This window comes from Symphalangus syndactylus, chromosome 1, assembly GCF_028878055.3.
Source record: "Symphalangus syndactylus isolate Jambi chromosome 1, NHGRI_mSymSyn1-v2.1_pri, whole genome shotgun sequence".
Taxonomy (NCBI): domain Eukaryota; kingdom Metazoa; phylum Chordata; class Mammalia; order Primates; family Hylobatidae; genus Symphalangus; species Symphalangus syndactylus.
In genome coordinates, this window is record NC_072423.2 from 107,026,255 (window position 1) to 107,602,970 (window position 576,716).

The 576,716-nt window shown below is 44.1% G+C and overlaps 5 protein-coding genes, 1 non-coding gene and 1 pseudogene across 31 annotated transcripts; 5 read left to right on the forward strand and 2 right to left on the reverse strand.

Moving 5' to 3' along the window:
* Nucleotides 1-32,269: 32,269 nt before the first annotated feature.
* SELENOK (selenoprotein K) lies at nucleotides 32,270-39,008 on the forward strand. 2 transcript variants are annotated; one of them, XM_063645743.1, is made up of 5 exons: nucleotides 32,270-32,476; nucleotides 35,739-35,829; nucleotides 37,277-37,360; nucleotides 38,295-38,381; nucleotides 38,646-39,008. In XM_063645743.1, exons 1-5 carry the CDS (start codon nucleotides 32,458-32,460, stop codon nucleotides 38,647-38,649), a joined length of 285 nt encoding a protein of 94 aa, XP_063501813.1. In that variant the 5' UTR covers nucleotides 32,270-32,457; the 3' UTR covers nucleotides 38,650-39,008. The 2 variants fall into 2 exon arrangements, with proteins under 2 accessions (XP_063501813.1, XP_055129822.1); XM_055273847.2 differs by lacking the exon at nucleotides 38,646-39,008 and having other exon boundaries at nucleotides 32,282-32,476; nucleotides 38,295-38,385.
* Nucleotides 39,009-41,965: 2,957 nt separating this feature from the next.
* On the forward strand, nucleotides 41,966-59,639 carry ACTR8 (actin related protein 8). 7 transcript variants are annotated; one of them, XM_055273858.2, is made up of 14 exons: nucleotides 42,005-42,201; nucleotides 44,076-44,246; nucleotides 45,720-45,830; nucleotides 46,435-46,539; nucleotides 46,793-46,966; nucleotides 47,465-47,558; nucleotides 48,095-48,227; nucleotides 49,795-49,948; nucleotides 51,005-51,100; nucleotides 51,607-51,747; nucleotides 52,633-52,897; nucleotides 53,984-54,147; nucleotides 55,279-55,467; nucleotides 59,142-59,639. In XM_055273858.2, exons 1-13 carry the CDS (start codon nucleotides 42,079-42,081, stop codon nucleotides 55,420-55,422), a joined length of 1,875 nt encoding a protein of 624 aa, XP_055129833.2. In that variant the 5' UTR covers nucleotides 42,005-42,078; the 3' UTR covers nucleotides 55,423-55,467; nucleotides 59,142-59,639. The 7 variants fall into 7 exon arrangements, with proteins under 7 accessions (XP_063501748.1, XP_055129833.2, XP_063501752.1 ...); XM_063645692.1 differs by lacking the exon at nucleotides 42,005-42,201 and adding an exon at nucleotides 42,351-42,464 and having other exon boundaries at nucleotides 44,113-44,246; XM_063645678.1 differs by lacking the exon at nucleotides 59,142-59,639 and having other exon boundaries at nucleotides 41,966-42,201; nucleotides 55,279-57,099.
* Nucleotides 58,701-77,805, reverse strand: IL17RB (interleukin 17 receptor B). 5 transcript variants are annotated; one of them, XM_063645722.1, is made up of 12 exons: nucleotides 77,649-77,805; nucleotides 75,588-75,612; nucleotides 74,401-74,541; nucleotides 72,085-72,212; nucleotides 71,214-71,340; nucleotides 68,866-68,913; nucleotides 67,220-67,362; nucleotides 66,518-66,592; nucleotides 65,775-65,861; nucleotides 65,396-65,495; nucleotides 63,979-64,077; nucleotides 58,701-59,412 (listed from the first exon to the last, which is right to left on the reverse strand). In XM_063645722.1, the coding sequence occupies exons 1-12, from the start codon at nucleotides 77,706-77,708 to the stop codon at nucleotides 58,853-58,855; spliced, it is 1,593 nt and encodes a 530-aa protein (XP_063501792.1). In that variant the 5' UTR covers nucleotides 77,709-77,805; the 3' UTR covers nucleotides 58,701-58,852. The 5 variants fall into 5 exon arrangements, with proteins under 5 accessions (XP_063501792.1, XP_063501795.1, XP_055129850.2 ...); XM_063645725.1 differs by lacking the exon at nucleotides 68,866-68,913; XM_055273875.2 differs by lacking the exon at nucleotides 65,775-65,861.
* CHDH (choline dehydrogenase) lies at nucleotides 77,800-113,222 on the forward strand. Of its 9 annotated transcripts, none has more exons than XM_063645717.1 (10): nucleotides 77,800-78,214; nucleotides 88,514-88,584; nucleotides 89,018-89,114; nucleotides 105,571-106,332; nucleotides 106,980-107,131; nucleotides 107,886-107,961; nucleotides 109,005-109,139; nucleotides 109,939-110,081; nucleotides 110,566-110,668; nucleotides 111,409-113,222. In XM_063645717.1, the coding sequence occupies exons 4-10, from the start codon at nucleotides 105,630-105,632 to the stop codon at nucleotides 111,825-111,827; spliced, it is 1,731 nt and encodes a 576-aa protein (XP_063501787.1). In that variant the 5' UTR covers nucleotides 77,800-78,214; nucleotides 88,514-88,584; nucleotides 89,018-89,114; nucleotides 105,571-105,629; the 3' UTR covers nucleotides 111,828-113,222. The 9 variants fall into 9 exon arrangements, with proteins under 9 accessions (XP_063501787.1, XP_063501779.1, XP_055129838.1 ...); XM_063645709.1 differs by having other exon boundaries at nucleotides 77,822-78,214; nucleotides 107,832-107,961; XM_063645699.1 differs by having other exon boundaries at nucleotides 77,860-78,214; nucleotides 105,571-106,335; nucleotides 107,832-107,961.
* A 3,925-nt stretch (nucleotides 113,223-117,147) lies between these two features.
* Nucleotides 117,148-438,199, reverse strand: CACNA1D (calcium voltage-gated channel subunit alpha1 D). Of its 7 annotated transcripts, XM_063645655.1 has the most exons (50): nucleotides 437,158-437,785; nucleotides 434,934-435,243; nucleotides 430,747-430,852; nucleotides 276,929-277,068; nucleotides 267,935-268,077; nucleotides 262,402-262,554; nucleotides 261,679-261,875; nucleotides 254,444-254,547; nucleotides 225,175-225,344; nucleotides 210,361-210,448; nucleotides 210,007-210,066; nucleotides 208,967-208,993; nucleotides 206,284-206,444; nucleotides 205,099-205,324; nucleotides 204,759-204,966; nucleotides 201,750-201,870; nucleotides 198,194-198,308; nucleotides 197,606-197,675; nucleotides 196,672-196,738; nucleotides 195,795-195,942; nucleotides 193,248-193,377; nucleotides 188,430-188,489; nucleotides 185,651-185,757; nucleotides 184,079-184,166; nucleotides 183,201-183,308; nucleotides 183,057-183,109; nucleotides 181,483-181,629; nucleotides 179,452-179,653; nucleotides 177,018-177,176; nucleotides 175,253-175,363; nucleotides 167,511-167,594; nucleotides 166,958-167,041; nucleotides 159,245-159,289; nucleotides 158,710-158,838; nucleotides 156,369-156,434; nucleotides 154,596-154,687; nucleotides 153,215-153,374; nucleotides 152,530-152,657; nucleotides 152,301-152,397; nucleotides 149,110-149,212; nucleotides 147,571-147,672; nucleotides 142,325-142,455; nucleotides 128,985-129,101; nucleotides 127,925-128,292; nucleotides 127,172-127,198; nucleotides 125,765-125,914; nucleotides 124,181-124,344; nucleotides 120,831-120,952; nucleotides 119,295-119,615; nucleotides 117,148-118,487 (listed from the first exon to the last, which is right to left on the reverse strand). In XM_063645655.1, the coding sequence occupies exons 1-50, from the start codon at nucleotides 437,222-437,224 to the stop codon at nucleotides 118,194-118,196; spliced, it is 6,630 nt and encodes a 2,209-aa protein (XP_063501725.1). In that variant the 5' UTR covers nucleotides 437,225-437,785; the 3' UTR covers nucleotides 117,148-118,193. The 7 variants fall into 7 exon arrangements, with proteins under 7 accessions (XP_063501725.1, XP_055129829.1, XP_055129828.1 ...); XM_055273854.2 differs by lacking the exon at nucleotides 166,958-167,041; XM_055273853.2 differs by lacking the exons at nucleotides 167,511-167,594; nucleotides 254,444-254,547 and adding an exon at nucleotides 255,131-255,234.
* Nucleotides 438,200-457,531: 19,332 nt separating this feature from the next.
* On the forward strand, nucleotides 457,532-457,931 carry LOC129480094 (small ribosomal subunit protein eS25-like; annotated as a pseudogene).
* A 94,648-nt stretch (nucleotides 457,932-552,579) lies between these two features.
* Nucleotides 552,580-552,703, forward strand: LOC129461616 (small nucleolar RNA SNORA26). The gene has a single exon (XR_008650621.1). It is a non-coding gene; the product is annotated as a small nucleolar RNA SNORA26 (small nucleolar RNA).
* Nucleotides 552,704-576,716: the final 24,013 nt, after the last annotated feature.

Sequence of the window (576,716 nt, forward strand, 5' to 3'; positions counted from 1 at the left end):
ATCAAGGTTAAATTACAAGTAGCATACCATGTATCGTGAGGCATGATGTACAATTTTGAAAGATTTCCAATAGAAAGAGCAAATCTTTAAAAACTCTGATGCTTAGACATCACTTATCTGAAGAATTTGCCATGTGGGAGATAACTCAGTCTATTTCAGAATACTATATGTTACTAAATTCACTTCTGGATACACCTTGACTGTTTCTTCTAGCCTGGCATATAATCTTCAAGCCAAGATTCCAAAACTGGCTGTCTCTGAAGGTATATTGAGATACAGCACAACGTAACCATCAGAGATTTATTTTCTAGCAGTAACAAAATGACTAAAAGAGGTCAATTCTGTTTCTTTCTACTTGAACAGTCCATCATTTTGACGGAAATCTAATGAAAAAAATGGTCACTCCAAGTGGTGTTTTGTGAAGTTCAGAATTTACAATGCATTCCCCAGAAGAATGTATGTGATACAATAGCTGTAGATGATACCTAGGTGGTTAGCTCCCTAAGATTCACACTTTTTCCCCCTTAACATTGTGGTGAGGATTTAAGATGAAGACAGTGTAACACACTTGACACAGTGCCCGATACATTAGGTAGATGTTCAACAAATGCAGACTACTTTTTTTTTGTGGATTGTGAAAACAGCTTTTCTTAAAGTGCCACATGAGGGTCAGAAAGCAAAAAGCAAGAAAATTATGTTTTAGTTCATCAGCGCACTCCCACATAGCATTTTCCAAAAACATCCAAAACATTTGGTGTTAATTACCTAAGTATTTTCGGGTTTGTTTTCACTTTAGTTCAGGGTTTACATTTTTATCTTCATTGATTTTAAATTACATTGCACAAATATTCCCCTTTTCAAAAAAAAGCAAACCACATCGAAGCATATAGGCTAAAGTGTGAAGGCTCTCCATTTGCCTCCTAGGCCAGCTCCACGTCCTCCTAAGAGATATCAACCTGTATCTGTGTCCCTCCAGTCATCCATCCACATGTAAAACAGAATCCACATTTCCCGTTCCTCAGCTGCAATAAAGCCTCCTAGAAACCTCATCCAACGTAAGATTTCATTTTCTTAGTTATTGCATAGAAACTGCAAGTCCTCCCACAAGTTTCCTTTGCACTTTGATAATAATCTCAATACATTTGAAAGAATTTGACAAGCTCACCCACTCCCATCTCCACAAATACAGAGAGTACCACTGAGTTAAAGAATGCAAGACACTCAGATATACCAAAAGATTACAGAGCCTAATTCCACTAAAGAACCTGGAAATAGGAGAATTGAAAGCTCACTACAACAGCTGACCATGTGAGCCTTGCAATTAGTGGGAACTGGATGATTTCTTCTAGGCTGTGTGTCTATTCTGCTCAGACAAATATAATAAAAGATGGGCCACAATTTGGTAAAAGTATCACACCCCAAGGCTGGCAGGCTTCTCTGTCTATGCAAATTCCCACACAGGCCTTGATGTAAAAAGAGGCTTTCAAAAGCAAATGATTCCATAGCAAACATGCCAAATAGATTATTAAACTTCAGAGTTACAGGTGCTGCCACTCTACAGGTGATTTTTCTAGGCAGTCATTTTTTTGTGAGCTTTCTATCCTATAGTTCTTAATATTCTAGAAGGATTGATGAAATCTATTTCCTTTCAAATGGGGCAGTTTTCAATTTAGCCACATTTAGCAACCTACAAATCAGTCTGCAAGGCACTGTTAGTAAGATGGCTTTTAGACCTCAGCTATGTTGTAGGTGGTTCTGCAGAAAATCCTGAAGTACAGATGCCCTGAAATGTTTGATGAGTCCTAAGTAGAATAACATCAAAAGTGAGCTTTCTTTTCAACAAGATACATGAAAGTGAAAACCTAGCTGACAGCATAACGTTGCAGGGCTCATTTTAAATAATAGGAAGAAATGAGGCAAGTGCAATATTTATTTCCTCATTCCATGAAATTGGAACTCCGTTAATAAAAGATGCATGACATGGACATAATATATAAATTTTTAAGAACTTAATATTGGTAAAATAAAAAAATTCACTAGATATTCACATTTCTATACCTTTGTTAAAGAGTTGATTTACTTAAAAAATTATACAATTAATATATTTTTAAAAAACAAGAAAAATAAATAAATAAATAAAATTATACAGTAATATATTAGTTTGCTAGAGCACACATTGGGTGGCTTAAATAACAAAAATTTATTGTCTCAGTTCTAGACAGAGGAAGTCAAAAGTCAAAATATTGGCAGAGTTGGTTCCTTCTAACAGCTGTGAATGAAGAATCTGTTCCAGGCCTCTCTTCATTTGGCCTGTAGATGGCTGTCTTCTCCCTGTGTCTCTTCACATCATCTCTTTATTTACGCGTGTCTCTGTGCCCAAAATTTCCCTTTTCATCAAGACACCAATTATACTAGGTTAGGGCCCACCCTAATGACTTCACATTAAACTAATTAATTTTGTAAAGACCCTCTCTTTTATTTATTTATTTATTTATTTGCTTATTTTTTGAGACAGGGTTTCACTCACTCCTGTCACCCAGGCTGGAGTGCAGTGGCACAATCTCAGCTCACTGCAGCCTCAACCACCGGTGCTCAAGGGATCCTCCTGCCTCAGCCTCCCAAGTAGCTGACCAGCCACTGCGGGAGCCACTGGGCCTGGCTCATTTTTTGTATTTCTGGTAGAGACAGGTTTCCACCATTTTGCCCAGGCTGGTCTTGAACTCCTGGACTCAAGTGATCTGCCGGCCTTGGCCTCCCAAAGTGCTGGGATTACAGGTGTGAGCCACCACACCCAGCTGTAAAGACCCTCTCATTAAATATGGCAACATTCTGAGGTACTAGGGGTTAGCACTTCAACATATGAATTGAAGGGGACAAGAGGGAAACAGTGGACAGAATTCAACCCATAACCAGTAATTTTAAAACTGTCGAAACTTGATCAGGTATGGTGGCTCATGCCTATAATCCTAGTACTTTGGGGGGCCAACGCAGGCAGATCACATGAGCCCAGGAGTTCAAGACCAGCCTGGCCAACATGGTCTGTCTCTATTGAAAATACAAAAATTAGCTGGGTATGGTGGTGGATGCCTATAATCCCAGCTACTCAGGAGGCTGAGGCAGGAGAATTGCTTCAACCCAGGAGGCAGAGGTTGCAGTGAGCCAAGATCCCGCCACTGCACTCCAGCCTGGGCAACAGAGTGAGACTCTGTCTCAGAAACAACAACAACAACAACAACAAACTGTTGAAACTTTCTTTAGTGAAATAATACATTTCAAGATAAGACATTCCAAATTTTCCTTTTACTCTTTTCCGTTTGGTGCCTACTTGCAAACATAATTAGGTTCAGCAAAATCAGTTTTGAGCTAGCTTATAGTGCCTCACATAACAGTAGATGTGCAATAAATGTGCTAATTTGAATTTTATTCTATCAGAGCCTTAATAATGAATCTGCTCAATAGTGACTACATCCCATGGAATCAAGCAAGTTCCAAATGACTACAAGACACTTTATGTCTCCAACACAACATGAATCATCTGAATGCAATGGCCTATTGAATCTTTATTTTGTAGAGCCTGAGGGTGAAATATAGCCAAAATATTTTCTACAGGCTATTTAAATGAGACCAGATGACAGATAGATTTCTTCCTTTAATCACCACTAAAGAGGCATAGTGCCACTTAAGCCATGAAACATAAGCTACAAATAAAACAAAAACCTGCAAAAAAAATTGGTAACAAAGGAGTTTTTGGCCATCGGCCATCAATAAAGGAAAGGAGGGAAAGAAAGAAGAAGGGGAGACTAATTAATTTAGCCACAAACATTTGTGCAGACCAAAAAATTTCCAAATTTGATGAAAGACATGAATGTAAATATCCAAGCTCAATAAACTCCAAATAGGATGAACTCAAAGAGACCCATACCAAGACATATTATAATCAAACTGTCCAAAGCCAGAACAAAAAGAGAATCTTGAAAGCAGCAAGAGAGAAGCAACTTGTTACATACAAGGGATTCCTAATAAGATTAAAATCAATTTTTTTTTCTTTTTCTGGAGTGCAGTGGTGTGATCTTGGCTCACTGCAACTTCCGCTTCCCGGGTTTAAGCAATTTTCCTGCTTCAGCCTCCCAAGTAGCTGGGATTACAGGCATGTGTCACAACACCTGGCTACTTTTTTTTTTTTTTTTTTGTATTTTTAGTAGAGACAGGTTTTCGCCATGTTGGCCAGGCTGGTCTCAAACTCCTGACCTCAAGTGATCTGCCCTACTCAGCTACCCAAAGTGCTGGGATTACAGGTGTGAGCCATCATGCCCAGCCAACATCAGATTTCTTTTCAGAAGCTTTGGAAGCCAGAAGGCAGTGGGTTGATATAGTCAAGGGCTAAAAGCAAAAATATACAAAAAACAACCACAATAATCTGTCAACCAAGAATCCTACATGTGGCAAAACTGTCATTCAGAAGTAAGGGAGAAATTATGACATTCCCTACAAATAAAAACTGAAGGAGTTTGTTATCACTAGAACTTCCCTGCACAAAATCCTAAAGGTACTGACCTAAGGAGTGAAAAAAAGAAAAGAAATGTTAAAGGGTGTTCTGCAGGTTGAAAAGAAAAGGCAGTAACTCAAAGCCATATTAAAAAAAAAAAAGATATCAGTAAAGGCAAATAAATAGGCAATTACAAAAGCTAGTATTATTGTAACAATGGTGTGTAACACTACTGTTTGTTTTCCAGGTAATTTACAAGAGTTTTTAAAATACATTTTTAAAAAATTATTAGTCTAAAAGCTAGTATTGTTGTAACTTTAGTTTGTAACTGTACATTTTGTTTTCTATATAATTTAAGACATGAATGCATTAAAAATTATTAGCTGAAGGTTTTCAACACATAAAGTATAAAGATGGAATTCTGTAACATGAACAGCTGAAAATGATGGGAACAGAGCTACTAAAGGAGCAGAGTTTATATATGTTATTAAATTTAACCAGATGTAAATTCAACTTTTGGATATTAAATGTAATCTCCATGGTAATCACAAAGAAAAAAATAGCTAAAGCATATATGCAAAAGGAAATGAGAAAGGAATTTAAACATTACACCACAAAAAAAATCAACTAAGCACAAAAGAAAGTAATGCAGGAAATGAGAGAGCAAAAAAAACCTATTATATGGCATATGGAAAACAAATAACAAAATAACAGAAGTAAGTTATTTCTTATCAGTAATCACTTTAAATGTAAATAGATTAAACCTTCCAGTCAAAAGACAGAGATTGACAGAATGGATTAAAAAATAGTTTAACTATATGCTGTTTACAAGAGACTCATTAGTTCCAAAGACACAATTAGGTTGATGAAAAAGGATATTCCATGCAAATAATAACCTAAAGAAAGTAGATGTGGTGAATATGCTAATATCAGACAAAATAGACTATAAATCAAAAAAAGATTACAAGAGATAAAGAAAGACATTATATATTAATAAAAGGCTCAATATGGAAAGAAGATATAACAGTTATAAACTTTTGCACAACAAATAACAGACCATCAAAATACATAAATTAAAAACTGACCAAATTGAAAAGAGAAATAGACAGTTCTACAATAATAGTTGGAGACTTCAATACCTCACTCTCAATAATGGATAAAACCAACAGAAAATAAGTTATAGAAGACGTGAACAACATAATCAATCAACTATGTCTGACAGACATATACAGAACACTTTATTCAACAACAACAGAATATACATTCTTCTCAAGTACAAAAACATTTTCCCAAAATACCTTATGTTTGGCCACAAATTAAGTCTTAATAGATTTTAAAACACAGATACCATACAAAGTGTCTTCTCTGAGCACAATGGGATGAAGTTAAAAATCAATAATGGAAGGAAAACTGGAAAACAGACAAATTTGTGGAAATTAAATACCATCATATTGGTGATTAGGATTTCAACATATGAATTTTTGGGGAACTACAAACATTCAGTCTGTAGCAGTACCTCAACATGATAAAAATTGTGTATGAAAAACCCACAGCTGGCTGGGTGCAGTGGCTTACGCCTGTAATCCCAGCACTTTGGGAGGCTGAGGCAGGCGGATCACAAGGTCAGGAGATGGAGACCAGCCTGGCTAACATGGTGAAACCCCGTCTCTACTAAAAATACAAAAAAATTAGCCAGGCATGGTGGCGGGCACCTGTAGTTCCAGCTACTCAGGAGGCTGAGGCAGGAGAATGGCATCAACCTGGGAGGTAGAGCTTGCAGTGAGCCGAGATCGCGCCACTGCACTCCAGCCTGGGCAACAGAGTGAGACTCCGTCTCAAAAAAAAAAAAAGAAACCCACAGCTAACATCATATTAAATGGTGAAAGATTGAAATATTTTCCTCTAAGATCAAGAACAAGGCAAGATGCTCACTTTTTGCCACTTTTATTTAATATATACTGCAGTACTGGAAATCTTAGCCAATGCAACTAGGAAAAAAATAAGCATCCAATTTGGAAAGGAAGAAGTAAAATTTTATCTGTTTGGAGATGACATGATCTTATATGTAGAAACCCCTAAAGATTTCACAGATATACACCAAAAAAACCCCTGTTAGAACTAATAAGTAAATCCAGCAAAGTAGCAGGATACAAAGTCAACACAAATCAATTATATTTCTATACATTAATGATGAATAATATCAAAAGGAAATTAAGAAAACAATTTATAATAGAATCAAAAAGAATGAAATAGGAATTAACTGAGGAGGTGAAAGAATTGTACAATGAAAACAAAAGATTGCTGAAAGACATTAAAGAAGACATAAAGATATGGAAAGACATCCTATGTTCATAAATTGAAATACTTCATATTGTTAGGATGCCAATACTAGCCAGAGGAATCTACAGATTAATGCAATCCCTATCAAAGTACCAATTTTTTTTGCAGAAATAGAAAAAAAATTCTAAAATTCGTATGGAATCAAAAGGGATCATAGATAGCCAAAAACAATCTTGAAAATAGATTCACAAAAGTGGAAGACTTACATTTTCTGTTTTCGAAACTTAACTACATAAACTGTGCACTTAAAAATGGTTAAGATGGTAAATTTTATGTTACATGTATTTTACCATAACAAAAAAATTGAGAAAATAACTTACTCCAAATCTAAAGTAATCAAAACAGTGTGGTACTGTCATAAAAACAAATACAGACCAATAGAATAGAACAGAATAGAATAGGAGAATAGAATAGAATAGAATAGAATAGAATAGAATAGAATAGAATAGAATAGAATAGAATAGAATAGAATAGAAGAATAGAATAGAGAGTCCCAAAATAAACCCTTGCAATATAGTCAAATGATTTTCAACAAGGATGCCAAGACTATTTCGTGGGAAAGGGCAGTCTTTTCAACAAATGTTGCTGGGAAAATTGTTGTATATCCACATGGAAAAAATTGAAGTTAGACTCTTACCTAATATCATATACAAAAATGAACTCAAAATGAAACAAAGACCTAAACATAAGATCTAAAACTATAAAACTCTTAGAAGAAAATACAGGGGGAAAGCTCCACAGAAATGGATTTGGCAATGATTCCTTGGAGATGATATAAAGGCATAGGGAACAAAAGAAAAATAGACAAATTGGACTTTATGAAAATTTAAAACTTTCGTACATTAAAAGACACTATCAGCAGAGTGAGAAAGTATTCTACAGAATGAGACAAAATATTTGTAAGTTATATGTCTGATAAGAGATTTATATCCAGAATGTATAGAAAATTCCTAGAGCTCAACATCAACAAAACAATCAGGTTCATAAATGGGCAAAGGACTTGAATTAGACATTTCTCCAAAGATATGTGACTGGCAATAAGCGCATAAAAAGATGCTCAACCTCACTAATCATTAGGGAAATGCAAATCAAAGGAAAAATGAGATATCAATTCACAACAATTAGGATGGCTATTATCAAAAATGTTTAAAGCAGAAATTAAACAAGTGTTGGCAACAATTCAGAGAAATGTGAACATCTGTGCACTGTTGGTAAGATGGTATAGCCACTATAGAAAACAGTATGGTGCAGTTTCTCAAAAAATTAAAATATAATTACTATATGATCCAGCAATTTTGCTTCTGAGTATATACGGTAATTCTCCCTTATCCATGGAGGACACCTTCTAAGACCCCCAGTGGATGCCTGAAACTGTGGAGAGTACTGATCCCTGTAAGTACTATGTTTTTTTCCTATACAAATGTACCTACGATAAAGTTGAATTTCTAAATTAGGCACAGTAAAAGATTAACAACAATAACTGAGAGTAAAATAGAACAAGTATACTACAATTAAAGTTATGTGAATGTGGTCTCTTGCTCTCAAAATATCTTATTGTGCTGTACCATAATTAATATAAACTGTGGAGAGAAAACCATGGACAAGGGGAACTACTGTACCCAAAATAACTGAAAACAGGATCTTGAAGAGATATTTGCACCTCTACATTTATAGCAGCATTATTCACAATAATGGACAGCATTGGACACTTGGGAAGCAACCCAAATATACAAATATTGTATATGATTCCACTTACATGAAGTACCTAGGGTAGTCCAAATTACAGAGACAGAAAGTAGAATGGTGGTTTGTAGTGGTTGGGGAGAGGGGAGAATGAGTAGTTATTATTTAATGGGTATAGAGTTTAGTTTTGCAAGATGAAAAGAGTTCTGGAGATCAATGGTGGTGATGGCTGTACAACAATATGAATATACTTAATATCACTGGGCTGTATATTTTAAAATGGTTAAGATAGTAAGATTTATGTTTATGTATTTTACCACAATAAAACAAATGAACAAAGTTTATGTAGTGGCTGTCTAGACATGGCCTTAGTAATGGTAAGTTTGCCCCATGACATATTGTCATGTTATACAATGAGAATACTTTTCACATTTTTCAAAATTTGTCTAGTTGACGTATTACTTTCTTTTCACTTCCCCATCACAGAATCTTTATTTTACACTTTTGCATCACAGCAATAAAATTAATCCCGTACATCACCCTGACCTGCATCCCTGACCCATAATGTTTACATCAATATCCTTTAATGATCATTACTGATAAACAACAACAAACTGAAAACTTCTCCTGCCTTCCAATCTAAAATGAAAAGTAAAATTATACTTATGTAAACCTAAAGTATCTGAGACAGGTCTCAATCAATTTAGAGTTTATTTTGCCAGAAACCTGCATGCCCAGGAGGCAGGTCTATGCCTCTCTCTAAAGATGACTTTGGGGGTTTCAATATTTAAGAAGGAAAGGGTGGACATTGTGGAAGACGAAGAAATTTTTTTAATGTGTGGGTAGATAAGAGACAAACAGCTGCATCCTTTTGAGTCTTTGATCAGCCTTTCACTGAATACACAATTTACATATGGGGGGGTAGAGGAACAGTCACTTATGCCTTCACGTTGCTCCCTGAATCTGCATTTTTACATAAGATCATGTAAACAAAGATCATGTAAACAATAGGGCAGAGGAAGCAATCAGACATGCATTTGTCTCAGGTGAGCAGAGGGATGACTTTTAGTTCTAGTCTTTGTCCCATACCTGTGAAGAGAAGCTATTAATTTACATTGCCAGGGTGAAATTAAACAGAACTGTTTCAGGGTAAAGATCTTGGAGCCCACAAGGAATTGCCTTGTGGAAAACTTATGAGAAATGTATTTAGCTTTTCTAATATCTGTAGCTATCTTATTTAGGAATAAAATGGGAGGCAGGTTTGCCTGACACAGTTCCCAGCTTGACTTTTCCCTTTGGCTTAGTGGTTTTGGGGTCCTGAGATTCATTTTCCTTTCACACTTACAAATCTTCAAAATTTCCCCCAAATTAAACTTGTTACAGGTAGTTAGGCATGAGCAGGGCAGGGGAGGGCTCTCCCCCACCCACTAGGAATGTTGGGTGATGGTTTGGCAGTTATCACATTGCCTCTCTGAAAGTGATAAATTGGCAGCCAGTGCCAGGGAGAGGCCATTTCCTGATGATGCACACCTGCTGTGCTCAAATGTTAATTGAATGCTCATACCAGGGAGAAGCAACTGCCTAGGCATGTGCAGTAAGAGACAAAATGGCAGACTATGACCTTCTAGGGGCACGTCACCGGAAAAGGGAAGAAAGTCTCAGACTGGCATGTGTACAACTTCCTAAACACATTGCACGTGCTCACCTCCCAAGGGTAAGAAGAGCCCTGCTTGGGAGGCCGAGGCGGGCGGATCACGAGGTCAGGAGATTGAGACCATCCTGGCCAACACCGTGAAACCCCATCTCTACTAAAACAAAACAAAACAAACAAACAAAAAAATTATCCAGGCGTGGTGGTGGGCACCTGTAGCCCCAGCTTCTCAGGAGGCTGAAGCAAGAGAAGAATGGCGTGAGCACAGGAGGCGGAGCTTGCGGTGAGCCGAGATCGTGCCACTGCTCTCCAGCCTGGGCAACAGAGCGAGACTGTCTCAAAAAAAAAAGAAAAGGGCCCTGCACATGCAGGCAGCCCGCCCTAAGGGAAGAATCATGGGAAAGGGGTGCAAGATGCTAGAAGTGGGCCAGCCTATAAAATCCTAGGATCACAGTTAAACACCACACTTAACATTCACGTGCCTACTTGAGTGTCTTCCAAGTGTACTTTTCCTTTATTTCCTGTTCTTTTTTTTTTTTTTTTTTTTAAACGGAGTCTCGCTCTGTCGCCCAGGCTGGAGTGCAGTGGCGTGATCTCTGCTCACTGCAAGCTCCGCCTCCTGGGTTCACGCCATTCTCCTGCCTCAGCCTCCCGAGTAGCTGGGACTACAGGCGCCCACCACCGTGCCCAGCTAATTTTTTGTATTTTTAATAGAGACAGGGTTTCACCGTGTTAGCCAGTATGGTCTCGATCTCCCGACCTCATGATCTGCCTGCCTCGGCCTCCCAAAGTGCTGGGATTACAGGTGTGAGCCACAGCGCCTGGCCTATTTCCTGTTCTAAAGCCTTTGAAAATAAACTTCCACTCCTGCTCTGAAACTTGCCTCGGTTTCTTTTTCTGCCTTATGCCCCTCAGTCAAATTCTTTCTTCTGAGGAGGCAAGAATTGAGGTTGCTGCAGTCTTGTGCAGATTCAACACAGGTAACTCAGATACCTTCCACCGGTAACAAACTTATTTCTAGATTAACTACATCTGACTTTTGAAGTCACATGAATAGGCAAACCCTATTTACAGTCTTCAAAAGCTGCATAAGGGGTCATGAAGAAACTCCCCTGAGCAGACAAGATTTTTGTATTTTTTTAATAACACTGTCTTTAATGTTTTACATTTTTAAAAAACAGATATGTCAGGTAGCATAAAAGTAACACTTCAAAGTGTACAATTCAGCGGTTTTTATTACATTCACAAAGGACAACCATCACCACAATGTAATTCTAGAACATTTTTACTGCTCTGAAAAGAAACCCTGTATCAATTCTCACTACTCCAAAAAGGAACTCTGGATCAGTCCCTATTTTCTCTTCCCCCAAGCCTTTGGCACTTAGTAATCTACTTTCTGTCACCGTGCACTTGCTTATTCTGGACGTTTCTTGTAGATGTAATCATACAATATTTGGTTCTTTGTGTCTGGCTTCTTTTACTTAACATAAAGTTTTTGAGTTCATCCATGTCATAGTATACATATCAGTATTTAATTCCTTTTTATGGCCACATAATATTCACTTATATGCCTATTCCACATTACTTATCCATTCAGCAGGTGATAGGCATTTGGGTTGTTTCTATATTTTAGATACTGTAAATAATGCTGCAATAAACATTAAAGTGCAAGTTTTTGTATGGACACGTATTTTCATTTCTCTTGGGTACATACCTAGGAGTGAAATTGCTGGGTCATGTGGTAACTATGTTAAACTGTTTGAGAAACTGCCAAACTGTTCTCCAAAGTGAAAGCATCATTTTATATTCCTGCTAGCAACATATGAGGGTTCCAATTTCTCCACATCCTTGTCAACACTTGTTATTGTCTTTCTTTATTATAGCCTTCTCATTGTATGAGAAGTGGTATCTTCTTGTTTTGATTTGCATCTCCCTAATGACTAATAATATGCATTCTTTCATGTGCTTATTGGCCATTTGTATATCTTCTTGGAAGAAATGTCTATTTAGATCATTTGCCCATTTTAAATTGGGGTACTTGTCTTTATTGTTGAGTTCTTTACATATTCTGGACGCTAGACCCTCATCAAATATATGATTTGCAAAAATTTTCTCCCATTTTGTTGGTTAACTTTTTATTTTCTTCATAGTTTCTTTTGATACATGAAAGTTTTTAATTTTTATGAAGTCTAATTTACCTTTTTTGTTTACCTGTTCTTTAGGTGTTGCAAAGAAACCATTGCCAAATTCCTGATCATGAAGATGTACACCTATGTTTTATTCTGAGAGTTTTATAGTTTTAGCTCTTACATTTAGGTCTTTGATTCAAGTTAATTTTTTTATATGACATAAGTTAGGGGTCCAATTTATTCTTTTGCATGTGAATATATAACACCATTATTGAAAAGACAATTCTGTCATTGGATTGTTTGACACTCTTGTCAAAATCAATTGATCACAGATATATGAGTTTATTTTTTACTCTCAATTCGACTTCATTGATCTATATGTTTATCCTTATGCCAGTACTACACTATTTTGATTGCTCTTGCCTTGTAATAAATTTTGAAACTGAGACATGTGAGCCCCCAACCTTGTTCTTTTTCAAGATTATGTTGGAATGGGTGCAGTGGCTCATGCCTGTAATCCCAACACATTGGGAGGCCAAGGTGGAAGGATCACTTGAGGCCAGGATTTCGAGACCAGCCCGGATAACAAAGACCCTGTCTCTCCAAAAAATAGAAAAATATTAGCTGGGCATGATGGTGTGTACATATAGTCCCAGCTACTTGAGAGGCCAAGGTGGGAGGATCACTTAAACCAGTGATGTTGAGACTGCAGTGGGCTGTGATCACACCCTTGCACTCCAGCCTGGGTGACAGAGCAAGACTCTGTTTCAAAAAAACAAAGATTATTTTGGGTTATTTGAATTTCCATATGAAGTTTAAGGATTAGGTTATCAATTTCTGCCAAAAAGCCAACTGAGATTTAACAGAGATTGTGTTGAATCTGCAGATCAACTGGAGAAGTATTGCCAACTTAATATTAAGTCTTAAAGATACTTAGGAACATTGTATGTCTTTCCATTTATTTAGGTTTTCTTTAATTTTTTTCAACAATGTCTTAAAGTTTCCAGATTACAAGTCTTACTCTTATTTTGTTAACTATTATTATTATTATTATCATTATTATTAGTAGTATTATTAGATAGGGGCTCACTCTGTCACCCAGGCTGGAACCCAGTGGAAGGATCTTGACTCACTGCAGCCTTGACCTCCTGGGCTTAAATGATCCTCCCACCTCAGCCTCCCGGATAACTGGGACTACAGGCATGCCATGCACCACCATACCTGGCTAATTTTTGTACTTTTTTGTAGAGATGGGGTTTTGCCATTTTGCCATGTTCAGGCTGATCATGAACTCCTGGGCTCATGTGATCCACCCACCTCAGCCTCCCAAAGTGCTGGGGTTATAGGCATGAGCCACTGCACCTGGCACCTATTTTATTATTTTTGATACTATTATAAGTGAAATTGGGTTTTTTTGGTTTTTTGGGTTTTTTTTTTTTTTTTTTTGAAATGGAGTCTCGTTCTGTCACCAGGCTAGAGCGCAGTGGCATGATCTCAGCTCACTACAACTTCTGCCTCCCAGGTTCATGCAATTCTCCTGCCTCAGCCTCCCGAGTAGCTGGGACTACAGGCATGTGCCACCACGCCCAGCTAATTTTGTATTTTTAGTAGAGATCGGGTTTCTCCATGTTGGTCAGGCTGGTCTCGAACTCCCAACATCAGGTGATCCACCTGCCTCGGCCTCTCAAAGTGCTGGGATTACAGGCATGAGCCACAATGCCCGGCCATGAAATTGTTTTAATTTCAATTTTGGGTGGTTAAATGCTAGGGTATAAAAAGTACAGTGAATTTTGTATATTTATCTTGCATTCTGCAACGTTTCTAAACTCATTTACTATATCTAATAGTATGTGTTTATGGTGCTGGGGGAAGGATCTTAGGATTTTCTACATACAAGATGTCATCTGCAAATAGAGACAGTTTTACTTCTTCCTTTCCGTTCTGGATGCCTTTTATTTATTTATCTTGCCTAATTACCCTGAATAGATCTTCCAGTACAATGGTCAATAGAAGTGGTGGGAATGAACATCTCTGCCTTGCTTCTAATCTTAAGGGGAAAGCGTTCAGTTTTCTACCCATTAAGTATGATGTTAGCTGTGGGTGTTTGTAGAGGCCCTTTATCAAGTTGAGGAAGTTCACATCTACCCTTCACTTGCTGACTGCTCTATTTTAATTATGAAAGGTGTTCGATTTTGTCAAAAGCATTTTCTGCAATTATTCAGATGATCATGTGGTTTTATCCTTTATACCACATTTATTAACTTTAGATGTTAAATCAAACTTGCATTCCTGGGATAAAATCTGAACTGGTTATGGTGTGTAATCCTTTTTATATGTTCTAGATTCCATTTGCTAGTAATTTTGTTAAAATAAGATTTTTGAATCTGGATTATACTGGTCTCATAGAATGAGCTATGTTTTTTCTCCTATTCTCTTTTTTGAAAGAGTTTGTAAAGAATTGGTATCAATTCTTTAAATGTTTGGCAGAATAGATCAGTGAAGCCATCTAATTCTGAGCTTTTAATTGTAAGAAGATTTTTGACTGCTAATTCAATCTCTTTTCTTTTTATAGATTTATTCCAATTTTCTTCGTCTTGAGTCAGTTTTGGTAGTTTGTGTCTTTGTAAGGATTGGTTTATTTCATCTAGGTTATCTAATTTGTTGGCATAAAGTTGTTCCTAATTTTGTCTTGTAATCCATTTTTTCTTGGTAAATTTAACTAAAAGTTTAAGAATTGCATTAATCTTTTCAAAAAACCTAGTTTTAGCTTTATTTTTATTTTTTTGTCCTCTGTTTCATTTATTTCCATGCTTATCTTTGCTACTTCCTTTTTTCTCCTTGCTTTGGATTTAGTTTGCTCTGCTGCTTTTAGTGTCTCAAGGTGGAAGATTAGGTTATTGATTTGACATTTTTCTTCTTTTTAAGAAGTGGGGTCTCACTGTGTTGCCCAGGGTAAAGTGCAGTGGCTATTCACAGTCATGAAAATAGTGCACTATGGCCTCTCACTCCTGGGCTCAAATGATTCTCTTGCTTCAGCCTCTCAAGTAGCTGGGACTACAGGAATGTACCACTGCCCCTGGCTTCTTCCCTTCTTTTTAAGGCATTTGAAGCTATAAATCTCCCTTTAAGCATTGCTTTCACTGCATGCCATATGTTTTAATTTGTCATGTTTTGTTTTCATTGATCTTGAATTATTTTCTCATTTTCTGTGTGGTTTCTTCTTCGACTCATTGGTATTTGGAAATATGTTGTTTAATTTTGACAAATTTGTGAATTCCCCCAATTTCTGTTACTGATTTCTAATTTCATTCCATTGTAGTTACAAAAAATACTTCGAATGATTCCAATCTTTTAAAAGGTATTAATACTTGCTTTATGGCCTAACATATGTCTATACTGGAGAATGTTCCATGTGTGCTTAAAAAGGTATGTGCTCTGCTGTTTTGGCATGGTGTGTTCTAGAGAGGTTTGTTAGGTCTAGTTGGTTTAGTGCTGTTCAAGTCTTTCATTCTCTTGTTTATCTCTGTGTATGTCTTCTTGCCAGTATTGAAAGTGGGATGTTGAATTATCCAACTATTATTGTGTTGAAATGTCTATTTCTTTCCTCACTTTTATTAGTATTTGCTTAATACATTTTTAAAGTCTATTTTGGGGTACATGTATGTTTATAATTTTTATACCTTTTTGGTGTATTGATTTATAATCCTTATCAAATATCTTTGTTTTCTACTGGTAATTTTTGTCTTAAAGTTTATTGTGTCTGATATTGGTATAGTGGTTCCAGTTTTCTTTTGGTTACTGTTTGCATGGTATATCTTTTTCCATCCTTTTACTGCCAACTTACTTGTGTACTTAAATCTAAATGTGTCTTTTGTAGGAAACACAGAAATCATTTTAAAAAATGTCTTCTGCCAATCTCTGCCTCTTAATTGAAGTGTTTATTTACATTTAATGTAATTACTGATAAGGCAGGGCTTATTTCTACCATTCTGCTATTTGTTTTCTATATGTCTTATGCTTTTTTGATTTCTACTCCTCCATTACTGACTTTTTTTAATTCCCCTATTGCTTATTTTATCATATTTTAAAACTTATTTTCTTAGTAGTAGCCCTGGGGATTACAATTAACATCTTAACTTTTAAAAGTCTAGTTTAAATTAATACCAACTTAATTCAAAAGTATACAAAAACTTTGCTCTTGTATAGTTCCATTTCCTCTCCCAGTTTGTGCTGTTATTGTCATATAAATTACACCTTTTTTTACATTGTCTGCCTATCATTACAGATTTTATAATAATTATTATAATAATTTATAATTACTGATTAATGCACTTATCTTTTAAATTAGTTAAGAGGAAAAGGTTACAAACAAAAATATATTTACACTGTCTTTTTTATTTACCTATGTAGTTACCTTTACTGTTACCTTATTTGAAAGGTACTGTTACCTAAATCTTACCTTATTTGAAAAAGAAAAAGCAAAAGATCTTTGAAGATGTAAGAAAGTTAAGGATCTTGAGATGAGATCATCCAGATGGGCCCTAAATCTAACAAGTGTCCTTATAATACACACACAGAGGAGAAGACAGACACAGAGGAAAGGGTGATGTGAAGACAAGGCAGAGATTGGATTGATGTAACTATAAGCCCAAGAATTCTGGGCAAGCCATAAGAAACTGGAAGAGGCAAGGAATGAGTTCTTCCCTGGAGCCCTGGAAAAAATGTGTCCCTGACAGATTTTGAATTTCTAGCCTCTAGAACTGTGAGAGAATAAATTTCTGTTGTTTTAAGTCACCCAGTTTGTAGTAATTTGTTACAGCAGCCCTCGGAAACTAATTTTTCATGTGGATTTGAATTATTGCTTACTGTCCTCTCATTTCAGTCTGCATTAGTCCCTTTAGCATTTCTTGTAGGGCAGATTTTAAAGCAATGAATTCTCTCAGGATATGTTTATACAGGAATGTCTTATTTTCTCATTCATTTTTGAAGGATAGTTTTTCTAGATATGGAATTCTTGATTCACAATCTTTTTCTCTCAGCACTTTGAATATATCATCCCACTGCCTTCTGGCCTCCATGATTTCTGGTGAGAAATCATGTGTTAATCTTATTTAGAATTCCTTGTGTGTGATGAGTCACTTCTCTTTTGCTGCTTTAAAGAGTCAACACCGTTTGATTATCATGTATCTAGGTATGGATTTCTTTGGTTTTATTTTATTTGGAGTTATTTTAGGTCTTGGGTGCATAGACAAATATTTTTCATCAAACTTGAAATGTTTTTGGCCATTATTTCTTCAAATATTCTTTATCCCTCTTTCCCACCTCTCTTTCTGAGACTCCCATTATGCATATGTTTGTATGCCTGATGGTGTCCTACAGGTCTCTAAAAATTGTTCACTTTTCTTCATTCTTTTTTCTTTATGTTCCTTAGATTGGATAATCTCAATCTATCAAGTTCACTGATTCTTTCATCTGCCTGCTCAAGTTTGCTGTTGAGCCACTCTAGTGGATTTTTATTTCAGTTTCTATATTTTCAACTGTAGAATTTCTATTTGGTTCTCTCTTCTTAAAAAAAATTTTGATCTCTTTCTTGATATTTCTATTTGTCAAAACATCAGTCAATCAGTCATACTTTCTTTCATTGTTTTTTTTTTTCTTTTTTTTTTTTTAAATGGCATCTTCTCCTGTCGCCAGGCTGGAGTACAGTGGTGTGATCTCGGCTCACTGCAATCTCCACCTCCCAAATTAAAGCAATTCTCCTGCCTCAGCCTCCCAAGTAGCTGGGATTACAGGTGCGCACCACCGCACCCAGCTAATTTTTGTATTTTTAGTAGAGATATGGTTTCACCATATTGGCCCAGATGGTCTCAATCTCCTGACCTCGTGATCCACCCGCCTCAGCCTCCCAAAGTGCTAGGATTATAGGCATGAGCCACCATGTCCAGCATCTTTCATTCTTTAGACATTGTTTGCTTTGCTTCTTTGCCCATATTTAAGATAGCTGATATTAAATCTTTTTTTTTCTTTTTTCTTTTTTTTTTTGAGGCAGAGTCTCAATCTGTTGTCCAGGCCGGAGTGCAGTGGTGCAATCACAGCTCACTGCAGCCTTGACCTCCCAGGCTCAAGTGATCCTCCCACCTTAGCCTCCTGAATAACTGGGAACACAGGCACATACCACCATATCCAGCTAATTAAAACAATTTTTTTTTTGTAGAGATGAGATCTCACTATATTGCTTAGGCTGGTCTCAAACTGGAACTCCAGGGCCCAAGTTATCCTCCTGCCTTGGCCTTCCAAATTTCTGGGATTATAGGCATGAGCCACCATGCCCAGTCTTAAAATCTTTATCTACTGAGTCCAACGTCCAGGCTTCCTTGGGAACAGTTTCTATTGGAGTTATTTTTATTTTCCTCTCTATGGCCCATGTATTCTTCTTTGCATATCTCATAACTTTTTATTGAAAAATTGACATTTTTAAATAATATAACGTGGCAATTCTGAAAATAAGATTCTTATTCCTTCTCCAAGTTTAGTGACTTTTTAAAACCAACACTGTAAAGGCTGTATTCTTTGTCATATACAGCTACTGATGTCTCTGCTCAGTTAGCTTAGTAGTCAGCTAATGACTACACAGAGATTTAAAGCTCTGGAACCAATAAGTCTCCCAATTTTTGCTGAAGGGATCTGGGTGTGTGTTGGGGCATGCCTTCAACATTCAATTGGGTGAATTGGCAATTCTGCCTTATCCTTCACTTCCTGTTTGTTCTGTCTCAAAACTGGCCAGATGTGAGAGCTTGGGACCTACTCAGTTTGCTTATTATTTTTTTAATCTCATCATCTAGAAGTAACATCAAGTTTTTCTTCAGCATGTACACAGCCCTATTCATGCAGGTGGACTTCTAGATTCCTAAGAATATGTCAGGGCTTTTCAAAGGCCCTGTGGATATCTCATTGCCCAGCTTTCCTTTTAAGCTTTCTGGTTAGCCTATTGTCTACCCTAACTGTTACTGCCTGAGGCAGTCACAAAGTCAATCAATTGCTTTTAATTGTTTTCAACAAATGCCCCTGTGATAAGTATTTTTCTACACTTGAGTTTCTGATTCAGATTAAAAAAAAAGCCATGCAAATAGAAACTTCCAGGGACTCTTCAGACAGGTAAAATAATGACAATTCTCTGTGAAGGAGGCTTTAATAGTTCACCAACCCCATTCTGCTCTTCTACTGACTGCCAGGCTGCTGGTTTTTATGACTAAGGGCTGGTGGTTTTCAAAGCTTCTGCAGAAATGAAGAAGGGGGAATGGGAATAGGGCAAATGAAAATGGCACCATGATTTCTATTTTTACCCGATTCAGCCATCTTTTTAGAATAAATGCTCTCCTTGTGGTAGGCCAGGTCTCACTAATGCAGGCCTCCATAACAACTGTTTCAGTACTGAGTGGTTAAGTTAAATATTAAAAGCCAGTGCCCTTATACAAACGCTGGGATGTAACAAAAACCCATCAAGAGTTTTGCCTAGGCCTTTCCTGGGCCTTAAAACATGACAAAATAGGCCGGGTGCGGTGGCTTACGCCTGTAATCCCAGCACTTTGGGAGGCCGAGACGGGCAGATCACGAGGTCAGGAGATCGAGACCATCCTGGCTAACACGGTGAAACCCCGTCTCTACTAAAAATACAAAAAAAAAAATTAGCCGGGCGCGGTGGCAGGCATCTGTAGTCCCAGCTACTCGGGAGGCTGAGGCAGGAGAATGGCGTGAACCTGGGAGGCGGAGCTTGCAGTGAGCCGAGGTCGCGCCACTGCACTCCAGCCTGGGCGACAGAGCGAGACTCCGTCTCAAAAAACAAAACATGACAAAATAACAAAGGAATTCTTAACAGGACCCATTTAAGAACAAGTTTTATTGGGAGTCTGAAGAAACTGCCCAGGCCTCCACAAACAAGTTTATTGGGAGTCTGAAGGAATCCCCAAACTTCTATGATTTAGCAGGAGACAAGATAAGGGTAATCACTCCAGTACCTGGACCCATTTAGATTAAGTAAATTTACTGAGGCCCCAGGGGAAGGTCTTCAGGACTTACAGCTTAGTTATATGTTAAAAGAAGTTAATCACTTAAGTCTTTAGATGAATGCACACTTACACACAGACATATAGCTTAGGAGGTATATAAGCTCTGGAAAACTTTGTAATTTTGGGTTGGCCTGGTGATAATTTCCAGGCCTTCTCCCTATAACCAGTTGCAGAAATAAAAACTCTCTTCCTCCCCAGTTCATCTGCATCTCATTATTGGGCCACAAGAAATAGCAGCCTGACCCTCAGTTTGGTCCGAGAACACTCCTGATTGCTGCAAGCCTTTGGTTAATTTCACAGTTCTAAAAAAATTGATTGAGACCATTTTTGCAAATTTGCTCATTGTTTTTATACAGAAGATAATTTTTGGAGCTTCTTACTCCATCATTTTTGCTGATGTCTTCCTAATGTATTATTTTTATGATTTTTTTACTTGAAAAATATTACTCCTTAAAGAGTACTCAGATAGGCTGGGTGCGGTGGCTCACGCCTGTAATCCCAGCACTTTGGGAGGCCAAGGTGGGAGAATCACGAGGTCACGAGATCGAGACCACCCTGACTAACATGGTGAAACCCCGACTCCACTAAAAAAAAAAAAAAAAAAAAAAAAAAAAAAACACAAAAAATTAGCCGGGTATGGTGGCAGGTGCCTGTAGTCACAGCTACTCAGGAGGCTGAGGCAGGAGAATGGCATGAACCTTGGAGGTGGAGCATGCAGTGAGCCGAGATCACGCCACTGCATTCCAGCCTGGACAACAGAGCGAGACTCTGTCTCAAAAAAAAAAAAAGAGTACTCAGATAATAGGGTAATGGAGTCAGTATCTACATGATATTTGGTACTTACCTAGTTCCTGGAAAACATATCACACTAGTCACCAAATCATCAGAACACTGGGTTTCCTCCTATGGACAGAAGTTTGTTAGTTTTCTCTTCTTTATTAGAAATTTTTATTTTTATTAAAATGTATGGCTGTCAGAAGCATTCATTCGAACCAGAGTGACTTCATCTTGAGTGAGGGCTAGAAAAAATGAGACTGAGACTTGTTGGGCTGCATTCCCCGGAAGTTAGGTATTCCTAGCCTCTAGATGTTTACAGTTAAGGAAACAGATTGATAACGTTTACTAAACAGACCCAGACTCAGGAATGGTCCTAACATCCCGTTATCTCAAGCACAGAAGCATTCCTAATTTTGCTTTAAAGATAATAATATCGATTCTTGAAAAATATAGTAATTAAGAAAATTAATCCTTTATCACAAACTCTTGTAGTAGAGCGCATCTCCCCATGATTTTGTTGTTGTTGTCGTTATCCTATATATAAACAAGCATTTATATATATATATATCCTATATATAAACAAGGTGGGTGCTTTCCTCCTCTTTCAGAAATGCCCCACTTTGTCTATGGAGTAGCTATTCTTTCACCACTTTATTTTCTTAACAAACTTGCTTTCATGTTGCACTGTGGACTTGTTCCAAATTCTTTCTTGCACGAGATCCGAGAACACTCTCTTCAGGTCTGGATCAGGACCCCTTTCCGGTAACATGGTCATTCACATATTAAAAGGGATTTATCAAGATACTTCAACCACTACAATGTATTTTGATACTTATTGGACAAATGAAAATGGAAAAAATTGTGATAATCAGCAGGGGGTTTTGGAACATTGAATATTTAATGACATTAAGAAATTATTATTAATTTTTGTTTGTGGGAAAGTAGCATAGCAATTATATATTTTTAAGGAGTCCTTGTGTTTTAGAGATGCATGCTGAAATATTTACAGATGAAACTATATGACATCTAGGATTGGCTTAAAAATAATCTGAGTAAATGGGGGAAAGTGGGTGAGATGAAACAAGACTAGCTATGAGTTGATAATTGTCTAAACTGGTTGGTATGTACAAAGGGGTTCATTATACTATTCTAGCTTTTGTCAACTTAGAAGAATCAAAATGGTCAGAATCTAATTTACGGAGAGAGCAAAGTGTGAGGATGGCCCACCCGAAAACACCAACTCCAAAGGAACGGAGTCAGTGTTCTGAGGTAGGGAAGTTAAGGTGTCAGTTACACAGGCAGAGACAGAGGAGTTTTTAGCAGAATTACAACATTTTTCATACAAGGCTGGCACATAGTTACAGCAATTTGATTGGTTATAGGGAATGTTTCTTTTTGGGAAGGGTACATTTAACACTTTTTACCGAGTGTAATAGTCATGGGTTTTCTGTCACCTGATCTAAGCGAAGCAGGACAACGAAGAGGAAGAAGTTAATCTATCATAAGGGTCATTAATTAAGAAGGCAAGAAGTTTTTGTCCTTGACTTGGTTTAATTCTCTCTAGTCATCGTACTGAACAAGAAAATTAAGAAAGCAAGTTAGTCTATAATCTGAAAAATGAATTGGAACCATATGTGACTCAGATCACAGTCATATGTATCTCAGTCCTTAAAGGGTGTTTTGGGAGATCCAATAGCTTTTAAATTATGTTTATTTTCTTATTTTCAATGTTTGAAATATTCCATAACAAAAGGCTTAGCGGTATTGTTTGTAACGTTATCTTTCTTTATGCCTGGGCCTGTGAGGAATTTTAGTAATTTCTAGTGAGTATGTCTTAAAGTAAAGGTTGCAAACAAGTGACTGTTGCAGTGTACATATCCTATAGGCAGGTTTTATTTGGCCAGCACCATGTTTTTTGAAAATATGAATTAGTTACCAACATTTAAAAATAGAGAAATTTCAGATAATCATCCAGATTTTACATTTCTCTTAAAACCATTGGAAACTCTGGCTACATTGGCCCCCGATCCCTCATGGTGACAGCTGGCTAGAGCTGAAAAGTTTCTGTCCCCTGCAGAGAAGGAAGGTAATCTCTATTTGCCATAGTTCCCAGCTGCCTAGCCCTCACAGGCACCAAAGCATGCCACTCCTGCTTTATTGCACTTCCAAGGCTTGTTGACAATAGGAGATAACAATTAACAATAATAAAAAACAGTGTGCCTGAGTTTAATCAATGTAAACTATAACTTACATCTGAAGAACAAAAATGATTTACGAGGTAACATTTCACCCATCTATAAGGCATTCAGAAGTGACAGGAAAATATCTTATGCAAGACTTGATGCTAATTAGAACATTTCTAGGGTGACAGTGAACCAGCTAAGCTTTATTAGGTATACAACAAATCTAAGTCAACGACAAACAATTTTCTTTCATATAAGCTATGGAAATAGAATGCTTTTAAAAAATCAGTCAATTCAAATTAATTCCATCATAAATCGTATTAGCTTTAAGGTATGTGATCATTTGAAAATTCAAGTGAAAGGATTTCTGAAAGACAGATGAAGTCTCATTGTAATCCTTCATTTCATTTCTAGCTTCTTACTCTGGTTAAAACAAACAAACAAACAAAAACTTTATCTTACAAGATACACTTCAGCTGTTATTTCTAAGGAATTCTTCTCTGATTCCCTCCAGGTATCACATGCTCTCCCTCCTCCTCATTTTGTGTGGGATTCTCTTATGGCACCTGACCTTCTTCTGTCTTATATTAGTCATCTGTGCATTTATCAATCCCCTTCCTTCTTGTGGAGAACGAAATTTCTTAATGGCAGAGAATCTGCAGCCACACTCCCTGGGCCTATATCGCGTAACAACCAGGCAAGCTCTTAAGTACACCTCACATCACTCAGATGGCCAAAGGAGGCCATTTCCTTCTCTAGTTTTAGATTTCAAAAGCAGTTTATTTATCCCTAAAGCTGAAATACCACTTATTTTGGAGTGAGAGTTAAAGAAAACAAGCTGCTCACAGAGGGTATTCCAGAGCATGCTTGGTGGGCACCATGTGGGCAGCCTCCCAAATCCTCTTGACGCTGTAGAGGCTTAGGAAAAATCAGAGTCTCTGCAGCCCTTGTTCACTCTCATACAGAAGGCAGCTCAAGTTTTGTATTTTACTGTATGAGTACTTAAAGGAAATCACTTATTTTCAGCATTGATTCCCTGCCTATTTCCAGAAAGTGCCTTCCAGCTGAAGGGCAAAAATAATTGATTTGGACTCTAATTTCTTTCCCTAAAAATAAGACTCAGTTGCCACAGTGTACTATACTATACCCTCTAAGTTATTTTATAGAGATGCAGACGGAACTCTCACAAAGCAACATCTGGGTTTGTTTGTTTTGAGAATTTAAGGGTTTTTGCCATAATATCAAATTCCACAGATTTTTTTTTGATTCACAGGTCATTTTTTCAGTATGGTCAAAATACTGGTAAGATGATTCTAGTATCTATCAACAATCAGTTTACTACCAAAACGAAAGGCTAAAAACCTAAAAACTCTTTTTTTAATAAAATTAGTAATATGATAACATGATAGAACTCAGAAAAAGCATGTGTTTAAAATGAATGTTTTTAATTACTAGCCTTACCAATAGATCATTCACAAAATTTGAATGTATAACGCTTCACTTTAATCAGAAGCAAAGGCTTTTTTGAGCTAACCAGCAAGGAATTTGAAACTGTGCTTCCTTGCTTCTTACTAGTCTGTTCATACTTAGAAAAAACTGAAAAAACATTGACTTGAGTAATTCACTTGAGTGGGGTGCATATATATACATATATATACAATTAGGCAGAGCTGATGAAAATCTTACGAAATAAAATTGGCAAAAGTTAACAACTACCCAAGTAGTTAATTTTCTATCAATTCTATCATATCAAGAAAAAAACTTTTTTAAACTTTTAAAAGAATTATCCAAACCATTAAACTAGAAATAAACCCCATTTCTAACAAATATAACTTTTTTTTTTTTTTTGGAGACAGAGTCTTACTCTGTTGCCCAGGCTGAAGTGCAGTGGCGTGATCTCAGCTCACTGCAACCTCTGCCTCCGGGGTTCAAGCGATCCTCCTGCCTCAGCCTCCTGAGTAGCTGGGACTACAGGCACGTGCCACCATGCCCGGCTAATTTTTTTGTATTTTTAGAAGAGATGGAGTTTCGTCATGTTTGGCCAGGCTGGTCTCGAACTCCTGACCTCAGGTGATCCACCTGCCTCAGCCTCCCAAAGTGCTGGAATTACAGGTGTGAGTCACCGTGCCTAGCCCAACTTTTAGAAAGTATTGATATTTATGTATAGTTATAAGAGGAATGCATGTTTATTGTAGAAAATTTGGGAACTATAGAAAAGCTTAAGGGAAAGAAAAAAATTACAGCTCCCATAATGTCATATTAGTATATTTCCATATAAATACATTTCTTTTTTACATTGATATCATACTGAACATATTGTTTTGTAATCTGGTTTTTCACTTAATATATCATGGTTTCTCATTATTTTAATGTACAGTATGATGTTGTATTCCAACACTTAGCCAATTCTCCATTGTTGCGCAGTTACATTGCTTCCATTCTTTTTCATTCCAAATAACACTGTGATAAATATCCTTTCACATAAATCCGTTTGAACATCTCATTGTTTCTTCAGAATAAATTCTAGAAATGGAAATGCTGGGTTAAGGATATGAACTTTTTTTAAGACTTATGATGGAAAATGTAATTTAGTAGGGTTTCTTTGGAATTTTACGCTTCTAAAAACAGTGACTCTGTTGAAATGACTAGAGTTATATTCTGGGTGGCTTTCCCATGTGGGAACAGTCCCAACACTGAGCTCCCGAGTACCCAGTTAGCCTACTAAATCTGGGTGTGAACTGCTCATGCTGCCACTGCTGCTGCAGCAGTAAGCCTAAGCGATGGCTCTCTGTCTTGTGTTCTAGCCCTGTTGGCATCCCCTACATCTGCTCCCCTCCCTTGCTAGCCAGCTGAGTCCAGTGCAGGAACAGGTCAGCACCCAGGGTGTCTGTATATCCATTTCTACTTGCATCTCCACTTTTCTGCACATATGGTCTCCACCATACTTGTGAAACATCTCAATCTGAAAAGACTGGGTGCCACTAAGGAGTAGCTCAATACATTCAAAAGGAATGAAAAAATAATATCAAGCAACACGTCTTCAGTTGCCAGTTTCCATTTTCAGAGGCTCTGTTTCATACTTCCCATCAAAAACAAGTTACAGTTTCACAGCGAAGACGTGAATTACTGATAATTGTGAAAGATGATTTTTTGAGACCCATATTTGACCTTGGGTAATATTATCCAAGCTGTTGGTGTTATACAATTAGTAAGAAAAATAAAGTGCTCTTGAACTATTAGCAACAGCTTCCCTAGCCACCAGCTGAGGTCACAGCAACCTCCCTAATAGCATCCTCTCAAGCCTAGCTAACAATTTTTCCCACGAACAGTAATCACTGGGCCATAAAGAACTTTTCCCTAAGAGACTATAAAATAAAACTATTTTCATTGAACCTTCCATTAAAAGGACAGAAAGTGTCAAGCCAAATCAACATTTTATTCATCTGTTTGGTTTCGGAAAGATTAAAAGTGGGATGCTTATTGGCAAAATAAATGTTTTTTAATCATCCACACATTTTGGGTTACTAGTAATGATTCTTCCTGTTTATAAGTAATAATGTGTTGACAATACCAGGAAAACAGCAATTGTTCTGGAAAATTGGTACATAAATAACAGAATTTTTACAGTCAAAAGCAAAACAGCATGTAATCTAAGACCTAAATTGTCATGTTGATTTGGTTAAATACATGTATGAACTTCCACTTCTGCCGTGAAAGATTAAGTAATTTGTACTAACTTTCCTCCTCAGGAAAACTAAAAAAAAAAAAAAAAAAAAAAAAAAACCTAGACAAAATAATGAGAAAAAAATAACATTTTAAAGGCATTAAAAGAGCTAAAAATGAGTGAGGAATTGCTTGGCCAAGATTCAGAAGATGGAAATTCAGAGAGGTGAATCTGTCGTGAAGGCTTCTATTGGCCAAGAGGAATTTGCCAAGCAGTGCTGATGACAGTATCACTGAGCCAGGGAATCAACATTGAGAATCCTGGGTTACAGGAGAAGAAAGGAGATTTGCTCTTCATGGGATATCCCTTTGCATCTTTGGATTTTAATATTATGTACAGGTACCACATTCAAACAAAGGAAGATTCAAGAATCATCAATACTATGCACCAAACCAGTTAGTGAATAAGAACAGTAAATTACACATTCCTTAATGTCACATGGCACATATCTATACTCTATTTTTTCAAAATCTAAAGGCTAATGTTATCTTGAGATCTATAACATAATAACAAAATGCACATACTGTTATACGTTATATACTCCACATTTAGGAATCTAAAGATAGGGCTTAGAAAGTAACACATATTTTGGTACTATGGAATACAATTCTAAAAATATTAAAAGTTTGCTTTTAGTGATTAGTCAATGCCCCTAGAAGGCAACTAACACCTAAATCTCTGATGGTTTAACTTTAAAATTCTGGACGAGTATTCCATTCCATCTACCGCTATAATGGTTTACATTAGTTACCAGGATTGCCAAAATGGATCATGAGTTAAAAAGTAAGAAATTATAATTGGAATAGTATTTTTCATCCTGTAATAGAACCACAGGTTGAGTCTAGATATTCCTTATTCATTTAAAAATAGGCCATGTATATATATATATATAGATATAGATATATATAATCATATAGGCTCACTAGTGAAACTGATAATGTAATTAACTCAGTGAAATACTTTAGAGACTACAGAGGAAATTTTTAAACTTTTAAGCCAATCGAGTTCTCCAAGGATGACTGCAATGTGAATTTTTATAAACATTTTCTCATTTTGATACAGAAAATAAGTTCAGGTAGTTTAAGAAAGTGACTTGTAGAGTAGTACAACTATCACTTCGGCTGAAGTGATGAGGTGATTACTGGTTCAAAAATTGCTGATTTGCACAGCAGGTTGTCTGGCTATACAGTTTTACAAAAATTGAAAATTAAAAAAAGAAGTTGCTGTGTGTTAGGTAACAGGGGTACCTTAATGGCGCCGGTTCCGGGTTCTTCTCCCCTCCTTGACCAGGCACTGTCTGAACCCGCCAAAGGAGGGCCAATCAGAAAGAAGCATCTCCTACCTTCCCTTAGGCCCACCCCACATAGGCCCAAGGGATATAAAACCCAGCACACCAGCAGCTCTCTTTTCTCTTCTCTTCTCTTCTCTTCTCTTCTCTTCTCTTCTCTTCTCTTCTCTTCTCTTCTCCTCTCCTCTCCTCTTCTCTCTTCTCTTCTCTCTTCTCTTCTCTTCTCTTCTCTCTCTCTTCTCTTCTCTCTCTTCTCTTCCTTCTCTTCTCCTCTCTTCTCTTCCTTCTCTGCTCGATACCTCCAATAAAGATCTCTTGACCGCGACCGGTGTAGTCTGATCCTTGCCCGGCCTCTTTCACTGTGAAGAGCAACAATAAAGAGTATAAGGTAGAAAAAGGAGGCAATTAAAGAGTTAAGGATTCTGAGTCCAGATGAAGTAAAGAATGCAAAGGCAATAACTCTAAGAACAAACACGTAAAAGGTCAATAAAGAATATAAATGCCACCTGTTTTCATGTTTCCTAACAGTAATATTGAGGACATCTTATTGTTTCTATGTAACCCAGTGTTCCTTCATTATCTTGTGGTAAACACCACCCCTCTCCAACTCTCAAGCCCTCTAGCTTAAGTGGAATTGAATTCTCAAGCTCCAGCTCCAGAGGTAGCTGTCATTCAGAATGGCCCATCCCGCTGGCCAGGGGTTTAGTGCAGAGATATGAAGGTCATCCACTTAGAGATGTTCAGGGAATTTTGCTGGGGAATCTAGAAAAGAAAAACTGGGCAGCTATTTTGCAACTTTGAAAAAGCTGAGATACAGTCAAACAGTCTCCAGAAATCACCTCTCATTCTATACTACGAATACCGTGGTGGATTGTATACTATTTCAATACTTCTGTTATGTGTGGAGACACAGCATAGCACAGGGGTTAAGAGCACAAACTATAGAGCCTGGCTCTTGATCTTAACCTCAGTTCTGCTTCTTATTAACTGTGTGAATAAGTTGGGCAAGACACTTGAGCTCTCTCTCAGTTTCCTCATCTGTAAAATGGGAATAACAAAACTCAGTAGGGTTGAAGTTTAAATGAATGAATACATGAAAAGCAACCAGAACATTCCCTGGCACAGGGTAAGCGCTATATAAATGTTAGCTATTATTATCGTTGTTGTTATGAGGATTAAATGAATTAATGGAAAATGTTTAGAACAGTGCCTGACACATAGTAACCCTGTATACATATTATCCATTATTAAAACTACCAATTCTTTCATTCACTCAACAAGTATTTATTGAATACCTCTTCTTTGCCAGGCCAATGTCTTCATTCTAGACAAGCAGTATCCAACAGAAATGTAATGTAAACCATGTATGTGAGCCAAGTATGTAATTTTAAATTTTCTAGTAGTCACATAAAAATAAATAAAATTAACAAATAAAATTACTTTTAGTAAAATATGTTCTTTAATCTCATAACATCATTTCAACATATCAATATTAAAAACAAGATATTTTACAGTCTTCATTTCATTCTAAATCTTTGTGATCTGGTATTTCGTACAGTACATTTCAATTCAGACTAGGTACATTTCAAATATTCAACAGCTACATGTGGCTAGTGGCTAATGCTTAGTTTCAGACATTAAAGGTTAGGGAAAGAGGGGAAATGCTATCTTTGTCCTCTACCACATCTTGTAACTAATTATATAATTTTTTTCAATTTTCAAAGTCCTTTCACCTTTGTTATTTGAGAGGAACATGCCTTGCCTTGAAGGATTGATTGGATTTTAGCAGGTGTAGAAAGTTCCTTTCAAGAGGAAACACATGAGCAGAGGCAACAAGGCAGGAAAACAAAGGGTCTACTAGGGAAGTAGAAATCAGAGAGCAAAATCTAAATTGTATCAGGAAAGCCCTTAATGCCAGACCAGGGAGGCTGAATGTTGTTTGTCAGGTGGTGGGAAGAAACTGAACGTCTGTGAGTGGGAGAGGCAAGATTGGATTAAACTAACAGCTGAAGATAGCATGAAATGGAGTATGGAGAAACTAGAGGTAGCTCATTAGGAAATCACTGCATTAAATCTCAGGCAAAAATGATCTAGATAAAGGAATGGAGAGGAAGAGATAGCCTCACAATGTCCGATACTCAGGAGATCCCAATGTTAGTTTCTTTCCTCCTTTGGCAATTGGAGAGATTTTAAGGAATTGTCAAAAAATTGTCTAAAAAAATCTCATTCAACCAACCAACAAATATCTGAGCACCTACTACTTGCCAAGAACTATGACAGATCTTGAAGATATAAAAGACAATAAGGCAGACAGGATTCCTGACCTCTTACGTCTTATATTTTCTTGAGGACAAGAGACAAAAGTCAATTATCAGATAGTTTCACAATGTGAATTACTATGAAGAAAATAAACACGGAGATTAGTGGCCAGGGAAGGGCACCCAGAAGTGGTGACAACTAAGCAGAGAGCTAAAAGATAAAATGAGCTGAATGTGCAAGGAGTCAGAGGAAGAGGGTTCCAGGTAGAGGGACAAGCATGGGCAGAGTCCTGGAGGTATCAGTAAAACCCGGGGTGTTCATAAACTAAAACAACAATGTTGCCAGAGCATAATCTGGGTGGGGGTGTTCATAAACTAAAACAACAATGTTGCCAGAGCATAATCTGGGTGGGGAGATGTGGCTGGAAGTACAGTGAGAGGAGCAATCAAGAGGACAAGTCACCTTGGGCCTGCAGGCCATGACAAGGAACTGGATTTTAAGAGCAATAGGAAATCACTAAATTTTAGTGTCCAAAAGGTTTTAGGCAAGGGAACGAGATGATCTCCATTTTAAGATCGATCTTGCTACAGTTTGTAAAACTGCCTAAGGATGGTAAAAGACTGAACCTGAGATTTCATTTAGAAGGAAACTAGCGTAGAGCAGGTGAGAGATGATGGTGGCATGGTCTAGATTAAGAAAGGCCCTTGGGAAAATTAACGGCCTTGCCCTAATATTTTTGCAGAAATGATCCTTTATGATTGTGCTGCACAAATCCCAAATGAGGTGAAGGATGCTGTCTTGTCCTATTATGAACTTTTCTGGGGAAAATGCTCTCTCCAAAATCAACATAAAATTAGATCTTTGTCAGTTCTAAGTATTAGAACATAAAATCTTAACCAACGTTGTTAAACTCAAAATAGATTTCCAGCATGTAATTTTCATTTTCTGGAAGGTGATTAGGAATCTTTCCAAAGAGATGACACATGGCTTGAGAACTGGGGGCGGGAAGCCAAAGGATGCAGCCATTAGGTCTCCATGCTGAAAGAATAGCCAAGCGCAGAGGCTTTGAGAAGGGAATGAAATGGCCACGTTCAAGGAACAGAAGCAGCCCAGTGGCTGGAGCAGAGTAAATATCCATGGTATGTGGTCCACATTTACTGAATGTCCAAGACATGTCTTCTAATTCATCTGTCACCAAAGTGGTCATAAGCAGTCGCCATCAATAAGAAACAAGCAGAGAAAGGGCCTACAGTTAAATTTATTTTTCAGTTGCCTCACAAAAGGCTAAGAAAAACTCAGTTTCTGGGGAACCCAGGTAGACATGCTCATTTTAAAGAGAATAAATATATCTAGGAGGAGCCTGGCAGTATATTCCCAAAGGCGTGACAATAAAGTTCCTTAACGTGTAGTCAGCACCCTTAAATGTCAACACGTCTGGAAAATTAGGAAGCATTTCCTCCTGTCAGCGGCCCTTCAAGCTACTTCATACAGGGCAGCCTCTCCTACCCCGACCCGGAGCCTATCAATCAACGAGAAAACAGCTTCCCCTCACTGGGCGGAGCGAACCAACTGTGCACGATCAAGTCGGATAGAGGACTGGAAACCGTGGGCGTTACAGGGCAGTCCTAACGTCATATCCGGTTGTCCGCTCGGCCGCCTCCGCCTAACCGGAAGTCGCAGATGTGACGATGCAAAAACGCCCGTCGGGGGCGCGTCTCTTTCAGCAGCCAATGGGCTCTGCCCACCTTCGTCCTCGTCAGCGTTTTGTCTAATCATGGCCTGTGACGCTCGAAGGGCGGGGAGCAGAGGGAGATACAGAAACCTACAGGGGCCAGGCGCCCGGTGGCTCCGAAGCGGGGAAGTGGGACCAGATGGTTTACATCTCGAACGGTAAGTTGAAAGCGGGCTGTGGCTTCGACCGGTGACTTGTAAGATCGGACTCCAGGTTCCTTTCATCGTCGCTCGCTGAGTCTTGGGCCTGGTGCGGCTTCCCCGGGCTTAGCGCCCCGCGGCCGGGCGGAGCTGGACCGAAGTCGCCTCGGCTGGCGGCGCGTCAGCCGATGGTCTCTGAGCCGGCAGTCGGGGGCCGAGGTCCCGCCGGCCTCACGCTGAGTGTTGGGAGCCCTGCAACCCCGCCTTCGTACAGCAAGCGCTTGATCGTGGATTTGCGAGGGTAGTCTTTCCTCTCGGGTGTCGGTATCCTTAAAACTAGTAAGGACAATGACGCCGACGCTGTACACGTAGCGCTTGTGCCCTGGACAGTGTTTCAGTTATTTGCTTATCGTCACATTCAATCCTGTTTTACGGGTGGAAACTCTGAGGCTCAGACAGATTAAATAGCTTGCCCAGGATCACAGAGGTAACTTAATGGCTGAGTCGGGATTCGATTCCAGGTAGGCTGACGTCAGCGTCCTTGTTATCTGTTGTGCTGCCCCTATCTACAACGTGTAAAAAGACCGAGCCGACCTAGGATGATAATTAGATGAAAGCTTTGCATAGGCTTTTTCCCCAGGAAAGGGTAGCTAGTCAAACATGGAACTTTTTGCTCGGATTTCAAGGGGCACGGGAAGAAGTACTATCTTCCCCTAGGAGCAAGTAAATTATTACCAGAATGGAGAATCCCAGAGACTTAATTCTGCGACCCCACAAAGAAGATGACTGGAAAGGAAGGACGTGACTGTGTCAGATCAGTGCTAGAGCTGCCTGCCCACCTGTTTGACTCCGGTGAAATTCTTTGGTGCAGTCTTAACAAGGAGTTGCGGATCACTGGAACTAGGTTTTGGTTCTATTTGAGTCATCTGTTTTTCTCCAGAGACGAGTAAGGTAGTCAGTGAGGAGCCTTCTGGCTGCCTGCACTTTTGCATTTCTTGACTTTTAAAAATCTCCCCTTCTCATCTCCCACTTAAAAATCTTTGAAACAAGTAGATTGATGGACACTACAGAAAAGCATCAAAATTTCTTCTTAGTTTTGGGCGCTTTCAGACGTTAGTGTGTGTTTTATAGCCTGTTTTATCACCTTTGTGATATAACCTTAAGGCTGGAAGCTTCTGTATGAATTATTGAATAATTCCTTGTATTTGTTGTATCTTACTGTGTTCGCATTATTTCATTTGGTGCACATAAGTAGCCGATTAGGACCCTTTATCGTACTTTAAGAGTTGAGAAACGCAACTGCATTGAAACACCTTACTTCTCTCTGGGGATATTGGTGGAAGGGACATTCTGCCTTAAGAAAGGGAAAGTGGAAAAGCAAGATAGAATCACAGAGGAAGAAATGACAGGTTCCAATTAGATCCACCTTCTTAGGACTGTGTTATCAGCACTTGACAAAATCTTTCTCTTACTGTCAGATGACTTTTTTTTTTTTCCAACAATCTTATGTGATGGCTAGCCCTGGAATATTTTTTGTTGGAGAAAGAAAATGTCACATCAGCCAACGAAGCAGAGCTAGTAAGAGGCAGAGAACTAAGCCTGTCATCCACCCTCTAAACTTTTGTAGCCCCTTGCTCTCAGTAGCACAGTGAGAGCTTAGATCCACGTGGATATCTGAAATTAAGCTGGTCAAGAAAAGAGGAAAAGTAAACCTTCGTGGAGTGGGTAGAGGTGAGTGGGGTTAACCCTTGGGATAATGGAAAGGAGAGGTAGTTGACAGTTATTCTTCCCCCAAAATATTCTGACATCTTGATTTGCAAGGCTGAAATACAGTGTACCAACTTATGTTGTAGCTTCTATTAAAGTGGTTTGAAAAATAGATCCAGTTTTGCTTAAGATAAAGCTAGAGTCTATTAGAATTAAGAGTATCCTATTATAGAAAACAGTAGTTATTTTAATGAAGAACAAGCCAAATTCTCTTTAGTACTTAGAGCATACACACTCTTTAATTTATAAGAATTTTATAAAAATAACCGATTCCAAAGACTTGTAAGAGTATGAATAAGCAATCTTTTTATACAGGCAAGAGACTTTGCAAATGAAAAGAAATACTCAATACGTTTAGGAATATGGAAGTGGTGTGAGCATTCCTTTATATTCACCCGTCCCATTTGTTTCTTCAAAGTACTTGAATAAAGAGGTATTTTTACACCCATGCTGATAGCAGCATTATTCACAGTAGTCAGAAGGTGGAAGCAACTCAAGTGTCCCTCAACAGATATGAGTGGGTAAACAAAATGTAGTATATACATACAAGGATATATTATTCAACCTTCAGGAAGGAGATTTTGACACATGCTGCAACATGGGTGAACTTTGAAGACATGCCAAGTGAAAAGCTGGTCACTAAAGCACAGAACTTGTATGATTCTTCTTTTATGAGGTTCCTAGAGTAGTCAAATTTGTAGGGACAGAAAGTAGAATGGTGGTTGCCAGGGGCTGGGCGGAGAAGGTAATGGGAATCAGGGTTTAATGGGTATAGTTTCAGCTGGAGAAGATGAAAAAGTTCTAGAGGTGGATGGTGGTGATGGTTGTGCATCAATGTAGAATGTACTTAATATCACAGAACTGTACTCTTTAAAATGGTTAACCATTGGTAACCATTGTTACATTTTTAAACCATGATAAATTTTTGTTTTATATATATGTTTTTTTTTTTTTCTTGCTCTGTCGCCCAGGCTGGAGTGCAGTGGCGCCGTCTGGGCTCACTGCAACCTCCGCCTCCTGGGTTCAAGCAATTCTTCTGCCTCAGCCTCCTGAGTAGCTGGGACTACAGGTGTGTGCCACCATGCCCAGCTAATTTTTTGTAGTTTTTAGTAGAGATGGGGTTTCACTGTGTTAGCCAGGATGGTCTCAATCTCCTGACCTCGTGATCTGCCTGCCTCGGCCTCCCAAAGTGCTGGGATTACAGGCATGAGCCACCGCGCCCAGCCTTGGTTATATATTTATAGAAAGAAAGTAGTTGAATAGAATGAAGTCACCCACCAAGTTTATAAACCAGTAGGCTTTTGACATACTAGAGGAATGTCCCTAGATAATGGAACATTACTTCTCCAAACCTTTCCTTGGAATGATGCTCACAGATTTCTTCTGGTGTTGGCCATTTGGAACAATGGGCAAGTTAAAACCCCAATCATTGTTACCTCACTAATTAAATGTGATGCCTCTTGGGTTAGGGATTTGTAGCACTCACTAAAGTTTCTTTAATTCTTACCTGTAGGACAAGTGTTGGACAGCCGGAGTCAGTCTCCATGGAGATTATCTTTGATAACAGATTTCTTCTGGGGAATAGCTGAGTTTGTGGTTTTGTTGTAAGTACAGAAGTGCTCTTAATTGCCCTGATATTTAAGTTGACAAGAGTACGTCATGCGCATTATGTTAGTATCTTAAATAAGCTCAACTTTCCTGAAACAGTTTTCTATTGCAATTTAAAAAATAGCTTTACACAGGGAAATAGACTTTAGTGATAAAGCTGCTACCACCAGATAGCTTATGATTATGAGTATATGTTAGTTGGATTGGTAAACTTGACCACGTCTTAACCTTGGTGGTAACTACTTCAACCTATGGCTGGGTCTGTCAATTCTGATGCTAAATGACTGGGCCTCACTTTCTCTCTACTATTCTTTTTTTATTTTTTTGTGCATGCAACTTTCATTCCATATTATATAACAAGTAAATAAAAGGTTTTATATCCTGGTTTAAAAAAAATTCCAAAGTAGTGAACATTTTTATAATGAAGGGTTAGAATTGGTAAAGGAGACAAAAATTTAAATGTCTTCATAATTGTAAGCAGTTAGTAGTTAAATGCATGTTTTGGTCTTTTACATGCTGTTTGTTAGAATTGTTCATCAATAATTAAGAAGTCTTACCTATTCCTAAATTTGAATATATATTTGAGTGTCTCATGATCAGGGAACTGGGGATGCAAAAATGTGGGAGACCCTTTTTTCATTGAGTTTACTGTCAGTAAATATCTTCATGTTGCAAGGGTGGGCATGACTGGGAGGTGAACATCAGAGGAAGTTATCCCAGATAAAGGAAACCACATGAAGGATGGCATAGAAGTTTGAGTATCAGGCTGTGGTCTTTATGCTTAATTTGATCTTAGCTGTGGTTTAGAAAGTTTAATTTTATGGCTATATATAGCATAAACTAGATGGTGTAGAATGTAAAATGGAAGAGATGGTTCCATAGAAAAATACAACAGGGCAAAGAGAGGCCCTGTTACCCAATCCAAAACTTACTCTTTTACAAATTTCACCTATTCCATGTTGTTTATAAAAGTACTTTCTAAACTCAGTTAAATCCTTCCATATAATTTTACATATCATTTTGAAAAATTCCATTTCAATGGATTCCCAGAAGCCCTGTGCCTTTGCCACACCACCCTTGGCCCCTCCTTCCCTAAGATGTTAGGTAGACTTTTGCAGGGGAAATGAACATGAGACACTGTAAAAACCCGATGGCTGATTTAAAGTGGAGGTCAGGGATGACTCTGGTTTCCTGCTCTGTCTAGGGCAGTTATTAGCAAATAAGAAATACAAGGAAGGGTAGATTTGGTATACAACATAGCACATTCAGTTTAGACACATGCTTAAGTTAGATGGTGTTGTCCAGCTGGCTGCAAGAAATGTGGGTTAGGAGCCAAGTGGGTTTAGTAATCCTCTCACAGAGATGATAGTTAAAAACCATGGAAATATATTTTAGAATGTTGTCAAAAGTGATACCTTTGTTGTTTTCTGCCCCTTGTTTCAGTTTCAAAACTCTGCTTCAGCAAGATGTGAAAAAAAGGAGAAGCTATGGAAACTCATCTGATTCCAGATATGATGATGGAAGAGGGTACAGCTTTTTAAATTGATAATAGTTATTTTTATCTGTTTGTATACCTTTATTAAATTAGATATTTTAGGTAGATAGATTTTTGGAAATTAAAAGTTTAAATCCTATTTTACAAAATTAATGCATTACTGTAAATTAAAAGTCTAATTGCCTCTGATTTGATAATAATCAGTTAATCTGACAAAGCTAAAATGTATATCAAATATCCCATGGAAAAAGTCTAAATTAGAGGATGAAAACTGATTGCCAACATTAAAATCTAAAGATTTCATTTTAACATCTGGATTTCCAGTTGCTAATTAAAAACTTAGAAGATCGCTGGGCGCAGTGGCTTACGGCTGTAATCCCAGCACTTTGGGAGGCCGAGGCAGGTGGATCATGAGGTCAAGAGATCGAGACCATCCTGACCAACGTGATGAAACCCCGTCTCTACTAAAATACAAAAATTAGCTGGGTGTGGTGGTGTGTGCCTGTAGTCCCAGCTACTCAGGAGGCTGAGGCAGGAGAATTGTTTGAACGCAGGAGGTGGAGGTTGCAGTGAGCTGAGATCGCGCCACTGCACTCCAGCCTGGAGACAGAGTGGGACTCCATCTCAAAAAAAAAAGCCTTAAAGATCAAGATCAAGTAGCACTGGGCTAGGCTTATGTTTCTACCTAGCAAAAATCAGCTGGAGCTGGGTTTCAGTGGGGCATTACTGGAGGTGCTGTTCAGTTCATCACAATCCTTTCTTGACTCAGTTCCTTGTGTGCATTATGTGTCTGGTCCCTTTAAGTGTTTTAGTTTTTGCCTCCTGACCTAAAATGGTAGTTTCCATTTTAAATTGTGTTTTAGGGTCATGCGGGTGCTGAAAAAGAAAAGGGTCGAGTTGGGTGCTTTTAAAAGGAGACAAAGTTGTGTCTATCAAACAGTAGATACTAACTTTTTATTTTATTAGGCCACCGGGAAACCCTCCCCGAAGAATGGGTAGAATCAATCATCTGCGTGGCCCTAGTCCCCCTCCAATGGCTGGTGGATGAGGAAGGTAACTTCAGATCTGAAATTCTGTTGTAGGATTTTGTTTTGAAAATGCTTCTGTAGTAATGTTTTCTTTAAGAAGTTGCTCAACAGCTTATAATTACTCAGACATTATTTGGAAATATATTTGTTATCTTAACCCTTGAAAAATTCACTGGCCTTATTATCAAAATGTCTTTTGAGAAAGGTTTTATAACATGTAATATGTTGGGCTTTTCACACAGATCCAAATTAATAACCAGTAACTAATTATTGTAACATTTTCTTTCAGGTAAATGTCTGCTCTAAGAAGCAGACAACCGGACACGCGCATTCATAGCAGAAGGAAACCATCAAGAAGTGGAAGGCTGACCATGATGAGCAGTAGATGAATGTGTATGTCTAAACAAGGACTGCTCTGTGTCCTCACAGATGAATGAGGTCATGCTGGGAATTCCCTCTGCAGGGAACTGGCCTGACTGACACGCAGTTCCATAAATGCAGATGTTTGTCTCATTACCTTTTTGTATAGTTTATTAAAGTATTAATATAGTTTTAATAAGTAAATATTTTTAGGTTGCAGAATGGACTCCTCATCTTTATATTCACGAAAAAACAATCTGAAGAAAATAAATAAAAGCCTGTGTATTTAGCACTGTTAGTGTCACCTTTTCAACTTCTGAAACACTGTTCATTGTTAACTTTTTCTCATTTATAAATCACACTATTTATTTTAGTATGCATATCATATCTGTGCTCTTGAATTAATTTTTATCTTTAATATATTTATCTCATCCATCTTTGTATTAATACATTGTGTCTGATTTGCTACCAAGTATAATTATCAGGGTATTTATACAGCCATAGCTAACAAAACTGAGCTACAAAATGAAAATTTACTAAATAGTCTTTAAAATCATGGACTTCAGCCTGGCGCGGTGGCTCATGCCTGTAATCCCAGCACTGTGGGAGGCTGAGGTGGGCAGATTGCCTAAGTTCAGGAGTTTGAGACCAGCCTGTAACATGACGAAACCTAAAATAACAAAAATTAGCCAGGTGTGGTAGTGTGCACCTGTAATCCCTGCTACTCAGGAGGCAGAGGCAGGAGAATCGCTTCAACCCGGGAGGCGGAGGTTGCTGTGAGCATGCCACTGCACTCCTGCCTAGGCGACAGAGTGAGACCCTGTCTCAAAAAAAAAAATAAATCATGGGCTTCCATGTTATCTTGACAAATTTGCACTCTATAGCATCGCTCAAAATACTGCCTATTGACTTTAAACTCCATCTGAATACTGGTAACTTACACATTCTTTCACTAGAGTGGAAGCTCTGAGACTAGGAATTTTGTTGTCTTTACCCCAGTCCTTTGAATAGTGACTACATGTCAGATAGTCATGTAGTATTTATTGCAAATAAATATTTATTGGAAAAACAAAAACGGATAATTCCTCTTCTGGTGTTTAACAGGCTTTGAAACCAAGTGTTCAGGTGAAAGCCTTTTTATATTGATTTATCAGCATTTATTCAACCCCATTTGTCAGGAAATGGGATGTTGTGGCATAAGATACCAGTGTTCAGGATAAAGAAGCAATTACAATGCAGGTTTCAGGATAAGGATAACAGTTTGCTGGCCACTTCAATTATGTGTCAGATTTTATTTATTTATTTTTATTTTTTATTTTTATTTTTGAGACAGGGTCTCACTCTTATCCAGGCTGGAGTACAGTGGCTGCTCACTGCAGCCTTGACCTTTTGGGCTAAAGTGATCTCCCATATGGCCTCCCTAAATGCTGGGATTACACGTGTGAGCCACAATGCCCAGCCTGTAAATTTTTACACATTTTAAATTCTGGCAAAGTGAGGGATATGTATAATGTATACATATATACAAAGTGAGGTATAATGACATTTGCATTATACAGATACATGCAAGGGTTCAGTAAAGTTTGGCAGCTTCCTAGATTGTATTGCCAGTGAATGGCAGAGGCATTATTAAACCTCCACCTTACTCTATAGTGGGGAGACCATGGCAGAGTCTCAGTAGGTGGTTGATTGTTGTTACTGATGGCTTTTCCTGAGCATGTGAACCATGGTCCTCTTCTGCCTCCTAGCACTGCTGCTGCAGGACTTGTTCCTTGGGTCTTATCCCAGAGTCCTGGCTGCATTTGACATTCAGGTATTCTTCTTTGCACTTCAGATAGAGTGTAAAACACAGGTTCTTGAGTACTTTATGCTTAACTCTTGTCTTTGCTACTCAATAGCTTTTGATCTTGAGTGAATTATGCCATTTTATCCCACTTCACTCACCTGTAAAACGGGGATTAAATTTTTACCTCAAAGAGTTCTTTATTTAGTATTTAGTCATCACATGCTTATTGGGCACCTACCGTGTACTGAAGATAACTGGCGAACTCTCACGGAGCTTACATTCTAGTGTGGGAGACAGTAAGTGAGCAGGCATGATAATTACAGACTAATGCTTCATGCTTCAAAGGGAATAGGATGATGAGAGAATAACTGCGGAAGGCCTGAGGTGACATTTGAGTTCAGACGTGAGAATGAGACAGCTGAAGGAAGAGCATCCAAGGCAAAATGAACAGCAAGTGCAACAGCCTGATGACGGGAAGGGCTTGGCATGTCTGAGAAAGATAAAACAAGGGTAGCTGGAAATGCCAAGGAATGGGGAGAGTGTTGTGAGGTGAAATTAGAAATGTAGCAATAACTAGATATGGTCTTTAGGTGGTGGTTAGTTTAGATTCTGTTCTTGAGCAAAGGGAAACCATTAGAGTTTAAAGCATGAGTGACATCTAATTTTTGAGATAAGTCTTAGTGGAGTGCTGGGTACATAGTAGTATTAACTACATAATATTTTAAAACAACGTGGATAACTATATAAGAACAGATCATAGGACAAGGAATTCGAGTTAAGAGGCTGTTGTAGTCATCCAGGTGAGATGATAGTGGCTTGGGCTAGGTAGTGGCATGGGAATGGAGAAGTGGATGAATTCAAGATCTGTTTTAGAGACTGCAGGATTTACTGATGGATTGGATATAGAAGCTGTCGACAAGTGAAGAATCAAAATGACATTTACTGAGATGGTGAAAGAGAGGGGAGGGAATCAAGGGCTACACTTTGGACATATTTAAGTTTGCAGTGCGTTGTAGACAATCCAGATGGAGAGACCAAGTAGGCACTGGTTATCAGTCCGGATCTCTCTGAGAGGTTCAGCCTGGATATATATATTTGGGAGTAGTATTCATTGTTAAAGCCAGGAAACTGGATAGTCACCCAAGGAGTATGCCTAGAAAAGACCTAACCCCAACATCAGAGGCTGGACTGAACATGACATATGAGAAAAACTAAGAGTACATATGGTATCTGGGAAGCCAGGAGAACAGACGCCTGTGAGGACGAAATAAGATGCGAGTTATCAGCCGACCCCCACTAGGCGCTCGAAAAGCTGCTATGTGTACTATGTTGCTGGCACCCTACACAGTCAGGATTAATCACAGCAACACCCATCCAATCAATCCACAAGCACACCCCGCCCCCAGCCCCTGCGCCGGGCAGCCCCGCCCCCGCCTTTCCTGAGCCCTCTGGGGCGACTCCGCGGCGGCCATCTTGACTGTGGGCAGCCGGCCGTGCGCCTGCGCGGTGGCCTTTCCAGCCCGGCAGTCGTGGCTGCGGCGCTGAGGCGAGAGGTTGGTGGGTGTCGCCGGCCATAATGACCCAGGCTGAGAAGGGTGACACGGAGAACGGGAAGGAGAAGGGCGGCGAGAAGGAGAAGGAGCAGCGCGGCGTGAAGCGGCCCATCGTGCCCGCGCTGGTGCCGGAGTCGCTGCAAGAGGTGCAGCTCGGGGCGGGTCTGGGTTGGAACCCTTTGCCCTTGCTTGGGTCCTCCGCTGCCAGGGAGGGGGCGGGAGGCGGCGGGAGGCTTCGAGTCCCCCTTGCGGGCACCAGCCCCTGGTGGGGAGTGCGGAAGTGGTCGTTCCTTTCCGGGTCGTGGCGCGCCGGGACGCCGAGGGCTGGGAGGCGCGGAGCCCCAGGAGCCAGGCGGAGCCCCCGCAGGGACACCGCTCCGATCTCCCGCACGCCCCACCGGCTGGTTGTGTGCGTTCTTGCCCGGGCTCTGGCCTCAGCTTCCCCGACCATAAAACGACCGCGGTGATACCAGCCGCCTCGCAAGTTGCCGTGAGGGTTAAATGGTGGCAGATAGAGTTTAGGACCAGGCTGGCTCACTGGGAGCGTCAGCCTGTACTTGTGAAGGGATAGTTTGGGGTCCAGGCTTTTTCCTTTGTTAAGGAAATCTCAGATAATGGAAGTCATTTCAAGCTTAAAAGCAAGGAAATGGTGGACGTTTGTCTAAATGTATATTAAGAGCTTGTGTATCAAAAACAACACTATTAGACCAAACTAAACTAACCAGAAAAAATTATTTGCAGTAGCATGCCTGGCGAAGGACCTTAGACGTATACACGTGCACAAAACCTTACTGATCAGTAACTAAAACGGCATTCACGTAGGAAAACGGGCACAGGCAGTGTACAATTCACAGAAGAAATGAGGCATAAACTGCACAGAACTTCATGTAGGACATCTCTGATCCAGCTTCCTCACCGTTTGATGGGTTAAGGATAATACCTAACTAGTAGGGCAGCTACTAGTTAGCTATCACTAGTATGACAGTGCCTGGCACACCGTAAGCCCAGAGTGGCCATTACTGTTGCACAGACCTGGTTTCTCCATCTATCTAGTTGAGAAGGCTGACTGGATGGTCTGTAAGGGCCTTGCCAGATCCTTCCCTCTAGGATTCTCCCACTCTGGCGGGGGAGGGGGGGGTGATTAGGAGGGGAGAGGTCACACTTGGAGATAGGACAACAGGTATCAGCATGGCATGGAATGGGCTTGTGCAGAGGGCAGTATTGGGCACTCAAGCAAGTACCTTCTCCATCCCCGACAGTCAGGGAGGGTTTCTTCAAAGGAGGTGAGGTGACATCTGTTTAGAGTCCTGAACGTGATTAGGAGCTAACCAGAGGGAGGAGGGAATCTCAGGGAAGAAGAACAGTGTGGAAGACACTTATGCCAACAGAGGATGTGAAGTGTTGGAGGCCCAGCCAGTAGATTAGGATGTCTGGAGTTAAGGAAGGGGACTGGAGATCTTAGCAGGGGCCATATCATGAGGGTCATGTAAGCCACAGAGTCTGACCTCTTGTGAAGGCAGTGGATCACGTTGAAAGGCTTTACTATAATAAGAGCCAACATTCCTTGAATGTTTCCTGTGGCCCAGCTCTGAGTTACATGTATAACTCATTTAATTCTCACAGTAACTGAGAGTTAGGAGCTTCATTCAGAGCAAGGAAGTGGCAGCCTAAATTTGCAGACAGATCTGTGAATTCAGAGCCTGGGCCCGGATTCTATAGCAACATTTCTTCAGTCACATAAATGCTCAATAACTGTATGTTAATTTGTAGTGGATAATTTTTGTTTCATTTATTTAAACATATTTGTTGAGCTATGTACTATAACTCAGGTCAAGGGAACATAATAAACAAGAGTTTGTGTTTAGTAGAGAGCAGTAATTGGATACTTCTCAAAGAACTCTCTTTATTGAATTATTTTGATCCTTTGAGTCAGCTTCTTAGTTTAGCTTATGTATGTTGTTTAACTTTGTTACCTGCATATTATTTACAAAGATCACACATCTATGTTTTATATCTGCAGCAAATCCAGAGCAACTTCATCATTGTCATACATCCAGGTTCAACAACTTTAAGGATTGGTCGAGCCACAGACACTCTTCCTGCCAGCATTCCTCACGTCATTGCCCGAAGACACAAACAACAAGGGCAGCCCCTATACAAGGACAGTTGGCTCCTAAGGGAGGGACTAAATGTAAGTCAAAAATGACCTGGAGAGAAAGCCTAAGGTTGTTTCCCTGGGAGGGCCTAGACACAAGTACACCAGAATCTTAAAGAAACAATTTCATAGCTTTGCTGTGTTTTAAAATAATAATATCACTAATTTTTCATCAGAGCTAGTGACTTTAGATGTAAAGAATTAGTTACAACAAAAGTAAGTCTTTCAGGGTGAATTGAGTGTTGATGAAGGTGATCTATAATGGAAGACACAAAATCATCACTCACTTAAAGTGATACATTCAGGTCCTTGTTAACAGGCTTAAACTTATTGATTAAGCCGTATTTAAACTGTAAGTATCTCTTTCAGATACTTACAGTTTAAGTCAGTAAGTCAAACTCTTATTTTCAATCCATTAGCAAATTAGATTGTTACAATAAGCACTTATTATGGTCTTAGATTAACCATAATTTCAAGGCAAAAAAAAAATTTTCTTGCAGTAAGCATCTACTTTATCCTATATTGCAGATGGTAATTATCAGGAAAATTCTTTGTGATCAATGATAAATCTATATATTACATCATAATCCACGTTTTACTTTGAAGTTTTAAGTCAAGGATAGTTTTGGGAATGTAAAGTTTCTTTAATTCTGATAGTAGGCCTTAGGGTTCCATTTTTTAGTGTAACTAGCAGACTCTATGTAAGTCCAGTTGTAAGTTCAAATATAACTTGCTGATATAAGAGTCTGCACTTCATTGTTTATCTTTGGATCTTATAATTCTACTTCAGGGAGTACGTTTAAGGAATAAAAATCAAAAGAAAACACTTCTGTAAAGATATTTATGGATATTTTCTTTATACTATAATAACGAGAACCAGTAAGTTTATGGCTTAACCAATAAGTTTAAGCCTTGCTGATCAACATATGAAGGAATGTGTCATTGTCAAAATTGTAAACATAAGAATTATATAATTGTATGGAAGAGTCTCTGAAATATTTTGTAAACATGAAGTAGGTATGCTTTGATTAGGGCTGTGAGAAATTTTATGAAAAATCACTTGAAAATTTTACATATAGTTGTTTTATACTGAGGGCTGCTTTTGACTTATTTATAATCAAAGATTCCTGGGAATTCTTTTTCTCTTTTCTTGAGACAGTGTCTTGCTCCGTTCTTCACGCTGGAGTGCAGTGGTGCGATCTTGGCTCATTGCACCGTCCACCTCCTGGGCTCAAGCAATCCTTCCACCTTAGTCTCCCAAGTAGCTGGGACCACAGGCCTGTGCCACCACACCCAGCTAATTTCTTGTATTTTTTGTAGAGATGGTGTTTTGCCATGTTGCCCAGGCTGGAGGGAATTCTTAAGAGTAGTACATGTGATAAAGATTAAGGAAATGCTACTTGTTGATGAAGAAGCATTTCCAAAGATTGGATTAAATTAGTAGTTTTTGAATTGCTTTCTCTTCTCATTAAATCCTTTGTACAGCTCATCTTTCATTTTTTCCCCCAGAAACCAGAAAGTAATGAGCAAAGACAAAATGGCCTTAAAATGGTGGATCAAGCAATATGGTCTAAAAAGATGTCCAATGGTACAAGACGCATTCCTGTGTCCCCTGAACAGGTTCGATCAACTCTTCAGATTTATTCTTTTATCACCACTATTTGTATCATAATAACATTCACATGTTCTTCGTATATCACTAGGCAAATACAAGATGGGAGTTCCTTAAAAAGGAAGAAAACCCCTCATAACTACTTACAGAATACCCGAGTCAGTGTTACAAATGCTTAGGCAAGCCACATAATTTATAAGGTGGTGGTAGGCAAGTTGATGGAAGTTTATACTTTACCTGAGAAGGTGTGATTCCAGGATCTTGGTGGGAAACTGTTCTTACTACATTCTTCAGTTTCATATGATAAACCAATATGATAGGAATGGACAGGAGTCTGTATTACATATAAATTTGAATTCAGCTTTAAGCAGCATTTAGTGTTAATTTTGGACTGGCTGTGAATCACAGCCTAGGTGTTAAAATTGGGGGAAAAAACCCCCAAGATTGTAAAAAGGACAACAGAATCCTTTTGCAACCAGTCAATATTTTGCCAAATATTTGTGATTAAAATTTGCCAATGTGTCTAGTATGCGAGAGAGAAGAAAAGGAGACCCTTATGTTGTCCCCGCCTTGGATAAATTGAGATAATTTTCTGATGGTTTTTCTTTTCAGGCACGCGCCTACAATAAGCAGATGCGACCTGCAATTTTAGATCACTGTTCAGGAAATAAGTGGACAAACACATCTCATCACCCTGAGTATTTAGTAGGAGAAGAGGTAAGAAACTTCTTTACAATAGAATGAAGGAAGGGGAACCTGATCCTCCTAAAATTCACTTCCGTTGCCACCCAGTCCTAGTTGTTTCCTAGTGTTCTATAACCCTACTTTGAGTACCAGATAGTCACACCGACTCCTACTTCACTCTCACCATTTCTCACATTCAGCAAACATTAATTAGATTTTTGGATATGAATCCAGAAAACCTTGAGAGAAAAGCTTTAACAAAGTACTCATCTCCCTCCTTTTCTAGGCCTTGTATGTTAATCCACTGGACTGTTACAATATTCACTGGCCTATCAGAAGAGGTCAGTTAAATATTCACCCAGGCCCTGGGGGCTCTCTTACAGCTGTTCTGGCAGATATTGAAGTAATATGGTCTCATGCGATACAAAAATACTTGGAAATCCCACTGAAAGATTTAAAGGTGAGCTAAAATTCTCAGTTATTTGGATTGTTTTTAAGATTCTTGGTCAATGAAAGTACATGTTACCGAGTTGTTTGTAATATAGTGTCCTTCTTGAAACATTCTTGACCTTCAGGGTGAGGATCTTGGTGGCATGAGGATGTCTTTTCTTCACTTAATTCCCTTCTAGTGCTTTTTTTCTTTCTCTGTTTCTTTGATGTCTCTATTACTGAAATCAGCAAGCTTACTCATTTTTGTCTTCTCTTTGGACCTTATTGACACATCAGTTGTCTTATTTTTGATTTTACAAGTTTTTAATAATTTCAAGGAAAAAAAAAAACACCTGAGCATTTTTTTTTTCTTTATAAAACCCAAAGAATAGTACAGAGATTTGAGCTTTAATCTGAGCGTGTAACCGTAGCTGCTACTCCTTTGGAGGGAAGTCTCTCTAAAAAGGAGTGTGAATTTGACCTGACTAGACTTGAGTGCTAACCCTTTTATCTTTGTTCTTCTTTTTAGTATTATAGATGTATCTTGTTAATTCCTGATATCTATAATAAGCAGCATGTGAAGGAACTAGTGAATATGATACTAATGAAGATGGGTTTTTCAGGTATGTCTGATATCTCAGTGAAACCTATTTTAAATGGAATTTTCTTTCTTTAATGACAGAGTTAATCTTATTTACTGACTGACTTATTTATTTATTTATTTGAGACGGAGTCTCTCTCTGTTGCCCAGGCTGGAGTGCAGTGGCGCTATCTCAGCTTACTGCAAGCTTCGCCTCCTGGGTTCATGCCATTCTCCTGCCTCAGCCTCCCGATTAGCTGGGACTACAGGCACCCGCCACCACGCCCGGCTAATTTTTTGTATTTTTTAGTAGAGACGGGGTTTCACTGTGTTAGCCAGGATGGTCTCGATCTCCTGACCTCGTGATCCTCCCACCTTGGCCTCCCAAAGTGCTGGGATTACAGGCGTGAGCCACCGTGCCCGGCCTACTGACTTATTTAAATGCTTATTCTGAAAGGATCAGTGTTCCTCAGATGCCCTGCCCAGAGGTCCCTAGGCTCCCCACTTCAGTTGATTATCTGTTTTGGCATCTTCACTGCGCTACAGCTAATGACTACTCTGCCTTTTTTTTTTCCCCAGGGATCGTGGTCCATCAGGAGTCTGTGTGTGCCACCTATGGAAGTGGCTTAAGCAGCACGTGTATTGTAGACGTTGGGGACCAGAAGACAAGCGTATGCTGTGTGGAGGATGGGGTGTCTCATCGGAATACTCGGTAAGGAACTTGGAAGGTGGCATTCCCTGTTCCCTCTTCCCTCATAATCTGTTCAACCTAAATAATAAGAAATCACAGGTTAAAAATTATAAGATAACCGTAAATTCAAAAGTCTGCGTGGTAAACCAGCAAGATTATGGAAGTGCAAATTCTAGCAAGGCTAAAACGAATCATTTTACCCTTCCCATTGGAACTTCTTAATATGAATTTACATCAGCAGCCCCTGAAAGTCCTGGTATGTTTTATGCGTTTTCCCGTAGAGGAAACGTAAACAGTAGCTTCATGTCTTTAGCTGTGGTTTGGCATAGAGCTACTAATCACACCCTTACAGCAGAGCTTTATTTAGGCAAGTCATGTAGGAGAAAATCGACTTTTTCAATCTGAATTCTCTGGCTAGTGTTTTGAATATCTGCATTTTTTGTCATAGTGGTGTTCTGTGGGTGAGTAACTTTATGATAGACAGGTAAAGAAAATAACTATCAGGACCAGATTTGCAGCTTGTCCTTCTTCAGGCAAGCCTGACATATGTAAGCACACTCAGGTAATGCAGGTATGGGCTCTCTGAAGCATTTTGTGTTCCAGAGATGGCTTCTTGCTGCCCCTCAGGATGCTTTCATTCTTCCCGTCCTCCACATTAGGTATTTTGAGTCTTTAAAAGAGGGCTTAAATCGTCCATGAGAAAGGGTCATCTGCTGCCTCCCGCCCCAAGTTCTAGTACATTCTAAAATCCATTTTGAGTTATTTTGGCTCATCTGTTGTTAGACTATCCAATGCCACTTGTTCTCAAAATGTGGAGAAAATGCTGGACCCAGGTTTCCTACCAATAAAATAATACAGCAGCTGTCTTCCCAAACTGTAGAAACCTTCTGTTAGTAGACAGCTTTCTCTAAGCTGTTCTCCCATAAGTTTGTCTTATATTGTCATTGCTGCCTCATATGCTAGTGAGTGTAGACCACCAAACAACTGTCATATGATAAACACATACTGACTGGGAAGTGAGCTGGATTTAATAGTGAGTATTGGGTTTCTCAGATACATTTTGCAAACATCATGACTACTTTAGGTGTTCCTCACTGGTTTTTGCTGAAGTTCCTTTTCTCCCATCCATTGATTCTGTCCTTTCAACATACATTTCTTGAAACTTGCTATATATCACTGTGTTTAATGGACATTTTTGTTTGTTTTTTGTGTTTCTTTTTTTTTTTTTAGATAGAATCTTACTCTGTCACCCAGGCTGGAGTGCAGTGGTGTGACCTGTTGGCTCACTGCAACCTCGGCCTCCTGAGTTCAAGCAATTGTTGTGCCTCAGCCTCCCGAGTAGCTGGGATTACAGGTGTGCACCACCATGCCTGGCTAATTTTTGTATTTTTAGTAGAGACAGGGTTTTACCATATTGGCCAGCTGGTCTTGAACTCCTGGCCTGAAGTGATCTGCTCATCTCGGCCTCCCAAAGTGCTGGGATTACAGGCAGGAACCACCATGCCTGGCCGTTAATGGATTTCTTCAAACACCTTTTGTACCTTCTTAACCAACAGATTAACCATCTACCCTTTTCTCTTAACTTCAGGCTCTGTCTGGCATATGGAGGATCTGATGTGTCAAGATGTTTTTACTGGCTAATGCAGCGAGCTGGGTTCCCTTACAGAGAATGCCAGTTAACAAATAAGATGGATTGTCTTCTTCTGCAACACCTTAAAGAAACTTTTTGTCATTTAGATCAGGTGGGAGCAGAATCAATATTGCTGATTATTTTTGTTTCTAGGAAAAATTTAAGAGATTTAAAAGATACTTAAAAATGTAACAGCATTGTCTGGGCACGGTGGCTCATGCCTGTAATCCCAGCACTTTGGGAGGCCGAGGCGGGTGGATCATGAGGTCAGGAGATCAAGACCATCCTGGCTAACACGGTGAAACCCCATCTCTACTAAAAATACAAAAAATTAGCCGGGCGTGGTGGTGGGCGCCTGTAGTCCCAGATACTCGGGAGGCTGAGGCAGGAGAATGGCGTGAACCTGGGAGGTGGAGCTTGCAGTGAGCCAAGATCGCACCACTGCACTCCAGCCTGGGCAACAAAGTGAGACTCTGTCTCAAAATAAATAAATAAATAAAATAAAGTAACAGCATTATACTACCTTTTTCAACCCAAGATAAAGCCTGCAGGTGAAAGCCCTAAAGGAGTGGGAGTTTTTTGCTGAAGTCCGAGCCGTGAGGGTGTGTCTCAGGCTCTGGAAAACAGTTTGATTTTTTTAGGAAACGAGTTTAGCAAATTTCTCTCTCTCATCCTGTAAAAGATGAAGATAAACCTTTAGGTGTAAGGAAGATAGTAGGTAAATATGTAAGTACAGACATTTTGTTAAATGTTATAATTTGAAGCACTTTCTTAATATTGCAAACAATGTTTAATCATTGCTATATTTTGAGACTTGTTTTTACTTTTTTCAGGTAATCTAAATTTTAAAAAATTGGGGAAACATAAAAATACTGTAAATTTCCCAGTTACTGAGGGAATTTGCTTATTGATTTGGGTCATTGTTGTACTAATGTATATTGATAATAGAGAAAACAAATAATGCATACAGTGGAAATTCCAGAAATGTTAAATAGGGGAACAAAGTACAGCGTAATTCCTATTCTATTAAATTATAGTGAGAGTGGTTCAAAGCTGTAGGCTGGCCTTTTCATAGGTGATATTTAGATGATGGTGAGGCTGAAGCATAATTTGAAGAGTTTGCATGCATTCTTACTGATTCACTGACAGCATCTTTTCCTGGAATCAGGACATCTCTGGGCTTCAGGACCATGAGTTTCAGATTCGACATCCTGATTCTCCTGCCCTGCTTTACCAGTTTCGATTAGGAGATGAAAAACTGCAGGTAACTTATAGGTATCTGTTTCCATGGGTAGAAAGAAAGTTATCCAGGTTCAATCAAACTGAGAATATGCACTTACTGGAAACATTGTGAGATCAGAATGTCAACTGATTGTAGATTATCCACTAAACCAACATTTAAGCCACTGGTAGAGACTAGAATGGATCTGAAGAATATCTTTCTATTTAGCCCCTATATGATGAGGTGTTAATTAGAAAGAGAGGTATCATTCTTACTAGGAAATTATGAAGTAGATTATGAGGTACTTGATATTTGCTTTGAGATTTCTCTCATATGGTGTCATATCACCCATCTAGTTGGATGATGAGTGAGTTTTCTGGCCTTTGGTACACCAGAGAAATAATGCCACTCCCAAAAGAGAACATTGCCCAGTCTAACTTAGGGAATCTGATCTACCAGTTTTGTTTTTAGAAGAACAGAATTTAGTGGATCAGTTTTTTTCAGGAGGCAGTATCTTTTGTTGATCACTCTTTTCCTTCCATGTACAGGCTCCAATGGCTTTGTTTTACCCCGCAACTTTTGGAATTGTTGGACAGAAAATGACGACTTTGCAGCACAGATCTCAGGGCGATCCTGAGGATCCTCACGATGAACATTACCTGCTGGCCACACAGAGCAAACAAGAACAGGTCTGTAGCAATTCTGGTAGAAGAGAGAGTTTTGTCCCTGAAGGAGAAATTTGTCCAGAGTTAATAGGCCATTGTGATCAGTTCTATCTTCCAGCATAATAACACTGATACGGCTTTTAGAATTGTAGATGAACTGAAGTCTGAGTTTAAAATCTGGAAGACATATTCCTCTAGTCAGCAAACATTAATTTTCTGAATGCTAGTCCATACATTTAAAAGTTAATGACACTTTCCTTTTGGTGTGTATCATTTACTTACATTATCTACTTCTGAATATTTTTTTCAGTAGTATTTTCATTAAAATCTCACCTGTTACTTAATTTTGTGAAAGATGCGTGGCATAGCCAAAGTGCTGAATTCCTTTGTTGAAAGTGGATCCCCATAATACGATGTCTGGTACAGGGGCACAAATTGAAGGTCTTGTCTGCTAATGAAACAGTACTGGCTCATGATGGAGACTAGATTTTCTAGTCTTTGTTCCTCCCCAGAGGCAAGCATGAGGTGGACTCATAGGATCTGAAAGTAAGAATTCCTTAACAGTCATGGCCCATGAATCCCACTGGAATACTCCATTTAAAAACTCAGGGCCCTGGGAAGAAAGTCTGTCTGCACTGGTATTTCACTTTTAATATCTAACCAGTGATGATAATGTTCTGAGAGCTACCCTGCCTACCAGCAGCTACCCTGCTTTGGAATGGTCAAAGCATCTTCATCTGTGCACCGTCTCTCATTCCTAAGTTACTTGGGAATGGGTGCTGGGCAGTTGTTGTATTGCTGTGTGGCTTTTGTTTTATAGTAGTAGGGTGGGGAGGGATCTAGCTAGACAACATCAATAGTGTTCTGTTGTAGTAATACCACCTACTTGATTGTCCTTTTGATTTAAAGTCTGCAAAAGCTACTGCTGACCGAAAGTCTGCATCCAAACCTATTGGATTTGAAGGGGATCTTCGTGGTCAGTCCTCTGATCTTCCAGAAAGACTCCATTCCCAGGAGGTAGATTTGGGGTCCTCACAGGGAGATGGCCTGATGGCCGGCAACGATTCCGAGGAGGCCCTCACTGCACTGATGTCCAGGAAGACTGCCATCTCGCTCTTTGAAGGGAAAGCCCTGGGCCTGGATAAAGCCATCCTTCATAGCATAGACTGCTGTTGTAAGCACATCTGGGGAGACCGGGAGATAGCAGTGAAACAAGATAGCGGTTAAATAAATTGGTTCAGTCTAGGATATACTTGTGCAGTATAACATATTCATTGAAAAACGATTAAGCGCCTACTTGGCTTGCATTGCCAGGTGTTGGGAATACATTAACGAAGTAGGATGGGTTTATAGCCCAGTGGAAGAGGCCAAAATAAGTCAGATTATTACACAAATGTGAAATTACCACTGGCCGGCTACTACTGAGCAGTCAGTACCCTTTAGCTCAACTTTCTAGCATCTGCCAGTGGTAATTTCACATTTGTGTAATAATTTGAGGAATTTCACACAGAATCTTTACTCACTAGGGGATGGTATGGAAGGTGGGAGGCAAGGAAAGCTTCCTTGAGGAAGGCGGACCTTGAGAGAGACGTAAAGGATGAAAGGGGTCAGTTAGCAGTCACAGATGGGGTAGAGGAAGAAGCCTGTGAAGACCAGTGTGGCTGGGAAGCAGGGCGTGAGGATGAGGCTAGAGAAGCAGGTGAGGACCACCCGTAGTGGATCTTGTGGGTCCCTTTAAAGATTTTATTTATTTATTTTTCAGACAGAGTCTCACTCCATTGCCCAGGCTGGAGTGCAATAGCATGATCTTGGCTCACCACAACCTCTGCCTCCTTGGTTGAAGTGCTGGGACTTGTAGTCCCGAGTAGCTGGGACTACAGGCGCACGCTACCATGCCTGGCTAATTTTTGTATTTTTAGTAGATACAAGGTTTCATTATGTTGGCCAGGCTGGTTTCGAACTCCTGACCTCTTGATCCTCCCACCTTGGCCTCCCAAAGTGCTGGGATTACAGGCGTGAGCCACCACGCTCGGCCTCCTTTAAAGATTTTGATCCTAATCCTGCAAGTAGGATTGCAGTGGCGTGGCAGCATGCCTACATTTGTGTTTTGTAGGGTTCCCCTGGCTGCAGTGTGGAGGGTGGGCTGGAGGGAAATCTTTGAGAAGGCTATTGCACTTGCGCAAGCAAGAGGTGTTGGTGGCTTGGCCTAGAATTATGGATGTGGAGAAAAAAGCATGGAGGATGTCAACTGTCTTTTCAGCATCTGACGACACCAAAAAGAAGATGTACAGCTCCATCCTAGTGGTGGGAGGTGGTTTGATGTTTCATAAAGCTCAAGAATTTCTGCAGCACAGAATTCTCAACAAAATGCCACCATCCTTCAGGCGAATTATTGAAAATGTGGATGTGATCACAAGGCCTAAGGTAGGTTGTTTCATTGTGCAAGTTGGACTGTATGCAAATGAAACCAGCCTTGTATGTGGACAGATCAAATCCTGGGAGTCATGGGCTTGTGTCTGAGGAGTTCTTGGGGGCTTAGGGCAAGTGGAAAAGTTAATTTCAGCAAGCCATAGATGTGGTGGAAGGTGCTCTGGCCTAAGGTACTGGATTTCTGCTGCTTTCCCCTGCCGTGCCCGCCAAACTAGCATGACTGAATTCCACCTTTGTTAAAGGACCAGGTGGGGCAAGGGGAGGACCAACTGCTCTCAAGCCCTGCCAGCCAGAGCAGCTCCATTTTAATCTCTTTTTTATATTAAGGATCTACTTCTGGTCCCTGGACCAGATGATCTTTAAGGATCTTTTTGGCTTGAACTATCTTGAAAAGAAAGATAAACCCAGGAATTTAGAAATAGATTTTGTGTGTTTTATTAAATCTCACAATTCCTGGAAATGTTCCTATTACTTTTTAATCCTGAGGAAGGGATTGTGGGGATCTGTTTATTCCACTCAAACTTCGAAATAAGTAAGTCATTTATTTATATATGTTCCTGTGTATGGGGTAAACAGGGTATTTGTGCAATACTAGTAAATAGTAGCATCTTTAGTTATAAAAATTTAAAAGTTTTCTTGGCTATTGAAACAGAAAAGTGCCTGTAGTTCATAAAGTCCTACTGTCTTTTTTTTTTTTTTTTTGAGACAGAGTCTCGCTCTGTCACCCAGGCTGGAGTGCAGTGGTGCGATCTTGGCTCACTGCAACCTCTGCCTCCCGGGTTCACGCCATTCTCTTGCCTTAGCCTCCTGAGTAGCTGGGACTACAGGTGCCCGCCACCACACCTGGCTAATTTTTTGTATTTTTAGTAGAGGCAGCGTTTCACCGTGTTAGCCAGGATGGTCTTGATCTCCTGACCTCGGGATCTGCCCACCTCGGCCTCCCAAAATGCTGGGGTTACAGGCATGAGCCACTGCACCTGGCCATCCTGCTGTCTTTAATACAGGGTGAAAGCCTGGCTTACTAGGTATTGACTCAGCAGGGATTTTTCTTGGCCCCATAATCAAGTAAATGATTGAGTATATGTCTTATGTGATTAGGCTGAAATGTCTTCATCCCTTCTCTAGGACATGGACCCCCGGCTGATTGCATGGAAAGGAGGGGCAGTGTTGGCTTGTTTGGATACAACACAGGAACTGTGGATTTATCAGCGAGAGTGGCAGCGCTTTGGTGTCCGCATGTTACGAGAGCGGGCTGCGTTTGTGTGGTGAATGGGGAGGAAATGTCACTGCCGAAGACCAAAAACAAGCTTCTTGGTATAAGACTCTTACAGAAGATATGTATTGTAATTTGTTGACCTAGATGCTTAAGTGTCATGGACAGTAAATGAATTTGAACTTTATGTTGAGGACATGACATTGGTTTGAAATTATAAACTGCTTTTGAGCAGTTTAGTCAGGGCATTTGAGAATAAATAGGAACTTTCTCTTCAGTTGTAAACTCTCTTGCCCTCTCTCAGGGTCTCATAAACTCCCCAGTGATGTAAACGTTGCTATTGAAGGTTCTCATGTGGTGAAGCCCTTCATTTAAGTTGGCTTGTTGAATCTCATCAGCAGGCAGCCTCATGGAACCATGAGGGATAGTGTGTGATGAGGGAGAACTGTCCACTCATGCCATTTTCTCTCTTGTCTAGTATTTCATTAGGATCTAAAGTTGTCTGAGTTAAATGCACTTATGATGTGACTCATGTGTCCTCTTAGAATCCCAAATAGGGGGAAAAAGTTTTGGTTGTCTTTGTTTTTTTTCATTTTCTGTTGGATTACAGAAAAAGAATGGGACCCATTCAGGTCTCGATTTCCAAAGGTAAAGATGGAAGGCTGGGCAGACTGGCTTTTGTTACCTGACATGCCATAGGGTGAGCTTAGAGGAAGAAAGAAAACAATTTTTATTTGGCCAAAACAGAACAAATGCTGAAAAGGAAATCTTGTTTTCTTCCTAAAGCCAAATAGAAATGATTTGGGTATAATTTAGAGTTCTTGTGTTGTACAGGTATGGTGACTGATGTAGTTATTAATACTACCAACTTAGTCATCAAGCCCCAGTTTTCCTTTACCTGAAGGATTAAGTGAAAGCTTTTGGAGTTCATGATGTTCAGTATGATCAGTTAACCTTAACCTCTGAGCATCCTGAAGCAAAATCTAAATAATGCAGCTATTACCACTGGTGGTCAAGGCTCTGGTGAAGCCCTCTGAGCCCAGGAGGAAGATAAGGCATTGTCCAGAGGCAGGAACACAGTCTGGGAGCCCAGAGCTCTGGGAGGAGTGGGAAAATGCTGCTTCCTGCTGCTTGCTCCTAGGCACCTGCTTCCGCCATCTCACTTAACCATGGCTAGAGATGGGGGGGTGAGACCGGGGAAGGACAAAAGCAGGGAACAAATAAGGGATGGAAATCAGAATGGAATATAGAAAGAACTCTGGATGTGGAGAAATGCCAGTACCTGAGCATTTTGTATCAATGGGAGTACCCTCTTGTAACTGCTCAGTAGGTTACAAATGAAGAGTCCACCAGTATTAAAAATAATTTAAACTTGCCAGTACCAACTGGGATGTGTGGCCTTCAATTGAAAATTGTATGTTTTATTTTTTAAATTTGTTAACAACATTAATTTATAGAATATTGATGTCATTTATGTTTCTGAGGTGTTTCAACACAATTTTGGATCAGCTGCCTGTTTGCAAAAACATAATGTATTTCTGTTAAATAGTTCTTCACCTAACAGCGTATTGCTCTTATAACTGGTAGAGCTGTTTCAAAGGAAGTTGGTTTCTGGTCCAAGTTTTGACCTAAACCATGTCCATCTTCTATTACCAGCACTTACAAGCACTGTGAAAACTGATCATGACAAATAAGTGAAATTTGCTACATTAAACATATTGCCTCAGCCATTACTAAGTGTCCACTTGTAAAGCTGGACACAGTTTTTATTTTATGCTTCATTTTGATTTTTTTATCCATAAGACATAAATTAGAAGGCATGAGGTGGCCCTTTAAGGATAATCTGCAAATATACACATTTTAATAGTCATCCATCTGAAATTGATCCACATTCCAGAGAAGATTCAGTATTGTGCTGTGTGAAATAAGCATTCCCAGAAAAAAACATTTATGCTAATAATACAATGTAACCTCTGAATTAAGAAAGAGATGCTTTTAGGCCGGGCGTGGTGGCTCACGCCTGTAATCCCTGCACTTGGGGAGGCTGAGGCGGGTGGATCACGAGGTCAGGAGATCAAGACCATCCTGGCTAACAGGGTGAAACCCTGTCTCTACTAAAAATACAAAAAGTTAGCTGGGTGTGGTGGTGGGTGCCTGTGGTCCCAGCTACTCAGGAGGCTGAGGCAAGAGAATGGCGTGAACCCGGAAGGCAGAGGTTGTAGTGAGCTGAGGTCGCGCCACTGCACTCCAGCCTGGGTAACAGAGTGAGACTGTCTCAAAAAAAAAAATAAAATAAAAATAAAAAATAAAAAAATTTTAAAAAGATGCTTTTAGAAGAGTAAAAAGTTGGAAGACAAAATGCGCATCTTTTATGTTCTGTCATTCTGTGGGGGTATTTTCGTTTGTTTGTTTTAGACAGGGTGTGGCTCTCACCCAGGATGGAGTGCAGTGGCACAATCACCATTTACTGCACCCTTGACCTCCAGGGCTCAAGTGATCCTCCCATCTCAGCCTCCCTAGTAGCTGGGACCACAGGCTCACACCATCACACTCAGCTAATTTTTTATATCTTTTGTAGAGATGGAGGTCTCGCTTTGTGACCCAGCCTGGTCTTGAGTGATCCTTTTGCCTTGGCCTTGCCAAATTGCTGGGATTGGAGGCATGAGCCACTGCACCCACCCCTGTTTTTTATTTAAGTAAACCATTATAATAACTCATTTATAAAAAGGTTGCTTCAAGAGGGCTTTCAACGTAAGAATTATTTTCATTTTGAACATGAAAAGTTAAATAGTAACTAAGAAACTGAGAACTCTGACAGTGACCTCTAACAGGTAACTTTAGGCAAAAGTAGACAAGTTTGTGGGTATTTTGGTGTTCATGTTAAAAGGCACCTGTACAAGAATCAAGATATGAATCTAGTTTATAGAGGGAAGGATGTTATGCAAATACCAAATCATACAAGTGATTACACATATAATAGATCATTTGGTCCAGTAAAGGTGGGTTCAGCTTGTTTATTCCCTACTTTTGTTATCTTAAAAACAATGATTTTTTGCATGTAATAGAAGGTTTTCCACCTAAGATGCTATTGAGTGAATCAGTGAGGGGTTCTTAGAGTTAGTATTCATTAATTAAACATAGAATATTAGCTAAACAGTTCTGGGTACACTGCAATGCAGGGACTGTGGAAGACTAGATGTTTGGCTGAAGATACTTTATTGTTGCATTATCAAAATGGTTATAGTTTTCAATTAAAACTGTAATTGATTTCTGTGTATAAAACAGCTTTGAAGTTGTAAATGTAGTTTCAGTTCTTTAGTTAATGCTACATTAGTTAGCAATATTTGAAAATTTTATTGGTATAAAATGTTTTAATTACTAAGGCTGTTTGTAGGCTGCATAGTAAGCTTCAGGATCATCACACGTTTTTTCCCTGTAATTGGTAGGATAGGAAGCCTTTAAGGTCTCTTGCTTCTCATGGGTGGGCTACAAGGAGCAGCAGCCATCGTGGCAGGCTTGTGATCTTTTTCCTGCTGACACCTGCTGTTTGACGTGGAGAAGTTCTGCACAGAAAGCAGTGGCATCCTTCATGAGGTAGTACTTGGGGCAGACACTGAGAGCATTATAATCGTCTTTGGTATCAGTCTCTCTAAAGTAGACCACCACGTATTTGTGCAGATGAATCTGGCTTCTTAGATCACTGCAGAAAAGGTTAAAGGCAAGGGGGAAGAGGTCTTGAGAGTTCTCACTGGGACTGCTCTCGCCCTTGCCACAGGTACCATCGCACACACTGTTGACATCATTGGAAAGAAGGAAGACGACTTTGTCTGCTGCCCTCTTTTGAGTGGCAAGCCACTGCACTGGACCTATCTCTGCTATTTTCTTTTTCTGCCACTTTTCAAGGATGACCTCACTTCTGCAATGGTTTTGAAGAAATTCAGTGAAGTAACAAATTGTGTGATGGAAACATATTTCAGATGGGTAAACCACAAGAACCTTAATGGGGGGCAGTAGTGTGGTGGTAGAAAAGGAAGTCTTGATCCTTTCTGTGAGGGGAGAAAAGCATTTGTTATCTGTGAACAGCAAACAGCAGGCTTTCACTTTGTAAACCATCCCTGACAAATGATCCCTTGCTAGAGAATGTCAGCTGAGCACCAAGGGCCTTGTTAGTGACAGCAAGGAAAAACATCCTGATGTTCCTTTCGAACATATCACCTGAAACACACTGATGCTTAAACCTTAACTTTTTTTTTTTTTTGGAGACATAGTCTCACTCTGTCGCCCAGGCTGGAGTGCAGTGGCGCGACCTCGGCTCACTACAACCTCCGCTCCTGGGTTCACGCCATTCTCCTGCCTCAGCCTCCCGAGTAGCTGGGACTACAGGTGCCCACCACCACGCCCGGCTCATTTTTTGTACTTTTAGTAGAGACGGGGTTTCACCCTGTTAGCCAGGATGGTCTTGATCTCCTGACCTCGTGATCCGCCCACCTGGGCCTCCCAGAGTGCTGGGATTACAGGCGTGAGCCACTGCGCCCTGCCTTAAACCTTAACTTTTTAAACCTTATTTTAAAAGCAGTATTTTCTAAGTCCCTCTTACTAAAACAATCCTCTCAACCAAGTCTTCTCTTTTCAGATAAATTCATAGAAACTTTAGGTTTAAGATACTTTGTTGGCCAGGTGTGGTGGCTTAGACCAGTAATCCCAGCACTTTGGGAGGCCAAGGCTGGTGGATCACTTGAGTCCAGGAGTTCCAGACCAGCCAGGGCAACATGGCGAAACTCCGTCTCTACAAAAAGTACAAATATTAGCTGGGCTTGATGGCATGCATCTCTGGTCCCAGCTACTCAGGCGGCTAAGGTGGGAGGTTCACTTGAGCTCAGGAGGCGGAGGTTGCAGTGAGCCAAGATCATGCCATTCCACTCCAGCCTGGGCAACAGAGTGAGACCCTGTATCAAAAAAAAAAAAAAAAAACTTTGAGGTGTGTGATTGTTACCTCAGTACTTTTAGTGCTGTATATGAACAGGGACACTTGACCTCTGCACTTCACATTTTGAGTTGGGTCAATTAGGTAGTTGCTTGTACTGTCTTCTGCCTGCAGGTGGTAGAGTTTCTTTATAGTTCCCAAAGTTAAGTGGCACCCCTTTTCAGCCCCTGGAACTTACCTGGAATTCTGCCCTATACGGTGCTGTAAAACAGAAACCATGTTTGAAACTACTGTAACGAATACAGGTCAGACAGCATCCCTAAATGTAAGTATTCCTGAGGTCCAAGTGCCCCTGTGGCTTTCTTAGCTTAGAACATGGAGTTAATCTCATTTTACTTACAACATCACAAATGACTCAAAGGATGCATTTGTATTTCCTTTTCTACATATGGAGAAGAGGAGAAGTTTTTTTAATAGCTCGCCTCGAGCTGAGTATGTAAATGCTCTGGTTTCTGTATTCAAATACTCCATGTTTTGAAGTTAGCAAAGCCCTTAGAGAGTACAGTTGACCCTTGAACAACACAGTGGGGAGGGGCACCAGCCCTGCATGCAGTTGAAAATCTCCTATAACCTTTGATTTTCCCACAACTTAACTTCTAATAGCCTACTGTTGACTGGAAGCCTTACCAATAACATAAACAGCCAGTTAACACATATTTTGCATGTTATGTGTATTATGTGCTGTATTATAATAAAGTAAGCTAGAGAAAAAAATGTAAGTAAGAAAATCATAAGGAGGAGAAAAGATATTTACTAATTCATTGAATGGAAGTGGACCATCAGAAAGGTCTTTATCCTTGTCATCTTGTTGAGTAGGCTGATGAGGAAGAGGAGGAAGGGGTTAGTCTTGCTGACTTAGGGGTGGCAGAGGCAGAAGAGGTGGAAGAGGAGGCAGGAGAGGTGGGCACCTCAGTGTAACTTTACAGAAATACATCATAATTTCTGGCTTTTTTGCTTTTTCATTTTTCTAAAAATATTTGTATATGGTACCAATCCTTCCTCCACCACTTGCTTTAGGTTTAATGCTTGTATCATAGAAGGGTCTGTGTTATAAAAGAAGTGAAAAGCAGCCTTGACTAATCAGAAACCTGCCAGATTGTTTAATGTCAATTTGTTTTCTGGCGCTGCTTCTTCTGTGTCGTCTTCATCATCACCTCACACTGATGGGGAAGCACTCGTCTCCAGCAGGTTGTCTTCTCTTTGTTCCTCTAGTGTGGTTATCTGTTAGCTCTTGAATTTCTCCAAGATCCGTATCTTGAAACCCTTCACCCCCCACCTTTTTTGCCACATATACAATCTCGTTCCTTGATTGGCTGTGTTGTAAATCCTGCGAAGTCATGCACATCATCTGGACAGTTTTCTCCTGCAGGAATTTATTGTTTCAGGCTTGATGGCTTTCATGGCTTGTTCTGTCACAATGATGGCATCTTCAGTGACGTAATTCTTCCAGACTTCCATGTTGTTCTCTCTGTTGGGGTTCTCGTCCATAGTGTTGAAAGTCCTTTCCATAAAGTACTGTGTGTAATGAGCCTTGAAGGTCCTTATGGCCTCCCAGTCTAGAGGCCAAATTATGTGTTTGGAGACAAGGAGACCACTCTGAGGACTTTAGTGTTGAACTCATGGGGCTCTGGGTGGCTGGGGGCATTGTCCAATATCGAAAGAACTTTAAAAGGCAGTCCCTTCCTGGGAAGGTACTTCTGACTTCAGGGACAAAGCATCAATGGAACCAATCCAGAAAAAAGTTTTCTCAATGTCCAGGCCTTCTTATTGTACAACCAAAAGATTGGCAGCTGGTGTTTATCTTTTCCCTTCAAGGCCAGGGGGTTAGCAGCTTTATAGATAAGGCCAGTCCTGATCATAAACCCAACTGCATTTGCACAAAGCAGTCCAGTTAGCCTGTTCCTTCCTGCCTTAAATCCTGATGCATGCTTCTCTTCCTTACTAATCAATGTCCTTTGTAGCATTTTTTTCCCAGAAGAGGACACTTTAATCTGCACCGAAAACCTGTTCAGGCAGGTATCCTTTCTCCTTAGTGATTTTCTTAATGGCATCTGGGAACTCACCTGCTGCCTCTTGGTCAGCAGAAGCTGCTTCTCCTGTTATCTTGACAGTTTTTAAGCCAAACCACTTTTAAAAATTATCAAACCATCCTTTACTGGCATTAAATTCTCCAGCTTTAGATGCTTCACCTTCCTTTTGCTTTAAGTTGTCATATAATGACTTTGCTTTTTCTCAAATCATATTGGAGTCTACAGATATGCCTTTCTTACAGCAATCCTGCACCCACATAAAAGCTACATTTTCAATACAAGATTAAAAGGTATTCTGCAAAATGTGCAAGGCTTTCATGCCTGCTGGTGTAGCTGTGGTGATGGCTTCATGAATTTTTTTCTTTTTTTGACTATGGTCCTTACGCTGGATTCATTTATCTTGAAATGGTGAACAATCACAGCTGCAGACCCTCAATTTATGGTACATATCAAGCAATTTGGCTTTTTTTTTTGTAATGAAAAAAGTTGTTTTTTTTTTCTTTTTTTCATGACACTGCTTCTTGGGAGCACTGCCAGCATTACTAGTGGCACTTCGTATGGGTCCTAAGGTGTTATTAAAGGTTTATGATATTGCGCTAACATGAAAAATACAAGAGAACCACTGGAGATACTTTTGACTGTGATAAGTAATTTACTGGAGAGAGGAACTGCTCGTTTGGAGATGGTTAGCATCACAGAGTGTTTTAAGTGGATACTTGCAACCCTTGAGCTCACCACAGTAGCAACAGGAGGTGGCTAAGAAATTATTAACAGCAGGACAGTATGCACTGCAGTTAATTGTATGCAGTTATGATTTAATACCACATCTTTATGCTCACGTTTCTCTCAACTGTGAATGGTGCCATGTACAGCTGGTATGTGTGTGTTTAAGTTTTGATAAATTTTTAACTTTTAATAGTTAAAATAGTTAACTATTGGTATGGTAGCAAATGATAAAGTAGACTAGTATCTGTATACATTTTCTGCATTTATGACATACCTTTTTCTTCATTTTTTAATATTTTAATTGAAAAGTTCATCTGAGTTTCATCTAAGTTTTTTCAAAGCGATACAAATCTCCAAAAAATTTTCCAATATATGTATTGAAAAAATCCAGGTGTAAGTGGCTCTGCGCAGTCCAAACCTGTGTTGTTCAAGGGTCAACTGTGTACGAATCCAAGCGAAAACTTTTCTTACACCTCATAAGAACTGTTTTTTAAAAAACAGAAACTAAAAAAAAAAAAAAAAAAAAAAAAAAAAAATAAAAAACAGAAACTAGCATAGGGTAACCATCACAGGTAAAGTGTAATTTGTTATCAGCCATCTTTTGCCCATTTCAGTACTGGTAGATGGCTCAATGGTAAAAATAAAAATGGGACAGTCAGAAGATCTGGAAGTCCTGACCCTGCTTTCACCTGGCATGTGTAATCCAGTCATGCTCATATCAGTCTCTATAGGAGCACTTGAAGGTATTACATAAATACCATCTAACTCTGGGAAACGCCAACATGTGATTGCCTCCAGAGGAATCTTCTTTAAAAAAAAATTCAAAATGTTATTTCCTTACTAGGATGTCTTTAAAGAATTATAACCCTTACCGTGCCTCCACATTAGATAGATCCCTGCCACCAGCATCCATGTGGCCACCAGCAGAGACGGCAGGAGGAGAGGCAGCCAGCCTCCTGGCTTGCTTTTGTCTGGAGAAAACAAAGCTTATTCACCTTTGGAAAACAAATCCACACTTATCTCTTAATTTAAAAACTAAGACTTTGTATACTTTATAGAGGTTTATTTATTTTTTATTATTTTTTAGTTTTGAGACAGAGTCTCGCTCTGTCACCTAGGCTGGAGTGCAGTGGCGCAATCTCGGTTCACTGCAGCCTCCGCCTCCCAGGTTCAAGCAGTGCTGCCTCAGCCTCTTGAGTAGCTGGGATTACAGGCATGTGTCACCACGCCCAGCCACTTTGTAGAGATTTAGATCCCTTTAAAATCATCAGTCAGAAGCTCTTTAGAGAGTCTGCCAAATCATACCTTTTTCCCTAGAGTGTGCAGGTGTTGCATTAGATTCTCAAAAGGGATATGGGACCCAGGAAGTTAAGAACAGTCCTAAAATCTCTGGCTTCTTTCTCCTGATTTGCACTGGCATTTTCACAGTAGGAACTAGGGTTTCTGTCCAGTTTTTTTGGTTCTTTAAGGAATTAATGTTATTCTGGGGTACAACTGCTTACATACATAGCACGTATAGATGACATTTTTACAGGCCGTCTTGTTAGACTGACATACATAGAGGATAGTGCCACCCGCCTCACAAGAACATCAGGTAAGCTCAGGCACAGAGTGCCCAGGAATCTGTAAGCCTTCACCCACCCACGCACAAGTCAGGACTGCCAGGCACCTGGGTTGTCTTCACTTCATTTGGCTGCGTCTAATGACACCTTCCAACTTTTGACCACACCCCTGGACTGTTGTGTAAACATTGTATTTCTCCAGCTGTAATGAAAAAGCTAACACATCTCTAACTCCAGAGACATCTTCCGGAACATGCTGTTCTCAGGCACCAGTGAGGCGATACCATTATTCCTCATTTGTTATCCAAATGTTGGCCGTGTGACCACAGCAAAAGCTCATCCTGGGCCACTGAGACTGGTAAGAGAATCAGAATACAGTGAAATATTCATTCTCATATATACCCAGTCGTCTTACACCTTTGGCTTTTCTCAGCAGATCCTTGTGGCACTCAGAACATCCATTTTGCACTGTGTATTTTTTTCCCTTCTGTGTATCCTGCTTTATAAAGAGTCATGAGTGGTTTTACAAATAAAGCCTGTTCTTACTCAGATTCTAGGTTCTCTGGGACAGCACTGTTGGCTTTCTCTGCACCCCAGTTCAGTGTACACAGGCAGCGACCCCTTGCACTGCCCACATACACACAACCCTTCCACATACTGAGTGGGGGGCAGTGACTGTGTGTCCTGAGCCACTTTGATCATCTGGTTGAAGTGACTGGGCACTTACTGTTATCCAAAGCGAAAGGGATGCCTGTTTGTGGGCAGAGCACAACCGTTCCTTTATGTCGGATGCAGTCGCTGCCACAAGTAGGAAAATACGGAGTCAGCTGAGGAAAAACAAGAGGCTCAGAAAGTTCACAGCATGCATCAGAGCAAAATCTCACCATGACTCCTGCTTCCACCAAAACTTCCCTTCTTTCTGGCTTCACCCTACCTCTAGTGTTGTCATGCACATTTTCCCCTTGGCCACACATCTATAACAAAGCCCTCAAGTCAAAACCAGTGACCCAAGACCACATGCCCGACTCCCGGGGTCTGAACCTAAACTTTGTACACGTTACTAACATACCAGTTCGCCTATCTAAAAGGGCTAGGTCATATCTTACCACGTAGACAAACATTTCCTCTAGAAAAAAGGAGCAGCAGTGATCCTCTTGGCTTCCTTCAGCCAGTGCTTTAGGACATGCAAGTCCCTGTAGTAAGGGAAGTCTATGGCTCTCCAGAAAAGGGTAGTAGCCATCATATCCTGGCTGGTGCCTGCCCCCTCTGGTGTGTTTGAGCACTTTTTATTCCAGGGAATGAAACACGAAAGCTCCTTACTCTTTGGAGAGTGGCTGTGTCCCACTGGACCTCCTGTGTCCCCACCTCAAAAACTAGAGTTGAAAGAGACCTACTGAGAGATGAAGGAGCACCTACTGCTCCAACTTCCTGTGTTCCAGCTGGGTCTGCTGCGGCCCAGAGAGGACTGGCAGCCCCTCTCCAGAGTTCATACGCTGCCTGGAACTCAAACCTTCCCATTTCAAACCCTTTGCAGCTTCATCTTGCAGTTAAAAGCTTGTGGAAGTAAAATGGTACTGCTATCCCTGAGTGTCTGTGACAGAAAATGAAAATAAAAAGTGCTTTGGAAGGTCAGCAGCCATTAATACAAGCAAAAGGGACCACAACTGCCACGTCGGCCTCCTGACCTCAGCACTGTGGGGGCTGCAGCGAAAGAGCCCCCATGAACGCCACTTAACGTGTCTGCTGGCAGAAGTGCATTTAACAAGAGAGAACTCATCCTTAAAAGCAATGAATGATGGAACAGTCTTCTATGTCCCTCCCCTCCCCAGAGCAGCTCACTGAACTTTACCTGCACCATAGCACCTTCACTTTCCCCAGTCACTGGAATCACCACTGAAGCTCGCTTTTGTTTCTTCTGGTGTGGCTAAGAGAGACAGAATCAAGAATTATGAGGTGCCAGGCGCACTGGCTCACCCCTGTAATCCCAACACTTTGGGAGGCCGAGGCAGGCAGTTGGCTTGAGCCCAGGAGTTTGAGACCAGCCTGGGCAACATGGCGAAACCGTCTCTACTAAAAATGAAAAAATTAGCTCAGCATGGTGGCACGTGCCTGTAGTCCCAGCTACCTGGGGAGGCTGAGGTGGGAGGATCACTTGAGCCCGGGAGGTGGAGGCTGCAGTAAGCTGTGATTGTGCCACTGCATTCCAGCCTGGGCGACAGAGTGAGACCCTGTGTCAACCTCCGCCACCCAAAAATTATGAGGCACAGGAGTGGGTAGATTCCAGGCTTCCAGCAAAGCAGCTTTGCTTCCCAAAAGGACTCCTTTCACTAGACCGTGTGTAAAGAAGGGCTCATTTCCTGCTTCGGAGACTTCCTTCTTTCTGTGGTTTGAGGTTCACAGTGACATCTCTCAGGATGCCCACGGGGACTTGTTTTTATCTGTTGAGTTCATCAAAGTAGCCCAGCACGTTTGGACAACACTGTCCCCATTTTCCTTCAATGCACTAAGGAAAGCTGGAGGGCGAGGTGAAGGGGATGAAGAGAAAAAGTACCTCAAACACCTGAGAAAACCCGATGATGGAGCTGTGTTGGATAAGAACCATGTATCTGTTTCCCAGGGGAGTGGTTGTGAAGTTCACTTCTACCGTATCCTCATTCTTCTTACAAGCAGTGATGTTCGGATCCCACAGGCTTCCTATGAGTTGAGAGAGAACCATGTAGATGAACTTGCTAACTCTTCCCTCATTTAAGTTCCCCACAGGGCTTTATGGAAACAAATCCAAGTTCTCAGGAACAATGTCCAAGAGATAGGGACGCTGCTACATAGTGAACTTTTTATCATTGTTTCCAGAGTCTCAAAGTACTTGCTGCCCAAGACAGTTTGGGGATCCGTACATCGCTGCTTTGCTAAAAACAGCTTCCCTGGGCTGAGTGTGGTGGGAGGCACGGATTGGTTCTGCTACTCCCTGCTGTTTTCAACCTCTCTTTTGAGTTAAGGGATAGGGTCAGTATTTTCTCCTTCCCAGGATGGGGAGAAGGAGCCACGGGTTGGAAAACATGTCTAAGATTATAGAGGAAGTGAATTCACGATCAGGACTACAACCACTAGAATATTTTGTGTTCCAGGAGGTTCATCCATCAGACCATTCTGCCAGCTTCACTAGATGCAAAGTAAGAAGGAAATGGCTCATAGCTTAGAGGATATACCCTGATAGGTCTGCTCTGGCAGAAAAAGTCAGTCGTTTCATTCATGTGACTTGCAAATAAGGACTGGATTGATTTCCAGGAACACAATGTATAATAGCAGAAATTATCTTCTCCACCGAGGAGACCATTTCAGGCCCTGGCTCAGAACTGTCTTTAGGAGTTCAGGTCCAGGACTGACTTCAAGGCCCTCTGACCTCCTCACACCTGCAGTGTTCTCTGTACCCTCGGTGGGAAGCTCAGCATCCAAATCCGCCTTCTAGCAAGGACAGCATGGACAGCTGTCTGACAGAGTACCAGGGATGCCTTGTGCGGTGAAGGGTGCCTAAAAGTTCTGGACTGATCCAAATACCACTAGCCTCATCAGCATTCCAACACTATATTACTCAGAAATTTACACAAACCCTTGGAAATTGGGCACTAGGGACTGATAATCCTAAAGGGGATTACTACGAAATTCAAGGGGTAAAATTCACTAGCCTGTGAAAAGTGATCCTGTTTGAGGACACAAGTTGAGAGCGTAATTGTGGGCCAGTCCTTTAGCGAACTCACACTCCCACCTTGAATGTTTGCTAATCCAAACAGAAGGTTCTTAGGGTCCCTATGGCCACAGGTGGGCGGTGCTAGGGTCTGAGCAGGTGGAAGGGCTCATAGGACTCCCATCAATCAGGAAGAGCCTTTGATTGGCACTGCTGAGCCATTTGGGCTAAAATGTTGTTAACCAAGTGGGTGGGGGTGGTTCTTTGTGACTGTTCCTCCACTATATAAATGTACTGAGGGTCTACCCCTTTCTGGACAGGCTGCTACACTCAGTGGGCAAAGTGCTGGCTGGAGATCAGGAGCCATAGGTGCTTCTGCCACCACTGTCGGGGGTGCCTTGGATATGCGACTCTCCCCTAGGGCTCAGTTTCTTCTGTGCAAAGATGAAGAGAGTTATGCTGTCTCAAGTTACAAGTTTCTTCAAATAATAAAAGCAAATGCTGTATTTACTTACCAGCCTTGACACACTTTTTTTTATATTTCATTATGTGGTCTAGGCAGCCTGGAAATTTGAATGAAAGTTTTTACATTTTAGAAAAAGGTATCTCTGCCCCACCCCCTTTGCCAAGTGCACACACACATACACATACCACACCTGCAACAAATTGCCAAAACATTCCAGATGTAAGATGGCAAATTCAAATGGGGGCTCTAAATTTTTTTTTTTTTTTTTTTTTGAGCCGGAGTCTTGCTCTGTCGCCCAGGCTGGAGTGCAGTGGCGCGATCTCAGCTCACTGCAAGCTCCGCCACCCGGGTTCACGCCATTCTCCTGCCTCAGCCTCCTGAGTAGCTGGGACTACAGGCGCCCGCCACCACGCCCGGCTAATTTTTTATGGGGCTCTAACATTTTACTGTTAAACAGAGAACATCTGCCCATGACGTGATAACCAGAGTCTAATTTAAATACAGCCTTTATCAAAACAGTATCTTTGATCCCTAAGAGAAGACTCGAAAACCATCCATCATTTGAAAAGGACATTTGGTAATATCTGTAGACGCTGCCCCTTCAAGGACGTGAAGCCTAACACTCTCGTACCCTCACCCCAGGGTGGGGTAGAATTAGTGACTTGTTTCCAAAAATGAGAGTTGGGAAAAACAGTAGATTTACATGGAGAAGTCTGGCAGTCCCCATGTTAATCTAGTGTTGATGGTGACCCCCATCCTGGTGTCATGTGGGTGCCATGGACCCCTGACGGGATGAGATAAGAAGGGCCTGGCACCTCTGTGGTATGAATTCCCTGTCTAATCATGAGACAAACATCAGACAAACCCAAACTGGGGGACATTCTACAGGATGCCTGGTCAGCACTCAAGACTGTCAAGGTTCTGAAAAACAAACACTAAGAAACTGTTACAGACCAGAGGAGAGACACACAGGGACTAAATGCAACTGGAACAGAAAGAGGACATTCATGAAAAAGCAGGTGAAGTCCAAATAAAGTCTGGAGTTTAGTTAACAGACATGTACTAATGTTGGTTTCTTAGTTTTGACAAATGTATCATGGTAATACAAGACATTAATAGGAGAAGCTGGGTGAGAGGTATATGGAAACTCTTTGTATTATCTTTGCAACTTTTCTGTAAATCTAAAATTATTCCAAAATAAGGCTGGGCGCAGTGGCTTACTCCTGTAATCCCAGCACTTTGGGAGGCCAAGGTGGGCAGATCCCCTGAGGTTAGGAGTTTGAGACTAGCCTAGCCATCATGGTGAAACCTCATCTCTACTAAAAATACAAAAATTAGCTGGGTGTGGTGGCTTATGCCTGTAATCCCAGCTTCTTGGGAGGCTGAGGCAGGAGAATCACTTAAATCCAAGAGGCGGAGGTTGCAGTGAGCTGAGATGGTGCCACTGCACTCGAGCCAGGGCAACAAGAGTGAAACCCCGTCTAAAAAATAAATAAATAAATAATAAAAGAATTCCAAAATAAAAAAGCTTATTTGAAAACAAAATGAGGTTTGCTGTCATCAAGAAAGTTGGAAACCACGTGTAGTAAATGGTGCAGCACCAAAAACACCCTGGACCATAATCTCCAAGACCAGCAGTGAATTGGAAATCACTGTTTGGCTTTGATGCCTTGCCTGTGACAGATGACAGGATGGAGGTATGGAATGGGTGACTCGGCTCAGATGGACCCTTCACACACACCATCCTGTCTCATCCTCATCACAGCCCTGTGTGTGACATTGCAGCTGTGGTACCAGAGAACTGGTCCTGTGTCACAAAGCTGGGGCAAGGGCCCAGCATCCAACTCAGGACCACCCTGCCTCTCATGGACAGCTTGGGGACAAGCCAAATGGAGTCTGTAGATTCTCAGAGGCCCAGCCATAGGCAGCCCACTCTAGAAAGCTGAGACTGGAATGAACAAACATTTTGCATGAGTAATATAAAGAGTGGCTCAGGTGCATTGCTCTAGAAGGACCAAAGTGTGAATGTCAGCTTCTCTTTTACTGTGTGTATAAGTCACCCAGGGAAAGTGACTTAACCTCTTAGTTTCTTCATCTGTAAAATGCAGCTATCCCAACCTTGCGGTTGCTGAGATGCTTAAGTGAGATGATGCATGTCAAGTATTCAGCACAGTGCCTGGCACACAGGAACAGGCTTTTTCCTACATTTTACCTGACTTTATTCTCTCTGCTCTGTGGGTAAAGTACGGTTACTACTGTGTCCATGCTTTACACAAGGGAACTAAAGATTTAGCAAGGCCAAAAGCCTTATCCAGGGTTCCCTGGGCTTTCACTGTACATATCCCAAAGCAGGCATCCCAGCAAGACAAAGAATAATAAACAAGTGAGGAAGTTTACCTGGTGAGGTGAAATTCACAGACATGGAAGGGCCATCTTCATTCATATTTGCATTAGGAATATTATGGGCCCCAATGAAATAGACTGTGTTCAGCTCTACAGGGAAGCCGATGTAGGAAAATGTCCACTGAAAGGCAAAGCAAGGAACTCTCAATTCCCAAAACACTGCAATACAGAAGCAGTATACCTTAGTGTGTTACCCTTTTAGTTTGTATTTCATTACTTACTCTGTGAAAACTTAGGTCTCCAACCAATGTCTACTTAGAGAACGGGCATTACACAATTTACAGAATCAGAGAAATGTAAAGTTTTAAAGCCAGGATATAATTTAAGTCCAGTTCTCTTCCCTTGGCTGGTAGGGAAAAACTGAGACCCAGAGATGCTGACTTACGAAAGGCACAAAACAGAGAAGTAGCTGAAAATGGGATTTGAACCAAGGGATCTTGCTCTAAGCTCTGAGTCATAGCTATTTAGCAGCCCGTGTGAACAGCACATCATCCATGCTCCCCAAACAAAGGGCATAGCTTTCAGCAACAATTAGCCAAATACATAAAAATGTCTATGCCCGGATGCAGTGGCTCATATCTGTAATCTCAGCACTTTGGGAGGCTGAGGCAGGCAGATCGCTTGAGCACTGGAATTCAAGACCAGCAACACAGTGAAACCCCTCTCTACAAAAACTACAAAAATTAGCCAGGTCTGGTGGCTCATGCCTGTAGTCCCAGCTGTTTGGGAGGCTGAAGTAGAACGATCGCTTGGGCCCAGAAGATTGAGGTCACAGTGAGCCATGATCACACCACTGCACTCCAGCCTGGGTGACAGAACAAGACCCTATCTCAAAAAACAAAACAAAAAACAAAAAAGTGCTTACTTTACCACCAGAGGGTCTGGTCTGAGTCTGGAAGGCCTCTGTGTAATTGCACCTCACACAGCTGTAGGACTGGAAGTTGCTTTTGCCCGTCACACAAATCTTGGTGGCCTTCAACAAGCGGATACTGGCTGCCGAGATAGGCAAGAGAGCATTGGTTTATTTAGCACTTGCTGTGTGGCTGACTTGATGCTAGATTCTTTACTAGCATGCTTTACTTTTTGTCTCAGTTCATATTCACAATAGTACTGAAAGGTAGGCACCACTGTCTCCAGTTTACAGATGGGGTTCGTGAGGCTTAGGAAGTTTCAGGGAGCTCTGCTTAAACTTAGAAAACTCATCAGCAAGCAGCAGATACGAATTCAGATTCCAAAGCCCAAGCTCCCTCCTCCTCATAGGTCAGCTTGAATTTCACAGGATGCCTGCAAAGGTGGCTATAGCTCTGCACTATTCTGGGTCTCTTTTAAGAGGAAGAGGCTGGCCTCAGGGAGACCCACAAAGACCCTCCAAGACTGTCATCACCAAATCACACCTGTTCCGATTGCACCTTTATCCATGCTGGTTCTTCTCCCTGAAGGTCTTTTCCTCCCATTATCTACCTCTTCAAGTTTCACTCTTTTAAAGCCCAACTCACTCATGCACCATAGCCTATAACCACAGCCAACAAAGAGCTGACTCTGTGCCAGATAAGGGCCCAAACCCTTATGGCCGCATCTCACCTAAAGCAACCTCACCAGGGACCCTTTCCAGCTCCTCTCGCCCTATCCCACTCAGATGAAGCACAGCTCCCTTCTGGGATTCCCCTGACATTGTGCCTGTGTCTCCCTCCCCTACCCCTCTGAATCCTCCTGGGTGGAGACTGTAGGTGACTCCTCTCTCTGTGCCTGGCACTCATGGATTCTTGACTCTTGACTAGGTAGACTTTTTTCCAATCTGAATTTAGCAGAAGGAAACCAAAAGGATGGGCATTAGGATCCCAGGAGCAGCTCACTGAAAGAACTCATATGCTGCCTTGCAGCATAATCTTGGGGAAATGCCAAAAGCTTCATGATGTCATCTGAAGTGGAAAAGTAATCTATCTAAGCCAGTGCTTTCCCTAAACTGGAGTGGGGTGGGGGAAATCATCTCTGGCCTTACCTTGTCTTCTTCCATGAAGTACATACACAGAAAAGTACACAGATCGTAAGTGTACCACTTGATGCATCGGGACACTCATGCAACCAGTATGCAGGTTAAGAAACTCCCTCAGGCGTGCCCCTCATACTTCCTTTCAGTTATTCCTACCCCAGCAGGAACCACTACCCTGACTTTTTTTTTTGAGACAGTCTCTCTGTCACCCAGGCAGGAGTGCAATGGCACAGTCTCAACTCACTGCAACCTCCACCTCCTGGGTTCAAGTTATTCTCCTGCCTCAGCCTCCCAAGTAGCTGGGATTACAGGCATGTGCCACCATGCCTGGCTAATTTTTTGTATTTTTAGTAGAGATGGAGTTTCACCGTGTTGGCCAGGCTGGTCTTGAACTCCTGACCTCAAGTAATCTACCCGCCTTGACCTCCCAAAGTGCTAGGATTACAGGCGTGAGCCACCGCGCCTAGTCTTTTTTTTTTTTTTTGAGACGGAGTTTCACTCTGTTGCCCAGGCTACTGGAGTGCAGTGGTGCGATCTCAGCTCACTGCAAGGTCCGCCTCCTGGGTTCAAGCGATTCTCATGCCTCAGCCTCCCGAGTAGCTGGGATTACAGGTGCGCAACACCACACCTGGCTAATTTTTGTATTTTTAGTAGAGACGGGGTTTTGCCATATTGGCCAGGCTGGTCTCGAACTCCTGATCTCAAGTGATCCACCCACCGCGGCCTCCCAAAGTGCTGGGATTACAGGCGTGAGCCGCCGCTCCTGGCCACTATCCTGACTTCTAAACACTAGATTGGTTTTGTCTGCTTGGCACTTTCTGTAAATTGGATCATATGGCATGTATGCCTGCAGGCATGCACACAGATATAAATGTACAAACTCTTTTGAATCTGCCTTCCGATGTTTGTGACATTCATCCATATTGTTGTATGTAGTTACAGATCATTCATTCTTGTTGCTGTAATGGAATTTATTTGGTGATTCCTTTCTACTGTTGGGCATTTGAGTGCTTTCTAATGTTGCCTGCTATGAGTAGTGTTACTATGATCATCCTAGTATGTGGCTTTTGGTGCATGTATGCATGTATTTCTGTTGGTTATGCCTAGGAGGTGAATTAATGGTTCATATAGTCTGCACATTTCTGATTTAGTAGACACTTCGGGCGTTATCTCTGATGGATGCAAACTTACCATCTGCCCGGAGTACCCAGCTTACATTCATCAAAATTGAATAGTCCCTTGTTGCAACACTAGTTTTAACAGGTTTTACTCGGAGGTCCCTCAAGTCTCCAGGGGTTAGATCATGTTGTAGCATCCACTCTGGAGATGGCCCTGGGAAAAAGCAAGACTTCCATGACACTGTCCTTCCCAGCCCAGTCTGATGCCATGCCATCTCCTCTCAGTGACTCACCGCAAACCTTCCCCCATTCACAATTCCTCACTTCTTTTTTTTTTAATTAAAAAAAATTGTTTTTTTGTAGAGATGGGGTCTCAATGTGTTGCCTAAGATAATCTCAAACTCCTGGACTCAAATGATCCTCCCGCCTCAGCCTCCCAGAGTGCTTGGATTATAGGTATAAGCCACTACGCCTGACCCAATTCCTCAGTTCTTCCTGCAAAGGCCAAATGTTTCTTAGTGCTGGCTGATTTATAGCCGAGATAATGTTGATCTAAGAGAAGTACTCTCTTTTTTTTTTTTTTTTGAGACGGACTCTTGCTCTGTTGCCCAGGCTGGAGTGCAGTGGCGCAATCGAGAAGTACTCTCAACCTTCTGGCTTTCACCTACGGAGCACTTGGGACCACTCCAGGTGCCTGTGTATGTACACATGTATACATTTAGTGTATTTGACATGTTTATTAGAGTCAGGCCTGCCTTCTTAAGGCTTCGGTCCTGGATTCTAGCCAGCTGGCCCACACAACCCCCACTTTCCCACCTCCTAACCTTTGCTGGTGCCATCTCTCCTCCAGCTTACTCTTCCTACCCACATTTTTTGGCAGAAGCCTACCCATTCTTCAAATGCCACCACCTCAAACACCCGCTCTCCTATGAAACATTTGCTTCTTGGTCCCACCTCTAAGTGACCTTCCTTCCACGGCCTTGATCTCCCTCTGCAGAGTGGCAGGCATCACTTTCCACCTTGTATGGCAAGTCCCATCCTGACTGGCCAAGAGGCGAGCCTGTCTGAAACACGGCTTCATTCCCACAGAGCCCCAGAGTTCTGCTTTGAGCAGACAGAGACTTCATCTGCATCAGCCAATAAAGCAATGGTTTACCCTGTGTCTGGTCTTCGATGACCTATTGCCTATATTAGGCCTCCTAAAAGTCCAACTGTGCTTTCAATGTAAAGCCCCAAATACCCATTCTCTAATGCACCTACCAGTTTCAGAGCCACATTGAACGGTCTGTGGGAGAGAAAAAAACCAAGCGTCATGTTGAAGCCGGCAAACCACAAGCTTTCCTTTGCCAAACTAGGCAGAACACCATTTTCCCCTTAAATGCATATACAAGTGACAAACTTTCAAAGAAAAGATGAACTGGTTCTGCTTCACAGCTTAGGGAGGAACTAAGCTGCCCCACTGTTAGGCTTATGAAGGACCATGGATTAGCCATCGGTATACCTGATCTCAAGCCAGTGCATAACCTCACTTGAAGACCAGAGGTGGGTCTCCATCCGTCTCTGGATGTCAGCCTTCCCTGCTGCAAGCAGGGGATGACTTGGGAGCGATGTGAGGCCCCTTCGCACTCTAATGTTTAACTCTAGGTTTTTAGGACAGCCTGGAGTATTTACTGGGCTACCCCAGGTTAAGGAGTAGCTATGCTAAGGAGATGAACAAAAGAAAGCTCTGAATACAGTCCGTGGTACTTTCCTCAGGTTCTTTAAAATATTCCCCTTCTAACACAAAAGGACTCACTGAGCAATTTAGGAAACCATAAGCAATTATTAGTGTTCAAGAAAGGCTGGTACTAAATCGTTTGAAGTTAGCTGCTCGTGTTTTTTCATAAGAAAAAATAATTTGTGCTTTGGTTCTGGAATAAAATACTGAACCTAAAATATTGAGGCTTGAGGAAGCAGCAAGCTCAAATGACAAGACTCAGTGTGATACGTCCAGCAGCTCTGGAATATCCTGCTGAGCATCCACATTTCCAAACACCTTCTAAGACCTCCTAAGACTTTTGATGGTTTGAGTGATTTGAGTTTGGGCAAAATTGTCAATCATTTATTTGTCTTCTAAAAAATGAACTCTAAGGGATATCATCAGATTTTTTTTTTTTCTTTTTCTGAGACAGAGTCTCACTTTGTCACCCAGGCTGGAGTGCAGTGGCGCAGATCTCGGCTCACTGCAACCTCCGGCTCCCAGGTTCAAGTGATTCTCCTGCCTCAGCCTCCTGATTAGCTGGGATTACAGGCGCCTGCCACCATGCCCGGCTACTTTTTGTATTTTTAGTAGAGACGGGGTTTCACCATGTTAGCCAGGCTGTTCCCCAACTCCTGACCTCAGGCAATCCGGCCGCCTCAGCCTCCCAAAGTGCTGGGATTACAGGCGTGAGCCACCGCGCCAGGCCAGACTTTATTATTATTATTATTTTTAACAAATAAGCCATCATACCAGGAGCTGAGTTCTTATCAAAGGGCCGGTGAGACCAGCCAAGCAACAACCCTAAATTCTACCAAGCTCAAATTGTTGGCCTTGTAGCAACTACAGCAAAAGGGATGAATTCTTCCCTTCAGCGCAAAGAGCCAAGAGGGCTTCTGAACTGACACAGAGGGGAAGGATAGGAGCTGAAGACATCAGGAAACAGTGAATGGGGTTTGTCCACCAGCAGGTGACTACGGAGCTTGATGCTATATGCTATTCTAAGAGGGCAGGGGTATCATTTCAAAGGTTATTTGGGGCATGAACTATTTTCTCTTCAGTGACCCGGAAGATTCCCTCGATCATTCAGGGCACTGGGGAAGAAAGGAAACTGCCTTCACGAGTGAACATGGCAATCAATATGGCCAAAAAGGGAGGGGGTGCTAATGGAGAAACAGTTCTTGTGCCCCAACAGGTGAGCAGACCCCAAGTAACAATAACGAGTGCTGACTACGTGCCAGGCCCTTCGCCGCTAATTGCAGGCCATGTCGTTATTCCTTAAGAGACCCTGGTGGGTTCGGTACTGCCCTTCGTTTTACCGTTTGGGACTTGGAACTTGGTGAGCATAAATGACAGAACCAACAGTACAGAGTGGCGTCTGAGACCGGGTCTGTCTGATTCCCACGCCCCTGACTCAAGCAACCTGACGCCGATGTCCGGGGCTGCCCCGAGGGTGCAGGCACGACCCTCGAGCCGGCGGTCCGCGCACGTCTTCGGGGCAGCCTGGACTGGCGGGTCAGACGACGTCAGGATCTGGGCTCGAGGGTCGGGAGATGGGGGAAGGGGTGCTGGCGGGGGCTTACCGGCTCTCGGGGTACGGCGCTCCTGCACAGCGCGACCAGGCTCAGTAGCACGAGCGACATCGCCGGGCCACTGCACGGGATCCAGGCCACCCGCACGCTGCGCTCTTATGCCGGCGCCGCGGGTCCGCCCCTTCTCGGCTCCGCCTCTCGCAGCGCGGACCCATTCCCGCCACCCGGACAGAGGGCGGGCCCGCTGGCCCCCTCCCAGGCTGGGGCGGGTCTCAGCGCCCTCGCCTGCTAGGGCTCGGAGGGATGGGCCGTGTCCGAGCGCGGGCGGAGCACGGGCAGCCGCGGCGCGCGCCGGCCCCCGTGCACACGTGCGTGCAGTGAGCCAGGTGTCCGCGCTGCACCCGCCCTCGGGCTTCGCGCGCCCCCGCCGGAGCCCAGCTAGCCTCGCGGCTCCGGGGCCGACCGGGTCGGAACTGCCGCGTCCCGTTTCCGGACACAGAGAACGCGCGGGGCGCCGGCGCCGCCGGTTAAAGTGCCGCGGGGCAGGGGCCGGGCCGCGGCCACCCGCTCCTCCCGCTCCGACCCCGACTGTCGGGCCTTCGGCCGAGTCGCCCCGGGTGAGTAGCCGCGGACGCGCCCCGACCACCCCGCAGCAGCGTCGCCCGGCCGGAAGCCCGGAGAGGCTTGGGGGTCGGAGGTTTGGGGCCGGGCTGGAGGCCGAGACCCGGGCCCGCTTTACACAATCGCCCCGCCCCGCGAAGCGAAACGGTTGGAACGCGGACTGCCGAAACGCACTGACTCCTTTGAGGGAGCGAGTTCTTTCAGCTACGAGGTGTTAGAGCGGTAGGAGTGCCCGCTTCCCGACCCCAGGCTTTCTGGTAAATGTCTGTTTCCACCAAGTGAGTTCGGACAGCAGCACCTGGGGCTCCCAAAGCGGAAGCCGTCAGCACTGGCGATTTGGAGCTGCGGTTCTCAAGTTTCCCTGGCCCGGGATCTCTGAGCGCCGCCTAAAATGAGATCCAGACGGCAGGTCCGGGTCAGGCCCGGGATCTGCATTTAACGAGCCTCCACCCACGTCCCCGTAATTCGTGGGTGGGTGGCCCAGGGACCATCCTTTGAGACACAGTGGTTTGGGGGAAAGTTCACAAAGATCAGCTGGGCTAACAGTGGAGTCACAGAGGCTGGAACTGCTGCTTCAGCCCCCTCGGTTTGCAAACGACAGGATTGTGGTGACCAACTCAGGGCCATTTAAACTTGTAGGCAGAATTAGCTCCATTCTACAGATGAGAAGGCGGAGGCCTAGAGAGGGGTATGGAACTTAGGGATGTGTTGTCAGCTGGTGAGAGGCTGTATTGTCAAGCAGCTGTTTTAGCTGAGGCCCTACTTGTGTGCCAGGCCTGGCCCACCTGCCAGCTTGGTTAAGGTTCGCTTGGACTGGGGATCAGCCAGGGGTTTGGGCTCTGGCATGCATACGTGTGGAGTTGCAGGTAGCATTTTCAGAGAATTGCTCTGGTTCCTGACCAAGGAACTCAGCTGAGGTTGTGGCCGCACCCCTGCCTGGGACTGGGCCACCCTGAGCCCCTCATTCCACCTCTCTGAGTTGCTTTGGGCCCTGTGGCCCCTGAGAACATGTTCAGCTCTAATAGTCATCTTCCTGTTCAGCAAATACCTGCTGGGTGCAAAGGTGAACCACACATGGGTGCTGGCTGATGGGTACTCCTGGAGTGAGGATGAGTGCAGTGAGAAGTATTTTCAAGGACACAAGTGCCCGCCCTACTGCGGAAGTCCAGATGAAAACAGCCTCGTCTGCAAGCTCAAGATTGTGAACTTTGTCCCATGGTGCTGAGGAACAATGGTACAGGCTTAAATGGTCATCAAATTTTGGTTTTAGAAAGGCCACCTGGGTGGCTGTGCAGGGCAAATAGAGGGCTAGTCCCTCTGAGACGAGCGAGCAGGCAGCCATTCACTAACATGCATTCATTCCGTGAGTATCTGATTCTGTGCTGTGGGCCAGGCTCTGGGCTGTGCTGGCTTTTCAGCTGTGTGCCAGGGCAGGCCCTGCTGTGGTGAGCTTGGTGGTGTTCGGTACACGGGCTTTGAGACAACCAGGGGTGCAGAGGTTAGGCCTGGAGACAGAGTTCGTGAGTCACTTTCTCAGGGGGCAGTGGAGAGGAGAGGAGAGGAGGATAGAGCCCTGGGGAGGAGAGCTTGCCCGAGGAGGTGGGGAGGTCTAAGAAGGGCTGCAGCAGGAAAGCCCAGTAGTGAGGGAGGAGCTTATGGGGTCAGATGGGGCAGAGAGACCAAGGGCACTGAGGCTGGTTGGTGGCAGTCACAGGTAGCCTTGGCAAGAGGAAAGGGGAGGGGGTTTTGTAAAAAGAGAAGGGCTGAGTTTCTTTCTCCAGGGGAGGAAGTGTCAGGTGAGGGTGGTCTGGAGGTGGCTGAGCTGTAAGAAGGAGGAGTACTCAGGCAGGGGCTGCCAGGCAGAGACCCAAGACCCAGGCCAAGTGGCTTTCCTGCTGTTCTGGGTTCAGAATGACACTGCCCTGGCCCCCTGGGGCTTAGGGATGGGGTGATACCTGGTTCAGTTCCATAGTTGGGGCTGTGGAGTGGAGGAGAGGGTGTGAAGGGCCCTGCAGCCACAACTGGAGGTTGAGGTGGGCAAACAGGGTGTGTCTGCCTTTCCCCTCGGGGGGTTTTCCCCCCTGGCTCAGAAGGCCATGCCTCAAGTGGCCCTGCATGAGAGGTCCCAGGTGGCCTGCTGGAAGGGACACAATTTATTTGGCTGCCTAAGCCTGATAACTTTGTGGCTTTTTGAACTAGAGGCCCTGGCAAGTCACTGCTCTTCTCAGAGCAGTTTCCTTTTCTGTAAAATGGGGTGGTGATAGGGGCGATGAAGTGATTTGAGTCTATGAGAGAAGCGACCTTCGGACATTTTCTGACCTTCTCCCTTCAGTCATAAATTCTGCTAGGTCTGGGTTTCTGAAAGAGCTACCAGACAGTGTGCCTTCCTGTCCGGGGGGGCTTTGTAGGTGCTCATTAAATGCTTGAATGGATGAATAAATTAACACCTACCTTCCTCCAAGGCCAGTGCCTGAGCCTGCCCACCCAGGGGAGCTGGTTTGAACTTCCTCCTCTTTCTTCACAGGCAGAGCAAAGGTCAGGGCCTCTGCCAGAGCCTGGAAGATCACTGACTGGGTCAAGTACCCATGGCCCTGACCCAGACCCTAGGGACAGGCTTTGTGCAGCCACAGCGTAGTGAGATGCCTGGCTTCCAGACCACCTGGTTCTGCGACTCATTCACCATCTGTTGGCCTCGAGTGAGGCTATTGGTCTTTTGGAACCTCAGTTTCTCCATCTGTAACATGGGGCTGACATTAGTTCTGCCTCCCCAGCAGGACTGTTAGGAAACGCAGAAGAAACAGCAAAACAGCAGATAGGAAAGCAAGTTGAAGGATTTAAGAGTGCTGTGTAAATTTAGGGGCAGGAGAGGCAGAACCAAAAAAAAAAAAAAAAAAAAAAAAAAAGGGAAATTCCCTAGGACCCAAGAATCACAGTAATCCCCAGATTCTGTCATTGTTATTCAGACCTTTGATTCTTTGCCTGATCCATCCCTGGGAGAACAAGGCCATCAGGGTTGTTGACATGTCCTGCGGGTCCAGCCACCACCCACACAGGTGGAATTTTCCACTTCGTTCTTTTGCAAATATTAATCAAGGCCCTGGCTGGTCAACAGTGGATTCATTGTCTCGTGAAGAGTGAGCCGTTTCTGGCACATACTGGCTGTCTCCCAGGGTCCCTGGTGGTGAGCCTGAGCTGGGAGAGGAACTGTTGGGAGCACTCCTGGCGTCGGTGCTCCCTCAACCCCATGTTCTGCTCCAGCTGGTTAAGCTTAATTTTAATGCCTGCTTTGAGGGAAAGACCCTGAAGCCACACTGAGGACTTGCACCCCACTGTACCCAGCAGGGCTACAAAACACATTTTCTCTGCTCTAGTAGGAGGGGCTGGCCCAGGAAAGCCCACAGACTCAGGCCCAGTGTTAACTCAGCGTTAATCCCACTCCTCCTGGTTCCTAGGAGAAACCCCTTGAAATCACATACATGTGTTCTGTTCATGGCTGTGGTCCCTGTGCCTTGTCTCCTAGGTACTTGCATTGATTTTCACATTGCTGTTATCACACTGGGGTCTCAAAGAAAGCCTCGAACGCAGAAGAGACAGGTACTATTGTTCTCTCAAAGCTCCATCTGTAAACAGGGGTAATGAAGTTAGCCTCATAGGGCTGCACGGAGGACCACCCTGTCACCCTACGTTGGGCACATGCAACAGGATCGGTGGTATATTTTTTGATCCGTGATACTTGAATTTATTTGTTACTAATAATATTATGGGTCTTAGATGTAGCATCACATTCCACACTTTATGGAGGAAGAGACAAGATGAGTGAGGCTATGTAAGAAGAGGGAGGATGAAACTCAGGCCATGCTGTGAACTTGATAAAATCACCATGTGGTTTGGTTTTAGCTTTGCGCTTTTCTTTTCTTTTCTTTCTTTTTTTTTTTTTTTTTTTTTTTTTTTTTTTTTTTTTGGTTTGTAGTTTTTATTATGTTCGGACAATTGTCTTTCCTCTCCTTTACAGATTTCAATTATTTGTATATTAGATTACTTGAAGTTGTCCCAAAGCTCATTAATGATTTTTTTTCTAATTCTTTTTTTTTTTTTTTTTTTTCGTATCATTTTTATTTTTTTATTTTTTTTTTTTTATTTTTATTTTTTTGGCTATTACAACTAAGGCTTCTTTATTAATTTTTTTTGCATACAAAAACAATAAACATTTTCTAAAAATACATACAAACAAAAAGATGCGTATCAAACATATTAGGAAGGTTGCACATGGGAAGTCGGGGAATAGAAATGGGGGTGGGAGTTAAAATAAATGAGAGAGGGACTTTATATGGATCAGTGATAATAACTCAATCCTCTATTTGACAAAGAAGAGGGAGAAGGAAGAGGAAGAAAAAGAAAGTGGGATAAAGGATCAGAAAGGGAGGAAAATAGAAAAAATTAGAGTATGACTCCAGGGTAGACCTGTTTTGTTGTCATTGAGTTGGTTGGTTGGTTTGTCTGTTGTATTCTTCATGTTTCGCCAAGTTGGCCAGACTGGTCTCGAACTCCTAGTCCGAAGTGATCAACCCGCCTCGCCCCCTAGAGTGCCGGGACCACAGGCGTGAGCCACCACGTCCAGCCCCCACATTGCTTCTGGCCTCCGTGGTAGACCTCCCAGACGGAGCGGCCAGGCAGAGGAGCTCCTCACTTCTACCCAGACACGGGGCGGCCGGGCAGAGGGGCTCCTCACTTCCCAGACGGGGCGGCCAGGCAGAGACGCTCCTCACTTCTTCCCAGACGATAGGTGGCCGGGCAGAGGCGCTCCTCACTTCCCAGACGATGGGTGGCCGGGCAGAGGCGCTCCTCACTTCCCAGACGATGGGTGGCCGGGCAGAGGCGCTCCTCACTTCCCAGACGATGGGCGGCCGGGCAGAGGCGCTCCTCATCTCCCAGACGATGGGTGTCCGGGCAGAGGCACTCCTCACTTCCCAGATGGGGCAGCCGGGCAGAGGCGCTCCTCACTTTCCAGATGATGGGTGGCCGGGCAGAGGCGCTCCTCACCTCCCAGACGATGGGTGGCCTGGCAGAGGCGCTCCTCACCTCCCAGACGATGGGTGGCCGGGCAGAGGCGCTCCTCACCTCCCAGACGGGGCGGCCGGGCAGAGGCGCTCCTCACTTCTTCCCGGACGGGGCGGCCGGGCAGAGGCGCTCCTCACTTCTTCCCGGACGGGGCGGCCGGGCAGAGGTGCTCCTCACTTCCCAGACGGTGGGTGGCTGGGCAGAGGCGCTCCTCACTTCCCAGACGATGGGTGGCTGTGCAGAGGCGCTCCTCACTTCTTCCCGGATGGGGCGCCCGGGCAGAGGCGCTCCTCATTTCTTCCCGGACGGGGCGGCCGGGCAGAGGCGCTCCTCACTTCCCGGACGGGGCGGCCGGGCAGAGGCGCTCCTCACTTCTTCCCGGTCGGGGCGGCCGGGCAGAGGCGCTCCTCACTTCTTCCCGGACGGGGCGGCCGGGCAGAGGCGCTCCTCACTTCTTCCCGGACAGGGCGGCCGGGCAGAGGCGCTCCTCACTTCTTCCCGGACGGGGCGGCCGGGCAGAGGCGCTCCTCACTTCTTCCCGGACGGGGCGGCCGGGCAGAGGCGCTCCTCACTTCTTCCCGGACGGGGCGGCCGGGCAGAGGCGCTGCTCACTTCCCAGACGGGGCGGCCGGGTAGGGGCACTCCTCACTTCCCAGACGGGGCGGCCGGGCAGAGGCGCTCCTCACTTCCCAGACGGGGCGGCCGGGCAGAGGCGCTCCTCACTTCCCAGACGGTGGGTGGCCGGGCAGAGGCGCTCCTCACTTCCCAGACGATGGGTGACCGGGCAGAGGCGCTCCTCACTTCTTCCCGGATGGGGCGGCCGGGCAGAGGCGCTCCTCACTTCTTCCCGGATGGGGCGGCCGGGCAGAGGCGCTCCTCACTTCTTCCCGGATGGGGCGCCCAGGCAGAGGCGCTCCTCACTTCTTCCCGGACGGGGCGGCCGGGCAGAGGCGCTCCTCACTTCCCAGACAGGGCGGCCGGGCAGAGGCGCTCCTCACTTCTTCCCGGACGGGGGCGGCCGGGCAGAGGCGCTCCTCACTTCTTCCCGGACGGGGCGGCCGGGCAGAGGCGCTCCTCACTTCTTCCCGGACGGGGCGGCCGGGCAGAGGCGCTCCTCACTTCTTCCCGGGCGGGGCGGCCGGGCAGAGGCGCTCCTCACTTCTTCCCGGGCGGGGCGGCCGGGCAGAGGCGCTTCTCACTTCTTCCCGGACGGGGCGGCCGGGCAGAGGCGCTCCTCACTTCCCAGACGGTGGGTGGCCGGGCAGAGGCGCTCCTCACTTCCCAGACGGTGGGTGGCCGGGCAGAGGCGCTCCTCACTTCCCAGACGGTGGGTGGCCGGGCAGAGGCGCTCCTCACTTCCCAGACGGTGGGTGGCCGGGCAGAGGGGCTCCTCACTTCCCAGACGGTGGGTGGCCAGGCAGAGGCGCTCCTCACTTCCCAGACGGGGCGGCCAGGTAGAGGCGCTCCTCACTTCCCAGACGGGGCGGCCGGGCAGAGGCGCTCCTCACTTCCCAGACGATGGGTGGCCGGGCAGAGGCGCTCCTCACTTCCCAGACGGTGGGTGGCCGGGCAGAGGCGCTCCTCACTTCCCAGACGATGGGTGACCGGGCAGAGGCGCTCCTCACTTCTTCCCGGATGGGGCGGCCGGGCAGAGGCGCTCCTCACTTCTTCCCGGATGGGGCGCCCGGGCAGAGGCGCTCCTCACTTCTTCCCGGACGGGGCGGCCGGGCAGAGGCGCTCCTCACTTCTTCCCGGATGGGGCGGCCGGGCAGAGGCGCTCCTCACTTCTTCCCGGGCGGGGCGGCCGGGCAGAGGCGCTCCTCACTTCTTCCCGGATGGGGCGGCCGGGCAGAGGCGCTCCTCACTTCTTCCCGGGCGGGGCGGCCGGGCAGAGGCGCTCCTCACTTCTTCCCGGATGGGGCGCCCGGGCAGAGGCGCTCCTCACTTCTTCCCGGACGGGGCGGCCGGGCAGAGGCGCTCCTCACTTCCCAGACAGGGCGGCCGGGCAGAGGCGCTCCTCACTTCTTCCCGGACGGGGGCGGCCGGGCAGAGGCGCTCCTCACTTCTTCCCGGACAGGGCGGCCGGGCAGAGGCGCTCCTCACTTCTTCCCGGATGGGGCGGCCGGGCAGAGGCGCTCCTCACTTCTTCCCGGGCGGGGCGGCCGGGCAGAGGCGCTCCTCACTTCTTCCCGGATGGGGCGGCCGGGCAGAGGCGCTCCTCACTTCTTCCCGGACAGGGCGGCCGGGCAGAGGCGCTCCTCACTTCCCAGACAGGGCGGCCGGGCAGAGGCGCTCCTCACTTCTTCCCGGACGGGGGCGGCCGGGCAGAGGCGCTCCTCACTTCTTCCCGGACGGGGCGGCCGGGCAGAGGCGCTCCTCACTTCTTCCCGGATGGGGCGGCCGGGCAGAGGCGCTCCTCACTTCTTCCCGGGCGGGGCGGCCGGGCAGAGGCGCTCCTCACTTCTTCCCGGGCGGGGCGGCCGGGCAGAGGCGCTTCTCACTTCTTCCCGGGTGGGGCGGCCGGGCGGAGGCGCTCCTCACTTCCCAGACGATGGGTGGCCGGGCGGAGGCGCTCCTCACTTCCCAGACGGTGGGTGGCCGGGCGGAGGCGCTCCTCACTTCCCAGACGGTGGGTGGCCGGGCAGAGGCGCTCCTCACTTCCCAGACGGTGGGTGGCCGGGCAGAGGGGCTCCTCACTTCCCAGACGGTGGGTGGCCGGGCAGAGGCGCTCCTCACTTCCCAGACGGTGGGTGGCCGGGCAGAGGGGCTCCTCACTTCCCAGACGGTGGGTGGCCGGGCAGAGGGGCTCCTCACTTCCCACACGGTGGGTGGCCGGGCAGAGGCGCTCCTCACTTCCCAGACGGTGGGTGACCGGGCAGAGGCGCTCCTCACTTCCCAGACGGTGGGTGGCCGGGCAGAGGCGCTCCTCACTTCCCAGACGGTGGGTGGCCGGGCAGAGGCGCTCCTCACTTCCCAGACGGGGCGGCCGGGCAGAGGCACTGCTCACTTCCCAGACGGGGCGGCCGGGTAGAGGCACTCCTCACTTCCCAGACGGGGCGGCCGGGCAGAGGCGCTCCTCACTTCCCAGACGATGGGTGGCCGGGCAGAGGCGCTCCTCACTTCACAGACGGGGCGGCCGGGCAGAGGCGCTCCTCACTTCCCAGACGGTGGGTGGCCGGGCAGAGGCGCTCCTCACTTCCCAGACGGTGGGTGGCCGGGCAGAGGCGCTCCTCACTTCCCAGACGGGGCGGCCGGGCAGAGGCGCTCCTCACTTCCCAGACGGTGGGTGGCCGGGCAGAGGCGCTCCTCACTTCCCAGAACGTGGGTGGCCGGGCAGAGGCGCTCCTCACTTCCCAGACGGTGGGTGGCCGGGCAGAGGCGCTCCTCACTTCCCAGACGGTGGGTGGCCGGGCAGAGGCGCTCCTCACTTCCCAGACGGTGGGTGGCCGGGCAGAGGGGTTCCTCACTTCCCAGACGGTGGGTGGCCGGGCAGAGGCGCTCCTCACCTCCCAGACGGGGCGGCCGGGCAGAGGCGCTCCTCACCTCCCAGACGGGGCGGCCGGGCAGAGGTGCTCCTCACCTCCCAGACGGGGCGGCCGGGCAGAGGCGCTCCCCACCTTCCAGATGGGGCGGCGGCCGGGCAGGGGCTGAAATCGCAGCACCCTGGCAGGCCAAGGCAGGCGGCCGGGGGGTAGAGGCTGCCGCGAGGCCAGACCACGCCACCGCCCTCCAGCCCGGGCAACACCCAGCACTGGGTGAGCGAGACTCTGTCTGTAGTCCCAGTACCTCGGGAGGCTGAGGCGGGCAGAGCACTCGCCGTCAGGAGCTGGCGACCAGCGTGGCCAAGATGGCGAACGCGTGCCTGCATCCAAAGCAGAAAAGGCAGGCAGCGGTGGCGGGCGCCGGCAGTCCCAGGCAGTCCGCGGCGCGGGCAGCAGCAAGCCGAGCAGATTGTAGCCTGGGCCAGAGAGGGAGAGAAAGAAAGAAAGAAAGAAAGAGAGAGAGAGGGAGGGAGGGAGGGAGGGAGGGAGGGAGGAAGGAAGCAAGGAAGGAAGGAAGGAAGGGAAAGGAAGGAAAGGAAGGCCTTTTTTTTTTTTTTTTGAGACAGAGTGTTGTTCTGTTGCCAAGGCTGGAGTGCAGTGGTGCAATCAGCTCACTGGGCACAAGCAACCCTCCCAAGTAGCTGGGACTACAGGTGCACACCACCATGCCTGGCTAATTTTTTCTTCCTTTTGTTATTGTTTAGAAATGGGGTCTTGCTATGTTACTGAGGCTGATATTGAACTTCTGGCCTCAAGCAATCCTCCTGCCTTGGCCTCCCAAAGTGCTGGGATTACAGGCGTGAGCCACTGCGCCCAGCCTATGAGTTTATTTTATAACTTTATATTTGTGATTTGTGTGTGTGTGTGTGTGTGTGTGTGTATCATAGTTAGAACAGTGATACCATTTTCAGGAGCACACTAGAAACCTAGGGCCATGGGTGCAGGTTGATGTCTTACACTAGCCCCGACTCCTGATTAATTTCAGTACTTTAGTGATAGAGTGATTTGCAGTTGATACAAAGAAAGAGTCAGTTTTTCAAACACTCACCTTGCAATCTTAGGACCCTCTGCAGTTAAACCCACCCAGAAGTTTGAAGAGGAAACAGCAGCGGGCATGTGTGTGAAAATTGGCTGGCTAACCTTGGCTGGCCAAGGTGCTTTGAGCAGCAGGGGCACCCAGCACACAACCTGGACCTTGCAGTGAGCTGTGAACCTGCCACTGCACTCCAGCCTGGGTGACAGAGGTGTCTGCTGGAAGTGGCTCTGCTTGTACTGGTGTGGAAGTGTGCCAATGAGCGCAGAAAATCAAACAGGCTTTGCGGCGCCTGTGATGTGTTTATAGGAAGTACTGGAGTCGGCACAGCAGACGGTGAGAAGGGAAGATTTGTCCTGGCATCTCTCGCCAACCTCCTAAGCTGATGGATTTGGGGTCTCCAGGGGATCCATGTCTGGTCCATAACAGTGCTTCTCAAGCTGTCCATGGGGAAAGACTAGATGATTGTTTTTAAAATTTTAATCTTTCATGGGCCAATTTTTAAAATATGATGAAAATTGTTATAATAAAATTGAAGATATATAAAAAGATAAGCCCATTATCTGCTTATTAGACTCAACAGACATAGGTTGTTGTGTCAAATGATAAAACTGTAAAAGTTTCTACCCTCTGACTTTTGATTCTGTACTTATCTCTCTCAGACAATCACAAAGAGTGCGTAGGCCAGCCCCGGTCACAGAGTGCACCGTATCCTGTCACTTCTGGATGTGAGGTGGGTATTTTTTAACTGAGATTTCAAAAAAACGGGTTAAAAGTTTACTTGAAAAAGAAAGCTGGCAGTGAGCATTTGCAGAACACCCCAAACTTCTGGGGAATCGTTGGAAATCCCTCGCCGTCGGCCAGGCCCTGTGCCACAGAGATGCTCCTACCTTTCTGCTTTCCCTCACTCCTCTAGTGGGATCTGAGATTTCAGACAAACAACAACTACAAAAATCCCTTTTATCATGGAAGATTTGAAACCTGTATAAAATTAGCCAGAAGAGATGATGGAAATGGGAATTTTGTGTTCTCATCACATAACTTTGTTAGCATCACCTCGTGGGGGTCCTGTTTTGTATGTCCCCCAATCCCTGGGGTGACTGTAAGCCAAATCCTAGATAACTTTTTTTTTTTTTTTTGAGACAAGGTCTTTCTCTGTCATCCAGGCTGGAGTATAGTGGCAAGATCATAGCTCATGTAACCTTGAACTCCTGGGCTCAAGCAATCCTCCCACCTCAGACTTCTAAGGAGCTGGGACTACAGGTATGTGCCACCATGTCCAGCTAATAAAAAAATTTTTTGTAGACGTGGGGTTTCACAATGTTGCCCAAGCTGGTCTTGAACTCCTGGCCTCAAGCAATCCTCCCACCTCCACCTCTGCCTCCCAAGGTGCTGAGATTACCGGTGTGAGCCACCACACCCAGCCTTAAATATTTATCTTTAGAAATAGTTAGAAACAGTTGAATTATTCTCTTCTAGTTATTTTGAAATGTATAACAGATTGTTAACTACAGTCACCATACTGACCTGTCAAACGCTAGATCTCATTTCTTCTATCTAACTGTATATTAGATATTTCTTCTATCTAACTGTCTATCTTTAACCCCCCATCCTCCCTTCCCTCCCTGAACTCTGATAACTACCCATCTACTCCCTATCTTCCTAAGATCCACTTTTTTAGCTCCCCCCATGAGTGAGAATGTGATTTTTGACTTTCTGTGCTTGGCTTATTTCACTTAACATAACGACCTCCAGTTCCATCCGTGTTGCTGCAAATGACAGGAACTCATTCTTTTTGATGGTTGAATAGTACTACATTGTGTATATGGATCACATTTAAAAAAAATCTATTTGTCCATTAATGGGTACTTAGGTTGATTCCATGTCTTGGCTATTGGGTATAGTGCTGCAATAAACATGGGTGTGCAGATATCTCTTTGATATATTGACTTGCTTTCTTCTATATACCCAGCCCAGTAGTGGGATTGTTGGATTATATGATATTTCTATTTTTAGTGTTTTGAGGCATCTCCATATTGTTTTCCATAGTGGCTGTACTAATTTGCATTCCCACAAACAATGTACAAAGGTTCCTGAAAGGGTGAGTTTAAACAACGTAACCACAGAATCATAGTCATGTCTGACAAATAATGATCTCTTGACATCCTCACATATGTACTCAGTGTTCAAATGACCAGGGTCCAGTGAAGAGCAGCACATTCTCATAGTTGGATCTTGCTCCTCTCACAGCCTGTAGGCTTCCCTTCCTCTCTCTCATCTCTCTCTCATTTATCCATTCTATACTTGGATTGATTGTGGAAGAACTGTGTGGGGTTTCCCTGCACCTGGATTCTGCTGGTGGTGTACCTTTGCAAGTTGCTCTGACCGTTTCGTTTCCTGTGAGTTGGTGGATTGATCTAGACGTGTGGTCAGATTCAGGTTTGAACTTTTGGGCAAGGATGTTTTGTAGGTGGTATTGCATTCTGCCATTCAGACCCCTGCCTGGACTATGTAGAGAAGTCGGTCTTTTAATTGCCTCCTGTGTGTGAAGTCACCTTGGTGAGTCCCCAGCTGACCCTCGCTCATGTCTTTTTCTCCTTCTGCTGGTCCGGGCTCCCCCTTGTTCTGACATCACCCTGGCTGCTCTGTGGAGAGCTGGTTCTGGGGTAGCCTGAGGAGGCAGCACTAGTAGCAGGGACACTGCTAGGACGTTGTGAGGAGGGTCCCAGTGGAGATGATGGGGGCTGATCCAGGTGGTGTCCAAGGGGTGGACAAAAGTGGGCGGATTCTGCAGCGCCAGCCTCATCCTTATGAGAGAAGCTACTACCCCCAGGCCTCCGCTTCTGTGTCTGCTTTTCCTCCCCAGATAGTGCATTTTTATATACCAGTCACATGATAAGCATTTATTGAGTACCTGCAGCGTACCTGGCTCTGGGAGCTTCCAGCTCTCCCCCACTCTAAGTGAATGCACATGGTAGGAAGAGCAGCTCCATGGATGGGCTCTGCCAGGTGGGAGCTTGGTAACTCGTGGCCTCTGAAGCCTGCCCATGAGGAGAGCCTTCAACCTCCCTGGAGAGGGAACAGCAGTTGTCTTTCTCTCGCTGCTATGTTACTGCATAAGAGCTGGGACACCAGCGCCTTCTATGCCCTTGGTCTGCCTCTGGCTGTGCTCCGGGTTACCCATACCCACCTCCCCACTTTCACCCGAGGCCCTCTGTGCTGCAGATCCCACTCACCCAGGCACAGTGCAGCCCGGAGTGCAGAGAGTTCACGTCTGGAGCGGAGTGTCCAGTCTTCTTCAGGGGCCAGCCTGAGGCACTGTACCCCCCATCCCCTAGTCTATCAGGTGCTTTACTCTGGGAGGGGCCCCTAAGGGATTCGGGTCTCCCCAGCAGCGACCTCTGTTGTACCCTGCCTCCTACCCATGGCTGGGCGCCCGCAGCACCTGCACAGACTGGATCCACAGACACGCCTGCAAGGGAAAAGAAACAGTAGGCGACCCTGAGGAGCCGTCCCTGGAGGTTGAGCGGCCTGGGCCCCCCACCCTTGCCTGGGTGTTAGAACTCCAGGTTTCCAATCTTACATTCTTTTTTTTTTTTTTTTTTTTTTTTTGAGGCAGAGTCTCACTCTGTCGCCCAGGTTGGAGTGCAGGGATATGATCTTGGCTCATGGCAACCTCTGCCTCCCAGGTTCAAGCGATTCTTTTGCCTAAGCCTCGAGTAGCTGGGACTACAAGGTGTGTGCCACCATGCCTGGCTAATTTTTGTATTTTTAGTAGAGATGAGGTTTTGCCATGTTGGCCAGGCTGGTCTTGAACTCCTGACCTTAGGTGATCTGCCCACCTCAGCCTCCCAAAGTGCTGGGATTACAGGTGTGAGCCAACGCGCCCGGCCTCCCACCTTACATACACTCTGCTTTTGATATAGACCACCGTGAAGGTTTTAGAAAGTGGGGAAGCAGCTAGAGAGTGGAGGGGTGTGTGCAGAGGGCAGAGGCCTGGAATGTGGAGCACAAGGTTCCCAGGCTGAGGAAGCACCCACTGTGGGGCAGCAGAGGGGAGGCAGGAGGGCAGACTCACTTCGGAGGAGCCACAGGCATCGGAGGTGTCCGCAGAGGCTAGCACCCATGCCTTACCAACAGGAAACCCCTGCCCTGGGTCACACAGTGAAGCCTGGCAGAGCTCTGATGCGATGTCAGACTTCAGGGCTCCACCTCGGGTTTTTTTTGGCAGGCTGTAGCCTCAGCCCAGTCCCATCTGCCCGTCTTCACCAGGAGGATCCAGAGGGCAGGTGGGCTATGCCCGAGCAGCCAGGGCACAAGGGGCCAAGTGGTATGGCCTCATCCACACTGTCCAGAATCATCTCCCAGGTAGCAGTTTCCAATTCAGTTGTTAATTATGTATCAATGTGTGGGAGATGAGATTCCTGGGAAGAGAAGAGAAACTTGACACTGAAGAAAATGCCCTTTTTTTTTTTCTTTTAGAGACAGGGTCTTGCTCTGTTGCCCATGCTGGAGTGCAGTGGAACAGTGCTAGCTCACTGCAGCCTTGAACTCCTGGGCTCAAGTGATTCTCCTGCCTCAGGCTCCTGAGTAGCTAGGACTATAGGTACATACCACCATGCCTGGCTAATCAAAAAACAATTTTTTTAGAAAAAATTTCTGGGTCTTGCTGTGTTGTCCAGGCTGGTCTTCAACTCCTCAATTGCATCAAGCAATCCTGCCTCAGCCCAGAAAATGCTTTCAAAAAATTGTTTTAAACATTTTAATTGAGGTGCAACAGACATACGAAGTGTCCATCGTGTTGGTTTTGATCTGTGTGTACGCCTGGGTAACCATCACCAGGTCTGGATCCAGAACATTCCCAGGGCTGCCTTCTGTTGGTCCTGGCACAGGTGTATGAGCTCAGCATCCACATCTCAGACTACCCAGGTTGGGTTTGCTGTAGGCCACATGCAGCCTCATCCCCTGCATGTGTCCCTTTGGCCAGCATGACGCAGCACCAGCCTCAGGCCAGGCTCAGCACACGTTGGGAGGCAAGGGCATGGAGCCCTCAGCCAGGGATGTGGGCTTTCCACAGCTCATCTCACTATTAGCCTGTTGAGGTCCCAGTAAGTGGCACAGAGAAGTCCCAGGATGGATGTGGTCAGTGGTGAGGAGGGCAATCCATGCCTGAGGGAAGGTGAGGAGTGAATAGGTGAAGGGAGGTTAGGACCTGTACCTGGAGGAGAGAACAGCATGTGCAAAGGCCCTGGGGAGGAAGGGAAGGTGGACCATGCACCTGGATGCCAGGGAGTGATGCTCACAGTGGGATGATGGCTACAGAGGTAGGGGCCTGGTCTGGTTGGGCTTAGGACAAGAGGGCCTGGGGGGCCATGAGGAAGCTTGTCCCACTGTCTTAGGGAGGTGGAGGCCTGGGTTGGGGGTGGCATGTGGGAGGAGCAGCTGCCCAGGGTTACTCCCTGGACCACCACCACCTCTGGGCCCAGCCAGGTCTTATTCTCAAACTGGGATCCTTCCCACCCTGGGCCACTGCACTGCACTGCCCTCAGCTCACCACAGGGCTGGGTATTCAGACGGTTGTGCTCCTGGGAGGCTCTGCTGGGCTGTAGAAAAGCAGCCAAGCCTTCTTGGCTTGAGACCCCTGGCATGGGAACTTGGTGTCTTGCACCCTTTTGCGTGCTGACTATCACCTTTTGGCTCCTGTGATGTGGCTTTGTTGGTTGGGTCTGTGGTGGAGGGGGTACCAGCCTTTGGCTTGACATGGGGCAGGGGCTCGACCTTTTCAGGCTCATTTCCCTCTCCGTGACATGGGGCTGATGGTGACGGAGTGATGATGAAGACCTTCCACCCCACCCAGCACCTTTGGGGACTTAAATGTGATAACCCATGTGATGTACTCAGCAGGGGTAGCTGCTCCTGTTAATATAACTCAGTTTGGTCCCATGGTTTAATGGAGCTGTATGATCAGACAAAGGCAGCCACAGAGCAGTGTGTTCTTACCCACACAAAGCCCAGCCTAGCATGTAGGGAATCTTGTTCGAGGTCTCACAGATTGCAGGTCAAAGCCAGTACTAGAAGGCCAGATGGAAAAAAGCAGGTGACCTGCCCTGAATCCTCCTTTGGCGAATGACCCCCAGATTGGCACAGGTGGCCATGGCCCTTACCACATGTTTTGCAGTTTCCCCAAAAGACTGTCATCATCAGCCTGGCCCGTGGGCACAGTGACAGGTGTGAAGGTCAAGTGCAAGCCTGGGGCAGTGCTGACTTCAGGGTGCCAAGGCTCAGGGCTGTAAAGTAACTTTCTGGGCTTTGAAGCTCATGAGTAGCTGAGCTTTGTGCTAGGACTACCTGAGCCTTGTCCACAATGGGCTATGGTGGCCACTTTTTAAATGTGTTAACAGGGTCCTTTCATGTGGATGGACTCACTTTTTAATGGGCAGTCCCCTATTAGGGGAGTGTTAGGTTGTTTATAATTCTTTGCCACTGTAAACAACACAGGGACAGGCCCCTTGTGCTTGTTTTTCTATGGTTGTGCAGATCTCTCTCTTGATTAAATTCCTATAAGCAGGATTGCTGAGACAAAGGGCTATACCTTTAAATTGCATCTGTTTTTCTGGAAATGTTGTTATGCTCCCAGGTTGTCCCCAGAGTGGAATCATTATTTATCAGTGGCCTTGTCCAGCCTGAGCTCCTCAAAGGCTGAGCAAGCTTTAGGCATCATTTTGCATGCAGGACTAGGCTGGTGTGGCCCGGCCTCTCTGCAGAGTTCTGTCTTCTCCTCTTGGGTGACCAGTGAAAGCTAGGACTGTAATGGCCAAAGGATCTGATCTTACAGGGCACAGTACACTTCACTGGCCAAGAGCTAGAAAGAAAACATGTGTGCACACCAAGATGAGGTGAGGAAGAAAGTGCTGCTGGGAGGCCTGCGCGGAGGGTCCTTTCAGGGAGCTTCCTCAGTACTCTAGCTGCGCGACTCTGCAGGCAGACGTGTTGCAAGTATGGGTACTCCTGGAATGGTGCGTAAGCATTTTCTTCTGGGCATGATCCTTTTGCAACCTCACTCCACCAAAGTTATAAAATGTGTTGTGCAATTGGCCACATCCTCAAAATTACGTGGAAATCTGTCTTGTCATATAAAGCAATCCGTTTTCTGACCACAAAATTTAGCAAACTTGTCAATAGCAGTCTTTGGCTCTTTTTTTTTTTTGAAAGAATCTCGCTCTGTCCCCCCAGGCTGGAGTGCGGTGGTACAATCTGGGCTCACTGCAACCTCTGCCTCCTGGGTTCAAGAGATTCTTCTGCCTCAGCCTCCAGAGTAGCTGGGATTACAGGTGCCTACCACCATGCCCGGCTAATTTTTTTGTATTTTTAGTAGAGACAGGGTTCACCATGTTGGCCAGGCTGGTTTTGAACTTATGACCTGAAGCGATCCACCCACCTTGGCCTCCCAAAGTGCTGGGATTACAGGCCTGAGCCACTGTGCCTGGCCAATTTTTGACTACTGATTTGAGAATTTGAAATGAGAATTGTTAGCTAATGCTACAAAGGGCTATGGCAATGAAAGCCATCAGCCATAACCAGTAGGATGTGGTGGCCCCCATGTTTGTTACTCCTCTCTCTTCTTGATCCACCCACTGTGGCCATCACTGGCATTGGGGGTGGGGGTTTCGAGTTGACCAAAGCCTTGCTTCCCACACAGTGGCGCTACAGGGACCAGGTGTCCAGCACCAAGGCCAGCCGGCTAGATGGAAGGTGTGGCTTGGTGGAGCTGCCCAATGCCACTGGAGGACTCATGTCACATGAGTCTTTTCCTCTTGACTGGAAGGTAGAGCAGGCAAAAGTCTCTTCTTCCTCGTGCATGGCAGTGGGCAAAGCCACATCTTCCTCTTCTGGTCCAGGCACTAGACTGGGCGTGGACATGGTTGGTTTCAGGAAACAGAGTGGGCTGGGCGTGCAGGCACCCAGAGTCGAAAGGGAAGCCTTGGATGCTACCTCACCAACTTCAGACCCCACCCATGGCAGGGAGAACTCCGACCCCAACACACGGAAATGAACATGCATGCTATCCTGTCTTTCCCTGCTGCCATTCCTGCCCACCTTCCATCCTGCCAATGCCAGGCAGCTCTTTCCCTGCCCAGGCAGCCCAGGGAAGTGGAAGGGGATGCTTCCCTGGAACTCCTGCCTCACACCAGTCAGTCTGCCCACCCACCCAGCCTGCGGGCCTGAGAGGGCACTACGCTAGCAGCTTAGGAGTCCCTGTCCTCGAGGAGGTCCCTTTGGGTAGCAGGCCCCTCCCTCATGTGGGGAGGGTGGGAGTGTCAAGGGGAGGTGTTGGAGCAGAGTTGTGATACGGGGTGGGGTTTTCAAATGATTGGGACCCAGAAGAGGAAATGACCTGCCGCCACCTCAGGAAGAAGGCGTCTGTCTTCACTCCTGCAGGGTAGGCTTGCTGCCCCCTGGCGAAGCTCCTGTGTTGCCTCTTGATCTTGTCAATTTTAATTATTGTCATTTACTGCAGACCTTCAGTAAAACTACACAACAACAAACACACATGTGCCTGTCATCTAGATCAAGAAATAAAATGTGATTGGTGCAAATGAAAACTCCCAGGAATGCCTCCCTGCTCAGAGGTTACTACTATCCTCAAGTTTCTTTATACCTTTCCTCTTCATAGGTTTGATATACTTAACAAGATCCAGAATTCAATTGCATGTAGGATTTTGTTGGTGATTTCACCATTTTAAGCGTAAGTCAGTGGCATTAAGTATATTCACAATGTTGTACACCCATCACCACTATCCGTTTCCAATTTTTTTTGCATCACCTCAAACAGGAGCTCTGTTCCCCCAAACAATAACTCCTTGTTTCCCTTCCCCTCATCCCCTGGTAACCTCTAATCTATTTTCTGTTTCTATGGATTTGCCTATTCCATAGAATCATACAATATTTGTCCTTTGGTGTCTGGCTTATTTCACTTAGCGTAATGCTTTCAGGGTCCGGCCAAGTTGTAGCATGTGCCAGAATTTCATTCCTTTCTAAGGCTGAATAATATACCATTATATGTATATACCACATTGTATCTACTCACCTGCTTTTTTTTGTTTTATTATTATTATTTTTGAGACGGAGTCTTGCTCTGTCACCCAGGCTGGAGTGCAGTGGCACGATCTCGGCTCACTGCAAGCTCCGCCTCCTGGGTTCACACCATTCTCCTGCCTCAGCCTCCTGAGTAGCTGGGATTATAGGCACCCGCCACCATGCCTGGCTAATTTTTTTGTATTTTTTAGTAGAGACGGGGTTTCACCATGTTATCTAGGATGGTCTCAATCTCCTGACCTCGTGATCCGCCCACCTTGGCCTCCCAAAGTGCTGGGATTACAGGCGTGAGCCACTGTGCCCAGCCCGACTCACCCGTTGATAGACATTTGAGTTGTTGACACCTTTTTGCTGTTGTGAATAATGATGCTGTAAACATTGGTGTAAGAATATCTGTTCAAGTTTCTGCTTTCAGGTTTTTGGAGTATATACCTAGGAGTGGAATTACTGAATCACATGGTCTGTGTTTAGCTTTTTGAGGAACTGCTAACCTGTCTTCTACAGAATTTGCAACATTTTACATTCCTACCAGCAATGTGCAAAGTTTCCCATTTCTCCATATCCTCATTAACACTTGTTACTTTTTCTTTCTTTTTTTTTTTTTTTTTTTGAGATGGAGCCTGGCTCTGTTGCCAGGCTGGAGTGCAGTGGTGCCATCTCAGCTCACTGCAACCTTTATTATAGCCATCCTGATGGGTGTGAAGTGGTAATTCACTGTGATTTTGATTTATAGTTTCATAATGATTAGTGATGTTGAGCATCTTTTCATGTGTTTATTGGCCATTTGTGTTTCTTTCTTAGAGAAATGTCTATTCTTTGGCCATTTTCTATTTGAGTTGTTTGTTGTTGAGTTGTAGTTTTAAACACATTCTAGATATTAACCTCTTATCAGATATATGGTTTGCAAATATTTTCTCCTATGGATTGTCATTTCATTCTTGAGAGTGTCCTTTGATGCAGTAAAGTGTTTAATTTTGATGAAATATAACTTATCTACAGGTAGGGTGACACAAGCACCCCTGTGGCAACCACCACTGGGACTGTGCTGGGTCAGACCTGAAGTCAGCACAGGACTGGGTCTTGCCCAAGGCCTGCTGCAACCACTACGTGGCTACCGCCTGTATTCACACAAGGCCCCAGGGCTCTACAGTTAGCCATTGGTGAAGCCAGCCAGGCTTGTGGCCTTCCCTTTGGGGCGGCAAGTTTCCCCAGGCCCCGGGCAGATAGAGATGCTTTCCAGGAGCCAGGTACTGGAGTCAAAAACATTAGAAAGGTACCTCGTGTTCTCTTCTACCGCAGCTGAGCTGGCACTCACACCATGTGACACAGTCCTTCCCACTTCTCCCTTTCCCTTCCACAGGCAGAGGAGCCTCACACCATGGCAACCACCACAGGCCCACAGGGAGGACTGCCAGGATGCCACCAGCATTCACTTAAGGCCCAAGGGCTCTTCAGTCACCTTGTGGTGAATGCTGCCAGGCCTGAGACTCACCCTTCAGGGCAGTGGGCTCCCCTCTGGCTCAGGGTTGGTCCGGAAAGGCCACTTAAGAGCCAAGGCCTGGAATCAGGGAACCCAAGAGGCCTCTTGGTGCTCTCCTCCACTGTGGCCAAGCTGGTGTCTGATTTTTGGTTGCTATGAAATTGCTTCCTTTGTGCAGATAGTTGTCAAACTTGGTGTTCCTGTGGGGGTGGCGGCCGAGGGGGACGATTGATGGAGCAAATAGAGAGTTGCCATCCTGCTCTTCTCCTCCCTGATTTCAGTCTTTTAAGATGTATTAAGACTTGTTTTGTTGCCTACCACATGGTCTCTCCTGGAGAATGTTCCATATGCACTTGGAAAAAGTGTGTATTCTCTTGTTGTAGTGAATGTTTTGTATCTATCTGTTAGGTCTCCAACTGGCTTATAGTGTTATTCAAATCCCCTGTTTCCTTACTGATCTTCTGTCTGGCTTCTGTCCATTATTGAAATCTGAGTATTGAAGTCTCCAGTTATTGTTGTAGGACTGTTTATTTCTCCCTTCAAATCTGTCAGTTTGCTTCATATATTTTGGGGCCCTGATATTTGGTGCATATATGAATTGCATGTTCTAAAACTTCACATATATACAAATACATGTGAAGATATATATATATATATATATAAAATATACATATATAATATATATTATATATATATAAAATATACATATATAATATATATTATATATATAAAATATACATATGTAATATATATTATATATATAAAATATACATATGTAATATATATTTATATTATATATATAATCTCATTTAGGCCACAGCCTCCTATAATATTCTTTTTGCGTGCTGAATATATTTTTAGGATTCATCCATGTTGATGTGAGGTGCTATGTTTCCTTCATTTTCACTGCTGTCTGGGGTTTCTTTGTATGACCAACTGAACTATAACTTTTTCTATGTCCTCTGTATTTCCATAGACATTTTGAAATCAGCGTTTCAATTTCCACCAAAAAAAAAAGCCTCCTGAGATCGGCATTGCATCAAATCTATAAATCAATTTGGGGAAAACTGACATCATAATAATAATTGCGTCTTCCTATTTGTGGTATTTATTTAGGTCATCTTTAACTTCTGTCAATGTTTTGTAGTTTTCAGTATATAGGTCCTGCATATATTTTAAGTTTATTACTAAGTATGTCATGTTTCCTGGTGCTCTTGTAAGTGGTACTGTTTTGTCTTGTGGTTGTCCTTGGAGGGTGGAATCAACCCCCCACCATCCAAAGTTGGTTTGAATGTTGAGACTAATGACATCACACACACACCAAGTGGCTACCATAAGGTTTATTGCTCACATAATGGAGCTTTATAGGGTGAGCAGGGCAAGCACCCAGGCTTGTCTGTGAAGGAAGGGGCGAGTGTTCCTGGTTTTTATTATAGTTAGGGAGTGGAGTCAAGGTGAGAATCCCACACGTGAATTGGATTTGCATGACTTGAACCTCCCTGTTGATACTCCGGGCAGGAAGGCCAGGGCTTTTTTATTCACTTGCCCAGGTGTGGGGCAAGAGGGGAAGAGGGAGGGATGGAGCTTGAAAGCTGTCAGTAGTCAAACATCAAAAATGGAGTCAGGCTCTATTATAGTTTTAAAATACTTTCTAAAAAGGCAGTTTCAGGCCCACAGCAAAATTGAGAGGAGGGTGAAGAGATTTCCCATATAACCTTTGCCCCTACACATGCATAATCCTCCCATTAACAACATCCTCCCACTAAAGTGGTACATTTATTACAAATGAGAAACCTATATTGGCACATCATTATCACCTAAAGCCCATAGTTTACATTAGGGTTCATTCTTGGTATTGCACATTCTATAGGTTTGGACAAAAATGACCTGCATCCACCACTGTACAGAAAACAGAGTAGTTTCCTGCCCTAAAAATCCTCTGTGGTCTGCCTGTTTATCCCTCTCCCAACTCCTGGTAAACACTGATCGTTTTACTGTCTCCATAGTTTTGCCTTTTTCAGGATGTAATATCGTTGAACTCATACGGTTTGTAGCCTTTTCTGATTGGCTTCTTTCACTTAGTAATATGCATTTAAGTTTCCTCCTTGTTTTCTTCATGGCTTCCTGGCTCATTTCTTTTTAGCACTAAATTATATTCCATTGTCAGGATGTACCACAGTTTATTTATCCATTCACCTACTGAAGGATATCTTGGTTGCTTCCAGCTTTGGGCAGTTATGAATAAAACTGCCATAAATATTTATTTCCTGGTTTTTGTTTGGACATAGTTTTCAGTTCCTTTGGGTAAATACCAAGGAGCACAGTTGCTGGATCACATGGTAAGAGTGTGTTGATTTTTACAAGAAATCACCAAACTGTCTTCCAAAGTGGCTGTACCATTTAGCATTCCCACCAGCCACGAATAAAAGTTCCTGTTGCTTCACATCCTTGTTAGCATTTGATGTTGTCAGTGTCTGGATTTTGGCCATTCTAATATGTGTGTAGTAGTGTCTCACTGTTGTTTTAATTTGCATTTTCCTGATGACATATGATGTGGAGGATCTTCCCGTATGCATCTTTGCCATCTGGCTATCTTCTTTAGTGAGGTGTCTGTTAAGGTCTTTGGGCCATTCTTTAATCAGGTTATCTGTTATTGAGTTTTCAGAATATATTTATTTGTGTATTTACATAGTAGTCCTTTATAAGATATATCTTTTGCAAAGATTTACTCCTAGTCTGTGACTTGTCTATTAATTCTCTTGATAGTGTCTTTAGCAAAGTAGAAAACTCACATTTGATTGAAGTCCAGCTTATCAATTATTTCTTTGATGGACTGTGCCTTTGGTGTTGTAATATATAAAGTCATCGTCAAGCCCCAGGTCATCTAGATGTTCTTTCTCCTGTGTTATCTTCTAGGAGTTTTATAGTTTTATATTTTACATTTAGGTCTGTGATCCATTTTGAGTTAATTTTTGTGCAGGGTATAAGGTCTTTGTCTATATTTACTCTGTGTGTGTGTGTGTGTGTGTGTATGTCTAGTCATTCCAGCTCCCTTTGTTGAAAAGACTTTCTTGCTGTATTGTGCTGCCTTTGCTGATTTGCCAAAGATCAGTTGGCTACATTTATATGGGTCTATTTCTGGGCTCTCTGTTCTGTTCCATTGATCTATTCACCAGTATGGCACTGTTTTGATTACTGTAGCTTTATAGTAAATCTTGAAGTTGGGTAGTGTCAGCCTTCCAATTTTGCTTTTCACTTTCAGTATTGTGTTGGCCATTCTGGGTCTTTTGCCTCTCCATATATACTTTGAACCAGTCTGTTAATGTCTACAAAATAACTTGCTGTAGTTTTGACTGGGACTGCACTGAATTTGTAGATGAAGTTGAGAAGAACTGACATCTTGACAATATTGAGCCTTCCAATTTGTAAACATGAAATATCTCTCCATTTATTTAGTTTTTAAATTTCATCAGGGTTTCATAGTTTTCCTCATATAGATCTTGTACACATTTTGTTAGATTTATACCTAAGTATTTCTCTGTGATGCTTATTTATTTATTTAGGGACAGGGTCTTGCCATCACTTAGGTTGAGGTGCAGTAGTCCAGGCTGGAGTGCAGTGGCTGAATCATAGCTCTGCAGCCTCAAGCTGGGACTGCAGGTATGCACCACCACACCCAGTTAATTCATTTTTTATTAGTTATTTATTTTTTTAGAGATGGTATATTTAGTCTGTTCTCTCATTGCTATAAAGAACTACCTGAGACTAGGTAATTTATAAGAAAAGAGGTTTAATTGGCTCATGGTTCCACAGGCTTTACAGGAAACATGGCTGGGGAGGCCTCAGGAAACTTACAATCATGGCAGAAGGTGAAGGGGAAGCAGGCATGTCTTACATGGCTGGAGCAGTAGGAAGAGAGAGAGGAGGAGGGGAGGTGCCACACACTTGGAAACAACCAGATCTTGTGATAATTCACTATCATGAGAACAGCAAGAGGGAAGTCTGCCCCTATGATCCAGTCACCTCCTCCAACATTGGTGATTACAATTCGATAAGAGATTTGGGCGGAAACACAAATCCAAACCATGCCAGATGGGGTCTTGCTATATTGCCCAGGCTGGTCTCAAACTCCTGGCCTCAAATGATCCTCTGACCTTAGCCTCCCAAAGTGTTGGGGTTATATGGGCCACTGCACCCAGCCTGGGGTGCTAATTTAAATGGTACTGTGTTTTTAATTTCAAATTCCACTTGTTTGTTGCTGGTATGTAGGAAAGCAATTGGCTTTTTATATATTAACCTTGTATCCTGAAACCTTGCTATAATTGCTTATTAGTTCCAGGAATTTTTGTTGATTCTTTTAGATTTTCTACATGGACAATCATGTCATTAGCAAACAAAGACAGTTTCATTTCTTCCTTCCCAATCTGTACCTTTTCCTTTTCTTGTCTTACTGCATTAGATAGGACTTCCAGTACAGTACTAAAAAGGAGTGGTTCAAAGGGACATCCTTGCCTCGTTCCTGGTTAGTGAGAAAGCTTTGAATTTTTTACCATCAGGTATGATGTTAGTTGTAGGGTTTTTGTAGATATTCTTTACCAAGTTGAGGAAGTTTCCTTCTACTCTTGGTTTACTGAGAGTTTCTATCATTAATGGATGTTAAATTTTGTCAAATGCTTTTTCTGCATCTGTTAATATGATCATGTGAGTTTTCTTTTTCAGCCTGTTGATTATTTTTGAATGTTGAACCAGTCTTGCATACTTGAGATAAAGCCCACTTGGTTGTGGTGTATAATTCTTTCTATATATACTTTGATTCAATTTTCTAGTATTTTTGTTGAGTATTTTTATCTATGTTCATGAAAGATACTGGTCTGTAGTTTTTTTTTTTTTTATTGTAATGTCTTTGTCTGGTTTTGTTATTAGGGTGATGCTGGCCTCACAGAATGAGTCAGGAAGTAACCCTCTGTTTCTGTCTTCTAGAAGAGACCATAGAGTACTGGTATAATTTCTTCTTTAAATGGTTGGTAGAAATCACCAGTGAGCTTAGTCAAACTTGGTGCTGTTTTGGAAGGTTATCAGTTATTGATTCAATTTATTTAATAGATATTGGCTTATTTGGAGTGTCTTTCTTCTTGTGTGAGTTTTGGCAGCTTGTGTCTTTCGAGGAATTAGTCCATTTCACTAAATTATCATCTACTTTATTTTTAAAGATGTATTCCCTGGGTATAATTTTTCAATTTCAGTAAACTAGGACTAGAGGTTTTTTTTTTTTTCTTTCAGTATTTAAAGTTGTCACTCCATTATCTTCTAGATTGCATGTTTTCTGAGAATTTTGCTGTCATTGTTATATTTATTCTTCTGCGTATGTTTTTTGTCTGGCTATGGTGATGATTTTCTCTTTATTTTGAAGTTTCAGCAGCTTAACTATGATGTACTTAGATGTATTTTTCTTTGTACTAATCCTGCTTGGGATGCTCTAAGCTTCTTGAATCCATGGTGTTTTGTCTTGCACTACTTTTGGGAAAGTCTCAGCAATTATCTCTTCAAATATTTCTCCTCCCTTGTTTTCTGTTCTTTCCCCCTTGCCCTCCTTCCCCACTATTTCCCTCTCAGACTCCAGTTATCCATAATTTAGTTTGATATTGTCCCAGAATTGTTTGTTGTTTTTTTCTCTCTTCCCCTCTTTATATTTCCAGATTCTTTTCTGTGCTATATCCAATTAAAAATTGTTCTTCTCTAACATTGTATTTTTTTCTTGCATTTATGTTTTTTTCTATAGTTTTCAATGTTTGGCTGAAATTTCTTATCTGTTCAATATGTTGTCCACCTTTTCAACTATATCTTTTATAATGTTCACCTTGGTTAAAGTCCTTGTTTGATGGGTTCTAACATCTGGGTGCATTACTCCTTGGTCTGTTTCTGTTGACTACTTTATCTCTTGATAAGGAGCCATTTATTTGCCTTGCTGTTTGGTATGTATCCTAGTTTTTTATTGAATGCTAGACCTTGTGTGTAGTGGGATGGTGGAGACTGAGGTAAACAGTATACCTAGCAAAGGACCTGTCTTTCATTCTTTTGGGTTGTTAGTGTGGAGTGTTGTCAGTCTGGTGGGGAGTGGTGTGGGGCCTGGAGCTCTGAAGAGTTCTTCTCAGTGTTCCAGCAGCCTCAAACATACCACTCAGGAGGCCCCGCCCCCTGTCTCCTATGCCTGTGCAACAGTGGGGAGGAGGAGGAGAAAGAGCCTCTACATTCCAGTGGTAGGCTGCTGTTACTTGGTGCAGGGCTTGTGGAAGGGGTGGTGAGATTTATCAGGGTTTCCTTTTGTTTCAGCCTCAGTCTTGAGGCAGGCTTTGTTGGTCTGAGCCTCATGGGTGGGGCATTCTCAGGTGTTCTTTTCAGTGGAGGTTTTCATGACATATCCTGTTTTTTTTCTACCTCTTTGCACTATGCTGGGATTGATTTGAACATTGTTAGGAAAGGGCCCTTTCAAAGCTATTGCCATTTTTCTGTTAAAACGTTAGCATTCTACAGAGTGATCTTTGACGAGTGTAGCTCTGATCCTGAACCTGCTTCAAATCCTTCTAGTGCACCCCATGGCCCCTCGGGTCAAAGGCTTTGAGCTCTACAGTCTCATGCCTCTCATGCTGATCTTCCTTCAGTTATTTAAGTCTTGTCCTTTTCCCAGGCCCTAAACCATCCGTTTTAAGAGCAGATGTCTTTCTGTGTATTGCTACAGGAACTGGGTGGGGCAGGGAACAGTGCCTAGCACATGGTAGGAGCTGAGCCCGCTGTCTTGAAGGGATGAGTACAAGTACTTTGTTTTCTTTCTCCCTTGGAAAGCCCTTCGCCCCCCTGCCTTCCAGCAGGCGGACTCCAGCCTAGTCTACAGGTTCATACACAGGGCACAGGGAAGCACTTGTTGGGGGAGGGGCCTTCCTGCTGCCCACCCCCCGCCCTGTGCCTGTCCATCCTGGCACATACAAAACAGTTCTGAAATTCCTGTGTGTCCCTCACTTCCTCCTCCTAGTTCCTGTGAGCAGCCACATCGGGCTGGGCCTGCTGCACCCTGCCGCGGCAGGCCGTTGGTGAGCATACCCTAGATATGCGGAGTTAAGATTTTTAAAGCCCCTCTTCCTGTTTTAGGGAGAAGTGAGTCATCTCATTCCCCTCCGTGGATCAGAGGACTTCGACTAGATAGAAGCATGTGGTGTCTCCTACGAGGCCTGGGCCGGCCTGGAACCCTGGCACGGGGAGCCCTGGGGCAGCAGCAACCCCTGGGTGCCCGGGCCCTGGCCAGCGCGGGCTCTGAGAGCCGGGACGAGTACAGCTACGTGGTGGTGGGCGCGGGTTCGGCGGGCTGCGTTCTGGCCGGGAGGCTCACGGAGGACCCCACCGAGCGCGTGCTGCTGCTGGAGGCCGGGCCCAAGGACGTGCGCGCGGGGAGCAAACGGCTCTCCTGGAAGATCCACATGCCCGCGGCCCTGGTGGCCAACCTGTGCGACGACAGGTACAACTGGTGCTACCACACAGAGGTGCAGCGGGGCCTGGACGGCCGCGTGCTGTACTGGCCACGCGGCCGCGTCTGGGGCGGCTCCTCATCCCTCAACGCCATGGTCTACGTCCGTGGGCACGCCGAGGACTACGAGCGCTGGCAGCGCCAGGGCGCCCGCGGCTGGGACTATGCGCACTGCCTGCCCTACTTCCGCAAGGCACAGGGCCACGAGCTGGGCGCCAGCCGGTACCGGGGTGCCGATGGCCCGCTGCGGGTGTCCCGGGGCAAGACCAACCACCCGCTGCACCGCGCATTCCTGGAGGCCACGCAGCAAGCCGGCTACCCGCTCACTGAGGACATGAATGGCTTCCAGCAGGAGGGCTTCGGCTGGATGGACATGACCATCCATGAAGGTAGTGGTCTCCCTTCTCTTTTTTAAAAGGCACTACCCCCTACCCCAGCCCCCACCCATGTTGGCCCGTGGCTCGGGGCTCCTGGCTCCAGCATGGTCAGGAGGCATGGGCAGACTGAGGCTGGCACGACCGGGAAGAGATCTGGCTTAGTATACCCCCCAGAGTACAACCCAGAGCCCTGAGAGTGACCCAGGATGGTGACCCTGGGCGTTCTCTACCCCTCTGGCCCCTGTTGGTGTGGATAGCAGAGAATCAGCTCTCTGGACAGAGAGCCTAAGTCCTCTAGGGACTTGCAGATGGGGAAACTGAGGCACAGAGTGGTGAAGGGCCTTGCTCACAGCAGAACAGAGGCAAGCCAGGGCTGACCCAGGGCTCCTGCCTGCCTCTTGAAGGCTCTCACCCCTCTGGCTGTGCTCCTGGTCTCTGTGTCCTCCTGTTTGAGGGTGAAGGGTACTTTTCCACCTGCATCCAGGGGACCCCAGGCAGATGTGGACTCAGTAGGGCAGGGTCTTTCCGTCTCAGCTTTACTTTGAAGGCGGGACTTGCAGTCAGAGCTGGGCATATCCACTCTTTCTCCAGCTCCTTCCTCCTGCCCAGGTGCCAGGGGAAAGCGGAGCCGTGCCTGACCACCTCACTCCATCCTGCAGGCAAACGGTGGAGCGCGGCCTGTGCCTACCTGCACCCAGCACTGAGCCGTACCAACCTCAAGGCCGAGGCCGAGACGCTTGTGAGCAGGGTGCTATTTGAGGGCACCCGTGCAGTGGGCGTGGAGTACGTCAAGAATGGCCAGAGCCACAGGGTGAGTGGACTGCAGCCGGGGTCCTGGCAGAAGGAGGTGGGCAGTGACCCTGGTGGTCCAGCTCAGAGTGGGCAGGAGTCACGCCCTCACCCCCCAGCCCCACGTGCTCATCCCTGTGATGGCAGGGGGAGGGGCGAGTAGCTGATGGCAGTGGACTGGTGGAGGTGAGGAAGCCCCTAGTCCTGCCACCTAGAAAGGGCCTGTGGTGTCAGTGCCCCTGTGTGCCATGCCTCATTCAGAGCTGTCCCCCAGTACCTTCCACACCATTTCAAGGCACTGACCTCACAGAAAGCTATAGGTTTACACTAGAGGTTTTAAAACCCATAAATGTGATTATACTCTGTTTGTGTTGTTGGCAGGGAGTCTGATTGTTTTGCAGCTTCATGTGTAGATCTGGTTCACTGCTTGCTCTCTCTAAACCATCCACTTGAATGCCTGCTTTCATTTATCTCATGTAAGCCCTCCCCTCCTGTTTCTAAGGCCATCATTACTGTCTAGCTGTAGTTGCACCTGCTGGTTGCTTTCAAGTAGTGACTCAGCGAATTTCCTCTCCTTGGCTCTGGGGCCTGTCCTGGGTGTGCCACATGGATTCCACATCCCAAGGCCATGTTCTCATGGTGCTGGCTAGAGCAGGGCGCTGGTCTGTGAGTCAGGAGAACAGCTGGCTTTTTAGGGAGTGACCTGGCTGGACCTCTTCCAGGCTTATGCCAGCAAGGAGGTGATTCTGAGTGGAGGTGCCATCAACTCTCCACAGCTGCTCATGCTCTCCGGCATCGGGAATGCTGATGACCTCAAGAAACTGGGCATCCCTGTGGTGTGCCACCTACCTGGTGAGCCCCCTTCTTTACTGCTCCCCAGAGGCTGTCTCTGCTCAACAAAAGGCTTAGTGTATGTATCTTATTAGCATGGAGTGGGAAGGTGGTGGCAGTCAGTGATCCTTGGAACTGTCACATCGTCCCCGTGAGCCCGAAGGTTTCCCAGGCCTCACTGGACCCTGTCAGCCCTGGGCCCCGAGTCTTGCATTGTTTTCCTTCTCCCTCCCCCAGCCGCCCTATTTCACTTGGAGAAGGGCACCCTGCAGCAGGGAGTATCTGCCTGTGAAGCCCCACTGGGTCGGGCATGGGCGTGTCACCAGAGCAGCTCTGTGGCGAGAGGGGGCCAGGCCTCGTCCTTCCATCCACAGGACTCGCTGGCTGCCCTGAGCATGAATGAGGTCAGCTCCGTGCTCCAGAGCCTGCTCTTCATGTTAAGACCTAAACTTTATTTTATAAACTGTCTCTGATGCTCTTGAGGGTCAGGCTCTGTCTCTTGCCCTCCTTGATAACCCCACTCCGGGAGGGCTGGGCCTTTGTGCATTTAGGCTTCATCATGAGGGGCCCAGGGAAGTGCTGCTTCATGAAGTTGACCTGCCCAGTCTCCCAATAGGCTTGGATGAAATCATGCAAGGACTGTGTAGCACGACAGGGCTGCTTCCTCCTTCCCCACGCTGGGGTGAGGGTGGGGCTGCTGTCTGCCCCTCTGGCCATCACCATCCAGTGACCGCTCACCAAGCAGTGCCTGCTGAAGGCGTAGGCTCTGCCCTCATAGAGGGGGCTGCTGAGCAGGGCTGACAAGGAGCACCCAGAGGCTGCCCTGGGAGTGCGTGACAAGGACAGGCGGCCTTGGCAGCATCCGAGGCAGGCCAGACTTGGCCAGGAGTGCGAGCATAGTGTCTCTGGGAGGCAGCCTTTAAGCTGAGACCAGGGAACCAACTGAGCAGGAGCTGGTCCAGAAGATAAGTGAATAGGAAAGCATTTTTCAAAACCAGGGGGATACTGAGAAGCAGCTGAGCCCCCTTGGTAGCCATTTTCTAAACCACTCCTTCCCATATCAGGGGTTGGCCAGAACCTGCAAGACCACCTGGAGATCTACATTCAGCAGGCATGCACCCGCCCTATCACCCTCCATTCAGCACAGAAGCCCCTGCGGAAGGTCTGCATTGGTCTGGAGTGGCTCTGGAAATTCACAGGTGAGCACACTCATCAGTAACCTGGGAGGAGACTGTCTATAAGCATTGAGACCTCCTTCCTGAGGAGCTGAACAAGGGTTCTGGCCACTGGATTTGATGCTGAACTATGCCATTTACCTTAGCCCTGAGCCTCAGTTTTTCCATCTTCAAAATGGGGATGCACAGTTTCAACCTGACAGGTTGAAGCGAAGACCAGAAACAATAGCCCATGCCAAGGAGCTTGGCCCAGGGCCTGCTGGAGGTGAGACTCCTCGGGGCTCAGGGGCTGCTCTTCCTTACAGATGGGCAGGGATGCCCTTGTGCTGGACAGCAGGCGAGGTCCAAGGAGCCAGGAGAAAAGGTGGAGAGAGGAGACTTTGGGGCTAGACTGCAGAATCAGCATTCATCTTTCAACCATTTCCATTTGATTTCTAGCTGCGCCTGGGCCAGGAGACGGTAGTTTAAAATCCTACTCATCCACTCAGTCTGTATTTCTCACACATCTAGTATGTGCTGTGTACTGTGCTAGGTGGTGGGAAGAGCCGGTAAGGCAGGTGGCATGGGCAGTGGCAGAATTGGCCCAGGTAGAGAGCAGAGCTGATGCCATCCTTTCGGCAAATAGCTGACATTTTATGGTGTGGTGCTGGGTGAGCCCCCTGTGGGGGGTGAACAGATGTGCACAGGACTTGGGTCCAGGCACTAGAGTGGAGTCCAGGAAAAGGAAGAGGAGTGGCCAGGAGAAAGGAGGGAAACCAGGAGCAGCCGGCCCACCTGCCACGCCCTGACTGGCTCTTCTGCCTCATCCTCTTCTGTTTCTCAGGGGAGGGAGCCACTGCCCATCTGGAAACAGGTGGGTTCATCCGCAGCCAGCCTGGGGTCCCCCATCCGGACATCCAATTCCATTTCCTGCCATCCCAAGTGATTGACCACGGGCGGGTCCCCACCCAGCAGGAGGCTTACCAGGTGAGCAGGTGGAGGAGCCTCAGCTTCCCAGGATGTCTCCTTCCCACCAGGAAGGAAGATGCTCCCATTTTCCAAGGCAGCATTCTCCCTGGTGCCATACAGCTGCAGAGTGGGGGAGACAGAGGCCTGTCCCCTGCCTTCCAGCTGCCCAGCGTGTCAGTCTGTGTGGTGCATGCCAGTGGTATGACTGTTCCATGCAGGCTAGGTACTGAGCACCAGAAATGGGACAAACAGAGGGGCCGACTTGGCACTGGGATCACCACCTCTGAAAGCTTTGAGTATGAGGCCAGGATGAAAGATTGATTCACTGAGGTGATCTGTAATCACTTGTGGAGGTGGGTACCATGTGGGCAAATGCTAACATGCATCTGTTCCCCCACTGATTCTGGAAGCAGAGGCCCACCCTGCAGGTAAACCAGGGTTGACAGAGGTCACTGTGGATGTCTACGGAGGGACCGTCACTGCTTCCTCTGTGTTCTTCTAGGTACACGTGGGACCCATGCGGGGCACGAGTGTGGGCTGGCTCAAACTGAGAAGTGCCAATCCCCAAGACCACCCTGTGATCCAGCCCAACTACTTGTCAACAGGTAATTCACCCACCTGTGTCTTCCTGGGCTTGAACAAACGAATGCCTTTGTGGGGTTCCTGTTTGTCCCTGAATCATACCCTTGGACTACACTTTCCAAGACACTGTCGTCCCCCGCCCCGTCACTTTAGGCTGTAAACTTGCATAGGCAGCCCCGTAGTGTCCTGGGACACATGAAATAAATGAAGTCCCGGGGGTTAGACATTAGGGGAGATTTGCAGCTTTCAGAACAATCTGCCATGATGTGCAGGCAGACCGCACTATGCAGGTGCCAGGTCTGTAGACAGATGATAGAGCATTTTTCTTGTTGTCACTCTGAGCAGCTTCTAAAAGCAAATTCCATTCCTGGGCCTGCCTCTTTGCATGCAGCAAAAACAAGCACTACTCACTGGGCAGGTTTTGCCCAGCAATGGCTGCAGGGTGCTCACAGCCACACTGTGGCAGGGGCAGGGTGTGTGTACTTATCCCTGCCCTACAGATAAGTCAGACCCCTGATTTAAACCTGGGCCTCTGGGTGGGCTGTGTCAATGTAGGATGCTACCTTTGAGCTACATGGTACAGTCTAACCCACTATGGGCAGGGGACAAGCAGCCTGCTGGCTCAGTCTCCCATGGCCCTGAACTTTGTCCCCAAACACCATCCCCTCAGACAGCTTACAGAGCCTCTCCATGCCACGAAATCTTCCAGTGAGGCCAGCACGGGCAAAAGGAGGGGTCCTCACCTGTTTCTTCTCCTCGACAGAAACTGATATTGAGGATTTCCGTCTGTGTGTGAAGCTCACCAGAGAAATTTTTGCACAGGAAGCCCTGGCTCCGTTCCGAGGGAAAGAGCTCCAGCCGGGAAGCCACGTTCAGTCAGATAAAGAGATAGATGCCTTTGTGCGGGCAAAAGCTGACAGCGCCTACCACCCCTCGTGCACCTGTAAGATGGGCCAGCCCTCTGATCCCACTGCTGTGGTGGATCCGCAGACAAGGGTCCTTGGGGTGGAAAACCTCAGGGTTGTCGATGCCTCCATCATGCCTAGCATGGTCAGCGGCAACCTGAACGCCCCCACAATCATGATCGCAGAGAAGGCAGCTGACATTATCAAGGGGCGGCCTGCACTCTGGGACAAAGATGTCCCTGTCTACAAGCCCAGGACGCTGGCCACCCAGCGCTAAGACAGTTGCTGCTGGAGGATGACCAGGGAAGCCCCCTGATGAGCCAAGAGGGCCAGCACAGCCCTTGCTCCCAGGCTCCTTCCTGAAACTATGTAGCACACTAGGACCCAGGTGGTACCCTACTCAGTGGCTGAGAATTGGATAGTCTTGGGAAATGAGACAAGTACTGGGCAGTGAATCCAGCTCCTTTTCCCCAGCCATTCCCTGTGGGCCATTTGGGGAAAGCCAGCATTCAGGCTGAGATGTTCCTCCCTGCCTCCTGCAGGGACAGAAGGGGAGGATGGTTAACTCCTGCCGCATCCTTTGTCTTGTGTTCACGTGGCATTCTCTAACCCAGGGTTCCTTCCCAGGCCATGCACAGAGGCTGGGTGCCTGCCAGACCCACGGAGGGTTCGCAAGGGAAGGGGCATCCTCCTTCTCGAGCTGCCAGCTTCAGCTGAGGCAGTAAGTCACACAGTAGTTAGTTCATCCTGGGCTGGCACATAAGTCCCCAGTGTCCCTGTTCAGAGGGGAAAGTTGCCTGCTGGTAGAAAAACTGGCTTTTCCTTTCTCGCTTCCTAATTTCACTCTCAGAGTGAGGCAGGTAACAGGAGCTCCACTGGGTCACTCTGAGAGGGTTGTGGCTCTGGTTCTTATTAAACCAGGGCCAGGTGCAGGGCTCACACCTATAATCCCAGCACTTTGGGAAGATCACTTGAGCTCAGGAGTTCAAGACCAGCCTGGGCAACATAGTGAGACCTTGTCTCTGGAAAACAATTAGCTGGGCATGGTGGTGCACACCTGTAGTCCCAGCTACTTGGGAGGCTGAGGTGGGATGGCTTGAGCCCAGGAGGTTGAGGCTCCTGTGAACCCTGATGGCACCACTACACTCCAGCCTGGGTGACAGGGTGAGACCCTGTCTATAAAAAAAAAAAAAAAACCTGAGATTTTTTGGACCTTATTCAAGGGGAGAGGAGTCTGGAGGGAATGCCACTTGGCTTCACTACCAAAGGTTTTATGACTTAGCATTTTAAAAGGTTTTCCTTTTACCAAGAAATGCAGAAACCAAGAACAAACCCCATGTACCAGATCACTGATTCCTACTGAAGCAGCTAGCCGGAGAAAGGACTCTCTCATGTTGGGCTTGGGAAATGACTTGGCAGCCTGAGCCGTCCCAGCAGTGGACAAGGATGGTTAATTCTTATTCTCTAGACGTCCACAGGAACAGACTAGGATGGAAAACGCAGTTAAGCACAGCCATGCACCCTGTTCATGTAGAAATGCCCCTGTGTGAAAGAAAAATAAATTCAAGATTGGAGTTTTGGAGGAAAAAAAATACGAGTAGCATTTACAACAGCTCTTTGCTCTTTAAATTTCTTACCATTCAATAAAGTGATCCAGTCACTTACATTTGAACTGAGGTGCCTTCTCCAGACTGTTCTGACAAGGTAATGAAAATAAAATGCATTTGGATTTTTCCAGACATCCACATCCACCGTCAGGGGCTGGGAAGAAAAGCATTGTTATGTGGAAACCTGCAGCTGTACTAGGCTCAGAATAAAGACGGGAGAAAATTGGGGGATTCCAGGCTTTGCTGGGATCTGAGAGGATTGAGATGGCTTATAGACTGTGGGGGGGGGGGGGGGGGGGGCGGTTCTGACAGCCACAGCTTAGTTTTCTGAGAAAAACCTTCTAGAGAGACAGAAGGAAGAAACCCATCACACCTCTCCTTTTAAAAATCTTAAGCAGCTCTTGTTTAATCTTACCTGTATTTTTTTAAATCTTTGTTCCAAGAGAGGGTCAAGAAAGAAAATCCTAAACTAGCCAAGAGACTTATTTCTCCTACGGAGGATCCCCACCTGCCCCACAGCAGCAGTCCATGGCCATCAGTCACCTGGGTCTCGGGGCTGCCTGCAAGAGTGCAGAAACAGGAGTTCAGGTGCCAGCCCTGTGGCTTGGAGGGCCTCATGCAGCTCTCCTGCTGGAGCGTGTGTGGATTCAGGGGCAGGGGATGGTCCTGGGCCAACCATGACTGTGCTGACCCTTCTTCTCTGGAACAGGTATGGATATGGCAGGGTGACAGTCACTTAGTTCTACCATCTCTGTGTCCCATGGGTGTGTCAGCCTCTGAGACCACGGTGGGTTCAGTCTGGATTTTAAAATAAGCGAAACGTCATATGGTAAGAGGAGCCCATTGGGGATGCTGCTCGACTGCACCCAGGCCCTTCTCTCACTCTCAAATACTTAGTCATGTTCTACACAATCGCACAATTTGGCCATAAACAGGAATGAGGTTCGAAAGAAAAGATGGTAAGTGTCACATGTCCAGAACCTGAGCATTCCCCTGCCACGAAGGGAGTCTTTCACCCCAGGAGGAGAGGCTGTCACCTGAGGAAGCCAGCATGGAGGGAGAAAGGCACTTGCTACAAAGTGGGATACACAGAGGGTACCCCCCCAACTTCAGTCTAATAGGGAATCAGGCCCCTTGGCAAAAAGCTTGCAGTACCTAAAAACAGAGAAACGTGCTTTGCAAAAATGGCTAAAAGAGCACAACAGAATGCGCTATGCATGTGCCCAGTGCTCTGAGGAGCCCTGACGTATTGCAGAAGCCTGTGTTGAAGCTGCTGCACTAGTAGGAGGCAGTTCCTGATGGAATAGGGGATAGGGGACAGGGGTGGGCTGCGTGGGAGCCAAGAGCATCTGGCAGCCTGACTGGAGATGGTGAGTTCCTGAAGCAGGAGTTGTAGGCACCCAAACATCTAGTCTTTCTGCTCGTAGCGAAAGTTGTAGGCATCATCTCCACGAATTCAAATAGATTCTTCTTGGCTAGGCATGGTGGCTCATGCCTGTAATCCCCGCACTTTGGGAGGCTGAGGTGGGCGGATCACTTGAGGCCAGGGGTTTGAGACCAGCCTGGCCAACATGGTGAAACCCCGTCTCTACTAAAAATACAAAAATTAGCTGGGCATGGTGGTGCACGCCTGTAGTCCCAGCTACTCGGGAGGCTGATACAGGAGAATCGCTTGGACCTGGGTGGCGGAGGCTGCAGTGAGCCGAGATTGCACCACTGCACTCCACCCTGGGTGACAGAGTGAGACTGTCTCAAAAAAAAAACAAAAAAACACATTCTTCTCCAGCCAACCATGTCCCGCCACTCAGAAGTGGTTTCATGCTTCTACTGATAAGCCAACTTAACATCAGATCCAATACAGATTTTTTTAAAGATAAAATACCATCTCTACTGGCCCTGTTTAGTGGCCCAGGGTGTCCTCTCAGGACATCCCTGAGACCACCCTGTCACTCTTGATGTTGGAACCAGGGCCCAGGCTTGCTCCTCATTCTCTCCTGCCCTCCTAGTCCCCAGGAGAGGAAAAGAAATACTGTTTTTTAGAGAAATAACCTTTTCAACAAAACATGCCTGGAGTCAGTTTTTGAGTTGGGGTGGGCTAATCAGGGAGTCGGGGCTCTGTGCGTGATGTCAGCTCTATGGCCAACTAGTTTTTATAAACCAGCCAGCTGCCTATCAAAACAGTAAAACTTTTTTAGGAAATGCAATTGGCAAAGACACTTACGATGCTGAGAAGTACACAAGGTGAAACTGCTCCGGTTTTTTTCATAGCAGGGTCAGCAGTAAAGCAAGTGGTCCCCGTGATCCCATCTCACACAGGTGAGACTGCGCTGAGAGGTAACATGGCCCTCACAGCCCACCACACCTGGCCTTCGCCCAATTCTGAAACTTCTTAGGATACAGCTGGAAAGTGCCACGTGATGAAACGAGATCCAGCTGTCTGGGTGGATGTCGGAGTCCATAGGCTGAGCAGAGATGGTTCTTAGTGAGGTTCTCACTGCCAGTTGACGGTGAAATCATAGCTGCCATTTACATTTTGTGAGATTATGAAAAACATAAGATTAAAGAAACTAAATATATTATTCCTGTGGACACAAAAATGTGTATTTTTCAGATGGGGAGGGAACCAAAAAGGAAAAACATGTCATCTTAAAACTTTCCTAAGACAAAGGAAAACAAAAAACCATGCTCTACAACTTCAAATTTTTCTTACAAAGAAAAATTTAATATTCGATGAGAGAGTGAACCAGGCTTAAAGCAGACAAATATTAGGAAATGGTGCAGCCTGTAAGAACGCCAGTTTGTAAGTACTGACTTTGGAAAAGCTCATCACCTCTACCAGACTCTTAGGGTCCTGGTCTGGCAATTTTGGCCTGATGTGATGCCACACAGTAAGACCAAGACCCAACAGAGAGAGACACAGAGTCCAAGATAATGTTGACAGTGGTGTAGCCCTTTAGGAGAAATGGCGCTCCCTGCAGCTGGTATTAGGTTACCATTGGCACCAAAGGAACCAGGAGGATAAGAATATCCGTAATTTCAGAGCTGCCCTGGCACAGTACCTGCCCCATCAGAGGCTCTCACTGGCAAATGCCAGCTCTGTGCAAGGAGCGCTCCCAAGTATAAAAATTATTACACAGTTTTATTCTGAAGAACATTTTGCATTTTAATAAAAAAGGATTTATGTCAGGAAAGAGTCATTTACAAACCTTGAAGTGTTTTTGCCTGGATCAGAGTAAGAATGTCTTAAGAAGAGGTTTGTAAGGTCTTCATAACAAAGTGGGGTTATTTACAAAAAAAAAAAAAAAAAAAAAAAAAAAAAAACAACCAAAACAAAAAACATTAACAGGTTGTCTGTATACTATTAAAAATTTTGGACCAAAACTGCTACCTATCTTTTTGATTGCAGGGAATCCCTGCCAAGGTAACTTGACAGTCAGCCTAATTCTGTTGACAGAAAAGGAAGCCTTGATGGTTCTAATTATCCAAAAGTGGGTTTTCATCAGGACGTACAGAGTGTGAGTGCATTCTAATGAAAACTTCAGCCCTCGTTCAATTGCATATAAAAGCCCTCAAAGAGAACACACAGTACAGCAGTTTTGTAAAAGGCAACAATACGATTTGTACAGACCCCGACACTCCAATCCTATAGATCACCATGTTACTCCTCCGTCCCCCCCACCCCAGCACCCCTTATTTCTTAAGCAGCACCACCAGTCCCCAGAGGACAAGAGCAGCTATACCTCATCCACCTATGCATTTCTGCACCAGTGATGCAAAAAACACCCTAGGTGGGCAGCAGAGAAAACCATAACTATGGATACCCTAGGGGCAGAACAGCCAGCTGGACCTGCTCTGTAATTCACTTACCAGAGGGTGGTTCAAGTCAAACAAAACCAAAGACAGTTGCAACCCATGGTGGATCCAAAGGTACAGTATCAAAATCATGGAACTCTTGCCCAAAGAAAAGACTGCAAATAGTCATCTGGTATATCTTGTGGAAAGATAGGTTTATAGTGACTCAAAATATTTTAGAAAAATTTCTGTAGTGTCAAGTTCTTTCAAACTTAAAATTTTACCCCCAGAGGATTTTCGCTGAATAAATGAGAATTGGCTCTATTTCTTCTACTTCTGGATAGCCCAAGTAAAAATACTAATAATTTCTAGATTTCAGTGGGGAACTACAATTATTAGGACCCATGGATATTGCTGCAGTTCAAATACGGTACAGTAATTACAAAATATAGACCATCTCTTTACAAATACAAATTATAGTATATTACAAGTCATGTACAGTAAATCTATAATTTTAAACAAACTAGTGTATCTAAGTTTACCTGGTTGCGAGTGCATTATTATTCCAGTTTACAGTTGCCCTTAGCGTGACAGTCAGAAACCGACCATCGGAGTGATACTGTCTTATGTAAACTGGCGTCACATCACAGAAAACCTTATTTATAAGGTCCCATTGCCCTCACAATGATCGCTGGTAGCTGGGTTCTGACTTACACACTGTATTTCAGAACAGCTAAACAGGAACCAGGACGCAGTGTATTTGGGGGAAAGGGTTTAAAAATGGATATGTTGGGCCCAGTGACTGATATGCTAGACCAATGGCTGAGGTAATGACACAGGTGTGATGATCGTCATCACCTTTAACTTTCCCCTGCACCTCACCGCCATGCCTTCAGGTGGGTGGGCCTGGTGCCCTGGTACGTGGGAGAAGCAGACTCCACAGCAGTGCCCATCTGGACAATGGGGCAGGGTGGGTCTGGCCTCCTCACCCATCCTCTGTGAGAGGGCGGGGCCTGCTGTTTCCTGCAGCTGGGGCCGAGCGCATGGTGCTCTGTCAGGCTTAACCACTTGGGGCCTGTTCCTACCAGGTTTATGGCTTTCTTGAGGCATGACATCTCTTATACAAAAGTCTAATTGAATATTACTCCCAACTAGTGCCTAAACTTTCCTAACTATGAGGCACTTTTCCCCTGGCTCTCCTGCGCCCCACCTGAGGCCAGAGCCAGTCTGCCCCTTGCTGGGGGCTACAAGGTGGTGATGCATATCATTTCATCCGCCAGGTCCTCCTCATCCTTCCCAGGGTCTGGCTCTTCATCGCTGTAGCCAGGACCAAAGTCCTGTAGCTCATAGTCCTGCCGGTGTGAGAGGGGGCCCACATCCCCGTTGGCTCGGGGACGCACGTTCCCATTAAGCAGGGTGCTGGCTGCACTCTCCATCTCGTCGATGGTGAGATCACAGGCATCAGCAATTTCGTGTTTTGTTGCTGACACAAATTTTGGATCCCTCGCATAGCGTCCCAAGCCTTCGGATATCAGCACCTGTACAGAAAAGAGGGATGGATGGCATGGGGGTGTTATAAGGCCTTGCAGGGCAGGGGGACAACAGAAAAATCAACTCCAGTGCTAACTTAACTGCTCCGTGTGCTTTGGGGATGCAGCTCAATCACGTTTTCTAGACCTCATACATAATAACTAATGTAAATGGCTTTGAAAATGTCCTGGAGCTAAAAAACTACACATGGCCCAACAAGAGTGAAACCCACTGGGGAAAGACATTTAGTATAAACTAGAAACATATGCCGGAACAGCACCCATAATGCCAGCACAGCTCATTTATGAGAATCGACGGTGGTGACCAGTTTTTTTGTTTTTTTGTTGTTTGTTTTTTTGAGATAGAGTCTCCCTCTGTTGCCCAGGCTGGAGTGCAGTGGTGTGATCTCGGCTCACTGCAGCCTCCACCTCCCGGGTTCAAGCAGTTCTCCTGCTGCAGCCTCCTGAGTAGCTGGGATTACAGGCATGCACCACCACGCCCGGCTAATTTTTGTATTTTTAGTAGAGATGGGGTTCACCATGTTGGCCAGGCTGGTCTCGAACTCCTGACCTCAGGTGATCCACCCGTCTCGGCCTCCCAGAGTGCTGAGATTACAGACGTAAGCCACCGCACCCAGTGGTGGTGACCAGTTTTTGCTCATGCTTCAGGTACATTCCTGCTGCTCAAAAGTGTCTGATTGAGGCAGCCTGGCTCACAGCCTGGCCACCCTCCCACCACTGCCCTTCCTGCTGTTACAGTTGCACCTCTGCTGCTCCCGGTGCTTCCTGCCCACCATGGCCAAGAGCCGTACTCACTGCCTCCACCAAGCTGTCTGCACTCCTCTGCTTGTCGCTGTTTTTGTTCCGGAAGCTGCTGGGGACGGTCAGGCTGGCTGGTGTGAAAGTCCGGTAGGAGATGTCAGGTTCGTCTGTGTACCAGGAGCTGCGGTGCAGGGATGGCAGGCTGCCGTTCACCTGGTCCAGGGCCTCTGACTGCTCCACTTGGATCAGTGGGGTGTAGCACGGTGTCCAGTCCCGGTAGGGAGGGGTTGCTGGAGGGGTGGCCCACGACCGGGTCGAGTGACTTGGTGAGTACTTCTGGGCTTTACTTGAATCTAGGCCAGCAACTGCCATGATCTGAGGAAAGAGAGGAGCGTTGGGAGACCAGAGGTTCTCAGAGGTCCGGGCCTCAAACCTCCTGCACACAGACCGAGCATGGGCGCTGCGCTCTCCAGGGGCAGTCCAGGCAAGGACTTGGAAAGGACATGGGCACACTGAAGTACGCTGAATGAATGGGCGGTGATGACTTTGTTTTCTAGCAGACTGTGCTTTCTTTTACCCCGAATCCATAATGCATTTCCTTTGGCTTTTCCCAAGGAGTTATCAGTTGCTAATTCATGAAATTGCTTCAGAATGAAGAAGAATCAGGGAAGCCCAACAAGCTGTGGGTGTGAACACACCACCCAGTTCATGCTGGGTTTAAATACCAAAGTACATTCAGGGGAAACTACCACTTCCAAGCACTTATAGGAAAACAGCTGGTTCTCTTTGCTCTGGAGTAATGCATCCTAGAGCCGGCAACTGACATGTGCTAAAGCACTGGGTACAAGCCCCGGTCTTACAATCCCACCATGGCAGATGCACCTTGGGGTTCACACTCTGCAGAAAGGGGCAGGGAACCCAGTCTGTAAACAGCACAGGTCCACGCCCACCACCCCATCGTGCACGAATGAATGGCATCTCTGATGTGATATTTTCAGAAAGAAAAAGCGCCATATTGTTATCCTCGAGGGAAAGCCCTGGTGAGTGGGCTCTGGCCCCACCCTCTTGCCTGTGCAGCCACCCTCAATGTGGGCAAATTGTTCTCCCCAGACTGCTCCCTTTGTAGGCAGGGGAGGTTAACCCCGCATAGTACCCACAGGGCCCTGCCCACAGAGGGACCCATAAACTTAATGAAGGAACCACTTCTTAAGAGAAAATGAAGGGCTGCACCGATTGTTCAGAATCAGCCAAGTGGCCCCCACTCCCTGAGCTCAGATCACATCAGGCTCTGTATTCAATGCCAGGAAGAGGTGGTGGGGGTCGCAGGGAGTCACCTGGGCAGAGAGGCCAGCTTTGGCAGCTGGCTCCTTGGATTCAAATGCCAGCAGTCGCTTGCTTGTGTGAGCTGGGACAGCATGGGACTTGTAGCCATAGCTATTTGACAGGATTGTTACAAAGATTAACCAGACTGTAGGTGAAGATTCTCTCCTTCCCTCCTGGTGCTTGAGGCCAAGGAGAAGGAAGTGACCTGATGGAGGTCCTATGTGGGGTGCCCCTGGTCGTGGGGGCAAGGCCAGGGGGGCCGCTCACCTGTTGCTGCATCAGATGCAGAGGCAGGGCCGTGCGGTGGGGGAAGGTGGGAGACAACGGGACCTCTTCCTGGCTGCTCTGCCGGCGCAGGCACTCAAAGTTGAAGGAGGATCTCCGGTGGGCTGGGAAAGCAAAAGGCATCATGCAGCTGTGAAGCAAGTTTTCTGTCAGGACACCGTCTTTCAGAGTCAGGGTGGCCCCGAACGCTCAGCAACGAGCCCAGGAAGAAGCATGTGGTTTGTCCAAGAGAAAGATTAGGTAGTGAGGTCTCCAAACTTTAGGAGGAGAGGATGAAGGCAGAAGCCCCAGTGAGGGATGTTTTTTAAAGTATGAACTACTTTTTTTTTTTTTGAGATGGAGTCTGGCTCTGTCACCCAGGCTGGAGTGCAGTGGCGCAATCTCGGCTCACTGCAAGCTCCGCCTCCCGGGTTCATGCTGTTCTCCTGCCTCAGCCTCCCGAGTAGCTGGGACTACAGGCGCCTGCCAGCACGCCCGTCTAATTTTTTATATTTTCAGAGAGACGGGGTTTCACCGTGTTAGCCAGGATGGCCTCGATCTCCTGACCTCGTGATCCACCTGCATCGGCCTCCCAAAGAGAACTTACTACTTTTAAATGTTGGCCTGTTCTCAGGAGGAGGAGCGAAGGCAGCCCATAGGGCAACTGATCCGAGTCAGAAGCCCTGGCCCTGAATACTGTGGGGAGCGCACAGCACTTCAGTGCAAGAACACAAGTCCTGCTAGAACCCCATGACACTTCCCACTGTCACCTTCCAGATACCCTAAGTGTCCCCAGCAGCTGACATATCTTGCTGGGGCTCCTGTGTTTACAACTGTTTTAAAGGGAGGGACTTTACCTGCACTGATCGGCTTGACCAGGTAATAAGCAAATTATTTTTGTTGGGAAAGATTCAGCTTCTCTAGCACTGAAGACAAACAAAGGACACCTCTAACTTTAAGGAAACGCTTGTCCTGCTAACAGCTCTTCCAACAGAGGTTCACACACAGGTTAACAAGATGATCCACAGCTCCCAGCTTCACAGGGCACCAGGCCCAGGAGATCAGTCTGAATTCTGGGGCCCTAAGACACAGCCAGCAGCCTCCTCCCAGAAACATCCTACCCCTTGCAGGGGCCTCTGTCAGGAGCACACCTATCGTTTACAAGGCATTTCTATGGCTCCTATCCTGACCGCTGCTTTTCTCGGATCACAGGGCCTTTCTCAGCCCTGGCAAAACTCCACATGCCCCTAATTCCTCTACTGGAAAGCCCAGGGCCTAGCTAGGAGAGGACTCCCAGGCACACTGGGGCTGCACACAGAGACTGGGCTGAGTCCTTGGCTAGGCACTGCCCAGCAGAGAGGAACGAGACAGCCAGTCCTGGTCTCTCGTGCCCAGTGTGCACTGTGGGGCCTCCTGGTTCAGTTGCCTACATGGGACACACACGGCTGCCTCATCAGAAAGCCTTCCCTCCACGTACCACCCAGGGGCCAACTGTGCTGTGGAGCATAGGTTTCCAGATCGAATGGCCGGGCTGGGGGCTGGGAAAGGAGTGCAGCGGTCCCTCTCCTATATGTGGTGCTTTTCCATTTCTAAAATGCTCCGTGGATCCCCACGGTCTCATGTGCTCTGCACAACACTCTCTGGAGGAGGAGGGAATCCCCCTGCAGCTGAGAACACAGGTGGAGGAGTGAAATGTTCTCCCTGTCTAAGGTCTGAGCTGCGGGGCAGCAAAGCAAAACCACCTTATGAATCATGAGCACAGCAACTCCTGCCCACTCAGCTCCTCTCTGGCACTGTGGCTGGTGGGATTCATGTGCTTGCTGGCTTGGCCAGGTAGGCAACAGACAAAGGCCGAGGGCCCAGGAAGGCAGTGGAACTCACAAGGGCGAGGGCCTCCACCCGGCCTCACCTGCATCTGCTTCATCTAGTATTTATGGGAATGGGGTGACTTCATTTAGCTGCATGTGTTCGGGGCTGAGGAATTAAATATTAACCATGGAAATGGGTCTGGTCACACTCCCCAGTGGGGCTGTGACAGCTGGAGTGAGGCAGAGGGCCCTGGGCACCTCCCAGCGGTGCTCTTTATAGTATATGCAGTTGGCAGACTCAGAAGCCGATGTGTCACGGCTATTTTTGGTTACTGATTAGAGTCCTGTTCAAAAATATGCTTCATTCCTCAGAAATTCCAGAAATGGATAGTCCTTAACCATCAGCAAAATGCCCACATGTCCAAAATGAAACTGTTCAGCCAGGAGCTGGAAGAGGCCAGGGCTGCACCTCTTCCCCCAGCTGGAGTTCCTTGCTCAGGATGACCCAGATCCCCCAGCCCCTGCCACCCACTGCTACAGAGGGAAAGCAGGTGGAAGCAGCCAGCCCCAGCCCCAGCCCCTCTAGGCGGGATGGGTTTCCTGGCCCCAGAGTGAAGGGGACCAACAAGTCCAAAACTTGCCCCGTGAGCAGAGGGCACTGACAGACTTGACAGGAAGATGAGGGAGGAGGACAGAAAGTGAGGGAGGAGGAGGGAAGGCAAGGGAGGAGGAGGGGGGAGGAGGGAAGATGAGGGAGGGGGAGAGAGGAGGAGAGAAGATGAGGGAGGAGAGGGGGAGGGAAAAGGAGGAGGGAAGATGAGGGAGGAGGAAGATGAAGGAAGATGATAGAAGATGAGGGAGGAGAAGAAGAGGGAAGATGATAAAAGATGAGGAGGAGGAGGGAAGATGAGGGAGGAGGAGGGAAGATGAGGGAGGAGGAGGAGGGAACATGAGGGAGGAGGAGGAGGAGGAGGAAGGGAGATGAGGGAGGAGGAGGAGGAGGAGGAGGAAGGGAGATGAGGGAGGAGGATCAGGCCTGGAGGGGCCTGAGGACAGATGGATACCAGAATGCCCAGGTGGCCCTCAGAGGCATGGGGTTTTGCAAGACAGGCCTGGGGCACAGCCAGCTCTGCACTTGAGCCCACTCTTCCCCTTTGGGGGCTCAGTCACCCCATCACAGAGTGGAGCAGGGCTGACAACAGCAAAAGCACGTGTGTGGTTTGCCTACCTCTCAGGACAGTCCCAGGTTCAAAGACAATGCTATGTATGCGAAACACCCTTTACCAGATGTGTGTGCAGTCTTAGGGCCCACAGCCTCTCTCTTCTCGAAGAGAGTCAAACATAGCACTGAAGAGGCTAGAGCTCTATCACGTGGGATATGGATGAGAAAGGAAAGCAGACACACTCTCTCGCCGGGGGCTGGTCTTGAGGACTAAGGATCCTGACCTGGCAGCACACATCCGTCACCGGCCCCCAGAGCGGGGGTGGGGGGAGAGGCACACTGTTCCCCGGGAGGTTCCACCCAAAACAAAAATCTGGCCTCACATGCTGGGGTGGGAGGTAGTAGGCGTCTCCTTGGAGATCTCCGTGAATCATAGCAAACGGGCGAGTCATCGTCCTCCAAGAATCCTTGGGGGTGATGGTAGCCTTGGGGCCTCTCAAAGTCGACGTTTCTGCCTGGGTATCTGCTGTAGTAGCCACAGTTTTGCCTGGAGTTCAGAGAGGAGGGCAGTAAGGTTCTAGGTAACAAGCTCTGCCACTCAACCCTGCCAGACTGACATCCATGCTCCTCTCCCCACCTCCTCCCTTGGACATAGTAGGATTGGCTGAGAACAAGGCTGGCCTCAGTTTCGTGGAAGATTCCAGATGGAGAGCAAGGGCCATTACAGGAGGGTTGGGTACTGGAGGCCTGTGCTGAGGGATGCGCTGGCAGTTTTGATCCCTCAGCTCCAGGGCAAACGTGGATAGCAGATGTCCTGTGAGCCAGGCTCTTACCCACTCATTTCCTCCGTGAGAGCCCCTCTCCTGAGCGCCTTCCCTCTGCCAGGTGCTGGGCACCAGGGACACCAAGATGCATGAAGCATGAGCCCCACCCTCAATGGGCTTAGAAAATGCCATGAGCACACAGAAATCCAATGCAAGCTGGAAAGGGCCAGTGCTGGAAGAGAGGAACTCAAGCGGTTCGTGAGGTTTTCTTTTCTGGGGGTTGGGGGAGGGATTTCAATTCCAGTCATGGAAATAAAAAGCAAGGCCCTAGAGCAGGCCCTTGAGAGGGGGGATGAGGCCAGCAGATGGAGTGAGGGCATCCAAGCAGGGGCCACAGTGTGAGCAAAAGCCCTAGAGAAGGGAACACGAGTTCATCTGGCTCAGAGTCAGTGGTTTCAGAAGTCAGGCATTTGAGGAAGGCACGGGAAGGGCTGCGGGAGCAGAGGGTGAGGGTCAGGCTGTGGCTCAGATGCCAGAAGCCACCTCACTGCCATTCCACTTCCACTTCACTGGGCCCCTGGTCACAGTGAGGTGCAGTTCAGAGAAGAGGGTGGAGGGCGATTTTCATCCACCTGTGCCGCCTGCTACGCCTCCTAAAGCAGAGTGCCCATTCTAATCACAAACATTCTTTCTGCAGGACAGAAGCCAGATGGATCCCTCTGCTGAGTGACCCCTTGTTTCTTCATCTCCCCGAGAGACCCCTTGAAGTGGCAGGAGGCAGGTGCTGTGCATGAGGACCTGGCCGAGCTCCAGGCTGGCCAAGCCACCGTGCACACAGAGCCCTGGGGCTGCCAGAGCTCCAAGTGTTAATTCAGCAAAAACTGATCTCTCCAAAGACGGGGTGGTGGAAAGGAATTAACCCAGCCATGAAGCAGGCCCAGCTCCCATTTCCCAAGCCTTCACTAAAAGGCCTCAGAGGCCCCTAGTGGAAATAAGGCAACAGGTCTAAAAGAATAGCCCTCACCCTGCCTCTCTGTGGCTCTCTTTCTCCAGCTCCACTCTCCCTCTGGTCTGGAGTTTCTGCTCCCATTTTGCTTTTTAGGGGAAGCCCAAGTGCAGCTGCCGGTGGCCCTGGCTTCCTGAGCAGGCCGAGCACCAGGGCAGGGTGGCCTCCTGCTCTCCACAGGAGCCAGAGCAGCTCACCTGCTCCAGGTGGGCGAGCTGTCATCCTCGTAGCATTCCTCGCTACTGAAATACTCCTGCTCCCCCAAGCAGCGGGGGTCCCTGAAATAGCCATGTATCTCTGGGTCTTCCCGGCAAATAGTTGGGAGCTGTTCATCTCCTGAGTCGGACCTGCAGTTGGGAGAGAGGATCTGAGAACCTGGGCAGGCGGCAGATAATTCCTGCTGCAGCCGCACCTCTGCGTGTGGCCAGCAACCCTGCCCGGGTGCTCCTGGCTTCTCCCAGCACGCACCTGCTTCAGGCAGCACTGGACTGTTCAGGCTTCTGGCAACAGCACCGTGTGTGTGTCTGTGTGTGCGGTGTGGCTGCGTGCCAGGATAGGGTCTCTCTCAGTGCCCTGCACAATGTTGGTGTCAAACCATTGTGTCCAGAGGCCTTGGAGCCAAAGGAATAGGTGCAATTTGGAGAACAGAACAAAAAAATGGACCTAGGGAAAAAGACCCTGGGTTCCCAGGGCATCTGCTCTGATCCCTCCCTCTCCTTCTAGTCCCCCAGCTCCAGCCCAGTGTGACTTCAAAACCTGGAACAAAGGAGCTTCCTGGCCACCGACCTCCTGCTATATCAAATCAGGAAGGTCGAGTGTGAATTCTGGATACAGTGCCACAGGGGCAACTGTCACAGAACATGTCCACCATGTTTCCAAAGGCTGCCCTGCCCCAGGAATGTGGTAAGTCTCCCTGAAACCCGGCTCATCCTGGCCTCAGTCCTCAGAATAGGACTTGGTGATGTCAATCCTCTCTCCAAAGGAAGGATGGTACTTCCTCCGACTCCTCCACTTTCTTGCACCCAACTCGGGCCCACAGGGCTCCCGACTTCACTTGACAACATGACACGGGAAGACCCATCATCCTCCCCCGGCCCCCAACAAAATGGGCATTCCGCCCACAATTCAACTCAGGTCAATACGTGTGGAGTGGAATATACTACATATATCTTGAGGGCTACAGGGAAAATGACAAGGTCCCATTCCTGACCTTCAGGAGGTTTGGGTCATGCTGCAAAGCACCCACAAGAAGCTTGACCCCAGAGAGCAGCCGGAGCTGCCAGCCACACAGGCTGAGGCCCCTGTAAATGCACAATGGATGCTCCTAGTGCCAGCGTGAGGCCTGCAGGAGCCAGCCCATGGGGTGCACCTTGTGTGTGGACACCAGTCCTTGGACGGCAACAGAGTCGACAGAGATATGGATCTGAAGGTGCCTTTGCTTAGAAGCAACAACCTCTGACCTCTGAGTCCCCAGCCATGAATTATGATAACCTTTAATAGGCTGGCTCGAAGAAGTGTTGCTCATTCTTCAGCACTCAGAGAGGCCAGTTGGTAACATATCATCACAGTATTTAACACAAAAACAGGTAATGAGCAGCACATACCTAATGTAAGTTTCATAATAGCGGGTTCTATCCAGGAAAGGCATAACATGGGAAGGAGGGAGAAGATAAAAGTTAATTTCCAACCAAATTTACAATGCAAACATCAGGCTACCTCCTAGAGTAGGGGTTGGCAAATTATGATTCGCCATCCACATAGGGGCTGCCACCTGGCCTTCTATGACCCATGGGCTATAAACGGTTTTTATTGTTATAAAGGATTGAAAAACACACAAAAAAAATCTGAAGACAAAAAATATATCATCATATGCAAATATATGAAGTTCAAATTTCAGTGACCATAGGGAAATTTTAATGGGACACAGCCACACACCCAATTCACTTACATATTTCACACTGCAACGGCAGAGCTGAGAAGCTGCAAGACTGTATGGTCCTCAAAGCCTAAAATATTGACTCACTGACCCTTTAGAGAAACAATTCACCAATCCCTGTTGCACAGTATGTGAGCACAATTGAGAGGTGGATTTTGTAGCTGCTGCTGTTTTAAGGCCCCTCGGCACCCCCCATACAGGATGTAGGATGGCACATGGCCCTTATCCTTTAGGTCCATCACGTGGAGAGTGTCAGAGGCGGCAGTGACCTGGGGGGCACTCACAGATCCTGACACAAATGCCTACGGGGAACCTCCTCCATGCCCCGGAGCACAGAGGACAGACCCGCCTTGCTCCTTGGGACTAGATGCAACACGGGCAGACACCACATGAGCAAGTCCAAACACATCGTCAAGGTTACCTTTTCGCACTGGACCTTCTCTGAGGCTCCCGGTCAGGCTTGTGGGAAGAATGATGCCCATTTTCAGACACATGCTCAAGGTTCCCAATGCTGGGCCGCTTTCCATGGGCAGCTTTGGACATATTGGCATTATTGAGATTGGCATTTGTTGAGGTGGGAACTTGCTTTCCTATGGAATTATGGTTATGATGGTTATGACACACCGAATTTCCTGCTGGAGGAAACAGCGGTTTCTCAGTATCACTTGCAGGTGGAATTGAAGGCCTTTGGACATGCAGGGGACGGTGGGTGGTATTGGTCTGCTGAAGGGAATCTCTCCTATCACTATTAACATGATTGACATGGTTTCCAAGCAGGGCACCATTTCTCTGCAAAATAATGGGAGACAACACCAGGTAATTTAACAAGTATTTGATGCAGACTAGCTATGTTAGGTAACTTTTTCTACATGAAAAACAAATTCTAGGCAAGTTCCGTAGGATCCCTGTAAAACAATCTGAGTGTCTCAATGATCAGGGTGAATGTAACTGTGTGGCAGTTGGTCCCCCCGAGATGAGGAAGGTTACCGATTTCCTGAGCTGGGGAGCAAGCTGTCGGCTGTCACTCGAGTGTGCTCTTCCAGTTGCTCCAAGTTGGGGTGACTTATACCCAGCTGGGCTGGCTGGTGGCCCCAAGGTTGGGCATGCTCTCTGTGCTGGGGGACTGAGAGCCAGCTGGCAGATCAATGAGCTGGCTCGGGAAGGAGGAGGGTAGCAAGGGCAGCTGCCGGAAGGACTCGGGATGCTCATCCACATGGCCAGCAGCTGTGGCTGAGCTCCTCAGAAGCAGGCAGTGAGGGGAAGGTGGGTAAGCTCAGGAAAAGAGCTGGCCTGGCCCTAGAAGAGGTGCTGATGCCTGGGGAGGGTCTGTAGGAGGGGGAGGGTGTGGTCTGAAAGCCCCTCTAGGCCCTGGGGTTGGGCTGCATTCTCCAGACTCTTCTGTGGATGATTAACTGCCCAAACTGGAGTCCTGCCCTGCTATTTCCAGATGGCCAGTGTGTAGCTAGGCGTGGAATAATTACTTTGAACACATCATCTTCTTCTTCTCGTTTTGTTTCCTCAGGCTCGTCATCTTGCAAATCACACGATATAGCACGCCGGATTTCTGGCCCAATGTCATGCAGTGTCCTTAATCCCGCCTAGATCAATGAAAATGGCAGAACAGGTTAGACCACACATGGGCCTTGGGGCCAGCCTGGGTCCTGGCTTTGTTCCTTCCTGATTCAGCGGTGGGGAGGAAGGCTTCCTCAAAAGCCAATCCAGGGCACTGACTGATGTCACTGAAGGCAGTCTAAGGGTTGTTGGTATGGTCAGGCATCCAGATGGTCAAGAAAGTCCTAGGTAGGATGCCTGAGGCCTGCAACCCAGTAATCTCCTTTGCAAAACCCCCACTTCCAAGGAACACTGCCTGGTTACTAGTGCTAGGGTCTGCCAAGCCAAGAGCTTATGCCCCCGTCTCAGTGACAGTCTTCAGTAGGCTCGCCTACAAGAGCCCTATCTCTCCAAGCCCAGAGCAGGGCAAGGAGCACAGCCCGGCCGATCTAAAGTGAGGGTGATGTGGACTCCCTTGCTGCAGAAGCCTAGGTATAGGCGCCAGAGGCACAAGCAGACCAAGCAGCCCTCAGGCCACTGGTTCTGCTAAAAAGCCATGGAACGAGTGAGTGACACAACACACTGCAACCACCAGCACACTCGGACCACGACGGAGCAGACTGACACGCACACAGACCCGGCCGCTGTGGTCATCAGGATACCCTGGCCTGTAGCCTGTGTGCAGGCTGAGAACTCACCAACAGGGGGTCCACTTTTTGAAGATCACAACAAATTGAAAGTGGCTCATCAGCCTTTGCAGGCAGTGCAAGACCCACCAGAAGACACCACTGGTAGATCCCTCCGGACCCATCACAGATACTCTGCATCTCCCCTGGCGCCCTCACAGCTGCCTTCCTCACTGTGGTCCCTGCTATGTTGAGACAGGGCCCAGGAGAAGCCCTTCCATTGTTCACGACTTCATTAGGGAAGCGTTCCAAGATGCTTATGCACGGTGCATGGAGGAAGGTACTGCTCCAGCTCTGAGAGAATTATGATGTTTTGACCACCAGTTTGAAGGAAAACAGTATGCTGAGTTAAAGACTAATAGGGACTGTAGGGCAACTTTATCCTTTTCCACAGAAAGACCTGCATCTGAAGAAGGCATGTCCTCTCTGCCCTGGGTCTAGGGTCCTGTATCCAGGCAGCCCCTCCTCACTCACTGGCAGTCTGCCCACAGTTCCATAGCCATAAAGGCCTCGAGAACAGCTAAGACACTGGATGTGCAGCAAATGCTTCAACCTCAGGGTGGTTTGCAAAGGAAAACTGGGCTAAGTGGTGGGTCCTCAGGGGAGGAGACCGCTTCCCTGTCCTTCCTCCACAATACCTGTTAGCATGTGGGCAGCTGTGGCAAGGACAGAGAGGCATGATGACCACCCCTGAGACAAGCATGTGGTAGAACAGATGCCCAGCAGTGGTTCAGGGAGGAGGAGGGGATGGTGGCTGCAGTCTGGCCAGATCCATCAGGGCTGGGTCCCACTGGTCTGGGGATGCTCAAAACTGGTCCCGTGCAGTTGCCAATGCCAGTGCTGGTGATGTTAATTTAGAATGTAAAGTCACACAGGAACCTCTCAAGAGGCCCTTATAAAAATAGCCTGGTGCATAAAAGCACTCAGCCTTTGAGACAATTCTGCTAAAAATGGTGCCAGGTTGGGTTTGGTTTGAACCATTCTGTGAAGGTAGAGCAGCAGATCTTTCCATTTAGTGAATTCTGAAGGTGAAGGAAAAGCTAGGAATGAAAGCTTTAAGCTTCCTGGCTAGGAATGCTGAGATCTTATAGGGGACAGACAGTCATGTCTCGGGTCAAATCAAGACAGTTCTTGGGGTGGTCAGGGAGGCTGCTGCTTGCTCTCCTGTCCCTCTGATCACAGGCTCAGGATGCACGTGTGTATGCTTGTGCATACACACACACACACACACACTTTCCCTCTCTCAGGATCCACGAGTTCAGCACATCTGAGCCTGGGAAGTCATTTGGTTCTGAGGTGGACCCACCTGCCATTCTCATGGAAACATCAAGAAGGCAACTGTAATGCTATGTTGGTAAAAGCTCTTACACAGCACAGCTGCAGGAATGTGAAGAAAGGTCATACCCGGCAGTACTAAACAGCCACATTTCATTCATTCAGAGCTTCCTAGGGTACATCATCAAGGGATGGTGAGCTAAGCAAGGGTTTCACTTCTGATTTTGGATCAACTGGGAAGAAAAGTCTGTTACATATCTAAGGCTCCCAAACAAAAAGACCAGGTTTGAGACACCTGCTGCTGCTTCCACAAAATAAACACAGGTTATAATGCACTCAAGTCAACACCCCCAAGTAAATTTGGTACATTAATCCATATTACAAGGCAGTAAAGGCCAGGAATGCTCCCAAGTTTAAACAACATATAATCCTATTTACTGTCATTCAACTGATTGGACTAGGTCTGATTAAAAGAAATAGAAAACTATTTATTTGGATAATTTTTAACATCATCCTCTGTTGACGGGTTGACATTTCACTGAAATACACATATAACATAATTGCATAATAGAAACAAAAACTGTCTCCAGCACATCTTCAGTGATACACAAGATTAGGATTTAGTCGACAAGATAGTGCAATGAACAGACATGGGACAGAGAATTTGCTTGCAACATAAATCATGGAGAAGGTTGAAAGGTGGCCCAAGTTGCCACTTCCAAAGACAAATAATGACAACATATTTATTAAAGAGACATTAGAGGAGGAGAGAAAGGATCGCTCTTCCCAGACACAGAAGCAGAGTGTCAGAAATCATGATTATATTCTGCTTGTTCCAGGCAGGAAAAAACACACCTTATAAGAGTCAGGGACTGACTCTAATTTTTCACATGTGTTCTGGGGAGGGCCAGGTCAGGCTGTCCCCCACGACTGGGAGTGAGGGAAACAGATGTTCCCAAACTAAAATTGACATGAAGCTTAAGCACAGCACCCTGAATTTATTACATATCACAAAACATGGTAATGAAGTTTTTCTAGCACACGTATCAAGCTAAAAGGTAGCTTAGGCTGCTCCCAAAATTCCATAGGCACAAGTTCCAATCCCCAGAAATACAGAAAACTATCTTAGACTCTTGAAAAAATTACTTTTCCACAGCCCTAAAAAAAAGAACATTTTTTTTTTCTTGGGATAAACACTTTACAATCAGTAAAATTATCTATTCTTTCATATTTCATATCTGTGTCTACCTCTATCAGCAAAACACTATTTTAATTTGAAGAGTGGTCATTAGCACTTAAACCAACACAATTAAAGCCATATAAAGTCATTCCATTAACATCACAGCAGAAATATGGTTTTGAAGAAACACAGAGTTGCTATAAAATATAAACATTATTGACTTATTTTAAGATGTCCAATCTTATAAAATATTAAACAGAATCAAGCCTAGTTTCTGGTTGATTTTAAAATGCTAGATGTTATCATAAATATTTTTTAAAAAAGAAATGTTGGCGCTTTGTCTGTAGACTGCTGCTTAAAATTTTAGACACCACTTAGTTGGAATTTCATACTCTATTGAATGATTAAGTTACCAAAAAAACTAAAATGTCTCAAAACACTTCTGAATAGCATAACATGATGATATTTTGACATCAAATATGAACACCCATTTACCTTCCTTTCTCCTGCCCACTTTTAGGTTAAGTTTCTCCTGCCTAGATGCATTTGCAATGCTTTTGCTGCCTGTGTCCCTAAGCTAGCTCCATCAGACACACCAGCCATCTGCCAGCCCTCATAGCACCACAGCAAGCATGCACAAGTGCCCAGAGCCCCGCCCTGGACCTACACTGTAGCAGTGGAGATAAGAGATGCACGTCTCTAGTCGGGACTGGGCCAGGCCATTCATCTTCAGGATACAAGTGCCAGGCTTTGAGACTCTAGCCAAAGAACCCTGCCTGGCAGAGCCTGTTCCCCGTCACAGGCAGGCTGCACTCAGCCTAGGCTGGTCCTGCATACAGTCATCTCGCTGGTGACAAGTTCTGGTTAACCCTTTAGCAGGATTCAGTCTATACCCAACGAGAGGGGACCTTTTTAGACTAGTTCCGTTAGAAAACAGAATGAGATTAAGTTCTTATGGAATAAACCTGCTCATCTGCAAGCTGCCGTCCGCCTCCTCAGCACATCACACATGGGCACACCCCTTATTTTGTCACCACTCTCCTCCAGGGAAAATGTGATGGTAGCCTTTCTGTCCATTGTGAATGGTCCTCGTGTCAGATATAAAGGGTTGGAATCCTGGTGCTCTGTTAGTCATCCACAGTGATTCCAACCCTCACTGAAAAGTCAGAGGTAACATGACCCCCACAAGCTCCCCTAGGGGTTGCACTATTCCCGTCACTTGGAAAGATAAAGGAAACTTTAAAGAAATTATCTAAAATATGACCTTTGCCTGCACACAATCTGAGAGCTCTCTGTTATTCTTGGTGCAGTCAAGAATCTGATTCTGTTGTAATTTTAACAACCCAATCAGAAAAAGTCTTGCCAGTTTCCTGATAATAGAGCATTCTGTAAAGTTTAGGCTTAGCAGAAGCTGTAAATCACAACTTCTATTCTGATAGAATCTTTATACCAGTCATTGTGAGCTTACATACAAATATTCCACTAGATTCTGGGAGGAAGGGAGAGCCAAGGTTATTCCCATGTGGTTAAATTATGTGCCCAAATGAGTCAAAGGCTCAGTGAGGATTCTTGGCCCCTAAGCCTATTCTTCCTGTGACACTGGGCTGCCTCACTTCTCCCAAACTCCCCACCTCGACCGCCACCCAGGCAAAGTCACTGCGCCTACTGGGAAAGAGTGCTGGATTGGAATCTGAATCACACACTTACACACCTATAGTCACGACTGTGGGGTGTCACCTGATCAAGGCTAACCCTCTTGTGACTACTCTAGCAAAGCTCTTATATTCCTAAGTCAGCATGGAGATGACAAATGATCACAAGTTATCCCTGAAACGGATCCTGTTTGGCACACATCCTTGGTCCCAGTTGTGCACTTAGGGAGCTGATTTTTAAAAACACTTTCTATCCTGCCCTGATTCAGACCATCACACCTGCAGATCAGCACAGGCAGCAAGAATCGGCCATGCTAGACGAACGGGGACACAGGCAGCTCCATGCCTCAGGGGAGTGGGCTGAGACTGGGAAGGGGCTGGAGTGGGAGAAGGGCTCCAGTTAGGGCAGTGCCACTGCACAGGAGCCTCTTTAACAAAGGACATGATTAAAAAGCTCCAGCACCCTCTGCCTTTAGGGGGACCTAGTAGCATTCCCCCAAAGCAGTTCTCAGGTATGTTCTGGGGACCTTGGGGCATCCCAAGACACCATCAGGGGTCCATGAGGTCACTGTGATTTGCATAATATAAGGATGTTCTTTGCCTTCAACACTTTCATCCTCTCATGAGAGCACAGTGAGGTTTTCAAAGGCTGCCTGATGCATGATGTCATCACCCTGGCGTCTTTGTGCTTGCATATTCTTGTTTTAAAAACTGCTCAGTTTTAATTTCTAAGACAGTAAATATTGACACACAAGGGTCTTCAATAATGTAGAGTATAAAAGGGTCCGAAGACCAAAAAGTTTGATAACTGCTGATCAATCTGTCCTCCAACAGGCACTATTACTTTTTCCTCAAGTGTAGACTTTTTACCCCATCTAGGATTCCCACTCTTCTGTGGACCTTTCTCCACTCTTGGAAGAAATGGCCTTCCTATGGCTTCCCTGAGCCAGCCTTTGGGACTTCTGAATGGGTTGCCTTCACCATGCGTTAGAATTATGTGCCCTTCCAAGATCTCAAACAGCTGTGTCCCTTAGGTCTAAGAGGTGTCAAGGAGAATGAACTCACCTGGGTTTCTACCCACCCTGGAACTGTTAGTAAGTCTTAGCCAGCTCCTTCGCACAGATCATCTAATCATGACACAATTGGGCTGCCAAAGGACACTAGGTGAATGGTACTAAATAACAAGCCACGATAATTACCACCTTTTACTACTACGTCACATCACTTCTTTGCAGCAACTCTTTCTTCTCAAAGACTCCTGAACATAATTATTATTCTCAAAGGAACGAGATCTCCCCACTTTCAGAAAGAGTATAGAATGTAGTACCCAATAGTCCAGTGGATTAATTTAATTTTTAATTGGGTTGTTAGACAGTATAAGCTATTTGAGAAGAGCCTGATGCCCAATCTTACCTCTGCTTCCCTACAATGTATACTGGCCTGCCTCTCATCTTCTATCCAGGAGCTGAAGAGTTTAGCCTATGGATGCTGGTGTTGGGGGTGTCAAGTTTGCTGTGTGTGTCTGTGAAGATTCTAAATAATGAACTTGAGTCGTCTCTCACAACTATGACCACACTAAAAGCTACACTTCTCTGCCAAGGCTTTAAGAGAAATGACAGCGGTGTCTCTGCAGTTTGACTGCAAATCAAGTTTCAGGAAGCCTTCTTTCCCTTTTGAGTTGAAGCCGGAAGCAGCTTTCCTGATTCCTGGCTGTCTTTACTAAGCTGGCCTTGGCTACCAACCTTAGCCAATGCCATTCCCCAGCAACACAGCCAGGCCCAAGTGCAGAAGACTCTCTTGTTCCATTTAAGTCACTCCCTAAGTCCCATCTAGAAAGTGGTCACTTGTCAGTTTTTACTTATTTGAGGAGCGTGGAGAAGGCACGTGGAAACGCCGCCCACTTGAATCGCTTGGGGCCTTTCTGCCGAGGCCTGAGCGTATGGAACCTTGGATCTAGAAGGTCGGTCACACCAGCCCTCTGAGACAGAGTGACACATACAGGGGGTAGGCACGTGCCATCCTTCAGCACTGAATCAACTCAACATCGGGTGGGTCAAAGACAGAGGGACTGACAGACCCCCACAGGGCTGACGGGCTTCCCTTTCAGGGATGATACATCACATTCTTCATAAATTCTTATAACTTAATATACCCAGGTGCTGCCCAGTCAGAGCAGAAGTGGGCCTTTGGATCACAGCAGGGTCCTGGAGGCTCCCTGCAATGCCAGGCACTAGACCTGTAGCTGCTGGGTCACAGAGCAGTCTCAGGAGGGGCTAGACTGCTGGCAGTGAGGAAGGAGACTCAGGTGCTAGGGTAACAGCGGTTGATACCAGGTGCAGCTGTGCTTCAACATCCTGACAAGTGGCCTGGCCACACTGGAGTGTTCCCGGCTTTCTACCCCACCCCCCACATCACCATGTGGTGCAGCATAAAGCAGTCAAACCTGCCCTTGGGCCCTATGGACTGTGCTGTGAGAACCCACAACACCTACTGTGAGCTCCTGGATCTTAACTAGTCTGCACACTTATACACATGGGGGCAGAGTCGGGAGCTAGGCCCATTTCCATAGTGAGGACAGCAGGTCCACTGAAGTCCAGGTAGGTCAGACCTCTTGGTACAGTGAGGACTGCAGCCAAGGGCAAATGTCATAGGCACAAAAGACATCACTGGAAAAGACCCTGAGGCTGGGACTGACCCTGTCAGTCATGCCTAGGACAAGCCTGCAGAAAGCATACTTCCCACTGGTGACATTGCTCTCACCCTCTGCCTAGCCTTTGGGACTCCTGCCCTCCCAGGATGCTTAGAAGAGTGTCCACTTCTACAGGAATAGGGCCCCCCCAGAGTTTGCTGGCTCTCTCTTCCCCTGGCTCCGCACACCCCACATACATACACATGCACTCGCACACACACACAGCTTCCAGCCTGTACACATCAGGGCAGGTGAAAGGGGCTCATAAGCCCTTCTTTTCTCTACACACTTCAGATGCTTCAATTTTTTTAGATTCTTCCGCATGACCTCTGCACTATGGCTCCTTTGAATGTTGATCTTAAAACCCCAGCTGGCCACTTTGGGTGTCTTGGGCTCAGCATCAGATATACAGACTCCAACCACCACTTGGAATCAGCTGAGAATTCGAGATCAGACACCCTTATCGACCAACATCTTGGGCAAAAATCTGCTATTCTTAAGATGTGAAAATGCAACCTGCAGAGTTACCTCTGTTGACATCTTTGTGCATTGCCTAGATATCTTTAAAAGGGGGGGAATTCTCCTTCTCAATGGGTAAGTACGGTACAGAACAGAAAAGAGATCAAAGGAAAACAAGAATTTCTTAAAGTTCTGGTAGTAAACAGGCATATGATATTATTATTGTTGTAGTCTTAATATGCAATTATACGTTCAAAGTGCTTTACAATCACTTAGCTATTCCTCACAACAGCCCTGTGAGGTAGGTCGACATTATTAACCCCATTTTACAGATGGGGGAAACTGAGGCACAGAGAGGTTAAGTGTCTTGCCCAAGGTCACGCAGCAAGTGAATGCTGAAACTGGGACTAGAACCCAGGTTCCCTGACTCCCAGTGTCCTTGAAACTAGACCACACTGCTTCCAAAGAGGCATCCCCAGACTGGCTCTGAGCACGAATTAAAGACGGACAATGTTAGATGAGGTTTGGGTGTGGTGGTGTTTCCTGTGGACACGTTAAGATGGAACCTGAGGTGTTGCCTGGATTGGTTTTGGCATGCGGGTGTATGTGTTAGTTTCAATGGGTGTATCTGAGCTTCCTGGCCTGTCCACTTCTCACTGTATTCTGGACTGGGTCACTGCAGAGAGCAGGGCCGGATGCTCAGGAGGTCATGGTGGACTGGCATACAAAAGGAACTCTGTCAGCTCAGCGCCGAGGGGCCTGTCAGTCTTTGGGAGTTCGGGCAAACTAGGGACGCAGGACTTTGGAATGGAGTCAGATGCCCACCTTAGGCAGGTCTGCTTAATCTTTTTATTTTTATTTTTAATTTTTTGTTTTACTGGCCAGCATCAGGAAGTTGTGTTCATTTCATTTCTCTGTGGGGCAGCTGCCCCCCTCCTTTGCTCTCTCTCACTCTTTCCCTTTCTCTGAGTCTCTGCTTGGAAGGGAAAACTGTTAAGCCTTGTGTGTTCCCTTTCACGAAAAAGAACCACCGTGAGCAACGTCCGCGACAGGCAGCCCTGGCTCCGCAGATGAGCCACGGCCCCGCTTCCACCTTCCGGAGGAGTGCTTTGCTTGGAAGGGGTCTCCCTGGGGCCTTGGGTCTGCTTTTTCCTGCATTTCTTCTGAAATGCTGTTTCAGTAGAAATAAGCCCACTTGAGACTTTTCCCTTTCAAGGCCTTAGCCACAAACGCCTTCCGACTAACCAGCTTGGTGCCGTAGCTCAGGCAGAAAATTCTAAAGCATCCGTTCAAGCATCTGAAACAAACGAATCAGCCAGTGAAATCTCATCTGTTAGCATCTGTTCTCCTCTTAGATTAAAAAAAGAAAAAAATTTAAAAAGAGGCTTTTGATGGCTTCAGGTAGAATCATGCTTTAAAAAAATAACAAAACAAAACTCCACTACTTTTTAGACTAAGGTGACCAGGCAACAGGTGTTTGATCTTCTACAGATTAAATCTCTGTGGAGGATCCCATTTTCTTCTGTCTTTATGCATTGAGCCTCCCTAAGAAGACCACGTGGGGCACATCAGGGGCTGAGAGTCCTTTGCTTCTTATATACCACCCACATCTCCCCTCAACCACCTGCATCGCCAACTGGTGGCTTGTGCACAGGCTTTACAATTATTCAACTTAACAACCTAATTCTTTATAGCTAGAAATAATGGTCTCCTCCTTAAACCAAACTTCCAAACAGGCAAAAGGACTATCCCTCCAAAGCTTTCCTACGATGGAGATGGAAAGGCTCCCATCTGGGATGAGTGGGGGACATAGCGTCCTTGGATTCCACTGGAGTGCGTGTCTTTTGCAGAAAGGAAATTCTCGAATGTTAAAAGAAAGAGAAATGAACAAAACTTTTCCCACTTTGGGGTCTTTTTCTTATCCACAAGACACTGGACTAATGAGTGTCTGTAACTTGCACAGATGTCCTCATCCAGAAGGTCTGATGGGACATTCAGCATGCATTGCTGTCTGCTGGGAGGAGGACTGAGAATTTTCATGGCTGCATGGCTGTGTTCCTCTATTTATTTGCCCCTCGTGGAAACTTGTAGGTCACTCGGATGTAGCAACAATGGATGACGAGCGAATGCTGAGTCAACCCAAAGTGAACATGGCATGTAGGAGATGCGCAAGAGGAAATTAAAAAAGGCCTGATGCAGCTTCTCTCTGGTTCCCTCTGTAGAGGGGCTGGAGAGAAGGTTGGTTTTAATGATGAAGATGGATGGAAGGATGGAAACTGCACACTCATTCAGACCACAGAGGCCAGAAGACACTGGATGCCGAGCTCCTTCCCACACACGGATCCAGGAGCTCAAGCCATTCCCCTTCATGTGGGAGGCAGCATTGCAGTTGGTCTGAACACAGGGAGATCAGATGGAGCCCACAGGGTTCAAAACCACAGTGCGTATGTGTGTCATTGAAAAAAACATTCCCTGGGGGTGGGGGCGCAGAGGTCTTGGGCCCGTCCTGGAAGCTGTTCAGACAGACTGCACCCTCCGCAGCACAAGCATGCACATGCCTAGGTCCGCACTTCTGCGCTCACACTGCGACGGCCATGCTCCACTTTCCATTAGCACGCAGTCTGCCAGCCATGGGGCACCCTGCCGTGGGAGGAGGCAAGCCATCCCCCATCTCAACAGGCCACTCCCACTCTCAGGGGCTTCCCAAGGCTGTGTCCTTGTCCTAGTTACACTGGTGGTACATCTCTCCCACTGCCGTCCCACCAAATTTTCCTAACAGCTACATCGTCACCCGGTATTTCATCACGCAGAAACGAAAGCCTACTCATGCTAATTAAACATGGAGTAACAAATCACACTCACAGCCATTTCTACAGCACAGGAAGCCAAAATGCAATTAGAATTATCCTTCAAGGAGACAAAAAAAAAATGTCTATGTTTAATGTTTCAGAATCAAGTACATTTTCAGTTTCTCTGTTAAGACTATGAACACAACTTAATTTTCCAGGCTGCATTCTCAACATAAATTACAGACGATGCTTCAGCTCCCAATGGAGCCATGCGAAAATATGTTGGTATCATCTAACTGGAAATGTTTGCATTTCATCAATAAAATGAAAATCTATAAACAATAAAATGAAAAACGTTTAGGAGAAACCCTCAACATTATTGCAACACAAAGCAAGAGAGTCTTTTAACCCACAACCTGCCGCTGTATCATTCATGCCATTTAACCCTTCAACTTTAGACTCAATAAACCCCACACATGAAACCTGGTAATGACTTAGCTGTGTGTTGTTTGTGCATGTCTTAAAACATTGAAACACTATTTCCAGCCACTAGAGGAAGTGCTGAAATTGTCTAGTTGGGAAGTCTTGGTCTTGGGGGTTCAGAAAAAGTATAAATGACCCTGCATCCAAGTGGCCACCATGCCTCTCACAGAAAATGCAAGACTCTTATGGTACCTAGTAACCTGTTGGCTGTAAATTAGGACATCAACCATCGATGACAGACTATATTCCTCCCTCCAGAAAAGTTATCAAGTTCTGGTCCCAATTAGGCTCCCAGAACAATAAGCAGTTCCCTACAAGTAGAGGGCACTGGGAAATGGAACTAAACCATCTAACCAGCCTCGTCTTCTGGGCAGGGGACTCCTTTAAGGACAAGCCTGAAGAAGCATGTTCATCACTCCCTCTCCTGGCACCCAATCTGGCCACGCTGCCCTCAAGGATGGATAGACCAGAGACTTCTTCCAATCTGCAAACATATCTCTGCAGTTTGCTTTGTCTTTCTGAGGCTAGCTGTGAACTGCAATCCAGGAGGAGGGCTGTCACTTTTACAAACTGGATTGGTTGGAAGCGAGAAAGCTTCATTTGTAAATCCTACCACCTGAGATGCCAATGGGCTGTGTGACTGAGCCTGTGATTCCCTCAGCTACCTTTAGGATACGTGATGAGAGGCAGGAAGATCACTGTCTTCAGTCGGATTCATGGTCCACCTGCCAACCCGCATATGCCTCTTTCCCCAGCCCCTGTAGCTGTCTGGGTAGAGCAGAGGTTTCACCATGAATCAGCAGGTCACTGTTACACAAGGCCATCTACTAACCCATGAGATACACACACACAGCTCGTGTTTGTCATTCACTCATTCACTGTCATTCATATTCATATTCATATTCTCTCTCTCAGCAAGATCAAAGATAAGCCTTCATTTTGGCTGTTACCATCACTTTGAACACACAACGTTGGGCATTTTTCCCTGGATAAGAGTGAAGGACTCTTCCACGTTGAACCTTATCAATACCTACAAGGCCAAATTTAACATGTGCTGAGAACAAGGGCATAAAATTGTGGCGTAAATAGATTTTAAAAAATTCTTTATCCTATCCATGATGGATTACGAGCACTCCGGGCAGCAGAGGTCAGTTGTTTCAGATGATTTGCCAGTCTCTGTGGTTCCCTCTTCCTTGTCCTTAGCATCTTCTCCCTCTTTGCCCTGCCTCCTTCATCCACGGCACTCACAGACCGCCTTCCTAGCCCCTCTTCCTGCTGGTCCTCATCGTGCCTTCCTTGCCCCTCCACATACCTGCTTCCCATCCCAGAGCTTTGGGCTTTCCTAGGATTCTACATTCCTCGCATGCAAGGACCCTGGCTGGTACCAGAGGTTCCTGAAAGCCACATCCACACTCTCGGAGCCTGGAGCAGGGCCCAGGTGGAGGAGGGAGAGGGACCAGGGGCTGGCTGGGGCATGAGAGCACAGCATGTGCACAGCTGGCCTCCTGGCCATCAGGAGACAACATACAGAGACAGACACACCACACATACACACACACACACACACACACACACACACACACAGAGTACATACTAGGAGGTGATGGATGTTACTGAAATGGACCAAAAACCAACAAGCAGTGGGGTAAGAAACAAACAGAAACAAAACAAAGCACTTGCGTTCAGATGGAAAGCTGTTCATTCACTGGGCAGCCAGAACCCTGGAGCCCAGGGCTGTGGGGAAGGTGGGTGCCTGCTTGGAGGACACTGCCTGGCGGCGCTGGGGTGCGAGGGCAGCGCTCGCTCCTCTCCGTCCTGGCAGCCCTGCCACGTGGGTAGTGGCAGGTGCAGGGCTCTATGGGGAAGGCAGCGGGGAGGGAAGCACTTACCTTGTGGCCCAGAAATGGCCAGTCCACATTTGGGGGAGTGTGTAGTATCTCAGTTTAAACAAAATCCTTGTGGTACTGCTCAACCATGAATAGGCAGCTCTCTAGTATTTCAAATAAGCTTGTAAAATCGTTAGTCAAAAGAGAAAACAAAATGAGACAACAATTCACCTGTAGGGCAATTGTGGTGTTCTTCGCAGGGTACTTTCCCACCAGTCCTTGTTCTTTCCGTTTCTTGAATTTCCTAAAGTAGTCCTGTATCAGGAAAGTGGCATAGAACTTCCCCACGGTTACCTCATCATCTAAACGGAGAGACCAGACAGAGCTCTCCCGAATCAGCACATTAGACCAAGAGCCTAAACACTTGCTTCTGGCTGGGGCAGGGGCAGAGTGGGGCGGGTGGGCGGCACGGCGCAGAAGGCACCGAGGTCTCAGCATATAACACAAGAGTCTCAAACCAGCAAAAAGCAAGGTTTTGCAAAGCAACTAAGGCTCAAAATTAGTGTCAGTTAAATGAACTGATACTCTAGGTTGCAGAAAATAATATATTTGTTATGAGTTTAATAGAGCAGCATATTAGTAACACTATGAAATGCTGTCTTGGTTATTTACTTAAAATAAAAATTACAAAACAAAAAGAGGCTTCACGGGCCACATTGAACCCCTGTGCATAGGGATTTGCATGTATAACTACCATAAACTTATCAAGGGCAATTAACCATCCAAATCCCGATGTCTCAAGATAGAGACCTAGAAAGGTGACATACACGCTCAGGAGAGGAAGGTTTAGAAAAGTGACTGCAAATTCAGATGTTCATGAGCTCCCCGCCCCACATTCTCCACCAATAAGCTCCATATACCATTTCTTGGTTTGTAATTCTGAACAGCTCATTTTCTGCACTGTAGTGACAGCTCCAACCAACCTCAAAGTTGAGCTGGGCTTATTTTTGCTTTGTTCAGAAACAACCTCCAACGTGTATGGTTGGGGAATCAGAACTCTGCTGATGACTTTAAAGGTGATGCATGAGGCAGAATAGAGGCTCTGGCTGTCTCATGGTAAACCACTTTGGACGTGTAAATGTGCCCCACAGCTCTCCCATGGCTGCTTGCTACCAAATCTTCAGTGTGCTGTGTCTCTTGGGGGTAAAGCTTGTGACCACTTTAGTACTCCGTCCCATGTGTGTGGGGCCATGTTGGGCCCTGGGGGCCACTGACCACAACTTGCAGAGGCTGGAAGGAGGAATGGCTGCTGGTCCAAAGGCTACAGAGTAGCTGGCTTTTAGGCCAGGCCACCCTTGCAAGATCTACATGCTGATCTGGGGGCAAGGGGCTCAACCTCTCTGAGCTTGTATTCTCATCTGTCAAGTGGGGATAAGCCTCTCAGAGGAGCCATGAGGATTATGTGGGAGGAAGCAGGTAAACCACTCAGCCACCTGGCTTAGGCTGTCCTAAGTGCTGGGCACTTGATGATGATGATGAGCCCTCAGAGTCACCCTTATTTTAAAATATGCCGACAGTGGCATCCATTGACATGGATCCTGAAGCTTGATGGGCTGGGGGACATGGAGAACCATCATCCTTCACTAATGCACCCGGGGTGGGCTTCACTTAGTGCCCATCCAGGAGGTGCTGCCAACATCTTGTGGTCCCCACTGGAGATGCCTGGGCCTCTTTGGGCTGCCTCTCCAGGCCTCCCTGTCAGAAGCCACTCAGTGTTACTGTGTGAGAAGGCTGTCTCAGGTGGTCTGGCCTGGACAAGTGTTCTGTTCCTTCTAAACCCAAGCTAAGATAGTCCTGGAGTGGTGCAGGGGCCACCCAGGTAAGCCAAAGACTGAGTGGCATGTAAAACATGGTTCCTAATCTGTCTCAGCTTGTCTAATGACGCCAGGTCCATAGGCAAGAAGGCAGGAGGTGAGCAGAGACCACTCAGGTCCTGGTATTTCACCCCTCGCTGTACTCTCCAGCCTCCCCATTTGCTCAGGGTGTGTTTGGAATATCAGCTCTAGCTCTAGCCAGCCCCTACTATTGGACATCTATAGGTGCCAAGCCCTGTGTCAGAAGAATTCCATGTGGGTCTCATGGCCTCTTCACAACTGTGACATGGTGGATCTGCTCACCACCACCCCCTCAACAGATGGAGAGAGGCTAAATGACTTGCCCAGCTCAGTCAAGCCGGGACCTTAACACAGGACAGTGTGTTCCTCGAGCCTGGGGTCCTATCCTTCACACCACCTCTCCAGAGATGGCTGTCTCCAGCCACGCTGGCTGCCGGGCTTCTTCAGAGCTCTCTCTCACACCATGCAAGTGTATCCCTTTCCCAGGCTTCACACAAAAAGTGGACACACTGTTGTCTGGCTAGTGCCTCCAGGGACCCCAGGGAGAGTCTCTGGTGGCCTGCCATGCCACAGCCTTCCTCTATATTCCAGGGCTCTGTGTCTTCTCTGTCGGGCCCAGAAAAAGCCCTGGCTCTACCTGAAGAAGACCCACACCTCATTCCACCCTGATGCTTCTAGAAAATACAGGCCTAACTCTGATCTCCCTTCAGCCTCCAGAGTAGAGGCAGACCCACCCAGAGCTCTGCAGGAGAGAACTCAAGGGTCACTTCGTCTTCTCCATTGAGACCCTGCGCTAATTAGGAGACTAGGCCCAAGGAAGAGTTCCTAAGAACAAGAAAAGTCAAAGCCACAGCAGGACAGAACAGGAAGGAAGAGAAGGAATGAATACAAGGAGGCCATCTGGGCTCCGGACTGAAAAGAAGGCAATGGAGGCAGCTCAGTGTGCTCTTCAGGGCAAAGGAGCAAAGGATCCAGGTCAAGGATGGAGGAGAGTCCTGGGGAGGAGAGAGAGCTTCTGAAATGAAAGGGAAGGACCCACAAGATGGCAGGGGAAGGCTGAAGAGCAGAGGTGAGAACCTGAGCTGAGAGGCAGAGATGAGGCGGCTCAGCACTGATGGTGAGGGGGCAGCCGAGGCCCCCGGGCCACTGGGAGTGAAGCAAGCCTGACATGTATCCACAGATCCACAGCTCATTCCTCATCTCATCATCGGGCTCATGAGGAGCCAGGCCACACCTCACAGCACACCAGCAAAGCCACCTAAGACAAGCATCCTACTCAGCTCTATCACCAGGGCTAAAAGGGGCTTCCTGAGCACCCCACATCTGCCAGTCCCAGCCACTTGGAGTGGAGGCTGGCCTTACTCCGTCTCCTGCTTCTTGACCAGGTGATGGTGTAGGGAATGCTGAGGCCCTCAGCCTCAAGAACTCCACATCTGTTCCCAGAGGGGTATGCAAATATCCTTTTCTAAGTATGCTATGATTCAGGAAAGGTTGGGGACATGGGCCTACTGGAAGATAAAAGAGGAAAGACAGACAAATGATGAATGTGGAGAACCAAGCCCTGTCCAGCAACTCTTCCAGAGTCTATGCACCAAAGCCTGATGGCCACTGCCTTCGGAACTTCCTTCGTGGCCACAGCGCTCACATGAGATTCAGCCCGGATAAGCCCTGCACTGGGCACATCACTCAACACAGGCAGGGAGCTTGCAGAGCCTTCCATCTCCTCCTAAGGCCCCACTTCTCTCTTCTTGTGCGGCACACTGCCTCTCGCTGCCGTTGTGGAATAGATTAAAACTTGTCATCCTAAACTCCAATCCATTTTAAGAATAGAGAGAAAAGGTGAGGTCCAGTTATTGGACCAAGAAAGAAGAAGATTTCTCCTCTGCTAGAAGTCTGATAAAGCTAAAAGTTGATCGGCTTTTCAAAGGAAGGGAGCTTCGATGGCGAGCTAAATTCTAGACTTTCCTTTTGGTAAAATGAAAAGAAATGAAGTTTCACACTAATGCAAATGACACCCTCCAAGGGCATTTCACAAGGATGTGCATTAACGTGGGAGTTTGGCTGGTTGTGATGAAGGTGGCGTTCCAAGAGAGATGTGAGGTGGAGCGAGGGAGGAGCAGGGTCCTCAGCTCGCGGGGGAAGGTTTACATAGACAGACATAGCCCACTATTCTGAAGCATGCATCTGTATTTCAAGAAACAATGTAGGGGAATACAGTTGGCAAGAGATAACTCTGATTCCATGCCACCACCCTAAAACAGAATTGCTTCAGAATATTCTGAAAGACTGAGAGGTGAAAGGAATGGAGGCTGCAGAAAAAGCTCAAGCACATTGTTACAATTTTTCAAAAGCATTTCATCTAAGCCATGCAAGCTCTTGGATGTGCAGCTAAAAAAAGAATGAAAACCAAAGTGTTGTTTTAAATGTGCAGTATCAGTTCTCCTGTGGGAAGCCAGGGTTCTCCAGGTGGGAGGGTTTTTGTTTTGTTTTGTTGTTGTTGGCTTGTTTTCCTTTTATCATTTCTTTCTGGGCCACCTTCCCCAGCTTTGAGCCGGTGGCCGTGCCAGCTACGGGTAACCCCTTCAGCAACAAAAGCTCACGCTGCTTCTCGCTTCATGCTAAGGAGCAGAGGTGGCTGGCATGCTGCTCTGTCTGCACCCCAAGAGCCAGAGCTCATCACCTTCTCAGGGGCAGGGGCAGGGGCCTTGGTCACCGTCCTGGCCCGGGTCCTGAAGTCAGCTACCAGACCTGAGCCAGACCAGTCTCGAAAGCTGTGGGGGCAGTGACACTATAAAAGTTTGGCTGGTCATGAAACACATCAAAGGCTCATCATATGCCCACGGCCCAAGGATGCTAGAATGCTGGGGTGGTGGCACTGGGTGAACAGATCCTGCACCTTTAAAACTTGGAAACAGAACAGTCAAAACAACCACCTCAACGTCTAAGTCCACATGTACTTAAATAAAAATGCAAAGCCAGTATGCATATATATATATATATATACATATACTGTGTGTGTATATATATAGAGATGCTTTTTATATATATAAAAATTGAAAGAAGGTTAGTTATTTTGTGATAAATAACAAAAGGAAATAAGCATGCCTGTTAGTTAAAAGGACATTTTTGGTAATTATGGTAGTAAATTCAGTCTTGATAAGAACATTTCAAAAATACAATTTCCTGAAAGCCATCTATTTTTCATGGGACATTTTCAACAATATACTGAAGGGTAATTGGAAACTAGTTTTGAATATTTCGTTTTGGACAAAAAATATAGGCTTTTCACTTTGAGATCACAATCTTGTCCTCAAACATTAATTCCTCCACCAAAAAGAAAATCCCTGCTCCAGCCATGTGAGTTTTTGGTTTTTCACTGAAGCCTCTCCTTTGTCTGGAATGTTCTTCATATTACCCCCAAATAATCACACCAAATGGCCAAAGGGCTTTCTTTATCAGTAGGCCTTAGTGCTCTAACTGATACATAAAGTATTTTGCAAACACTCTCTGGACTTTCTGGAGACGCTAGCATTAAAACCAAAGCACTGGCCAAGGACTACTTAGGAAATAGATTGCACTGACCACCTGCTGGAGGGACAACTTGGTCAAGTAATTTCATGCTGGTTTTCTTCCAAATTTTCTTTATCACAGCCCGAAGTTCTTCATTAGCTTGCTCCAGGTTCCCTGGATTCAAAAAACAAAAGGGGAAAAGCAAGCCTCATTTCTGTTCCCCAGCTCCTCCTCTGTTTGCACAGCCTCATCCCGGCCTGACCTGGATGAACATGGTGCCCTCTGATGGGGCTCCACTCCCACCAGGCTCTCCCCAGTCAGGGGCAAACACACTTCCTATATTCAGCAATAGCGATCATGCCTTCCCAGTGGGAAGTCCCTCCACCATGGGAACAAACACGGGTCACCCTGGGATTTAAGGCCTGTCCCACTCTGATTCCATCCTGCCTTCCCACAGCTGAGACCTACTACTTGCTTTCCACTGTTCCCAGCCCAGAATGTCTTTGCCTTCTGCTCTTTCACAGATTGTTCCAAATCGTACCTCCTTCCTTGAAGATCCAGCCTAAATTTCACCCAAATAAGACTCTCAATTCCTACTATATGTACTCATCCATACAACATAACCTTGGCCTTTTATTATATGAGCTGACACTTGTCTTTTCAACATGTCAGTATAGAGGACCATTCTGCCTTCTGGAGCCCTTAACAATGCTGGCCTGGGGCCAGGTACAGACAAGCATGCTACAAGGGGCCCCTGTTAGTTAGGCTGGAAGAGGCTGGCTTTGCTGGATCAAGTCTCCCTGGGCTCTAGGGTTGTAAGAAGTCACCTGCCTGCACTCAGCATGAGTCCCTTGCTGCCTCCTCTTCCCTCTCCTCCACCAGTGCCTCAGAGAGTCAGCTCTCCTCAAGGTCTCCACCTCCCACCTCCCCCTACCTCCTGGTCACTCCTCAGCCTGTTGCAATCTGCTCTCCATTCCACCTCTGAAGTCACCACCGAGCCAGCTCCAATGGCCACACTCTAGTGCCTGTTTTACCAGGATTTGACCAGGGCTGAGCATGGCTGTGAAGGCCATTCTGGTTTGGTCTCTCAGCTGGGAAGACGCTGATCCCACTATATTTCTCAAGTGCTGACTGTGTGCTAGGCACTGCAAAGGAGCTTGTGCAGACATCACCTCATTTCATCCTCAGGACCTCCCAGACATCGCTGTATTTATTTCCTTTTTATAGGGAAAGAAACTACAGCTCAGACCAGTGAAATCCCTCACTGCAGGTCATACAACTAGTTAGGGATGGCTGGAGTGAGTTCATTTGTGACGGCTCCGTCTTTGCTCCGATACCCTGCCTGTTTCCTTTGCTATGTAGTAAGCAGTGGTATGAGTCAACTCAAAACATTCTGGGACAAAGTGAAGCATAAAGGAAGGAGATAAAGGAAGAGGAAACAGGAGGCAGGGGCCAGCTGGCAAGCCCGGCATGGACATCTCCATTCTACTTGCCAGCCCCTTCCCCAGGGCCTCCCCTTGGCCAAGGAAAGGCCCAGATGAGGAAGGCAAGATGGGATGTGATGTCTCTTTCCTTTCCTTCCATCTTGTCTTGCTGGCAGGGAATGCTTACCTTCGGTCTTGATCTTAAGAGCGGTTCGAACCAAAGCAAACAGGGTTGCATTAAACATGACTGTCCCGTCACTGTTGAGAGGCATGTTCATGGCAACTAACCTCTGTAAACAGAAAGGAAGGTTTCTTTGTAGAATGCAAATGAGTGACCACAGCCATATTCCTTTGGATGTTTATTTTCCGTTTATCACTCATCTCTTTTCTAGTCAACCCTCAATTCCATTCAACAGCCATTTGGGGGTATGTATATGATGGTTAATTGATGTGTCAAGTTGACTGGGCCACGAGATGCCCATTTGGTTAAGCATGATTTCTGCGTGTGTCTGTGAGGGTGTTTCCAGATGAGATTAGCATGTGAATTGGTAGAGTGAGAAGAGTGAGTAAAGCAATGCCCTCCCCAGTGTGGGTGGGCCTCATCCTGTTGCTGAGGGCCCACAGAGAACAAAAAGGTAGGGGAAGATTTAATTCTCTCTCTATAGGCCTGATTAGGCTGGGACATCAGTCTTCTCCTGCCCTTTGACTGAGGCTTACACCATGGGCTTCCCTGCTTCTCAGGACTTCACTCAGAGTGGACACCACCACCAGGTCCCTGGGGCTCCAGCTTGCAGATGGCAGACCACGGGGCTTCCCAGCCTCCATGATCACGTGAGCCAATTCCCCATGATAAACCTGTGTGTGTGTGTGTGTGTGTGTGTGTATACACATATATACACACAAATACACACACACACATATACATACATATACACCTCCATATCCATCCTCTTGGCTCTGCTTCTCTGGAGAACCCTGATTAATACAACCTACCATTTAGGGGACTCTGGGATGACAAAGATCAAAGGTTTAGTCATGAAATATAAATGCTACCACGCAGATGATGTGTTTTGTTTTTTAAACCATGAAACTTCACTGTTCAAGCAGTCTTCTCCTTTTTTTCATTAATCTCAATGGAGGTCTTAGGGTCAGACCTCCATTCCAGGCACATTGTTTTTGTTTTGTTTTTTGTCTTAGAGATGAGGTCTCGCTTTGTTGCCCAGGTTGGTCTTGAACTTCTGGCCTCAAGGGATCCTCCTGCCTTGGCCTCCCAAAATGTTGGGATTGCAGGTGTGAGCCACCGTGCCCGGCTGGCTCCAGGCATGTTTTTAAAGCTGTTGGGAGGGTTAAAGGAAGTAAAATACAATGGGCCAGGCACATGGCCTGGGACTTCGGTTCTCAACCAACAGGATCCATTACTATTCCCAACTCAGGGAGTGTCCTTCAGACCTTGCCTAGTGAGACCATCATGTACATCTTGTGGCATTTTGCATGAGTCTGTGTGGCTTCTCCCAGGCTTTGATTTTTCAGAGCAGGATCCATGCTCCCCATACCTCCTTCTATATCCTGATCCCTTTAACACCAGCAATGAGAGTTGGAGGGGGTTTGGGTGAGGTACACCCTCTCTGGGCCCCAGTCACTTCAACCTGTAAATGCAGATGACATGCCCAAGGGATGGGAACTTGCAAGATTAAAGGACTCACGGACACAAAGAGTTCTGTGTGAGGCACATGGCAAGTACTAAATTAATGGTGATGTCGATTAATATTTAAAAACTTCTTATTTTTCATTAACAGCATGCTCCAAAAGAAAAGATTTTCTTTCTCTTCCATATTGATGAATTGGAATCTTGCGTCTGCATAGTCCATCCCACCCAAATTCCTAGTCCTCCTACCAACCCCTGGCCCCCTCTCCAAAACCAGCACAGGCAGCCAGGAAACCCTGGACATTTGTTCACTTTTCCTGGCAAGTTCCTGAGTCAGCAAAATGGATGACTGTGCCTCAAGGACATTTGAAAGCTTTATGTGAAAGGGTCTGGAAATTTAAACACAAGATGACGTCAGTGAACTGGATCCCACACGATTCCTGGAAAGCAGAAAAGAGGCCAGTACTGGGAAGTGTATGGAAAAGAAAAAGTCAAGCTCTGTTTCTATATCCAGAGTCCGGCCTGAAGAGAGGCAAGGACCCTAAGGACTTGCCTAGAGGGCTTTCTGGATTTTCAGGGAAGGGAACATGAGTCTGGCTCAGGGGATTTCTTTGAGAGTCTGAAACATATTTTAGACTCTGTTCTGCTACCTTGTTTTCTGTCTAGAGCTGGCTCAGCATCCTGGAGGGGTAAAACCCCTGACCCCAGGATCTCCTTGGATCCATGAGGAGCAAGAACTAGTTGCTATGCAGACTGGATGAATTTCTAGAAGGCAGAGTTTCAAGAGGCAAATCTTGCATTTCTCCTTGAAAAAGGGAAATCCTTGTTTGTTGCTACAGCAAATGTAAGGTGCTACATCGTGAGTTCTGTGGAAGGAAAAGTCTCACTGAGGGTTCCTGAGAGCGTGCTCTGGCATGGAAACACAGAACTGGGTTGCAGTGGGAGATCTGGATCCATCCCTGAGAGACTAGAGCCTAGTGTGTCAGGAAGGGGGCCCCAGTTCCTGTGGTGGCCACAAAGCTCTGTAGCAGAGGGGACATGTGGAACACACAGCACCGTGTCCCCCACTGCCGAGGCTGGGAGACGTGCTCTCCTAGCACTCCCCTTCCCCTCACCCAGGCCACCAAGTCCTCCCCGCTCCACGTCCTAAATGGATCTCCAAGCGACCACTCCTCTCTCTTCCCACTTCTAGTGCCTTCGTTCGGGCTCTCCTGATTGGTCCCCCTGCCTCAGGTCTACTTCTTCATTGCCAACAACCAACTTCCTAACATGGAAACCTGAAATTCATGTTTCCTCCCCATTCTCCTGGACCTCAGCAGGACAGAGAAGGCTCAGTTTGTGCCTGGGCCCTTCTAACTTCCTCTTATGTCCTAGCCAAAGGGTGACCCAATGGCTCACCCTTCGCCATTATGATGTCCATTCTCCTGCCTCCTTGTGAGCCCTCCCTGCCTCTGACAAACTCCTGTGTTCCTTCTGGACCTGATCGAAATGTCGCCTTCCCTACCATCTACCCAGTGATAAATTACAGAATTCCCTTCCTCTTCTGATGGTTCCTGACAGGGTGTCCAAAGAGTTACAAATCTGAGAGTTCCCCAGAGGTAGGAACCACATATTATTCATCGCTGCATCTCTAGCAACTGACAGAAGGCCTGGCTGTGTCACTTAACAAGTGTTTGTTGAATGAAGCAAGCTTCTACAAGAGAGGCTATCGGACACGCACACAGGACACTCACCTTGCATGCTACTCTGTGTGGACATAACTTCCCAAATCCTAGGGGAGGCTGGATGCGTCGAAGCAGAGTGACCACATCAAGGTGTTTTATCCTTCCCCTGGAAGTAAAATACAATGTAAGGTCCAGGAACAGTACCAGCTGGTCCAAATTTTCAGTCCACTCCACAAAAATCACAGCTGACATTCCAAAATCCACCCACACATGCCAAATCAAATCTTTTCCAACCTACTTTGCCTCAGGGTCATATTCTGACCATATTCTTTTGAATTCATCTAAATGGTGAGGCCCCAAAATAGACCAGTCCCGGGTCAGATAGTCAAAATTATCCATGATGACAGCCACAAACAGATTGATGATCTGAAAAAGCAAATCGGAAGGGAAGAACTTCAGCTGCAGCTGGATTGCGTTAGAACTGAGCACGGGCTTTCTAATGACATGGACATGAAACATGGGAACCCATGTCTCCAAGATAAGTTGTAAAAACTTTCTATTTGGAGAATGTTTAAGAAAAGAGTGTGATTCTAGCTTTCTGGAATGGCTTTAATTAAGTCCTGGGGAAGGAAGGCCTTCTGAAACACATTGCGGTTTTATAATTTCATTATCACCAAATAATTCACGCTCTTAAGTCACCACCATATGCACTGGCTTTGAAATTTTAGAAAAGAACCCTAAGAAGCTAAGGTGATTGGTAATTGTTCCAAGCCTATTAGTGAGCACCAAATCTCTGCTTACAAAGGTGGCGGCAGTGACACACACCTGGTTAAATAAAAGCCCTCAACTGCCAAGTGGAGTCCAGAGTGCTCATCCACATCAACTGTCCTCAGGCGATGCGACAGGGCAAGGCCACTGGTCTGAACACTGAATGCTACATAAGCATCTGTAAATTGAGAGGGGGAGCTATGTTGCTCACTTACCAGAAATGCACAGAGCATGTAAAAACTGATGAAATAGACAATGGCAAAGTTGCTGCCACACGTATACTCCTCTCCGGGGTTGTAATCTGACTCAGGGTCACAGAGCTTCCCTGGGAGACAGGCCAGCATGATCTCCTGCCAGGCCTCACCTGTCGCACACCTTTTTCAGATGAAGAACAAAGGGGCTTTAGTGGGGGAAAGAAGGAATTTGAAGCTTAGATCTTAGGGGAGAAAAACTCATAATTAGAGCAAAACCTAAGTCATTTGAAGAAAATCCAATTTGAATTAATGAAAATGTGAAATTCTTACTGATTTTCACGTGCGACTTATCACAGTAACTGGAGGTCCTGCTGCAATTCCCTTGGATTTACAGCCATCATCTGATGCAAGTGCACTAATTGTCTGCATATAAATGGATGCTTGTTTCTGTGTCTTCTCTACTTTAAACATTTGTATAATTAACAGTAATTAATTCTTCTTCTTCTTCTTCTTATTATTATTATTTGAGACAGGATCTTGCTCCGTTGCCCAGGCTGGAGTGCAGTGGTGTGATCTTGGCTCACTGCAGCCTCGACCTCCTGGGCTCAGCCTCCCCAGTAGCTAGGACTACAGGCAGTCGCCACCACACCTGGCTAATTTTTGTATTTTTAGTAGAGTCAGGGTTTTGCCATGTTGCCTGGGCTGGTCTCGAACTCCTGGGCTCAAGTGATCCACCCACCTCAGCTTCCCAAAGTGCTGGGATTACAGGCGTGAGCCACCGCACCTGGCCTATTGATTATTTTTAATGACCAAAATACTTAACACCTTAAGTCTCTGTTCAATTTTGTTGAAGGCAGAGTTGGAAACCACCTAACTTGCAAATGACTTGTCAGTCACTAGAGTCATTAGAAATACTTCATGATCTCTACAAAGTTCTCTCACTATGAGGGCAGCTTGTTTTACAAAGTTAATTAACTGACGTTAAAAGCAATCCCATAAAATTTGAAATCGTACATCTTAGGATGTTCTCCACTGGCTGTGCAAAAGGCCTTGACGTTTTTGCTAAGTTTCTGTCTTCCTGGTCGTGTTTAAGTGCATGCCTCCATGCATAAACATACATCCTACAATTTTTCAGGTGGCCTAAGTAGCCCTACTAACTCCCAAATGAATAAACCTTATGCCAGCCACAATCGGGATTACCACAGCAGTTTTAACAATCCAGCAAAATTCCTGTGTTTGAAATGCTAGGGTCTGTGTTTAAGAATACAAAACAAAAACAAAAAGCCTTCACAATCAACTGGGAAAGGCACACTGCTTTAATAACCCGTGTCCTCTGTCCCTCTGGACCCAGACCTAGCGGACCCCCCTGCCCTGGAGCACCGCCCAAGCCAGTTGCAGTCACCTGAAGAGCAGCAGCACCGCCTGGGGAAACGTCTGGAAGTTATTGTTCCTATTGATCTGGTTGTTATCTCTCATGGCAACTTTCCCAAACATCTAGGTGGAGAAGTTGTCAGGAAAAAGAGAATAGATTTCGTCACGCAAAAAAAATCCATATGTGAATTTAGAACTAACTCAGGTTTGATCTTTACCAACTAGGGTTTTCTCATGGTACCTGGCACTTCACTCACTCAAAAGAGATCTGCCAGGCACAACCATGTGCCAGGCAGCAGGTTACACACTGGGAACACGGTGCTCCAGAGGGGCACGGTCTCACATTCGAGGATCTCCCCTGGGGGAGAGACACAAAGGTAGCCAGGCAACATCAAACCCCAGTGATGAGGCTGGGGTGGTCCAGACACACAGGGAAGCATGAGACAGGCTCATCTACTCAAGGCTGGGGGGCTGGGTCAGGGAAGGCCTCTAGGGGGAAGTGACACGTAAACTCAGAACTGAAAGATACATCAGGCGATAAGAAAGGTGAAGAGTGTTTCGGGTGGAGGGAGCACCATGTGCATAGGAACAGGGTGACAGCACAGATACCCAGGGAATGAAGATAACATGTATGATGAGCAGACAGATAAAAGATCAGGCTGGAGGCAAGGGCAGGAGCCAACAGGCAGGGGTTGTGAGCCCCAGGCAGAAAGAGTGGGCTTTACCTTCAGGGCAATGGGAAGGTACTAAACAGTTTTACTTGTGAGATTTAGGAAGCAGACTGACATTCTAGAGAAGCCTGCAGATGCTTACAAACGCCTGCTGGGTGAACCTTGGGTGGTGTGTGCCATGCAGCTTGCAGTTCTGAGGTGGCTCTTTTTTATATGAGAACATATGTGATAAAAGACCTTCCAGGGCACACAGCACCACGTGCTGCTGAATCACAGAGGCTCAAGTATGCTGACTTTTGTTTCATAACTCCTGGTAAGATTCCCAGAGATCTGCAAATGCTTCTATGCTTTCAGGATTAAAAAAGAAAAAAAAAAAGCACTACCATTTCTCTGCCCCTAGAATCATAGAATCACTTTACTTCTTTCTCACTTACATCCCTCCTTTACCTGAAAGACAGCACCTGCACACGTGGAGAATCTGCAAGGAGCCTGCCAGCAGAGATCTACAGCCACCTGGGCTCTTCGAGTGCCTCCATTCTTAGAGGCTGCCTCCCTCCACCCACAACCCATCCCACCGCCCACTTGATGTTAGGACTCCTCTGTTAGGGAGGCCCAGTCCCTTTCCCATGCCCAGGAGGAACTGGGAAGCAGGGTGCAGCCCCTCTGCTTGGGTCACAGAAGAGCCCAGTTTCATGCCTCTTTTTAAAGGTGAGCTACTAAAGCACAACGACGGTCACAAAAGGCACTTGGCTCAGCACCAGCCTTCTGTCCCCGCGATGGCTTGGCACAGACTGAAAAGACCCACAAGGGGCCACATGCTTCTCTCTTCAGTCTCAGCATCTGTAAATGTTAGTTTCAAGTGAATTTCACTTTCTTATGATAAAGCATAATTCTTCTGCCATGACATGCAATTTTTCCTGGTGCATTCTAACCTCTCCACATTCATCTGAGCCTGGGCCTCCCCTGGAGCTCTCTACTAAGCAGCTTGTCTTTCTCGTCTTCCTATGGCTTCAGCAGAGGCATTTGGCTGAAAAATCACAACGCTTCTACTTCACTTGGTCAGGGTACATCTCGCCACAGATTTGGGGCTACCCAGTGAAAGGGCCCTTGAGGGCGAGATGGCTGGAGCTTACCTGCATGCCAATGACCGCATAGATGAAGAACAGCATGGCTATGAGGAGGGCCACATACGGGAGTGCCTGGGAGAGAAAAGGCACTTGGCTCAGCACCAGCCGGCTGTCCCCGGGATGGCCCGGCACAGACTGAGAAGACCCACGAGTGGCCACATGCTTCCTTTCTATTCCACGTGTTACCGTGAAAGAACATTGACAGTGAGGAAGAACTGTATAAATCCCAGCCCTGCCCAACTACTTTAGTCCTGAAGACACCACCCACATGCACGCCCAGTGTTACAATATTACAGGCAGGATGTGCTTTCCGTGGTCATTAACCCTGTAGGCTAATCCTAAACATTTTCAACACAGACACATAACTCTCATAATTATTAAATTCATTACTGGATTTTTTGGGTGAAACTATAATTGATCAAACCATTCCAGAACATTGGACATTTAGAGTACTTCCACTTTCTTTTGTGGGTATGTTTTGGGGGGCGGTATTGTAATGTTGCAAAGGACTATCTTTATGCAAAATCACCTTGCTTCTGCTGAAGTATTTCCTTAAGGTGAAGTCTTAGGAGTGGAATTACTGGGTCAGAGGGGAAGAACCACTTTCTGGCTGTGGCTGTAGAATGCAAAATACCTCTCTTAAGATGCACACCTTCTGAAAGAACTGCTAAGTTGGGGGGCTGGGCCAGGGAAGAAAAGGAGTGAGCTGGGGGGTCGCCAAGTGTGGCTCCCTTCAGAAACACCAAACACAAGTGTCTGACAGAGCCCCCGTCCTTTCATTGAATGTTTGTCAACTGCTGTCTTACCTCATCACATGTGACCAACACGTCCACCTGCACAGGGTGCCCAGAGTGTTAGGCTTAATTCTGGGAACACACGCTTAAAGCACCCGCTTTCTCTACTATCCGAGAGCGCTTGTCAGAAAGTCAGTGGCTCACAGGTGCTCAGCCACCTTCAGATCTGTGCCAGCTATTGACTTGTGCCTGCCAGCCCGGCCCTCCCTCCCTGCAGCAGGACTACTCAGCAGGGTCCCACAGGGTTCGTTTCAGGCTTTCCTCAACATACCTACGTACATTTTCTTCCTAGATTGCCAAATATTTAAGATTTTTGTTTGCACAGTTTCTCTGCTTTTATGAACTGCTGCTCTGGAACATGACTTTCTTATCTGTGGCAGATTGAATCTTTAAGAATTTCTTTAAAAAGTGAGATAATATTACCTCTGAATTATCTATTTTTATAGCAGTTTGTTCCCAAGTTTTGGTACTTTAAACGAATAATAACTGTCGAGGATTCTTTGCCTTAGCAAGTCCAAGGCTCACCTGCCTGAGGCCCCCACTCTACCTTCCTCCGACCTCATTCTTCCCAGCAGCATCTGTGACTTCCCTTGTGAGTGCCTGCACCACCCCCCTTGCTGTCCCTTCTCCCTTTTACCCGTGAAAATCCCACCCACTAGGGACAAATGCTCACTGGGAGGGTAACACTGGTTACCCCAGGGGTGGGTGAGGGCCAAGTTTGAACTTTCTCTTTATATATCTTTGGACAGCTTCATTTGTTATTGTAAACATTTATAACTTTTGAATGAAAAATAGTCCAATAATTTAAAAAATGAAGATGCAGGATTCACTTTCTAATGTTTGTAGATATCCACAAATTCCCTACATGGGTCCACCTTTTAATAAGAATCTATATTTCCCACACCTTCTCTTCCAAATGGAATCAGTCCAGAAGGCTAGAATATCTGGGGCAGGGTACTTGCAGGTACGGGAAAAGCTGGTTCTACTTGGGAAAGTCTAGGACTGAGCTGTACCAGCCTGGAGAATCAGAGGTGACAAATGAGACATGGTGTATGCCTAAACATCCCAAACTTTGTGACCCTTCCAGGTGCAGGATAACCCAGTGATGGTGTGCTGGCCCAGGTGGCGGTTTCTGATTTGTATCTAGACCAGCCAACAGACAGCACTGTTGCAGCCTTATGAGGAAACGGTGTCAGAGAGAGCCGTTGGGCTTCCAGGCAGTCTGCTAGGATCTGGCACTCACCACCACCACCAGACATCCCGGGGGCACAGCAGGGCTGCAGGCCCCACACCTCTCTCAGTCTTGGAAATGCTACAGATCTCTCAGCTACGGATCCTTCCTGCTTTCTTTTCTGTTTCCTTTAGGCAAGTAATCCCATGTGATTGACCCAAGAAATGCTGATTTGGGTCTCTCCAGCATTCCACGTTTTCTATTGACTTAGGTCCACAGAGTGGCCACACAGGGGGAGCCTGGGTCCTCTTGGATGGGGACAATCACTGACTTACATATGATCTTCAAAGACAAAGAGAGAAGTCCTCGGCATGGCTCTTACCTGAAAGGACTTAATAAAAGTCCACAGCAATGTCCGGATGCCTTCCCCCCTGCTGAGAAGCTTCACCAATCGCATCACTCGGAAAAGACGGAAAAAGGTGATGGAGATTCTATTGCTCTCTTCAGAGTTCTGAAGGGTTATCATGGAGAGGTCAAACTCAATGGAAAGTTGAACATGCAACACTTTCAGAAAAACAGCAACAGATGCAAAGGTGACAGAGGTAAGAACTGAAGATGTGATTCTAGGGCCTTTTCATCTTAAAAAGCATGATATGAAAGGAAGAGTTACATGCTAACAACACAGAGCTTGGAAAACTGCGTCCACACAGCACATGCATGTCCATGTATTCTACTGTGTTAGAGGAGAACGCTGGGCTGGTCAAGAGTACTGGACACTGATGATGAATGCAAACCACTGCAGACACTGTTCTGGAAGGACAATCATGGAGAATACAGAAAAACCAGTGGAAAACTCGACATGGTCAAATAAACTCAAGGAAAAGGCCCAGCCCCTGGGGACTAGTCACTGATCTTACCCCAGGTGTAGCAGTTGGGACAGGGACATTTTCACTTTCAGTTGGCTTTAAGAAATCAAAGATTGAAAATGGATTAATGAACCAGGAAGGAGTCAATGGTTCCGGAGAGCATCTCCCCCTTTAAAAAAATGTGTGGTTCCTGTCTTTGGACACCACACCTGCTCCCTCCCTGAGAAAATCCCAGTGGCTCTCCTTGGAGGTGGACCTGAGGGCAGGCAGCCATGGACATGGGCACAGACACAGTACCACTTTCTAATTCACATTTGAGGACATGCTGTGCCCAGACTGACAGGCATCCTGTAAAGGCAGTGCCACAAGACCTCAACTGTCCCTAGAGACAGATGCAGAGTGTGCCCCCGCTTCTCGCGAGGAGGTTAGTTCTCTTGGTTTAGTCAGGGCTGTGGGTCTCAGGAACTAACCACTCTGCAGCAGGCCTCCTAGCCCCGAGGAACAGAATGTCTCTAGCAGAGGGGCAAACAGTGGTGCCTGCCTGCGGGCCACAAACCCCCCTGGACCACACTCTGTTCCTATGAGACTAAACGCCTGGGTGGTGTATGTCTGACAACAGCCTCTTTGGCGGGGCTGCTGAAAAGCTGAACAGAGTGAGTCAGGGCGAGGAGGAGAGAGGCGGGCTTCCCTACAGAAACCCTCGCTGCCTGCCCCACAGCTCAGACAGCTTTCACACAAGAGGGAGTGCAAGTCCGTATGAGTCTTTGGAAGAAACAGTGGCGGACCAGCTCTCCTGAGGTTCAGCAGCTCCACCTCCTCCAGGGTCTGGCTGCGCTCCTGTCCCTCGGCCCCAGGATGCAGAATCTGTAATGACTCGTGCTTACCTGCCCCCCAACCCCCACCCCAGGGACGGCAGGGGCCTTGCCTCACTCCACTCCGTGCCCAGCATGGTGCCTGGCACTGCCTGAGTATTCAGAAAGTGTCTGAGAGAACACAGAGGAGTTGGAAGCAAACTCCAGCCAGCACCAGGAGGCATCTTTATATTACACAGCAACGGTCAGCGGAACCACAGCCAGCATGTGCCAGCCTCTCTTTTCCCCTCAGTGGTGTCACCAGGAGCTGACAGAGAGAAATGAGGCTCTTCTGGTTAGGGGCTTCAAGGAGGCTTTCTGTACAGTGTGTCTGCAAAGTTAAGGGACATGTGTACACGTCTGGATGTGCGCACTTCTCGAGGGCCTCCTCCCTGGGGATCTGGGGAAAGGAAGAGCTCAGTTCTGAAGCCTCTCTAGCAACAAGGGCTACCTCCTGAGACCAAAGGGAAATTCTACAAAGTTCACAGAAAATAAGGGGTTTCAGCACATCACAGAACAACTGAAATTCAGTAATGTGACCATGAACCCGAGAGGAACAGGTTCTGACAGAGTTTAAAAGGGGTCCTTGCTTTTCCTGGGATGCTCAGAATGGGAACTCTGCCACAGGTTTATCAAAAACCCAGGATCGCTATTGTTATTTCCCTCTTCCATTAGTTCATCCCAAAAGAAATATCAGCTCCTTAAAGGGACAGACAATGTCTTTCAACTTAAGACCTTAACAAATGAAGGAACTAATTTTTTAAAGTTCTCATCATTTTCCACATCATTCTCACTAAGGCTGTGCACAGGAAGGTTCCACTCTTGCTTGTCTGGCTGGAGTGTGGGGTGTGAGTGTGCGTGCTAAGTGTGCCTGAATGTGCACCTCTGCTTGCCTGTGTTCAGGGGACCAGGCAGTGTGCACGAGAGAGACGGCTCTACAGTTATCCTTCTGAAACATGCACGACTTATGTATCAGACCTGCAAGACAGTAAGGGGCCTGTTGGTCAAGGAAGACGCTCCTGGCCACAGTCTGGCCTAAGAGCCTCCTGCGTGCCTCTCCCTATTCTGCTTCAAGTCGGATAGGCCATCCACGGCCCCCTTCCTTAGGGTCCGTGAAAGTCAGCAACTGAACTGAATTTTGAAGTGTACATCTCTTCAACTGTTATCTTTGAAATGTGACAACCTATGGACTACGAACTTCAAACCATGAATATTCTCTTGTTTAAAAGAAAAAAAGGGAAGAGGAGACAGAGTTTGTCAAGAGAGAGGGCAGCACAACATGCGAGGGAGGGAGGAAGGAAACAGCAAACAGCACACCAGGCTTCATGCACCCCCAGTGCGCCTGCGACACCTCCCCTCCCACCACGCACCACTGGGCATGGGGGGCTGCTTCAGGGGAGGATATGACTGGCAGCCCCGGGGGGACAGTGCAAGTTGCCGAAGTGTCTTACAAATTTAAAGAACCCTGAGAATGGCTTTGCCCAAATGACAAATGTCAGCTCAATGAAAAGGGCAGGCCAGCTCTCATGCCAGCCTGCACACTAAAACCACCTGGGGATCTTTAACAAAATCTCTGAAGCCCAGGTCCCACCCCAGGGATTCTTACTTAATGGACCTGGGAGGTGTCTGCACGTTGGGAATTTTATTTTGTTATTTTATTATTTTTTTTGAGATGGAGTCTCCCTCTGTCACCCAGGCTGGAGTGCAGTGGCATGATCTTGGCTCACTGCAACCTCTGCCTACAGGATATCAGCGACTCTTCTGCCTCAGCCTCCTGAGTAGCTGGGATAACAGGCGCCTGCCACCATGCCTGCCATATTTTTTGTGTTTTCAGTAGAGATGAGGTTTCACCATGTTGGCCAGACTGGTCTCCAACTCCTGACCTCAGGTGATCTGCCTCTCTCGGCCTCCCAAAGTGCTGGGATTACAGGCATGAGCCACTGCGTCAGACCTGCATGTTGGGAATTTTAAAAGCTCCTTGGTGATTCAAATGTGCTGCGAGAGCTGAGAACTCCAGTCCTGGGCCAGGGTAAAGCTGGCCCGAGTAGTTAACAGGTGGCCTATACTAGCTAATGCCCTTTAGATCTCGAGCGGCCATACAGAGTGGGGTCACTAGAAAAGCCCACTCAGGGGCCGGGCGCGGTGGCTCACGCTTGTAATCCCAGCACTTTGGGAGGCCGAGGTGGGCGGATCACGAGGTCAGGAGATCGAGACCACGGTGAAACCCCGTCTCTACTACAAATACAAAAAAATTAGCCCGGCGTGGTGGCAAGCGCCTGTAGTCCCAGCTCCTCGGAGAGGCTGAGGCAGGAGAATGGTGTGAACCCGGGAGGCGGAGCTTGCAGTGAGCGGAGATTGCGCCACTGCACTCCAGCCTGGGCGACAGAGCGAGACTCCATCTCAAAAAAAAAAAAAAAAAAAAGAAAAGCCCACTCAGGCTTCTGTGGCTGTACAGTGGGTTCTTTTCGGGTTGATGAGGGAACAGTACACGGATGCAGAGAGAGAGATTAGACTCCATCCCCATCTTCCTTACAAGGGATGGAGGAGGCTTGAACATGAAGGGAACTGGTGGAGCTGGAATGCAAGTGGGCTACGCTATGCTGGACGCCCCTAGAGGACACCATACCGGGTAAGGACTCGTCACTAGGTAGCTTTCCAAAAATGGCCACAAGGGGCTGCCAATCAGTTTTCAATAGGGGGAATTCCAGTGTCACCTCAGGGCTTAGACAAGACAAACTTGGCAGTTCCTTCCCACCCTAAGATGTCACATCCTTCAGCTGGGAACCCTACAGGAGACAGCCCCTTAGCCTCAGGAGGCCGGACTACATGTCAGGGTCCAGAAAGCTCCTTAGATTCCTGGGGCTCTCCTGACGTTCCCTCGAGCCTCTTCCTACAGGGCTCTCAAGCAGGCTCTTACCACACAGGCTCTGGCGCAGCCCCCTGCAACTGTGGAAGTCAAAAAGACCCTCAGGTTCCCAAGTGAAATCAATGAAATCAGTCCATTTCATTTTCTGTATTAATTTCTATCTGTGCTTGGAAGAGCTGAGAGGATACAGCTTTCTAACTCAGATAGGAAGCAAACCAGCATCCCAGAACAGCTGGGCCAGGTAACCTGGGGCATTGCGGAGAAGCCAGTCTTTTGGGGGAGTTTCCCTCTGACTATTTCTGAGCTCACAGGTAACACCTCTGGGAGGAGGGCTTCTTTATTTGGGGTTGCTGGGTCTGTGTCCACAACCCAGTGCCCAGCTGAGCTGGCTCCTGGGAAAGGGTTTGCATATGAAATGGGGGACTACACAACCTTACTGTGGGGTCAGAAAAAGAAGACGAGTGAGACTGTCAGCCACCTGGTCCAAATAGCGTGCCTTCAAAGGCAGGGACTATTCCTGGGTCTCTGAGAGTGAGCTCCCTAATGACCTTTTACCTGCTCCTTCAAAGTAAGTAATAATAAGGCAGACGTGGCTTCTAAACAAGTGTTTTGCCTCCCAGACACTAATGATAATGAGAAGAGACAAATGTCAGTGACAGCCATCCCTGGGTTAGGGACAATATGCTGCTGGGTCATTTCATCATTCAAAGAACAAACAGGCATCAAAGACGGACGGAGCAAGAGGGAGCCCACCAGTCACAGTGTGACATTTTAGCAGCCTGGTGAGGTTAGGACCAAATGTGATGGAGGTAAGTCCATGAGTGCTGCCAAACCAGGAACTGAGCGGGGTGTGGGGACGTGGGAGGGGGACAGTAGGATGAAGCAGGCTGGTGCACATGCAGGCAGGACCATGCAAAGGACTACCCAAAACGTTTTTGCAAAGAATACAAACGCAGGCTGAATTCAATCATTTCTCAGCCAGATCATTCATTCTGGAAGACTATGTTGGCAAGTCACAGAGCCAAGTGTGACTGACCAAGATGGCCCCAGGCTGGAGACGACAATCTATGGGATGGGGAACAATTTAGATGATTGCAACCAATCCTTAGCACGTCCTGTGAAGCGCAGTGAAAACCAAAAGTGGAGAGGCCAAAAACAAGCACACATTCTTTAGAAGTGCTTTGCTTTAACGACTTCACCGTATATATGCTTATATATACTTGCCGCTACAATTTTCTAAAAATAAAACCAACATGAAAATCAATTAGGCAACAGAAAAGAAAGATTAACAGAGTTTGGGGAAGAGAGCACAGCAGGTTAAACATTGCAACAATGATGACTTATGGCAGCTACAACCAGCCAACGATGAACCGAAGGTGTTCACGCCCAGCTGACAGCTGACCCCTCAGCTCAGGGGACAAGGCCACCAAGGATGTGATGTGCACTGCTCCCCAGGGGAACTACATGTGGAGGGGAGTGGAGTGTCAGAACCAACAGTCCCACTGTCATGTATTTACACCAGAGGTTAAGGATACCCAGTCCTTTTTTGTCTTTGTGCCTCCCCACAGCCTAGCCCAGAGCCTGTGAGTGATGGATGCCCAGTGAATGTGTGTTGAAAGATGGAACAAATGTGAAGGTGGCCTTGAGCATCCCCTCTGTTCCAAGACCCAGCAAGGAGACACTGAGATTTCTGAAGGTGGTGTTCTGCTGGCCCGGGGTAGGGAACTGGCATTGCCACGGTTGAGGAATATATCTGGTCTTGGGCCACAGCTGACCAGGAAAAAGGTCACTGACTGAAAGCACACTATGGGAGTGTCTGCCTATGTGATTTTGAAAGTTTAATTGCATGCCAAGAAGGGGCCCCCTGAAAGCCTGTGTTGCACAGATACCCCAATGTCAAATGCTAACTAGAAACTTAAGTGTAGACCTGCCCCTTTCCTGACTGGTGCAAGGTGAACACAGCAACACTGAGACACCGATGAGCAAAGCTGGGCCACAGGGGACAGGGGCAGCGGGAGGAGCAGGGCCAGCTTGCAGCACACGTGAGGCAGCCAGGAAGCCGGGCGCGTGCTGTCCCTCAGTACATGGGTGCTACACCCCTGCCAGCTAGCAGGCAGGTCAGGCGTGAGAAAGCTGGGTGTCCCCAGGTGGACAGACCTTGGCCACATCCTGGTGCCCGAAAGCTAAGTGTTTACACCCACCACCTGCAAAGCACTTGAAGTGCTGAGCAGTCCAGGGAGATCGGCCGAGCTGCTAGTTTATTGTATTTTCGCTTCCATTATAGGCCATCTCTGACTCACAGAAGGGTATGTTCCAGAATTTTCATGTAAATATACTTCCGAGTAGATTGTAAGCACTTTGCGTTGTGAGATGATTAAGCTGGCAGATGTCTAGCCATAAACTTGGGAGAGAGCTCAGGGCAGCCCAGTTAGGGACCTGCTGTTCTCCCATTAGCACCAGCATATTTTACAACCAAGCATCATTTACATATCATGAATGACAATTTTATAGCTGACACATGGAACAGTTCACATAAAGCAGAATTTACATGTCTGGGCTTTAGAAGCTGGAACATGTGTATACCTAGGTCTAGCAAAATACCATCTGAGTGCCTTGTCATAGTGTGGCGTGACAAGGCTTAAATCACACCCTCATGGGCACAGTCATGTCTGACAGTCCGTTTTACTTATTACAGGGATAACCTACACTTAGAATAATACAATACTTGTATCTCCCTAAAACTTTGGGGTTTTTAGCAAGCATTTTCCCAAATATTCAGATCATTTTATCACTATAACATATCTGCAGCAAGGGGGCAGATGTTATTCACCCCACTTGGCCCGTGAGGGAGCTAGAATCCAAGTCAGTTTGGAACTAGGGCTTCAACTGCCAGGTCTTGGGATTGCCAGGCTGGTGGCTGTCTTAACTATTCACATGCCAGGATCAGCATGGCCCCAGACAGGTGGCATACAGGGATTTCACAGTCCTTGTGTGATGCAGGCTGTCTGGGCACCAGGATGGACCTTATAACCCTCAATCCTGCAGATGTCACCAGGCAGAGCATCAGGGGCAGGAGGTGGGCTGGACATTGTGGAGCAAAAGCCAATACCACACAACAGTCCCTCCCCGTGCTCCGCCCACTCTCTCGAAAGGCTCTGCACAGCCTGAGCACACACACACTGGACGCCCACTAAGACTTGCTGATGAACTGGGAACAGATCAGGTAGACAGGGCCCTTTCTGCCTGCCTGAGGCCTTCTGGTCTAGCATGGGTCAGACCCAAGGGTAGCCAGGCGGAAGGAGGGGCTCCCTTTCTCATGCTTAATTTTGCAGGGGGAGAGGTGCTCAGAGTGCTTCTAGGGAGAGCGGTTCACTCCAACTACAATGCCACTACTGCACTTGTTCCCCCTCAAATGAATCTACTGGATGTAACAAAGGCAGACTGACACCCTCTCCCTGGTTCACCCTCGGCCCTCTTTTCCCTGGCCCAAGCAGCCTTCCGCTGGCTGGCATCACCCTTTGGGTGTGGGACGTTCACCAGTGTCACCAGACTCAGAGCAGACACGGTACAGGTGAGGGCACCGGCAGCAGCCGCCACACGCTCAGGGCATAGCTGGCTGTGGGGTCTCCCGCCTGTGCCCTCACAGAACCATCGTGGGGATGAGGGTGCACGTCAGTAACTCCATGTACAGCTGGAAAGACTGAGGCACATAGCACTGGATGACTTCCACGGTCACACGGCTGGTGAGTGACAACATTCACACGGACACACAATTAACTCCCAGCCCTTATAACTTTAATTAGATCTTTTGAAATACTGTTCTAGTTCCAAAAGGCAATTCTACATAGACTTCCCCACTCTTTTTCAGGGGAAGGAGATAGAGATGGGGTGAGGTAGAGGAAACTACAAATTATCCTTAGTCTTTCAAAATAAATTTGTGTCTCGATTTCTAAAGTGTGTGGAGATTTAAGGGCAAGGCCTCTAGTCTCTTCTACATCAGACTTAATGAAAACAACCACGATATAGGACACAAAGTTTGCTACTTACATTCACTTCAGTTATAGCAATATCAACGACGCTACCAACAACAATTAAGGCATCAAAAGTGTTCCATGCATCAGTGAAATAGTGCTGTTAGGGCAAGCATTCAGAAGCCACAGAGGAGAGGAAGCACCACAGGAAAAAAGAAGAAAAGGACAGTGTTATAAAAGGGGAACATTCTAGCATCGCGCCACACGGCTACTTGAAACATCCCCCTAAAATAAACATGTTACAGATACGCCACTGTGGGTATCACTTCTGACACAGCAAATGAAAACAATTAGAGACATCCTATCTTACCTTGCCTACTAGTGACCAGGGTAAATGCTGCGAAAAGGCCTGTCCTCCAAAAGGTGATTTGTGTCTACAAAAGGCCCTGGGATAAGGCTCTACCCTGAAATGCGTCTTGCCTACAGCTCTCATTAGGAAATCCTAGTTTCAGATCAAGTGACTGGGATCTGTGACTTGTCCAGGTGATGCCACTGCAGGGCAGGGAGCGGAGTATGCACAGACAGAGGAGAGAGGACACAGGTGGCGGCCACGCCAGGTGCATACTCACGTCTGCTTCGCTGAGGGCCACGTCTATAATGCTGCCGATTACGATGAGGGAGTCAAACGTGTTCCAGGCGTCACTAAAATACCCCTGGACAGAGCAGGCGAGGGCAGATGTTTATGAGCATGTATGAATGACCCGCCACACGGACCATATAGGGGCGAATCCGAGTCCCTGCCGCACCCATGGCACCCAGGTGGGGTGGGAAAGCCAAAGGGGAGGTAACAATACTGTCCACTGGTGGAAAGGGGCACAGCAGGGTGGTTGTGCACCTTTATGTGTGAGAGAAGGTGCACGCACACACACACACGCATGCGTGCATACACACACACACACTTTCACGGTCCTGAGTGGCACCAAACCAAGCAGAATATCTACAGGGCAGAGGAAGGCATTTTGGCAACCTTGTCCCGGTACCCAGAGGGATGATCCCAAACCCTCACGAGCTGATGGACTCCTTCCTTAGAATCTCCATTCACCCCACTTAAAGAGCACTGTCCCCAGGCATTGCACACATTTCCATTTCTGTGCTCCTTCAAATGGGCCAGCAACGTTCTCCAGTCCTTGCAAGTCCAGCCTGTATTACAAAGGCCATGCCTTGTGGCAGGATGACTGAGACAAGTCCCTGTCTTCAAAGAACTCTCAATGTAGAGGACATAGACGGGTAGATAATGGCTTACAGGGACACAGGCACTGTGAGGCACAGCGTCGTGGCAGAGACCCTGGCTCCTGGTCGTGGGGGTGGTGTTTAGTGTGGGGAAGTCAAGGCAGGTTCTATAGTAGAAAAGAGTATGGAATGAAGAGGATGTTCCAGGGCTCCCTCTGTCCTTCACAGAAGCCAAGAGGCTTCTTCTTCCATCTCAGCTTTTGCTTTCTTTCCCTCCCACTTTTCACCCTCTAGGCTGAGAGGAGTCCTTCCCATCCTTCAAAAATAGTACCAGGTTCCTCCCCACCTCCTGATGTCTCTGCGATCCTAACTGCCTAACCCCAACTCCATCTGTTCAACTTTACCCTTCTTCAAGGTCAGATAAATGCTCCTTGATGAAACCTTCCCAGTCCCGGCTGTCTGCACTCCCTCATGCTGACACTGAATCTCTTATGTACTGATCGCTGAACGTGGGGTCTTTGTCTGCAGCTCTACCAACCAAAACCCCTGAAGGATGATGACTGTGCTGCATATTCAGTCCCCCAACTTCCCTAACCCCATTATCTAGCCGGAGCCTTGAACCCAGTCAGTGCTTGACATGTGCGATGTCTCCTTTGTCCACCAACTTGCACCCTGCCTGTCATCCAGCTTTGTCTGGTTGTTTGTTCAGGTCCTCCTGTGTTGCAACAATTTTGGGGGTACAACATCCCCACAATTGTAACTTAAAATCTGTATGTATGTGCCGGACATTTTATATCTTCTTCCGGCATCAGCATGGCAGGTGCTAAATGAGTGCCTGTGGTCTCTCGACACCCCTGGGAAGCTCCCGGTTGGAGAGGGTGGTGGGGAGATACTGCACAGAGAGCCAAAGGGGCAAGGGACTGACTGTCAAGATCAACAGCTCTGTCTATAAGCCAACTGTGTTTTTCCAAAGAGTCTGGACACTTTTTGGAAATGAAAATTCAGGTACATATTATATAAAATGGGGCTCAGCATGTTTACAACTGGGTACATTTAGTGCTGCGTTAAGAAAACCAGAACAAAAAGTACTTTGAGGTGTCAGGTCCCAGAAACTTGTGATCAAACACAGACCCTGAAGAAGCCACTGCAGAGCCACAGCCTTTTGCGACAGTATAGAAGATGTGGACGTGCTGACTGTCCTAACAGCTGGAGTAGGGATGTTTATTCTAGTCACCATCCATCAGTCCAGGTGCATTTACGGGGAAGCTACGACACTGACTTAGGGTTTGCTTCTTAAATTTCATCTTAATAATGTAAGATTCTCCCACCCAACTGCCGCGGTTTCTAACCAACTCTCCACCTCTCTCCCCACCCTACGATCACAGTGCCTCTCTCCCATTTCACCCTCACTGACTGCTACCCTCCCTGGCCCATCTATCAGCAGACAAAAAGAATTTGTGAGCACCAAATCTGATGATCTATGTATAAAAGTCTAATGGGAAGGTCTATTTTAAAAACAGCACAGCTTATGCTTTTTAGCTTTCCTTTGCATGAAATTCACGATTCTTGGCTGGCAAAGCTGAGCAGAGATGGGCTGCCTTTGAGGTCTAGAGTAGCAGTCAGAGGTGAGATCAAGAGCTAGCCTCAGGTTGTAAGGGAACACAGCAGAGTTTCCTTCATCCAGGAAGTCTCCTAACAAGAAAGCCAGCTGAATCAATGTGCTTAGTGTTACAGCTGACAGCTCCTGTTGTGAATGGATAACAAGCAGTTCTCTGACTGGTGGCAGTGCCACAGACCACACTTGGAGGGGCAGAGCCTGCCCTTTTCTTCACGGAGTTAAGAGTAACTCAAAAGCTAAAGAAAGCGCAGTGATCCTTCCCCTCCCCTCTAGGGAGGAATTTACACCTTGATCAAACACTTGGTCACAAGTAGCAACTAGACCTCCAGAGTACTGACAGGGCAGAGGAGACCCAGCGTTCGCCCTTTGAGCCTGCTGTGGTGCGTGCCCCAGCCCCGCTTGCATTTGTACCGTGTGCGCCGCTTCTCTCCATTATTTATGTCATTTCCCAGAGGCCAAACCCACCATATGGGTGCTGGAGGCCAGCCTCTGACTTTGAGATTTTATTCCTGAACAGCTCCTCTCTCCCTCTCTCCAGAGTTATCAGTGTTCTCCCCTTCAGGCCATTTCCATCAGCCTATAAGATATTCTCAATGCTGGTGCACTGTGATGGATAAAATCCGTTTAAATCAACACAATAGGGGCTTAACATTTCCCTGGGGTCTTGGAATTGTTTGGCAATTTCATTGACTCTCTCTCCAGAAACCCCTCACACTCACAAAACTGGGCCCAAATTGGAATGATTGATGGACTGAAGGTTGACACCCTTAATCTAGGAAGCAGAAGACAGGTGGCTGAAATCACAGGCTCTGACCAGGTGGATCTGACAGGAGTCCAGGGGAGGGAGAAAATGTCAGCCCTCCCATTCTTCCCAAGTACTGTTTCCCTATTTAGTAGCCTCTGGTTTAATAAAATCACTGTCAAGTGGCATGACTCAGTTCCCCCACCCTTCTCCCACCAAAGGCACCATATTGCCTTTGTAACCAGAAGATAAGATATAAGAAATGACACGGCTCCTAACAGAGGGCCCCTCTCCCTGCTCTCTCCTCTTGGCCTATGATGATGTGTTCCCCTACAACTGAATTCTGAGGCCAGAACCTCTCAAGTGGAACCAGCAGTCAAATCTATATTACTTTTGTGTCCAGCTATACCTGTCTGAAAAGACCAAACAAGTCAGCCACACGCAATATGTATTGCACAGAAACGTTTCTGACTCTGGAAATTTAAAATCACAAACCAGACTAACGTGGGCCTCAGGGTCAGGAAGCACCACTATGTCTAAGAACCCTATTCTCACCATCCATCAGTGTTTGTCTCCTGCTGGACAGTGGGCTCCCGGAAGGCACATCTCTTCTTATTCCTGGCCCTCTTGCCAGGATATGGCACAGGCGTTGCACATGGTAAGGGGGCAATGTTTGCGGAATGGTTGCAAATGGGAAACAAGAAAAGTGGCCCAAGTTCAGATTCCTTTTGTTGCCTGGATTCACTCCCATCTGCAGATCAGAAGAAGCCTATATAAATAATGTGCCTTTTGTCATTGACCATGGCAGCCAAATCTCTTACCCATGCTGGCAGGGATTATTTGGGTAGCATTTGACCCAAGTGATAACCCAAAGTGCCAACTTTTGGTAGAAACTATGCCTGACAGCTTTCTAACTAGCAAAAGCCTTTCCAAAGGTAAGCGGGGGATTAAGGGAAGATGTGCTCCACTCTGCTCTACCCAGATACCCTGCGATAGAAAAGCAGGTATCGTCTCATGCCCAGAGGCTGCACTTCCAGGATCAGCCCTCTATTCCTTTCTTCATTCCACCAATCTTACTGAGCTACCACCAGGAAGCAGGCATCATGTGAGGTACCACAGAGCCAGAAGCAGAAGACTCAGCCTGAGACCTCAAGCAGCTGCTCACCAACAAACAGAGAGGCAGACATGGAGTAGTGTTGGTAACGATGGTGCATAGTAGGCCCCCAACAGATGCACGAGCGGAGGAGAGGGCTGGCTCTGGCTGGGGTGAGGATGCTGTCTCAGAGAAGATAACATTTCCCACAGGCCTTCAAGGATAACGAAGAGGAAGCAGGGCATCTAGACAGAGGCGCATGGGCAGGGAAAGGTCTAGCATGCCAACACTCGGGGATGGGGTGGGGACGAAGAAATAGCAGGGAGGGAATGGCAGGAAATGAGGGAGAAATATACAGGGGCCAGTGCTTCATGGAGGACTTTGAATATCCGACTAAGAAAATTGTATATGCTTTCCCAAGCAATAGGTTGCCAGTGCCAAAATATCACTGCAAGAGTGGTCTGGTCAGCTTTGGGCTTACAAAGGGAGTACGTAGAAGGGCTGAGGCCAGAGGCAGGGAGATCATTTTGAAGGCAGGGAGGCATAGTAGCTCAGGAGAGAGAAGGGCAGTGCAGGTCTGCATGCCACAGAGGTGGCCACTGACGCTCTGGCATGTATGCATCTTACCAGGCAAGAAGCGGACCAGGAGAGGGCTCTGGGAAACCTCAATGTCAAAAGGACAGGGTGGAGCCCAACAAGAAGCCCAATGTAAAGTTCTAAGGACAGTAATATTTGGTTTCAAGTATTATTTGCCATTAAAAGTAAATCTCCTAGAATAGATGGGGTCGTGAAGAACTGAAAAAAACAGTGTCAAATTTTCTCTCCGGCAGGTGGCAAAGGTACTCTAGGAAGATCATGAAGAAGCTCTACTCTAGCAAGGGACTCTGGAGCAGCAAACAGAGCCCTCGAAGGCAGATGAGGACTCAGTGCCCATTCTGCATCAGCTCTGCACAGCAGCATGAGGACAGCACCAAAACACTTTCTTCTTTCCCCAAACCTAATTTCTCCTTACTTTTTCCAGCCCAAGTAGCTAGGAGTATAAATTAGTATATTTTCAGGGTAGAATCAAGATCAAAACACTTAAAGGACTAAGATGGGAACAAAGTATGGCTCAGTGGAGAAGGCCAGTAACCGCAGCAAACAACATGGCCTAGAATGCAGCCTGGACGAAACGCCAGATGGGTAACATCCCACAAAGAGGGAATCCCAGACAGACCAGGCTCTTCTTACTCCACAGAAGTGCTCTCATACTTACTGCAGCCAGCACTTTGAAAAAGGCCCTTCTTAGTCAATCTTCCTCCTTGGAGCCTGACTCAGTGGAGAACCTTGCCATGAGGGGCCCTGTTACAAAGCTCCTCCCATGAGACAAAGGCTCTCCTGAGATGAGGCTGAGGTCCCATGTGGCCATATCCTCAGAATATTCCTCCTTCTGCAGCCTTGACAACCTTGTTCTTCAGCCCGACTACCCCACCGACCAGGAGGGACGAGGCCTCCCTGGCTTCTTTGTGAAAGATCACTTGCCTGGGCTGGGCTTGTGAACACCAAAGAGAAGAGCAAGAAAAAAAGGACAGGAAAAATTTTAAGGAGGGCATTGCTTCTTGGTGAACCAATACTCTCCCACTCATCCAGGCACACGATATAAACTCAACCTCCCCTGGCTGGGGGGAACACGGCGACAGTGCTCTTCAAGTGTGGAGATGCTGCTGCTGCTGTCTTAAAACTCCTCCCAATGGTAATGTGAGGTTGTCTAATGCTATGAAGATATCTTGCTGAGTGAAACTACAAGCAGTACAATTTCCAGCAGAAATCAACCATTTAAAAACTCTGATCTGTCAGTACTGATTATAGCTTAGCTACTCACTTCCCTTTGGTATCGCCTAGCTGTTCACACGCCACTGAACTCTCCTCCCAGGTTTGGAGATCTGGGCAACTGTCAGCCTACTGGGCAGTGCACTACTGGGCTGTCAATGCACTGGCCTGCTGAAGGGAGCAAGCACACACATGAACACACACGCACGTGTGCACACACACACTGACTGACACACACACACACCATGGGTGAGTGTGCTTTCTCTTCAGCCTGGAGCAAGCTTTCAAAAACTTCAGAAATTAATCACCTGGCAAGGGAAGACATGGCCCAGGTATCTGGGAAATGTTCCACAGAGAGGTTCCATGTTGCATTTCTCAAGTACCTTCGATGTTCTTACTTTGCAACCTTTTCCATCAGTCCAGACAAATATTGTTCAAAGAAGTAAAGGTGAGAGGGAAGCAAACCAAAATCTCAAAGGAAATTAAGATGAATTTGGAAAAGGAGGAAATGTTTATGTATGTAGATATGGACAAGTCACAGTAGATGATAACATCTGGCCATGCATTAGGTGCCAAATTTGACCCCACTGCAATCACCCCAATTAATCACTTACAAATGTCCTTTCTTTTTGGTCCACAAAGATCTGATAAAGATTGCATAGAGATTAATTCAAATTAAAGAAAGGAACAGTTTGGAATTAGAATTTCATGGAACTATGGAGTATGTGAAACCATCCATTTCATAATCCATGTCTAACTTAATTAAATCAGTGTCGTCAGATACCTTACACAGAGATAACTAACAGGGTCACTGAACTCTGTCATCTCTAACTCTGAGAGTTTTTGGCTGTACTGGGAAAGAAACTGAGGGCCAAATATCCCACATTTCAGCTTGGTGTGGCTCCTCTGTCTAGGCTTTTAGAATGAGGGAACATCCTTGCTTGATGATGATGAGGGTGGTGGTGTGGGTAGGAGCAGCAGTGGCCGACAGTCTGCAGCGTGGCGCTACACGCCAGGCACTCTGTTAAGCAGTGCGTATATGGGAACTCTTGACTCCTCATGACAACCCCATGAAACAGCACTATTAGCATCCTCATTTTATGGGTGAGGAAGTCGAGGCACAGAGAAGTAAGGAACTTGTTTCAGCTGTAAGTGCCAGAGTAGAGATTTGAATCCAGTCCAGTTCCCCAACTATGCAATTTGACACTGAACTACACTGCCCCTTATCTGGCAGCCACTGACAAGTGGGAAACTAAATTCACTCCCTCCCAAAGGGGTACAATACGCTGAGTCATCGAGCACAGTTGAACACATTTCATGTCTCATTTTGTGTTAAAGTCAAGTGAAATTTTTCTAAATTAAGCAAACAAAAGATGGTATGGCTGTGAGAGGTCTGCAGCTGGTATCAGCACTTCCCTTAAAGGGTAAAAAGGATGCTGCTGCAGACCAAGAACAAACAAAACAAAGTCTTTAGACTAGATATCTGAAAGTATAATCAGGGTCAAATTCTTTCTGATGGGTTACGTTCAAACATTTTCTCTAGTGCTCAAGTAATGAGACAGGTTTCCCTGACACAGCATGATACGTACTATTCTAGAAACAGAAAACTGGCTTTCGAAATAATCTCCAGTTTACAAATTCCCAATTCTAATCTCCCTTCTTCTGTTTCTCAGAATTGTTTTCACGAGGTTTTGTTCTTGCAGATTCATTTTCCCATATGTACACACATGCTCTAATCAGATTTTAATGTTCTCAGGTGGTAAACCAGTTATCGGCCAGAACAATTTAGCATAATTCAGTAACACAAGACTAACAGGAAGCGGGTACTTTTCTAGGGTGACTCAGCAACAACCTTTGAAAAGTGGGTTCTGCAACTCACCTTAGGCTTAAATGCGATGACTTTCAAAACCATCTCGACGGTGAACACCCCGGTGAAGACCATGTTCAGAATGTCCATGGCATCATTGAACATCTTGGACTGCTCGTAGTGCTATGGATGAAGACAGAGGGACCATTCTCAGAGCCTCGGCCACAATCTCACATGCTTGCACATGGAGGCTCCCAGCCCTCTGTGCCCCTGCAGGCATCCTCCACAGCCCAGCACCCTCGCTCAGCAATTCCACCGGCATTGCAAGGTCACGTGGTGAACTCCCACAAAGTGCAGGGGGGTCTGTGACAAGATGAGGATGATTGATGAAGGGGGACAATATATCCATTTCCTCTGCCCAGGATAAAGGGAATTCACCCTTTCTTCTGGCAGGGCTTTATGTTGAGGGCCTTGACCAGAGCACAATGCAGATACCACCAAAATGTCTATGAATAAAGGTAGAATTTGGTTAGGGATAAATTTTATGCCATGTAAGTTTATGTTGAATGAAAGGCAGTGTTTTCTTGATTTTACACTTTTTCCTACGTCAGCACACAGTCCTTTTCATTCAAAAAGAACTCTTAGGTTAAGAAAAATGCCAGAAAATTTATCCCTATCTTTAGACCTACTGTCCAGACAGCACTGAGAGCTGGTTTGATGTGCTGGAGTTCTTAAAGTCAGGGCAAAAGCTGGCTCTAGACCTTGGTCTTTGCTTCCTGTCCTCATGGAGTATCTACTAGGCAATGTAACTTTTGAAAACATTCACTGTTAATACCACACTATAATCTGACTTGGCCAATTAAACTGAATTGCATTTCTTGCCCCCATTGGAATAAGAAGTAGCTGTAACTCAGGTCAAACTCAACACTTCATCAACTGGAAAATTCCCTACTGCCATGCTGAGAGCCACCTGAGGACAGGAGTGTGACTTATGTTTTGTTTTCCAACATTGGGTGTTACTCTGTGACAGGCCCAGATCAAAGTGTACGAAGGGGCCCGGCGCGGTGGCTCACGCCCGTAATACCAGCACTTTGGGAGGCTGAGGCGATGGATCGCCTGAGGTCACGAGTTTGGGACCAGCCTGGCCAACATGGTGAAACCCTGTCTCTACTAAAAATACAAAATAGCTGGGCATGGTGGCATATGCCTGTAATCGCAGCTACTCAGAATGCTGAGGCATGAGAATCACTTGAACTCAGGAGACGGAGGTTGCAGTGAGCCGAGATAGCGCTACTGCACTCCAGCCGGGGCTACAGAGTGAGACTGCCTCAAAAACAAAAGGCAAAAAATAAAAAACAAAGTGTCTGAGGGGAATTATCTATAGCATAAACCTTATCTCTAAGGTAGGTGCGACAGATTTCCCCATTTTACTGATAAAGAAATCAAGCCTCAGGGAATTTAAACAACTTTCCCCAAGTCACAGAAAATTCAGAGTAAAATCAGGATTGAAATAGCTGTGTATCTCCAGAGCTGTAGTTCTCAACCACTAGCTGGCCACAGGAGGCCCATGGTAAATGTTTACAGAATTGAGCACCAATACCAGGCTCCACAGAAATGTTACCTGCCATCACGCTGTACGGATAATTTCTTCAACAAAAGAACTATCTTAAACTCCTACCGTGACAACTGTCAGCCAGAACGGAACTCTGGCCAACCTATAGCCCAGACTCATCAGAAAAACCCCTCCTGTGAGGGGCAGCATTCCACCCTCAGCATTTGGGGCACGGGGCTGTGCGGAATGCCCGGACCTGATCCCCATGGCTGTCTCCATTTTTACCTGCATGGCCAAGCAGAGTGTGTTGAGCATGATGAGGACAAACATCATGTATTCGAAAGGCGAAGAGTTCACCACGTACCAGAACTTGTACTGGTAGGGGTTTTTGGGGATGTATCTCCGCAAGGGACGTGCTTTCAAGGCGTATTCAACACACTGACGCTGCAACAGCAGAAAAGGGCAGAAATGGAGTTCTGAGCACTTGCAGGGAAGGAGGACCCTGTGGTCATCTGCTCTGAAAGAGCTCACCCTACAGCTCCCAGGAAGGGGCCATGGACGACGGTGAAAATGATTACGAGTGACCCCCTTCCTGCCGCTGGCGCCACTCTTGAGTCACCGAGGGCCCTGCCTCCATTACCTTCGCTGACCCTCCCAGCAAGCTCCGGGTAAGCTGGGTACCTACCCATGTGGCTTCCATTTTGCTTACTAAAAACTGAGGCTCAGAGCTTTTAGCTGTCTTTCCTGAGGCCCTGCAGTGTATACACAAGCAGCAGTGAGGACTGGGTCCAGGCCTTATCACTGCCTTTCCTCTTTATCACATATACAGGGGATCTATAGGTGGATCACACCTATAGTTCCCCTGCCTGTGCTGTCCTCCAGGAAAGGAGGCCAAGTAACCACAGAATTTCACAAGAAATAGAGGGGCTGGCTCATTCCCTGAGACTAGTAGCCTTCTGGCTGCCCCCAGATGGACCCACATGAGATACCCTTCAGGAGCCAGAGTGTGTTAAGAATAAACATCTTATGGGGAGCTATCTACATGTCCATCGGGGAGCCTCTGGGCTGGGGAGCTTGTCGTGTTCATTTCAGAATCCCTAGGATGTGGTTAGTAGTGACAGCTGGATTGAACGCAGGTTGGGGCCCAGCTGGAGCACTGTAGTGACAGCTGGATTGATTGGACGCAGGTTAGGGCCCAGCTGGAGCACTGTAGTGACAACTGGATTGAACACAGGTTGGGACCCAGCTGGAGCACTTTCTCACTTACTCTGGGCAGTGGGGCTGGTCCACCCTCTGCAGCAGGCCCAGAGGGAACCTCTAGCCCCGAGAGCCGTCTGCTCAGCATTGAGACCCTAGACCTACCCCCACTCTCCTACTTTGACTCTGCATGCAGGCTTCGGACAGGCTCCCAGTGTCTGGGACCCGGCGCTGCTCTGACCTCACATGCTGACTCCAGGGACCCCCAATTCGAGCCTGTGCTGGACCTCAGAGGCTGACACACTTTCAGCGCTGGCTCTGCCTGGCTGGCCTGGCCTTGCTCTGACACTCCTCTTCCTTGGGTGAGCAAATTGCTGGGCCAGACCTCTCCCTGACAATCACTGGTGGAGTCTACAGGGACACCCTGACAACTCAAAGGAAAATCTTCCTGCGAAGCAAACCGGCATGTCCTCGCATTTCTCAGTGGGCACAGCCAGCTATGGCTGGCTTGCCGTGCCAGGGCCACTTCCCCTGAGGAAGCCTAGGCTACCAGATCATTCTTGCTTGCGATGTCATCATCAAAACAGAGATGCTACTGATAGAGGACCCGGGGAAACTCCCAGAACAGAATCTCGATCTTGTAGACTCTTTCAGGGCTGCAAGGAATCTCTAAAGAGCAGCTCCTTAATGCCCTCGATTTAGAGATGAGGGATCAAGCCCCAGCAGGGATCAGAGGGCACCTAGGGTCACAGTGCAGGTGCAGGAAGACAGCCCAGAGCACAGGGCTCCCTCTCCTCACGTCACCCGAGCAAAAGGCTCCTACTTCTACCAGATTGGCTAAAACACGGTGCCAGATCAAGAATGATGCCAGTACAATCTTAGTCCCAAATTCAAAGTTGCTAACTTCCCTGGGGTGGTGTAGGGTATTCCCCCCTAGGTCAGCAGTTCTCAACAAGGGCAGCTTTGCCCCCCAAAGGACATTTGGCAATGTCTGGAGACATTTTGGTTACTGCTACCAGGGGAAGAGGAACCACTGGCATCCAACAGCTGGAAGCCAGGGATGCTGCTAAACAGCCTAAAAGACCCAGGAAACACAACCAAGAATCATCCAGCCTGAAATGCTAATAGCACTAAGGGTAAGAAACTCTGCCCTAAGCAGCTTTAAAGACCATCTCCCAGTAGGGACTGTGAATGTCTGCGTGAGTGGCCACAGCATCCCAACTAAGATTCTGAGCCATCACTAGTGGGTCATGACCATGGCAGGTGGCGTAAGCACTCTCTGATTTCATACCACCAGGTCTGGGGATGGATTTCATAATTATAAAGTCTCATATGTATCTGGAAACCTAACGCTCAGCAGTGATGACTCAAATGGGCTGAGGGTGTGCTTAGAACAGGGCACTAGCCCCAGGGACAGACAGTATGTGGGCGCCCTTCTCTGGGTATGGGGAAAATCAGTCAAAAAAGAAGGCACTCCGCTCCTGATCAAGGGACAGAAGCCCAAACAGCGTGTGACTTTAACCTGATTTTTGTCCAGCTCACAGTTCTTATACTCTTTTTCTCCTTGCTCCTGAAATGTAACGATGACAAAGCCCACAAAGATGTTCATCATGAAGAAAGCTACAATGATGATGTAGATGATGAAGAAGATGGAGATCTCCACGCGGTGGTTGTAGATTGGGCCGATGTTCTCTCCATTCGAGTCGATGGCTTTATACAGCAACCTAGAGAGAGAAAAACCAAGTGAGGACCTGCCAAGCCCCCCAGCCCACACGGCCCAGCCCGCTGCCTTCCCAGGTCCTCCCTCTCCAGAACTCCTCTCATGAGCACTTGCTGGGAACCCACCCCAAGGCTGCTAGACACAACCAGGTCTCTCCCATCAGCCTCAGGCCTAAACGGCCAACACTAAGAGGAGGGGGCACCTAGGATATCATCATTGAGGGACTGTTCTGAGGACCTGAAAATCAAAAGATTTCACAAATATCCTAAAACACTCCTTTATATTCAGAGAGGAAGAATATCACGTGTAAGACACTGGAGGAAGTGAAAACTATACACACGGGCAAGACAATAAGTGACCAACCAGAGTAGTTCCAAAGAACTAAGGGTGCTTCCCCAAACAGAGATATGCACTAAAATTAAAGCTATGCCTAGCGGAACTTTTAACAGGAAGAGGGGGATTACTGTAACACCCTCGAGGTCCATTGATCCCCATTCTGATGCAGATTCAACACTTCTGGGGCACCCAGCCCATGCGTAGGCTGCGCGAGACACTTTCACAGCCTCTCCCTTAATCCTTGCATCCATCTGGGAAGGCAGACATTACTATCATCCCCATCATAGGAATATTCGGGGAGGTACCAAAGTGCCACAGTCACACTCCTTGAGGGCAGAGCCAGGAGTTGAGCCAGTTCCTCCAAGCCCTGAGTCCCCAGTTTGCTCCTTTCTCCTCAGCTGCCACCATGATTTGCTCAAGTACAGGGTTCAAAGCCTGACACTATAGCCAGTGCCCACACACAGTGAAGGGCCTTACTCCATGCCTCTGTTCTCCCGGGATTAAATCCCTAATGAACAAGCCCCACCTGACTGTCTCTTTATCCCACAGGAGCTCCTGAAAATATCTGACTCTTACACACACCCCAAGAACTCTGCTGGCCTGCGAGGCCCAGGCTGCCCACCTCCTACAGCTCATCTATGCATGGGGACCGGGTATCCAGGACTCTAGGTGTGTTTGCACAATGATGGCAGGAGCTGGGGGTGGGAGCTCCAGAAGCAAAGAGCAACACGAAAGCACAGAGGATTCTCCTTTTCAAATTCTAACTTCTCCTTACCTGCTTTTCTTACTTTCCCCATCAACATCTTAGCCATTCTTCAGGACCCTGTTCTGCACATCTAGGACACACCAGACCACCTGCCTGGTTTGACCACTTGACACTGATTCAATTTGGGCTTGAGGTGAGGAAGCATGTTTAGACACTGTTTCCTCCACAGTGCCTAACACGCCATGTTGCACGGAGCTGGTATCTAAGCATGCAGTCAGCCAGAGCCCAGTTAGACATCTCTAACAGGTGGGGAGACACAAGCCTCTGCACAGCATGGTCTGTAAATGAGTGAGCAGGTGCTCAGTAAAAGAGATGGCACAACAGCAACTGTCCGCAACCAGGAATACATTAGTACGAAGTACAAGGAATGAATGAATGAATGAATGAATGAATGAATGGTTTGGGATACCATTCAGATCCTCTTTGGGAGCAGCAGATGGCAGCCTTCCTGACATCCAATGGGAGTTCACAGGACTGGGGCATCTCAGGCCTCCCTACTCCCACCCAGAGATGCTGCCAGGCACCTCTACCAACCCTGCTTCACAAATCATCCACCTACATAGAAAGAGGCCCTGTGGGTCAAGAAGTGACTGAGAAGTGGCCCAAGGTTAAAAAGCCACAGGGCAAGCCTGTGACACTGGAGAACAGAAATGGGACTGACTCCAGGAGGGAGGGCTCAGCCCTGGGCACACAGGTGCCTCTCCAGAAGACTGTGTGCTCCCTGTACTTACGCAGGCCAGCCCTCAAACGTGGAGACGGTGAAGAGTGCCATCATAGCAGAGAGGACATTGTCGAAGTTGAAATCACTGTTTTGCCAGATCCGCTCACGGACCACAGGACTGTCAACATCCCCATCCTTGTAGAGGATGAAAAGTCCCCTGGAGAGGAGAACAGGTATGGGTCGTCTGGCTTCACACATGACAGGTGGAAGCAGCATAAAGGTGGACACACTGCCCCGATCCCACCTCCAGGCAGGTCACACTCAGTCCGCCCGCCACACAGATGAGCATAACACCGGCACCGTTTCTCCTCTCCTCGCCCTCCATTAATCTACTTCACGGCTCAAATAACCATAACCATTGAATAACTACCAGTGCAACGTGTATTCTCCAGAGCAGCCAGGCACCGGACATACATCGTTGGCCGATAAAAACCACAGCACGGTGAGTGCATCTCATACACAATGGGCTTGAGGAGCGCTCTGAAGGATCAAAGCTCGGCCATAGAGAATTCTGTAAGCTCTACGAAACAAACCCATGTATACTCTTCCTGCATTTTAATTTTTATCAAGTCCCTTTCTCTTCTTACTAATGACATTCCCAATTTTCTTTCCAAAAGAATTCCATTATTTCTGGCAAATTATTTCTCCCAGAACTTCATTTCTGGAAGGAACCCAAGAGATAAATAAAGCACAGTATCTTTATTTTACAAATGAAGACACAGAGGCTTCGAGAGGGAAGAAACAGTGTCCTCACGCCAATGCCAGGCTGCTCACCTCCAGGGACGCCATGAACGGTGTGTGAACGGTGCCTCTGGAGGTGCAGAGACACAGCCAAATTGTAACTGGTGCTCTCTGACTGCACCTTCTGCTTAAAATAAACCCCAAACCAATGTGCACACACAGTCAGCCAGAGCCCAGTCAGTTACGTCTCTCAAGGGTGGGGAGACACAGGCCTCTGCACAGTCTCAAACTTTAGGCAATGGCTTCCATGACTGCCTTCGTGGTCACTGGACATCCTGGAATGGGAGGCATGAATATCTCCCACCTTGTCTCTCCTCTGCCAGTTCTTGTCTATGGAAATATGGCCAAGATATAGGCAACAGGAGCCAGGAGAGAGGAAGTCTAAAAAGTCTATCAGGAGAAGGAGCCAGTTCCCGAACACCAGGGAGTTGGGTTTCAAGTTCTGATTTGGGGAAATCATCCACATGGCTGTCATGGAAGCTATTTGGGGCATTTCATCATTGTTATTTCAGGGTTCCCCCAACTCCCGCCATTTATAGATTCTCCACCACAAAAGCCATCTATCCATTCTTTTGGGATGACAAAAAGTTTGGAACTAGAGAGAGGTGTTGGTTGCACAACAATGCCACGGATACTATATGCTAAGGAACTGTATACTGAAAACGGTTGATGTTACGTGAATTTCACCTCAACGAAAAACAAACACCATCTATCCACCCACAAGCTGAGCACACAGGCCTGTTTTATTTCATGACCAAAACTTCTGACGTGCCAACATGTGTGAATCCTTGAAGTCTGCTATTTGCTCTTCTAAGTTCCCTACTCCACTCTCAGGACGCTCACCTGCATTCTTCAGGGTTACTTTTGGCTTCATCCGTACAGCGATAGAACTTCCCCTGGGTACAAAACAGACAGGCAGTCAAGCAAATGCAGGCTTCTCCTTAAAGAAATCCACCTGAGTTTTATGCTTGGAGGCAGTCCCTCTACCTTGAACAACTGGACCCCGATACAGGCAAACATGAACTGGAGGAGGGTGGTGACGATCATGATGTTGCCGATGGTCCGGATGGCCACGAAGACGCACTGGACCACGTGCTGCGGAGAGGGCAGAGGGGCGTGACTCTCCTTTGTGATTTTGGCCTTGAGGTAAGGTAACATCAGCCAAGAGTTTCTGTGTTGGCCGGGCGCAGTGGCTCATGCCTGTAATCCCAGCACTTTGGGAGGCAGAAGTGGGCAGATCACTTGAGGTCAGGAGTTTGAGACCAGCCTGGCCAAGATGGTGAAACCCCATCTCTACTAAAAATACAAAAATTAGCTGGGCGTGGTGGCATGCACCTGTAATCCTAGCTACTCAGGAGGCTGAGGCAGGGGAATCGCTTGAACCCGGGAGGCAGAGGTTGCAGTGAGTCGAGATGACACCACTGCTCTCTAGCCTGGGCGACAGAGCAAGACTCTGTTTCAAAGAAAAAAAAAAAGAAGAAATGCTACAGGTGCAGTGCTGCCTGGCACATGGGCCCAAAGGGTCCCCACCCCATAAATGACTCAGGAAAATAGAAACCCAGTAGCCTTTTACACAGTCTACATGAAAACTAAAAGATTAAAATAAACACAAAGAACTACTAAAAGGTAATAAATGAACAATAATTATAAAGAAAAATATCTTCAATTACCAAAAATAAAGACAATAAATCATAATTTTTAAAATGCCATTAGCACTTGGCACAGGTGGCTGAATTGGTTAGAAAGGTCGTTATAACCCACTTTAAAAATCCATCAGGCCTCAGCTCAGCTCTGCCCAGAAGAGCCAGTAATTACAAGCCAACCCCAACCCAAGCCAGCCCAGCTGGGAGGAGAGGAATCAAAACCTTAAGTCCTTTTGCTCTGTTGATGGCCCTGAGGGGCCGCAGGACCCTTAAGACCCTCAGAATCTTCACAACGGAGATGGCACTGGATCTAGGGAAGGAGCGGAAAGACGGCAGGCAGAGCATGTTATAAATGGACAGGATGCTTTGAGATTCACTCTTTCACTGGATCTTCACTTTAGTATCCCTGCACAGTTAGCGTGGGATCCATGTGGTGCTGAGCTGATCTCTCTTCATGACTCAGAGGCAACTTCTCCTCCCCGCCCACACTAGGCAGCGCCTCCCAAGCCCAGCCCATGGCACTCACAGAGGCTGACAGGTGCACAGCTAACCTTGGCAGAGACACAACTCACGAACTCTCTTTGTTCTTTCCACTCACTGTAAATGCTAGGTAGTATCTGGCTTTTAGGCTTCATATATCGTTTGTTTTTGTTTAAGGTTGGAGGTCTGCTGTAGCACTTTGGCACCAGGGCTTCTCTGGCCTTCAAGGAGCTCAGAGTCTGGTGGAGAGATGGGCAATCCCAACCTAGTGTGGCACGTGACGGGGGTAAATGCGGTGTGCTCAGCCAGGGGAGCACAACCTGTGGGGGTGGGGCAGGGGGAGCCTGGGAAGGACTCTGGGGTGGGGGTGGTGATAGCCAGGTGAGTCCCAAAGAAGGAGTGGGGGTTAGCGAGGACAATAGGGAGGGGGGCTCCAGTGTGAGGGAGCAGCATGTACAAGGATGTGACACAAGAGAATGCAGCTTTCTGCTGCACCCCAGATGGCTGAGTGTGGCCAGAACACATGCTCAGGAGGAAGTGGGCAAGGCTGCAGCTGGAGAGGACATGAACAGCCTGGGAGTTAATAGGAGCTGCAAAGGTGTTAATGCAAATAGCCTTCCAAGCTATGATCACAGGGTTCCCTCAGTGGGAGGCGACGAGGATAACACAAAGGGCTGTTCCAAGCAGAGGTCTTTGGTCTTCCTAGGAGGGTAGGTCCTTTCCACTTCGCTTTAGCTTAGAGGGCATGTGTGTGCATGTGTGCTCATACGGGGGAGATTCTATGCTCAGCACCTGAACAGAAGTGCTCACAGGTCAGCAAGAAAGCAAGGCCATACCTGATGCTTTACTGGAGCCTCTGCCCCACACCCCTGGGGATGGTAGGCAGTACTCAGCAATGGCTGTTCCCACCAGAAATCGCTAAATGCCATGGAAAAGACCTGGGGCCCTGACTTTCAGCCTTGGCTCCCTCCTAGATGAAACATTTTACAGGCCAAAGAAAAAGTCCTAGCAGGTTCTGTCTCCTGAAAATCAAAGGAAGTTCTCCATATCTAAGCTGGAAAAACTTTCACCTCAGTTGAAAGCAAATTTCACAGATAGTAATAAGCTCAACTTAGCAGCAGGCACAAAAAGAAAAAAAAAAACACAAGAAAACATGAATTGTCTCAATGCTTTCTGGAATGGGAGCAAATTAAATAAACCTATATAACTAAATATAATCATGAAAATGATGCCCAGCCTTTATCAATTATGTTAAAATCCCTTACATAAACCATTCAGCCCAGCAGTTCTGGGCACACACCCCAGAATACTTACTGAATCCCAAATGACACCAGAGACACCCCAACCACCAGCATATCCAGCAAGTTGAAGTAGTTCCTGCAGAAGGCCCCTTTGTGGAGGAAAGCTCCAAAAGTTGTCATCTAGAAGAAGAATCATGGATGATTTACCGGTTTTTGTCTCCAGAGGAAAAGAAACCTGGGCTCTTCGCAAAATCTTGAGGAAAGTATAACTTCATTAAGAAGTGTGCATTAAGAAGTCAGAAATGTAAACCAGTGGGGTTGAGACACAGGATAATTTGTTCAAACAAAAATCAAAAAGAGGCAGCTTATTTTGGATACATTTTAAAAGAAGAAACCAATTTAGGCTTTATTACAGTGATCACAGGTTTCAAGTACGAATACACTGTTGGCATGTCCAAAGAGCCTGTCTAAGAGAGGCTCCACATGACCACATTCGTCAAAAGGTAAGTGCTGTCCAGAGAGCCCACTTCCCCACAAAGCGCTGGTTCTGGCCCCTCTGAGGCCCTGGTAGAGCCTACCTTGTTTCAATTAAGCCTTCCCAGTGGGGGCTTGAATTCAGGGCTCCCAGGCTCTATGGACCTACATCCCTTTTCCACATAGGCCCCTTATTGTTCCTAATGGTCTTTAATGATGCATCCATCCTAAGCAATTCCTCCAAGTCTAATGACACATGCCAGGCATGGCTAGGAAGCCAGGCGGCGTCTCACCTGAGCCAGTCTCAACGGATCTGTGCTCACCTGCCACATGTACCTGGAGCAGCTATTATGGGTGCTTCAGTGAGATTTCTACTGGTGATGGAAAAAGAGTTTAGTTCCCCAAAGTAAAAATAGCAAAATATATACAGCTATTTATTTTAAAACAAAAAGGTTGGAGAAGGCACAGATAAGTACAGTATAAGAGAGGTAGAGGTGGGAAATATTACATTGAACCTTATGAAATCGCCAGTGTTCAACCCTTTTTGACCTAAAAAATGGCAATTTCATAGGGCTTAAGCAAATAACCAAACAGCCTTCCAAATCTCCCCAAGGCCACCAGGAACCATCGTCTCAGATATTAGACACTTCTTGGTGAGTCTCCATTTTCTGAATCCTTCTTGTTTTAGCTTATTTTCCATTCTCTAAAATACCTTCAAAATGAAGAACGACTCAGAAGATTTAAGTCAGTGAAGTAATTCTACAGAAATCAAAAAGTAACAATCATTTTTTTCCTTTTAAATAATCCTGTGTCTAATTTTCCCCAAAGCCCAAGGGTAACTATATTCATTTAACAACTTAAAAATGTGGAGAGTAAAATAAAACCTCAATTAACCAGGCTAACAGACTAAGTAGAACAGCTTCCCATTCACTTTGAAAAGAAGTCAAATTCTAAAACCAAGAAGCTGAGGCAGAAGCAAAGCCGGTGAGTGTTCTGGTGGTACCCTCCGACCCCCACCACTGTGCATTCTGCATCCACAGGCCCACCCACAGAGGCCTCATCAACAAGAGCTGGTCACTGTCCCACTGCACACCTCTGACTTAGGAGAACTGTCAACCAAATTCATCGGCTTAAAGGCAGGAAAATGAACTCAAATTTTTAGATTTTTAAGAAAGGTGTAAACAGTTGTTGGTTGGCTTTATGCTGTTTCAGGAAGCAAAAAATAAAAAAATAAAAAAAACCAACCTCAAAAAACTAACCACCTCATTCCCTGACCACATTAATTGAGGTTTCATTTTATATAAGATTTTGTAAAGAGCCCAAGTTCCACAATAGTCCGATGCAAAATACATTTTGCCTGAGTTGCACACACACAAATTCCCCAATGGCTTAAAGAAAACCATGGTTAAAAGTCTGCATTTCCCAGCTTGTCTCCCTGCTAGGAGATGGTTGCCCTGACAGTTCTGATGGGCCATGTTCTCCCAGAACCACAATGACCCACGCCCTGTGGTTCTTGGCCAGTTTTGGATAGGTTCTTGGAGCTCTTCTGTGGTCTCCAGCACTCTAAGCACATAAAGAATGGGCTCCCCATGGGGCAGACTTCACAGTCAGTACACAAACCACATGCAGCAATGGCAGCTATTAGCTCATGCATGGGCAGTACATTTAGGTAACCCCGGCCAAAGGCCGCTCCTTTTGTGTAAATGTAAGCCCATCCATTAAAACAGACAGAAAATACCTTAACACAAATAGACCCAAGTCATCTTGCAAATCCTATTGCAAGAAAATAGTGTGTTACTATTTTAGGTCCCCAAAAGCACAATGCAGTCAGAGAAACAAAAAGAGAGACGTCCTCTTCATAGGATAAATGCTTTTCCTCTGACTTTGATGCCAGAAAGGGTGGAAAAAAGTTCACACATAGTGATATATGTGTTATCAGTTGACAAATTCCAGAGGGTATTTTTTTAAATGAGCAAAATATAACTCTCAACCACTATCATGAAGCCAGAGTGGCTCCTACATGCATTCAAAGGTTAAAAAGAAAGAGCAACGACAAGTTGGAATGGTCACAGGAAAAAAAAAAAATCTTCGGTTTAAAAAACAAACAAAAAAAAAACTTAGCTCAACCACAAAAGACAAAAAAAAAAAAAACCATAAAAAATCAAAAGCACTCCACGCTTCTTTCCTGTGTGTCACACGCAGGAGCAGCCCTTAAACACACTGCCGGGTAACCTGTTACCTTTAAAATGATCTCAAATGCAAAAGTACCAGTGAAGACATAGTCTGCGTAACCTAGCATCTGGAAGGCAAACAAAGAAGTGCAACTATTATTGCTCCAGCTGCTGTGGAGTATGTGAAGATCAAGGAAAATCCATTACCTTCAACAGGATCTCAACAGTAAAGATGGCTGTGAAGGCATAGTCAAAGTAACCCAGTATCTGCAAGGCACAACATGTGGGAGTGAGAAAAGGCATTCAAACAAACTCTGACATCTGCATGCTTACAGGCAGAAACCCCCCAACCAGTCAGAGACCCATCCTCCCAGGAAAACCCTGCCATTCTGAAGGTAAGTGCAGAGCCACGGGTGAATGCCCACTTTGGTCAATTACATCATTCCCAAAGAGCATTTGAGAATCCTGACCTCCTTTAACCGCTCACCCTGACTTGCTCCCCAGTCTTGTGTCTTGGACAGGCAGAGAGCCTCATTTCTAAGAGTGCTTTGTTAACGAGCTTTTCTCATCAGAGAGCACTACATCTACAAATGACTTGTGGCACCAGATAAATTAGAGGCTTATACACATTTTGGAATTTTAACCGCGTTTCTGGCTGAATGAAGCATGTTGCCTTCCGTCTGAGCATCAGATTGGTGGAGAAGCATAAATGAAGATGGCAGTGGCATCCGTCGGAGCCAGTAGCTTCCACATGCCCCCTCGCATTCCAGCCTGTGTAATCAGGGTGTCAGCACCCTTCCCTGCTCATGTGCTGGGCTGGCTAAGTCTGCGAGGGATGGTTTTACAAGACTTTCTTCCTCCTGCCCATTGTTCTGCATCTAACACTGCTCTCTCTAAACTCAGGTTTTTTTTTTAAACCTTGCTGAGCCCACTCAAATAACAGACTGACTTGGTCTTTGAATTTTCAGTCCAGGCAACTCTATCCTCACTGGTGACAATACCATCTATTATCCCATCGACAGAGTCCTGCTAGCCCTTTCTGGGGTCCCTGCTTCTCCTCGGAGCCGTGGAGGCAAGTGGGCCAGCAGCAAGAAGTCTGACCACCAAGAAAGCTGCTCACAGGGAGCTTCTGACCATAGCACCCTTATCTGCAAAGGCGAGTTGGTCTTGGCCACTGATCTTCATGACAACTATGATCTATGGTTTTGAAAGAACTGAAGAGAGCAGAGCTAGAAGGGACTGTGGAGACCACCCAGGCCTAATCCTTTAACAGATGTGGCTGCTGGGAGCAGGGAGTGGACATGAGCATAGGCCACGCAGCCAGTCACAGGCATGGCAGAGCAAGGAGTAGGCCTGGCGTGTGCCAGTGGAGAGTCACGGGGTAAGCTGTTGTAGCTAGAGGAGTCACCTGGGGACCGTGTCACAATAACGCGAGGACCTCTGTTTCAAGCCCAGTCTCTCTCTTCAGAGGGTATTCATTTTCCAAACTGTTTCTGGTTTTAGACTTATGAATTCTGTGGGACCACTCCTGTGTAACGGAGTTTCTTGGCCAGGCTATGGAAGGTACCTTCCCGTGCACTGCCAGGCCTCAGCCACCTTTTCCTTACTCCTTCCTAGGTCACAGTGGGAATATTAACATGGAAAGCATCTAGTAGCCCAGAAAGACACTGCAGCCTACAAGTCTACAAGGCAACCTGGCGCCAGGGCTGAAGTTGAGATTTAAGCTGTTTTTTCCCTCACTCTGCTTGCATTCTCTTGCTCTCTTTTTTAAACTAAGAATTCGGCTAAGGTTAAAAAACACACAAAACACTGCAGAATCTAAAAAGCAATACTCATACACATATGTACATCTATTTAAGCAGAGCGGTAACATTTTTGGGTAAGGCAGCAGGGAAATAAACTTATGGAGAAGCAATTATAATTAAAAATAAGACATGAAACCCCCATGTAAATTAATCCCTTGTCAATGCGTATCCTAGACTAGCTCCTGGCCTAGTTTGTCACCTAATGCTGTTTTTTTCCAAACACTGCCCTTGTGTCCTTTTTTTATGATGGAATGAAATGACACAGAGGTCTTTCTTCTGTTGGGGCATCTAGAGCAACTAAACCCTCTCTAACCAAAACCCTAATCTGTGAGGACAAATCAAGACAGGCCCAGTGCCTTCCTCTTTATATTGACACTAACACGCACCATGGGGAAAGCACTTTTTCTTTTCACATCGGAGTGCGTGTTTCATAAATCTGATAGGTAAGGCTTGCCAGCCTCCAGAAATGGGAAGCAACAGCATGAGGCTTGGTTGTCCCAACAGAGTCCTGGAGGCACAGATCTGCAGGTGTGTCTTAACCCTAAAATCTCTAACAATCTGGTGCTCAGAAAAAGGTGTCCACCAGCAAGCCAGGGACACCTGATGCTTGCACACTCGCCAGTCTCCCTCTGCTGGTCGGGTTTCTTGGTAATAACCTGAAACTGCACGGTAATATCTAGGCCTGAGAGTCAACAGGCTGCTGCCTCTAGCTGTCTTGACTTTGAATGGTCCTCAGCGCCGAGTAAGCTGCACAGCTAAGTTAGGGCTGCTGAGGCAAGAGCCAATTTAGGTGCAAGTTTCCTTACAACATAGACACAGTCGGCGGGCACCAACTCTAAGTTACAAAACTAACTAACAGAAAATCCTCAACTTGCTGGTATTTTTGTTTGTATGTTTTTTTGAGACAGACTTTTGCTCTTGTTGCAGAGGCTGGAATGCAATGGCATGATCTCAGCTCACTGCAACCTCCGCCTCCTGGGTTCAAGCGATTCTCCTGCCTCAGCCTCCTGCATAGCTGGGATTACAGGTGCACACCACCACACCCAGCTAATTTTTGTATTTTTAGTAGAGATGGGGTTTTGCCATGTTGGCCAGGTGGGTCTTGAACTCCTGACCTCAAGTGATCTGCCTGTCTTGGCCTCCCAAAGTACTGGGATTACAGGCATCAGCCACTGCTCCCGGTCCCTTGACTTGTTTTCTTAGTACAGTCAGTATCCACAAGGGATTGGTTCCAGGACTCAGACCCCAAAATCTCAAGTCTCTGATATAAAATGGTGTAGTGTTTGCATATAATCTATGCACATCCTCCTGTAGACTTTAGATCATCTCTAGATTTCCCAGGATACCCAAGGTCATGTAAATACCACGTAAGTTGTTTAGGAAATGACAAGAAAAAAATCTGCACAAATTCAGTACATGTTTTTCCCCAAAATATTTTTTCTTTTTCTTTTTGAGACAGAGTCTCACTTACTCTGTTGCCCAGGCTGGAGTGCAGTGGTGCGATCTCAGCTCACTGCCCATACCTCAGCCTCCCGAGTAGTTGGGACTACAGGCGTGCACCACCACACCTGGCTAATTTTCGGTATTTTTAGTAGAGATGGGGTTCCACCATGTTGGCCAGGCTGGTCTCAAACTCCTGACCTCAAGCGATCCACCCACTTCGGCCTCCCAAAGTGCTGGGATTACAGGTGAGCCACCACGCCTGGCCACCCCCAAACATTTTCTATCTGTGGTTGGTTGAATACATGGATGCCAAACCCATGGATACAGAGGGCTAACTGGATAGCCACCTCTGCCACACCAAAATCTAGAGTTCTTTTTGTTGGTTTGTTTTTAGAGACAGGGTCTTGCTCTGTCACCCAGGCTGGAATACAGTGGTGTGAACACAGCTGACTTCAGGCTCAGCCTCCTGTGCTCAGGCAATCCTCCCACCTCAGCCTCCCAAGTAGCTGGGACAGGCATGTGCCATTACGTGTGGCTAATTTTTAAATTTTTATATAGATGGGGGTCTCACTATGTTGCCTAGACTAGTCTTGAACTCCTGGGCTCAAGCGATTCTACTGTCTTGGCCTCCCAAAATGCTGGGATTATAGGTATAAGCCACCACGCCCAGCCAATTAATAACTCTTTGTATATTCCTAATTATACCAATGGAAAGTAATATTGTAAACAGCCAAGTTAACATGCTTAAAGGTCCAAGTGGCTCTGCCTGGTGCACTCTGCTTCATAAAGTTACTCAAACTTAATACTGGCTCTCTGGGGCCAAGGTCAGCACTTTCTTTGGAGACACTTGTGAAATATATAACATAGTCACATATTTTATAATAAATCTTCCCAGAGAAGAAACTTTTTAATATTCATTATATATTCTTTTTTTTTCTTTGACACAAGGTCTCACTGTATCACAGAGGCTGGAGAGCAGTGGTGCAAACAGGGCTTGCTGCAGCTTCGACCTCCTGGGCCCAAGTGATCCTCCTCCCTCAGCCTCCTGAGTAGCTGGGACTGCAGGTGTGTGAAACCAAACTCAGCCAATTTTTTTTATTTTTTGTACAGATTAGGTCTCACTACGTTGCCCAGGCTAGTCTTGAACTCCTGTCCTTCAGTGATCCTCCCCCTCTACCTCCCAAAGCACTGGAATTACAGGTGTGAGCCAGTGCACCTGGCCTAATGTTCTTCTCCACTGAACACCTCAACTAGACATCGTATCATCTCCCTAACTTGTATTTCTCCTGAGTCGTGGAGCCTAGCAGCTTGGTGTATTTAAGTCTACACGACATGGGAATCTTGCCTCCAACCCTGAACAAGAGAGCCTGGGCATGTGGTGTGCCTGGTTTGAATTCTGCTTCCTCCCTGCCGTGTGCTTCCACAAGGCATGAATCTCAAAACAGGGGTGAATGTAAACCTGAGCAGGGAGGGAAAGGAGGACCTAAATATCGGCAGCAGGGAGCAAAGAGGAGGAGAAGCAGGCTCCCTGAATTCACTGACCGTTCCTGCAGAGTATTTAAGATGAAGTTCTAAATTAATGATTTCATTCAGATTTACCCAGCTAAAACACAAGCTCTCTGGCGCTTACAAACCGGAAACAGACAACATCCTCAGCTGAAGGAAAGACCTACTCTAGCTGTCACCTTGAGGACCTCCACAGCTCCCATCTCCACAGTGGCCTCTGCCTGAGAGAGGCCGGGGCTATCCCAGAGCGAGCCCCACCCTGGGGACTCACCGTGTTCCGGAAGGAGTGGCTGCGGATGGGGTCCTCTGCGGCCAGGGCAGCGCTGCTCAGCATGATGAAGACGAGGATGAGGTTGGTGAAGATGTGGTGGTTGATGAGCTTGTGGCAGCCTACGCGGATCCTGCAGGGAAAAGCCACTGCTTGGAAACAGTCCCAGATAGGGTGGAACACACTGGGTCCTTAAGAGCGTGGGGCCACTGCAGCAAGAGGCCAGGCAGAGGGCAGCTGTCTGCTGTGCCACCCACACACCCTGCCCGGCACACCTGAGCAACCTGTCAGCCTCACGAAGCCCACCAAAAGCAACCTGTGGACCGTGTGTGGTGTGTCAACTCTGTGCTGGGGGCGCCACACAGACCACTCTGCCAAGCCCTTGGAAGTGGGGCTTGTTGTCTTCCTCAAGATGGGGAAACTGAGGCTTAATAAGAGAATTCTAAAGTGACACTAGTAAGGACCGGGGCAAAATCAATCCAGGTCTACATCACTGAAGTTTTTCCACTATGACAAGAAGCTCATCTGTTTATCTTCCCTGACTGAGAGAGGAAACTGAGGCCAGGCCTGCCCTCAACAGTTCACACAGAATGAGATGAATCCCGGGCTTGTCCTGCAGGTGCAAGGTCATACTATTTATAGTGGCCTGCAGTAACTGAGGCTTCAGGACATCTCTGGCTGTCTGCAGATTTTGTAATAGATGTTATTATTATTATTTTTAATTTTGGAGTTGACCCACAAGCAGTCCTCAGGAAGTGAAGGTTGCAGCATCATTTGCTAACATGCAAGGATCTCATGGCCCAGCATAAGAGTTCTCACCGAGTCCTGTGGTCTCGTGAAGCAAAGGAGGGCGGCTCATGCCTGACACCTGGGCTCAAACGATGGCTCTCTGGGCCATCAGAACCTCGCTGCTGTCCTCAATGTGCCCTGTGCCTGTTAGCAACTGGTTATCCATACCCTCAATGTTTGACTTTAGAATTCAAAAATATACATATACACATGTATGTATTTATGTATGTACATGTACATATATGTATATGTGTATACATAAAACATGTATATGTTTAAATTGTAAAGTATATGTGTGTATATATGTATATATATAATATGTATGTATGTTTAAATTCTAAAGTATATACATGTGTATATGTATATATACCTATCTGTATTTCTGTATTCTATAAGAGGATTATAGAAAGATAGGTTTTCCTTGGAAAAGATTTTTTCCACTTTCAAACTGGAGTCAACCTTATGTAAGGCAACCCCTCACTTCAAGTCCTCCCTTTTGGGCCTATTTAATGCTGGGCGTACCCCCCAGAGGACCTGAAGGTGGTTAGCAGTTGAGTCTGGGGAAGAGCTCAACTGTGAGGGCAGGGGTGCTTTGCAGCTTTGGGTGAAAATGAATCCATTCCCTCAATATATATATATATATATATATATATACACATACATATATATATATATACACATACATATATATATATATATATATATACACATACATATATATATATATACACATACATATATATATATATACACATACATATATATATGTGTGTGTATACACACACACACACAAACACACACACACACACACAAGGGGCTGTAGGTGTCAGCAGTATCAGTTTAATAACCTTTTTTTTTTAAAGGACACCCAAACAATGGTGAACTGTAAAAGCTACCATCACATCTTCATATCTCTGAGGATGCCAGAAGGCCTTGCTTCCCACCTGTGTCTCCCTAGGGCCAATGAATTATACAGTTGTTCTCTGACAGCCAAGAACTACTTCTGCAGTTCTAGAAACCTTTCCAGGAGCCATTTATTTTCCCTGGCATTCCACTCAGTCCCAGATGATTTAAAACCTAGAAACTAGCTAGTAAATAAACGTCTTCCTCTTATAGTACTTGTGAGTCATTACCCTGTTCCTTGTGAGCACCTTATCATTTTAACATGAGAAATGCTATTTTAAGTAGACTATCATAGAGCTGAACTGAATACTTACAACCTATAAAATATCACTGTGCAATATGACTTTATGAAGATAAAACTCAATTGGGAAAACTGATCAATGAAGTGGGGGGATCTATGAGGATGAGGATGCTATGCAGACCTTGGTCACAAAAATTCTCATCCCACAAGGCATCCTAACAGAAGATCCACTCATTAGGAAAAATTTCCATGGCTGGCCAAAGCATGGAACACCAGAACAGTGGGCTCCAACTGGAATATGCTGGGGTGGACAAGGCTTTCCCCATTGCTGTCCCCATGCAGGGGTGAAGGCAGGGAGGAGAATCTAGAATGGAGCTCCTCCCAGGACCTGGCCACACCCCTGTGGGAAGGAGGCAGCTAGGAAGGGATGAGCTGAGGGCAAGAGCAACAGTGGAGGAGAGAGGGGTTGGAGGGGACTTGGGTGAGGGCGCCAGGGACACTCAGGTTCAGAAAGGGCTGTGAACCACTTCCCCTCACCCCCACCCGAGCCACTCTCAAGCAACCTGTATGGTCACTGGCAAGAGGCAGCCGTGAGAGACTAGAAGGGGAGTATTTACGGGTTGGTCTTGCTAAGAATGAAGAAAGCGCTCCCTTCAGGGATGGGGGCAATTTTTTCCTTCATGTTCAACTCCGAAATCCTTCGAGGACGGGGTCCGGCAGGAACCTCAGGTTCATCCTCCTCCTCTTCCTCTTCCTCTTCCCCTACTTTAAATGAAATACTTTTTTTATAGGCATGAAATAAAGACTACATATGGGTGTGAATTATTCTTAATTTCACATGCAAATTTGGCTTAAACTTTAACAACATCTACCTGCTTACATGAATCAAAACCCTCCTGCTCCTTCAGAATATGGACTGAGTGTGTGTCGGGGGTGCTGAGAAGTGTCCCCGTCCGGTGAGCGTGTTTAGTTTATGGGAATGATGAGATTCCCACCAGGGTAAGATCTGACCACAGATGAAAGGTGGCAGTGTTGAGATTCTCACTGCCAACCTCCCAACACCTGGCCATTTCCCCCGTAACCTCCTCACTCAGACTAGCCTGAGAAACTGTATGGGACTTTCAGTCTCAATCAGCTTCTAGGCTCCCAACTCCACAGTCCCACCCATATCAGCCAATAAATGTGCCAGTCAAATATAAAAGTGTCAGGTGAGCGCTAACACGGGGCGGTGGGGGGGCCTCCTGGACCAGTCTCCCAGCAGAAGCTGGGACTGCCCTGACCCACCTGCACTTTCCCTCCCCATCACCTGGAATTTGGGTGACACATGCTGCTGTGACCATGGGAAAAAGGGGAGCTAACTGGTCCCACGGTCTTGGTGGCCTCAGCAGCTCATGTGCATGCTGCTGGGCTGGCTGGCCGCAGACTCGGCAGGTGGTCACAGAGCAGTAGCAAAGACACACAGCAAAGCCAGCGTCTCGGCCTCCGCCACCATACCTGGCACATCGCAAGGCGGGTAGGGGTCCTTGTCTTCATCCTCTTCTCTATAGTCATCAATTGTAACCTAGGATGACAAAGATGTCTTGGGAGGAGGGGAGACTGACTTAAATGCACTTCAGAGAGGAAAAGTCACCCTGATGGTCCAGCGTAGGGCATGGATTCCTCCCCAAATGTGCATCTGTATTTGAGTGTGCAGGGACAGGCAGATGTCCCCAGATAGTGATTCTGCTTCAGACAGAAGGCCTGATGGCAGGTGAGGAGAAGGCTGAGCCCTGACCCAGTCATGGTTAGCTAGCACCATTCAGGGCTCTGTCCTTGCCCTGTGCCAGCACGTTCACTCATACCACGTGATAACGCATCTTATACTCCTGACTTCCTGCCAGACTGTGAGCCCCATGAAGGCAGGGACCTGTCTTTTTCATTCCTGAATCCCCAGTGTCTGACACATGATAGCCACTCGGTAAGCATTTATCAACTCGATGAACAAAGAAAGAACAAAACAACCAGGGCTGCCATAAATGGGATTAAGTTTGACAGTGTAGCCCTGAGGCCACCTGATCCTGGGATTACCTCTGGAAACAGACATCTATTAAAAATCTCCGATTTTCATACCCGCTCAGAAGATGCTAATGTGATCCTGACCATGGGTCAGGTCTGATTGCACAATTCCAGTAAAGAAAACATAAGTGGTCAAACTAGTCAAATCTTTATCATATTGGTTTTCTGGTGAAATATCAGTGAACACAGCTAACTGCCTAAATTCAACTAGAATCCCCCTGGGAAGCCAGGGTCTATATGGTGTGCCATATTCTTCACACCAAAATATTACAAGAATGATACACGGACACTTCCACAGTGTAAATGGTACATGTATGGAGATCAACAGGATCATTTTGAAACAAAAAGGGGAGAAGTATCTTAGAACACATACCTTGTTGTCACTGTTGGCTATCTGGTTGACTTCTGGTTTGTTGTTCTTTTTATTTTCTAGGCTCTCTTTTCTAAAGAGAAGAGAAAAGAGCACAAGAAATCGAATAACCATGTTACTCTGTATAAAAATGCTAATCAGGATTCTGAATCAACAATGCTCCAAGGAAGGACAGAATTTAATTAGAAACAACACTAACCACAGAGCCTAGCACAACCCAAACTCAAAGCTTCCTGGTACTCTCAATGCGATGGATTCATTACACAGATCATCTTATTAAAATTCTCATCTGAGAGCTAATCAGCATTGAATGCATCATTTATTTTATGATGCCAAAATTAACTGCAGTGATTCTTTAAGCATGGGGACACGTGACTCCCACTCTCAGCCCCGAGGGATGAGAGCCAAGAGCCTGGCTTCTGCCCAAGATTCCATCCATTTTGGTCTGCAGTGCATGGTCAACCATGATCCACAAAGCAGCAACCCGGGGGCTGCAGCTGCCGTGATGCGGGGGTGAGCCTGGCAGGCTGCAAATGTGCAGGGCTCCCAACGCAGCCCCTGGACAAACACTTCAGGGGAAAATAGGGTTACCTGGCAATCTTTTTCCTCTCCTTTTCTTCCGCTTCTTCTTTCTGAGCAGTGTTCAAACTTTCAGCATCAGCCAAATTGTCTACAGCGATGGCCAAGAAGACATTCAGTAGAATATCTAATTTGAACTTTTTAAGGGCACAACACACACTAAATGCAACTACATGTGGCCAACAATGGCAACACCACACACCTCTGCATCCTGGGAGGCTGGTAGCAAGTGACTGTCCCAGGTGTTATACTCACACAGCAAAACTAGAGTGCCAGAGCCCTGCTTTTCAAACAAAACAAAACAAAACAAAACAAAAAAGTAAAAACCTGTAAAAGGACAGTTTACAGAAGTAAAATTAAGATTCACTAAAACCCATGAAAACCCACTAATTTCAACCTTTCTCTGTGTGTGTGTGTCCAAACATCTACATATCTATAGCTATGTTACACATTTTATAAAACAATCTATAACATAAACATGGTATAATTAAAAAGTAGTTTGGGTTTTTTTTTTTTTTAAAACACATACTACAACCACAACATATATATTCAGGGGAGTGCTTTCCAAAATAGACCACTTCAAAGGTTGCAAGTTGCTCAAATGATGATCCCCTTGCACAAGACAGTATGAGACTTTCTCCTTTGAAATAACCTTCAGAGTCTATAGAGATAACTCATTCATTCCTTCACTCCACAAACACTGACTGACTATAATGTGTCTGACTTACTGCCACCTGGTGCTGGACTGTTGTGAATAGTCTCACTGCAGCTCAATCTTTGATCACTGTACTTGAACTTGATTTTTGCCCTCTCCAGCCCAGGACAAATTGCTTCCTGAGGCTCATTGCAGTTCCAGTTAAAAAACACAACAAAAGGTTAGGTGACTGAATAAATTATCGTATTTTTTCACTCTTACTGTAATGTTGTATACATGGCTTTCTTGAATGTTTTTGTTTTTAGCAAGTATTCTGAACAAGACTCCTAAATCAGAAGATGCCTGTTTCTTACCCACTAGCAGTGAAACATGTTTTTGAGAAGCACAGAGATGAGAGGGCAGTAAGTGAGAAGGCCCCCTTCTGTGACAAATGTTTCTCTCTGCCTGATGCCCGGCCATCTGCAGGCAAAACTGCAGGAGCCCAGAAACCCCAAGACAGGAGCAGCACAGCACTGTCCCATACGCCCTGTGCAATCTGTTGTCTCGGATGGGTTGCTGAACACGTAAACCAACATAACCTAACAAGGAACAGATGAGGAGATCTCTGTGAGGGAATAGCACGCCTGACTAATCTATTCAAGGTTTTAAAGAGGAGAGAAACATAAGTGAATTACATTAAGACTCAAAAAGCCTTTGACATGCTGGCCTATTTTTTAACTGGAGCTGCAATGAGCCTCGGGAAGCAATTTGTGCTGGGCTGGAGATGGCTTGGTAACATGAGCATTCCTCTGCTAGGCCTGGGGTAATGGTAACTCAGACAGGGGCTAGTGATGAGACTAGCTGTACTGAGTATTCCCTCCACGATCTCAGTGAAGAAACAATAATCCTCTAGTCTTGCCATGACACTCAACTCCTTTGCGTAGTGGAAAGCAAATCCAGAGTGATGAGCCACAGGAAGATCTTACAAGCTTGTAACAACTTCCCAGAGAAAAATCCATCATCTGCATTGAGAGGCATTACTCAGACCCTCCTCAAGAGTGGCACGCTCCGGAATTCATCCAAAAAGATCTACCAAGCACCTCCAATGTGCCAGGCACTGTTGTGGGTGCTGAGGGCACAGGAAGAAACACCACACACTGGAATGTCTACTCTAGTTGGGGAAGACAGAGCATAAGCAGCTCCCTAAGCACCTCTGATACAGTGACACATGCTACAAAGAAAACAACATGCAACCACAGACAAGCACCAGGAAATACTTCTCCGTAGATTTAAGTCCAGGATGTTGCTGTGGCCTAAAGAGTCAACCATGAGGACAGTAGAAAAAGAAAATAATGACCATTCATTTACCAAGGGCCAACTATGTGCAAGATCCTGTACTCTATTGAGAGATATGAACACAAAAAAGATTCCTGACTCAAGAAGCTTATCCATCTAGTTAGGGAGATGGAGGAATGCCTACTCAAAATTCCAGTAGACAGGCCGGGTGTGGTGGCTCACACCTGTAATCCCGGCACTTTGGGAGGCCAAGGTGGGCGGATCACCTGAGGTCAGGAGTTTTAGACTGGCCTGGTTAACATGGAGAAATCCCATTTCTACTAAAAATACAAAAATTAGCTGGGCATGGTGGTGCACACATGTAATCCCGGCTACTCAGGAGGCTGAGGCAGGAGAATCACTTGAACCCAGGAGGCGGAGGTTGCGGTGAGCCGAGATTGCACCACTGCACTCCAGCCTGCGTGACACAGTAAGACTCCTTCTAAAAAAAAATAATAATAATAAATAAATAAAAATCCAGTAGATAGAAGAACCTACAGGCGGTAAGAGACGTGGATAAAATCTGAGGGGGAGCTCAGAGGTAGAAGAACCTTCTCTGGGTAGGAGACAGGGCAGGGGTGGCTCTGGTGGAGGGGGCTTTAGAGCCGAGTCAAGGGACTAGAAGGATGTATATGTATTGAGATGGGGTTTTCATAAAATACCTTATAGCACGAAGCATTGTCCCTGTAGAAAAGGGGACAGGTTTGCACTGAGGTTACCACACTGAAGAAAATTTATCAGTGAGCCAGACAAGATAAAGGAGAAAACACCTACAGAGATCTGGGCCACCTTAGGAGAATAATCCAGATTAGGACCTTTTAAAACAGAAGGGTGAAGACCCAGATGTAGTATCGTGTGTGTACGTTGTTCATGCATCAAACATTCATCAAAGGCCTCTGTGTACCAGGTCTGGTGCTAGGCATGGAGGACCTGGAGATAAAACATCGAGAACCAAAGGCTACAGGATCAGGAAGGGTCTGCATGAGGTAAATACAGATCCAAGGGCCAATTCCAGAAGTCTAGGATTAGAGATTTTCTCTTGACAGGGAAAAGGGGTAAAGTAAGGCAGAGAGAAGTTACACAGCATGATTTAGCAGCTACCCAATGGACACTTGATCTCCAAAGATGGACAGATCAGCAAAGTGAAATTAGCCCAGGGGGGCACAGATCAGTCCACAAAGATGGCTTCCATCAGTCACGAAGGGTCTTAGGAAGTCACAGATGGACGCCTAAGCTCCTAATAATGATAACATAAAGAACCACCTGGCCTTGCGCTCAGCCATCCCTCGGGACCTGTACAGGAGACATGATGCCAAACTGAGGGACCTCTGGGACCAGTATGTGTGCTGTCTCACGCTCCTCCCCTGGGCTTGCTTCTCTTAGCCAGAGCGCATCCCTCAAAGCCTCTCTGGAATTCTGCTTACAGGATGCTGCCCCCCAGCAGCACGGAAGAAAAGCAGATATTGAGCTAATAAGGTAAAGGCATTCGCCTCCCTGCCACAACTACTACCACCACCATCACCACAGAGAAATCCAGAGGAAGAAAAACAAAACCAGATAATGACGGCAACAACAAAGCCTGGTCGGCTTGAAGGATACAGTTACCACAAATGAAGAGGATGATGAAGTAGATGCAGACGATCATTCCTGAAGAGGACGGGCCACCGTAAGCCATGATGCCATCATACATCACAGCGTTCCAGTCTTCGCCTGTCAGGATCTGAGAAGCCAAACTGGTATCAGCCAGCAGGTGGATTCACAAATTGCAGTCGCTCTCCTAGAGCCCCTCGGTGGCTGCCTAGATCTGGTTTAAGCTGCCTTTCACAGTCCAGTTTGCACTGAACAAATCCATCTGTTATCCCATGGAATTTCTAAAACATTGTTTTTTAACTACACAAATAGATAATTATTTGAGTGAAAAAAATTGCCTTATTATTAAGACTTATGTGTTTGTTTTGGTTTTTTTATTTTGAGATGGAGTCTCACTCTATCGCCAGGCTGGAATGCAGTGGCTTGATCTAGGCTCACTGCAACCTCCACCTCCCCGGTTCAAGTGACTCTCCTGCCTCAGCCTTTCAAGTAGCTGGGATTACAGGTGACCACCACCACACTCGGCTAATTTTTATATTTTTAGTAGAGATAGTGTTACACCATGTTGGCCAGCTGGTCTCGAACTCCTGACCTCAAGTGTTCCGCCCACCTCGGCCTCCCAAAGTGCTGGGATTACAGGCGTGAGCCACCGCACCCAGCAAAGATTTATGTGCTTTTTGATTACACCCCAGCCCAGTTTTAGTCCCTTCCCCAGAAAGCATGCTCTTTCTGTGTCTCTCTGGAACCTTCAGCTACAGATTTAAACCCGTTTACATACAAAGAAAACAAGCACTAGGTGTCTTCTCTGAGTTTTCAGACATAAAGGATATCATGCTATGCAAAGTTTTCTGCAACTGGCTTGTTTTTTCTTTCAACAACATACTCTGGAGACCCTCTGTGTCAGAAGGTGCATCTCATTCTTTTAACTGCTGCATAGCATTCCACATAGTCCATCAACTGTGGAAATGGATAATTATACCTATGAAATTACAGAAGCAGGAAATTCTAAATGTCTCATGTAAATTTACAAAACTACCTCAAGAGTAGATATCACCAATGACCTGAAATTTAAATTTAATCTTCTCTACTGATCATACTTGGTAATTCAATCCATGATGAAATAGAATCAGATGAATAAGAACAGTAATGAAAAAAATGCTATCTTCCGACGACAGAGCTCCTTTATCTTCAATCTGGACTAGATATTTTTAAAATTTAAACTGTTATGGATCACAACCAAACAAAAATGGGCAAATGATTTGAAAAGATAAAGTAATTCACAGAAAAGGCACTACTGATGGCTCTGAGTCATATGAAAAGACGTTCAACCTCACTCCTGATAAGAGGAGTATCTGTTAAAAGTACAATGAAACGCCATTTTCACTTATCTGATGGGCATCCCAAAGCATGCTCTCCACTGAGGGGAGAGGCAGTGAGGCAATGGGCAGTGTGAAGAGAATGAGCTAATACAACCATAAGGAGAGCACTTGGGCAAGGGTGTCAACATTTAAAATGGACACACTCTCTAAAGCAGCAATTCCATCTCTGGGAGTTTATCCCACAGATCTACAGCCAACACATGTGCCCTCTGACGCATGTTCAGGGTCACCTACTGGAGCCCTGTTTATGTGGGCTAAGACCAGACAGAACTCAATGCTTGTCAGCAAGGGTCTGGTCACATGAACAATGGCACATCTACCACCGCATGGATGCAGCGTTTCAAAGGAGGGGCAGCCTTTTATGGACCAAGCAGGAAGGCTCTTGAGGACACTCGAAGTGATAAAAGCGAGATGCAAAACAGCATGTAGAGTGAGCTCCCGTCTGTGGAAAGTCACCTATAGGTAGCTTAACTGAGTTGTAGCTATCAGAAAATGCAGATCTAAGAATTCACAAGAAACTGTTTGACGGTAGTTGCTTCCTAGAAGAGGAAATTCGTGGCTGGCTGGGATAATTATTATTCATTTGTAACATTAGAATTTTGTGCCATATGCATGCATTACCAAAAAAAAAAAAAAGACACCAGTTTCTCTGAAAGAAAATTTTTTTTAAAAAAGAATGACTGATTAGCAGCCAAAATTTAAGTATAATTCAAACAAAAAAAACTATGGTTTACAGCAGATTATATATACCTCAAAATGACCAAGTGGGAAAGAATTGTCCAGATCATTCCCTTTGGTCTCTGGATTTCTTCAGAAATGGGTAAGTGACTCATCCACAGCAGAGAGTTGGGCATGGAAAGGGCCACCATGGGACCCAGCTGTCTGCTGCCTTTCCTCTCTGGCAGGGCTCTGCAGCTCACATCACACAGGAAAAGCAATGAGGACAGGTGGGTCTTTTAAACTTATCCATCAGACCCTGTCCAAGGAGGAGGGTTTTGAGCACCTCAGCCTAGAGTCAGGGGAGCATGTGCTGCTACTCTGAGCAGCAGAGCCATCGGTGCCTCTCTGCAACCACCGCTCCCTTCTCAGCTACTGCCTGCAGAGGCCCCACAGGACAGGCACCCTCAGAATCTGTGTGTCCTGCATCCCAGGAGGAGGACAGAAGGGGCCAATGGCTGTCACAGTTCCTACCACTCTGATTCCTCCAACTGTACACCAAAGCATGGAGGCATGAGAATTCACTTCTTGTGTAAATCTATTATAACTAGGATTATAAACTGACCTGCCATCAAAAAGCACCAAAGAAAAAAAGGATTTTAGAGTCTATTTCAAAGAAACCTCACAAAATCAATCACAAAGTTTTCTAGGAAGAGCTTGAGTGTGAAAAATAGTTCTTTTGGTTTATTATTATGTAATGTAGCTAGAAGTCTTTAAAAAAATTACATCACATAAGATAGATAGCTGGAGGATGATGCAGAACAAATAACTTAAATGGTACAAAATTTACCAGGCTATGATTAGGGCAGAGATGAACAAAAATGGAGTCCTTTTGTCTTCCTGAGTGTAAGCAGACAAGAAGGCAGAGGAGTTTTAGCTGCTGCTCACGACGTGCTTTTCGGGGAATGGAGGGAGGACTCACCTGGAACACTGTGAGAAGTGCTTGAGGAAAATTGTCAAAGGTGCTCCGCTTGGTTTGCGTTTCATCAAAATTAAACTTGCCGCCAAACAGCTGCATCCCAAGCAAGGAAAAGATGATAATGAAGAGAAAAAGCAGAAGCAACAGCGAAGCGATGGACTTCATGGAGTTTAACAAGGATGCCACTAAGTTGCTCAGGGAAGTCCAGTGCCTATAAGTCAAGATGAGGGTGTCAGCTCAGAACACCCATGCGGGACACAGCAGAACACCACCTGCCCGGGGACGTGACTGGTCGCCGCCTCATGTTCATAAAACATTTGCAGTGGGACCCACATTTCCTTACCTGGTCACTTTGAAGATTCTTAAGAGGCGCACACACCGAAACACAGAGATCCCCAGGGGAGACATGATTTCCAGTTCCACCAAGATCGTCTCGGTGATTCCACCACACACCACGAAGCAATCAAACCGGTTGAAAAGAGAGACGAAATATGCTTGGAGGCCCAAGCTGTACATTTTTACCAGCATCTCGCAGGTGAACAGAGCCAAGAGGACTTTGTTGGCAATATCTGGAAAGACAAAGGGGCACCCATCCTCAGGGTCTCCTGCAAGACACTCAGACTGCTCCTGCCCCTCACACCTCCCTCCCTATCAGGCCCCACAGGAAATACGCCAATACCTTGTCTCTCTCTTCACTACCTCACCCAGGACAGAAACGTGGCCTGCGCGTGGACAGTCTGTCCACCAGGCTGTGGTCCTGCTTCTGCTACTAGCTAGGTGTGTGACTCTGGAGAAGTTACTTGATTTCTCCAGGTCTCAGTGTCACTGATGACAAAATGGGAAGGAGCAGCTCATCACATAATCTCTGATGCCTTCCAGCCCTAAAAGCCTATGATTCTGCATTGACACCATCAGGTTATACATATTTTTTCATTCAATCACACAGAAAAGACCTGTCTGAACTCGTTTATGGCACGACGATATCAGAAGCAGTCACCTATCAATGTCATTTCTAACAGCTGAAAATATCACCAAGCAGGCTGGAGAGGTAGAAGGAAACGGGTTTCACTGGATGAAAGAAAGGACTTTTCAAAGGCTCGAAACTGTCAAACCCAGAATGGATTGTCTCTAGGGATAAGTGTCCCACACCCCAGTGCTGGAGCATTCAAAGCAGGGGAACCAAAACCATTTGCCAGAAGTACTATAGGGAAAAATGAAGCTTCCCCGATGAGGGCAGGGAGCAGGAATTATGAGGTCCCTTCCAGCTCCAAGAATTCTTGGTCCTAGGTTGGCTCAGGGTTAGGACAATTAGATGCTCTGCATTAAGCGGCTCCAAGGTGCTTCACCACGCGGCACAGACGGCACCCTCGCTCTGGTAGTTGCTGTGTCTGGATGGTTCTACCAAGTTTGTCCTCACTAGAAATGTTCCGATACTTCATCATGCAGCGATCAGATAAGAACAAATGGCAGTTGGACAGCCACAGAAATCTCTAGTTCAGAACAAAAAAGGAATGGCCTCTGCTTGTACCTTGAATCTGTGTCAACCAATCTGGCTGATTGTAGTGCTCAGAGGAAATGGTTAAGGTGTTCAGAAACACCAGGACGATAACCAGCCAGTAAAACGTGACAGACTTCACAGCGGCCCTACATCTTCTGCGATTGAATCGGTTCCAGCGACGCCAGCGGCGGCTAAAAGACAAGCAAACATTACTACGTAGATGACAGATACAGCATCTGAGTATCCAATAAATATGATTGAGAGATAATTTGGCTTCCACTCTGGAGGTCCAGATTGGGGTGGGAGTGCAGGAAGGAAAGATGAGCACAAATGGCACTGAAATTAACAGACTTCATAATAAAAATCATGTTGGTCTTAAAATGCGACTTTTAAAAGTATAATCTTGACTTGATCATGCTATCAGTCCTTCCTTATGGCTTATAGATAACTCCAGAATCTGTCATATGCTGCCCTTAAGTGGGTTAGAAAATCTAGATATTCATAGTTTCATGTGCAGATGCAAAACTACACTTGCACACATATGCAGTTCCTATATTCACCATATGGGACGTGGATCTGCTCATGCAATCAGTGCAGAGGGCCACTTCGCTTATTATACACATCTCTTGCAGCATCTCAATCACCATACAGAATTTACCAGGCAGCAAAGTGCTACAAAGCTAGTTTTTTTTTTTTAAAGGGAATCTTTTCAATCCTTTCTTAAATCTCTGAGGTTCCTCCAGAGCCTGGCAGAGTTGTCAAAGCTGAGTAGGACATGAATCTTCACACTGAGTCATCAGGTGCCCTTTCTAACTAGTGATGCTCAAAATATACCTTTAGGAGAAGAGCCAATATTGAATCGTGTTTTCATAAAAATAAAATGAGCTCAGCCAAACAGACAAGTAGCATGTCCTCCACCTACCTTCAGTTCCTGTTTGTGATTAGAGAAAATATTCTCTCCCTTAGCCTGTCTCCTTCTAGAAAACCTTCCCTGCCGCAAGGGGATGGTTTGGTAAAGTGTGCCGTGAGCTGCAGCTCAGCGACCCAGATCCCATGAAAAGGTCAGCCAATTGGTAAAGTCAGTCCTCTGCAGGCTGTGCTGCCTCACTAACGACAATGGGGTACTTCCTCTGGGGGCCTGAGTCAAGAGGAATCTCCAGGCTACCCAAGCTGCAGCCCTGGCTGACTCAGCTGTGTTGCTAAGCAAAAAGAAAATCTGTAACACAGGAAGTGAGCAGAGAAAGAGTTGTGCCAACTCTTTACCAAAACCTGGATCAAGCAAGTTGTATTTTATTATTACTCTTGCTGTGCAGGTTCCAATGGAAAGAGCAGCTTCTAACATGATGGCCACCGTGGAAAAACTCTACTAAGGACACTAAAGACTGTCCCGCTCACAGCTGGGTTTCTCCTGGGATGCATAACTCAGCAGACACAAACTAGTACTCCATCATACTGGTGAACCACAGTGTGTCTACCCACTCACATTTGATGGACCTTTGGGTTATTTCCAGCTTGGGGTAAGTATGAATAAAACTGGTACAAACATTCATGTTACAACTTTGTATGTAGGCATATATCTTCATTTCTCTTATACAAACACCTTAGAAGCGGGATGGCTGGGCCAAACATAAACACGGTAAATACATGTTTAAACTTTATGAGGAACTACCAAACCATTTTTTTAACGGCTGTGTCGTTTGACATGTCCACCAACATTGTATAAAAGTTCCCACCAATCAGCATCCTTGTCAGAACCTGGCATTGTCAGATATTTAAATCTGATTCACTCTAATGGGTGTGTAGTGGTATCTAACTGATTTTAATGTGCATTTTTGTAACAACTGATGGTCATTTCACGTGCTTATCTGCCATCCACATCTCTTCTCTGGTGAAATGCCTATTAAAAATTTTGCTCATTTTTTATTGGGTTTTTCTATTATTGACACTCTTCTTTATGTATTAATCTTTATATATATGGGATACCAGTCCTTTATCAAATATGCTTTGCAAATATTTTTCCCCAAGTCTGAAGCTTACCTTTTTCTTTTCTTTTGAAGAACAGAAGTTTAATTCTGACAAAGACCAACTTATCTGTTTTCTGTTACAGAAAGTATATTGGGTGTTGTATCTTAAGAAACCTTTGCCTAACTCAGGATCACAAAGACTTTCTCCTATGTTTTCTTTCTGGAATGTTCATGATTTTATATTTTATATTTAGGTCTTTGTCTATTTTAAGTTAGTGTTTATATATAGTAGGGAAATGTTTTTGTTGAAAAGTAACACTCACATGAAAAACTACACTAATCATAGGTATATGGTTCAATGAGTTTTACCAACTGAACACGTAACCTGCATGCACATCAAGAAATGCTAGTACCTTGGGAGACTTCTTGAACTCCCTTTCTATGGAAAGCTTTCGAGAAGAAAAGTGACAAGCAGCAGCTCTCTTAGGAAAATGACTCAGAGAATAAGGGGGATTAATGGGGAGGCAAAACTCGTTACTGGGTCTTACTGGTTTGTTTTCAGGGAGGTCTTTGTCAGCTATTACACTGCTCCCTAAGGCAGGCTCATAGGATTCTGACTGCAATTTGGTATCAATGTTATAACCCACAGAGGAAAACTCAAGTCCAGAGCAATTCTACGTAAAATTCAGAAGTGAGAACATACAAAGGCAACACACAGGCTAACGAAGAAACAGAAAGAAGATACTGACCTGAGTTTGGATTTTGAGATGGCTTGACTGAAAGAAAGACAAAAAGTGTTAAGATTCTGGTTCCGAGGGCTTGAGCACACACTCCCCATCATTTCAGCTGAGATATCATAAAAGCCATGCATACAGCCTGGACTTAGCACCCCTGGTTACCACAGCAGGCCAGCGGGGGCAAGGCCAGAGCAGAAATCAGGATGCTGCCAGGGCCAGAGGAGCAGACCAAGCACCCTTGAGGCCCAGGTCAGGGAAGACTTGGCCAGATTCCCTGCAGGCCCTGGCAGCAGGCAGTGATGCAGGGGCCAAAATGAAGGCAGCAGAGTCTCTCCTGCCACTCATCTTGACAGCAGCATTTGCTGCTACTACCGCAGAGGGAGCACTGCACTAGGAGTCCCAGCGCTGCCATTCTCCCACTGGGTGAGTATGGGAAAGCAGCAGGTCTTTGGGCCTCAGCGTTCTCATCTGTAAAATGGGGATGACAAACCCATTCTCTGTCTGCTTCATGATGTCTCAAAGAGGGCAGTGCAGGAGAATGGAGGCAAAATCACTTCACAAATGGTTGCATATTCTGCCCATAACACATCATTTTTATGAAACTCTGCCAAGAGTAAGATTGAGTTCTCTTAAAAATGACACCTGCACTTTACAGAGATAAGACCTGAAGGATACCAGCAAGAAGCAAACAAAACCATACCGCACAGGGCTCCCCGACAGCAGGCAGTGCCCAGCACATTCTGCACTGCTGGTCCCCCCAGCCCCCCGACCAGCTGCCACAGCCCAAATCATCTAGAAAAAAGCCAGTGAGTGTTAATGCAATGGTGCCTTCCATCATGAGGAAAGGCTGGTGCAGGGGTCCAGGGAAAAAGTGCCAGGCACCAAGAAGGCAGGGCCTCGTCATCCAACCGCCAGGCTTGAGGTTAGGAAGGTCCCATGAGCAAAGGAAAACTTAAATACATAGCACATTCTAGTCAGCAACTCTGCCACAGAAGCTCTTCTTCAAAAGCACAAATGCCAAACCCAGGCTGGAAGGAGAATCAGGCCTTTACCCCCACCGCCGACACCCAGAGGGCCCCGCCTTGGCCGCGCCTCTCCGTCTCCACCAGCACCTAATGGACACAGCAGGTGGCCGGGTTAACCACCACATTCTTCATGGGCTCTACTTACAGGAAGAGTCATGTGAAATGCCGGGTCGGGGGGAAGGGGGTGGGTGGGGGGGAGGGGTGTGCAGGAGGGATAGCCCTGGCACAGGAGGAAGCGTGACGTGGGGTACGAGGAGCCTTCCCACCCGCCACATCCAAGGCGATGGTCCGGGGCTCTGCTGCAGCCCGGTCCGTCTTCCTCACCACCTGCTTCTCTGAGACAACAGGAGGGGAAGGAGGGCAAGTGCTCCCCACACTCACCAGAGACTTCCACAGCAGCCTCGGTTCTCGCCTTCGCCGCTGACGTTCTCTGTGTTCACAGACTCAGTCTCGCTGGCGGGCATGCTAGCTGTGGGGAGAAGATGGGCTTCAGAGAGCATGCCGGCCACGCTGCACGCCTGGGAGCAGGCCAGGTGGGAGCCTCTGCCACCAGGCAGACCTCCGGAACCTAGGAGGAGGGTGACAAGGGCCCTCAGGGGCTCAGCTGGGCTAAGGGAGTGCCAGGGAGCCAGGCATCTCCACCGCAGGCGAGCCTCTGCACCCGTGGCCTGTAGGGAAAGCACGGAGTCCCCCTCGAGGAGGACATTCTATCCACCTAGACATTTCCAAGAAAGGAAGCTAAAGGATCAAAGTGAATCCTGTGGCTGGGTATAGCACCACTTTATCCTCCTCATCTCTGGGATCACACCGAGAAGCCACCAAAATGTACTTTACAGGTACATCTTCGCTTGCCTCAAAAGGTGCATACAGAACATCTGTGAATAACCCTAACATTTCATGAGTCAATCATCTTAAATATACTGAGGGAGAAGAGCTATTGTGAATGGGGAAGGCAGTGCATGAAGGTACCATGCGCAATATTTTTTAGAGTTAAGAACTCTATTTTTTTTGCTATTTTACCTGATGCTGAAGTTCTGCTGAGCTTGTGAAGCCAATACGCAGAAAGTTCTTACCCAGTAAGCTGGGTAAGAACAACTAGAGCACCAAGGAACTATAGTGTTACAGGTGGGAGAAGATCATTATCAACCAGTGAGCAGAGGGCAAGGTTGACTCTGGTCCCATTGTGACTAGGGTCTCTGGGCCCGTCCCACTTCTCCATGGCAGGATCCCGAGCGGAAGTGGAGGAAATGTGGAAACACACCCACTAGCGTGTGGAGGTCCAGGGTCCACCCAGGGCCACCATCTGGTGCATGAGCATCTTTTCTCATCCACTTGATTCAACCCCATAAACATCACAAACACATGCTGGAGCCCAGGCAGTGGAGGAGGGCAGGGGCAAAAAGAGGGCACACAGCACCGCACCCACCTGGAATAGGGGTGAGGGACAGGCAGCCCCCAGCTCACTTCCATCAACTGTGAAGAGAGCTACCTCAGGGGTCTGTGCAGGAGGTTCCAGAGCAAAGAATGATTAATTCTGCCGGGGGGGCAGAGGTAACAGAGGAAGTCACCGAAGAGAATCCACGTGTACTTCATTTTTCCTGAGGCATGGCTTTGAACTGTAGTAACTGTTTTTACAGACCTTACGGTGTCTTCAGGAAAGCTTGGCCCATGGGCCCGGCCCATGTGGCTCCCCTTAGCAAGGATGCCTCAAGTTTCATCTGCAAATACTGGTAGTGGGCTGGAAGCGCTATGGTGAAGATTCTGAGGCCCAGCCCAGGCTCAGCGGGAAAGGAGCCGGATCAGGCAGCTCTGCGTAGGGGGCTGTGTTCTGCTCGCCTTGTTCATACTAGACTTCATAAAGGTAACAGCAGGGATAGAGGTGGAACCTGGCTCAAGGAACCCAGTGGTCTGAGAAGTCTTTTGAGGATACCAAAGAAGATCCCTGATCTGTTGCGCTTGTGAGTGCCCGAGAAACTGAGCCTGCCTGCATGGGAGCCTCCACACCATGCCCAGGAACACTGAGGCAAGGGTGTCAAAAGTTAAGACCAAGTGAGTAAAATTATGGACTCATGTTACATCGCTGGTACTCTCATAGAATAATTTTCTTCTTTCCTAAGCCAGAAGAAACCAATTACAAACCTTGATTTACTTTTTCATTATTTCATGCAAAAACAAACAAAAAAACTGGACAAAAACAAACAAAACAACGAATCTAATCATGGAAAAACCTTAAAAAAAAAAAAACACACACAGACACACAAGAAGCTATTCATGCAATTCTCCTCGACTGTTCCTCACTCTGATTCAGCAGAAAGGCGAGGAGATTGTTAAATCCAACAAAGAAAATCACAGTGGGAGATCCTTTTCACATCTGATCATGAGTTAACTCTGTGCAGCGTTTTCCTTGGTGGTTACTGCAGTGACTGAGGGGGCCGGGAGTTGAGGGCAGTACGATGCGGGGAACCCAAAGGCCTGGTCCTGTTTTCTGAGTCTCCTGGGCAATGGGCCACCTCTCTCCAGCCTTCACTTTCCTGTCTCTAAAATGGTGGTGTGAACTCCACAATCTTGAGGATCATTTCCATCTTTAACAGTTTGCTATCTCATAGTTCTAATATTAATCATGTCGGAACATTAGTCATTATTTTCAAAAGAGCAAACTTCTGAACAGACTAAGTCTTTGTGGCTTTTTAATCTCTGGAGTCGTGTCTCATGCTGATAACGGTACAGTTGCAGCATTTCAATTTTAAAGCTTCATTTTAAAAACAATCTGATTGAAACAGATAAATTACATATTTTCTATGGGAACGGGGTCATCAGTTAGCATTTCTGGCCCCCTGCCAACTATTAGTGTATGAAATGTCCTAGTTGCTCCCTAGACTAACTGTGGGGAAAGACAAGAAGTAAAACCGAACTCCCCAAACAGCAACAAAGAGGGGAAGATAGTCTCACAGCGCTGTGCCAGGGCTCCACTGAGGGCGAGGCAGGGTCCTCCTGCTCTCTGAGCTGATTCTGTCCTTCAGCTGGGTTGGGATGGTGGCTGACAGCAGGTGCACAGGTTGGCCAGATCTAAGTTTAACCCCGCGTTTGTGACCTGACTTCTGTACATCTCCATTTCCTCATCTGTAAAAGGGTAAGAATGAGATGAGGCATGCGGAGTGCTGGGTCCCCATGGCTGGATGATCAGTGAGGCCCACACATGTTAACTCCATCATCTCAGAAAAGCTCTCCTGGAGCTCCCTGGAAGCAAGGCGACCAATCCAGTGTCACTTTGCCCGGGCCACTTTCATCATCGCACAGACGCATCTAGTGTGAGCCATCTTCCATATCTCTGAATCAGCTTTGGCCATCATTCTTGGTTTGTATTTGCTGTGTCTTTAGCTGAGTTATTGTCTAACTTTGCCTACTGTAGGCACAGCAACTTCTCCTGTCATAGTTGTTTGATACCTAAAGAGCCATAGGCACATAAGGAATAAATATATCCCAAAAAGATGTTGCCAGGGCTGAGGAGGAACAGAGGCAGATGGAAAAGAAAGAGGACGGTGCCTATGCTAGAAATTGGAGAGCTCATTTGGTCCTGGAAACAGACCTTGATCTAGCCCCTAAATCTGGGCAGAGGAAATGCACTCTGACCAGGGCCCTGGCAGCCTATCTTCTCCAGCCACTTACTCCCTATCACAGGATCCTTTTCCAAAATGTTTCCAAAAGAAATATCACACTTACCCTTTTCCAAAAATATTTGAAAAGATCAGGCTCAGCGGGTATAACAAAGACCTCATTTATTAAAAATAAAACATTTTACCCTTCACTTGCATTAGGCATTCTTTTTTAATGTTAATAAATTGATATGACTTTCCCTTCCTTTAGCCCCAATAGGATTTCATCTATGTTTTTAAAAAATAAAGAGAAGAATCATAGACTGTTAGAACCAGAAGGGGCTTCTGAGAATACATGAGTAAACTCTTGATTTCTCAGAGGACAAAACTGGTCAAAATGCCTTGGGACACACAGCTGAGACTGAGAAATCTCTCCTAACTTCCACTCACCATTCTTTTCAAGTATGTACTGTGGTTTCACTGGTATACATTTTGGTGTTATGTACTTAAAATTCCACAAATGAACAAGTTCCAAAAAGCCAAACGAGTCTATTATCTACCAGTGCTTGTTTACTATTCTGATGACCTTTATTAGCCACTCAAAATCTGGCATATAACCAGATCACTTACAGGATATCAGCTCAGTGACTGAGGACAGCACAAAAATCAAGCTGCAATGGTGACGACTGGGCTTTTATAAAAACCCAAACAGAAAGAGTCATACAAACTCATGAAGGCAAAGCCATGGGCAAACTACTGGAATACATGGGCTTCTCCTAACTGGCTTCCATAGCATTGTGACTGCCCCATTTAGGTGATGGCCTTGTCCCCTTCAGCAGGGACTCAGTGTTAATTGCTGACAAGTGGCTAGGCCTTATTAGGAGTGCAGGCAGACCCCTCAGACCTCCCCACATTGCCAACAAGTGCCAGTCCCCTACTGTAGAAATAAGCACCAGGGGCCATCTGCACATGAACAAGCTGTGAAGCCTTCTCCCTGACACATTTCAGGAAACTGGAATGTTAGAGCTTTGTTAGAGAAGTTTATTTTTTATATAAATTTAAAAACTACTTTCAGTGAGTCTGGGAAAAACCAAGCATTAGGAAAGCTTATGCTTTCCTACTTGGATACTGGATCTGTAAGATGAGCTGTAGGACAGTATCATCTCTAAGATCCATTTACCTCTGACCTGCTATAACTGCAGGAAGGCAGAAACGCCCACATGCTGGCTGGTTTTACTACCAACAACCAGGGGGTTTCCCTTGCATTCCCCCAGCTCTGCAAGGAGGGGAGGGCACAAGAAGTGAGCCCCTGCCCACCACCCTCAGGAGGGGAGCCAGGGGTCCAGCCAGCAGCCTGCACAGGAGAACTGAGTCCGAGTGCTCTGCATGTAGAATGTCCCAGAGAATGGGGTGCAGCACAGGAAGCAGTAGCTCCCCAGAGGCCTCAGGGCGTCACAGGAGAGCCTCAGTCCTCCAGTCAAGGCACCCCGAAGGGAAGGCTTGCCACACATCAAACTGAGCCCAGAGCCCTCCGGCCTCCTTCTAGAATCTGTCCCATTAGCAGCCTCATTCACAGATGTGTTTGGCCTCAGAGCCTCACTCCTCTGTTCTCCACAGGACAGGCTTTTTTGCACACTCAGGAATTTATTTTAGCATTTCCTTCCACCTCCAAGCAGCCTAAAGCTTCTCATTTTTTTCAAAGGTAAGGGTAGGGGGTGAGGCTGGACAACTGAGCAGTGGCCGAGTTGTGGCTGCCTTCCTAGGGGACAGGGCATCTGACACCTAGATCTCGTGTTTTCATCTTATTTTCATGACAAACATGAGCAGTACCACGATGTACAGGCCAGCCAAATCCAGAAGAAGCCCACACATCCCCTAAAGGCACATGCACATGCTAGTAGAGACACATTAGGCCACCACAGAGTAACAGCCTCTTGCTGCTGTAAAGAAGCCAGGCTCTTCTTGGAGAATGTAGGTCAAGGCCAGACCAAGGTTTCTATGTCTCAAGCAAGAATTATGCCCAGACAATAACTATCTCCGCGTGTCCAGGGACAGGGGCAGCCCAGCATCCATATGAGGGCTCCTGCCCCACCTGGTGCCAGCAGGGTCGGGGTCCTTCCTGAGTCCCCAGGTATTTCAGTCAATAAAAAGCCATTCCCACTCAAAATAAAGTTCCTTAAATGTGTCAGCCTGCTTCCTCTCCCTGCAGATCTCAGAAAGACAAGGGAGAAGCCACAAGAATCCTTAGAGAATCACAAGGCCCAAGCCTGCATTCAGGAAGGCAGAACCAAGGAGGGGTGTTTTCTTTTCTGGGGACAGAAATCATTTATCTCCTTTTGGTAACCTCTCCAGAGCTATATCCCTATGTCAGTCTTTAAAGACGTTTTTTCTTATGTCCATGACTACTATTTCCTGCTTAACTGAAGGCCATTCTTCTTGCAGACACCTTCAGGTGCTGCATCAAGCCCAGCCTCCTTTCATAAACCTTCTGTGAATGCTACAGATAAAAAAGGCAGCCCCAACTCTGCCCCTAACTCACTGTCCCACCTCAGGCAAGTTCCACCTCCTCTTCTCCCTCCTCCGGGGGCCACAATGTGCTGAATGACAAGGGCTTATATCTGATAATCTCTTAATTCCTTTTCACTTTTAGGCCTTCTGATGAGACCTAGACTCTAATATAACCCTCTTCAGATATCCACAGGTTGTTCCCATCTGCGTCCGATAACCTCTCAGCTCAGCATTCCCACGGGGGGCAGAGGCCACTTCAAAGAAAAGAGTACAGCATGTCCCTTCTGTTCCCTTAGTGGTTGGCTTCACATCCCTGCAGTCTGAATCTTCTTAAACAGACTTTCACCAGAGTCAGGTGACCAGGGCCGATCCTGGTGGCAGAACTAGGTTGACTGTGCTGGTGTGCACAGGCAAAGCTCTGTGCTGCTGTCGAACCACTGCCATGACTTGGGCAGAGCAAGACAGGGAGCCAGCTGCTCACCTAACTGTCTGCCTGGGGATGGGTCTGACAGCTACTCCAGGGATTCTGAGGAAGGGTATGTTTAGCATTATTTTAGGACATAGCTGGAAATGAACTTTCCCACAGGAGCCCATTCTCACTTCCAAAGGCAAGTGACCCCAAATCTTTGCATCCCTGAAGTCTATTTTTGTTTTTTAAGAGACAGAGATCTCACTCTGTTACTCAGGCTGGGGTGTAATGGCGCAATATCGCTGACTGCAGCCTCGAACCCCTGGGCTTATGCAACCCTCTTGCCTCAGCCTCCCAAGTAGCTGGGGACTATAGGCAGGCACCACCACACCTGAGTTTTTTGTTTGTTTGTTTACAATTTTGGGTAGACACAGGGTCTCACTTTGTTGCCCAGGCTAGTCTCAAACTCCTGGCTTCAAGTGATCCTCCTGCCTCGGCTTCCTAAAGTGCTGGAATTACAGGCGTGAGCCACTGCACCCAGCTAATTTCATCCTTAAAGCTGCCACTACTAGCTTTGGCATAGTCCTGGGCAAAGTAGCCAGAGACTAAGAGACAGAGAAGCAATTTGAAACATGTAGCCTGGAGGAAAAAAAAAAATCAATCAAATAACATTATTGGAATTTCTAAACAGTTTAAATTTAAAAAAATCATTTGGGGAAAAGTATTTTAAAAGTCTATCTTCCAGTCTAAGAATATTCATGCTGAATCAAGTACATTTTTTGAGTTGGTTCAGCTGCTTCTTTATAAGGTACAGTTCAAACAAAAAGAAAACTGCAATGCTATCTTGGTAAGGGCACATTATTTTGGAAAAAGACAAGAAGAAAGAAATCAAGCAATTATAATATAGGCATCTTCTGAACACACCACACGGCACATGCATTTCACACAATGCCTATGTGCAAGGAAAAGGTATCAGAGATGTTGCGGAACGAGAAAGTTCAGTCTCAGTAATTTACCATGATCTTTAGCCCTGCGTTGGCGAAAGCAGCAAAATTTCTTTTTCTTCTTATCCTCTTTAAGCAAGTCGGCCACTGTGACCCCTTCAGGTTGAACACAGGCAATTTCATTACGAAGCAGCAGAGGGCAGCAACAGCAGCCAAACCAGGGCCCCACATGGCCAGCCTCGCCAGCCAGGCGGCCTCATGCAATGGACGCCCGCCTGCCCCAGTCCTCCTCCTGCTAGGAATCCAGCTCAGCATCAGAACAGTGGAGAGGAAGTGCCCTTTCCACAGCTATTACACAAACACCTGTCTTTAAGAACCTGTTCTAAATCAACAACCAGCTAACCCATGCTAGATAAAGGTTTCCAGGGTTTAGCTTCCCGTCTAAGAAGGGTATTAAGGAAAAGGCACTTTAGGGGGAGTCAGGAGCCCTGTACAGACTGGCTATGTGATTCCAAACAGCACTACCATATGGGACAGGACAGGTGGGAGTTCAAAAGGTGGGCTCTGGACTCTGACACGCCAGGTCTAACCCCAGCCCTGCCATTTCCGTGTCGGAAAACTGTGGACAGGTTACCTGATACTGCGAAGCCTTAGTTTCCTCCACACCTGTAAGATGTCAATAATAATTGGACCTGTGCTGCATAAGGTTGTTGTAAGAGGTGAACAGTAGAGACGGTAATAAAAGCAATGTGCCCAGCTTTGGCAAGGCACAATCAACCACCACTACTGTCACCACTATGACTCTCCCATGACCACCAGGTCACAAGAGAAATGACTCTGGGATCTCTAACCCCTTGCAGCCCTGTGATTCCATGATCACTCTAAGCCAGCTAGTCTTTAGGGTACGACCCCGTGCTCTAGGGGAGGGTCGTACGAGGCAGTGTGAGACAGCAGCAGGAATGCTGGAGTAAGCAAGGGCGTGGGCAGCACAGACACCTGCACACACTATGGGTAGGCAGAATACTCACATTCCTAAAATGTGCATCCTTTCCGACACAGCAGACCCTTTTCTTGTATCCTCTCCCACAAAACCATGAACACGAGCACACAGACACAGGGGCATGTGTTCGCAGGGGTTAATGATGGTTAGCGTGCAGACTGTGGCAGAGCTTGGGTTCAAATCTCAGCTTTGCCACGTTAAGTCACATGGCCTTGGGAAGCTACTGAATTGCTTTGTGCTTTAGTTTCCCCATTTGTCAAGTTCCTGTCTCAGAGTTGCGTGAAGAAGAATGAACGTATTCACCCACAGCCCTTGCAACAGTGTCTCACACACAGAAAGCACCTGACAAATGCTAGTTATTATTACTCTACGTTCTTTCATTCAAGAAGGAAGCAATGGCATGCTCATGTGTGGGACAAGGACTGTGCTGGGTGCAGCCACACAACAGAGGGCAGAAACAGACCCTATTCCTGCTGCGCCCATGGAGCTGATGCTCTCGTGGTGGAGAGACCTCTATAAAGTAGAGGTCCACGTGCTGTAGAGTGTATAGTCCACTGCAGCAGTTTTTATAATGGCAATTTATTGAAAAGAGCCAACATTTTGCTTTAAAAACATGGGAAATATCTGTGGTACATGGTTCAGTGAAAAATACCTGTGTTGGGCATCTTAGGGTGGAAGCTATATGCATGCTGTCTGTGTCATGTATCATGTGCAGTGAGGGGTGGAAGCAGAGGCCCCAAACTTCTAAGTCTGCCTCTCTTTAAGAAGAAGGAAGAGAGAAATTTTTTTCTTACTTTATATACTTTGAAATTACATGAATTTTTTATGTAGGCAAGTATTACTTCCATAATTGAAATGTATTAAAAACAAATAAAACAACCCTGATTTGAGACTGCAAACTTGGCTGGAGTACCCACTCCTTGTCTCCACAGTGGGGCAATAGGCCCTGAGTCCAGCTCCCATCAGCTCTTAGGAGGCTGAAGGTGATGGCAGACGTGCAGGCACTTTTAGAAATTACCACTGCTTTCTATCACCCCTGTGGAGAGAGTCCGCCTGTCCAGACAACTACTCCCAGTGCCACCCCAATGGAGACAGTGTCCAGTCACTGACCCTAGGCCAGCCCCTGAGTCAGCCCTCCCAGTTGCCAGTGAAAGCACTTTCAGCTGCCTCTCCAGTGAGGGCTCTTGACCTGGACGCATATTTACCGTACGCCACTCTAACTGCTGCTGTTTGCTTTACAGCTTTTAATTGAGTATTTTCCATTTTGAACTTGCACCTTGAGGTAGTTCGGTGGTGACAAAAGCAGTTTTATAAATCAAAATTTCAAAACACAGTCTTTCAAAACAGGACCAGCAAATTGCTATGCCTTATGCTTGCAACCAGCTATGCCATCCTGGTTTCCTGTCCACCCCCAAAGCAAACATTGCAGTAAGAGGCAACTAGGTAGCACATGCAAAAGGGTGGCAGCTAGGGCAACCTGCTCCACCAAGCCCCAGGGTGGTAGAGTCCCCGGGCAGGCAGGGGCAGTGCCCATAGCCTCCAGGACCACTGAAAAAGCAGAACACAGAGAGGCTGCCCTTGTGGTCAGAGATGAAGTTTCAGGTATGCCCCTCCCTTTCTTTGGGCATCAAATATCTTTACTTAAAGGAATTATTAATCATTAATAGTTCCTACAATAAAACTGCCCTGCTTTTCTGGCCAGAATTTTAGAATGAGCTCCCTTTAAAATGATTTCATTTTTAATGCTTTTTTTTTAAGACTAATCACTGACAATGAGAAGAGTTTAAAATAGAATTTTAGGCTTCCAGATTTTAATGGTCCTAGCAAAACTCCATTGTTAACTCAGAAGCAGCTGCATATGTCTAAAAAAATCACTTTGCGATTTGGCAGGGTTTCTTAAGAAACTTGAAGCTCAGCAAAAAGTTAAATAAATTATCCTTGAAAATTTACCAAATGCTCAGGAACTTACTTCAAAGGGAATTTTGTCCATTCAGTTAATTGTGTAACACCAGCTTTCTAATAGCAAATTGATGAAATTGATATTTTAAATATTCTATGAATGCACAAAGCTGGAGCTACCTGTCACCAGTCACCAGACAGCTCAGTTAGAGGCCTCATTGCCTCTCCTCTTCTTTCAAGTGAATGCCTGGAACAGTGTGATATTCAGCCACTGATAGCAACCTGGACTCAGGAGTTCTGAACCCTAGCTTCACATTAGAATCCCCAGGGAACTTTAATGAAAAAGAGCCACCCCTGGCTCCCACTCCAAGATTAATCAAGAGTCTTAGAGGGTGGAGTATGGCATCAAGAAGCGTCCAAGCTCCCCAGGTGATTATAACGTACAGCCAGTGTTGGGCATCGCAGATGCAGGCAGTGACATTTAGCAGATCAGAGAGAAAAGATAATGTGAGCGCATCTCCAAGTACTTGATTTGACATCTGTTCTCTGACAGCAAGCACCGCCAAACTAGAAATGGACTTCAAGAGCCTGAAAGCTGTGCTGCCCTATCTCGAAAGTGACCTAGTTAACAGATTTGTTTTCCATCAATACTTCAGAACCTTACAGTTTCTGAACAGAAAAGTACAGGGCAATGGTCCTAAGAGGGAGGCCCCACTCTGAGGCTGGTTAGAGGTCTAGTAGAACCTTCAAAAATATTATGTTGAGGAAAGTCAAATACTGCATATTCTCACTGATAAGAAGAAGCTAAATAATGTGTACACAGGGACATAGGGTGTGGATGGAATAATAGGCGTTGGAGACACAGAAGGGTGGGAGGGTGGAAGAGGGGTGAGGGATGAGAAATTACTTACTGGGTACAATGTATGCTATTCGGGTGATGGTTACACTAAAAGCCCAGACTTCACCGCTATGTAATATATCCATGTCACAGAATGCTATTTGTACCCCCTAAATTTATACCCCTAAAATTCTGTTGAGGTCAACTTTTACTGATGTCTGATGAAAACAGCAGCAGCACATACTACAACTATGACTACTCCTACCAGTCACAGAACATTCAATCGTCACAACAGCCCCATGGGGAGATATATCTTTATCCCCTTCTTGCAGACAAGGAAAGTGGGGTCCAGAGAGGTTGAGTAATTCGCCTAACACTAAAGTCCAAATTCCAAGTCACAAAACTCCACTGCAGCCACATCTGGAGAAGGGGCATCAAGATGCCCTCCAGCCCAAGCCTTTGCCTCCTGTGAGCTCACAGACATCTGCGGTTATTAATGACCTCCTACACCCACCTCTGCTCATCTAGGCTGCGGCTCAGCTATCAGGAAGCATTTCTTCTCACACTGTCACTTCAATCCTCAATGTCCTGGAGGAAACTGCTCAACTCACATCCAGGACCCAGCTGAAAAGGGCTATCAGTTGAATTAGCATCCTTAGCCACTATGGACAAAGTGAGGAGCCCGGGCCCTGCACCATCGGCCTCTCAAGAGGTAACAGAGGAGCAGGGTTGGAGTGGAAAGCACATGGGGTAATCTCACCCGCCCTAGGGAGGATGCAAACACCTTAACACTGGCAACACCCACACTTCTACTGCCTGCTAATCAGATGCACAGAGACGGCCCCAGACCTGGCATGTGCATGTGGTGAATCCAGGACTGTTTATTTGGTAAGGAGGACCGTGTGGGCCTCACTGAAACCCTCTCCTTGTGTGGTTTTCTGGCTGTGACAGGAAGAAAATAGCTGGCAGCCACAGGAGGCCCTAGGGAAACCTCAACAGTGCTGTCTCCTCCAGAGGGTCTGGGCTGCTGAGGTCTGTGATCAGAGAGGTTCTCTCCTCAGCGGAGGAGGAGACGTGGTGCTCTCAAGTCAGTTAAATCCCATCATGGCCTCCACAGCCAAGATTTCTGTCTTTATTTAAAACCCTCATCATCAAGGCTCTGGAAATCTGATGACTCGGGAAGCACTGTGAGCCTCACTCCACAGGAAACCCCAACACCTGGCAAAATAAGCTCCATAAAGAACAAGGGTGCACCACAGAAATATTTGCTATTCTGGATCAAATGTTAAGCTAGTTAATCATTTTGAGTTACACATCACGGTGCATAGCAGAAACAATACTGCTGATGTTCCCAAGACACAGTGCAGCTTTATGGGCTTGGGAGCCCCAGTGAGAGTGAATTCTGAAGATCTACAAGGCTTTTAAATGGGTTTTCTTTCCTAGATTATATTACTGAGCAATGCATTTAAGGGCCATGAATATTTGTCACTTCGCACACCTTGTTTGTGCCATTTCCCCAGCTTGAAAAAGCCCCCACCCCCACCCTCTGCCGCCCAGGGCTGCTCCTCCCACGGAGCCTTCCTCACATTGCCCAGCCCACCCACTCCCACCAGCCAGAATCACCGCGCCCAACCGGGCTCACACAGCAGAGTGCTGGGCCTTAACAATGGGATCAGCTTCTCACACTAAGCCACTCCTTCTCCATCTTCCCCTCATGGCAAGTTCTCTGAAAGGCAGAGTCACTGATTTCTGTCATCATCAGGTTTTTACAGTGATAGGTCATAGGAAATGCTGGGCTGAGATAAAATGGTTAACCCTCAAAATCCAATGAAAACCCTTAATCCTCAAATCATAGGCCCTATAAACAACTCTACCATGACTGATGTTAGCAACACTAGAACACGAATCCTTGTCTACTTCTAGAGGAGGAGAAATAAACAGAGGAAAGGCCACTGGCCTGTAAGAAGGCCTCACTCAGCTCCCCGGGGGACACAGCTAAACTAGCAAAGAAAGATACTCTGCCGAGAAAAAAAGGGCCATACCTCCTCTCGTTTACAAATAACATGTTGGGTTTAGGAGAGATGAGGCAGGTCAGCATCCAAGTTACAGTTTGCAAGTGAAGGGGAAAAGAGCTGTGCAGGCATCTCCAAGCTGCACCTACATGGCCTGTTGCCAGCAATACTGCAGGTGCAGAAGCTCCATGAAGGCCATGGGGTTCAGATTGGCTTGACTGCCAAGGGGAGAGCTGTGCAGAGGACAGGCAGACACTCTTACATCTGATCACTTCATAGGCACATCGCTGAGTCTGAGACTCAAATGAATGTCTATTTATAAATTCTGAACTTGCATTCAGCAAACAGTTAGCTCTAGAAACCCTCCCTTAGTCTTCTGATCCTCAGGTGCTGAAGTCCCGGCCCCTTCCTGAGCCTGGCAAGATGCAGGGAGGGACAGAAGAGAGGCCTGACCCTGCCCACTGCCACTCAGCACACCGGTTTGCACCAGCCGGGGCATCTGAGATCACGGAACACACTCCCTCCCCATGGAGGCACAGAGCCCAGCCTTGAAGAAAGGTAAGGGCCCTCTCAGTTAAGAAGCCCCTCCACCAGGGGTCTCTCAGCCCCTACTTACACACTCCACAACTTCCAGATGAGGCACAATTGCACCTCACCCACCCTTCCTATGGTAGCTCACCCTGACCTTCATACCCTCTGTGGTCCAGCTGAAGGGCCCACTGTTTCCTCCCTGAAACCTGGCCTTTGCCCACCTCCACACCTCCCTCATGCTAGTCCCCTGGGTCAGAGTGCTGCTTCTGACACTGAATGGTCACATCTGCAATCCATCCATCCTTCAGGGCCCAGGCCAAATACTACCCCGAGCCCTGTCCTCGATCCCTCCTTGGCTCCCACAGCACGTGCCTGCCCTCTATGTGTGCCCTGCAGCTCTGCTCCCCAGGGCTGCATTTAGGGTGAGCAGGCTTGTCTCTCCCTAGGAGGCAGCACTCCACATCCTCTCCAGCTCAGGGTTTCCCCTGTACCCAGCAACAGGCCTTGCTGAGAGCAAAACATCCAAGGCGCTCTGCTCAAGCAGGGATTTGCTCGGCCGTCTTCTACAACGTAGGGCCGGCCTCAGGTCCCCAGGCCTCTCAATGGACATGTGCCCTTGAAGTATGTTCTTGGTCCTTCCTATCCAACTCTTCCAGATTTGAAGCAAGTCACAGACATCTCAGTCAAATGCACTTCTGGATTCCAGTTTCCACTCTGACCCAAGGCACAAAGGGCCCCAGAAAGAATAAAAGTGCATCTGTGGGAAAAGTATGCAGTGAAAGAGACACCATGGTTGACAATGGCAATTAATGTCAGTGATTGACTGAGTTCTCAGGCCTTGCCTCCTGCAGAAAGTGCTCTAGGGTGCTTAGTGTCACAGTGTGGGGTGTCAGTGGGTGACAGCAAAGCAGCTGTCACTGACTCACATGCCCCTTAACACCTGCCTAGAATGGTGAGCCGGTTTCCTCCCAGCCCCTGATGGGCTAAGCATATGGCTTCATATGAATAGCACATGTAGGAGCTATGTCAGGTGGCCTAAGAGTAAGAGTCAAGAGGAACCCTGCACTTCAAATTCTTGTCCAATAACACTGTTCACTTTGAGGTGAGGGAAACCACAGCTTCTTCTCTCCTGTGGTATAAGAATATGTGTCTCATCACCCCTGTGCCCGCACAGAAATGCACTTGCTGAATTTCCCAGGCCAACAGTGGGTCCGTTTGACCCTCCTTGGCTATAAAGCCACCTTACCAAATACAACTCTAAACCCCAAACCTCAGGCAGAAATCCAGAGTCAGCACCAGTGCGCCTGCTCTCTCCGTGCTGTGTACAGGCAGAAAGGACCAGATGGCTGGGAGGAGGCTGTCCCACTCACAGCCTGGGTCAGAGTCGAGGAAGGCCTGCTGCCAGGCCTCTGAACCGCACACTGGGTCTGTCTAGCCAGGGGCAGGAAAGGTGCTACATACTATTTCGTTTGCCTTCCTCTCCTCCTTCTTCCTCGTTCTCGGGATCGATGTCCTCAGCTTGGGTGATCCAATCCAAGTAGCCCTTTAGATCCTCCTCCAGCTGCTGCTTCTCCCGGAGCTTCTGGAAATCTCCCCGCGCTTTTGCCTTCTCTCTTTCCTTTGAGAATTCTCTGAAGGAGGCAAAGAGGACAAGCACATATCAGGATGTCCTTGGGGACCTGCATCCTGAGCCACTGCCCTGCTGCACAAGAGTCTTGTGGCAGGACACACAGCACTGAGTACAGTCACATGAGCACAGCAATGGAGCCACACACTTGGACAGGACAGAAGACAGTGTCTTCCAAAGCAAGACCATGGGGGTCAGAGTCGCAGAGCCCACACCAACACACATGCATCATTTCTTAGAAAAAATGAACTCCCCTTAGATGACAGCGATCTCAAGGGGCCTAGGCCCAAAACACCATGTGCTGTCATTGCAGGCCTCTGACACCCCCCAACAAGCGGCCTGAACTCAGAGACGCCCCACTTTCCCCAGAGCCTCCTCAAAGAGGAGGGACCCAAATGGGCCAAGCCGTGGTGAAAGAGTACCAAGTTCAGAGCTTCTTCAATGCTTTTGGACAAACTTTGCATTAATATTGTGTGCTATCCCTTTTGTCCAAACCAAGAGCTATGAGTGGGCAGCAGTCCTTGCTGGTGCCCACACCAGGCTCCTCTACCCATCACCTGCAGGTTGGGGGCAGAGCAGTGCACGGAGTCAGGGCAGTCCCCAGCCCCTCTGCAACCCAGTTCTCCCTCCCAGATGGGAACTCGAGCATTGATGAAGCATTATTGTTTTTCTTAACCCCTGCTACTTGTCATGGTCTTCCCCAAAAGTCTTCCCTGCAGGAGGGGAAGAGGCATATGATTTGCTGCCCATTTATAGGAACACCTGCCCTGGAAAGGATCTGGCAGACAGGTAAATGTTCCCAACTGTGGGGTGTTTATGCTACTTTCCACCATGTGTGCAAGCCTCTATCTATGCATATATACAAAACCCCACACACTCAGGCAAGCCTGAGAGTCAGGTGGACGATTACCCAATTTTTATATACGAGGAACCATCTGCATCTCCAACCGTGAGTTGTTATAGGAGCCAAGATATGTGAGTTAGAGACTTAGTAAAAAGCTGCTAAGGAAGCAGGTGAGGTTACAGCAATGCAGTTTCTGCACACAGACCTTGAGATTCTGACACAGGTTACTTCTGTCTGCCTTCTTGCCTTCATTCCAAGTCAAAGCCAGCATGTCTCTTTCAGGGTCCTACCTCAATAACCCAACCCAACCCAACCGACGAATGGGGAAGTGACCTGCTTTCATAAAGCTAACCCCAGCCAGGCGTGGTGGCTCATGCCTGTAATCCCAACACTTTGGGAAGCCGAGGTGGGCAGATCATGAGGTCAGGAGTTTGAGACCAGCCTGGCCAACATGGTGAAACCCCATCTCTACTAAAATAAAAAAAATTAGCTGGGCATGGTGGTGCATGCCTGTAGTCCCAGCTACTCAGGAGGCTGAGGCAGGAGAATTGCTTGAACCTGAGAGGCAGAGGTTGTAGTGAGCCAAGTTCGTGCCACTGTATTCCAGCCTGGGCAACAGAGTGAGATGCCGTCTCCAAAAAAAAAAAAAAAAAACAAAACAAAAAACAAGAACAACAACAAAACTAACCCCGTATTCACACTCCTTTCTTAACTCTAGGCTGTCGGGCTGAACAGATGCTTGCACACCCAGTGACACTAATACTTCAGATAAGAAACTGGAATCCTCACCAAGTGCCACCCTCTGCCCACAATTAGAAAGAGTCCCACTCAGACAGAGGTTGCGGTGAGCTGAGATTGCGCCATTGCACTCCAGCCTGGGCAACAGAGCAAGACTCCGTCTCAAAAAAAAAAAAGAAAGGATCCCTCTCATTGCTCCTAAATCACCCCACTTTTCAGACTCTCTGGAACCTATCCTTGGTCCTGTTAGGGCTGTCAGTCTCCACTCCACTCCCTGTGAATAAGGAAGGAGGCCAGGCTTTGTGGATCTAGAGAGTGAGCAGGAGCCGATCTGAGCCCAGACACATGCTCTGACCTCCCAGCCCAAAGAACACCTGTTGTCTCAAAGAAGTAAGGACTCCAGTGTCTCGCTGTTCACACGTACCACACCCTGAGAACGGTTTGGGGTTTCTAGGCCTCCGGGGATTCCTGACACATGGGAAATACATAACTCAGCTCTAGGTAAATTCACCAAATGACTCTCTGAACTCTGAAAAAGTCACACTCAACCCAGAATCACATGTCTGAGCAACAATAAGAGGGCTTGGAATGTCATGTGTCTGTAGGAAAATGAATTATATAATCTGTTTTCTTAAATACACCTCAAAGAAAAGTGGACCTTCAGTTCTATTATTCACCAAAAAAGTATCCTAGTACAAATCTGTTTGCATGTTTTGATTCCGAACTTAGCATACTAAATTCAGATGGTTACATACACACAAGGTATTCTTACTTTGGGTCCATATCATATATGGGTTCTTGGGAAAAAATTATGAAGATAGTAAAAGAGTTACCCTGAGAAGGTTAAGGACATTCATTTTATAATGTATAATTACATACATTATATACATTTTATAATGTATTATAATTATAAAATTATAGTTTATATTTTATAATTATAAAATTATAGTTTATAATTATATAATTATATACATTTTATAATGTATAATTACATACATTATAAGATGAATGTCCTTAAGCTTCTCAGGGTAACTCTTTTACTATCTTCGTAATTTTCTTTTGTAATATTTTATGCCTTTTTATCATTACAAATATAAAAATCCTGTTTCTAACAAGCTGCATCACTGTTGTATATTTTCCACTGCTGGGACACAGTTAAGCAGGCATAAGTAAAACTCTACTCTGACTAAAATTCCTAAGAGTGAAACACCCTGCCAAGTCCTGGTTTATGGCCCACTCACAATGATGGTCACTACCACAAAAGCTCATACAACAAAGCTGCTGATACAGACCCTCTGAACTGATTTTAGACAGTTCTGAATGGCTGAATACTTAGCAGGAAGGTATTATTTATTGATGTGGACAGAGGTGAGGTTTATGCAGTAGAAATCTGTTGGCCTCAGGGCAGGATGGAGGAAGGGGGCAGGGAGGTAGAGTCCCTGTGATAAACCCAGATAAAGCCTTGGCCCTCCTACACCACTCTGGGCTCTTCGTCTGAAGACTTGGCTTCTAGTCCTAGCTCTGTCACTGTTGTGTTCTGAGCTTCAGTTTCCTCACTTCAAATAGACACAACAATACCCATTCTACTGTTTCACAGGAATTAAGCAAGACATTCAGTAAGGCTTTGAAAACACAAAGAGTGGGATCAACGTGAAGTTCAAATGTATAATAGTTGTTGAATCCAGACATAAGAGAGAAATTTAAAAGGCAAATGGAAGAGCTTTCTCAAATTATCAAAGGGAGAAAAATTAGCACTAGCTGTGAATGGGCTCTAAGCTGCCACAAACCCGTCAGGATTCAGAGACGCATAGAAGGACACATGGGTCCCAAGGCTCAGAGTGACCGCAATGAGCTGGCAAACCCACTGCCAATCCTGTACACTATCTGCTCAGTTGAGAATAACCCATTCCTATCACAACTGACCCACTGATCCTGAAAATCACACCTCAAGTCCGAGGCACCTTCTACCAAACTTTGCAATGATGGAAAAAAAGTTACTCCACTTTGCATAAGAATTCATCATATTCTAAGAATCCTATTACTAAGAGATTGTTTTACAAAGCTTATTTAATAAAGCTATTGGTAGAAACCAACGGACTTTTGCAAGTGACTAAAAATCCAACAACTGTTATATGTTAGGAGGCTTCTTGTTCCAAACTAGAATTTTGGTTATGGTGTGTCTGATCAAAAGATAAATTAGTGCCTGGACGGAAAAAAAAAAAAAAAAAAAGCAAATATAGTGTGCTACCCTGCTACCCTTTGCACACAAAAAACTGGGAAATAAAATGCACATATTTCTCTCAGATGTATCTAAAAGAAAGAGCAGAAAACAAGGGATGGGAATGAATTAGGCCGAAGGAATCAAGGTTGGAGTGACACTCTCAAGTATATCTTTTTCTATAGTTTTGACTTTGGGAACCATGTTAATGTTCTTCACCTTAAATTTTTTAAAATTAAGTCAGTAAGGATGAGATGAAGGGAAAATACCCCTAAACTGAAAGTGAATTGAAACAAACAAATATGTAATTCAAATGAATACCATAACCAGACTGAACCAGAACCAGACTGAAGGAGAAAGACAAAACTAATTCAAATAGCTCATGAACATTTGACGACATGCTCCCAGTCTTGGGTAGGATTGGAGTGAGGGATGAACTACAAACAAATGCTGAACTCTTTTCAGTAGCTTTGTTTTTTGTAGTGGTGTGGATGAGACCATTCTGAAACTATCTTTGACATATTACAGGATTTAGCGAGTGAGTACATGTGCTAATGTTGCTGGGAGCCAGAGTTCTCGCTGTGGAAGGAGGGACACAGAAACATGGAACAGAGAAGAACCCTCCGGGGATGGACTGGAATTGAAGGTATAGGTATGAACTGATGATATCTAAAAGGTGTTTAAAGTCTGATTTCCAATGTCTGATTTTTAAGAGGCTGATATCTGAGTATGTGTATGTATCAATGTAAGTATGTGTATGAATATGTGTATAGAAATACATATTTTCCTAGGTCTGTCTGTTGAAAGGATTTAGAAGCAAAGATGCTCTGGCAGGTACAAGCACACCTGGTACCCATATCTTGTTCTCTAATAACATTCCCCATTAAAAGGAACCAGGGAACTTTGGGGAAGTGGGTGATTCCAGGGCAAGGGTAGGGTAGGTACAAGATGAAGAAAATAAGGAAGTGCTCAAAAACAAAAACAAACCAAAACACATTATGGAGATACATCATAAGGATACGGGAGCTAGAGAAGTAGCTCCTACTAGCCAAATCTTAGGAAATTTGAGCACTGAAATAACTAAGGACAGTAATAAATTATAACATATTTTTAAAAATCAGTCCACATCCCTTATGGATAGATAACAAATGAAAAACTAAATGAGGTAAAATTTAATATTAGGTGAATTGGGGTAAGGGGTACATGGATTATTCACTGTGCTATTTCTATTCTTGGGGTTGTTCTATATATTTGAAATTATTTCCAAATAGAAAAAATTTGAATGCTTAGAAGATATAACTCTACTACTAACCAAATTCAAATTCATGTTGTTACATATTCATTTCAGCTTACCAGCTAGACTGTAAGCTCCTTGCAGGCAGGAATGGACAATGTTGTCCATTTCTCATGTATTTCTTCCCATGTCTCTATTTCCCCTTGGTGCCACTTCACATAGGCATGCAGGAAGGCCATGTACGAAAAAATTGTATCTAACAAAACAAGCCCTACTGCTCCTCTTTCAGGAGGCAAGAATATGTCCCTATAGGACAGAAAGCCCATGATTGCTGGGATCGCCCAGAAGCATGAAATGAGTGTGCCCAAACCTAGACACATCATCTGGAGCAGCCTCCACCACCAGCTCACCATTTTCCCTTATTGTGTTCAGGCCTCATGTGGTTGTGGTAGATCTTCTATCTCTAGGTCATTAAGATATTCCCTTTTATCTCCTGGTTGAGAAGCAATTACTCAGTAAGGAATCTCCCTAACAGCCTAACAGGACAGCTGCAAAGTGTCTTATGCAGGCCAGTCTGCACACACCCATTTGCTGGGCAGCCACAGGAGCTGTGGCCAGAGCATTTCATCAGAGCTTGCTTCCCTCTCTGCTCCAGGTGACTACTGCAGACCCAGACTTCCCCCTGGTGCCATCCTACTCAGAATGCCTCACAGCTCCTTGTTGCCTCCCTCAAGGATCAAGGTCAGATGCTTCTGCCTGCCACTCAAGGCCTTCCAGCCTTCTCCCAAGTGCTATGCCAGCCTTATTCACCCATCCTATAAATGCACACCTTATACTCTGGCCACACTCTTCTCAATTCCACAACCCTGTGAGCTTTTGTCTACAGAATTCCATCCACCTGAGCAGCCTTCTCCCATCTTTGAATCCAGTGCACCTTTCAAGACCAAGCTCAAGTCTCATGCTTTTGGTGACACGTTCTCTGGCTTACCTCATCCAAATGCATTCTGCCTGCCTCTAATTCACCAGAAAACTCTACTCATTGAGCACCAAAACATGAATACATGTGTCCCCTACCCCAGGTGGCCCCCTTAGCATTGCATCCTAACCAGAGCCCAGAGCAGCACCTTACCCATCCCCACTGGTGAGTGACTGTGGTGAGGCAGGGGCTGCTATCACCCTCTTGTATAGACACTGAGGCTCCCAGCACTTGGGCACACAAGGCCATGCAGCTGCTGAATCTACCCTAAGCACCTCAACAGGATGCCTGGAAGGAAAAGCAGGAGCAGAGAAAGGAGAGGGTAGACACCAGGAGGATGAGGATCAAAACCAGGCTACAAGGCCAGACACAGAGGCTCATGACTGAAATACCAACATTTTGGGAGGTGACGGTGGGAGGATTGCTTGAGGCCAGGAGTTCAAGACCAGCCTGGGCAACAGAGTGAGACTCCCCATCTCTACAAAATAATTTTTTTAAGTTAGCCAAGTGCAATGGCATGCACCTGTGGTCTCAGCTACTCAGGAGGCTGAGGCAGGAGGATCACCTGAGCCTGGGAGGTTGAGGCTGCAGTGAGCTGTGATTGTACCACTGCACTGCAGCCTGGGTGACAGAGAGAGACCTTGTCTCAAAAACAATCAAACAAACAGACAAAAACAGGCTTCCTGTCAGTCCAGAAAGGGGCTTAAATACAAAACTAAGGAACCTGGATTGCTTCTCTGTAGGCAAGGAGGAACAGACAGAAATTTGACAGGATGCCTATCAGCTTTGACAGGTGTTATGTGTGAACAGAAAATGAAAATAAGAAGAAAATGGTGCTGAGGAAGACCAGAGGCATTCAGTAAGCACTGGGTGATGGGCTGGATTTAACATCAATACAAATGTGGTCAAAAACACACTTCTCATGAAGCCCCAACTTTCTTACACAACTATTTGGAAAAACACCTATGAGGCCTGTCACTGACCCCCAACCACCACCATGCTACAGTCACTGTCACCTCTGCCCTTTCCACACCAGTCCCCTGGGTCTAGCACACCAGTGTCATCATCTCCCCTCATGTGGACCTTCCTTGTCAGGGCACCGTGACACCCCATCTGCCACATGAACATTTCTTGTCCACCTGTTCAGGGAAGAAGGATGGGCTGGGCGGGGCAGGAGGGGGGATGGAGAAGAGAGGCTGGTCCCCGGTATCTGAAGGGCTGCCATATGAAGGAAGAAGCATGCCTGCTGAGGGTCTCAGGGCACAGGCACAAGTTTTGAAATAAGACAACTGATTTCAGCACCGTTGCCCTGGGATGCAGCAACTTCCCCAGACAGGGATCCTCAGTAGAGATGGTCTAATGATTCGGCAGCGACACCAGATCACAGCACGTTCTAAAGACGTTTCAGCTGCTGCTGCGACTCCAGCCTCCCCAGCACCTCCTCCATGGGGACCTGACTGCTGTGACTTAGTCCCTTTTTTGTTGTCCATTTCTTTCCCTGGGCAACAGCCTGGCACCCTCTTGGACCTGGCAGCCAAGTACTTTGGTGGCACTGACACCCAAGAAGCATAAGGGCTGAGTGAGTTCATGAGAAATGGCTGCAGGGGGCTCTGACAACAGAACAGTGGTATGCACCCCATACTCATCCAGCCCCCAAAAGACCTTTAGATGGAATAGACAAACACAGCACAACAAGCCAAAGTCGTCTCTGAAACAAGCACAGCCTGAGCCCACCCCACTGTACGCAGTCCTTCACCTGTGACTGCATCGCCCAGGGTCCCAGCAATAACCAACAGCAGCTTCAGCAGAATACGAGCCTGCACAGCTGGGGAAAGTGACCTGGGTTTCGGCAAAACAGCCTGAGTCTCTGCCATGTCCCCTTCTCTAATAATAGAAAAACAGCCCCTCATTAATTTAGAGTGTTCCTAGAGTCCTCCAAATGTCTTTACATTCACTGCCCCCTGGGCTGCTCACAACCTCAGTGGAAGAGGCAGGAGGAGGATTTTCACACCCATTTCAAAAAGGCCAACACAGAGGCTCAACGAGGCATTGTTGCTGGCCCACATCATATGCCCAGTCAACAGGACAACAGGGTTACTAACCAGGCTCCAAACCCCATGTCCCTTCCGTGGGGCTGTGGCTCACGGGGAGGTCATGAGTCAGGACCAGGGAGTGAGGACAGGGCAGAAAGCACAGCTCTGCTCACTACTACACTCTGATTTTCCCCAAGAGTCCCAACTCAGAAATAGAGAAAGGCGACAGCCCCCTTTCCGCTCATCTCTCCACCTGCCGTCCCTCACTCCCACTCAGTAAGCACCACTCCAGGGAGAGAACCCCTCGCCCCAGACCCAGCCAGCCTCCATCTCAGGAGCCCCAGTGGAGCCCCCACGGGCTGGGCACATGCCCCATGCTCTACAGAGAGGCCACCAGACACTCACATGCCCCAGGATATACAGGCCCTGACAACCTGATCTCCCGGACCCCTGGCTCAGCCAACACTACTGGAGACAGCACGCCCAGGCTGCAGCCAGCTATCACATAAAAACGGAGGTGCAGGTGGAATGGGACTGCCACAGATGCAAGAGGACACGCAGTTTGCTGTGGGAACTTTTATTTCTTAAACGTCCCATAAAATAAATGGGCCACTGGAAGTCATCTTGATTTAGAAACAGGATTTTTTTTCTTGGGTTTCAATGCTATCTGTTTTAATTAGACCCACATAAAATTTAAACAAACAAAACACTTTGATATTTACACACACATGCAAAAAAAAACAAACAAACAAAAAACCCTCGAAACAAAGTAAAAAACAATATAACCTCCATTGAAAACTGCCAAGAAAATCACTAGGGACTCAGATTTTTAGTGAAACAGAAGGCTCAGCAATTCAGAAAAAAACAAAGGCAACACTTATAAAGGCAACACTTATAAAGGCAAAGAGAAGGGGGAAGTTGAAGAAATAACCCACTGATTTTTATCAGGGGAGTCTAGCCTTATTTAGACCTAAATTATTTCTTCTACACAGACATAAAGGAAATGAAACAGAATGCAAACATAGTTTGATTCAAAGAACTTTTTTGTCTAAATATAATTTCTTGGAAAGCACAAAGGTTCAGTTTCTGTTCAAGGAAACTAGGAATTTTGTAAAAAAAAAAAAAAAAAAAAAAAAAGAAAGAAAGAAAGAAAAATTAACAGCAATGTGTGATGTTTCACAATTAAAAAAATTTTTAATCCTTGGCACTGGCTCAGCTCATAGTTCATCAAAAGCATTGTATTTGTTCCATTTTTCCCTCAACCATGAAAAGCTGGTGATAGCCAAAGGATGTTCTCTCTGCATGAGACCAACAGGCAGAGTGGGGTGGGGAGGAATTAGGAATGCAGCACTCCATAAATAAGACCTGCTCCTTTGCAGGTAATGTCTGCAGGGGGAAGGCAGCTGGCCTGGGACAGCATTCTCCAGCAGCAGTCATGAAACACAGCTGCCAAGAAATGCATGGGAACCGCTGGTGGGCAAAAAGGATGAGAAAATGGGGGTCCCTTGTTTACATAGTAACATATGTTGAAGAAAAACATTTGACAATCACATTTCTATTTTTACTTTTAGTTTTGAGACAGGGTCTGGGCTCTGCTGCCCAGGTTGGAGTGCAGTGGCATGCCCTCCACCTCCTGGGTTCAAGCGATTCTTGCGCCTCAGCCTCCCAAGCAGCTGGAATTACAGGTGTGCGCCACCATGTCCAGCTAATTTTTTTGTATTTTTAGTAGACGGGGTGTCTCTATGTTGGCCAGGGCAGTCTCAAACTTCTGGCCTCAAGTGATCCACCCACCTCGGCCTCCCAAAGTGCTGGGAATACAGGCGTGAGCCACTGTGCCCAGCCAGTGTTCTTGATGCTTTCATTGACATAAAAGACTGTGATGATGTTTAAAACAGTTTTCATCTTTTGGGAAGATGAATCACTTTCAGAGTCGGTGTTTCCTAGCTTTTAATGCCTAGGTTGAGTTACCCACCATGAACAGAACACAAGAATTAGCAGCTGGGCCACCCTGCACAGACCAAACCTAACTGTTTACATGTGGCACTTACCCTGAGCAGGAGAGTGTGGTAGGGATGGAGTGAAGGAATGCACCATCTATCTGGTCAGGTCAGATCTCTCCTGCCTCCTTTCTGACCTCTTCCCCCTTGAACTCTGTACTCTAGCCATCCTAAAGTTCACTCAGTTCCTCCAAGGCATGGAGCTCTTTCAACACCAGGCCACTGTGCATGCTGTTGCCTGCATAACCCCTCCTGCTCTTCCAGATACCATCCCACTCAGCTGGCTCAGGACATAAAGACTTTTCTCTACCTTAGAGTCCCCCAGATTAGAACCCTGCTTTTGCAGAATTTACTTCATAGTCCTGCAACTGGTTTTTCACTATTTTCTTTAACTTACCAGACTGTAAGTTCTGTGAAGGAGGGGCTGTGTCTGTCTTATCTTTGTATACTGGTTCCTTATCACAAACCCCAGCCATTAGTAGTTGCTCGATAAAAATCATCTAAATAATTGCTTTCACAAACATGGGCTTTACATTAATGAGGATCAAAGCCATGCAAGTTTGGGCTTTGTACTGGGTGTATTTGACCACAGTGCGTATGTAACTTCAATCACCTAAAACTACACCCATCGTGCCACTGATAAACAAAAACAAGCAGGAGTCTTGTATAAGCCTTAAAATATATATATACATATATATACACATATATATACACACACACATACATATATATACGCGCACACACACACAGAGAAATAAAGTATTTCAGGCATCTGAGTATGAAATATGCCTTCCTTTCACTGTATCTCCTTGAGGACAGAAGAGCTTTTCTCTCTTTGAAGGGTTAGTTTCCATGGCTACCAAAGACATGCCAATGCTTGTAGTAGAAAATTTTTCCCAATGATGAGAATCCATGAAGGTTGCATGCTAAAAGTTACAGACTTTGTTTCAATCTTTTTAAAACTTAAACATGTTTTAAGAGGTATTCTTCAATTGAGAGGCTGAGACGGGCAGTCACCTGAGGTCAGGAACTCAACATGAACCTGGCCAATACAGGGAAACCCCATTTCTACTAAAAATACAAAAATTAGCCAGGCATAGTGGTGTGCACCTGTAATCCCAGCTACTTGGGAGGCTGAGGCAGGAGAATCTCTTGAACCCAGGAGGCAGAGGTTGCAGTAAGCTGAGATCACACCATTGCACTCTAAGAGCAAGACACCATCTCCAAAAAAAAAAAAAAAAAAAAAAAAGAGGTATTCTTCAAAACCATGGGCTCTCTTGTCTGCCATCACTCTCTCTGAACGAAACAGATCACTTAATCACATGAGCCAAACCAGTATCACCACATATCTTCATGACAGCTTTCAAATACTGCTACTTAAGAAGTCACTTCATAAACACACTCTGCTAGACTTGTCAGATTCCAGTTTTTCAAGAAAAAAATAAGGAAGATGTGCACATGAAGTCTGGCTTGGGAGGGTAGCAGAACCACCTAAAATGAACACGTTTGAAGGCACCAGCAACTGTGGGGCTTGTGCTACTGACATGTCACTACAGTTTGCTGTGTGAAGGGCCTGGTTACACTGCCAGAATGAGCTCGAGGCTGGATCTGCTGTTCAGAGCTGCTAGGGGTTCCCACTGTGGAGGAGCAATGTGGACCCAAGGAAGGGGATGAAATTTAACCCCCTACTGGCATATCCCCAAAGCAGTCACTGTAGGAAATTCAGCCCAAATCCCACTCGCAGGCCACGCAAACCACCCTGTGAGCTGCATCTAGAGGGGAGAGGGATAGAGGAGATCCCCCTGCAGGGGGAGCGCCCACTGAAAGGCGCAGTGGGTGGGAAGTACCTTCCCAGAGCACCCAGACTTGGCTGATGGAGAACAAGGGGCAGAGCACCACATCCCAGGGCTGGGCTCAGGGATTGAAAGATCCATCCTCCAGCAACAGGACCCGAAAGGACCACTTGAGCTCGAATGAGACTTGTCCACAAGCAGATTCAAGAGGAAAACTAAACCAATTTCTCTGAAGCCTCTGTATCCCATTGTTCCACTCAGCATTGGGTAATTAATTTCAGGAAGAGAAAAAAAAAAAAGAAAAAAAAAAACGACCAAGCATAGATCTTTGAGAATAGAGCAGCTGAGGAAGTACGAGCACAGACCGGGGCTGGGAAGACAGGGTCCCACAGCAGGTTTCCTCTCACCAGACTTAGAACCAGCTTCCAACTGATGAGAAAAGCAGCCTGGGCTCTGGAGACAGACAAATCTAGATGTAATTCCTAGTTTAACTACTTACTAGCTGTGTAAATTTTTAGAAAATTGATAAACCTCCCTGAGTCTTGATTTCCTCATCTGTAAACTGAGGCAAAGAACACTTAGCTCATCAAAGTAGTGGAGAAGATTAAAATAAACTGAATAAAGCACAGGATTATAAGCAATTTAAAAAAAAAAAAATCTGGCCGGGTGCATTGGCTCATACCTGTAATCCCAGGGCTTTGAGAAGCCAAGGCAGTAGGATAGCTTGAGGCCAGAACCCGAGACCGGCCAGGCAACATAGAGAGATCCTGTTTCTACAAAAAATATTTTTAAAATTAGCTGGGCATGGTGGCATATGCCTGTAGTCCCAGCTACTTGGGAGGGTGAAGTGGGAGGATTGCTTGAGCCCAGAAATTTGAGGCTGCAATGAGCTACAATCGCACCATTGCACTGAAGCCTGGGTGACAGAGCAAGACCTGTCTCTGTAAAAAATATTTTTAAAAAGAAAAGAAAAAAGAAAAATTCTCTCATACAATCCACATCCCCAGACTTGACAATCAAAATCCAGAGACCTCTTCTTATCTGAGAGGCACGAGCCACAACACACTCCCACATCTATACTTTCACTTCCATCTCCACCTCTGCACCTCTGTGCAGACCCCATCCCTGCAGCCCCCAGCCCCTAGCCCCCAGGCTCTCCTAACTCCACTGCACTCTGGGAGGTGCCAGCTTTACCTTCCAGGCACAGCTGTCAACCATCACCTTATTTCAAACACTCTGACAGCTCCCACAGCTTAAAGAAAAAAAAAAAAAAAAAAACCCTGCCTCTCTCAGTGGGTATTCCCAACTGTACATCCACTCTGCCCACTGCTCACCAGCCAGCACGGAGCACCCTGGCAGCCTCACCATTGCACTCACTGGTTCCAGCAGGCAGAAGGCATCAGGTCCCACTCTCCTGACAACTTGCTTCCTTTCTTTACCATCCTAACGAATCCTGTCCATCCTTCAATGCCCAACTGGAGCCCAGCTTCCTTGGGTGAGGCCCTCTGACTTGCCAACCCTCTGCTGTGCTCCTAAGGCATACTGATAGGTACAGATGTGACGCTAAAACATCCTTGACTGATAGCCGAAGGGGGACAGAGTGCAGCTGCTGGAATCCACACTGGGCCCTGGAATTCTTGGCATGTGTCTGTGGGCCTGTTTGTAAGTAATAGTTCATGATTTAAGGATAGGTGGGCCTCTGGGGACAGTACACCTCTTAGCAGGCGGTGTGCTCTCACCCACTGACTTAAAATCCTTCAGATACAGCAAGGGTCTCCAGGACTCCAAGGCCCAAAACTGCCAGCAGGCAACTTAAACCAAGGTTTATTTTAAAGCAGAAATTCAAGGGAATGATGGGTTCAGTGTGGATTAATGTTTTATCCCTGAACCCAAAACCAAACTCATGACAATCAGACTTAGAGAAATCAGGCTAATGCGCCAAGCGCTGCTCCAGGTCTTGGAAGGATGTGGGGCCCTGGAGAGAAGTGCAGGTAAACATCCAGACTGCAAAAGAGATGACTTTTCTAGCTCACAGAAACGACCTGCAAGAAGGAGGACACAACCAGGCCAGTGTGGAGCTCCCACATACTTGGAAAGGTCTTCCCGTTTATCCAGGCCCTTCCCGTCCATTTCTCTCCTTGGTTATTAGGATGGCTCTATGAGAAAAGTGAGAGGTGGGGCACTCCAATTTTAGGAAGAAAAAGCCTTGATTTGGAAAGGTGAAGTATATTGACCAAAGAAGTCATGCCTCTGTAAGTACAGAGCCAGCACACGGGCCAGCACTTCTGACCCCTGCCTTTATGCTCCCCCCACTACAGCAGAGAAACCAGTAATCCCTCAGCCAGCGGAGACCTCACAGGTAAGGGTAGCACAGCTCGCAGCCAGAGCACTGCCTCATCCCCGCTGGGTGGACCTCCACCCAAGTCCAAGTCTGTGGAGACTGAAGCTTCCAACAGCCCCACAGGGGTACTATGAATAAGGCTTTATGAGTGCTCATGTACCAGTCATTTTGTTGACATAGATTTTCATTTCTCTTGGGCAAATACTAGAAATGGAATTGCTTGGCCATATGGTGAGTATATGTTTAACTTTATGAGATACTGACAAACTTTCCCAAAGTAGTTGTATCATTTTACATTTCTATAAACAATGTATGAGCATATCAGTTGCTCTGTACTCTTGATGACACTTGGAAATAGTCTTTTTGATTTTAGCTATTGTACTATGTATGTAGCAGTTTCTTAACTTGCACTTCCCTGATGGTTTATGACATAGAACATCTTTAACGTGTACTTACTGGCTACTCATATACATTCTTTTGTAAAGTATGTTTTGCCAATTTTTGAGTTGTTCATCTATTATCTAGTTGTTAAGAGTTCTTCACATATTCTAGATACACAGATGTAAGTGTTGTATTTTCTCCCAGTGTGGTTTCCCTTTAAATTTCTAGTCTTTGAAGAGCAGAAATCTATTTAGAAAATATTTATATGTTTAGCTTTTTAATTAGATCTATGATCGATTTCAAGTTTAATGTTTGTGTCTGGTATGACCTGAGCATCACACTTTTTTGCAGATACCCAGTTTCTTTTCTTTTTTTAACTAAAAAGAGTATCCTTTCTCCACTGAATTATCTAGCACCTTTATCAAAAAGCAATTGAACATACAAAGGAATTTCTGAATTTGTTATTCCATTCAGTTGTTCTAGTCATCTATCTTTGTATCAAACATTGTATTTACTACAGCTTTACAGCAAATCTTGAAATCAGCAGTATAAGCCCTCCTTCTTTATTTTTTACGATTGTTTTCATTAGAGGTCATTTGCAATTATATATTAGTTTTAGAATAAGCTTGTCAGTTTCTAAAAGAAAGGCTATTGAGATTTATAAATGGGACAACATTCAATGCATAGAGAAAAATGGACATCTTAATATTGAATCTTTCAATCCATGAGCATGGTATATCTTCGTTTATTTAGATCACTGTAATTTTACTAATTGGTGTTTTGTAGTTTTCAGTGTAGAGGTCTTCCATATCTTTTCTTATATTAATTCCTTTTAGGAATGCTATTGTAAATAATTTTTACGGTAATTTTTTTAAATTTCATTTTCAACACCTGCAGCTTGTATAGAGGAATAAAACGGAATTTTGTATACTGACTTTGTATCCTGTCACCCTGCTATACTCACTTATTAATTCTAGCAGGCTTTTGGTTCAATTATTGGGACTTTCTATGTAGACTATAATGTCTGTAAATAGAAATAGTTTTTTCTTTCTTTCCAATCTTTCTGCCTTTTATCTCTGTCTTACCTTCAGACTTTCAATAAAACATTGAATAAAAGAAGAGAGAAAAATGGTTACTTTGTTCCTAATCTTAAGAAGAAAACATTCAGTCTTTCACCAGTAAGTATGCTGTCAGCTATAGTTTTTTTTTCAGGCTGAGGAAGTTTTTGCATATTCTTAGTTTGCTGAGAGTTATTAGAAATGGTTACAGAATATTGTTAGTAATGTCTGCATTTACTGAGGTGATCGTATGATTTCCTCTTTCATTCTATTAATATGGTAAATTATTTGATTTTCCAATGGTGAATCAACTTGTTATTTCTGGCATAAATCCCACTTGGCCATGAGATATTATTCCTTTCATCCTGCTATATTCTATTTGCTAATATTTGAGAATTTTTGTGTCCAAATTAATGAAGGATACTGTGCTTATTATGTCTTTGTAAAGTTTTGGTAGTGAGATTTTGGCCTCATGAGTTGGGAAATGCTCCCTCCAACTTTACTACCTGAAAGAACTTCTAGGGATGGTATAACTTTTTTCTAAATTGGCTGACATAATTCACTTTTGACCTCATCTAGGCTTCTAATTTTCTTTGAGAGAAGGTTTGCGATTCTGAATTCCATTTAAAAAGGCAAATATAGGACTCTCCCAATTTATTTCTTGGTAGGCTGTGTATTTCAAGGAATTTGCCTGTTTCTCCTAAGTTACCAAGTTTATTCTCTTATTATTTTAATGTCTGTAATATCTGTGGTATCTCCTCTTTCATTTATAAAACTGGTAATTTGCTCTTTTTCCTTTTTTGATTAGTTTTGTTAGAGATTTATCAATTTTTATTACGCTTTCCAAATAACTTTATAATTTGTGTTTTCTATTTTATTTACTTCTGTTATTCTTTTTTCTACTTACCTTGGACTTATTTGGTCTTCTTTTTCTAGATTAGTAGATGGAAATGTAGATTACTGAGTTTAAACCTTTCTTCCTTACTGATATAGCTATGTCCCTCCAAGCACTGCATTAGATGGATCATACAATTTCCCAGTTGGATTTTATCAGTTTCAAAGTATTTTCTAATTTTTTATTATTTTTTGAGTTATAGGTTATTTAATTTCCAAACATTTGGGAAGGTTTATAAACAGCTTGTTATTGGCTTCTGTTTTAAATCTACTGCCATTAGAACAAAGATACTTCATAAAATTTCAATCGTTCGAGATGTAATGAGACTTTAATGGCCAAGATATGGTCTATGTCGGTGAATGTTCCACGTGCTCTGAAAACAATGTGTATTCCACAATTATTGAACACAGTATTTTATAAATATCAATTAGGTCAAGTTGGCTGAAGTTATTAACCAATCTAAATATAATCTAGATATTATCTATACTTGCTGTTTTTAACCTAGCAATTATTGAGAAGGAATGATAAAAATTTTCATCTATGTTTCTAGATTTATCAATTTCTCCACTTAATTTTAACAACTTTTGTTTCATGCACTTTCAAGCTGCATTTAGGTGCCAACACATTTAGGCTCATTGTGTCTTCTCAATGAATTGACCTTTTTATGAGCATAAAATGTCTATCTCTGAAATGTCCCTATTTCTGGAAATGTTCCTTATACTAAAGTCCAAATTGTGTGGATTAGTACAGTTCATCCATTTTTTATTTTTAATCCATGTCTTCATGGCATCTTCATTTTTATTTAGTCTGACAATTTCTATCTTCTAACAAAAAGGTTGTGTACATTTTCATCCAACGCAATTATTGATATGACTAGGTTTGTCTACCATCTCGTTGTTTGTACTGTATGTTCTTTGTTCCTTTTTCTTCCTTTTCTGACTTATTTTGGATGATTTAGTACTATTTAATATTCCATTTTATCTCTTCTTTTAGCTTTTTAGTACCCCTTTTAAGTCATTACTCTGGAGATTATCATTTGCATCCTTAAGTTCTCACAGTCTACCATGAATTCATATTATTTCAAAATGTAATAACTTTATCACAGTGAAGCTCCACTTAACTTCCTTCTATCTTCTGTATATGGTTATCCTATAATTTACTTTGACCTGTTACAGTTCCCATAATACCTTGTTATTACTTTAAATTATCTTTTAGAAAATTTAGAAATGAGAAAAAATCTTTTATCTTTGTTTGCCATTTTGATGCTTTTTTTTTTGACAGAGTTTCGCTCTTGTTGCCTAGGCTGGAGTGCAGTGGCGCGACCTCAGCTCACCATAACCTCCACCTCCCGGGTTCAAGCGATTCTCCTGCCTCAGCCTCCGGAATAGCTGGGACCACAGGCATGCGCCACCACTCTCAGCTAATTTTTTTGTATTTTTAGTAGAGACGGGGTTTCTCCATGTTGGTCAGGCTAGTCTTGAACTTCTAACCTCAGGTGATCCGCCTACCTCAGCCTCCCAAAGTGCTGGGATTAAAGGTGTGAGCCACCGTGCCCGGCCATGCTCCTCATTTTTAAAGTGAATATTTAACGTTTCTATCTGGTATTATTTTCTTCTAGCCTGAAGAACCTCCTTTAACATTTCTTAGAGTGCAAATTTGTTGGTGACCAATTCTTGGATTTTGTTTACCTAAAGTTTTTCTACTTCCTTCTTTTGTGAAGGGTATTTTTGCTTCATACAGAATCATTTTTCCTTTTACCTCTTTGAAGACGTCACCCATTGCCCTATGACTTGCACTATATCTGCAAACAAGTAAATGCATATTATTATTATTTTCTCCTAGTATGTAATGTGCCTTTTCTCATTTGCTTGCTTTTAAAATTTTCTGTATATTTACTTTCAGCAACCTAAATTTGATGTGTTTAGCAGTGGTTCCCTTTGTGTTTCTACTGCTTGAGGTTTGTTGGGCCTCTTGGATCTGTTAACTTAGTTTTCAATACTTGCAACATGTTCAGCTTTATTTATCTTAAAATTTTTCTTCCTCAATCTCTTTCTTCTCCTGTGACTCCAATTTCATATACACCAGATTGCTTATTGTTGTTTTAGAGATCACTAAGCCCTCACCGACTTTTTCTGCAATGTCCAATCTACTTTTTCAGATACTGTACTGTTTCTATTTACCTACTGAGATTTACCTATTCCTTTATTATGTCCATCTTTTCCTTCAATTCCTTAAACAGGCTCATAGTAGTGACTTCAAAGTCTTTGATTATTAATTGCAACATCTGTCATCTTTTGTGTCTATCAACTTTTCCCTCCTTGATCATGAATATTTTCCTGCTTCTTTTCATGTCTTATAGTTTTGGGTTATGAGGAAAAACATCTTGGGAATATCTGAGTTTTGGTCTCTTCCTTTAATGAGTGTTGATTTTTGTCTTTTTGACAGGTGTTTAATTTATTGGCCATTTCCCTCATCCTTTTGAAGCTTGTTTCTGTGCTTTTTAAGTCAGGTCTAGAGTAGGCTTACTCAAGGGCTAAAGTAGCTCCAACCCTAAAGCCTGGCTTTTCTGAAGTCTTGGTACCCAATGTATTCAATTAGGTCATTCCACTACAGCTGAGCAGAACCATATACCTCCCAGCATGGAGAGATTTCCAACCGCTTACAGCATTCTACTAGCTGTTCGCTGCCTGGCCTCAATAAGTATCACCTGGCACAGAAGCAGCTTAGTATATGGTCAGATTTCAAAGAACCTCCACTCTGATTACTGGAGCCCCTTCTCTGCATACTTCTCACCCGTACTCTGCCCTGAAAATCTCAGCCATCTTAGCAGCCCTGAACACTGTTTTTTGGCCCCTCAGCAAATAGACCATCATTCTCTGTTGGGCTCTGCCTTTCTGCCATAATTCTGAAATTGTCTCCAGGCAGAAAGCCAGGACAATTGTGGAGTTTATCTCATGTGTTTCCCTTCTCATAGGGATTGCAATCCTGCACATCCTATTTCCATTTTCTGAAAATAGTTGCTTCCTATTTTTTGCCCAGTCTTTTGTAGTTGTTTATGGTGAAGGGTCCAGTCTGGTAGCACTAGTATGTTGTGGCTGGAAGCAGATTATATGAGCCTTAAATTGGTCTCTCTACATCCATTTGTGTATCCATCCAATCTATTCATATTACTGCAGCCACAGTGATTTTCATATGCAGATTTTCCCAACATTTTATTAAGAAGAATTTCAAACATCCATAAAAGTAGAAACAATTATACAATGAACACCCATATGCCTACCTCACCTAGATTCCATAATTAACACCTGCTACCTTTTCTTCTTCTTTTTTTTTTATTTTTAAGACAGGGTCTCAACTCTGCTCCCCAGGCTGGAGTGCAGAAGCATGATCATAGCTCACTGCAACCTCAAACTCCTAGGCTCAAGCGATCCTCCTGTCTCAGCCTCCTGAGTAGCTGGGACTATAGGCACACATCACATTGCCCAGCTAACTAAAAAGACTTTTGTTTTTCCCCAGAGACAAAGTCTCGCTATGTTGCCCAGGCTGGCTTCAAACTCCTGGCCTCAAGCAACCCTTCCACCTCACCCTCCTGAATTGCTCGGATTACAGGTGCAAGCCACAGCACCCAGCTGCTACATTTTCTTTATCGCCTATCTCTGCATCCCCCTATCCATCTATTAATTCATCTTATCTTTTTGAAGCATTTTAAGGTAAGTTGAAGATATGAGAACACAGCATAATTTTTAGAAAATGTAAATTTGAATATCACTCCCTGCTTAAAATTCATCCATGCATTCTCTTACCCTTCAGCTAATAACCAAAACCTGTGACACAGTCTAAAGGTCCTATGTGACCTAGACTGTGCCGGCCAGTCTCTCTCCTTTCATCTGCCTTCATCTCCAGCTCCCCTAGTTCCTGTCACCCTAGCTTCGTTCAGTTCCTCCAGCGTCCTCTGCTCCTTCCTACTGTACCTCCTTTCTGTGGGTTTTCCCTTGATTAGAATACCCTTGCCCCAGCTTCTTGTCCCACCTTGCCTGGATATAGTGACTACTCATTCTTCACTTCCAGGATGTTCCTACCCACTAAACTGACAGCAGTTGTGCCTGTTAAACTCTCTCACAGCACATGAACCTTTCTTTCGAAGCATTTATACAAGTTTGTAATTGTCATTTTGGCCTCCATCATTAGATATAAGCTTCATGAAGAAAGAAACCATTTCATTCCACCACTGTAACTGCAGTGCCTACACGGTGCCTACATCCCACCACCATAAACCTGGTGCCTACACAGTGTCTACATCCCACCACCATAACCCTGGTGCCTACACTCTACCACTGTAACCCCAGTGTCTACCCAGTGCCTACATCCCACCACCATAACCCCAGTGCCTACTTCCCACCACCATAACCCCAGTGCCTATGTTCCCACCACCATAACCCCGGTGCCTACACTTCACCACTGTAACCCCAGTGCCCACCCGGTGCCTACACTCCACCACCATAACCCCAGTGCCTACCTGGTTCCTACATCCCACCACCGTAACCCTGGTGCCTACATCCCATCACTGTAATCCTGGTGCCTACCTGGTGCCTACATTCCACCACTGTAACCCCAGTGCCTAGCAGGGCACTTGGCATACATCTACCACTGTGTAGGAACTGAAAAAAATTCATTAAGTGAATAAGTCATTCTTAGGAATTAAGAGAGAGGGAGAAAAAAGGATCCAGCAGGATTTTCTGCTCCTTATTCGTCTGTTACATCAAATTCAACTGCCTCCAGGCCAAGCACAGTTGCCCTATTTCCAGAGAGCTGTGGAACAATGTCATCCAGAAAGCCCTCCAAAGACAAAACTCCATGGTTCTCCAATGCTCTTCTAGCAGCCGATCTAAATTCTCATAAGACTGTGGATCTTTATGTTCATTTGAGTCTCAAAAATACAGCTCTGAATATCAACGCTGTTTTGTTTTTTCCAGAGAAAATCTCTTTAATAAATGGTATCAGTAAGGGCTTAAAACCAACACCTCATTCCATGCCTCTCATCTCACACACCAGGGCAGTAACAATGGCTCTCCTTTGATCTGTGGCACTGTGAATGCTGTCTTATATGGGCGGAGGATACTTAGGGCTAGGGCTTGGGTGCATACATCTGTTGAAATATTAAAATGAAATCCAGAAAAGGAGCTGTTGAACTTTAACAAGGAAGAGTTCCCTACACTATAGATCTACTGGCCTTTGTATACCAAGCTGCCCTGCAATACCAATATTTGATCTCTGTAAAAGCAATTTTACCATCCTGTAAAAGAATATTACACAAAAGAGAAAAAAAGCATAACGTTGACAGTAGCATCTTAGAGACAATCATCAATTTGTTTCTCACAAGCCAAATTATTAAACTCCTAAATATCCTTTTCATTGTAAAAGTAATGGCAATTGTTAATGCCTCCAACTGAATAGGGAACACAGGAAAATTATGGCTTTAATTTCAACTATTAAGGTCGCAACAGCTTTATAAAGAGCTGGGTCTGTGCATGAAAGCACTGTAATGAATTCTCTTCCCCTAGGATTTGGGATCAACAGATTCAACAGCCTCCCCTGCAACACTAATGCCCTCAACAACCTCCCTCTTCTAACCTGCACATCAACAACCCAGAGCACAGGTGGAGGGGGAACTGCGGACGGAGAAGTCAACTCAGCACACAGCTCTCCATCTGCAAAACGAGGGTCCAGGAGGGCACATGTGGCCAGAGGTGCCTCCTAGGTCCTCAGAGGTCTTTCTGTACATTATAAAAAAAAAAAAAAAAAAAACTTGGTCAGGAACAGATGATAGCCACAGCTGACAAGTGAGAGCTCTACTGAATCTGTTGCTAGTGCTTGGCTGCTGTCCACTGCTGTTGCCAGGGAAACAGATGTCAGCTTGATGGAAACAAGGATCAGCGAAAACTTTCACTTACCTCGTTTCCACTGATCCCGACAGCCATTTCTATGGAAACAGTAGCTGCAAGCCAGCGGCAGAGAGGTTACCACTCACTTGTTAATGTCAGGTGTGGCTACCAGCCTGTGCACTTCAGGTACCATGGTACCAACAGCACCAGGATCCAGCTGTCATCTACCCCCGACAGCTGTTAACTCTGCAACAAGAAAGTTCAGTGTTCAAAAGTATATATAAATGTTTAGCTAGGTTCTTTATTAGAAAAAGGAAATTTAGCACTCTCATTTAAAGCCAAATCGGAGCTTAGTTTCTTGTTCTACCAAAGCCAAGCCACATGAGGGTACTGAAGGACCCTGAATCCTCCCGGCACCCTAACCTCAGCATTCAACTCCATTCACAATATTACTTCATGGTTCAGAAAAAGGGACATTCAACTGTGAACAAATCTTTCACGTATTAGCCTCTTCAAACCAAAGACAAATCTGGCTAAATGTGGGGAAGTACTTTGCTACAAGTAATCATTAAGGGTGTCTTTAGCATTCTGTCAGCTTAATCATCACTACAACACATAGGAAGTTATTTTTTAATCATAAGAACTATCTACAAAGAGTCCTCCCCTGTCTCTTTTAGACTGGACTTCTGTGTGCCTTAGTAGCCGCTGGCCAAAAATTCTCTGTTGGCCAAGATATGGAATTAACTCACTATTGCAGTACAGTTTTATTCTGAATATGGTGACAAATCATACCGATATCCTGGCTACCCCAGGACCCCAATAACAACCTTTTCAATTTTGTAAGCAATTACACTACTCTTTTACAAAGCAGACATATCAGAGGTATATATATTGGAGGAAATTCAATTGTCCATTTTCTGTCAGTAGATGCTGGTAAAGTGTTGAATGAAAGAAAAATCTTTTTCTTTTTTTTTTCTTTTTGAGATGGAGTTTTGCTCTTGTCACCCAGGCTAGAGTGCAATGGTGCAGTCTCGGCTCACTGCAACCTCCGCTTCCCTGGTTCAAGTGATTCTCCTGCCTCAGCCTCCCAAGTAGCTGGGATTACAGGCATGCGCCACCATGCCTGGCTAATTTTTTTTTTTTTTTTTTTTTTTGAGACGGAGTCTCGCTCTGTCACCCAGGCACCCAGGCTGGAGTGCAGTGGCGCGATCTCGGCTCACTGCAAGCTCCGCCTCCCGGGTTCACGCCATTCTCCTGCCTCAGCCTCTCCGAGTAGCTGGGACTACAGGCGCCCGCCACCACGCCCGGCTAATTTTTTGTATTTTTAGTAGAGATGGGGTTTCACCGTGGTCTCGATCTCCTGACCTCGTGATCCGCCCGCCTCGGCCTCCCAAAGTGCTGGGATTACAAGCGTGAGCCACCACGCCCGGCCATGCCTGGCTAATTTTTGTATTTTTAGTAGAGACAGGGTTTCACCACCTTAGTCAGGCTGCTCTCAAACTCCTGATCTCAGGTGGTCCAGCTGCCTTGGCCTCCCAAAGTGCTGGGATTACAGGCGTGAGCCACTGTGCCTGGTCAAATGAGAGAAAAATCTAATCTCAGTCATGAAAAATGTATAAGAATGCCTATTCCCAGAGGGTATGTCTCCACTTAGAAAACATTCACAAGTAATACAACTACTATCTATTGGTGCGTTTTGCCTCTTGAGCCACCATTCAAGTAGAAGAAATCAGAGATTGTCTGGCTATTACTAGTATGAATTTAAATGGACCAAACCTGATTCCACTATGTACAATTCTGGTACAGTCAGTCCACAGTATACCGGCACCGGCACCACCTTCCCTCTTCACACTCTCCATCCCAAGAATCTTTGCTTTAGGAAACCAAAGCTTCCTAAAAGTAGCCATGCCTGAGTCTTTGTCTAGGCCCCTGGTATCCAATTAGCCAGAATGGGATATAGGAGGCGAGATTAAAAAAGATAAACTAGTTTGAAAATCGCCTTCAGTTTTCCATAATGCTTCGCTTCATCCATGTTCCCTTAAACTTCTAAAGATAAATAGGCCTATAGTAATACAAAATTGGATTGATTTAAAATGATACCTGTGATCTGGTAGGATCTGGAACTTACTAGAACACCAAGAATACAAATTAATTTGTATGATTTTGAATTTACAGACCTGGGCTGGGTTTACATTCAATTTTATGTCATAAGAGTGGGTTTAATAACATTTATTGCCTAACAACATACAAGATCTACTTAACAAAGTATTTCAAATATTTTTCATAAGATGTTGCCAAAACCAAAGGTTTGAATTCATAAGCGAATTATAAATGATTTTAATCTATTCTTTAAAGCAAGCCCAGGAGGGGGTTTATGTAGTAATATCCTTTAGTCAGCAGTGGCTTATGTCATTATATATATAAAATAAAACATTTTTAAAATATAACTTGGGCTTTTCACTAACACAGACCTATCCGGGCCAGCTATTATTAATTAGTTTGAAAGGACTGAATTGATTCTTTTCTTGCATCAAATCCAGGAAGAGATGCACCCTTCCTGAACTATCATAATTTCAATGGGCCAAGCCCTCTACATTCTTCAGCTCACTGAGTCCTCACTGAACTTCACGAAGCTGGTACTGTGATGAGCTCCATCTCACAGATGACGAAAGTAAGGCTCAAAGAGGTAAGTAACTTGCCCCAAATCTCACAACTGGAAAAGGTAGAACAAACATTCAAGACTTGGTCGTCTGATTCTAAAGCTGGTATGCTTAACCACTATATAATAGAAATGCCATTCCCCTCAATTTGTGCAAAAAAACACTGTCAAATACATAACTTTAATAACAATGATTTAGACCTGCATAATACTTTGCAGCTGACACAGTGCTTCCACATTCACTGAGTACAACGTTGATGTGTGTGTAAAGCATGGCCACCTGCTGGGAAATCCAGAAAATGCTACACTCCAGAATTTCCAAAGAGTACCCCACACCGTTCCCACCTAACCCAGTGAGGGGAGTGGGGGATATCCATGGATTTAAGATAAGGATATGTTAAATTAGAAAAACCCTTTATGTATTTTTAGAAGCACTTCTACAGTCATTAGCTGACCGAAAACCACCCTGTGTGGGAGACGGCAAGACAGGATATCGCTGATATCCTGAAGGACAAAGAGACTGAGGCTCAGGGTAACTCAGTGAAGTCCCAGAGTGCACGAGGGACTCCGGCAGGACAGAACCCAAGTCTTCCAGACCCCTTCCTGGGGGTTGGAGCCACATCCTGGGAGCCTAGGGCGTCCCCCATCTTGCAAGCTCAGACACCACCACCATAGGGATGGCTGGTAGCAGGTGGGCCCTGAAATGGAGAAGGAGGCAGAGCCAACCAGCCTACCGCCCATGACCCCCATGCTCCCCCTGGGAATCTAGCATGATTCTAAAGATGAAAACCTCAAAAGGGAGTTCAATTAACAATTTGAAAAGTGAAAAATTGCCAAGCTTCTAGAAGGCCACATGTAATATGTCTGAATTGCAGACTTAAAGAAGACGTTCTTTCCAATTCTTGGTCATAATGGGAGCGTATCCTCAATGACAACTTAAGGTTAAATTGCAACATTAATCACAGACATTCTCAGCCCCTCCCACAGAGCACTGTGATCAGAGATGGAAGTATTCATCTATATTCATGCATGGCTGCATAGGGTTTACAGTTCATAAACTTCATACCTACCTTGAGGGGAAAAAAGACTCTGTTATAAAACCAAAGATTTTCCCAAAGCATCAGTGTTACAACACTTTACAAATAAACACCAAATCCAATGTGCAGATTAAAGTCTGTTCAAGAATACAATAGGATGGCATGGCCACACACATGAAGGAGCCAAGGAGCAGAAACAGATACAGGTATTTCCAAATGGCTGACAGACTTGAAGACACACAGCACCATCTAACATTTCCTCATGAGAAGGCAATCACATGGTCTCGACCAGCCTTTCTAAAATGAGGGCGTTTTAATTCAGTGCTTAGGGGATTACATTTGTGTTGGTCTGACAGTCTCTCAGGGTCTATGCAACACAAATCGTCTTCCTCTCAACGTTTATATCCTTCTGGTTTTGTAGTACCTCTAGTGTCCCCTTAAAAAATTATGAAGACTCTTGAGGCTAAAATTAAAAAAAAAATCATTTGCTTAAACAACAACAAAAATATCAATGGGAAAGTAAAAGGGAAGTAGCAGGCAGAGAGGGAAGGCGGTGGTTGTGGGGGTGGGGGCTGGAGGGGCGGAGGTGGAGGCATGCCAGTCCATTGTCAGTCTCCGGGGGAGATGCCTCCTCATCTCTCTAGGGCAGCTCACAGAGCCTCTGGGTCTGCACCTCTACTGAATATGTGCCCTTCTGCACTGCTTCAAAATGGGCTACCCCATGAGATAATGAATGCCTAAGCATAAGACCGCTGTCTGTGTCTGAGACATCTTGGCACCCCTGGCCTCTGGACCAGAGCCGGGCACTCTACAGGATCTCAGGAAATAACTGGCCAAATCAGGAACAAAGCTGAGAGGCTGTGCTTTGCAGACATGGTTCTGTCTTTACCCAAACCAGCCCTACCGGAGGCCTTCTGGCGGAGTAGAGAGGAGGTTATGTGCAGTTCCTAGGGGTCTGAGCACAGCCCGCACTGACAGTTAAAAATCGCTGGGAAGTCTTGGGTTTTCTTTTATAATTTCATGTGTCATTTCCAGTCTCCTCTATCAGGGATCTAAGTTTTGTTTTGATGAAAAAATATGTTTTAAAAAAATTATTTCCCCCCAAAATATATTTCAGTAAACTGGTTGTTCCATGAAGGAGTGTACCTTTTTTATCCTCCAGCTTTGGGTACCTCCCACGGAGTTGCAGGTTTAACCCCCATTTGTGATAGTGGGAAGCCCCCCCGCCCCGCCCATCTTTTTCTCTTTTCTTTTTTTTAAGCACCTCACGATCTGGCTCCTGCCTCTGCTTCATCATGTCTGCTGGGGCAACGGCTCCTGCCTGGGAAAGCTAAAAGATAAGGCATGTCACCGGCACTGTTAAAATTCATGGTTTCCATGGCCTCCGTCAGTTTAGCTGGGTTTAGGAGACATGAGGCGCCAGGGAATTCACAACAGGATTGCTGTTAACCTTGTATAGGAAGCTCCTGTGGCAAAATCAAACGCAATGTTCTTTCTCCAAGAATAGATACCACCCTCACATGTCCAACCCTAGCCTAAGGCCACTGAGGTTTACTAGGAGAAAGACACTTCTCACGTTGAGGTGGAAGGGCCAGAGGCTTGAGGAGCCACTCAGGCAGGGGAGGGTTATGTGGCCCCATCCCAGGCTCAGCCCCCACCCCTCTCTCTGGGGGGCACTGGCCCCTGGGCCATCTCTACATAGGGACTTCCTGTGACAGTACGCGACCCTGGTGTGGAACTGACTACATTCAATCCAGGGCAGGTTTAGGGGAAGATGCAGAAAGGAAGCCGAGATGGATAAATGCACTCTGCTTTCTGCTCTGGAAAAGGCAGTGTTTCCAAAAATGCGATTAAAGCCTTTTCACTAACTCAGCATACATGAAGACATCATTTCCCTGAGATACAGCCTCGGAAAGAGCAAGATAAAGTGAGTGAGGAGGAGATAAACTCGCCTGGAATCAAATCCATCAACACTACTTCCTCAGGGTGCCTGGGTGCAGCGCAGTGACAGAGGCTCCTCTGGGAGACGTAGGCCCCTCTTGGGCCTCCTGGTATCCTGCCTGCCCCCCACAACCCAGCAATGGCTGTATGAAGGAGCTGATTGTGAGAGAGCCAGACAGCCCCCAGCTCCCTTCTCTGTAGCACCCCACCTTCTGGGGGTGTCTGAGAGGTGGTGTGGATGCAGGGCTGCCCACAAGCGTTCTGGGATGGCATCTCCAGCTACAGGCAAGGCAGAGCCTGCAACATAAGGAGTTCCCTTTCCAGGCCAGCATCTGCTGCACCCTCTTTATGCAGAGTCAATCCATAGAGAGGAAGTGATAAACAAGTAAACTTCAAAAATCATGACTGAATGACGCGCTCTCTGTAAGGCCATGGGAATGTGTGCACAAAAGTCGATCATCACTCTGCATTAAGAGAAGGATTCTATAAGTTTCGGTTAAAACTGAATCACAGGGACAGTTCTCACAATGACAGCACTAGAACACCAAGCTAATAAAGAATCCCAATCTGAGGAAGATTTTGAAAATGTCCAGTATTTATGTGCTTGAGGCTTATTTCTCCTTCACAGTAAAATCTAAAACTCCCCTGGAAGTATTTATAATGCACTGTGGTGACCTAAAGGGGCCAGGTTATGTACTAATAGACACAAAACGACAAGGGGTTATGTACTAATAGACACAAAACGACAAGGGACAAAAGCCTCTTTCCTGGGGGAGACCAAGGCTGGAATTCCTTTAACTCACTTGTAATCCACCTCTACACATTCACATACTAACACAACTGGCTTCGGGGGAACGTTTTCATTAAATTAACAGTGTTTGGCAAGCATCGGAAACACGGAATCTCACAGACAGATACGGGCAGAAAGAATCACAGCTCAATCCAAAAGCAACACACTGAGAGGACATCAGAGTCCAAACACATGCAGAGAAGCTGTCAGGGAGCAGCTAGGAGACACGCAGAGTTGCCTCACACGTGGCAGCAGGAGAAGGTGCAACACGGATCCAACTGCTTACCCACTAAGGACACCAAGAACCAGGTTAAGGACGAAAAATGAGCCAAGGATGATCAGACTAACAAAATACACCCATGGCCATTCCCATCCTATCGCATCATTTACCTGTAAAATGTAAGGAGATCAGTTATCAGTTATCCATTTACTAAAGAGCAGAGCCCCAGTTGCAGCTGCCAGACCTCTCAGTGCTTTGCTGAAGGTTAGTGCTCCTAGGACAGGGACTGGGCCTAGGTCCTTCCTTTTTTTTTTTTTTCTGCAAATAAGGACAAGCTCAGCGGCTGAAATCTACAAATGGGGCCTACCAAAAGCCCACCCAATCCAGCTTATTTTGCTAACGTTTTATAACAATTAATCTGCATTATATTTGGATCCAGACAAATAAAGCAATTATAAATGTATCTCACTTTAGAACAGACAAAAAAGGGCAAGCAATGGAAATTGTTTAAATCTCAAGCAAAAATGCTGATTAATTTCTGGTCAATAATTGCTCTATAGTTCTCCTTCATGAAGCCTGGTGAGGTTCCAGGAAACAGCTTGATTTGGGAAGCCTCAGCAGAAAAGAAAGCATCTCAGAGGACACATAAAATGTCTGGCAACCCCTCTTGGCGGCCCTCATCCAGCAAAGCCTGTGTGGTCTTGGCAACTGTCCTCAGGACTCTGCTTTCAAGATGAAAGAGGTGTAGCTTACCCGCTCAATACACCAAGTACAAGATTTAGTACGAAAAATGACCCAAAGATGACGAGACTGACAAAATACACCCAGGGCAATTCAAATCCCATAGCATCATTCATCTGCAAGAAATAAGATGGTCTCATAGGAGTGGGTTAATAAGAGAATTTAATAAGGAGAGAGGGTCACATTAGAGACAGCATTCTATACATTTAATTAAACATTTACTTAGATTTAAATCAGAAACAACAGTCGCCAAATCAGAGACAACAGCAGCCAACACACATTCATCACATATTCCCCATACACACACACACACACACACACACACACAGAGTCATCAAGGCTTTCAGGCAGAATAATAGCAGATTTTGGCCCCAGGAAGGAAAATCAGTTGGGATATGGCTTTTTCTTACAGGAAACTGTCTTGATAAGTGATTTTCAGAAGGTCTTGGTAGAGGACAAAACTAGTGCTTAGCTAGAACCTATTTTCTATGCTGCCCAAGATTTTAGACTTTATGCTTAAAGTTTGTGATGGTGTAAAAGTCTTAATTATAGAGACAAACTTGTACCATTTGACTCTATAAACTCGTTTTAAAAACTCCTAAAATAATCTTCTACTGGAAACCAACCTACCCAAGGAAACCAAACCCACCTTAGACCTGGAGTATCTGCAACCTGTGAGTGCAAACAAAATGAATGCAGCAAAATGAATGTGAAAAAGAAATTTTTTCAAGGTCAACTAGCTGACACATAGTCACAGGCTCTTTGGGGAATGGGTTTTTTCTTAGCTGCACCCACAGAAAGGAGAAACAGCCCTTCTTCTCCACACTTAGCTTTGATCTAGATGACCCCCTGGGAGACTGGCTCCAGCTGTGAGCTGACTGGGTTTAGAGGTCAAAGGGTGTGGCCTGAGGAACCCCATTCCCCTATTCCCGGACAAGCTCATGCTGCACATTCAGACACAGTCTCCCTGGCAGACCTGGCCAAAGGAAGCTAGAGCAAACAGGTGCTTTAAGGATCACAGCTGGATGGAACTTTCCAGCAGCACAGGTCAGGGTTAAATTCAGCAAAACACCTTTCCCAGGAAGGAGGTGTTAAGGACCAGTCAGGGGACAGAATGGATGGCCTAAGGTATGACCCTGCCAGAACACCCAGAATTTTCAGCCAAAAAGAATTGCAAACAGTCTGGATACAGCCATCGCTCTTGCCTTGCAGGTGCAAGCCCTTAGGGTGTTAAGCATGTGCTTTCCTGCATATGATCTGGCTCCAGGTTTTAACTTTACAGAACGAGGCTCGTGCATTTCACAATGTTTGCCTCGAGAAGCCAAATAGGGAAAGCGAACATTAAAAAAAATTACCTAACATCTGTTGCTGAAGTCTAGGGAGAGGGCATTAAATCCCTTATGAAACACCTGTTTGGTCACATGAAAATTGATGTGCTTAATAGAACTCATATCAGTCTGCACATCTTACATTGGCAATTAGAGTAATGAATGAGCCTGGGCCGTGGCTGCAATTGTTGATCTAATTAAGTTGGATAAACTAATTTCAGCAGGAAGGCAAAGGGTAATTCATCCAACGCAACTATACCACTAAACTTACTGAAAAACCCATATATGAAGAAGGAACTGGCTGCCTGGTGTGGTGGCCTGTGCCTGGCCTGGGTCAGCACCTGAGACAGAGCCCCATCTGGGCTTGTTTCCCTCTGTGTTGGAACAGAGGTGCATGCAGCAGGGGAGAAGGTACCCATCAAGGTGACGGGAGGGCAGACAGGTCCAGGGCTCCCATCAGGAAACCTCACTCTTCCATGACCCTAGCAACCGTCATCTGCTGAGCCATCTGCTTCACCAACCCTCCTACAGGCCTCAGTCTGGTGTTCCAGAGAATGGCTCTAGTAACAGCTGTCTTCTCCACTTGGGATGGAAAATTTTCCTTTAAAAAATTTAAAACCCTTTTAATTTCTTGGGAGTAGGTGTTCATCAGATTCACATTTGCTCAAATCAGAAGTAACACTTGGAATGACAGTTGAGGCCTGGAGGGAAAGGCTGGAGTTGAATACAGTCCACTGGAGATTCCAAATCTCTAAATCAGAAGGTGGAGCAAGAGAGACAAGCTTCAGCTCTAAGAGCCGGTCTTGCTCCCATTGAACCCTTCTCAGTCCAAGTCCCTTTTCAGAGCCAAGCACTTCTTGGATCTTACCATATACAAAAGAAAAATCAGAACATGCAAGATGTTCCCAAAAATATCCACATGAAAATAAAGACCGCTTGGGATTTTGCCTATATGGTCTTTATCAGCAATGAAGAAACTGGCTTCCACTGAAGGACTTCAATTTAGATTAATTTTTTAAAAACTTATATCAAAGTCATCAAGGGGTGTCATCTGGTGCTCAGGAAATAATTTTCTTTTTAGCTTCAGTTTTCCTTGTTTTAGAAGGCTGAAATGGGCCGGATGCAGTGGCTCATGCCTGCAATTCCAACACTTTGGGAGGCCAAGGCAGGCGGATCACCCTGAGGTTGGGAGTTTGAGACCAGCCTGGCCAACATGGTGAAACCCGTCTCTACTAAAAATACAAAAATTAGCTGGACGTGGTAGCAAGGACCTGTAATCCCAGCTACTTGGGAGGCTGAGGCATGAGAATCACTTGAACCCTGGAGGCAGAGGTTGCAGTGAGCCGAGATCATGCCATTGCACTCCAGCCTGGGTGACAGAGCAAAACTCCGTCTCAAAAAAATTAAAAAAATAAAAATAAAAGGTTGAAATGCATATTCATGTCTCAAGTTATAGACCAGTGCAAGGCTGTTTTAGTAGCTGCTGAAAACACTTCTGGAAACTTGGTATAGTGGTTTTAACTCCCCAGAGCATGCAATAAGAAAAAGGCAAGCCCTCGGCTGGTTACAGAGAAATTTCCTAGGTGCCCTGAATGAAGGAGATTGTCAACTTGACCATGAGTACTTCCCGTGAAGGTCTGACAGCCAGCACCTCCGTAGGAGTGTGCATTGAGAAAAGAGCTTGGTGCTAAGACAAGACACCAGAAATTATTTATCTGGATAGCTGTCTCCTGAAACCAATACTTTTTATTTCCTACATTTAAAAACAATTTCTTTGAATTGAAGGAAAAAAAATTCCTCTAAGTTGAAGAGAAAAATTAAATCATGTAAGTTTAATTCTGCATCTTGAGAAGCCCAGAGAGGTTCCATGAACTACTCAAGGTCACACAACCAGCCTAAATAAACACTCTTTCCCTGCCCTACACCCTACTGCCTCTGTGAGCAACAAACACTCACATGTGAGTCAAACAACAGCTCAATTCTATTTATGGAACTCACTTTATCAAAGAACTCTACCATAGGTTTCTTTCCACCAGAACTTAATGATCCCACTTCCCACACATCCAAATAGTCCTGTTCTAAGTGTGTGCCTTTCTACATATTGGACCCACCTGTACTTCCCTTCTCAAGACCCGGCCAGACATTTTCCAGACACTAGTGAGAAGCAAGGTATAAATGAGCTTGAGAATGCTGACCGAATATAAACTTGACTAGATGCAAAACAATGCCCTGCAAAGACTTCGTCTACCATATGTAAATGCCTAAAGGATTCAGAAATGTGCTTATAGTCAACATTTAAAATCTAATCTCTTTTTATCTCCCAAGATGTTCCCTTTATGCCCTAGTTGTAGATAAAAATAGATATTCAAACACGGCACATCTACACTAATGAGGCAATATGCCTGGTACACTTAAAGGATGATGACCATCACTTGTGTTTATTGAGTGCCTGCTCGGTGCCAGGCACCGTGCTGGGCAGGGATGTTCTGCTGTGTATCACAGCAGTATGGCTTCCAGCTGACTGTGGCCCATGAAATATTAGGAAGGCTTGGTTCCTTGGCCCCTGCCTATCTCTATGATGAGCTAATAAATGCAATCAACAGGTAATTAAAAACAATCCTGATGTGTTTCAGAGAGTAAGATCTTAGAGAACAGTCGGGCAAACATTACTTAGCTGCCCCCTAGTGTTCTGGAAGGATTCATAAACTGTTGACAGGTGGAAGAATGCCAAGGAAAGAGTGCTGGGTTCTAGTCTAGGCCAGGGGGGTCCCACAGCATGACCCGCAGGCCAAATCCAGCTTGCTGTCTGCTTTTATATGGCCTCAAGCTAAAAATGATTTTTATAATTTGAAATGGTTGGTGGGGGAAAAAATCAAAAGCAAAATATTTCATGACCCAGAAAAGTCATAGAAAATTCAAATTTCAGGGTCCATAAATGAAGTCTGATTAGAATAAAGCCACATCCATTTGCTTATGTATTGCCCATGGCTGCTTCCTAGCTATAATGGAAGGGCTGAACAGTTGCTGAGGTGACCATGTAGCCTGCAAGGCCAAATACATTTTCTATTTGGCCCCTTATGAAAAGGTTTATAGACCCCTGTTCTAGATCAAGGACACCACCATTTGCTGTAGAACCCAGGGAATGTTCCATGGTCTCTACTCCACTGTCTCCATCTTCAAGATCCTAGATCTTCCATAAAGGGAAACAGACTGGAATAAAGTTTATGAATGGCTTGAGATCCTCCACCAGAATAAAGACGCTGTGTAATTTATGGAGAATGCAATTATACTGTCAAAGTATTAACCACGTGATTGTCATATTAATAATAAAAATAATAATTATATCATCCTAGATGATATTTAAACCTTCTCAGGAAAGTAAGTGGAAACTTTCGTTTCTAGGAGCCTGAAGTTCCCTCTCCTTTAATCATCTACTCCCAGGTTTTACACTTGCTTGGCAACAGGAAAATTCTGAGAATCAATGTGCAGGAATATAACATAAAGTATAAAATTGTTCATTAGTCAAGGCATGCTGGATCTGCAGCTGACAATTCACCATGTCAATAGAAAGAAAAACAAAGCTGAGAGGAGTCACAGATTTTGATTTTTTAAAAAATCAAAATGTTGTTTTATGTACTGTTTGGGGAGGGGAAGTATCAGAGTTGGGCTATTTTGATGATGCTTTTTCTATTTATGAAAAATTTCAAGGGAAGACTGGAATTGAGATCTCAACTAATCTGACTAGAAGTTGCAATTTAGGAAATAATAGTGAAAATGAATGCTTCACCTAACCTGAGGGCCCTCCTGCATACAGAAGCCGTGCCCTTGGCTCAGCCAATACCATCTCCCTCCTCCTTCCTCTTCATGAGAAGACGTTGTTTTATGAATATAAATAACAGACGTGCATACCCCCCCCCACACACACACACACAGACGCACACACACACACACTCTCACACTCCCATGACAATCAGAAAAAGAAAGGGAAGTAGGAAAAACAAGATATAACATGTTGGTGATGCTTAAACCTGGTCAAACTAGACTGACTTTGGGGACTAAAGATAAAAATATACCTTCTTTGCCTCATATTAAATATATAGGGACATCTACAATCCTGTGAGCTGGCGAAGGGAAGCAAAAACCTATTTATAACCATTATAGGTTACATTCTTTGAGGTTATGGAGTAATAGGAAATCCTGAAAAGTATCTAAAATTTAGAAACTACCAGAAGCTACTTCTCAATTTACAGGCCTTCTGTCCAAAAGCTGCTGATTTCAGAAGTACTTTATTACTCATTTCCTTTTAACAACTCATGATTAGAATCCTGGTTACTCCCCTTTGGACTTGGATTTCAGCTCAAAATCTACATCTTAGCTGTCTTTACCAGCAACTCTTATACCATAAAAAACAATTTCTAAACTTCTGTGAGCTTTATTTGCATTCTAACAAACTCAGCCCTGGGAAATGGCTGTTAAAATACTATAGCACTTATTTTTATATAGCAAATCTTTCTGGCTCTATCAGGAACAAGAGGAATCAGACCCTTGCCTTGAAAGAGTGTCCAACTGTTTTCATGGCAGGCTGGATGGGTCCACCAGCCCTGGAAGTCTACGTGCCATTCCTACCCTTTCTGCCAGAGGTCTGTAGCTTCAAATAGAAAGGAAGACAGCTAAGGTTTTGTGCTGGGATGATTTATAGTAACACTAAAGATAAGAATGGGAAATATTATCATGGGAGGAACTCACACAGGGTTTAAGATTATACTGAGTTATGGAAAAGCATGAAAGGGATCTGATTTACAGTCCCTTTCTTCCCTTTAGGATCTAGTAGAGCAAACTGCCTTCATGTATAAACAATTAACTTTAGCCTGTGGCAATCCAGGAGCCTCCTTACCTGGAAAGTGACCCTTTGGCTCTCTTAAGAGTTGAATCAGGATAGCCCTGGCTTCCTGGAGTTCCTCCAAAGGGGACTACTGGCCACCCTTGGCACCAGGTCTTCAGGCAGCACTGGGGAGTAGAAGACTAACATCATGCAGCAGCTTCCTGTAACTGAAACTGAGGCCCTCAAGGAGCAGGATGATGAAGCCCGCTGGTAAAGACAGCATCTGCTTCCCTTCCAAAATAACTGACTTCAGGGTTTCTTTTCCAGCCACCTCTCCAGTGGCTCTAGCTCACAACATCCACTTATCCAAGGAAAGAACACTCCATAAACTCTCTCCCCAGGGTACTTACCCAGTAGAGCACGTCTGTCCAGCCCTCCATGGTGATGCACTGAAACACAGTGAGCATGGCAAAGGCAAAGTTATCAAAGTTGGTGATGCCTCCGTTTGGGCCAACCCAGCCACTCCTACATTCCGTGCCATTGGCAGTACACTGGCGTCCATTCCCTGAGAACGCACATGGAGCTGGGTCCTCTTCAGCTACGATATCTGCAAACAGAGCAAACAGGCTGCACCACTCAGAACAGAAACATCAGAAAATCCAAGCCAGTGGAAGGTGAGAACCCTTGCCAGAGCCTGGGACACCCTACCACCCCATCTGCGATGCCTCAGGATCCTGCTCATCCTTCAGGTTTCCCGTCAAATGCTCCCTCCTTAGTGGAATCTGTCATTTCCTCTTGTCAGAATCCATGGCTCTTTTCCTCTGCACCTGCGCTTACAGCACCCTCCTTAGACTTAGATAGCACAATGCTTTTGGTTTGCCTCATGTTTTTACTCTGGAGGTCTCTTATCTTGTTTGCCAGGACACATTACACAGGAAATCGAGGTGGAAAGGGAGACTGAATTCTCATCTATTCTGAACATAGCTCATACTAAGAACTGGCTCAGTAAATGTGCTGGTATATTGGGCATTTTTTTCCTAGTTTGTTTTAGATTTTCCCCCAAACCATGAAAGTTGCTTTGGGGAAAACCAAAAATTTTTAAAGTTAAGTTAGCTACAATTCTCATTACTCACCTGAGTCAGCAAAAAAACACGTTTTGTGCATTTTTCCAATAAAAAGTTCCAGTCCTATAATAGCATAGATTATGATTACAAATAATACCAAAAGGGCTATGTGAAGGAGGGGAACCATGGCTTTTATAATGGAGTTCAAGACAACTTGTAAACCTAGGAAAGAAAAAAAATAAGTCGGTGAGCCAGGAAGACACGCCAATGAATCACATATATAATTCCTAATCATGCCTCCTTTATTTAGAACACATAGTAATAAAAATCAAAGAGGTATTTCAAAGCTTTTCATTAATATTAGGCCTGGATGTGAGATAGACTGAAAAGGAACCTTAAAGATCATCTAGTCCAACTCCCTCACTAGACAGAGGGAAAAACTAAGGCCTAGGGAGGGGACTGCCCAATGTCAAAGTTCATCATTCATTTATGCATTTCTTCATCCATCTGACAAAATTTCTTAAACATCTACCGTGTGGAAATCATAAGGTTTGGTGCTTTGGAGCAATATGAAGATGGTTTATGTAAAATGTTTTCCCTCAAAAAATTATATTCTAGGAGACACAGAATTAAACACAAACAACTCTACGCTAGGGTAGCACATAGATGCTATATGGATATCCCAATAGTTAAAATTAATAGGTGTTGGGCGTTGAAAAGGCCAAAGGGATTGCGACCAACTCAGCATTCCACTGGAGGCTATATGATCAAACAGCAAACTGTTTATCATGAATGCAGGATGTGGGCAAACTCACAACTGCACCTACAGCCAGGTTTGCTGAGGGCAATCACTCCCTGGCACCGTGCTCATTGAGGTTATCTACTGGGACATCTAGAGCCTGTTCTTAGAAGAATGCAGTCTTGCAAGCCTGCTGTAAATCAAGCTGCTGACCGACAACCACTCCCCGCTCTCCCTTTCTCCTTTACCCAGTAAAATGTGAAAGGCTCTGAAGCTCAGGGCTTTTGTTCACTAGAAGCAAGGAGCCCCCTGACCCCTTCTTCCAAATATACTCTTTTGTCTTTGTCTTTATTCCCATGTTCATCATCCTTTGTTCAGTCCCCCAAGGTCCATGCAGGTGACAAGTAGGGATGAATAGGGTGAAGAAAGGGCCCTGAGGCAGCTTCCCTCTGGGCATGGCCCGAAGGCCAGGTAGGCATGGGAGAGAGGCAACTACAGGGAAGAAGAACAGAGTACCAAAAGCACAGAGGAGAGTAGCGGTGTGGGCTTGAGGGTGGTGAGTCTTGATTGGTGGTTACATAGTGGAAAAGAAAATCAGGAAAGAGAAGTAGATTGCAGCCAGGGTTGTGAGTGTTGAATCTGGGTTATGGAGCCAGACTTTAGACCACTGGCAAAAGGCAGCTGCTTTAGAAAGACCAACAGTACACAGCAGCAGGCCAGACACACAGAGGGGTAGTTCAAGAGTGCTGGGGTAGGTGAGGGTGAAGATCAGGATGAGACCAGAACTCAGCAACTGAGTCAGAATGAGAGGAAGGTACCTACGGAGCACACCAGTTATTTGAGCCAGGGTCTTGAGGCAAAATCCCAGTGCCCCCAACAAAACTAGGCATTTCAAAGGGAGGTTCTCCAGGAATGAGGGAGGTGGGAGGGGAAGGGGGAGGGTTGAGACTGACTTGAGCCTTGTTAAGTTTGATATTGGTATTATGTAACATTAAGGTAGACGTGTCCTGAAGCTGAAATGTGGTCTTGAGAGACAGGCACATGATAAATGATTATTTCTGGCCTTGTGAGGTGGCTCACGTCTGTAATCCCAGCACTTTGGGAGGCCGAGGTGGGTGGATCACTTGAGGTCAGGAGTTCGAGACCAGCATGGCCAACATGATGAAACCCCAGCTCTACCAAAAATACAAAAATAGTTGGATGTGGTGGTGTGCGACTGTAGTCCCAGCTACTCGGGAGAGTAAGGTGGGAGAATCGCTTGAACCTCAGAGGCAGAGGTTGCAACTCCAGTCTGGGTGACAGAGCAAGACTTTATCTCCAAAAAAAAAAAAAAAGAGAGAGAGAGAAACGATTATTTCCTACATTTAAAACTTTTGCTGCCATGGAGGTCTTAGGAAGACAGAGTCTTGCTGAGTCTGAAATCCTCAGACTCAGACTCATTACTTTCAATGGCAAAAACCACAATTACTTTCACACCAACCTAATAGAAGCTACCCATGGAGTCATACTCAGTGCCAGAGTGTGGGTAAGGCTACTCGCCAAGGGACAGAAGAAGAGGTCGTGAAAAGAAGGATGGGGGCAGCACTCAGGATTAGGATTGGGTGTGAGGAAACAAGAGATGAGGGAGAATGGGCAGGAACCCAGAACCTGCCCTGGAGACCAGGCCTCCTGACCTTGCGTTGGTGTTCCCCATCCTCTCCGTGGCCCCACAACCTCAGCATGACTGTGCTGCTCACTCTTTTCCTTCTTACCTTCTCCTTCCCTGTCCTTCCCTGTTGTTTCTCCACCTCCAAACTTTCCCTCTTCTGCTATCATCTCACTTTCCCAGTACATCTTCAGGAAAGATAGAATGCAAGAAGCTGAGATGCTTACGTCGGAAACCAGAATAGAGCAAGCAAAGAGAAGACTTAGCAATAATGACAAACATTTACCATGATAAGCAGCACAGGAGGAGGCAGGGGAGAGGATGGTGAGGGAAGAACAGTAAGAGGATTTCAGACTCAGCACGCCCCTGCCTTGCTACAACCTCTATTACAACTAAAACTCTGGGTGCTACACCTTTGGATATGTGAATGTCCACATGGTTTTTTCAAAAATGATCAATTAGGATGATTTTCAATATTTTTACCTCCTACAAGGAACACATGGAAAGGAAAAGATGACACCTGTTCCAATCCCCATGGCCAGGTTTCTATTGTTGTTTTGGTTTTCTTGAGACACCAATGGGCCATGCAAAACCAACTCCCAGCAGTTAGCTCTTCTACATTCCATGGCAGTAAGCTTTGTGAATATTTTTTACATTTAGAGTAACTACTGTATTTCAGATTGGTCACATTTATGAGATGATAAAGTTGTATCCGCCTGTGAACATGTATACTTTATTGCATTCAGCTCCTTTGTACATACTCAACATGTACAGTAGTTCTCAGTGGATCTCATGGGACTCTAGTCAAGGAGGCAGAAGTGGGAAGAACACCAGGTCAGGAATGTGGAGATCGTGGGTCTGGTTCTGTCTGGCTACTCACTAGCTGTGAGAACTTACATAAGTCACTACCTGCAACGGGCCTCAGTTTCCTTGTCTAAAAGATGCAGGCAGACCAGAGGATATTTAGGATTATTTTCCACTTTGATGGTCTTGAACTTTGATAAATGTTTCCCTGTCCAACACGGAAGGACAGGGAAAGAGAAGGTAAGAAGTTAAACAGTGAGCAGCACAGTAGTGCTGAGGTCGAGGGGCCGTGGAGAGAATGTGGGACGTCAACACAGGGGTCAGGAGTCCTGGTCTCCAGGGTAGGTTCTGGGTTCCTGCCCATTCTCCCTCAGCCTCTTAATGTGGGTGCTTAAGAACTCCACAAATGCCCAATTCACCACCTTGTGAAATAAATTTACCTTTCACTGAATGAATATATATTTCCATACACACATGCACACAAAATTATGTCTTACAGAACAGTCTGGATTCTCTTTAGCAGGGACTAAACAATTCCAAGATAAGTGTAAACAGTCAAACATTCCTGGACATTTTTAACAACTTTGGGTACTAGACGAGAAATCAGCAGGCCACGGCTGCTAGAAATCAGCACTAGAAACAGCACATCCGACAGCCTCTGATCCCTTCCTTCAAAAGCCTATTTGAGTTTGATGAGAGACTGGGATGTTCCCTACCTAGGTGGTTAAAAACATAAGCTCAAAAGTCCTCATACAAGACTCAGACTCACATTTTTCCCTGCTAACCTGGGGGACAGTTACATACAAATCTCCCTATCAAATTTCAAACAGTGATGTCTGTTGGGGAAAGGAAGAAATACAGTTTAAAAATAATTCTCAATATCTAGGAGCACTGCACTAGTTTAGTCAGAACCTCATTAGCCAAGAAAGCAGACACAATGCTATGTGAGTTCTTGGATTTTTCACTGGCCAGAAGCTCACATACACACACGCACACAGCCACAGCCCCCAAAGTCTGCACGCAACACATACCATAGACAGGCTGTCCTGTTATTTGCTCTTTGGGGGAAAAAGCTGTCGTGGTTACTTTGAAATTAGATTAAGCTATAACAACTAAATCTGGAAGAACATGTTTGCTCACTGAACTTCTCATTTAATCGTGTTACACTTAACAGAGCCAGTCATTTCCAAGGTATTTCTGTTTTTCTCAATTGATTCCACACAGTTCTGTGGTTTTGACTTGTGCTGATCTTTTTCAATGAAAATAAATGAACCATCTGGAAAAACAAGTACACATAAAACACCACTTCCTACATTTTAAAATGTTAAATTTGGAAATGTGTTTTTTTTTTTTTCCAGAGGATTTTTGGTGCATTCTAAGTGCCAACGAATTTAATAAAAATTTCATGAAGAACTTCTGGAGAGGCAAAAAATGTGATCTGTGTTCTTCTGATGGCTTTATGAGTTGTGAAAAACAGGTACACCCTGCAATCCCATATTCTTATGCAGAGGCACCAGCCCTCAGAAAGGTGTTAGGACTTCTACCCATGGAAGTCCCCAACACAGGAGTCCTATTAGAGGCAGAGCCCAAACACCTTATGGAAGGATAAGAGGCTGCAGCTGTTGGCCAGGGCACAGACAGGGCATCTATTCCAACTCAGGTATGATCTAACCTGGCCTGGGGTCCTGGAGCCAGAAGCACACTGGGGCCTGGCACTGAGTGGTATGGTAGGGCCTAATGGCTAAAACTCTCTCTCTCACTCACTGAGAGCCTCTGTGCTCCAGACATCCTGTTAGGGGCTCTCCCTCCATTATTTCATTCAGTTCTCACAACAGCCTTCAAGGCAGGTACTCCTGTGCCCTGTATCCAGGTAAGACAGGTGAAGCATTCATCCCTTCCCCCAGAGCTGGGTAGCACAGTTCCTGATAGTAGAGGATCTAATCAGAGCTTCCAGGAGTCCATCCCTCTGATGCTCCCCACTTGGAGAAAAAAAAAAAAAGGCAGGCAGCTGAGTCCTCCAACACCCTCATCCACAAACCCACCACTTTCAGAGGGGCAGGCCTGGGAGTGGAGGCGTGGATGGCAGCATGTTGCCAGTAGACGAAAAATAGACCGGAATTAAAGGCCTGAACCCAAGGTCTCACCCTAACGCCTTGTCTTTCTGCAAGAGAAGATTCTCTCGTCCACAAAATCAGAATGACAATAACTGCCACCTGTCCCCCTCTCGGGGCTGTCACAGGGATCCAACGTGACAGTGCAGGCCAAAGTATCCTGTCAACTGTGAAGGAGGCCATGGTCGTCCGCTGACCCCTGGCTGGCACAGAGCAACTCACCTCGAAGCACCAATGATTCTGAGACCCACCCAGAAGAAAAAACCAGCACACTCCTGACTCTAGGAAACAATAAGTGCTTACTGGGCACTCCTGACACTAGTCGAAGTGGTCGCAACACTCGAAAGGCACGGAGGGCTTTGACATCAAAGCCTCCAGATTTGCCGCTAGAGTGGTTCCCGCCTTCTGTTTCTTTGGTTAATTGTTCCAAAATTACACTAAACAATCTGAAAGAAGAGAAAGAGAAAGAAATGTTAGAGTCTGTCACCCCAGGGAAGCAAAACAGGATGATGATCGTATTTATTTTTGAACAAGGGCTAATTCTGTATGGCTGCCACTTAAATAAAAGGAAGACAAAGACAAGAACTGGGCTGTGGAATTGGAATACAAATGACCCCATCTCCAAAATGATTGGGACAGGGATTAACCTCATCTGTTTTTATCGCATTGGAGCAGCAGAGAGCAAGTCTGTTCCCAAAGAAGAGGGGACTCCCTGGGAACCCACAGTCAATGTAGTCACTAACACACACACCCCAACCTTCACCTTCATAGGGATATTTGGAGGATGTAAATCACAGATACTAAGGAGCTGTGCAAAGGCTAAAGGCAGTTACCTAAGGTAAGGTATTAATATCATCATTCTCTCTTTTGAAATGTGAATAATATTGTAACTGGCAGCCACAATAAATTTTTTCCTAGTTTCAGAAGGTTCGGATAAATCTATTTTCAGGCAATCTGCTCATTTAACAGTGACTTTTGATCTTTTAAATAAATATTCTTTGGAATTATTGCTCGTTTTTCAGAGTAAGTATAAAATTTGCCCATTTCAAACAGCATCAACTCTGGCCAATCAGATTGTGGGAATGACTGGCCCAGCAACAAAGAAAAGGTGTCCAAAGTTTAATGAGCAGACAAAGCAGAAACTGCCCCCACTGGCATGCGTCTGGATAGCCAAGACACCAAGTCCATAAAACATAGGATTGTCTGATTACAGCCCTGATTGGGTGTAGTTCTGAGGCATTTATAGATCAGCCCTTTATTTTAATAACAGTACAGCAATTAGCAACGAACCTAGCCACGAGGGAAAACAAGCCCGGTCTCTACAAAGCTTCAGATGGTGAGCTCTCCCTAGTTATGACTGAAGAAATAGATCAAATTTATGACAGGCTTCTCTCTCTTCAGCATAGTTTTTAAAAAATTACTGTAAATCCCTGCAGCAAGGCTAAAGTGAAAAGTCTCTCCTCCAAAACAAATTCATAGCTTCAGAAAAACAAAGAAAAAGAAAGAAAACTCAAACTCTTCTGAAATGTGCAAGCCACAGGAATTTTCATCCCAAAGGGTTAGCAAAGTAATTTATGCAGGTAGTGACTGAAGACTGCTTTCAAGTATCCGTGTTTTGCAACACATATGTCATGGTCCCTTTATTCCTTGTTCTTCAGCAATGTCCTTGAAAACACATGAAAAATGTCTCTCTCTTGTCACCAAAGAGGCCAAGTCAGAGAGAGAAGCAGGCTGTGTTCCCAGACAGTGCAGGGCTGCAAGGGGCCGGGGCTGGTTTCCACTCCTAAGAGTTATGAGATATCAGGAAACTCCCTCTCCTTCTCTGGGCCTCAGTTCTCCTCTCTATAAAATGCCAAAACTAGATTTAACGACTCAGAAAATGACCTTTCCACTCTAATATTCCGTGATTCTGTTCCTCACCACCACGCCTCTCAAAAAAAAAGTGCCATGGGCCTGAAGAGATAAGGACAGGATGAGAAAGGAGTAACCGACTCTAGATTGTTATTAAAAGTTTACCCTAAGGTGGGAGAAAAAAGACCAGGAGCTGTCTAAACTGACTAAAGTCAGAAACACCAGAATGAGGAGTCACGTTCTTCAAAAAAAGCTTAAGTAATAGAGCCTGAATGCTTGAAATATATCTTTATTGAAAATTTAGAGGCATGGGATAAAAGTTGGCTTAGATCAAACTTTTCTCTAAAGGAATAACTTCAGCTCTGGCAGACACACTGAGTCCTCCTGTGGTCACATTAATAGTTAACATTTTAGAAATATCAATTACTTCCTTAATGTCTTGGTTATTGGGAATCTTGACAAAAGCAATAGGTCACTGTTGACTTGGAATGGAAAAATCCATTGGATTGAGATACAGACTGCAGTTGGAAACTTTAGTGAGTAGGAATTTGATTCAAATGAAGACATCATAATTCTTCTTTTTCTTTTTTAAAACCTTTCTTCCGTTCTTTGACTCCAATTTCGTGCATATTTTAGATAAAAAAATAATCTGATTTTCTGAAGTTTTTCTTAGAGTCCAGTTCTACTTCAGTTTCCTATATATTTTTTTGCATTTTAAATCACTTCATATTGCAGTTTATCTATAATAAAACACACTCATTTAAAGTGTACGATGGGTTTTGAAAAATGCATAAGCCTATGCAACAAACATCATGATCAAGATAGGGAAGATTTCAACATTTCAAATGATTCTCTTGTGCCCCTTTTGCACAGCCTTGTACAGAGCTTCCCTTGAAGCTCAGCCTTGAGTATCTAGTGATTGGCTGTTTATTGCTAGAGTTTTTTTTTTTTCTTTTTCTAGAACCCATATAAATGGACTCACATAGTATGTTCTCCTGGCTCATCTTATTTTGCTCACCATAATGTTTTTGACACTCATCCACGTTGTTTTATCAGCAGTTCATTTCTTTTTGTTGTTCTGTAATATCCCATTATATAAATACATCACAATGAGTTTATCCATTCACCCGCTGAGGGATATATGGGTTGTTTCCAGTTTTTCTCTACTATGAATAAAGTTTTTTTGTGGACATGTGTTTTCATTTTTCTTGGATAAATACCTAAGAGTAGAACTGGTAATATGGTCATATGGTAAGTCTATGTTTAACACTGTAAGAAATGGGCGCATTTTTTCCAAAGTGATTATACCATTTTCCATTTCTACAAGTGGTGTATGAAAGTTCCAGTTGTTCCATATTTTGGTTAAGACCTGGTATTTTCAGTCTTTTTACATTTAGTAATACTAGTGGGTATGCAGTACTGTCACTGTAGTTTTAATTTGCATTTCTCTAATTACTAACAATGTTGAGCATCTTTTCAGATGTTTGTTGATGATTCACATATCTTCTTTAGTGAAGATCTGTTCAAATGTTTTACCTATTTGTTTATTGGGTTGTCTTCTTACTATTGGGTTGTAAGAGTTCCTTATATATTCTGAATACAAGTGTATGTATTATGAATATGTTTCCCAATGTGTGCCTTGCTTTTTCATTGTCTTCACACTGTCTTTTGAAGAAAAGTTTTAAATTTTGATAAAGTCAACATTTTCAATTACTCTTTCATGGCTGGAGCTTTTTGTGTCCTGAGAAATCTCTGGCTACATTGAGGTCATAAAGGTTTTATCCAATATTTTCTACTATAAATTTCATGGTTTTACACTGCTCAAAGAAATCAGAGATGACACAAACAAATGGAAAAACATACCATGCTCACAAATAGGAAGACTCAATATCAATTAATTAGCCATACTGCCCAAAGCAATTTACAGATTCAATTCTATTCCTATCAAACCACCAATGACATTCTTCACATAACTAGAAAAAAAAAATTTTAAATTTATATGGAACAAAAAAGGAGCCTGGATGGCCAAGGCAATCCTAAGCAAAACGACAAAGCTGGAAGCGTCACACTACCTGACTTCAAATTACACCACAGGGCTACAGTAACCAAAACAGCATGGTGCTCATACAAAAACAGACACATAGACCAACAGAACATAGTAGAGAGCCCAGAAATAAGGCCACACACCTACGACCATCTGATCTTCGACAAAGGTGACAAAAACAAGCAATGGGGAAAGTACTCCCTATTCAATAAACCGTGCTGGGATAACTGGCAAGCCATATGCACAAGACTGAAACTGGACCCCTTTCTTATACTATATACAAAAATCAACTCAAGATGGATTAAAGACTTAAATGTAAAACCCAAAACTATAAAAAACCCTGGAAGACAACCTAGGCAATACCATTCTGGACATAGGAATGAGCAAGGATTTCATGATGAAGATGCCAAAAGCAATCACAACAAAAGCAAAACCTGACATATGGGCCTAATTAAACTTAAGAGCTTCTGCACAACAAAAGCAACAGGGTAAAGAGACAACCTACAGAATGAGAAAAAATATTGGCAAATTATGCATCTGACAAAGGTCTAATATCCAACATCTATAAGAAACGCAATCAACTTCCCAAGAAGAAAAGAAAAATCCCATTAAAAAGTCAGCAAAGGACATGAAGAGATACTATTCAAAAGACATGCATGTGCTCAAGAAGCACATTTTAAAAAGTTCATATTACTGATCGTTAGAGAAGTACAAATCAAAACCACGAGATACCATTTCACACCAGTTAAAATGGCTACTCTTAAAAAGTCAAGAAATAACAGATGCTAGCGAGGTTGCAGAGAAAAGGGAATGCTTATACTGTTGGCGGGTGTGTAAATTAGTTCATCCATTGTGGAAAGCAGTGTATCAATTCCTCAAAGAGCTAACGACAGAACTACCATTTGACCCAGAAATCCCATTACTGGCTACACACCTAGAGAAAAATAAACCATTCTACCATAAAGACACATGCATGTGAATGTTCACTGTGGCACTATTCACAATAGCAAAGACATGGAATCAACCTACATGCCCATCGATACAGCCTGGATAAAGAAAATGTGATACACATACACCAAGGAATACTATGCAGTCATAAAAAAGGACAAGATCATTTCTTTTGTGGGCACATGGATGGAGCTGGAGGCCATTATCCTTAGCAAACTAACGCAGGAACAAAAAACCAAATACCACATGTTCTCACTTATAAGTAGGAGCTAAACGATGAGAGCACGTGGACACAAAGAAAGGCCATTATCCTTTCTTTGTGATAATGATTTTAATAAGGATTTACCTAGGCTTAAATCTAGCAACTTGCCATTTGTTTTCTATTTGTCCTGTCCTTTGTTCCTTTTTTCTTCTTCCCTGCCTGTTTTGGATTTACCGTTTTTTAAAATTCCATTTAATCTCTACAATAGGCTTATTAGATATACCTGGGATTTTCTTTTTTAGTGGCTTCTCTAAGGCAAGTGTCAGTAAACATTTTCTATAAAGTGCCAAATAGTAAATATTTTAGAATCTGCAGGCCATAGGGTTTGTCACAACTACCCAACTTTGCCATTATAACACCAAATAGCCATAGACATGACTGAATGTGGCTGAATTACAATGAAACTTTATTTGCCAAAGCAGGCAGTAAATAAAATACTTTGTCAATGGTGGGGAAAAAAAGGCTCAAACTAGATGTAGCTTGCCAATCCATACTCTAGGGGTTTACAGCATACATCTTGAAGATATCACAGTCTATCTTCAGATAATATTTAATCATTCCAACTACTGTATAAGTACATGACAAGACCATATGGCTATTTCCCTGTTCCTATTCTTCATGCTACCATTGTCATGTACTTTATTTCTATAGAAGCTATAGACACCACAATACATTGTTATTATTTTTGCTTTAAGTAATTACCTTTAAAGAAATTTTTAAATGAGGGGAAAAATATCTGCATATGTACCCACGTATTTACGCTTTCTGGCACTCTTCATTCTTTTTGTGTAGATCCACTTTCTGGCACTCTTCATTTCTTTCTGTGTAGATCCACTTTTTTATCTTGTGTCATTTTCCTTCAGCCCTGAGGAACTGTCTTTAACACTGATTGAGGTACAGGTCTATTAGTCATGAATTCTGAAACTCTAGAATGTCTGAAAAAGTTTTTATTTTGACTTTAACTCTGAAAGATATTTTACTGAGTGAGAATCCTAGGTTGACATTTTCCCCTAGTACTTTAAAGATGTCTCTCTATTGTCTTCTGGCTTGCATAGTTGTTGACAAATAGTCTGAAATTTTCTTTTCTCTGTTTTAAGGTTTTCCCCTTATCTTTGGTTTGTAACAATTTGATTACAATTGTGATGTGCCTTGATGTGGCTTTTTTCATGTTTATTTTGCTCAGGCTTTGCTGAGCTTCTTGTGAGTTTAATTTTTCATCACATTTGGAAAATCTGGAGCTGTTTCTTCAAATATTTTTTTTCTGTTTCCTCTTTCTCTCCTCTCCTTCTGAGACTCCAAATATACATACGTTAGACCACTTGTTATTCCCCCACAGGCCACAGAGGCGGTATTCATTTTCTCCTCAATCATTATTCTTCATGTTATTGCAATATGTTCAAATTCCCTGATATTTTTTCCTTCTATAGTGTCTAAGCTGAGGTTAAGCCAATCCAGAGAATTTTTCATTTTGGATATATTTTTCATCTCTTAAAGTTCCATTTGTTTTTTTTTTATATTGTCCCATCTTTCCTTACTATAATCAGGTATCCCTTTAAGTCCATAAACTTATAATAGTAGTTTTTAAAGCTTTGTGAAGTCCTTCTCTGTCATTTCAGGATCTGTTTCTACTGATGGAGTTTTCTCCTGGTTATGGGTCACATTTCTTCATATGTTCAGTGTCTGGATTTTGTTGTCCTCCTTTAAAGAATGTTGAGTTATGTTCTGGCAGGCAGTTCAGTTAGCATATCAGTTTGCTTTTTTTTTTTTGAAATGGAGTCTCACTCTGTCACCCAGGTTGGAGTGCAGTGGCACGATTTCGGCTCACTGCAACCTCTGCCTCCCAGGTTCAAGCGATTCTCTTGCCTCAGCCTCCCATGTAGCCGGCATTACAGGCATGTACCACCACACCCAGATAATATTTGCATTTTTAGTAGAGAGGGGGTTTCGCCATGTTGGCCATGCTGGTCTTGAACTCCCGACCTCAGGTGATCCACCCACCTCAGCCTCCCAAACTGCTGGGATTATAGGCATGAGCCACCATGCCCAGCCTAGTTTGCTTCTTTTCAGACTTCTTTTCAAACATTGTAAGCAAGGATTTCAGGTAGTCTCTGTACTCTAGAGCAGAGATTGGCAAACTTTTTCTGTAAAGGGCCAGATAGTAAATATTTAAATATTTTAGGTTTTGTGGACGTAAACTACTCAAACTGAACCATGTAAACAAATGAATGTGGCCATGTTACAATAAAACTTTATTTATAAAAATAGGTGGCAGGCTAGATGGGCTAAGACTTGGCCCATTGGCTACAGTTTGCCAGCCCCTGCTCTAGAGCCAGTTTAGCACTACTACTAATGGCCCTGTAGGGTCTCTACTGACAGTCCAGGGTGTTCAATGAGGTCTTTCCACCCTAATTAGTCAGAATTTGAATGCCTTCCAAGTCCTTTGTGAGCCCTGGTTATTATTCATTTTACAGCTCCCTGGTCTTTCTCTTTTCCCTAGTAGTGGTCTTTCCTGGCCTCGTGGACTCGCAACTCCGCGTAGGTGTAGCTTAGCTCTCAGCCAAAACTGAAGTGTACTCTAAGGCATATTTATGAAGCTCCTTCTCTAAATAGCTCCCTCCCTTCCCCTATTCTGCCTCCCCAAACTCTTGTCTCTGTCTCCTTAACTCAATAAGACCACCATGCTCCACTTGGTTCCCTGTCCTTGTGCTGTGCTGTAGTGTGAAAAATATCTCCAGGCAGAAATCTGAGGTGATCACAGCATGGTGACGAAAGAAATGGGGCTAAGCATCTCCATTCCTAGCTGAACAAAAAGTCCAGTGGCAGAAGAGGCACAGCCAGTTCATCCCAGAATCAACACACCTGCAAGGCTCCCGCTTGCCATTCCTTGACAGAGTCCACCAAATACAGGAAGGTATGGCACATATCTGCTACCTGTTCATTTTGGTGCACTTCTTTTGCAATGATGCCTTAAATGCCAATGTATTGTGGGGGGGTTTTGAAAAGCTAACTTGTTTCCCACAAGTCTAATTGTCCCATTGGGCAATTAGGATCTCATATTAACTTCGTAGGTTGAAAGGACCTAGGAAGGCCCACAACCAATTCCACTCTCCCAATACCCAGCAGAATTAGTCTCCAATGAAAAGGCAAAAGATTCATGATGAAAGGATAATCCACAAGAAAAATCACCTTGCTCAACTGCAAAAGGCAGTTCACTGAAGTCATGAAGATGAAAACAGAGAGGCTATTTAAAAACCTCTCTTTACAAAAACATAATTTTAGGAGCAACTCACTTTATAGCTAGCATAACTAAGACTGGGAAAAAGGATATATCTTATCTTCCTACATGGGTATTTGGTCCAAAGACCCAGCATTCCTGTAACATGGATTCATTTTTCTCTTCCTGGCAACATTTCCAGGTGTGGAAGGACTAAAATAACACAGGCCACTATTTTTTATTTTAACATTCTCCTTTAACTAAAACTACTGATGTCTTCTTCCTGCAACAGGATTTTGGTGGAACACCTGCTTCTCTGCATTTTCTAGCTTATTTCATTTTATGCCAGATACTTGACATTATCCAGACACTTGTTTCGTTATTTAAAATGGAACAGTAGTATGCCAGAGTTTCTCCCACAAGTCAGCAAAAAGAAAGAAAGAAAGAAAGAAAGAAAGAGAGAGAGAGAGAGAAAGAAAAAGAAAGAAAGAAAGAAAGGAAGAAAGAAAGAAAGAAAGAAAGAAAGAAAGAAAGAAAGAAAGAAAAGCTTTGCTCAAGGGATGTTAAATAGCAGAGTACCTTACTGCTATGAAGGTTTTATTACTTTTTACTTTTTTTAACTTAACATTGGCACTAAGTATTAGAAGCTCTACTCATTTGACTCTAATCACCGACAGGGTTGGTCTGTTTCTGGAGATCCAAGACCCTGTTAGGTAAAGCCTCTCATATTAGGAGCTTAGACTCCCTTCTATAACATGTTGCTAAAAACGGGAGTAACAATGAGAATTTCAAACTAGTCTCTGCCCAGGGACTGACAGCAGTATCACCAGCCCTTAAAAGAACTCCTGAGAGGTTCTGGTGCAACAGCTGGCATAAAAGAGCAACCACATTCCCTAAAAAGACTGTTCTGTTACCACCCTCCCAACCTCCACCTCCCATTTTCCAAACCAACATTTCCCCAAAGTAAAAGAGACTTACCCTACTATTACTATAACAAAATCCAGTAAATTCCATCCATTCCTAACATAAGCATTAGGATGTAGCAATAATCCATACGCTATAATCTTCAAAAATGTCTCGACTGTAAAAATAATCAGGAAGGCATATTCTACTTTTTCCTGTGAAGAAAAACAAAGAAACATACCAAAAAAGTAGGGGCAGGGGAGGAAGAGGAGACAGAAAAAGGAACAGAGATTAGAATCAACATCTGAGACATATAAGCATTTTCCTCCAAGCAAAGTTTCATCATGAGAAATGGAACAATTACACTCTCCCTGGGCCAGGAAAGCATTTACATTCTAACACTCAATTTCTCATAAGCAACTATGTGTGCAACACTTTTCGTTCCAGGCTGCATGACTGCATTTTGCCAACTGCCCCAATGAGTGTGTGATGAGTCTGCCTAGGACATAACAGGCATGTTTGTTATTTGCACACATTTGCAAAACACAGCATGCTTTCCTCCTGAGGTTGCCAAATCAGGCCCAGAAAAGCACAAGGGTACAAGAAAGATTCCAATGGTGTCTTTGAACAGAAGAAATTCATCCTCCGGAAGAAATGATGATGCATCTGTTTTGACCCTCTCTTCCTCTTGGGTTTATGTCTGAGTTCGAAGTCACAGTCAGCTTTGTCACTGAGTAGCAAGGTAACCTTGGGCAAGTCCTTCCCCTCCTCTGGATATAAGTTTCTGCATCCATACAATAAGGGAAGTGAATTCAGGATGGCAAACACCCTGCCTGCTTATTGGCATGCCACCTCTCCCGGCTGAACTTGTGACAGGTCACCATGCACTTTCCTAGGAAACCTAGGCAGAGCCTCTGACCTTTCCTCTAGTATCTGTCCCAGCAGCCATGCCCATCTGACTGCCACAGACCTCACAGCTGCTGCTCACGGGCTAAATGACTCTTAGGACCTTTCCAGTTCCAACCCATGCAGCTCCATGAACTGTGGAAAACATATCAATCAGCAAGTCTGAAAACTTTGACTTTTTCTTCTTTTATAAATGTTTTCTTTATACAGCTTCAGTTTCAATAGAAACATGGACCAACAGAGATGTGTGTAATTAACTTTACAAGAGGCATTCCCGCGGCATGAAGCTATTTAAATAACAAAGTACCATCGGCAACTGTAACTTTTCAATATGAACTGTAAAGTCCTATACTAATATGAGTGGGACCCGAAAAGTTACCAATACCTTAGAGAAATGGAGGTCATGAAATTCACTCATTAAAATGCCTAGTGCAAGATGTCAAAATAAAATAGGCTCAGGAAACACTTATGTGAACACCACTTCTAAATGACAGGCACTGTACCAGGAGCCAGAAAAATGTCCCCACTATGGTACCTGTGATTTAGTCTGTTGGTGTGGGGGGGAGGTGTGTGGAAGGGGAAGTTTTGAATGTACACACAGAGAATTTCTCAAGAGTCACAAAAGTAGTAACTGACAAGACAATTCTATATCCTCAGTCCTCCGATGAGGCCATCCCCTCCTTTTCACAATATATTCCAGGGGGAAAAAAAGCACTTTGCTATGTTATATGTTATCACTATTTTAGACTTATTTTTATGCAATAGGCAAATGTGTATTTTAAAATAAATTTTATGTTTCTGAAGAGAACACTTTTTATTCAGAAACATTTTTAAAAACACAAATTTTAGGATGATTCCCATAAGCCTGACCCTTTGAGGAACCGTCACCTATTAAATGTTTGCTTGCAGTATCCCCAGCACCCTTGTGCATTTAAATGGGAGCCTTGCCTGTGCTGCCCCTGGGCTCTGGCTGTCTGCTGCCAGAATGGCTGCCCCTCTGTCACCGGCCGTGCCAGGCAGAACATCCCTTTGTCATGCCACAGGTATCCTCCCTCTTGACCACCATGCAGTCACGGCCATGCATCCCAGCCTTTGCCCCCATTCTCCACTCTTCACTGATCATATAACAGGGCTTCCTTCCAAGGACAGGGCTGTTGTGGTTCCTGTCATTTCTAAACACTTGCCCTCCAAAGCTCCCTTTGCTCCTCAGAACACCACTACAACAGTCTAGTGAACAAATTGTGTGTGTGCGTTTTTTTTTTTTTTTTGAGAGTTAGCCAGCATCAGTGTGTTTATAATTTAATTTAGAAAGCCTAGCTCATCTCCAACCTCTATACTCATGCCCCCTCTAGACCTTCAGACCAGTCCTGTTCTCAGCCAGGCTCATCCCATGCCCCCATGCCTTCTTCCCCCACACCCTTCATACAGCTACATGAGATGCCATGCTCAGAGCTACAAGGATGCCCTTCCTTGCTTACTGTCCAGATTCCCCGTTGCCCTGTTCCCTGCCATATCCCCCAGAGGAGTGCTCGCTTGGGAGGCATGCAAAGCGTGGCTGTTGGAGGAACGATCGCACACTCATGCCACTGTGGTATTCTGAGGAGCAGGGACCAGCGTTGCCACTGGATAGAGGGAAAGATACAGGAAGGCCTCAATGAAGCCATAACATTAACTCTGAAAGCTCAAAGAAAAAGAACTCTGTTACTTTAACCAGAGGCAAAAATCCCTGAAAATGCCAACCCACTGTGCTCACATCAGACCCTGACCACCAAAGGCAGATTGTCAATATGTTTGAGACTTAAGAGTTCTAAGGGAACCAGAGAAGCTAAAAACAGCACACTGATTTTACAATTCATCCCTTTTTATCCTTGCTGCTTTATTTACTAGGCCAGAGAGGGAAAAAAAAGCTTTTGCTGCCATCAATATTCATAGCAGTTACATACCTACGTCAAGACAGCACACTATACTTCAGAGCAGAAAAACAAGGCAGAGAACAGACAGTACACCTCCCAAACAAAGCTTGTTTTTCCTCTCTGACTTTTATTTAGAAGAAATTTTGCCAATAACACAAGGGCCATTAGTATAAATGAACTGTTTAACATTCTTTTTCCTTCTCCTTTGCCCTCTCCCTGCTTTTTAAAGAATTTGGTTTCTCTTTCCAAAATCCTTAGTGAATTATTTGATGGGATTCTTTATAAGAAATACAAACTTCCTTTAATGCAATTCTTTATTACAGAGATTCTACCATGATGCCAACTGAACAGTCGCAGCCTGGAGAGCAGGCAGACCAGTTTGTCTAGAAGCCAGTGTTGTCCTCGTCCTCAATCCTGCCACTAAAAAGGAATCCTATGAAACAGGTATACCTCCACATTCAACAAATGAAGTACTATTTTTAAATCTTGCAAAACGTCGTTCAGGAGAAGTGGGATAATTATTTGCTTTACAAAAGGATTGTTCATTTGAGAAAAGAATGTTGAATTAACAATTTGAAAAGGAAGCCAACAAGAAAGTCAGGTTCCTAACCAGGCAAGGTGGGACTGTGGGCCCAGCCAAAGCAGCTGGGTGAGAGGTGACACAGAGAGGACACTGAGGTCTGTGGCCACGATTGATGGAAGCACAGAGGAAGAAGCACTGTCAAGGATGAAAGACTGGGATGGTGGAAGAAGGGGCCAGCAGGAACCCTCTAGAACCAGACATGAAATGAGGTGTCCCTGGTACAGCAGGAGCTGAACCTTAACAGCCCTTCCCCAGGTAAAGGGAAAGAGTAAATGATTCTTGCATCTCATTCCCCTCCGTGTGCCAGGCAGAGTCACACCTGCGGCACTCAGTCACCCACCAGCAGGGATTTCTTCTCCCTGGCAGGAGATCCTGAATGGGCAGGGCCAGTCAAACCTTCCTTTAGAAAACAACATCCAGAAACTACCCTACAGATGAACGGATGTCCCCCCACTCCCTCCCCCCGCCCCGCCCACGAGAACTCAAGCCACTAGAGAAACAAAGGCTGAAATCTAACTCTAAAACCTGATGTGTCTTCTTTAAACAGTGAAACTTCACCAACAGGAGAGGCTCTAAATCAGCAGTCTCTAAAGTAGTTAATAATCTCCAAACCAGTTAATGCTATACAGAATCTTGAGAAACAGAAACTGTCAACTAGCAGGAGGTGGGAGATGCCAAAATCCTTCATTAGACTTGGTACTTTCCTTTCCTATTTTAAGAATCCTCTTATTAGTGCTGTGGCATGAATGCTTGTCCATCTGTCTACCATCTATCCCCGAGCACCTGCATCCTCCTCAGCAAAGCCAGAACCCTGTCCTCACAGAACTCCCAAGCTGCTGTCGAAAGGTGAACAGAGGCTTGATGCAGCCAGGTAAGAGTCACTTCTCTGTTTTGCTCTTCCACCCATGTGGCCCAAGGCTTTGGGAAGGCTTTCTGGCTTATACTCTGCCAGAAGTCCCCCTCTCCCACTGACACCTTCCATTCCTTCTGTGCCCTGCAGTCCTCGATTCTCTATTGAAAGGGGCCCTCTCTTTGTGTCTTTAACTGTAGCATCAGACATATGTAAGGTACTCATAGGTGCTACTAGAAAGCAGAGAAGAAAAAAAATGGAAGGAATAAAGCTGTAGATCTAGACATGTAGAGGCTATTACAGCATGAGGTTTTATGATCCTAGCATATGTATTTAAAAAACAAAAACAAAAAAACAGGATACGTATGTATGTATCTAAGTTACCATAAACCCTTTTTAGAACAAGCCTGAAATAAAGAGTCAAACTGCTAGGACAACAGCTGATCTCAACATCTCACCTGGCCTCCCCTGCTATCCCAACCTGCAGCTTCTTGGTTAAGGACCTCATCCTATCATCCTTGCCTAGATTCCTCTTCCAACTTTCCCACCTCTCCTCCGTCACAGCGTTTCACTCCAAGTCATGGGCCAACCTGCTCCCTCCCACACATGCCAGCCGCCTTCCCACCTCCATGTCTTTGCCCTCCCTGCTTTATCCACCGAGAGTGCCTGCCCCATGGACACGAACTTCCCTCTTTAGATGAATGAGCATAGAGCTCTGTGATACAGGGCCAAAAATGCACCCAGCGGGGTTGAATGCAAGGAACACAGGGCCTGGAGCCATAGATCTGATTTCTGCTAGTCCCAACTCAGCCACTGATTCATGCTGTGGCCCTGGGCCACGGTGGAACCATTCCACATCCTGTTCCCTTCTTTCTAAAACAGTCTCCCCATCCCTCTTTCTCATCAGACTAGGCTCTGCTTGCCCTTCAAGGCTCAGCTTAAATGACATTTCCTCAGCAAAACCTTTACTGACCTCCCAGACAAAATTAGAGCCTGCTGTTACATGCTGTCAAAGCCCATTATACTTTTTCACAGCCCTAATTCACAATAGAAATTTAAATTTTAAAAAAATTACCTCTTTAACAGAAAGCCAAGAAATAAATCCAGGCATTTATGGTCAACTGATCTTTGACAGAGGTGCCAAGAATACAGAGTGGGGAAAGGACAGTCTCTTCAATAACGGGTATGGTAAAACTGGACGTCCACATGCAGAGGAATGAAATCAGACCCTTATCTCACCCCATATACAAAAATCAGCTCAAAATGGATCAAAGACTTAAACATTAAGACCTAAAACACTGAAAGTACTACAGAAAAACACAGAGTAAAAGCTTCTTGACATCAGTCAGGGCAAAGATTTTTGAGATATGCGTCTGTAAACACAGGCAACATAAGCAAAAATAAACACATGGGACTGCATCAAACTAAAACGCTTACACACAACAAAGGGAAAACCATCAGAATAAAGAGACAACCTATGAGATGGGAGAAAATATTTTTAAACCATTCATCTGATAAAGGGTTAATATCAAAAATAGATAAGGAACTCAAACAACTCAATAGCAAGAAAACAACCTGATTTTAAAATGGGCAAAGGACCTGAATGGACATTTCTCAAAAGAAGACATACAAATAGCCAAAAGATACGTGAAAAAGTGCTCAACATCACTAATCGTCCAGGAAATATAAATTAAAACCACAATGAGCCATCACCTCACATTCATTAGAATGACTATTGTCAAAAAGACAAGTGATACGTGTTGGCAAAGATATGGAGAAGAGGGAAGCTTTGTACACTGTTGATAGGAGTGTAAATTAGGACTGCCACTACGGAAAACAGTTATAGAGGGTCCTCAAAAAACTAAGAGTGGAACTACCATATAATGCAGTGATCCCACTTCTGGGAATGTATATACAAAGGAAATGAAATCAGTATGTCAAAGAAATGTCTGCCACGCCCATGTTCTTCATAACATTATTCACAATAGCTAAGACATGGAATTAACCTCCATGTTCATCAATGGATGAAAGGGTAAAGAAAATGTGGTATAGATACACAATGAAACACTATTTAGCCTTTAAAAAGAAGGAAATGCTGTCGTTTGCAATAACATGGGTGAACCTACAGGACACTATGCTAAGCTAAATAAGCCAGGCACAGAAAGGCAAATACTGCATGATCTCACTTATATGAGGAGTCTAAAAACATTGAACTCACAGAAGCAGAGAGAAGAATGATGATTACCAGAGGTGGGGGTCAGGGAGACTGGGGAGATGTTGATCAACATATAAAAAATTTCAAAGTATACAAAAGTTAGAAAGAGTAAGTTCAGGAGATCTATTGTACAACATAGTGGCTATAGTTACAACAATGTATTGCATACTTGAAAATTGCTAAGACTATATTTTAAGTTTTCTCGCCACAAAAAAATAAGCATATGAGGTAATAGATACGTTAATTAGTTTAATTTAGCCATTCCGCAGTGTATGCATATATCAAAACATCATGTTGTACACCCTAATTATGTAGCTATTTGTCAATTTTTAAAAATTGCCTCTTTAATATTTGTCTCCCCTAATAAATTATCATTCCTTTAAAGCCAGAGATCATTTCTATTTCATGCATCATTGCATTCCTAAGGCCTGTCACGAAAATAGATATTCAGCATTTATAAATGAATAAATAAATGGGCAAAATGAGAGGTTTTGACCAACTATTATTAAATGTTCCTTCTCACTAAGAAGTTCTATGATACCAGGGCCCCCTGGTTTTGCTCTGTTCCAGGAAAACATCCATGAGTGCATGTCAGGGAAAGGCTCAGCACAGCCACCTGCTCCCTCATCATGGCCCTCCCTGCCCCGGGCAGGGTGTTCCATCCGGAAGAGGGGCCCACACGAAGGCAAGCTGTTCAGGGCGAAGAGCAGTCCACGTGGCTGGAGCACAAGGTATGAGGACAGGTGGGAAGGGAAGGGACAGGCTGCAGGGACACAGTGGAGGGCAGACACAAAGGGCCCCAGGTGCCACGGTACGGGCTTTGGTCTCCGTTTCTCATGTGTGAAATGAACAGACTAAATCAGATGATCTCTTCCAGTTGGAAAACAACAATTGTCTACGACCTGGTGAGCAAAGTCTCCAAGCACAGGCTTCACAGGGAGGCTCTGTGAGGGCGCAGAGACCCCAGGGAAGAGCTGAACCGAGAGCAGTGGCTGCTTTTTCAAGTGGCTGGGTCACTTGAGGCCATCGTGCACGTTCAGGCTGGGCTTGCTGAGACACCCTCCCACTCATGACCCTACACGTTTCAGGAGGTGAGCCAGCGGAGCCACAGCACTATCACACAGCTTCTACAAGCCAATTCAACCTCTAGTAAAGTTTTGGTGGGTAAACCACAGGAGGCTGGTGGGCAGGCAGGCGTTGGCTCAGAGATGCTTGGCTGTAAATAGAGGTCATTTTTTCCCCTGCAGGTATTAATGAAGTATGCACTTAGAGGAACTCCAATGGGTAATTTAACACCACATTTACATGAAGAAACCGGCTACAGTAGTCAGTTTGCCTTCATCTTTCTTCACCTTCGTTTTAAAAGTACAAATTTTATGTGACATTTGTGTCCCCCAAGTCTAATGCTAGTCTCGACAGCTGTGTTGCCCTGTTTGAGACATTTACCCCTCCTGATTCCCAGTTCTTTCATCCATAAAACAGGGACACTCATTCTTGCTTTGCCTTGCCCACCAGTGTTATGGTAAAAGCCAGATTAAGTAACAAGTTGGATAGAGCTGTGCAAACTATAAAGCACCTCACAATGGAATGCTCGCCCTGACTAAGGACAGGCGAGACAGCTCCCCAGCCTGTGGGAAGTGTGAATACACTTCTCCCTGTGGATGCAGACTCTCTGAAGAGGTTTCTCCTGAGATCCCATGACAGTTCAGTGACCCCACAATCACCCAGATGGGGCAAGGCCCCTGCCCAAGATGCTGTCTAGAATGTGCCCAGGGATGACAAATGGAGGTGGCCAGCAGGGTGACCTGGTGGACCACTCTATGGAGCCCAGCTTCAAGGACATGTGGTCTGTGGGAAGAGGGCAGCAGCATGCCTGGGGTGACAGAGGCTGGCAGGGAGCTCTCCTCCTCACCAGCAGAGCAAAGGCAGCTTCTGCTTTGCTGCCAAGACGACAACAGTTAGCCTGGATGGGGCAGTAACGATGGCCTTGCCACCCAGCAAAACTCCAAGGGTAACAGCACCCCGACCTTCCCCCAGGAACTGCTCCATTCCTACTCTCATCCCAGGGGCAATAAGAGTTGGCATGCAGCCAAGGTTATTGGTTCGGGGATAGGCATATGCTCCAACCCACACCAACCAGGTCCGAAGAGAGCAAGTCTGGGAGCTTTCCCTGTGGTAACTAGGTAAGAAGTTCTTTCATTGGCTGGATTCAGCCCTGAGAGGCCACAAGCCTAGAGTTGCCAGGGGGACATAGAGATGAAGAGCTAACACCCACCAAGGGAAGCCAAGCCACAAATGAAGAGAAAGTGTGCCAGCCAGCCAGCCAGCGAAACTCAGAAGCAGGCACCTGGCCCTGAGGCCACTGTATGCATCCCTGGATCAAGTTGAGCCTGAAGTAAAAAATTCCCTTCCCTCCCCTCCCCTCTCCATTTGGGCTTTTCAGTTATAAAAGCCACCAAATTAAGCCAGTTTGGGTTCAGTTTTTGTCACCTGCAAATGAAGGAGTCCCACCTAAATATTAATGCAATGGGCTGTAGGATCACTCCATGTATCTAAAATGTTGAGGTGTCTGAGAGAGAGAACCTTCAGTAGCTCCTCATTTCTCAAGAGACAACATCTTTGAGGACTCCCTCTGACCCACAGGTTCAGCGGTGGTTCCCTATACACAGGACCTCCGAGCCCTATAAGTCTGCCTCTGGGAATTCATCTAGGCTCAGCTTTCCAAATTCCCTCCTTCAATCTTGTCCGTTCTCTGTTGCCATCTTCAATTTCAACTGGTTTCCTGTGCTGTGCACACTCTTGTAAACTTGACGCTTCAGACTTGCCCTCCTTCCCATCCCGTGCATCCCAGGGACATGGACTCTGAGCTCCCTTGGCAGAGGGTACATTCTATGCTTGGCAGCCTCCCACTTCCGCACCCAGCTTCACTTCTAAGGCACTGCCCACTTCCACCCCATCTCGCCTGGCAGTTCAGGGACCCTATTTCAGCTCAATTCAACACCACTCACTGGGTATGTGCTCCATACCAGGCATGATCCTGAGCACTGGGGATTCAAGGATGGCTACAACACTGTTCATATCCTCAGGGAGGATGGCAGATAATATATAAACATTTCAGGACAGCAGACAAGAATCCAAGCTCAAGCAGAGTACTGGGAGTCTCCTTTGGGGCGGAGAGGATGGAGCAGCTAATCGTGTCCAGAGCATTTGGGAAGGCTTCTTGAGAAGCACGGGACTGCATCACATCTAAATTCCTCCATCTGGCATCCCGAGGACCTCTGCAATCTGTCTACATTCAACCTACCAACAACCAACTGACGTCTGTCATGGGTCCAGCGAGGACAGTGCCCCTGCCCCTCCTGATATTTCTTCCTCCTCCACGTGCCTCCAGTCCCTCAGCTCCCACAGCCTCCCACATATCTGCATACTCACTGGAAGGTATGGTCTTCACGTCTACTCTTTTCCAAGACTGAAAGCACTCCTGTTTGTCTAAATCCCGCTTCACCCTTTAAGGGAAGACTAAGGAGTTTCATTTCTTCTGAGCATCATTTTTCCCCTTTTGAAAGCCTAATGTACTTAGGATGAACCAATGACCACCACATGCCTGCTACTTCTACCCCGATCCCCCAACCATAGCAGATATTCCCACTGGTCATCAGATGGCACTCTTTCTCCTGGCACCCTGAGGCAGTGTCACATGTTGCGCCAGTCAGGCATCTCCCACTGGGTGGAGTTGGCATCCAAGTTGAAACTGTTTGCCATCCAGAGCTAAAAATTATATCACATGTTTTGACATGTAATCATGATGGTAAATCATATCAACAAACAATTGAGCAACAACCAAGTACAAGAGCAGAGAAGGGTTGGGAAGGTGAACCTATTGATAACACTGTCTCGTATCATTTGCAGCTTGTCAGCGCCTTGAGGACAAAAACCATATTCCATCCACCTCTGCAGAATCCCCTCACGGTACCAAAGCAGAGAACTGGGTACTTGCCTCACTAGATTCCAAGATCCCATCTCTACACAAAAGGAGAAACAGAACCATGATCTCAGGCTACATTTCTCAGCACCTGGGCCAGCAATCTTGTCTTAGTTGTCACACCCGGGCCAGAATCCCATTTACTCCATCCTAGTTGGCACTGCAGAGTTATGCTTTATTTCTAAACCATGTCAGGCCTTTGCATCCCATCCCAATGGCTCAGGTAAAATTGGATGGCAATGGGAATGTGCCCTACATGGGCTGATCAAAGTCATACACTGTCTCCCTGGGAATCTATGGAGTTCAGGCCAACCCTCCAATATGTCTACCTCCTTTGCCAAAAAGTAAGAAATGATGGCTGGGCACAGTGGCTCACAGCTGTAAACCCAGCACTTTGGGAGGCCAAAGCAGGCGGATCACCTGAGGTCATGAGTTCGAGACCAGCCTGGCCAAACACGGTGAAACCCGTCTCTACTAAAAATACAAAAATTAGCTGAGCATGGTGGCATGAGTCTGTAATCCCAGCTACTCGGGAGGCTGAGGCATGAGAATTGTTTGAACCTGGGAGGCAGAGGTTGCAGTGAGCCGAGACTGCACTGCTGCACTCCAGCCTGGGCGACAGAGCGAGACTCTGTGTCAAAAAATAAAAATAAAAAAAAAAGTAAGAAATGAGTGAACATTTCAAAATGGCAGGAACTGGTTAAGTTTAAAACTGAACACTTTCATTTTGACAAGAAAGCAGTCATTCCTTTTCTCCATTAACAGAGACAAAGAAAAGCTTTTCAAATCTGTATGTGGCTAAATTGATTGACGTCTGAGTTAAAAATGAAATCTCCGCCGGGCACGGTGGCTCACACCTGTAATCCCAGCACTTTGGGAGGCCAAGGTGGGTGGGTCATGAGTTCAGGAGATGGAGGCCATCCTGGCTAACATGATGAAACCCCGTCTCTACTAAAAATACAAAAAATTAGCTGGGTGTGGTGGCATGCACCTGTAGTCCCATCTACTCAGGAGGCTGACGCAGGAGAATCACTTGAACCCAGGAGGCGGAAGTTGCAGTGAGCCAAGATTGCACCACTGCACTCTAGCCTGGTTGACAGAGCGAGACTCCATCTCCAAAAAAAAAAAAAAAAAAAAAAAAAGAGAGACAGAGAGAAATCTCATTTCCCTGTTGCTCAGTCACATTCCTATAAACACACTACTTGCACGACTGGACACAGTTGTCACTTTCCAACCTCTTATCTCGGTGATTTCCCAAGCTACAGAGTAAGATAGGTGGATAATTTTTGTATTTTTAGTAGAGACAGGGTTTCACCATGTTGGTCAGGCTGGTCTTGAAGTCTAGCCTATGCAACAGAGCAAGACTCCGTCTCAAAAAAAAAAAAACATAGGCAGAGAAGGGGTTATTTACATTTCACAGATGAGGTTCATAGGCACTGAGTTATTTTTGCTACAGTCAACATGAACAATAAAAACAGCAATTGTGCCCTCTGGTTTGAAGAGACCTGGCTCCACCCACCTGGTGGGGTAAACTATAACTCCACCCTGGTCCCATGCCTGCCAGCTCTCACCTGGGCTCCTCTGTTGTCTCACGTAAGTCACATCTAAGTATGACCTCAGCTGCTCAAAGGACTGCTGAGAAAGTTAGTCAAGTCATCCAGCCAACACTCAGCAAACTGACGACCCATCTGGGAGGTGGAGCCACCCTACCCAATCACAGCTGTTGGGAGTGTATCTGTCCCAGTGGGTGGTGCAGCTGAGCTCCTACCTAGAGGTGACCACCATGCTAGGAAGCACCTTCACCTTGGACAGTGGGCTCAGGTTCTGGTTCTGCCACTTATTAGCTATGCAGACTTGGGCAAGTGACTTACCCCTCCTCACTGCAGCTTCTTCATTGTAAAATGAGAATACAGACACCAGAAGCTACCCAGGTTTGTTGGTAAGTGCAAATGAGGCAGCCTATGTGAACAAGAGCCAGTGTCTATGTGTGGCAAACCCCATGGCAAGTTCTCATGGAACATTGGCTATTACTGCTGTGTCTAGTCTATGTAACACTCACTGCACTGCCCCAGCCACCAGCCACCACCCAGGAACAGCATGGTGCCCGGTGCAGAGTAACTGCTAAATACTAAGTTAGTATACTCACAATGTACCTAACTCACTGATGACCCTGAAGGAGGTGCACAATTCTTCCCAGAGGAGGCCCTGCCCTGGCTTAGGGCTGGCTCTGCTATGAGGGAGACAGCTGCCCCATCTAAACCTGCTCTTACACCTTCCTGGACTGTCCAGAAAAACTCTCTATAGTTTGCTACAGACAGAACAGTCAGAAGGTGAAAGAGGGCCTGGATCCCCAGGCCCTATCTTACTCCAACTCCCTTCATTGCTAAGGCTAAGAATGTCTGTGGGTCAGTGGAGAACAGGCAGCATTCATCTCATCACAGAAACTACTCTTTCTTATGAACGTCTCCGATGTATGGACACCATTTTCCCACTGAGTGTGCCAACACCATAGAAATACAGACCGTGTCTTTCTAAGTAAATATATGAATAGAAGCTTTAAAATAATTTAAGTGTGGAGTCTATAATTGAGACACAGTGTTTGAGATATTTACACAGAAGATTAATGACTCCATGCACATAATTCATCATTGCTTTAGTATTACCAAGTAATATTAAGTTAATTAAGAGACATTGGAAGGCCAAAAAACCAGGCACAACCCAACTGCAGCCCTGCAATGGAAACGAATGAACAAGTCAGCATGCAGAACAGAGTCTCGGGAGACCCACACTGAGCTGAGGAGCACCTAAGAAACCAATGTCACTTGCACTGACCTGGTCCTGCTAGTCCAAGTCACTCTCATCCATCATTTGACACCTCCCAGAGTCTAGAGAGAGGGCTCCATCACCATTTCCCAAGCTCAGAATGCACACAGGTCTTTCCACAGGCAATTCCACTCCCAAGGAACCTGGTGTCTCCAAGAGGAGTTACTAGGCGATTATATTTAGTTAGGTGGCAAGGGCTAGTTAATTATCTCTACTCTTCTTTCGAAAGTAAGTTTTTTTTATTGCTTTCCTTGCTCCAAAAAAAACCTTACAGCAGCAAGAATATAAAAATTCAAAGTAGGTGAGAAAGGGAACATTACATGACTGTTTAAAAGGAGAAGACAGATCCGCATGTGAGGGCAAGAAAGAGTGCCTACGATCTTATTATTCCAGATTATTACAGTGTGTAATACGAATACTGCAGTGGTATGAACATTACGGGCCCCTGGAATCTGAAAAGATGGTGACCTCTTCATAAGCCAGTCTGCAGGACAAGCACCCAGAAGCAAAGAGGCTTGCCTCAGAGAAAAAGATCCTTGGGACTTTCCAACTCTACTTTTAGGTAGCTCTGATTTGTGTGAGCTTTTCCCATTGAGCATCTTTTACTTTAAAATCAGCCGAAACTTTAAATATTTAGGACAGAAGAATAAGGTAAAATGAAAAAAAAGAGCGAGGGGAATAAAATAAAAATAAGACCATTATAAAGATGTATCCTATGAAGACACGTCTTTATTAATAAGTCTGAGATTTTTGATAGTTAATGTAAAAGAAGGAAATCAGATCAGTGACACAAGTCACCTTAACCGTTGAATGAAACTGTTTCTCGGCACAGAACAAAATATTTCTCCAGAGGATTTGCACAGAGAAAAGAATCAGTTGACAATAGGTATTAAGCATCAATTATAGGAAGTAGAATAACATGGAATTCCTGTCTTCATGAAATGTATACTGTAATGGAGGAGAGATGATTGTTTAAATAAAATACATATGAAAGTAATTCAGTGCTTTGTATCCAGCAATTTTCGAAAAATGAAATGAAATTGTATGGAAAATATCACATTGCACAGGAAATATCAGAATGTAAGAGTATATAGTTTTCGGCCAGGTGCAGTGGCTCATGCCTGTAATCCCAGCACTTTGGGGGGGCCAAGGCAGGCAGACTGCTTGAGGTCAGGAGTTTGAGACCAGCTTGGCCAACATGGTGAAACCCTGTCTCTACTAAAAATACAAAAAATTAGCCGGGCGTGGTGGCGCACGCCTGTAGTCCCAGCTACTCAGGAGGCTGAGGCAGGAGAATTGTTTGAACCCAGGAGGCGGAGGTTGCAGCGAGCCAAGATTGCACCACTGTGCTCCATCCTGGGTGACAGAGCAAGACTCCATCTCAAAAAACAAATAAATCATATATATTTTTCAAACATGTTTCAGATGACATTTATGTGTGCTTGGGAGTGACAATGTATTTATTACTGCTCACTAAGATTAAAAAAAAAGTTGACAAACACAGCTCTAGAAGTCGATAATCTTTAGCCACCCCGGACACCAGTTGTGATAAATGGTAACTCTTGCTCTCATGCTCACTCGTATATACTCTCTCCCTCTACCACATACACATACACAAAAACCCTTAAGTTAAAAGGTATTTAAAGAGCCTCTAACTGTATGCGGAGTCAGACACCCAAGAAGCAAACCCAATGGTCAGAAAGAACTACCCCAGGAAGTGATGTGGATGGAGGTGAATTTCTGGTGGTTGGTTTCTAGAGCAAGAACAGTCTCTCCAGGTAAGGAAATGGAGACTCAGGCAGGGTCGGGCAGTGAGTTTCCTGCCTGTCCTAAGGAGTCAAATGGGGCTATTTTGGGAGGCAGCAATCTCTAGGACTATCTGGAGAAGAAGAGAGGAGAATGGGTGGAACCAGGTTGCAAGTTTATATGGGAAGGAAGAATGCCTGTTCTTGCAATGGGGCATGAATAGCAGAAGGCAGTAGAAGGAGTAGGAAAAAGCACCAAACTGAAGACTATGACTCACAAATCCCAGAGTGGCCAAACCAAGAGGCACTCCAGAGATCCAACAGCACTGTCTTCCAGGAGCTGGAGAGGCTGAAACCCAGATAAAGGGCAGCCCCTGAATTTGGAGCACCTGGAGGCAGGGAAAAGCCTCAAACACCTGGGAGCTGGACAGAGATAAAAGGGAAGATGCCCAGCAAACTGTATCTAACTCACAACCCACCCATCTTCCCTGATTCCCCCCAAATCCAGATGGGAAATGGCTCATTGAGAAACAATACAAAATACCTGACTGGGACAGGAAAATGACAACCCACCCACCAGCATCCCCTCCCCACCCTAAGCCTGGGGCATCAGGTCGGACAGAAGAGAAGCAGGACAGGCAGCACGAGCAATGTGAAGTCCTGGGCCATGGGTACCCGCCCGAGACTGCAGTCTGTAGGCCCAGGAGGGTCCCCAGAAACTGCATCACGTGTGTCCTCCAGCAGGCATGGCGGCTGTTTGCAGTCAGGTGCACATACACTTCTTAGCTAAGAACAGGGCTGTCAGACACCTGTAACTCACAAGGTGAAATCGGGGGAGGGTTCCTCCTCTAGGTTCTTTGTGGTAAAGGTGGTCAATATAGGAGAAAAGCCCTCTGGCGCCTGAACAGGGTCTACAGAGCCCGAGGCTGTAATTTTTAATGTATGTTTTTGTATCCTCACCCACTAAATGAGATGAATTCTTCCCTCAGCTTTCTTGAGACAGTGAAGAGCCCTCCCAAAACAAAAATCTTTCAAGGAAGCCCAAGACTACCTGCCCTCCAGGCAGCCATGAGGATGGTAAGAGCAGTCCAATTCCTGGTTCTGCTCTTTTCCATCCGTGTGGCCCCAGGCAAGGCACTGAAAGTCTCCAAGCAACGGTCTCCTCATCCTCTCAATGGTCACAACAGCGCCAACTTTCTGGAATTGAGGATTGATACTGATGGTGGGAAATGCCTGGCACATGGTTTGCACTCAGCGCCTGCTGTCACTGTGGTGGTTGTATTGTGAATGTGGTGGTTGTGTTGTGAACGTTACACAGAAGGGTCTCCAGGAGCTCTGGCACAGGGGTACCTCTTAAAAACCAAAGGCTGGAGGATTCTAGGAAGTTGAGACATCCTACTCAGCTTCACTACATTCCCACAATGCTAAAGACCAAGGGGACATACTAGCAAGCACACACACACCCATTCATACCCTATTACAGGAAATAGTATTGAAGACTCAGAAAATACCAGCAAAATCATATACATAAACAAGCACCTTGAAATCACAACCATGGAAGTCCTGTTGGCCAGCTGAAAGCTGAAAACCACATCTGTGCCATTAATTCAGGCATAGGTAGACGCTTTTTTAATGCTTTCATAACCATTGAGAACAATCATCATTTTAATAATAATTCATGTTAGAAAAGGCAACAAGCTTGATCACAATTGCCTCAATTCAAAATTCATTAACACTGTAACCAACTGAAATCATTACATTTGAGCTCTATACTTCATAAACGTATCTTCTAAGGGAATTGTCAAGCCACTTGATTTCTGTAGTCTGTATTTTAAAGCTGCCTTTATATGTCAATACAGTTCACCGTCTGTAGTCACTCCCTATAAATTGAGGCACACTCATATCACCTTGAGACATCTGAACATGAAGGGCCACGAAAGCTTAACCAGCTGAATAGACGCTATTTTCTAAATGTCTAGGTTTATTATTTATAAAACATCCTAGTGAGACAAAATGGAGCAAACAAATATAGGTTTTTCTTTAATTACAGTAATGTTGGTGAATCAGATCTCAAATGTCTGGAAATTACTACTTTCTACAACTTGTGATTCTGCTCAAATGCCAAACTTAAAAAACCCAAATCCAGAACAAATAGCTTAACTGTACCATCCAGTCTTACACTTTTTACAACCCAGACATATCAGGGTACAGATATGGGACAGGATTACCCCTGATTACCAGTAAAGGGCAAATAGGTGGGTTCTGAAAAGCACCTCTGTGGAGCCAACACTATAATAGTTTGCTATTAACTTTTTTTTTTTTTTTTTTTTTTTTTTTGAGACAGAGTCTCGCTCTGTCGCCCAGGCTGGAGTGCAGTGGCGCAATCTTGGCTCACTGCAAGCTCTGCCTCCCGGGTTCACACCATTCTCCTGCCTCAGCCTCTCCAAGTAGCTGGGACTACAGGCGCCCGCCACCACGCCCAGCTAATTTTTTTGTATTTTTAGTAGAGACAGGGTTTCACCGTGGTCTCGATCTCCTGACCTCGTGATCCGCCCGCCTCGGCCTCCCAAAGTGCTGGGATTACAAGCGTGAGCCACCGCACCCAGCCGCTATTAACTTTTTAAAAACCAGACACCCAGGAAATCAGGAGGAGGCAAGCTGAAATCGAGCTGGATGACTTCCTGGCTACCAGTTTGCCCTAAGCTGGAGAGCACAGTAAATATGCAGTCAAGTAGTTTGAGTTCAAAATCCCCACTTGGTCTAGCTATATAACCTTGGGCAAGCACTTTGCTCTTCTCTAACTCTCTTTTTGTTTTTGTTTTTTTTTTTTAAGACAGAGTCTCTGTTCCCCAGGGTGGAGTGTAATGGTGCAATCTGAGCTCACTGCAACCTCCACCTCCCGAGCAGCCGGGACCATAAGTACATGCCACCACACAGGCTAATTTTTTTTTAAGAGATGGGGTTACGCCACATTGCCCAGGCTGGTCTTGAACTCCTGAGCTCAAAGCAATCTGCCCACCTTAGCCTCCCAAAGTGTTGGGATCACAGGCGTGAGCCACCACACCCAGCCCTTGCCTTGGTTTTCTAATCAGTGAAAGCATGGTTAAAAGGAGTACATGAGATAATGTGCAATGGTCAGCACATAGTACGCACACAATAGTTATTATTATACAGGAATATCTCATTTTACTGTACTTCACACTTTGTTGAGCTTCAGAGACAATGCATTTTTTTGTAAATTGAATGTCCGTGGCAATGCTGCATCAAGCAGGTCTATTGGTGCCATTTTTCCAGCAGTTAAGTGCTCACTTTGTGTCTCTGTGTCACATTTTGGTAATTCTTGTGGTATTTCAAACTGTTTCATTTTTATCGTATCTGGTATGGTAATCTATGATCACTTATCCTCGACGTTACTATTGTAATTGTTTGGAGACACCAAAAACTGCGCCCATAGAAGACTGTGAACAAAATTGATAAATATGTGTGTTCTGACTGATCCACCAACCAGCTGTTCCCCATCTCTCTCTCTCTGTCCTTGGGCTTCCATATTCCCTGAGACACAATAGCATTGAAATTAGACCAATTAATAACCCTACAACAGCCTCTCAGTATTCAAGTGAAAGGAAGACTCATATGTCTCACTTTAAATTACCAGCTAGAAATGATTAAGCTTAGTGAGGCAGGCATGTTCAAAGCAGAGACAGGCTGAAAGCCAGGCCTTTCGTACCAAACCATTAGCCAAGTTGTGAATGCAAAGCAAAAGTTCTTGAAGGAAATTAGAAGTGTTACTCCAATGAACACATGATGATAAGAAAGTGAAACACCCTTATTGCTGATACAGAAAATGTTTTAAGGGTCTGGACAGAAGATCAAACCAGCCCATTCTCTTGTGCCAAAGTCTAATCCAGAGCAAGGCCTTGACTCTCTTAAATTCTATAAAGGCTGAAGAAGCTGCAGAGAAAGTTAGAAGCTAGCAGGGCTTAGTTCATAAGTTTTAAGAAAAGCAGCCATCTCCATAACACAAAAGTATGAGGTGAAGCAGCAAGTGTTGATGAGGATGCTGCAGCAAGTTCTCCAGATGATCTAAGATCACTGATGAAGGTGGTGACACTAAACAGATTTTCATGTAGACGCAACAGCCTTCTATTGGAAGGAGATGCCATCGAGGATTTTTCTAGCTAGAGAGGGGAATGCCTGGCTTCAAAGCTTCAAAGGACAGGCTGACTCTCTTGTTAGGGGCTAATGCAGCTGGTGACTAAGTTGAAGCCCATGATCCTTTATCATTCTGAAAATCCCAGGGCCCTTAAGAATGATGCTCAATCTACTCTATGCTCTATAAATGGACAACAAAGCCTCAGTGACAGCACATCTGTTTATAGCACAGCTGACTGAATATTTCAAGCCCACTGTTGAGACCTACTGCTCAGAAAAAAAGCTCCTTTCAAAATATTACTGCTCACTAACAAGGCACCTGATCTGATGGAGATGCACAAAGAGATGAATGTTTTCATGCCTGCTAATACAATATCCATTCTGCAGCCCATGAATCAAAGAGTAATTTTGACTCCGAAAAGCCTTATGATTTAAGAAATACATTTCATAAGGCTCCAGCTCCCACAGATAGCAATTCCTCTTACAGATCTGGGCAAAGTAAATTGAAAGCCTCTGGGAGGAATTCACCATTCTAGATGTCATTAAGAACATTTGTGATTCATTAAAGAAAGTCAACATTTCAACATTAACAGGAGTTTGAAAGAAGTTGATTCCAACCCTCATGGATGACTTTGAGGGGTTCAAGACTTCAGTAGAGGAAGGAACTGTAGACACGGTGGAAATAGCAAAGAATAAGTATTAGAAGGGAAGATTGAAGGTAGAACTGAATTGCTACAATCTCAAGATAAAACTTGAATAAATGAGGGGTTGCTTCTTATGGATGAGCAAAGAAAGTGGTTTCCTGATATGGAATCTACTCCTGGTGAACACTGTTGAAATGAAACAGAGGGTTTAGAATATTACATAAACATAGTTGATAAAGCAGTGGCAGGGTTTGAGAGGATTGACTCCGATTTTGAGAGAAGTTCTACTATGGGTAAAATGCGGTCAAAGAGCATCCCATGCTACAGAGAAATTTTTCATGAAAGGAAGAATCTATCATGTGGCAAACTTCCTTGTTGTTTTAAGAAATTGCCACAGCCACCCCAGCCTTCTTTGGCAGCCACTACTGTGATCGGTCAGCAGTCATCAACATCAAGGCAAAGCCCCTCACCACCAAAAAGATTATGACCTGCTGAAGGCTCAGATGATCATTAGCATTTTTAGTAATAAAGTATTTTTAATTAAGGTATGTACATTTTTTAGACATAATGCTATTGGACACGTAACAGACTACAGTATAATATAGACATAACTTTCATATGCACTGGGAAACAAAAACATTTGTGTGACTCACTTTATTGCAAATATTTGCTTTATTGTGGTAGTCTGGAACCAAACCAACCATATCTCCAAGGTATGCCTGTTTGAGCCATTGAGGGTTCTACCTGAGGGTAGAAGCTCAGGTCTTGACCTCTTTTCCAACACTCTAGAAGCTCTCAGATTTCCTTTTAACCAACTTGTCATTTGAACTGGCATTCTTTGTTCCCTCTGGCTAAAAGGTAATGACTAATGCCCAAGCTATACTGAACTCTCATGACTTGTTAATTTCTAGAGAGCTTACATGTTTTTGTTCCCCAAGAGTTGGGCTGTTTGCTTATCAGGAGTTGGTGGTTGGTTCCCAAGTTTATGTGAGTTGGATTAGTAACTACCTAAATTAATTAAGTACTGTCTCAAATAATGAGATACAAGTACAAAAGAAAGAGTTGTTGCTTCCAAAACACCAGGCTGAACCCACTGGAAGTACTGGATAAGCAATGCTACATGTTTTATTGTTGAATCAGATATGGATGTGCAACAACAAAAGATAAAGAAGAAACCATAGACATTTAGAATTGCTCTCAGCTTTCCTCTGTATCTTTGTGTTCTTGTTCTATTGTTAAATAAGAGGCAACTGGAAGTTGTGGACATTATAGGTGTAGCCTGTGCAAGCAAGAAAGTGGCTATGCTGATCAGTAGATACAGAATAATGAAAACAAAACCTGTGGCCCTACTTCATCAGATTGGCAAATAATTGTCCAGTCATATATTCCACGTTAAAATAATCTTTCACAGGTGTTATGACTTTTAAATGAGCCTCCCTGTAACTGGCTTTTTAAAGTAACCAACCTAACAGGTCAACTATAAGGACAGGTGCAGCAGGAGGCCAGTGAGAGTCATCAGGGCTTACTTTGTCCTCAGTTGCCTCCTGAGGTCCAGCTTTTTACCATGCTTGCCATGAACTTGTCTCTAGAAATGGATAATGAGTGCAAATACACTGTCAGTCGGCAATGCAATATGTATTTAAATAAATATCACATTGTCCTTATGATGACTTTTGAACGCACTGGCAAAGTACCAAGTGCTACCATTTATACATCGGGGCTAGAAGTGGTGAACTTTCTGAAGTTGCATGCTATGTCACCAACCTCTGTCTTCTTTGTGGGCCAGCGTGGGGTGAAATGGTGTGTGGCAGCCGCAGCATTGTGTGCTGGGGGGAGAAAAAGGAAAGAACGGAGGGAATGTGTGTGAGCAAAGAAAGCATCTGTGCCAGGAAGACCTGCGATGTATGCCACAACGAGGAATGAGGAGGGGATGCTGCTGCTGGCGGAAACACACAACTGGTTAGAGCTCCCCAGAAAGTCTCCCCAGTGACAGGCTGCTAACTCCTCCCCTTCGCCACAACCTCATTTCAATGGTCAAGAATGCTTTCATTCTGTATTTTATCCTATGTTGGATACTCAGTTCCTGAACATCTGCTGTGGGTGAGGTAAAGTGCATACATTTCCATAAACTGATCACTTTTTTAAGAGAAAATGGAAGACCAGCCTAGGCTTCTGTCCTGGTTAGCGTCAGCCAGAGAAGATGTGGGCTGGCATGAAGGTCATCAGACAAGCAAAGCTACCATCTTGGGCTAAATTCAACCATCGGTGACAACTCGAAACTTGTACTTTTCACTAGATCAGGGGTTGGCAAATTATGGCCTCTGGTCCACCGACCAGGTTTTCGTAAATAAAGCTTTACTGCCACACAACCACGCTCGTTTGTTTTCTTGTCTAAGGCTGCTTTTGCACTGTGGCAGCAGGCCTGAGTAGCCGTGACAGAAACCGCACGGCCCACAAAGCCTAGAATATTTACTATTCAATTCTTTACAGAAAAGGTTTGCTCACCCCTGCCCTAGATCTGTAGTGCTCATGAGACAGAATGCTCTTGGCTTTCACTTCTCTGCCAGAAAAAAGAAAAGAGAATGCCAGTGATTACCTAGCCTTGTTCCTTCTTCTAAGATGAATGGTATAATATTTTTGCTTAATAGCTAAGATATGCGTGGAATACTAGCAAAAAAATCTTTGCAAACACAAACATTTTTACAAACAGGTTCTGACAGTCTTTTCCCACTGCTTCCTGTGAAGACTTGCAGGCACTGAAATGGCAGTGACCGCTGAGGGAGGCTTTTGAAAACACAAACATGCACAGTCACATATGGTGCTCAGCTTTGTCTGGAGGGACACACTGCAATTCAGAGTTGCAGGCACAAAAGAAACTGCTACTTAGAGATTTTTTTTTTTTTTAAGACCTTGAAGGACCTGAACCCTCATTATTCCCATAGCAGCTTTCAGTTTTTACTCTGTATTTAATCAAAGTTCCTACGAGACTATAAAAAACCCATAGCCACTGTAAAAATGAGTTAAAATAATAGTTTCTGCAAAATACTTTAAGTGCCATGGCATTCATCTTTTAGAATTGGGTTAGGGAGTACTATAATTTGGTCTGTCAGCACTGATGTAAGCACACAGCAGACCCAGAACAGTGTGTGTTGACTCTCTAAGGTTTGGAAGATGGGGAGCTTACAATGGCCTTAAAGAATACTTAACATCTGTCCTTCCACAAGAAGTTACCCTCATACTTTGACAAATAACCACAGAGAGAACAGCAAAAGCACAGAAAGACAGCCCAAATAAAAGGCACAGGGTCTTCATCTGACACTTGTGCTTATGTGTGTATCTAAGGTATAGTAGTGTGGGTTATGATAAAATTCTTCATTCTGTACATAAAGGAGAGTTGGGTGAGTGCTTCCTGTTACCCAGGTATTAGAGAAGACAGGGCTCCCTGGTGAAAACAAGAACTGAATACCTCATTTTCTTTATTTTTTTTTTTTTTTGAGATGGAGTCTTGCTCTGTCACCCAGGCTGGAATGCAACAGTGTGATCTCGGGGCCACTACAACCTCTGCCTCCTGGGTTCAAGCAATTCTCCTACCTCAGCCTCTGCCTCCTGAGTAGCTGGGATTGCAGGTGCCTGCCACCACGCTGGGTTAATTTTTGTATTTGTAGTAGAGATGGGGTTTCACCATGTTGGCCAGGCTGGTCTTGAACTCCTGACCTCAGGTGATCTGCCCACCTCAACCTCCCAAAGTACTGGGATTACAGACGTGAGTCACCACACCCGGCCTGAATACCTCATTTTCTAAGAAACCAACAAATGGAACTAGACATCTCCCCAGCCCAGGGCTCACTAAGCCAGCCCTTTATAATCAACCACCCCTTTTCCACCGCCACCCACCCCCCACCCATCCACAGCCACAGGCTAGTGAGGCTTGAGAGGGAACACAGCATCAGCATGTTGGCAGCCTTGTGGAAGAGGATAAAAGCTAGAGAGAGGTCCCCTTCCTAGATCTAAGAAACGGGGACTCAAGAGAATCATAAAGACAATCACGTTTGCAAGATGGATAAACTAGCACCTCAGACCCCAGGGAACTCTCAGCTTTGGCTACAGTCCTGAACCGCTACTCCACTCGCCTGTGCTAGGACAGTCACCATGCTACCCTTTGACCTGGCAGAGACCCATGAGCTTCCTACGAGTCAAGTGGGCCCCACAGGGTGGCTAGGCTTGAGCTCTCTCTGGGATCTCACCCAAAGGAACTGGCCACCAGGCAAGGTTACTCTAGCAACCAGAGGCTGTGCAGCAGGGATCAGAGTGGCTGAGCCAGAGCCACAAGTCCCTACTGGGACCTGTGAGGTGGGGAGGTCTCCACAGAACTTCAGCAGGAATCTGCACCTAGATGCCTATCAGACCAAGGGTGCTGCCGCCTGGCCAGTTTCAGCTAGAGAAGCTACAAAAACCAACCAGGAAAAAAACATCTCTTGTGCCCAGTTAAGCAAAAAGGTACTTGCTCCTATCCCTCCACCTCCTTCTCACTAATGGAGGAGTTAGAGCTGAGAGGTAGGGAAAGCAGCCCATGCCCCCTTACTACAGTGGCAGGGCAGGAGCAAGAAGGAGTCTTATATCAGATGAAAACACTGACATTTTGTTAACTAAAAATGGAAGTCTGCCCAAGAGGTCATCTAGGAAGGGGAGAGGGAGATTCAACAAGGCACAGGTAAAAGCAGAGATTGGAAACATACAACCATTTCATGTTACAATTCAGGATTCCTCAACTAATAAAATATAGATAGGTAAATTGAGGCTCAGAGAGAGGCAAGAACTGATCTAACATCATAAGCCAAGATGGTGGCTAAAGCTGAAACTGAAACCACAGTCACTTGTCTCCGCCTTTCCCTGCACAGTGACACTGAGTGTGACTTTATCCATGTTTGACTTTGAAAAGAAAATCAGAGGAACTGGCTCAGGGCCTCGGCTCAGGTTAGAAGTCTTCCCTCCTCCAGGGCTTTTCCTAAGAGCCTCCTTTCTCTCTCCATTTCCCCTCGCAGCCTTTCCCTCTCTCCCCTCTTGCCCTCCTGTGTGCCAATGCACATGGCACCTGTTATCCCTATCCCACAGGTCCCCTCCATCTGGTAGGTCCTGACTGCTACAACCACATATAAAGCTAGCTTTGGGGGCAAAACTTGGGTCTCAATCACAGTTCTCAGCTATTTCCAGATCAGCATGACCAGGAAATGACTTTAGAGCAGGCTTTTCTGGAACCTGACATCCACCCACTCCTCTTCATCCCTCTGACCATGAGGGGATGTGCCCGGGGCAGCAAACTCAACCTGCCACACTACGCCAGTGGGAGTCCAGAATTGGAATCACCTCTGAGGGGTCCCACTTTTAATTAGAAAGTACAGAGTAAGGTGCAAACTCTTCTCCAGAATTCCAGCAATTCTGTGCATTTCGTTGGCCAGTTTCCAGCTTCTAAGCTAATCTAAAGAAACCCAAAGCAGCAGACCTACAGATAAGACTCTCCTTTATCCCCATCCCAGCCTAGTCTGTAAATTTTCTCAGATGTGCACCCCACACACACTTCTCCTCTGAAGGCAGAAAGTTGGACCACATGACCTCCACAGATCTCCAAGTCCTTTCTGCATTGAATACCCTGAACCTCTGTATACCCAACTGGCCCACTCACCCAACCACACATTAACAGAGAACCAGTCACCCAACAACTGGTAACTGATTAAGAAAATTAAGTCCTATCTGTAAATGAATATGAAGGTCAAATAGAAATCTGGGTGGTTATGGATTATAGTTTCAGCAAATTCCTTGTCTATTCCCAGCACAACAAGGGCACTTAATAGTTAATAAACCAATAAATGAACACATGTCCCCCTCCCTAAAAGTTGACTATATTACAAACCTGGTAGGGAAAGGGATGCTTGTAGGGTGGTACAGAGAACGATGTCATGAATGCTCCCAAATCCCAGAAGAGCACACCTTCCTAGGGGAGGGAACAGCACCACTAGGGTCCTAAAGCAACCACACAGCTGAGAGTACTCAGTAGAGCAAGAACACGGTGAGGGAAGTGCTGGAGATAAGAGGCATGATGCAGGCTGCTGGGAAGTCAGAACACAACACATAAGAACCCTCGAGAGAAGGTGTGGGAGACACAGTGGGAATACCTCCACCAACTCATTTTTAATTGGGTAGCTCTTCCAAAGGTAGCTGGGACAGACTCTGTAGTCCATCCCACCAGCATCAGCACCAGTGCTCAGACCCAGCTGCCCTCACTAACCTTCGGTGCTCTTTCCAGGGCACACTCTCAATGTCAGGACGTCAAGACATGGCTGTGAGTGAGATGTGGTCTTTGCCTCATAGATGCCCTATACCCAATATAGTCTATTATATGGAGCTCTGCCTGCTACCAGGGGTTTGGAGACAGGTGGGCCCTCTTTATCCAGGGCTGAAAACAATGGAAGAAACACACAAACTACATGATACTCCTCAGTGAGCACGCACACACACACACACGTTCTTCCCCCTTCATCCCCTCTCCAATCCTTCATCAAATGTGGCAATTAATCAGCTTTCTTACATCCCTATTCTATCAATGCAATGTTCACTGTCACTGGAATGCTTTGGATTTCTTAGCATTTCTCAGTATATCAATAGGGTATCCATCGCTGTTTGCCCCTATACAATCCCATGGATACCACCTGGACAAGTCCACTCCCAGGCCTAATACTTGGGGGAACTCACTGACCATCACAGAAATTCTATTTCAAATTACTGATTCTGTCACGGCCACAGCTCAAGAATTTGGGGGTGCGTCATATAATCAGAATTACGGTAATGCCATTGAGGGCTTCTTGGGATACAGCAGAGTGCCTCTGTTGGAGTACTTCCCAAGTGAAGTGCCATATAATGGGAGGTAAATGCCAGGAAAACACGCCTTCCAGATGGGTGATTACAGCTAGGCTGGGGCTGGCAGGGAGAGGGGAAGTAAAGGCCCCCCTAAAACACTGCCTGCCTGGGAAAGGCTCAGCACGGCAGAAGGGGGTGGGATGGGCAAAGGCAGGCAGAGCCAACCTCACTAGCCAGGAGGGTTCAGGCTTGTGTTGTCTTCGTTGTCACACAAGACCTCACTAGCTAATGTGCTGAATCTCCTTTCTTCCACTTTTCCTTTCCTGTGCTTATTACTACATAGATCAGTTCAAACATTAGGTTCACAGCAAACAAAAATGAGAACAATGTTGCTCTGACTTCATTCCAAGAAAACAGAAAAGGAATGAGTGTTGATCCAATCTCTGTCCTCAGTTCACTCTATGATACTCTACAGTGGTTTATAACTTCCCCTCCCCACTCAAAGTCTCACCTGATATTGCTATCTAGAAGGATGTATCTGGCATTTTTGTCCAAAGCTCTGAAAGTTAACATGAACCACCATTTCGGCTCTTGTACACAGCACCCACCATGGCACTGCAGGTGGGTAACTTTCATCAGAGGGAAGAAGATGACCTTGTTCATCTTTTATTAAAATGTCTGTTGAAAAGCCAGAACTTTGTATACTTTAAATTACTTAGTGAACTCTGCACCGTCCCCAATCACTAATTTCCTAATCTCCTTCTACTTACTGATTCTTTGTTCTCCAAATTAACAGAGAGTGAAAGCAATTCTAAAGCACTCAGCACTGAGGGAAACACCTTCAGGATGATCACAGTCAAAGGGGGAGAATCAGAGCTGTGGCTGGAAGATTAACTCAAAGGTATCCAGGTGATACAAATGAGTCAGAGACGCTGAAAGTACTCTTCTGAATTTGATAAATCAGCTACATTGCAAAGGCTCCTGTGGTGGGTTTTAATGGAATTTTGAAGAAAATAAACAAAATAGCACTGTGTAACAAAGGGTGATAAATCATAATTAGCTTCCCTTCATGCTACTGCAACTTGCATCCTCCACTTGAGCATGTTTATTCCAACATGTATTACAAACATCTTCAAATACACAGAGAAACTACGAGAATTTTACAGTGAATACCCACAATTCCGCTACCTAAATTGTACAACCAGGATTTTCCTAGCTTTATCACATACCTTATCATCCCTCAATCCATCAATCTATCTTATTTTTAGATACATTTCAAAAGAAGGTGCAGACCTCTGTACACTCAACCCCCTAAACCCTGACACATGTATATCACCATCTTGGGTTTAATATTTGGTTATGAGTATTTTAAAGTAAAATATACACATTGAGAAATGCATAAATCTTAGATGTGGCATTTAGTGAGTTTTGATACACTGCGCTTTCTCTTTTAAGAAAGGCTTCTTTCGGCCGGGAGCGGGGGCACTTTGGGAGGCCGAGACCAGCGGATCACGAGGTCAGATCGAGACCATCCTGGTTAACACGGTGAAACCCCGTCTCTACTAAAAATACAAAAAATTAGCCAGGCATGGTGGCGGGGGCCTGTAGTCCCAGCTACTCCAGAGGCTGAGGCAGGAGAATGGCGTGAACCCGGGAGGCGGAGCTTGCAGTGAGCCCAGACGGCGCCATTGCACTCCAGCCTGGGCGACAGAGCAAGACTCTGTCTTAAAAAAAAAAAAAAAGGCTTCTTTCAATGAACATAATTATGTTACCTCTATCACAGTTCATGCCTTTTTCTTGCTGAGTAGCACTCCATTGTATGAACATATCATAATTTGTTTATCCATTCTCCCAATGGACATCTATACTGTTTCTACCTTTTTTTAAGTTCAGGGGTATGAGTGCAGATTTGTTACACAGGTAAACTTGTACAGATTATTTCATCACCTAGGTATCAAGCCTAGTACACACTGGTTGTTTTTCCTGATCCTCTCCTGCCCCCTACCCTCCAACCTCCAAAAGGACCCAGTGTGTGTCGTTGCCCTCTGTGTCCATGTGTTATCATTTAGCTCCCACTTATAAGTGAGAACATGCAGTATTTGGTTTTCTGTTCTTGTGTTAGTTTGCTAAGGATAATGGCCTCTAGCTCCATCCATGTCCCTGCAAAGGGCATGATCTTGTTCTTTATAATGGCCGCATTATTTTTCTTATTATGAATAAAGTTGCTATAATAATTTGTGTATAAATCTTTTTGTGGACATGTTTTTATTTCCCTTGGGCAAATGCCTACGAATAAAATTGCTGGGTCACAGGCCTTATAAGAAACTGCCTAACGGGCATATCATTTGAGGTCAGGAGTTCAAGATCAGCCTGGCCAACATGGTGAAACCCCGTCTCTACTAAAAATACATAAATTAGTTAGGCATGGTGGCTTATGCCTGTAATCCCAGCTAGTGCAGAGGCTGAGGCAGGAGATTCACTTGAACCCAGGAGATGCAGGTTGTAGTGAGCTGAGATTATCGTGTCACTGCACTCCAGCCTGGGTGACAGGCTGAGACTCTGTCTCAAAAAAACAAAAAAAAAAAAGTTCACCCAAAGCGTCTGGACCATTGTACAGCCCCTCCGATGATGCGTTAAGACTCTCCAGTTGTTCTATATCCTCACCAACACTAGTTTTATTAGCTTTTTCACTTTAGTCACTTTGGTAGGTGTGTAGTAGCATGTCTTATGGTTTTAACTTGCATTTTTCTGGTAACAATAATGTTGCACATCTTTTTATGAGCCTCTTGGCCATTATATCTTCTACTAAAAATATCTGTTAAATTTTCTGCCCATTTAAAAAAATTGTTCGCTTGTTTATTATTGTGTTGCATGGATGCTTTATTTGTCCTGCATACAAATGTTTCATCAGATAGATGTTTTGCAAATATTTTCTCCCAATTAGTGGCTTACTTACTTTTTCTTAACAGCATCTTTTGATGAACACAAGTTTTTTTATTTTGATGAAGTTACTGTATCAGACTTTTATGATGATTGCTTTTTGTGCCCTGTCTTAGAAACCTTTGTTTACGCCTAAGTCCTTTGTTTTCTTCATGCAAGTATGTTTAAGCCTATGTTACACTTATTGCCTTGATTCCTTTCACCTCAGTCCTCTCCCAAGGCAACTTTTGAGAAACACACACTTGACTCTCTCGCCGCCACTGTCCCCAGCCCTCATCTGTCGGCATAAGGAAAAGCTGGAAAAACAGGCAGGGCTGGCTCTGGACACACAGGTTGGCTCTGTGGAGCTCGCCCAGGCTTCGTGCTGGGACAGAAATTTTGAAAAGTGTCTCAGAAAAAGAGTGAGATACTGTATCAAAACACAAGGCCTCCTAGATTCAGCCTCAAATAGGGGCCATGGAGAGAGAGGCTGAGGGAGCTGCATCCCCAGTCTCATCCATATTGATTTCTGGGAATTCACAGCTCTGGCTTAGTTGGTTCTTTCCCTCATTTGCATTCATAGGTGTCACCTGTAATAAAAAGCTATTCTCCAAGCTGCTACTCAATGGGGTAGGGAAGGGGCTGCACAAAAGGACATAGAGTTTCAGGCTAGTGTCTGAGGTTTTGTTTGCAGCTGGGTATTCTTGCCACTTAGGAAGTGCTCTCCTTGCTCCCTTCTCAGTGCTCCTCTGGCAGTGTCATGGCTAGCCACTGAGGACAGGCACATCCCTTCTTCCTCTGGCCTCAGTGCCTGCACACTCCCTCCTCTCTGTTCCCCCCAGGTCTCAGCTGATGCTAAAAGCTCCTGGAGGCTTTCACGTAGCAGATCTGTCATAAGTCACCCCAAAATAGTCCTTTCTGTTATGCAAATCCAGGTATATCTGCTTATGTAATAAATACATCCCAAAATGCAGGGTGCAAATCAAGTTCTTACACAAATCTATGATTGCAAACGCTTTAGAGAGTTCTCAATTGGAAGAGATGTTCCCACATCATGAAAGCACAAATTTTGTTCCTTTGGGCTTTCTTCCGTGAGTTTTGCTTTAACAGAGGGACCAGGTGGGGCATGGTGGCTCACGCCTGTAATCCCAGCACTTTGGGAAGCCGAGAGGGGAAGATCCCTTGAGCCCAAGAGTTTGAGACCAGTCTGGGCAACACAGTGAGACCCCATCTCTACAAAAATGAAAAAATATATAGCCAGGTGTGTTGGTGTGCCTGTAGTCCTAGCTACTGGGCAGGCTGAGGCAGGAGGATTACTTGAGCCCAGGAATTCAAGGCTGCAATGAGCTATGATCACACCACTGCACTCCAGCCCGGACAGAGTAAGACCCTGTCTCCAAAAAAAAAAAAAAAAAAAAAAAAAAGAAGAAAAAAAGAAAGATGGACAAGAACTGGGTTCTAATGGTAGAAATTAATCTGAACACCCTTCTAAAAAGGCCACTCCCACACCTCCAGGCCCCTCCATACACACTGCCCATGGAAAGCTGTCCTGGCTCTGCCACACCCCTGAGAGCCTGGACTTCTTTGCTTTAAAGAGAGGGAGGCAGCCAGAGCTGACACATGATACTTAGTGTATTATTTTATTGTGTCCTACTTACATTGCTATTTAATTTTTCATAAATTTTCTTCATAGCACTTGTAACAATCTGTAACTTGATTATCCTTGTTAACTGTCTGTGCCCATGGCCAGAAGCCTAAGAGGTATCTTTTCTCTTTTGCCACCATATTACCAATGCTTAGCACAGGGCCGGGCACCAAGCAGACATTCAATAACTATTTGTTCAATAAAGATGCATGTGTCCTAGGCACTGCAACGAGTTTATACATTTCTGGTTGGAAGAGACCATGTGTTCCCTTCTTTTACACTTGCCCAGTATTCTTCACACTTAATAGAAAAAGGGATTAAAATTTTAAACAAGAAGCAGCCTTCCACTCTGCACTGGTGGCCAGTTAAGTTCTGCTGAGGGATCTTCTACTGCCCCTCCTACCCAGGGTCCAAATGCCGAGGAAGGAGAAGGTCAGACAGGTTAGGGAAAGGACATTCACCTTAGAGCCGCAAGATGAGGGCTTGACTCTCAGTCCTCTAAAGTAAAGCTTGACTCTCAGTCCTCTAAAGTAAAGCACCCACTCAGCCGTCTCCCAGCACTGTGAGGACAAACCCATCAGCACCATGAAGGTGCTTGGTAGCTGCACATCCATTTAGGAGCACTGGTTATAATTTCCAGCACCTCACAGTGCCAGGTAAATTACCCATGTTTCACAGAGGCTTAGCCAATTAATTCAAAGAAATAACCTGAACCTATGATCTTCAGAGGAATGAAAGGAAAGAAAATGGGGAATTTTCCATGACTAATTCCAATGCTGGATTTTAATTTTCTGAGGGCCAGGAGAAAGGAGGCATGAGAAAATTCAAAATCTAATTCAACCTCTTTCTACTGAGGCTCAGTCCATGGAAAGCCCTGGGCGAGACTCGGGAGTGCGGGGTTGGGAAGGGTGTGGAAATCAGAGCCACTGTGTGGTGTGCCCGTTTTATTGGTGTGGTTTCTGCCCAATGGACCTACTGTTATGCTAACACTTTACAGCGTTGTTTCTGCATGGAGGGAGGTTAACGCTGGCTCGTGAAACAGACTTGAACACAAGAGAGATGTTGGCGGTGGGAGCTGCTGGGTGAGGGCCGCCTGCAAAGGGGTACAAGTGTATCATCCCACAAAACCCTAAGACGTAAGAGTTATTAACCCCATTTCACCAATAATGATATTGAGGTCAAAGAGGTGAAGTGACTTGCCCGAGGTCACCCAGCTAGGGAGCAGCAGGGCCAGAATTTCAGTCTCAGTCTGTGCAACAGCAAAGCCAGCCCGTCAACTACTGTAGTGCCCTGTCTTGCAGATGATAAAGCGCCAGACAGAAGCAAGTACACTCTAGTGCACTCTTGAAGGAAAACAGTCAATCTGACCAACGAGCAGATTCCTTAAGGAGGATGACATCTGAGCAGGACAGGGTGGAGCCCAAAGTGCAGTGCTGCACCTGGAGGAGGGGCAGGTGCAATAAATGGCCCACATGAGAAACCAGAAGCGGGTGGGTTCTGGCTGTATTTGGCGAGGCTGCAATGTGAGTGTGGGGCTCTCAGGATCTAAAGGGCCTCAGAGGCAGTCTCAGAAGTTTTCTTGTGTGAGGTTTCTGAGCAGTGGACAGACCGCCAGCTGTGGTGGCTCTTGTCAGAGCTCTCAACTCTGACCAGGCAGCAGCAACAGCAGCAACTGTGGCTGCCAAGGAAGTCTCCGCATCAGCACAAATCCAGGCTGCCCATGAGCTGAAGTGTTCCTGCAGAGCCCGGCCAGGCCTGGGCCATCTGAGGACGGCTACATGCTGTCTGCAGCACTGCCAGCACCTGGGCGACCTTGGTGCCCATCAGCCCAGCCCTTCATGCCCTCACCTCTCCACCTGCTTCTCCAAAAGCACAGCTGAGGTAAAGACACATACTGGGTACTGTGCAGCTGCTAGGAGCTGTCAAGTCTACCAAGTGGGACCACAAGAGCTGGCGGGTCCCTACAAGTCCAACCCCTCCCTGTATTGAGGAGGTCCCTGTGACTTGGTGGATGCAAAGAGCTGTTCAAGGTTCCCCAGGTCGGAGGCCCAGCCAGAGCTGTGGCTCGGGGCTTCTCTTCATTCCTTCAGCAGAGACTGACGGAGCACCTAAAACATACCTGGGCTTGGCCTGGGTGCTGGGGACAAAAGGGTGGAAATGACAAACAAGTGACTCTCCTTACAGTGCTTCCGTTTGGTCTCCAAGTCCAGGGCTCTTTCCATTGCACACATGCCTCCATTCCATCTCCCCCAGTACATTTGAGGCTCACATGTAAATATCTATCTCCCCAGCTGCGTCCCTAGCTGAGTGCCTGAGTCACTGTTCCAGCACAGCATCTAGCACTGGGTTGGGCTTACAGCCAGCCCTGAATAATCCTGTTAGTTGACCACCCATAGTCCTTGCTGGGTAGTCAATTACTGTACAACTGAACTAAGTCGCCCATGCTCCCCACACTTCCTTTTCCTCAGCTGTCAAGTGGGATGGTGATAATTACAATGTCATACCTCATGTTTGTTGAGCATTGCCTAGGAGCCAGTCATTATGCTAAGTACTTTACAGGCAATGCGTCACTTAATTGTCATAACACCCCTAAACCCTAGGGTTTATGAAACTGAAAATACTACTTTCAGTGCTTCACAGATGAGGAAACTGAGGCTTAGAAGGTAAAGAATTTAACAGAGGTTACATGGAAGTAGCAAATCTGTCACTCCAAGACCTGTGCTCTTAGCCTAAACACTAAACTACCTACCTCTTCCTGCCTCCCCTCACTACCGCCACCCCACCCACTGACATCAGAGGGCTTTGGAGAGAATTGGGGGAGACAGTGGAGAGGAGAGCACACAGTGACTCTGGAAACACAAGCCCTACACAGAGGTATGGGAGCTGGATGCTTCTGCTATCGACAGTGAGTATTGTGAGGCAACAGCCGCTATGCATGGTTGGTCCTGCTGACAACATAGAGGGCAAGACCTCAGGGGATCGGCAGGACTTGGAAAAGCAGAGAGGAGGAGAGAGAACATTCCAGGCAGGTGTGCTGGGGGAGGGAGGCATCATCTGGAAGCAAGACCCAGAGGAGGGAATAGAGGTTCAAGGGGCATAAGTCAAACTGCCCCAACTACATGCAAAACTCCTACTGTGACACCAACCATTCTTTCCCCTCAACCCACCAGGGAGACATACCATCAGTGTCCTGCACCTGCCTCCATGGAAACCCACCCAGCATATCCTCCTATCTCAACACTCAAACCCAGATCCCAAGGGAGCACATTTAAAAAAAAAAAAAAAAGAAAGAAAAGGCAAGGCAAAGCTGGCATGCTTCTGAGTTTCAGGCTCCTGCCTCATTTCCTATAGGCTCTGGCACAGTGATTATTCACATGGCTGATTGGATAACCGATTATACAGCAGAATATTTTTAGGTCTGCATCTCAAAACACACACAAAACAAAAACAGGGAAGGCATAGTGCATTTCCTCCTAGGCCTGCTGTAACAGGCAAGCATAGCATTAGGTCAGGGGGCGGGTAGGAGGAAGATGGAAGAAAGCAGAAGAGCTGTCTCCTTATTAAGTCTGGGTGACTCCAGAGCAGCTGCATCTGTTTGGATGGCAGAGAGACAGAATGTGCATGTGTGCATCGTGTGTGCCTCTGTGAGGGAGAGCAGAGAAACAGGGGACAGGAAGACACAGACTGGGAATGTCAACCTCTTCCTCATTCCTTTTCTAGCCTTTTATCCACAATGTTGTCCCTTCCCCACCTCCACAGAATGAGCACTGCCCCTAGGGCTCCTGAAACAGAGACATGATATGAACCGGGGGGCCAGTACCCTTTCTTCAGCTCCAGGTAGGTTCAAAGTCGAATGCTGATCACGACCACTGATAGTGAGAAGAACGCATCATACCTCAACCCTGCTACGTGCACAGCCCTTAGCATTCACAATTCACTTCACCTGCACCATCCCAACTGAGCTCACCCTCACCCTGCAGGGTCACCAGAGCAAGAATGCATTAGAAGGGGAAAGTTTCCCAAGGATCATCAAGTCTAAACCTCCCACTCTTCCAGTGGATACTCAAAGGTCCACAGAGAGGAAAGGATTTACCTAATGTCACACATCAAGTCATACTGGAAAGCAGGTAAGTATGAGAACTGATAGGCCAGCTGTAACAAAAATACAGAAACTGCAGGAAACCTGCTATCGATACAGTGTCAAAAAAGAACTGCCAAGGAGGAGTTTGACATTTCCTTGTCACTCAGAAGTGGCTGCCCTAGCTGAAAAGTAGAAAGGCTTCCAAAAGACCCAAGTTACAGCGCCAGTTGGAACAAAATAACCTGAAGAGTAGAATTCTGTTTCATAGAATGCAGCACATGCTTTGGACCAGAAACCCATATATGGTGCAGCCTCTCTCACAGCTACAATATGTGGGTCCAGAATTCAAAGGGTGAAAGTGAGGGTGGCTCCTCTCGCTAATAAACAATGCACAGAATATTTCATTCCTGTCTCAGCAACTTTAAGCCCACTGGTTTGGAGATCTTGGTCCCCAAGGGAGGAAATGGGGATTCTTCCACCAGGCTATAAAGCAGTGGTTCCACTGAATTTAAACACGGGATGAGCACCTGGACACTTTGGTCCCATTATGCCACCAAACCAACAGGCAGGAAAGGGTAGGTTAATCTACTGTCTGTTGTGATTGCTTATGATTAGCACAGGGCAACTGGGGTGCTTCTACCCAATCTAGGCAAAGAGGCCAGGTCTGGAACCCAGATGATTCTCTGGGGCATCTCTTATTATTTCCATGGCCTATAGTAAAGGTTAACAGAAAATTACAGCAACCAAAACCAAGCAGGAGAACTGAAGATGTGAACCCCTGAGGAAGGAAGGTTTGGGTCCCTCTACCAGGTGAAGAAGCCTGAACAGCACATGATGGGGCTGAGAGCAGGGGACGCATAAAATAGATAGTGGAAAAAATGAAGCCATGGATGTCAATGATGGTCTGGTGACCAATTAAAGAAATGAAGGCTGCAGCAACTTTGCATATTTTCTATTTGCCTGTTATCTTTGCATCTTATTTAAATGTGTTAGTCATTTTCTTCTCTCTCCTTCCCATTTTGATCTTCTACACAAGTTGTGGGAAATTAACATAGTTAACTTACTGAAGTACAATTTAGTGTGTGGATAACAGACTATTCCACGGGAGTGTGATGAATTTGAGGAGTAATTAAGATAGCCAGAAAGGAGTATGGTGACTCTTGGCACTGTGCATCTCCTCATTTTGGAGAATGGTGATAACTTCTTCACTTGTAACAAAGTTAGCTGCATCTTGCTAGGTAGAGACAGTTGTTATGACACACAGGAGTTCACACAAAAGGGACGTATGGAAGCTGAGTAGCCATGAGGTGTACCAGTTATACACTGATTACCTCTCCATTCCAAGTACACCCTGTTTGCTTGTTCTATGGAACGAATGTGGGCCTTATAAATATTCTTCCTTTGTCAACTGGCAAGGTGTGAAGCTTTAACAGGAAGAAAGCGTTTTGTTCCTGGTTGTACTGTGCTCACTCAGCACACTCCCGCAGTGTACCTGCCTTCTCCAGGGCCAGCTCCTACAGTGCCTGTGGACAGCAGCACCCACTGGCCAGCGCTTTCTCCAGCATCCCCACCTCCTACACCTCAAGGAGTTTCTAAATGGAGCGCCTCCAGTGAGACAGCTCCCACATCTTTCCTTGGCACCCTAGAGGGCGGATTTCTGGCAAATTCCAGAGGAGAGGTTTCCAGCAAGTTCTACCAGAACAGGACCAGAGAGACTTCCCCATCATCCTCATGACATGAAAACAATTTCTATGCCATTCAGTGAACCACAGTCAAGCTCTGTGCAACAAGATCTGGACCTCAGCCCTGGGACGATGTCTTCTTCAAGTGCTCTATCTCAACCCTAAGGGTAGTGTCTTGTCTCTCTTTTTTTTTTTTTTTTTTTTTGAGTTGGGGGCTTCACTATGTTGCCTAGGCTGGTCTTGAACTCCTAGGCTCAAGTGACCCTCTCACCTTGGCCTCCTAGTAGCTGGCACTACAGGTATGCGCCAGCACACCTAGCTGTATCTTATTATCTATTCCTATCTTCTTTAGAGTTCTACTTCTTACTAGCCAATCCTTCATTACTCCAATTCTACTATGGTTAATAATTTCTTATACTGAACTTTAGTTATTCAAATTACTATGTGATTTCTGTCTCCTGGTTACAGATACAGATTGATAGAGCAAATGTGAGATTCAACAACATAGCTATCACAAAAAGTAGAAACTGCCCGAAACCTTGTATCAATACAATGTAAGGAAGAAGTGTCAGAAAGTGACAGTTCTCGATCCAAGCAGAAGCTGGGTATTTTTGCAGGAGCATTTAGTGGGACAAGAAGACATTTCCATTGTTGGGTTGAGTCTCAATGAGGAAATTCACAGTGACCTCAAAAACACCTTACACTCATAGCATGTATTATGGTTTCCAAAGAGTTCTCACATCCTTTTTTAAATATTTGAATCCACACACACACACACACACACACACACACACACACACACACACACATAGATGGCCGTGCCAATTATATAAATAAGGAACATGAAGCAGATGCTGAGGGCTGGAGTGTCTCATCCCAAGTCACAGAGTCAGATGTGGCTCCAGAATTACAACGTCTGGTTTCTTATTCAGATACTACACTCTTTCCACTCTACTAGATCACAAGAGCAACTATCATTACTGAGAAGTAGGAAGTACAGGAAGAAGAGGGAAGAGGGAGGGATAACAAATTGAGGCATTGTGAACAAGGAAGTCTTGAACAGGGCCATTTTCTTTGTGGTCAAAAGGGAAAATGAAACTTAATTTTCAAAACCCAATGCAAAGCCTAGAAAAACCATAATAGCTCTGTCCTGGCACTTGATAAATACATTGTAGACAATTTAATTTACAAGCTTAAATTCACTCATTTAGGATTAATCAGAGCAACTCAGCAGCACACTCTGTGGTGTTTGCACAGAAGCAAAGTGCCCTCTTACCTACATAACCTATTAACTGTCTCACTTTTAAAAACTCAAACTGAAATTTCCCTTTTAATCCTACAGAACTGCATTTCTCGGCCTGTTTATAAGTAACCACCTTTAAAAAGGTGACGACTGCCTTCTACTTCTGGCAATGATGAAATAAAATGGACCAAATTTATCCTCCTGCCTTAAACAACTTGAAAACTGGGGAAAAATATAAAACAAATATTTCTAATATTCAATGACAGACAGTGAAGACTGTAATGCCTGAGAGATGGGCTCCCTTCTCTCAAACCACTGAGCTTCACGACTGCCCCAGCTTTCTGCCTGGAGGTTCATTCTGAAACATGAAGCAGAGAGTGGGGGCGCCAAGCAGAACACAAAGGTCTCACTGAGCTGAGGAAACAGACTAGAATGTACGGAGTCTGAGGTGGCTAGACACTGCAAGGCAAAGAATCCAGAAATCTGAAGAGGGAAACCCTCCAGTCTTTGCTGAATACTAAGTCATAGATGTGAGGACAAAACTCCATGAGGCTAAGCAAAAAGCAACCCTGAAACTGTGAGCTGAACAGATCCCAGCGTTCACATAGGGTTAGGATTCATTTGATTTTCCAACTATCAGAGTCAAAAGATGTTGCTGATCCCTTGGGGTTAGGCAGAGACCCTAAAAGGCGATCCTAAACCCACCCTAACAACGCTTAAAGACAGTCTTTGAAAGGATCACTATGAGCAACAAGTAACTTGACTGTCAACCATAACAAGTTACACACTCTTTAAAGGAAGAAAATTCAGATGCTCCACAATATAATTTTTACAATACCCAGCATTCAATCAAAAATTACTAGAATTGCCATGAAAAAGGAAAATAGGACCCATAACCAGTTTTTGTAAAATTACTAAACAGAAACAGACTTAGAAATGAGGAGATAATAGAATTAGCAATCAAGGATTTTCAATCAGCTATCATAATTTTATTCAAGTATTTTTTTAAAACATGCATAATGAAAGAGGAAATATCAAATATTTTTAAAAATCAAATGAAATTTCTAGAAATGAAGATGTTTAAAATTAAAAATTCACACTTGATGGAATTAACAATGGACTAGACCAGAGTTCAGCAAACTATGGCCGACAGACCTAATCCCAGACCATAGCTTGTTTTCATAAATAAAGTTTTATGGGCACACTCATTTTTCGGTGTATTGTCTATGCATGTGTTTGTGATACATTAGGAGAGTTGTGTGATTGTAATAGACCATCTGGTCTACAAAGCATAAAATATTTACTATCTGATCTTTTATAGAAAAAAATTTGCTTATCCTTGAACTAGACACTACAGAAGAAAAGATTAATGAACATGGCTACATTTACATTATCCAAAATTAATTAAAGATTGGTTTTTAAAATGATGAACAGAAACTCAATGACTTATGAACAAGATCAACTGGGTTAATACATGTAATCGAAATTCTGGGCAGAGGGGTAGGAGCAAAAAATAATGATTGAAAAATTAATAAATGTAAAGACTATAACCCACATAACCAAGAAGCTCAATAAATCCAGAGGTGAATAAACAAAGAAAACCTCTCATTAAAATCAAGTACCCAAAAACTGATATCAAGAAAAAAACTTGAAATCAAATGAAGAAAAAAACCTTACGTGTACATTATGTACAGAGAATCAAAGAAAAGTTTTGTTTTGTTTTGAGACAAAGTCTCAATCTCTGTTGCCCAGGCTGGAGTGCAGTGGTGCAATCATGACTCAACTGCAGCCTCCAACTCCTGAACTTAGGCAATCCTCCTGCCTCAGCCTCCAGAGCATCTGGTATTACAGGCATATGCCACCATCCACAGCCAATGTTTTAATCTTTTTGTTGAGATGGGGTCTTGCTACGTTGCCTATGCTAGGCTGGTCTTGAGCTCCTAGCCTCAAGCAATCCTCCTACCTCAGCCTCCTAAAGTGCTGGGATTGCAGGCATGAGCCACAGTTCCTGGCCAAAAGAAAGTTCTTGTCTGAAATTTTGCAAGCCAGAAGACAACAGAATGGCATCTTTAAAGTGCTGCAAGAAAAACTGTCAATCCAAAATTCTATATCCAGTGAAAATATCTTCCCAAATGAGAGTAAAGTGAAGTTTATTCAACAAACAAAAGCTGAGAGGATTCACTGCCAACAGAAATACACTACAGAAAAGTTAAAGCAAAGTCCTCAAATGGAAGGAAAATGACACCAAATGGAAATCTGAATCTATGCAAAGAAATGAAGAGCCCTATAAGTGGTAAATATGTGATAAATATAAAAGACTTACGTATACAGAGAAGACACATAAAATAGATATGGCTTATGTGGCAAGAGTAGAAATAAAATGGAATGTTAAAGAATACTCAATTATACTAAAAGAAGGCAGAAAAGGGGGAAAAGGAACAACGAATAGATGGAAAAAAATAGAAAATAAGTACCAAGATGGTAGACTTAAAACCCAAACATAAATGACACAAACACTTCAATTGGAAGAGAGAGTTGTCATAGTGAATAATAAACCCCAACTAAAACTGGTCTTTCCAAGGTAGGTGCATCTTAATATTGGACAAAATAAATTTCAGAACAAAGAACATCAACAGGGAGAAAGAGTAACATTTCATAATGATAAAGTCATCAGTTCATCAAGGAGACATAACAACCCTGAATGTGAATTCATCCAGGAGCAAAGCTTCAAAATATATGAGGCAAAAACTGACACAACTGAAAAGATAAATCAATCCACAAGTATAGTTGAGAACTTCAACATTCCTCTCTCATAACTGATAAAACAAGTAGAAAGAAAATCAGTATGTATACAAAAGATAAGAATAGCATATCAATCAGCCTTGTTAAATTTATAGAACCTGGCATTTAGAAAACATTCCACTCATTAACAGCCCAATAAACATGATTTTCCAGTTAATATGGAATACCTACCAAGATAGACAATATGCTGGGCCACAAAACAAGCATTAATACATTGAAAATGTTTAAAAGAATACAAAGAACATTCCCAGGTCATAACAGAATTAAAGGTCAACGACTGACCTTTTGATGTTGGTCAAAACCCAAATATGTAGAAATTTACAAATTTCTAAATAATCCAAGGGTCAAAGAAGATAAATCAGAAAATATTTTCGACATTTGAGTGAAATAATACGCAACATATCAAAAAACCTGAACATAGGTAACTCAGTGCTTCGAGGGAAATGTATAGCCAATATTCCGATATTAGAAAAGATCTAGAATCAATTGTGCAAACTTCTACCACAAAAAAGATGACCAAATTAAATCCAAAATAGTAGAAAGAAGGAAAAAACAAGGGAAAGCGCAAAAGTAAATGAAATTGAAAATAGGCAAACAATAGAGAAAAATCAAGGGAAGCAAAAGGTGGTTTTTTCAACATCAACGACTCTTAGAAATCTCCAGCTAGATTGATCAGCAGAAAAGGAGGAAATGAATTACTGGTATCAGAAATAAAAGAAAGACAATTACTACAAAACCTATAGACTTTGAAAATATAATCAGGAAATATTATGAATAATTTTATGCCAATAAATTTGATGCCTTAGATGAAATTGGAAAATTCCTTCCAAGATACAAGCTACCAAAGCTCAGATGAGGAGAAACAGAAAATCTGAGTAGTCCTATATCTATTATATCTATTTAATAACTTGTTTTTTTGTTTTTTTTTTTTTTGAGATGGAGTCTCACTCTGTCGTCCAGGCTGGAGTGCAGTGGCGCGATCTCGGCTCACTGCAAGCTCTGCCTCCCGTGTTCACGCCATTCTCCTGCCTCAGTCTCCTGAGTAGCTAGGACTACAGGTGCCCACCACCATGCCCAGCTAATTTTTTCTATTTTTAGTACAGATGGGGTTTCACCGTGTTAGCCAGGATGGTCTTGATCTCCTGACCTCATGATCTGCCTGCCTCGGCCTCCCAAAGTGCTGGGATTACAGGCATGAGCCACAGCGCCTGGCCTAATAACTTGAATTCTTAACTTGAAATCTTTCCACAAAGAAAACTCCAGACTCCATTTCACTGGTAAATTCTGTCAAACATTTAAGCAATAATACTAATCCTACACAAAGTCTCTTAGAAAGCAGAGGAAGAAGGCACACTTTTCAGCTTATTTTATGAAGCCAACAATACCAGACATTTAAAGAAAGAAAACTATAAACCAATATCCCTCATGTACACAGACATAAAAATCCTTACAAAATATTAGCAAATTAATAATTAATTAAATTCAATAATATATAAATAATATACAAAAAGGATAAGGCACCATCACCACAATCAAGTGACGTTTATCCTAAGAAAGCCAGGTGGTTTTAGCATTTAAAAATCAGTTAATGCTATTCACTATATTAGTGGAATAAAAAATAAAACCATATGACCATTCTAATAGATGCATTAAAAGAGTGTTATAAAATTCAATAACTACTCATGGTAAAAGCTCCTGAGAAATAGAAATAGAAACTTCTTCAACCTAATAAAGGACAACTGCAACAAACCCACAGCTAGCATCATACTTAACGGTGAAACAATGAGTGCTTTCCCCTAAGATCACAAACAAGGCAAGGATTCCGTTGTCACTACTCCTATTCCACATCATAACAGAGGTTTCAAATAATGTAATAAGGCAAGAAAAAGAAATTAAAGGCTTACCGATTATAATGGGAGAAGGAAAACTATCTTTGTTCACAAATGACATGATCTATATGTCTAAAATCCTAATGAATTTACTGAAAAAGTAACTAAGAAATGAGTTTACAAGGTTATAGGATACAGAGTCAATATACACAAGCTACTTTTAATTCTATATCCTAGCAATAAACAAATGAAAATTGAAATAAATACCATTTACAATAACATCAGAAACAAATGATATAGGGATGAATTTAGAAAATTATGCAAAATATTTGAAACTGAAAACCACAAAACATTATTGAAAATAATTCAATCAGATCTAAATAAATTATAAGAAATATACATGTTCATGGACAGAAGATTCAATATTAAAATGTCAATTCTCCCTACATTGAGATATAGATTCAGTGCAATCCCAATCAAAATCTAAACAGGGCTATTTTTATAGAAATTGACAAGCCAATTATTAAATTTATATGGAAATACAAAGAACCTAATATAAAACTGGAGAACTTATACTACCTGATTTCCAGATATACCATAAAGCTCCATTAATCAAGACATAGTGGTATTGGTGTACGAAGAGACATACAGACCAATAGGAAAGAATAGAAAGTTCCGAAATAAACACACATATATAATTTATTTCACAAAGGAGCCAAAGTTATTCAACAAGCATAGTTTTTCAACAAATGATGCTAGAACAACTGGATATTCAGGTTAAAGAGTGAACTTCAACTCTTACTTCACATACACCTTACATAAAATTATCTCAAAATGAATCATAGAGCTACATGCAAAAGCTAAAACTATAAGCCTGGACTCTTATTCTCTAGGGGAGAATCCACTTTCAGACTAATTCGGGTTGCCGGCAGAATTTAGTTACATAGGACTGAGGCCCCGCTCTTACTGTCACAGCTGGGGGTCCTTCTCACCTTCTAGAAGAGATCAGCAATCATGGCCTCCTTTCCTTGTCTTCAAAGTCAGCAGGTTGAGTTCTTCTCGCTCTGAGTCTGACCTCTCCTTCTACCATGTCTCTCTGACTGGCTTAAGCCCTCCCTTCCTTATTTTAAGGGTCCATGTGATAACCCTGGGCTTGCCCACTTCCAGGATAATTTTCCTATCTTAAAGTTGGTTGATCAGCAAGCTTAATTCCATCTGTACAGTCAGTCCCTTTTGCCCTGTAACATAATACGTTCACAGGTGTATCACCAGGGAGCATCAAAGATCATGAGGGCCAAAACCGCACCTACATACAATATGGCCCAGCAACTGCAGTCTTTGCTATTTTTCCCAAGGGTAACAAAAGCATATATGTGTGTACACAAACACCTGTATAAAATGTTCATAGCCACTTTATTTGTAATAGCCAAAACCTGGTTATTTTTCATAGCCAAAACAATGTTTCCAATGTTTAGACTCTAATGTCCAACAGCAGGTACAGGGATAAACAAATTGTGGTATATCCATACAATGGACTACTATACAGCCATAAAAAGGACAAGCTTGTGATGCACACAGATTACATTCTATATCATTTCACTTATGAAACTTGAATATAATTTATAATAGTAAAAAGATGAATCTAATCTATAGTAGTAAAAAGCAGATCAGTGTTTGCCTGGGTCAGGAATTGGGGGTGAGGACTGACTAGATAGGGCACAGGGGACCCTTATGGTGATAGAAGTGTTCTGCATCTTGAGTGGGTTGGTAGTTACAGAGCGTATATACTTATCAAAACATCCATCTATAAAATATATACTTAAAGGCATATGTTTTAAGTAAATTTTAGCTCAGTAAACTATCCCTTTCTCAAGCACTGGTGGGAATCAAAGCCCAAACCACATATCACATTTACTGGTAATACAGAAAGCCCACAGCCCTTGGCCTGCCACTGTACCCTAGACTCAGATTCTAGGTGCCTGTCATTTCCAAGTCTTTTCTGCTGTCTTTTTCTTCCATGGTCAAGGCTATCAAAGCAGCCAGTTCCCACCAAGGTGTGGAGGCAATCTTGTAGTTAAATGTAGTTCACCATAATTGAAGGTAATTCATGCTGTCACATTTGCTGTAACCAGAGGTCATATCTCTGGAACCAGAGAAGCTGCTCACATTAATCGTAACTGACACGGCCTCCCTCCTTCAGGGGCATCCAGCCACAGTGCAGGGGTTTCTGCACTTTGGTTCAAGGGTTCAAGGGACTCCATCTGGATCTCTGCATTTCTCTTTTTCTTTCAGTGAAAAATGACATGGATGGTTAAAAGATAAAAAAGAGACAGTTGAGAAATCACAGATGAGCCAACTAAATGTGACTGCAAAGCTGATTTCAGCACTTTGTTCCTATTATTGGGTCCAGTCTGTTGACACAGTTGATGGTTTTCTCTGATTCCCACACCAGCCTTCTTGGTGTTTCCTAGTCTTTGCCTCCTGGGCCCATTTAAGTCACTGGGTAACAGTAGAAACAAACAGGCCCAGAGGCCCATCTCCCCAGAGCTGTGCTCAGAGAATAACTAGGGCTGCTCTGGGGAGAGGACAGACACTTCAGGAAAGCATGATACCTTCTTTCCCCAAGGGCTTGGTCCTGGGACCCAGGGCCTCTAGGGAAAGCATCTCACAGCTCTGAGCACTGGCATTGCGGTCTCCAGGCCACATGCTATCTCCACCTTTACTGATCTTGGTAAGTGTTCTTATCTCTGGAAGGGAAGAACAGACCTGCATCATAGGATGCTGTGAACATGAAACAGGACATTCGTAAAAGTTCTTTGAAAATCAGAAGTGCTGTGCTGTGCTTCTGTTTTAAATTTTGGATGGCCATGTCTTAAGGTGGGCTACATGCGTCCTGGGTCGCCACAATACTAACCATCCAAGTGTAGTCTTCCTAACTGCTTCCCTGATTTTCGTTACCTATCTGGCTTCTGAAGGCATCGGAATTCATTATCCTTATAGAAATGCTGTAAAATGTCAAATGCACTGCACAGAAGTTATAATTACAGATTTGACAGCTAGCTTTCAGTGTGCTGCTCATTCGATCACTTCAATTAGTTTCAGTCCCTTCTTTCTCTGAACAACTACAGAACCTAACTAGGAGCCTTCCACTCATTTGGCACATAATTACACATTCCTGGAAAGATGAAACTACTTTGAGGGGCCAGAAAATGATACCTCATTTGTCCCCCTGAGAACTTCCCACGGTGCCAGACACACAAAGGGGCCCTCCGCGGTGGTCTCACGGTGCATGGGAATTGCTGATGTCTGGTGGATCTCCCTACCCACAGTCGCAGTTCTCACCTTGACAACTGCTATGTGGTGTGTGAATGTCATTTATTTCTAACAGTACAGTATGGAAACCTGAATAACCTATTGAATTTCTTATGTTTTTAATTAGGTAGATTCAGTTACCTTTTTAATAATGTCCCTGTTTCATACACACATAAGTGCACCTTCTTGAGTAGAGGAGAAAGGAATGGAGTTAAATGTGAGCTCTGGGACGCAGGCATAACCAGTGGCCTAAATGCAGCAGCCCACAGTGAGAACCCACTACGGATACTGTCACCATCAGGGGTGAGCACGCTACTCTGCCCGCAATAAATCTTAGGAATGGCCATCCTCTTACATATCAGACCTTGAAATGAAGGTGCTAATGTTTCTAGATCTTTAGATTTGGGGCTTTACCCCTGGTAGAGGATCAGAGTCTGTCCCCTTCTACTAATACCAAGGGGCATGCCATCTCCACATGGTAGCCAATGCTTCTGTAAGTATGCACAGCACTTTACAGTTAAGGCACTTTCATATCCGCCATTTCATCCAACTCCACAGCAGGTCTGTAAAGCAGGGATATTTATCCCCATCTTAGAGCAAGGACCAGCAAAACCAAGCTAGCTGCTAGATGTTGGTCCCATGGCTATTAAAAGATTTCTGAGCTACAGGGAGAAGTGCAGGGCAGGGGTGGGTGGGGAGGTGTTAATGCCTTCTTCAAAAAGCCCTCCATTTGAAATCCTCCTTCTCCTCCTCAACAATGTGCCAGTCCCCTCTCTTTATTGAACACATAGCCCCAGGTTGTTCTTCTCTCCTGAAGAGTGCAGAACGGCTATCTACTGAGCTCCACTCCCCATCTGCTGGCCAGTCATCCAAATGCCTGCTCAGTGAGTCTTCTGCACTGTCTCCTCCATCTGCAGCTTCCATCCAGTATGCAGCAGGCAAGCCAGGATTCAAAACTGCCTACTTCCAACTCCCTTTGCAATTATTCCCACTTCCCACTTTTCACACAATTAAGAGTACCCATCAACACTGTGCTTCATGGTAAGGGAATCAGTCAGCCAGTGAAAGCTGACCTCAATAAGAAACAGAGCCATACTCTCAGCCCCAGGTTTTAGGTGTCTTTAGATGTCTAGAATTTCCTCCAGACAAATCTGCCTGTGTTGCTCCATCCACATTACCTAATGAAAATTTATGTAAATGTAGATCCCTGCTGTCAGGCCCTCTACTACATCTTCCTGCATCCCCTTAAATATAACCAACTGTTAGAGCATCCAGGTCAGAAGTTACCAAACACCAGTCCATACATCAGCTGCATTAGGATTACCCGGAAATCTTTCTGTAAAAAATAAACAAAACCCTTCTGAGTACCCCCTATCCCTGCAAAATTCTAGTTCAGTGAATCTGGAAATCAACCACAGGATATGGATTTTGAAGTTCCCCAGGGGTATTCATGCACAGTCGAGGCATCATTGTTCTGGGGAGCCTGTCATGTTTGTGGGCTCCCCATCAATAACTTGCCAGTTTTATTGCTGCCACATGAAGTGGGATTATAAACTATAGCCTCCAACACAATATTCCATTTTTTCTCCCTCTGTCGCTAACAGTACTGAGTGGTATTTTGCAATTTACAAAGCATTCTCATTTGATTTAGAGAATCAAATGATTTCACAGTGTAATACCATCTATATATACTGGGTCCCAGGAACTGTTTTACGTGCTTTAAAGGTAGAAAGTCATTTCATTCTCACAACAACCCCAAGGGGTACATTTCTTATTATGTCTCATTTTACAGATGAGAAATCCGAGGCACGAAGAGGTTACAAAACTTGCCCAAGGTAAAGCAGTTAATATCCGAGGTGCGATTCAAACCCCAGCAGTCTGGCTTCAAAGCTCAGGCTTTCAATCACTCTGCGCCACTGCTGTTCAAGGCAAGCATGAGCATTATTCCCACTCTAAAGAGTTTCAGTGACTGGCTGAAGTTCATCAAAATATTTGGAACAATTTCTCAAGGGAGAAGCGTATCTGTTCCATGTGTCAGCTCAGGTCTCTCAGAAAGCCCCAGATGCAAAACCAAAATGAAGAGCACAGTTTCATGCTATGTAGGTCTATGCTTCCCAGCCAGCCCTCCTGGCCTTCATGGCTCTAGGGACCTCACCTGTGCCACATGCCCAGCATATGACAACATCCTGTGACGCAACTGCATTTCACTCTCCAAGAGGGACAACTTCGTCCGCTGGAGAGAAATAGCTCAGCAAAGCTGCACCACTGCACAGCAAAGGAAACAGTCAACAAAGTGAAGAGCTAATGCACAGAATGGGAGAAAACATTTGCAAAGTATCCATCTAATAACCAGAATATATAAGGAGCTCAGACAACTCAACAGGGAAAAAAAAGCCCAATTTAAAAAATGGGCAAAAGATCTGTATAGATGTTTCTCAAAAGAAGACAAACAGCCAACAGCTTATATGAAGAAATGCTCAGCATCACTACATCAGAAAAATGCAAATCAAAACCATGAGATACCACCTCACCCCAGTTAAAATGACTTTTAACAAAAATACAGGGAATAACAGATGCTGGTAAAGAGACAGAGAAAGGGGAACCCTCACACACTGTTAGTGGGCATATAAATTAATACAGCACTATGGAAAACTGTATGGGGGTTCCCCAAAAAACTAAAAATAGAACTATCATATGATCCAGCAATTCCACAACTGAGTATACAGCCAAAAGAAAAGAAATCAATATATCAAAGAGATATCTAAATTCCCATGTTTATTGCAGCATTATTCACAAGAGCCAAAATACAGAATCAAGTTAAGTGCCCATCAATGGATGAAGAGATAATGAAAGTGTGGCATATATACACAATGGAATATTATGCTACCATAAAAAAAATGAAACCCTGTCACTTGCAGCCACTTGGATGGAACCAGGGTCATTACATTAACTGAAATAAGCCAAGCACAGAATGACAAATATCACATTCTCACTTATATGTAGGAGCTAAAAAAGTGGCTCTCATGAAGATACAGGGTAGAATGGTAGTTATCAGAGACCAGGAAGGGTGAGGAGAGGGGAGAATGAGGAAAGACTTATTAATGGGTACAAACAGATTGAAGAAATAAGACCTAGTGTTGACAGATCAATAAGGTGACTCTAACACTAATCTATTGTACATTTCAAAATAGCTAAAAGAATAATCCAAATGTTTCTAGCATGAAGAGACAACTATTTAAGGTAATGAATATTCCAGTTACACTGATTTGATCTTTACAAATTATATGAATGTATTAAATTATCACAAGTCTGAAAATATGCACATCTATTATGTATCAATTAAAACATAAAAAATTTTTAAGAGCTGTACCAGCTACATCAGATAAGAGTTCTAGAAGTGGAAGGGGATGTAAGAACCATCAAGACAAGAAACAGCAAACAGGTTCTATCTTCCATACCAACTCTCATCAACCAGTAAAGGCTATGAGGCTTAAGAGGGGGGAAAGGAAAGGAAGGAGGGAAGGGATGGGAAGGGAGGGGAACCATGACCAATTCGTGATGGATGGGAAGGAAGCTTCCCAAAGTCACAAGAGCACTTAACAACAGTCAAGACTAGTGCTTAGTCTCCTAGCTCCTGCACCAGGTTCAATGCATGGTCCACTAAACATAAACAGTTAAGTATTAAATGCTACTACAAAGATAGACGTCATCAGCTCTGATCATAAAAAGAGATTGCATCTGGCCGGGCACGGTGGCTCACACCTGTAATCTCAGCACTTTGGGAGGCCAAGGCAGGTGGATCACGAGGTCAGGAGATCGAGACCATCCTGGCTAACATGGTGAAATCCCGTCTCTACTAAAAATACAAAAAAAAATTAGCCAGGCGTGGTGGCGGGCGCCTGTAGTCCCAGCTACTGGGAGACTGAGGCGGCAGAATGGCGTGAACCCAGGTGGCAGAACTTGCAGTGAGCCGAGATAGCACCACTGCACTCCAGCCTGGACGACAGAGCGAGATTCCGTCTCAAAAAAAAAAAAAAAAGATTGCATCCTAGTGAATGAGAGTGTATGTATTCACTTATACCCAACTCCCATTCCAGAAAGGGCTTAAAGACAACAAAGACAAGACAAGACAGGTGAGTAAAAGTTTTGTGATCCAGTAGAGGTAGCGGATGTTAGCACGCATGACCTTATAGACATGCTTTAAAAGCTCCGGCAGGGTGTAGGATTAAAAGGACCAATCTCTGGCCTCAGATAACATAGGTAAAACCCCAGCATCTCTACTACCTAGTTGTGAGACACTGAAAAATCTTACCTGTATGAGTCAGTCTCCTCATATCTAAAATGGGGGTGAAATACCTGCAGCAGGAGGTCATTGTAAGGATTAAATGAGTATTAAAAGCACCTCCCACAATGCTTTGCACATGCTAAAAGGTAGCTACTGGCTGGGCGCCATGGCTCATGCCTGTAATCCCAGCACTTTGGGAGGCTGAGGCGGGCCGATTACCTGAGGTCAGGAGTTCAAGACCAGCCTGGCCAACCTGGTGAAACCCCATCCCTACTAAAAATACAAAAACTAGCCGGACATGGTAGCAGGCACCTGTAATCCCAGCTACTCTGGAAGCTGAGGCAGGGGAATAGCTTGGACCCAGGAGGTGGAGGTTGCAGTGAGCCAAGACAAGCTGAGATCGTGCCTCTGCACTCTAGCCTGGGTGACAGAGTGAGACTCTGTCTCAAAAAAATAATAATAAAAAAGGGGAGCTACTGCCATGATTATTATCATTATTGTTGTTATTACTACTGCTGCTACCACCACCATGATTTATATACGTTTTCTACCTGGGGTCAGAAAAATCAGTGATCAAGCTAAAACAGAATGGTATTCTCCAGGATGGCTAAAGTTGGCAGGCTCTTTCCCGCTACTCAAAATCTTCCCAGCTAATTTTAGAATCCCAGGAATTATAAAATCCCAGGACTTTTAGAATCCCAGGGTCTGTTTTAAATAATCTCCTGCCTTCTCCCTTGCTACTAAACCAGTGGTTCTTAACCAGGGAGCACAGCCCCGAGAAGGGTAGATCTTGGTAAAGTGGATTGGTTCTCAGAGGGGGGTGTGGATTAAAGAAGGCTATTTAGTATGAGAATATAATTTCATATTTTAACATTGAAAACCTTAGTACATATGACAGGAAGCAAAGCTTGTGTAAGCCATGCTGATGGGATGTACAGAGAAGCAGTTCAACCCTCTGTGCACATCGATGGTTCTCAAGGAGGATGGAGGGGCAGTGAGCATGCACACAGCCTGAAAGTGGCACCGGTCTCCGAAGGGGGCACAGGCATTCTTATATTCATGACAAAAGGGCATGACCTTAAAAGGCAGGAAACAGAAAAAGAGTGTGCTGTGTGGGCCTGAGATCATTTCTCTCCTAACACCAAACTTACAATGTACTGTGGAGTTAGAGACGGTGCCCCAACACGTTAGGGTTGCCAGTAAAGGAAAAACACAATGGACTCACCGCTGGAGTGGGAGGCAGGCACAGAGGACATGTATGGGAATCACGGAGGATTATCTGTTTCAATCCTTCAGAACCAAGTCCTTCAGTGAACAGGTGGGTTAGAGCTATCTATCAAAGGGGGAGGTATTTTTATATTATGATCTATAGTTATCTTGTTGCTTCTCCTGTTAATACCTTATGAAAATTCCCTAAGAATAGGGACCACATTGTCATATCTTTTTCTCTTTGTATCCTTCCATGCAATAATTGTGTAACTAATGAATGAATGATCAATCCCACGGCACAGAAAGGTATGAAATACATTATAATAAGCAGATTTAAAGGTGGTATTGAGTAATAGTTTAAATGGAACCATACTCAGCAAGAATTCAAATCCCAGTTCTGCCATTTACTAGCTGCACGTCTTTGGGCACATTACTTTTGGTACCTCAGTTTCCCTGTCTGTTCCTATCTCATGGGTTGTGAATATTAACTACAAGAGATATTTATTATACACTCTGAAATCTGGAGTCCCAAAATTCACCCCAAGTCTTTTTGCACTACAGCCTAATGATAGCCCAAATACCAGATCAGCAAGGTTTTACCAGAAAGCAACTATATGAATGCCTCTGGGCCTCTGATTCAGGAAAGAGAAACAGATTCAGCAAATACTTCATCCGTATCAATTGAGGAGGAAGCTGAAAAGAGAAAACAGAAAAGCTCTGAGCAGCTGAGAGTCCCCCAAAGGGTGAGATAAGAAGTAACTTCATGATACATGCTGGCCAAATGAAAAGCTGAGGCTTATGTTGGGGCCCAAGTGGAACCACCAGTTCCCAAGGACAGAGGCCCTGACAAAGGGCCAAACTCAGGCCCCTTGTTTCTGGTTTTACCAAGCTGGCCCTGCTGCCATCTGTACTTCAGTATCTGCAGAATTTCTCAAGGCTGAGAAACCAATTTCTTCCATGCTTGGGTAATTCCAAAGCAACTAAATGGATTGCTTCATCTAGCTGCAAATAAGCATGAGAAATTTCAGCCTGATTAGTTTGTCTGAACATATAAATGTCTGAAGGCAGGCTTTCGAAATTAGGACAGACACCTCAACCCTGGTTACAGTGCACCAAGATGGTGGTGGGTTTTCTTGGGCCTACAGTGACTGCTAGAAAGCCGTGGGTGGAACAGAGGAGACTAAGTTTTCACACTCTTCTAGTGAATAAGGAGAGGTTCGGGTACAAATTAGTAAGAATTCTCATATAGAGAATTCAGGTACAGTATGGTGTTTTACTTATATCGTGTCATTCAATTAATGCTCACAGTGAGTTTAAGGATATTATGCCCATTATATAAATGAGGAAACTGAGGCTTAGAGATGGGAAGTAAATTGTCAGGGTCTCACAGCTGGTTACGATGGAGCCAGGACTCAAATTCAGGTATGGCTGACTTTAAAGTCTAGGCTCTTAACCCTTCTGATTTTTAATATCAAGATGTCTAAGCTTTTATCACTTTCAAAAAGCAAAAGCAAAGCAAATCACTTTGCGACTCATATCAAAAACAATCCTGTATACGCTTCAGTGCAGCAATTTCAAGGCTAAGAGTTTATTCTAAAGAAATAATCAGGAATCTGCACTGTGATTTTGCTACCCCAAGATGTTCAATGCAACATGGTTTATAGTGGTTCAAGGAGGAAAACAGCCAAAAGTCCAATGATACGATATGATTCCATTTTATAAAAAACATATTGGCCGGGCGCGGTGGCTCACGCTTGTAATCCCAGCACTTTGGGAGGCCGAGGCGAGCGGATCACGAGGTCAGGAGATCGAGACCACAGTGAAACCCCGTCTCTACTAAAAATACAAAAAATTAGCCGGGCGTGGTGGCGGGCGCCTGTAGTCCCAGCTACTCGGAGAGGCTGAGGCAGGAGAATGGCGTGAACCCCAGAGGCGGAGCTTGCAGTGAGCCGAGATTGCGCTACTGCACTCCAGCCTGGGCAACAGAGCGAGACTCCGTCTCAAAAAAAAAAAAAAAAAAAAAAAACAAAAAACATATTGCCTTTATCTGTTTCCTAGATGTTTTGAAATGAACATGTTTTACTTTAAAATATTTTTAAGCTAATGTAAAAAATGAAATTCAGGCAAAGCTGTCACTTCGGAAGACCCTGATATATTAAAAAGTGAAAGATTCCATTCATTGGAAAACTATTTTAAATTCCATTTATTCACACCCTTTTCATCAGGAACGCACCTACGGTAATAAAAACAAAGGCACACAAATAACATACAAATTTGTTCCCCAAAACTTGCTTATTTACTTCCTTGATTGGTTAATTTGCTCATGACCTCAAGAAAACTGTCAAATGGCATGAAGTTTCTCAGCTGTCCCAACTCAGAAAGGTCCTCCAAGATGACATGGACAGTTGCAGAGCCATGTCAAGACCCAGTCTCTCAACACTCAGGCATAGGCACATCCCGCTCTGCCAGCTATGGCCCAGCCTCCATTAATTAACCAAAAGTTCAAGTTCTTCTGCAGCTAGCTAGCCCCAGGGGTTGACTATGTAATTCTTCTGAAGCCAGGCTTTCTCTTGACCTTGTGTAGAAGTAGCAGTAAGCAGAAACTAAAGGGAATGGCAGTTTCAAACCAAGCACAATAGGACAAGGCTTTGCTTTGGTTTTCTTTCTTTCTTTCTTTTTAGAGATGGGAGTCTCACTCTGTTGCCCAGGTTGGAGTGCAGTGGCACAATCTCAGTTCACTATGACCTCTGCCTCCCGGGTTCAAGCGATTCTCCTGCCTCAGCCTCCTGAGTAGCTGGGATTTCAGGCATGAGCCACCATGCCCAAACTAATTTTTGGGTTTTTTTCTTTTTTTTTTTTTTTTTTTAGTATAGACGGGGTTGTGCCATGTTGGCTAGGCTGGTCTCAAGCTCCTGGCCTCAAGTGATCTGCCCTCTTGGGCCTCCTAAAGTGCTGGGATTACAAGCCCGAGCCACCATGCCCAGCCAGGACAAAGCATTTCTTTAAGCCCTAATCAACAGAACACAACCCAAAAATATTCTCTGAAATCTGAGATGGGAAGAATCCATAAAAGTTATTAGTTATGACTTGTTAATGTATAATATTGAAAATTTACTTCTACTATTCTTACTGCCAAGCACCCTTCATTTTCAAATCAGAATCTGACGGAGGAGCCAACCTAATGGAGAGAGAAGTACATTTTAGAGCTTCCCTCTAAAGATCCTGAAAGCCTTCAGACTGTCCTAGAAAAACACATTCCTCAATGACAGGAAATGATAAACATCAAACCGCCAGGAAAAGGCCATGCAACATAAAAATATCAGGTGGGCGCAAAAGTAATTGCAGTTTTTACAGTTACTTTTAGTGGCAAAATCTGCAGTTACTTTTGCACCAACCTAATAGTAATTGTTGATAACTGAACACCCTTTTCCCAAGAGTTACAAACGCACATTCAGGCCTCAGCTGCAGCAAAAGCAACTTGAGTTGTGAGATGAAAGGCTGGAGTTACAGCTCCCTCAGAGAGACAGGAAACAGTGGCCAGCCCATGTGTCTCCTGTACAAGCCTCCAGAACTCATGAAGCGACCTGCGCCGTCTGTGTTCCTCGTCTCATTCCCACCATCAGCCTAGCCCTCACTCTCTGGCATTTACTTATTAGAGAGATGGGAAAGGAGCTAAAAATATGAAACCCAGGATGACAGCAACTGTCCTAACAACAGCTGGCAGTGGGGACTCCTCTCCCTCAGTAAAGTGGGGGAATCCAAATAGGCAAAGTTAGGCAGAGCCTTCTACTAGCCTGAGAAAAGGATCAGACCTGGCCTCTGGATTACAACAGATTTGAGTTTCATCCCCACGACACTACTTCCTGGTGCCGTGGTCTTGAGCAAATTGCTCACCCTCTGAGCTCCTGCAATCCTAGTCAGTAACATGCTCCCATCAACCTGCTCTAATTTTCTTCCATCCCTATCCAATTCTATCAATTGCCAACCTAGCTGATGATTGTTGGCATCCAATTCTATCAATTGCCAACCTAGCTGATGATTCACTTAGCAATTATGCTTATGGTTTCTCATCTGTCTCCCTAAAGATAAGCTTCAAAAAGACAGGAGATTTTTATTGGTCTTGTTCACTGCTGTATTTCTAACACCTAGAACACCATCTGGCACATATAGGCACTCAAATACTTGAATGACTAAAAGAAAATAATAATTATAAAATCTCTCTCAGGTGGTTGTAAGAATTAAATGGCATACACAGACATTAAATAATTGTACATTTCTTTCTTCCCTATCTTTTAAAACATTTAATGCATTTTCAGGTCGATTTTCTCTCTCATGAAATCTAGAACTTGAAGGAATGCCGAAAGTCACATGGTCCAGTTCTCAGCCTTCAGGCAGAAAACATTTTGTGTCCCCATTTTAGAGCTGAAGCAACTAAAATCCAGAGGAATAGTTGATGTATGTTTCCTATTGCTTCTATAATAAGTTGCTATAATTTCGTAGCTTAAAACAACACAAACTTAGTATCTTACAGTTCTGAAGGTCAGATGGCAGAAATGGGTCTTGCTGAACTAAAATTAAGATGTCAGCAGGCCTGTGCTCCTCTGGAGGCTCTAGGGCTGAACCTGTTTCCTTGCCTTTTCCAGCTTCTAAGGCTGCCCACATTCCTTGGCTCGTAGTTACATCACTCTTGACTTCTGCACTTCCATCACTGCAGCTCCTTCTCTGGCTAACTCTTGCCTCCCTCTTGTAAGGATTGGGTGGGCCCATCTAAATAATCCAGAGTAATCTTTCCATCTCAAGATTCTGAAATTAATCACATCTGCAACATCTCTTTTGCCATGTAAGGTGACATACGCACAGGTTCAAGAGATTAGGATGTGGAAATCTTTTGGGGAGGGGCCATTTTCCAGAATGACACAGTTGGTAAGTGCCAAAGAGAAGACCACTACTCAGGGCACCTATCTCCTGGCAGAATCTCTCCCAACACTGGAGTTATCCTTCCTCACACTCATGGGTGCACATGCACATGCACACACATGCACACACATGCAGAGTAAGAAGGCAGGGGCACTCAAAGGGTACAGGGAGTGGGGGGAGGGGGGATGAAGGTCACACAGTGAGCCTAGGGATGTCCAGAATTCAAATCCAGACTCCCTAGTACAGCTGTCCTTCCCCAGCATTGCATGGCCCTCTCCAGCATCAGCCAGAAGAGAACTGTGATACGGCGCACATGCTACTAGGTTCTCAAAGCCCCATGGATCCCAATCTTATTCGCCATCTCTTTTTGGTATTTAAAGCAGTAAGCGGCTAAGCCTTGTTTCTTTAATGACGACAGAATTCTGTAACTGAAAAGAAACCCCAGGAGATCAAGAAGGTCTAAACTGGTTGTTGACAACAGATGCCATAATTTAATAACACATTTTGCTATACACACCCCAGCATTCCCTCCTGCCCAGCCCATCTGTCTGAATCACCTCCAGGCACATGTCACAAAATGCCTTATCATCAAATGAGCACATGTCTTCATGAAGACTAGACTGTAAACTCATTGAGGGTAGGAACCATGAAAAACCTTTGTAATTTTTTTCACCAATTCTTACCCTTCCTCATCTCCCTTGCTGCAACTTCAACTGCATTCTAGACAAACTGAGTTAGGTCAGGCAGGTGTCACTAGAAACCAGGGTCACCCTGGAGTGGGTAAAAGAGTCAGGCAGGGGCCCAGGACAACAGTGGGTCTAGAGTCGGTAGGCTCTGGTGACTTGGGTTGGGGGCACCGCAGGAAGCAATCCCAGATGTTGAATAGCTCCCGGGGCCAGCTGGAGACAGAGGACAAATGGATGGCTCCTCCTACTCATTGAAAGCTCCATGGTGATCCAGAGCTTCAAGGCAACCCTATACTGTGGGTGAAAGTTCCAGGGATGGGATGGGGGAAAGGTGCCATCTTTTCCTCTACTCCTTGGTTTGGCCTCTGGTGTCCATCCTGTTCTTCCAAATGAAAATATTCTTAGATCCACCCAAATCCTCCAAATGCTGTCCACCTGGTCCTCCCGTGACTGCATCCTTGCATTCTCCAGTGGGAAACAGGGCACTGTGAAAACAAGCTGTCTGAGCTGGCTGTCAAAAACCTAACTATTAACCCTAAGGGGGACTACAGATACAAAGATTACACTCCTTACTACACAGCTGTTTATAGGAGTTGTGTGGGACTAATGCACCATTTTAATAGCTAAACAATTAGCATCACTAAAATAGATGACCAATGTATAGACAACATGGAAAAAATACCAATTGAAACCTGAGGAAAGAAATCAATAGCAAAATAACAGGACATTAAAGCTGAAACGGAATGAACTCCCACCATGCCTGATGCCTGATCAATAGAGGAATTCAAGGTCTGATTTTCATATCTAGGTGACTGCTGTCATTTTTTCCTCCATCTGCAAGTCTCAAGGGACTTTATTTCTGATGCTCTGATCACAAATCTTCACATCTTGGCCAAGGGGAAGAAAAGCAGGATCCCTGATGCCTATGACAGTGGCTGCCACATACACACAAGGGTGTGGAATTGTACTAACATGAGAAAGGTAAGAAGGCTTCAAGAAGGCTGCTGCTCTTTTCTGCATGCAGAGAGTGGGATCAGCCGCCTGCCATTACTCCATAATGATGTTTCTTTCTGCCTTGAAAATTCTGTCCCAGAGCCCCACATGGCCTTCCCTGACCACCCTTACCAGGTGCTGTTGCATCACCCCCCTTTCTTTCCTTCAGGAGGCAGGTGCCCTCTAAATCACCTCCTGTATTTACTCATTTGTCTCCTGAGTGGAATGGAAGCTCCGGGCCGACCTTTTCACCAAATATCTCTAGTGCCTGCTATCTAGTAAGCGCTCGACAAACACTTGCTGAAGGGACTGAATTGGCTAGTGGAAAAGCATGGCCTGAGGAACCCGGGATCGAGCTTATCCTGACTCTAGTCTCAGTAATCCCAAAGCATTTGAGCAACTCTGTCCCCATCCTCAGGTAAGGCCTGAGGGAGCCACCTTTGAGACCAACTCAGGTTGTTTCGAATGCTGTAAAATAACACAATTATTGTCTGAAAGTGGTTTTCTAACTTTTGTCGCTAAGACGAACCAGACTTCACACCTATAGGTGAAAGCCTTTCTGTTCAAGGGCATCTCCCATTCCATTAGCCTTTACACACACGGACACACGTGCACACTCCCTACCTCACAGACTCCTTTTGCCAGGCCTGGTGGGCTGTCACTGAATTTGGTTTCTGTTCTTCCTTCTTCTAAGACTTCACCTTACTCACTTCTTTCTCTTTTTCCACCTTCTAAGAAAAGCTGCGGCTCCCTGAAGAATGCATCCTAACATCAGCGTTTCTGACTGAAGCTCCTGCAGAGCTGGCTGGGACTGCAGCCATCTCTGCTGGTGACCCAAGCGCTGAGGCAGGAAACAGGCCACATTTCCCAGCCCTGTGGCAGGCAGATAAAGCACTTCCTTCTGCCCACCTGCTAGTTGGGAGTGGGGAGAAAGGGAAAACCAGCTTAGAAGGAAAAAATCCCAGCTCCTTGGGTGGCCTTGGAGCACTGCTCTTCCCATGCTTCAAGGGGGAAGAATACCCACTGCCCTTTCCTCTCACCTCTCCTGCACCTGCTCATGACTTCAACACCAAGAGGGATTTCCTGATAATTTTACAATCCTCAGACACCCTCATATACAGAGCTACAATCAACCAACACTCCCATCACCACCAACTGCCCAAGCACCTTTGGGAGCAGAGTGAACACACCAGGCTTGGGGTGTATTTCTTCCAAAGTATTTACCACCCACACATCTGAGGAGAGCAAGTGGAGGCGCTGGGGCGAGTTATTTAATTCTGCTTACACCATATTCCTTTTGCTTACCATTTGGGCCTAAAACAATTCCCAGGGAAGAAACTCAAGAAACTCAGAAACAAGACAAGCTGGCTAAAACTGGAAGACATACAGATCTGTATTTATCAGCCTGCCTCATTCCTTTTATCATTACATTGTCTCATAAAATTAGATTCATGGCCATCAGATTTTATAATCTCTTGCCTTTATCTATCCATAGGTAGGAATGACAGTTTCAAAACAGTAGCTAAGTTTGGTTCAAATTACTGATTTTGGTCCTACCTGGTTCAGTTCCTTCATTTATCCTGCACCTGTTTTAGCTCTCCCAGACCATGAAAAAGGTGTGAATATGTTAATTATTGTAACTTTTGAAACTTACTACTCCTACTTACAGGCTGAGCAAAAGCAAGAGAGTAAAAGAACTAGGGTTGGTCAGGCGCAGTGGCTCACACCTGTAATCCCAGCACTTTGGGAGGTCGAGGCAGACAGATCACCTGAGGTCAGGAGTTCAAGACAAACCTGGCCAACATGGCAAAACCCCGTCTCTACTGAAAATACAAAAAATTAGCTGGGCGTGGTGGCAGGCACCTGTAATCCCAGCTATTCGGGAGGCTGAGGCAGGAGAATCACTTGAACCCAGGAGGCGGAGGTTGCAGTGAGCCGAGGTTGTGCCATTGCACTCCAGCCTGGGCAACAAGAGCGAAACTCTGTTAAAAAAAAAAAAAAAAAAAAGAACTAGGGTCAGGCTCTGGGATGCTGGGATGCTACAGTTCAGAACACAGTCTAACCATGACTCTTTGACAGATTAGGCCTCACTCAAGGAGGAATTAGGCAAGTGTCCCTCCTTAAAACAGAAGTTACTTCCCTCCTCCTATGAATGAGTTAATTTCCTTAAGCTCACGAGAGACCTAAGGTGACATTACACAAATCAGATTATGTCCCCTGCTCCCAAAAACCCTCAAACAGCTCTCCATCTAACTCAGAGTAACATCCAAGGCCCTTTTGGGGGGTTCCTAGAAGGCCTTCTATGTTCTGATGCCTCCAGCTCCTCCCATCCTTTCACTCCGACTCCATTCCAATTAAAAACATCTCCTTGTCCCCCCCCCCCCTCAACACACTCTCAGCCACGCTGGGTGCCCAACCCCTCTGCCCTGGCTATCCTCACAGCTTGCTCCCTTCACTTCTTTCAGATCCCTGCCCACATGGCACCTCATTAAAGATATCTTTCCTGGCCAGTCAACATAGGTCTTCCCTGCTAGAATGGAAGCACCACCTATGTCGTGGACATATTCGTTTATCACCTCTCTTGCCACCAGAATGTAGATCCACCAGAACAGGAGCCCTGCCCATTTGGTTCACTGCTGCTCCTCGTGCTCAGATGAGCATCTGTCACACTGTAGGCAGGTGCTCAGTAACTCTCATTGAACTGCCAAAGGAACGAGAGAAATAACACTCCAGCGTACAGAAGAATCAGGTGTTCCTGGAAAAGCAGGGAAAGAAAAGGGGCAGAGAAGGTGGAGAGCCTGTCACCCAGTTTTGCCCAACATTGGTGACAAAACAAGCTGAGAACATGAGATTTAACAAGGATCCCAGGGTACACCCCATATCCACGTAAAAAAAAAAAAAACGGACACCAAAACCAGGTCAACTGGTTATTTCTTTTAGTCAACAAGCTTTTCCCAAAGGCCTAGGAAATACTGAGTTCTTCTATGCTTTGTGTGGTTTCTGGGAGAGGAAACATTGCTCCTACCTTTGATACTGTAGTTTATAATCTTAGAATTATAATTGCCAATTACTAGGGCGAATCAACATAGCATTGAATGGACAGAGAGCAATACACAGGCTCAGAGTCCGGAGATATATCCTGAAGGATGTTTGTGAAGCTAGTATTAAAGGAGGAGGTGGGCTGAGTGTGGCGGCTCACCCCTGTAATCCCAGCACTTTGGGAGGCCGAGGTGGGCGAATTGCCTGAGCTCAGGAGTTCAAGGGCAGCCTGGGCAACATGGCAAAACTCCGTCTCTACTAAAAATACAAAAAATTAGCTGGACGTGGTGGCGCATGCCTGTCTGTAGTCCCAGCTACTCGGGAGGCTGAGGCAGGAGAATCGCTTGAACCCAGAAGGCGGAGGTCACAGTGAGCCAAGGTCATGCCACTGCACTCCAGCCTGGGCAACACAGTGAAACTCTGTCTCAAAATTAAATAAATAAATAAAATAAAAAATATAAAGGAGGAGGTGAACAGAACATTGGATTCAAGGAAAGAATTAGAGTATTCCAGACAGAGAGAATAAGTGAAAAATACATGGGGCCCTTGTTTATCTGAAAGAGCCAACAGTGACGATGAAGGGAGGTGACAGTGTAGTGTTGCTGAGAGGCAGGACTAAGTGATGTGGGAAGTAAGCTGCAACTGCACAGGAGGAAAGGGTTTGGAATCACAGGCTCAAAGGTCTGAGTCCAGTGCCTTCTCAAATGTGTATTTCAATCCAAACATGTTTACTGAAAGCCCATACATAAGAGAAAAATGCAGCACAGGCAGTAGGGCCTTCTGTAGCCCACAGCAGATACAGCTCAGCCCACACTAACAGCAGCCGATGTTTCCCGGATGCTCACCGAGTGCTCAGTGCCTCTCAGTGTAGAGAAGCACCTGTGCCCACTCACTCAATCCTCTTGGCAATGCCAGGATGTGGGCACCATGATCGCCTTCTACATGAGGAAACAACAGGGTGCCCGGCTGCCCAGGCGCACCTCGTTATAAGTGGCAAGGATCTAACTCAAGGAATTTGGCCCAAAGCTAATACTCTGTACTGACTCTCCAACCAACAGGAATTAGAACTGTGATGACCACAGTTGTTTTGTGAACCAAAAACTAGGACACTCACGCTGATAAAAGCTTTCTGAGCTGTTTCTGACTATAGGAGACAGTCTGGGCGATGTCATTTGGATGCCAAGGCAATAGGATTTCTGGGACATTTCATGGGCATGAAGGAACAGAAGGTCTGAAACTAGGTCTGTCCTATACAACCTGGGCCAGGTGTTGAACAGCTAAGCACACAAACAATAACTGACAATCCTAAGTACAGGCTGGACGACAAGCCTGACCTCAACCAGGCAGTCAGAGGAGGCTCCCCTAGGAAACGAATGATGATGTGGAGCTTAAAGTAATAGATGAAGTGAGGGAGGAGCCATCTGCGGGGAGGACATGGTCTAGAAGCTCCGAGGTGGGAAGGAGTTGACTCCTTAGAACAACAGAAGGCAGCTCATGAAGCCGAACAGTGGTGGATGCAGGGGCAGTGGCATGAGCTGAGGCTGGACAGCCAGGCAGGGCCAGGACCACCAGCTGGATCCATCCAGGGCTGGGATGTCCTGCACAGAGGTGATGAAAAGGACCAAAGGGATCTGAGGAGGTGAGGTGAAAGGTCTGGTGTCTAAGTTGGCCAAGGAGGAGAGCCCAGGTCTGCAGGGAAAACAGGCCCTGGGTGATGCTGAGCAGGCAGCCCAGAGAGAAGGGCAAGGCTGTTGAGGAGCACGCTAAGTTAGAGGTTCAGGAGCTGAAACAGCCACCCAAACCATGAGGCCCAGGGTATGCAGGTGGAAGTGGATGGCTAAAGAGGAAAAGGGCCCTTGAAATGAGAGGCTGGAGTGTTAGATGGGACATCCATATGGTTTTGTCAAAATAAGGCCAGACACAATGGCATATGCCTGTAATCCCAGTGCTTTGGGAGGTTGAGAAGGGAGGATCACTCGAGGTCAGGAGTTCAAGGCTGCAGTAAGCCATGACTGCACCACTGCACTCCAGCCTGGGCAACAGAAGGAGACCTTGTCTCTAAAAGAAAAGCACATAGAGGAAAATGACACATTAGTTACCAGGGTCATCAGTGAACCAGGGGACATCTGGGTGGCAGGAAGATCAAAATGACCCTGAGGAGTCGGCAAGGGGCTTGGCTTATGTCATCCAGCTAGGACAAGGCCGACCTTGACTCATACACTCAGTCCTGCCTCACGGCACCCCCATGCCCAGGCTTCCTCTTGGCGGGAGTTCATCCAAATGCTGCAGGGACAGCCACACACTCAGGACCACTGAGAGCTCACAGAACATGCACACCCGATCTGTCACCCCAGGTGAGACACATACTCAGCATCCCAGCTTTTCCTGCAGGCTTGTTAAAGGCCCATTTTTGACATGTGTAGAAGGATGCGCACTATTCTTTCACCAACCATCATCCTAAAATATCATTCTTCCTCTTAGTTTGTAAGTTACGCTAATGAGGATAGGGTCTCATAAACATTAATAATGAAATACAAGACATGAAGTTCATTTGATAAAATATTCATTAAAGGTTTAAATACATTGGAAGAAAAGACACTAATTTCTGTATAAGAGAAAACTACAAATCTAAAGAATGAAAGAATCACACATCTGCCATGATGCATAAGTTTTAGGAGTTACAACAGTGGTGCTGTGCAAAATGAAGACGAGCGCGGAGTGGCCAAGAAATTAAAGGTGGTCTCTAAAAAGGCGAACAGGACAAAATCGTCATCAAGACCCTTTCTCTCATTCTTCGACTTGAGGAGATAGTTACTTTTTTCTTTTTCCACAAAAGAGGTCAGAATCTGTTATAGTTATTGATAGTTCAACTCAATGAATCACAAATAAATTTCCTAATTTTCAGAATGATTCCTTGGGAGTACCAAATCACTTTAAGGTTAGAAAGTATCTGGTTAAAAATTCATACCTTGAAAACTGAAAGGTAAAAAAGAAAGCAGCTAGCCAGGCCTGCAGTGCTGGACACATCCTCACCATGGCCTTTGCTGCTCTCAGGGAAAACAAGGGTCGCCTGCTGACCCGTGTGTTTGTCGCAGCTAGAGACACTGACACAAGGGGCGCAGAGCTGTCAGTCACCTCCACAAATCCAATTTCCTTCCGTAACCTCTAGGAAGCATTTCTCTACTCCCCCAGGCAGAAGGAGCATCTCCTGTCTCCAAACTCCCCCAGACTTCATCCAGAACTCACACAAAGCAGAGCTCATCCTCAGCTGCAATTACCTGCATGAGATCTCCCAGCCCCAGGCCACAAGCAGGGCTGGATCAGGACTCAGTCCTGTGCATGTTCCAGGGGCAAGCAAGAAAGAAGGCATGAGACACGCTCAGCGAACACTGGTGAATGAGTCAGTGAACAAGAGCTTGCCCCTGAGACTCCAGTGTGCCTCACAGAGCGGGTCCCTCGAAATCCAAGGAGGGCAGCCCTCTGATGGCTTCAGGGAGAAATACCACATAGCTCTTGCCCCAAGAACTACAGAGTTCTTTTACACAATCTGTTGCCTTCACAACAAGGAGTCATAAAAATGTGTGTTCTCGGGGCCGGGAGCGGTGGCTCACGCCTGTAATCCCAGCACTTTGGGAGGCCGAGGCGGGCGGATCACGAGGTCAGGAGATCGAGACCATCCTGGCTAACACGGTGAAACCCTGTCTCTACTAAAAATACAAAAAATTAGCCGAGCGAGGTGGCTGGTGCCTGTAGTCCCAGCTACGCAGGAGGCTGAGGCAGGAGAATGGCGTGAACCCCGGGGGGCGGAGCCTGCAGTGAGCTGAGATCGCGCCACTGCACTCCAGCCTGGGTGGAAAAGCGAGACTCCTTCTCAAAAAAAAAATTAAAAAAAAAAAAAATGTGTGTTCTCTACAACCAAGGAAATACCCCTAGGTCTTAATCCAAAGAATTCAACCAAAATTTGAAACCATTATGAGTGTATTTCAGAATTATTTCTTATTGTGAAATGCACCACCAAGATCTAATTGAGTAAATTTGGGCAGAACAACTTGATGGAATATGCAGCCATAAGGAAGCAACTCTACAGAGACCAGGAACCAGCATTCAACCAACAACCAATCGAGAGTTCTGAGATCAGCATCACTGGGATATAACATGAAGTATATTTGTTGGTTCCAATTACCTACCAGATTCTCCTTTTACATTACAGGGTCTTCTCTGGGACCCGCAGAACAGCCTTTGTTAAACCAACTCCAAATGTGGCTATCTCTCTCTTAAAGCTCAGGTTCCTATTTTGAGCTTGAGTTTATAAATCCCCTCAAGAAGCATGGGAAAGATGAACGAATCACAGAATTTGGTGGTCTAATTCCTGTCCACTATTCCAATCATTCACTTTTGGCAATGAATCTGGAATTTGCACCTCCAGCCCACTTCTTTCTTTGGAGCTCCAGAACCACCTGTCCCCATTCCTGCCCGAAGTCTCCACATAAGATACTTTAAAGGCATTTCAAACTCAGCATGTCCCAAACTCAGTCCATGCTCCTGCCCTCCTGCCCAAAACAGGCCCCCACAGGTCCCAGAGAAGACCCTGTAATGTAAAAGGTTACCTAACTCAGAAAATGGCCCCATCACTTCCAGGCCAAAATCCTGGGTCTCTAGTACTTGTTGTCCTCTACCACAACCAAATAATCCCTAGCTGCTCTCCATTCTACACCCCAATAGTTCTCGAATCTTCCCACTTCAGTCACCCCAGAGTCTACAGCACGAACACTTCCCTGAATAACTCTAACAGCTGCCTGCTCTGGCTCTCCAGTTTTGTTCTTGCCCCTCCCCACGTGTTTCTGCCTAATAGCCACAGCAGTCTTTCTAAAACTCACTCAGTCCTCTGCTTAAAACCCTTTAGTGGATTCTCGCAGCTTTAAAAACAAACCGAAGCACTCATCCTAGCTTGCAAGGCCCACTGAGATGGGGCCCCACAGTCCCAGGAACACATCACACCCTGGAAAATCTTCCTGACCCTCTTCACCTGGCAAAGGCTAACTCAGCATCCATGTCTCACCTACACACTGCCTTTACCCTCAGACCAGGTTAGGTTTCTCCCACATTACCCCCTAGGGTCTCTTATTTGTCTATGTATTTGATGTCTTTTCAATTATTAGATTATCTTCTTCATGAAGTTCAACACGATGCCTGTCTTGTTCAGAAATAAAGGACCTAGGTTCGGTGCAGTTGTTTTCCACGGGGCTAGTACCTTATCTTCTCTAAGTCTGAATTTGCTCATCTGTAAGATGGAAATATTTAATATCATCTTGTCTAATCTGGAGAGGTACTAGGAATAACAGGAAAACAGAAGTAAAGATAGTCTAAAATGTTTGAAGCTCTCTATAAAAATGTAAAGAATGGTTGTTACTGTTAGTTTGAGAATACTAGCAGATAATCTCCAGTCCCTGTAAATATATTTTGTGGACCATGGTGACTTTAAAAAACCAAAGTAGATTAATTTGGCTTTGATTTTTTATGATACCTGCTCTTATCACTGGAGACACTGTAGGGCGCCACAAAAAAAAAAAAAAAAAAAAAAATAGGTGAGGACTTGTTACCTTGAAGAGAATGAGGAAAACCAAGAGAGCAGTTGAGGAGGCTGCTGAGAAACAGGGCGTGGCCCCTTGAGACCAGAAGCTCTCATCTTCCAAGGGGGAACACACACACACATACACACACACACACACACACACACACACACACAGAATAGAGGCAAGGAAACGTCAGTGGAAAAGCCCTCTCCTCTCCTCTGCATGAATTCCTTCGGCTAGTGCCCTTGCCATGGGGTTGTCCCCCAGCCCTTTCCCTCATATCTCAACAGGGCATCCAGCCATGTCACTGGGATGCTCAGGAGAGGTTACTTTCCAACATTTTCCAGAGGAGTGAGCTTTCTGGCCCATTGCCCACACATCCTATACACAGTTTGGGGCTTGATTTGTCCCTGAACCATATTTGGATCTACTTAAATCAAATAAGAGAACAAAAGATCTGGAAAGAAGTCGAAGTTCCCAGAGGCAGGGACTCCAGGCAGGTGCTCTGACAAATCCCCGTGGTATGCCGGTGTTGAAAGTTCTCTCCCAGGCCTTCCCCCTGCCTGCCTGTGTGAGCTTCAGTTTCCTCCCCTGTGGACCAAGGATAACACTGCAGGCACTGTCTCCCTTACTGGGAAGTTGTCAAGGTCAAACAGGGGATGTGAAAGCACTTTGTGAAAGGTACAGCCCTGTCTGTGTGGACCAGCCCCTCCCAATAGCCCCTCCCCAGGCAGAGCACAGTCATTAGCAGGTGAGCTCTGGGAGGCATTACTCAAAGAGGTTCAGACCCCAGCACAGCAGGAAACAGGGCTGCCCCAGACAAGGACAAGGTCTTCACTCTCTCTCTCCTACTTGAATCAGGTGTTCAATTCATGTGACACCAGGAAAAGCATGTTAGGGAGGTAGAATCACAAAGTTTTGATAATGCTGTAATGAAAATAGGTCAACCTGCTTTAAGATTCAAACCTGGCCTCAACCCAAGAGTCTGGGTTTTTTGTTGGTGGTTATTTTATTTTTTGGTCAAAAAAAAGTTTTCTAAAACAATGACAATTCTTCTGACTGTAAATAGGCCAGCCACATCTGCTAAGGAGCAAATCTATGCTATGCATTGTTGATGAATGCCCCAGCCTGACTGCCAGCATCCTGGCTCCCTAAGTAAGAATCTGCCTCTGACAACAGGCTCAGGAGGGATCTGACCCAGGGACCTCTCTGGGCAGGCACCAAGTCATGTCTCCCCAGATTCATCAGCCCTGTGTTCACTTCCCTATTTCTATTAATTAAACTTCATTTGTGAAGCAAGCATTTCAACAGAAGCCTAGGTGTGATGAGACAAAGGCATGTGAATATGGCAGCTCTGACCCACATTAAAAATGAATTAGGCAACTCAAACTGACACATCCTTCTCTTTAAAAAAAAAAAAAAAAAGACAAAAAGAACCAGAAGCATAAAGAAAAGGCATGAATTAAGCTTTTCATTCTTCAGGAAAGCCTCAAGTGCAGATATACTTCTGGGAACTTGGTCTACTGAGACATTGTTTTTTTCCCCACCTCCCTTCCCACCCTCCCACCACTCTGGATTTCCAAACCAGAATCAAAAGACTCTAATAGAGTCATCTGTGCAGCACAGCAAACAGCAAAGCAGGTGTGCCCTGCAGACACACACTCTTAAGCCTTTTGTTAAGCACATACACCCAAGACGACAGCTGCAGCAATCCACTGACCAAACAGATTTTTCAACTTCCAAGAACACTGAAGAAGGCAGAGTCTTTGACCTTCAAGGAACTTACAGTTAAGCTGGGAAACAAAACCCCCAACACAAATGGGACCATAAGGAAGCAATCAAAGGTGAGCTCCCTGAGAGCAGGCGCTGAGTCTTCCTTCCTTCTGCATCCTGTCTTAGGATGGTAAATGTTAGATGGTGAATGGATGGAGGGATGGATGGACAGACAGATGAACAGAGAGGCTATAAATGCAATAAGATGTTAAAGGTAGAAACAAGTGGTAAAGGTTCTGCAGGTTTTAGATAAAATAAATAAAACATAAGCATCCCAGAAGGGAGGAATCAGGAACATCAATCCAACCACCTCTGACCCCAGCCCCATGCCAGCACACATCTCCAAGTTTCTTACGATGCTTCATGCTACCTTGTGCTAATTACAGCTGTTTGTGTCCACTGCCTCCTGTTCAGAAAGCTTGCTGAGGGTAGAATCCATGTGCATCTATTCCCTCTCTCCTCAGCACATATTAGACAATCCATGAGCTACTGAATGAATGAGAATGGCCCAGATAGATAGACAATCCATGAGTTGCTGAATGAATGAGAATGGCCCAGATAGAGGAGTGGTGGATGAGAATGATCACCCAGGATGTCCAGACCCCATCTGTATAAGGACTTGCCTGACTTGGCTCATCACCTTAAAATACTACATGCCACAGCTCCTGTCTCTCCAAGACAGGCTGATGCCCATGACTGTGGAAAGTCAATGTCCTCTTTGAACTTTTCTAAAAAAGGAAAAAAGGACTTTGAAAAACTATGAAGGGGCCCACTCTTCTCCCTTGATCTCACCCACCACATTATAAAACAGACTATGTCACATGGGAAAACAAATGGCTCTGTCATTCCAGCACCTTACAGCTCTCTGATGGGCCAGCAACTTGTATACCTACTTAACAAAATGCCAAGGCAGCTGCCAGTGTTCCTACCCTCTGCTGGCTACCTCACATCCATCTGGCAGAGCTTTTGATTATAAATAGGGTGCAGATTCACCAAGAAGCAGCCCCTGAGGAGAGTCCCACTTGGTGGTTCTGCAGCCACAGGAGTCCTTATACTGCCTAAGACGAGCATGGGCTGCTGCTGCAGACCCCTCAGGTCAAGGAGGGGCTGGACGAGGTTCCCAAGCATGCCCACCTTGTAACATGTGAAGAGGCACATTTGGGTCTGGCTCTATACTTGGAGGTCATGGGGCTGAAGAGTCCTTTAGAGAGAAGACAGCTCAGACTACATTTGGCAAGTACAGGCCAGACAGCCCCAGCCCTCAGCTTGCTGGCAGGACATGCCAAGGCTTGTCCCTGTGCTTAATAAGGAGGGTCAGGTAGGGACCAGGCAGGAAGACTGACATTGGAAATGTCTCCTCCACATAAAGTCAGCCTTAGGATCCTAGAGGTAGCAATTAAAAAAAAAAAAAAATCCACTCTATTGCAAGTCAGCACACATGCAAATTTATATCCACATCAAAGCTATTTTATTCCCTGAACAAACATCACAAATAAGATTCTGAGGCTAAGTTCTGGGCAGGGATGAGACATAATCTTGCCCATCAGGGGTGCACAGACTAAGGAGATCAGTGAGCTGTGCCTGAGAATGGTGAAGGCTTTCAAACTGAATGGAGCTTTCCACTACAAACTTCATGTGATTTGAGAGTTTTTTAAATATGGTTTTAAAATTAATCTACATGCCGACCCTCTTCCTCCTACACTTTCAAGGGTAATAGAGATCTCTGAAAGTTGTGGGGGAAAGGTGCACATGTACACAAAATCATCTGTGCAATTTTAGGAAGTTCCCAAATCACCTGGAATCCACTGGAAGGCTCTTAGGAGTCCACAGACCTCCTCACCAAGTCCCTTGTCCCAAAGGAAAACTGGTGTCAACTTGCCAGGCTACTTGCACCAATAGCACTGGACCAGGAAAGGCAGTGGGGGGCTTGGGAGGTGATGTTTTCCCAGGTCATGGCTTGCAGAAGGGCAGAACTCAACTTGCTGCTATTGAGCTCCCAGATCCTGAGAGTCCTTGGCTACCCCCACCTAGGGATCCACCTGTGACCCTTCTCACCTACTACTTGTTCCTCTGCCAGGAATGCTTTCTCCTGCAATCTCCAAATGTTCACATCCCAATCCTCCTTTCCAAGTCAAGCTCTAATGCCCCTCTTTTCAAATCCCTGCCTGCCCAGCTCCCTATACCCCCAATGACCATGACAAAGGCCTCCTACCACCCAGGATCCACAGCCTGTGCTCTGGCACTCTCCTGGGTCACTGGCCACTTTATAAACTGAGCTATAATTTCTCTATATAATGTTCCCTCTCTCTCTCGACTCAGATCCTGAAAGGCTGGGCTTGCACATCTGCTGAATCTTCCACAGTATAGCCTAGTTGAGGACTGTAAACACGAAATGTTTGCTGGAGAATGAATGACTGGCTCAGTAAGACACCACAGAAAGGGAGGGTGAGAGCATGAGGGAAGAACCACCTATAGAAAGGAGGACTTCTTTCCATGATGCTCGAAAGGCAGGGCAGGGCAATACAGGGTTGGTATATTCCAACAAAAACACAGGAGAATATACTTCCACCAAGGCTGTATTATTAAGTAAGGGCGCAGGATCTGTGCATACAGTACAAACAGTGATAACCAGGAGAAGGACCCCAGATGTAGGCTGATGTAGAAATTAGCATAACTTTGTGAGATCAGTCCAAAGGCTCCACTGGAGACAGCAGTTTCGAGACACCCAGATGCTATCCTGATTCCGAGCAGTAACCACAAACCTAGAGATGTGGTCAAAATTAAGCAAGAATCAGCTTCTCTGCTAGAAGCACCAACCAGATGGGCCTTCTTGCATGTGCCTCTTAACTGATTAGTAGGGAGTAGACGTGGGCGAGACAACAGCACATTTCTGAGTTCTAGCTCAGCTACATCCAGCCCTAGGACCCTGGGCCTGCTTCTCTCCATAGGCCTTCAGTCTCCTGCACTTCAACTGAGAACATTAGATTATAACTCAGAATCTGGTAAGCCCTGATGTTCTAGAAAGCCATTAAGTATTTAACAAATACCTGCTCGGTCTCATAGCGGACTAGGCCCTGAGAAAGTAACAGAACAACAAAGTTAAGTCTCTTTCTTTTCCTGGAATGGGTTATCTACTTGAGTAAATTTGATACAAAAATAATGATTAGGTGACTGAAGTAATACCATGTCTTTGTGTGTCTGTGATGTGAATGTACCTGCCTAGGAGAGGTACAAAAAGAAACATCCCACAAGATTAACGGTGGTTATCTCTGGGCTACAGTCTGCAGGTAAGTGTTGTTACTTACAATTTTCTGTGAATTCTAAATTTTCTACATTAACAATGTATTTCTTTATTTAGGTAAAATGACACCCTCAGCTCTCAGGGTGGACTAGGGAGAAGGTGCACACGCATTAGCCACACATCCAACACGGGGATCCGAGCACGTATCGGTGACAAGAACAAAGTCCTCACACATGTACAAGGCTTAACTTTGACAAGCGCTGCACATCAATTCCTTCTTGTGAGCTGGATAAACCACCCTCAAGATATGCAGAGCAATGATTAGCCCCATTTAGACAGCAAGATTCTGACTGGCCAAGACAGGATACGTAGCCCCTTAACAAGGTCTCCAGATTGCTTAGAGGTGGCCAAACCTGGACTTGGGTCCAGATCTTCTACCTCCCAGTCAGTGCCCTTTTCTTTACCTACTGCCACTTACTAACTTCATTTGCAAAACAAATACCAAATGGCCATTGTATGCCAACCACTGTGTTGAGTGAGAGTGTGTATGCACAGACATATATGAGAAGATTTTGAGAACTGAAGAAACTTTGACGAAGACATAAATGGCTACTTTAAGCAATGAACTTCTGCAATTTAAGAAAGACAGTTGTATCCCATTTGTTTATTCATTCAACAAATACTGAGTATTTGCACTGGGAAATAAATGCTGAGCAAAGTAGGTCATGGTCTCTGCCTTCACAGGTCTTTGTGCCAAAAAGGGCCAAGCGAGGTTATGAGGATGTTTTATCACAAAACTGTCCCTGCATCTAGAGGAAGTCACAATTCCCACTCTACAGATGGTGAATGTCTCTTACCTCAGGCAGATAAACAGGATTACTTCAACTGCAAATGAATCTATTTGCCCCACAGACAAGCACCTACTGTGCACAAGGCAAGATACTTGGTACTATGGGAGATGCAAAGGAGACGGCCAAGCATCTGCCAGGCACTTTCTCTATTCGCTGTGCTAAACACTGTAAAAGACACACCTAACTTCCTAGCGCCGAGCACTGGCTGAGCAGTACTCACTGTCAGTGGAACAGGAGCGTCCAGATGAAATCAAATCTCTCCATCACTATGGGTGAATGAGCAGAGCAAGAAAAACTCTTGGTTCTTTTTTACCTCACTAACCTTATGGGCCTTCCATATAGGACATCATGTATTCCTCTACAACTCTCTCAAAAGGAAGCACCCTCATTTTTTTAGCATGGCCATCTGAATGGTACCAAGTTACCCATTCCTAAAAGGATGCAGGAGCAGAGAAGGTCATTTTAGGTGGCCAGTTGTAGGGCAATGCCATGAGGACAGGAAAGGCTGCAGTGGTCTTTGTACCTGCCTGCAGCCCTTTTTGATAAAAATGTGAAAAGCAGTACCAGTCTGTCCATGTGACTGGAATGAAGCCTTGAATCTTTTCACAAGCCCCGCCCTGGCCCCACTGGCCATCAGCAGCTTCCTCAGTTCCAAGACACCCAGCACAGCATCTGGGGCCTGCACGGCACTGCCTTCACCTTGAGTCTTTCTGTCCTTTCAGCAAAAGTGCTTTGCCTGTGTCTGAGCCAGACAGGAAACAGTGCACAGTAGGAGGGGATCACACCTGATAGGTCAGAGCCACACACTCTGCCCACTGCACCACTCAAAGCCCTGCTTGCTAAGATGTAACTGGTCTGCAGCTGGTTGAGACCCTAAGTTCAGTTCAGAGAAACCTTGATTTACTGGGAGCATGTTTTTGAAAATCACTGGGTAAATGCAGTTTTGTTCATTTCTATGTGAACAAGAATTGTTCACTAGTGCCTCAACAATTCCCTCAGTAAATTCCTTACAAATCTTTGTAAGAGACAAAATAGCCACTTTTCAAACCTCAGAAAGAATATCACGTCCTAAATGATAAGGTTTTTTGGTTCAGATGTCATATATAAGGCATCTTTAACTGGGGTGCCCCATAATAACAAGGTCTCTTGAGTAAAAGCAACCAAAATAAAAAACTACTTAGGAAGATGTTTCAAAATTAAATAAGGAAAGAGAAATGTGATTATGATTAGCTGAAGTTCAAGTTGTGATTTACTGTTTTTAACATGTTTGCTCCGTCCATCTGTTTGATTCCAGAACGCCTTGGAATGTCTTTTCTGGTTATTTCACATTCGCTGAATGAGCCTGCCAATGTCAGCTTTAGCTTACTGATGAGAGTAAAAATATTAAGACAGTCTTCTCAATTGCCGTTTGGAACACCAACGCTATCCCTGGAAGTCACCTGCAGGCCTGACTTAGAGGACAGCTCCAAGAATGTCCCCCAGCCAAGAGCTGATGGTGGCTCCTCCTCTGCCTGTTGCTCGGGCCTGGGCACAGGCTGTCAGAGGAATTCCCCCCCATCCCCAGCATACCCATCCTCGTCTGGGCCTTTTACTCCCCCTTCCTCAAAAGGATACAAACAGCTTCCCAACTATGGCCCAGTCTCTTCTCTAAAGCACAGCTCTGTTCTTAAGTACATCATCCCCCAGGCATGCTTTGATTTGCAGGGCCAGCGCAAAATCAAAATGCAGGGCCCCTTGTTTTAAAAGTATTAAGAATTTCAAGAGGACAATAGCATAGCATTAAGCTGAGCATGGGGCCCTGGGCAAGTGCACAGGACACACACCCATGAGGCCTTCCCTGAAGAACTAGTGCCTCAACAATCTCCACCAAACTCCTTACTCTGGCATTCAAGGTCTTCTACCACCTGGCTCCATTGCACCACCCTCTTTGTAGATCTCAGCCTCCAGAAACCCAGGAATCATCATCATTTCACAGATTCATCCTCACCATCCCATCTCTGTGCCTTTCAGGAAAGTTGAAGGCTGCCTCTTCCACGCCCTCACTCGACCCCTTAAAGACTTCTGGCTGGGCACCCATGACTTGATGGGGTTCTTCTTGGATAGAGCAATGAACTGTTACTTGTCCAAATGCCCAGTGCCTGGCATAAAGTGAGCATCAAGAATGAACCTGTCAGCTCCCTCTCCTTCACCTCTGCTGGGCCACTCCTCCTTCCACCCCACTCTGCCCCCAACAGCTATGCCTATAAAACCACATCCCTCCTTCAGGCCTGGCTCACATACCACCCCCTCCATCTAGTCCTCCTGTATTGTCCCAGCTGGATGGGGCTCTGCTCCACTCTGGGATCCCTCCAGTTTCCCACCTCCTTAACAGCACTTGCCCATATTCCATCTTATATCACAGAATCTACACACTTGACCCACCACACATTCCAACTGGGCCACAAACACCCCAGGAAAGGGACTTCTCATGGTTCCTTTCCATCCCCCACAGGCTTTGGGGTGTTCTGTATGCAGCAGAGGCTCCACACGTAATTTTTGACTGAATGACAAAAAGCAGATTAAGCGAAATTTCCCCCTGCCATACCAACCCCCCTCTTAAAATAAATCTTTCCAAAACATATCCAGGTTGAGAGGACATAGAATTAAAAGTTTATAAAAGTATTAAAGGTAGAATCAACTTAATGTTTGAAAGAAGTGCCTTTAGAAGCAATCTAAAGAAGCTGCATTCCTTAAGCACTAAAGGCAAGGAAAAAAGAGGCTGGATTCCATCTACTGGGAATTCTGCATGACAGAATTCTGCCCGAGGAGCTCTGCCTGCATTGCCTCACAGCGCTCACATCTCCAGGGCGGCCACTGTTGTAATCTCACACTGTTGTAAATGCCTCCCTCCACTTCCCCTGGTGAGAACCTCCGTCTCTGTGGGGAATCCTTTCCCCATGTGGTTTGGGTAAAGGTGACTCCATCTTCTGGCCACTGCAGGGCCAGAAAACTCTCCTCCCTTGGCCGCAACAGAAAAGAACAGACTGTGCCCCATGCCAAGCACTCAGATACCTCCATGGGATTTCTCTAATTTTTCTATTAGAAAAACGCTGTCTCTTTTGGCTGGGTTGCCACACTGGTAAGATAAAAATCCAGGGCTGCCAGTGGCTATTTTGCCACCACATCCTAGGAGAAAGCCAAACAGAGACAACCCCTGCTGAGAGATGAAGAAAGAGACAGCTCCTCCCCAGCACCCCCTGGAATCGAGCACCACCTGAGGTCAGCTGCACCTTTCACAGAAGTCCACTGAAACTGGGCTGTCACTTGCAACTGAGGGAGTCTAAGTGAGTCCAATTCTATGAGAAGCTACCTATTACCCCCACCTCGCAGATGAGGAAGCTGAGCCCAGGGAGATGCAGCAAAGCACTCCAGACCACATGGCCAGTAAACCATGGGGCCAGGGATAACCTCAGCCTCTCTGAGGCCCACACCTCACTATTCTACGATGGGTGTTACCAACCAGAGGCTCTACAGCTCCAATTGCCCCTGTAGAAAATGAAAGAGCAAATATGGTGAGTTATGCCTTTGGAACCAATATATAAGAAGCTGCACTTCTTACATACTAAGAGGAAGAATAAGAACTGACTGGTGACATGATTTAAAGCAATGCCCTTACAAAAAGCCAAAAATCAACACATAGGTGAACAATGTAGGCATTTATCAATTCTACTTAGTGAATCAAATGAATCAGCATGGAAATTGAATGGAAAAAGGACTGAGATCCTTTGGTGGTGATGGGGTAAACCCTGACTGGCTGCCCGCCACGTTCCACCAGATGGTAACAGCCCAAAATAAAAACTGCTGCAAACGCAATTTAGACAAATTCGAGAATCGTATGAATAATGGCTCCATAATAGCTTATTAAGGGGAGTTACACATATTTAAAGCACACTCCTATGTTTTTGAGGTGATGGCTGGAAGGGTTATGGGTTCTTCCCACAGCAACTCCCTTAATTCCATTCTCGGTGGCAAAATGCTGGACTGGAAAAACCATTAGTCTGATGGAGGATGGAGATTCTTGTGTTCTTACGGGAAAACATTACAGAAAGCAATGACTCTGCTCAATGGCCTTTAGTAATTCTGCACACTGAAGATTTCACTGAGAATCCTCTCATCCATGGACTGAACTTTATTTAAATCCACTTAAAATTTCGGAGGATAACACTCACCAGAAAACTTTCATTGGTTGCCATTTTGTTTTAAGAAAGCAAACTGACCTGTGAGTCAAACTTTAGGAGATTCTTGGCATTTTTGTAATATAACAAATGTCAGAGGCATCTTTCAACTTCATCATGGGCCACTGTGATGGAAACAGACGGTAACGTTTCCCAGTTGAAAAGCAGCAGCATGCTCCCGCTGTGGGTTAAGTGTCTTATCTGAGGCCAAGACATCCAGGAGAGCCGATAAGGCAAAGCTGCCACCAACACCATCAGCGTCTTGTAGCTTCCTCAAGCGTCAACGGAGAGAGGGAATGTTCCCACCAGACACAAAAATCTCTTCCCAACTAAAGCCTGGAAAAAATAACTAATTTTTCCAGCCATTTATAAGCTTAATTTTAAGAACAGAAAAAAAAAATTTGCCAGTTAAGGAATATTCTTCCCATTTCTAACAAGATGTTTTGAGGATTCTCTTAGTGACTTTTGCCAGTATCATCAAATACTGCAATTAACAAAACACCAGATCTCATCACATGCTCAACTACAGGTGTCTAGCACCTTTTCCGATAAAGAGAACTGACTGGTGATTTTTTTAAATGGACACGACTAGTAGAAAATCTACCCGAACACATTAAACCAATTCGTGTGTGTCTTTATTCTCACAAAGTAACAACGGCATGAAGGGACACTGCTATTTGTCTACTGGGCTGTTGGTTTATGCCTTCCTTACCAGCAAAATGACGACTGACCCTGGACCTTGCAATGCTGTGCACCATGGCCACACCTGTGGTGTGGGAATTCAGAAATCTCTTGCCATGTACTTGTATCTCTAGTGGGAAAGCAGGAAGTCAAACAACAAATGATCAAAGCGAGCATAATCCCGATTCAATCCAGTTCCTACCTACTGCTGACAAGACAAAGTAGGAAGCTGCCCGGAACCATGCCCCCACCCCACACCCTGACTTCTCTGCCCCACCACTCCCCTTCCTGCCCATGCACGGCAGCATCTCCACACCTTCAGGTTGGCAAGTGCCTCTCTGAACTCTCGCCTGACCTTGACCTGCATTCTCACCCCACAGAGCAAGGTTGTCTTTTCCTCCGAGCTCCCGCAGCTTCCTGTGCACAGATCGGGTATCACGCTTGCGACATCATGCAGGACGCAGGTATGGGCACCTCTGCCACCAGCACTGTCCTATAAGCTCCTCTAGGGCCTGGCCTACGCCCAGTTCTCTCCAAACACCCGAGGCCAACTATGTGCCAGGCACATCCTGGAGGCACACATAATGCTGTGGAATTCAACAAAGAAGACCTCGAACACTTAGATGTGCCTGGCTTGCGCTCCTGTCTCAACACCTCAATAAGGTTCTGTTGAGAAGACACCACTGCAAGGTCATCAAGGAATCCAGGGCAGCTCACGTGATGAGCAGGGGCCTGTCATGTGGGTCTGAGCAGGGGTCTTACCCTGTGGGCTTCATAGGGCTTAAAGTCATCTCAAGGCTTACTTTGGGCTCTCTGGCTGCTCTCATGTAATTCCTGGAGTGTCAAAAGCAAACCTGCGGGTTGGGTGTGTGTGTGTAATTAGTGCATATGAGTGAGAACACGTGTGGGACAGCACACACGTGAGTGACAGTGAGCATGAGAATGTTCCCGTCTGCTGGGGGGTGTGAGTGTGCTGGGGGTAGGGGAGATGCCACAGCTCCCCAAGGGAAGGGCCTGCGATGGCGAAGTGCTCGCAAGGATGGACTTCTCGTAGAATTTAACCAGCCTGTGAGAAGAAGCAGTTAAGGGCTGGAAACAAGCCCCCACCTTTCATCCACCTGGGAGAATTTCATAGCCAATGGTTTTGACCCAACACGTAACATTTTATGTTCTACGTAATCTGATTTACTTTAGAGTTAAAAATAAACACTTCCCTGCCATCAATGGAATACTCATGTGACGAGGTGCTGACGAGAACAGCAAAGGAGGCAGAGAGTCCCCTCGTGATGGAGATCCGGTGAGAAGGGTTCAAAGGAGAATGAGCACATCCCTTTCACACCATCCCATGAGCTGGAAATACTGCAAAGGCGCTTCCTCCAGTGCAGAGGAAGGGATGTGTACACATGGTGCCTGTGTGAGCAGGTGTGTGCATGGCAGAGGGAAAGGGAGACAGGGCAGCACCCTTGTCATTCAGAACAGAGGCCACCTGAAACGTGTGGAAACACTGAGCATCCTTGCTGTACGCATCGAGCACCCTGAGATGGGGCTCAGAGTCATCTTCTCACCCTTCCTCCTCCAGAGCACAGTGCAATGGAAAGGACCCCCTGGGCCTCCAAGTCAAGAGATTGATACTGTACACCTGCTTTGCCAAGAGTCCCTCACTCAATTACTTGCTTATTCCTTGACTCATTTCAGAAAAGTGTAGGGAGCAGATAGTGGTGATGGTTACACAACAATACAAATGTAATGTCATTGAACTGTGCTCTTAAAAATTGTTAAAATGGTACACTGTATCTCACCACAATAAAAAGGATAAGGAGAGCCCACTGTGTGCCAGTCACTGGACACACTTTGTTCATGAAATCATTCATTCATTTATTCAACCATGTATAGAGTGCCTGTGTGCCCAGAGCTATTCGAGATACTGGACATACAACAGTGAAAGAACAGAAGAAACTCCTGGCCCTCCTGGAGATGTCATTCTAGCTGGGGAGACAGACAATAAATGGCATAAGTAAAATGTGCCGTATGGTGGACGGGGAGAAGCACAAAGGAGGAAAATAAAGCCAAGAAGTTCAGTATGGAGTGTCAAGGGCAGGTGCAGTTTTAGACACCGGGGCCAGAGCTAGCGTCACTGAAAAGGTGACTCTGAGTAAAGATCTAAAGAAAATGAGAGTCGGCCACATAGATATCAGTATTAAAAAAAAGTTCTTAACAGAAGGCCGAGCAAGTGCAAAGGCCCCAGGGCAGAGCAAGCCTGGCACGGCTGAGGAACAGCAAGGAGACAAGTGTGGAGGAGTGAGGGAAAGGCACAGTAATAGGAGGCCAGCTGGGAATAAAAGGACGCTCCTACGGGGGTGCAAAACAAACGTCAGCCCTTTCCTGCCAGCAGTCAGCACAGAGAATAACCAGATCAATTAATAAACAATCATAAATGATGCTGTCAAGAAAACAAGCTGGCCATAATGATAGGGAAAAATATGGGAGGACTTTTTAGATGGAGGAATCCATGAAGGCCTAACAGAGGTGACATCTAAGCTACAAACTAATGGATAAAAAGAAGTTTTCAGGTGGAAAACTATGTTTGAAAGCTCTGTGGCAACAAATATTTATCATTCAAAGGACACTGAAATGATGCTGATATGGCCAATGTGCCACGGGCAAGAGAGAGGATGGAGAGGGTTGCAGGAGAGAGACAGGGACTACACACAGCCTGTGGACGCCGGCACAAAGCCTGAGTTCTGTTCATATAAAGATGGTCTATAAACGGGCGTTGAGATGGGGAACATGCTCGGCTTTGTTTTTAAAAGGCCACTCTGGAGACTGTGTGGAGAAGAGACTGGAGGCACAAAGGATGGTGGTGGTGTAGATCAGGGAGGTGGTAGCAGAGACAAAGAGAAATAAGTGGAGAGGTTCAAAATAAATCCAGAAGGCTGGGCACCATGGCTCACTCCTGCAATCCCAGCACTTTGAGAGGCCAACGCGGGTGGATCACTTGAGCTTATGAGTTCAAGACCAGCCTGGGCAACACGGGGAAGCCCTGCCTCTATAAAAAATATGAAAATTAGCTGGGCATGGTGGGACATGCCTGTAGTCCTAGCTAATCAGTAGGCTGAGGTGGGAGAATCGCTTGAGCCTGGGAGATCGAGACTGCAGTGAGCCAAGATCATGCCACTGCATTCCAGCCTGGGTGACAGAGTGAGACTCAATCTCTAAAACATAAATAAATAAACCAGAGGCAGAGAGGGCCAAAAAAGTTGATGATTTCAATGGTAGAGGGATAAAAAGAAATCCAAGACATTCTCAGGCTCAACTTGTGGGGTCAGCACCTAGGCGGACTTGACACTATCCACTGGGACTGGAAGGGCTGGGAATGGCCAGACTTGGAGAAAGAGCTGGGTTCCATTTTGCACGTGGCAAACTTGAAATGCTTTTGAAACATACAAGTCTAGAAGAGCAACAGGTCAGGGGAAGAGATGTAAATCTGGCAGTCCACAACAAATTAACAGCATGTACAGAGAGAAAGAGACAAGCAAGAAGAGTTTGGTAACCTCAAACAAGTAACCTCAAACAAATCAGTCCACGGACTGAGTGGTAGTTTTCTCATTTGTAAAACCAGGGTAATGTCTAAGGCACTTCCAGAGAATGTTTTGAGCCCAGTCGCTGAGGGTCAGAAGTTTCCTACCACCTGTTCCTTTAGAGAGGATTTGTCAAGCAAGCCTGGCCCTGGTTCTGGTTTGGACTGTCCTACCAAAGCAGAACAGCTTGGGACAGTCACAATCATCGTCACACAAGTCACACTTTTTTGTAACTAGGCCTTTGCAATAAAACTCATTGTCTTATGCAGAGACACAAATTGCGGAGGTCTAAAAAAGATAATATTATTTTCCTGTTTAGGGTTCACGGTTAACTGACACACCTGCAGGTTTGGTTCCTATGGAGAACTCTGGCTGTCACCCTATGGACAGGACAGAGGTGGCCCATCCTTTTCCAGCTCCCCCACCTCTATCCCAGCCTCCCTGCCCACAGAGAACCTGTCATGACTATTATGAAAGGCCTAAGTGAGACTGTGGGATCCTGGCCAAACACACCCCATTCGTATAACCAACTACCGACAGCTATGGCTGCCAAGTAAACAATCCAGGGAGCTGGGCAAGTGAGTGCATGTGACAGCTCTCTCCAGCCACCCTACTGCCCCTGCCACAAAGCACAGTCTAAGTGTTTGGGTTTCTGTGGGTAGAGGAAAGTGTTTGTGAATGGTGTCAGGTTTCTCTGTGTCTGAATCCTGAATCTCCATTTCCTTCTCTTCCATAATTATCCATCAAATCAAATCACATCACCAGAAAGAAATCCACAGCCAAAGCTTGCCCTCATCAACTCATCTCCAAAGAAAGATTCAGACACGCACAGGAAATGAATCATTCAGATACTTCCCCACAACAACCTTGATCCTAAACTCCCTTTCCTGCCCTCCCCACCTAAGAACCCCCTGCCTTGACCCAAAGCCCACGAAGCACCCAAAATCACCAACGGCAGACAAGGATATGATTTAGGAATAATGGGCTGCATTCACAGGGAAGCAGTGAGGCAGCCAGCAGACTTGCCCCAGTTCCCCCAGAGGAGGGTGTGGACTGGCCTGAGAGCCATGCACTTGACCCTGGCTGGACCAGTCCTGCACACTGCATCACGAGGCACAGTGTGACTCATCTGTCAATGCCCAGCTCCAAGCTCACTTTTTCCAGGAAGCCTTCCTTGACCACTTTTAGCCTTTGCTAATGACTCGTTCTTTGAAATTACAGTACTTAAATTTATCCTGTTCATTTGGCACTTACCACATACTGCAGAGTGATATGTGTTAGACTGTACCTTGCACTTAATATTTTGTGCATGCATTATTTAACAGTGTGAGAGAGTCCATATGTTTGGGCACACACGGATGTGTATGTTTGCATGTGCTATCTGAACTTCTTTGTTCAATTTCCTTTGAGCTAGGACCACTGACAATCCTTTCCCTAAGAAGGTACAATCAAGATATAATTATCATGAATATAGCTACGTTGACGTTTACAGTTCAAAGCCACAAAAGCTCCTCTAAGATATTTGTAAGCCTGCATTGAATTTGTATTTGGTAGCATCACCTCTACTTTCCATAGCTGTACCTCAGGGCAATCAATAGAGGAGTTCAGTTAAGTATCTCTGGAGCAAAAACAAGTAACCAAGTATTCATGGAGTGTTTACTGTATAACTTTAGAATTATGCTCAGTGCACATATAAAGGCATTTTAGAACCTCCCCACAAAATAAGCTCCTTTCTCATTAATTAGAAGACAATCCTTCCAGAGCATTCCATTCCTAAGCACTGCTGTTAAGTTTTACTGAAACTGAAAGGAAGTCCTTGATCTTTGAAGCAGAATAAATTCCTGAAAAAGGCTCTGTAAGTTGAAATGAAAATCAAATCTAACTTTTACCACAGAAACAATGTTAAATTAGACAATTATGTTCTGGACCAAAGACCAACTGCCAGTATTTAAAAGGAATAATTACATTTTTTTTTTTTTCAAAAAGTTTTGAATTGCAAGCAATCCTAAAGATTATCCGTATAGCTAAGGACCATAATCATCATAGTTACCACTATAGAACGCCTGTTATATGCCAGAGATTATGCTAGATGCATTTCATATATTCAGCATGTAATTTCTCCCAATAGCCCTATGAACCAAATCTTTCACTTTACAAATGAGAAAACTAAGGCCTAAGGCTGCTACATTTCAAATAAGGCTCTGTAGCTATTTAGCGGCAGAGCAAGAATTTAAACTCAGAAGTATCTGGCTCCAAAGTCAAAGATCTTTCTACTATCCCAAATAGCCTCCCCAAATCAATTATAAATTTAATACTGCATAGTTGAATGCCTGATATCAATTCAACAGAGATCTAGAGAAACAATCATATTTTATCAAATGGATTTAGTAAGAGTTCCAAGACAAAGACCATCTCTGAAAGGCTAGGGCACCCTAATACTAGTAGGGAGAGTTGAGACAGGGCCTAAGACAGCGAATCACTAGAATCTCCACTGTATATGGAGACCTAACACATTCACTCCTTTAACAAAATATTGAATAAGTACCTACCATGTGCCAGGCACTCTTCTAAGTGCTATGGATACAACAGTAAACAGAGTCCTCCGTTGAGGAGCCCACATTCTAGTGGAGAGCACAGAGATGACAACCCCTGGCCAACGTGTACACCTAAGCCAGTGAGCAGTGGTAAGCACTTGGGAGGGTAAGTAGGACAGGGCGTGCCTCTCCAAGGGCAGAGGGACGTGAGAGCTTGCAGTGTGGAAGGAGGCCTCAACTGGAGATGCATGAGATGTTAGCTTCTGGATGGGTTTGAAACTCCAGACTGGGTAAGATCTTGAGGGAACGAGTGCTGATGGAAATAGGAGGAGAAGGCCTAAAGACTCCTCCAGGCACTCCAACAAGACAACAAATGGCCAAGAAGAATCAGGAAAGGATACTGAGAGGAAGCAACAGTGAGGTGGGGGGAACACCAGGAGAGTGTGGTAACCTGGGAGCCATGAGAAGATGAGAAGAAAGTGCATTAAGGAGGGAGGATGCTAGATGTGGAATCAAGTACAGTGAGGGACGGAAACTGATCACTGGATTTAACAGCAGGAAGACTAGTTGTGATCTTGATGACAGCAGATTTGGTAGGCTGGAGGGAGCAAAAGCCTGATGACGATGAGTTCCAAGAGGAATATGAGAGGAGGAATAGGCAGCAAGGAATATGGAAAACAATTTGAAGCATTTAGCCATACAGGAAAAGAGAAATGGGGTAGTAGCTAATGGCTGAAACGGAATCAATAAAGGGTTACCTAAGTGGGAGACATTAACAAGAGTATGTTTGTGTGTATTGACTGGGAAGATCCAGTCTAGAAGAAAAAGCTGACAGCAGGAGAGAGGCAGGAGAACTGCACTGCCATGTACTTCAACTGGCAAGGCTGGATGCAACCCAGTGTGCGAGTAAAGAACCTGGCCTTAGCAAGGGGTGTGCATGGTCACCCATGCTAACAGGGGAGGCAGCAGTATCTGTGGACAGAAAAGCAGGCAGGTGGATGTGGCAGTGGGCGCTTTTGAGAAGTTCTCTCCTGGTGGCTTGAATTTTCTCAGGGAAATGGGAAGCAAAGCCATCGGCCGAGAGTGAGGCTGGAAGGTACTGGAGGTTTCAGGAGAGAGGAAAATATATAAAATCACTGCCTAGAAATGAGAAAGAATGGTCCTGAATGTAGCATCAATGCCAGTGGCATGAAGTTCTTGCTTGAATTCGGGTGGTCATTTTAAAGAATAGCAATCATCGTAGCTGAATGACATTTCCAATCACGCTTAGCTGCTCAGCTGCAGGTCTGTAAGAGGGTGAAGAGCTGCAGCTAAGCAAGTCTGAGGTCTTACCAAGACAGTATGCAATGCTACCCTCCCATCTGCTTTCCACAGAACTTCATTATCCACAAACAGTCACATGATCTCATTTGATCCAAGCAGCCCCTTGATGTGTCCGTCTCCGTTAGGGGAGGACCCCGAGGCTCAATTAGGTTAAACGACTTATTTAGAGTCGTGAGGCAAGGTCTTCTAACCCCCAGCCTAGTGCTCTGCCCACACCATGCTTCTTTCAGTCAGAAAGAAATCTATAACGAGAACTCCTCAGTCTCTAGGAATTACTGATGCAAGCCTGCCTTGCAAACTGGCAAAAGCCTTGAGCCTTGCTTCTGCCTAAGCCCATCCAGCCAGCAATGTACACAGTGTATACAGCCCAGGCAGTGTATACAAGTTATGTCCATAACTAGACAGAGATTAAGCAATTAAGCTGTTCATTGCAATAAAGTATTTATTAATGAAAATATTCTGAAATCCAGACTCTGGGCTTGGCTTATTTTTTATGAATACATGGTTTTCAGTGAGTGGCTATGTCGTCTGCCGTTTATCTCTTATTACATTAATCCTAGAGAGTAAGTTCTTGCTCCTCTGTAATCAAACACTTGAGGCTCACCCTCTGGTGAGGTGGGAGTAGAAATACAGCTCTATTTTGAAAGGTGGCTGAATTCTTTAAGGTCACAAGGGCACCTTTAAATGAAGAAAAGGCAGTAATTTACTCAGAAGAGACTTTGAGGTCTGACATTTGTGAATACCCCAAGTAGGGAATGGGTGTGTGTCTAACACCTTTTGTTCAACAGCACAGGAGCTCAGATGAGCAATGAAGCCTCTTTCATAATGAAAAACTGTGTGCTCCCTACAGATTCTGTACGGAGATTGTAAATAAAGTCATAATTTTAGTGTAACGTTGGACATCAACAATAATAAACTTCACATAGGCCAAAGTGAACTTTAGCGATGAATTATTAGTGAGTGTGTGCTGAGTTGGGGTACCATGCCTCAGGCACCATGCTATGCATCCACGGGAGATCCTGCAGTGAATATGGCTGGTCCCTTTTCTCACCAAGATTATCGCCTCCATAAGACTCAAAGATAGTACATAGAGGAATTCAGAATGGAAATGCTAGTTGGGCCAGCAGTTTGCTTAAGGAATTACGGTGCTGCCTAATCTGCTGCTCCTCTTGGGGAGGATGACTGCTACCCGCATGCCTTGTTAACAGATAGCTGAAGACAAATAGCGTGAGCAAATAGCATGCCAGGCTCAGTCCAAGCCCTGAAGGAAAACAGCAGGGGTGACAGTAGGGAAAGAACTTAAGACAGACCTTTGTCTCAAGGTGCTTAGCATGTAATGGAAGAATACTCATGGAAGAGCTGCCTAAATGGTGCAAGTTTCCGACAGAGAAGCGAGCAAGCTGCCACAGGAGCTCTCGGGGAGGGCTGGTGGGGCACAGGCCTGCTCCAGAGGCCCTCTCTGCCCTCCTTTCAAGCCAACAGCTTCCTTCACTCAGCAAACAGCTCTCAAGTGGCTCCCATGTGCCAAGCTGTGGCATATGTGTGGAAGAAACAGCAGTTAAAAAGACAAAGTCCCTGGTCCTCTAGGAAGTGACTTCCTAGCGTGGGCGGTGGGGGGAGCGAGGGAGGGCAGACAATGAATATGTGTCAGGTGCCATGTAGGAACTCAGGGAGGGCTGGCAGAGATGAATGTGGGTGCTATTATGGGAGAGGGTGGTCAGGGAGGACCTCTCTGAGAAGACGACATTCGAGCAGAGACCCAGGTGATTAGGAGTAAACCAAACACCCACCCAGGGAAGCACATACAGGCAGAAGGAAGAAGAGAGCAAATGATTGGGGTGAAAGGGTGCCTGGCATTCTGAAGAACAGCAAGGCAGTCACTCGTGCAGAGAGAAGGGGGATGTCAGTAAGAGATGAAGGGGGAGCAGGCACTGGCAGATCACATATTCTCCAGGCTATGGTAAGAACTTGCTATGCTCTGAAAGCTGGGAAGACTTCAGACAGGTTTCCTTAGGGAAGTGTCTTCCCATTGTCTAGAAATTCTCAGACACAGCATTTATAAATTTTCAGTACCTAATCATTCTTCATTTTGGCCACCCAGATTGGAAAAGGCTAAGATGTAGAGAACTGGTGTTACTTGAAATTTGACTGCTATTTACAGTATAAGTAATACTTTCTACAGAGAAACTGCTCTTCTCATGGGAGAGAGCAGTTTGTGCCTCAATAGGTGGGTGTACTCCACATTCTATTTGATATTACTTTGATATCACATTTGGGGAGCAGAAGTATCCACAATGGAGACTCTGGGTATTCTAGTTCAATTCCTCCAATAGACAGCATTAAGTACCAAACCACATATCAGCTCTTTAAGACCAACGGGGTACAGTTACCTCTTACTTGATAAATAAGGCAACTTAATCATAGAAGATGCATTATCTTGTTTTTCACCTTATGCAATCATACATACATACTATGATTAGCATAAATCATACTACACAAAGTTCCACATACCTTTTGAAGTTCCTCGGTATATTTTCTGGAATTATCAGTGCAACTGAACTTAAACAGAAGACACTAGTAATCTATCAGACTGATTTTCTTTTCTTTTCTCCCTCCTCTCCATTTAACAAGAATCAAAAGCTTTCTACAAGTCACTACATCATGTGTGTTCGAGATTTGGCCATGCAGATAAATAGAGCTCAAGCCACTCAAATGAAATTATATCTGCTAAATTTTCAGGAAACAAGTCAATACAATAGCAATGACAAATCATCTTCCAAAGCCCCAATGTGTATATGCGTGCGTGTGTGTGTGTGTGTGTGTGTGTGTGTGTGTTACAGTCAAAAATTCTCCTGCAATCTTGCTTTTAAAGAGTAGGAAACTTTCCAAGAATCTGCTGATGAAGTGGAACAAGATGGAAGGACTTGACTTACTGATATCAAGAATTATTATAAAGGCATACTAATTAATACAGTACAGTGCTGACACAGAGACAAATTCACCACTAAAACAATGAACCCAGAAATAGATATGGGCATATAAGGAAATTTGATTTGTTATAAGGCATGTATTAGAGAGGTGGGGAAAGGGTTAGACTTTAAGTAATCTGTGCTGAAACACTGATAATCCACATGGAAAAAAATTAAACTGGGCCCCTACCTCACACCACACACAAAAATCTATTAGAGAGCAACTGAAGACCTACATGCTAAAGGCAAAAAAAAAAAAAAAAGTTTCAGAGGACATATAAGAATATCTGCATGTCTTATCATGGTAGAAAAGGTTTTCTTAAACAAAAATTCCTTAAACAGCTTTGGTTCAAGTCCTGGCTCTACCATTTACTACCTGAGTGACCTTGAAAAAGTCACTTAACATTCTGTGCCTCAGTTTCCTCACCTATAAAATGGAAATAGCAACAGTACTTGCCTCTAATGTTATAAGGGTTAATTAATATTTATAAGGTGCTTAGAAAGGTGCCTAGCTTATACAAAGTACTCCATAAATGCTAATTTAAAAACTAAAGAAAAAAATTCCTAATGGAAAATGATAAATTAGCTACATCAAAATTAAGAACTTCTGTTTATCCAAAGACACCACAAAAAGATCAAAAGGACAAGCCACAAACAAGGAAAAAACATTTCTATCATGTATAATCAACAAAGGATCAGTATCCAGAGCACATAAAGAAGTTTAATAAATGAGTATTCAAAAGACAACCCAGCAAATCCCAGCACTTTGGGAGGCCGAGGTGGGCAGATCACTTGAGGTCAGGAGTTCGAGACCAGCCTGGCCAACATGGGGAAACCCTGTATCTACTAAAAATACAAAAATTAGCCAGGTATGGTGGCAACTACCTGTCATCCCAGCTACTCAGGAGGCTGAGGCAGGAGAATCATTTGAACCCAGGAGGCAGAGGTTGAAATGAGCTGAGATTATGCCATTGCACTCCAGCCTGGGCAACAGAGCAAGACTGTCCCCCCAAAAAAAAAGACAAACCAGTAGAAAAATGGACATAAGACTCAACAGACACTTCACAAAAAGGGAAAACTAAATGGCTATATTAAAAGATGCTCAATCTCATTAGTCATCAGAGAAATACATATTCAAATCAGAATGATACATCATTTTAGAACCATTAGATTGGAAAAATTTTAGCATCTATAAATTACTGGAGGGAGTATAAATTTATATAACCCCTTGGAAAACAACTAGGCATCATCCAATAAAGCTGAAGATGTACCCACAGTAGGACCCTGAAATTTCATGCCTACATAATCCTTAGCACATATGTATCAAGAAAAATTCAGGAGGACTATTCAAGACAGCATCATTTGAATTATCTTTTTTTAGAAAAAAAGAAAACATCACAAATGTCCACCAACAGTCGAAGTATAGATAGATCATGGTATATTCTACAAAAGAACAACGAAAACAAATGAATTACAGATAAATCTAGAAGTATTATTGAGGGAAAACTAAGTTACAGAAGAATATACTCAGTATAATTCCATTTATATAAACTTCAAAAACATGCAAAATTAAAGTGCTGAGGAATTAAAACATACGTGGTAAAACTAAAGAGAATCTATAAATCATGCTGCTATAAAGACACATGCACACGTATGTTTATTGCGGCACTATTCACAATAGCAAAGAGTTGGAACCAACCCAAATGTCCAACAACGATAGACTGGATTAAGAAAATGTGGCACATATACACCATGGAATACTATGCAGCCTTAAAAAATGATGAGTTCATGTCCTTTGTAGGGACATGGATGAAACTGGAAAACATCATTCTCAGTAAACTATCGCAAAGACAAAAAACCAAACACCGCATGTTCTCACTCACAGGTGGGAATTGAAAAATGAGAACTCATGGACACAGGAAGGGGAACATCACACTCTGGGGACTGTTGTGGGGTTAGGGGAGGGGGGAGGGACAGCATTAGGAGATATACCTAATGCTAAATGACGAGTTAATGGGTGCAGCAAAACAACATGGCACATGGATACATATGTAACAAACCTGCACATTGTGCACATGTACCCTAAAACCTAAAGTATAATAATAATTTAAAAAAAAAGAGAATCAAAGAAAGATAAGCACTTTTTTTTTTTTTTTTTTTTTGAGACGGAGTCTCACTCTATCGCCCAGGCTGGAGTGCAGTGGTGCAATCTCAGCTCACTGCAACCTCTGCCTCCCGGGTTCAAGTGATTCTCTGCCTCAGCCTCCCAAGTAGCTGTTACTACAGGCGCCCACCACTACGCCTGGTTACTTTCTGTATTTTTAGTAGAGATGGGGTTTCATCATGTCAGCCAGGCTGGTCTTGAACTCCTGACCTCAGGTGATCCATCCACCTTGGCCTCCCAAAGTGCTGGCATTACAGGTGTGAGCCACCGTGCCTGGCCTGATAAGCACAAATTTTAGACAGTGGTCATCCCTGTGGGAAGGGGACAGAGGATAAGGATGGACACCCAAAGGAGTGAAAGGTTGGTGAGTTATAGAATAGGTAGTGAGGGTCCACACATGTCCACTGGATCTTGAGTTAAACTTTAAATACTTTATGCATATCCTTTAGTATCAACTAAAAAAACAAAACAAAACAAAAAAAGATTATTTCCTCCATCCTTTTTTTTTTTTTTTTTTTTTTTTTTTTTTTTTTTTTTTGAGATGGAGTCTCGCTCTGTCGCCCAGGCTGGAGTGCAGTGGCGCGATCTAGGCTCACTGCAAGCTCCGCCTCCTGGGTTCACGCCATTCTCCTGCCTCAGCCTCTCTGAGTAGCTGGGACTACAGGCGCCCGCCACCACGCCCGGCTAATTTTTTGTATTTTTAGTAGAGACGGGGTTTCACCGTGTTAGCCAGGATGGTCTCGATCTCCTGATGTCGTGATCCGCCCGCCTCGGCCTCCCAAAGTGCTGGGATTACAAGCGTGAGCCACCGCGCCCGGCTCCTCCATCTTTAAACATAGGCAAATTCTGTTAACAGGCCCAGTGGTCACAGATTTTCTCTTCTGGATCCCCACTGGACTTTCTTGTGACATTCCGTTCAGCCTTGTATAAAGGCTATGCCTCAGTTTCCTCAACTGCAAAACAAGGAACAATAATAGCATCTACTTTCCAGAGTTATTGTGGGGATGGGATGTGTTCATACAGTCCACAATCTCTTACAAGAAACTTCTGCAGCCGGGTGTATTTGGAATTCAAAATTTTTCAGATCTCAGAAACTGAATGAATACCTAGCATTCAGGAAGGATCTGGAGCAGCACTCCAAAATCAAACACTTCCATATTTCTTCAGTGAAACATCTGAAAATCCTCTCACACAGGTCAAGAGAATTTGGGGGGGAGGGGTTTATGAAAATGTTATAAAACTGGATTGTGGTAATAGTTACATATAGCTTTTTAAATTTACTAAAAACCACTGAATTGTACACTTAAAACAGGTGAATTTGTTGGTATGTAAACTATACTTCAATACAGCTATAAAAAATACAGCTCTCAGCTTTAAAAAAAAAAGTTCTCACATCAATTCAGGTCACGTTTTACCAAATGGATTAATAAAAAACCCACTTCAATTTTAGAGATTTCTGAATTTAGAGCTTCATATCAGAGAATATGGACTGTATCTGTAGAGTTCTCTGAACACAATGGCAATGCTCAATATGCAAGTGTTGTTATTATCATTACTACTATTTTACTCAGCACAGTGTTTCCCAAAAGGAGATCTATAAACATTTTTGATGGGATAATTCTTCATTGTGATAAAATCCCAAACACTAAATTCTAACAGCATCCCTCAATATTTGTGACAATTGCAGCTGCTCCACAGATTTCTAAATACTCTCAAGAGAGGGTAATGCCAGTTGAGAACCACTAAGCCTATCAAACTCTAAGTTCCTTAAAGGTAGAGACCAAGGACTTACTCACTGTGGTAAAATGAGACCACTACTTTGTACAAGGATATGTACAAAACTATCTGGCACGAAGCAGCACACAAAATGTGTCTTCATTCCTCTGCTTTTTAATTTTGTGTTTACGTTTTCTTTTCCATCACATTTCAGAGAATATCAAATCAACTATGTAATCAAGATATGCAATGTAAAAGGTATAAAAAAATTACAGAATGAACAAAAAAGCAGTGAACATTTTCATATTATAACAAAGCCTTTAAGAAATGCTTTACTATTTTCAGAACAAATTCCAAACGAGGTACACCAGTACTTCATCAAGGCCCAGTTTCTCAAGCATTTATCACCGACTTATACCAATAAGGGTTCAAAGAAAATGGCACTAATTTATGAGGCTATCACTAAATCAAGAGAAGTATGATCTAGGAGCATACTGTGAAAAACTGAAGATCAAAAGGAAGTAGTGTGTTTACTCTATTTTCCTCGACAGCTACAGAGCTCTATGTCAACAGCCATCACACATGGTCCCAGGATGAAGCTTGTTCTCTACAACTCCCCACAGCCCTCCAATGACAAGGTGTACCATCTCTTTCCAAAGTCCCTGTCTGTGATTAGGATGCTCACTGACAAAACTCTCACAGCTACCATGACAGAGAAATAAATGTAAAATAGGGATCCAATCCCCTATTTTATAGGCATGGAGACTAAGACATTGAGAAATGAAGAGGTTTGCCCAGAGTTATGCAATAATTCATAAACAAGTCCAGACCAGAGCACAGCAGTCTTAAAGTATAAGGCTTTCAATTACCTATACCATTATTGACATGGCTTTTTTGTACAGAGACAAGACAAAACGGAAAAAAAGGAGATTTGTGCCATCCTAGAGTGTCAAGAGCAACAGCTTTGGTGCTGGACAGGCCTGGATACAAACCCCAGTTTAGTCGTGACTTGAGACATGCTAGCAGTCCTCTCTGCGCCTCAGTTTTTTCATCCATAAAAAGAGGATGAAAGCGTTTACCTTACAAAGTAATATGGAGATGAATTAAGATAAAACATCTATGAGCTCTCTCTGTGCCCTAACTAAGGAGTTCAAAAGAAGACTGAGAAGCTACTTTGGTTTACAGGTTGTATTCATAAGCATTCCATAGGATTTCTAGAACTTCTCTTGCTTTCCTACCTTTGTTTCTCCAGAGCAGACAGAAAATATCAATCAAGAGGAGTTGTTGATCAGGGCCATACAGCCATCCATGACATAAATTAGTGGTCAGTAAATTTTGGCCGATGGGCGAAATCTGGCCCACTGCCTACTAAATGGTTGTAAGAAATAAAAAAAAATAATAATTCATGACACATTAAAAGTATAAGAAATTCAAATTTCAGTGTCAATCAATAGTTTAATTGGACCACAGCTATCTTTACTAGTTATGTATTGTTTGTGGTTGCTTTTACACTACGACAGCAGAGTTAAGAAGTTATGACAGAGAGTATATGACCACAGGACTAAAATATTTACTATTTGGTCCTATGCAGAAAACATTTGCCAACCTCTGCTTTAAAGTAAGGAAAATTTAAGCTTATTTTATCATAAGCATTATTTGAGAATTCCACAATACATATTATGAATACATCCTAGGATCTCACGAAACCAGGCTTGGTAAATCCCACTCTATTAAGGATTTGATTAATAAACAAACAGACTAATATGGAGGCTCCAGTTCCAGGCAAGATGGAGTAAGAACTCCCACCCTATCTTTCCTATCAGATGCAAATATATAAGCTAGACAGAAAACATGAAAAATCAGAGGACTCTGAAAAGTAAATAACAACAAATAGATTGAGAAATGAGACTAGAACTGAGAGTATCACCAAACCAGTGGAGAATTTTCCACTGTTTTCCCCCTCCAGTATCACCCAGTCTGGATTCAAAGGCAGCTCACCATCCAAACGTGCTAGCTGGTTATGGATAGAAATAACCTGAAGAGAACTCTCATTTTCTGGCCAAAAAAAAAAAAAAAGGAACTCCTAATGTTCAGAGAAATTCTCTGTATTGCTATTGTTTTTTTCCAATCTCTCCCACCCCAGCTCCCAGACAATCCCTCAGTATCAAGGAGCAGCAGTACAGGCGGAGCAGGTACCTAAAACTCTGAGAAAGAAGAATGATTCTCACAAGAGTTGTAGTCCCAGAACAAGGGGCGAATTTCCATTGCTTCTTTTTCTCTCTGGCCTTCAAGTGCTTGGCCTAGGACACAGTCACATAAAGTAATGTGGGAGAGCAGGGGAACTAAATTCCTGGCTTTCTAGCTGGAGGGCAGAAAAAAGAGGACATCAGGGAATCAAGGAAGCTCAAGAGAGTTATATCACAAAGTGGTATATTAACATTTGGACTCACATTTAAGCTGTTCATTGTAGATCTGACCCTAAAAAGCATGCCAGTGGCCTTCAGATTTTCACTTTAGGATATCATTGCCCAGGCCCCAGACTGGACAATAGTTTGCACACAAAAGAAACAGACTAAAATGACACTGTAAAGGCTTTGAAAACTGAAGTCAGAAACATAGCCCAGAGAAGTCAGGTCAGAATTTGCAACCAGGTCGATTATCTCCTTAAGAAAGGAAATAAACAGTCTCCATAATAAATAAGACTCAGAATAAAAATGTTCAAGATGTCTAGAACATACTCCAAAATTACTCAATATATGAAAAACTGGAAAACTCTCAATTTGCAAGGAAAAAGACAATCAAAAGACACCAACCCCCAAGATAGCATACCTATCAGAATTATTAAACAAATAATTTAAAGTACCTGTTTTTACCATGCTCCAAGAAGGCTGAATACTCTTAAAATAAATGGAATGACAGTAAAAACAAAAATTTTGAAAATAAAAAATACAATAAAAGTTAAAATGTCACTGGATAGCTTCAATTGCAGACTGGAGGTAATAGCAGGAATAGTGAGTGAACGTGAATTTAGATTAATAGAGATTATCTAATGTAAAACATGAAGAGAAAAAAGATTACAAAAATAAACAGAGGCTCAGGGACCTGTAAGAAAATACTAAAAAGAAAATACTAAAATACTGGAACTAGAGTTCCAGAAGAAGAGAAGAAACGGTGTTGTGTAAGAAAAATACTTGAAGAAATACTGGCTGAAAACTTCCTATATTTAGCAAAAGACCTAAACTTACCACTTCAAGAAGCTCAGCAGACTGCCAGCAGGATTATCTTAAAGAAATCTATATCTAGGAAGATCATAATCAAATTGCTAAAAACTAAAGACAATGAAAAAATCTTCAAAATAGCCAGAGGAAAACAACATACAGCATAGAGAAGAATGATTTGAATTATTACAGATTTCTCAGAAGAAACCATGGAGGTCAGAAAGAAGAGGAACAATTCTGATAAGGTGCTGAAAGAAAAGAGCTGTCAATCTACAATCCTTTAACCTAGCAAGAAACATCCTTTTGAAATGCAGGTGAAAGAACAATCTCAGAGGGATGAAAACTAACAGAGTTCATTCTAAAAGAAATGCAGTCAACAAATTAGATAGCCTACATAAAATGGACAAGTTCTCAGGAAAAATAAATAAATAACTACTACTGAAACTGACTCAAGAAGAAATGGAAAATTGGAGCAGGCCTATAATAACTGAAGAGATTGAATTAGTAATCAAAAAACTTCCCATGAAGAAAAGGGCAAACCCATACGGCTTAATTGGTGAATTCTACCAAATGTTCAAAAAAGAATTCACATCAAACCTTCACAAACACTTCTACAAAAACCAGGAGAGGAGGGAATACTATAAGGCCGGTATTACCTGATACCAAAAACCACACAAAGATATCACAAAGAAAACTACATACCAACATCTTTTATAAATATAGACATAAAAATCATCAACAAAATGCTAGCAAACTGAATGCAGCATATAAACATATAAACATTTTGACCATGACTAAGTGGGATTTATACGAGGAATGTGAGATTGTGTTCAAACAAAAATCAGTGTAATACAACGTATTAATAGAATAAAGGTCAAAAGCACATGATCAACTCAACAGAAGCTGACCTTAATAAATAGAGAAGGATATCATGTTCAGGAATTAGAAAACAATATGATTGAAATATCAATTCTCCCCAAATTGATGTATAGATTCAGTGCAATCAAAATCACAGCAGGCTTTTTTGGTAGAAGTCAGCAAGCTGAATCTGAAATTTATGTGAAAAGACAAAGGAATTAAAATGAACGACAAAAATTTGAGAAATAAGAAACTGGAGAATTCAAGTCACCCCACTTTATGACTTACAATAAAGCTGTAGTAATCAAAACAGTATAGTGCTGGTGAAGGGATAGACACAAAGACCAACAGAATAGAGTCTGGAAATAGAGTGAAGTATGGCCAAGTGATTTTTGACAAATGTACAGGTAATTCAGTTGAGAAAGGATAGGCTTTTCAACAAATAGAGTTGAAACACTGAACATTCATATGCAAAAAAAAAAACCCACTTCAACCTAAACTTCATACTTTTTCTACAAAAATTAAATCTAAGTAGACCACAGATCTTTTTTTGTTTGTTTGTTTTTGTTTTTTTGTTTGTTTTTTTGAGACAGAGTTTTGCTCTTGTCGCCCAGGTTGGAGTGCAATGGCGCAATCTCGGCTCACTGCAACCTCCGCCTCCCAAGTTCAAGCAATTCTCCTGCCCCAGCCTCCCAAGTAGCTGGAATTACAAGCATGCGCCACCACATCCGGCTAATTTTGTATTTTTTGTAGAGATGGGGTTTCTCCATGTTAGTCAGGCTGGTCTTAAACTCCCAACCTCAGGTGATCCGCCCTCCTTGGCCTCCCAAGTGCTGGGATTACAGGCGTGAGCTGCCATGCCCAGCCGTAGACCACAGATCTTAATGTAAAACTATAAAACTTCTAGGAAAAAAACTGGAGAAAATCTTTATGATCTGTAGTTGGGCGAAGATTTCTTAGCTACAACATCAAAAGTATAACTCATAAAAGGAAAAACTGAGCAACTGGATGTCATCAAAATTTAAAACTTTTGCTCTGCAAAACACACTTAGAGAATAGAAAGATGGCTGGGCACGGTGGCTCATGCCTGTAATCCCAGCACTTTGGGAGGCCGAGGTGAGCTGATCACTTAAGGTCAAGAGTTCAAGACCAGCTTGGCCAACATGGTAAAACCCCATCTCTACTAAAAATACAAAAATTAGCCAGGCATGGTGGTACACACCTGTAGCCCCAGCTACTTGGGAGGCTGAGGCAGGAGAATCACTTGAACCCAGGAGGCAGAAGTTGCAGTGAGCCACGATCACGTCACTGCACTCCAGCCTGGCGATAGAGCGAGACTCCATCTCAAAAAAAATTTTTTTTAAAAAGAGCGAGAGAGATAATAGAAAGACAAGCTACAGACTGAGAGAAAATATTTGCAAATCACACATCTGATAAAAGACCTGGATCCAGGATATATGGGGCACTTTTCAAATTGAACAGTAAAAAGAAACCCAAAAGACAGAAATAGTCACTTCACCAAGTCACCAAAATAATAATAAACAGGTAGCAAATAAGGGCATGAAATAATATAACATTATTATCAATTAAGAAATAACAATTAAAACCAAAATGAGATACCACTATGCACCTATTACAAAAGCTAAAATAAAAAATACTGACACGATTAAGTGTTGGCAAGAATGTGAAGCAACTATAGTTCTCATACACTTCTGGTGGGAATACAAAATGGTACAGCCATTTTAGAAAGCAGTTAGCTTCTTATAATGTTAAATATACAATTCTACTCCTAGGTATTTACGCTAGTAAACATCTATATTCATACAAAAACCTGTACGTTTCTAGCACCTTTTTATAATCACCAGAAACTGGAAATAACCCAAATTTCCTTCAACAGGTAAATGGATAAACTGTACTATATCCATAAATGTAATACTACTCAGCAATAAAAAAGAATGATTTCTCCACACTCCTAAACATGGATGAATATCAAAGGCATTATGCTGAGTGATTCCATTTACATGACATTCTGGAAATGACAAAACTATAGCAATAGAGAACAGATCAGTGGTTGCCAAGGGCTGGGGTAAAGGAAGAATAGGACTACAAGAGGCAAGATAAGTTTTGCGGGGGACAAAACTGTTCTGTATCTTAATTGTGGTAAGAGATACAACAATTTATATGTTAAAGCTCACAGAACTATATACACACACACACCCCGATTTTTACTGTATGTTAATTTTTTAATTAATAAATAAATAAATAATCTGAGCAGTATGTATCAAGGATAAAAAAGAATTCCTAAAGGCAGAGAAAGGAGCCCTAGAGGAGAAGTAGGCAGGCATTCCTGTCCGCTGAGATGCAAACAGGGTTTAAAGATTCTTCCTTCCCAAAAGGTCAGGCGCAACTGATAACAAGTTGGGAGGAGGAGGTGGTGAGAAATGGACCATGATTGAGAATGATTTGAAGAGAAAAAAGACATGCACCAATACAGCATTAAATGAAAGGGCTGTGGGCCTCAGGTTTAGAAAGTCCTAGATCTCTCTTTTATACATGCCTTTTGTCAACTTATTTCTGTTACCTGGGAAGTACCTCAGAGAAAAAAAAAAAAAAACCACACACACACCCACTAGAAAAAGCAGCCAGAGAGCAATAGGGGAAAGGGCAAAGGTCCACCAACCACAGCCACCTTCACACTGACCTCCATGGGCAAAGCCCTATCCCACATCTTGTTATATGACTGTCACTGAGAGCCTTGTTCAAATGCTCAATATTTTCCACGGCTTTGTAAAACACAGGGCCATAAAAAACATAGCTGGAAATCCCAGCATTGATTCATCTCACAAGCCCGTGACGCTAAATGTTTGATAAGTCTTTCTCAGTTTCTAGTTCAATCATTTGGTTATGGCATCCTCATGGGACCACGCCAGATACACTGCATAGAAATAGTGGGATATAAGCTACGGGAAACACGGTTTTGCTCTAATATAATTACAAGTTTTCACCTTTATTCTATTTCATTATATTCTCTTTAAAATGTCATAATCCTACATATTTGAAAATGATATTATCATTCACAATGCAAATTTGAAAAGGGGAAGTTGTTGTTTCTGATTAAGTCAATGTATGAGAGTCGGGGGTATTTACTATCTCCCTAACTGCCCACAGAACCTTTTCCTATTTATGACTAGAATGCAAATAGTCATCGAGCTCACAAGAATGTTTAGTCCAAGAACTTAACCAGCTTTAGGCATCATTAATCAGCAAAATATTGATTGTTTACTGGGTACAAGGCCACGTGCTGGTCCCTGAGTGGTTACAAATGGATAAAATGTAAGCCACCAATGTGCTTTAACCTCATGCAGCAAAAGCCACATACACTGTCCTGTGGGAGAGGGAACAGAGAAGAATCTAATCCCTACCCTTGAGGGGGACTAAAAAGTAACTGAAGAGGGAAGCGGAATATATATGAAAAAGACCGAGGAAACGGTAAGGAAATCTAAGTGCACATTCAATTCAACAGCCATCCTGTTGTGGGCTCAAAGGTGGTGGCACGAAGAAAGGAGCCCCTTGAACTCATCAGGGCGTGCTCACAGACAAGTTGAGTTTGGCAGAAAGGCCTGGAGAGTGAGGGGGCTGTGAAGCTAGACACAGCCTGACTTGTAGGAATTGCATGTGATCGTTCATAACAGTAAGTGCAGTTATCGTAAAAGCAAATTACTGACACAATTTCTATTTTTGTAACGTCTTTTTTCTGTGGTACAATACTATGCATTCTGGTTTTAAAACACACATATAGGCACACTTACAGTTTAGGACACCCTCACAAAGATTGACACAAATATGATTTGTACGATAATTTTCCACTTTTTTTTTTTTTTTTTTTTTTTTTTTTTTTTTTTTTTGAGACAGAGTCTTGATCTGTCACCCAGGCTGGAGTGCAGTGGTGCGATCTCGGCTCACTGCAAGCTCTGCCTCCCGGGTTCACCCCATTCTCCTGCCTCAGCCTCCCGAGTAGCTGGGACTACAGGCACCCGCCAACATGCCCAGCTAATTTTTTGTATTTTTAGTAGAGACAGGATTTCACTGTGTTAGCCAGGATGGTCTTGATCTCCTGACCTCATGACCCACCCGCCCTGGCCTCCCAAAGTGCTGAGATTACAGGTGTAAGCCACCGTGCCCGGCCCATGATTTTCCACTTTAACACAAGTCTCTAGGTAACATACCTAGTATGAAGAGCTTCTACTGCAAAGGCTTAGGCCTTAGAAGAACCTTTGAACTCAACAGTCCTAATTTTTACTCTCTCCCAATGCAGAGACTGACTGCCAGGGAATCAAATCTGTTGACTGTATAGGGCTAAATATTACAGAATCTGGAGCCTACGTCTGGCATGTGTACATGTGACTTGCCACAGAGTTGGATAAAGACCCTATTTATCATTACACTGTTACAACTGCATTGGGAAGAAAATGGTTCTCGTCACAAATTGTAAATGTAACAACTATTTCTTTTTCTAATCAAAAAACGTTCCTCGTAGAAATGGTGGAAGTCATACACACACACATACGCATACACACACATTATATTTTAAAAAGATACCTGGCAGTAGTGGCAGCAGTGCTGTGACATTTCCCCTGCCACCATCAGCACATGCCTTTGATGAATGGTAGGGATTTGTGCTTGAAATGCGCGAGGAACAGGAGAGCAACAGCGCTCTTAAAGACTGTGCAGGCAGGCAGGGAGGCAGACAGACGGGCAGCGGCAGCAACAGCATAAACACATTTTTGTATAACTTCATAACTGAGAGCAGGGATTGTGTTGAACACAAGTAAAGCTTCGTTAGTCACGGAAATTAGGACTTTATTACAAACTTCACTAACATGCTCCACTAATTGGTAGTAAGGCCATTCTGAATATGTGTGTCAACTACAATTGGTTAAACATAAGTAAAACAGCATTACTTTAAAGTAACCTTTTGTTTCCTAAGATGAAGTCACTGCCTGATAGTGGCTCCAGTTCCCTGCTTTCATGCACCTGCAGGTAGCTGGATTTGTATCTACGAGTAATTTTTGAATGCTCCCGCCCAGGAGTTTTTAACATAACTTGAAAGCAACTGCTCTCCTATACAGGCTCAGCCTGCCTTCAATTCTGTCCTGGGTTTATTAAGCACTCAGCAGGTGAAGGTACAGTGGGAACACACAAAATAAAATGTAGTTCCTGACCTGAAAAAGTTTGTAGTTTAGGATGGAAGGAATTCCTTAAGAATAGTAAATCCTTTTAGTGTATGGCAGCAGTTCCAAGTTCAGACTGGAGGGTAAAGTGGTAACATGTTATCTTTCTACTACAATGCCAAGCAAAATAAATATGAGATAGGAAAGAAAGTCCAAAGAGAAAGAAAGAAGACACCAGGAGAAATCAAACAAGAAAGGGAGATGTCCTGTAACCCCAGCACTTTGGGAGGCCGAGGCAGGCAGATCACTTGAGGTCAGGAGTTTGAGACCAGCCTGGCCATCATGGTAAAACCCTGTCTCTACTAAAATTACAAAGATTATCCAGGCATGGTGGTGCACATCTTTAATCCCAGCTACTTGGGAGGTTGAGGCAGGAGAATTGCTTGAATCCAGAAGGCGGAGGGTGCAATGAGCTGAGATTGTGCAATTGCACTCCAGCCTGGGCAATAGAGCGAGACTCTGTCTCAAAAAAAGAAAAAGAAAGAAAGAAAGGGAAATGGTCTATGTTGAGAAGAGAAACAGAAGTATCTGGTGGAAAGGGCAGCATGGCTTCTGGTGGCATAGCTTCCGACCCAGCTCTTACACCTCTGGGACAATGAAGAGGTGTCAGCCAAGCCCTGAGCATTCTCACCAAAGCTCCAAGTTGGAGAAGACACCAAGGAGGTAAGCCACAGTAAAATAATGCCTCAAGCATAGAGCCCCTCCACACACACTGGGGGACAGTGGCAGAGACCAGAGATACCCCAGGTCTGCCATTTTCCAGGGCACTGCACTGAGTTGCCCGTACAAGTGGGATCCACCCCCAGAGGGAAGAGGGTGCCTGGGCACAGGTCAGGAATGGGATAGCCATAGAGTCCTTCCGCATCCTCAGGGCAAAGACAAGACTGAAAATACCACCTAGTACTCAAACTATAGCCCCAGGGGAAGACAAGCGGTCACAGATGAGGCAGGAAGAGTGCCTGGGAGAATTCCCCCATTTACCATGGAGCCAAGTGAAAGACCTCCCCATCAGCTGCTGCACAGGAATGACAGCCACACACACAAGCGGGAGATCGAGGAGGAGGCACGGCCAGTTTGTCTGGAATGGACAGGTGTGTTAGGTAGGAGTCCAGCCTTCACACCCTGTGTTTCCTTTCTTTTGCTTTGGGCCTTCTTTCCTAACTAAAAAGAGAGCCAGTGAAGGTTCTTGAGAAGGGGATGGCAAAGAGCCATGAGATTTTATCTTTGTAAGCCTCTAAGTGTGGGTTTAGGAAAATGCATGGTTCATCTTTCCCAGCACCCACCACGGTAGGTAGCACATACTCGATACCTCATAGTTCATTTACAAGCACGTAGATGTGTGAGCTGGTGACTCACAAAAGGAAGGAGACAGTGGGTACAAGACGAAGGTCGGGTCATACCCGGCAGCAACCCAGGCTTCTGTACCCACTCCCTGTGGCTCAAGTCAGTCTGACCCAGACAAAACAGGCTCACGATCTGGGTAACTTCCTCCCTTACAGGGAGACTGAGAGTCCTGGCTCCTCTGGGTGGAGGGCAAGCCGGGGAACCTGACCTTAAACCTGCCAACCCCATAACCAATCAGCCCTCTGGAAAGTCATGTGTGACCTTGGCCAGGGAAAAGCACTCACACCTGTGCTATTTAAGTGCACATTAGCACTAAACAGAGAGAACATTTTTTTCTGGGATTGAAATCTGGCACCCTGGGGCTTAGGCCCAACCTAAATGTATTTCTTCCACTATGAAAACAGTCATCTAATTAAAAACCAGCCAATACAAGTGCGGAGAATTATATGTTCATCAGTTTAAGATGTTTTTTGGCATAGAAATTCCCCAAAAATGGAGCTTTAAAGAAAATTTGGCAAACAGTTAGGCCTTAATCACTTTGTCTTGATACCTTTTCAAACATTTTAAACAAGAATGATATCATCACTGTAATTTTATTTATTTCAGAGGGAGCTGACTAAACAAATTTCACAACATATTTCCATCCCCAAGTTAAGGATATAATTGCTCATTTAAGTAAAAAACAATTCTGGGTCTCTCTTTTTTTAATTAAAATACCCATAACTCTAAAATCTGTTTTGTCCCCCAAGCATTCCCTGCCACCACTTCTCAGGGCTCCTATGGGTCTAGGGATTTTTCACGTGGTTTTCCTCAGATATGGAGCAATAAAATGAAGACAGCAAGAGAGAAACTCAAGTCTACACTGACTGACTGCAAAGACGACTGAGAAACCATCCATCTCAAAGAACACATGAGAAACTACCCAACATTCTAAAACCATGTTGTACACCCACGGAGAATCTTCAAAATGATCCATGAAATAAACATCTACTCAAAGAAGAAACTGGCAGTGAGCAGGTCACATGGTTGCCTGACCCACTTACACAGGAAGGCTGACAGTTCATGAAGAGTCAAGGAATGCAGGGTGAGAGGTTCACAGAGCCTCCAGGGGTGCTAGAGTCCGCGAGATGGTGCTGAGGGAGTGGGACCTAGACCTGGGTTGACAGGAGGGATCGGTGCTGTTCAACCCTGCTCGGTGGTTCCAGGGTAATTTCACACCACAGAGGAGAACCACACTGCTCCTCTGCACTGCCTGATCCAGGTGCTGTATCTCCCTGGTTCAGCCCCCATGTGCAGAAAGGGATCTTGAAGGCCAGCCAGCACCACTGCTCCCACGTGCCCTGGTCAGCATTCTGGAGGGGCATCCCCAGCTCTCCTCACTCTCTCTCCCATCAGTCCCTTCCATGGGAGCCAACGTGGGGAGAGCCAATTCACTTTCTATGAGGTGCAATCTGGGACAGGTCAGCACCACACACCATCTCTTCCTCCCAGCAGCTCAGCAGCCGACTGAAATCTTTCACTTTAAATCCTTATTCTCCTTTTGTCCTATATGGATTTGCAGAACTCCTCAAGAGAACATATGATCCTTTGAGTATTTGAAGGGAAAAAGACCTTTGCCTTATACTCTCTAATCTACTCAAAGCTAAAGGGCCAAGGTGAACAGGCAGTATAAGAGAACACACCACTTCTGTGCATGCTTGAAAAGCCAATGGTGAATATGAAGGAAAAAAATTTTAATTGTTTTTAAATATTTAAAATATGAGCAAGTATAATACCCTGAAGAGTCAACTTTTAAAGAATCTTGTAAGTTAGGGTTTACATTATTATGCTTTATGCTTATCACAGTCCTCTCTAGAGTGAGCACCTAAAGACTGTGTCTCTGAACAGTCATTTGAGATACAATATGGAATCTTCTAGAATGTCCCCAACTAGAAATCACATCAGATGTCCTACCTCATTTTACAGCTGAGGAATGTTAAGTCCAGAAAAGTAATCATTTCTGTTTAAGGCCCTACGGCAAGTCAACAAGTCAGTGGCTGAGGCAAAACTAGAGCCCAAGTCTACCAAGAGTTGGGTTCACTATACCCACACGGTTTCAAGGGCTTATGAGTATGTAAATTCAAATTCATATGGAAATCATTCCCATTTGACAAAAGCAATGTAAATGGATTTAAATGAAAGCACATTCAAGTTTGAGGCAATTAGACCACATAAAAGAACACAAAGTATTGTGACATCAGTCCGTGACAAAAAGAAAATGCCTACTATACTCAGCCATCCTCTGATCTGTAGAGCTAAACCCCATAGCAGCAGTGAGAAGATGGCATCTGCATTCTGATTTAATTTGCAGACTGTTTCTCTCATTCTTAAGGCCCGCTAAGTGCTGTAAAACAACACAAAGATTTGTGAAGCCCTGTACATAACCAGACTATGAGAATATTCTATTTTTCTAACTCTTCGGTGACTGCTCAACACCCCCAACATCAATTTTTTTTTTTTTTTTTTGAGACAGAGTCTCGCTCTGTCGCCCAGGCTGGAGTGCAGTGGCGCGATCTCGGCTCACTGCAAGCTCCGCCTTCCGGGTTCACGCCATTCTCCTGCCTCAGCCTCCCAAGTAGCTGGAACTACAGGCGCCCGCCACCACGCCCGGCTAATTTTTTGTATTTTCAGTAGAGATGGGGTTTCACCATGGTCTCAATCTCCTGACCTCGTGATCCGCCCGCCTCGGCCTCCCAAAGTGCTGGGATTACAAGCGTGAGCCACTGCGCCCGGCCAATTATTTTTAACTAATGATATCTAACAAGTACAATAGAAGTCCCCAATGAATGAATGTTGAGTTCATTTCCTGTATTCCAGGCAAAGAGAATATGTGGTCATCTTCTCTACCACTCAGCGTCTGCCTCTGTAAAATAAGGATCACAACACTACTCACCTCACAGATCTGTGTGGACATTAAATGGGAACGTTTATGCAAACTATTGCAGTATCTACAATAAGAAGCACTACATGGCAGACGCTGTTCTTATATTTCTAAATAAATTGCTCTCTTGTTTCTTAACACACAAATCAGAAAGAGAGAGATAACACAAGCAGAAATAATACCTAACAGTCTGAGGGGTCAGGGTTTGGGGGGTCCAGATGGGACAGGACAAGAAAGAAGAATCAGAGAAGTCTAAGACTCTGGAGCCACCACTAGCAGAGGCAAGCAACCTGAAGGCACCAGCACTCGAGCACAGCAGAATCTTTGATGTTCCTAACAGTGACCCTGCATGATGAAGAGAATGTCAGGTTAAGTTCTCAGCCGGCTGCTTCTGAACGTAGTTAAATGTGTAATGTATTTTCAGAGAATTTCCTTCCAAAATGGATTCTTTAAAAATAATTTTTTTAAAAAAAAAGCTTTGTTGCTTCCAATGGATAAAATTCAGCTTCAGCACTCTGGAAAATTCAGCTCTCCTGGAGGGTACAATCTGCAAAGCCAAGGTATGTTTTCTTCTTCAGTTATTTTGTGCACCATCAACTACGCCACAAAGGTAGTACTTTCTAACCATTCTGCCAAGTGATCTTTCAGGGGAGAAAGGTGCAAAGAGAAAGAAAAAGGAAAGACACAGGTGGAAAGAATCAAAGCACTGAGAGAAAGAAGTAAACCAAACCACAGAGAAATTTGCAAATCACCTCTACTCCTTGATGGAAGTGGGGACGAACCAGACCGGCCTTCCACCTACCCAGCTGTAAAATCTGGGATAATCCTCCCTGGCCTGACGTGCCACTCTTCTGGAGCTGTCCCTGTTGCTCACGCTGGAAAGGGTATCCAGCAATTCCAAGGAAGTAGTCGGCATTTAATACATCTTCAGGGGAAAACTTCTGGTGGGGAAGCGATGTTAGAGGGGCATAGGCAGGACTTCATAGCCTTGTCATTTCCAGTTCTACTCAGATAACGTAAAACTGAAGTAAAACATCACAAACAGAAGGTGCAGTCTCAGTGAAAATTGCCAGTGCTCCATGGTTGGGTCATGACAGTCAGCGAGAGAGGCAGCTGCCTCCAAAGGGCCACTGCCATTATCGTTAACAGCGGGTTCAAAATGTGCCTCCTTGGAGAAACTTCCCTGCCTCTTTTCTTCCTTAGTTCTCTTCAGCCCACACAAATGCAACCTCCGCCATCTCCAACTACCAAGTACACAAAGCCTCAAACACAGGAAGGCAGAACCCTGAAGCACCCATCTAAAGAACCGACTCACAACTTTCTAGAAGGAAAGAGAAAGTAAGACAAAGCCCAAGATGAGGGGACCGAGTCTCTCTCCACTCTGGGCTCTTGTGCATTCACAGGATGCAGAAAATAAAGAGAATCAACTGATGCCGTAATATTTTTTTAAGTCTGTCTCCCCTACTAGACAATAGGCTCCAAGAGAACAAGAGCCCTGTCGCCCTCGTTAGCAGCATTCCTAACACAGGGCCTGGCTTACAGCTGCTCTCGTAATAGCCAATGAACAAACAAATGGGGGGCAAGCAGGCAAAGGCAGGGGAGCACTTAGGACCACAACCAGTGAGTCTTAATGCCTTGCACCCAGCACACATGACAGGTGCACTGGACTAAGACTCCAGACGCCTAGTTGTACTGCTGATTTTGACATTTATTCAGCAAATAATCCTGGACAAGTCACTCAACATACATGAGCCTCCATTTCCCTCATTTCCAAAATGAGAAGAAGGGGATGATCCACAGTTCCTACCTCTTTTTTTGCATGGCATGGTTGATGAGATCAAAAAGGAGTAACAAAATAAAAACTCTTTGGGCCAATGTTCAGTACTATATAAGTATAGTATGTAATAATACAATTTACTACAAACAACTTGCCAACAGCACCTCACTTTACAAAGCCCATGCTGTATACTAGGCTGTTTTACATCCAGCCAATGTTATACTGGGCTGGATATTTTACAACTCCCATCGTAAAAGTAAAAACACTGAGATTCAGTAGAGTCGAGTCTCTTGCCCACTGCTAGGACGCAGGTCTGTTTTCCAACCGCTTGCTCTGTGTATGATGCAATGCAGTTAGTAATAATCACAGAAATGGAACCATGCTGGTAAGTTGAGCCTGGCAACCCAAAACTTTCAACACTCAAGGACATGGGGGTGGCTTGGAGTAGGAGACAAGGGGCAAAAGTAAACGCAGAGGAAATGTGCAATTATAAATGCAGCAGGATCTCTGTGGAGATCCCTGTTAGACAAATTCTGACTCTTATGGCCTTTCAGAAGCTAAATTATGGTTGTGACCAGTTGGTCACCAGAACCCTAAGCCAAAAGCTACTCTAAAATAAGGACATAGATTAATCGGAACCCTGATCACTAATGACTATAGACTCAGTGTCAATACAGAAAAGTCTAACAGTTTGGTTTGGGGAACCCCCACCCCAAATTCAGACCCACTGAGGTGAGGAGGGCCCTAGTGCGGCTCTGTTGGGTTCCTGGAATCAGTCACACTCTAAATCCAGCTGCCAGTTCCCCCAGGGCCCACATCTCCCTCCCAGCACTAGCACAGAGCTGCCTGATCCTGACTTTTCATAGTTGAGCAGTGGTAACATCTAAATTACAAGCTCAGCTGACATGGCCACGGCCACAGCCACAGCCCTCATGCAGCCAGTAAGCAGCATAGAAGGGCCTCGGGGACTGGAGGGCCTGGCCAAAGAGGCCCAGTATACAATATCTGTGATCCCTTGTCACTTCTCCTTCCCCCATCCATGAGCCTTAGACATTCCTCAACCCTTTGCAAACTGAAGCCCAGTTTGTATCAGTTCTCCATTCCAAAAGGCACTGATTCACACTGCTACTGCCTATTTTCCTGTGATTCTGTAATTGCTTTGTAAGAAGGGTGCATGAAGGGAAAGTGATAAACCACAGAGGGCTTGCAGAAAAAGAATTACATCAGCGTGCACAATAGAAACAATCTGGACTTCCCACTGTTGCCAGAGCGCCTCCTCCCTGCCCTCTGCCCCAACTCTGTTTTATCCTGTGCCCTGAATCCCAATTGCTTTGAGAAGGAGAAGAAAGTGTCCAGGTTTGGCTAATTGCATCAAACAAATCGAATTTTTACATGATAACCACCAGGGATTTTGAGGTCGGTCTGCACAAGCCCTTTTGTCTTTCCCTGACCCCCAAATTACTTTGTTTTCATTTATAAGTAAAGAAGAACACCATGACCTTTTCAAGCTGTCAGAAGCCCATAAATTACTGTTCTACTATGACAATCCTGGCCTGAAGCTCCCCCAGGAATCATCTCTCCTGAAATCCTCACCCCGCTCCTCTAAGAACCTCCTTCGAGCTCAGTTTCACAAGGGCAAAAGCCCAATCGAGGTACATCCGTTTTACACACCACGTGTGTGTAAAGGTAACCTGGCCTTACGCTCTCTCACGAGCTCTCTCCTTGTGAGGGAGAGTCATTAAATGTCTGCCAGCCCTGCTGCCTGGTCTGGGAAAATGGCAGGAATCATCATCAGCCCATCACTGTTGTGGGGAGGATCAAAAAAGAAAATATTCTGGCAAGTACTTTGTATTCATTAAGATGCTCTTTAAAACTGCAGAATCATAGGATTATAGTCACGGGCAGAATTTGAAAGATCATTTAGAACCACACAGCATCTCACTGTTAAGAAAACCTAGGCCCCAAAAGTTAAAGTGACTTGCCAGAAAAGCCTCATGGCATGGTTTTCTTTGTGAATACAATGGGAAGGATCCATAGTTCTCCAATCTTAATATCCATCTTTCCTCCCCTTTAGAATTATAAAACATTAGCTAATGCCTATGGAGCACTTATTCTATGCCAGGCACTGTACTAAATGCTGCATGTGCTCTTCTCAGTTAATCCTCCCAACCACCTCTAAGCCTATGAGGTAGGAGCTCCAGTGGCCCCACTTCCTCGAATGAGGGACTAAGCAACTTGCCAGGTGACAGTGCTTGAGGGTAGCACAGCTAAGATTCAAACCCAAGTGTGTAGAACATCAGGGCCTTTAACCCAGATGCCCCACTACCCTCAAACCATCCCATTCGCCACACCAACCTCTGCATCTAAATATGCCATCCCCTTGTGAGAAGCATATTGATTTGTAAAGACAGCGCTTCTTTTGATATTAATTCAGAGATGAAGCTCTAACCTCCCACTGGGAACAGGCACAACACACAGGTGACTCCCACCAATCACCAGGCAAATGATTCATGACTCACTGGGGAAAGTCCCATCTGATTTTTCCCTTGCCTGCATCATCCCAGGACTGGAGGTTCTTGTGACCTTTTCATTGTGCATGAAGCTTTCTCCCCCAGATTTGCAGGTTTTCATCTGGGTGAGAGCCAGCCCCAGTCCCCTCTGTCTCAGGAAGCCTTCTCTTTGCTTCCAGCCGGTCCCTACCCCCAACCTTGCCCATCTGTGAAAGCCCTAAGAATTATTGTTAGCCCTGCATTTGTCCATATTGTACTATATAATTTCTATAATTATACGTGCTGCAAAATTTGCCCCTTTATAGATATTTGTAATTATTTCACAAGACAGTCTTAATAATTGGGGAAGCAGAGAAAGACTGAGGGGACACTTTGGGACAAGATGACCCTCTCTGAGTTAGACCACGGCATGAATTTGTCAGATCTGCATCCTTCCCCCACCCACAACGCCCAGTCCATGAAACATCCTGATTATGATTTGTATGTCCTCAGTCCCAAGGTCTTTTAATGAATTAGCAATGGCCTTCACTGACGGGCTGACAGAGGTTGACCGGATATAAAAATAAATCAGAAGGCATAAAAACACAAACTAGAAGGAAACACATAGAAACATTAAAGATGGGCAAATCTGTGTGTAGAAATATGGATGATTCTTATTTTCTTCTTTGTGCTTTTCTTGCCTAATTTACATTATTTGTGCAATGAAAATGTTAAAAATTCCATTGCCCCTTTCCCCCAACGGGAAAAAGTTCAGATCTGTTAGGCTGATCTGGGTATGAATCTACCATTTACCAGCCATGTGACCCTGGACGAGGTATCTAAGCCCTCTGAATCTCAGTTTCCTCACCTGTAAAATAATGAGAGTGCCTCTACCACTGTGATTGTGAGAGCTAAACAAGACAATGGTACCTGTCACAGGCTTCATTCCTGCTTTTACAACAACTTTAAAATTTAGAGGCTTAGCACATAGTAAGCAATCAATAAATGTTAGCTATTATTAGGACAATAATTATTCTTCATGTTTGTCTCAGCTGGTTGATGTATTCCTGAGTGCTGCCAGAGTGTCTTACACAAGAACAGGCAGGCATTATGAACCCAATAAATACCAGTTGATTCCCATACACCTACCAAAGAGAGGGCCCTGAATCCTGCACATTTGGAGAACAACAAATACTAACTCAACTGTAAATGCTAAAGTCCTTTACCCACTTTCTCCTCACCCAGACAGAAAAGGTTTACTCCCGAAATGGGTTGGGGGATGGGGCATGAGAAATAGTGCTCTTTAAAATCTTAATTATAAATTCAGAGACATTACAAAGCTTTGAGCTAAAAGGGTTAGGGGAGGCTGGTTTGTGGGGAGTTTTTGGTTTTGCTTTGGGTTTGTTTTGTTTTTTGTCCTTTCTTATGGTACCGATTGACTTCTTTATTTATTTATTTATTTATTTATTTATTGAGATGGAGTTTTGCTCTTGTTGCCTAGGCTGGAGTGCAATGGCACAATCTCGGCTCACCACAACCTCCGCCTCCCGGGTTCAAGCGATTCTCCTGCCTCAGCCTCCCGAGTAGCTGGGATTACAGGCATGCGCCATCACACCCAGCTAATTTTGTATTTTTAGAGACGGGGTTTCTCCATGTTGGTCAGGCTGGTCTCAAACTCCTGACCTCAGGTGATCCACCCGCCTCAACCTCTCAAAGTGCTGGGATTACAGGCGTGAGTCACTACACCTGGCCAACTCCTTCTTTAAAGAGCCCCTGAGTAGCACTGATTCATATTTAGTGGAGAAGGGAATCACAAAAGACTACTTCCCTGTCTATTGGTAAGTAAACCGGCTATTTCACTTATATCTAACTGGCATCTAACCCTACATCCAGACCTGAGAATTCTTGAATATTTATTTGTTTATTTATTTATTTATTTTAAGCAACAGGGTCTTGCTCTGTTGCCCAGGCTGGAATGCAGTGGCACAGTCATAGCTCGCAGCCTTAAACTCCTGGGCTCAAGTGATCCTCCCACCTCAGCCTCTTGAGTAGCTGGGGCTACAGCCACACCACCACCATGCTCTGCTAATTATTTTATTTTTGTAGAGACAAAGTCTCCATATGTTGCCCAGGCTGGTCACAAACTCCTGGGCTCAAGCAATCCGCCTTCCTTGGCCTGTCAAAGTGCTGGGATTACAGGCATGAGCCACTGCATCTAGCCCAGACCAGACAACTCTTTACCATCCATTCAATTAAAGTAAATATGAAAACTACAGGGAAAACTTCACTGAGACAACTGAGAAAAAAAACCTGCATTTTTTGCTTGTTTTTAATGTTTTTTAATAGCTTCATTGAAACATAATTCACATACCATGCAATTCATTTAAGTACACAATTTAATGGCTTTTAATATATTCACAGATATATGCAACCAGCACCATGGTCAATATTAGAACATTTTGACCACCTCAGAAAACCCCGTATCTTTTAGCTATCACCTCCCTATCACCCCACTCTCTCCTGCCTGAAACAATCACTAATCCTACTTTCTGCCTCTATAGAGTTCCCTATTTGGAACATTCATATTAATGGAATCATAAAATACGTGGTCTTTTGTGATTGTCTCAGCTGCCTTGACTTAAATGATGTCCTGGAGGGAGTAATACCCACTTATGGTAAAAGACCATTATACAAATACACTACATCACAACTCCCCTACGCGACAGTAATCTGCTTGAAGACAAACAGCGGATGGCATAGTCAACACTCCGCCTTCCTCACGGTGTTCACTATTCCCCAGAACACAGGCGCTCAGGAAATATCTGAAGAAAAACAGATATACTCAAAGAATTACTGAATGAGAGAGAAAAAGCATTTCCATTTTAACAAAATCAGAGATCGGGGAGGAGGATGACTCAGAAGCCCGAGAGCCCTCACGTTAGCTGTCACAAAGAGCATCGACAGTCACTAGAACAGGCTTCTCCGCGCCCATTTCACAACACGACAGGGGATCTGCTCCACACAAGCGCAGGCTCTCCCACAAAATTTGCTCCGAACTATTATTTGGCTAAATCAGCATTTATTCCTTTGAAACATGAAGAATGGCTAAGTGTCAATCTTTTGAAAATACTGTAATCATATTGTCATTAATACAGGTTAGACCTAAAAAAAAATTACTTCATATCCAGATAATTTCTCTGAATATGGCCAATTAGACCTCCTAATTTAGGCTGTATGAACTGCTATTTTACATGAATTAACTGGGAGTAAATACTAATGCCTATTAATATTTAAAACAATCAAATTGTTTGACCCAGAAGTTCCCATGTTTAGAATTTGCTTAATAGATGTACTCGCAAAATTATGTCAAGATTATGTACAAGAGTTTTTGCAGCACAATTTTAACAGGACAAGAAAAACAACCTTAATTCTGTCAATGAAATACCACGCCGGCCGCGCACAGTGGCTCAGGCCTGCAATCCCAGCACTTTGGGAGGCCGAGGCAAATGGATCAGCTAACATCAGGAATTTGAGACCAGCCGGGCCAACATGGTGAAACCCTGTCTCTACTAAAAATACAAAAATTAGCTAGGCATGGTGGTGTGCACCTGTAATCCCAGATACTTGGGAGGCTGAGGCCAGAAAATCGCTTGAACCCAGGAGGCGGAGGTAGCAGTGAGCCGAGATCATGCCATTGCACTCCAGCATGGGTGACAACAGCAAAACTCCATCTCAAAAAAATATATACATATATCATGCCACCATGACAAAGAATGAAGCAGACTGGCATATGAATAAAGTAGAAAGAGCTCCAGAATAAAATTGTATGTGAAAAAGTAAGGTGCAAACAATGTGACACTATTATTTCTTTGGTGTCAATTTTTTTAAAGGAAATTTAAATAGAAAGGCAAAGATATAAGACTTTTTTAAAAAGTTCATATATAAGTTGCATATAATACTAAATAGTATATAATAATAATTACTATATTTGAAATCTTTACTATATACCACATATCCCAACAAAGTAGAGGAAGACGTCCTACAATAAAACTTTAAAAAGTACTTGTGGCCAGGCGTGGTGGCTCATGCCTGTAATCCCAGCACTTTGGGAGGCCAAGGCGGGCAGATCGCTTGAGGTCAGGAGTTCGAGACCAGCCTGGCCAACATGCTGAAACCCTGTCTCTACCATAAAAAAAAAAAAAAATACAAAAAAAATTAGCCGGGCATGGTGGCACATGTCTGTAATCCCAGCTACTTGGGAGGCTGAGGCAGGAGAATCGCTTGAACCTGGGAGGTAGAGGTTACAGTGAGCTCAGATCATGCCACTGCACTCTAGCCTGGGCGACAGAGTGAGACTCCATCTCAAAAATAAATAAACAAACAAACAAATAGCATTTGTGTTTAAAAAAAGAATTTGTGTTAATCAAAACACACCATAAAGAAAGTGAAGATAAGCCACAGAGTGCAAGAAGAAATTCACAACACACCCAACCAATCAGAACCTGTACCCAATACATAAAAAAATGCCTATGAATCAATAAAAGATAACTCAATGGGAAAATGAACCAAAGACTTACTGAAACAACTTGAACAGAAATGTCATAAAGGAGAAAAGTCCAGTACTCAAACATATGGAGAAGTGTTTAACCTCACTGGCAATCAGAGAAACACCAAACCAAAGTCACAGTCAGATATCACTTTCTATCAACAAACTAACAGAAATGTTAAAGTCTGACAATTCCAGGTGTGGGCAAGAATGTGAAGCAACAGGAATGCTCACACGCTGTTGGTGAGCATATCAGCTGGCATGACACATTGGAAAGAAGACATGCATAGCATCTAACCCAGGAATTCTACTTCTATGTATATACCCTCCAAAAACATATGCACATGTGCAACCAGAGACAGATACAAGGTCAGCAGCAATTCTTTAACAGCACAAAACTAGAAACAACTTGACTGTACATCAATAGCAGACTGGATAGATTGTGGTCTACTCATCCAATGGAGTATCATATTGCAAAGAAAATGAAAACAAATGAATCTCATGTTGAATGAAAGAAGCAAGATATAGAAGAATGCAGGAGGCTGGGCACGGTGGCTCATGCCAGTAATCCCAGCACTTTGGGAGGCAGAGGCGGGCAGATCACGAGGTCAGGAGTTCAAGGCCAGCCTGGCTAACATGGTGAAACCCTGTCTCTACTAAAAATACAAAAATTAGTCAGGCATGGTGTTGGGCATCTGTAATCCCAGCTACTAGGGAGGCTGAGGCAGAAGAACTGCTTGAACCTGGGAGGCAGAGGTTGCAGTGAGCTGAAATAATGCCACTGCACTCCAGCCTGGGTGACAGAGCAGGACTCTGTCTCGAACAAAAAAAAAAAAAAAAAAAGAATTCAGGAAGCATGATCCATTTAAATAAAATTCAAAACAGACAAAACCAAGTGATACTGCTTAGGGACGTATTTTGTGTTAAATGATAATACAGGAAAGAAAATCGAGAAAGTCATTACCATAAGCACTGAGTAGTGACTGAGGGAAGTGGGAGAAGACTGTGTTCAGAAAGGGATCCCCTGCGGTGCTCTGCCGTGTTCTTTTTTGATCCAGGCTACATTGGTGTTGTACTGTACGCATTTTCTGTATGTGTTTTTACTATAAAAAGCTGTTTGTTTACGGATATGTACCTCTGAACCCAAAATTTAGTTCTGAAATACTATCTCCCACTAAAAAGCAGCAGGACTGACTCCTTGAAGAAAACGGCTGATTCCAGATCCAGGGCAAGAAATGTGTAAGATGAATCCAAAACATCTTGTTGTACCAGAAAGAGAGAAAGCTATCAGAGACTACTAGGTCATGCCAAACAGACACAGGGACCAATGTGAGAAGCTTCACACTACCACAAGGGGGATGATCTGAGCGTCAGTAACTTCAGCGGAACACAATAAATATGCTAAAATACATCATACTCTTAAAAATTACAAAAAAACAAAAAACAAACCAGTCACTGTTAAAGGGTACTAATAAGTTAAGTCAAAACTTCAAAAACAGGCCAGGTGCTGTGGCTCACACCTGTAATCCCAGCACTTTGGGAGGCCGAGGGGGACGGATCACCGAGACCAGCCTCGGCAACATGGTGAAACCCCGTCTCTATTAAAAATACAAAAATTAGCCAGACATGGTGGCGTGCTCCTGTAGTCCCAGGTACTCAGTAGGCTAAGGCACGAGAAACACTTGAACCGTGGAGGCAGAGGTTGCAGCGAGCCAAGATTACCCTACTGCACTCCAGCCTGGGAGATAGAACAAGACTCTGTCAAAAAAAAAAAAAAAAAAAACTTCAAAAACTGGTAAATATGGAGGAAAATCAAACATTTAAGCCAATAAATGGCACAGAAATCATAGAACTAAGAGTATCCACATAAGGAATGACTTGATACACACATTAAACACCAGTGAGTACTGACATCACAAAAAAAGACAATCAGATACTAAGTGCCACCTCTTGGAAGGACTGAATGTCACCAGTGAAGTAGTCTAGCTAAAAAAGAGTAATAAAATAAAACAAAACTTGAATGTTATGAGCCTGCAGGTCCAACTACCAAATTCACAGGAAATTCGGAGGACAGAGGAACATATTAAACAATACTATGGGGATATAAAACCTCTAACAAATAACCTCATTTCTTTAAAAAATAAGTAGCAAGGAGGATAAAAGACTGTGTACAGAGGGAACAGACAGATTAAAATAGACTTAAAGGACAACAACCAAGTCACCCTGTGTGAAACCTACCTGTATCCTAATTCAAAGAGAGTAAAATAAACTATGACATTTAAAAGACAACTGTGGGTGCGGGGAGACAATTATAGGTAATACTCAGTGCTCAAATATACACTAAGGAATTATTATTTTTTTCTCATGTGTTAGCAGACTGTGGTTATGTTTTTTAAAAGTTATTATCTTTTAGAGATACATACTGAAATATCTACAGATAAAGTGATATACCTGAGATTTGCTGATATACCTAAGATAAAATTATATACCTGAGATTTGCTTCAAAATAATACAGGAAATGGATTCCACAAATTAAGTAAGATTGGCCATAAGACAAGGAGTATGAAAGCTGAATGATGGGCACACAGGGTTCATTATACTTTTCTGTCTTGTGCTGTACATATTTGAATTTTTTTCATAGTAAAAGGTTAAGAGTATTTTTACTAGTAAACTAAGCTTAAGAAAAGCTTTTGAAAAGCATATATATTCTAGTATAAACAAAACATTTTTTGGAATGTTAACTATTAAATTAAATGTTAACACTGGGTAAAGAAATTGGAATAAAGGACAATGTAGGAGAGAGATTTTGCTTTCTTATACTGTTTGAAATAAAATTAGCATATGCATTTTAACTTTTATTATCAAAAACATTAGAAGGCATAGTCTGAGCAGTGAGCCTAACCAGCCATGGTTTTCTTCTGTCTTTATTAGTAAAAAGTAAAAGTAGAAAGAAAAATAACCGAAAGTTAAAAGCTGAACTTCAAAATGAAATCATGTATCAGTTAACACATATAAGAACTAAAATTCCTCACCATCTAGACCTAGGATTGGCGAACTTTTTCTGTAAAGGACCAGACAGCAAATATCTTAGGCAACTACTCATTTCTGCCATTGTAGCGGGAAAATAACCATAGATAATATGTAAATGGATGAGTGTGGCTGTGTTCCAATAAAACTTTACTTATGGTAACTGAAATGGGAATTTTGTACCATTTTTATATGTCACAATATACTGCTATTCTTCAGCTATTTGTTCAAACATTAAAAAATGTAAAACACCATTCTTAGTTCACAGGCCATACAAAAACAGGCATAAGGCCGGGTTGGCCTGGGGGCCGTGTTTGCCAGTCCCGCTCTAGACAGTTTCTCATGCTACTTGGATCCCCTAGTTTGGAGATACCATCTGGACTATACAGTCTATTTTTATGTCTTTTAACCTGGTAGTTCCCATGCATTTCAACAATGCTTCTGTGAAAAAATCAGTACCATATGTTAACAAGGCTGTTTACAATTACTTCATTAGAGATAGAATCTATTTTCTCAGTTAAAAAAAAAAAAGTAAATGATCAAGAAGACACAAATTTGCTTCAACCCATGCCAAGTGCAGCTTAAAAAATGACCAGGGTAAGAGAAAAATCTTTGACTCTTAACCTTCCCTGTTATTAATTACATGACTTAAGCTGTAAAATCTTTTGCAAAGAAAGAAAAAAGGAAATTCAAAACTTTTCAGCCCCTTTTGGAGCCATGAGTCCTTTCAAAGTTTCCATGAAAACAATATAGTTAAGACCCTGAAAGCACCAGTGTCCACAGAAGCACGAACAGGGGTTATCTTAGGTCCAGCCATATACATTATAACGAAACCAACCAACAAGCCCAGAAGAGCCACCCAGGCCTTCAGCAGTCATATCCACTGAATCTGTCACTAATATCTACTGAACACATATTAAGTATGCTGGCATCCGCAGCTCGTTTGATCTTCCCCACCACCTAGAAGGCAGGAATTTTAACTCGGGAAGGTTAAGTGATGCTATCTTTGTGCTAAAATTCAAGACTCTAGAAACTTAATCTTTGCATTTGATAGCCTAAAAAATTCGACCAAATTATCTAAACCTAAAATGCAGTTTTTCTCTTCCAGAAAAGGAATAGAAATTTGTGGTCTAGGATATATCAGGATCTTCATAACTGCCCCAGCTTTCATCTCAGTTTTATGGCTGATAAAACAGGATTTCAAGTAATTAGTCTACTTCCCACTAGTCTGGGAGGAAAGGGATCCTTGTTTGCTTTTTGTAACCTCAAAAGAAACAACATGTTCTAATTCTACTCCACAGAAAACATTAAGAAGATCCATCCAATGCAGAGCTCTAATTTATAACCCTGGCATGCAACCCTTTTCTACATGGGAGGTAAACTCTGCCAGTCAATATTCACCCCCAGGTCAGGAGGCTAGAATTCTAAGCCAAAGATAGATTTGTGTTTACCTTTAAACGGAAGTGACAAGCACATACCATGTAATCTATTCTAATACTGGATCCTCTGTTTCCTGTCACTCCTCTCCAGATACCTCACAGATGGACTGGCTTCCCTACATCCATTCGGGGAGGGGGATCACTTGGGACCCACAGGCAAGGGGAGGCTGTGATTGCTCCTGCCTGCCTGCACATCACCAATGCACTCAGGGGAGAGTGCCCAGGCTCAAATTCCAAGCTGTCACAGTGCTGCTGTACCAGAGGAGCTAGCCGCAAGGATAATAAAGACGTGGCATGCAGCTCTAGGTCTCTACTGGTCCTTGTGTGAGCAAGCGTGAACAAGCACTTTTTGGTTCCTCTACCCTTGCCTGGGTGCCTGTGTATACCTACAAACTGGGGTTTACAGAGAGGAAAAGGTGCCGGCCTATTGAAGCAATTTGTGTTAGAGAAGAAGCCAGGGACATACAGAGAGATGTACACAGAACCAAGAGACACAGAGAGAGAAAGAGAGACAAGGAGAAAGAGAACTGATGAGGTGCATAAGAAACGTCCCGCGGGGGAGCTGGCGTGAGTGGACATCTGCAAATGGTGATCTGGCCCGGCGCTGACAGCCAAGTCTCTTACTAATATGTGTATGAAAAGACATATTGATATTAAAATAAACACATTACATATTTAATTATGCCAACTGCAGTTCATGATTTAGAGGAACAGATGCTTGGAGTAAAAAGAAATAGTGAGCATGTGAATGTGACAGAAGGTAAGAAAAGCAAGTGAGGAAAAGGGGCAGAATGGGGTGGGAAGGGTGTGGGTCACAGCAACCAGTGGGCAGAGAGAGATGGGGACAGAGAAAGCAGGGCCAGGTCCTGAAACGCCAGTATGTCCATGAGGTTGAGGGGCACACAGAATGGAGAGATTCCAGAGGCTGCAGGCACCACCCTAGCTGCCCTCCTAGGCAGGAAGATGCAGAGGTTATGCAGACTCCGTCACTATCCCCTCAGGACGTGGAGGGAGACCAGGAGAAGTGAGACGGACAGAATGGGCACAGGCCCTAATGATGCTCTGGATGTACAAGGCTGGAGGAGATACAATTAGATAAGATAAAGCTTAAGCCAGCAATTTGGAAGGAAAAGCAATCGGTTGAATTACAGAAAGGAAAAGCCACACGGGTGAGAGGGGCGGGGAGGTGAGGCCGGCCCTCACTCTCTACCCACCACACCACTTCCGGAAATAACTCAGGCGTCCCTGGGAGCCACACCAAAGGGCTGAGGGCCCCACGCACTTTCTTTGTGAGCTCAAGTACCTGGAATTACTGTCAAGAGGTATCCAAGGAGGCCCTCCCACACAAGAACACAACCTAGAGATGGGAATGCTGCTCCCGACCTTGAATCCCGGGGTAATTCAGTGGCTTCAGCTCCTCTACTACAGCTGCATACACCCACTACTATGAGTCTTTTTAATATTCTTCTTCTGAAATGTATTGTCTATATGATGGATCGATCATATTTATAATTATTAACGATGATGCTGTTATCCCCGTTAAATGCCTAAAAATGCAGTAACCATCTCAGTACCCAGCGTATTGAAGGAAATGCCAAATAAGTGTTTGTCAAGTAAATTAAAACTACTTGTAAAAGCCAGGCTGAAAAAAGGAGGCAGTGACACCTAGTAACTATGCCCAAAATCTATCCTTCCCTGTTCAGGAGCATCAGGCAGCAGCTGCACGTGCTCAGCGCCCACGGCCATAGCAGCCATGGAGGAGGCAGGCTGGGGACCCCAGGGAAGCTGCCTCAGGCCTGTCACAAAGAAGAGCGAGTGCTGCGGTCCCTGCACCCCCCAGGAATCCCAGGTCTGCCTACAAGGTCAGAACTGAATGTTACCCACCAGTACTGTTCTATCAGGAAAACAAATCATTTTTATAAAGCAAAACTCTCCCCTGATTCTGACCACACAGGAGAAGACAGAAAAATGACCTGCAAAGACCATCTGATAGGGAATAACATAACACAAGAGAAGACAAAAATCTAACCCAAACTTTTTCGGCCAAAGTCACCCCAATCTCTGTCCCATTTGCCTAATGGCCCTCCTCCCACATACGCGATTTTTAAAAATGGACCCGATCTACTTCTCAAATGGATTTAAGGTGATATACAATAAACAATAAGACTATCAAACTGAAAATGGGGAGGGAATCACATAAAAAAGTTAAAAAACATAAATTTTAAACCTTGGCCAATCCAGCAACTATAATCAAGCAATAAATTTAGCTCTGAGCTTCTTTGAAGCCAAGACAAAAGGGGAAACATGATGGGAAACACAGATATATTAATAACTTGGAGAGAGATATCTCAGAGGGGGCATGGCTAAGACATCAAAAGAAGTTTGATCTAGCAAAGAGCCCAGGTCGAAGTGCAAAATTCTCAGTTTGTATCTCAGCCATCCTCGCCCGCTGCCTGTGCAGTTGTGGCCAACGTTACAGGAACAAAAACCTCCTCATGACCCTAGGCATGTTCAGTCAGGGGTCCCGGAGCCTGACAGAGCACCAGCACCTCTGCTGCCAAGACGTCATGCATCAGGCTCAGTGTCACACCTCTGGATAACAGGAGAGTGGGGGCTGGAGTCTGAGGTTGCTGTGTTCTGTTAACACACTCACTGTCTCTCTATTCCTCCCAGCTAAAAAAGTGTCTACCTCATCAAACTTAAGAACAACATAAAATCCAACTAATTTAAAGCGTTTTCAAAAAAACGCATCAAAAACATAAAAGCAATATACATGCAAAAGCCAACTGAACAATATAACGAAAGTCTCAAATTCTAGTCAATAGGCCACTTTTCTTAAAAATCAAGAGACATGATAAAGTTCCAGTACCACCAAAAAGTGCTTCGCACTTATCTTTATCCATCTCTTCATTCTCTTCCCCCGTTGTGAAGTGCCCACTTGGTACCTCTCTCCAAATTTTGCTCACGCACCTCCAGATGCAACCTCTTGGGGCCTCTGTTTACACCTCAGTGGGATAGAAAAAAACATCAGCCCTATGGTGTGATTGTGACTATTGGAGACAATGCCTGGAACAAAGCCGTTGCTCCATAACTGAGAATAATCATGTAGTTAAAGTCTCACCTCCAGGCAGCATCCTCTGCACTCCACATTTTCTCTCTCCCTTATTCACTTCCAGATCCCCGTGCAGGACAGAGTAAGATACCCACTGACTTCTTGTGGTCTACTTCCTGGGTGTTGTTTCAATGAGCTTTGTTATAACAGGACTAGTCTTCTGTAAATACAACTTGATAGGATGAAACATAACTTTGCGACAATTCAGTAGACATAGGCATACAAACCTGGGCCTGATGACACTCACCTCCCCTTGGCTATAAACATTACCCTACCTGTAATGTCAGTAATCCTTTGGGAGAGCACTTACTGAGCATCTATGATATGCAAAGACCAAAGACCGAGGGGACCCCTGGTGTAGAGCAAGCGCACACCTGTTATTAGCTACCTGCCACCTGCCGGGCATGCAACATACATTGTCTCAAATTCTAACCACCCTGCAAGACAGCTTCCTTGTTCTTTTAAGAAAAAAAGTAGACCAGCAAGATTGATTTGCTCAAGATTACACAGCCTGGAATCTTGTCCTCATGCCTGACTCTGATAGCAATACCCTCAAAGAAACTGTCAGAAGCCTCAATAAGAAGAAAGTTGAGATACAGAAACCAAAAGGAGAAGGTAATTCAGAAATTCAAACAGAGTGGGTGGGATGGGAAGAATTCATTAATAAGAAGGTACCTCTGTAGAAAAATCTTACCAGACAGTCTGGAAGTGAAGGAAACAGCCAATAATCCAGGGGGGTCAAGCCAGAGAAATCAAGCCCCCACGAAATCATTTAACTTTGTTTCTTTTAGCCTAAATTATCTGCTCTGACACTTTATAACTTAAATGTTCTGGTTGTTGCAAACACTTCACTTCCCATTGTGTGGCTTAAAGACATGTTTTTACTCCTATCTCCAAATACCCAAAACCTACATGAGAATGTCGTTTTTTTTAAGTCTCTATTCTGTATCACTTTTCTAAAAATCAGAGTTAGACTATATCTGCTAACGTAAACCTTGTCTTCTCAATTACAATTCCAAACGCATTATTCTTAAGGGTATATTAAACCATACACATCCAAAAAATAGATCCTAAAGGAAAGAAACACGGGGAGCTTGATTAGTTAGTTAGGGAAGGCTTCCTGAAGGAGGCCAGACTTGATATGTCTACAAAAATGAGGAGGAGGCTGGGCACAGTGGCTCATGCCTATAATCCCAGTGGGAGGCTGAGGCGAGAGGACTGCTTGAGGCCAGGAGTTCAAGACCAGCCTAAGCAACATACTGAGACCCTCACCTCTACAAAAAAAAAATTTTAATTAGCTGGGCATGGTGGGACTCTCATAGTCCCAGCTACTCGGGAGGCTGAGGTAGGAGGATTGCTTGAACCCAGGAGTCAAGGCTGCAGTGAGCAATGATTGTGTCACTGCACTCCAGCCTGGGAAACAGAGCAAGACCTCATCTCAAAAAAAAAAAAAAAAAAAAAAAAGGAGGATGTACATGGGTACAGAGCAAGTGTAGGCGACATTTCATGCTGGGGAACATTTTAGGCAAATTGTCCCCAAGACCTTTTTGATAAGGACACTCCAGAGAAACAAATGAGACTGTTACAGGAGGCAGCACTGAGGCAGGGCAGGTGGCATTGAAGAACATGCACACCACCCCATGGGCATCGTGCAATGCCACCCACCACCCATGGAAGTGGTGACAACAGTGGGGAGGGGAAGCCTGTCAATCAGAAGTCACCAGGTACTTCAAGCAGTGTTGTAGGTCCCTGCTTACAGGTGCCCGGCTTGGCCCACAACTCACCCACCTTCCTTGGACTCTTGGAAAGAAAATAGTGGAGGTCTTTCTAAATCATGTGAGACAATAACTCCCCCAGAGGTGCCATCCTCTAGATTCCAGGGGATAAAGACAAGCACAAGAAGTACTGCTGAGCACTTTGTGTGGGATGTGTGTCTAAACACGACAATCTGAAGACAGAGGTGTAGAAATTGGCAAGTTTCCTAAAGCATGACAACACACACCCAAAACTCTTCCATAATGATTCCCTTTTTCCCTGTATTTTTCCTGGATGCACCATCACTATGGGAACCAGGATGGTTACTCCCAATTCCCTGTCACCCACTGCTTATTTAATAAATGATTTCTACTTCACCGAAATTGATGCTTCGTTTTCTTATAATTCCATTCTATACTTTACCTCTGCTCTGAGTAACACTGAATTTATAACCTTTCTTTTAAACAGAAGTCTCGCAAAAACAAACCACAGCGGTATCGGCAACCAACAATGCCACCAATACAGATTAAAAAAAACATTCTTATCTGAGGCCAGGTAGCCAAATTTATGCAAGATAACTCAACAGATGCTGGACTAGCTGACCCATGAATTTAAGCTCTTATTTGGAAGAAATACAACCCAAAGAGGGGAGAAAGGAAAAAAATGAGTCTCATATTAACATACAATAAAACTTTATTAACTGATAACTCCATAAATTATGACTGGCAATCAGATAGATAATTCATTCCCTCAGTGATAAAAGAAATTTTGCTAATAAAATATAAGTGCAATTTTAGCATAAGGAATGGTATGAGTTGCTCAACCCACTTAAAGTATTTCCCAGCCTCTCTGATGCACTGCTTCATACACAACAGTTATGCCATTTCATAGATACCTCATGTTACTTAGCAGAGACTATTGGCTGATCATTAAAATAATTCTAACTCTTTACCTAACAGTCATCACTCTACACACTTAAAGAAAACTAGACTTCTGCTGCTGGTCATGACAGAGCAACTGGTACCACACTATTTCTCACATTATGAGTCCAGCACAACCCAGACACCAAAACCAGACAGGGACATTACAAAGAAAATGTACAGACCCGATATCCCTCAAGAACATACATGTAAAAAGCCTATGCTGAAATACTAGAAAATCAAATCCCTCAATATATAAAAAGGATAATATATTAGGACCAAGTGAGGTGCGTCCTGGGAATGCAAAATTGGTTTAACATGCAAAATTCAATGGAATTTACCACAATAAAATAAAGGAGAAAAACCATATGATTATCTCAATACATGTAGAAAAGACATTTGACAAAATTCGACACCCTTTCATAACAAAAACTCTCAAGAAAATAGAAACAGAAGGAAACTTCCTCAACCAATAAAGGACACCTATACAGAACCTCTAACTAACACTGTACTCAATGATGAAAGAATAAACACTTTCTGAGTTCAAGAAGAAGGCAAGAATGTCTACACTCTTACCATTTCTATTCTATACTGTACATACATACATACATAAATAAGTATTAGAATGGAAGAAACAAAACTGTCTTTATTCACAAAATAATTGTGTTCATAGAAAATTCTAAAGAATCTTCAAAAACTACTGGAAGTAATAAGTAAATGTGACACAGTGGCATGTACAAGGCAACAGATACAAAAATCAAGCATGTTTCCATATACTAGTAATAAACAACTAGAAGATTCTTTTTAAAATTCTACGTGCAATAAAATAAAAAATAATATAAAAATTAGGGATAAATAAAATACATGTAAGACCTCTACACTAATAACATTGCTGAGAAAAATTAGAGAATATCTAAAGAGATACATCATACTCAGTGATTTGAAGACTCAATGTTCTTAAGCTATCCTTCTCCCCAAATTGACCTATAGATTCGACGTCATCTCAATCAAAACTCCAGGAGGCTGTTTTATAGAAATTGACAAATTAATTCTAAAATTTAGACAGAAATGCAAAGGACCTGGAACAGCCAATACAATCTTGTAGTGAGGGGTGGAGAACAAAAATTGAAGAACTTATATAATCCAATGTTTAGACTTAAAACAAAGCATCAGTAATAATAACAGTACAGAAATAGCATAAAGACAAATGTGTCAATGGAACAGAACAGAGACCCTAGAAACAGAACCAAATTTATGCGATCCATTGATTTTCAACAAAGGTACCAAAGCAATTCAATGAGGACAGGAAAGCATTTTGAACATATGTTGCTGGAGCAACTGGATACCCACAGGGGAGGTGGGTGGAATTAACCTCTTAACTCCAACCTCATACCATAGAAAAGAAATTAATTTGAAATGGACCACAGACCTAAATGCAAAAGCTAACATCATATAAGGCTTCTACGAAAAAAAAAAAAAAGGTAAGAAAATATGTTTGCAATCTTTCTTAGGACCCAGGTAATATTAACTATAAAAGAAAAATCAAAATTTGACTTCAATATTAAAAGTAAAACTAGATTTCTTTCTCTCCAACATTCTATAATTCAAACTCAAGTCTTTTCTTTTAATTGGTATGACTTAGTATTATCTAGCTGGGTATATCTCAGAATGATTCCAGAAGTTCTAATGAGAGCCTACACTCATGGACAGATCATGTACAATGCTTTTGACTAATCTGGTCTACATTTTCAAATGTCTTGAAATAGAATGCTATCCAAAAGACCTATAAAAATACTAATAATACTCTAACAATGGTCTATTGGCTACTGGGCACACTCCATTTATCTCAAATAATTAATGCCATAATTATCATCCAGTACTATAAATACTACTAGCGCACAAAGCTTTATGGAGGGGCATGGATAGGAAGAAATGGGCCACGTGTTCACAGACCAAGAACTGAGGGTCTAGCTGTCATTCACAGCAGCCCAACCTCCCTGAGAAGGTGTCACAATTCCTGTTTACCTTTTCCAAGATCAACGACTTAAACCTTGGCTAGGTAAGCTTTTCAGGTTCTAATTGGAAAGCTACTGACCATAACTTTGAAATGCTGTAAACTTGACTTAATGCTATTTCATGCAACACAAACTAAGGTCATTTCCTTTAATAGCAGGAAAGGTTTGAGAATACAATCCTAATAAATCAAGCCAATGAACAAAGGGAAAAGGTGATCTTATTTTTCACTATATGAACTCAAGGCTTCTTATTTTGATGAACTACCCAATATAGTTCTCCAGTCAAATCCATCAGAAGGGCAAATCCACACTGGAGTAGCAGAATGCTCCAACAGACATGGGATATCTGAGAAGATTCTGGCAATAGGCCTTGCCCTGCAACTTTCCAGCCACTATGCCCTTGGGTAAGTCATTTGATCTCTCTAAGCCCTAAGTTTCCTGATCTATAAAACAGGAATTGTGACACCTGCTTTGTTTCATCATAGATTGTTCTAGGATTGAATGAGAGAATGGACACGAAAGTACTCAGTGAATTATGAAGTACTATACGTTCTGTGAGGGCTATAATGTTTGAGAGCTTTCTCACACGTTACCCTCAATGAAGATGCAGTTCTCAAAATCCAAGTGTGGGTGGGCAGTGGAGGAAAGATTTTCCTAGATTTATAGAATGTGAACACTAAAACTTTAAAGAGCTTATCTGGCAATACGCCCTGCTCATTTGACAAATTAAGAGATAATAACAATAGCTGCTTCTTACGCACGATGTACTATGTTCCAGGTGCCATGCCTTAATTAAATCACTTCATTTATTTCTCATAGCAACTCTGAGGGGATTACTATTTTACAGATGAGGAATCCAGGCTTGGTAACAAAGTCAAGATGTACAACTGGGGGGACAAAAGTTGGTACAATTCTCCACTCTTCTATACAAAACCTCAGAAAGATTAAGACATGTTTATCTGTGTAACGTAGCCAATTGGACGGCATGCCATTGCACCAGCTGTCCTTATTCACTATGTGTTTGAAAAACCTCAAACAGTAATCACCATGAAGGTTAGGGTCAAGGTCCGAATGCTTAACTGAAATAGGTTTTCCACTCCACCTCTAGGAAGGACAATGTTCTCAGGGAAGACAAGATTTGTCTAAATCCACAGTGCAGCTAAAACCACATGGTAACAAGACGCTGTGCTCATACTGGAATAAATTCTGACTTAAGGCTATGTCAGGTGGGAATACAGCCCCAAGTTCAGGCTGTCCTGACAATGGGTCAGGCCAGAGTTCAAACCTACATCATTACCTTTCCCCAATAACCAATACTTGACTCTCTTTCCATTCTCAGCCCAGGAACTTAGGGTAGAGTTGGCTCCTCCCCAGGTCGAGGGGTGACGCACATGACCTGGCCCCACGTCAGCAGTGCTGCACATGTCCCTGGCCTTGCAACTGGTTCCGGATGTGCGCGTGACCCAATCTGAGACAATGGGAAGAAACAAGACTCCATCTGGAAGGACCGGGACAAAGACTCTCACGCTCTCTTTTGCTGGAAGGTGGAAAGGCGTAGGCCTAGAAACTGTTGGCAGCCATCCTGCAATTACAAAGGGAGGTCGTGTCTGAGAATTCTTGAGAATGGAATCAACACACAGGAAGTGGAGCCAGGCTGGAGAGAGAGAAACCAGATCCTGGTGACATCATCTGAGCGCCTGAGCTGACTCCAGTTTATCCCTGGACTGGCCAGTGATGTGAGCCAATAAATTCCTCTTTGGCTTAATCTAGTCTGTGCTGGGTTTGAGCTCACTACCTGGGACCAGAGGAGCTCTAAAACACAAGCTCAAGGCCATCTATCCCCAACTGAACTGGGAGCTTCTTGAGGTCAGGAAGGACTCCTGACTCCCTCAGTTAACGTTCAGAGAATTGGGCTGATCCTTGGCACATCCTGAGAGCTCCAAATATATGGGAATTAAATAGGTCACCTTCAGACTTTGCAAAGCAAAACCTACACCCAAGCAGAAAATAACAAAACCTGCAAGGCCCCATACGGATCACTGAATTATTAGTTCTAGCTTATTCCCACTGTACTGCCCACCTCCCCTACTGCAAAGCTACCAGGTTTGACATGCTGCTACCTACTCTTCACCGCTGGGTCGTCTCCTCCTTAGTAAAATAGCTCTGGAAGACAACAGGAATGAGTTCATGTCCTGATCTAGCCCTTTATTTCATATTTAAAAAATGGAGGTAACACTTAATATTTTTCAAGCTACCAATAATACACAGAAATCACTTATTACAAGGATTGTGCTTATTTACGATACCAGGAGTTTTACTTCTACTGCTCCTAAGAGCTAAGCAATAACTATGAGTTAAAGGCAAGTGAGACCTCACTACATAATCTACCTAGGTAGAGGGAACAAGAGCCAAGCCCTAAATATTCGGCCCAGAGTCCTTGCCAACTGGAGTAAGGATAAGACATACACCAATCTCTCCTCTATTGCCTACGAAATAAGTTTTCAGAAAACTTATTTTCCCCAAATAAAGTGCTAAGCAGAACCTCAAACACACATACATGAAGGAGGGAGCGAGGGAGGAGGCTGCTGTGTGGGTAGCATGAGTGGGAGGGCACAGTTCCATTCTCCCGAGCCTCTCCCCACTGCTCCAGGCCACGCAGAACCTCCAAAGCACCCTAGCGGCCTGCCCCTGTGTCATTTCATTGCTTCTCAGAAGATTTGAAAATCCAAAAGTAAGCAAATTAATACATGGTTGAAATTCACAGCTCAAGTGAGTGAGTGTTTAAAACCATTTCAATTTTCTTTCCTTGGCTGAAAAGGCCAGACATCCACAGGCTATGTGAAAAAGAAAACAAAGGCAACGATCCAAGAAATTCAGCCTGAAAACTTACTCTGCTCCAACCAGAGAAACTTAGGCCCATGGTACAAGCTGAACAAGAAATTAATTAAAATGAACCCCAAAAGAGGCTTCAACGGCCAGGTACACATGTACCCTGACCTATGTCACATCCCTGCTCCATCATCTCATCCCTAGAGCCCTGTTTCTAATAACTTAAAAGTACACTAGCTGAGCCTAGGACATTTTCAACCTGTTTTTACGATTTTCATGCAAATCTTTTGTAAACTGCATTTCTGGTGCTAAACTGATGCCTAAATGTATCTCGTAGTTTTGTGTGTTGCCACAGCAGTCATTATTAAGCTTGTCTTTGGAAAGAACTGTTTTCCACCTCTAAAGAAGACAGCAAAAAAGGTCCACTGTTAAATAAGATATTCTGTGTTTATGGCACGGAATTCCTTCCACAATTCTGTGCTTGCCCTCTCCCTGCTCTGGGAATCCTTCCCAGGATGTCCTGTTGGGATCCATCCACCCACTGCCCAATTCAGGAAAAAAGTAACCCTTACATTCTCAGCACAAACCTGACTGTTCTCTGCTCTTATCAAGTTCAAAGGCAAAATGAGCACTTCCCCCCATCCTCCCCTCACCATGGACAGAAGAATTATTCCATTTCTTCAGGTCACTACTTCTAAATTGGAATTGATAAAGTTTCAGGACCATAGGGAAAAGGGACCTCATACCTGAGAAGCCCAGCAAAAGGGAGTTCTCCTGAAAATGGGAATTTTACAGATATTCACCAAATGAACACTCCGCACCAGTCCTTGAGTAGTGATAAGAGACAACACTGTCCTTGCCCTCAAGGCTCTCAGAGTCTGGTGGAGGAGGCTGACCTCAAAAATAACAAGTCTCTTTGTTTCTAAATGCTTTCTTTAAAGTCAAGGACAGTCCTCCCTGCAAAAAATAGATTCTAGAGATAGGCTGGAGATAAGAAAAAGAAATGAGAACCCTGGTGATCTTGCTGTAATTGAAAGGTTTCTTAATACCTTCTAATTATGACAGTGGTAAAGGGGGGCCTGAAGGCAGGACTGAGTGCCTAACGTGGGTTAAATAAATTAAAATCTAAGCCTGGGCAATGTCTCCAAGAAGTTGCTTTGCTTGCTTGTGTGTATGAAGTACCTGTCCTTGTGTAAATGAAGACATACACCACGGCACTTGGAATGTGCCTATGGCAAAGCGCCAGAGGCCCTGGATGCCAGTCTCAGTTGTGCCACCGTGAATTTGCTATGATTCTAGGTCAATCCTTTCTCGTGTCTGAGATAGTCCCCAGATTATTTCTGGTCTATAATATCCTAGCTTGGTCCAAACCACGGGATCTCCCATCATTAAGATGTGGGTAAAACATCCTTTTACATAGAGCAGTTTTGAGATTTTTTCCATAGCCTGTTGACCTTGGATTGATGGCTCAGATGGCCCTCAGGGTTACAGGAACCTGAAATAAAGGGAACCTCCACACAGGGCACCCAGCAGGACTACACCCATCTCCCTCATGTCACTGTCTCAGAACACCCAGTGTTCCAACTCCTGCCTCTTGCCCCACTTCACTCAGCATCTTGCAAATTCTTGGAACTGACTGCCTCTAAAAGGAAGTACCCACCAAAAGGCCACCAACCAATGCAGCCAAAAGAACTAAACTCGAGAGTACTCCAACTTCCATCACGGTAAGTGAAATAAGCCAGGCACAGAAAGACAAATATCGCATGTTCTCACTCTTATGTGGGAACTAAAAAAGCTGATCTCATGGAGATAGAGAGTAGAATGATAGTTACCAGAGGCTGAGAAGAGGGGCTGGAGGGGGATGAAGAGAGGTTGGTTAATGGGTACAAACATACAGTTAGATCGAAGAAATAAGCTCTAGTGTTTGATAGCACAGTAGGGTGACTAATAGTTAATAATTTATTGTATATTTCAAAATCGAAGATTTTGAAATGTTCCCAACACAAAGAAATAGTGTTTGAGGTGGCGGATACCCTAATTACCCACTATGATCATTACACCTTATAGGCATGTATCAAAATAGCACATGTACCCCATACATATGTACAATTATTACATATCAATAAAATTTTCGATAAAAAGTTCTTCAACATCTTCCCCTAGTCCAAAGAGTAGATCAATTCATCCACTCATTCAGCATTCACTTTTAGAAGCTAACCTCTCCAAGAAAGAACTAACTTCTTGCAAGCATCTTTCAGCCCTATTTCTGCAAGTCACACCTACTGGCTGAGGTGAGGAAAGGCACTAGCCTTTATACTGGCAACCACATCCAAAAACTATGCAGAAGTGTCTCTGCCTGCAGGGCCCACAGACCATCTAGTCTGGGTAGGGGGCTTGCTAGGAAGTCCGGAGGCAACTACATAAAGAAGAAGCCTGAGCAGCAGGTAGATGAGGGACCCACAGAAGACAGATCACAGCTATGTGTCCAGGGCACCACTGGGTCAGGAGTGGACGGAATGCCAGTGGGTACAGCCAGTGCTGCCCAACAGGACGGGCTGCAATCATGGAAACAACCCATATGTCTCCTAATACGGTGGCCATATATAAATAAAGAACAATGGAAATATGGCTTTTTTTTTCCCCCGCTTCTCGCTCTGTCACTCAGGCTAGAGTGCAGTGGCATGATCACAAATCACTGCAACTTTGAACTCCTAGGCCAAAGCAATCCTCCCACCTCAGCCTCCTGGGTAGCTAGCTAGGACTACAAGCACACACCACCATGCCTGGCTAATTTCTTTTCTCTTTTTTTTTTTTTTGGTAGAGATGGGGTCTCACTATGTTTTCCAGGCTGTTCTCCAACTCATGGCCTCAAGCAATCCTGCCTCAGCCTCTCAAAATGCTGGGATTATGGGTATAAGTCACAATGCTTAGCCAAAATATAGCTTTATCACTGAGAATCTTAAATTTCATTTAATTTTAATTAGTTTAAGTTCTTATAATGACATGTGGCCAGTGACTACCATTTTGGACAGCGTGGCTCCAGGCTATATAGTGTACCTTCTGGAAAAAAGGACCAAATGTCTTTTTTTTTTTTTTTGAGACGGAGTCTCGCTGTCGCACAGGCTGTAGTGCAGTGGCTCACTGCAGGCTCCGCCCCCTAGGGTTCACGCCATTCTCCTGCCTCAGCCTCCAGAGTAGCTGGGACTACAGGCGCCCGCCACCTCGCCCGGTTAATTTTTTGTATTTTTGGTAGAGACGGGGTTTCACCATGTTAGCCAGGATGGTCTCGATCTCCTGACCTCGTGATCCGCCCGCCTCGGCCTCCCAAAGTGCTGGGATTACAGGCGTGAGACACCACGCCCAGCCAGAAAGGACCAAATTTCTAACATGACTCTTCCTTATTGAAAAACAAATGAACTAAGGGAAGGTACCACAGGTCTCACTTATAAGCAGAGCTGAGTGTGACGTCTGCGTGCTTCAAGGGAAATGAGACGTCTGTGCGCTTCAGAGCCTACCAATTATCTTTCCCTACATATATACCCAAACCTTTCAACCCTCAGAAACAGTGAGATGGAAACTGAGAATGTCCCAAGGTGAAAGTCCAGAGACTTATACTGCAGTCCTGGTTTTGTGGGTCTGTGACCCTCAGCAAGGCCCCTCCTCTCTGATCACAGTGCCTCCCATCACTCCGACAAGGGAGTTGGAACAGGCAACCTTGAAGGCTCAATCCAGCTATGGCCTTCTAACAATGTATATTACACATCATCAAAAGTAAAAACTTTTCTGCTTGAAGGATACCATCAAGAAATTGAAGAGGCCAGCAGTGAGTAGTTCATGCCTGGAATGCCAATGCTTTAGGAAGCTGAGGCAGGGAATCGCTTGAGGCCAGGATTTCAAGACCAGTTTGGGCAATGTAGCAGGACCCCCATCTCTACAAAAATTTTTAAAAATTAGCACAGGTTGGGTGGCATACACCTGTAATCCTAGCTACTCAGGAAGCTGAGGCAGGAGGATTGCTTGCGCCCAGGAGTTCAAAGTTGCAGTGAGCTATGATCATACCACTGTACTCCAGTATGGCCAGCAGGGCAAAAGTCTGAAGAAAAAAAGAAAGAAATAGGGAAAGAGAGAAAGAGAGAGAGGAAAAAAGGAAAGAAACAAAAAAAGAAGAAAGAAAGAAAAAGAAAAGAAAGGGAGGGAGGAAAGGAGAAAGAAAGAAAGAAAGAAAGAAAGAAAGAAAGAAAGAAAGAAAGAAAGAAAGAAAGAAAGAAAATGTTTGCAAATCATACATCCAAAAAGGAACTGGTATACAGAATATATAAAGAAGTCTTATAAACCAATAATTTTTTTTTCTTGAGATTGAGTCTCACTCTGTTGCCCAGGCTAGAGTGCAGTGGCGTGATCCAGGCTCACTGCAACCTCCGCCTCCCGGGTTCAAGCGATTTTCTGGCCTCAGCCTCCCAAGTAGCTGGGACTACAGGTGCCTGCCACCATGTCTGACTATTTTTTGTATTTTTAGTAGAGACAGGGTTTCACCATGCTGGCCAGGCTGGTCTCGAACTCCTGGCCTCAGGTGACCGACCCGCCTTGGCCTCCCAAAGTGCTGGGATTACAGGCATGAGCCACCATGCCCTGCCACAAACCAATAATTTTAAAAATTCAATTTAAAAATGAGCAAATGATTTGATACAAATGGCTAATAAGCACATGAAAAGATGCTCACTACTATTAGTCATCAGGGAAATGCAAATCAAAACTACAATGAGATACCACTTCATATGCACTATGATGGGTATAATTAAAAAGATAGACAATAACAAGTGTTAGCAAAGACATACAGAAATTGGAACCTCCACATGTTGCTGGTAGTAATGTAAAATGGTGCAGCTGCTTTGGCAAACAGCTTGGCAGTCCCTTGAAATGTGAAAGTTACCATACGACCTAGCAATTCCACTCCCAGGAATATAGCCAAGAGAACTGAAAACTTAAGTTCACAAAAAACTTGCACGTGAATGATCACAGCAACATTATTCATAATAGCCAAAAAGGGGAAAACACTCAAATGTTCATCAGTTGATGAAGAAATAAATAAATGTGGTATGTCCCTATAATGGAAGATTATTTTACCATAAAAAGGAATGAAGTAGTGATACACACCACAGTATGAATCAACCTTGAAAACATTATGCTAAGCCAGGCAAAAAGGCCACATATTGTATGATCCTGTTTATATGAAATATTCAGAATAGGTAAATCCACAGACAGAAAGCACATTAATAGTTGCCTAGGGCTGGGGCTGGGGAGGGGGAATAGAATGGAAAATGGGGTGATTGCTAATAGGTATGGGGTTTCTCTGGGTGATGAAAATGTTCTAAAGTTGATTTTGATGATGGTTGCTTAATGGTGAATACAGTAAAAAACACTGAATTGTATGATTTAAATTAGTTAAGTATAGGGTGTGTGAATTATATCTCAATCTCAATAAGGCTTCTTTTAAAAAGTATGAACATGCCATGATCCCTACTACTTACTGGAAACCAATTAATTCTGTTATTCTTTGCCCCCAGGTTCCAATGCCAAGTGCTAGTGACCAGTGTTGATTATCTGATCCCGGCTGCAGAACACTGACTCAGGTCAAAGACGCTTCAATTATAAGCAAGAGGCCTCTTTCTGCAACAGTCTTTGTCGTCTCGCACAGCTTCCCACAGCAAGGATGAAGCTCCCTCTGCTACAGATAAGATTAAATTGTCTAACTTTCCTGGTATCAAAAATGCGTTTTTGAAACAGGCAAGAAAAAAAAGCAGAAACTTACATATTCTTCTGAGTCAAGCTCAAGACACCCTGCTGGCAAGTGAAGTAATTCTGTCTACTTCTGTAAATAACCTGAACGACAGCTGTGACTTCTACGACTGCATCAGTTCCCAAGGACCCTCAAACCCTAGCAAGGGTCAGGTATGTAGCATCACTATGCAGAACCCCAGAATCGAGTCTCTTTACTCTGAGGTAACAGGAAAATGTGCCTTGCCAGGGAGTGAGGAAGGCTTTTAGAAACCAGGCATTGGCCAGGAGTAAAACATCTTACTTTCCCATTTTCCTGGGTCCAAAGGCTAAAGAGAAAAGGTGAAGGAATTCTTGGCACAAGGAGAAAGTCAGGCCAGACGAGACTGCAGACTCAGAGAAGCGTGACTGCGAAGTGGTAAAGCTGTTTGTTTAATAAACACATCAGAATTGTGTAAATATGTGTTCCTTCAAAGTAGTAAGCTTGGGAAGCTGGACACGTAATTCTGATAATATTGCCATTCCTCAGAGTGTTTTAAAAAATGTCAATGTAAGACCTTCTTCAGAGCCCATGACACATTGCACTCAAGATTCTCAAAGATAAGAAAACTTGGTTATTTGAAGACAGATTTGATTTTCTTACAAATACTCAAGAGTTTCTTCAAGAAAAGACTGGGGAGTAAGGTCAGTGGCAACAGGATCCCATTTTTAGCCAGAAGCAAAGGAAAATGAAAAGCAGAAATTGGCTCTGAAGACAAGTGTTGCAACATCTTTGGGAAGAGGTTGCGGCCCTAGAACTACTACTTTGTTGGGAGCCCTGTGTGTGGGTTGTGCGAGTTCTGATATCTTCGTTAAGCAATCACAGTCTCTACCTCCAGCACTCTGTTCCGGCGTTGGAAAGAGAGACCACCGGACACCTATTAGGAAAACAGGCAAAGCAATCAAAGCAACCTGAGGGTGCCTGGTACAGACAGAGTGATGCTTCATTAAATGGTCTATTATTTACCAAACATCCCATGCCAGCAGCTGTAGAGGATTTAAGAGAAACGGGACACTGGGTCCCTGCCCACAAGGAGTTCACATTCTTATTAGAAATAGTAAGAAAACAGCGTAAGATCAAACACAAGCAAGTCTGTGGTTCAGATGGCAGGGCTGCTTCCACCCCAGGGTGCTAGTCCTCTCAGTTCTACAGAGAACACACCAGCTGATTCCAGCTCCCCAGCTTCGGCACCCGACGTGCAAAGCCACAGTGCAGAGAAAGCAGGCAAGACCCACATATCAGAACTCCGGCCTCAGGTGGCTACCCAGCTAGTGGTGTGACCAAATCCATTACTTCAGTTATTCATCAGACAAAACAAAGACAGATTTAGGAAGAGGATGAAGATGTGAAATTAACTGACATATTAAGCTCACACTTAAAACTAGGAAATAACATTTGCTTGCCTAGAGGGCTGGCTGGGTTACAGGCCTATCCATTATGAGGCAATCATTTGCAGTTTGCATTTCACAGGCACAGTAAACTCTACCTATCTCAAGGAGTTCATTGAACAGTCAGGAAGCTGGCCTTTGAAAATCGTGATGCATGGCCGGGCACGGTGGCTCATGCCTGTAATCCCAGCACTTTGGGAGGCTGAGGTGGGTGGATCACAAGGTCAGGAGTTCGAGACCAGCCTGGCCAATATGGTGAAACCCCGTCTCTACTAAAAATACAAAAATTAGCTGGGCATGGTGGCTCACGCCTGTAGCCCCAGCTACTCGGGAGGCTGAGGCAGAAGAATCGCTTGAACCCGGGAGGCAGAGGTTGCAGTGAGCCAAGATACCGCCACTGCACTCCAGCCTGGGTGACAGAGAGAGACTCTGTCTCAAAAAAAGAAAAAAAAAAAGGAAGAAAGAAAGAAGAAAATGGTGATGCAGCTCCTGTCTGAAGGGTAGGGAAGGAGGGAGGATCCTGTCAAGCTCTGGCCTGGTTGGCTCTTTCAATCCCTCTCTACCACCCCCTTTCTGCAACTTCAACTTCTTCCCAAGCACAATCACCATAGTTGTGCTGGCGGGTATTGACTCTTCTGTATAGGTCCCAGATGTGGCACTGGCATCATGGAGAGATGGAGTGGAGTTAGGATTCAGGGCCTTGCAGTGAGGGATTAGAAAGCAAGATGAGGCCAAGTCCTCTCCTCGAGGCCCTCTCTCAACAGACAGCCATAAGGATGATGATGCCCATGTGTATATAGCTTCGTAGATTACAAAACACTTTCACACAGATCTCATTTAAATTTTTACCTCCTGCTTTATGACCAATGAAGAAAGTGAGGGTCACACAGAAGTAAAGTTACAGAGCAGGGACTCAAAGCCAGGCCACTTGACTCCAAATTCAGCATTCTCTCCATGACATCCCTCACGCTCAGTGCTGGGCACAGCACTGCAACAGTGAAGAAAGTGACTACAGACCTCATTTGTCCTCTTATGGGTTTATTCCCTCAGCAAAGAGTCATTTAGTTAATGCCTCCCAGCTTCATCTGCCTCACCTGTAAAATGGGGATGCTAGTAACTACCGTATGGCTTGTCGTCCAGACAGGCAACACAGATAAAATGCTGGGCCTGGTGCCTGCAATCAAAAGGTGCAGGCCCCAAGACACAGGCCCTACTAGTTCATTGCACAGAGGGGAACGCACTTCCATTAAGCCATCAATGTGGCCACAAACACCAACCCCAGAGTCCTCACACTGTACTTGGTCTTCCTGCTTTCAGTCACAGGGCTCCCTGCTGCTGAAAATGCTGACCTCAGCATCTCAGCAGGAGGCCTTTCTGCTGCAGCACCACTCACCCAGTGCCCCCACCAGGCTTCCACACAGCGCTATGCTGTGGGTGAGCCCTGAGCTACGAGTAGAAACTAGCCCCATGCTGAGGAAAGGGAAGGGAAGGGGCACACTCCTCTTTCCAACCTCCATGGACTAGGCCACAATAAGGGAAAAAATCATAAGGCAAAGAAAGGCAGCAATCATGGCAGAACACAGGGATTTAACAGGTGTGCCGTGTGACTGATTCTCAAAACCCTACAGCACTTCAAGGGGGGTATAGGAAAAGATTCCCCCAGTGCTCAGATACTGACAAACCTTAAACTTCACTGGGAGGTAAGACTCTCTGGAACTATTCTTGACCAGTTAACTAACGCCTTCTGGTAAATGAGAGCTCCCTCACAGATTATTTGTATTGACTCCTCACAAAGATCTCACATGAAAAGTGAGATGAGAATTATTATCTCTGTTTTACGGATGAGGAAGCCAGACCAAAGCAGGTGAGATCATTTGTTCAGTCCCAAACCCAGTCAGTCAGCATCAAACCTAGAACCAAACCAAGATCTGTCTTCCTCCAGAGTCTCCAGTCTCCTGATAGGATGGAAGGCTGAAGAGAGAGGGAGCCAGAGCAGGGCAGAGCCTAAACGCCTGAGAAAGTGGGACTAGATGCACAAGGAAATTAATGGGCCAGCATCTGCTGTTCACAGAGGGTTCCCTTGCAAAATCGCCTTTAATCCTCTCAACAACACGGCTATTAATAATGCTATGCTCCCCATCTTACAGGTGAGAAAACAGAGGTCAGGGACCACATGTCAGAGAAGCAAGCCCATCACCTGGGTCCTGAGGAGCCCTAGCTCTGGCAAGCCAGCTCCCATCTGTGAGCCTTGGTCTCTTACCCGAGTGACCTGCAGGGAGGACTCCACGACACGAGGAACACAGTGTGGCAGAAAGGGCAGGAGAGGTCCACATCCTAATTCTGCTGCTTACTTGCTGTTTGCTCTTGGGTAAGTCATTCAACGGCCCCACACCTTGGCTGCCTGGTGTGTAAAATATCAGCAATGTTCACAAGGCTGCTGTGAGGATAAAACTCAGACCCCACGATGAAGTGCCATATAGGCCGTCCCTGACCATGCAGGTGTTAGTGATTGTTGTCATGACTCCAAATCTAGGAACTGCGCGTCTATCAGGCCGGAATCCCCCTGACATCGTTGTGCTCCTTAGCTCCTGCTTTATTTCCTCTTCTGAGCAACATTTAAGTCAAGAGACAATCAGGGGCTCCCACCTGGGCCAAGCAGAGAACAAGAGACAGCTGGTGGATTTCAAGTCGGCTGAGAAAGTCACACGTAAAGAAACCACCAAGCCTTGTGGGTAGTGTGCTGAGCTTTGAACTTTTTTACCCCGGATCACCATGCAGAGGCAGGCTTCAGTCTTCTGGCTGCAGCAGAATCAGATCCTGACCATTAAACTAGCCCCCTCTCTGTCCTTGGTGTTCCAAGGGAATTAACCACCCTTTATTGTCTAAATGATGATGGGGTATGGTCCAGGTCTAGGCCCTCCTATGGCCAGCAGGCTCATTTTCAGTTCATTTCTTCACCAGATCTGCCCCAAAACCCTCTATGACCATTACAGTCTTAGGCTATTCGGTGGGACAGATGCACTAGCTCAGTCTGGTAAAAACACCTAAAAAAATGGCTTTGGAAATTAAACTCCAAGCAAACTGTCCAGGAAGCTCTTCTAATACGGCAGGAGGGACCCATCCCTATCCAATCCTCCATCCAGCCAGCCCTTCACCAGGTGCCCCAGAGCAAGCCGGCTAGTCTTCCCAAGCCTCATTTCTTCATCTACAGCTAAGGCTAACGACACCTACCTCACAGGACTGCTGTGAGGCTGAAGCCCATGTTAAACCTCTGGCTCCCAGCACAGTGCTTTCTAGGAGCCAGGGCCTGTGATAACACCTTTAGCCATCTTATTTCCTCTTCCACAGAAAAAGAGCAGGTGCAGAAAGGGCTTGACCCAGTCACAGAGCCAGTGAAAGGCAAAGCTGGGACTGAATCCTAACCTGGAAAGTTTCTATGCCAGTCCCCAGACCTTGGTTCCAATCACTAATCAAAAGCATGAATGTGAAGCCTGGCCAGAGAGACCCCCACCCCCGCGCCCCCAAGAGGTTCTGCCGTCAGCTCCCCCGCGGTCTCCTCTCTGGCTCTCCCGTTTGGTCATACCCTCCTCCGCTTGGTGTTTAGGCATCATCAGCCTGTGAGCCTGGACTCCCTTTCATGGCCTAGTACTTGAGCGTGGGCGCTTGAGTCAGAAGTCCGGGTGTGAATCCTGGCCCTGCCAATTACCAGGAGCACGGCCTCGTGCAAGCAATGTAACCATTTCTAGCCTTGCTTCCTCACCTGTAAAATGAGGATTTTTAACAGTATCTCCCTCGTGGGTTTATGGTAAAGATTAAATGGGAATTAGAGGAGATTACAGTCATGCATAGCTTAACAACAGGGATAAATAACAGGGTCCTGAAAAGTGCATTGTTAGGCAATTTCATCATTGTGTGAACAGGGAGTGTACTTACACAGACCTAGATGGTACCGCCTACTACATACCTAGGTTATATGGGATTGCCTATTGCTGCTAGGCCACAAACCTGTACAGCATGTGACTGTGCTGAATACTATAGGCAATTATAACACCAGTTGTATCTAAATATACAAAAGGTACAGTAAAAATACTGTATAAAAGCCAAAATACGGTAAACCTGTAGAGGGCACTCACCATGAATGGAGCCTGCAGGACTGGAAGTTGCTCTGAGTGAGTCAGTAGTGATGAGTGAATGTGAAAGCCTAGGGTATTACTCTACACTACCATACACTTTATAAATACCGTACACTCAGACTACATTGAATTTATTTATTTTTATTTTTTGAGATGGGATCTCAGTCACCTAGGATGGAATAAAGTGGCACAATCTCGGCTTACTGCAATCTCCATCACCCAGGCTCAAGCGATTCTCCCACCTCAGCCTCCTGAGTAGCTGCGATCACAGGCGTGTGCCACCACGTGCAGCTAATTTTTTTGTATTTTTGGTAGAGACGAGGTTTCACCAGCTGGTCTCAAACTCCTGAGCTCAAGCAATCCGCCCACCTCGTCCTCCCAAAGTGCTAGGATTACAGGTGTGAGGCACACCTGGCTACCAAATTTGTTTTTAAAATAAAGTAATTGTGCTACAATGTTACAAAGGCACAATGGCTACGATGTCACTAGGCAATAAGAATTTTGTTAGCTCCATTATAATCTTATGGGACCACCGACTGATCTTGGCCGATGAACTGAAACACTGTTATTCAGCACAGGACCCTATATAGAAAGCCCACCTAGCTCAGCAATGTCAGCCAATGTCAGCTAGTAACAAAGGCAATAACCACTGTGCCTGCAGTTATGGTCGGAAAGACAGGGCAAGCTAACCACACGAAAACAAGAGAACTAAGGAAAGACCCACTGCATTTGTTAGCCAGCTCTGCTGATTCTCTCCTGCCCTACCACATCCGCTGGCCTGTGCCCCGGCTATTTCCATAAAACAAATGTGGCAATCTATGGACAAATGATTTCTGCAGGTTGGTATGTATGAAGAAAGCAATAAAGAAATTAAGCAGGGGAGGGAGAGGTGATGGAAACTATCTTTCGGAAGATGTATTATGGCAAAAACCGTGATTACTTTTGCACCAACCTAATACTACACAAAGAAAATAATTGAAGAGATAATGAAAAGTTGACTCAATGCCCAGCTTGCTTTAAAGAGACAATCTTTTGTCATCACTGCCCCTGCTGTTCTTAGACCCTGTCCCTTGGTCAGATAGGAGATGCCCAACTTCAACCTGGAGTCATACTTGTAACTGAGGTGGGTGGGAAGAAAACAGATTGGGAGACAGATGCTCTGCCCTACATCCCCATGCGGTTCTTCTCTCACTGTGTAACCCAGGGCAGGTCATGCTGGCGGGTCTGCAAAATGAACAGACCCATATGGAGGTTTCTGATGTCCTCTCCAGTCCCAACCTCATCGTGTCTGTGATTCCTCATTCAGGGTCAATCAAAACCAGGCCATCTAACCTACTATTGTCCCACCTGGCTTTAATAACATCAATTAGCTGATTCATTTGGCCAACCTAAAACACGCCAAAGCTTTCTCTACCCCATCACACTAGTACCAACCCGTGGATGTCTAGGAAAAGATTTATTAAACACTTGTCTTTCACAAAATTCTAGCTGGCTGTCTCCACTTTGCCACATTCTAATTTAGAATTTTGGATGTTTTAATTTCACTCCCACCAGATAAAAATTCTGAAAAGAGCTTTAGAAAGATTCACCATTAATTTATATTTCAATAATTCAGAATTTGTGTAAGCCCACAGAGAAGTACAATTTTGCATTATCGTGAAAAAAGGACCAAGGGGCTAATTACTGACATAAAAGGGCAGCATTTTACCCATTTAAGCTGCTTTCACACCGTTTCAAAGCAGTCATTTAAATATAAACAGTGTTTCATTATATCCTGTTGTTATCTATTTACTGAAGAATATTCAAGGATTTCTTATTTTTAAAAATATTGGTCATTTATTTAAATTACATTAGAGTAAAATAATAAAACCACATATATTCAAAGATGGTTTTACGGGGACCGGGGAGGATGTTCTTTGCATAAATTCCTGTATCCCTTTGTATTTTGAGTTAAACCAAGTTAGCACGAAGAGGGAATGTGTCTAATGGGACTATATTTTACACGTAATAAATGCTTTAAAAAGTACCTTATGAATGATTAAATAATGGCTATGTTAAACTACTCTTTTTTCATCTTCCCAGCTTTCATCCTATACTAATTTATATAATCAAAAAGCAGCGTTTTTATAGAAATGAGAAGTGCTTTCATTTTCATTATACCACAGTTTAATGTCGTGCCCTGACCCTTGAAAAACATGAATGCAGGGACCATCTGCTTGCGTGGCATTTCTGACCTCGACAAAAGCACGGCGAAGACATGGCTTATTGTGCCCCAACAATGTACCTTACACAAGAACCTGTGCTGGAGATTCCTCCTTGGATGTGCTTCCTAGAAAGTGCTGTTGTGAATGAGCGTGGCTGCTTCCCTTTGTCGAAAGGATAAAAACCCTGTGTGTCAGGATGTGCTCTTTTTTGCCGCCACTGCTGGGAAACCTTGAGGCCAATTCCATGTCCAGGTGTCAGCAATCAGTTCCCCTCGAGCACCTTGGCAAGTAGACTTTGCTTCCATTCCCAATTGTCCCACTTTTCATCAAATTCCATTTTCTAAACCACCTCAGAGATTTTGGAAATAAGAAGGGCACAAACCCTAAATACCATAATAATAGCGAGATTTTACTATGTGTGAAAATAAAACAGATAATAAGAACACGGGACACCAGAGACATACCGGATTGGATATCATCTTCTCCAACTAACAGGGACATAAAGGCAGTATTTGTCATGAAACCAGACCGTAGCAAGCAAACATTCCAAAATAAGACTCAGTTTTTGTATTAGGAACTTATTTACCTATTAGCTACCTGGAATGAATATTTCACTCAAAAGAAACAATAGTATCTAAGCACCTGGCACTGAAAGCAAGGGAGAGAAGAATAAGTTTTGGTGCCTTTTATCTGGTCACTGGTGCAAAATAGATTCCAAAAATCTAGGGCTCAGGTTTGTGGGCTTTCTACTCTAACCAGATGCTCCAGATGCTACTAACATCCCAGAGAGAGGCCAGACCCAACCCCCAAGACTTCCTTTTGTACAGCCTAAGATACAGAACACAAGGTCACTCTGCAGAGTGAAATGACTGCTGAGGCAGTGAGATGTGGTGTGAGGTAAAAGAGTACAGGCTTAGTGAAGAACGATGTGGCAATAAACATGGATATTAAAAATGCACATACCCTCCAACCCAGAGTTTACTTCTGAGTTGTCATCCCAGACAAACATTTTCTTGCATGCACAAAGAAGCATACAAAAGGATATTCAATGCAGCATGATTTGAAACAGTAAAACTTTTGGAATTACCCTAAATGTTCATCACAAAGAAAACAAATAAACTGTGGTACATTCATACATGGAATATTTTACACCAACTATGAAGTTGTTAGATTTCTGCATACAGATATGGAAAGATCTGTAAGGTCTATTGAGTGGAAAAAAGGAAGCCATAGAATGCATATTCCCTCTTGCATGAAATTTAAAATACTCAAACTGTATTTATGTTTCAAAATGCACAGGTGATATATACATATGTACACACACGCTGTGAAAAACAATTCGGAAGGGACACACAGAAGTGATCATTGTAATTAGAAGGAGTTGGGTAGGTAAAAGGGTTTGTTACTTTATCTGTATTGTTTTAATTATTTGAAACAATTTATTCATGTATTACTTGTGTCAATTTTGAGTGATGATTTGTAGTAGGAATGCAAAATATGAAAACAAATCTAGCTGTTCTCCGACCCCACACTGTAGGTTTTCCTTCACAACAAGGCATGGGGAGCCACAGCAGCAGGCTGGAAGGCAGAAACACAGGGCTGCTGTGCTCTGCACAGGAGGTCTCAATCAATATTTGTTGAATAAAGGTGCCTCAATTTCCTTTCTTATAAATACGTCCCTTTATAGCTCTAAAAAAGTATCTGTGAGTCTATGTTATGCAGGAATCCCTGACGGACACAGGAAAAGGATTCAGAGTTAGCCCTCAGAAGAGGAGCATGGCAGGGAAAGGGAAGGAGAAACAGCATGAGCCTCTCGCCTGGCCCCTTTGAATCCCCAGGCAAAGCTAACCTAGGCCACCTCTTCCTGCCTTCCCTGGCTGGGCTCCTACAGGGCCAGCCAAGACCGGGCTCCCACCACACTCCCTGAGCAGTCTGCACCTGCCTCCCTGCCCTCCCTTGGGTCAGCCCCTGATTCCCTCCAGCCTCACCTCGCGTTCACTCATTCAATAATTTCAACAGACGTCCTGTGATTTCTAAAACTACCACTCACCTAACAGGGAGGAAGGAAAAAATTAGCAAAAATAATTGCTTTGAAGTTCTGGAGAAGAAAGTCATTTTCTCCAGCCCGGGCAGTGTCTGGGGCCCTGCTTAATTAAAGCCACCAGAGGAAGGCTTTGTCCTGCAAGGTCTGTGTCAACAATGCCCACCTCCACCTTTCCCCTAACTCACACACTCATGAGAATGAGCTCTCTCTCACTCTCTCAAACACACACACACGGGGCTGTGGGGCTGACTGATCAGTTCAGGCAGTTCCTCCTTTATCCCATCTTCAGCTATTCTGTTTCTTCCTCCATACCACCCATTTCCAGCTTTGCCTGCCCAGCCAAACACCCTTACAGCCCACAGGAATCCCAGCTGGGAGAATACCAATCTCACTTGAATTAAAAAAGGAAACCCCCCTCCACCACTCTCTTTATTTCCATGACATGAGCAGACAGGACTTGGGGACCACATCCTGTAGCTGCATGGTGGGGATGCTAACATCTACTCCTGGATCAACTGCTAACCGGCCCTCTACCCTTGCTGGGGCAGGGACACCCACCGACACCCCTCCCTTCTGCACATCTGTCCACTCAACAGTAACAGTTCACATGGTCCCTCCCTGTACACCCCACCTCCAGAATTCTAGAACCTTTTCCATTCCTTTAGGAACTTTCTTTGGTGAGAAGCTGTTGGGGGTCTGTTGGGGCGTGTCCCCACTGCCACTGGTATTTAAGACCCAAGTGTCTCTACTGCTGGGCACGCTGTCCCCCTGCATCGGGTACTTTTGACATTTGTCAGACAGTTAAAAAGTAAACAAACACCAATGAGAAAGGTTAAAAAAAGAAAACTACCCACCAATCTGCTACAGAGGTCTCTGTTTCTGATGCAATCATTGTTAAAACACCGAACTTAAGCTGAGATTAAGAAAGAAATGCATTGCTCTCACTTACAAGCAGGAGCTAAATGATAAGAAGTTACGAACACACAGAGGGAAACAACAGACACTGGGTCTACTTGAGTTGGGGGGTGGTGGAAGGAGAGAGAGGAACAGAAAAGATAACTGTTGGGTACTAGGCTTAATACCTGGGTGATGAAATAATATGTACAACAAACCTGTGCAACATGTGTTTACCTATGTAACAAACCTTCACATGTACCCCCAAACCTAAAATAAATGCTAAAAACAAAAAAAAAGAAATGTGGGAGGAAGAGCATCAGGATAAATAGCTAATGCATGCAGGGCTTAATACCCAGGTGATGGGTTGACAGGTGCGGCAAACCACCGTGGCACGCATTTACCTATGTAACAAACCTGCACATCCTGCACATGTATCCCGGAATTTAAAATAAAATAAAATTTGAAAAAAAGAAAGAAATGCATGTCCCCACATGCCCTCCTCAAAATGAGCTGAGGAAGATATACACATAGGCAACAAGTGAGGCTGACCTACTAGAGGTCAGTCAGACTCTGGCTCAGAAACCCGAGGGTGCAGGGCAGGGAGAGAATGCTGGTGACATCTTTTCAGCTCCCTTTCCAGCTGTGTCTGATGCCATTTCTACCCAGTGGACTCTTTGGCTAACTGAGTTTATAAATTGTACATACATATGCACTTTTTTTCAGCTAAGCCAATTTGAGTGAGTTGTATTCCCACAATCTGTAACCCAAAGAGTTCTGGCTAATACTCTAATATACCCAAATATCCTCACCCTAAGGTAGTCTCACTAGTGAAGGGTCTAGATGGGGAGGCTCATTGTATAAGGTATGACTATAAAATAATGATATTCACATTGTAAAAAAACAAACCAGATGAGCAAGGACCCCCCCTGGAATTCCTCTTAAGGAGTTTTAATAGTAAAAAACCTAAATTCTTCTTTTTTTTCCTTTATTTTTGAGACAGGGTCTCATTCTGTCACCTAGGCTAGAGTACAGTAACATAATCACAGCTCACTACAGTCTTGACCTCCCAGGCACAAGTAATCCCCCCACCTCAGCCTCCTGAGTAGCTGGGACCACAGGTGCACGCCACCACACCCAGCTAATTTTATTTTGGCGGGTGAGGGGGGAGACATGGAATCTCACTATGTTGCCCATTCTGGTTTTGAACTCCTGGCCTCCAGCAATCCTCCCTGCTAAGCCTCCCAAAGTGCTGGGATTACAAGCATGAGCTACCATGCCCAGCCACAAATCTCAATTAAGAGCTGGATTTTATTTTGGAAAAGCCGTCAATACTCAATCAAGTAATGCCTTTGTCAAAATGACGTAAGGCTTAACAAAAGAGATATAATTATTTGTATAGCACATAGACTGTTTCACATTGCATCATTAGGAAACCAGCTTTGGGTAAAGTTTTACCACACGAGTCCATCTACTCTGGTCATTTTGAGGCTTTCTCTCCTTCCACCATTTTTTTTTTTTTTTTTTTTTTGAGATAGTCTTGCTCTGTCACCCAGGCTAGAGTGCAGTGGTTCGATCATAGTTCCCTACAGTCTCAAACTCCTGGGCTAAACCAAGACTCCTGCCTCAGCCTCCCACAGAGCTGGGACTGCAGGCACACACCACTATGACTGGCTCGATCAATTTTTATGTGAAAGGTGACAGTCACACATCCATCCAAATAGAATCATCTGCAATGTGGCTAATATACAACATTGAACACAGAAGACAGCTTTAAAACTTACAGATTCAAAAAGTGTCAAGTACTTGTCTTTCTTCTCTCTTTAATAGTTAAACTTGCCAAGAAAGAAAGATATAATCCTGAAATTGAAGACGAACTCTGCCAGGTGTTTCCTGGGATGTCATTACCAATGGACAAAACGTCAGCCTCTCAGGCAAACATTAATCATTAGCCAATTGTTGATAATTAACTAATGATCTACAAGAATATACCATGGAGCCCTTGTATGGTCATTCATTTATTTATTCACTCATTTGACGTGCATTTCCTGATGTGCTTCCTGTGTGCCAGGCACAGGATTAAGTTCATAAGGCTATACACCCAAGTCAGACTGCGGTCTCAGCCTCTAGGAACTCATATTCTAGTTCCATCCAAAGTCACACAGCTAATCAGCCAGAGTCAGGCTGTCAGACCCCGCAGCCCATGAGCAGACCATCACACTCCATGCCACTTCCCATAACAGTTATAAACTGGGGGAAAGGGGCTGGTGTCTGTACAGGAGAGTTGGACTGGGCACAGGGGCGTCCAGAGGGAAAGCAAGTACTCAGATGTAGGCAGTCGGGGAGTGGACAAGGATCAGAGAAGGCTGAAGGGAAGAAGCAGCATATGAGCTGTCTGAGAAGAATAGACAGAACCTAGGCCTACAGAAATAAGAAAGTTCAATTCCAACGGAACGACAACCAAGCAAAGACATAGTCTTGATGATATACAGACCTAACCTCCACCATATAGGCTAAGCCCAAGGAGCCAGGTTATGAAATTGTGTTTCAGATATTATGGTTCACACCACTAGGTGCAAAAGCCATGAGATGCCGAACTACGTGACCATGCACATACAATGGACTTGATTTTTAAGCCCAGTTAACACTACACTCAGATCTCAGCCATGGAGGAAAGAAAGCAATCAAAGTAGACTGTCCCACAGCATTCCTGGCCACTGTAAGGGATCTGGCCCCCCAGGCAAGCATCCACAGCCCAGCACTGCTTCCCAGACAGGTCCCACCACTCTTGCTACTCTGAGCCCTGGAACCAGAGCACAAAATTTCCTAGACTGCTCTGCTATGAAGGCCAACACTGTGGGCTCTTTCAACCAGAGGTGCACAAGAAGGGCCGCAGACCCTAAGCTTTTCAGGAATAACACGTACACCTTCCCACTCATTCCCAGCTAAGGACCTGCAAGAAATCCAGAGGGACCTGCCACCCAAGAAAATCTGAAACATGGCTGAGAGGAAGGAATGATGGTGGTGCTTCCCCTGGGAAAGCCATTTGTTTGGTGCACACCAGCAACACTTATTTACTGAACATCTACTGTATACCCCTACCACTGCATCAGGCATGGTTGGGGATTCAGAATGCTTCACTGTTAACTGTATTCTGAAGATGCTCGAGAGGATAAGATGTGCATATAGGCCAGGCTTAGTGGCTCAAGCCTGTAATTCCAGCACTTTGGGAGGCAGAGGCGGGCGGATCACAAGGTCAGGAAATCGAGACCATCCTGGCTAACACAGTGAAACCTCGTCTCTACTAAAAATACAAAAAAATTAACCGGGCATGGTGGCAGGCGCCTGTAGTCCCAGCTACTCAGGAGGCTGAGGCAGGAAAATGGCGTGAACCCAGGAGGCAGAGCTTGCAGTGAGCCAAGATTGCACCACTGAACTCCAGCCTGGGCAACAGAGTAAGAGTCCGTCTCAAAAAAAAAAAAGATGTGCATATAAATAACAAAAAATACAGGGTATTTTATGTGCAAAATGCCACAAAAACGGTTCAGATTGTTTGGACCAGTGTCAGGAAAGGCCTCATGGAAGAAACATAATCTGAGATTATTCTTGAGCAGCTATAAGGAGAGTGACAGTAAAGAAGCGGTGGTAGAGGCCAGGTGCGGTGGCTCACACCTATAATCCTAGCACTTTGGGAGGCCAAGGTGGGTGAATCGCTGGAGTCCAGGAGTTTGGTATCAGCCTGGGCAACATGGTGAAACCCAATCTCTACAAAAAATACAAAAATCAGTCGGGTGCGGTGGCATGTGCTCATAGTCCCAGCTACTCAGGCAGTTGAGATAGGAGGATTGTTTGAGCCCCAGAGGCAGAGGTTGCAGTGAGCCAAGATCACGCCACTGCACTCCAGCCTGGGCAACTCCTTTCTCAAAAAAATAAAAGAAGGGGCAGTATGAAAGAAGAGATATTTCAAATGGAGAAGCCAGGGGGTGGACAAGTAGGGGAAGGAGGCAAGTTTAGGAACTTTTGTGGACAAATGGATGGGGCTGTAAAGGAAAGGAGTGGAGACAAAACCCAATAAAGCTGGACAAGACCAAGCTGGACCTGGCCACACTCCGGCCTTTCCCCCTTGGGCAATGGGTAGCCACTGAGGCCTCAGGATCACTTCTCTAGCGACAGTCACTTGACAGTGGAATTTGCAGGCCTTTAGAGGCAAAATGTCAATAGGCTCAAAACCCAACCTCAACAACAAGATGAGAAGACAGGAAGGAAAAGGGTCACAGACAGTGAAACTTTTGGTTTGGTTTAAAAAGCACCTGGTGGCCGGGCACGGTGGCTCACGCCTGTAATCCCAGCACTTTGGGAGGCCAAGGCGGGCAGATCATGAGGTCAAGTGATCAAGACCATCCTGGCTAACATTGTGAAACCCCACCTCTACTAAAAAATTAGCCAAGCGTGTTGGCGCACGCCTGTAGTCCCAGCTACTCAGCAGGCTGATGCAGAAGAAAGGCATGAACCCCAGAGGCAGAGCTTGCAGTGAGCCAAGATTGCACCACTGCACTCCAGCCTGGGCGACAGAGCCTCAAAAAAAAAATAAAAAAATAAAATAATAATAAAATAAAATAAAATAAAATAAAAAGCACCTGGTACATCAGGCACTTTGCTAGATAAGGGGATAGAGAGACATGGGCCATGGGCCTTCACCTCCAGGTGCTTAGTGCTGGTTTAGAGATGGCTTAGAGGTGAGTGCAGCCATCAGTAGAGATCAAGGAAGGTCTGACTTGGCAGATGAAGATCTCCATTCTGGACATTTTTAATTTCAAGCAGTTCCACACTCCAGAGAAGTCAGAGGTAGCATCGGGAGGCAGAGAACCAGGAGCAGATTACACAGACTCAAAACTGTTCAACCATGTCGGTTTGCTTATAAGAAACTGAATGATATGAAATAAAGCATTTTTCATCACAGTGAAGTATGATATTGTAATCATCCCCACTCTGACACTTGATACAGAGGCATTCCCCTCCTCTGTGCTAAAAAAAATAATAATAAAATCAATGGTATTTGCTTTCAGGAAGTGGAACTGAGGAAATACTGCTATTGACTGAACTAGGAGGGCTATTACTGTGGGAACTGAGTTGCACCGTTTCCATGACTCCAGCCTCCACTAGTCCCTGCAAGTCCATAAATGAAAGCTGCATAGAAACTTGAGAGTGTTTATATTTTTAAAAAAATAAAGAACAAAAACTATCCCTGGGAAAACTTCTGCCCCCCAAGGTAGTCTCCAAATCCCAAAACTAGCTGAGTTACATACTATCCAGAACAAAGACACATTGGATCAATGGGGATGGCCACATTTCTTAGCCAAAAAAAGTCTTAATTTTACTAGGTAACTGGTAACAGGCAGAAACATCACACATAAAGCTGGCCCTGAATCTCACTCTAACGCTCAACATGCATCTTTCCCGTGGAGCTATCAGGCAAAGAAAACCAGCAGCTTCCAGATACATGCAGCCTTGCAACTCATTTCAGCGTCTGCCCTTTGATTTTACCATTCACATTAAATGAAAGGTATTTACTACAGATGAAAAATAAGCTTCGTTTAGCTGCCTCTAAACCAATCCCAAAAATAGAGCAATCACTCTGGTACAAATTGGGTCAAATGTATTTAAAAAAAAAAAAAAAAAAAAACAGCTCCCTCACGGGAGGACCAACATGGCATGGGACCTTGCTTAGAGTCAGAAGGAAATCCACAAAGATCTTCCCTTCCCACAGTGAGAAAGTTTTTAAAGAGTCACGCAGAGTATAAATTCATCTGGCCATGTGACCATCCAAGTGAAAGCAAGACACAAAGTTGAATGCCATGAGTTTCAGAATACTCTGTGAAGAGGTCAAAGGAATATATGTTGGCTTTTAGAAAGGCCCGCCAAATTAACACACTGCCAAATCTCCCAAAAAAAAAAAAAAAAAAAAAAAAAGTCCAAAGCTTAAGAATTGTCAAGAAAGGATTCACTGGAGAGGGGGGTGCAAAAGGGAAAGATTAATCCATTTCCTGTATTTTATTTCCTGACTTCTTAGCTGAGAAATCCAAATGGTCTGACAGTGCTTATATCAGTGCCCTGAATTTCCCTGGGAAAAATTCAGAATATTAATTGGCTTACACATGCAGCTACATTAATTATTCCATTGATCTGAATTAATCTGCCTTTCTGAAAGGTATTTATTTTCTAAGTTTGTTTAATCATGTTCTCTTGAGCTACGAAAAGCAACAATCTGGGTCACCATCCACGTCGTTAAATTTGGTAACAAGGCTAACACCATCTGTGGCCTAGACTACGATGATCTATCTCCATTGATGGGAGGCTTTCCCCCACTTCTGCTTTTTCTTTAAAACAATCATCTAATGTCACATGTCTACAAAGAAATCAAAAGCTACATAAAATGTCCAAAGTTACACAAGTGATCTCTCGCATTGTCCAAATATATACTACCAGTGTTTGTGTGGTTATCCAACTCCCATTTATAGTTGTATTTTCAGCATCAATTCCCAAAATTTTTAGAAAATTCTCTAGATATCAAACTACTAAAGCCCACATACAAATAGACATCACATTACATCTGAAATGTGCCACAACATTTTAAATGTAACATGAAATCCTGTACATAAATCGTTAAGGCTTATTCACAAGAGCATAATTTCACTATCTTCAGAAGCCAGCAGAGCTCTCCCACACAAGGGAGAGCCTAGTGTGTTTGCCTTTACAACGCTCGCTCAGTTAGGAACATCCAGCCCTGCTAAAATAGAGCTTCAACATGAGAAGCCAAAAACAAACGGAACCAGCTAAGAGAAGAGAAGAAAAACAATAGAGTTTCCTGTTATCCAGAATGGGCTCCCCTTCATCTCCCATTCTGCATGGCTTCTGATTGCAAAGAACCAATCCTTGCAAGAAGGATGCTGCAGCACCAGAAAAATCCTGAAATGGCTTCTGAATCATCAAAGAAAGATTGCAGAATGTCAGAGGTAAAAACGATTCTAGCAATCTTCTTACCCAATCCTCCTAATTGCCAGGTGGCTGCACAGCAATGCAGAAAGGTATGAGAAATGACCCCAAATACAGCTAGTTGACAGGTGAGTGGGACAAGATCCTAGTCCCAGTCTAGTACTCTTTAGTGCTTTTTATTTAAAACTATATCAACCTTTCCCAAAGGAAGTTCCATCGACCACTGGTTCCATGATGTTAAAGTCTTTTGCCAAAAAAAAAAAAAAAAAAAAAAGTTTAAAGAATTCATGACTGATTACTTTTAGGGACTAGCTGAATTAAACAAAAGGAAACCTGTTTTTTAACTGCAGAACTTCCCAAAGCTTTTACTAAGCTAATGTGCACTATAAATCTTTAAGAAGGCAGCAAAGTATATGGAAGCATCCTGATTTATTTAACCATACAATCATTTTCTCTTGGAGCATTTCATAGGACGTGGAGTAGAAACTTTAATATTATACCATGTATTCAATAATATCATGTATTATTCTCCAAATTATGCTCTATGTAGATTTATTAGTTTTGTTACACTCTACTTCTCTAAAAATAGTTCATCTACAAAGTCTACGATAATTCTCTACTTACCAGAACAACTGACCAAAGTACCCACCACTCCCAAGAACACTAGATTTAAAAAAAAAAGAAAAGAAAAGAAAAAAGCTAATATTATCAGGAAAAGAATGGTAGCAAAAACTTATGTGGAGATAACAGTTATTTTAAAATCTGCTCCAAATCTCTTCCATAAAAATTCCATATCTATTTATGAAAGATTCATGACTTGAAATACTTTCATTCAGTATAAATTTGAGAATACAGGTTAAAACAAACAAACAAACAAAAAACCACTGTTGCAAAGCTCCAAGAAACACGACATGCATGGCTGTAAACTTCAACCACCCAGAAGGCCAGCTGCCAGTTTAAGTATAGAAGCAAATGATAACCATATGCCAGGACCAGCAGGAACTCTAAGGACACTTACCAAGTTATGATTTGTTGAATTAGAATCATCTTCAGGGAATGGGATGTAAATAGCTAAGGCCACACAATTGGCAAAAATAGCCAATAATATAAATACGTCAAATGGTCTGAAAAAATGTGTTAAGGTATATATGTGTTATGGAAACACGAACCATGTCCCTCATCACACTCCCGATCACATCACTTTCGAAGCACCTTTAAAAGGAAAATGACATACACAAATCCTATTGGGGCTGACTGCTGTGACTTCTAGGTTTTCAGCAGAAGTAATCATCAGTGGTCATCTCAGAGTGGAGCCTCCTACCAAATGACCTCTCCGTGTCCTTTTCTTCTGTTGCAAGGATCATGTCACACTCATTCTTCAGCTGCACACTGTATATTAAAACCTAACAGTACATCCAATTAGGGCACTGTGTGAACCAGGTTTCTGCTTCTTACAGGTTTAAAAGTGACAAGAGCCTAAGTTCCCAGCTGTGGTAGACACAGAGAAATCATCACGGGATAAATGTCTTCTGCAGATCCTTGCCTCCATGTGTTAGAGCCATTTTCTCAGGGGCTATTCTTGGCAGGGTCAGCCTAAATCGCCTGTCTGGACTGGGCCAGGCCAAGCCACCAGGACCTTCTCATTCTACCTGTGACTTTCTCATGGCATATTCCAATACCTCAGATGTGATCAGCAGCGAGCCAGGCTTCAGCTCCCGCCTCTGCTTTCTCTGCTAGAGGAATCGATGGCTATAAGTGTTTCAGATTAGAGCTGGACTGGAGCTCAGTTTATAATATGCTGTTACTGTGCTCAATTTGTAAACAAATTAAATTAAAAAGCCATAAGAAATCAGCATCAGACATGTTCAAAGTAGGCTTTAACATTTCTCAATCTCGGTGGTCTGTCTGGAAGAATCACTTTGAGATTAGCCTTCAAGAGATACTTACCTAAACATTCTGGTGTTATTAAGAGACATTGTCGAAACTGGCAATACAAAATTTGACATCTGCCAAAATGATTGTTTTTCTTCTTTGGGTTTTCAGCCTTTCCAAATATAAGGTTTTGTGAGCACCAGCCTCATCTGCAATTCCTGGGCTTGATTTTACCACAGTGCTTCGCCTATACACTCATCCACAAGAGGCATGGCCACGGTTTAACTAAACACTTCAAGGTACTTAAAACTGGAGCATACGAACAGACTATTCTCCATTCATCCTGACATACTTCTGGGAAATCCAAAAATGCCACAGGAAACAAATACTCTTTACTTCTCTAGAGATATCTTTTTTTTTTTTTTTTTTTTTTGAGATGGGGTCTCACTGTCACCAAGGCTGGAGTGCACTGGCGCAATCTCAACGTGCTGCAACCTCCGCCTCCCAGGCTCAAGCCATCCTCCCACCTCAGCCTCCCAAGTAGCTGGAACTGCAGTCATGTGCCACCACGCCAGCTAATTTTTTTTTTTAAGTAGAGACAGGGGTTTTGCCATGTTGCCCAGACTGGTCTTGAACTCCTGGACTCAAGCAATCTGCTCACTTCTGGACTCGCAATCTGCTCACCTCAGCCTCCCAAAGTGCTGGAATTACAGGCGTGAGCCACCGTGCCCGGCCTCTGGAGAGATCTTGAGTTTCATAAAACCTTCATCTTCGAAGAGCTTTCATAACTCAACGAAAAAAGGCAATGAATAACATTATTCCTTTACTAATTTTGATGGGTTTTTTTTTTTAAGCCAGTCAGCTTTAATTCACATTGGTTCTCTCAACTCATCTAATATTATAAAATCTTTTTCACCCAGGGATCCAACTTTCAGACAGCCCACCTTAAGACTTCAGAATTCCCTTTCCATTTTTCCGTTGTGCAGGTCCCCACTGAAATCTAACGTCAAGGGCCCCAATGTTGTTCTCTATAGAAACACAATAGTTTCCTCCCTCCCTCTTTCTTCGATTCTTCCTTTTCAATTTCCCAATACCTAAATGATAAACCAGCACATCTGAGAAATACTAACACTGTTCAGGAAGACTAAATACAAGTTGTATTTTTTTTTCTTTATGTTGGTCCAGTTTTAGTCTCCAGGTACAAGTGGATATCATCTCACTGCCATAAGATTTTCACAAGTGAAGCACAACAGAGCAATAGAGAAATAGATGGGTCTGATCCTAACAATTCCTTCTGATAAGGAGAACATCCCTCACTCCTCCAGGGGGCAGGACACTCTGTCATGCCTGTCTGTAAAAACAAATGACCCTTGACCCTGGCTCTCCCACTGTGGATGGGGCCTTGATAGAGCTGCCCCAGGTGGAAAGGATTTGTATAGCCTGCTCCCTGAATTAGAAGGAAACTGTCATTAAAAAAAAAAAAAAAACATATATTGCTTAAGGATCTATCTATTTTACAAACTGTCCCGTTTGTAAACAGGCTTCTCCCTGAATTGGCAGCCACATCCCCTAATTCCTGTACACATGTGTCTGGCAACTGGGAAAGGGAGACAGCAGCGTGATCCAGGAATTCACTCTGTATGCAAAAATTGCTATGTACACATTACTGCACACAAAGAGAAACAGCATCAGGCCTCCCACCTACTCCACACAAAAGTAGTGACCCTACAAAGAGGTCTCTGCTTACTCAGAGTCATGTCAAGCCAGTCCGAGGTCTTCCTGGCAAGGTACAGCCATTGTCATGACTCTAGCAATGCCACTGGGCCACATGCTGGCTTACCCAGCTCCCTCCTCATTCTCAGACTAGAGAACTTCAAAAGAAAATGCACACACACAACCCCAGCTATGTGAGAGACACCATAACTCACTCTAGAGAAGGGACATCTGTTGCAAAATGAAAAAGCACACGAGAACCCCTCAAATCCTACCCTAGCATTTGGCTGCTCTCTCCAAAATCTTTCTAGACAGTTACCTCATTTTAACTCCTGTCCATTAGCACAGAAAATAGCCAACTAAACACAGAGGGCATGCAAATAGCTGCCGAGCTGGATCCTCAAATTATAAGGGGATTTCAGCTCCACTTTCTAGCTGGCTGCCAACATCCTCCCTTTTTGGTGCGGCCCCTCCATCCTTCTGGGCCTGGTGGAGGGAGTTCCTATATTCATACCCCCTCCTATAGTTAGGAACTGTTCTAAGGCCCCTGACAGTTCCAAACACACTTCTGGGGAAAGGAAATGCTTTATTTTACCCAGACCAATGAATCATCTGCCTAATTAAAAAGCCATTTGCTCAGAAAGAAGGCCTCAGTCAATCTTCTCTGAAGAGTGGCAGTAACTGGAGGTTGGCCTCCAGATTTAGGGAAGGGGTTAAGCAGGCTGAAGCACAATCGTTTTCCAAGATCTGGGACATGACAGCCATTCTGGGGCATTTGGAGTTCAATTTTAAAAATACAAAGGAGACACCCAGAAATGTAACTCCAGTCCAAGGACATAGACAGAATTTTTTATAAAGGCAGCAACTGCAAATTCCTCTACTGAAAGGGCTGTTCTATAACTCATAAGGGCTCAGGAGGAAGAGGCAAACACAAACCTCTCCCTTCACTGGCTCCCTCATGCTCACGTTCCAAATGCTTCTTTGGAACTTGTCAAAAGGAAATTGAAGGAAGTTATAGCATTGATCAGAAAAAAAAAAATCAAAAGTAATCTCTCCCTAGGAAGCATGTGCTCACATCTGTAGCTACCTGAATAATTAGAATCACCAAATGTCAGACTAGAAGCAACCTTAGCATTAATTGTAGTTGCAGAAGCAAATTTCAAACATCAGAATGAGAAGACTCTACTAAAGGTCAAAAATGTATTCCCTTCAAACAGAGTCTCATACAGTCTTTTTTTTCTATACCTTGTTTGCAATAGGTTCAATGCATGCTATTGCCCAAAAACAACACTGAATTTAAAACTAACCATCTAATGTCCAATGACCAAAGGTTGGTTTCACATTTTAATTATCTACCCCTGTGAAGTTTCAGGCTGTCACTCCCTCCCCCCACTACTACTACTATACACACAACCAGACAGTGAGCTAAATATACCCATACAGCCACCCCTCTGCAACCCGAGGAGACAGGAAGGTATATACAATGAAACCCCTTATATACAACTTCTGTTACTCGCATTCCAGACTGCTACAGCTTTGTGTCACTTCAGAAAGCAAATCCTTTTAAAAAACAGATGATAAAAGAGAAAATGAGAAAGACTTCCCCCAAAAAAAGGATACTTCCATTCCACTATACTAATGCAGGCTCTTCGGATGGGGTTATTGAGTGATAAACAGAAAAGGGCGCGGGCAGGTCGGCTGTTGGACGAGTTACCCTGTTTTTTGCTCTTGGCGTATTGCTGACGTTTTCTTTGGGAGAGAGATCCTACAGGTGGGGGTGCAGAGGTGCTCATAGTTTGGGCAGCCTTGGCCTGTCTAGCAGCATCGATTGCAGCTTGCCAGGACAGGACAGTTTGCTTGGAGCTATTCGGCTGAGAAGTTGGTCCTTCACCAGAAAGAGGGAGTCTGGTGCCTCTTGCATAGTTTGCCTCTGGGGAGAAGGAGAAAAACAAAGATTTTTTTTTTTAATGAGGATCCAATGTGTAGGAGAAAAAAATCAAAGGTTGTCTCCCATCAATAACGGGGGAATCATTCATTCCTATGTTTCCATTTTGAATCTCATGTCCTATTTTTCACAAGCTGGGCTTTAGTCAGCTAGAGAGTCAAGAAAAGTCCACGAGCTCTGGTCTCAGTGTCAATCACACAGGATCACTGCTGCATCACACCCAGTGGGGTTAGTACTCCTTCACATCATGTCTTCACAAAGGGTCTTTTAGTGCATTTCTTCTGACAAAACTGAGGTCATTCCCATATTTACTCCACATCTCTGATTTGTAAAACCCATCTATCTCTAATGAGTTAACAGATACATACAACAGCTTTTCTCTAACATAACTACCACCATCACCAAGGGGGAAAAAAAAGCAGTACCAATAATTCAATAGTCTTAATCATTTTCAGAGTGTTACTCCAACAGCTTTCCACAGCCACAAATGCATTTTTTTTCAGTACGGAAAAAAAATCTTCCATAGGCACCCAGGCAATACCAAAAACCCCATAACAAATATCTAGATTATGCACTGACACTTCCTGCAAATGAAAATTCATGATGCTTGGGACTCATTTCCTCCACAGGCTTCCGAAAACAGAAAACATCTTTAGGGCTTTTTTGCATTTTAAATTGCAGCAGCATCAGCCAAGCCAGCATCCAGAGAGACAGACAAGGCAGTCAGCCTGCACCCCTACACCTAGGATAGACTGCCTGGATTATGCCAGGGGCCTCGAGGCCTAAGAGGGAATTATCTCCGTGTAGGTTGATATCCAGGTGCACACAAGGCAGAAACCCAAGGAGGCTCCCTATGCGAGGCCCCTGCCAGCTTTGGGTCAGGCCATCTCCCAGGCAGATCTCCCAGGCACCTGCCGCCTTCCGCCACAGTCTCCTCACTGAAGCAGAAGTGAGAGAGGTGACAGAAAGGTAGAGAGATGGGCGTTTGCAAAGCCAATTATTGCTAAGTAAAGAGTCAAAGCAAGCACGGGTCTGAAGGCCTGAGAAGGGCGCAAAGCGGGGCGAGCGGCGGGCAATCGCAGCGGGGGACGAGTCATGTCAAGCTTCTCCCTAGGGGAGCGCTCACCCGGAAAGGCTTCCAGCCAACAGGGGTTGGGGGGCACTGGCGGTCTCCAAAGGGGAGGGCTGGCCAGGAGCTGCTCCATCCTCCCTCGACCCAGTCCCGGCCGGCGTGGAAGCTGCACGTGGTGCCCGGGCCAGAGCTGGGGAGGGGAGCCCCACAGCGGCAGCGGCTCCCCGGGCATTGCTAGGTTACCGACGTGTGCACAGCCGGCGACGGGAGCGGGAACGCACGCTCCACCACAGCCCCTTTCCCCGATACCGAGACCGGGCCTCCCCCGCGAGGGAAAGGGTGTGCTTCACCCACCGGCACGGAGAGCGAAACCGGGCAATCCTAGAATTTTCCGGATGCCACCAGGGACCTTCTTCCTAGTCAACGAGGGGGCGGGGGAGGAGTGGAAGGCGAGAAGAGGCTGGCAAGGGGGCTCTGGCTGAAGACTTGCGGCCCCCTGACATCGCTCGGGGGCGTTGAAGGAAAGTTGAGCCCGAGGACACTGAACCCAAATCACCCCGACTCGCCGCCCCTCCGGCTGCACAGCGCTCCACATACTCCACGGCCGCCCCCACCCCACAAATGCAGAATTAACTCTGACATTCAGGGCCTGGAGGGGAGCGCGGAGTGGCTGTCACGCATGTCCCCTCTCTGTGTAGACGACACCGAGCTGGCAGCACCCTCTCCAACCCCCTCAACCCACCCAGCGCCGCGGGGAAGGGGGAGGGGGCTGGAGGACCATGACAGGATCGGATTTGGCAGCGGGTGCCCGGGCTCTGGCTGCTCACCGTTCGCGTGGTCCGCTTGCTGCTGCCGTTGATGCTGCATTTTTTTCATCATCATCATCATCATCATCCACGAACATTTATTGAGCGACTACTGTGTGCAGGGCACTGTGCTGGGCGTTGGGGCGGGGGCGGAATGGGGAAGGGGATCACCAATAGGTAGGAGCCGCGGTCCCTGCCCTTATTCTCGCTTCAGCAGGGGGTGGGGAGGGACGGGGACAAATAACAGAAAATAAGGATAATTGATTAAAAAAAAACCGCTCGCCGCCCAAGCTCTCTTTTCCAAAAATGGAGCAAAATAAACTTTTTAAAAAAATAAAATCCAATGTATATATTATCTTAATAATATATACATGTAATTTTTTGCTGCAAAGGAGAACTGGCTTGTCCCCTCCTCTAGCGGAGAGACGCCGCGGTGATGCCGGCCCGGCCGCCGGGGCCGCTCGGCGCGCCCCCCATGCCCGCCAGTCCGCCCGCCCGCCGCGGTGCCCGGTGCCCGCCGCCGCCGCCCGCGCCGCCGCTGGCTCGGGACCGCGGGCAGCCGGAGCTCACATCCGGGGACGGAGGCGCTCGCTCGCTCGCCCGCCCGCTCGCTCCGCTCCCGCCGCGCCGCGCCGCGCCGCACGCCGGCTTCGCCCTGGCGACGCTGCGCGCCCGCCGCCGTCCCCCGCCCTCCGCCCGCCCCGAGCCGCCCACGGCCCGCGCCGCGCCCCGGCGGGTCTGCAGCCCGGCGCGGGGTTCTGCCTGGCACCGCCTGCGCGCTCGGGGTGGCCGCCGCGTGGGACTTGGGGTGCCGCCACCCCGGCCTGGCTCGGCTGACCTGCGGGCTCCAAAGGGTTAAGCGCGCTCCATCCGCGGGCTGCCCAGTTAACCCCCTCCGCGCCGCACGGTGCGCTCTCCCCCCGGGACCCGGAGGAGGCAGGCGGCGCCAGTGGCTCCCGCGGCGCTGGGGTGCGGATGAACCGCTCCTCCCCGCGCATTTCTGGGCTAGGGGGACAGCTCGGGCTCCCGCTGCGGCCCCGACTCCGCGCCGGCCTCCCTCTGCGCACACCTGGAGGAGGCCCCGCCCCCAGGGAGCACAGGTGCTAGCGGGCGGTAGCGGCTGCGGTCTCCGAGCGCACCCTAGTCAAGGCTCGGCCGGGCTCCCTGGCTGCTCCGGAGCAGGGCAGGCGCGCCCTGCTTTTCTCGGGCCCTTTCTGGAATCGGGGGGATGGGGTAGCCCGGCTCTGTAGAGAGCACTCACTACCCCAGGTAACTGCCTGCAGCTGGAACCGCGAATCCAGGGCGCCCCCCATCTTCTCCCCTGCCCTGCGCCTGGCCTGGCGTCGCGGAAGGCAACGGGGATGGGGGGCAACATCTCCCCCCACCCCGCCCCCACGTGTGTTTGGAGGCAGGTACAGGGAAGTCAAAGCCAAGGTCTTTCAAACCGCTCGTGTTGCTCAAGGAAATAGACGGTGCTGCTGAAACTGTTGCCTCCAGTCTGGGAGCTGAAGGGAGTAGTTTATTTTTTGATACCTTCGCTGGTTCGGATTTAGGGTGGGGGAGGTTTGCAAACGGCAGCTCCTGTCTAGAGGGGAAAATACTTTATCTGGTGGATGACTGATATTTTTCATTTAGCTTTGTGCTGGCTGTTAGGAGAAGGGCGTCTGCTTTGTTACTTCACAGGATTCGATTTATTTGCTTTTGTTCCGATCTGCATGTTCCTACGGCGTTTTAGAACGTTTCAGAACAGTGACTTTAAAGCAAAAATAAAGTAAAAGCTCAGCGTGAATTAAGAAAAATAAGTGTTTATGGGAAGGTGCTCCTTACCCAAAGAGAACACACTAGTCATCCTCAATCGTTGGGGGGCACCTGGGCAGAGAGACCAGGACCAGACAGAAGACTCTCCAGAGGCCTTCCTGAGGGGGTGTCTGGTCCGTGAGGATGAAAACAACCAGGCTCTTGTCCTTTTTTGTGCTTTGTTTTTGGAGACTGGAGAGGCGAGAAATCGCCCTATGGTCTAGTAACAATAGAAAGCTGGCCTGGGCCACCTCTCCTATGGCTGCTTCTGATCCAAAATCTGAAGGGATAGAAGACAGTTCCCTCCAAAGAAACTAGCCCATCCAAGGAGCATGTATGAAATTCACAAGTACACCTGTCACTTTCAGAACTCCTGGTCTAAAGCCTTGCCTCTTGAGGCCTTTTCTGCAAAATTCCCTGAGCAAGTTTGTTTTATGATACCTTCGCTGGCTCGGATTTAGGGTGGGGGAGATTTGCAAACAGCAGCTCCTGTCTAGAGGGAAAAATACTGTATCTAGTGGATGACTGAGCCGAACCATATTTGCTCATGGTTCAGTTCAGTGCAGCCAGCATTCATAAGGCACCAGTTAAGAATAAGGGTCTGGTCTAGATGTCAGGACAAATCTGTGGCACAGTTCCTTCCTCAAGGACAACCTAATGACAGAAGAAAAGTTTGTATATATGTATTTTTTTTTTTTTTTTTTTTTTTGAGACAGAGTCTTGCTCACTCTGTTGTCCAGGCTGGAATGCAGTGATGCAATTTCCGCTCACTGTAACCTCTGCCTCTTGAGTTCAAGAGAGATTCTCCTGCCTCAGCCTCCTGAGTAGGTGGGACTACAGGCACGCGCCACCACCCTCAGCTAATTTTTGTATTTTTAGTAGAGGCGGGGTTTCACCATGTTGGGCAGGCTGGTCTCAAACTCCTGACCTCAGGTGATACACCTGCCTCAGCCTCCCAAAGTGCTGGGATTACAGCCGTGAGCCACTGCGCGCCCGGCCGTGTATACTTCTTTCATACCGTGCAAACATAACAGCTATAACAAGTATGAAAAAGCGCTATACAAGCATCAGACAGATTAACTGTAACTGAGGGAACTGAGATGTTTTCACAGAAGAGAGGACATTTGAACTGATTAAGAACTGACCGGGAGAAAGAGGAATGAATAGGTGGCATACAGGGAATTTTAGGGCAGTGAAGCTATTCTTTATGATACTGCCATGATGGACGTAGGACATTACGCATTTGTCAAAAACCCGTTGGACTGTAAACCACAAAGCATAAACCCTAATGCAAACTATAGACTTTTGTTAATAGTAATACCACAATATTGGTTCATCAATTATAACACTGGGGTGTACTAGTGTTATAACTGTGTATATAGTGTAGCTCACCATTGCAAGATGTTAATAGGATAAACTGTTGGGGGAGAGAATATATGGGAATTCTGTCCTTGCTGCAAAATTTTTCTATAAACCTAAAACTGCTCTTAAAAAAATAAAGTCTATTAAAAACAGGTGACTACTTTTACAGGGCGTAAATGATGTATGAGGAATGAGCTTTGGGGGTAAGAGCAAAGGCACAGGGGAGACTGAAGTGCAAGGTGGGTGTGTTTACAAATGAGCAGGAGCACAGTGTGGTTGAGGCAAAGACCACCTGGGCTAGAGGAGGAGGAGGCTGGAAAGGCCAACCCAAATCTGTGGAGGAAGGCTGGCTGGCTAAGAAGACCAGATTCAATTTCTTGGCAGTGAGAGCCAGTGAAGGTGTTTTAGCTCAAAACTGACATGATTAAATTGTGGTTTCAGTCTCCAGGTTTTGTGTGTTAGATCTTAACAAGTTTATGGTATTGCAAGAGGGTTTGGAGTTTTTTAAAAAATAATTATTTTTAGAAACAGAGTCTCACTATGTTGCCCAGATTGGAGTGCAGTGGTGTGATCATAGTTCACTGTAACCTGCAAGCCCTGGCTTCAAGCAGTTCTGCCTCAGCCTCCCAGCGTGCTGGGATTACAGGCATGAGCCACTGCTCAGCCTTGAATTGGAGTTTTTGACATTCCATCCCAGTTTCTGAATGAGTCCCATCTTGGCGATGTCTCCAGCAAGCATTTTTTTTTTTTTTTGAGGGCCTTGATTCAGCACAGCTCTAGATGCGCTGGCCCATTGGGTAATTTAAATATTTATATTCCCATGATAATGCAAACTACTGAATAAATAAGTAATAAGATTTTTTAAAGGCTTCCTGTGTGCCAGGTTCTAGGGTAGGCACTTTATATGTACTAACTCATTTAATTCTCATAACAAGCCTACAATGTACTATAAAACCCTCATTTTGGCCAGGCTCAGTGGCTCATGCCTATAATCCCAGCACTTTGGGAGGCCAAGGGGGGCTTGAGTCCATGAGTTTGAGACCAGCCTGGCCAACATGGTGAAACCCCATCTCTACTAAAATTACAAAAATTAGCCGGGGGCGGTGGCATGCGCCTTAAGTCCCAGCTACGTGGGTGGCTGAGGCAAGAGAATCGCTTGAACCTGGGATGTGGAGATTGCAGTGAGCAGAGATCGCGCCACTGCATCCAGCTTGGGCAACGGAGCAAAACTCTTAAAAAAAAAAAAAAAAAAAAACTCATTTTACAGACAACAAAACCAAGACACTGAGGAGTTAAGTAGCTTGCCCCAAACCACACACAATTACTTAGTGGCTGAGCCCACAAGACATGAGGAAAGGCTAAAACAAAAGATTTCAGCTCTAAATCAGCTACATGTGCTACAACCCAATTATGTTGCTAACACACTATTATGGGGTCTTAATCTCCATGACCTTATTTATAAAGCACCCCCACTTAAAGGCACTGAGCTGGCATGCCAGACAGGATTACCTGCGTGCACTGCATTTCAAAAAACCTTGCTGATGGCCCAATCCAGAACCTCACCATCTCACACCCCAGGTCATGCACAAGATGCCCATTCTCCATTTTTCCTCCCACAAATAATCCATCTTGTTCAAAACACACCATGTCACTTCCCTAACCAAAAATGTTTTCTTCCTCCTTCCTTCCACATTCAACCTAAACTCCTCTAACTAGCGTTCAACCTTATCATCTCGCACCATTCACTTTCAACTGTGGTCAGCAGTCTCATTAGACTGTGAACATGCTGTGCTCATTTCTGACTCTCTGCTTTGGCTCCTGTTTATTCGCTGACCCGGAATCCCTACCTTGCTGACTTGCTGACCTCTCACTAACCCCTCTCCATTGAAAAAGCCTCGATCAAGTCTCTGCCTCCTCCAGAAGCCTTGTCTGATTGCTACTGCTGCTGTAGACACTCGTGTGCCCCCACCCCCACCTCCCCTTCCCTAAAGGCCTGCAGCACCTGGCTTTCCCTTTGATGACATACATTCTTGTGTCTTGTGTGATTGCTTCTTGGCTATGAATTCCGTCTCTCCAACCACAGTGTGGGTCCTTAAGCAAGGATCACCTCCTTAACCCCCTCCCCCTGCTGCTGAGTGTTATGCTCACAGCGGGCACTAAATACTCTGATTAGTCTGCACAGGATCATAAAAGCCCACATAGATCACCAGAAATTGTCAGCTGATATTTACAAAAATCCCATAGTTTATGGTAACACACTTGGCCCTTAGATGGTAAAAATATAAAACAGAGGGAAAATTGGGTCCTTTGCACACCAGGAATTCTAATTAAGGAAGATAAACAGATCCTGAAGGCTATATGCAGAACATATCCTTAAACAAACTGTGAAGTTGGGTTTGAATGAGTTCCTCCATCCACAGGCCCTAGTGCTGAGAGGGGATAGCCCTGACCCACTAACCACCAGAACAGGCAGATTAAGCGGGTGGGGACATGTGTTCCAAGTAGAGGAATGGCATGCACAAAGTCAGGCTGAGAAGTCCAGAGTACATGCAGAAGTTAATAAGTAGATGGTTAGGCTGGGACCTAGGGGGACTTAAGAGATAGTGGTGATAAGGAAGGTTGCAAAGGCAGCACAGAGTGGGTAGTGTCAGGTCCCTAGTGTCTGGCTCAGCAGTCTAGGTGTTACCCTGCCCCAGCAGTTCTGAATTTTTTTTTTTTTTTTTTTGAGACGGAGTCTTGCTCTGTCGCCCAGGCTGGAGTGCAGTGGCGCGAGCTCGGCTCACTGCAAGTTCTGTCTCCCGGGTTCATGCCATTCTCCTGCCTCAGCCTCTCCGAGTAGCTGGGATTACAGGCGCCCGCCACCACACCCGGCTAATTTTTTGTATTTTTAGTAGAGACGGGGTTTCACTGTGGTCTGGATCTCCTGATCTCGTGATCCGCCCGCCTCGGCCTCCCAAAGTACTGGGATTACAAGCGTGAGCCACCGTGCCCGGCCCTGATTTTTTTTTTTTAAATCTCAGGACCTCTTTAGACTCCTAACAATTATAAAGAGCTTTTTGTTTCTGTTTTTGTTTTTCAGGGACAGGGTCTCACTGTCACCCAGGCTGGAGTGTAGTGGCACAGTCACAGCTCACTGCAACCTTTTTGAAAATTTTTTTGTAGAGATAGGGTCTCGCTTTGTCAAATGATTCTCCTGCCTCAGCCTCCCAAAGTGCTGGGGTTACAGGGATGAGCCACTGCCCCTGGCTTAGAACATTTTTTAAATCATTTATAATTCACTTGAAAGTAGTCACAAGCCCATTACGTGTTCTAACATACTTTTAAAAATGAAAAGTAACTGTTTTCCAGAACAAAATGGTGAGAAGAGTGGTGTTCTTATTGTTTGCAAATCTCTTTACTGTCTGGCTGAAGACAGCTGGATTCTCCTTTGTCCTCCTGCATTCAATCAGTAGTGATAGAATGTTTGGACTGAAGTATGTGAAGAGTATTCAGCCTCACACAGGTATATAGTTGGAAATAGGAGGACTGTTTTAATCACCTTTTCAGATAATTGTGGATATTATTCTTTGCCAAGATGCCAAAACTTGACTTTTAAAGATTAGTTGAAAGGTGTTATTTCAAACCATGTCAGTGAAACTTTCTACAATGTTACATTAAATTCTATCAGTCTATTTCACAGTTTGAATGGATCTTTTACCCATGAATGATTTGTTAACATTATGCATTGGTCATTTGGAAAATCCTGGTTCACTGAGTTACACAGGTTTTCCAAATGTTGACACGTTTCGTTATACAATATCAAAAAGCCACATTCATTGTTATCACCACCAATCTCATCAGAAAGTCTTTAAGTATTGGGAAACTGTCAGGCTCCCTGTGGTAGATAGAAGTTTTTCAAAATTCTAATTTTCACTTGAAAGCTGAAATTTTGTAATTGGCACAAATACTGTCAAGATTTTCTTTAAAGTAACAGGCTTACTTCATTCATTTTCAAGAAAATAACTGCCAAATACTTAGGTCTGAATAAACATTGTTTTTCAGTAAAAATGGTGTTCCATGAAAAAGCCATTCAGCTTCCTACCTCAAACCATCACACAAGTGAGGCAATCGTATACAGCAGAAATGTTTTATGCATTTGTCCTAATTTGTTACTCAGAATATTAAAAAGACATCTACCCAAGGATTAAGATTTAAGTTAATTATTTTTACTGCTTCATCAAGGAGATTATTAAGTAAAACTGGCTTTTTTTTTTTTACAGTGAGTGCATGACAGAGAATAAGGCAGCATCCACCAGTACACTTTGGTGTCACTGCCCTGATTCATGCTAAGACACCAGCAGTTTTAAACACTGTTGATTTTGTACCATCAGTGCAATGTCAACACATTAGGGAAGACAAATAAGTCTTAATGTTACCATGAAAATAGTCTTGACCTCAAAGAAAGGGCCTTTTGGCCCCCCAGGTAGGGTTACCAGATAAAATACAGGATGCCCAAATATTGCATGGGGCATACTTACACTAAAAAAAAAAACAAACAGCTTTTTATTTGAAACTCAAATTTCCTTGGGCTTTCTGTATTTTTATTTGCCACAATTGGCCACCTTACCTCTGGGGGTCCATAGACCACACTTTGAAAACAGCTGCTCAGGCTGCTTTGGGTCATTTTTGAGCAGAGAAATGGTATCAGTCGTACTTCATGAAAATAGCTCTAACCGTAGTGGGCAAGGTAGATCAGAGGGTGAAAAGATTTGTAGAGCACAGAAAGGTGTGATGGATCCATTAAGAAGATGTCACTTTTTGTCTTAATCAATACAAGATTTGTTGATTAATTTCTTTAGTTACTGTGAGGGGCAGCACTACTCTGAGATTGGGCAGGGAAAACAGGAAGCCAGCAGAGGGCAGCTTACTGTCTAGTGAGGTCCCCTACCCCATGGTGCTAACTCGCTACTCTCCCCATCCACTGCCATACCCCACCACCATCAGGACTTCTCCATTACAACTGACTTAGGCCTCACCCAGCAAAATTTAAAGTCCTTTCTTCTTGCTTCGGCCTCATTGCATGGAGTCCAGCTGGTCTTTATCCTTCATCAAGTGACTGTTCACTCGAAGGACAGGATTTACATTTCACATAAGACAAAGTAATTCCAATTACTTTAACTGGTTCATTCCCATCCCCTTTGACCCAATTCTTAAATCTTATCCATCACTCTCTGATGCACCAAGTACTCTCCACTTCCAGAGTTGGGAAATCCTGGCAGAGTCTAGAATATGCAGTCAACACCCCATATTCCATGCTGACTGAAAGGAGGGAATAAGTCTGAAGTTTCTCATCTGTGAAATAAACTGGTTATAAAACATGATCTCTAAGAGTTCTTCGCATGCTAGGATGGTGTACTGGAAAGCCTAGACTTTGGAGCCACATAGAACTGGGCTCAAATCCTGGCTCTGCCAGCTACTAGCTATGTTGTTTGGGAGATGTCACTTACCCTCTTAGGGCCTCCGTTTCCTCACCTTTAAAACAGGGATAATATCACCCATCTTGTTTATGCATTGCAAACATTTAAAATACTATTTCAGAGCTTCTGACACATACCATCAAGTTAAATGATATAACTCATGTGAATTTAAATATACTCAGTTACAGAGGGATGGAGGGAGCCACTTAAGTGGTGCTGGCAGGAGTCTGTCCTTCCTTTGATTGGTCTTAGTTTTTACCTTTATGTCCTGACTTTAGAACTTAAATCACCACCTCAGTTAAAACATTAGGTTGGTGCAATTACTTTTGCACCAACCTAATACAATCCACTGTAATGGCTCTCCTTTTTGTTAAGTGCATTCTGTCGTTCAAATACAGTCCCAAAGCAACTGAAACAGTGGTTTTTTTTAATAGTCTTTGAATTTTGCTTAATTTTCATTTCTGTTATTTAGTATTTAAGATTCAGTAATCAATGCTGACAACCCCAAAGCAGGACAGAGATCATAGTGAAATAGGTGTTTACACACACGCATCTAAATGCAGCCCCATGGCTCATGCTGAATGTAATTATAGGCACATACACACCCCACACAGCACTGGTTTCAGTCAACACCACTACACAGCCGTCTCCAGGTTAAAAGCATAAGCTAGCTACCGGAAATAAAACTGGTATAGTCACACACTGCAATGAAAAAATCACACAGATCTGCATCCAATCAACCACAGGAGCGAATTTATGAGGACAGGAAGTTGTTAGGGAGATCCAGAAAGTCAATAAACGTCAGAAATTTTATAGTTCAAACATTACAGTTACCTTTTTGTTTCTTCAGAGCAGTTGTTTAAATATTTAATTCACAAAACAAAACTGAAGTTTAAATGGCACCAGTGTCTCTCAGACTTGGCACCTACCATGTATGTGGACCTGTTTACCTTTCTTACTACTTAAAAAAAAAAAAAAAAAAAAAAAAAAAAAAAAAAAAACACTAAGTCACAAATCCTTAATACTGACATAAGCTTGTTAAACTTTTAAACCAGGACTTTGGGGGATCATTAAATAGGAAATCATTAAAAAAATTGACCTTTTGTAATCTCAGTTTTCTAATAAGACCCTTTGAAATAAGCATCACCCCTCTATCCCTTTGATTAACACAGTAGAGAGGACTTAGCCACTTTAGTAAGTTTTCTTTCTGTTTGACAAAAATGCAATATGAAAATGCAGTGACCTCTCGCAGCTTCATGCTCACGGTTTAAAATGGATGCTAAAAATTGGAATTGGACTGTGGGTTTGAAAATTTGATAAAATAGCCAAACTTTATATTTCCTAGGTTATTGGAACAAACTCACAGGGGAAAAAAATACTTTTTAAAAGGTTCTAATTCGAGAAACTTTTGAAGAGGAAGGTTATGGGATCCAAAACTACTTATGTGAAGAAGAATCATTATACAAACTTAGATAATTCACTAAGAATTATCTGTTTCATGTCCTAATAACCAGGTTGCCACGGTATTGCATCCAGAAATATGGAACTTTCCGTTTTTCGGTTTTATCTTTTTTATGTTGCTATTTTTAATGTTTGTTTATAATACACTGAAGAATCTCAGTCAATCACGTATTGAGCAAAATAATCACCATGGCAGGGAGACACACATGGTAGACTTTATTGTCAACATGTCTATAAAACTGAATAAATATTTGTTAGTGTTCCGTTGTGATAAATACAAGGAACACGTGAGGCTGAAAGGGAACAGTGTCAAGAGCACCATAATTTTTCAAAACCTGACACGACTTTAATGGCAATTAACAAAGAATGCCAGGGTGTATGGGAGAGTTTTTGCAAACACACTACATCACAAACAGACTAGACTTTTAATGATGTGACAGAATAGCCAAAAGATAGAAGATTGGACATCTTGTCCCAGGAAGCTAAATATCTAAGTGGTATAAAAAGGTCTTTCAGGATTCTGAACTTTCTACCCATAGCTTGCCTCCCTTCCCTTCAGCAGGCCTCTTCTTGGCTTCCTTTCCCAGCTCCTTGGGCCTAACTGGATTCCTTTCATCACCCATAGGCCTTTCTTCTTGGAAGTTTCTTCCCTCTAGTCCCTTTACTTCCTCCTCCAAATACTTCTTCATGAATCTCCAAGGTGCCCCAATTATTATAGCTCACCAGAGACAGCTAAAGGCAAGGTCATCATCCTGAGGAAGATTTAACAAGAAGAGGCAGAAGATCAAGGTTCTCTTCCTGGCCACACTTAGTTGACATCCTAGAACTCTGCAGTGGTACAATTTAGAACTAGAATAATGGCCAGGTGTGGTGGCTCACTCGTGCAATCCTAGTATTTGGGGAGGCCAAGGTGGGAGGATCACTTGAGGCTAGGAGTTCAAAACAAGCCTGGGCAACATAGTGAGATCCTGTCTCTCTCTAGAGAGAGAGAGCAGGGTGTGGAGGCATGGTGGTGCATGCCTCTAGTCCCAGCTACTCAGAAGCTGAGGTGAGAGGATTGCTTGAGCCCAGGAGGTCAAGGCTGCAGTGAGTTATGATCATGCCACCGCACTCTGGCCTGGGAAACAGAGCAAGACTCTATCTCCAAATCCATAATAAACCACGAGACCCATGGTTTTCAGTGTAGTTGCCCCGACAGCAGCAGCTGCATCATCTGAGAACTTGATAGAAATCCAGATTCTCCAACTCACCTCAGACCTACTGAATCAGAAACTGTAGGGGTGAGGCCCAGTAATCTGTGTCTCAGCAAACCCTCCAAGTGATTCTGATTCATTCTAAAGTTTGAAGACATTGCACCGTACAGATGAATTGCTTTTTGTAAGATTTCTTCTGGTTGTAGCTTTCTGTGATTCTGAATAGATTCTGGCAGCATAAGGAATGTTAATGCCCTTGTGTTTCAATAGTACTTACGTGAAAAGCACAATAGCTTATTCACTTCTGTTCTTTTCTTGATTCTCATAAAATCCCTGCAAAGTAATGCAACTGGATCTGTTTCACAGAATCTCATAGGACTTATCCTGTAAATAATACAATTTATGACAGCTTTGAGGGCTGGAAAATATTCCACCTCAAAGCTAGCACAATGACCTGATGGAAGACTGTGTATTATGGTTTCAAGGATACCAGAAAGACCAAATTATACACTTTCCCACCCAGTTCGCTGATGCCAGAAATTCCAACATCATAGCTTAAAGCTCCAGTCCTCCATCTGAAATGCAAATATCCCTGGAATATCATCACAAGCCCTTTACTTCTCAGGTAAGAGATGGAAGAAAGAGGATATGAGCACCTTGTTCTCAGGAAGTGGAATGTCTACACCTGCTTTGAGAAGACTACTCCAAAGGGGATATCTAGGGTCACTATAGGCAACTTTGCTTTCTCCATAATTTTGCCAAGGGCCAGGTGTGCACACATAACCAGGTGTACAATATAGGTGCATAAAAACTTTAAGAATTGACTGTGGAGGCTGAAGGAGGAAGAATGAGTAGACCTTAACAGAGATAGAAGTAAATGGGCAGATTTCTGCCTTTTGGTACACTAGGAAAGATAAAAACCTTCACCCCCAAGCCCCACCCTCCTAACCATACCCCCACCACAAAATTAACATGGAAATCGATCAACAGATCTTCCAATTCTATTTGGTTCTCTTCTTCTTCACCTGTCTATACATCCCTTTCTTTAAAAAGTATTATATTTATATTGTACCTTATAGTTTGCAAAGCACTCTCACATACAATATTCATTTGCTCACTACAGCCCTATGAAAAAGATAAAATTCTTCATTTACTAAGGAGGAAACCTGGGCTTGGCTACTGCCAATACATGGCAAAACTAAGATTTGAATCCTGGTTTTCCAATTCCAAGCCTACTTCTTTCATCTGTGTGCATTTTCATTTTTAATTTTATTTTTTTTAGAGACAGTGTCTCACTCTGTCACCTAGGCTGTTATGCAAAGGCATGATCATGGCTCACTTCAGCTTCAACCTCCTGGGCTCAAGCAATCCTCCTGCTTCAGCCTCCTGAGTAGCTGGGACAACAGGAGCATGCCACCACACTTAGCTAACTTTTTAATTTTTATTTTTGTAGAGACAGGGTCTCACTATGTTTCACAGACCGGTCTTGAACTCCTGGTCTCAAGCGATCCTCCCGCCTTGTCCTCTCAAAGTGCTGGGATTACAGGCATGAGCCACCGCACCTGGCCCCAGTGTGTACTTTCAATCTGATTTGCACCCAACTGCAGGGATGAACCACGCATTAATGCTCAACTCCCATACTCCCTTAAAGAGAAGGTTATCAGGGATCCAGAGCCCCAGCATAGAGTGTGAATCCCAGGCTCCCATCATTCAAGCAGGTTCCCAATTTGCTGCCACTGTTTACCTCCTCCCTGCTTTTAGAGCACAAGAGCTTAATGACTTCACAGATGGGCAACGTTGTCAGCCATGGAAAAGACATTCTGCTACACATAATTGTACTTTGAAAATATCACTGTGGAAGTGTGTGGATGAGTCACAGAGTTGGCAGGGGAACTTCACATAGGCCAGGCCCTTCTGGTAATGAGCCCCACAGGGCTCTGAAGGTGGCCCAGGCCATGGTCCTTCACAGACTTTAAGCAGAGGATTGCTATGGCCAAGCTGAAAAGACATCCCTTGCTCTATCACTAAGGCCAGTACACTTGGTTCATGCATAGACATTTAGCCTAAAGTTCTCTAAAATTCCTTCCAAGCCTACAATTCTAATTTATATACAATAAAAGCCTTTATTCTGTTATCTGGTTGTCTTGTACCATTTATATGACTCCAGCTTCCACCTCGGTGATAATAAATTACAAATTCAAACTTCCAGTCCTGCCCTTTAACCAAAGCTCAGTGCCACATCAACTAATTCCTGGCAGATGTTGCTACCATCAAATTTAAGTGGAAATGTCTAAAACCAAATTCACTTCTCATTATCCTCTACAAACCAGCTCCCCATAGCAGCTTCTAGTACAGCCATTTTCTCAACTCTCAGGACTCAACATGATGGAGCTGTCTTCTTCACTTTGCACATTTGGATCGTTGCTATTAATTTCTGTTTCCTGAGTACACTCTTCATACTGCTGCCTATCTGATCTTTATTAAATGTTCTTCTTGGAACCGACATTGTCATTCTTGCTTTATAACCATGAGAACAGCAGTTCTCAGCCCTGGCTACAGGTTAGAGCTTCTTAAAACTTCCAGTGCCCAAGCCCTATCCCTAGAAAATTCTGATTCAGGGGGCCTGGGGTGGGGCCCAGTGGTCAGTACCACTGAGAACAAATGTCCTGAACTATAGCACTTTTCAGACTTGAAGGGGTATGAAGTCACCTTTGGATCTTGTTAAAATGTAGATGTGGATTCAGCAGGGCTGAGCTGGGTCTGAGATTCAGCATTTCTTTTTTTTTTTAGACGGAGTCTCGCTCTGTCGCCCAGGCTGAGTGCAGTGGCACGATCTCGGCTCACTGCAAGCTCTGCCTCCGGGGTTCACGCCATTCTCCTGCCTCAGCCTCCTGAGTAGCTGGGACTACAGGTGCCTGCCACCACGCCCAGCTAATTTTTTGTGTTTTTTTTTAGTGGAGACAGGGTTTCACTGTGTTAGCCAGGATGGTCTCGATCTCCTGACCTCGTGATCCACTCACCTCGGCCTCCCAACGTGCAGGGATTACAGGCGTGAGCCACTGCACCCGGCCCAGCATTTCTTTTTTGTTTGTTTTTATTTTTTATTTTTGAGACAGGGTCTTGCTCCGTCCCTCAGGCTGGAGTGCAGTGGTGCGATCTCGGCTCACTGCAACCTTTGCCTCCCAGATTCAAGCGATTCTCCTGCCTCAGCCTCCCGAGCATCTGGGATTACAGGTGTGTGCCACCACACCTGGCTAATTTTTGTACTTTTAGTAGAGATGGGGTTTCATCATGTTGGCCAGTCTGGCCTTGAACTCCTGACCTCAAGTGATATAACTGCCTCGGCCTCCCAAAGTGCTGGGATTACAGGCGTGAACCACCGCACCCGGCTGAGATTCTGCATTTCTAACATGCTCCCAGGTGATGTTGATGTTCTAGTTCCCAGGCCACATTTTGGGTATCAGGGTCCTAGAGCATCAAGTCTAACCTCCCATTCTGCCTGGTTTTAAGGCCCTGGCCTCATTTCCTGGTGCTTCCTTCTCTCACCAGGCCAGCTCCTGACACATCCAGACACAGAACTCTTCCTCTCCATCCTGGTTTACTTGGAATGTCTGACTCCCTTCTCTCTGCCTGGTGAGAACTCTCTGCATCCTCACCCCTCCATCAGGACCCAAAGGGCCCAAGCCTTTATCTACCATTTAGTCTTCCCCAACCACTCCATGGTTTATTAATCCCTTTTTCCTCTAATCTCCCAGCGCTATAGAAAGTACAGTGATCCTCCCATCATGTACTAAGCTCTGCAGCTGACAGCAGAAAGAAAACTGGACCGAAAGAGATATGGAAACTGGGCACATCTTGTAACTGCTAGCAAGTTATTTTTGCTTTCTAAAAAATAAAATAAAATAAAAAGCTCCTCAGAAACTTGGTCCAGCAGGGACATGGGAGGCAACTTGTAATAAACAAATTGCAGACATGTCAGCAACTGAAGCTATTCCTAAGAACATTCAAGTGAAGAGAAACTAAAGAGATCACTTGGTCTCACCATCCCTCTCTCCCCAGATTTTTCTGGTAGAAGCTGAAGCCCTGACAAGAGAAAGAGCTTCCTCAGATACCCAATTAATCAATAGCAGGTTCAGGACCAAAGTCCATATTTCTGAGTTTTTGTTTTGTTTTGTTTCGAGACAGAGTCTCACTCTGTCACCCAGGCTAGAGTGCAGTGGCATGAATTCAGCTCACTGCAACCTCTGCCTCCGAGGTCAAGCAATTCTCGTGCCTCAGCCTCCCGAGTAGCTGGGATTACAGGTGCACACCACCACACCCAGCTAATTTTTTGTATTTTTAGCAGAGACAGGGTTTCTCCATGTTGCCTAGGCTGGTCTCAAACTCCTGAGCTCAGGCAATCCGCCCACCTCAGCCTCCCAAAGTGCTAGGATTACAGGCATGAGCTACCGTGCCAGGCCATATTTCCGAGTTTTTTATCCTTCCAGATGTAGCAACTTCCTAAATGTTTAAGGCGAGCCACCACTGCATCAAGCAGACAATGTGCTGATGCACTGTGATTAGTTGGGCTGGATAAACCTCAGGAAACATTTAATGGCAAGATGTTATAAGAGGGCAATCTACAAGGTAGGACAACCTGTCCGTAGCAGAATTTTCTTGCCTTCCACCAGAGACCAGGCCCTACAATCCCATATAAGACTCCTGATTATCCTGCTGAAGCGAAGTTCACCTTTTTACCCCTGGCATCAAAGTCCTCTGCAATCTGGCCCTAACCTAGCCTTCTAGCATCCCTCCCTGCTGGAACTTTCCACTCAGACTCACTGTTTCTCACACATACCTTATGCCATTGCTAATTCTTAAGCCACCAGATTGCTTCTTGGGCACATGAGTCCATGTGGACATGGTTAAATCTCCTGCATGCCCTTTGGTATCCTGACGTTTGGAATTGAGCTGGGCAACTGCTCAGTGTGAACAATGATTCTACACTTTAAGGAACTGGGGACATGATCTTTCCAAGATAAAAGGGCTTTTCTTTCTTTTCTGGTTTCCTAATGCCACCTCAGGTCACGTTCCACTGTGTGGAGCCCAGACAATTATCATGCTGTGGCCAGAGACGTTTAATTGGACTTTAAAAGATGAGAAAGCAGCAGGGAGCTGATTGTCAGCTCTCTGACAAGACTGTGCCGCATAGGTGGCCAGCAGCACAGAGGAAGGCTGGCCTGCCCAGTGTCATGACTGTCTCCACCCCTGGGGCAGTGAGGTTAGGAGAGAAGGGGAAGATGTAGCAGTGGCAGGACAGCCTTCAGCAGACTCAGTGCCAGATTGTCCTATATGCCGTTTCTACCCCAAGAACTGTGCTCACTCAGGAGGCAACAAAGACTTCTTTTTTAAAATTACCCTTCTTCTTAAGACAAACTTCTCTAAGCCTTCATAGTAATAATTTATTTTTATATTTTTATAATGCATTTTCATCTCCATGCAACCCTTTAAGCCTCTGAGGTAGGTCAGGGAAAATATTAACACTTCCAGTTTATAAAGGAGTAAACTAGATTCTTTATGCTGGGATGTGAGTTTGCCAAGGTTATGCAACTAGTAAATGGTTAAGCCAGAACTGCAGATCAGCTGTCAAAGATCACTGATGCAACAGCAGATAAAAGCTATTTCAAACAGGACAAGTATACTACTCCAATTCCTGCTTCTTAATGCTATTCCCTGAAGAAAAAAGATCCCTTTGTTGTGACAAGTGTGTGGAAAGCAGACTATGCCCTAAAGGCTAATTAAAAAACAGAGGTTCCCACATCCACCCTCCATGCTGGGATTGGACTGGCAGAGACTACACAGAAACACAGACATTTCCAGAGAACACAAGGCTATCTATGTGCTCCACTGCCTCTAGGCGCTGGGGAGTTCCTAGGTCCATGAGAAAGCTGAGAAAGCTACTGGCTAAGGAAGAGAACCCATGGGTGCTGCTCTGAGCAGACGGCATGCAGTGTGGCCATGAACCCAGATCACCTGATTCATTGTTAAGATGAACAGGGCTCTGGCAGTTCAGATCTGCCACTGGATATGTGAAGTGATTCTTTCACATTATTTTTCTTTTTTCTTTTCTTTTCTTTTTTTTTTGAGACAGGGTCTCACTCTGTCACCCAGGCTGGAGTGCAGTGGCACAATCATAGCTCACTGCAACCTCAAACTCCCAGGCTCAAGTAATCCTCCCACCTCAGTCTCCCATGTAGCTAGGACTCCAGCCACACACTACCACTCCCAGCTTTTTTTTTTTTTTTTTTTTTTGTAGAGACAGGGTCTCCTTATGTTGCCCAGGCTGGTCTTGGACTCCTGGCCTCAAGTGATCCTCCTGCCTTGGCCTCCCAAAGTATTAGGATTACAGGTATAAGCCACCACACGTGGCCTCAAATTATTTTCCTCAGAAAGATCTAAGATAGGAGAAAACCTTGAAAATTAACGTATTTTCCTTCTCTTGAACTTTAAGGCTGCCACAGCCCTCACCCTCATTTGTAAAGGCTTGAGGATGTTTTCCGGAAACTACGGAGAGTAGTTTAAATTTTCAACCCTTTAAAAAGTTGAAAGTTATCCTTTCAACATTGCCTGTGAACAAGTTTTCATTTTTCTTTCAGTAGAATCTACACATCACTAAGAAAATATAGAGGGCATTTCCCCAAGCAATATAGAGGGCAATAAAAAGGATTCCCTATTTAATAAATGGTGCTGGGAAAACTGGCTAGCCATATGCAGAAAGCTGACACTGGACCCCTTCCTTACACCTTATAAAAAAATTAACTCAAGATGGATTAAAGACTTAAACATAAGACCTAAAACCATAAAAACCCTAGAAGAAAACCTAGACAATACCATTCAGGACATAGGCATGGGCAAAGACTTCATGACTAAAACACCAAAAGCAATGGCAACAAAAGCCAAAATTGACAAATGGGATCTAATCAAACTCAAGAGCTTCTGCACAGCAAAAGAAACTGTCATCAGAGTGAACAGGTAACCTACAAAATGGGAGAAAATTTTTGCAATCTACCCATCTGACAAAGGGCTAACATCCAGAATCTATAAGGAACTTAAACAAATTTAAAAGAAAAAAGCAAATAACCCCATTAAAAAGTGGGCAAAGGATATGAACAGACACTTCTCAAAAGAAGACATTTATGCAGCCAACAAACATATGAAAAAAAGCTCATCATCACTGGTCATTAGAGAAATGCAAATCAAAACCACAATGAGATACCATCTCACACCAGTTAGAATGGCGATCATTAAAAAGTCAGGAAACAACAGATGCTGGAGAGGATGTGGAGAAATACGAATGCTTTTACACTGTTGGTGGGAGTGTAAATTAGTTCAACCATTGTGGAACACAGTGTGGCAATTCCTCAAGGATCTAGAACCAGAAATACCATTTGACCCATCCATCCCATTACTGGGTATATACCCAAAGGATTATAAATCATTCTACTGTAAAGACACATGCACACATATGTTTATTGCAGCACTCTTCACAATAGCAAAGACTTGGAACCTACCCAAATGCCCATCGATGATAGACTGGAAAAAGAAAATGTGGCACATATACACCATAGAACACTATGCAGCCATAAAAAAGGATGAGTTCATGTCCTTTGCCGGGACATGGATGAAGCTGTAAACCATCATTCTCAGCAAACTAACACAGGAACAGAAAACCAAACACTGCATGTTCTCACTCATAAGTGGGAGTTGAACAATGAGAACACATGGACACAGGAGGAAGGGGATCACATACCAGGGCCTGCCAGGGAGTGGGGGGCTCAGGGAGGGATAGCATTAGGAGAAATACCTAATGTAGATGACAGGTTGATGGGTGCAGCAAACCAACACGGCATGTGTATACCTATGTAACAAACCTGCACGTTCTGCACATGTACCCTAGAACTTAAAGTATTTTTAAAAATTATTTTAATCCCAAAAGTAACCACTAAAAATATGCAAAGAGCTATAGCTAAGAAGAATTAAAATGAAATACTAAACCATATTAATTCCCAAAAAAGGCAAGAAAAGTGGAACCAAGAAACAAGTCATATGAGAAGAATAGAAAACAAATAAGTGAGAGAACTAAATCCAACCATATCAATAATTATCTTAAATGTAGATTGACTAAATGCTATAATAAAAAGAAATAGATTGTTTAGACTAGATAAAAGTTATGATCCAACTATATGTTATCTACAAGAGATACGTTAAATACAAAGACACATATAGGTTTAAAACTTAAAAATTGTAAAAGAAATATCATGCAAGTCCTAATCATAGGAAATATGGAATGGCTAGATTAATACCAGTCAAAATAGACTTCAGGATAAGAAAGATTACCAAAAATAAAGAACAATATTTCGTAATGACAAAAGGGTCATTTCATCCAAAGGCGTAGCAATTATAAATGTGTGTTTAATAACAGAGCTTCAAAATGCATAAAGCAAAAACTGAAAGAGCTAAAGGGAGAAATAAACAAATCCACAATCATAGTTAGAGATGTTAACACCCCTCTCTCAGTAACTGACAAAACAACTAGATTATTAAAAATCAAAAATGATGTAGAATATCTCAACAATGCTATCAATCACCTTAACCTAACTGACGTTTATAGAACACTAGGCCAGATGTGGTGGCTCACGCCTATAATCCCAGAGTTTTGAGAGGCCAAGGTAGGAGGATCACTTAAGGCCAGGAGCTGGAGACCAGCGTAGGCAACATAGCAAGACCCCATCTCTATTAAAAAATTAGCTGGGCATGGTGGAACATGCCTGTAGTCCCATCTATTTGGAAGGCTGAGCACACCACTGCACTCCAGCTTGAGTGACAGAGCAAGACTGTCTCTAAAAAACTAGAACAAATAAATAAATAAAATAGAACACTAAACTCAGCAACCGCAGAATATACATTGTTTTCTAACCACACTGAAATTAAATTAGAAATCAATAACAAAAAGATATCTATTACAGCCCCCCAAATATTTGAAAATTAAACAACACATTTTCAAATAACCTATGCATCAAAGAAATCGCTTTTTGTCTGACATCTCAGCAAGGCTGCAGTGATTGCCGCTGCTCTGCAAGCTTAACAATGCCATCCAAGGGCAACAAGAGGAAAGACCCCGGGAAGTTAGCCAAAAAAGACAAAAACCCAGTGAACAAATCCAGGGGCAAAGCCAAAAAGAAGTGGTCCAAAGGCAAAGTTTGGGACAAGCTCAATAACCAAGTCTTGTTTGACAATGCTACTGTAAGGAAGCTTTGTATGCCAAACTCTGTAAGGAAGTTTCCAGCTATAGGTTTATAACCCCAGCTGTGGTCTCTCAGAGACTGGAGATTCGAGGCTCCCTGGCCAGGGCAGCCCTTCAGGAGCTCCTTGGTAAAGGACTTATCAAACTGGTTTCAAAACACAGAGCTCAAATCATTTACACCAGAAATACCAAAAGTGGAGATGCCACAGCTGCTGGTGAAGATGCATGAACAGGTCCAACTGACTGTACATTTGGAAAAACAAAACTTTATTAAATAAAAAAAAGAAATCACAGGGAAATTAGAAAACATTTTTGAACTGAATGAAATAAAAACATATTATATCAAATTTTATGGGATGCAGCAATGCAGTGCCTAGAGGGAAATTTTTAGTGTCTATTGCTTATATTAGGAAAGAAGACAGATTTAAAATCAATTATTTAATTTTCTATTTTAAGAAGTTAAAAAAAGAAGAGCAAATTAAACCCAAAATATGTGAACGGACAGAAATCATAAATATAAAGCAGAAATCAAGAAACTAGAAAACAAAGAGTATACAAAAGTAACAATTCCAAACGTTGGTTTTTAAAAAATTTAATGGAATCAGTAAATTCCTGGTTAGGATGATCAAGAAGAAAGGAAAACAAAAGCTGTTACTACTACAAATGAAAGAAAGGATAGATCCTACAAATATTAAAAGGCTAACGCTGAAATAGTATGAAGTGTATTATGGCAAAAAATTAACACCTTAGATTAAAGGAAACAAATTTCTAAAAGAACAAACTTACTAAAACTGACCTAAAATCAAATCGAAAATTTTAATACCCCGAATGTTTTTTAAAAATGAATGTATTATGAGGCTTTTCAAGATGGCCGAATAAGAACAGCTCCAGTCTGTGGCTCCCAGCATGATCGACACAGAAGACGGGTGATTTCTACATTTCCAACTGAGGTACCTGGCTCGTCTCATTGGGACTGGTTGGACAATGGGTGCAGCCCATGGAGGACAAGCTGAAGCAGGGCAGGCATTGCCTCACCTGGGAAGCACAAGGGGTCAGGGGATTTCCCTTTCCTAGCCAAGAGAAGCTGTAACAGACTACTGGGAAAAACGGGACACTCCCACCCAAATACTGTGGAGTTTTCCCAAGATCTTAGGAACCGGCTGACAAGGTGATTCTCTCACTTGCCTGGCTCAGTGGCTCCCGCCCATGGAGCCTTGCTCACTGCTAGCCCAGCAGTCTGAGATCAAACTGTGAGGCAGCAGCCTGGCTGGGGGAGGGGTGTCTGCCATTGCTGAGGCCAGTAGGTAAACAAAGTGGTCAGGAAGCTTGAACTGGGTGGAGCCCACCACAGCTCAATCAGGCCTACTGGCTCTAGACTCCACCTCTGTGGGCAGGGCATAGCTGAACAAAAGGCAGCAGACAACTTCTGCAGACTTAAATATCCCCCTCTGACAGCTCTGAAGAGAGCAGTGGTTCTCTCTCACTAGCAAGGTGTTTCAGCTCTGAGAACAGACAGACTGCCTCCTCAAGTGGGTCCCTGACCCCTGTGTAGCCTAACTGGGAGACACCTCCCAGTAGGGGCCAACAGACACCTCATATAGGTGGCTGTCCCTCTGGGATGAAGCTTCCAGAAGAAGGATCAGGGAGCAATATTTGCTGTTCTGCAATATTTGCTGTTCTGCAGCCTCCACTGGTGATACCCAGGCACGCAGGGTCTGGAGTGGAACTCCAGCAAACTCCAACAGACCTGCAGCAGAGGGACCTGACTGTAAGAAGGAAAACTAACAAACAGAAAGGAATAGCATCAACATCAACAAAAAGGACATCTACACCAAAACTCCATCTGTAGGTCACCAACATCAAAGACCAAAGGTAGATAAAACCATGAAGATGGGGAGAAACCAGAGCAGAAAAGCTGAAAATTCTAAAAATCAGAGTGCCTCTTCTCCTCCAAAGGATTGCAGCTCCTCGCCAGCAATGGAACAAAGCTGGATAAAGAATGACTTTGACAAGTTGACAGAAGTAGGCGTCAGAAGGTCAGTAGAAACAAACTTCTCCAAGCTGAAGGAGGAGGTTTGAACCCATCACAAGGGAGCTAAAAACCTTGAAAAACAATTAGACAAATGGCTAACTAGAAAAACAGTGTAGAGAAGACCTTAAATGACCTGATGGAGCTGAAAACCATGGCACAAGAACTTCGTGACACATGCACAAGCTTCAATAGCCGATTCGATCAAGTGGAAGAAAGGGTATCAGTGATTGAAGATCAAATGAATGAAATGAAGTGAGAAGAGATGTTTAGAGAAAAAAGAGTAAAAAGAAACGAACAAAGCCTCCAAGAAATATGGGACTATGTGAAAAGACCAAGTCTATGTTTGATTGGTGTACCTGAAAGTGATAGGGAGAATGAACCCAAGTTGGAAAACATTCAGGATATTACCCAGGAGAACTTCTCCAACATAGTAAGGCAGGTAAACATTCAAATTCAGGAAATACAGAGAACACCACTAAGATACTCTTCGAGAAGAAAAACCCCAAGACACATAATTGTCAGATTCACCAAGGTTGAAATGAAGGAAAAAGTGTTAAGTGCAGCCAGAGAGAAAGGTCGAGTTACCCACAAAGGGAAGCCCATCAGACTAACAGCAGATCTCTCCGCAGAAACCCTACAGCCAGAAGAGAGTGGGGGCCAATATTCAACATTCTTAAAGAAAAGAATTTCCAACCCAGAATTTCATATCCAGCCAAACTAAGCTTCATAAGTGAAGGAGAAATAAAATCCTTTACAGACAAGCAAATGCTGAGAGATTTTGTCACCACCAGGCCTGCCGTATGAGAGCTCCTGAAGGAAGCACTAAACATGGAAAGAAACAACCAATACCAGCCACTGCAAAAACAGGCCAAATTGTAAAGACCATCGATGCTATAAAGAAACATCATCAATTAACGGGCAAAATAACCAGCAAACATCATAATGACAGGATCAAATTCACACATAACAATATTAACCTTAAATGTAAGTGGGCTAAATGCACCAATTAAAAGACACAGACTGGCAAATTGGATAAAGAGTCAAGACCCATCAGTGTGCCGTATTCAGGAGACCCATCTCACATGCAAAGATGCACATAGGCTCAAAATAAAGGGCTGGAGGAAGAACAACCAAGCAAATGGAAAGCAAAAAAAAAAGCAGGGGTTGCAATCCTAGTCTCTGATAAAACAGAGTTTAAACCAACAAAAATGAAAAGAGACAAAGAAGGCCATTACATAATGGTAAATGGATCAATTCAACAAGAAGAGCTAACTATCCTAAATATATATGCACCCAATACAGGAGCACCCAGATTCATAAAGCAAGTCCTCAGAGACCTACAAAAAGACTTAGACTCCCACACAATAATAACAGGAGACGTTAATACCCCACTGTCAATATTAGACAGATCAATGAGACAGAAGGTTAACAAGGATATCCAAGACCTGAACTCAGCTCTGCACCAAGCAGACCTAATAGACATCTACAGAACTCTTCATCCCAAATCAACAGAATATACTTTCTTCTCAGCACCACATCACACTTATTCTAAAATTGACCGCATAATTGGAAGTAAAGCACTCCTCAGCAAATGTAAAAGAACAGAAATCACAACAAACTCTCTCTCAGACCACAGTGCAATCAAATTAGAACTCAGGATTAAGAAACTCACTCAAAAATGCACATCTACGTGGAAACTGAACAACTTGCTCCTGAATGACTACTGGGTACATAATGAAATGAAGGCAGAAATAAAGATGTTCTTTGAAACCAATGAGAACAAAGACACGACCTACCAGAATCTGTGGGACACATTTAAAGCAGTGTATAGAGGGAAATTTATAGCACTAAATGCCCACAAAGAAAGCAGGAAAGATCTAAAATCAACACCCTAACATCACAATTAAAAGAACTAGAGAAGCAAGAGCAAACAAATTCAAAAGCTAGCAGAAGACAAGAAATAACTAAGATCAGAGCAGAACTGAAAGAGATAGAGACACAAAAAACCCTTCAAAAAATCAATGAATCTAGGACCTGGTTTTTTGAAAAGATCAACAAAATTGATAGACCACTAGCAAGACTAATAAAGAAGAAAAGAGAGAAGAATCAAATAGAGGCAACAAAAAATGAAAAAGGGGACATCACCACCGAGCCCAAAGAAATACAAACTACCATCAGAGAATACTATAAACACCTCTATGCAAATAAACTAGGAACTCTAGAAGAAATGGATAAACTCCTGGACACATACACCCTCCCAAGACTAAACCAGGAAGAAGTGGAATCTCTGAATAGACCAATAACAGGCTCTGAAATTAAGGCAATAATTAATAGCCTACCAAACAAAAAAAGTCCAGGACCAGACAGATTCCCAGCCAAATTCTACCAGCTGAAACTATTCCAATCAATAGAAAAAGAGGGAATCCTCCCTAACTCATTTTATGAGGCCAACATCATCCTGATACCAAAGCCTGGCAGAGACACAACAAAAAAAGAGAATTTTAGACCAATATCCCTGATGAACATCAATGCAAAAATCCTCAATATAATAATGGCAAGCCGAATCCAGCAGCACATCAAAAAGCTTATCCACCATAATCAAGTCTGCTTCATCCCTGGGATGCAAGGCTGGTTCAACATACGCAAATCAATAAATGTAATCCATCACATAAACAGAACCAAAGACAAAATCCACATGATTATCTCAACAGATGCAGAAAAGGCCTTTGAAAAAATTCAACAGCCCTTCAGGCTAAAAACTCTCAATAAACTAGATACTGATGGAACGTATCTCAAAATAGTAAGAGCTATTTATGACAAACCCACAGCCAATATCATACTGAATGGGCAAAAACTGGAAGCATTCCCTTTGAAAATTGGCACAAGACAAGGACGCCCTCTCTCACCACTCCTATTCAACATAGTGTTGGAAGTTCTGGCCATGGCAATCAGGCAAGAGAAAGAAATAAAGGGTATTCAAATAGGAAAAGAGGAAGTCAAATTGTCCCTATTTGCAGATGACAAGATTGTATATTTAGAAAACCCCATAGTCTCAGCCCAAAATCTCCTTAAGCTGATAAGCAACTTCAGCAAAGTCTCAGGATACAAAATCAATGTGCAAAAATCACAAGCATTCCTATACACAATTAACAGACAAACAGAGAGCCTAATCATGAGTGAATTCCCATTCACAATTGCTACGAAGAGAATAAAATACCTAGAAATCCAACTTACAAGGGATGTGAAGGACCTCTTCAAGGAGAACTACCAACCACTGCTAAGCAAATAAAAGATGACACAAACAAATAGAAGAATATTCCATGCTCATGGATAGGGAGAATCAATATCGTGAAAATGGCCATACTGCCCAAGGTAATTTATAGATTCAATGCCATCCCCATCAAGCTACCAATGACTTTCTTCACAGAATTGGAAAAAACTACTTTAAAATTCATATGAAACCAAAAAAGAGCCCCCATTGCCAAGACAATCCTAATCCAAAAGAACAAAGCTGGAGGCATCACGCTACCTGACTTCAAACTATACTACAAGGCTACAGTAGTCAAAATAGCATGGTACTGGTACCAAAACAGATATATAGAAAAATGGAACAGAACAGAGGCCTCAGAATAACACCACACATCTACAACCATCTGATCTTTGACAAACCTGACAGAAACAAGAAATGGGGAAAGGATTCCCTATTTAATAAATGGTGCTGGGAAAACTGGCTAGCCATATGTAGAAAGCTGAAACTGGATCCCTTCCTTATACCTTATGCAAAAATTAATTCAAATGGATTAAAGACTTAAATGTTAGACCTAAAACCATAAAAACCCTAGAAGAAAACCTAGGCAATACCATTCAGGACCCAGGCATGGGCAAGGACTTCATGACTAAAACACCAAAAGCAATTTTGACAAAAGCCAAAATTGACAAATGGGATCTAAGTAAACTAAAGAGCTTCTGCATGGCAAAAGAAACTACCATCAGAGTGAACAGGTAACCTACAGAATGGGAGGAAAATTTTGCAATCTACCCATCTGACAAAGGTCTAATATCCAGAATCTACAATGAACTCAAACAATTTTACAAGAAAAAAACCAACAACCCCATCAAAAAGTGGGCAAAGGATATGAACAGACACTTCTCAAAAGAAGACATCTATGCAGCCAACAGACACATGAAAAAATGCTCATCATCACTGGCCATCAGAGAAATGCAAATCAAAACCACAATGAGATACTATCTCACACCAGTTAGAATGACGATCATTAAAAAGTCAGGAAACAACAGGTGCTGAAGAGGGTGTGGAGAAGTAGGAACACTTTTACACTGTTGGTGGGAGTGTAAATTATTTCAACCATTGTGGAAGACAGTGTGGCGATTCCTCAAGGATCTAGAACTAGAAATACCATTTGACCCAGCTATCCTATTACTGGGTATATACCCAAAGGATTATAAATCATGCTTCTATAAAAACACATGCACACGTATGTTTATTGTGGCACTATTCACAATAGCAAAGACTTGGAACCAACCCAAATGTCCATCAATGATAGACTGGATGAAGAAAATGTGGCACATATACACCATGGAATACTATGCAGCCATAAAAAAGAATGAGTTCATGTCCTTTGTAGGGACATGGATGAAGCTGGAAACCATCATTCTGAGCAAACTATCGCAAGGACAGAAAACCAAACACTGCATGTTCTCACTCATAGGTGGGAATTGAATAATGAGAACACTTGGACACAGGGTGGGGAACATCACACATCAGGGCCTGTCGTGGGGTGGGAGGAGGGGAGAAGGATAGCATTAGGAGAAATACCTAATGTAAATGATGAGTTGATGGGTGCAGTAAACCAACATGGCACACGTATACCTATGTATCAAACCTGCACACTGTGCACATGTACCCTAGAACTTAAAGCATAATTTAAAAAAGAATGCATTATAAAAACCTCCACACAAAAGAAAACCCAAACCAGGTTGTTCTTCATTGGTGAATTCTATCAAACATCCAAGAAGGAATTGATGCCAGTTTTATACAAACCCCTTCAAAAAAACAGGAGGAACTACTTCCCAACTAATTATAAGGTCAACAAAATGCTTATACTAAGAACTGGCAAAAGCATGACAAGAAAAGAAAATTGTATACCTGTATTCCTCATGAATATAGCCACAAAAATTCTTACTCTGTTTTTTTTTTTAAGAGTGAGGGTCTTGCGCTCTTACCCGGGTTGGAGTGCAGTGATCCAAACATAGCTCACTGCAGCCTTGATCTCTTGGGCCCAAGGGATCCTCCTACTTCAGTCTCCCAAGTAGCTGGGACAACAGGCACACACCACCATGCCCAGCTAATTTTTTTTTTTTTTTTTTTTTCTGAGATGGAGTCTCACTTTGTCGCCCAGGCTGGAGTGCAGTGGCATGATCTCGGCTCACTGTAAGCTCCGCCTCCCGGGTTCACGCCATTCTCCTGCCTCAGCCTCCTGAGTAGCTGAGACTACAGGTGCCCACCACCATGTCCGGCTAATTTTTGTATTTTTAGTAAAGACAGGGTTTCACCATGTTAGCCAGGATAGTCTCGATCTCCTGACCTTGTGATCCTCCCACCTCGGCCTCCCAAAGTGCTGAGATTACAGGTGTGAGCCACTGTGCCCGGCCCCAGCTAATTTTTTATGGAGATAGGATCTTGCTGTGTTGCCCAGCCTGGCCTTGAACTCCTGGGCTCAAGTGATCCTTTCACTTCAGCCTCTCAAAACTCTGGGATTATAGGTGTGAGCCAAGCCCTTGCACCTGGCCACAAAAAAAAATCATTAATACAAAATTAGAAAATGGAATACAGCAATATATAAATGGATAATATATCATGACCAAGAATGTATACCCCAGAATGCAAAATGAGTGTAACTCAAAAAGTCAATGTAATTCAGTATTTTTTAACAGACTAAATGAGAAAAACATGATGTAGAAAAGGAATTTGACAAAATTCAATACACATTCATAATCACAACTCTCAGAAAACCAGCAATGGAAGAGAAGTTATTATGGAAATGCAGATTAAAAGCATAAAGACACACCACACCCACTAGAATGGTTAAATTTAAGACTGTCAACATCAAATGTTGGCAAGGATGTAGATTACCAGAACTTCCATAAAATACTGGCAGGAATGTAAAATGGTATGATCACTTTGGAAAAGCATTGGCAGTTTCTTACGAAGATATCCATGTACCTACTCTTTAACCCAGCAATTCTACTTCTACATATTTACTCAAGAGAAATGAAAATGTATTTCCAAAAAAAGCCCTGTAGATGAATATTGATAGTGGCTTTATTCATAATAGCCTGAAACAAGAAATAACCCAAATGTCCATCAATAGGAGAATGAATAAACAAATTGTGGCTAGGTGCAGTGGCTCACGCCTGTAATCCCAGCACTTTGGGAGGCCAAGGTGGGTGGATTGCTTGAAATCAGGACTTGGAGACCAGCCTGAGCAACATGGTGAAAGACCTCACCTTCTCTACTAAAAAAATAAATTAGCCAGGCGTGGTGATTCACACCCACCCATAGTCCCAGCTACTCAAGAGGCTGAGACAGGAGGATCACTTAAGCCCGGGAGGTCGAGGCTGCAATGAGCCATGATTGTGGCACTGTACTCCAGCCTGGGCATCAGAGTAAGACCCTGTCTCAAAAAAAGAAAAAAACTGGGGTATACTCACACAATGGAATAAATATTACTCATCAATGAAAATTCTCACTTTCAGTACACAGACTTCTCCTTCATTTCTCAGTTTTTACCTTCATGCCTCATCGTTTCCATTCTTGAATTACAGTCCTCTGATTGGGGGATGGTTCCCACTTCTTCAGAGACTACACCCTTTGACTCTTTCATGAGTGGCAGGGGAAGCAGTTAAAAAGGAGCAAACCTGATGCACACAATGACGTAGATGAGCCTCACAGACACCATGTTGAGCCATAAGACACAAAACAGTACATTTGTATGATTTCATTTATATGAATATGCTGACAAACAACTAAGTTATGGTGATAAAACACATAATAGAGGATTCCTGAGGGGATGAGAAGGAATGTGAGGAAACTTTCTGGGGTGATGGAAATGTTCTATATCTTGCTGGGAGTGTGAATTACCTGGGTATAACTCATTTCCCAAAACTCACTGGATTTTATGCTTCATATTTATACATTTTTATATGTACACACTTTATCTTTAAAAAAGGAAAGAAGAACAAGAGCAGGAGAAGGACGAAGAAGAGGAAAAAAGAAGGGAAGCTGTGGTGAGGGTACAGGACTGAGATTGAGACTTGTTTGAAAGTCTATATAAAGACCAGTGGCACCTCCCACCTTCCCATCCCCATCCCACCCAGCACAATCAACGGCTCCCACTGCTACCCATGGAGGAGTCAAAAGGTGTAGTCTCTGAAGAAATGGCAACAATACCACAATTAGAGGACTTAGTTCAAGAATGGAATTGACAAGGCATGAAAGTAAAAACTGAGAAACTAAGGGAAAGTCTGTGTCCTGAAAGTGAGACTCCCTAAGCAGTTTCAGAGTAACAGCAAGCAGACATATTTGTACCCTTAAGGCTGGAGTCTGAAGCATTACTTTTTGAAGAAGCTAAGTTACCCGAGTAAAGATCCACAGATACTGATATTTCAGGTTCTCCAGTGAAAAGGGTCATCCTGTTTTTCTACTGAGAGGCCCATCATTAACAAGCCACACACAACAACTGAGTTTCCCATTAGTTTCCCAGTGCTTCATCCTTAGGTATAAACAGATATTTGAAGAAAGCATTCTAGAGGAACAAGATAGAAGAAATGAAACAGACACCCTGCTGGAAAAGGAAATCTCATTAAGAATCAGAGAAAGATAATGAGATATTGCACTAACGAAACATGAGTGGGAGGACATAGTAAAAATAACAAAGAATCATCATAGAATGATCACTCATCAAAATAAAAAATAGTATAGGTGAAATTAAAATTTTGGTTGAAAAAATTTTGGTATGAGAATTGAACTTGAAAAATTTCCCAGAAACTAGAATAAAAGAACCAGGAGATGAACAACAAGAGAAGAAAGACAAGAAACTCAGTCAGTAGATCCAACATCTGAGAAATAGGATTCTAAAAAGAGATGACAGGAAACAGTAAGAAGAGAATTACTGAAGAAATAATACAGGAAAATTCCCAGGTATGGAATAGAGTGAGTCTCCAGATTGGAATGCCCACTGGCCAAGTGCCTAACTGCAAGGTCAATGTGTAGTGCAGTCATGCAGGGTGTGCCTGACACAAAGGTCCCTAGCCAACAGAGGAGAAGTGGAGGCTGAAATGCACCCAGGCTCTGCTTACCATGCCCTGTACCTTGCGGCACTAGCCAAGAGGAAGGGAAACATACTCCTAACTGGCCTACCCAGAGGGAATACCCTTCTCTAATTGATCTCCCCAAGAAAATTCCTTTTGTAACTTGGCCCTAGAAGAGAATGACTTTTTCTAATTCACATAAAGATGTCTTTTATGTGAACTATTAATTTCCAGAACAATGAATGAAAAATAAATATTTATAGCAGCACAATTTGCTGTTGGAAAAATGTGGAACCAACCCAAATGCCCATCAGTCAATGAGTGGGTAAAGAAATTTTGGTATATATATGATGGAATACTACTCAGACATAAAAAGGAATGAATTAATGGCATTTGCAGCAACCTGGATGAGACTGGAGACTATTAGAAGTAACTCAGGAATGGAAAACCAAACATCATATGTTCTCACTCGTAAGTGAGAGCTAAGCTTATGAGGATGCAAAGGCATAAGAATGACACAATGGACTCTGGGGACTTGACAGGAAAGGATGGGAAGGTGGTGAGGGATAAAAGACTACAAATTGGGTGCAGTGTATACTGCTTGGGTGATGGGTGCACCAAAATCTCACAAATCACCACTAAAGAACATACTCATGTAATCAAACACCACTTGTTCCCCATTAACCTATGGAAATAATTTTTTTAATGCTGATAATAAAATTTCAAAAGAAAAAAAGATTCAGATCCAAGGCATGAACATCGAGGATAAGGAGAAAATACTAAAAACTTCCAGGGGAAAAAAAGCAGTTTACATAGAAAGGATCAAGAATCAAATGACATTTGACTTGTCATCAGTATATTGGAAGGCAGAATGCAAAGGAGCAGCACCTTCAAAATTCAGAGAGAATGCTTGCAACCTAGAATTCTGCACACAGACAAAAGTAAAAGGGTAGAAAAAAGATGTCTTAGGGTATGCACAGTCTCTAAAAGCTTACCTCCCGTGCATCCTTTCTCAAGAAAGATGTTAACGGAGGCATGTTTCACCAAAACATGAGTAAGCCAAAAAAGAAGACATAAGATCCAGGAATCAAGGATTTAACCCAAGAAGAGATGAAGGAGATTCTCATAATGATAGTGAAGAGAACTCCTAGGACAATGGCTATGCAGCCGACCTAGAAAGCAGCTATTCTAGATCAGAGGAGAGCAGCAGAATCCAGCAGAAACATCTGCAGGGAAAGAAATAAGTGTTACTGACAGATTATCTGGCAGGTTTGACCATGTGGAAAACTACAGAGTTATTTGGTGGATGTGAAAAAAAAACACAGCCAGAGATTTTAAGGCAACAAAGCAAATGGCAAACTAAGACACATGTCTCCAGGAAAAACAGAAAGTTATACAAGAAAGATAATGCATCTGTAGTACACTACTTGGCTCAGGAGTAGACCATATTTCTTTGGTCATAATGTAAACATCAATTGTTGCAGTTTAAAGAAATGGCCCCAAGTTCTTTGACACTCCTCTCATCAAATGGCAAGATCTATGTCCCCTCTCCTTGAATCTGAGCAAGTCTTTGGTAGGTAGTGGAGTATGGGAGAGGAGATGCTATGTGACTTCTGAGGCAGTATCTTCAGAGGCAATTCTGCTTCTGCCTTGCTCACTGGAACACTCACATGTTATGAGGCCTCCATGTTATGAGGAAGCCCAATCTAGCCCACAGGGAGACAGCACGTGGAAAAGCCCTGAGATTACATGAAGAGACATGGAGAGATGGCCTGGCCAACTCCATCCATTGCCTGACTGCAAGTACATGACACCACCACCCAGTTGAGCTTTTCTCAGTGCCTGCCCCTAGGGAATGTGAGAAAGAATAAAAAGATGGTAGGTGTTTTAAGACACACGTTTTGTAATGATTTGCTCAGCAGCAATAAATAACTGGAACACTGACAAGAGAGTTAACCAAATATAACTATATAACTATATATAGTTATATATGTAAATATATATATATAATAACCATATAACTATATTGGGACTATATCACTATATTGGGATATAATTATATTGGGACTCTAGGAAGAGGAGAGGGGAGTGAAAGACAGTTACAATTTTTTATTTGCCGGTCTTTAAAGTAAGTAGATAATGTGTAAAATCAGTGAACCAGGAGATAATTATATATACATACATATAAGACAGTGCAAAGAAGAGAGAGAACAAGTAACAGTTAAGAGTGGTTACTTGGCCAGGCACAATGGCTCACACCTGTAATCTCAGCACTTTGGGAGGCCGAGGCTGGAGAATCACTTGTGACCATGAGTTCAAGACCAGCCTCAGCAACATAGTGAGACCCCCCGCCATCGCTAAAAAAAAAAAAAAAGTGATTACTTCTGGGGAATGTGGCGTTGGCAGAGACTACTGTTTTTATCAGCCTCTGACCATTACTTAACTTTTTGGGGTTTTTTTGTTTTTTTTTTTTTTTTGCTTGCTTGTTTGTTTGTTTTTTTGAGACGGAGTTTTGCTCAGTCGCCCAGGCTGAAGTGCAGTGGCGCAATCTCGGCTCACTGCAAGCTCCACCTCCTGGGTTCACGTCATTCTCCTGCCTCAGCCTCCTGAGTAGCTGGGACTACAGGCGCCCACCACCACGCCCAGCTAATTTTTTTGTATTTTTTTTTAGTAGAGACGGGCTTTCACCATGTTAGCCAGGATGGTCTTGATCTCCTGACCTCGTGATCTGCCCGCCTCGGCCTCCCAAAGTGCTGGGATTACAGGCGCGAGCCACCGCGCCCAGCCCATTACTTAGCTTTTTAATGGATGTTCATTTATGATTTTGCTAAAAATTTTTTTTTTAAGAATAACAGAACACATACAGAAAACTTTTTTTCCCAACCTTCAACAGAGAAAAACATGGCCTACAAAGCTTTTCATAAACACCACACATTTCTTGTGCCTACCTGGTATAAATCACTGTGATGTGCTATCACCATGAGATAAGAGACATTCATATACATGGTCCTAGACCTTGAGACACTTGTAATCTTGTAGGGGAAAAAGAATACAGAAATTCAAAAGAAAAATGGCAAAGATTACCCTGCTTTAATCAGGTAAGTGGTGTGGATAGCCAGAAGAATAGGCATTGAAAAACTGATAGTGAGCTCTAAATACAAGAGAGACCAAAGAAGGCACTGCCGAGGACAGAGGCCTTTATCTTGGGACTAACGATAGGACTTAGTGTCCACATCTTACTTATTAACACAGTCATATTCTTTGGAACCTCGGGTATCTCAGCTCCACTCTGTGACTCTGCCCACTCTCCAATATTCCCACATACCCTTTCCTGTGTTCCAGTGGGCCAGTCAGTCCCACAGCCCCATCACTGGCAATATTAATGATACGTTCCTGGAAGACCAGCCACAATAACAAGAAAGATTATTTACATGTATACAGCCCTTTACAGATCACATTTCATCCTCATAACTGTGTAGTAGGCAATAAATCATTTACTCATTGTACAGATAAGGAATCGGGAGTCTCAGATAGGTTAAGTGAATCCCCTAAGAGCCATGGCAGGTAAATGGCAAATTGGGATAAAAATATGTGCCTTGTGCCTCCAGGGTTGGTAGAAATACTCAATCCATCCAAAACATAAATTGGTATAATTTTATGCGTGCTCTCAGACCCTGTGGTCAAGCCAGAGTCATAGGGTTAGAGATGGAAAGAAAGCGGGAAAGGTAACTCCTAAATTTTCACTTCATCAACAGTGTGTGAACTGAAGTAGAGGAGTTAGGATATAACTAGCACACTTTGGAAGAACCACAGTGTCCACTATTCATTGGCTCCAATGAAAAGCAAACAGGGTTCTTGATGGAAGCAGCAATGACTAGAAAATAGACTAACAGGCCAGGCACAGTGACACACGCCTGTAATCCCAGCACTTTGGGAGGCCAAGGCAGGAGGATTGCTTGAGGCCAGGAGTTTGAAACCAGCCTGGCAACCTAGTGAAACCCCATCTCTACAAAAAATACAAAAAGTAGCTGAGTGTGGGAGTTCACAACTCTAATCCCAGCTACTTAGGAGGCTGAGGTGGGAGGATAGCCCCAACCCAGAAAGGTGAGCCATGATCATGCCACTGCACTCCAGTCTGGGTGACAAAGTGAGACCCTGTCTCAAAAAACAGTCACTCAATCAATACACTAACAGAGGGGGGAAAAAAGAAAACTGCAGAAAATGGAAGCCAAGTAGTACGCTCAACTCTGATAACATAAGGGATAGAATATCTAGGAATGAGCAAGAGGTTCCTCACAGATCCTGGAGGAAAAACAGAACTCAAGTTCACTCCCAGCTGGAGACAGGGAATTAAGTAAGTTCTTTAACTTAACAGGCCTCAAGGGAGAGAAGAAATAAAAAGCCAGAAACATCAACACTACTTCTAGGAGAGAAAAGTCAAGCAGAGTTGACTCCGCAATAACTTTGAAGCCTGGGGATTAGCTTTCAAGAGGATAGGATCACCAGAAATGATTCTAATATTACCCTCAACAGCCCAAAACAGATGCAAAATCCAAACAAACAAAAGCTGAAAAAGCTTAACCAAATTCCCAAAGCAGTTGCAGTATTATATTTACCAAGATTCAAACCACATTAGTAATAGCATCAAAGAGTCATATGGCTATTCAGAGTTTACCCAGCATTTTCTCATGCATTAATTGCATTGCATTTAATTGCATGTAGCCTTCCTCCTCTTTGATGAGGAAACCGAAGCCCCCCAAAAGTAGAACACCTCATGCAAGGCCATACAGCTACTGGGTGATAGAACTAGAAATAAAATTCAGGTCTTTGGAATCTTGATCGACTTTTGTTTGAAAAAAGTTTTTTTCTAAAAATATTTTACTTGTTTTAAACTCAGAATTCAGCTTTTTAAAGCATTGGGACAGGTCCTATTTTAATTTGATGACTGTGAAACCTCATTTCTATGGAGAAAGGATTCCCTATTTAACAAATGATGCTGGGAAAACTGGCTAGCCATATGTAGAAAGCTGAAACGGGATCCCTTCCTTACACCTTATACAAAAATTAATTCAAGATGGATTAAAGACTTAAATGTTAGATCTAAAACCATAAAAACCCTAGAAGGAAAACCTAGGCAATATCATTCAGGACATAGGCATGGGCAAGGACTTCATGACTAAAACACCAAAAGCAATGGCAACAAAAGCCAAAATTGACAAATGGGATCTAATTAAACTAAAAAGCTGCTGCACAGCAAAAGAAATTACCATCAGAGTGAACAGGCAACCTACAGAATGGGAGAAAATTTTTGCAATCTACTCATCTGACAAAGGGCTGATAACCAGAATCTACAAAGAACTCAAACAAATTTACAAGAAAAAACAAACAACCCCATCAAAAAGTGGGCAAAGGATATGAACAGACACTTCTCAAAAGAAGACATTTATGCAGCCAACAGACACGTGAAAAAATGCTCATCATCACTGGCCATCAGAGAAATGCAAATCAAAACCACAATGAGATACCACCTCACACCGGTTAGAATGACGATCATTAAAAAGTCAGGAAACAACAGGTGCTGAAGACGATGTGGAGAAATAGGAACACTTTTACACTGTTGGTGGGACTATAAACTAGTTCAACCATTGTGGAGGTCAGTGTGGCAATTCCTCAGGGATCTAGAACTAGAAATACCATTTGACCCAGCCATCCCATTACTGGGTATATACCCAAAGGACTATAAATCATGCTGCTATAAAGACACATGTACACGTATGTTTATTGCGGCACTATTCACAATAGCAAAGACTTGGAACCAGCCCAAATGTCCATCAATGATAGACTGGATTAAGAAAATGTGGCACATATACACCATGGAATACTATGCAGCCATAAAAAATGATGAGTTCATGTCTTTTGTAGGGACATGGATGAAGCTGGAAACCACCATTCTGAGCAAACTATCCCAAGGACAGAAAACCAAACACTGCATGTTCTCACTCATAGGTGGGAATTGAACAATGAGAACACTTGGACACAGGAAGGGGAACATCACACATTGGGGCCTGTTGTGGGGTGGGGGGAGGGGGGAGATACAGCATTAGGAGATATACCTAATGTAAATGATAAGTTAATGGGTGCAGCACACCAACATGGCACATGCATACATATGTAACAAACCTGCATATTATGCACATGTACCCTAGAACTTAAAGTATAATAAAAAAAAATTTAAAAAACCTCATTTCTACATACATGGGCCATATGAAACAGTTGGGAGAATGAATTGGAACACATAGAGAGGAAAACTAGGTAGAGATAGGATTCTCATGCATTTGAGGAAATATAAATTTGATAAGCCAGATGAGTTCCTAAAGGACCAGGAAAGTGAGCGCAGTCCTGTATTTCCTCTTGAAGTCTGAAGCACTGCCATGACTTTGGCTCTCACAAGTGATATTCACCATGAAACCCTGCAACCCAGAGGCTCCCTGGTGGTGGAGCCAGCACTGGGCAAAAAGCTTCCTTTTTCCATCACCGTAGAGCAATTTCTCTCCACTCCACCCATCACCGTATTCTGGCCCCCATCCTCAGTATACTTTTCTCTCCAAAAAGACTCCAGTCTTAGTGATTTGCAACCTAGCACATATGTAAGGCTTTATCTTATCTTCCTGCCAGGAGTTTGCATTTTAAGGTTTTTCTTTAATGGAAGAAATACACTAAATTAGTGAAAGGAATTTTCGGCATTAGCCAGTCACTCTAAGGAAAGTTTGATTCCCTCAAAAGAAACATATCCCAGCTAAAAAAGCTTCTCAATGTCCCTAAAACCAAAGCCATCTCCACTTCGGAAGAAGAGAAAAAAGTAACACAACTTCATAACATAAGGGAAAAAGAGGTATCTATACAGCGCCCCCCCCCGCCCCGTCATTAAAAATAATGAACCAGACAATGATATACAAGAAATGAAATAAGTTTGGAAATAATACACAACAAAATCTCAGAAATGATCCTGTGTTCTAGTCATTCCCACTGTTCCCCAGTCACCCTGCTAAATGTAAACATCAAAAATAGGCAAATATAGGCCAAGGTGAGTGAATCACTTGAGGTTAGGAGTTTGAGGCCAGGTGAAACCTCATCTCTACTAAAAATACAACAATTAGCCAGGCATGGTGCCATGCACCTATAAACCCAGCTACTTGGAAGGCAGAGGCATGAGAATTACTTGAACCTGGGAGGAGGGGTTTGCAGTGAGCTGAGATCACACTGCTGCACTCCACCCTGGGCAACAGAGTGAGACTCTATCTCAAAAAGAAAAATGCAAATCTATTCTCCATTACTGATTTTCTGGCCTCCTTATAACATTATATCTGCTCACAGGTATAAAGGTATACATGGCTCTAGCTCTTCAGTCTGGAACTTCATATTTTTCTTTCCATATGTAACATGATAAGGCTCTTCCTCTCATGTATATATTGAATCTCCACTACCAGCTCAGCACTGTATCAGATGCCAAATACTGTAAGAGCTTTGAGTCTTGTTGGGAGGACACACACCTTCATGAAACAAACCATAAACAATATAGAAGACTGGACTGAACTCTCCTTCTAATTTCAAGTATCTCTTTCCCCCACTCTATTGCAGCAACCTACCAACCCTCATGATGACACCATGGACCTTATCTCACACACACACAGAGAAACAGACACCACTTCTTTTTTTTTTTTTTTTTTTTTTTTTTCAGTTTCAAACTCCAGCTCCAGCCTCCCAGCCTCCTATTTGTTTGCTCTGTGGCTCAAGAATCCCAACTACAGCAATTCTTCAATATCACTTTGGAACTACAATGCACTTCCTCACATCTATCAACATCTCTATCTCCTTCCCCCCTTATTCTCTTTGGAGTCCATGTTCCATTTTTATAACTACCTCTTTGCAAAGCCTCACAATTATTGCCCCTCCTTCTTTCCATGCTTGTATTCCCCTGATAAAACGTCAACCCTGTTTAGATATATTTAGGCATCTTCCTTCATCAGGTCTTCCCGAGTAACTGAAGGTTACTAAGAAACTCCACAAACATGCAGACTGGTTTCAATTTAAATTCACGATCTCAGTCCTTAAATGGGCTCTCAATACTGTGGAAATCCTATTACATTTCTGTATTAATACTGACCTTACACTCTATAAGAGGAATATTTCATACCATCTCCTGCCCTCACACCATCTCCTGTCCCTCTTTCTCACTCTCACCCTTCCTGCCTTCTAAGCTGAGAAACCAAAGGCCATCTGATGAGAGTTCTTTCACCACTCCACGACCAAATCCACTAGCTTCTCCACTGCTGAACCCATATTTTCCTAATTTTTACAGTTAGAGTGGAGGAAGTATCTTTTCTACTTGACCCATCACATAAGTTCCATTGGTTACTCCCCATTATCCATCATTGGGCTCTCCTTTGTTAGTGGATTATTCCAGCAGGATTTTTAAAAAACTATAGTACTGACATTCTAAAACCAAACAAACAAACAAACGCCATCAAGCAAAAAAAAAAAAAAATTTCCTTGAAACCACATTCCAATTTAATACCATCCTATTTCTCTGCCCCCTTTCACAGACTAACCTACAAAAACTGGTCTACACATCCTGTTTTCACTTTCTCCCATTTACCCATCATCCCACTCCAAGGTAATTCTTTTCCCAACACCGAGCCTGCTCAAAGGCTTGCACAGAGGTAAGCCCCGTGACACTTTCCTGTCCTCATCTCAGTCAACATCCAAGCAGCAATTGATGCAGGTGATCAAAATGCTCTTCTTTCTTGACTTCAAGATAACATTCTCAGCTGGTTTACCTTTTGCCTGTTCCATTTAAACCTCATTTATTTTCCTCTTCTACCTGATCTCTGAATCTTGGTTTGTCTCAAGACTCAGTCCTGGATCTTTTTTCTTCCTCAGTTATGCTTTCTAGGTGCTCTCAATCTATCTGTAGCTGAAAACTGCTAGGTGACTCCCAATTATCTATTCTGTCTCCTCCTACAATAAGAGAACTTCCCATTTGCAGCTGGTTGCATCGTTATCTGGAAAAAAAAATTGTGCATTTCCCACCCTTGTTTTCAGTTAGATGTGGCCAGGTGATTAAGCTCTGACAGCAAGAAATAAATGGAAGTGGTGTCTGAAACTCCTGGGAATTGCCTTTAAATGAAGGTGGGGACATGGTCTTCTTTTCTTTTCTCCATTCTGTTGCATGGAAAGCAGATATGTTGAAGATATGATGGAGGAGCCAGAGATGGAGTTGGAGTGGCCCTCCAGAACCATGAAGTGGAACTGTATAATGAGGACGGTTATGTGCCCAGACAACATGGTGGAAGAAGCCTGATTTCCTGATGATTGAGAAGCTACCATATTAGCACTGGACGATCCACCCAGACTCTTACAGTAGAGAGGGAAAAAAATTATATCTTGTTTAAACCACTGCTATTTTTGGTTTTCTGAAATATGCAATCAAATATAATCCAAACTAATATACTGCCCTATTGCTTTAAAGATCATTAATCTACTGGCAACTCATAAATTTACATCTATAGTCCAGACCTCCCTTCTGACTCTAACGATGTATGTCAACTGCCTACTTGATAGTTCCATTTAGAGAAGGAAGCATAAGAGCTAGTGGAAATCTTTGAGCTCTGGATGCAGAATATTCTATATCTGAGAATACTGTTCAAGCTCATTTGTTAAGTGGCATTAAAAGATGCAAGTTTTGAGTGGGTCCTGAGTAGGAAAGGGCTCTATACCAAGTCCGAGCAATGATGTATTCAACTCTGTAACTTGTAATATCTGACCTAGCAGAATGTATGATTCTTAAGGTATATTTGTTGGGGGGAAAATGATATGGGGAGTTTATGTTAAACTTCTGCAAGAGAATGACAACATAAACCCCAAGGGTTCCAGAAAAAGACCATGACATCTGCAGCAGATAATTATTTCATTTTAAAAAAACATCTTCCAGTGTGCTACTGGGTTGTGAGAGAGATGGAATGTCTGATCACAAGGCATCAAGTGACCATGTGGCCAAAGTTGTGCATCATGAACTGGGTTCTCTCAGACCCAGCAAGTCATAAAATAGGATGAGCCCAACAGCTCCATCATGACACTGAAGTAGTACATCTAGGACAGAGCATGAGTAGGGACAGAGGGCACAAAGAAGCTGCATGAAGCAGACTTCCACATCCTCCATGGTGTCACAGACACTTCTCCCTCAATTCACGCATCTGGCCAGCTGGGTAGAACTCTGAATAGCTGACAGAAGAGGAAAAAAGGCAGAACATGGTTCATGGATAGAGTGACTTGATATGCAGGTACACGCCAATAATGTACTGCTGCTGCACTCTGGGGTGACACTGAACAGCAGCAGCTATGTGTTTTGCACTTGGTCCTCCACTTTATGTGGAAGAAGCGGCCTAAAGTAAGACTATACGTAGACTCATGGGCACAAGTGAATGGCTTGACTGGTTGACCAGGGGCATGGAAGGAAAAAGTTTGGATGATCAAGGACAAGGAGGTTTGGGGAAGAGGCCTACGGATGGATCTATGGGAAGAAACACAAGATGTGGGCCGGGCGCAATGGCTCACGCCTGTAATCCCAGCACTTTGGGAGGCTGAGGCAGGCAGATCACCTGAGGTCAGGAGTTCAAGACAAGCCTGGGCAACAGGGTGAAACCCCATCTCTACTAAAAATACAAAAACTAGCCAGGTGTGGTGGCCGGCACCTGCAATCCCTGCTACTCAGGAGGCTGAGGCAGGAGAATTGCTTGAACCTGGGAGGTGGAGGTTGCAGTGAGCTGAGATCACACCACTGCACTCCAGCTTGGGCAACAGAGCGAGACTCCATTAAACAAAAAAAAAACAAGATGTGAAGATTTTTCTATCACATATTAATATTCGCCAGATAGCATCCACCACAGAAAAGGTATTTAAAAACCAAGTAGACACCATGATGTGGCCAGCTGACATCAGCCAGCCTCTGCCACTGGCTACCCTAGTGCTAGCACAATAGGCTCATGAATGGAGTAGCCACGGTTCAGGGCTGGAGGATACGCATGGGTCCAACGGCATGGGCTTTCATTCACTGAGGCTGATCTTTCTACTGCCACTGGCAAAGAGCTAACCTGCCAGCAACAGAGAACAAATCCGAGGGCCCAACAGAGCATCATTCTTGAGGAGACCAAACACTAAGTTGATTACATTGGACCCCTTCTGCCTGAAAGGAGCAGCAATTCACCTGTTGGGATTTGACAGTTTACCTTTGTCTTTCATGCCTACAAGGCCTTTGCCAGCACCATTATCCAAGATGTTATCCATGAAGCATTCAGCCCACTAGCACAGGATCCTGCACGAAACTGTACTAGAGAAAGGGACCCATTTACAGCAAAGGAGGCGAAGCAGGGTGGCACATGGCCATGAGATCCACTGGTCATTTCATATTCTGCATCTCTCCAGAAGATGCTACATTGATAGAGTGATAGAACAGCCTGTTGCAGGTGCAGCTTAGATGTCACCTTAGAGATGATACTCACAGGATATACACATGGTTTACACCTAAATCAACAACCATTATGTTGTATTGTGCCCCCAGTAGGTAGAATGCATAGGCCTGGGAACCAAGGGGTAAAAAAAAAGGAGTGCCTTCACTTTACTATCACCTCCAGTGACCCACCAGGGGAATCTGTGCTTCTTTTCCCTGAAACTTCAGACTCTGCATGTCTTGAGATCCTATTTCTCACAGGAATAGTAGTCTATCAGAGGATACGTGAGTCCCATTAAACTTTAAGTAAGTTACTTTGAGCTCCTTGTTCCAAAAGCCAAGAAGGCAAAGAAAGGCACTACCGTACTGGCAGAGGTCATTGGTCTTGTTCATCAGCAGAAGATAGGGCTGCACTACACAAGAGACAAGGAAGAATGTGTATGGCACCCGGGTGACCTACTGGCACTGCTCTTGGTATTCCCCTGCCCGATTTGATGATACAAGGACACGTACAGTAGACTTGGATCTTGGATATCTCAGGAATGACCAGGGGTTCAGTCCTCACCACATAAGGTTAGCACCTAAGCCAGTAGATGTACTAGCCAAGAGTGATAGGAATTTAGAGGGAGTATAAAGAAAGGATGCTGAGTACCACTTATATCCTTGAGACTAACTGCAGCTGAGACGCATCTCATCCCACAAACTTTTATCTTATATGTTTTCCCAGGAAAAAAAGAATGACCAGAATCCTTGAGGATCTCTCTGCAGATTAGGTGAACAGAAGTTCAGCACGTAGTGAGGAAGGGGTTCACGTTGAATCAGACGTCAGGGTGAATTTTAAGCTTGTCTGGACTGTATTTTAATCACTCAAATTGACTGGAAAGTTATATTAATAGATCTGCCAAACATTCACTAAGAGATGAGAAATTGGGTGAACAAGGTTGAAAGCAGTCACTGGGAAAAAATAAAAGCTGTTGCAAGTTTATATCCAAATGAATCAAGAATACTCAATGCACTGTTTATGGTTACTTGTTTATCTCCTCTCCCACAGCTTTGTAACATCCAGGAGGGCAGAAACCACTGCCTGCTTCACTCACCTCGTACTTAGTACAGAGCCTGGCATGAAGCAGTTACCAAAACATAGCTGTAGCAGTTGTTGGTATGAATGGAGTGAATAGTTGTGTGCAGAGGCTGTAAGACCTGAAAGCCAAGGGAAGGCAATGAGCAGTCCAGTAGACAGACAAAGCTTCATGGGATTAAGCTGGATTCTGAAACATGTCTAGATATCCTTTCTTTTCCCTTGTAGAGTGGGGTACGTAGGCCCTCTTTGCTTTTAGCTGTAGCTTATTGGTCCTGTGTAGCTGCACAAATTGTTCAAAAAGATCATTGCTTTACGTGATACATATGAAAAATGTTAAAATATATAACAGGGATGGGTGTGGTAGCTCACACCTGTAATCCCAGCACTTGGGGAGGCTGAGGTGAGAGGATCACTTGAGGCCAGAAGTTCAAGGTTGCAGTGAGCTATGATTGTGCCACTGCACTCCAGCCTGGGTGACAGAGCGAGATCCTTTCTCTGTAAAAATAAGTTAATAGAATAAAATATATAACAGCATTGCTCCCAAAAGATTCATGAGTTGAGGAATCACTATGTATTAATATTAAACTCTTTATGGGCTTAGTGTTGAGTGAAGTGTCTTTCAATGATTAAATCCCCTTGTGAAGGTCCCAGACAGACTAATTCATCAATACTGAATTCATCATCACAACTCTGAGTGTTGCAATAGGGTGCTAGGATGATTTGTTTTATATTTAAAGACTAGTGAATAAGATTTAATAATGGAACTACAGAAATGCTACTGTCATCCCAGACCTCTCTCTTCAACAAACAGAAAACACTACAGCTTCTGCCACATGGATCTAAGACTATCAAGGAGATATCAGATCCACCAAAGCAAGTCATAGAATTAAAAGGTCTAAAATATGGAAGCTCTAAAGCAGAGCTGTCCAATCTTTTGGCTTCTCGGGGCCACTTTGGAAGAAGAAGAATTGTCTTGAGCCACACATAAAATACACTAACACGAATGACAGGTGATGAGCTAAAATAAAAATCACAAAAAACCTCATAATGTTGTAAGAAAGTTTATAAATTTGTGTTGGGCCACATTCAAAGCTGTCCTAGGCTGCATGCAGCCCATAGGCCATGGGTTGGACAAGCTTGCTCTAAAGTGACTGAATCAGGCTGGGCACAGCGGCTCACACCTATAATCCCAACACTTTGAGAGGCCAACACTTGTGGATCGCTTGAGTCCAGGAGTTTGAGACCAGCCTGGCAACATAACAAAACCCCGTTTCTACAGAAAATTAGCCAGGTGTGGTGGTGCACGCCTGTAGTCCCAGCTATTCATGAGGCTGAGGTGGGAGGATCACCTGAACCTAGGAGGTCAAGGCTGCAGTGAGCTATAATTGAACCACTGAACTCTAGCCTGGGTGACACAGCGAGACCCTGTCTCAAAAAATAAATAAATATAAAATAAAATAAAGTGACTGATTCAGAAATTTGACTCTGCTCAGTAAAATTTTCTCAACAAAAACACCTAAAGTTTTTGAAATATATAAAAACTGAGAAGATTAGCCTATTTTTAACTAGTCCGGCTTCTTTATTTTTAGTTCAGGTATCTGTGTCTAACATTTCTACCAAACAAATCCTCCAATTCTGTAGAAACCCAGGGAAAGTTCACCTCTTTAAATTTGCAGCCATTAACTCCAAGCTTTCTTGGGCAGAGAAGGCTATTTCCTAAGCCTACGTCCAATACACACAGCTTCAGGGTATATATAAAAATGCCTAGCTCTAATAATGAAATTCAAACTATCACAAGAGAAAAAGCCCCCATTCCAGAAAGCTAAATGCCTAGAACAAAAGCTATTCCTTATGACATCTGCCCACAATGATTTCCTTCCTGTCTACCTATACCATACATGGTATAGACTGAACTACCTTGAATCATTAGCTCAATCATAAATTCCTTAAGGCCACATGTCTCACATAATGCCTTACAGAATAAAATGCTCAGTAAATGCATATGAGAAAGGAAGGGTAGAAATGCATAATTGTATAGTTGGTATCTGTTTGTGAGTGTAGAACAGCAAATATAAATACTTATCCTCTCCATTTCTAATGGAAATTGGGGGTGGGGCAGGGAGGAAACAAAGAACACAAAGAATAAGAGAAAGGAAAACAGATAAGGACACATACCCTCATTTAACTTTTGCTCATCATCCTAACTCTTGCTTTGCCCAAAGGCTAGATGTACCCTCCTAGAAGCTATACAGTTTCTGTCCCTGTGAATCGAGTAAATGAATGCAGGCTAAGCACAAAGGTTCACGATGATGCTAATCTCCTGAGCCATGACGTTTCCCAACATCCATTTTATGTAGTGAAGGGTTTAGGTACAAAAACTGACATCTTCACTAAGGAAATCATTTTTCCCTAAATAAAATGCTTTCAGTATTAATAACTAATATTAGAGCACAGGCCATGCGCATGCTCTAAAATGTCTTACATACTGAGCATTTTTCTACGAAATGAACACACTGGTTTTATGTGGAGTGAACACTTACGCACTTTTCCAAACTTGGTCAAGAGTAGTTCTTTTTTTAAAAGCTTGGCAGACTATTGGGAAAAGCTGTTCTTTTAAAGTACATTCAAAGATTATTTTGGAAAGCTGGAAAGCGAAGGCTTATAAGTTTACCAAACAGTCTGAAGGAAAGGTAATTGGTTTCCTTGAAAAGGAGTATGACCGCTTTATTCCCTTTCATGCCTATCCATAGGAGAAAAGGGTACCTCAGAAAGGAAACCAATACTTTCTTTTAAACCAATTTATAAACCATAATTTGGTATGATTTGGTACTTCTGGTTTATATAACACTCACTTTGTGTACCTTTTAGGAATCTTTTTAAATGGTTTAAAATAAATTAAATGGCACCCTAATTTAGTTGTGCCTTTAAAAAGCTTTCTCACAATAAAAGTAATAGGTACTTATCTTGTTTTCTCATTTAGTATATTTAATAGATTGTGAACACTTTCTCGTGTCATTAAACAGTCAAAAAGTACCTTTTTTTAACTTTTAAAAAATACCTTTAAAAATATATTTTAATGTCTATATTAATATATCAATGAGTATATCATATTTTATTTTGCCATGGCTTCGCTAATTTAGACCATATGTCTAGTAACAATGAACACAATTGCACATTTATTAGCCCAAGTTTCTGGTTGTTCCTTAAGACATAGTCATAGAGTGGCAACTACAGGGCCAAAAGGTATGAACTATCGGAATCATTGACTGTAGATGGTACCTCTCACCTCATCCTCCTCCAATCCTATTTAACACTTGAGTTGTCTGGAAGCTTTTTCCTAATGTTCACCATTAGTACAGAATTAAGCTTCCTCTAATAAGACTTTCCATTTGTCATCAATATTGTTACACTTTAAGCTTATCCCCAAAGAGAGGTTACACATCTGGATGAATTTTTTTTTCTTTTGGATTTTCAGTATCAACATGGCATTCTTTTCCTCTCAAAACTCTCTCCAAGATGAGGAAGAGAACAAAGAGAAACTCCATATAAAGTCAGAAAATGGATAGAGAAAGGATAAATGACTTAACAGAACAAAGAAAGGTTAAACCCGAGCACATACAAAAGAAGATAACAGTGAAAGAAATGCTAATTCATCCTCAAGAATTCTAGAAGAATCAGCCAGGCATGGTGGGACATGCCTGTAATCCCAGATACTTGAGAGACTGAGGCAGGAGGATAGATTAAGCCCAGGAATATGAGGCCGTGGTGAGCTATGATCACACCACTGCACTCCAGCCTGGACAACAGAGCAAAACCCTGTCTCTCCAAAACAAAAAACAAAAAAAAAAAATCTAGAAGAATCAAATCAGGAAATGTAAGTACCAGATGGATGCCAGTGGCAGCAGGTAAGTCCCCCGGGATCCGAACCCCTGGCATATTCAACTGACTCCCCTTCTCACAGGAGACAGAAATTGAATCAGAAAAGACCAAATCAGAGGACAATAGGCCTAGGACTAGAGAGTTGTTGAGGAAAAGAACTGAAAACTGGGAGATAAAGCGAAAATCTGCAGACCGAATATGAGAACCTCAGTCCTTTCCACTGCATAGCTATAAGATGATGGCAGCTGGCTTCTTAGACACCTCAAGTGGGAGACTGCATGAATAGGATGTAATATGGATGTAATGTGGATGAATAGATTGGGGCATATTCTGTAAGTTTCTTTCTTGGAGAAACTGAATGGCAGATGGGCAAAGACCTATAGATGCTGATATTTGGGGATCTCCAACAAAAAAAGCCAACCATCCACCAATCCAATTGTTCTGTTGTTAAGCCTATCAGAGAACAAGTCCTGCATATACACATTCATTCATTTAAAATATATTTATGGGCCAAGCGTGGTGGCTCATGCCTGTAATCCCAGCACTTTGGCAGGCCGAGGCAGGTAGATCACCTGAAGTCAGGAGTACAAGACCAGCTTAGCCAACGTGGCGAAACCCCGTCTCCACTAAAATACAAAAATTAGCTGGGTGTGCTGGCCTGTGCCTGGAATCCCAGCTAGTTGGGAGGCTAAGGCAGAAGAATCGCTTGAACCTGGGAGGCAGAGGTTGCAGTGAGCCGAGATCACGCCACTGCACTCCAGCCTGGGCCACAGAACGAGACTTTGTCTCAAAAAAAAAAAAACAGAAGTGATGTAATACGACTTACATTTTAGCTTCTATTGAGAATAGTCTGTAAGGCATAGGTATGGAAGTAGGAAGATCAATTAGGAGACTATTGCAATATCTAGGCAAGAGTTGATGGTGGTTGCGACCAAGGTAGTACAGATGAAGGTGGTGAGAAGTGGAAGGATTCTAGATATATTTTAGATACACAAACAGCTCTTTAGACTTTATCCTTAAATATGAATAGACAACCTAAGACCATCAGACATTTGACAAATATTAGAAATGTGAGACATTTGAGAAATATTAGAAATATTTCTAATATAGTGGGATAAAATAAATGAAACAAAACAAAACAAAACAAACACTCAAGAGAAAACAGATACAACCCAAGGAGCAGAAGAAAAGTCATTCAGAACTCAGAGAAATGGAGCTTTTGAGAAGGATGGCTGAATAGGAAGAGCTCCAGTCTACAGCTCCTAGCGTGAGTGACACAGAAGACAGGTGATTTCTGCATTTCCAACTGAGGTACCGGGTTCATCTCACTGGGGCTTGTTGGCTAGCACTGGGGCTTGTTGGACAGTGGGTGCAGTCCATGGAGTGTGAGCTGAAGCAGGGTGAGGCATCACCACACCCAGGAAGTGCAAGGGGTCAGGGAATTCCCTTTCCTAGCCAAGGGAAGCCGAGACAGATGGTATCTGGAAAATCGGGACACTCCCATCCCCTAATAATGCACTTTTCCAATGGTCTTAGCAAACGGCACAGCAGGAGATTATATCCCGCGCCTGGCTCAGAGGCTCCCACCCCCAGGGAGCCTTGCTCACTGCTAGCACAGCAGTCTGAGATCGAACTGCAAGGCGGCAGTGAGCCTGGGAGAAGGGCGTCCACCATTGCAGAGGCTTGAGTAGGTAAACAAAGCAGCCAGGAAGCTCAAACTGGGTGGAGCCCACTGCAGCTCAAGGAGGCCTACCTGCCTCTGTAGACTCCACCTCTGGGGGCAGGGCATAGCTGAACAAAAGGCAGCAGAAACTTCTGCAGACTTAAATGTCCCTGTTGACAGCTTTGAAGAGAGTAGTGGTTCTCCCAGCATGGAGTTTGAGATCTGAGAACGGACAGACTGCCTCGTCAAGTGGGACCCTGACCCCAAGGTAGCCTAACTGGGAGACACCTCCCAATAAGGGCTGACAGACACCTCATACAGCCGAGTGCCCCTCTGAGATGAAGCTTCCAGAGGAAGGATCAGGCAGCAACATTTGCCGTTCTGCAATAGTTGCTGTTCTGCAGCCTCTGCTGGTGATACCCAGGCAAACAGGGTCTGGAGAGGACCTCCAGCAAATTCCAGCAGACCTGCAGCTGAGGGTCCTGACTGTTAGAAGGAAAACCAACAAACAGAAAGGACATCCACACCAAAACCCCATCTGTACGTCACCAACATCAAAGACCAAAGGTAGATAAAACCACAAAGATGTGGAGAAACCAGAGCAGAAAAGCTGAAAATTCTAAAAATCAGAGTGCCTCTTCTCCTCCAAAGGAACGAGCTCCTCTCCAGCAACAGAAAAAAGCTAGATGGAGAATGACTTTGACGAATTGAGAGAAGAAGGCTTAGACAATCGGCAATAACAAACTTCTCCGAGCTAAAGGAGGATGTTCAAACCCATCGCAAAGAAGCTAAAAACCTTGAAAAAAGATTAGACGATGGCTAACTAGAATAAACAGCACAGAGAAGACCTTAAATGACCTCATGGAGCTGAAAACCATGGCACGAGAACTACGTGACACATGCACAAGCTTCAGTAGCCGATTCGATCAAGTAGAAGAAAGGGTATCAGTGATTGAAGATCAAATGAATGAAATGAAGTGAGAAGAGAAGTTTAGAGAAAAAAGAGTAAAAAGAAATGAACAAAGCCTCCAAGAAATATGGGACTATGTGAAAAGACCAAATCTAAGTCTAATTAGTGTGCCTGAAAGTGACGGGGAGAATGGAACCAAGTTGGAAAACACTCTGCAGGATATTATCCAGGAGAACTTCCCCAATCTAGCAAGGCAGGTAAACATTCAAATTCAGGAAATACAGAGAGCACCACAAAGATACTCCTTGAGAAGAGCAACTCCAAGACACATAATTATCAGATTCACCAAAGTTGAAATGAAGGAAAAAACATTAAGGGCAGCCAGAGAGGAGGGTCGGGTTACCCACAAAGGGAAGCCCATCAGACTAACAGCGGATCTCTTGGCAGAAACTCTACAAGCCAGAAGAGAGTGGGGGCCAATATTCAACATTCTTAAAGAAAACAATTTTCAACCCAGAATTTCATATCCAGCCAAACTAAGCTTCATAAGTGAAGGAGAAATAAAATCCTTTACAGACAAGCAAATGCTGAGAGATTTTGTCACCACCAGGCCTGCCTTACAAGAGCTCCTGAAGGAAGCACTAAACATGGAAATGAACAACCTGTACCAGCCACTGCAAAAACATGCCAAATTGTAAAGACCATCGATGCTAGGAAGAAACTGCATCAACTAGCAAGCAAAATAACCAACTAACATCATAATGACAGGATCAAATTCACACATAACAATATTAACCTTAAATATAAATGGGCTAAATGGACCAACTAAAACACACAGATTTGCAAATTGGATAAAGAGTCAAGACCTATCAGTGTGCTGTTTTCAGGAAACCCATCTCACACGCAGAGACACACATAGGCTCAAAATAAACGGATGGAGGAAGATCTACCAAGCAAATGGAAAACAAAAAAAAATAGCAGGAGTTGCAATCCTAGTCTCTGATAAAACAGCCTTTAAAACAACAAAGATCAAAAGAGACAAAGAAGGCCATTACATAATGGTAAAGGGATCAATTCAACAAGAAGAGCTAACTATCCTAAATATATATGCACCCAATACAGGAGCACCCAGATTCATAAAGCAAGTCCTTAGAGACCTACAAAGAGACTTAGACTCCCACACAATAATAATGGGAGACTTTAACACTCCACTGTCAACATTAGACAGACCAACGAGACAGAAAGTTAACAAGGATATCCAGGAACTGAACTCAGCTCTGCAACAAGCAGACCTGATAGACATCTACAGAACTCTCCACCCCAAATCAACAGAATATACATTCTTCTCAGCACCACATCACACTTATTCCAAAATTGACCACATAGTTGGAAGTAAAGCACTCCTCAGCAAATGTAAAAGAACAGAAATTATAACAAACTGTCTCTCAGACCACAGTGCAATCAAACTACAACTCAGGATTAAGAAACTCACTCAAAACCGCTCAACTACATGGAAACTGAACAACCTGCTCCTGAATGACTACTGGGTACATACCAAAATGAAGGCAGATATAAAGATGTTCTTTGAAACCAATCAGAACAAAGACACAACATACCAGAATCTCTGGGACACATTTAAAGCAGTGTATAGAGGGAAATTTATAGCACTAAATGCCCACAAGAGAAAGCAGGAAAGATCTAAAATTGACACCGTAACATCACAATTTAAAGTACTAGAGAAGCGAGAGCAAACACATTCAAAAGCTAGCAGAAGACAAGAAATAACTAAGATTAGAGCAGAATTGAAGGAGATAGAGACACAAAAACCCTTCAAAAAATCAATGAATCCAGGAGTTGGTTTTTTGAAAAGATCAACAAAATTGATAGACCGTTAGCAAGACAAATAAAGAAGAAAAGAGAGAAGAATCCAATAGACTCAATAACAAATTATAAAGGGGATATCACCACCAATTCCACAGAAATACAAACTACCATCAGAGAATAATATAAACACCTCTACACAAATAAACTAGAATATCTAGAAGACATGGATAAATTCCTGGACACATACACCCTCCCAAGACTAAACCAGGAAGAAGTTGAATCCCTGAATAGACCAATAACGTGCTCTGAAATTGAGGCAATAATTAATGGCCTACGAACCAAAAAAAGTCCAGGACCAGACAGATTCACAGCCGAATTCTACCAGAGGTACAAAAAGCAGCTGGTACCATTCCTTCTGAAACTATTCCAATCAAAAGAAAAAGAGTGAATCCTCCCTAACTCATTTTGTGAGGCCAGCATCATCCTGATACCAAAGCCTGGCAGAGACACAACAAAAAAAGAGAATTTTAGACCAATATCCTTGATGAACAACGACGCAAAAATCCTCAATAAAATACTGGCAAACCGAATCCAGCAGCACATCAAAAAACTTATCCACCATGATCAAATTGGCTTCATCCCCAGGATGCAAGGCTGGTTCAACATATGCAAATCAATAAATGTAATCCATGATATAAACAGAACCAAAGACAAAAACCACATGATTATCTCAATAGATGCAGAAAAGGCTTTAGACAAAATTCAACAACGCTTCATGCTAAAAACTCTCAATAAACTAGGTATTGATGGGACGTATCTCAAAATAATAAGAGCTATTTATGACAAACCCACAGTCAATATCATATTGAATGGACAAAAACTGGAAGCATTCCCTTAGAAAACTGGAACAAGACAGGGATGCCCTCTCTCACCACTCCTATTCAACATAGTGTTGGAAGTTCTGGTCAGGGCAATTAGGCAGGAGAAAGAAATAAAGTGTATTCAATTAGGAAAAGAGGAAGTCAAATTGTCCCTGTTTACAGATGACATGATTTTATATTTAGAAAACCCCATAGTCTTAGCCCAAAATCTCCTTAAGCTGGTAAGCAACTTCAGCAAAGTCTCAGGATACAAAATCAATGTGCAAAAATCACAAGCATTCCTATACGCCAATGACAGAGAGCCAAATCATGAGTGAACTCCCACTCACAATTGCTTCAAAGAAAATAAAATACCTAGGAATCCAAATTACAAGGGAGGTGAAGGACGTCTTCAAGGAGAACTACCAACCACTGCTCAACGCAATAAAAGAGGACACAAACAAATGGAATAACATTCCATGCTCTTAGATAGGAAGAATCAATATGATGAAAATGGCCATACTGTCCAAGGTAATTTATAGATTCAATGCCATCCCCATCAAGCTACCAATGACTTTCTTCACAGAATTGGAAAAAACTACTTTAAAGTTCATATGGAACCAAAAAAGAGCCCACATTGCCAAGACAATCCTAAGCCAAAAGAACAAAGCTGGAGGCATCACGCTACCTGACTTCAGACTATACTACAAGGCTACAGTAACCAAAACAGCATGGTACTGGTACCAAAACAGAGATGTAGACCAAGAGAATAGAACAGAGCCCTCAGAAATAATACCACACATCTACAACCATCTGATCTTTGACAAACCTGACAGAAACAAGAAATGGGGAAAGGATTCCCTATTTAATAAATGGTGCTGGGAAAACTGGCTAGCCATATGTAGAAAGCTGAAACTGGATCCTTTCCTTATACCTTATACAAAAATTAATTCAAGATGGATTAAAGACTTAAATGTTAGACCTAAAAACCATAAAAACCCTAGAAGAAAAACCTAGGCAATACCATTCAGGACATAGGCATGGGCAAGGACTTCATGACTAAAACACCAAAAGCAATGGCAACAAAAGCCAAAATTGACAAATGGGATCTAATTAAACTAAAGAGCTTCTGCACAGCAAAAGAAACTACCATCAGAGTGAAGAAGCAACCTACAGAATCGAAGAAAATTTTTACAATCTACCCATCTGACAAAGGGCTAATATCCAGAATCTACAATGAACTTAAACAAATTTATAAGAAAAAATCAAACAACTCCATCAAAAAGTGAGCGAAGGATATGAACAGACACTTCTCAAAAGAAGACATCTATGCAGCCAACAGACACATGAAAAAATGCTCATCATCACTGGCCATCAGAGAAATGCAAATCAAAACCACAATGAGATACCATGTCACACCAGTTAGAATGGTGATCATTAAAAAGTCAGGAAACAACAGGTGCTGGAGAAGATGTGGAGAAATAGGAACACTTTTACACTGTTGGTGGGAGTGTAAATTAGTTCAACCATTGTGGAAGACAGTGTGGCAATTCCTCAAGGATCTAGAACTAGAAATACCATTTGACCCAGCCATCCCATTACTGCGTATATACCCAAAGGATCATAAATCATGCATCTATAAAGACACATGCACACGTATATTTATTGCAGCACTATTCACAATAGCAAAGACTTGGAACCAACCCAAATATCCAACAACGATAGACTGGATTAAGAAAATGTGGCACATATACACCATGGAATACTATGCAGCCATAAAAAAGGATGAGTTCATGTCCTTTGCAGGGACATGGGTGAAGCTGGAAACCATCATTCTGAGCAAACTATTGCAAGGACAAAAAACCAAACACCACATGTTCTCACTCATAGGTGGGAATGAACAATGAGAACACTTGGACACAGGGCAGGGAACATCACTCACCAGGTTCTGTCGTGGGGTGCGGAGATGGGGGAGGGATAGCATTAGGAGATATACCTAATGTAAATTACGAGTTAATGGGTGCAGCACACCAACATGGCACATGTATACATATGTAACAAACCTGCACGTTGTGCACATGTACCCTAGAACCTAAAGTATAATAATAATAAAGAACTCAAGAGAAATGGCTGGGCGCAGTGGCTCATGCATGTAATCTCAGCACTCTGGGAGGCTGTGGTGGGCAGATCACCTGAGACCAGAAGTTCGAGACCAGCTTGGCCAACATGGTGAAACCCCGTCTCTACTAAAAATACAAAAATTAGCCGAGCATGGTAGTGCACACCTGTGGTCCCAGCTACTCAGGGGGCTGAGGCAGGAGAATTGCTTGAACCCAGGAGGTTGCAGTGAGCCGAGATCCCACCACTGCACTCCAGCCTGGGCCACAGAGTAAGACTCCGTCTCAAAAAAAAAAAGAACTCAGAGAAATAATAAAGATATTTCATCCTTGAAACAGTAGCAGGATACTATATAAAAGTTTTCGAGTAATAATCTAAGAAGAAAAAAAGTTCTTCAAAATTAAAAATATATAAAAATTTTAAATCCATGAAAAGTTCCTAAAAGGTAGAAGAAGTTGAACAAAAAAAGACCAAAAAATTGACAGTAATAATGAAAAGAAACAGAAATTAGAAACATTCCAGGAGGCCAGGCGCGGTGGCTCACGCTTGTAATCCCAGCACTCTGGGAGGCCGAGGCGGGCGGATCACGAGGTCAGGAGATGGAGACCATGGTGAAACCCTGTCTCTACTAAAAATACAAAAAAATTAGCCGGGCGTGGTGGCGGGCGCCTGTAGTCCCAGCTACTCGGAGAGGCTGAGGCAGGAGAATGGCGTGAACCCAGGAGGCGGAGCTTGCAGTGAGCCGAGATTGCGCCACTGCACTCCAGCCTGGGCGACAGAGCGAGACTCCGTCTCAAAAAAAAAAAAAAAAGAAAGAAACATTCCAGGAAATCCAACTTCTAAATAATAGTTCCAGAACACAAAAACAAAGCAAACAGTAGGGAGAATATTATTTTTTAAACTTAAAGAAATGGATGAAAATTTCCCAAATCCAAAGGACATGATCCTCCAGACTAAAAAAGTCCACCCACCAAGTGTCCAACCCAGTGACTAAAAAACAACACACACTGGGCAAATTATTATAAATTTTCAGAATACCAGGGTTAAATGAAAGATCCTAAAAACATCCAGGCCAGGTGCAGTGGCTCATGCCTATATTCCCAGCACTTTGGGAGGCCAAGACAGGCAGATCGCTTGAGGCCAGGAGTTCAAGACCAGACTGGGCAATATGGCAAAACCCTGTCTCTACCAAAAAATTTTAAAAATTAGGTGGGCACGGTGGTACACACCTGTAATCTCAGCTGCTCAGAGGCTGAGGCATGAGAATTGTTTGAACAGGGGAGGTAGAGGTTGCAGTGAGCAGAGATCACGCCACTGCACTCCAGCTTGGGTGACAGAGTGAGACTCTGTCTCAAAAAAAAAAAAATGCTGAAAACATCCAAAGAGAAGAAACAGGTTACCTACAAAGAAGTGGAAGTCAAATTGTATTTGACTTATCAACAAGACTGAAGATGGAAAACATTGGAACAATGCCTTCAGAATTCTGATGTGATGGGAAATTACTTTTGACCTAAGAGTGAAAAATATATAGGATTTTTTTTTAAATTTGCAGTTTCTAAAGACTTGCCTCCTATATATTCTTTTTCAGAAAGCTACTGTAAGATATATTTCATCAAAATAGAGGAGTAAACCAAGAAAAAAGAAGGATATGAGAGCCAGGAATCAGAAATACTACACAGGACAGAGGTGAAAGGACTTTCTCAATATCTCAGAGTGCTGGCAAAGGGAAGCCCTAGGAAAACAACAATATGAGCGTCCTGGAGAATGATGGGTCCAGATCTGAAGGGAGCGGTAGGAGGCTCCAGAAGGGATGGCTCCAGGAAAGAAAACAATAAAGCTGAAAGCTAAATTTTGCATAGGTTATAACAGAGGCAATAATGTCTAAAAGAATGACCTGAGAGACCATAGTATATAAATAATTTTTTAAATATTTTTAAAACCTGAAATAATCTTAAAAAGTTGGATGAAGGTGGTTGACTGTTGGATTGGGAGAGGCTATGGGACTGCTGATTTTTATCAGCCTTACTTGAATCTCTAAAATATGTGAATTTATTATTTTGCCAGTAGTAAAAATTTGTTTACAATTTTTTAAGTGGTTTATCACCCAGAATTTGGCATCACAAGAAGAAAAAATGCAACAGGACATATAATTAGAGCAGAAAATCCTGCCTTATTAGAAACAGAGGAAGTGCTATGTGTTATATAATGTTAGAGGCTTTGGGAAGGCTCCCACCCCAACTCCTCTCGTCCTCAACATTAGGGATTAATTCATAAAATTATAGTGTTAGACAGTGTCCAATTCACCATGAAGCTATTGGAACTTAAGCTTGCACAGGCCCCTTTCAAAGCCCTGGAAGGGTCTCTCCTCTCCACAGTGTATTCATATAGAAATACACTTATACTCACAATTCCAACACACAGACACACATACACACACACACATACACACACACACATTAAAACAGGTAATTTGCAAACATAAAGTGTTTTCAACCAAAATTGTTAAGAATTTTGTCTGTCCACTCTGACTTCCCTTCCATCACACATCTAGGGTTGAGTACCATTAGAATAGAAGTCATTTTTGGAATCTGGATAAGAGGAGGTCAAATTGTAGATACATTTAGTTTTGCTTTAGTGGGAAACATTTATATAGCTCACAGTCACTTTTGTATAGAGTTAAGTTTTTGTTTTCATTTCTTTATTTTTTTTTAATTTTTATTTTTATTCTGTTTATTTATTTTTTCTGAGACAGGGTCTCACTCTGTCACCCAGGCTGGAATGCAGTGGTGTGATTACAGCTCACTGCAGCCTCAACCTCCCAGGCTCAAGCAATCCTCCCACCTTAGCCTCTCAAGTAGCTGGGACAACGGACGCATACCACCATGCCTGGTTAATTTTTTTATTTTTTGTAGAGATGGGGTCTCACTATGTTGCCTAGGCTGGTCTCTAACTCCTGGGCTCAAGCAATTCTCCTGCCTCAGCCTCCCAAAGTGCTGAGACTATAGATGTGAGCCACCATGCCTGGCCCAAGTCAACTTATTTTTTTTTTTTTTTTTTTTTTTTTTTTTTTTTTTTTGAGATGGAGACTCGCTCTGTCGCCCAGGCTGGAGTGCAGAGGCACAATCTCGGCTCACTGCAAACTCCGCCTCCCAGGTTCACGCCATTCTCCTGCCTCAGCCTCCCTAGTAGCTGGGACTACAGATGCCCACCACCACGCCCAGCTAATTTTTTGTATTTTTAGTAGAGATAGGGTTTCACCGTGTTAGCCAGGATAGTCTCGATCTCCTGACCTCATGATCTGCCCACCTCGGCCTCCCAAGTCAACTGATTTTTTTAAAATACTAGGTCAAGCTTGTCCAATTGTGGCCCACGGGCTGCATGTGGCCCAGGACAGGTTTGAATACGGCCCAATATAAATTGGCAGACTTTCTTAAAACGTTATGAGATTTTTTGTGATTTTTTTTTTTTAGCTCATCAGCTATCAGTAGTGTTAGTGTATTTTATGTGTGACCCAAGACAATTCTTGTTCTTCCAGTGTGGCCCAGGGAAGCCAAAAGATTGGACACTCCTGTACTAGGTGTTTGTGATGTTTATGGTATTCATCAGTTTTTTAAGATTGTGTATTTTGTTGCAATTTCTGTTCCCATTATAGATAAATGCTCATGTTCATACCTAATATCATATTTATAATTTTGATTCTTTGTTTAAAGAGAGGGCTCCCAAACTGAATAAGCTTTGCAGCCCACGATAACTGGATCTGCCCTTGGCAGTGCCTCTACAGACTTAGAATATCATTTAATTCTGTAATTCTCGAGGGAAATAGTAGTGCCTCCCTCCCATGGCACATTTTATAAATTGTGGTGGGAGTTTTTGTTGCACTCCCAATAATTTGGAGAGAATCTCCTAGCATTTAGTGGAGGTGATGAGGGATGCTGGACACTGCAATGTGGAGAAGAGTCCCACCCACATTGAACGATCTCACTTCCACTTTGACTTTCCAAATGCCAGTCTGTCAATCACATGGGTGATAAACATATTTGCAATTACCTGAGCCTAGAACATATAAGCATGTGATTTGTTTTTGTTTGTTTGTTTCTTGGGGGGGTTTTTTGCAGTTTAAATATACACTGATTTTTTTTTTTTTTAGGAGAGCAACAAAGAAGGGAAGATTATACTTTATTTTGTTTGGAACCTTACCAAGAATTGTTCACCATTTTGGAAAATCACATCACTAACAGCAATGCTACTATAGTTGTATTTGATGGCCAATAAAAATAATAAACAAAGGCCAATATTACATACTCATGGGTGTAGCATTTGTAGCTGCTACCACAGTCATGGTGATTCCACATACAACTGCAAGCATCTAACTATTTTAGTATATCTTTGGTGTAGGTGGGCCTGAGCATTTACATACTGGAATACATACTGTTTTATATAAAATCCATTTATTTCTTTTTTATGTTACAGTTAAGATACTATATTGATTTTTTAATTATGTGTATAAGTAACATATCATCTCTGAATTTCATTTCAGGATAGTAACAAGGGAGTTTCAAATAAAAGAGATGACCCTGAGTCGGATATAGCTGAAAACCACTGATTAAGTTTAACTGCCTGTTTCATAGACAAAGAAACTGAGGCTCTGTTCATTCAGTTTGTCCAAGTACAAAGTCTGTCAATAACAGTGCAAGAAGCAGACCCCCGGGCCTCTCCCTTTGCCTTCAGAAGCCATACCATGGGGCCAACAAATTTTCCAGCATCCTCAGATATTACAAAGAAACTTATCCTTATTAAAATAGGAATACCACTGCCCAAGTGGCTTGTGCCTGTAATCCCAACTACTTGGGAGGCTGAGGCAGGAGGATCGTTTGATCCCAGGAGTTCAAGGCTCCAGTGAGCTATGATCATGCCACCACACTCCAGCCTGGGTGACAGGGTGAGATCCTGTCCCTAAGAAAAAAAAAATTTAGGTCTACCACAGATAACCAAGTAAAATAAATTATGGTTCAACATTAATACCTAAGTTGTTTTTTTTTTTTTCTTGAGACAGTCTTGCTCTGTCACCCAGGTTGGAGCTCAGTGGCGCAATCTCAGCTCACTGCAACCTCCACCTCCCGGGTTCAAGTGATTCTCCTGCCTTAGTCCCCTGAGTAGCTGGGATCACAGACATGAACCACCACACCCAGCTAATTTTTCTATGTTTAGTAGAGGCGCGGTTTCACCATGTTGGCCAGGCTGGTCTCAAACTCCTGAACTCAAGCAATCTGCCCACCTCGGCCTCCCAAAGTGCTAGGATTATAGGCGTGAGCCACTGTGCCCAGCCTAACACCTAAGTTTGAATGGCATTATCTTATTCTTTTCAAATGGCCCAGGATGTCAAGGGAAGATTCCTGCCTAGATCAGACACTGGGAAGAGTGTAAAGTGGGGAGGGTCTAGTAAAAAAGGATGAGAAGAGCAGCAACAAACAAAAATGCCAAAGACAAACTTCCTCTTCATCACTCTTTTCTTATGTTAACCCTGAGAGTAACCTTATGAGAGGACATTTCTTTTGCCATCTGACCTGGCAGTGGCTTTGCCATGACCAAAGCATTCCACCTTTGCAGAGTCTCAGTGCATGTGTGACCCATGATGCAAGCAGAGAAGGTAGTATCACAATTTATAGGGACTGTCCTAGATTACTTTCCCTTGCCATGGCATTCGAGAGGAATCTCACAGAAATAAGCTCAATTCTAACTACCTTAGTTCAGGCTCAAAATATTAATTTCCTGGGCATACAAGATCTTGCCTGGATTGAAGTGCAAAAAAACAGCTGAGTTTCCCAAGCAAGCCAGATATCCACATTAAGGAAAGAAGGTGGGATCTTTCAAACAATCCAAGGATTAACAGTGAGGATAAAAAAGAGGCCAGATCTGCCATTCAAACATGAATAACTCAATTCTGATACATTTTCATGAGTCAGGAAAATGAACCATAAAATTATCTTTAGTAGATGATATTAAACATGCATGACTCTGGTATCCTGTAGTATCCTAAAAAAGCATGTCTAAAGCCAAACTCATTTCCCCCTACCACTAACCACCCCAAACCATCTCGTTCTGACTTCCCTGTTTCCATGCACCTTGCCACCATTCTTATAAACTCAAAACCTCCATGTTTAGACCATTCCTCATTCCTCACTCTATATATTCAATCAGTCACTAAATTTCCTCATATTTTGTCTGAGCCCTGTTTGTACTCTTTCTGCTACCTGGTTTAAGCCCCTTCCTATTTTACCTGGATTACTATCAGAACCACCACCTACTCTCTCTCTCTTTCCAGTTACATTCCTAAAGAGTAGCACCAATTACTTCATTCCACCCATGCGTTTATTTGCTCATTATTTCCTTTATTCATGCATCAAATACTCATGCCATTGTGTGCCAGGCAATGGGAATACAGTGGTGAACATGTCAGAGTCCCTTCCCAAAGATCTTACTATCTGGAGATGGATACAGACAATTCAGCAAGCAATCAGAACTCAGAGTGATAGGTGGTATGACAGGGTCGCCATGGGGAAGGAGTGGGCAGGACCAGTGTCCAACTCAGTTGGTGGGGGACAGGAAAGTCTCCTGGAAGAAACGATAGGTGAAACCTCAAGAGTAAGTTAGAGTTCAATATTTCATTTATGAAATGTGTTATAGAATTGTGACTCAGATTATGCAGACTCCTTAGATGTCATCTAGCCAAATCCCTTACCCAGTATACCAAAAACTCCCTCTTCGTTCCAAGTGTACATTCATTTTTTATTTTAATAAGAAGTAATACTGATGGGTGCATCAAAATCTCAGAAATAACTGCTAAAGAACTTATCTATGTAACCAAAAACCACCTGTTCCCCAAAAGCCATTGAAATAAAATTTTAAAAAGAGGCTGGGTGCAGTGGCTTACACCTATAATCCCAGTTCTTTGGGAGGCTGAGGCGAGTGGATCACTTGAGATCAGGAGTTCGAGACCAGCCTGACCAATATGGTGAAACCCATCTCTACTAAAAATACAAAAATTAGCTGGGTGTGGTAGCAGTGCCTGTGGTCCCAGCTACTAGGGAAGTTGAGGCAGGAGAATTTCTTAAACCCAGGAGGCAGAAGTTGCAGTGAGCTGAAATCATGCCACTGCACTCCAGCCTGGGCAACAGAGCAAAACTCCAACTCAAAAAAAAAGAAGAAGTAATACTTATGTACACGTTTATTTAAGCCAAAGTCAAATTTTTACTTGGGAAGATTTTGTTTATTACTAAATTTCCTTAAGTCATGTACACCACACACTGCACATAGTAAGCATTCAAATGGTTTGCTAAATGAATGAATAAATGCAGGATGACAATGTTTACAAATACAAATGAGTTAGAGTTCACCATCAATACAGAACCACGAGGGGAGGTGAAGATCCAGAGGCAATAGAACAAGGAGTGCTTAGTAAACTGCAAGTAGCTCATCATTTCAGTTGGTGGATATATAAGGAATGAGGCCAGAATGGCAAGTCAAGGGCAGATCAAGAAGAACGTGAAAAGCTCTGCTAAAAACCCTTCAAAGGGGAAATTTTCAATGTATTGGGTAAGGGATTTGGCTGGATTATAGCTAAGAGGTCTGAATGAATCAAATCTTCAAAGACGTACCAAGTTAAATACAGTTTCCCCATCCTGACACTCAAGACTGTACAACACGGCTCAGTCTCTCAGTCTACCCCCTAGTCTTTTCTCACTTGCTAGTCTTTTTTTCTCTCTCTCTCTCTCTTTTGAGTCAGGGTCTCACTCTGTTGCCCAGGCTGGAGTGCAGTCATGTGATCATGGCTCACTGCAGCCTTGACCTCCCAGCCTCAAGCTATCCTCCAGCCTCAGCCTCCTGAGTAGTTGGAACTACAGGCGCACACCACCATGCCTGGCTAATTTATTTTGCATTTTTTGTAGAGATGGGGTTTCACCATGTTGCTCAGACTGATCTCAAACTCCTGGGCTCAAGCCACCCACCCATCTTGGCCTCCCAAAGTGCTGGGATTGCAGGCACGAGCCACCATGCCCAGCCTCACTTGCTAGTCTTTTACGACACTGACTGTTCTATGATGTTGCTTATGCTTCGTCCTCACTCTAGGACCACTCCAAACTTGGTTTCGGTTCTTAACATTCCAACATGGAATGAGAAAAATCAACATGTGAAATCCAGGAGTGGTAAGTAGATCTATAATAGGTTGAGGAAACAGACAGAATAAACTATTCTTCAACATACAAAAAGTTAATCACAGTGAGTTTAAATAGTTGTTCCTTTAGTATACTCGAGTGTCAGTTTACACACTATGAACTGCTTTACGAAGTCCCTGAACTGGGGGAAGAAACATAAAGCATAAAATGCAAGGAAATACTGCCAATCAAAGGCAAATCCAAAATAAAGATAGTCATCTTTTCTGAATGGGAAAAAAAAAGAAGAAAGTTATATTCTATTTACTAACATTCATTTCACACATCACTCTTTAGAAATGGATTTCTTGCAAAAGTAAGATGCACTTAAATTATTCACTAATAATGCCATCATTCAACCAACATTTACTGGGTGCACCCATGTGCCAGGCAGTACAGTATACAGCAGGGACAGGGCCATAAGCAGGTGGGCTTTCAGAGCTTAGTATTTGCTGGGGAAATAGTCCCACAGCAGAGAATACAATAAGCTCTAACGCCAGCCTTGGCAGCTGTAAGGGTCAAAGAAAGCCATTCCAGATTAGATGGAACGAAATAATGAAATTATAGCTGGGGGTGGAGGGGAGCATCAGCAGTCTAGGCTTTAGTCCTGATTTTGCCAACAAGTTACTATACTGTATTCAGGCATGACATTCCCAACTGTAGCTCACTGCAGCCTCGACCTGCAGTCTGGGAGGTCTAGGCTGCAGTGAGCTACGATCGGGTATGTCATGCCCAAATACGATTATAGTAACTTATTGGCCTCTATATTTTTGGCCTTGATTTCTCCACCTGTAATGTGAGGTCGTGGATTAGGTGATTCTAAAGTCCCTTTAACTCAATATGAATCAAAACTGAGAATAATTATTAGAGGCTTGGTTTCGAACAATTGGAAGACCAGAGAATTATGCGAGTAACTAAGTGTGATCACTGGAGTGTGGGAGGGGGTAATATTGTTTTTGATGTGATTCTGTACTTATGCATTAGGGAACGTGAGCGTGAGGATTCTCTTCAAGCAGCAGCACTGCCTATAGCCATGATGTGGTGCAGCTTCCCAGTAGCTGGGTTGATGGTTTGGGGGACAGTAACATGATAGACAATTTAGAAATGAAGAAACTGAAGCATCGCAAAGTTAAACACCCAAGATGATACCATAGTTCCACTGTAAAGTGCACAAATAATTTGCAAGAGGTTTTTAATTATATTATTCTCTAATTAGTCTGCACTTATTCTCCAAACAGTGATTTCTTAAGATAAGAACGTACATGTATTCAAGACTGTGCTCATCACTCACCACTCTCTGGTATTAGATCATCTATTTGTTTGGTCTGTTTATTGTCTGCCTCTCTCTCTAGAGTATAATTCCATGTGGGCAGGAGCTTTGTCTCATCTTGTTGTATCTCTCCAGTGCCTTGGAACTGTGCTGGTGCAAAATAAGCACTTAATAAATATTGTTGATTTGATGGAAGGATGCTTAAAAAGTACTCTGGGAGAAACAATATATTTCTCAACTCTGAAGGAAAATTTCATGGAACACTTGGAGTTAGTGAAAAATACAGAATAATTTATAAGCAAGAATCAAATTATTTAACATAGATTTGTGCTCTAAAGTTGAAGAAATCAAGTAAAATGATCAGTAAATGCTACAGCAATTGAGAAACTTCAAAAAAAATGGAACTTGAATTAGACTCTGAAAGGTGGAAGTTTTGGGTTTGGAATAAGGGAGATGGGAAAGCAGTGAATGAAGCCAATGAAAATGGCACATGAGACCAGACAGATATAAGAAGAGTTCCTTTTGGGGAATAAAATGGCAAGAAAAGTTGTAAGAGCAGGTGAATCACAGCTTTTGGAAGATCCTCCAAGAAAAAGGAAGGATTCAGACTTGATGTGATAGAGACAGGAAGCCCAGAAATAGCAAGATTAAAATCTTGGCCGGGCATGGTGGCTCATGCCTGTAATCCCAGCACTTTGGGAGGCCGAGGTGGGCGGATCACAAGGTCAGGAGATCGAGACCATCCTAGCTAACACGGTGAAACCCCGTCACTACTAAAAATACAAAAAAATTGGCCGGGCATGGTGGTGGGTGCCTGTAGTCCCAGCTACTCGGGAGGCTGAGGCAGGAGAATGGCGTGAACCCAGGAGGCGGAGGTTGCAGTGAGCCGAGACTGCACCACTGTACTCCAGCCTGGGTGACAGAGTGAGACTCTGTCTCAAAAAAAAAAAAAAATGATTAAAATCTTGCCTCCCAAATTAGATTGCAGCAACCCTCCTTTTCCTTGGGTCCTCAACCAACAAATGCCCAAAGCTGGTCATGCAGTAGCTGTTTAATTAGTACTTGCTGATTAATAGAATTCCAATCAAAGACCCAGCTCTTCGATCAATGCTTTATTACTCACAGACAGACCCCACTGGAAATGGGCAATGGCGCAATTTTATTTCCCATCCATCTTTTGTTCCCTTTTTCCTGCCTGCTACTGTTTAGAGTTCAGAAAAAAAAAAAATGTATTACCAACTAAGTCACTGCCTCATTAGGAAGCAGGGTCTGATTTGAAACCAATTTTTCAGAACAATGACTTGTTAAGTGCTGAGAAATGCAGTGTTTAGTCACGGAGAAAATAAAGACAGCTTTACCATGCAATTTGGTTTTTTTCTATGCTAAAAGATGAGAATTTTAACAAGTGGAGGGAACCAGTCCATTATCAAGTCCCTCCTCCTTCAAAGAGGGAAACAGAACATGCTTTTTAGTGCACAAACAGAAAAGGCTTCTTCTCCCTCACTCCCCATATTTTCTTGCTTAAAATTCAGAATTAATGTCAGCCTTGCAAGAAGGTGAGGAAGCTCAGAAAAGATGGTGTGTAGAGCCCAGAACAAATCTCCTTGTGAAGGACAGATTGGGTGAGCATTGCCAGGTGAGAGTGTATGGTGAGCAGTCTTCCACGGTTATCAGTGATGACTGAAGGGCAATGAGGTCTGGATACTAAGAGGAGAAGTTATGGAATTTCCAGAGTAGCAAGTCACCTGCAAATATCAAAATGACATGGACCAAAGGTGATGCTAGTTTTATTTAAGAAGTATTTCAGAATAAGTCAGTGGGAATAATGTCCATCCTATCATTTATATGGTCACTGAAAGATAAATGGATAGAAAATGAAAACTATTTGACTCCATCCATTAAGAAGCCCACTGAAGGAAGAAGAGAGGCAGAATACTAATGCAATAATGTCATTTTGGCATAAAATAGAAGATAATACAAGATATTCTTCCTATAGCCTAGAATGCACAGTTCAGTGTCCATTTCCTCTATAGATTCATTGCTTTCTCTCTGCTCCTGGTCACATATTTTAACTGTAACTTCAACAAATTAGTTAGCAAATTCGTACCATCTATCACAAGGACACCAGTTCAGAGAATAGAAGTAGCTCTACTCAAGTTTATGTTCACTTTTGGAAGAAACATCTAAACCATAGGTTCTACAGATGGTTAGTCTACTGTATCAGATTTTTATCTAAAAATATCATGTAAAACAAAGCAGTCAGAGACCATCCCCTCCCTGCCACTGGGCAGGCTTTCCAGAGTCTCAAGCAGTTGCTCTTCCCTTGTCCTGAGTAGTCCCATCCTGGTCTTGTTGAAGAAGATCGTGGAAATGGAGGTTTTGAGGGGCACACCCTAACTACTGCACATTTGTCATTCCCTCCTCTTCTCTTCCCTTCTAGCTCTCAGAGTATATGAGTGTAGATGTACTTTTAATTTGGAGATACACAGATTAGCCCTTCATTATTAGCTGTACTATGCTTATATTTTAAATGTATACATGTTAATTTCATCTTCCATCTACTCTAACTTGTATGCTCTTTGGGATGAGGGATTAGTTTCACTTTTGTGTCTCCCAAAATGCCTATAAAAAATGTTGGGCCAACATGGGAGGATTACTTGAGCCCAGAAGTTTGAGATCAGCCTGGACAATATAGTAAGACCTCATCTCTAAAAAATTAATAAGTAAAAAAGAATGTTGGGTACATGCTTTGGCAAACAGTTTAGCAGTTCCGCAAACAATTAAACATACAGTGACCATATGACCCAGTGGTCTAATCTTATATCCAAGAGAAGTGAAAACATACATAAACATATGAAAAACTTATACACAAATGTTCAGAAAAGCATTATTTATAATAGCCAAGAAGTGGAAACAGCCCAAATGTCCATCAACTGATGAACGGATAAACCAAATATGGTATATTCACACAATGGAATATTATTCAACCCCAAAAGGAATGAAGTACTGATACATGCTACCATGGATGAACCTTGAAAACATTATGCTCAATGAGAGAAGCCAGTCATGCGCAGTGGCTCAGCCTGTAATCCCAACACTTTGGGAGGCTGAGGTGGGCGGATCACTTGAGGTCAGAAGTGCAAGACCAGCCTGGCCAACATGGTGAAACCCCATCTCTACTAAAAATACAAAAATTAGCCAGACGTGGTGGTGGGCACCTGTAATCCCAGCTACTCGGGAGGCAGAGGCAGGAAAATTGCTTGAACCCAGGAGGCAGAGGTTGCAGTGAGCTGAGATCTTGCCACTGTACTCCAGCCTAGGTGACAGAGAGAGACTCTGTCTCAAAAAAAAGAAAAAAGAAAGAAGTCAGAAATAAAAAGCCATATATAGTATGATTCCATTTACATAAAATGTCCATAATGGGCAAATCCACAGAGACTGAAAGTCGATTACTGGTCACCAGAAATGCAGGTGGAGGAACAGAGGGTCACCGCTAATGGGTACAAGATTTCTTTTGCGGATATAAAAATGTTCTGAAATTAGATAGTGGTGATGTTTGTACAACTTTGTGACTATACTAAAAAACCACTGAGTCGTACACTTAAAATATGAAAATTTTATGGTTTGTGAATTATATCTCAATTTTTTTAATGTTGGGCACATAGAAAAATAAGTGAAAGCAAAGTTTCCAAAGATAATTTAGGGAAAGAAACCCCAGAAACTATGCCTACCTGTCTTCGGTACAATCATTCCTTCCTGTTACCACATTGTGACCTAGAGGCCTTCTCCACTCATGGACTCTTACCTGGGAGAGGATGTGTAACAGCCATGAAAACACACTGCTCGGGGGTGGAGCCAAGATGGCCAAATAGGAACAGCTCTGGTCTACAGCTCCCAGCCTGAGTGACACAGAAGATGGGTGATTTCTGCATTTCTGTTTGAGGTACCGGTTTCATCTCACCAGGGAGTGCCAAACAGTGGGTGCAGGACAGTCGGTCAAGCGCACTGTGCATGAGCTGAAGCAGGGCGAGGCATGGCCTCACTCGGGAAGTGCAAGGGGTCAGGGAGTTCCCTTTCCTAGTCAAAGAAAGGGGTAACAGACGGCACCTGGAAAATCGGGTCAGTCCCACCTTAATACTGTGCGTTTCCAACGGGCCTGGAAAACGGAACACTAGGAGATTGTGTCCTGCACCTGGCTCGGAGGGTCCTATGCCCACGGAGTCTCGCTGATTGCTAGCACAGCAGTCTGAGATCAAACTGCAAGGCGGCAGTGAGGCTGGGGGAGGGGCGCCCGCCATTGCCCAGGCTTGCTTAGGTAAACAAAGCAGCCAGGAAGCTGGAACTGGGTAGAGCCCACCACAGCTAAAGGCGGCCTGCCTGCCTCTGTAGGCTCCACCTCTGGGGGCAGGGCACAGACAAACAAAAATTCAGCAGGAACCTCTGCAGACTTAAACGTCCCTGTCTGACTGACAGCTTTGAGGAGAGTAGTGGTTCTCTCAGCACCCAGCTGGAGATCTGAGAACGGGCAGACTGCCTCCTAAAGTGGGTCCCTCACCCCCGAGCAGCCTAACTGGGAGGCACCCCCCAGTAGGGACAGACTGACACCTCACTTGGCCAGGTATTCCTCTGAGACAAAACTTCCAGAGGAAGTATCAGACAGCTGAATTTGTGGTCTCACAAAAATCCACTGTTCTGCAGCCACTGCTGCTGACACCCAGCCAAACAGGGTCTGGAGTGGACCTCTAGCAAACTCCAACAGACCTGCAGCTGAGGGTCCTGTCTGGTAGAAGGAAAACTAACAAACAGAAAGGACATCCACACCAAAAACCCATCTGTACATCACCATCATCAAAGACCAAAAGTAGATAAAACCACAAAGATGGGGAAAAAACAGAGCAGAAAAACTGGAAATTCTAAAAAGCAGAGGACCTCTCCTCCTCCAAAGGAAAGCAGTTCTTCACCAGCAACGGAACAAAGCTGGATGGAGAATGACTTTGACGAGTTGAGAGAAGGCTTCAGACGATCAAACTACTCCGAGCTATGGGAGGAAATTCAAAACAATAGCAAAGAAGTTAAAAACTTTGAAAAAAAATTAGATGAACGGATAACTAGAATAACCAATGAAGAGAAGGGCTTAAAGGAGGTGATGGAGCTGAAAGCCCAGTTTCGAGAACTACGCGAAGATTGCAGAAGCCTCGGCAGCCGATGCGATCAACTGGAAGAAAGGGTATCAGTGATGGAAGATGAAATGAATGAAATGAAGCAAGAAGGGAAGTTTAGAGAAAAAAGAATAAAAAGAAATGAACAAAGCCTCCAAGAAATTTGGGACTATGTGAAAAGACCAAACCTACGTCTGATTGGTGTACCTGAAAATGACGGGGAGAATGGAACCAAGTTGGAAAACACTCTGCAGGATATTATCCAGGAGAACTTCCCCAATCTAGCAAGGCAGGCCAACATTCAGATTCAGGAAATACAGAGAACGCCACAAAGATACTCCTCGAGAAGAGCAACTCCAAGACACATAATTGTCAGATTCACCAAAGTTGAAATGAAGGAAAAAATGTTAAGGGCAGCCAGAGAGAAAGGTCGGGTAACACACAAAGGGAAGCCCATCAGACTAACAGCTGATCTCTCAGCAGAAACTCTACAAGCCAGAAGAGAGTGGGGGCTGATATTCAACATTCTTAAAGAAAAGAATTTTCAACCCAGAATTTCATATCCAGCCAAACTAAGCTTCATAAGTGAAGGAGAAATAAAATACTTTACAGACAAGCAAATGCTGAGAGATTTTGTCACCACCAGGCCTGCCCTAAAAGAGCTCCTGAAGGAAGCACTAAACATGGAAGGGAACAACCGGTACCAGTCACTGCAAAAACATGCCAAATTGTAAAGACAATCAAGGCTAGGAAGAAACTGCATCAACTAATGAGCAAAATAACCAACTAACATCATAATGACAGGATCAAATTCACACATAACAATATTAACTTTAAATGTAAATGGGCTAAATGCTCCAATTAAAAGACACAGACTGGCAAACTGGATAAGGAGTCAAGACCCATCAGTGTGCTGTATTCAGGAAACCCATCTCACATGCAGAGACACACATAGACTCAAAATAAAGGGATGGAGGAAGATCTATCAAGCAAATGGAAATCAAAAAAAGGCAGGGGTTGCAATCCTAGTCTCTGATAAAATAGACTTTAAACCAACAAAGATCAAAAGAGACAAAGAAGGCCATTACATAATGGTAAAGGGATCAATTCAACAAGAAGAGCTAACTATCCTAAATATATATGCACCCAACACAGGAGCACCCAGATTCATAAAGCAAGTCCTGAGTGACCTACAAAGGGACTTAAACTCCCACACAATAATAATGGGAGATTTTAACACCCCACTGTCAACATTAGACAGATCAATGAGACAGAAAGTTAACAAGGATATCCAGGAATTGAACTCAGCTCTGCACAAAGTGGACCTAATAGACATCTACAGAACTCTCCACCCCAAATCAACAGAATATACATTTTTTTCAGCACCACACCACACCTATTCCAAAATTGACCACATAGTTGGAAGTAAAGCACTCCTCAGCAAATGTAAAAGAACAGAAATTATAACAAACTGTCTCTCAGACCACAGTGCAATCAAACTAGAACTCAGGATTAAGAAACTCACTCAAAACCGCTCAACTACATGGAAACTGAACAACCTGCTCCTGAATGACTACTGGGTGCATAACAAAATGAAGGCAGAAATAAAGATGTTCTTTGAAACCAACGAGAACAAAGACACAACATACCAGAATCTCTGGGACACATTCAAAGCAGTGTGTAGAGGGAAATTTATAGCACTAAATGCCCACAAGAGAAAGCAGGAAAGATCCAAAATTGACACCCTAACATCACAATTAAAAGAACTAGAAAAGCAAGAGCAAACACATTCAAAAGCTAGCAGAAGGCTAGAAATAACTAAAATCAGAGCAGAACTGAAGGAAATAGAGACACAAAAAACCCTTCAAAAAATCAATGAATCCAGGAGCTGGTTTTTTGAAAAGATCAACAAAATTGATAGACCACTAGCAAGATTAATAAAGAAGAAAAGAGAGAAGAATCAAATAGATGCAATAAAAAATGAAAAAGAGGGGCCGGGCGCGGTGGCTCACGCTTGTAATCCCAGCACTTTGGGAGGCCGAGGCGGGCGGATCACGAGGTCAGGAGATCGAGACCACGGTGAAACCCCATCTCTACTAAAAATACAAAAAAAAATTAGCCGGGCGTGGTGGCGGGCGCCTGTAGTCCCAGCTACTCGGAGAGGCTGAGGCAGGAGAATGGCGTGAACCCAGGAGGCGGAGCTTGCAGTGAGCCGAGATCGCGCCACTGCACTCCAGCCTGGGTGAGAGAGCGAGACTCCGTCTCAAAAAAAAAAAAAAAAAAAAAAAAAAAAAGAAAAAAAAAAATGAAAAAGAGGATATCACCACCGATCCCACAGAAATACAATCTACCATCAGAGAATACTACAAACACCTCTATGCAAATAAACTAGAAAATCTAGAAGAAATGGATAAATTCCTCGACAAATACTCCCTCCCAAGACTAAACCAGGAAGAAGTTGAATCTCTGAATAGACCAATAACAGGTTCTGAAATTGTGGCAATAATCAATAGCTTACCAACCAAAAAGAGTCCAGGACCTGATGGATTCACAGCCGAATTCTACCAGAGGTACAAGGAGGAACTGGTACCATTCCTTCTGAAACTATTCCAATCGATAGAAAAAGAGGGAATCCTCCCTAACACATTTTATGAAGCCAGCATCGTCCTGATACCAAAGCCTAGCAGAGACATAACCAAAAAAGAGAATTTCAGACCAATATCCTTGATGAACATTGATGCAAAAATCCTCAATAAAATACTGGCAAACCGAATCCAGCAGCACATCAAAAAGCTTATACACCATGATCAAGTGGGCTTCATCCCTGGGATGCAAGGCTGGTTTAACATACGCAAATCAATAAATGTAATCCAGCATATAAACAGAACCAAAGACAAAAACCACATGATTATCTCAATAGATGCAGAAAAGGCCTTTGACAAAATTCAACAACCCTTCATGCTAAAAACTCGCAATAAATTAGATATTGATGGGACGTATCTCAAAATAATAAGAGCTATCTATGACAAACCCACAGCCAATATCATACTGAATGGGCAAAAACTGGAAGCATTCCCTTTGAAAACTGGCAAAAGACAGGGATGCCCTCTCTCACCACTCCTATTCAACGTAGTGTTGGAAGTTCTGGCCAGGGCAATTAGGCAGGAGAAGGAAATAAAGGGTATTCAATTAGGAAAAGAGGAAGTCAAATTGTACCTGTTTGCAGATGACATGATTGTATATCTAGAAAACCCCATCATCTCAGCCCAAAATCTCCTTAAGCTGATAAGCAACTTCAGCAAAGTCTCAGGATACAAAATCAATGTACAAAAATCACAAGCATTCTTGTACACCAATCACAGAAAAACAGAGAGCCAAATCATGAGTGAACTCCCATTCACAATTGCTTCAAATGGCTGGGCGCGGTGGCTCACGCTTGTAATCCCAGCACTTTGGGAGGCCGAGGCGGGCGGATCACGAGATCAGGAGATTGAGACCATGGTGAAACCCCGTCTCTACTAAAAAATAGAAAAAATTAGCCGGGCGTGGTGGCGGGCGCCTGTAGTCCCAGCTACTCGGAGAGGCTGAGGCAGGAGAATGGCGTGAACCCGGGAGGGGGAGCTTGCAGTGAGCCGAGATTGCGCCACTGCACTCCAGCCTGGGCGACAGAGCGAGACTCCGTCTCAAAAAAAAAAAAAAAAAAAAAAAAGAGAATAAAATACCTAGGAATCCAACTTACAAGGGATGTGAAGGATCTCTTCAAGGAGAACTACAAACCACTGCTCAATGAAATAAAACAGGATACAAACAAATGGAAGAACATTCCATGCTCATGGGTTGGAAGAATCAATACCATGAAAATGGCCATACTGCCCAAGGTAATTTATAGATTCAATGCCATCCCCATCAAGCTACCAATGACTTTCTTCACAGAATTGGAAAAAACTACTTTAAAGTTCATATGGAACCAAAAAAGAGCCCACATCGCCAAGTCAATCCTAAGCCAAAAGAACAAAGCTGGAGGCATCACGCTACCTGACTTAAAACTCTACTACAAGGCTACAGTAACCAAAACAGCATGGTACTGGTACCACAACAGAGACATAGATCAATGGAACAGAACAGAGCCCTCAGAAATGATGCCGCATATCTACAACTATCTGATCTTTGACAAACCTGACAAAAACCAGAAATGGGGAAAGGATTCCCTATTTAATAAATGGTGCTGGGAAAACTGGCTAGCCATATGTAGAAAGCTGAAACTGGATCCCTTCCTTACACCTTATACAAAAATTAATTCGAGATGGATTAAAGATTTAAATGTTAGACCTAAAACCATTAAAATCTTACAAGAAAACCTAGGCAATACCATTCAGGACATAGGCGTGGGCAAGGACTTCATGTCTAAAACACCAAAAGCAATGGCAACCAAAGCCAAAATTGACAAATGGGATCTAATTAAACTAAAGAGCTTCTGCACAGCAAAAGAAACTACCATCAGAGTGAACAGGCAACCTACAGAATGGGAGAAAATTTTCACAACCTACTCATCTGACAAAGGGCTAATATCCAGAATCTACAATGAACTCAAACAAATTTACAAGAAAAAAACAAACAACCCCACCAAAAAGTGGGCAAAGGACATGAACAGACACTTCTCAAAAGAAGACATTTATGCAGCCAAAAAACACATGAAAAAATGCTCATCATCACTGGCCATCAGAGAAATGCAAATCAAAACCACAGTGAGATACCATCTCACACCAGTTAGAATGGCCATCATTAAAAAGTCAGGAAACAACAGGTGCTGGAGAGGATGTGGAGAAATAGGAACACTTTTACACTGTTGGTGGGACTGTAAACTAGTTCAACCATTGTGGAAGTCAGTGTGGCGATTCCTCAGGGATCTCGAACTAGAAATACCATTTGACCCAGCCATCCCATTACTGGGTATATACCCAAAGGACTATAAATCATGCTGCTATAAAGACACATGCACACATATGTTTATTGCGGCACTATTCACAATAGCAAAGAGTTGGAACCAACCCAAGTGGCCAACAACGATAGACTGGATTAAGAAAATGTGGCACATATACACCATGGAATACTATGCAGCCTTAAAAAATGATGAGTTCATGTCCTTTGTAGGGACATGGATGAAACTGGAAAACATCATTCTCAGTAAACTATCGCAAGGACAAAAAACCAAACACCGCATGTTCTCACTCATAGGTGGGAATTGAACAATGAGAACTCATGGACACAGGAAGGGGAACATCACACTCCGGGGACTGTTGTGGGGTGGGGGGAGGGGGGAGGGACAGCATTAGGAGATATACCTAATGCTAAATGACGAGTTAATGGGTGCAGCAAAACAACGTGGCACATGGATACATATGTAACAAACCTGCACATTGTGCACATGTACCCTAAAACCTAAAGTATAATAATAAGAAATAAAAAAAATTTTAAAAAAGAGAAAAATAAATAAATAAATAAATAAATAAAACACACTGCTCAGGCCCCCTGCTGCCGGAGAATCACTGATTGATGGCCCCAGCTGCTACTCCTCTGGATTTGCCACCACATTTGTGCCAGGCTTCCACGGGCTGCTCTCAACCAGTGGCTGGCCACAGCAAGGGTGCTAATGCAGGTTTATTCTAGCAAGACACAGAGTCCTCCAACAGGCAATTTTAGCTTGAGGACTCCCCATCCATCTGGCACCACCAAGAAGTTTAGTGATGGTTCTTCTCTGCAGGCCAGAGCTCATGATTGGAAAGGCAATCAGAGCTGGGCTCCTTAATATTCATGTATACTATGGGGCCCAAAGACATAGAGGCTTGTGGCAGGGAAAGGGACTTAACATACAGAGTTTAGAGATGGTGAATAGAGCATATATTGTTCCTGGGGCAAAACAGATGGGCAGCCATCAAAGGTGCTACTTAACATCTGCAAGCAACACACACACACACACACACACACACACACACGCAAAATGGAAGAATGGAGCTTGAGGGTGATCATAAAAAAAAAAAAAAAGCTTGCTTTCCCTTTCCCTCACTCTGTTCCCAGCCCAAGGCAACTTTTAGATCTGGAACCCACTGCCTAAAGGAGGTGAGGTGGCCAAGTCCCTTAACAACACAGCAAGTTATACTATAATGATTCTCCCAGTTCTTCTTCCAAGGATCTAGAACCATTTACTCAGGTGATTATATAGAAAAAAATAGAGAAATTTCCAGACTTTTTGAGAATGATTGGACACAGAATCTGAGCTAACACAGATACCTAGAAACCCAAAGCCTCATCACAGGTCTTCCATTATTACCTTATGTGGGGGCCATAAATTGAGTCCTGGTTATGGTCCAGTTCACAGAGAGCCTCGGTCCATGGGCCCACCTAGTGGTCATTTCCCCACTGCATGTATAACTGGAATGGATGTCCTTGGTAAATGATGTAATCCCCACATTGGGTCCTTGGCTTGTGGAGTAAGAGCTATCATAGTGGCGATAGCCAAGTAGGAACTCTGAAACTGAGCCCCTACTAGCCGAGATAGTAAATCAAAAATGATATTACTGCCCTTCTGATCAATGGTGAAAAAAAAACCCAACAACAACAACCTGATATCACTTGGAGGTGGGGGGTGGAGATGAGTGCCATCATTAAAGATCTAAAGGATGCCGAGATCTATCATATTTCCACTCATTTCACCAATCTGTCCCTTGCAGAAACTGGATGGAACCACAAGCTCCATCAAGTAGCAGTCCCAACTGTAGCTGCTATGCTGGACACAGAATGAATACTGCAGCAGATTAATAAGGCCTCATGTATAGGATATGCGGCCAATGATTTGGCTAATGCATTCTTTTCCATTCTGCATTCACATGACAGCAACAACAATAGTCATTTACACAAAAGGTGGCTAATAAGCTGGAGCCATGGTAAAATACATGTGCTGCAGGGGTGGAAGATAATCCTTATGAAACTTCAGAAACCTGCCACTTCAGTGAAGCTTTTAAAGGTCCAATGGTCAGGGACATGCCAGAATATCCCTTCCAAAGCAAAAGACAAATTGCTGTATCTTGCATTCCCTACCACAAAGAAGGAAACACAGTTCCTGATAGACCTCCTTGGGTTCTAGAGGCAACACATTCCACACCTAGGGATATGCCTCCTGCCCATACCAGGTGACATGGAAGGCCAGCAACTTTGAATGGAACCCAGAGCAGGAAAAGGCTACCCAGCAGGTCCAGTGGACCTGTCGTGCCACTTGGGCCATAAAATCCAGCAGATCCTAAGGCTTAGGGAATGTTAGTGGTGGAAAAAAAGATGTACTGTGGAGACTATGGCAAGCCCCAGTGTGAGAATCTCAATGCAGGCCCCTGGGATTCTGGAGCAAGGCCATGCCATCTGCAATGGAGAATTTTATGCCTTTAGAAAAACAGTTCCTGGTATGTTAACTGGGTCCTGATAGACAGAATGCTTGACCCTCAAGTAATCAAGTGACCATACATCTGCAACTATTCATTCAGAGATGGATTCTGTCGACTCTGCCAAGTTACAAAGTGGGACGGGCCCAGCAGTAGATCATTATAAGATGGAAATGGTACATCTGCAATTGAGCCAGCATGAGCAGGTAGCTCCACATCACCTCCACATCAGCCTCCACATCACCGACCACAGCTGCACCAGTACCTCTCTCCCAGCTTACACCTGTGGCCATATGGGGGGGTGCTACACATCCAACTATAGGAGCAGGAAAAGGGCCAAGTTTGGCCTACAAACCTGTGTGGTATGTGAATTATATATCAGTTTTTTAAATGTTGGGCACAAGCTGTATGTGGATACCAGCTGAATTACACAAGCTGACAGTGGCTGCATTACAGCCACATTCAGAATTGGCCTTGAAAGACAGTGGAGAGGGAATATTTTCCCAATGGGTAGAGTTATGGGGATCACACTTGGTCATCCACTTTGCACAGATGGAGATGTGGCATGAAGTGAGACTATTTAAAGATTCCTGGCCGGGCGTGGTGGCTCATGCCTGTAATTCCAGCCCTTTGGGAGGCCAAGATGGGCGGATCACGAGGTCAGGAGATCGAGACCATCCTGGCTAACATGGTGAAACCCCGTCTCTACTAAAAATACAAAAAAATTAGCGGGGCGTGGTGGCAGGCGCCTGTGGTCCCAGCTACTCGGGAGGCTGAGGCAGGAGAATGGCGTGAACCCGGGAGGCGGAGCTTGCAGTGAGCCGAGATCGCACCACTGCACTCCAGCCTGGGCGACACAGCGAGACTCTGTCTCAAAAAAAAAAGAAGATTCCTGAGCTGCAGCCAATGGCCTGGCCATCTACTCAGGGGCCTGGAGGGAGATATGTGGTGGTGCCTCCTGGGACTTCCTTGCTTCATTGTAACTGTAAACAGATGTGTATAGCAACAACACCTGGGGAAGGGGATGATTGCCAAGGGCTCAGATCCCTGGAGATGAAGGTTTGGGTCAAAATACCAGTAAGTTAGCACAACCTGCCAAGGTGGTGGCTGAAGATGAAGGAAATTTAGAATGGATAGTGGAGGACGGAGAGGATGAATACCAGTTGTGACTCTGACCTAACTGCAACAATGAGTCCTGTCGTTCATCTCACTAACCTCTTCTAAGTTTCCCCTCAAGAAGAGAGGCTGATGGGAATTATGGACAAGCTGTTCCCTGAACCTGTGTAGAGAAGTGCAAGGGATGAACAGTGGACAGTAGTGGCCATGAAAATGGACAGCTCAGATCTCCTCCTGTGGGGCATGCAATTGACTGATAGTCCAGCCAATGATTAGGCATAGCAGGGTATTAAAGTAGGCTCATTCCAGCAAGACACAGGACTCCTCCAATGTGAAACTGGCTTGAGGACTTCCCACTGACCTGGCTGAACCTCTTTTGGAGCCATGCTGCAGTCCAAGACTCTTCTTACCCAATCCTGCTTCCTTCCCTTCCTCCCTGCACAGATGTCGGACCTGCATCATGGTCTTTGCCTTCTCCAGCTCCCTCCCCCAAGAAATCCCTTCATGTTTTATCCTATCTAGAAGTCTGTTTCTGGGGAACTTGATATAGCAGAGGCTGCATTTTAGTTGGGCTCTGTAAGTGGAGAATAGTTCTATGAACAAGGTGCTTTTGGGTGCATAGAATTTTTATCATTACCCACTCTGCCCCAAATAGGTGTCTTTATTACCTCCTGCCAGGACTTGAGGAGTGATTAAGAAGAATATACTCACTATCATCTAAAACACTAAAAATGATGAATGAGGTAAATTTTGAAACTGTGTCTTATCAATTCTCTTTATCTATTCAATTTCTACTGAATAGACATGAGAAGTGCCAAAACCTGCACAGTTCCTTACACACACGGTCAGGAGTGCTGGGATTTGGAGACCACTGAGGGACTCCTGATTTTGTGGGATTCAGTAGACTTGAATGACACATTGGTGATTTGGGACCTAACTAGAAAAATAGACAGGCCCCCTTGTTGCTGCAGGAGAATGCCAAGCTTCCCATCAGAGCAAACCAGTGAGCAACACCCTCTCATTCTTGCTAAACTAGCCAATGAAGCAAGCATTGATGGGAAAGCCATGGCTGGGCAGCATATTTTTAACACTCTCACATATCTCCTTCCTGGGACTGCTCTGTTCACATCTGGAGGCATCTCCATATATGTGAATGAGTGATAGCAACTTAATATGGTGAATCCCTCAAGTGTTTAGTACTCTGAGAAAATTTCCAGTGAAATGAAATTTTTAAGTGCAGGGATCCTCCCACCACCTATGACTTGTTAACAGGCACCTACTGTCCACCAGAAACAGTATTAGGTTGGCTGAAGATTTAAAATCAGAGATATTTGGGTATGCCCCTAGTTGAAAAAAAATATTAAAAATAAATAAAAAATAAAATCAGAGATTACTTTCAAATATGTTGTCTAATGGCTAATGAGGTCATCCAAAACAACAGAAGGCAAGCAGGGCAGGGATTGCCATTTCATTGTACAGAGAGGGAAAAAGGTTCAAAGGTAAAGTGATTTGCTCCAGATCAAAGTTCAGGTCTTGCTTTTCTCACTTCCTTACTAGCTTGCCTAAACTTAAAGAGCATATAGTCTTTTGGTTAACTAGTACTCTTGACTATCAAGACAATCACATCTATTTCATCGACCAAGGTGGATGAGATCAGGAGATGTCACATTCAAGATTTTTAAAAATCATGACAAGTGATTGTATTGGTTTAAAAATCATGACTAGTGATTGTATTGGATGCTGTGATTCCCCACCCTGACCTCCCTTCAGGAATGGAAGAGTCACTCCCAGCTACTAGCAGTACTGCCAACAGAAGGCCCTTAGCTGTCAGCCTTTACAGGAATCATCCTGGAAAGACAACCACATTGCCAAGGTCATGATCCTTTACCAGGGCAGCCTGCATCCAATGACTCATTGCCATGGGGGTTTAAAGGCTAAGTCCTCTACCCCCACTAGGGACAAACACCAAGGGTCACCTTATCCCAGATTCTGAACTCCCCATAGGGTCAGCTGAGGCCTCCACTGAGACTGCATTACAGCTCAATTTCTTCCCTTCTCTTCCACAGTTTTTGATCCCAAGAGCAATTCCTAATAAATCTCCTGCGTGCTGATCTTCAACTGACTCTTAGATAATTCCAGTAGTCTAAAAAGCAGACACTAGGTTAGAATTTTGAAAGGGGATCACCCAGCTGGCAATGAGGATCCCATCACTGGTGGTAGGTGGCCCAAGGTAGCAGGGCAATAGTTTAAACTTTTACCTGTGGTGGGACACATTGGGATGGTACCATTGGGAAGGTTACCATTGGGATGGTATGCTGATGGAAAGGAAGGCATTGGCTGGCATGACATATCATGCATTGGAGAAATACAGGCAAAATAGTAACAATAAAAACAATGAAAATGGATAGCTATTGCTAACACACAATCAACACTGTGGAAAAAGATAATGGAAAGCTCATAGTGATTAATCATCAATTAAAAGCTAAATGTGAAAGCCAGATGGCCCCTTTCATAGCATTTGAAGAGGCTCTGATCACCTGTGATGAGAGGACAGAAAAAGCCAACGGTTAGGCTGAGGACTTAAGAGCAGCTGAGTTTGTCAACCAAGGTAGGTTTGCTATGCCAAGGACAGGGCCCTGCTTGGGAAAGAATGGGACCATTACCCATGGGATGAAGACATCTGGGTTGATCCACTTGAAAATGTTGAATCTCTATACTTCCCTGAACCTTTTAATCATGAAGAAGCAGGCCACTCCTGCTGATTAGGGGCTTGGCACTCCCCTCTTGCTCAAAGATGATGGATGCAAAAGCTTCTTCCCAGGAAAATTATATGTGCCCCCATGGCTCGCCCTCATCTTCCTCCTGGTCACTAGGCCAACAATGAGGTTTAAGGCACAACACAATCAAGCGATGCAATAGCAAATAATAAAGACTAAATGCTCCTTAAGTCCACGCAACCTGGTAGGGAAGTGAGAAAAGTAGGACCTGACTTGCAGCCTGCCAGGGAGGATGGAGACTACACCCCAGGGCCTGGCCAGCACGTAGCAGCAGGAGTGAGGAGGGGACACATGGGACTGTATTCTCAGGGTGCTGGAGCAAGGAGGGCAAACATAAGGTTGAATAACGAAGAGTTTATAGCTTTGGGAATGCTCTCCTGGGATCCATAATATAATCTGGCAAGAATCCCAGGAGGCGATGTGAACATGTTACTAGGATGGCTCCTAGAAACACAGCAAAGGCAGTGGGCCATGCTACGTGAAGTAGAAATACAAGAAGTGTTCCTGGCAAATGATGGAGGAAAGGATTAAAAGGATGGGAGGTAGGGTGCTAGGTGGATACTATAAAAGGTCGGAAAACCCATCAGAGGATACACCACTTACCAAAGTAATAACATACACCAGCTTTATGAAGAGGTTTAACGGTGGCTGTCTTCTACGGGCCAGGGCTGATGGTAGAGATGCCATTATAGGAATGGACTCATTGATAGCAACTAGGATGAGGATGACAGGACCCTCCCTCCTGCACCCTATGGTAATGCTTAACTGTCAGATGGCAGATGGATGTCATTATCACAGTGAGAGGCAAGGTTGGAGGGGCAGCCAGGGGGGCTGAGACACAGAGTTATGGAGACGATTAATAGAACACAGTCCAGCACTTTGGGAGGATCATTTGAGCCCAGGAATTCAAGATTACAGTGAGCTAAGATTGTGCCACTGCACTCTTGCCTGGGCAATGGAGTGAGACCCTGTTTCAGGAAAAAAGAAGAAGAAAGAAGAAAGAAGAAAGAAGAAGAAGAAGAAGAAGAAGAAGAAGAAGAAGAAGAAGAGGAAGAGGAAGAGGAAGAGGAAGAGGAGAGGAAGAAGAAAAAGAAGAAGAAGAAGAAGAAGAAGAAAAAAAAAGAATACAGGATCTCTAGAAACAAAATAAGTGGGATGCCAACAAGGATATTACTCAAATTGTAAAACCAAAATAAATCAAGGATGGATACTGAGGAGGCTGAGGGCCATTGTCCCTAAGAAAATGTCAAGGTCATGGCCTCTTTCCAGGGCAGCCTTTATCCAATGACTCATTGACACAGGGTTTAAAGCCTAAGCCCTCTTGTTAGCTTAGCTGTGAGACATTTGGTTTGACCCACTCGAAAATGTTGACTATATTTCCCTGAACTTTGTGATTGTGCAGGAGTGGCCCACTCCTGCCAACTGGGGGCTAGTATTGCCCTCTTGCTTGAAGATAATGCAGCACCTTCTGAACCTGGGCCAGGTTTTAGACCCAAATAATTGCCTAAAGGAGATGCTAGACTCCCAAATGGAAGGATCCTGTAACGCTGTGGCAGGTGTACATGGTAGTGTTTCCCTATGTTTCCTCCACAAATGGGCCTACCGTTATTTATTTGGGTAACCATACACTAAGGAAAGGGGACTGCATAAAAGGACCCTAGTGGACACAGGGTCCAAGTCGACGTTAATTTCCAGAGTCCTAAATAAGCACGAAGTCCCCCCAGTGGATCATATGGAGTTTAGGTAAAAACTGGAGTCCTGGCCCAAGTCCTGGTCACAGAAATGTCAAGTAGGTCTGCAATCCATACAGTAGTCATCTCTCTGATTTTCTAATGTGTAACTGGAAGGACATACTTAGTATTTGGTAGAACCACCACACTGGTACCTTGGCCTATAGGGTAAAAGCTTTCATAGTGGAAAGGCCAAGTGAAAACCTGTGAAACTGCCCCCTACTCCTTGGCTTACAAGCAAGCCAAGATAGGAAATGCAAAGCAATATTGCATTCAGGGGAAATGGAAAAATTAGTGCATCCTGATTGAAAGGATGCAGAGATAGTGGTTTCCATCATGTCTTCATTTAATTCATCAGTCTGGCGCCTGGAGAAAATGAGACAAATCCTGGGCAATGAAAGTAGACTACTGCAAATTTAACCAAGTAGTAACCACAGTTGCAGCTGCTGTGTCAGACATGCTATCTTTGGTAGAACAGATCTGGATGGCCTCAGGTATGTGGTATGATCTGATAATTGTATTCTATCTCTTTCAGAAAAGATTATCAGGTACAGTTTACATTCACTTAGAAGAAACAACAGTATACATTTATAGTCTTGTCCCAGAGCTATAGTAACTCTCCTACCCTTTGGAGAGATCTGGTCTGGCTGAAAATCCCATAGAGTATCATACTGATTTTCTATATAGATGATGATTATGCCATCTAGATGGACAGCAAGTAGCTAGCACATTAAGGGACTTGTTAAGGCAAGTATACTTTCCAGAGAGTGGGAGATAAACCCTGCAAACAGTTGGGGTCTTCCACATCAATAAAATCAGTGATCTGGTGCATGCCAGGAAATCCCCTCCAAAGTTAAGGACAAATTATTGCATCCCACTAAAAAGAAGGAAACACAGTGCCTGATAGGACTCTTCAGATTCTAAAGGCAGCATATTTCACACCAGGAAACACTACTCTAACCCATGTACTGAGTTACATGAAAAGCTGCCTGCTTTGAGTGGGATTCAGAGCAGGAAAGGACTCTGCAGTGAGTCCAGGTGGCAATGGAAGTGACCCTCCCACTTAGTCCATACATCACAGCAGGCCCCAGGGTATTAGCGGTATCAATGTTGAGAAAAGACATGAGGATTTTCTTGAAAGCCCCAGTGGGAAAATTACACTAGAAAACCCTAAAGTTTGCCAGGCATGGTGGTTCACACCTGTAATCCCAACACTTTGAGAGGTTGAGGCAGGCAGTTCACTGAAGCTCAGAAGTTCCAGACCAGCTTGGGCAACATGGCAAAACTCTGTCTCTACAAAAAATACAAAAATTAGCCAGATAAGGTGGTGCACTCCTGTAGTCCCAGCTATTTGGGAGGCTGAAGTGGGAGGTCGAGGCTGCCATGAGCCATAATTGAGCCACAGCACTCCAGCCTGGGTGAAACAGCAAGACCTTGTCCCAAAAACCAACAACAACAACAAACCAACAACAACAAAACCCTAGAGTTCTGAAACAAGGCCATACGATCTGCAGCAGAGAAGCATACACCTATCAAAAATCAGCACCTGGTGTGGTGGAAATAGAGTGCCCAATAATGGGACACCATGCATCTAGAACAACCCATCATGAACTGGGTCCTATAAGGCCCACTGAATTATAAGGTTGGCAGGCCCAGCAGCAATCTGCTGAAAGATGGAAGTGGTACATCCAAGAACGAGCACAAGCAGGACCAGAGGTTACAAGCAAGCTGCATGAGCAGGTATCACAGACCCCCATGTCATACAACACCATTGCACCAGTACCTGTCCCTGTGCTCTATGGTTTCATATGGGGGACAGGGGAAGTATGTTACGGTGAACTGACGAATGGACCAAGCTTGGTTTTTGGATGGGTCAATTGAAGATATGAATGCATATCAGAAAGGGACTCTATTTCCACCTGACTCAGAGGTGGATTTGAAATAGTGATATGGAAAGAGAAATGACCTGAGGTTAGAATATACACCAATTCATGGCAGTGTAAAATGGCTTGGCGAGATTGTCAGGGAACAAGAAGGAGAAATAATGGTATATCAGGGACAAGAAATCTGAGTCTATAACTTATTGGAGTGGACACAAAGTATATAGACAGTTGTGTTGCATGTTCATGCCCACCACAGAGCATCCACCAGGAAGAGGAACTAAGTCTCAGGGTATAGTTCAGTTGACAGCCAGTTGACACCAGTCACCCCAGTGCTGGCACATGGGTACATACAAACAGAGTACCATAATGACAACAATGTTGGTTACACCTGGGAACAACAACATAGGGTCCCATTTACTGAGGCTGATCTAGCTACTGCCACTGCTGGTGACAAAGACCAACTTTGAGTGCAGAATATAGCTTTATCCCTTAAGTAGACCCACTGGCCACTTGGTGCAAATGTGGTGGCAGTACTTGGTGGCAAGTCACATTGGCTACCTTCCACCTAACATAGGTAACAATTCATTTAGACAAAAATGACCCCACTTACCATCACTTCCACTGACCCACTAGGAGAATTTGTACTTCTCATGCCCATAATTCTGCGCTCTGTCAGTTAGAGGTCCTGATTCCCAAAGGGGAATGCTCACTCTAGGGGATGCAGTGAGAGTCCCACTGAACTGTAAGCTACAGTTGCTGGCAGAGGGGGTGGTGGGGTGGGGAACTTTGGACACCCAGGAGATTCACTTAGGCACCTCTTGGTGTTGTCTTGTTCTATTTTGGTGGTGAATGCAGAGGTGCAGCAGCCATAGCCTGAGAAGGGCATGGTTGACAGAAGCTCAGACTCCTCAGAGATTGTGGGCATGGCTAGGTCATCCCCCTGGCAAAGATGTTGGCTGAAGGTGAGGGGAGTCTGGATGGGGAAGAGTAGGGGAAGACGATGAGTGTCACTTAAAACCCCAGAACCAGCTGCAGCTGCAGCAGCAAAGACTGTGGTTCATCCCACTAACTTTCCTCTTTTTTTTGTTTTTTTTGTTTTTTTTGTTTTTTTTTGAGATGGAGTCTCACTCTGTTGCCCAGGCTGGAGTGCAGTGGCACAATCTCGGCTCACTGCAATCTCCACCTCCCAGGTTCAAGCGATTCTCCTGCCTCAGCCTCCTGAGTAGCTGGGACTACAGGCACGTGCCACCACGCCCAGATAATCTTTTTTTATTTTTAATAGAGACGGAGTTTCACCATGTTGGCCAGGCTGGTCTCAAACTCCTGACCTCAGGTGATCCGCCAGCCTCGGCCTCCCAAAGTGCTGAGATTACAGGCGTGAACCACCGAACCAGGGCTTTTGAATGAAGATACTCCTGAAAGATATCAGAATAACTTAACATACATCAGTTTCCCGTGGCATGATAGGTTGACATTCAATCTTGGATGGTGGTGTCACTTAGAAATGAGGGAGAATCATCAGTGGGGCACTGGATACCAGATGGAGCTCAGCGCTTAATGGATTGGGGATAGATGAAGAAAAGGGAACTTGCTGGAAATGCATTTAAATGTTACCAGCTCCCACTATTTTGCATTGGAAGACCAGCTCTGTGTCCAAAACAATGTTGTGCCAAATACAAGTTCCCAGCAAATGATAGTAATCCCAAATTTTGCCTGATAGAAATACACGATTCATGATATTATTTTTTAAGGAAAAACAACAAGCCCGTTACAACAGAGCCACATATTAACATAACTGATTCTATATTAAATTTAATTTCCTAAGAAGTGTGCAAGATCTTTTCGAGGCCATGTGATTGTTATCTGCCACTCTTATTTTATTTGCTCCCAATGATCTCCTCTTCAGGGCCCCTAGCTGAATGGGCCTGGATGCTAAAAGCATTACTCAGTGTCTCTAGTCAGGGGGCCTCTCCTAATTCCTGGCATGCTCTGCCTAAGGAAGAAGGCACATGCATCACACACACCTCAGTTCCAGGACTCCTAGCTTCCTTCAGCACCTATTCCCATACATGGAGAGAAAAGGGGATGCAATGTAAAGAATTCTGAACCAGAAGTAGATCTGCTTTGAAGTCTCAGCCTAACATTTACAAACTGGATTCTCAGACAAACCACTTTACCTATACTTCCCCTAAAGTGGGACTACTGCCTGTCTTACCCAGTCATATTCTTTGAGGACCAAGTGAGATAATATATGTGAAAGTACTTTGTAAACTGGGATGCATTCATACTCAGATAAGTTTTATTTTAATCTCCTCTGAGCGTACCTCTCCTTCCCCTCTTCATCTCACCTTTCAAGGCTTACCACCCTCTTTGAGATTTCTCTAATCCCTTTATCCCTTAAAGTCCTCTTTCTCCAGCTTCCCTGTGGGTTTCTCCCACTTGTCTAACATATTCCACACATTTCTGCACTTTACAAAACATCTTATTCTATTCACTGTTTCATATATATTAGTCTTCTCTGCAATTTGAATACAGGCGCATTATAAACAAAGACCATGTTACATTCTAAAACTTCTCTTCTTTCGCTGGATACATGATAGGTTCCCAATAAACAGGAACTTGACAAGATTCTAAAATATACATGGAAGGGCCCAGGCACAGTGGCTCACACCTGTAACCCCAGCACTTTAGGGGGCCGAGGCGGGCAGATCACTTGAGGTCAGCAGTTCGAGGCCAACCTGGCCAACATGGTGAAACCCCATCTCTACTCAAAATACAAAAATTAGCCGGGTGTGGTGGCATGCACCTGTAATCCCAGCTACTCGGGAGGCTGAGGCAGGAGGATCACTGGAACCTGGGAGGCGGAGGTTGCAGTGAGCCGAGATGGCACCACTGCTCTCCAGCCTGGGCGACTGAGCAAGATTCCATCTCAAAAAATAAATTAATAAAATAAAATAAAATATATATGGAAGAGCAAAGGCCAAAGGATAGCCAAGATACTCCTGAAACAGAATAATAATAAGTTGAGGAGACTTGCTCACCAGATACCAAGACTTAGAAAGTTGTAGTAATTAAGGTAATGTTTATTGACACACAGATGGACAAAGTGACCAGTGGAAGAGAATAAAGACAATCTGAAGCAGTAGCATGCATATATAGAAATATAAGGTATCTCTGCCTGGTGTGGTGGCTCATGTCTGTAATCCCGGCACTTTGGGAGGCCAAGACAGGCAGATTACTTGAGTCCAGGAGTTTGAGACCAGCCTGGGCAACATGATGAAACCCTATCCCTAGAAAAAAATACAAAAATTAGCCAGGTGTGGTGGTGGGTGCCTGTAATCCCAGATACTCGGGAGGCTGAGGTGGGAGGATTGCTTGAGCCCAGGAAGTCGAGACTGAAGGGAGCGATGATCGTGCCACCGCACTTCAGCCCGGGTAACAGAGCCAGACCCTGCCAGAAAAGAAAAGAAAGAGAGGAAAGAAAAGAAAAAAGAAAAGAGAAGAGAAGAAAAAGAAAAAGAAATGTAAGATATCTCAAAAATAACATATATATATACCACACAGGGGAAAGATGGACTAGAAATGGCACTGAGACAACTGGTTACCTATATGGAAAAAATTAAACTGGATTTCTACCCCAAACCATGTATAAAAATCAATTCCAGATGGACTAAAAATTTAACTGGGAAAGGCACACTTAAATATTTAGAAGAGATTATCTTTATGACTTGAGAGTACAGAAAAGTTTCCTGAAAAAGATGGAAAAAACACTAACATTAAAAAAAGAAAGAAAAAAGGCTGAACGCAGTGGCACATGCCAGTAGTCCCAAAGCTTTGGGACGCCAAAGCAGGAGAATTCTTTGATCCCAGAAGTTCAAGATCAGCCTGGGCAACATAGTGAGGCCCCCAGCTCTATAAAAAAAATTTTAAATTAGCTAGGCACAGTGGGGCATACCTGTAGACCCAGTTACTTGGGAGGCTGAGGTGGGAGGATCGCTTGAGCCCAGAAGGTCAAGGCTGCAGTGAGCCATGATTGCACCACTGCACTCCAGCCTGGGTTACAAAAATCCTGTCTCAAAAAAATTAAAAAGCCTGAAAACTTTTACTACATTAAAATAAATAACCTCTGTTTATCAAGATATCATAAAGAAGTGAAAAGGCAAGTCATAAACTGAAAGTATTTTCAACGCATCTAAGTAACAAAGAATTTGCATCCAGGATATATAAACAATAATAAGAAAAAGATGGCTCAACAGCCTTGACAAGATCTGCAGGGGAGAGAGAGTTTTGGAGTTTTGAGTCCTGCCAATTTACAGGGGTTGTTGGGAGGGGCTTGCCACAAATATGGGCCTTCCCCAGATCTAGCCTAACAAAGCCTAAAAGTAATTCTACAGAAATTCAAAGTGATCAGCCAGTAATTGAACTGCCTGCTAGAACAAAAATCACCATCCTTTGGAGGAAGAAAATAAAACTCAAGGTCTCTACAATGTATTAAATATCAGCACCAATTTCCAGCATGAAATTTAAGACTATTATACGAGAGAAAAAAAAAAAAAAACAGAAAAATGTGACCTTGAGATGACACAGGTATATATGATTTAGCAAACAACTTTAAGCAGCTATAAGTATGGTCAGGACTTAAAGAAGCATATGGCATTAATAAGCAAAAAGATAGGGATGATCAGCAGTGAAAAAGAAGATTTGTTTTATTTTATTTTTTATTTTTTGAGACAGGGTCTCACTCTGTCACCTGGGCTGGAGGTAGTGGTATGATCACAGCCCACTGCAACCTCAAACTCCTAGGCTCAAGCAATCCTCCCACCTCAGCCTCCCTAATAGCTGGGACTACATGCTAATGTCATCATGCCTGGCTAATTCTTTTATTTTTTTGTAGACATTTGTCTTGCTATGTTTTGCAGGCTGGTCCCAAACTCGTAGCCTCAAGTGATCCTCCTGCCTCAGCCTCCCAAAGTGCTGGAATTACAAGCATAAGCCACCATGCTCAGCATCCCCCCAAAAATTTTTTAAACATCCAAGTGGAAATTGTAGAATTGAAAAGAATAACTGACATGAAAAATTTACTGTATGGGTTTGACAGAAGAAAGGGTTAGCAAACTTGAAGACAGGGCAATAAAAAGTATCCAATCTTAAAAAGAGAAAGAACAAAATTCAAGAAACGTTTGAGACCTCCTGAGCAACAAAATGAGATTGCATCTCAAAAAAAAGAAAGAGAGAAGAAGGAAGGAAGGAAGGAAGCAAGGAAGGAAGGAAGGAAGGAAGGAAGGAAGGAAGGAAGGAAGGAAGGAAGGAAGGAAGGGAGAAAGCGAACTGGGCCTCAGGAATTTATAAAAATTACCAGTCTCACATACATTAAAAGGAGTCCCAGAGGGAGGATGAAAGTGGAACAGATAGTTGTATGAGGAAGGAATGGCCAAAAGTTTTCCAAATTTAAATGTAAAACTTGACTTACAGATAAATAAAGATAGGCTAAATTAAAAAAAAAAAACCCACACACACTTGGGCACACCACTGGTACACCTTTACCTAAAGATAAAGAGAAAAATCTTGAAAGCCTACAGTGAAAAAAGAGAGAGAAAATGACGAGTTAATGGGTGCAGCAAACCAACATGGCACATGGATACATATGTAACAAACCTGCACATTGTGCACATGTACCCTAAAACCTAAAGTATAATAATAAAATAAAATAAAAAAAAGAAAAAGAAAAAAGAGAGAGAAAGAGCCACATTACATACAGGAAACAATGATATGAATAACAGCTGACTTCTCATTACTAATAATGAGGGCTATAAGACATTGGAATGATATATTTAGAGTGCTGAAAGAGAAAAACAAGCTGACACCCCATAATTCCGTATCTAACAAAAGTATCCTTCCAAAACAGGGATGAATGAAGACTTTTTCAGATAAACAAAAGCCAAGAGAATTTGGCACCAGTAGACCTGCTTTACAAGAAATGCTGAAGGATATTCTTCAGGATAAAGAAAAATAATACCAGATGGAAATCTGGAACTACAGAAAAAAAATGAAGAGTGCCAGAATTGGTAAATAAGAGGGTAAATTTTTAAAACTTTTTCATCTTCTAATTCCTTTCAATGACAACTGACTGCTTAAAGAAAAAAATAATATTGTAAGGTGGCATTTATCATGTACATAGAAATAAAAGATATGACAATAATAGCACAAAGAATGGGGTGGCACGTTAATGGAATTGTGCCATTTTAAGGTTATCAGATGTGGAAAGTATCAGGTGGGACACCTGAAGTGTGAAGTGGTACAATATTCAGTATAAATATTTTGATAGGCTAAGAATTTATAGTGTTAGTCCTGGAACAACCATTAAAATAAATAACAGAAAGAGTTATCACTGAAAGGGGAGAAATAAGACAACCAAATGAACAAAGAATGGAATAGATGAGGTTGATACTCATCCAGTAGCACAACTTTGAAATACTGAGTGTGAAAAACCTGCCATATTGTTTAACATGTTTTAAAAATATTTTGAGTTTTATCCCTGGGAACAGAGATTTCACAGAAAAAGGAACATGAACAGTGAATAAATATAGCAAGTGGGTGAATGATTTTTTTTTTTTTGAGACAGGGTCTGACCGTGTTGCTCAGGCTGTAGAGCAGTGATAAGAACACGGTACAGCGCAGCCTTGATCTCCCCAGCTCAAGTGAGCACCCCTGCTCAGCCTCCTAGGAGTAACTGAGACCACAGGCACATGCCACGATGCCCAGCAAATTTTTTAATTTTCTGTAGAGATGGGATCTCACTTATGATGTTGCCTAGGCTGGTCTCAAGAAATCCTCTTGCCTCGGCCTCCCAAAGTGCTGAGATTACAGGCATGAGCCACCACACCTGGCCAGTAAATGAAATTTAATACCATGATAATATGCCAATGGTTTAATATGCCATTTTTAACCCACCAGGTTAGCCAAAATTAAGAGGTCTGATAACACCAAGTGTTAGCAAAGATAGGAATCAAAGAGAGCTCTTTCATATATCTGGAAGAACTGGAAATTGGTACAATGAATTTTAGAAAATAATCTGACATCTTGTTAGGGCTGAAAATGCACATAACTTACAACCCAGCAATTCTAATCCTTAGTATAACCTTGAATCAGCCGGAGTCCTACCAGAAAATCTGCAAACACCTAAGTATTTGTGACACAGGGTAACGAATGAAGGAAACTGTGATGTGATGAAACACCTGAAAAACCAAACAGGTTAATGAAACAATGGAAAATTTAGCAACAGCGGGCAGCTACTACAACCCTTAGGCTAGGCAGGAGGCAGCCAACAATAGCCTGCAACCCAAATCCAGCTCACTGCTAGTTTTTGGAAATAAAGTTTTATTAGAACACAGACAGACCCACTCACAGAGTTGAGTGCAACAGAGACTGTATGACCTATAAAGACTAAAATATTTTACTCTCTGCTCCTTTACAAGAAAAGTTTGATGACCCCTAGGCTAGCAAGACAAAGGAAGCAATGTTATAGAAATGCATGGACAATAATCACCTGGCAGAAGCTAGAACCACAGTGGACGTGTCCTGAACCGAAAGCCAGGAAGACACTCAGCCACTGCTACTCACGGAAAGACCGTTCAAGACAGAGAGACGGGGACAAATACCTGGCTTCTTTCTTCTTTGTGCTCTCCAATCTCCCTCTCGGGTGCCTCCCACACACCAACCCAGCTGACACAAAACCCTGAAACACACAGCCTTTGGGGGTCCACCTTCTGTATACAAAGCAGAGCAGCAGAAGGGCGAGAACTGGATCTGAGAGTAAACCAAACCAAGAACTGCCAAATACCTTACAGAAACCCTCACATGTCTGGACTAGGAGACTCAGAAAGAATCTTCTAGCAGCATTGTTAGTAACAGAAAAAAAAAAAAAAAAAAAAAAACAGAAACAACGAGCCAGGTGTGGTGGCTCACACCTATAATCCCAGCACTGTGGAAGGCCAAGGCAGGAGGATTGCCTGAGTCCAGGAGTTCGAGACCAGCCTGGGCAACATAGTGAGACCCTGTCTCTATAAAAAATTCTAAAAAGTAGCCAGGCACGGTGGCACATCCCTGTAGTCCCAGCTACCGGGAAGACTAAGATGAGAGGATCACCTCAGCCCAGGAGGTCGAGGCTGCAGTGAACCAAGATCACGTTACTGCACTCCAGCCTGAGTGACACAATGAGACCCTGTCTCAAAAAAAAAAAAAAAGCAGAAACAACCAAAGTTTCCAGCAACGGGAGAATGATTAAAAATACTGTGGAATGGCCAGGCATAGTGGCTCGTGCCTGTAATCCCAGCACTTTGGGAGGCTGAGACAGGCGGATTACCTGAGGTCGGGAGTTCAAGACCAGCCTGACCAACATGGAGAAACCCTGTCTCTACTAAAAATACAAAATTAGCTGGACATGGTGGCACATGCCTGTAATCCCAGCTACTTGGGAGGCTGAGGCAGGAGAATCACCTGAACCCGGAAGGCAGAGGTTGCAGTGAGCCAAGATCATGCCATTGCACTCCAGCCTGGGCAACAAGAGTAAAACTCCATCTCAAAAAAAAAAAAAAAATACTGTGGAATATTCACATAATAGAGTACTGCATAGCAGTGAGAACAAATGGACTATAACTATACATAAAATAACATTTGACTCTAATATAATGCTAAGTTTAAAAAAGCAAAATACCAAAAATATATTGTATTATATTTATCTGAAATTCAAAAATGCAAAACTAAATAATACATTGCTTTGTGATCAATACCTATGTATTAAATCTATAAAGAAAATTTATCCCTGAGAGGTGTGAGAAAAAAGAAAAAAAGAAAAAAAATCTATTTAAAAAGTAAGAAAATGACAAATACAAAATTCATGATAGTGTCTCAGTGGAGCGGGTAGAGAGAAAGCAGAGAGATGAAATTAAGGAGAAATGTAAAGGTAGCTTCAACAGTATTGGTGATGTTTTATTTTTAAGTTGGATTTTGCTTCTCTGGTATTCATTTTATTATTAACTTTTATAACTTACATATGTTTATATATTTACACATAAATATATGTGTTATATGGGTTAATAATATATGTATGTATCAAATATTTTATAATAATTGTTTTATTTATGTTTCTCTGTTTTTAAATTTGAGATAGGGTCTTGCTCTGTCACTCAGACTGGAGTGCAATAGTTTGAACATGGCTTACTGCAGCCAGCCTCGAACTCCTGGGCTCAAGCAATCCTCTCACTTCAGCTCCTGAGTAGCTGGGACTACAGGCACAGGCCACAATGCCCAACTAATTATTATTATTTTTTTTGGTAGAGGTGGGTTGTCACTACGTTGCCCAAGCTGGTCCCAAACTCCTGGGCTCAAGCCATCCTCCTGCCTTGGCCTCCCAAAGTGTTAGGATTACAGGTATGAGCCACCCCATCCGGCCAATAATTATTTTAAAAGAAGAGAAAACCATGTTTCCTAGCTAGACCTTATTTCTGTCTTTCCCTTAGGTATTTCAAGTCCCTGAAAAGAGAATTGCTCCTTTAAATTGGAAAACACAAACAGAAAACTTTATCCCAAGAAGACCCTCATTACCACAACAACCTCAGGCTGGTCCCAATCATAAATACAATATAGGCAAAATCCGTTTTGAGAAAATCGCTCTCCCTTAGGAGATGATACATAGAAAGGCACAGATACACTGTGGAAGCAGAAGAGAAGACAGAAAGAGACAAAAGATGGAAAGATACAAAAGTATTGCCATGGACGGCCATCAGGTACTATCCTCTGCTAGAGAGACTCAAAGAGCCTGCAATCTAGCAGTGGTAATGACAAGGTACAAAACTATGTGCCATGAGAGCCTGGAGAGTGAGTTCTGTAAAAGAGAGGTGGTAGGAGAGATCAGGACTGACTGGGAAGGTGAAGGAAGGTGTCATAAAAGGAGAGGAAATTCCTTTCTTTACTGGCGCTTGGCATCCCCAAATCTGTCAGTAACTCGCTGGATGATCCTGAGCAGACCAATGCATATCTATACTTGAGGTTCCACTCTGTAGAGAGAGATAAAGTTCATCTGCTTTCAAGGGATATTTGGGAGAAAAATGATTGGTGACATGGAAAATTAATAAAACTCTTTATTGATATGATTTTTTTAAAGGAGATGACACCAAACACCAACACCTTGTCACCTTGTTCTCTAAATTCCTGGGAATCAGCAAAGCAACCCTAGGCTTTGCTAGAGCAGCTTTTGTGCAGCTTTTGTGCAAGGCTCCCAGGTTAGTCCCTGTCCCTCGCATGTTGATGGCAGTAGGGATGACAGGGAGAGTGCTTTTAGATCGGGATGCAAGGTATAACAGAGTACCTTGCACATACTGACTGATTAAATGCTTAACGAATGAACGAATGATCTCCAGCCAGGAATATAGTGTTCGGTGCATCCTTTAATACAAATTGCATGGGAGTGCAAAACACCCGGATATATTAAACCATAAGTAATATCTAAGAACTTGAGATATTTAATAGCTCAACATAAACATATGCAAAATGTACAGCAAATGTTTATATAAAGTATCTTGGGCAGGGCATGGTGGCTCATGCCTGTAATCCCAACACTTTGAGAGGCCGAGGTGAGTGGATCACTTGAGGTCAAGAGTTCGAGACGAGCGTGGCCAATATGGTGAAACCCCGTCTCTACTAAAAATACAAAAATTAGCCGAGCATGGCGGCACGCACCTGTAATCTCAGCTACTTGGGAGGCTGAGGCAGGAGAATCGCTTGAGCCCGGGAAGCAGAGGTTGCAGTGAGCCAAGATTGCACCACTGCACTCCAGCCTGGGTGTCAGAGTGAGACTCGGTCTCAAAAAAAGAAAAAAAAAGTACCTTGTTCTTGAAAACAATGTATTTAATGTCTCATGAGTAATATTAACGTTCTCTTTCTGTGTTTTTTTTTTTAATTAGACGAAGGTCAAATTAATCTTTCAACAGCCAAATTTCAGGGATAACTCAGCGAAAAGTTCATCAAAACAGCCTTCTTTGTGAGACTTAAGGGACCTTGGAAACCTGGGTCTTAGTGAAGGAATGCACCTCATGCATTGGGCCACTTCTCTGATGTTACCAGTTGCTTAGGATGTGACACTCTGACCCCATGGTGAAGTCAAGCCTGAGCATTTCACTTTCCTGAGATGGCAGATGGCTAAAGGACTTAGTCTTAACAAAGGCAAGAGCACAAGGGATTCTGATATAGCGTCACATGAGGATTTCCAGTAGCTCTGGGGAAACACTGAGCTCTTTCTCTCTTCTCTAGATCAGCACATCTACTTTGTCACTCCACAGCTGACAATATAATTTGTATTTGAAAAACACGAGAGGGAAAATAAGTGATGCAAATTTCTCCTCATTCACCTGTTACATAAAGTTCAGATTTCATGGCTGAGAATTGAAGTTCTACTTAAAGATCCTCGAATCTGACAGTTGAGAAAGTAGCTCTCCTTTACATGCCTTGTCTTAATTGCTAAGGTACCACAAACACAGGCTGCTCAAGAGAACTGCCTGGTGCACACTTCCTCTACTACAGACCAGTAGAGGACTCTAGTCGATTATCTGTTTCTTCCCCCTTACCAGTCCCTGCCAGTGGCCTATAGGGGCTGCACATTTCAAATATATTGCTTTCATTGTGGTAAAATATATATAACATAAAATTTACCATTTATCATGTTAAGTACATCACTTAGTGGCATCAATTGCAGTCACAATGTTGTATAATCATCACCACTATCTATTTCCAAAATCTTTCATCATCTCAAACTGAAACTCTGTAACCATTAAACAATAACAGCCCATACTCCCTTCTCTGTGTTCTAACCACTGCTCCACTGTCTGTCTCTAGGAATTTGACTACTTTAGGGACTCATATAAGTGGAATTAAGGGCACAGTGACTCACGCCTGTAATCCCAGCACTTTGGGAGGCCAAGGTGGGCAGATCACTTGAGCTCAGGAGTTCAAGATCAGCCTGGGCAACAACGTGAGAAACCATCTCTACTTTTAGAGGTGTGTATGGCGGCACACACCTGTAGTCCCAGCTACTCAGGAGGCTGAGGTGGGAAAATCATTTGAGCCCGGGAGGTCAAAGCTGCAGTGAGCCATGATTGTGCCACTGCACTCCAGCCTGGATGACAGAGTGAGACCCTGCCTCAAAAAAAAAAAAAGGTGGAATCACATATTTATGCTTTTGTGAATGGCTTATTTCACTTAGCGTATCTCCAAGGTTCATCCATGTTGTAGCATATGTCAGCATTTCCCTCCTTTTTAAGGCTCAATGATATTCTATGGTATGTATGTAACAGATTTTATTTATCCATTCATCCATTACTAGTAACAGGTTTTCTACCTTTTGGCTATTATGAATAATGCTGTGAACATTAGTGTAAAAATATCTATTCAAGTCCCTAGTCTTAATTATTTTGGATATATACCCAGAAGTGGAATTGCTAGATCATTTGGTAATTCTATGTTTAATTTATTGAGAAATTGCCATACTATTTTCCCTCATTAGGTTTTGATTTGCATTTCCCAAATGACTATGATGTTGAGCATGTTTTCATAAGTTTATTGGGCATTTGTATAACTTCTTTGGAGAAATGTCTATTCAAGTACTTTGCCTATTGTTAACTGAGCTTTTTAATGTGTTGTAGGAGTTCCTTATATATATTCTGAATATTAACCCCTTATCAATCAGAGATATAATTTGCAAACATTTTATTCCATTTTGTGGGTCATGTTTTCACTCTCTTGATGGTATCCTTCATCCTTTGTCATGTTTTAGTTTTTTTGTTTGTTTCTTTGTTTGTTTTAGATATGGGCACTATATTTCTCAGGTTGGACTTTAAGTCCTGGGTTCAAGCAATCCTCCTGTCTCAGCCTCCTGACTAGTTGGGATTACAAGTGCACACCACCATGCCCAGCTTGTCCTTTGTCTTTTGAAGGATAAAAGTTTTTAAATTTAGTAAAGTCCAAGTTATCTTTTTTCTTTTGTCACCTGTGCTTTTGATGTCGTATTTAAGAAACTGTTGCCAAATCTAAGGTCATGAAGATTTATCCCTCTGTTTTCTTCTAAGAGTTGTATAGTTTATTTCTGAAATTTAGGTTTTTGATGTTAAATTTAGGTCATTTCGAGTTATTTTTAGTATATGGTGTTAAGTAAGGGTTCAATTTCACTTTCCTGCATTTGGCCCATTTGGCCCAGCACCGGATCTATCAAGTTTTACTTTATGTGTTTTGAAGCTATGTTGTTTGTTTCATGCACATTTAGAATTGCTATGTATAGTTGGGGATAGAGGCTTTTGTCATTATGTGATGTCCCTCTTTGTCCCTAGTAACTTTCTTTGCTCTGAAGGTTACGTTATCAAATACTGATACAGCCATTCTTGCTTTTTGTTGTAGTTGTTGTTAATCCTTGCATGATACATCTTTTTTAATCCTTTTACTTTCAACCTGCTTTCAACCTATGTTATGTTTGAAGTTAGTTTCTTGTACACAGAATACAGTTAGATCATTTATACACTACACTCTGTCAATCTCTGCCTTTTAATTGTTGTACTTGGGCCACTTACATTTAAAATAATTATTGATATTTTGAGGCTTAAGTCTGTCATTTTATTATTTGTTTTCTGTTTGTTCCTTCTGTTTTCTTTCTTTCTTTCTTTCTTTCTTTCTTTCTTTCTTTCTATCTCTTTCTTCCTTTCTTTCTTTCTTTCTTTCTTTCTTTCTTTTTTTTTGAGACAGGGTTTCATTCTGTCATCCAGGTTGGAGCTCAATGGTGCAATCATAGCTCGCTGCAGTCTTGACCTCCTGGGCTCAAGCAATCCTCCCTCCTCCCACCTCAGCCTCCTGAGTAGCTGGGATTATAGGCGTGTGCCACTGTGCCCAGCTAACTTTCAAATTATTTGTAGAGACAGGGTCTCACTATCTTGCCCAGGCTGGTCTCAAACTTCTGGGCTCAAGTTGTCCTCCTGCCTTGGCCTCCGAAAGTACAGGCATGAGCCACTGTGCCTGGCTTCCTCTGTTTCCTGTTACTCTGTTTCTTTACTTTTGCTTCTTGTGGACCACATGAACAATTTTTAGAGTTCATCTTTATTTATTTATACTGTTTTTAGTACATTGCTTTGTAAACCTTCTTATTGGTGAGTGTGTCATTTATCACAGTCTTCTTTCTGGTGTTGACATTTTCGAGTCAAGTGAAATATAGAAAACTTACTTTCATTTAGGTCTCCTTCCCCTCACTGTTTTAAAATATAAATTATTTCCTCTACATACACTGAGTGCCATATCATATGGTGTTAAACTTGCTCTATTATGTTTACATCTATTTTTACTCATTTCGTTGTTCTTCTATCCTTTCTGATGTCCCAGCCTTCTGTTATTATTTTTTTGAAACTTAAATGCTCTCATTTATTTTTTTTATTATATTTTAAGTTCTAGGGTACATGTGCACAACATGCAGGTTTGTTACTTTTATTGTAGAGCTTCCTATAGCCACTCTTTAAGGGTAGGTCCGCTAGCAACAAATTCTCTTAGTTTTCCCTTGTTTGAGAATGTCTTTATTCCTGAAGGATAATCTCTTCAAATATGGAATTTGGGGTTAATGATTCTTTTCTTTCAGCACTTGAAAACTGTTGTGCCACTTCCTCATAACCCCCATGGTTTCAGGTAAGAAAACTGCTGTCATTTAAATCAGTGTTCTCACACACACCAGGGCCTGTGGGGGGCTGGGGAGCAAGGAGAGGGAGAACATTAGGACAAATACCCAATGCATGTGGGGCTTAAAACCTAGATGACAGGTTGATAGCTGCGGCAAACCACCACGGCACATGTATACCTATTAACAAACCTGCACATTCTGCACACGTATCCTGGAACTTAAAGTAAAACAAAAAAATTAAATAAATAAATCCGTGTTCTCCATTGGAAATATGTCATTACTTTTTGGCTGTTTTTCATGTGTTTTTTATTTAGTTTTTAGAAGTTTAATTATGTGTCTTGGTGTAGGTTTCTCTGTGCTTATCTTATTTGGGGTTTACTCATCAAATTTGGGACGTTCGTAGCCATTATTCCTCCCAAATACTCTTTCAGCACTATTCTCTTTCTCCTCTCCTTATGGAACTCTGGTGATACACATTTATTCTTTTGTTATTGTCCCACAGATCTCTAAGGCTCTGGGGTTTTGTTTGTTTGTTTGTTTGTTTGGAGATGGAGTCTTGCTCTGTCGCCCAGTCTGGAGAGCAGTGGTGCCATCTCAACTCACTACAACCTCCGCCTCCCAGGTTCAAGCAATTCTCCTGCCTCAGCCTCCCAAGTAGCTAGGATTACAGGCGCCCACCACCACACTCGGCTAATTTTTGTACTTTAGTAGAGATGGGGTTTCACCATGTTGACCAGGCTGGTCTCGAACTCCTGACTTCGGGTGATCTTCCCATTTCAGCCTCCCAAAGTGCTGGGATTACAGGTGTGAGCCAATGCACCCGGCCCATTTTTTTTCAGTCTATTTTCTTTCTGTTGCTCAGACAGAGTAGATTCTATTGATCCATCTTCAGATTTACTGATTCTGTCCTCAGTTATCTCCACTCCACTACTGAGTTTATCCAGTAAGTTTTTTATTTCAATTATTGGATTTTCAATTTCATAATTTCCATTTGTCTCTTTTTATAACTTTTATTTCTTTACTGATATTTTCTATTTTGCACTTGTTTCAAGAGAATTTGAAATTGATTGTTGAAGCATTTTTATGATGGCTACTTTAAAATCCTTGTCAAATAATTCCAACATCTGATTCATCTTGTCATCGGCATCAGTTAATTGTCTTTCCTCATTCAAACTGTGGTTTTCCTGGCTCCTGGTAGAATTAATGATTTGTTTTTATCACTGGACATTTTGATTATTATGCTAGAAGACTCTCGATTATATTTAAATATTATATTTTAGTAGACTGTCACTCTGCTTAGATTTAGCCTACAAGTTCTGGCCTACTTTGTGGGCTTTTTTGTTCCAATGACAGTCGAGTTTTGAGAGCCCTTGCAATGTTATTCTGGTCTGTTTTGTTCTTCTGGTGCCGAGAGGATTCCTGCTTATTCCTGCTGAAGCCATCTGCAGGGGCTGAAGGTGCTTCTTTTAGCCACCTGCTAGTGCGTGGTGATTTTCTGGGAGTAGGGGTTGTAGGAAAAGCCACTAGGCTTGGGTCTCCTTATACCAGTGGGTAGAGAGCAGGGGGACACAAGGATTCACCGTCTCTGCCAATGTGGACATATCGGACTGCCTGCCAATGCCCTGGTTGTGGAGCAGTGTCTTGGATAGCTTGGGATTTTGCTGCCACCACCGTTGCCAACAGATTGTACTGTCTACTGGCCTGTGGTGTGAAACAGGGGTTTTAGTTCCTCACTAGGTCTCTGTTGGGCTTCCCCTCTCCTGGTTCTTTGGCCAGAGAGAGCAGGCTTTCCTTAGGTTCTTATGTCTATGCCTGTGGGTAGTTCCAGACTACAGGCCTCTCTGGCATCCAGGCCAGGGGCATATGCGAGACAAAAAGAAAACCCAGAAAACTCAGCACGTTGTCATTCCTCATATCCTGGGGTTTCCTACTACTCTGTCATCTTTCTAGCTTTCAGAGACCTTTTATCACTGTCTGTTCCAATATTTCCAAGGGGTTTTGTTGTATTTAGAGGGGAAAAGTAGTGAAAAGTAAGTCTATTCCATCTTGTTTCAGAACCAGCAGCACAAATCAATGTTAATAAATTAGTATTATCAAATCAAGATATCACCTCTCAATTATGTAAAGAACTTATAGGGCCAAGTGTGGTGGCTCACACCTGTAATCCCAGCACTTTGGGAGGCCCAAACAGGAAGATCGCTTGAGCCCAGGAGTCCAAGACCAGCCTGGGCAACACGCCCAGCTTAAAATTTTAATGTAACCATATATAGAAGAGTCGAGTAAATCTTTGAAATTTTCACATGATTTTGACAGGGTTTTATCATAGATGTAGAGGACATATAAAATGTAAAATAAAACTTAAAATTCAATCTTACTCATTAATAAGACAATAGATATGACAGATTTTATGTGTTTTTTAACTTTAAAGGTAGGTTCTCTTGTCTGAAAGAAAGGAGACATTATGGAAAGCCTCGAAAGACAGAAAACAGAAACAAGTTAGCTTAACATATTAAAAAATTCATCTTGATGAAATAAAGTATTTGCTGTACCCTCTGTCAGTAAATCCCAGAGGTCTGACCACATAGGAGTAAAGATACACAAGGTAAAAATCAAACAGAATTCCAAATGACTGCCCTAAATTCCAAAGCTGCAAGGCTATTTCAAAGAAATGGCAGAAGTCTTCCTGCTCTCTCACAGAAAAAGTGTATATCCAACCCCTAAGAAGTCCTGGACGGCCTGGAGCTGTCATAATGACTGCTGACCATGTTATACAAAAGATATGACTGGCAGGTGGTGGTGGAGATTGGGGGGCTGATCCTTGGGGAAGATGACAAACAAGAAGAAATAAGGAGACCAGTAATTGATCTTCTGCAGGCTGACCCCATCTGCTAAAGTTAGTATGCCTGGGTGATGAAAAGGACTGACTCACCAGGAGAATAATAAATAGCAACAATCACAGGCATTTGCAGAGAATTGATTTCCTTGAGACTTCTACAGGTTCTCATGTGAATAATCTCATTTATAACCAAGTAGTTCCTATGATGAGTCTAAGGAATCTCCTGTATGAGTCTGTGGTATCCCCTATATTTCATAGAAGAGGAAACTGAAGAGAGAAGGGACATGGCTTCCTGGCGACCACATGGGACCTATACCAAACAGATGGGTTCTGGAGGATGCTAGAACTATGGTTCCAGATTACATGGATGATCCATAGTTAAGTCACGGGATGCTTCCAATCGACACGCAAATCTAAGTCTAAATAGTTACTGTTAATTTAATTTTTGCTAATACAATTTTATATCTGAAGGCAAATGTCAAAATAGTTTGAAAGAAATAATATGCAATGTAAAATGGTAATTGAATAATGACAAAAAAAATTGAGCACTTCTATATTGTTCACTAAATGCCAGGCACTACTCTAAGTGCTTTACATATATTTCCTCACTTAATCCTCACAACCACCTTTTGATGAAGGTATTATTGTTAACTCCATCCTTCAAAGGACAAAACTGAGGCAGAGAAGTCAATTACCAAGGTCACCCCGTTGATAAGGGAAGGAGCCGAGATTCAAACCTGGGCAGTCTGCCGCCAGAATCTTAACCACCATTCTACACTGCCTCTCAGTACTATTACTAATAATAATCCAAAGTGAGATTCCTGGAGTGTATCTACAAAATTGAGAATGCCAGGGCTCAGGTGTGGTGGCTTACACCTGTAATCCCAGCACTTTGGGAGGCCAAAGCAGAAGAATCACTTGAGGCAGGAGTGTGAGACAAGCCTGGGAAACATAGCGAGACCTCACCTCTACAAAAAATATAAAAAATTAGCTGATGTTGTGGCACATGCCTGTAGTCCTAGTTGCTTGGGAGGCTAAAGTGGAAGGATTGCTTGAGCCCAAGAGTTCGAGGATGCAGTGAGCTGTGATCAGGCCATATTGCACTCCACCCTGGGCAACAGAGCTAGACCCCGTCAAGAAAGAAAGAGAGTAAGAGAGACAGGCAGAGAGAGAAAGAGAGAGAGAGAGAGAGAAAGAAAGAGGAGCAAGAGAAGTAAAACATGCCATTTTTTAAATTTTACTCGAAAGACAATTGATTTCATGTTTGAATTTGAGGAAAAATACATTCAGATTTTAGAGACTTAAAAAAATGAGGGAAGGCCAGGCACGGTGGTTCACACCTGTAATCCCAGCACTTTGGGAGGCCAAGGCAGGTAGATCACGAGGTCAAGAGATCAAGACCATCCTAGCCAACATGGTGAAACCCCATTTCTACTAAAAATACAAAAATTAGCTGGGTGTGGTGGCGCACGCCTGTAGTCCCAGCTTTCTCAGAAGGCTAAGGCAGGAGAATAGTTTGAACCCAGGAGGCGGAGGTTGCAGTGAACGAAGATCACGCCACTATACTCCAGCCTGGCAACAGAGCAAGACTCTGTCTCAAAAAAAAAAAAAAAAGAGGAAATTTTGTGGGCAATTGATGGTAATGTATATCTTGATAGGAGTTTGAGTTACATGGGTGTATGCATTGTCAAAACTCAGTGAGTATACATTTCAAATATGTTTATTTCATTCTATGTAAGTTTTACATGAAAAGAAAACAACAGGCCAGACAGGGTGGCTCACACCTGTAATCCTAGCACTTTGGGAGGCCAAGGCAGGAGGATTGCTTGAGCTCAGGAGTTTGAGACTAGCCTGGGCAACATAGCAAAACCACATCTCTACAAAATATACAAAAATTGCCCAGCTGTGGTGGTGCACACCTGTGGTCCCAGCTACTTGGGAGGCTGAGGTGGGTGGATCACTTGAGCCCAGGAGATAGATGCTGCAGTGAGCCATGACAGCTCCACTGCACTTCAGCCTGGGTGAAAGCAAAACCCTGTCAAAAGAAAGAAAAGAAAAGAGAAAAGAAAAACTCAATATTGAACTCTAGTTAATGGTATTAGAGTACAGAAGTACTGAGGGGGAGGTATACAAATATCTGTCATTTACTTTTAAATGCATCCAAAAATAAGATGGATTAATAGATGGATGGAGGGATGGACAGATGGCTACATATGAGATATGCAGAAAAGCAAATATAGTAATATATTAATGATAAAATGTTGGTAAACATTTCTATAATCACTACCCAGGTCAAGAAATAGAGTTTAGCCAGCAACCCAAGAAACTCTGCTATGTACCCCATACTAACCACAGCCTTTCCCAGCCCTCCAAAAGCACATTAATCACTTTTCTTAAGCTACTCTATTGCTTTATCACCGAAGTGTGCATTTCATTTGCTCCCTTTTTTTAACTCGGTATATCCCCGTCAGTCTCTTTCTTTCCCTTACAACGTATGTATTGAAGGATGGAGGCTGTATTATATACAGAGTTTCCTGCAATCTGGGCTTCAATGACTGCATACGCATGGCACAGTTCAGCATGTTCCTCTATCCTCTGTATTTCCTGAAAATTGGCAGCTAAATCCAAAGGATTGATGAGCCTTAGATTCAATTCCTTTGGCAAAATTAAGTGGTAGTGTGTTCTTTCATCAAGAGGTACATCATACCAGCTTTTCACTTACTTTTTTTTTATGTCACCTCAATGCCTAGGTTCACTGATCCATTTGGGATAATTAGGGTGGTGTCATTCTAATTCTATCCTACAGTTTTTATTTTTATCTGGAATAATTTTACAAAGAGATGCTTCCTGTCATCTACTATTTGATTACCCAGTTGTACAGTTCATAAAGAAAAGGCAAGGTAATTTGGCTTTTGTTACCATTGCTTTTGGTGTTTTAGACATGAAGTCCTTGCCCATGCCTATGTCCTGAATGGTATTGCCTAGGTTTTCTTCTAGGGTTTTTATGGTTTGGGATCTAATTAAACTAAAGAGCTTCTGCATGGCAAAAGAAACTACTATCAGAGTGAACAGGCAACCTACAGAATCGGAGAAAATTTTTATAATCTACCCATCTGACAAAGGGCTAATATCCAGAATCTACAAAGAAGTTAAACAAATTTACAAGAAAAAATCAAACAACCCCATCAAAAAGTGGGTGAAGGACGTGAACAGACACTTCTCAAAAGAAGACATCTATGCAGCCAACAGACACATGAAAAAATGCTCATCATCACTGGCCATCTGAGAAATGCAAAACAAAACCACAATGAGATACCATCTTACACCAGTTAGAATGGTGATCATTAAAAAGTCAGGAAACAACAGGTGCTGGAGAAGATGTGTAGAAATAGGAACACTTTTACACTGTTGGTGGGAATGTAAACTAGTTCAACCATTGTGGAAGACAGTGTGGCGATTCCTCAAGGATCTAGAACTAGAAATACCATCTGACCCAGCCATCCCATTACTGAGTATATACCCAAAGGATTATAAATCATGCTACTATAAACACACATGCACACATATGTTTATTGTGGCACTATTCACAATAGCAAAGACTTGGAACCAATCCAAATGTCCATCAATGATAGACTGGATGAAGAAAATGTGGCATATATACACCATGGAATACTATGCAGCCATAAAAAGGATGAGTTCATGTCCTTTGTAGGGACATGGGTGAAGCTGGAAACCATCATTCTGAGCAATCTATCGCAAGGACAGAAAATCAAACACCGCATGTTCTCACTCACAGGTGGGAATTGAACAATGAGAACAGTTGGACACAGGGTGGGGAACATCACACACTGGGGCCTGTCCTGGGGTGGGGGAAGGGAGGAGGGACAGCATTAGGAGAAATCCCTAATGTAAATGATGAGTTAATGGGTGCAGCACACCAACATGGCACATGTATAGATATGTAACAAACCTGCACATTGTGCACATGTACCCTAGAACTTAAAGTATAAAAAAAAAAAAAAGAAAGAAAAAAGGCAAGGTAAATCATTGGTTGGTTGTTTTTATTTACACCATTTCCACAATAATTAATCATTTATCTGTCATCTTCAGAATGCAATCAATTCACTTTCTTATTTGATCTTTATTTTCACTTTTTTTTATTATTATACTTAAAGTTCTACAGTACATATGCACAACATGCAGGTTTGTTACATATGTACACATGTGCCATGTTGGTGTGCTGCACCCATTAACTCATCATCTACATTAGGGATTTCTCCTAATGCTATCTCCCCAATCCCACCCACCCCACAACAGGCCCTGGTGTGTGATGTTCCCCACCCTGTGTCCAAGTGTTCTCATTGTTCAATTCCCACCTATGAGTGAGAACATGTGGTGTTTGGTTTTCTGTCCTTGTGATAGTTTGCTCAGAATGATGGTTTCCAGCTTCACCCATGTCCCTAAAAAGGACATGAACTCATCCTTTTCATGGCTGCATAGTATTCCATGGTGTATATGTGCCACATTTTCTTCATCCAGTCTATCATTGATGGACATTTGGGTTGGTTCCAAGTCTTTGCTATTGTGAATAGTGCCACAATAAACATACGTGTGCATGTGTCTTTATAGTAGCATGATTTATAATCCTTTGAGCATATACCTAGTAATGAGATGGCTGGGTCAAATGATATTTCTAGTTTTAGATCCTTGAGGAATTGACACACTGTCTTCCACAGTGGTTGAACTAGTTTACACTTCCATCAATAGTGTAAAAGCATTCATATTTCTCCACATCTTCTCCAGCACCTGTTGTTTCCTGACTTTTTAATGATCGCCATTCTAACTAGCGTGAGATAATATCTCATTGTGGTTTTGATTTGCATTTCTCTGATTACCAGTGATGATGAGCATTTTTTCACGTGTCTGTTGCCTGCATAAATGTCTTCTTTTGAGAAGTGTCTGTTCATATCCTTTGCCCACTTTTTGATGGGGTTGTTTGATTTTTTCTTCTAAATTTGTTTCTTTGTTGATTCTGGATATTAGCCCTTTCCGATGGGTAGATTGCAAAAATTTTCTCCCATGCTGTAGGTTGCCTGTTCACTCTGACGGTAGTTTCTTTTGCCGTGCAGAAGCTCGTTAGTTTAGTTAGATCCCATTTGTCTATTTTGGCTTTTGTTGACATTGCTTTTGGTGTTTTAGTCATGAAGTCCTTGCCCATGCCTATGTCCTGAATGGTGTTGCCTAGGTTTTCTTCTAGGGTTTTTATGGTTTTAGGTCTAATATTTAAGTCTTTAATCCATCTTGAATTAATTTTCATATAAGATGTAAGGAAGGGATACAGTTTCAGCATTCTACATATAGCTAGCCAGTTTTCCCAGCACCATTTATTAAATAGGAATCCTTTCCCCATTTCTTGTTTCTGTCAGGTTTGTCAAAAATCAGATGGTTGTAGATGTGTGGTGTTACTTCTGAGGACTCTGTTCTGTTCCATTTGTCTATATCTCTGTTTTGGTACCAGTACCATGCTGCTTTGGTTACTGTAGCCTTGTAGTATAGTTTGAAGTCAGGTAGCTGATGCCTCCAGCTTTGTTCTTTTGGCTTAGGATTGTCTTGGCAATGCGGGCTCTTTTTTGGTTTCATATGAATTTTAAAGTAGTTTTTTCCAATTTTGTGAAGAAAGTCATTGGTAGCTTGATGGGGATTGCATTGAATCTATAAATTACCTTGGGCAGTATGGCCATTTTCACGATATTGATTCTTCCTATACATAAGCATGAAATGTTCTTCCATTTGTTGTGTCCTCTTATTTTGTTGAGCAGTGGTTTGTAGTTCTCCTTGAAGAGGTCCTTCACATCTCTTATAAGTTGGATTCCTAGGTGTTTTATTCTCTTTGAAGCAATTGTGAATGGGAGTTCACTCATGATTTGGCTCTCTGTTGTCTGTTATTGGGGTATAGTAATGCTTGTGATTTTTGCACATTGATTTTGTATCCTGAGATTTTGCTGAAGTTGCTTATCAGCTTAAGGAGATTTGGGGCTGAGACGATGGGGTTTTCTAAATATATAATCATGTCATCTGCAAACAGGGACAATTTGACTTCCTCTTTTCCTGATTGAATACCGTTTATTTCTTTCTCCTGCCTGACTGCCCTGACCAGAACTTCCAACACTATGTTGAATAGGAGTGGTGAGAGAGGGCATCCCTGTCTTGTGCTGATTTTCAAAGGGAATGCTTCCAGTTTTTGCCCATTCAGTATGATATTGGCTGTGAGTTTGTCATAAATAGCTCTCATTAGTTTGAGATATGTCCCATCAATACCTAGTTTATTGAGAGTTTTTAGCATGAAGGGCTGTTGAATTTTGTCAAAGGCCTTTTCTGCAACTATTGAGATAATCATGTGGTTTTTGTCTTTGGTTCTGTTTATGTGAGGATTATGTTTACTGATTTGCGTATGTTGAACCAGCCTTGCATCCCAGGGATGAAGCCAACTTGATTGTGGTGGCTAAGCTTTCTGAAGTGCTGCTGGATTAGGCATGCCAGTATTTTATTGAGGATTTTTGCATCGATGCTCATCAGGGATATTGGTCTAAAATTCTCTTTTTTTGTTATGTCTCTGCCAGGCTTTGATATCAGGATGATGCTGGCCTCATAAAATGCGTTAGAGAGGATTCTCTCTTTTTCTGTTGATTGGAATAGTTTCAGAAGGAATGGTACTAGCTCCTTTTTGTACCTCTGGCAGAATTCGGCTGTGAATCCGTCTGGTCCTGGACTTTTTGTGGTTGGTATGCTATTAATTATTGCCTCAATTTCAGAGTCTGTTATTGGTCTATTCAGGGATTCAGTTTCTACCTGGTTTAGTCTTAGGAGGGTGTATGTGTCCAGGAATTTATCCATTTCTTCTAGAGTTTCTAGTTTATTTGCACAGAGGTGTTAATAGCATTCTCTGATGGTAATTTGTATTTCTGTGGGATCGGTGGTGATATCCCCTTTATCATTTTTCATTGCGCCTATTTGATTTTTCTCTTTTCTTCTTTATTAGTTTTGCTAGTGGTCTGTTTTGTTGATCTTTTCAAAAAACCAACTTCTGGATTAATTGATTTTTTGAAGGGTTTTTTGTGTCTCTATCTCTTTCAGTACTGCTCTGATCTTAGTTATTTCTTGCCTTCCACTAGCTTTCAAATTCATTTGCTCTTGCTTCTCTAGTTCTTTTAATTGTGATGTTAGGGTGTCAATTTTAGATCTTTCCTGCTTTCTTTGTGGGCATTTAGTGCTATAAATTTCCCTCTACACACTGCTTTAAATGTGTCCCAGAGATTCTGATATGTTGTGTCTTTGTTCTCATTGGTTTCTAAGAACATCTTTATCTCTGCCTTCATTTCGTTCTTTACCCAGTAGTCATTCAGGATCAAGTTGTTCAGTTTCCATGTAGTTGTGAGGTTTTGAGTGAGTTTCTTAATCCTGAGTTCTAATTTGATTGCACTGTGGTCTGAGAGATAGTTTGTTGTGATTTCTGTTCTTTTACATTTGCTGAGGAGTGCTTTACTTCCAACTATGTGGTCAATTTTGGAATAAGTATGATGTGGTGCTGAGAAGAATGTATATTCTCTTGATTTGGGGTGGAGAGTTCTGTAGATGTCTATTAGGTCTGCTTGGTGCAGAGCTGAGCTCAAGTTCTGGATATCCTTGTTAACCTTCTGTTTCATTGCTCTGTCTAATATTGACAGTGGAGTGTTAAAGTCTCCCATTATTATTGTGTGAGAGTCTAAGTCTCTTTGTAGGTCTCTAAGGACTTACCTTATGAATCTGGGTGCTCCTGTATTGGGTGCATATCTATTTAGGATAGTTAGCTCTTCTTGTTGAATTGATCCCTTTACCATTATGTAATGGCCTTCTTTATCTCTTTTGATCTTTGTTGGTTTAAAGTCTGTTTTATCAGAGACAAGGATTACAACCCCTGCTTTTTTTTGTTTTGCTTTCCATTTGCTTGGTAGATCTTCCTCCATCCCTTTATTTTGAACCTATGTGTGTCTCTGCACATGAGATGGATCTCCTGAATACAGCACACTGATGGGTCTTGACTCTTTATCCAGTTTGCCAGTCTGTGTCTTTTAATTGGTGCATTTAGCCCATTTACATTTAAGGTTAATATTGTTATGTGTGAATTTGATCCTGTCATTATGATGTTAGCTGGTTATTTTGCTCGTTAGTTGATGCAGTTTCTTCCTAGCATCGATGGTCTTTACAATTTGGCATGTTTTTGCAGTGGCTGCTACTGGTCGTTCCTTTCCATGTTTAGTGCTTCCTTCAGGAGCTCTTGTAAGGCAGGCCTGGTGGTGACAAAATCTCTCAGCATTTGCTTGTCTGTAAAGGATTTTATTTCTCCTTCACTTATGAAGCTTACTTTGGCTGGATATGAAATTCTGGGTTGAAAGTTCTTTTAAGAATGTTGAATATTGGCCCCCACTCTCTTCTGGCTTGTAGCATTTCTGCCGAGAGATCAGCTATTAGTCTGATGGGCTTCCCTTTGTGGGTAACCTGACCTTTCTCTCTGGCTGTCGTTAGAATTTTTTCCTTCATTTCAACCTTGGTGAATCTGACAATTATGTGTCTTGGGGTTACTCTTCTCGAGGAGTATCTTTGTGGTGTTCTCTGTATTTCCTGAATTTGAATGTTGGCCTGCCTTGCTAGGTTGGGGAAGTTCTCCTGGATAGTATCCTGAAGAGTGTTTTCCAACTTGGCTCCATTCTCCCTGTCACTTTCAGGTACACCAATCAGACGTAGATTTGGTCGTTTCACATAATCCCATATTTCTTGGAGGCTTTGTTCATTTCTTTTTACTCTTTTTTTCTCTAAACTTCTCTTCTCGCTTCATTTTATTCATTTGATCTTCAATCACTGATATTCTTTCTTCCACTTGATTGAATTAGCTACTGAAGCTTGTGCATGTGTCACATAGTTCTTGTGCCATGGTTTTCAGCTCCATCAGGTCATTTAAGGTCTCTCTGCACTGTTTATTCTAGTTAGCCATTCATCTAATCTTTTTTCAAGGTTTTTAGCTTCCTTGTGATGGGTTCGAACATCCTCCTTTAGATCGGAGAAGTTTGTTATTACTGACCTTCTGAAGCCTACTTCTGTCAACTCATCAAAGTCATAGTCCATCCAGCTTTGTTCCATTGCTGGTGAGGAGCTTCAATCCTTTGGAGGAGAGGAGGTGCTCTGGTTTTTAGAATTTTCAGCTTTTCTTCTCTGATTTCTCCCCATCTTTGTGGTTTTATCTACCTTTGGTCTTTGATGATAGTGAACTACAGATGGGGTTTTGGTGTGGATGTCCTTTTTGTTGATGTTGATGCTATTCCTTTCTGTTTGTTAGTTTCCCATCTAACAGTCAGGACCCTCAGCTGCAGGTCTGTTGGAGTTTGCTGGAGTCCACTCCAGGCCCTGTTTGCCTGGGTATCACCAGCGGAGGCTGCAGAACAGCAAATATTGCTGCCTGATCCTTCCTCTGGAAGCTTTGTCTCAGAGGGGCACCTGGCTGTATGAGGTGTCAGTCAGTCCCTACTGGCAGGTGTCTCCCAGTTAGGCTACACAGGGGTCAGGGACCCACTTGAGGAGGCAGTCTGTCCATTCTCAGAGCTCAAACTCCATGCTGGGAGAATCACTGCTCTCTTCAGAGCTGTCAGACAGGGAGGTTTAAGTCTGCAGAAGTTTCTGCTGCCTTTTGTTCAGCTATGCCCTGCCCCAAGAGTTGGAGTCTACAGAGGCAGGCAGGCCTCCTTGAGCTGTGGTGGGCTCCACCCAGTTCGAGCTTCCAGGCGGCTTTGTTTACCTACTCAAGCCTCAGCAATGGCAAATGCCCCTCCCCCAGCCCAGGCTGCCACCTGGCAGTTCAATCTCGGACTGCTGAACTAGCAGTGAGCAAGGGTCTGTGGGCGTGGGACCTGCCGAGCCAGGTGAGGGATATAATCTCCTGGTGTGCCATTTCCTAAGACCATTGGAAAAGTGCCGTATTAAGGCGAGAGTGTCCTGATTTTCCAGGTCTGTCACGGCTTCCCTTGCCTAAGAAAAGGAAATCCCCTGACCCCTTGCTCTTCCTGGGTGAGGTGACGTCCCACCCTGTTTCAGCTCACCCTCTGTGGGCTGCACCCACTGTGCAACCAGTCCCGGTGAGATGAACCAGGTACCTCAGTTGGAAATGCAGAAATCATACAACTTCTGTGTGGATCACACTGGGAGCTGCAGACTGGAGCTGTTCCTATTCGGCCATCTTGGAATGATCCAATTCATTTTCTTTTTAAAGATTATTATGGGCCGGACAAGCTGGCTCACGCCTGTAATCCCAACACTTTGGGAGGACAAGACGGGCAGATCACTTGAGGCTAGGAGTTCAAGGCCAGCCTGGCCAACATGGTGAAACTTAGTCTCTACTAATAATACAAAATTAATACAATTTTGTATTAATAATACAAAAATTAGCTGAGCATGGTGGCACATGCCTGTAATCCCAGCTACTTGGGTGGTCGAGGCAGGAGAATTGCTTGGACCTGGGAGGCAGAGGTTGTACTCCAGCCTGGGCAATAGAAAAAACATAGGCCAGGCACGCTGGCTCATGCCTGTAATCCCAGCACTTTAGGAGGCCAAGGTGGGCAGATCACCTGAGGTCAGGAGTTCAAGACCAGCCTGGCCAACATGGTGAAACTCCTTCTCTACTAAAAATATAAAATTAGCCAGGTGTGGTGGCTCATGCCTGTAATCCCAGCTACTCGGGAGGCTGAGGCAGGAGAATCGCTTGAACCCGGGAGGCAGAGGTTGCAATGACCCAAGGTCGTGCCATTGCACTCCAGCTGGGGAAACAAGAGCAAAACTCCATCTCAAAAAAATAAATAAATAAAAAGAAAAATAATAATAAAATAAAATAAAGATTATTATGAACTCATGGATTTAAAAATATTTAAACATTATCCTCATTAAGGCAGAAATTGTTTCCTTTTTAACCTGTGGGAGGCTCTTCAAAATGGCCCCTGAAAGGCCAGATGCAGAGCTCACACCTGTAGTCCCAACACTTTGGGAGGCCAAGGTGGGAACATCACTTGAGCCCAAGAGTTTGAGATCAGCCTGGGCAACATAGGGAGACCCTCTCTCTTCAAAAAAATTTTAAGAATCTTCTGCTCATGACTCTAGTAGTCTTTGATAACTTCTCTACTGTGTGGTAGGTCAAGATATTCCCATTCATCTCCTACATTTCCTATTCCAGATTTGGAATTAGCCATTTCTCCAAGCAGCCCAGGTTTGCTTTAGCAGAACATGGTATTTCAAGACTATAATCTAGGCACTATGGCTGTTTGCCCATTGTTACTAGGCACTTTCATACCAAGAATCCTGGTTCTCAAGGACCCAGAGGATGACAGGATTGGAATATCCCATCATTTGTGCTAACCTATAAGGATCATAAGGCAATTTCAGAACAAGAATAACAATACTACCACCATATATTTTGACTAAACAGTTTAAAAATATTTTTCTCAGGCTAACTTCATTCTCTCCCCCTTTTTAATGGCCATGGTAGATCTATCTGGACAGGCTGTAAAATCTTTACATATAATAATTTCCTCTTTTAACTCTCATTTAGTCTTAGTTCTATAAGCATCCATGTATTTCATGCTCACCACCAGTTCTTGTGTCAATGTTTCTCTATTTGTTTTGGGGGCCTTGATCTCGAGTAGATGTTTTAATAAAAGCCCATGAGAACAAGAGTTCCTGAGTTCTTGCATGTTGATCACAGTTTGTGTCAATCTCACTGGACAGAAGGTCTTTCCCTCACACTTGATATCCTTGGGTATCTTAAGTATGTTACCCCATTTTATTTTGGCACAAAGCTATTCTGTCAAAAAGTCTGATGATAATCTAATTTTCTTTTCTTCATAAGTCACATGCTATTTGTGTCTAAATGCTTATAGACATCTTTTGAAAGCCAAATATATTGCTAAAGAAGAGAAAAGTTTATTTTCCTTTAAACTCCAATAATTTTTGCTAGAACATGTCCTAGAATATTTTCTAGAATAGCCCTGGGTCAATACGTTTAGGTACATGGTGTGCTTTTTCAATCTGTCTTTCAAAATACTTCTGGAAATATTTCAGGAAAGTATTTTTTTCTTTTTCTTTCTTTTTTTTTTCTTCTTTTTGAGACAGGGTCTGGCTCTGTTGCTCAGGCTGGAGTGCAGTGGTGCAATCTCCACTCACTGCAGCCTCGACCTCCCAGGCTCAAGCCATCCTTCCACCTCAGCCTCCTGAGTAGCTGGGGCTACAGGCACACACCACCATGCCAAGGTAATTTTTTTTTTAATTTTTAAATTTTTTGTAGAGACAGGGTCTCACTGTGTTGCCCAAGCTAGTCTCAAACTCCTGGGCTCAAATGATGCACTCGTCTCATGCCTCAGCCTCCAAAAGTGCTGGGATTACAGGTGTGAGCCATTGCCCCAGCCAGGCAAGTTTTCTTGACTTTCAGTTGTAGTACTCATTCTGTTCCCTTTCTTTGGTCTTCTTTCACTTCAAGGACTCTAACTATCCATATTTCAGATCTTTCTGATCTATATTTGTCACTTTTCTTCAATGTTTTTTGTTCCTTCATTTCTTTGAACTTATATTTCTTTTTGCCTTCTCTTGTGTCTATTTGCCCTAGCGTTTCTTCTGGTTTGATTGTCATTTTTAAAATGATTTTTTTTCTTTTCATTTCTAGTTATTTCTTGAATTCTGTCACCCTATTTGTAAGATTTTCTAATTCTGATGAATAATGCTCTTTCATGTCTTTTACCACTTTCTTAACATCTTTTAGTTCTTTTCAGATAGTATGTCACTGTATTTAACTGTTCTTTTTCAATATGTCTTTCTGGGTTGCTTTCATTGTCTATACCCCCTTAATTTTTGCATAAAAATACTGAGACCCAGTGTTACTCATCCAAGTTCACTTTTCAAAGTATGAAAAACAATGTAATTTTAAAAACAAATTTGCATTCTAATGTTTCCTTTGGTGAAAGGTAGCAGAAGCAATTCCCAAAACCAACCAGTCAACATTAGACTACAAACTTCCAAAGGTAGGCCACCTTGCTGCAGAGACTGGAAGTTTCTTTCAGGTAACTGTTTTTTCCTTTTTATATCTCAAAAGCAAATGAACTATCAATTCAGTCAGAAGACACTGCACCAAACAACACTCTCTCAAAAAGTCCTAATGAGTCTTATTTCATTTCTTCTGTAGTGTCAGTTCAGCTTCTGCTTTTGAGATTCTCCCTGCAGAAAAGAATCATCTCTGACTCCTTTGTGTAAATCAAAGACAGAGATCAATGACATATTGAATTAATATGAAAGAGCATTTTAAATGCAGATGCCATCCAACACTATCACTGAGCATAAAACTCTGTCTTCATTGAAATATTTGATCAATTGTTTGATGTCAAGCAGTATTTTTTAATTAAATATTTGTCCCTCCTCACATAAAAGGACTGATTACTACCTTTTACAGAAGAATGAATTTAACAATTTCCTACCAATAAAATAGAACTTTTCCCTCAAAATGTTTTAACCATTTGAACTTTAAAATGCAAGTTCATAGTTCTTTAAGAGACTAACACAGAAAGCTAAAGTAATTCTCCATAAAACCCAGAGACGAGATTGTAAAACTCCTCTGTAGATTCTGTCTGGAGTCACAGCTCAACCAGAAAAACATTTATCACGATTTAAGCACCTTTCTGATAATTTTATATAGTTCATAGAACAAGTGAGACATTTAAGTTTTCTCTGCTTAAAAGGTCATTTAAGCTGAGCATGATGGTGCACACCTGTAGTCCAAGCTACTTGGGAGGCTAAGGTGGGAGAATCACTTGAGCCTTAGGAGTTAAAGACTTCAGTGAGCTATGATTGCACCACTGCACTCCAGATTGGGTGACAGAGCAAGACCCTGTCTCTAAAACAATTAATTAATTAATTAATTAAATCAATGTCTTAGTATACCATGAAGACCACTACCCTGCCTGAAACCCTTCCACAGCCCCCTTTGTCTTACAGGATGAAAGTCAAGTTGCTTGATGTCCCATCCCTTGGTGACCTGGCACTTAGCCTCATCTCTATCAAAGATTCATTTAACAAAGACGACTTGCCCTCAGCCGAACAAGATGAGATCAGAAGGCTGGAGGTCTCTCGCACGTGCCACAATCCCTCACACGTCCATGCCTTTGTACACTGCTCCCTCCATGGACCTGCCCTTCCACCACTCCTTCCAATTGTAAATGCCTGGGGCAAAGGCAGTTCATCTGGTGGCCTCTGAGGAGGTGGCTGGGGGTGTGATACTGGCTGGAAAGAAGCACAAAGGAACTTTCTGTATTGATGAAAATGATTATGATTTATATCTCCATTGAGGTGGTGTCAATATGGATGTATACATTTGTCAAAATTCATTGAGCTATATCACAATCTGTGCATTTTATTTAAATTTTTAAAATGTTAGGCAACAAGATAAAAGTCAATTCAAAAGCATCATTTTCGCTGGGTGCAATGACTCACACCTGTAATCCCAGCAATTTCAGAGGCCAAGGAGGCGGATCATCTGAAGTCAGGAGTTCAAGACCAGCCTGGCCAACATGGCAAAACCCCATGTCTAGTAAAAATACAAAAATTAGATAGGCATAGTGGCAGGTGCCTATAATCCCAGCCACTCGGGAGGTTGAGGCAGGAGAAGTGCTTGAACTCAGGAAGCGGGAGTTGCAGTGAGCCAAGATCGCACCACTGCACTCCAGTCTGGGCAACAGAGCGAGACTCCATCTCAAAAAAAAAAAAAAAAAGAAGAAGAAGCATTATTTTTCATTAGAAGCTCTCCCTACCTCTAACTCGGGCTGATTTGGATATCCCCTCTGTGCTCCCATAATACTTTATGAATACTTCTATCCCAAGATTTAGAAACTTATCTCACTGTACATACATAACTACTGAATTTATTTGTCTACCTCACCAGACTATAAACTTTAGAGAGGAAATGGTTTGGATGGGTGTCCCTGCCCAAATCTCATGTCAATTGTAATTCCCAGTGCTGGAGGTGATTGGATCAGGGGGATTTTCCTCTTGGTGCTGTTCTTGTGATAGTGAGTTCTCATGAGATCTGGTCATTTAAAAGTGTGCAGCACCTCCTCTTCCTGCTTTCTCTTTCTCCTGTTCTAGCCATGTGAAATGTTGACTTCCCCTTTGCCTTCTGCCATGATTGTAAGTTTCCTGAGATCTCTCCAAAAACCAAGCAGATGCCAGCATCATGCTTCCTATACAGCCTGCAGAACCACGAGCCAATTAAACCTCTTTTCTTTACAAATTACCCAGTCTCAGGTACTTCCTTATAGTGGTGCAAGAACGGACTGATACAAAGAGCAAAGACTAGGTCTTAATAGTTTCATTTCTCTAACACCTACCATTTTTGTGGCACCTTCAGCACGATGAAAATCATGCAGTAAACATCTATTAAATGAATCAAAATGAAATTTAATGATAGGAAGAAGATGGTGGTAGTGACAAGGGGAAGGCAGGAAGATTTCTGAGGCTGTTACAACCCATAAAAATGACAACACAGGCTGGGCGTGGTGGCTCATGCATGTAATCCCAGCACTTTGGGAGGCTGAGGCGGGCGGATCACTTGAGGTCAGGAATTCAAGACCAGCCTGGCCAACATGGTGAAACTCCGTCCCTACTAAAAATACAAAAACTAGCCAGGTGTGGTAGTGGGTGCCTGTACTCCCAGCTACTTGGCAGGCTGAAGCAAGAGAACAGCTTGCACCCGGGAGGCAGAGGTTGCAGTGAGCCGAGATCGCACCACTGCACTCCAGCCTCGGCGACAGAGCAAGACTCTGTCTCAAAAACAAAAACAAAAAATGACAACACAGTAAAATGTAATTATCAACTACAACTGGAATCAGCTTACAAACTACTCCCACCCTTTGGCTACCATCTTTCATCCCTAGACACACATATATGAGCTCTTACCATCACCTTCTTTACTGCTCCTTTTAAAGAGTTTACACCAAGATTTACGTTTGGGACTGCAGGGGAACATTTTCCCAGTGTGAACTGAAATTTGTCTCTATTCCCCTCTCACTCCAATAGAGGGTTCTGAACAGAGGCATTTAGAAGCCATTCCCACAGTGAACTTATGTCCCATAAATGATCAGCACGAAGGATGGCAAATCAATTTTCTAGGAAAGGTTTCCCTTGCTTCTTGTTTAGGAAATTCAACTCTAATCTCTTCAAAACACATGTCTAAGTGAGCTTTATCATCCCTATAATTAACTTAATTTAGATAAATATTAGTCTCCAGAAATTTTACATTATAAACTTGGCTATGGTTGAACACTCCAGGAAGGCCCTAATGTGCTACAGAAATCAATGAAATGTTAACAAGCATTGACAGCTTAGCAGGTGCTACAGAGGAGAGTAGAATCCAAAAAAGGATTGTGCAACCCAGGCATCTCTGTCCCTTCAAGGTTATCATCTTGCCACTCATCCACCTACATTAACCGACCTAGAGGCACAGCCGGAACCTGAGCTAATTGTGAGATTCCTCCCCATAGTAAACCTTTCCCCAGAGGTGCCACTCAGCACCTCTGCCCATGAACCTCTCTGTCAAGAAAGAACTGAAACTCATTTATTTAGTGGTGAAATTGACTGAGACAGACTCATGTTCTCTCTCATGAGCAATTCCAAAATCCCCAAACTCTGAATACCAAAAAACTTTTTTTTGAGACAAAGTTTTGCCGTCACTCAGGCTGGAGTGCAGTGGTACAATCACACAGTTCACTGTAGACTTGACCTCCTGGGCTCAGGTGATCCTCCCATCTCAGCCTTCCGAGTAGCTAGGACTACATGCCATCACATCTGGCTAATTTTTTTGTATTTTTTTGTAGAGATGGGGTTTCACCATGTTGCCCAGACTGGTCTTGAACTCCTGGACTCAAGCAATCCGCCCACCTCCACCTCCCAAAGTGCTGGGATTACAGGCATGACCCACTGCGCCCAGCCTAAAAAACTTTTTGAAGTTTGACACAAACTCATTTGGTAGCACACATTGGACTGAATTGAAATGAAACTATTTATAGTCTTTATTCCCTTTAGTGGAAAAATTCATCACTGTCTGATTACAGAAAGCTATCCCAGACCATGTTGGCAGTATGGTATAACATATACTAAATGCAATGTATCACCTTTCTAAAATTCAAGAATACCTTAATGCTGAAATACATTTAGCATGGAATATTTTAGATCTAGTATTGTGGGCCTGAGCCCACTAGAATGCCAGTTGGGTCAGTTTGTCGTGGGTGACCACCATGGCATCTCTGGGTCCAGGTGGAAAGGGCAAGCTCCATGGTAGCTTCTGGGGGTCTGGCACCAGTGGCAGAGCAGGGAGTGGGGCACACCTGCCTGGTAGTGCTACTCCTGACTCAGAGCATCGCCTCCTCCAGGGGGTTTACATTCCAGCATCCCCAATACATAGGAGGCACAGCTGAGCCACGGCCTTGCTGTTGAAATCCATTGTTAGGAGATGGTGAGGATGACAAGGCCCTGATGCAGAGCTCTGACCTATGCATTTGTCCATGGAAACAAAACCTTTTGGAATCCATGGCCATGGCTGGGTGTCATCTCTAAGGCAGCAGGCCAAATCAGTGAACTCTGGTACCCAGTTAATTACATCAATTTGTTGATATCATACATACCTATCTGGAGGTTGAATTGAATTATGAACTTGGTATTGAAGTATAACAAACATGCAGAACAGTGTACATTGTGTAAGTGTACCAGAAGATGAATTTTCACAAATCAAACACACCCCTGTAACCAGCATCCAGATCCAAAAATAGAATATCCCTAGCACTGCAGAAACTTCCCTCATGTTTCCTTACAAATTATTATTATCTGCATCCCCCCACCAACAGCAACCACAATCTTGACTTCTTAGAGTCTAGTTTTTGCAGCTTGATTTTTTAAATGAAATTCACCATATGTTTTGCCATTAGGTAGACACGATTTTAGTGATGGCCAGATTTCCTTACTATCTTCTGAAAGTGAGACTATAAACTAGCTGGGCAGGAGGTAAGGTATAACAACCACATAAAATTCAACAAGCATATGCCCAAACCCCAACCTGGAGTTGCCTCAAAATCAAACCCTGACAGAATATAAAAAAGAAACAAAGCTTGCTTGCAATAAAGAACACAGAACGCTGTGTGCGGTGGCTTGCACCTGTAATCCCAATACTTTGGGAGGCCGAGGCAGGAGGATAGCTTGAGCCCAGGATTTTGAAACAAGCCTAGGGAACATAGTGAGACCCTATCACTACAAAAAATTTTTCAGAATTAATCAGGTGTTGTGGCACATGCCTGTAGTCTGAGCTACTTGGGAGGCTGAGGCAGGAAGATTGCTTAAGTCCAGGAGTTCGAGGCTGCAGTGAGCTATGATTGTGCCACTGCACTGCAGCCTGGGCAACAGAGCAAGGCCCCATCTCTTTAAAAAAAAAACAGAACACAGAAACTTAATTTAAATTAGATGATTCAAATATATGTACCACTTAAAGCTCGTAGAATACCATTTTTATTGAGAAAAAATTTTCACCATTTTAATCATTTTGAAATGTATAATTCAGTGGCAAATTCATGGAGTCATACAACCATCACCACTGTCTAACTGCAGAACATTTCTATCACACCAAGAATAAACCCTATACCTGTTAGCAGGCGCTCCCAATTCCTCCCTCCACCCATCCCCCGGCAATCACTAATCTACTTTGTCTCTCTGGATTTGCCTATTCTGGATATTTCCTATAAATTTAATCATACAGTATGTGGCCCTTTCTGTCTGGCTTCTCTAGCTTAGCATAATGTTTTCAAGGTTCATTCACGTTCTAGCATGCATCAGTACTTCGTTTCTTTTTATGGCTAAATAATATTCCACTGTGTGCCACATTTTGTTTCTCCATTCATCAGCTGGTGGCCATTTGGGTTGTTTCCTTCTTTTGAGTATTGTGAGTAATGCTGTTATGAGCATTCATGAGTAATGCTGTTATGAGTAATGCTGTTATGAGCATTCATGCACAAGTTCTTGTGTGAATGTATGTTTTCGGTTGTCTTGGGTATACACTTAGGAATGGAATTTCTGGGTTATAAGGTAACTGTTTAACCTTATAAGGAAGTGCCAGACTGTTTCCTAAAGTGGCTGAGGATTTTCCCTTCCCACCAGCGATGTTATGAGTGTTCTAATTTCTCGACATTCTTGCTAACTCTTATTTTCTGGTGTTTCTTTTTTTTTTTTAATCATAGCCATCCCAGTGGGTGTGAAGTGGTATCTCACTGTGGTTTTATTTCCCTAATGACTAATGATGTTGAGCACCCTTTTATGTTCTTATTGGCCATTTGTATATCTGCTTTGGAGAAATGTCTGTTCAGATTCTTTGCCCATTTTTAAATACAGTTGTCTTTTTATTCTTTTATGAGTTGTTTAAATATATTTTGTATACTAGATCCTAATCAGAGATAAGATTTACAAATATTTTATTTACAAATGTTTCCTCCCATTCTGTGAGTTGTCTCTTTTTTTTTTTTTTTTTTTTTTGAGACAGGGTCCCCAGGCTGCAGTGCAGAGGTGGTGTGATCACGACTCACTGCAGCCTCAACCTCCTGGGCTCAAGTGATCCTCCCACCTCAGCCTCCTGAGTAGCTGGGACTACAGGCACACTACCATGCCCGGCTAATTTTTATACTTAAAAAAATGTTTTGCAGAGATGAGGTTTCACTAAATTACCCACATTGGTTTCAAACTCCTGGCTTCACGTGATCCTCTCACCTCAGGATCCCAAAGTGCTGGGATTACAGGGATGAGCCACCATGCCCAGGCTTCTTGCTTTCTTGATAGCTCTTTTATGCACAGAAGTTTTTTATTTTGATAAAGTTTAATTGACCTGTTTTTTCTTTTGTTGCTTATGTCTTTGGTGTCATGTTTAAGGAACTGTTGCCTACTCCAACATCATGAAGATTTACACCTATGTTTCCTGCTAAGAGTTTTATAGTTTTGTAAAATGGCATTTTTATTAAATCATGTTTTGACTTATTTAAGATGACTATCATGCCAAAGATCCCTGGTTAGAAAGGTCACAAAAAAATAAAGAAAATACAAAAAATGTATTTTAGTCTTATGTTCTATCACATGATGGTGCAGAATGTAGTCATTGGAGTCAAATCATGAATTTGACTTCCAGGACTTCTAGGCACCATGTCTAAGTAGCTTCTTTGGAGAATCTGTGTATCCTGGCTGAGAATGAGTATTCCAAATTTTATGTGCATTCTATATATTTATCTATTACAAAGATATATATAAATATAGATATATTGTTATACCATTAAAAACTTTTTTTTTTTTTTTGAGACAGGGTCTGGCTCTGTCACCCAGGCTGGAGTGGAGTGGTGCCATCTCAGCTCACTGTAACATCCGCCTCCCAGGCTCAAGCCATCCTTCCAACTCAGCCTCCCAAGTAGCTGGGACTATAGGCATATGCCACCATGCCCGGCTAATTTTTGTAATTTTTGTAGATAATTTTTGTATTTTTTGCAGAGACAGGGTTTCACCATGTTGCCCAAGCTGGTCTCGAGCTCCTGAGCTCAAGCGATCCGCCCACCTCAGCCTCCCAAAGTGCTAGGATTACAGATATGAGCCACCGCGCCCAGCTGGAAATGTCCATTTTTCCATCTCTTGGGTGACACTCTGGCTAGTTGTTCACTAGCACTGAGCTTTTTGAGAACTAAGCAATTAACTTCTCCAGTATATTTAACTGAAATTTTTTCTTACTATTCCCCTGCTTACTGGGAAGGCACCACAATAGTATATTGTAAAGAGTAAGAATTAGGAAACCTGAGTTTTGGCTCTGACTCTGCCACTAACTCTATGACCCTGGAGATTTGTCTCGTTTCATTGGCCCTTGGTGTCCTCTTTGAGAGAGGAAGAAAGGAAGGAAGGGAGGGAAAAAAGGAGGGAGGGAAAGGAATGCCCTTCCAATTCTGGCAGTCTGATTGTTTGGGACTACATTTAGAAATGTCTTTTCATCTCTATTTGTAGCAAGCAGAATTGTTCCAGCCAGTTTTCAGGCTATTTGTGTGTGCTAACCTTTGTGGTAGCACTTCTCTCACATTTGGCTTTTGGAAGTAATTCCTAGCCCAAATAACAATCTTCTTTTCCTTGTTTGGCATCTCTACCCAAAAGCCAAACATTGATACATCTGAAGGGAAGGCGGGCTGTGGGCCAGGCTCACAGATAGGCATAAATGTTGACTCCCCAAGTATGCTGTGGGAGATCAAAGGGGAAGATGTGCTGACTAAATGTCCAATGAGAATCCCTGTGAGCCCATAACTTGGAGGAACTGTGTGGTCCCTGACCAGCCTAAGTTTTGGAAAGGAATCAGAAGGCTCCTCCCTTTTCACAGGGTAACCAGCTGGCCAGCTCACATCAAGCAGAAGGCAAACAAAATAATGCTTTAAAATTTCTGCTCGTGCCACTTGCCTAGGGGGGGAAAGAAGTATTTAGACAGTTAATTCACTCATTCACTCATTCAGTGAATATGTATTGACAGCCTATAACGTGCCACTATTCTAGGCACCAGGAATACAGCACGGAACAAAATAAAGCTCCCATATTCATGAAGCTGACACACTCATGAGGAAGACAGACAACAGACAAGCAAGTAGCTGTACATACATGTGTATATACACGTGTGCATACATGTATGCATATGTGCATGCATCTACTTATGTATGTATGTGTCAGATGGTAAGCACTTTAGGAAAAGGTAAAACAGAGAAAGTGGCATAGGGAATGTGGGGGGAAGAAGTTGAGTGTTCATTGCTATTGTAAATGGGGTTGTCAGAGCAAGCTTCATGGATTAGGTGGCATATAAACACAAAACTCGAAGACAAGAAGGTGAGACCTGGAGGAAGAGCATTCTAGGCAGAAAGAACAGTAAGTGCAATGGCCTTGGGCTGAGAACACATGTGTCATCTATAAGGAATAGCAAGGAGGCCAGCGTGGCCAAATCAGAGACATCAAGGCAGAGAGCAGAGGAGGTGAGTGTGACAGAGCGAGAAGAGGGTACATCATGTAGGGCTTTAGGACTTGGGCTTTTATTCTCAACAACATGGGGATCCATTGAAGGATTTCAAGCAGAAGAGAGACATGATCTGACTTATGTTTCAAAATGATCTCTTTGAAGGGAGTGCTCACACATGGTTAGTGGGAATGTAAATTAATTTAGCCCCTGTGGAAAGTAGTTTGGAGATTTTTCAAAGAACTAACAACAGAACTACCACTTGACCTTGCAATCCCATTACTGGGTATATATCCAAAGGAAAATAGATTGTTCTACCAAAAAGACACATGTTCTGCTTAGTTTTAGGGAATATTTTTTAAAAGACATGCACTTAGGCCGGGCGCGGTGGCTCAAGCCTGTAATCCCAGCACTTTGGGAGGCCGAGGCGGGCGGATCACGAGGTCAGGAGATCGAGACCATCCTGGCTAACACGGTGAAACCCCGTCTCTACTAAAAATAAAAGACATGCACTTGTATGTTCATTGCCGTGCTATTCACAATAGCAAAAACATGGAATCAACCCAGGTGCGCATCAACAGTGGATTGGATAAAGAAAATGTGGTGCATATACTCTATAGAATACTATGCAGCCATTAAAAAGAACAAAAGTATGTCCTTTCCAGCAATGTGGATGCAGCTGGAGACCATTTTTCTATGCAAACCAACCCAGAAACACAAAACAAAATATTACAGGTTCTCACATATAAGTGGGAGCTAAGCCCTGGGTACATGCAGACATAAAGACAAGAACAGTAGACACCGGGGACTTCAAAAGGAGGGAGGGAGGGAGACAGGGGGCAAGGGCTAAAAAACTTCCTTTTGGGTACTATGTTGACTGTGTGGGTGACAGGATCAGTAGAAGAAGCCCAAACCTCAGCACAATACACGCTTGTAGGAAACCTGCATATAGGCCGGGCGTGGTGGCTCACGCCTCTAATCCCAGCACTTTGGGAGGCCAAGGCAGGCAGATCACGAGGTCAGGAGATTGACATCATCCCGGCTAACCTGGTGAAACCCCGTCTCTACTAAAAATACAAAAAAATTAGCCAGGCTTGGTGGCGGGTACCTGTAGTCCCAGCTACTCGGGAAGCTAAGGCGGGAGGATGGCGAGAACCTGGGAGGCCGAACTTGCAGTGAGCTGAGATTGCACCACTGCACTCCAGCCTGGGCGACAGAGCAAGACTCTGTCTCAAAAAAAGAAAAGAAAAGAAATGTGCATATGTACCCTCAAATCTAAAATAAAAATTACAAAGTAGCTCACACCTGTAATCCCAGCACTTTGGGAGGCCAAGACAGGAAGATCACTTGAGGCCAGGAGTTCCAGCCCCATCTGGACAACAAGTGAGACCTCATATCTAAAAAAAAATAAAAATTAAATTAAAGTTAAATGGAATGACTACAAATCAAAAAATAAAAATAAAGTGATCTCTTGAGCTGCTCAGAATACTCTGTTATGGGATGGTAGCATGGACACCAATTAGGAGTTTATTGCAGTTACCCAGACAAGAGCTAAAGGGCTTAGACAAGGGAGTAGCTGTGATCATGAGAAGGGGTCAGATTCTGGATATATTTTGAAGGGAGGGCCAAGAGGATTTGCTGATATATGCAATATAGGGGGTGAGAAAAACAGAGAAGTAAAGCATGACTACAAAATGCTTGGTCTGAGCAACTAGAGGGAAGGCTATGGGATGAGCAAGTTGAAGGACAGGAAGATGTGGTGACTCGGGAGTCCAGTTTTGGTCGTGTTGATTTTGTATTGCATATTAGACATCCAAGAGGAGATGAATAGATAGCTCTGGAATCAGAGGAAAGGTCCAAATTTAGGAGTTGATGCCATATATGTGTATGGGGTTTACGCCCCTGAGACTGGAAGAGGGCCCCTGGAGAATGAGTGTGAAGAAGAGCAGAGATGCCCCAGCCCTGGGGCATTAAGATAGCAGGAAGGGCCAGGTGCAAGGGCCCTCGCCTGCAATCCCAGAACTTGGGAAGCTGAGGTGGGTGGATCACTTGAGGCCAGGAGTTCAAGACCAGCCTGGCCAATGTGGCAATACCCTGTCTCTACTAAAAATACAAAAAAATTAACTGGGTGTGGTGGCACACACCTGCAATCCCAGCTACTCGGGAGGCTGAGGCAGGAGAATCACTTGAACCCAGGAGGTGGAGGTTGCAGTGAGCCGAGATCATGCCAATCACTCCAGCCTGGGTGACAGAGCAAGACTCTGTCTCAATAAAAAAACAAAGCTGAAAGAGAGAATGGGGGGAGGGGACCTGGAGAGAGACAGTACAGTACAGAATCCTCTTTAGAGAACCCAATGAATGAAAGAAAGCAAAGAGACAAAGAAGGTAGGGTCAACAGAGGGTTTTCTGAAAATGAGGCCTCTGCGGAAACCTGTGTTTGCAGGAGCTAGGCACCCAAGCTCACCAGCAGTGCCTGTCCTACCAAGAATCAGAGGCCTCAGTAGCCCCTTCGAGGGTACTACTGTGGAGCTGAACCCAGAAATCTCTCCTTTAACTTCAACTGCACAACAGTAATAAGTGCTTTTATTTTTAGAGTCACTTACTGTACACCAGGCTCCCTAGACATCATTATTACCCCAACTTACAGAGGCAAAAGCAAAGACTTCTGCGAGAAAGGCAAGAATTAGGGAAGGCCTGCATGAGAGGAGAGAATGATCCAGTGGAAAGGGGAGAAAAATGGGAGAGGGGACAGTTGCTGGGGCAATGCTCTCCAGCGGTGCTGGCATGAAGCAGTTAGCTGCAAATAAATCCAGCAGCATGGTCTCACAGGACAGCATGCCAGGGACACAGATTTCTTAGGAGAGGAAAACTGTCACCGGGTTTGTTCTATTTAAGGGACCCAGAGAATGATTCTGGGATGCGTCCTGATCCTTGGACAGTATCTTCCTGTAAACACTCTCCTATGATCAGGCCTTAAATCAGCTATGATTATTCTTCATTAATAACAGTCCCACCTAACAACTACACAGCACCCTCTTCCCAAGTCTTTCAATTTTTAAAATTATTTTTAGTTTTTCAAGAGGAAATAACAGAGAAAACAAAATATAATCCTGCTGTACAGATATACATTAATATATAAATAATATATATTAATATATAATATATTTCAATGTATATTATATATTACATAAAATATATTATATATAAGTACATTTTTATAGTTATATTTTTATATAGTATATATTTTTATATACTTCATATATATGTTTTTTTAAATTTTTTGTGTGTGTTTGTGGTAGGGTCTCACTCTGTCACCCAGGCTGGAGTGCAGTGACAATCTTGGCTCACTGCAACCTCCACCTCCCGGGCTCAAGTGATTCTCGTGTCTCAGCCTCCTGAGTAGCTGGAATTACAGGCTCACACCACCACACTTGGCTAATTTTTGTATTTTTTGTAGAGACAGGGTTTCACCATGTTGGCCAGGCTGGTCTCCAACTCCTGGACTCAGGAGATCTGCCCTCCTCAGCCTCCCAAAGTGCTGAGATTACAGGTGTGAGCCACTGTTCCCGGCTTATATATATATTTTTTTAAGACAGGATCTTACTGCGTTGCCCAGGCTGGAGTGCAGTGTCACCATCACAGCTCACTGCAGCCTCAAACTCCTGAGCTCCTCCCACCTCAGCCTCCCAAGTGGCTGGGGACTACAGGCAGGAACCACAGCACTGGCCCCGTTAATATTTTTAATAAAAATAATAAAATGAAGAGTAAAGCCTCCCTCGCCTGTCCTAGTCTATTCCGTAAAGATAACCATAGCTCTTTATTTTTCTAGAAAAAAATTGCATATATCACCTATATGTTTGAGTAAAAATTCATACACAAAACCCATCATGCTATAAATTACTACTCTGCACCTTAGTCTTAATATATCTTGGCAATTTTTATCTACATATTTATTTTAATGGTCACAGTGCACGTTTTAAAAAGTGCTTTGCCAGGCCGTGCAGGTGGCTCATGCCTGTAATCCCAGCACTTTGGGAGGCCGAGGCAGGCAGATTATCTGAGGTCAGGAGTTTGAAACCAGCCTGACCAACATGGTGAAACCCCGTCTCTACTAAAAATACAAAAATTAGCCAGGTGTGGTGGTGCGCACCTGTAATCCCAGCTACTCGGGAGGCTGAGGCAAGAGAATCGCTTGAACCCGGGAGGCAGAGGTTGTGGTGAGCCAAGATCGCGCCACTGCACTCCAGCCTGGGCGACAGAGCGAAACTCCGTCTCAAAAAACAAAACAAAACAAAAAAGCGCTTTGCCATTTATCATATCTTAGTCTCATCAAAACACATTGAGAAAAGAATTCTTTATTTTGCAGATAACAAAATTGACCCAGAGTGACCATTAAGTGACCTGTCCAAGGACTCCCGGGAGTTGGAAGCTGAGGCAATAGTAGACACCGGGTTCCTGTCACTCCCTGTACCACAGCGCCCCCCAGTGGCGTCCAGGTGACATTTTTCACCCACAGCACTACTGGGGCCATCCAACACACCCTCTTCCTCCACATAGTCCACCAGATCTGAGGAAAATTTTCATCTGCATTATTAAGACCATCTCATAGTCAAAAGCAATACGTCTCTTTTTTTTTTTTTAGATGGAGTCTCGCTCTGTCGCCCAGGCTGGAGTGCAGTGGCATGATCCCAGCTCATTGCAACCTCTCCCTCCTGGGTTCAGGCAATTCTCCTGCCTCAGCCTCCCAAGTAGCTGGGACTACAGGCGCATGCCACCACTCCCAGTTAATTTTTGTATTTTTAGTAGAGACAGGGTTTCACCATGTTGGCCAGGCTGGTCTCAAACCCCTGACCTCAAGTGGTTGGCCTGCATTGGCCTCCCAAAGTGTTGGGATTACAGGCGTGAGCCACTGCGCCGGGCCCCAGTGTGTCTCGTTTTTATAGACTTTCTTTATTCATGAAATAATTTTTATAGCCATTGCATTGGGATTTAAAATTCTAAACAGAAAGTTAAGTTGTATATCTTATAATATCTAATATTCTAAGCCTTTCAGAGTGGAAAGAGAAGATATGGATGCCAGGGTAAGTTACTTTTCATCAATTTTTTTTAAGTCCAATGTACAGAGTATATTCAAATGTCTGTGGTTCTTAACTTTTTGGTGAGACACGGACCCTTTTGTTGAGAATCTGATGAAAGCTACCAATCCTCTCTGGTGACAAAAGCACAGACACCTAAAATCTTGCCTTTAATACCAAGGCATTCATTAGAACTTCTAAGGACCATCCACAGGCCCCAGGTTAAAAAGCATTGCAATAATGATTTAGTCCCCCAATTTTGCTATACCAAGTATATCTACATTACCAGCAGTGTCACAACATGCTTTTAATTCATTCTTACTTTTAACATATATGCCAAATCTCAGCTAAGTTGGCTATTTGTGGGTATATCAGTATAAGTTCAATTAGCACAGACAATCTGAAAACCCTGAAATATTTTCTTTCAGTTTTTTTTAAAGAATTAACTTTTCCATTGACAAGGCTGATCAACAAAAAGACATTTAAATTAAGATTTGACTTATATTATACAATGATACTTGACACTCATCTTACACTGAAAACAAAACCAAACCAAAGGGAAGTCCAGACTTGGACACGGTGGAGAGTGGTGGAGGGGGGATACAGGATTCATCTCATCAACTAATCACTTCTTTCAGAAAAACCTTAGGAGCAGATAAAATTTACCCTGTGGCTTTGGGGTGGGCAAAAAACACTCCCTATAGAAAATCCTTTATTCTACCATCTTTCAAATCTTCCATTCTAATTAGGGTATCCTTTCCTGAGGTGCCTTAAGAATCATCTTCTGGCCAGATACAGTGGCTCACGCCTATAATCCCAGCACTTTGGGAGGTCAACGCAGGCAGATCACTTGAGGCCAGGAGTTCAAGACCCACCTGGCCAACATGGCAAAATCCCATCTCGACTAAAAATACAAAAATTAGCCAGGCGTGGTGGTGGGCATCTGTAATCCCAGCTACTTGGGAGGCTGAGGCGGGAGGATCACTTGAACTCAGGAGGTGGAGGTTGCAGTGAGCCGAGATGGCACCACTGCACTCCAGCCTGGGCTTCAAGAGTGAGACTCCGTCTCAAAAAAAAAAAGCCTCTTCCTTCCTAAGAAGGCTGATTTCCTCATTGAAAGGGAGTCTGCAAATAGCATTATCATTAAGTAACAGCAAAGTACTGTATCGATGTTTTTCTTCACATAATTAAAACAGCCTTTAATTTCCCTTTTCCCCAGGTGATGATTCCATTTTCTGGTCCAAAGTCCGCTCTGAACAAGAGTTTAGTCAGCTGCCTAAAACATTAAATTAAGGCTATTTTCAAACACTTCCAAAAGCTGACTCTTTTTCTGCACTATTTAATGAAAGGCGAAGAAAAGAGGGACAGAAGATAGTAACTGTAACATCATTTTCTCACCTCTAAGACCTTCTCTTCCCTCTACCCAACACCAACGCTAACCTCATCACTCAGAGAATAAACACCTTCTTCAGCATGAGCCCCCGTCTCTGCTGAGTCACTGAATGTTAGAGCAAGAAGCAGAGAACTGAGGCTTTTGCAGACTGGCAAGATGGCGACCCTGCTGCGCATTAAGAGCCTAGTTATGCAGCTGAAGCAAATTCACAGAAGTTCCCGCCTTCCAGTGTTAGGAGGAGATGTTAGGAAGTTTAAGGGAGGGGTTTTTTTCCTTTGTTTTTTGTTTTTTGAGACGGAGTCGTGCTCTGTCGCCAGGCTGGAGTGCAGTGGTGCGATCTCAGTTCACTGCAAACTCCGCCTCCCGAGTTCAAGCGATTCCCCTGCCTCAGCCTCCCGAGTAGCTAGGATTACAGGCGCGAGCCACACGCCCGGCTAATTTTTGTATTTTTAGTACAGACAGTTTCACCATGTTGGCCAGGATGGTCTCGATTTCTTGACCTCGTGATCCGTCCGCCTGGGCCTCTCAAAGTGCTGGGATTATAGCTGTGAGCCACCACGCCCGGCCAAGGGAAGGGTTTCTTTGTTTGGGAGGTTTTGTTTTGGGGGTTTGCTTGGTTTTTGTTGTTGTTGTTGTTTGTTTGTTTGTTTGTTTTCTTTTCTTTTCTTGCCTTAGTTCTGTTTCTCTGACTAGAATTACTTGTCACTTGTTTTTGTTATTCTTTCAACAGAAACCCTGGAGCACAGGGACACAGGACTTATAGGTGTGTACCTGATGCACTCTGAAATTACATTTAGCTTTTAAAGAGATGTTATTTTGCTTGCTAGAGGGCTTTTCTTTGCTTTCTAGGCTTAGCACAAGCTCCAAAATCAGATCCGGGTTCTCCCCGTCATAGTGGCCTTAATTATAGAAAGCCATCTCTCCCTCTTTCTCCTGGTAGACAGTGGGCTTAACTAGTGAGTCTCCGTCTGATTGCACTGCTGTAGGCCTTTTGAAAGTCATTCAGGAAAATATACATAAGAAAAATTGCTATAGCTCTGTGCTGGACCAGCTCAGTGGAAAACTTATGATTGCCTAACAATATGCACCTGTCCTTGGCTAACAAATGTCCTCACTTGTTAACATAGATGCCTGGACTCAGCACTTTTCAGTCCTAAATTCTATTGTCCTTTACTTCTCTTGACAGCTAGCATGTGTTTAAGGGATCTAGAGGGTTGTGGATGGCAATGTACTGGGAAATGTGAACTGTGGTGCCACTATCCATTTCCCAGACAAGGATGAGGGGTCTCCGAGCAGCCACCAGTGAAAGGTCAGGCTTGAGTTTCCAGAAAGGCTGACTCAAATTCTAGAGCCAAGCATTTCAGTGGAGTTACCACATTCTTAATGCATGCTGCCAGGAGTCGTGCTGGCTGTCCCGTACTTATAAAACGAATCTATCATTTATGGCCTGTGAAGAGGGAAGAGAATCTTGTTCTTGACTGAGCTCTTTACTAAGTGGAAGGCCCACGTTTCTCACAACGTGGTCAAATTTCTCAATTTCTGTAAGCCTGGGAAGAAGGTAATATCAACCCTATTTTTTCAGATGAGAAAACAGATCCGGACAAGTTAAATGACTTCTTCCAAGGGGCCAGCCATCAGATGGGAAAGCCAAGATTATTTGACTTTCTGATTTAGAATGCTCAGATGCTAGGTGTCTTAAAGCTTTCAGTGAGACACTGCTTTAACATATCAAACATATCACAGCAAATAGGAAAAAAGAAAAAGTTCTGCCCAAGACATAGTCCAAAAGAGTGTAACCTCAAAGAGAATTCATATGATTTTCTCTGAAACAAAAACAACAAAAAGAATTGGCCAGGTGCAGTGGTTCACACCTGTAATCCCAGCAAATCAGAAGGCTGAGGTGAGAGGATCACTTGAGCCCAGGAGTTCAAGCCCAGCCTGGGCAACATGGCAAGACCCCATCTCTAGAAGAAAAAATCAAAAATCAGCCAGGTGTTGTGATGTGTGCCTGTAGTTCCAGCTACTTGGGAAGCTGAGACAGGAGGATCACTTGAGACCAACAGTTGGAAGTTACAGTGAGCCATGATCACACCACTGAACACACAAGCTTGGGTGACAGAGTGAGACCCTGTCTCTTAAAAAAAAGAAAGAAGCCAGGCGTGGTGGCTCACGCCTGTAATCCCAGCACTTTGGGAGGCCGAGGCGGGCGGATCACCTGAGGTCAGGAGTTCGAGACCAGCCTGGCCAACATGGTGAAACCCCATCTCTACTAAAACTGCAAAAATTAGCCAGGCGTGGTGGCACACGCCCATAATCCCAGCTACTCGGGAGACTGAGGCAGGAGAATTGCTTGAGCCAGGGAGACGGAGGTTGCAGTGAGCCAAGGTCATGCCACTGCACTCCAGCCTGGCCAACAGAGTGAGACTCTGTCTTAAAAAGAAAAAAAAAATGAAAGAAAAACAACTGGATGTGGCATCTTCTCCTGTCCTCTCAGGCTATCCTAACCCTATCCATTCACCAAGGCTCGCTTGCGTTATTGCCTTTTCTATAATAGCTTCTCTGAGCACTCTTCATCCGAACACCCAGCCCTAGATATCAGGACCATATACTGCTTTATATTGCTAGTTACCCCCTCTTCTAACTTCTCTTTCCAACTCCTAATCACCTGATGAAAACTTTTTGTTTGTTTGTTGTTTGAAATAGGGTCTCGCTCTGTTGCCTGGGCTGGAGTGCAGTGGCACAATCATGGCTCACTGCAGCCTGGAACTCCTAGTCCCAAGCAATCCTCCCACATTAGCATCCCCAACTGCTGGGATTACAGGCATATGCCACGATGGAAATTTTAATGAGAAGATAAATGGTAACAGGAAGAAAAAAAAAGAAAAATCACGGACATTCCACAGATTGGAATCCAGATATGTTCCTAAGATATCCAGAATTAACTCCATTCCAGAAGAAGCATCTTGACTTGGTTGCACCCCATCTGCAGAGGAGGCAAAGCCAAAAACAGACCTTCCAAAGTCCAGTTCTGTGGGAGTGAATGCACTGAGTTACTCAGCACTGAGGAGGCAGGAGACAAGGAAACCTGTGGCTAGCTCCAAAGCAAGGCCAGCTCCAGTCACAAAATTAAGAGTTTGGATTTCTCCTTTCTTGCTTCACAGCTCAGTTTTATTATCTTGCTAGCAAAAAACTATCTTTCATGCTTTGGTAGAACATCCACTATAAAAGCCACTAGCAGGATAGATCAGGTAAAATACATAATACCTGGGAATGGCCCTCTAGACCACCATGAGTCCATTAGCATTTGTTTATGGGTTTTGCTAAGTGATTTCTTGGAAGCCAAAGGGTTAAGATCCCAGATGAGTCGTGAGGAAGAACAAGCTTGTGGGATGAATGCTGTGATGGCAAATGCTGGCTCCACCTCTATGCACACAGGCTGTCATTTCGTATATCGAACTGCCCATTTTCCCCTGAATAAAACAAGGGTAATCGTCCTTGCCCTGTCCCGGATTGAGATAAAGGAGATAATATATATGGACATTCTACATAATGGGTTAATATGGCAGGGAATATATCGAAGATCAAAGTACCAAAAGCATGGTGCTTTGTTCATCGTGGCAGAGCTCTGATATAGTTTATCAGTATTATTATCCTGGAACTGTAGGCCCAAGATTGTTTTGTCTATTCAAAATTGAACTACCTAATGTGTTAATCATGTAAACTTTGGCCTCTTTATTATTTTCCATACTTCTATAAATACTTTTCCAAAGAATCAAAATAATTTCTAATAAATCTACCATAGATGTGATCAAAAATTGAAATGCATAAATGTTTACTGGAAGAAACACTACTGAGTCCTCAAAAGTATATTGACTATGTTTTTGGTTTTAAGTTAAAAATATTGGCCAGGGACGGTGGCTTATACCTGTAATCCCAGCACTTCGGGAGGCCAAAGCAGATGGATCACCTGAGGTTGGGAGTTTGAGACCAGCCTGGCCAACATGATGAAACCCCGACTCTACTAAAAATGTAAAAATTAGCTGGGCATGGTGGCGTGCCCCTGTAATCCCAGCCGAGGTGGGTGAATTGCTTGAACCAGGAAGGCGGAGGCTGCAGTGAGCTGAGATCGTGCCACTGCACTCCAGCCTGGGCAACGGAGCGAGACCTGGTCTCAAAAAAAAAAAAAAAGTGGCCGGGCGCGGTGGCTCACGCCTGTAATCCCAGCACTTTGGGAGGCCGAGGCGGGCGGATCACGAGGTCGGGAGATCGAGACCATCCTGGCTAACACGGTGAAACCCCGTCTCTACTAAAAATACAAAAAATTAGCCGGGCGAGGTGGCAGGCGCCTGTAGTCCCAGCTACGTGGGAGGCTGAGGCAGGAGAATGGCGTGAACCCCAGGGGGCGGAGCCTGCAGTGAGCCGAGATCGCGCCACTGCACTCCAGCCTGGGTGAAAGAGCAAGACTCTGTCTCAAAAAAAAAAAAGTATTTTAGTTCACCATACATACATCTGATGGTGATGGCTTTAAATAAAACTGATTCAGTCAGGGCAGTGGTGTCTCATGCCTATAATCACTTTGGGAGGCCAAGGCGGGAGGATCACTTGAGGCCAGGAGTTTGAGACCAGCCTGGGCAACAGAGTGAGACCCCGATTCTACAAAAAAAGTTAAAAAATAAGCCAGGCATGGTGGTGCATGCCTGTGGTCCCAGCTACTTGGGAGGCTGGGGTGAGAGGATCACTGGAGCCCAGGAGGTTGAGGCTGCAGTGAACCATGATCACACCACTGCACTCCAGCCTAAGTGACAGAGCGAGACCCTGTCTTTAAAAATAAATAAATAAATAAATAAATAAAACAAGATTTAAAAATTAAGTAGAAATTGATAGGAAAGCCAAGTCTGTGTTTTCTCCCTTAGCTTTTAACATTTCATTTTCTCCTTATCTGCATCTTAGAGGACAGGTGACCACAAAGCAGAAGTGATGAAGAAGCAGTCACCATGGCCACATCTTGAGGTCACACAGTCAGCAGTTCGCTTTGCTCACTCAGTCCTACAAAGTGAGTAAGTCTAATGGATGTGGGCCTGCTATGGCCTGCAGAGTTGTGTCCCCACCAAATTCATATGTTGAAACTTAATCCCCAGTGCAGTGATGTTGGGAGGGTGGACATCTGGAAGGTGATTAGGTCATGAGGGTTCCACCTTGATGAATGGGATTAATGCCCTTCTAAAAGATACTTGGGCCAGGCACGGTGGCTCATGCCTGTAATCCCAGCACTTTGGGAGGCCGAGGCTGGCGGATCACCTGAGGTCAGGAGTTTGAGACCAGCCTGGCCAACACAGTGAAACCCCATCTCTACTAAAAATACAAAAATTAGCTGGGTGTTGTGGTGGGTGCCTGTAATCCCATCTACTCAGGAGGCTGAGGCAGGAGAATTGCTTGAACCCAGGAGGCAGAGGTTGCAGTGAGCTGAAATAGTGCCATTGTGTTCCAGCCTGAGTGACAAGAGAGAAACTCCATCTCAGAAAAAATAAATGAACAAGTAAAATAAAAGAGACTTGGGGGAGCCTGTTTGCCTTTCTGTTACGTGAGGATGCGGCAAGAAGGTGCTATCTGTAAAGCAGAGAGCCCTCACCAGACACTGACTCTACTGTCACCACGATCCTGGTGCCAGCCCCCAGAACTGTGGACTATTCATTTATGTTCTTTATAATAGTCTAAGGTATTTTGTTATAGCAACTCAGATGGACTAAGACAGGGCCTAACTCATATTTTTAGAAAAGGTCAGTCTTCTTTTTTTCACAACGTTAACATGTTGACCCTCCACCAGACTTAATAATGTAAACTCGTTGGCTTTGCCTCTGAAACCTATTTTGCATGACCAGTCTCTGGTTTGAAAGGACAAAATCCAAAGACTGCTCTTTTTTTAATGGTCAGTGATACCCTTTATGGATACCTTTTAAAAAGATCATTTGACCCACATCAGAAAAGATCTATGCTATTGTAACTTTCAAAATCAGTTGCTTACCTGGAAGAGGATTGCATAAAAATAAATAAATTAATGAATTAATTAAAAATCTGTTGACTTATTTGAGGGGAAGAAAAGACTCCTTGCTCGTTCTGAGAAAGCACAACAAAATATGGCATTAAGATTACCCATCAGTTTGGCCGAGCGCAGTGGCTCACCCCTGTAATCCCAGCACTTTGGGAGGCCAAGGAGGGTGGATCACGAGGTCAAGAGATCAAGACCATCCTGGCCAACACGGTGAAACCCCGTCTCTACTAAAAATACAAAAATTAGCTGGGCGTGGTAGTGCACACCTGTAGTCCCAGCTACTCTGGAGGCTAAGGCAAGAGAATAGCTTGAATCCGGGAGGTGGAGGTTGCAGTAAGCTGAGATTGCACCACTGCACTCCAGCCTGGGAGGCGGAGCAAGACTCCGTCTCCAAAAAAAAAAAAAATTAAGATTACCTGTCAGTTTGATGCAGCTGACGTATTTCTAACAATTACAAGCTACAAGGCACTGTTTCCTTCATGTGTCTTTCAACAGATCTGTTGGCTGCTTTCTATAGATGATGTATGTCAATACTCAGGGATTCACTGACTAAAAAGTTAGAAATTCTATTCACATATATTCTATTAGTATAAACTGTGGTTGGGCATTTTTTCCTCCCAAGCTTAGTTTTCAGTAAATTACTTTAAATGCAGGAATTTGTAGAAAGCAGAAAATGCCGACGTGGTAATGTCTCACCTGAGCAATCGTACTTGCATTACCTTTACTAAACTAGACATCAATCTAGCTCAAAAACAGACCAATGGAAAGTTTGAAATTGTGTATGTTCTCCTGTGTTTCATTATTGAAGAATGAAAGGCCATCCGTGGAAAACAATAATAGGAAAGGGGTCACTAGATAAGAAAACAAAAACTTTTCTATATGAAAACATCCATTTAAGTCACCAATACCTAAGAAACACACAATTTGTAGCCATTTACAATTTAAAGGCCCCAATTTCCTCCCAACATCCCTTAAAACTAAGTTACATCTATCACCAGTCTCATTTAGACTGTTTTCCAGTATTAAATATTACACAAATACATGTGCTTTAACATGCTCTTAAGAGAACAAAAACAGCCGGGCGTGGTGGCTCACGCCTATAATCCCAGCACTTTGGGAGGCCAAGGTGGGCGGATCACCTAAGGTCAGGAGTTCGAGACCAACCTCAACATGGAGAAACCCTGTCTCTACTAAAAATACAAAATTAGCCGGGCGTGGTGATGCATGCCTGTAATCCCAGCTACTCGGGAGGCTAAGGCAGGAGAATTGCTTGAACCTGGGAGGCGGAGGTTGCAGTGAGCCGAGATCGCACCATTGCACTCCAGCCTGGGCAACCAGAGTGAAACTCCGTCTCAAAAAAAACAAAAAAAAAACAAAGAAGTATCTGAGAGGTCAAAGGAACATTAACAAATGACTTTTCAAAACTAGAGGTAGCTCTTTTAAGAAGTAATGTTGGCAGCTTATGCTACTAGAAGATTTCAAACAAAAATAACCATATCGTATTTCTCATGCAATTTTACCCAGGAAGACATTTAATTGTATGAGATTTTGATGCCATATCTTCTTATTTCACTTTTTTTTTTTTTTTGCTTCTACTTATCAGTGATCCAAAGAAAATAAAATTACAAATATACAGAACATACATACTGAGATTCTATTTGGGTCACATTTCAACATTACCTTTCTACACCAACTGCCTCTGGATTTTCAATAAGACATCTTTTGGTTTGTAAATCTTCATCTTTGCCAAAAGACAGTTTCTAGAGGTTCAGAAAGTTGCCACACTAATACAGTCACAAAATGAAGCAGCATGGAGCAGCTTAGGAGGACACAGGAGAGTGGGTGTTTTGTTACATTTCTGTCCCAGGTCATTGTTTCTAGGAGGTAATTCATAAATTTTTAATTCTTCTAGTGTTCTTGAGCAATGTGAAAAGGACCACTCCTCACCCAGTTCAACCTCTTTTATCACAGTAGTGGCAACAATTTTATTATGCAAGAAAAATTGGTTATCCTATTATCTTGATGCTTATTTAATAGCAAAGCATAATTTATGCCCTTCTCTTTAGATAATGAACATTAAGATCTCCTTCAAGGCCTGCTACAGGTAATATTCCTTAAATTCAAGGCTGCAGGCAACATACAGATGAGTGAATGGTTTTTCATATTGTGACAGTTAATCTTCATTAAATTATAGCATTTCAGTAATTCGGAGTGATTTTCAATATATCTTGTGTAACATTAATTTCTATAAGTGCAATGGAGTGGGAAAAGACACAATGTTTTCAACACTTGAGCCCTCAGGATAAATGAATTTAAGTTTACCAAAAATAACATAAATGTAGTCCAATATCTGGACTGTGTTCATTATTCCACAAATCATATAATGAGTGGTTTACACAAGAAAGACTCCCAATGAATCCTGTATCGGTTTTGCCCCAAGTAGACCACATGTTGGAGACCTAAATTAAGATAGCATGCAATTGAAAAAATAGGAAGCAACTGAACCCTTTAACTATGTAACACTGTGGTTTTACCTCAAAGTGGGAGGATACAATGAAGATAAATAATTCATTCCTCTGGGTGTTTCTGTGCAAATTTGATCCATAGGAGTTCAACAGCTTATCAGTATGCCCTGGTCATCGAACAATCAAATTTCAGATCCAAGGGAACTAAAACTTATTAAATGAGGCTGGGCACGGTGGTCACGCCTGTAATCCCAGCACTTTGGGAGGCCAAGGTGGGTGGATCACCTGAGGTCAGGAGTTCAAGACCAGCCTGGCCAACATGGTGAAACCCTGTCTCTACTAAAAATATAAAAACTAGCCAGGCATGATGGTGGGTGCCTGTAATCCCACCTACTCGGGAGGCTGAGGCAGGAGAATTGCTTGAACCCAGGAGATGGAGGTTACAGTGAGCCAACACGGTGCCACTGCACTCCAGCCTCAGCAACAGAGTGAGACTCCATCTCAAAAAAAAAAAAAGAAAAACAACTTATTAAATGAATTAAATGCATATGTAAAAATCATTATGAACCAGGCATGGTGGCACACACCTGTATTTCTACCTACTTGGGAGTCTGAGGCAGGAGGATCA

Excerpts from the sequence above, each read along its gene's own strand:
- ACTR8 (XM_063645678.1), top strand. The coding sequence starts at position 42,079 with ATGACCCAGGCTGAGAAGGGTGACACGGAGAACGGGAAGGAGAAGGGC. Across the intron at positions 44,247-45,719 it reads TCCTAAGGGAGGGACTAAAT|AAACCAGAAAGTAATGAGCA; the intron begins GTAAGTCAAAAA and ends TTTTTCCCCCAG. Across the intron at positions 47,559-48,094 it reads AATGAAGATGGGTTTTTCAG|GGATCGTGGTCCATCAGGAG; the intron begins GTATGTCTGATA and ends TTTTTTCCCCAG.
- IL17RB (XM_063645722.1), bottom strand. The coding sequence starts at position 77,708 with ATGTCGCTCGTGCTACTGAGCCTGGTCGCGCTGTGCAGGAGCGCCGTA. Across the intron at positions 68,914-71,213 it reads TGTGAATTTCACCTCACCAG|GCTGCCTAGACCACATAATG; the intron begins GTAAACTTCCTC and ends TCAAATTTCCAG. Across the intron at positions 59,413-63,978 it reads CTATCTAATGTGGAGGCACG|AAAGGATCAAGACTTCCTTT; the intron begins GTAAGGGTTATA and ends CTCCCCTCACAG.
- CHDH (XM_055273863.2), top strand. The coding sequence starts at position 105,630 with ATGTGGTGTCTCCTACGAGGCCTGGGCCGGCCTGGAACCCTGGCACGG. Across the intron at positions 107,132-107,831 it reads AGAATGGCCAGAGCCACAGG|GCTTATGCCAGCAAGGAGGT; the intron begins GTGAGTGGACTG and ends GACCTCTTCCAG. Across the intron at positions 110,669-111,408 it reads GCCCAACTACTTGTCAACAG|AAACTGATATTGAGGATTTC; the intron begins GTAATTCACCCA and ends TCTCCTCGACAG.
- CACNA1D (XM_063645655.1), bottom strand. The coding sequence starts at position 437,224 with ATGATGATGATGATGATGATGAAAAAAATGCAGCATCAACGGCAGCAG. Across the intron at positions 147,673-149,109 it reads TCTTAAGATCAAGACCGAAG|GGAACCTGGAGCAAGCTAAT; the intron begins GTAAGCATTCCC and ends TTTTGAATCCAG. Across the intron at positions 127,199-127,924 it reads AGAAGGTCCAGTGCGAAAAG|AACCCGCTATTATGAAACTT; the intron begins GTAACCTTGACG and ends TTTCCTGGATAG.